The sequence below is a fragment of the Miniopterus natalensis genome, chromosome 1, assembly GCF_054644295.1.
Source record: "Miniopterus natalensis isolate mMinNat1 chromosome 1, mMinNat1.hap1, whole genome shotgun sequence".
NCBI classification, from domain to species: Eukaryota; Metazoa; Chordata; class Mammalia; order Chiroptera; family Miniopteridae; genus Miniopterus; species Miniopterus natalensis.
The window spans coordinates 188,946,892-189,523,607 of NC_142081.1; the positions used below are offsets into that span (position 1 = coordinate 188,946,892).

General features: G+C 42.3%; 1 protein-coding gene across 2 annotated transcripts; it reads left to right on the forward strand.

The window, feature by feature from the left end:
• The first annotated feature begins 197,903 nt into the window (after positions 1–197,903).
• On the forward strand, positions 197,904–478,721 carry PPARGC1A (PPARG coactivator 1 alpha). Of its 2 annotated transcripts, none has more exons than XM_087828004.1 (13): positions 197,904–198,017; positions 392,000–392,179; positions 441,278–441,472; positions 443,772–443,894; positions 444,763–444,967; positions 449,280–449,325; positions 449,435–449,508; positions 461,129–462,044; positions 462,637–462,741; positions 462,889–463,009; positions 472,408–472,529; positions 472,858–473,009; positions 478,184–478,721. In XM_087828004.1, exons 1-13 carry the CDS (start codon positions 197,949–197,951, stop codon positions 478,285–478,287), a joined length of 2,412 nt encoding a protein of 803 aa, XP_087684130.1. In that variant the 5' UTR covers positions 197,904–197,948; the 3' UTR covers positions 478,288–478,721. The 2 variants fall into 2 exon arrangements, with proteins under 2 accessions (XP_087684130.1, XP_016073738.1); XM_016218252.2 differs by lacking the exon at positions 197,904–198,017 and adding an exon at positions 386,934–387,030.
• Positions 478,722–576,716: the final 97,995 nt, after the last annotated feature.

Here is a 576,716-nt window from a genome sequence, read left to right on the forward strand (position 1 = left end):
CCTGGGAGTGCAGCAGAATCAGCCCTGGTAGAGACCCAGAGCTGCAGGGTTGTTGGCATGTGAAGTCTTGGCTTGGGCAGAGCTGGGCAGTGAAGACTTAGCTTATCGACACATCTCATATCCCAGGTATACTTCTGAATGTTCAGCAGCTAATGCAGTCTATTCCTCTCGGATGGGATTCTGTAAGATGTTTGGAACCTAATACCATGAAGCACCATGCATTTCCAGTTTTTGGATATCGGAGAAGGCCATTTTCTTCAAGCAGCTAAACCTGGAATAGCAGATACAGTAGTCCCCCCTTATCCGCGGTTTCGCTTTCCGTGGTTTCAGTTGCTTGCTGTCAAATGCAGTCTGGAAATATTAAATGGAAAATTACAGAAACAAACAATTCATAAGTTTTAAATTGCATGCTGTTCTGAGTAGTGTGATAAAATCTCCTGCCATCCCGCTCTGTCCTGCCTGGGACTTAAATAATTTCTTTGTCCAGAGTCTCCATGCTGCACTTAGAATAAGATATTTTTATAGAGATAGAGAATACATTCATATACCTTTTATTACAGTATATTGTTGTCATTGATCTATTTTATTGTTGTTAATCTCTTACTGTGCCTAATTTAAAATTAAACTTTATCATAGGTATGCATGTATAGAAAAATACATAGTTTCTACGGGGTTCAGTACTATCTGTGGTTTCAGGCATCCACTGAGGATCTTGGAACATATCCTATGAATAAGAGGGGATTACTCTATGTGGTTTACAGTCCCCCTTCTCCCCCACTCTGGTGCTCATGGCAAACATTGCAATTTAATCATGACACTCTCTACTACCAACCTTAGTGGCTTCAGCATCCTTTCAACATAGAATTAGCAATCAATCAACATAGAATTAGCAAGCAAGATGTAGCCTGTTTGTCATTTCTGGGCTTGGCCCTATGAAATAAATTTAAAAAAACCTGCCAAACGTAAAGATACAGGTGGGAAAGGGTCTTCTTGACATATGAGGGGCTGAGCCCTTGATTATTAGTTTGTTTCAATTTTTTTCCCTTTACATCCAAGGCCTCAGTTGTTTGTTTTATAAAATGGAGTCAATATTTCCTGCCAGGAAAAAGAATGCTGTAAGAGGTGGTAATTATTCTTCATGGATCTTTGGTGGTGGAATGCAGGGACCTTAGGGACAGAAAGCATGCCATGTTATCATCATCTAAGTTAGCAGAAAAGACTATTTCTGCCACCACTCTGCATTTCTGAGGCAAATTTTGAGTTTAGGTCAATAATGGGTCTTAATATATTCAATGGTAATCAATTTAATAAAGTTAAGCTTTGTATCCAGGTGATGGAGCCTTTTTTTACCCCCTTTGGAAACTAAAAACAAATAAAAAAAAAAGAGTACTATAACCGAAACATGACCACCCTCCAGATTTGATCATTGCTAATATTTTGTCAGATTTACCTCAACTTTTTGTTTTTACATTAAAGAAATAGATCTTTACAGATAAAGTGAAATATTGAATCCATTTCATGTCCCTCTCAATCTTTCCAGAGGTGTTCCATATTATAAATTTGTTGCATGGCTTACTATTGTATTTTTGACTTTTTACTCATGTATACGTGAGTAAATTCATATGTATATATGAATAAATTCACATATATATGCATATATGAATCTGTAAAAATGTACTATATTGTTTTTGGTGTTATTTAAATTTTTTTACACAAATTTTGTCATACTATTTGTATCCTTTTGTCTACTTGCTTTTTCCACTCAATAATATGCAACTTGATACATGTAGATCCAGTTAATTAGGGGTTGAAGACTTTCTTGTATATTTCATTGTATGAAAATATTTCATTTATCCATAACTCTGTTTATGAACATTTATGTTACCAGGTTTTCACCTCTAGCAGTAATCTTGCACTGAGCAATCCTGATTTCTCCTAGAGTTTCTTTAGTATATGTACGTACCTAGCAGTGAAGTTGGTGGTTTTTTTGGCATACACACAGTTTGAACTTTCCTAGATGTTACAAGCACTCTCTAAAGCTGCTGGTGCTAATTTACACTCCCACCAGCAGTATGAACCTTTTCTTTCCCATACATTCTCCAATGGGCTGGATTAAAACTACCTTCTCTTGTTTGACTTTTGATCAACCAGCCAGTTGGGTTATAATATACTGGTTGAATATCTTGCAGGATGGAGATCATTCTACTATAGAAACAGTAAATGTTCCAACCATGAGAGAATGTAACTTGTTTTCCAGTTCACCACCGTAGGAAGCCTTTTAAATGGCAAATACTGAGGCCCTAAGGAATCTGAGATTACAGGCGTCCTGTGCCCCGGCCTCCGGTGAGTGCCTCCTGCTCCGGCTGGAACATGGCAATGCCTTGTCTCACTTTTCATTGACTCATGGTTTCCTTTGATGTCTCAATCGGAGCTGGGCCTCTCTCACATAATAAGGTTTTCCTCCCTTTCCTCTACTGCCTTATTCTCCAGTGTGAAAACTGATGTAAATATATTATTTAGTTTCCCTGCAATCTCCTTATCCTGTTGAATATCTCCTTTGTGCACCGCTTGTCTAGCCGATTCCCTGATCCCTTTGCAGCAGTCTTATTTCTGATGTACTTAAAGAATTTAATATTATTTGTTGTGTTATCATTGGCTGTTTTCAAACACTATATTTAATCCTCTCTAATCTTCACGTTACATCTCACCTGCTAAAGTTTATTCTTCTGTAAGCCTCACACTGGAATGAATTTCAATATTTTGAAAGATTTTTTTTCCCCTTTGGTCTCAATAAAATTCTGAACCTTGCTGGTTTTATGCCTTTTTTTTTTTTTTCTTTCCACTGTTTTAATTTTTTTGTTCTGATGTGACTTCTGATTATAAATTAAAATTTAGAATTTCTCTTTTTCAGGGGACTTTTCATGACAGAAATTTCTGGAAGAATGTTATATACAGTTTTACTTTGGGATAAAAGAATTAAACTAACAAAAAAATTCTAGGAAAGTAAATTTCCTTATGTTTTAACAAATCACTGGGCTCATACTATTGTTTAGGTTCAAGTATCAAAGTTAGAGATAGAGGTATTGGTAGTGGGTCAATGAGGGACTTTTACTTACAAAATAAAATAAAATTGCAACTCACTGGTGGCTGGATTTGTAGAAATAAAGAGAAAAGCAAAACACCAAAGCTGACTTTCTGGTGAATAAGAAAATTAAAGAGCATCTTCCTCGTTGATTCTTTTGTCAGTGGAAACCCCCAAGTACTGCAGTGCTCTAGGGCATGGTCCTCGGACCCCTCCTCTTCTTCATCCACCCAGATGGTCTTATCTAACATTTCTAATTATATACATGTTAATGTTTTGATGTTGTTTCACATGTCACTGAGGCTCTATTCATTTTTCCCCGATCCTTTTTCTCTATTCTTTAGATTGTATATTACCTATCAATCTATATTCGAGCTCATTGAATCATCCTTCTATTGTCTCTATGTTGCTGTTAAGCCTATCCAATGACTTTTTTTTTTAAAATTCAAATATTCTATATTTAGTTCTAGAAATTCCATTTGGTTTGTTTTTCTGTATTATTTATTTTTCTTTGTGAAATATCCTATTTTCTAATTCATTACAAACATGTTTTCTTTGATCTCACTGAGCAAAGTTCTAATAATTACTCTAAAATTATAACGTGTTAAATCCATCACCTGGGTCATCTTATGGCCGCTCTCCATCAATTGTCTTTATTTTAATAGGGGCCGCACTTGCCTAGGTTTTTGTGTGTGGAGTAACTTTAGGTTGTATCTCAGACTTTGCATATTTTATGTCATGGAGATTCTGGATTCTGCTGTTGTCCTCAAAGAGTGTTGGTATTTTTTGCTTTAGTATGTAATTAAACTTGGTTGTTCTCAGACAGAAAACTATTTCTTGGGCACTAGCAGCTGAAATCTCAGTTTAATTATTTTATCTTTAGGTGAACAGCTTTCAATTGGCCCCATGCATTTATGGTCCAGGGTCACAGAGATTTGTTGTCCTCTAATTCTTCAAGTCAAAAAGACAGGTGTGTTTTTTCTTCCCACCTAAATAAACTAAAAATGATACACTCACCTATGATATAGTTTCCCAAGTATTCATTCCTCTCCAGAATCTGCCTGCTTTTATTAACTTTTCAGAGCCTCATGTGGTGGTTGTGGTATTCTGCCCAGAGTTCACAGTTGTTACCTATGGATGGTCAATCCGATAGGAGCATCTTCAGCCACAGTGAAGTGGGCCTCCCAGTTCCAGGTTCCTAACTGCCATCTCCATGCTCCTGAATGCCGCATTCTCCGCTGCGGCCTGGGCACGCTCTTAGCTCCGTGCGTGCATAGCCAGTGGCCCGCTCGTCATCTCCATTTGGATATCTAACAGACTCTTGAGCACAACATACCGAAAATGAATTATTTTGGTTTTTCAATGCAAAATATTCCTCCTCCACTCTCAATAAATGGACTGTCATTCTTGATGTTCAACTAAGAGTCACTCTTGACACACTTTTCCTCACTCCTCCTCCCCATTCAGTCCGTCAGCAAATCCTATTGGCTTTACATGCAACATACCCTTTGAATTCATTCAGTTCTCCCCGTCTCTAAGTCACCACCTTTACCACTATAGCTTTTTCCCTGGCTAATGCAATAGCCTCTCAATATCAGTCTTCGTCGCATCTACCCTACACCCCCTACAAATTAGTCGTAACACACCAGCCATAGTATTCTTCAACTATAAATCAGATTATGTGATTCTCTGGCTAAAAACTCTTCAGTGATTTACATTCTTTGCTCTTAGAATAAACTCTATTTTAAACCATGGTCCACATGGCCATCTGTAATCTAGTTCCATTTACCTTCCAGCTTCATCTTGGCCACTGCCTCCATCGGGCGCCAGCCACACTGTCTTCTTTCCTGCTTCTTGAATAGATCCCAATCTTTCTTCTGCGATTTTGCACTTGGAGCTTTTTCATCTGGAATCCTCTCCCCACCCCTTTCGCATGACTGGCTCCTTTTCTTTCCCCTGCTTATATTCGAGTATCACCCCCTAAAAGTGTTTTTTCCTAAGCAATCTGTAGAATTACTTCCTATCTCGCGACCTTCTTTCTCTCATGGTGTGTATCACGTCTGTGATTACTTTGCTTATTTATTAGTTTGTAATCTTTCTTTTTCTTCCACATTGGAGTATAAGCTCCTTGAAAGCAAAACCCTTTCCTATCTCAATTACTGTTCTTCCTCAGTGCTTGGCATAGCATCTGGTACGTAAAAGGTACTCAGGAATGTTTGTTGAATAAATGAATGAAATCAGGAGTACTGAGCCTTTTCTGTTTGTTAATATACTGAACTCCTCAACTCATCTGAGGTTTTTCCCTTTTCTGACACCTCATGCTCAAAGGTAGAAAGAGATCACTGATATGACTGATTTTTTTTCTATTTGTATCAATTTCCTTTGAGATTTTATTCTCATTCTGTTATCATGAGCTGAAAGGTCCTGGGTAAGTTTCCCATCTTCTTGGGACCCAGTTTTTTTTCCATCTGTGAAATGAGAGAGTAAAATGAGAATCAGTAGTTTACAATGTTTTTTGTAACATTGTAAAAGAATATGCAGCAGGAAACCTTCATCTCTTTTATTTCTAATGACGTCTTTTGTCTTATGCAGAACCTCAGATGGCTCTATTTAAAGTGAGCGGAGGCCTCTGCCCCCTCCTCTCACTCTTGCACTGGACCCCTGAGACCCCTCAGTAGAACCCAAGGTCTGCAGGATGCAGCCTGAAAACCAGAGTCTGTTCGGCTTAAGCAGCCTCTGACTCTATAACCCGATCAGTTTTCTGAGATGAACTCTAGGTAAATAAACCCCTTCCTGTCCATGGGGTAAAGAGCATAATTAGTCCTTATGTACTACATACATCCAAAAACATTTGCACTTGTTAAAAAATTCAAGCAGGAAAATATGACCCCAAACCCAGCAAACAAAATAAAAGTTAACCTGATTTAAAGGTTAACCTCACAGAAGACATGCTTTCAAAGCTACTTTTCTTCCTTTCCTCCTGAGGGGATAGCAGTGCCCCCTGTTAGTGGGAAAGGCAGGGACTGGGCACCAGAGCTCCAGAGCAGGGGTCTGCGTCCCTGCCCGCTGTTTAAAGGGTGGTGCGGGAGTGTCGCTGCTGTAGGACTGTCTTGGGGATTCATTAAAACAGACGAGTCAGGCAAGGGAAAGAGGGAGACTGGGCAGGAGGGTGGCTTCATGAGTCGGCTGGGACTCCGCTCCCTGTTAATTAGGCTCTTCCCACAGACTCTTCAATCTGATTCTTTTGAGCCGTGTCCAGTAGCAAAAGAGAATTGCTTTAGCTTCTTACTTGCCTCCCCTTATTTTGGGGGTGAGTGTAAGCTTCTTGAGGCCAAGTTGGGATATTAGAATTGCCTGAAGTTCATAAGTGTGCCGAGCACAATGCCAAGCAAGGATCGTGTGCCTTTGACACTGTTCAATTCAAACAAATGTTTAGAAAAGTGTATGTTCCTCTGGGTGGAGGAATATCTATTTATTGTAAAAATTTAATATGAGCAGAAAGAAAAAATGTATGCAAGTGGCAGCTGGGAGGAGCTGCCGCCAAGGTCTTGATAGCTTGGGGGAACCCACTGCACAGCTAGTGGGAACCCGACGCCCTTTTGTGGCCTCTAGGCCATGATGATGCCCCCTGGGTGTCTGTCTACTTTGGACTGCAGAGACCTGAAAATGAACCTCTGTTTCTTGACTCAGTTTTCTCCCCTCCCCCCCCCTTTTCCCCCAATCCTCACCCAAGGATATGTTTTTATTGATTTCAAATAAAGATGAAGGGGGAGAGAGAGAGAGAGAGAAACATTCATTAGTTGCCTCCAGTACACACCCTGACTGGGGATCGAACCCACAACTTAGGTATTTGCCCTGACTGGAAGTTGAACACTCAACCTTTTGGCGTTTGGAACCATGCTCCAACCCACTGAGCCACCCAGCCAGGGCTCTCGGCCCCTTTTAACAAGCAAGCAAACAAACAAACCACAGCCATGCATACAAGGCACTTGCATATGCAGCAAACTTTACTAAACTTTTAAGGTTTGGCAGATGAGAGAAGTTTAAGTTAGAAGAAAACAAATCACCTCAAACTGAATATTACCTGCCTGCTCCCGAGAGCCCTTGAACAACCTTGTCTGTTGCATCACTATTTTCTTTATGCTTCTCTACCCAGGCCTACTGTCCTCCTTCTTTATTCCCTGTGCCCAAATTTCTGCTTTTTCAATATAGAGCATATTTACCTAGATTTTTTCCTGTGTTCCCTACTACGGGTATAGTCTAAAATGGGTTTAAGTTGATAAAGATGAAGCCACACTAACCTCATTTCTTCTCCAGTGGACTAGCGGACCGGTCAGCCAGGACATGCTATATAGACAGCGTACATATGGATTTTATCAGCATGTTTGACCAAGACCGCAAAGGTTATTTTTCTTCCGGTTGGGAGATGATAGCTAAGGTGGAGAGCAGGAGGGTGACACAGAAGAATTTACTGCTGGTCAAGAAGTATGTCACAGATTTCATTATGTCAGACTTCACGTGGCCACCAGGCCATCACCCCACGCCTCAGCCCTCCCTGGCTAATGCCATCATTGACCGTCTAGGTGCTAACATTTAAAACCACAGGGACGTCTTCAGTGTCAGCTCCCCTCTAATTGTGTACATCAAATCCCTTCGATTCTAACTCTAAAATGTCTGGACTCTGCCCGTCAACCTCACTGGCACTATTCTGCTTTAGCCCCTTGTTCCTTTTTGATTAGAAGTCGTCTTGTCCTTAAGGTTGCCTCCCTCCTGTATTAGGCCTAAGAGCATTCCTTCCTTAGGACTGATTGGATCATATCACACCCTTCCCCAAAACATTTGCTAGCTTCCCGCCCCCCACAGTTTGGTTTAGATTTACTTTTCTATTGCTAGTGCTAAGTCTCTCTGACTCTTCTTTTTCCCCTTTTTTTCCATTATTAACCTGAAAATACTGACCACTGCTCAAAGTGGTGCTGCTGGAGGCTTCAACTTTGCTGTATTGTTACTCACTCACCCATTCATTTGCCCGGTGAGTTTTAGTGAACATTGAGTTAGGTATTGGGAAGAGAATGGGGATAAGACATAGTACTAGTTTGCAGAGACTCTGCAGCCAGATCTTAAATTTATTGTCTTTGACTGCTTTTGTGATGCAAGGACAGATTTGAGTAGTTGCAACAGAGACTGTGTGGCCGCAAAGTCTGAACTGCTTACTACCAAGTCCTTTTCAGAAGAAGCTTGCCAGCCTCTGGCTTAGACCATCACTCAGGATTTGATGATGAATATCTGGAAGTTCCCCATGTTGACTGAGGTCTTGGGGTAAATCTATGACACAGCCAAGAACCCAATGAGCATACTGACCTTGCTCCCTTTTTAGCTACCTGTTCCTCTGGGTTCTTAACTTACATGCACACTATTCCTTTCCTTTTCCATTTTTGGTGTCATTCAGATTTTTTCCATAGTTTGAGGACATAACTCCAATTTTACTAGGCTTATCTCTTTTAGGCCACCTTCAAATTTTGTACTAGTTTAGCCAGCTAAATATTCTTTAAATTCTATACACCTGTTGGATTTTGAATCTACCTAGGGCACAAGGACTCAGACATCTCAATAATAATAATAATGACCACCATCTTTTAAGCAGTGTTGAGCCTTGTGCTAGGCATGTAACATACATTATCTACAATTCTCACTAACTTTGCATTGAAGATATTATTTACATTTTGTAGATAGAGAACTGGAGACACAGAGTGGTTAATTAATGTGCCCCAAGTCACACAGATAGTAAGTGGTAAAGGCCAAATTACACCCCAGTTCTATTTCCCTCCCAAATTTATGCTCTTTCCACCATAACACCTCGCTTCCTAGTGCTAGCATAATGCACATGTATTGCACTTTAGAGTGCCCTAAAACAACCATTCTTGTGCATATTGTTATTTCATCTGACTGATTTTAAGCCTCACAACCCACTAGAATATGTAAGCTTTGAGAGGGCAAGGACATTGGTTTATTTTTAGCCATAATCTTAGCATCTGGCATACTGTTGGACATGTAGTGGGTGCTTAATAGTATTTTCTTAATTGAATGGGTCAGCTCACTATCCCTCTCTAGCCTTTCTTAAAAACCAATAACATATGGCTTTTGCTTAGGTCTTCCTTTATCATTCAAGCTCTGTAACATGTATACCTTCTTTACAACTAAAAGGATGAGTCTCCCTATTTGCCAAGGACAGTTCCAGCTTGCCTCTGTTGCCTGGCACACTTATTAATAAGGCCCCTGTCTACTTTCAGAAGTGTCCTGATTTGGTCAATGAATTAGGCGGTCATCCACGTATAACACTTAAAACATTGCCGAGTCCAGGAGGGTTGAATTTGGAAGTCTGGTGGGGAGATGATTGTAAGTACAGACTCCAGAGTCAGATCACCTGGGCTTGGATCAGCCACATATTTGCTGTGCAAGTTGGCCAAGTAACTTAACCTCTCTGTGCCTGCCTTTCCTTATGAATATAAGACTAAAATCTATCTCACAGGGTTAGTAGTGAAGATTAAATGACATAATTATGCAAAGTGCTTATAGCAGTGCCCGGGCCATAGTCAAGATTCTAAGTGATATAGCTATTAGGAGTACTCTGTTCTTTAACAAGTTATCATAAGTTTGGGGCCCATTATTGGAAATCTCTGTCCTTTAACACTCCCTAAAAGTAGGCAAAATGTATAAAGCTCCCCTCTAAAAGGCTGCCCCATTTGCAACACAAACAAATAACCAGAAAGCATTTATTAAATGAGAATACCCTCATACAGAATAAGCAATTTGCTTCAGGCTCTCCTAGTCATCCTGGATAAAGTCAGCTCATCCCCTGGTTGATGGAATCTTTCAGAACAGAAACGTGTCTTTCCAGATTCTCCTTATGTTTCAAAGGAGTTGGGGTGGGGGCTCACAAAAGGGTTTCCCCTTTCAAGGTCTGCCACTGGAATGGATTCTCATTCCCCATGTCCAGTTCTTATTGGGACTAACCCCACAGCAGTCAGGATCTCGCTTGTACCTTTCCAACCCCTTGCTGGCATTTGCTTTGAAAGTGAAAGCATCTGAGCAACACAGAACTCAGTTAAGCCGGACACGAAGAGCCTCTGGTTTAAAAGGCACCAGAAATGAACAAGAACCAATTTCAGCCTTTTTTCCCTTCTACTGTACAACACTGTTTATTAGACCAGATGATGTACTCAACTCCAAAACATTCGTATGGAAACAAAAAAATTGAAGAATTGTGATTAAAATTGATTTTTTCCCTTTGGGAAGTTGGAATCAAAAATGGTTACCTGCTCATTTATGAAACAGATTTATTCTGTTGACATGGAGGCTTGTTTGAAATGTAATTGAATTTCTGTTACCTAATGGAAAGTGACAGTTAACAGTATTTATTTTCCATTTGTGTCTCAGCAGATAACATAACACAATTTTGATTTGTAGTTAGCTTCGGAATCTGAGATTGTTCTATCTCTGTAATTGAAAAGATGGGAGTGTGATGGCCCCAATACAATCCTTTCTTTGTTTCTGTACAACCAGTAAAGGTAGCTTTAATACAGTAAACAGCCTCTCTCCCATGATGCTAATGGTCCTATTCAGATGTGCTGCGTGCAGCCTGTCTTTCTTATTAGGCTCTAACACATCTTTCTATGTTGATAATCTCTCCATTTAGAGTCACTTTTTTTTCTCTTTGCAACTAATTTCTGTAAATAACCTCTCATCTGTCTTCTCCCCCTCCCTTTGTGCAAAAATAACTTCTGTCTTGGAAATAAGGACTATTCTCCACAGGGATTTCAGCTGTTCCTGTCTAGCTGACATTTCTGGGTGCCTGTGTTCGAGATGGAAATTGTGGGGAAGGGGTGACTTTGAATGTGGTGGTAGTTTAACAGGGGTCCGGGTTGTCACATCAGGGAAAGGAATGCTCCCTTTGGCTGGGTGCTACCCTTTTTCTTTATCTGAGTTTAGACCGAGAGGTACGAGAATGGAGTGGCTTTCGAAGTAGACTGAAAATGGGAAAGAATGTTTCATTTGTTCATTAAGATGGTTTTCTTCTTCCTTTGGAGAAGTTGAAATCAGATCTGGAGCCTGTCTCCCCAGGCAGAGACTCGTTTGTCTCCTTGTAATTTTATTCCTTGGACCCCTGCTTTCCTTTTTAAAAAAAATATGTTTTTATTGATTTTAGAAAGAGAGGAAGGGAGATGGATAGAGAGATGGAAACATTGATGAAAGAGAAACATGGATTGGCTGCCTCCTGCATGCCCCCTACTGGAAACCAAGCCCCAAATCTGGGCATGTGCCCTGACAGGGAATTGAACCCGGGACTTTTTGGTTCATGAGTCGATGCTCAGCCACTGAGCCACTCCGGCTGGGCCCCCCTGCTTTCCCAGAAACCCCTTGGGATGGATAATTTCTGAATGCCACTTGAGAAACACTGAGTGTGTATGACAAATGGCAGAAATGGAGGTTTCATGGCCATTGGACTTGATTATGGAATGCCCTGCTTGGCCCTTGACTTTCTAAGTGACCGTGGGAAGTTCGCTCCATCCACCTGCTATAAATGAGGGCCTCAAAAGCGTTCAGCAGTGGTCGGATGAAAGGTCTTCAGCGAAGCTACAGTGTTTTAATTCAATAAAACCAGCTCTCTGCCTCAGGGTCACCTCCATCAAACACCCTGTCAAAGTGCCCAAGTTTAAGACAAGTAGCCAAGATGGCCTGGGGGGCAGGAGCAAAGAAGGGATCAGCCAGATGCTGACCATTCATAACAACAGCCTGCAAGGGGAGAACAGACATCGCAGCTCCTTCTGCTTTTAACGTTGCCCGTCAGTCTCCGTGGGCAGTGCTGCTCCCTAGAAATATAGTATTCCAGCAAGGACATCACTCAGGACAATTTTCTTTTTTGGGATATGATGTTTTGTAAACAGTTATGCAGCCATGAAGTCAAACCTTTTATACATCACATATCATAACCATCAATTACTATTCTATCATCAAACCAGTTTGTTGTTCATGCTGAAAAATGAATCAGGAAGAAAGATGGATTTTTGGAGGTGGCTTGAATCTAAGAGTGGTGAGGGGCTCATGAGAATGCAGAGAGTCTGCCTCGAGAGGGGGACAACCTTGGGGGGAAGGAAGAGAACAGGAAGTGGCTGCTCCCAATGCAGGAATGTTGTTGCTTCAAAGTGCATGTTTAATTTCAGGAGCAGAATGCCCCATAGGATGACTTTAGAAAGTGGCTATTTAGTCACTAAACATTTATTGGGCACCTATCACCTGCCCAGCACTGTGCCAGGTTAGAGGGCAAATGATAAAAAGACATCAGAAAGGATCTTTGCATTTGAGGGAGTCAGTGGTTCTAAGAACCAAAAAACCTCAACCACCTGCTTCAAAATACATGTACACACTTTAAAAAAAAAAGGGGCTTGGATGGGCGTAGCTCAGCGGTTGAGCGTTGACCTAGGATCCAGGCGATTGGGGTTCGATTCCCGGTCAGGGCACATGCCCGGATTGCGGGCTAGGCAGCCGATCAATGACTCTCTCATCATTGATGTTTCTATCTCTCTCTCTCCCTCTCCCTATCCTTTCCTCTCTCTGAAATCAATAAAGATATATTAAAAAAATTTATAAAAAAAATGTGGGTGGGGAGGGTACATTATAAACTTTTCATTAAATGCTGATCCGTAAAGAATCCTCTTTGATGGCCTTAGATGCTAACTGAATTCTCTCTCAACCTCTGTGGTTACTCACTAAATAGACCCCAGGCTATTTAATGACTTGATGACTCAGTTTCTCTGTCAATAAAATTATGTCAGTAATTTCACCTACCCCATAGGGCTATTTGCAGTTTGCTACAAATTTTAGGGATGAAAGACTCTAAATCACTACTGGTGTTATTATTTACTTAACAGCTAGACTTCAGTTCTCATCAACATGAACCTCATTAACCCTGGACTTGGATGGCTTTGCCAGATAAAACCCTTCCAAATCATGGGGTCTGAAAGATCCTGTGTTTCATTTTATGATAAATATTGAAAAAGAAATAAACTTTTATTAAGGTAAAAATCTGAATTGTATTTATTTATTCACCATTAATGGGATCATAAATGATGATTTTGACTTTTAATGTAATTTCCTTTATACATACTAAATTAGGTAGCAATTACACACAAAATTAAGGGCTGTTTTTTTCCTTTCTATAAATGAAGACCAGAAATAGGCCTTTTAAGACTGGAATCATTGCTCCAAAAATTTATTACCCAGGTCTTTTTTCTCTCTTTCTGTTCTTACATGTGTAGTGTATGGGCTTTCATTTGGAAGAAGAAAGACAGTTGCTGAGTCTTCAGCCATTGTTTCCATGTTTCAGATAGGAAGGGGAAAGGCAAGGGGCAAAAAGGGGGAGTTTCAGTCTTCTGTCATCTTTGAAGGAGTTTCTTGGACATCCTAGTCAGTGACTTCTGTCTGTATTTCATTGGCCAGAGCTTACCTCTCCACGCATAGCTGCAAAGGAAGCTGTGAAATGTAGGCTCAACTGGGCACATTGGTGCTCCAAATGAAATTGGGCTTTATTATTAAGGAGAATGGGAGAAGGAATTTTCGGTAGGCAGCCTGACTAATAGGTATTAGGTAGGCATTCTCTGTGGCATACAAGTACCAGTTTATAAGCTGATGGGTCAATTTAATAACAGGTTTATTGCAGATGTCAGGTTACTGCCAGATGCCAAAGGTAAACTAGTTTTTCTAACTGGAAATTTATATTATAGTTTGTACTGATGCGGTGTGTGTACATACATACCTATTTTTACACAACCATGTATTTTGATATATGCTCACGTAATGCTTTATCACATAAGTACGCACGTTTGCCAGTATGCCTATATCATGTGTGTTTTTAACTTATGCAAAAAATGCTATAGTTTGGAAAAATAACACTGCTTAAAGGAAAAGGAAACATAAAAGCAGTAGTAAAGCAGTTTTGCCTTATTTCTAGCTAATGAGGTCCTATATATCAAAATGTCGCAAATCGAACAATGGTATAAAAATACGAGGACACAAATAACTGATGCAAACTGCTCCTGTAAAGGAGCTGAGAGTAGATACTGAAGGCAGGAGTGCCATTGTCCTCACATTTATTTCACGCTGCTCCCACCTAATCAGACCTGACCTTTAGAAGGCCTCCATGCACGGGACCCTCATCAGATTGGAAATGATGAATTTAGTGAAAAATTAAATTGCAGAGAAGGAAATGTTTAATTTGCATGCCACAAATAAAAAGCCACATGATTTTTGATGCAGACTGTAATCTCAACACACATAATTCTTTTTTGTTTTGTTTTGTTAATCCTCACTGAGCATAGATTTTCCATTGATTTTTAGAGAGAGTAGAAGGGAGAGAGGGAGGGAGAGAGAGACACCGATTTGAGAGAGGCACATTGATTGGTTGTCTTGCACATGTGCCCCGACTGGCTCTGGGGCTCGAAACTGCAACCCAGGCACGTGCCCTTGACTTGGGATCGAACCCACGACCCTTCGGTGCTCGGGCTACCGCTCTAACCGCGGAGCAACTCTGGCGAGGGCTTCAACCCACATGGTCCTTATAGGTGAGGTTGACCGATACGCAATTAACACAAAGATTTTATATTTCTCACAAAGGTGCTTCCTCACCTGGACTTCCTGGCCTCGGCCTTGCCTCTCGTGATGCCATTCAGATTTTAATGTCGGATGGGTCTTTCCCAAAGGATCCCAAGAGCCTGGTTACGCAGCCTTGTGACAGTCCCTGAGACAGAAGTTACTTGTGAGTGAGGGCTGGGATGCCCTTATTTTGTCATGGTCTGTGGCATAGATTTGATTGGATACCTGTTCACGTTCACATGATCATTTAACTGAATCCTGTTTTGACTTATTTGGGGAAGGACCCAATTATAGCCCACGTTTCCCAGACTCCAAATGGTGAGCTAATTCCTCAGCTCCAGTAGGGCTGAGCAAGGTGGTTAACCATTTCAACCCCCTGGAGAGGCTTTATTTAGTAAATTACTGCCCAGGTTAGGCTGCGACCTTAAAAAGCCCATATACCTACCTCTGTGTACAAGCCTACACTCCAGATAGAACTGAACCCCTTACGCCGCAGCTGCTTAGGTAGAAATGCGCATGCAGGAGACGTAGACTTTTAACAGTGCAATGTCAATATATTTTTTATTGCAATGGAAACTATGGCTTTAGTGAATAATTTTTAAGAGCGAAAGTCCCATTCATCAAGTAGGTTCTGTGGTCGGCTGTGGCGATCCTCGCTGACAAATGAGGAGATCAGTGACTGAATTTAAAATGAGGTCCTTAGAGAAGTTGTGCAATAAAGAGCACAAACATTTTACCACATCTGTTCTTTGTGTTCCGTCTGTGTATTTGGCTGTGACTCTTGGCAGCGTGTGTGCATTGGGTTTGGTCTAGAATGTTTTAGCCCCTTCTTGGTAATGAGACCTATGGATTTAGTTGACTCAGTTCTGTGCTGCTTTTTATTGCTCATTCCACCAGTGGCCTATTAGCTGTATGTTACTGTAGCGAGAGGAGTTGTTTAGGTTCTTATCATTAAACATTTAGTAAGCACATTTATTAAACACATATGTAGTCTAAATGCTGTTTCACCGAAGGGAGGCATAGGTGCTTCTAGATGTTTACCTTTTGAGAGGAGTAAATTTGTACGACAGATCCCAGAACTTTATAGGAACTGTGCCTCTTGAACATCTGTTTCTAGGTTTTGTTTTTGGTGTGGAAGTAAGCATAGTAAAATCTACGTTTTATAGGAACACTATACATTTTCTACCACATTTTAAGCTCAGACAGTGCTTTTTCTATTCGTGTTCATTACCTTAACCAGAATCTGGTACTGCTTAGTGTGTGTTAGATGAAATGAACTAAACCATCAGTAAGTCAAGATAAGAGAGGTTATGCTGCACTGACAAACAGTCCTCAAATTGTGGTGGTCAATAACAATCGTGTGTATTAATGATAAGAATGATGGCGTAGTTACAACATAGTAAACACTAGTCTAAAGAGTTTACATGGATTAACTCTTAATAGTCACTTCTTCTACTTCCTTCAAAGCTCATGACAAGCTCAAGCTGTTAGTTATTTTCTGACTCCTGGGATGGAAAAACAAAACAATTGAGATTGGCTTTTTTTTGTCCTTATGGTAATAAATCCATTTTTTTTTTTTTTTTTTGCAGTGACCCTTTTCTTCTGGGTACAAAGATTTCTTCTAGATATGGATGAATGAAATCTGTTCTTTGGCTTTTATGGAATCTTTTTACATCCCCATGGTGGCCCATGAAGGCAAATTACATGTTGGTATTTTGAGGGGAGCTGAAGACTGTGAAAAGCTCATGGAGAGAAAAGAGATGTTTTTTAAAGTACATTTCTGAGAAGAATATATATCAAAGCATCGCAGCTTCATGGTTTAGAGTATAGGCTATGTATGGGCTTTGTGGGAGAGCCACCATAGTGATGTGGGTTAGATTCTCCTGACGCTACTACTGGGCGTCTCTGGGAGAGGTGTTTAGCGTCTGCCTTACTGCCCCATTTGTACTAGTAAGGTTGTAATGCCTACCTCGTGCCTGGGACAGAGCAGCTGTTTAGGAAATGGTGCTCATTATTAGTAATATTGATTTGATACCCAGAATCTGTTCTAGTTTCAAGTGAGAGCCACTTTGACACTTCCCTCCTGTCTTTGCATTTATTGTGCTTCAATGCCTTTGTTTGGTCTCCATAACAATACTCAGGCCCCTTGTTTTTTGTCTTCTGCCCCCACCATCAACCTGAATCAATTCCTGGTGTCTAACACAGCCTTCCACACACTATACATTTGCAATTGAAAAAATAATGTATTGATTTGAATGGTGAGATAGAAGGACATACACTTGAGAGTAGGACAGACCTTGATGTCCATCCTGGCCCCTCCATTTTACCATCTCTGTGACCTTGGACAGGTTTCTGCAACTTGCTGAATGAAAAATACTACCAGCTTCACAGAGATGTGAGTATTCCATGAGCTGGAGTTAGAAAGGCCTAGCACAGAGGCTGGGCACAAAAATCATTCTTGATAATACCATCATTCTCTGTTTGAAATGTGAATGGGCTACCACTTTAAAGCACGTGTCACAAGGACACAGCTAGGAATGCTGAAGTGGTAAAATTTACAAAGGTGATGGCTGCTGACCATGTTGCCATGAAAGCTAGGTCCTGAATTTGTGAATAATTTAAGCGACTTCTCTACCAGCCTCATTGATTTAGATGAAGAGAGTAGCCTTTGAGTGAGTTTGCCAATGTGACTTAATTTCTTGTTTTCTCAGGATCAACTTAAATTGTTGGGGGGTAAGGTTGACAGGTAAATTACAGTACAGTTCTTAATATAAATTCCAGATAAACAATAAATAACTTTTATTGTAAGTATGTCCCACATACTATTTGGGACATACATCCATGAAAAAAATATTTCATATTTATTTGGCATTCAAATTTAACTAGACACCACCCTGGCTGGGTGGCTCAGTTGGTGGGAACATCATCCCATACACCCAAAGGTTGTGGGCTGTTTGGTTTCTGGTCAGGGCACATACCTAGGTCGCAGGCTTAATCCCCAGTCAGGGTGGGAATGGGAGGCAACTGATGGATGTTTCTCTCACATGGATGTCTCTCTCTCTCTCTCTCTCTCTCTCCCCCCTTCTTCTCTCTCTAAAATCAATAAACATACCCCGTATACTTGAGTGAAGATTAAAAAGCAACAATAATAATAAAAATAAAAAAGCAAATTTAACTGGATATCTATTTTTATTTCCTAAATGTTACAACCCTTTGTGGGGCCATATAGTAAGTACTCCTATTAACCTTGCTAGTAAAGCCAAGAACAGGCCTTTAGGATGAAGTTGGGTTTGTCTCTCCACTGTCTGGCGCCCTGGATTCTAGCTCAAGGCTCTGTCTGATGCTTTTCCCACAAACGCCAATAGAACCCTGTTTTACCTTAATTTTGTGTTCATCTATTTTAATCCAGTTGATCAGATGAACAGCATTAACTTACCCTATTTATGTGTAATCTATTTATAAGCACTGAAAAAGAGAGGGTATATTTGGCAGGAAAAGCAGCTCCTATTTAGCAACTGGCAAACGTCAAGAGAGGTTTTGGCTTCGATGAACATCTCTAAAAGTTGTGATGGAGGGAAGGAGGTTATTGCCATTCTCTTCCTTTTTGGGTAAACTTAAAAAATGAAAACAAACACGCAGAAACATCTCCTGATAAGGAACGAAAAGAGGTTTTGCTTTGATCCTTACCGAATAGCCTTTGAGGCTGTTTCTCAGCCCCAGCTCTCCAGGCACTAGCTAAACAGCTTTGCACTAATTGGAGAGGCAGCTGGGCTGAAAGCCGCGATTGATGCCTCTGATTGACCCAGGCAGGGCCAGTCGCCCATGAAACCGCCTCCTCGGAAGCCTTCCCGGGGGCTTGCTGGTGCAGGGGTCGGGGAGGGCTTGTGCTGTGTTGCTGCACAGACTTTGTAGCTGGGGCCACCACCCTCAAAAAGCCTGATGGTTAGCATCCCAGAGTGACAGACAGGATTGGGGCCAGAGAACAGGGAGCGCCTGTTGCCTTGTCATTGTTTCTTGTGTGATTGTAGGCGGGGAAATGAACACCATAAAAGGAAATCCTTTGCTTGGTTTCTTATCTTTCAAAGGGAGAGATTAAAAAAATTTTTTTTTTAAAGTTTTATTTTTGTTTAAAATATTACAGATGTCCCTTTTTCTCCCAATGACCCGTTCCACCCCATTCCTTCCCCCTCCCCAGTCCCTCTCCCCACCATTGTCCATGTCCCCGGGTTGTGCATATAGGCATATAAATTCTTTGGTTACTCTCTCCCCCTCCACCCACCCGCCCTCCTCCATCCCTCTGACATTCATCAGTCTCATCTATGCTTCCATGTCATTGAATCTATTCTGCTCATCAGTTTATTAAGTTCTTTAGATTCCACGTATAAGCGAAATCATGTGATATTTGTCTTTCGCTGCCTGGCTTATTTCACTTAGCATAATATTCTCCAGGAGAGATTAAAATTTGACTGCACAGTCATTTGGTAGCCATGGATGAAGAGACCCATGCGAATGCTGACTCTTGTTAGAAATCTCCCAATGATTCTCAACCCACAAAAAGCTTGTTCGGGTGGGGATGGGGGCTGTTTAGGCCTCACAGGCTTTCTTGGTGGCAGCTCAGCTCATTCTCACATATTCTTTTATTCGTGACCTAACTATACTTCTGAATTGCTTCCTATTTATTTTAGAAAAGAGAGAATTTGTAGCAATATTTACTCCCAGAGAGAGACTTTAGAAATGAAAGCCCATAAAAATTAAGCCTTCCATGGAGAAGCTATCATATGCATTTTAGGGACACTAGCTGTGTATTCATGGATATTGAAGCAACATTCACATCATATTTCCTGAGCATCAACTATGTACTAGGCAAGGCACTGTAGCTATTAAAGTAGTAATAGTAATATCTAACAATTATATAGATTTTTCTACCTGCCAAGGCCTATTCTGAAAGTTTTATACATTTATACATTTATCTATCTCTTCATTCACTCCATAAAAATAGCCTCAGCTTTGGTGCAGATCGTCCCCAAGAAAATGCAGAAGGGAAGAAATAGAGAAAATATCATTTCTACACCAAAAGACCTGGATTTAAGTACCAAAGAGAAGGCAGGTGTACCCTTAGCCATGAGAAAACAATTTAGGGTGACTTGTGCTACCAGAATTCAGAGCAAGGGGAAGGCCCTTGGGAACGAGATTATTCTAGAAAGCACGGAGGAAGACTGTCACCCTTGAAGAAAGGCCGGGCTTTGAAGTGATAGGGAGGGTGGGAGGAGCACAGGTATGGGGGAGGGGGGTGCACCTTGGGAGGGAAGTGAGACAGGCATGACGGGGTGACATTTCGGACGTTTCTCGGGAAAGGGCATCTAGGAGATGGAGCATCAGGTCCTGACCACCTGCTTATTTGTAACTGACATTTTCCATAGAATCGTGGTCAGCAGTCCTGACCTCTTATCTCTTCCTAGCCCTTCCTTTCTCGAAAGCAACCAGAATTGACATAATCAGGCCACTCAAAGCAAATCCTAATATTTCCCTCTTTCAGTGCAGGACGGATTGGTTGAGCGACTATTTTGTAACTGGAGATTCATATGTGTTTTCCTGGGGTTCATGTGTATGCTGTGGGGGAACAGAGGCCATGTTTTTAGGACAGTCCCCGAGTAGCAGGCCAGCGTTCGAGAGGTACCTGTCCAGTCATCTCAGCCCTGCACTCGCCTCTGGGCCTCTTTGCCTTAACCCACTTCTTTCTGCCTTTGCAGAAACAAGGCCCCTCTCCCCAGTTCTCTGTGCTTGCTGCTGCTTGGCATCCACAGTGAGAACCCTTTTTGTTCTGCACCCACAGGAATCCTAGTTATTTCCTCCCAGCTGTTCTCGCCATTTTCTTCTCAAATTCACTTATGTCTTCATTTCTCACATCCTCCAAAGAATTCTCTCTCCAGCTCTTCCACTCTTCAGCGATTTCATACCAGATGTTTCTCTCTGACTTACTGCTTTCTTCCTGCTCCTTTCTCTTTTAATTAATTTATTCTTTATTTCCGCTGGTCTCCACCCTGGGCACCCTGGACTCTGAGTTCAGCTTAAATGTCCAGGCTGGTCAAGTGTGCGGGCCTTGGGATCAGCTGGCCTTGGGGTAAAAGCAACTACTTTGGTGGCTATGTATTCTGCTCGTTCTCTGAGTGTCAGGATTGTCATACTTGGGGATCAAATTCCCTCTCTCCTAGGGCTTTTGTGAGGTTAAACGCAATACAGGAGGGTGTGTGGGGGGCTCAGAGTCATGCCTGGCAGAAAGCAAGAGCCCAGATGAGTGGCAGCCACCGCTATTGTTTACCTTTTATTGCCATCCTAGTTCAAGTTCAAGGAATACTTTTTACATTTGTGTGGCACATGCATTGACGTAGAATAGCTAGCTACACATTACCTCTTGTCCCCTACAAAACCAAGGTGGGGGAAATGGTGGGGAGAAGTTCATTTACTGTGTCATTAAGAGATATTTGAGAGAGAGAGAGAGAGAGAGAGGCGGGGAGGGGAGATTTTAAATAGGCAGTATTGTCAGGCTCAGGGGTTTGGACTTGTTATAAAAAGTGAAAGAGGCAAACTTCTTAAAGAAGAGCATGATACTAGGGACCCATTTCCAGGGGATTCGTCTGACAATTGGGTGGAATACTTTAGGGAGACTGACAGCAGAAAACCACTCAGGAGGCCGCAGCGATGGTCTGAGAGGCAGAAAGTGGGATAAGGACCCAGATAACAGGGACAGTAGAGAGGAAGGATGGGTGGGATACGTGAGAGCAGGGGAGCAGTGGGCTGGGGAGGAGAGAGTGAACTGTGAACCCAGATTTTGTCTGTAGGATATGGTGAAAGTGGTTGTTTCAAATTAATAAAAATGACCACTTTGCGAAGAAGAATCAGTAAGAAAAGAGACACTAAATTCAATTTTCGGCAGACTCAGGCTCTAATGTCACATGAAATGGATCTTAAAATTGAAATCAAATAGAGTCAGAAATAGGGGCTGTATTTTGGAATTGCCAGCACAAAGTCATTAATTGAAATGTTTTTTCTTTTCGTTGGTTCAAAAATATAGTTTTTCAGTGTCTAATTTGTGCAGGCGCGATCCTACGAGCTGGGGATGCAGGAGCGAACAAAACAAAGTCCCTGCCCGCCTGGAGCATACGCTCCACGCTGGAGACCAGAATGGGCGCTCAAGGAGATGACGGCCAGAAACCACGCTGACTTTGGGGTGGCACCCTGCTCAGCACTTCACTTGGCTTATTTATGTTATTTATTTCTTAAAACAACTCACTGAGACGGATACTGTAAAAATCTTTGTTTTATAGATGAGGAAATGGAGGCTTGGGGGGGCCAATGTGAGAGGAAAGGCAGAAGGCTGAAGACCGAGCTTTGCAGGAGACTGACCCATGACGCTGGAGGCGGGGGGCAGAGTGAGGGAGAAAGTCCGAGCAGTGGGAGAGAGATCAGAAGCGGCTGGTGGCAGCGATCAGCGTCAAGGGCCCTGGGAAGTTCAGCAGAGGAAAGACCTCGGGATTTGGCTGGAAAGTCCTACTGATGAAGTCCCAGTGGTCATTGTCCCCAAGTAGTACAGTAGATGCTGGATATCAAGTTCCTCCCCAGATTGAGGACATGTCTAGTGAGAAAGTGAATCTATAGACCACTCATCCCAGGAGTTAGAGACAGAAGGAAGCAAATAAAGTAGCAGCTAGCAAACACCACCAAGTTATGTTCTACGTGGAAACAACTTTTTGGGAGGGGAAGTGTGGGGAGGGGAATTAGATGTTGACCAGGTAAATAAACGAAAGGGCCCAGGTGGCTGGAGGGGACGGGACAGAGAGCAGTGGTGGAGGGGCCAGCGTTGATGGAAGGGCTCCGCTCTTGAGTCCAGTGAAGGACAGGAAAGGAGACGTATGTATGATGTGGATTTGCTGAAATGGAGCGAAGTAGTAGGTAGGTGGGACTCTTGTTTCAGACAATGAACTTTTTCTTCAAACAGTAAGATTCCACGTTATTCAGGTGCAAGTGTTGGTCAGCAGACCAGATTGGAGACTGAAAAGAGGGAGGAATGTTGTTAGTAGTCTCTCTGGGGAATTCATCAAATGAGACTTACTGTTCAGTCGGTTGTGCTGTTGGTGTCTACCGCTGTTTATCTATTTATTTTGGACTTTTAAAATAGCTGTTCCTCTTGTCCTGTTGGCGCATGTCTCGTTCTTGTAGAAAAATGCTGGTGATATTAAAAGGAAATTTGTATTTGCACTTTCGTTAGTCTTTCGCATCCTCTCCCTGTCAACTTTATTAGTGTGAAATGCCATTAATCATTACAGTGTCATAAAACACATTTTACAATAATGTTATTTCCCCCTAAGGTTTATTTCTACCATTCGGAGAGATATTTGTGTTGGAAATAGCTTTCATTTTGAGCCTTTTATCTTGAACTCCATAGTTATTCCTGGGACTGTTGCCCCTTAGTTGATAATTGGTTTTGGATGCCAGTTACAGACTCTGTAATCTCCTGAGGGAGCTCTGTGAAGGGATGAGTTAGGCCAATAAAAAGACCCTTAATTTTTGAACAAAAATCACCATATGGCCTTTCCCTAGGACCAGGTGTTGAAAGCCTGGGGGGTGAGAAACCCAGCTGGGGTCATCACAAGGTAGAAGGGAGTTCTTTGCCCCCGGGAGGCTGCACAGAGTGATCAGAGCCTGAAGGATCTGAAGAGTAAAGAGTTGCTGGTAAACTGGGTGAGCTCCTGCGGTTCAGGTTTGGGGTATAACAGTAGATTAGCCAGAGAATTGGAATGGGGGAAGAAGGATCCAAGATTTGCTAGGTCCCCAAAGAAGATTTGACTTGGAGGGCACCCTGAAGAGGTGGGAGTGGTGGTGGTGAACAGGCACAGATATGAGAGAAGGTGCTACAGGATCAGCTGCTTGTCACTCTCCTTTGCTAGACAGGCATCTCTTGGGTGTTCCAAGTGGTAGATAACCCTTCCCCATTTCAGCTGTATTCCAGGCAGGTTGGGAGCAGTCTTTGTCTGAGCATGTGACATTTACTGAGTACTTAAAGAATCTAAGTGGTTCTTTTTTTTTTTTTTGAAGTAGTAGCATTTTTTATTGCTGTCTTTTATATTCTGACTTTTGTGTCTTCTCCATTCAGTGAAAATGCACCAGATGGGGTTAGTTGGCGTCTTTGCTTTAGAAACTGTGTGTGTGTGGGGAGGGTGTTGGGGGGTGATGCCCAGCATTGTATTGGTCTGAAATGGGAGATATTGGTTCTCTCCCAGGACTCAAGTGCTGAGTCATTTCCTTGGAAAGCATGGTGCTTTGCTTGACTTTTTACTTAGCACTCTTGGAAGACTGGAAAAGTAACAGTTGTATTAATAGGTGAAAAAAGTGGCTAGTCCCTTTGTTTCAGTTAGGGAGATCTTGGCTTCAAATAAGCAAAAGATCAACTTTAAATGGCTTAAACATAAAGAGGTTGATTATCTTATAAAGCAGGATGTGTTATGCAGGCTTAAAGATGCAGGCTGACAACTGGGTGGAATACTTTAGGGAGACTGACATTAGAAAACCACTCAGATGGCTGCTCTAGGCATCACACACTCAAATTCAGAATCAGAAAGGAAAAGCTCCCAGTGGTCCCTGCTTCTTGGCATTCATGCCTTTGAGTAACCCTCTCCCCTTGGTGTGGGCTAGATTTTGTCACTCAGTTGGGGGTGATTGTCCCCCAGGCAACATTTGACAATGTATAGTGACTTCTTCTTTTCTTACAGTTGGGGGGGTGGTGGTAGTGGTGATAATACTGGCTTCTAGTAGGTAGAGAGGCCAGATATCCTAGAGTGCACAGTCCTACAGCAGAGAATTATCCAACCTGAAATGTCAATGGTATCAAAGTTGAGAACCCCTACATTAAAAGAATAGAATATAGTACTGAGTAACAGGGTGTCACTTCTAATATTAGGTTATAAAAGAGACTGTGGCTTTCATGTTGGGTACTCTTCTTAGTCTCTCTCGTATTGCTTACTCTGAGGGAAGCCCACTGCCCTGTTGTGAAGCAGCCCTTAGGTGTGGCCTGTGTGAGTGACCTCAGAAGTAGATATTCTGAGGCCTACCAACTGCTACATGAATGACTTTGGAGGTGGGTCCTCCCCCAGTTGAGCCTTGAGATGACTGCAGCCCTGATCAGCACCTTGATTGTAGCCTTTTGGAAGACCCTAAGTCAGAATCACTTCCCTACATCACTCTCAGATTCCTGATCCACTGAAGTTGTAAAATAATGTTTGTTATTTTAAGCTGCTAAACTTTGGGGTAATTTGTTCACAACAATAGCTAGCTAACACATGAGAAGTCTAGAGGCAAGGTGGTTCTGGAATGGGATCAGAGATTCAGCGATGTCATCCAAGCCCAGGTTCTCTCTGTGCCTTCATTCAGTAATCTCTGTGCATTGGCTGGACCTTGGGCTTCCCTTTATGATCGATCATAAGATGACTGCTCTAGGCTCACACACTCATATTCAGAAGCAAGAAGGAAAGTTACTTCTGAGGCATCTCTTTTTATTAGGGATGAAACTCTCCATAGTAGATACCTACAGGACTTTCTCCTCAGATCCCTATGGTCATGGTTAAGACATATACCAATCTCCTAGATTAAGATGGATTAGGAAAGCAAATACTATGCTGGCAAGTGGTCTCTATTAGCAGAAAAAAAGAAGAGCAAGCCTGCAAAAGAGACAATTCCACACCTTTGTCTCTGAGTGTAGAAGCCTATAGCTTTGGGCAAATTCCCTGTGGTGGCAATAGCCATGTCCAGAGTCCAGGACTCTAGGTCTCTGGGCACTGGCTGCTTGGGCAATTGCAGGTCCCATTTATTCCTTCCCTTTTTGTAGCAGATATTTTCCCACTGAGATAGGCTCGCATGCTGGGAATCGGTAAGGAGGGAGAGAAGGCCTGGATTGGTTCAGGTATTTTGCTCTTGGCTGCTGGATGAACCTCAGGGGACTGCTGCTGTAATAGGGAGCATTGTTTCCATGGAAGTCAGAGCAGAGCTGTTGAAGAGGGATGGACTGTGGCTTAATAGTTCTGCTTTTCCTTAAGCCCCAGTGCAAACCCCGCTGCTTCAGACTGTGACCATAGCCTTCCAGGAGAGAAATTATGGAGAGAAACAAAATCACATATTTTATCCTCATGACTGCTTTGGCGGTGGTGGGGAGATGGAGAATACATACGAGGGGGAAAAGTTTGTAAACACAGCGATCTGCCAAGGGATGGCTGAGCGCTAGCTCTGGTTCAGTAATAGAGACCCATGGTGGTCTCTGAGTTGCAAGAACTGGTAGTTTAATACAGAGAGGCAGAGGGTTTGGGGTGAGATTATGGGGTTTGGAGAAAAATGTGTTCAAATTTCAACTCTGCTCCTTATTAACTGTGTGATCTTGGGCAAATCGTTTAACCTTGCTGAGGCTCAATACTGTAACGTGCAGTAAATGAAAGCACCCAACATAGAGCACCGTGTAAGTACCGTATCTCTGTCTTTCTCATGAAAGTCAAATCATGTCGCTTCTCTTTGGTGGCATCTTGAAGCTTGGTTTTTGTTTCCCTTCCCCCAGCCTGCTTTTCAGAAGCCCTGTCACCCTCTTACTCCTAATTTCTCCCTGAGGACACCCACATGCCATGTGGGAAAGGGATCTGACGAACACGGGGGACAGGAATTTACTGTCTTACCCATCAGAGGCGTATTTGCATTTTTGAAAGAAGAAGACCAAGCGGATACAAGCTAAGTGCAAAAGCATAAATCAGGAATAGCAAGACGTCGGGGGATAAACATTTTTTGGGGGGAAGTTGTGTCTTCCTGAGGCATCTTAGATAGTTCTATTTAGGCCATCACCTCCTCCTCTGCCCAAGACCGACTTGACAAATGCAGTTTCATTAGGACGAGAGGTTTCACACAACGCCGAGCGGTGCCCTCTTTGTCTCAGTGGATGACTTGTTACTTCTTTCTTTCCTTTCTAAGGAATGAAAACCCTGCCGTCACATCCTGCTTCAGGGCAGGGACAGACTGGGAGGGTTTATTCATTCTCCGGAAAGGCATGGGGGCCACAGAGCTGGGCTGTCCCAAGTCTGTAGCACTTGGGGGAACCTCTTCCCTGCTGGTCCCCTGGAGATACCTTCTTCTTATGGCTTTGGGCTGCCCTTGTGGGGTCTTTTCCCCTTCAAAACATCCATCTTCAGTTGATTTCAAAAGGCTAAAGAAGATTGTGGGTCTAGAAACCCACAGCTAAAAGCTAACCCCAGCAAGAAACTAATGGAGTGGGTAAGAACTTGGGCTTGGGAGTTAGACAACCTGGTTCAACTCCTCATGTTCCGCTCAATAGTCACAGCCTTCAGCCTATTGTTTAATCAATCTCCCAAAGCCTCGGTATCCTCATCTATAAAAATGGATTAATGTTAGTAATAATATACAGTGGTTATCTAAGCATATACTGCGTGCCCAGACCTATTTTAACACTTTATAGGCATTGATACATTTAGTCCTTACAGCAGCCTTAAGAGCTGAGTGGCAGCAGTTAAGGGACTTGCCCAAGGTCACATAGCTGGTCAGAGAAAGAACCAATTTTAACCTGAGCAGTATGGTCCCGAGCCCCTGCTCCTAACCACTCCACTGTCCTGCTTTCATAGGAAACCTTTGAGGTGTCACTGTGAGATTATACAGTGACCCTTTAGTTGTTGCTATTACTATTTTCTATTTAGTGGGTTACTTTCCAGACACAATCAGAAGGGTATTTTTAAATGTTGATGAGATTAAAGAGTTATCTATTACTGCCCAGCCTGGTGTGGCTCAGTGGTTGAGCATTGATCTAGGATCTGGGAGATTGAGGTTTGGTTCCCAGTCAGGGCACACGCCCAGGTTGCAGGCTTGATCCCCAGCAGGGGGCGTGCAGGAGGCAGCGATCAATGATGACTCTCTCATTATTGATGTTTCATCTCTCTCTTTCCCTCTCCCTTCCTCTCTCTGAAATCAATAAAGATATATTAAAAAAAAAAAAGTTATCTATTACTGACCCTTATAAGTTGGCAGAAAACAATTTGAATGAAGTCTTTTTCCATCTTTTGTTCCCTCTTTCAAGTTCAAATGCTACCAGCCAGAAAGAGAACTTTAATGTTTCATATATCTGAAGGTGGAGAGGGAGGTTTTATGACCCTCATTTTAAGCACAAGGAAGGGGAAGTAGCGATGGATCACATGGCTAGTGGCGCAGCGGGGACTTACTCTCCAGGTAACCACCAGCATGAGCCAGAGGGAGGTTGACTTGGATACCGTGGGAAAGTAACTAACAGGGAATGTCATGGCTGAGAAGAATCGTGTCTGGTGTTAGATCACGACCGTTGTGGATCCAATACCAACAACACCATGACTTTATCACTACATAATGAGCGTCACAAGAGGTGGCTTGTGGTGGAGTCGGTCATATGTCTTGGTCCTCAAATTGCTGCAAAGGAGAAGTGAAGGCCAATGAGTGAGTTGGTTTGCCAGGACCATGGGAAGTAGCAGCCGTATTATTGAAGCTGACCTGCTGCTTAAACCTGTAGCCATTTCATCAATCACCTACCTTTGGGTCTCCTGAAGGTCAGTGAAATGATTCCGTTAATCGCCTGCTCATTCTCAGGTTCTCGCTTCAAGAGTCATAAATTTTTAAAACTTTTTAAAAAATGAAAAGTTGGGTGACAGGTGAGTATGGAAGAAAAATAATCAGATGGAAGAACAGTCATTTAGGAGCAAGTGGTTGGAGCAAGTGCCGGGGAAAGGGAAAAGTCTTCCACGGCTCACTAAGACCTCCCTGACTCACTGCTTGGGTGAGAGAGGGCGAGGGCCTTGATTTACCCAGGGTGTGTCATCAACGCCTCTCTGTTCTGTATGCCTCGGGATCAAGTGTTTCCACTACTGAGTAAGCAATGCCCAGAGCCCGAGGCAGGGACATTCCTTACAGAATTAACCACACAGAGAATGTCCTCCTCGGTGACAAGCTCTGATGAACAGGCTCCTTTGAAATCAGAGAGCTGCCTGACCCACTTCTCACTTGTCATCTAAAATATCAGCCTTTCTTTTGTTATGCAGCTTATTGGGAAAAACAAAAAACACACACCACACACACAGACCCTTAAGGAGACATGTCTGCTTTATTGTAAACAAGTTCCTTTATGGGTAAAAATAGATGCAGTTATTGATAAGATGGAGGACGTGGCGCCCTGGATGGAAGCACTGAGCAGGGAGTTGCTTAGTCACATGGTCTAAAGTACCACATCTTTTCCAAGATCACGGACCTCCTTGTTGGAAAGGCCCAAGTTGAGTCCTCATTCTGTGCACCTAGCTGTGTGACCTTGGGTAAGTTAATTGACCACTCTGAGTCTTAGTTTCTTAATTTGTAGATAAGGATAATCATCTTCCCCTCCTGGATGCTGTTTGAATGCTTACATGAGAGCCTTCATTCATTCATTCAAAAAATGGCTATTGGTACAATAAACATCCTACAATAACATAGAGGTCAAACGCATAGATTCTAGAAGCACCATATCAATGCTTGAATTCTGGTTTCGCCAGTTAGTTACCCAAAGCCTCTGAGCTTCACTTTTTGCATCTATTAAAAAGCAGGGAAATAAGGGTATCTACCTCCTAGGGTTGTTGTGAGGGTTCGATGAGTTTCTGCCAGTGCCCTGTGAGTGTTAGCCATTACTACATGGCAGGGACAACTTCGGGCCAAAAGAAAACCAACTGGAGAAAACAGCAGAGGCAAGATCTGTGCCTTTCGTGGAATTCCAGGTCTAGTGGGAGAAGGTGAGACACATAAGGTGCTATAGTGCAGAGCCTGGCATTCAACAGGTGGTAGCCATGAGTTTCATCATTGTTGCTGAATTTACCTGGCTTTCAGAAGCCAGAACCTGAAAGGCAGAAGTGAGCTGTTAGTCACGTCTAGTCCAGATGTCATGCCTGTACCTCCTTCTGGGACCTCACCTTGCACATGGGATGGATGTGTCCTTTGAGACAGGCAGGGAAATAGAGGTGGCTGCCTGATGGCCCACTTATAAAGTCTGTTTTTACCCATGATGAGGAATGTTGGGCATCTCCATCTTTGGTCGGTTGATTCAGCTGTGCGTGACCTGTGCCCAAGAGAACACAGACGGCAACACGCCAGAGTATCTTGAGGGATTAACCCCACAATCCTTCAGCAAGGAGTTGCTGTTGAGAAACAGGTCCCCAAGGCCAAAGGACAGGAGCAATAAAGAGGCCCCACCTAACGATGTCTTCATACATGCAATGGACACACGCCCGAGAAGTTGAGGGTCAAGTGAAATGAAGCCTATTTTCTCATTAACTTTCATTGCACAATTGGAGATTAAGTCCAGTGAGAAAAGTTTACTCCCAAATCTCTAATTTCCATAGAAATGTGTGCTATAAGAAATAATAAGGCTGTGTATGGTCTTCCCAGCCAATCTTTTCTACTTAATAGTTGGGGGACAAATAATAAGAAAGGTTTTATTTCCCTCCCTCCCTCCCTCCCTCCCTCCCTCCCTCCCTCCCTCCCTCCCTCCCTCCCTCCCTCCCTCCCTCCCTCCCTCCCTCCCTCCCTCCCTCCTTCCTTCTCTGCTCTTTCCTCCCTCCCTTCTTTCCTGCCTTCCCTTCCTCTACTCCTCTTCCTCCTCCCCTTCTCCCTCCCGCCCCCCGAAGTAAAAGAGCATCCAAGACACCTGAGAACAGAGACATGCCTAAGCTGGCAGGACGCAGCTCTGAAGCAGGTCACAGCATATTTCTGAGAACAGAAACCGTGATTTCCTGCCCCTTCCGCTTCCTGGGAAGTTGGCTTCTTTATTTGGCGTTTGTTTAGCATTTATTTACAAGGTTTAGGCAGCAGCTGTGACTTCAGCAGGTACACAGAGAGAGGAGCTAGCAGGTTGCCAAGTTCCACCAGTACGAATCCAACGCGATGCCACGTTCCTCGTGGTCTTGGGATTATGGGGAATTACACTTGGGCCCGTTAAGTTGCTGTATGAGAAGGGACGCTTCCGCTGATCTCTGCGAGCCCACGGTCACCGTTCAAGATGAGACGTGTGTCTGGCTGGGATGCACCGGCACAGTCCTATTTGAAAGGGGCGTGACCGGGGTCACTGTAAGGGGGGATGGGGAAGAGCCAGCGGAGGGCTAGACATTGGCTTTCTGGCTGCATTGGGCTGGGCCTCTAATAATAGCTCCGGGAGGGCAAGGCCAATTTGCCCTCCTGCTGTTTTCTAGGATGCTTAAATTCTCTTTTCGCAGTGGCCCAGTTATGTACCTTAAGCATATGGGGACTCCAGCAACTATTTGCCTCAAACCGCACGTCCCGAGCACGTTTCTCACAACGTGCCGTTTTGCAGGGTGCAGAGAGGAGAGGGGGAGCTGAAGATGCCCGGTGGCAGCTGAGATTGGGGCGGGGGGAGGGTGCCAGCCACCCTTGCAGAGGACAGCAGAGGAAGTTTCGGTGCCTCCGGGCGCAGCCGGTGCCAGCGGAGCATCGCCACCATCTGTGGCGGGAGCGGGAGGGAGAGGGCCCCGTGTGGATCAAGGCGGAGAGTCTGCCGGTTCTGGCCGGTGAGTTCTTTGCTGGTTTGATTTTACTCTCTTTTGGTTTAGAGTTAGACACAGCCATCACAAGCGCTTAGCCGGCCTCTACAGGGTTCAAGACAGAAGACATTTTTTCTCTCCCCCTGTTACTTCTTTGCATGTCATCGGAACACCTCCCTGTTCCCTCTCCCCAGTCCCAGGCTTCTCTCGGTGTGACCCAGGGACAGGTAGGGCTGTGCGAGGACACTCACTCGGCGCACATTCTCTCTTTCTCAAGATTCCTGAGAAACCACCCAAACTTGCTTTGCTCTTTGCCCAGCGCTGAGTCGGTGTAAGCTCCTGGTTCAGCGGCAGCGTACGCTTCAGGGAAAAAGGGAAACAGGCCGCTGGCTCCCTCAAGCCGAAGACCGTTTCATTGTTCAAGACTTGGGGAGAGAGCCGGTCGTGGTTTCTGCCACGTGGTGGGATCGCAGAGGCACAGAGCTGCGGTGCCCAGAGGACCCGAGGGGAAGGCAGCCCGGGCTCCCGGCCGGAGGTGACGGCACTATCGCCCAGGAAAGTTCGCTCAGCCTTGTGTGTTTTTCCTTTTGCTCTAGAACAAAGAGTTGCCGTTTGTCATATTTTGCTGTGGGAAAATGTGTTGAACTCAGCCACTTAAACTCAGGGCGGGCCTTCTGGTCACTCGGAGTGACCTGGGGGAGGCTTTCTAGTCTAGAAACAGGGTCCCAGAGGTGTGGTTGGATGAGTCTGCACCCTTCTAGTGAGGGAGGGGAGCAAACCATCAACATGACTTTGCCTCTTGCCTCATAAAGCTCTCAGTGTAGGGGTTTGTTAGTTCGTTAAATCAAAATCGCAACAGGGTGTGGAAATCCAGAGACCGACCTTAGTTCAGGAGCAAAGAGAACCCAGGGGAGGGCTGGGCTCAGGCCTCTGAAGGCTTCCGACAGGACAAACACACTCTTCAAGATTCACGAAGGACATCGAGGACTGAGCCTACTGCAGCGTATGGAATTTTGCAAAAAATTTATGATTTCCCCAGCACCTTTTCTTCATGTGTGTCACCTTGAGTGTTGATACTACAGCCTTTTAAAAATTAGGGGACAAGCTTGGACAATTCCCGGTACCTAGGACAAAGTCCAACACATGGTTGGTGCTCAGTTGAATGAATGAAAACATCAGTTGAATGAATGAAAACATCTTATGGGCTGTTGCTTGGACTTGTATAGATGTTTTTTGGGGGCAGCTAATTATTTTTCTCTTTTTTTGTGTTAAAAAGAATTTTAAAGGAAGGGATATGCTGTCTGTAAGAGCTACCATCTTGAGGTCCTAGTGTACGCTTGGTACATTAGAGTATCAACACAGCAACCGTGCAAGGGAGTTGATTATACTTACTTTAAAGATGACAAACCCGAGGCTCGGAGAGAAGTCACTTGCTGGTGACCCAGCCCAGCTAGTGAGGAGCTCAGGGAGCATTCACTGTCTGGTCTGTCTGACCCACACCCACCTCTGTCCCCGCCCCCCTGCCAATCTCATGTTAATGTCCACAGCTCATTGGAAAGTCAGTCAGTCTTTTAAACAAGGGAATACATGAAATGAGGGAATTTTATTTCCCATCCGATTTCATCTCTCTTAGAGAGATTTATGTCCCTGGATCGTATTTCATGGGGCCCTTTTATGAGTAGCCAGATTTATAGGCAATAATCAATAGAGTGTGAGCTGGGCTCTGTTGCATATGTATGCCTTCAACAAAGACCGGGGAGAATGGATCCGGAAGAGCTGGGCTCCATGTCCCCGAGCATCCTAGCTGAGCTGGTGACAGTGGGGGAAGGGGGACAGAATCTTCGCGAAGAGAGATGCTTGGAAATGGTAGGTGGTGTGTGTGTGGGGTCCAGCTCTATATTTGGAGAAGGCAAACATCAGAGGAGGCCATCTATCAAGACAGAGCATGTGCTCACACCAAAGTCTCCATGTGTAGGTTTTTGAAATGGGCACCCATGAAGGCTCACCTGTGTGGAGCTCAGTACATCCCGGAACACATTAGGGACCTGAATGTGAATTCCTTTTGGTGTCAGACTGTACTCAGCAGAACGAGATGAAGCTGGGATGCTTGGCCCTGATACCCACGCATTTTGTGCAGAAGATGAATGTGCTCACTGAACCCATGTGTGTGTATATGTGCAAGACTGAGTCTATGCCTGTGTCTTCATGCCTTCCTTTTATGGGTCACTTTCTTGCTCTTTTAGGGGTGCCTCGTTTAATTTCTACAGGGCTTTAGCATCTAACAAGGCATGATCTGGTACAAGGGCTTAAGCTATTTCCTCTCCTAGGTAGATGTGAGTTAATTTCACTACCCTTGGAGACCAGAAAACTTTTACAAGGCAAAAGAATGAACTGCTAATTATGAGATTCCTGAGTATGGAGAGAGCAGTGTTATGATAATTTCTGGGCCAAAGGGCTCTTCTTAGATGACTTTCAAATATGATCACAGAGGCCACTGGTTCCTGAACATTGAGGAGCATCATAATAACTCAGGGAGCTTATTAAAAATATAAGAGGTTAGAACAGGGCTAATAGTCCAGATATGCAGGTTTGGAATAGACTCAAAGACTTCAATGCCTGAGACTCTGCAATGTAGATGGCTGCTTATTGTGCCTTTTCTGTGAGGACTGGAAGTCAGTGCTACAAATGTGGGCATGCATGTGTGTGTGTGTGTGTGTGTGTGTGTGTGTGTGCCCCTCATTGCACACATCAGGACCTAGAGCAAGCATGACTTTGGGCTGCTACCTTAACCACAGGCATGGCTTCTCTCTCAAGAAAAAGCGAGCAGGAAAGCATTTCCTGATTTACTGGAGGGATTCAGGCACTGTTGTCTTTTTTCTGAGTCTTGGAACTCTCCTGTAAATGTTCCTCCAGCCCCACTAAACTTCCATCAAGTCCTTTCTGCTTCCTGGATGGCCAGGAGCATCCATGGTAGGATGTAACTGTCACCTCACCATGTGTTTATATTTATGATTTCTTTAGCTTTTCTTATTCAAATGCCACAATATCTTCCTTCACTCTTTTCCATCTGTCCTTCCTTCCTATTTTCCTTTTGTCACCCTCCTTCCCTCCCTCCCTCCCTCCCTCCCTCCCTCCCTCCCTCCCTCCCTCCCTCTCCTTTCCTCCCTCCCTCTCCTTCCCTCCTTCCTTCTCTCCCTCCCTCCCTCTCCTTCCCTCCTTCCCTCCCTCCCTCCCTCCCTCCCTCCCTCCCTCCCTCCCTCCCTCCCTCCCTCCCTCTCCTTCCTTCCCTCCCTCCCTCTCCTTCCCTCCCTTTTTTCCCTCCCTCCTTTTCCTTCCTTCCTTCCTTCCTTCCTTCCTTCCTTCCTTCCTTCCTTCCTTCCTTCCTTCCTTCCTTCCTTCCTTCCTTCCTTCCTTCCTTCCTTCCTTCTTTCCCTCCCTCCCTCCCCCCTCCCTCCCCCTATCTTAAGATAAGGAGATTGGTATGAAACTTAGTATTCCGAGAAGCATCTCTATAGCTTTTTCCATTAGCCGGTATGTATTATATATATGCTCATCACTTGAGCATTTGTATCGGCAATGCGAGCTTATAAACGCTGCCATAAACTCAGTTCTTCCATCGGGATGAGAATGGAGTTGTTACAGACAGTTGATGAGGTGGCATCTGTTGGCCAACAGTTTTACGCTGCAGTAGCTCTGAGCAGATAACATTAATAGGAATCACATTTTAAAGTTGTAAATTTGATGTAAAATACTAAATTTGACAATAATTGCGTTATAAAGCAAAAATTCTATTTATTGAAGGGCTCCGTCTCTCCTTCGTGTGAGGGGCTCTGGGATTCTTGCTCATACCTGCCCCTAGCAATTATCATGCCTTCTCTAAAGTTCTGTTTTATTTTTCCATTTTCATAACAACTACATTATGATGTGACATATTTTTTTCCAGATATTTTGCTTGAATAAATAAATAGGATATTAAATTCAACTGGGGTATTAGATTATAAATTAGTTCTGTAATAGGCGTCATAATGTTATTTAGATTTTCAGTTTACACAGACCTTGTAGCAACTCCCCAGAGCTATGCTACAGAATTAGAAGTAGATAGAAGTTGATGTAAGAAAATTGGTTTTTGTAATATGCTGATGCCAGTGGAGTTGTGCTGTGTATAAAGGTATTTAAATGGAGCGCTCCTCCTTACTTCATGGTAGGGACAAAAGACGGACAGTGATTTCACCGACTGACTTGTTGGTGCTAATATTAGCCACATGCCAAACTAAAATATTTTTCCCCAAAATTAAAACAGTATTTATGTTTGAAGGGTAAAAATCCAGCAGTAGAACATATATCAACTGTTTCACGGATGAATGTTTTCCTTTTACCTGGGTTGGTATAATAATCACAAAATCTCACAACTGTTTCTTGGTGACCAAGTCAGTTATATTTCACTAAAATCTACCCGCCAAAGAAAATACCCACCCAGGAGCACTGTGTGAGTCTTAAAACTACTAGCTATTAAGATATAACTGATACCATTAGAATAACTTTGCTATTATTTAACAGGAAAGGAGCAGAGGGGAGACTAGTTAATATAGACATGCCATTTATACAACTTTGCTACAAAACTGCAGTGAACATTCTCCAAGCCTGTTTCCCACAGATCGCTGGGGGGAGGGACTGCACAAAGGCAATTTAGACGCATGCCCAGTAAGGTCCGGGTGACCTGGGGAGATGCCTACCTGTCAGTCACACTAGGGAGCGAGTCAGTGTCCAGGATAGGCGTGGACGCTGAAAGGGCGCGAAATCTGAGATACTTAACTCCAGAACAGAGGAAGTTCCCTCTCTTGCGCTCTGTGCTCTTGACCCTGTTGCTTTCTTGGGACTCCTGTTGCAGGGGGCATGGCTCGCAGCCGCATGGGACCCACACAATGGACTAATGGGCTGAGTCTAGTCTGGTGCTCTGCCAGACTCCGCTCCACTATGGACGGGAAACCTTGGACACTGGCCTTGCTTCTAGCTTTATTGCAGCCCCAGCTGCATGTTTTCCAGGACTAGTTTGAAGACATGGGGACTTTGGAAACCGAGGAATATAATTCTACACAAATAAAAATCATTCATCCTTCCGTGTGAGTCTTAGAAAAGCCCTTTTCTGAAGGTACTTCAAGAACCCCACTCCCACTAGTGACGGAGGAATCCCACCCACCTCATCCTCCTGCAACATAGCCTCATTCAAGCAATACCTATTGCACACCAGTGGAAAGCACGCGTATTTATTAGGCAGCGTGGCTTAGCCGGTGAGTGCTAACAGCAAGATGCAGAGAGAATCTGGGTAGCAAAGGAAATTTTCTTTATGGTGAGAGCTGTCGTAACTTCAAACATGGGGTGGCGAGCGGCAGTGTGGGGCACACAAAGCCGGCCCGCTGCCTGTATTTGGCTAGCTCATGAGCTGAGAAGGGCTTTTGCGTTTTTAAATGGCTGAGTAAAAATCAAAAGAAGAAGGTTTCGTGACACAGGACAGTTATAAGAAATTCAGTTTCAACGTGGATCAGCAAAGTCTTAACAACACAGTCACACTCGTTTGTTTACAAATGGTCTGCGGCTACTTTACACAATAAGGTTGAGTCACTCCGACAGACTCATGGCCAGCAAAGCCTAAAGTAGCCCCTCTCCGGCCCTTTATGGAAAAAGCCTGCGGACCCCGGCTTTAAACCCCAACCAGGACAGGCTCCTCTGCTCTGGCCTTCTTGGGGGGCCCCATAGTGGGGAGGGGTTGAGTGGGAAGGCCTGGTCAATCGTGAACAGTGGTGCTTTACTTAAAAGGGAGAAGATGACTTAACAAATGAAAAGAATTGTACTCCTGGGCCTTGGTTAAAAAATGCCAAATGTAAAACTAATCCAACTAACTGCTGTAGCATGAAAAATACCCCTCTGGGATACTCTCCCTTCCAAGTTTTATGGAACTTTTATGGGAACACCAGAAGGTTGGTGCCTATGGGACATACAAAGATGCCCCAGTAGGGCAAAGTCTACTTTAGAGTCTGGTCAGCCATGTGGAACTGGTGGGAGGCAGTCTTGGCATGGTCAGGCCAGGCCTGGGACAGTCATCACTGCCCCCCAGCAGCCCGGACACTTTGGAAAAATCTCACTCTCTCCCAGGCCTCAGTCTGTTCATCTGTAAGCTGATGGGTCACTCATCTCAATGACCTCTAACACGTGTTTGGTTCTGAGATGACACGATGTCTCTGATGATGGGAAACTCACTAGCATAAGAAGGTCCCAATCCTAGGAAAGGAACTTCTTGTGTTTGGCATCTTTTGTAGCTTCCTCTTGCCTCCAAAATGCTGCATTTCATTAAGGGTTCACAAGTCCTGACATGTTTGTAAAGAGAGACAGGGCAGGAATTCATATGCCTGGCCCCATAACAAACATGTTGTGAATAACCTATATTTGGAATACAATTTGTCATAGGATGCAGGCAGAGTTTTGAGTCCGAGCAGCTTCTGCAATGCAATGCTTTATTCTCAAGCAGATCCCGGGGCTCTTCACTTTGCACCTTGAAGGGACCCTTTATTGGAGGAGCTGCTCTCTATTTCCGAAGAATGGGAATATTTCCATTAAAAGATGCAAGAAATGCCATTGTAATTTCACGAGAATTACCCTTTCCAATGACTGTTAGATGAAGAACCAAGTAAAATCCCTTGAAAGTAGCTGGAAGATAAATTAGAGCCGAGCTGCAGTTAGGTAGAAGTAAATTTTATTCCTTCCCTTTAAAATGGTTTTTAATTGATTTGGCATACTTTTTAAGTTAATAATGAATACTGTCCCTGGGTCTGCATGATCACTCCCGTGAATTAGATCTGTTGCATTGGAAACAGCTTTCCCTTGCAGAGGACAGCAATTTTAATGAAGAATCTTTGCTTATTGCACCAATGGAAATGTGGTTCGTGGTGGTTTCAGACAGTCCTCTAATTAGCAGTCCAGTCTGTTCCCCTCAATATTTTACCTGAAACAGTTTGAAAATGTAGACAGGAAAGGTGCTTTATCATAATGCTGGGAGTTCCTTCCCACTTTGCAGGAGACCATGCAAATGCAGGGAGATCTTGGAGCTGGGAGAGTCCTGCAAAGGCTTTCTAAGACCCAGAGGTCTTTTTAATTTATTTTTAATGTTGAATAAATCCAGAGATATTTAAAAGAGGGTGAAAATAGGTAACTCTGAATACACAAATGGTTTTTATGGTAGAATAACAAATTTAACTTTGGGGGGGGTAGGTGAGGTGGGGCAAAGGGTGGAGCAAAGGGCATTAAGTCCCTAAATTTTAAGGGGCCAGTGATCATGTGTTAATTTGTAATTTGGGTGGAGGTGGGAGTCTCATGCCTCTCTACTCACTGTGGGATTGGAGTTTCTCAGTGTCTCTCCAGCGTTACCATTATCGGAGCACGCACTGTGTGCTGGACTATGTTTAGAGGCCATGGTCAAAGCCAGCACAGAGATAGAAGCCAAAAAGGAATGAGCCAATGCCAGGCATTCCTGAGGGGTCAACATGTAAAGAACAGGGTCTTTCCATTGATTCACATGCTGAGTGAGTGAGAAATGCAGAAATCATGGTAGGAGAGAAGGAAGGAGAAACTAAGTTTTGAAGACTAGAGTGTCCTGAGGGAGAGAAGCTAACATTCAGCACATTTCTACTCCTTTAAATAGGATATCTTGTTACTATGATTAAGACCATAGTCTTAAGCGTTCAGGAAAATGATTGATCAGGTTTATATTAATGTAAAATGATAATTACAACCATTAGTATGTATGGAAGACACTGTGTTCCAGGTGCCAGGGTAAGTGTTACTTGCAGAATGATCTAATTTAGCTGCTGTTAGCATCCTTTGAGGTAGGTAGGTACTACTAGGTTTTCCGTTTCAAAGGCTAGAAAACTGAGGCACAGAGAAATTACTGTTGGCCAAGCTCACATGGCCAGAAAGTGACAGAGCAGGGATTGAAACCCTGGAAGAATGGCTCCAAGCCTTGTGAAAATGCTGATTCTCCGTGGGAAACCGGGTTCTCTAGTTGCAGGTGGAGAAGGAATTGTACATTTCCTGAACTTGGATAATGGGAGTCAGAGCCAGGGCTGAAGAAGACCTGCTGGTTCCCATAACACACTTGGAGCTGTAGACCGCTGCATGAGCCCTCGCTACCTAACTGTAATTAAAATTATCATACAGTATAATGATCTCTAATACATTTCGGAACAAATCACCATCTTATATCTGACATGTTGTTAATGTTTACTACCATAATTACTAATTTGAAATATAAGGCAGCAATTTTTATTAGTGTTTGGTTATGTATAATTATGTCAAATATGAGACTGTAATTTAGATTGAACTGTATTAGCAGTGATCATACAAAATGATTACAGTGTATACTTGACACCCCGGATAGTTTATGTTTCTATAGATTTTTTCCCCTCCAAACCATAAAGAATTATTTAAAGATCACCCAAAGGTTATTTATGATGTTTTTCATTTAGAGGGTTTTAGAGCGTAAGGATATACATATCAAAAATGGAATATTCTGATTCACAGTTTAGCAGAGAGGAATGGAAGGTACCTATTAGTGAGTGTGTCTGATGTTAGACCCCCTCCTGGGTACTTTGCACATCTAATTTCTAATACTTACAAGGAGCATACTATTTTCCCCATTCCTGGCCAGATAACTGGGGCCTGAGAATTGAAGAGATTTTACCCATGTAGTGAATAGTGGAGCTGAAATCCAAGTTCATGATCTTTCTGGGAGTTTTTTTCCTGGGTTGCTTAAAAAAGCGCCCATTTTATGGTGGATTGTTGTCAGAATGTGCATTTCTATAAAATCGGTAGCATTATGTATTTAATGAGTATGTATATGGTGGTCCTTCCTTATACATTATCTCATTAAATAAGTTCTAGTAGATCCATTTTAGAGCTGGGAAAACTGAGGTAGAAGTTTAAGAGTTTTCTCCAAGTTTGCACAGTTAACAGAAGTGCCAGGACTCTGAATTAAACTCTAATGTTTGCTCAAGAAAGATTGTTACCAGCTTCATTTGCAGTTGCAGCCAAGATACTCTGAAGCTGCCCTTTATTACAGTGGACGCTCAATCCTTTTTATGGTTGTGATGATGATGATGATGGGTGATGAAGACAGCTAACGGTGATCAAGGACTACATGCTATGCTGTTTACATTTATTATAGTCATTTAATTCTTGTGATATGCTTCTTTTATGGGTAAGAAAACTAAGGTGGGGAGAGATTCTCACTACATAGCAGTAGAGCCAGAGTCTTTTCTGCTTCCAGAGTTCATTCTCTTATATGCTCATTTCCACAGAGGTAATAATCAAGTTATTTCTTGGGGTAAATGACCCCAATTACTTATCTTGCCCCAAGAAAACCCATTTTCTACTCCTGAGTGTGTTTTTGTTATGTTTTCCTGAACACTATTTTCTTAAAATATTTCTAAAAGTCAATGATTAAAATTTCTTTGACTGTTAATATTTCGATGAATAATGTTTGAACAAACAAAACAAATACAAAAATCAATATTCAGGAAGATTACTTCCTGATCCTAGTGCATAATCAAATTACTTAAAGGAAATACCTGTTTTAAATTTTAAAAGCAATAAAACTATATTAGAAAGAGTGGAAAATAGAGTAGTTATATATCTTAATTCAATCACTAATATGATTTGGTGACTTTCTACTCAGTTGCTCATTTACACATACTTTTTAAAAAAAGTATTTATCTTTATTGTTGAAAGTATTACAGATGTCCCCCATTTTCCCACCATTGCCCGCCTCCACCTGGCTCCTACCCTATCCCAGGCCTTCACTGCCCTATTGTCTGTGTCCATGGGTTATGCATAAATGAATGTAAGTTCTCTGGTTAATCTCTCTCACCACCCCCTTCCCTCGGAGATTTGTCAATCTATTCCATGCTTCCATGTCTCTGTACCTATTTTGTTCCTCAATTTATTTTGTTCATTAGATTCCACATATAAATGAGGTCATGTGATATTTGTCTTTCTCTGACTGGCTTATTTCACTTAGCATAATACTCTCCAGTTCCTTCCATGCTGTCTCAAAGGGTAGAGATCCTTCTTTTTTACAGCTGCATGGTATTCCATGGTGTAAATGTACCACAGCTTTTTTATCCATACACATACTGTTTTAAAAAGATGTTAAGCACCATGTAAGCAGGGACTATATCTGTTTTATTTACTGTGCCTACTACTTAATACAATACTTGATATATGGTAGGAATTCATGAACATGTACACATTAAAGAATCAATCAATAAAATATAAATATTAGTTTGTATTCTGCTTTTGTATTTTGTTGGTTAGTATTCCATAGATATTTTTAATCAAAATTCTTTTAAATCTTGTTTAAAATTAAATTTACAAAGTAACTGATTATTAGCAAAGAAATGTATATCCTAACCAAGAGTGAGATTTTTGTCTTTTCTGATGTTCTCAAACTGCATCTTCCTCTTTTGTAATGACTCGAAGCTGAACTAATATACCTGTATAAAACCAAAGACTGCTCTCTCTGAGGCCCTGTTTGGTAGCCAGTGAAACCCTTTACACAAATATTTCCCTCTTCTGTCACTCATCTATGAAGCCTGTGCCCAACAGGAGGAAATCTATTAGGAGTTTCTATTCCATCAGTGGTGAGGGGTTTGTTGGCTCATCCCCAGCGGCTTCACTGGCCAGTGACGTGCCCTGGCAGGACCAGCAGTAGGAGCCGCACAAGGCGAGGTTTGACCATGTGTCATAACTGAGGGAGCTGGATCCTGACTCAGCCCATAGCGGTGACCGTGGCTAATACCCGCTTCTATCTGAGCCACAGGGCACCGAATCAGATCACGTTGAAAACTGACTTGCCCTTTTAGCCAAAATGAAAGAAAAGAAAATCTTTTACTTATGATTATTTTTCTGGACTTTATAGTAGAGCTTCATCCTGCTTGATTAAAAAGTGGCCAAGTCAAGATCTAGAACCTTACCATTTTAATAATTCAAAATCATGTTTTGTTGTGGTTGTTTTGGTTTACCTGTTTCCAGTGCCTCCAGTGTCACAGAGGTGTATGAACAAGTCCTTTTACGGTTTATCATGAAAAAGAGACTTACAAATCCTTTACCCCAGTTCTAAAATTGATCCTCTAAGAAAAGTTAAATATCACCGTTGTTTGTAGATTGCTAGATCATCACAAAGATAATTCTTTTATAAATACAGATGGTGCCTTTATGGAAATTACATGACAGCAAGTAGATACCAACAGAAAAAAAAGATTGGGCAACATTCCTCAACACTCCACCCTGACACGCTGATCAGCTAATAAAATGGTGTTCAGTAGAATTATGCTGCTTTGTCTAATTTATGGCTTATTTGAACTCGTGATACCCTGTTTTCATTTCGGCTTTTAGGAAGCATTCCTTTAAAAACTTTAAATGTAAAATAATATGAATTTGATTGTCTTGAGCATAAAATGCTAATTATCGATTAGCAGTGAATCACATCTATAAAGCTCCCACCTCCTCACCCCTCTTCTCGCTGCGAGACATTCTTATGAATTGATGAAGCCAAATCAATTGCTACAGGGCTGAAAACACAGCCCTAGACTGACAGGTAAAGAATGAACCAATTAATATGTTATTGGCAAATTATTGATATGAAAATCAATACTCAGGGTTTTGGCATGCAAGGGGAAAAGGGAATGGGGAAAGCAACCAATATTTACCGAGCGCCTAGTGTGTGCAGATCAGGGGAACAGCTTTATATTTGGGCCTCTGCAGGCCCTGTTTTCTTTTACCTTCTCCGAGCTGTGTTGCACCAAAATAGCCACCCCCTTTCTTAACACTGGTTAGAAAGGAGCGGAGAGAAATTGTATCGTGGGATCAGGACATGGAGGGCATTTGAGTATTAGCGTTATGTTTCTCCGCTCGTACGACCCTTGTCTGTTGGTGGGTGGAGTGTTGAGGAATGTTGCCCAATCTTTTCCAAATGGCACGTGGGTAACCCTGTAATCAGTGTAATGTATTCCGTCACGGGAGGAATCAAGTCATTCAGCTCTGAAGTAAGCCCCGACTTTTAAAAAGTGGCTGATGAGCGCAGCTTCATTTATCCGAGGAGGCTTGCGTGCCTGGCCTCTTTGGGCCTTCTGGTGGAACTGGAGAGAAGGGCTTGAGGAGACTGAACTGAACCATTGTAAAAATATTTCAGGATACATTTTCCTAGCGGGCAAAGGGCGCAGTTTAAGGTTTTAAGATTCAACATGTCGGTGTTTTGAATCCAGTGTTGCCAGTGCTTGGTTGCTTGGAAGGGAGGCTCAGGAACACCGGGTCTCTGCTAGGTCTGTTCTTGCCCTAGGTCTTTGCAGGGTGGGGTCCTTCTCCTTACTCAAATCTTAGCTGAAATGCTCTTTCTTCAAGATGCCTGCCCTGGGCATATTTCGCCTTCCCTGGAGCCACAGTCTCCCTCAGTCCCTTTTTCCTTTTTCATTTTCTTCAGGCCTCTTACAACCAGCAGATGTTCTTATTCCTTGCTGGTGCTCCTTCTCCGGGAGAGGGTAAAGCTGTTTACCATGGTATCTGTAAGACCCCAACCAAACAGGTCCCCAGAGGCTCTCGTGAAAGACCGATTGAAAGAACTTGCTTGATCCTAAACTCAGAGGGGCCCCCACTACATCAGTTACATCACTAAAGGATTCACCAGAGCCCGCCATCCTCCTTCCTTTACCCCCACCAACCAACACCACGGACCGACTCCTCAGTGGCAGGCCTCAGGGTTAAGGCTCGCCTCGTGGGCCCTGTCCCAGGTGGGAGGCTGCTGCTCAGGTTCCCCGCCAGGCCACAGCCGGCAGCAGGCCTGCAAAATGCTCCGAGTCCCCTCTCGTTAAACTTCATGTCACGTAAGACCTCTAGTCCAAAACGAACTCCGGCATCTACGGTTATGTTCTGTGCTTGATTCGCAAGGCTGGAGACCTTGCACAAAGCCTTTGGTGTTGACTTGGGTCAACTTCATCTGTGGGCTCGAGCTCCTCTCCCCTCCCCCCCTCCCCTCCTTCCCTTCCCCACCTTAGGCTTCTCAACAACTCTCTTGCTTACCCCTCTCTTGTTTTCTTCCTCTCTTGGTTATCTCCCCTCCCCTCCCCTCCCCTCCCCTCCCCTCCCCTCCCCTCCCCTCCCCTCCCCTCCCCTCCCCTCCCCTCCCCTCCCCTCCCCTCCCCTCCCCTCCCCTCCCCTCCCCTCCCCTCCTCCCCTCCCCTCCCCTCCCCTCCCCCCCCTCCCCTCCCCTCCTCTCCCCATCTCAGGATTGAATTCTAGGCATGGGAGGAACAATCTTGGCCCTAGTTTCCTCCTCTCCTACCCCTTCCTCTTCAGATGTATCTAGTGTTCTAATATTAAGTAGGATCTTCATGAAAAGCCCCATACATAAAAATCTCCATGTAAAAGTAGGTAATCTGGGGACTAATCGTTGGTGTATCCGCACCCCCCTGAAGCCTTTCTTCTCTCTTTCCCAGCATTGAGCTTCTGTTTATGAAAGTAAGGCACGCGCACCGTGAAGCGTTCTGATAATAAAGAAAACCCAGAGTGACTTTAAGCAGCAGGTTTCCCAGTGGAGCCAGAAGAAGATTCGGCTTTAAAGAGCATAATTAACAGAACTTGTTTTAAGAGCCCATTTATTGCAGAAAATAGGGGAATTACCTGTCCAAGGGAATGAGAAGTGTTCCGATGCTGCAGACACTTCCCCCAAATGCACTGTGGTCCCAGAATAATGGCTTCTTTTATGGGAAAAGGAGGAGACGTTGCCATGGTCCAGTGGGTAGGAGACACTACTAGTAGGCTTTCTTGTTGGCAGAAAATATGCCCAAGTCAGCCTTTTCATTTCATTTTATTTTTTAAAATATATCTTTATTGATTTCAGAGAGAAGAAGGGAGAGGGAGGGAGAGAAAGAGATAGAAACATCAATGATGAGAGAGTCCTCATTGACTGGCTGCCTCCTACACGCCCCCGACTGGGGATCGAGCCCACAACGCAGGCATGTGCCCTGACCGGGAATCGAGCCACAATCTCCTGGATCCTAGGTTGATGCTCAACTGCTGAGCCACGCCCAGCCAGGCCCAAGTCAGCCTTTTCAAAGAGAGCCACCAGACCACATCAGGGCCAAATAGGGTATATGTTCCTTAGCTTTTGATTCATTTGTCCTTAGAGCAAACCCACGTTTCCCAAAGTCTGTTCCAGTGAACAACCGTCTGGTGTGATTTTCCATGCGAGAGGGTTCCCCAGTCAAATAAGGTGGGGATCTCATCCCATTGTTCTCATTTCTTCCAGTGATGCACATCAGCATAGTAAAGAATCAGAGGGGTTCAAGTACAGAGACCTGGGTGACTTCATTTCACTGGTGGTTTCTAAAATGCATTTCACTGTGGACTTTTTAAAAAGTAGTCTGTTAATATTCCCACAGACAAAACAAATCAGCAAAAGCAGTTGTATACAGTTGACCCTTGAACAACGTGGGTATGAACTTTGAAGGGCCGTTTATATGCAGATTTTTTTCAATAAATGCAGTTGGCCCTTTGTATCTGTGAGTTTCCCTTGCCAGATTCAAGCCAATGATGATTTGAAACAGTATTTTCTCATTCCCAACTGTGGTTTCCCATCTCGGATGGAAAATACTGTTTTTGATCCAGAATTGGTTGGATTTGCAAATGTGAAAGGGTGACTGACTATAGAGTCAAAAGTTATGTCTGGATTTTTGACTGGGGGGTGGTCAGTAACCTTAAGCCCCACATTGTTCAAGGGTCAAGTGTACTTACTCCAGGTGCATAGTCTTTTGTTTGGGGCTTTTGCATTTCTGGTGTCCTTTTTTTATTTTTTCCTGGATGAGAAGATGAGTGGGACAAGGGCTCAGCCACCAAATCCTCAATGACAGGCACTGTGCTGGGCACTTTCCTGGCATCACTGCCTTTGAACCTCACAGTGGTGGAAATTGCTTCCAGCCACTCAGTGAGGTAAGAGGTCAAAAACCATGATTACTGACCTCATGCTTCCAACATTCAGGCCCTTCAGCCCAGCAGACACAGACCCCTCTTCACCTGTCCCACTTTTGGGGCCCTTAGAGGCATTCATCAGTTTCCTTTAAAGGAAACCGCTGTCAGGAGTGCACCATCACTCACAGACCCCTCTTGGTGAGGACTGCATACCCTTCACATGTAAATCACTGGAAACCAAGCGTGTGATGTGTATATATCCATAGCCATGCCTGTTCACCCAGCCATCCATATATCTATATCTATACGCCTAGCTCCGCCTCGGCCTTAACCGCCACCTCCACACCTGTATCTCTCCTGGCCTCCCCAGAATCCATTCCAGGGCTGGGAACATAGTAGGAGCTTGGTGACACATGTATTCGCAGCAGAGGGGATATCTGCTCCATAAAGTATGAGTCCATGCCTTTATTATACTCTCTAGTGTCCTCTGCTTTGTTTTTCTTCACAGCATTTATCTTCTCTGGACATGTATTTACTTGTTTATTTGCTTACATTGTGTCTCCCATACTTGGACATGAACTTTTTTGAGGGAAAGTCCTTTAGGTCATTTATTCACTACTGTGAAGCTTGAGTAGGTGCTCAGTAAATATCTGGTGAAAGGATAAATGTTCAAAACAAGTTTTTATCATTACTTCTACTTTCCCTAGACTCCTCAGATTGTTTTCTTTATTTGTCTACTTCTCTCAGGAGTAGTTAAAACCAGCTTATGGTTGTAAATACAAGGGAGCCTACGTTCTTGGCTATTCCAGTGCAGCAAATATGCAAGGGCTCCGGGTCAGTGGGCGTGGGCTGTCTGCAAAGCAGGAGCAGCTGGGCTCGGGGCACAGGAAGGTGTGTAGTCACAGGGATGTAGTCCCTTCATTGTGTCTGCTATAGCCCATCCCTGTCACAGCACAAATCCCTTCAGCAGAAATTCCGAGTTTCCTATTAAAAAGTCCAGACTCCAGCTCTGCTTCCCATCGACTGAGACCACACCCTGCTGGGCTTCTTAACCTGGGCTGGAAAAGTATTTCAATATAATTAATCTCCTTTGCAATCCTTTAAAAACCATTCTTCTTAGAAGGGGATCCATAGATTTCATCAGACAGCCAAAGGGATCTGGGAAAGATAAGGACCCCTGAGCAGCCCTGACTAATACAGACTGAGCGGAATATTTTACTGGGTGCTTAGGTAAGGCAAAGCGTTGAAAAATGGGTTTCCTTTAATCTTTGAAGTTAAAAAAAAAAATCTGTGTGTTTGTTCAGTATTTTCCCATTCCCTTTCCCCCCTTCCACCTGTGGGTGGATACAGTCAGAATTTCTCACACACACACACACACATGCTCTTCACTCCTTTATGGCAGAAGTGCTCCTGATACCTTGGTGTTTAGGAAGGCCGTTGAGTTGCTGCTCCTAAGGGGAGGGGGGCCGGGGCCACCTCCACTTCTGCAAAGCCGTCGGGGATGAGCTCGGGACCGGTGCGGAGTGCAGATGCAGCAGAAAGCCATGCGGCCCAAATGCTTTCCTACCCCGTGGTAGAGCCTGAAGCCCGCCCGGCCCTGGTTGGATTGCCACAGCCCCCGAAGCACTGTAATCTCCACTGCTGCTCCCTGGGGTGGGGAGGCTCTGGGGAGGGAGGCGATGATTGAGACCCGTGCGCTGAGGGACCTTGGAGCCTGGAGCCTCCCGGCTTCGGCCTGCGCTGGGAGTAGGAAGCGGCCCGCCACAGGGGTAAAGGGACGGATGCTCACTACGGGCCTGTAACTTCCCCTCCGCTCGGGGTCTGGTGTATGAGATTTTTGTCAGAATAGGTTTTCAGCACCCACTGCCTGGTGGCGGCAGGGTGTGTATGGGGGCTGATCGCTTTCAGGAAATAACTGGAAGCTTTAAATAGGGACACACTTTCATAATGGGTGTGTGTTGGGGGTGGGAAGGTGAAGGAAACCCCCCCCCCACGCTGGATTCTTAAGATGGGACCGCTTAATAGCCAGGAACAGCGAATGAAGAGAAAGGAATGGAACAGAGTGTGACTGAAATAGAGTAACCAGAAAAATATCACCAAGACGAATGGGGTTTACCCAATCACATACTTGTATCTAGCAATAACGTAGATGAAAAAATGTAAAAGCCCCTCCTTGGAACAAATTTGTTTTCTTAAGGCACACAGAATAAAGAAAATCATACCAGACTGTGATTAATTACATCCAAAGGAACAAATGGGAGCAAACCAGCTGTTCTGCCTGCTTGGGCCTCACAGTCCATAGATAAGGGAAGGGGTCCTGTAATTAGAGGTGAATGTCTTGGTCAAGAGAGAGACCAGATGACCCAGAAGTGCTGGGGGGGGGGGGGAGCTGAGGACTGAGAGGCGGGGGTGGAGAGGTCCAGGCTCGGAAGGCGGGGCATTTACACTTCAGGCTGAGGGAGAGGGCGAGCCAGGCGGGTGTCCCTGGAGGGTGAAGGGACATTTGCCTGACGTTGGCATTTCAGATGGATGCAGTGGCGATGCAAGGGGAGGCAGCGAGAGTAACAATGGAAACATTCTGTTGCTCAGAGGCTTTCCCAGCAGGGTGGAAAACTGCGGGAGGGGTGTGCTGATTTCCGAAATTATATTTACAAAAACAGGTCAGGAAAACTGACAAGGAGGCAAGCACAGAGCTCACTGGAATGGGAATGTCCCTGTTTTCCTCTGCACGGGGGATGTATGAACCGTGTATACGCAAGAAAGTGGCAAAAGTTACCTGGGAAGCGTCAAGGTGGAAATTCATAGCTATTATTTTTGTGGCCTCTAGCTACAAGAGCTAACAGGTGAAGATAGTCTAGAGACCCAAAGTGGGGGAAAAATGACATTTTAACATTTCTGTCAGGTAGGCAATTTAAAAATAAACTTGAATTCAATATATACCATTAATGCTAGAGGTTGTGTTATAACGATGCAAAAATGCCTTCTTTTCAATAGCTGTTAAGAAAAAGTATGTCGTTGGGGGCTAGGAACCATATATAGAGGAGGCAAATGTGCCTGTCACAGCAGCCCTACAAAGCTACTGGAAACATACCCAAGGCTCCCTCCAGAGTTAACACCCTCACCTATGTCAGGGGCTCGCCATTACCCTAGTATCTGCTCTCGGATTCTGTCCAGTCCCATTAGCGATTCCCACGTTGATTGCTCTGTTATTTGTGAATGTTAATTGCTTCTAAGTCTCTTCGCATGTTCTGATGGCTTGGGGAAAAATTCTGACTGGCGAAGGTGTGAGTTTTATTAACGTGCAAGTAAACAAGAAATCTGTTTATAGATGCCAGTGAAGTGTCTGTGATGCAAGATGTCACAGACAGCGGGCGTGGCATCTTTCTTTGCACGTCTGTCCTATGTTGGTGGTGTGATAGTGTGTATGGGGGGTGGGGAGGGAGGTTTTCAGTGATACCTGTGGTGTTTGTCCGAAGTTTGTGTGCTTGTAGATGTGATTAGATGACCAAACCCTTTCCTCTGGGATTCCTACCTGTTTAGTATGAAAGGACCTGGCTACCTTTGGGGTAAGCTCATGCGTAGTGCTGTTAGATCAGGAGATGGAGATGAGGAGTATAATTTGGCCCATCACCTATATGTTGATCTTCATGGTTTCTGAACCAGAAAGAACCTTGGAAATGACCTTCTGAACTGTCCTTATTTTGCCACTGGAAACACACCCCAGAGGACGGAGAGGCCGGGGCCTCAGAGCAACTCACAGGAGACCTGGGCAGAGAGCGGGGTCACCTGACCCTTGGCCCAGTGCGCCAGCAATCAGGAGAAGGGAAAATAATAAAAACTGGTGTTTGTTATATTTTCAGGAACATTTCAGTGAGTGTTTGTGGGTGGAAACATTTATTATGATCTAGTATTTAATTTGTTTATCTGTAATTATAACAGGACCCCAGTGAGAATAAAAGGAGATGTGGGAAAGGGGCAGAGCACCCGGTTCAGCACTGTGATTCATTCGTTCGACCAGCATTTATGGAGTGCCTTGGCCCTGGGGTTTAGTACTGAGTAAAAAGTTCCTGCTCTTATGAGCTTATGTCCTAGTGGAGGGGTGGGGCATAGGAAAGTGAGTAAAGAGAGGGCCATGTAATGGTAGGTGTGGTGAGTCTGACCAACAAAGAGGAAGAGCAGTGGGGGACAGAGCACGGTGAGCTATTTTAGGTGAGTGCTCAGGAGAGACCTCACCGAAGAGGACTATGAGCAGAGATCATGGAAATACCTGCAGCAAGATTGTCCTGAGAAAAGGGAACGATTGGAAGACAAAGGTGTTGAGGTGGGAATGGGCTTGGGGATTTGAAGACGAGCCAACAGGTCAGTGTGGCTGCCACTGAGAAGATAGTGGGAGATCATGACCCTCATGACTCTCAAATCATGGGCTTTGGGAAGGATATGGTCAGGCGTTTTTAAGAAGACCCATCTTTTTGCATTTTTCTAATCCCAAATAGTATGGCTCATAAACGGAGCCCAAAGTCATCTTTTTTGAGAGTAATTTCTGAAGGTGCCATCCTTCTGGGATTGGTGTCTATGACTCAACAGGTGTGTCTAGAAACTGTCAGATCTTTCTGGAGAGTTTTAGATCAGAGTGGTTTTCACTGTACTCAGATCATTAAACCATAAGATGATACGTTTCTTGATTATAGGACCTGTGTCATGCACATTTTTGTGTTTTCCAAGAATCCACATGGAGTGCAAAACTTATATGTAGTAAGAACCCCGTAAATATTGACTATATGGTCAGTGCATGAATCAATAAATGGCCTGAGAGTGGTAGAAAGGATGGGTGTCCTAGAAAGAGCTGTTAAAAATACACCCTTCTAAAAATGTTGTTAGCAAGATTACTTCTGAAGCTTTCTGACTTCCTTGGAATAATTTTTAAAGACATGTCCATATGCTGACATGTGAACACAAGTTTATAACAAACTGAACAGTAGTAACATTATTTTCAGGCCAAATTTTAGTTGGATGGTTGTATTTTGTCAATCTAATTTTTCCTCCGTGTTTAACCTGGATATGGGAAATATTTTTAACCTTTTTTCTGGTATTAAAAGAATATTGGAGTCTGGGCTCATTCAAGCAAAGGCTTACATTTAGCACTGTCTTTACTCTGGGTGAACTGTGTTTAATGTGTTGAGACCATGGTAGAAGTTACGAGGGAAATATCAGTCCCCAAGGAAAAGGTGGGTGGTCAAGTTGCACTGTGCCGGGGAAGATGAGAGTTGTAATTCTTGTCCTCCTGTTGCTGAATTCTCTCACTATATTGGACCCATAATTTATTTGCCTATTGCATTTCAATATCCCCATCTGTGAAGTGGGGGTAACACAAACTTACCCTCTGCCTTTCAGGTTTTTTGCGAAAATCAGTGAACTAATATTGGTAGAATTGGAGCCCCATGGATGAAGGGTACTTTGTAAGTATAACACATTATTGTCATGTTCTGTTTTTTTACTCCAAAGTGCAAATATCAGATGTCTGTTCATGCCATATTAGGAAATCGGTAACACCAAGTTTCATACCAAATATCAATAATCTGACTTCCTTTGAGGAATATAATATTTCTAAACTCTCTAATGGTTTTTCAATATGTTGGATGTAGAAAAGCCTGACCTACTGCCCCCCCGATATTGAGTCAATGTTTACTAGATAATTTTGAAGAATACATGTCTGCATATTGTATAAAAATGTTGATATGAACCCTGGATTTGAATGCAGGTATTTTTATTTCTCTTCCCCCACCTCTCTGTCCCCCCTCCCCCTCTTTTTACACTTGCATTTAACTCTTGTGTTTTGAGCAGTAGATTTGTGTCTTAAAGAAATGGTTGGTTTCTGGGAGAGACTGAGTGTTTCACTAAAGTCAGCAATGTTTTGTTAATGATGAAACTAAATGAGACATTCCTTAGACAAGTTGCTCAGTATTGTGTTTCCAGACTTGGGTGAAGGAGGAGACCAACTGGAATGGTGAACTCATTGTGGATCACGCCTCCCTGACCATGTTACTGCCCAGGTGGCTTGGGAGTGGCCTCCTGTCCATGGGAGGGCCAAGGGCTTCAAGCCACACAAGCAGAGAGCAGGCAGACACTGCAATCCCAAAGTGACTGCTTCCACTGATTCTCCCTGTTGAATGGCACATCTTTTTATTTTGCTAAGTTAACCAGTACCCTGGCATCATGTGGACAACTATAGACCGGCTGGTGACATGCCCAGTACTTAGCATGTGGTACTTTTTTTTTTTTTTAAAGGTGGCTGTCACCCTTTAAAAACTCCTGACATAGAGAAATATATTAAGTGTCATGACTCCTTATTAGTGTCAAGCTCCTTTTTCTGAGTTACCCTGAGATTCATGGGCCTGTCAGATCTTATGTCTGGAAGGGTCTACATATCCCATCTAATGCAATTTCTTGGTCAATATAAGGATTCATCTGATGGGTGTCCAAGAACCTCTAGAAGCAGATCTACTGCCTCAAGGGGCAACCCTTTGTTGTTACAGCATTCTTTCTTGAGTTGAACCCAAATCCACACTCTATGTATCTTCTACCCTTGGGTACCAGTTTTGTTATCCAAACCTACAAAGAACAAGTTTTCCTCCTCTGAAGCGTCACCCTTTCAAGTGTTTGGTGGCGCTTATCAGGTCCCCCTTAGAATGGTGTCCTTGGTAGCTTCAGGTCCCTCGATAGCTGGAGCTTGTATGCCACGACTTCCAGACTCTACCCCTCTGGAAAGGTTCTCATTTGTCTGTATCTTTCTTAGCAAGCTGCACTGAGACTCTGCCTTCTCCAGGCCCCATTCTGCGTCTCAGAGTCAAGAGAGCTAATCAAAGGTATGGAAGACAGTGACCTCGAAGAAACCATCTGGAGTCACGTGCACCCATGGACTGGTTTGAGTACTGAGCCAGCACAGCCCACATCCCTCTGTGAGGTGCAGATGATTGACAGGGAGAAAGTTGTTTTGGTTAATAATACAATCTGCTTGCCTCCTGGAGACACAGCAGCAGCCTGCTAATTCGTTAGAAGTGAATTAAGGTTGTTTACCGATGTTTTAAAGTAACTGTCAGAGTGAAAACAGAAATAGTTCATACTAGACGAGACCACTCACCTACTTTGGAGTTGCTGTTTATTTTAAGCCACGTGCATAAATAATATATTCAGATACGAGAGGCGATTTGAAGCTTTAGCACACGAAGCCTCCTGTTTACTAACTGTCATTGGGCTGAAGAGAATTTACACAGCACTGAACCTTTTTGTCTGGGAATGCAAGGCATGAAATTAACTTTCATTTCCTAGTTAGCAGAAATCATGATGAAGGCAGTCTTGTTGATGTGTCTGTCTTCTGCCCATCTGGGTCCCTTTTGCTATGCAAGACAAGCCTTGGCAACAGAATGCTTCCTGGGCCTCGTGTCTCCATTGAAATAAGACCACTGCCCCCTGCAAATTCCCCCTCCCTCTCCCTGCAGCAGGGCTTGTTTGGGTCACTGAGTCAGTTTGACTAGACTTGGTTCCAGCAGTTCTAGTCCTGACCTCCAGGAACCCTCTCTGAAACTCTCTTTTTTCACCTGTTGAGTGCGGGTAATAGCATCTGCTTCCACTACTTCATTTGAAGGTGGTGAGACCCCAGTGAGGTCATCGCTGTGCAATGGCTTTGAAAGGTATCAGGTGTCGTATCTGGGCAGGACAAGGATGTTTTTTTCTAAGTGACTTACATATGCTAACTAATTTTGTCTACGTGACAACCCTATGGGATAAGCACTATTATTCTCCCAATTTTGTCACTGCAAAAATTGAAGCACAGGGAAGGGAGGGGACTTGCTCCAACATCTCACAGAGAATGAGGCAAATTGGGATTCAGATGCCAGGCAATTGGGGTCCAGAGTTTGTGTTCTTAACTGTTACTTATTTGGGAGAAGGGGCCAGGTGTTCCTTCATACGGTTGTGCCTCTTAGTTATGAAACATCATTCCTAATAGCCAGGGCCCATTTTAGCCTGAAAAATGCGGGCATGGCTTCTCCGTGAGTGATTATCAGCAAGGAGGAGTCCCATCGGCTAGGGATGTAGCCGACTGTATGGAGTAATTATGTTTTATGTGTAAAGAGCCAGGCGATTCTTAGATGAAAAGCCCTAAGTGAAAAGATCTATTACTTGTAATGGTTTCAGAAACAAGGAATTTGATTCACTTTTTGTCCCTGTAAACTTGAAAGCATGATAGCCTGTTTTGGAGGAAGGGGAGGGTATTTGAGAATGAATAGAAAATGTATGGAATGTTTAATTTTGCATGATTACATTTCATATTTGCCGCGGTAACTGGCAAACAGCAGTGGGCAATAATATCACAGCATATCTGTTTTAGATGTTTTGATGAAATACTCTGGGTTTTACAGTCTGATACATGAACCCTTTGGGATAAGTCCTTATTATGCAAATCAGCAAGAATGTATTTGTGCTCGCATCATTGAAAATATGTAATTTGTATAACTGCTTTTTTATTTATATTTACATTATATTTATTTGAATTTCAAAAGAGGAAAGAGCCTAAGGTGATTAATGAGAACAAATATGATGGGAATTTGCAGATCCTTCCTCCTGCAACACGCTCAGTCTGCAGTGAGGTCATACTTGAAAGTTGGAGTGGCAAGACCGGGGCCCGGTTTGCTTTTGATTTCTGAATGAGGCAGTTCAAAAATAGGATCATTTCCATAATCCCCGAGAAATGGATGGGCGCGTGAGAAGTAACCAGCCGCGGGGAAGAATAAATTCTGCCGTTCCAAACGGCCAAAACTCAGCAACTGCTGCTGTGCCCCAGCCCTTGTTAATACAATAAGATAATTGCGTAATTAAACATGATGGCATTTCAATAATCGGGAACTTAGTTTTCTCACCACAAAACGCAACTTGCCGGTGTTGGAAAGCGGCAGGGCCGTTTCCCGAGGCCAGGCTCATTCTTTCGCATCACGTCCTCTGCAGGCTCTGCGGCTCCGCTGGCCCTTCGGAGACTCTTCCTTTTCGGGTTATTTTTAGTTGGTTATATTTAGACAAGGTGAAGTGAGGCAGGAAGCCCCCCCAAGTCTGACTTGCCTGCCCAGGCCCTGAGAGGTGAGGATCATTTTGCTAAAAGTGTCCCTGGTGCCCTCTAGATATTTCCAGGTAATAACGGCGGAAGGCAAGCCGGGGAGGAGAGCTGTTTGGAGCCGGGTGGTGCCTCTTTGGGTCCTGATTCTGGGACAGCTTAGTGGAGTGGCTGAGAGGTCGGGCTCCGGTGCTGAGCTCCTGGGGGCAAACCCTGGCGTGGCCTCCTCCGTGCCGTGCCACCCTGGGAAAGAAACTCCCGCTCCTCCTTTGCTTGCGTGCAAGGAGAGCCTTAGTGTTGGTGCAAGGCCTCGCGGAGTTCACGTGTGGAAGGAGCTGGGAAGGTACCAGCCGGCTGTAAGCACCGGGCCATGCTAGCTAGTACTGTGAGGCAGCCCGGGGGGACATTTCATATTCATCTGAATGTGGCAAATCTTTGAGGAAGAACAAATAGGTAGATTTATGGTTTCATCCTCTCAAGAAATATTTAGTGACCCCTTTATCTACCACCATTCTGGGTGTCAAAAAACAAAGATGAATAATACGTCTTCCCCGCCCTGGGAATTGACTTGGGAAACTAGACATGCCAACAGATGATGATGATGATGATATAAATAATAGCATTGAAACAAAGTCTGCCAGACTAAGATATTTTAGCAGGAACTGGTCTGCCTACATAGTGCCCCCAGCATTTAACACATATATGAGTAAATGAATGACAGGCATTTGGTCTAAGATTATTTTGTCTGAGAGTCAAAGTGGTTTATCAGCAGAGAGTAGGTTCCTAGGTGAGTAGTCCCTTAGCACATGGCTGGGACTTGGTGTATGTCTGGAGAAGAGACGAGTCAGTCAGTACATGGGTGAAATAGACTTTAAACTTCTTCTCTGTTGAATTACTGCCATGAGTTTGAGAAAGGAGGTGAGTTTGCTAATGTTGAACGTTAGGTCCAGGAGTCGGGTGACACAGTGGGATGCTTAAGGTGCAAAGCTGACGGAGGCACTCACTCTCACCTCAGGGTCCTACGGAAGGAAGCCTCCTTAAACTTTGCACTTTCCTCCCCCTAGTCCAGGCCCTGTTGAAATGCTGGTCTCATATGTGTGACTCTGCTTTATCTGAACGTTTGTTTGAAGAATATTCTCCCCAAGTGTTATTTTGAAAACTTTCAGAGTTATAGAAAAGTTGAAAGAATAGTACAAGAAGTGCTCTGTACGCCTTTTACCGATGCCCCTCGACAGACATGACTTCGAACTTTGTGCTAACGCACCAGAGAAATCATGCACCCTCGGCACAACAGCCTTCTCTCCCTCGTGCGCATGACGTTAGATTTACATTCTAAAGTCTGCATCTCAAAGTTATAAATCTTAGAAGAGAAAGCCACAAAGAACATTAAGAGAACTGCGCTTAAATATTGTTTTCAAACTTAAAAGCTGCTGCTTGAAACTTATTGGTAGGCTACTAATATACTAAAATATTTAGAACATGGCCAGTATTAGATGCCTAAAATTTTAAAGATTCGAAAGTTTTTCTGGATGCGCTGACATTCTCTTTTACAAAGGAGATTTTTTTTTTTTTTTAATTGTCTTTATTGATTTCAGAGAGAAGAAGGGAGAGGAAGAAAGAGAGAGAGAAACATCAGTGATTGGCTGCCTCCTGCACGGCCCCGACTGATCGAGCCCGCAACCCGGGCATGTGCCCTGACCGGGAATCGAGCCTCCATCTCCTGGATCCTAGGTTGACTCTCAACTGCTGAGCCACACCGGCAGGGCAAGATTTTTTTTTTTGAAAAGACAAATTATTTTGACCATTATTTTTCTGAGAGCCTTTCAAAAGTAGATAGTAGACCAACTGCTATACAATGACATCCTTGTTTTACATGCTAAGACCATTCATTGCAAGGGGTAACTTTGCAAATATAGCACAGGGGCTAGTTATACATTCGGTGATGTGCTCTCAAATAGAAAGGAGTGCATGCTTGCCTTTGCCTGTGCGGACAAACTTTCATGAAAAACACACTTCTCTGATAATCTTGTAAGTTTATAAAAAATAAAGTACTGTCACTATAAAAGTGTGGCAGGATCTGCCAGAGGTGGTGTTATTTCAGTGGTTTTGAAAACACTCCCCGTGGAAGCCTAGGGAGTAAGGGGAGGGGTCTCAGAGGCAGCGCAGGTGGTGGTGAGGGCCAGCAGGAAGGCAGGGAGACCGGCCTTGGAAAACCTGGCTACTCTGTTCCATTAGAATGTCTCTGATGTTATGTGCTTGGTATTGTCATCTGCCTAAGAATCAGTTTCCAGGGATGTGTTCTAAAGCTGAAAAGAAAGAGCTTGGAAACCACCAAACCAGACCGGTGGCTGGAAGAAGAAATAGGAAAAATTCGTGCAGCAATAAGGGTTGGCCATGAGAAATGATAGCTGTCAACTTGCAGGGTAGGAGAGGTCAGGAAAACCAAGAAAAGCAGCCATGAGACTGAAACACAGTCCGACTGTGTCTAGGAGTCCTCAGCAGGGTCAAATGCCCACACATAGCCTAAGGTGGTGATTCTGCAATGGGGTGACTCCAGGCCTTAACCCAGAGATTCTGATTCAATAGATCCAGAGATGGGCCTCAGGAGTCTGATATTTTAACAGTCACCCCATACCACACAGACAAAAATTGCCCAAAAGCCACGTTTATGTCACAGAACATTACAACATTTGGTGTTGATAAAGATGACTGGAGTTGTAAAGAAAATGTTAAATTCAGTCCCATATAATGCAACCCTTTTTCAAATGTAGGGACATTTTAGAATGATTTCCTTGCCAAATGCTTAAAATAGAAAAAACTATCTGAGTAATAGAGGGGAACAGGCAAACAGATAAATAGTTATGTTATGAAGTAGAGTTTACTAAGTCCAGTGGGAGAGGAAAGAAAGCTTATGTCTAGGTGGATGCTGGGATGGGTTCTTGGAAGAACTTCATGGTGGGGCCTTGTGGCTTAATGGGACCTATCTAGGCTGAGTCGGGTGGACTTCAGTTTGAATCCTGGCTCTCCTACTTAGTAGTTTTAGGACCTTAGGAAAATTATGGATAAATTAGAGGGTTAAAATAAAAATTAAATGAGATTGTGTACTCAGAGCACTGAGCACAGAACCTACAAAATAATAGGTGCTTAATAAGTGGTTGTAATTACTATTATATCTATTTAACACAGACCATAAGTGGGTAGGCTTTCAAGTGGGCAGGAGTGAGAGTGTGTTTTCTATTGGTTTTGTTTTGGGGTTTTGGAAGGGGGGAAAGGAGGAGCACTAGAGTAACACCATAAGCAGATCTTGAGGTAAGAGATGGTGTGTCCTTTTGTGTTTTCAGTGTTCCGAATAGCGTTGTTCATGTTGAAGGTTCTAGATGATACAAATATTATACAACTGTTAACTAACTTAATCCTCATTGTGACTCTGTGACATAGGTATTTATTATTTAACAGATCATGAAGCCGAGACAGAGAGGTTAAATAACTTTCCCAAGATCACACAGCTCGTAGTGGCAGAGCCAGGGCTTGAACATAGTCAGCCTCTGTACTTCTATCCACTATGCTATGCTATTTTAATAATAATGATTTATGTTAATGTGTATCAGGAAAATGGTACAGTAAAAGCCATGGTTTTGTAGATATTGTTTCCTAGAACGATAGTAAAATTTAAAGAAGTAACTTGATTTAAATGAGTCATAGAAAATGAATGATAGTAAGGGTGACATCTAATAACACAAAAATCCTATAGGTGGTCCCCAGATGAGTCTGCCCTGGAAATTCTGGGGAAAGGAGAGATTAAAGCTACCCCAGGGGACTGTTGCCTCCAAATCATTGTTGTGTAAAATAACAATAAAACCTTCAAGTTCTGGGGAAGAAGCAAGTGGTTTACCCTAGGGTGGGAAACCAGGGGAAGGGAAGGCCTCATAACTCGCTGACTTCACTCCCATTTTCCACAGTTCCACCGGGAAGGGAAAAATACCCCCCCTTGGCCCTGAAAGGCTGTGGAGGAGCCTGACTGAGATCTGGGCCACCCTGCAGTTCTTCAGTTTCTCTTCTTCCTTCCTCCCCTCCCCTTCCTCTGGCTTCTTCTCTCCAATTCTGCCCTTTTGCCTCCTTCCTTCTATTGTGTTGAGGACAGATTTCCAAGAGGCCAGGCCCCAAGGATGCCGATGCCTAATTCAATTCAGTAGGAAAAACAGTCTGAAACTCGACATGGCATTTTAATTTACCTTCGGCTTTCCAGGATGGCGCCCGTGCCTGCGCTGTGTCTCTCCTTTGGATGTTTAGGTAATCCTAAACTAATCCAGGCGTAGGCTTTTATATTTGCAGCAGATTTACCTTCCTAACAACTGTTTGAGGCCAACATTAAAATGAGCCTGCATTCCCTGGGCAGATGAGCACAGGAGTTAGTGTACAAGTTGCAGGAAGCCAGAGTGGAGCCAGCTTGGAGGAGGGATGTTTGGATAATTCCACAGTCCTACAAACCTGCGGGTGAGATGCCTGCCCCTGGGGCTCCAGACCTGGGTCCCATATCTAGAGACAACAGTTCTCTTTGTCCAGTTCTGTGCATTTCCCTGTTTTACTCCAAAAGCTAGCATCATTATTTCTTCTTCTTCTTACCTCTCTATTACCACCATTTAGTGCCAGGCATATGGTACACGTTTTATACTTTAGCATATGGTATACATTCAATAACTTGGCATATGGTATGCATTCAATGCCAAAACTTTTGCCCATTGGTTAGGAAGTGATATCAATAATTCAGTATTTCTTGTTTCAGTTTGAGCAGTTACTATGTGATAGGCATTGTGCCAGGGCTTCCATGCTATTTAATTCTCACAACAGCCCTCTTCACCTGTCCACGATGGGGAAACTGAGGCTCAAGGAGGCTAAACGATTCAACCAAGACCACACACGTGGCTCTGTATGATTCAAATCCAGATATCCCAATTTTCAAGTTCAGTTTTCTATTTTCTTTACGCTACTCTCCTGGGCCTTGCAAACAGTGAGTGGCTTCCTCGCCCCCCATTAAACTGGAATTTCCTCACAACCCATTCCCCAGGATCTCAATCCACCCTCACGTAGAAGAAAAGTTCCTCGCTCTCTGACTGTCAGCAAATAATCTACCTTCATGGCAGGAAACCCCGAATGTCAACAAATGTCACCGCCCATGGTGCGTCTGGGAGCGGAATCTTCTCTCAGAGTTTCTAGCAGGGTCTGCTGTGGAAGGACCTCGGGACTAGGCCCCCAGCTCTGCCTTACAGGATAAAATAGTTGTCGCAGTGACTAGAAAATTGAATTGGTTAAGCCTTCTGGTTTTTGATTGTTTTTGGAGAGTGAGTGACTCTGACTTTTTTCCTTGTCACTGGCTGAAAGGGGGGGGGATTAAGAGTGAAACTTTGTGGTTGTTTTCTTCCCTGTATGTTCCTAGTGGCTATTTATATCTGGGAAGTTTCTGTTGGGCTTTAGTTCAGGGCATAGAGGCAGCAGGGTGGCTTCTGCACTCGTGGCAACATCTGACAGACTGCAGGCAAGGCGGGATGGATTTCTAATATCTAGATGGATGGATCTGAGGGCCAAGTGTTGGGATTGTACTGTATTATGAAATAGATTTATTGATCTGAATCTAAAAGTGGCCCGTTGACTGTCAATATCAGATCTGTATCAATGTGTTTGATAAATTGGGGTCCCCGACCCTTTGCTTTGTTTGCTTTATCAACCCCGCTTGGCAGGAACAAAGAAAGACTCCAGGTGGTGCCTTGCGAATGGCTTATTGCACCGTCATGTGTGCTGCTGACCTTCGGGCCTGGGTTTGCGATCCCGCATATGTTACAACCATCCGAAGTGCTCTGCTGTGCCTGACATCCTCCCGCGAGTTAGACATCGCCCCGCAATGTTGCGCTTCGATATCAACCTCGTGCATTAACCTTGAGATGCTGTGCCCAGGCTGTAGGTAGCATCTTTATTTTCCAGATGAAGGAATTAAGACACTGTGAGGTTAAATGAGCTGCCCAAGGCCACACGGTAAATCTCTCATGCAGCTGGGATCCAGGCAGAGGTGTCTTGGTTCCTGGGTGATGGTAGGATACTTTCCTTCTCTGTGGTTGCAAAGTAAAAGGATTTTAATTTGCAGAAAGCTTGCCAGTAATATATGTTCTCCCCAGATGTGGTTAGGCTGCCATCTTATGTCTGAGTCTTTTGGGGAAGAAATCCACGTTCCTGTATGGAAAGCAGAGGGTTCAAAATGTGATTTATTTGGTCTTTGCAGCCTCACACCAAAGTTGTGGACTTTCTGCATCCCATTGTTGCTGACCTTCATAGGATGGTTCTTATCACGCCACAGGACTCTTTTGGGGGGGGTGTCAGTTATATATCCAGTCAGATGTTAGATGATAGGAGGGGACAGAAAAATAGAAGACACAGCTCTCCCCACTGAGATGCTTACATTTTAGTTGGTGGGAACGGGTGAATGAAGGCCAGAGATCTTTGGTAAATAAACTAGGCCCCATGACTCCATTTACCTGACCATAAGCACACCATGTTAACAGAGATGATTGCGCTGTGCTGAGTAAACACATTGCCTGCCCTTACTCAGCCAGCCTTCACAATGGCCTGCAGTAAGGTTGACAAAGGTGTTGAGAGTTGGTCACCCCTGTGTGTGTTATGTGGGGCTCAGGGATAATTCTGAAGATAGAGCTGATCTCTTTGGCATAAATTATATTGTTTGTTACTTTTGAACCTCTTCTGGAACTCTGAATTAAATCACTTTACTCTGTTATCACAGTGATGATAAGCTGGAATAGAAAACCAAAGAGATACTTTTATGGCAAAATAGAGTAAAATCTTTAAGAAACAGAAAGCTTAGGAGGTAAATGGAGTTTTACCTAGGGAATGCCCTCTTCCCCCAATCTTTTTGGTTGAAGATTCATTTTATAGTGAAAAGAAAGGTATATCGTGGAAATAGGCTTTATAGCTCTGTTTTCACACCTTTTTCTCTTTGCTGAGCCTTGGGGTTCTCATTCTGAAGACCAGAATTTTTATGTAGGTTGAGGGGATGTAGAGCATTAACCAACTGATGATCTCTCTCAGCAAAATGGGAATAGAGGGATCATACCTCAGCATAATAAAGGCCATATATGACAAACCTACAGCCAACATCATACTCAATGGGCAAAAACTAAAAGTATTTCCCCTAAGAACAGGAGTAAGACAGAGGTGTTCGCTTTCACCACTCTTATTCAACATTATACTGGAAGTCCTTGCCACAGCAATCAGACAAGAAGAAACAATAAAACTCATTAAAATTGGAAAGGAGGAAGTAAAACTGTCATTATTTGCAGATGACATGATCTTGTACATAGAAAATCCTAAAGACTCCACCAAAAAACTGCTGGATTTAATAAATGAATTTGGCAATGTAGCAGGATACAAAATTAACACCCAGAAATCGATGGCATTTTTATACACCAATAATATACTCTCAGAAAGAGAAACTAAAAAAAAAAAATCAAATTTACCATTGCAACAAAAAAATAAAGATACTTAGGAATAAACTTAATCAAGCAGGTAAAAGACCTGTACTCAGAAAACTACAGGACGTTTCAAAAAGAGATAGTGGAAGATATAAACAAGTGGAAGAATATACCATGTCCATGGATTGGAAGAATTAACATCATTAAAATGTCCATACTACCCAAAGAAATCTATAAATTTAATGCAATCCCTATTAAAATACCAACAGCATATTTCACAGATCTAGAACAAACACTTTGAAAATTTATATGGAATTGACATCAGTTTATTTTAAATGCAGTGGATTACGGAGAACATCTTCCCATGTGCCCTGGAAGATTGTCCATTTGTATGTTTTTACTTTCGTTCCTCTATCCCCCAAGAGTCAAAGAAGAAAGCCATTTTCACCTGAATGCATTGTTAAAAGTACATATTCCCCCAGAGGGTGACATCTAATTTGTTTGAAAGGGCATTGAGAAGCCTCCATTTTGAATAAGCACCCCATCTTTTCTAACATGCACCCTAACAAGCTTATTAGAATCTTTATTTCTAGCAAGCAGGTATCCTGAGGCCCCCACTTTGAGAAACAGTGTTGGAGGCAGAGGAGTTGCCAAGTGGAATGGGAGAGGGGATATGTGTTAGAGGAAGAAATCCCCTGTTCCAGAAGATGGTTTCATGAATGATTTGGTGATGGCTGTTAGTCAATGGCCAACTAGTTATACAATCTTGTAGGAAATTTAGACCATACATCTTTCTCCAAATTTAAGTTTATAAACACTTGTTGAACACACTCTCTTGGGGTCTCAGGATCTGAATGAGAAACAGTATAATGCTGATCACCAGGGAATCTATTTGTTATGGGAGCAGTTTTCTATAGTAGAGAGAATTTATTTCATGCAAAGGATATATTATTTGATTGATGCTATCAGATTATAGGAAGTCTATGAAAAAAGAAACAATAACACCAGCAAATTATCACATTGGAGTTGTTCATCCAGCCATTTGTATACCATATGAATAGGCACTCTTTGAAATCTTTTGTTATCCTGTCGAACAGAGAAATTATTCGCAGAAAACATTTTCATTACTTTCAAAGCAACAACACTAATATAACTGGGCATGAGAAAGAGAGAGAGAGGGAGTGTGTGTGTGTGTGCACGCACACATGGCTTGTGCGTGCATATCAGCAAACAAGCCACGAACTAATAATAAAACAACAAATTAGCAACAATTTAATTAAGCGCAATTTATGTCCAAGTATCTGAATAGGGAGATGATTACATAATTATATGTAAAAATTGGAGGGGAAGAATAGACCTTTTTATTCTTATGTTCGACTCCACTTTCTGCCATTGTCCGGCAGCTGTTTCCTGAGCTGCCAAGCTGGGTCGCAACTTGGGCCAAACAATTTCCAAAGGAATGGCCTTGGCGAGCTGGCAGCTGTCAAGCTGTGTGGTCTCATCCCAGCAAATGAGTAAATCAGAGTTAGGAGTTGCAAATGTGCCTTAAATGAACTTCTGCATGGTAGGGAAGGAGCCTGGCATAATTTAAAGTCCGGCTCAGCGACAGCCTTCTCCTGTGGCAGGAGACAGGAATGATGGAAAGTGAAGGCACAGTGGCCACGGAGCTTCCGCAGGGCACGGACTCGGTGTACTGCGCTGGAAATGTCACATTCCAAGAGGCCCTGGAATGAGCAGGCTCCGTGTCACATCGCGCTGTGGGCTCTGTTCACATGATGCCGGCCTTTGCTTATCTGACCAGGTCTAAAATAAGACACTCGGATGCTTTATTTATGAGCTCCGGGCCACCCGGGCCCGTGATGTAAGTAACCTTGGGCTACACAGCATTGGATCACTTCAGTTCCCATTAACTACCTGTTTCTAAGTGGGGAAAAGCGTTTATCCGGCACATCGCGTTATTCGTGAGGACACGAAAGCAGCCTGTTGTGCTGTCACCGGCGGATTTCCACGTGACGCGATCCAGCTGCTGAACGCCGCTGTGTCAATTTCTAATGTTAGTTTTCTCCTCTGCTTTTCTTGTTCTCGTTCCTTCCTACTTTTTTTTTTCATTCTTAAAAAGAATTGGCCAATTCCAGACATTGTTAAGCATATAACTGTATGTCAAGAAGTTACTAGCTGTGTCTCACCCGAGGACAATTTTTCCATCGATGTTTAGAGAGAGTGGAAGGGAGGGAGGAAGGGAGGGGGAGAGAGATAGAGATAGAGAGAGAAACATCGATGTGAGAGGCACACATTGATTGGTTGCCTCCTGCATGCACCCTGACCGGGGCCTGGGAATGAACCTGTAACCCAGGTACGTGTCCTTGACCAAGAATCGAACCCAGGACCCTTTGGTGTGTACACCAACACTATCACTGATGCACACTGGCCAGAACACTCTTCCCCTTTTGAACACGGAGACAGTTGGTGACAGAGACCCCTTTTATGTAATAATGGGAGCCTTTCGTGTAGTTCATATTTCAGATCTGATTTTTTTTTTTTGTGGTGGGAGCTTTCTGTGAATTATAGGATGTTTGGAGCATCCCCAGCCTCTGTTCACTTGATGACAGCTGCACCTACCCACTTGTGACAACCAAAATGTCTCCAGACATTCCCAAATGTCCCCTTGGGAACAGAATTGCCCCTGGTTGGTCTAGTGTGACAGCTTGCTGAGTTTTTATTATTGAAAAATCTCACTGACTCTCTCTGACATGTGGTTATCAGATGTGGATTTAAAGGCAGAAAACCTGGGATTGAACCATGGCTCCAACACTAATTGGCACTAGCTGGCGTGACTTTGGGCAGGATATTTAGCTTATCGAAGTCTTAAATTCTTCACCTTTTAGATAAGGCTAATAATACTTATAAGATAATTGAAAATCAGTGAATGAATATGTATAAAGTATATGGCATATGATACGTGCTCAAAAATTGATGATCTGATTATAAGACCTAATATATAAAATCCTATGATTGCCAGCTTAGACGTTCAGTGAATAGAAGGCCGTCCTGTGAGCCCCTTTTATCGAGTGTTGCTCAATTCTTGTCTTGACCTTCTTGTCTCCCCCTTTAACTCCTAGCCCCCAGCCATTTTTGTATTCTAGAAACTGACTAATGATCACCAGAGCTATGCAATGGGAGAAAGGAAAGAGAAATGGGGGGGAGGGCTGGAAGAAAACAGCTTCCTGGAGGGATCAATCTGTGAGGAAGCCCCATGAAGAAGTGCGGGCGATTCATTTAGCTTCGTGAATGTTAAACTATAGAAAGATTGTAAACACAAAGAAACCCTCAACACGACATTAATCTGAACCCCACTCTGCACGTGACAAATGCCAAACCCACCTTGTGGTTCTGCTTTCAGGAGTGAGTGAAAACGCTTTCCTTATTCGGGAGCAAGGTGACAAAAGTTAAATCTGTTTTCTTAGGAAACAGCTGAGGAAACAGTCAGAATGCGTCCATGTGACACACCGTTTTCTGCCTGGGTCTTCCAAGGCTGAGCTCCTTTCGAGCTGCGTCTAAATCTAGAAATAAGGGCCAGGTTAAGCATGTGTGAGTAGACATCAACCGGGTGGGGAGTTAAGACTGTAGTCTTTGACATCTCTCCTTCAGCCATCACATGCCCATTTTACAGAGCCTCTCAAGTCTGCTGCTTGCCAGCCATTAAGAAAACCTTGGCAAAAATCCTACTCTCCCTATTTGCCCTGAGCTTCTCCTGTCTAGGAGTTGGAGGGTGGGTGGGTTACAGTTTCGCTCATGTTCTGTAGATCTCTCTTCCTTATGTCCATACTCTTTCTTTCTAATTGTTTTTAGTTGCACCATAGAACATGGGGGTTGGAAAGGACAGGAGAGGTGATCAAGTCCATTGGTTGAATTGCTTCTAGACCATTCCTGACATGTCCCATCTGTCCTCTTGAATGATTCCAGAGGTGGGAAGTTCACTGTTATGTGAAGGAAGATGCTCCAGTGCTGAACTATTCACTCTACTTACTAGAGGCATAGAAACCTGCCCCTCTCTCTTCACACTCAGTCTTAATTTGACAAGTGCATCCCGAGGACCCATGGTATGCCAGGACCCAAACATGAATAAAATATAGCTTCTGTTCTCAAGGAGTGAATTGTAGTTGTGGTGATATTTTGCATGGATGTAAATCATTCATTTATTCATTCAACAAACATTTATGAGCAGTTATGATGAATTAGGTACCTTGCTAGGGGCTGGGGATACAATGCAGCAAGAACACCATTTCTACTCTCAATGGAGCTTGCAGTCTGATAGAAGAGAAAGACATTAATCAAAACTTCACCTTTATAAATATATAATAAGGTTTCGCTAACTTAAGTGCAGTGAGGGAAAGGGGTGTGGTTCTGTGTGTAGAGAACCACGAAAGCTGACTCAGCTTGGGTTGATGGGGGAGCTAGGGAATGTTTCCCCACCACACTGTTTTCTCTGAACTATGAAGGGTAAGTGGGAATTAATAAGGTTCTGAGGTTGGAAGGCGAGGGGAGGGGTTATCATGTGATGAGGGGAATGGCAAGTGGTACAACGGGAGCAAACATGGGGAGCCAGGGGTGATGGAGGCCACAGAGGTGGATGAGGTCAGCAGGGCTTCAGAAACTATAGATTTTGGTCTCTTCTTAAGACCAAGGCTGTTGAAGGCAATTTAAGAGCTGCAGAGGGGGTCAAATGGACAGACTTGGTCATGGTTGGATACAGACCAGGTCAGGCTGGAGAATGCTGAGAGTGAAGCCGCTGACTCTGCTGGTGAGGCCATCGCAGGCTTTATGGAGATGATAACACCCGAATCCTTGTGAGATAAGAGTGGACATCTTCCAAGCTAGTGTTCCAGGTAGGGAAACAGCAACTACACAGACAGGCAGGCTTGAAGATTTGCAAGAATCTTCTAGAACACAGCAAGTTACCCTTCTTGGGCTGGAGCACGGGGCCAGTGCTGGTGGTGAGTCTGGAAGGGGGCGTGGCCAGCTGACCAAGAGCCCTGCCAGACTGCGCGGAGGTGCTGGCTTCATTCTGGAGATGAGGCTTTGGGGAGCCTTAAGAGGGAGATTCGGATCCCCAGCTGGAGATTTAGAACAGCCACTTGGCTGTTGTGTGGTGGTGGAGACTGGAAGCCAGCCGTCCGCTGCAGGGCGGCGCAGGGGTCTGGATGAGGCGTGGTGACATCGCTCCACAGGGCAGCAGCGGTGGGTGGGCTGGAGCTATTAAGGTGAGACAATCAGCAGGACCTAGCGTTGGGGCTGTAGCGTGCCACCGACACCCTGACTATTGCTTCCCTGACAGCTGGGGAATTACTGGCTAATGGTAATGTTATTTTGTACAAAATCGGGCTTGGAAGAAAGCTCTAAGGCAGAGCAAAAGGACAGAATGAAATATTTCAGCACGTCCAGAAGCAACGATGAGCATTTCCCATTTTACCTGCTCTTTCGGATTGCGCATGTGCCTCTTCGTTTTCTCTGTCAAAGGCAGAACACTATTTATAAAACGCTGCCCCCTCCCCCAAACATCTGGATGTTTGGAGTTGCGCAGATAGAACATCTGGATTTGGGCCTGAAGTTTCATCTCTCCTTCCAGATGTATGGTGTCCCCTTGACAAAGCCTGCGAGGCTCTGTGAAGAGTCATCTCATAACACTAGGTGCTAAACAGGGCTTGAGCCCACGGAGGGATTTTAAGGGGGTCTAAGAGTGATTAAACCCCACACAAAGGTGCTATAAAATAACCAAACTAATTATGGATCCAAGGCGCTGAGAATTTTTCTGGTTGACCAAAAGGGATATAAAAGAGTGCATTTAGGCTTCTTAGGAATATATTTTCAGGTGAATATTTGCTTTGAACCACTGGGGCTGGGAGGCCCAGGGAGATTAAAATATCAAGCACCTGGAGGGGGTTCTCCAGTTGGATTCAAGTCTATCATTTAACTTGGCTGGCTGACAAAGAGTCCGAAAACTGGAAGGCTGAGTTCATTCTCTCCTAAATAGCGCTTTTCATTACAAAAAGACTTTCTAGGCTTTTTGATTAACTCCTTGTGATCTTTTGTAAAAGAACGATCCGCAAAGGGTTTGGGCAATTATTTAAATACGGGAATTGCCCACAAACTTTAGAAAAGCACAGCTTCATTATACATGGGGCGGGAGAAACACGAGAGAGAAAATGCAAACGATACTGATACATCGTGAGTCAACAGTCTTGGTGTTCCTGGACCTGGGGGTGTGTGAGTTCATTTTCTACACCCTCCTGCAGCCCCTCGGCACCACAGTTTCTCTTGTATCTCCAGATATTCGTATCTTTGGATGGGTTGGGGGATGTGACTTTGATAGGTGATGCCATAGGCATCCCAGAGTTTTACGGGGCTGCCCCGTGGACCAGGGAGATGCCCTCTCTTTCACCTGCCTCCTCTGTGCCCCCCTGAGGAGTGTCTTTGCTGAAGAACCGCTCACCCTTTGCAGACAGGGAGCTGCCTCAGGGCCAAGGGTACCTCTGACCAGCTACATTCCTCTGCTAGAGCCGCCTGCGTTTGAACTACCGTCAAGGCAAAATTGCTTTATTTTCTAATTTTGATAATATTAGCAAATACATGTAATGGGAAATAAAATTAATCAGTCTGTGCTTGTGAAATTGCCTCCTGTTTACCTCAGCCTTGTAGCGATTTCCCCCCCTCCTACAGGGGTTATTTTAATTAACAGCATGAATTTTTGGTAGTTTAATTTATTTTATGATTGTGTAAAAATACTCCTTTGTAAGGGTTTATATATAACTAGCCAGCTAATTAGCAGTAATATTTTAACAACAGCTGTAGAAGCAGGGAGTCCCATGAAACATGGCTTCTCCCTCCAGACCGCCAAGATATTTATTGGTGTCTTTCCTTATCAGCTCTAGCTGAAGGCAACAAAGGAGGGGAGCTGAGCATCAGATAATTAAAAGAGAAGTAAGCTTTCAAGTCCTCCTCTCACCTGACGCGCAGAACTTCCTAAAGACTCCTGTGTCTCCCGGCCTCTGATTTAAGACCGTCTCCTTGGCTCCTAGTTCTCGCAAAGTCTATTATATATTCCTCGTGGGCCTCAGCATAAGACATACCTTTCTGGAAAATCATGGCGAGTCTTAACGACATGAACTTGAACTAATAACAGTCTCTGGTATTTGTACTTCACTTTCCATGGATGCAAAGCATTTTAGCATAGAGCAAAGTGAACCTTGAATTCGTTTAACTTACTGGGATTCAAGCATAAATCTGGGGAGAAAGGGGGGATGCAAGGGCTGGGGGGGAGGGTGGGAGGGGTTGATGTAGAGGCCCAGACATGGAGAGTCAGAGAGAGAAAAAGCAAGACAGGCGGAGACAACTTTTCCCTTCACATCTGACGCAGACCCACATCAGCTCCCTTCCACGCCTGCCTTGTCACCAAGCGCCCATTGTGCCGCTTTGGGCTTGGGTTTGAGGATGGAGCTCAGGAGCTGTGAGGCCACACACATGGAGAGGGCTGAGGAAACCGAGATAACGTTGGGGACCAGCAGACTCCAGTGCTCCCTCTGAACCCCCTCTCTGGGTGCACACTCATTGGCCACCCTGAGTGAGATTCCAGGGTTCAAAGAAAAGTGGCTTGTTTTTCTCACCATAGTTTTTATTCCCAAAGGCAAGCCAATTGCTAGCCCTGGGGCTCAGCATGACTTCTGCCTGCACCCCTCTCGCCCTCGCTTGTGTAGGTTTTCCATTCGAACTCCTGCAGACGTGTGTGACCCTCATAAGCGTGGCAGGGTGGGCCTCCTTAGCCTTACTTTAGATCCCTAACCTGATTCTAGAGATAGACACAGTAAGGGCTGCAAAAGTCAAGTGACTTGCCCAAGATCACACAGAAAGTTGTGGTAGAGAGGCCACTAGAACTGCATTCAGTCCTAGAGTGTCTGTGTTGCGTTGTCTTAGAGAAGGCTTGGGAAGCCGCACCTTATTTTCTTCCATGGACCCACAGCAATTCACCCTGGGTTTAGGTCATTCGACCCCCACTTTCTCATAGAGATTCATTTGCATTTTACCCCTCTCATGGACTGTGAGCGCCATGAGAATAGAGTCTCTTTGTACTTAGCTTGGTGCAGATGCTCAGTAAATAATGATTGTGTGAGTGAAAAAAATCATAGTAAGTCAGATCTGCACAGGAACAGGGAGGCTGCATACCCAGCACTTTAGCAGCACCTAGCACATAGTAGGCACTCAGTATATGTTTGATGTAAGACTGAATGATCTTATTTGGCTTTCAACATAATCCTTCAAGGTGGGTATTGTTATTGTCTTTATTTAGCCAATGAAATTAATGTTTCTGATGAAAGTGCCCAACTCCTTGTCATTCCAAAATCTGTGCTTTTATTTATTTATTGTAAAATAGCATCCCTAACAATGAATTTGTGTATGTGAATATGTGATAACTAACTATAAGGTCTGCTGGCGGTAATAGTGAGAGCATAGTATACTGTGTAGTCATTAGAGGTAAGGCTCTGTAATTAGGCAAACCTGGATTCAAATCTTGATTCTGTCTTATTATTATCTTGATTCACACATTATCTGTGTATCTTTGAGCAAATTACCTAACCTCTCTGTGCATCAGTTTCCTTATCTCTAAAATGGAAGAAATATCAGCATCTACCCCATGAGTTGTCTTGAGGATTATGGGAGATGATGCCACTGGCTGAGTGTTCAGCACAGAGTCACTGGTGACAGGTCCCAACTCTGTCCCTAACTGCAGTGCAAACTTCCTGGGTCATGCTATCCTCATATGGAAAGTGACAGGCTGGCTGACATGACCCATGAGGTCCCTTCCGACTCTATAGCATAATTTTGTGGTATATCACAGCTAAAGAGATTCCCCTCAGTATTTCTAACACGTTTTTATTTACTGATCAAACAAGAAAATAATAACATGAAGTGGAAAGAGAGGAGAAAAGAGGAATTGTAAGAGCATTGGTAAGGGATGCATGCAGGAATGGGTATCATATGACAAGTAACTAAATTGACCATTATGGGTATTGAACTCCACTTGGCGTGTAATAGTAGGTGAGCACTTGGCCATATGAAACTCATATCTATATATCACCTTTCCCCAAACACCATCTCAATTAATGAGCACTGAATGAGGAATGGAGATTTGCCTGGGCAGAGATAACGGTAGAAAATATGAGAAATATAAGTATAATACTGTAATTAAAGGAAAACCGATGTGACTTATGGCCTCCATCTCCATTCCTTTTCTTTCATTGCCTGCTAAGCAGCGGGAAGCAAGAACTATTATGGAAAGTAGGTAGAGGAAGCGACATTTCTTTAAAAATTAAAAAAAAAAATTCATACTTGGGATTTCTATTGATGGGGAAACAATAAAGTGTTAGATAATTCTGAGGTTCTCACTGCAAGAAAACAATAATTGCATTTTGTATTTTATTATAATAATAGGTTCCCAGCTAAATGCACAAATTTAATAAAAGCATAATACCAAGCTACAATGGGCTTCATGAATTGGAAATGGAGTGAATTTAAATGTTTTTGGCACCTGCCACCCAGTTCCCCAATAATAAGATCTATAATTTCCTGATAAGGGTGTGCACAACTCTTGTGAAGTTAGCTCTATTGAAGGGCCAAAGGCTGTTTTCAGTGTTTATGTCAATTTCTTATTGGCCTTGGCAGCCTGCTCCTTCATGGCTAACCTTTTTGCCATTTAAAAGCATTGAGAGTACTGAGATAGATTTTGTGACTTTTAAAGGGAGTTTTGAACATATAATTAGCTGTACAAGACCAGAAAATGGTGAGTCATCCTGGGCTTATTTGAGTGTTTCGAAAGTACTAGGTGTCACTTATACACACTTAAAGAACTCTCTGTGTTTGCAAATGGAGCAGGAAATGTTAATGCGTGTTGGAAGGGCTCAGGCACAGTGGCAGAAAGCTGCTGCTGCTTTGATCTGAGTGTCCGCCGTGAAAATTTAGTGCAATTTTCCTGAGTGCAGGTCACAGGTGTGGGTGTGGTGAGTGAGGTAAGAGAGATGGGGTTTCATTTCTTTGCTCTGGCTCTTGGTCCCTGACAAGGGCTATAGGCCTAAAGCAGGTGCTAGTTGGGCGCTCACACAGCATTTCCATATATAATCCAGGGTCCTCTGAAGTCCCCTTCCTTCCAAAAAAGGAGGTGTCATCATTGGTGGGGCAGACATCAAGTTGGATCCCATTTGATAACTATCCTAGAGCCAAGTCCCCAGGGAATACATAGAGAAGCCACCAGGAGTGTCCTCTGCCTTTAGATATATATCTTGTGTGCCCTTCCCAGACCCAGTGGCACCACGTGGTTGGCTACTGATTGTGTGACCAAAGAGTCTGGGAACTATGGTCTCATTATAAAGCTTCTAGATGCATGACAAAGGTCTCGACACTGTTGGCTCACCGCTAGAAACCAGTGGTAGGTATCCCCTGCTCCCCCCAGTTCTCTTTTCCTCCCTCATTTAGGATAGGCCGCTCACAGCAGGGGTTTTGTTTCTTTAGGCTCATGCTGAACCTTTGGATGTTGATGGTGACTTAATTGCTAGGGGTGAGGGTTTGAGATAGTTCGAGATACAGGAGCAGGATGGGAAAATACACACCTCTGAAAAGCTTGGTTTCCCCTGTCTGTCCCCCAACACTGCCCAACGCTTCCCGCTTTCGGTCCCAGCCTGGGGAACACAGCTGAGCTGAGCTGAGTCACCTGCCTCTGATCACTTCCTTAGCAGCTGCGGATGCATCTACCTTGACTTTGCCCCCAGTCTCATTTAATTAGATAGAAGCCTACCTCAAAGTCAATTCATTCTGTTTCTTAACATTGACCGCAGCTTCTCTTTTGGCTAACTCCTTGCCTTTCCCTGTGATTGAAGCAGTGGAGGTTGATAATTCATTTTGTTCCGTCATTATTGATTTGGTGGCTCTGGTCCAAAATTGGAAAATTTCTCTCCACGTTGTTCTTGCCCTTGGTTTCTACAAAGACATTGCATAAAATGAAGGGTGTAGGTCAGAAAGAGAAGCATCAGTGCTACTTTAGGGTGTGAGGGCCCACTTTCAATCGTGAAAGAGGCTTATTGTTAATTACAGAGGTTTCCAAGGGTATCACACACTCCTCATGCGGCGGCTGGGAAAAATCCTCCTTACAAACGCTTTCTAAACTGAGAATGGATTTGAAAGACCATTGTCTGCCCTCGCTCAGAAATTATTCCCTCATAAAGGACTTGGGTAAAGGTTTTCAAGATACCTTTATGTGAAAGATAAACTATATTAAGGGCCCAAGAGCTTCTGCTCACCACATTTATACTGAAGGTTTCCTTTCTTGATTCTTATAAATGTCGGTTTCACGGGAGAGTTTCTTAAAGTCACCTCCTGCCTTGTATGAAGGATTCTGAACTCAAAAGTAGATGCTTCCCTGACATCCTTTCTTTTTGTTCTGGTACCGTGGTGGGTGTCGAGTGTCCAGTGAGCTTTTTCTTGATGCATTATACTGAGATTATTGGTGGGCTTTTCTACTGCCTTAAAAAATCTTCCCCGAATGACCAAGAAGTTGTGTTTTGGGGCTCTTGTGGAGGCTTTCATTTCTCCATGATTCCTCTAGCATGTGACTTTTTTTATGTTGCAAATAGTTGTAACGAGTCCTATCCCTGGTGGGGGAAAAAGGGGAAAGCCCTATCTTTCTTTGTTTCATTTCCCCCAATTAGTATGGCAAACTGAGTCAGGGATCCCTTAGGGTCTATTTATTGGATTGTATAAAAGAGCAGGGGACGGGTTGGCTCAGTGCTTGCGCTTTGACCCATGAACCAAGAGGTCACCAGTTCAGTTCCTGGGCAGGGCACATGCCCGGGTTGTGGGCTTTATCTCCAGTTGAGGGCGTGCAAGAGGCAGCCAATCAATGATGTTTCTCTCTCATCATGTTTCTCTCTATCTGTCCCTCTCCCTACCTCTCTCTCTAAAAATCAATAAAAACGTATTTAAAAAATAAATAAAAGAGCAGTGGAAATGAACAGAATGCATTGTTTTCCTCAGGTTTCTTTGCTTCCATGTGAAGATGGTTCCTTTGAATTAGCTCCTGAGCACAGTGTGGTATGTAAGTAAGCCTCATATTCCCCTCCTCTGATTGTCCTAAAGGCACAGACAGAACCCATGACATTGTCTTGTATCTTTAGAAAACTGGTAGTAGATGCCTTCCAGAGACACAGATTCTAAATAAAGCTAAATTCTTCCCTCTCCTCCTTTCCATCTAATTCGATATCATGGATCTCTATAAATAAAACAAGCCTGTAATGCCAATTTCTCATTGGCTTAGAGATCAACTCAGCCTTGACCTCATGCCTGTAATGAACTGTTCCCTGTGATCGGATCATGAAATCATAACCAAAAAAAGCAGTTTCCTGAAGCCAGGTAGAAAACCCAAAGATGAAACCACCACCTAAGGCCTTTAAAAAGGTTTTCCTCTCATCAGTCACTGCTGTTATAAAACAGGTAATACAAAGATGTTTATAAGCCTCGTTGACTGTCAGCTACCAACATATCCAGCCAAAATTGGGGAAAACTCTTACTGTGTTAAGTATTCTGGCTCCATGCAGCAAAATCCAAATCTGCCCATTGTGCTTTCGTTTCAATAGGCCCTTTAGATTCTTAATTACAACGCGGGCTAATTATGCAGTCAAAGTTCTGAACCACACTCAACTGGCGCAGCACGTCTTTCCTGCTCGCCTTCTCCCTGCCATTATTGTATTGGTTTTCCCGACCCTGTCAGACTGAGATTTAAATTCCTTGTGTTCTGTGCATCAGAACATTCCTTGTGTTCTGTGCATCAGCCTTTCCTGCCTTTCTGAGGTATGTGCCCAATATAGTTCTTATTTCTGTTGTAGGTTGGGACTTGGTCTTTTATAAATTCTTAGGCTGGGGCCATTTAAATTCTGCTTTTGATTTTATCCTGCCTCTTCAAATTATTTGCCCTGTAAGTGTTTTAACTTTTTGGTCTTTAGCTCCAGCTTCTTAGGCTATTATTATTTTTTAACCTATGTGACCGTTGAGAGAAGAGGAGTGTTTGGAAGGTCTTTAAATGGGAGTATTTGCCAAACTGGTGTGTGTGTGTGTGTATGCTCGTGTGTGTGTCCTCAGTGCAGATCACCGAGGGAATCTCCTCTACCGGAGCCTCCTGAGTTTCACATGTAGGATAGTCTCCATCTATGAATTTCCTCCAGCAAGTTCTTTGGGTGTTTGGTTTCAGTTTTATTGGGACAACGTTTTAGCGTCCTCTGAAGCCAGTTGAGAGAAAGAAGAGAGGGAGGGGGAGAATGAATGGTTTTTGGTACTATGAAAGGCTTATGGTACATGGACAGGAAAGCATATCATACCATATTTGCTTGGTTATTGGATGACTTGCCAGGATATATTTGTGTCTTTGTTTTGAGTTGGAGAGGAAATTCTCCAATCTCACTTTATTTGCATCTGCCTCCACGTGAGACTTTCTGGGCTGTGCTTACAAATTCCAAAGACACACTGGAGCCACATTGTCTCTGGACTTTATTCAAGAAGGGGTGGAGGCAAGGCAATATAGAAAAGCAGAGAGCGTTGGGCTTCTCCAGCCGCAGGACCCTGATGCAGCCTTGGGGCATCTTTTGTTGGCCTTCCAGCCACCGCTGGACATTCTCAGTCAACGGCTGCCTTCCTGGAGCGCCCTCCAGCCATCTCCTCATCACAGGTATGTGCCTTCGGCCCTTTCCTTCGAAATTTGCTTTCTGCCAGCTAAATCCATGGACGTATCCATGCAGATAGTTTAGAAGCCACTAATTACCCAACATGCTACCCCTTCTAGATAAAGTATTTGCATTTTAACAGGATCCTTCTGGAGACAGTGCCCTAAATCAGAAAGATGGTGCTCGTGGTAGGAATTTCATTTGCATCCGTGTGTATCCCCAATCAGATCTGGCTAAAAGCCAGCTTCCCTGTATAAGCGTAAGAACTATTTTACCTGAAATCGAAGCAAGTCTTTGTCAATTAAAAAAATGTATTTATGTAATACATATATTTGTACATAAATGTGTGTGTGTGTGTATTTTTTTTCTGTGTGGATAGCTCATTGATCCCAGCAGCCATTGCATTTTTATATGCCGTTTATGATTGCCCCCATGATGCAGTGAAATATTCAAATTTGATCAGTGTTTCTTAAAAAGGTCAAGTACTTCTATATAACCTTACTCTGAAGACATTCCGAGGTGTTCCCTGCCCGTCCAAAGGGAGTTGGACAGGTGTATGTAGCTAATGGACTCACAAATTGGAGGCTGGCAAAGTGGCGAAAGCGGAGCTTAAGCAACCGTGGTTCTGCCTCAGTAGCTCTCCTGCCCCGCGATCTGTCAGAGCCGGGAGCCGGGTGATCCCACGGGGTCACGTCACCTGCGCTGATAATCAGGTGTGATTTGGTTCCGGGATTTTTCCAGCGACTGTCCCCTCCTCCCCCAGGAAGTAAAGACCGGAGCCTGACAATGATAACAGCTGGTCAGCTGCAGCCTAATTCAGTCATGTCACATGCTGAACTGTCTGGTAATTTCATTGTCAGACTGAAAGACAGATTGAGACATATTTCAAAAAAGTGTTTCGTGGTGACCTGAAAGGTGATGTAATTGAAGACAGCCACAGAAAAGCAGACAGTGTATCTACCATTATGTGTGAATTTGAAAAGTTTTTCTCTTAAATTGAGGGGAAAACAGGAAGAAAAGAGACCAAATGTAGGGCTATTTTCTTTGCTAGAATAGCGGTTACTTTTTTCCCTCTGGAAAATGAATAGGTTACTATCTAGGTCTTTGTGTTTCTCTTCCTCAACTTTGTGGTGTCTCATCAGTTTCACTCTGGCAGTATCATATTTGAAAATACAAGGGCTGGATTTTGAGTTGGCAAAAAATAAAAAGTACATGCCCCAAATACCCAAATGATGTTTAATGGCAACCTCATTTTTAGTTTTCCCTTATGGAAATATAATTTCTTCTTGAGTGGAAGTTTCTGGAAATAGATATTTCACTTCCCTTGCAAACTGCTACTTAGCAGCTAATTTGGGGAGGATTATAGTTCTCTCTCCAGAGGCCTTTTTATCTTGGGTGAAGTTCCCAAATGTGAACTCCGTTTCCTACGATTTCTGGTATTGAGTGCTTTGGGATGGGCTGGTCTGGGCGTCATGGTGCATCCTCTGTGCTGGGAAGCCTTGGGAGAGAGATCAGGCCAGACTGGAAAATGCTTTGTGTCTGAAATGTTTATGTCAGGGCTCTGAATGGTCCAGAGTTTTTAGTGGGATTTGTAAGTCAAGATCCCAAGAGATACCATGTGCAGGGCAGTAGTCACCCTGGTGTCACAAAACAAGTGACCAGTGGACCCAGGGTTTCAACCTCCAGCCTTTTGCTCCAGACCAGGGACTCCTCTGTCTCTCATCTTTGTAGTGTGGTCCAATAGCTGCAGAGAGGTTGTGGATGTGGAGTGTGAGAACATGAGACCAAGGCGATAGGAAGGGGCTGGGTGATAAAGGGACTTGGGGTTTAGACTATGGACTTTGGACATTCTTTGAAAACACTACAGAGCTCCCCTTGCTCCAATAACTGCTTTGGATCATTTGCTATTTGTTCTCTGTTCTTCTTCTATATCTGATGAAAGCTTTCAGATTATAAACTTGCAGTGACACCATAGCTTGTTAAACAATATAACCTTTTCTTCTTTCCATACATTTGATGATCTGTCTGTTTCCTTTCCTTTCCCTGGGCCTCTCCCCAAGGGGTCCAGTCCCTTGATAAACATTCCTCCCCTGAGTTTCTATATCATATTTTGGAATCCATATTGAGCCAACTTACTTGACAAGCACAGTTGACTGTTATCTCTGCCAAGCCCAACCACCTTGGTCTCAAGATAGCAAGATGCAAGTACTCTCTTTGCTCCCATTCACTTTTAGATCTTTTCTAGCTTCTACCATGAGTTCCCTTTCTCTTCTCATACTGCCCAGAGTCATTCTACTGTGGAGCCAGGTCTAATGTTCCCAAATTTCCTCCTTTCTCTTGGTGTGTACTCATAGTTCAAGTTAGAGACCAAATCTTGCAATACAAGCAGGTGCTCTATGGGGTGGGTCCAAAGGTACCAGGCAGGGGTTAAGAAAAAGTGTGTTCTGCTCACTGCTCCACTAGTAACCAGCTGATGACTGAAGGTATGTTAATTCATACCTCTTGTCCTCATGTCCCTCATCTTTGAAATGAAGTAGTCCATAGAAGAGGCAGCTGACTCCTATTAAACTTGGGCTCAGACCCTTGTCCTACCAATGCCTCTCCCCAGACAGAAAATCTAGAGGACCAAGAGAAGAATCCCCAAAGTAGGGGGCTTTTACTGTTTGGGGTTCATTTGACAGGCAGGGCAGGGATTTGAAGATGACCCTTCTCACCCCAAAGTATATGCTGGTTTAAATGTCAGGGCTTCTTCATACATATGTGGTCACGCAAGAATGTCAATGGGTGACAAAAATGCAACTTGGTGCTAAGAGCAGCACTTGAATCCATAGGATTGCAAGGACGGTAACACCCGTACATCTAGTTAAAGAGATGAAAATTGCACTCCACTTGAGAGTGAGTGAGAACCACAAAGGAGCAAAGTGGGATGAGGGCCTGGGCTGCCAGAGTGGGAATGCGTTTCTATCATGGCGCTGGCACTTTGGGATTCTGGTCTGCATTTCTAAAAATGCTTTCAGCTACCATGTTGTCTCTTCAGAGGAACAGGACTCCAGAGACCAGGAGGTGTCCAGTGAACAGAAGGCCTTCCTGCCATCATCAACATCAGATGCTGTACAGAAAGATTCCTTTTGAAGGCATATACAAATGGGTCTCACCCAGACTGCATGTTAGAATCACCTAGAAGAGCTTTAAAAAGTCCAGATATGCAGGTCTCTCACCTAACCCATGAAATCTGAGTTTCTGGGAGTGGAGCCCAGGTGATCAGTACATTTTAGAGCTTTTCAGGTTATTCTAATGTGCAGCCAAGGGTGAGAACCACTAGTTACAGACCTTGCTTTCCAAAGTGTGGGACTCCCTTGGGGAGCTTGGAAGAGACACAGTGACTGACTCAAAAGCCCAGGAGTTGGAGCCTGACCACAACTACTAGCAAATGAAGAGATGAACTTTGGTGAAAAGGATCTGCTATTGAGGACACAAATAATACGGCCTTGATTGGCCAGTGACAATTCTTATTAATTGAGATGAGTGTAGTTAGGAAGCATTAGATCAAAGACCAGAGCTGATCTTCATTTTTGGGAGCTTCGGAGGGGTCCTACCTTTTCCCCTGCTTGGATTTTGAACAAATTGAGAAATAAAGGAGTCAAAATGGAAGCCACATCTCGTCTTTATTTCCACTGGAGCTGATATTAGGCTTGGCCATGACGGGCAAATGGCCCATCACTCTAGCCCTGGATGAAGTCAATGTACCCACCTGGTCATGGCAGGATGCTCCCCCACCCCACCAGTGGCACCAGCTGGAAGAGCCAGGAATGCTGGCTTCCTGAGGGCAGCTCATGCCCAGGATGAGAAAGATGGAGCTGAGCTGAGCTCAGCAGCTCAGTCATTCTTCCCAGAATCAAGCAAAATGAGTCATTCAACTGCCCCACTGGAATGGGAGGGGAGAGGAAGCTGTTTCCTAGGGCAACACTTTCCCCATGGGAACCAGGAGTAGGGTAAAGCTGTGTCTGTCAAGCATTAGACAACCCTGTTAAATTACGTCTTGCCTCCCACCCCCATTTTGTGCTTCCATGGTTTAGGTGCTCACTGTCCTCTCTGGAATCCGTGGTCTGTTTCTGTACCTGGACCATGACTGATACAGTTGGTATTTCACATTTGTCATTTTATTTAATCCAGCAACCTGATTTCTTCCCGTTATTCTATTTCCATTTTATAGATGAGTCCACAGAGATGTGAAAAGGAGTTTGCTCAAGGTCCTCTCTCTAGAAGTGCTGGAACCAAGCATTCAAACCCAGTTCTGGCTGAGTGCCAAGGACATGGGTTCCCCACCGTTTCACGTTCCACCTCCCTGCACAGAGTGGAGAGCCGAGAGAGGGGTTTTTCCTTTTCGCTAAAGATCCCACAAGAAGTTCCACTCGGTTAAGGTGTGGAGGGTGACTGATCACATCTGTTCCCTGCACACGTCTCTAAACTCCTGCCCTTGTGCATTTCACAGGCTATAAACGTCACACAGTCATAGACCTTGGAGCTGGAACAGCCCGAGCCAGATCATCTGGCCCCGCAGCCCCCCTCCGGGCAGCCGACCGCTAATTATCTTTATTTTTCCAAAAGAGACTGCCAGGCACTGACAGGTTGTGTCACTCGCCCAAGATGACACAGCGAGGAAGTGATAGTGTGGGCCCAGGCCCCAGGACCTCTGGGAGTGATTTCAGCTCTCTCCAAACACAGAGCCAGAGAAACCAACCCCAAAGGACAGGCCATGAGATAGCTTTCGCAGGATCATTCGAAAGGAGATAGCTTTTTACTTTCAAGCAGCCTTCGCATCGGACGTTGAAGGCAAGGGCCGGGAGAGCTGCTGACTGGGAGCTCCCACCTCAGCCGCCGCCCTCTGGGCGCCTTCCTAATGCCCCTGACTCACGTGAGCGGCCCTTTCCCAACCTGCCTGCGTGATCGCGCCGCGGAGGGACCTTGGGACGGCTCCTCTCCTGCGGCAGACGGGCATTCGGACCCCAGGCTGGGCTGACAGCGTGGGCCGCAGAAGGCCGGGCGCCTCTGCCCCACCACAGATTTCCAATTCCCACCCAGCCTGCAGCCCGGCCCAACGGGCACGTTTTAGACAAACGTGGGAAATCGTCTTGTCACTGGTGTTTACAGTGGCAGACACGTGGCCTTAGTTTAGCACAGGGAGGAAAGTTGGGTGGGGAAGACACTCAGGCCCCCGCTGAGGGACCTGGGAGGGTGACAGACCCCGCCGCTCGGAGCCAGCCCTCCCCTCGGCCCTCGCCGTCTTACTGCTCCCTGGCTTATGAGTTCCCCCGCCTTTCTTTTATCACGCTCTTGGTGGTGTTGTTTAGCTTCCTCTCGCCTTTGTTTTTGTCCCATTCTGGTTTTAATTTTTCTGTTCTTTGACCATTTGTTTATATAATTGTTCCACCTAAACCTGTCTGTTGGACAACTCTGCTTGAATACCTAATAATTGTGCAAACTTTTATGTCCCGAAAACAGACTCTAGGTCTTCTCCATCCAAACCTACTTCTTCCACAGCCTTCCCCATCTCGGCACAGAAGCCCCATTTTCCTCTCGTCTAGGCCCCAAAACTTGGGGTCATCCTAGACTCTCCTTTTTCTATCATATACCCATATCTAATCCACTTGCAAATCTTGCATGATCCATATTAAAAATATCCCCAGATCTAATCACTTTTTAGTACTTTTTAATCATCACCTTGGTTCAATTCCCTAGCTGGATTATTAAACTAGACTTCAAGCTAGTCTCCCTGTTTCTTTCCTTTGCTCTCTGGACTGTTCTCAACAAAACAGCAGATCCTGTTAAAATTGGCCAGATCATGTCACCCTTGTGCTTCAGACTCTTCAGTGGCTCCCATTTTACTCAGAGTGAAAGCTTTAGTCTTAGATGGTTTCTAAGGCCCCAACCTCTCCATTTCCTCTCAGAGCCCATCACTCTGCTCCAGACGCCATGGCTTTCTTGCTGGTCTTTGAACATCCTTTACGCACTCCCACCTCAGGGCCTTTGAACGTGCTTTCTACCTGCCTCCGCCTTAACCTCCTGGCATCCTTCTCATTTGTGAATGCCTGTCCTATTCCTCCCGCCTTACCTTCATGCTCTCCCCTTTCCGCCGAGCCCAACTGTCTGGTCCAATGTGGCAACTGGTCCAGTCTACCTTAGGTACCCCATTCTACCTTAAGGGTTTGGTTTGGTTTGGTTGCAGGCTTCCTCCCCACCCACTCTCTTTAGAGGTGGGTGTCCTTAAGGATTATACCACTGCTCTCCTCCCATCTCTGCCCCACACAGCCTGCTGGGATGTAAGGAGGAGACAGAGATGAAACACTCTTGAGTTTCTGGTTCCACAGTGAGCAAGACATCTAGGTGACTTTCCACTCCCATCTTGTTTATGTTTCTACCCAGGATTTCATGGGAAGTGGATGTCAGAGAAAGCATTTTCTGTCTTAAAAAAAAATAACAAGGAGGAAATGTTAACACGCATGATATCATAGTAACATTAATGGAACTCAGTGAAAGGAAGAAAAAGCATTACTTGTAAATCAGACTGCATTTGTCTACATTTCCTTGCTACTCTGGCCCCTAATCATATGAAATTTACTGTGTTTGTAGTCTATATTTCATGTTTTTATACAGTCTCTAGAGTTACTATTTTTAATGACTACATACTACTGTGTTTTCTTGATCATAACATGCTACTGATCTTAAGATGTACCATTTTCTTTATAACAGCTTTTCAAAGAGAAAAAGAAATATTACCACTTTAAAGGTGTACTTCGAATGCATGATGCAGTCTAATTTCAGGAATGTTGAAAATTTACCAAAAAAGGCATCTTAAAATTGAGAAAAGTAACAGAATTCACAGTATGTACATTTATTTTACATTTATATTTACAAAATTTACTACAAATAACACTGCTGTGAAAGTCTGTGCCTATAGCCTGTGTCATTTGAATTGTTTCCTTGGTATAAATTCATGGGGGTACAAACAAACATTTTATGATTTCGAAGCATATTGCCATGATGTTTTTTAAAGGGCTAAAAAATTTTAGCCTGTTGCCCAAAATGTATACTTGAATATTTGTGATTAATTGTAACTCTGTCAGCATTAGGTTTTATCAGTTGTTTTTTTTTTTGTTTTGTTAATTTAAATACACAGATGGTTTATTTGCATTGTTATGATTACTTGGGAGGTGGTATAAGATACATTAGTAGCACATTTAATGCTTTGTCTAAACTTCTCATAATAAGTGGCATAAGATTGTCTTATTTAGATGACAGAGACTGGAATTGTTCTTCAAAGATCTTGCCTTTGGCTGGGGTGGAGAAGATTCAATGAATAGAGTTATTGGGGAAAAAAATCAATTTTTGTTTCTAAGAACAAATCTAATTAGGCTTTTGCCATTTCCCAAGGACCTTTAAAAGAAGATACTACAGTCTAACCTTGGAATTTTCAAGAATTTCTTTTGGGAGCTTTGGTACTGCTTGCTTTTGCTACAGAATGTGTGAGGAGGGCTTTAGTTTATTCACCTCAAATACATGCTAATAACAGCAACAAATATTTATATATGGCATTTACCATTTCCTGGACAAAGCTGCAATCACTTTGTGTACTCATTGAATTCTTACAATGACCCCATGAGATAAGGTATTTTATTATTATTCCCACTGATGGGTGAAGAAATTGAGACACAGAGAAGTTGAATGTATCTAGTAAGTTAAAACCCGGGGATACTGGACCAAGAAGTCTGGCTTCGAGCCTATTTTGTTAACCACCCACAGTTACTTTGTTTTTTATGAGTGTACCACACTATGGTATACGTAAGAGGCCGGAGAGGTTGATGGAGATGCTAGATCCTGGAGGACTTTCTACTGTCTGCTAAGGAGCTCACTTCCCATGTCTAGGACGAGAGAATGAGGTTTATTCTCTTGCTAAGTGAAAGCACATTTTCCAGCCTCCTCTGGCCTTTTGGCTCAAACTCAGAGCTAAACACCCTGATGGTGTCCTTTGCCTTTGGAGAGGACCCTGAATTATACCCTTGTCTTATACCCTTAACCTTCCCTCCTGTGATATCAATGGGTGTCTTGCATAAGACAGATGTTCAAAACACTGGGACTTGCTAAAATTAATGCAAACGTCCCCAATGCTGCGACATCTGGGACGTTTCTAGAACATTTTCTTTCTCTACTGGACAGAATAGTGAACTTTGAGTAAAGAAAGGTTCTTATTGTTATTGGGACAAACAAATCATTTAAACTGGCTAATTTAACTACAACTATCCCGTTGCTCTTTAAAACTTATCATTTTATGCTTTTCCTGGTACTTTTGTGTCACATGCAAATGTCTCCTCTTTGTTTGGTTGTCAAGAGTTAGTCATATGTTTTATTTATGTGAAATTGTATTCCTGTTTGGAAGCTAATATAGCCTCCTGAAAAAAGAGCACCGGCTTTGTAGTCAGAAAGACCTGGATAAAATCCTAGTTTTTACATCTCTCATTCTGTGACCTTAGGCAAGTTGTCCAATTTCCTCAGGTATGAAATGAGGGTAATATCATCCTACCTCATGGGTTTGCTATAAAGATTAAATAAAATTAATGAGCTAATTATTACTGTAAAATACACAGGCAGTACATGGCACATACTCTGTGTCCCATAAATGAGCTAATAATATATATGTAATAAAATTTTAACACAATGTAATAAATATTTAGGTAAAATCCAAACTCAGAACTCCTCTGGGAAAGCATTTCATTATTTTACTATTTCTCTTTCTCTAAGTCAGTAACTCCCAGCCTCCCTCACTGTTGAATTTTGTAATCTCCTCTCTAAAAATTTCCTCTAAGAAGAAGGGTAAATTAAGATTTACTTTGTGGAATTTTTAAAAATAATGTTAGAATTTTTTGTGAGCATAAGAGACATTCTCATTCTTTCCCCATCGGGAGGTAGGATTTGCTATTTCTTTTCGGAATTTTGGGGGTTGTACAAAGGAATTGTAAAACAAGTGGGTGTGTTTCCAAGGGATGAAATTTTCAAACTTCCTGTCGAAAATTAGTCCAAACAGAGAAATCACATCTCCGTAGGAGTGGGGCCCCTTCCTGGGGTCATCAGGAAGGGCCACTCAGACAGAGATGGATGGTGCAGGTGTGAGCTCGAGTGTGGCAATGGCCTTGGCCTTGGCTCATACCTGAATGGCCTCCAATGCCAGATCCCTAGCATCAGCTGTCTGAACGTTAACCCCACCTCCACATTTTCAACTAATCTCAAGAGCGTCCATGTCTGGGTGGGGAACGGGCATCTGGAGTCCAGCCAGTGGCTGCAGGTGCTTAGTGAAACACAGTAAGAGCTAAGAGAGTAATGGACATGACTCCATTGATTGTTAACTGAGCAGGACTCTTCCCCTGAGGCTTTAGCTTGATGATGATGCCCTTGGGGTGGAGGCAGTGATGCAGGTGGTGACAAAAACACGACTCCACCACCGAATAGTTTAGGGGAAGCAAGAGCCCAGTATAACAGAGCAGGTAACCTGGTTGCAGCTGTTTGCCAGGTTCTCCCTGGGACGCAGAATGGAGCAATCCAGCCTGCGGGCATTGGGCATTGTTCTGACAGCTGCTCTCAGTGGCGGAGAGAGATTTTGGACACCAGATAACAGGAGTTCAGAGCATGTTGGCTCAGGTATGACTACCCTGAGCGGTGTCTGGCACTTGCAGAAAAGCATAAAGGTCTCTCTGGCTCCATACCCAATTGTCCTGGGCCAGAAACAGACCCAGGACATCTGACCTGGTACCATTCACCCTGTGTGCGCATCTTTCTGCCATGACTACCTCTGAGTCAGCTGAAAATGGGAACTCTGAGCAGAGCAGTGCACCCCTTTCTTCGCCACCCAAGGAGCACTGCGGTTGTTCTCACTGGAAGGGGCCTGTGTGTTCACCATCTTGGACTTGGCCGTTGCATTTGTCAAGGACGGACCTTGTCTATTTGCAGTGTCAAGGGTGGGCAGCTGGGCAGGTCTTTGGGACGCCGATCTCAAAGGGCCATTAAAACAGCACTGGGGGTGAAAGGAAGACAATGTCAGGTTTATCAGAACCTCGCTCAAGGTCAAGATGAAAATGTGGTTGGAAGGAGCCCCATGGTTGTGCTGCTCGGGGTGGGGGCGGGGGCAGAGCATCTCAGGAGGCACAGGGAGTAACCACGCGTGGGTGTTTCCTAAACTGCCTCCCGAGGATGCAAGCGGGCAACTGGTTTGCAGAGTAGGCTGTGGAAGTGTAGGCCAGAGCTGGATTGCTAGGGACACTATAGAAAAAACGGAGTTCTGCCACCTCCCATGCCCTTCCTGTCTGAAGCTCCCGGCCATTCTTCTAAATAAATCTTTAACCGACATTTCAATACCTTTCTGTAAGTCTGCTTGCGGGACCCGCGTGACTTGGTCCAGCCCTGCATCCAGGCACAGGTGATAGCTCCCACTCCCTCCTTCCCTTCTGCTCATTCACCTGCCAGTTTCTCTGCACCCTTCAAAGTCTGAAGAAGCTTGTTTGTGTGGTTTTGTCCAGGGTTTTCCAAGCTTGTCATGGAATCTCTTTTTCCTGTGACTACCTTTACTGTTTAGTCTTTTGTGTCCCAGACTTGGTAAGAGTCTGGTCTATCTGTTTTGTCTGGTGCTTCTTAATGCTCAGAGCAGATAGTCTATGTCATTTATTTATTTTTTTGGACAAACATTTAATTAGCACTTGCTATATGTCAGCTGCTGCTGTATGCCCTACCAACATTTCAGCTTTAACAGGTTTCTAAGTAAATTCATCACCATTCTCCAATTCATACTCCAGAAAACTATTTATGTTGATTTTTTAAGCTTATATGAATGGCACCAGCATTCTCTCCCAGGCACTCAAGATTAAAGCTCTGGAGTCATCACTAATGCCTCCCTTTTTTGCATATCATTTACTTTAGCAATTAAAAAAATTTGTCTTTATATAAATGTTATACATTTGTTGTAGAAACATTGGAAAACACATTAGCTAAAAGATGGAAAAAATTACTTGCCATTTCAAATCAGTTGCTAAGTTCCTATTTCCATGTTCTTTTGTCTCAGCCTTCTTCTGTTATCCCCACGCCACCATCCAACACCCTGCATGAGCTTGTGCTCTCACACTTGACCAACTAGGTGCCTCCCACTGTCCACATTCTAGTGTCTGTGGGGCCCACATCTGTGAACGCGTATAACGGTCTACAGAAGACCAAATGGTCAAGAATGAACGTTGGGTCACTACATTTTCTCAACAAACTGTTCATATTACCTTTGAATCTCTGGTAGTTAAAGCAGGGTTATAGTTCTTTAATCAATTTCATCACTTTACGAGTTCTTATGAGCATGAGCGTGCTGTAAACAGTTGAAGTATTGCTTTTAATCTCTGGGAGAAAATACCAAAGAGACAAATAAACTCTTTATTCTCTTACATCCTTAAACATTTTTGTTGTTTTAGTATAGATGTTATATATGCTTCCATTCACACACATTACATCCATTCCAGACTATGAGATGGAGAGCTAATAGGAGGACCTACTATGTGTCAAGCACTTTGCACATATTATCTTTTATATGGTCTTTACAACACTGGTAGTTATATTATTTAGTCCTGTTTTAAGATGAGGGATGGGCACAAACAGCTTAAACAGTGTGCCCAAGGTCACCGTTTCAAAACTGGGTCTTGATGCTGTGAACTCTCTCTTCTCAGGGAAAATTTTGGATGATTGGAAATTTCAAGGGCTGCTCCCTAACTGAGTCTCTTCCTGGGTGAGATATCCTTTCTACCCTTTTTCTGGCTGCAAGATTTGTTTATAGATTCTGGAAACTGTCCCTTTAAATGCACTCAAGTGTTTGCATGTAAAAGAGGCTGAGTCCTCTGATTTTTTTAAAGGCTACGTTTCATGGACAAAAAAATTTGGCCTAAGGAAAAACTGAAGGGCAAAAATATTCTCAGTGGATCTTTTCAACTATTGGAGAACCTCATTATGTCCTGAAGAAAGGCTGATTTTGAGTAAATCAGCTCCATGATGTATCATCATATAAGAAGTCAGCTGCAGAATGGACGGGCCCTGACTGTGAGGCGGTTCCACGCAGTAGGGCTGTCTAGTCAGACTGGATAAAGAACACTGGCCTCAAATATGCCTGCTGGTAGTACCTGCCTCAGCACTTCACCCACAGATTTAAACAGGAGCAAGGTAAAGTTGACTGGGTTGCTCTGGCCACAGCACCTCGCCCATGCCTACGGCATTCACCTGCCTCCCTGTTCTAGTCTGGGATGTGGGCTACAAGAACAGATATGGCGGAGGCTTTGCCCTTTTCATAGAAAGCACATTCTCAGACATATCCTAAGTGTGTGACAGTCCAATCTGCCTAGTACAGTAAATGCTCAACAAATGTTCCTTAGGATAATTCAGTGTGGACACTTGCCCACTCTGGCTGTCTTTGTCACCCCCTGGTATCTACAGTGCGGGGAGGACCATGGGCATTCACAAGGTGTTATTTCATTTCTCTCCCAGCCCAACCTTCCTAAGGTGGTTGGAAAAGTGTCATTTATATCCCCTTTATCGTCCCTATTAAGTGTAGCATTACTTCAATGCTGCATGTAACCCCATTAAGATTTCACACCCCTGTTGATAAAAAAAGGTAGACTCGAATTCTATGAGATTGTCACTGGTCATTGGCAAAGGCAAGGTCACTACCAGGGTTGTCTGGTTCTTACCACTTTTTTCCCCCCTCTCAAGAAAGACTCTAGTAAATTCCTCTAAAAATCATTCAGTGAGGCCAACGAACCACTGCCTCCATCAGTGAAGCCCAGGTAGGACCTTCCTAAACGATCAGATAGCAGCATGCCCCTGGCCCGTTCTCTCTGCGTGTGGCTCTCTGTGGCTGTGCGCCCTGGGAGCTGACAGGATGCTGGTGAAACCACAGGAGGGGCTGTGAGGCCTATTTGTTTACTTATAGCCTGGGCACACCCTGGGGAGCCAGTGCCTCTGGGGAGAGAGTCGGGGGGGGGGGGTGAGTAGTCCTTGTCACTGGGCTCTGAGATCTGCTGCTAGCAGAAGGCACACTCCGAGCTCTCTGTAATGGTGACTGGGATTCTTTCTTCCCACAGCCTGTGGGTTGAAGCCACAGCCTTGAAGATCCACGAGTCAGAGCCATTCTGTTGGTTACAGAGAGCGAGGGGCAGCTTGCTTGTGTGTACAACAGCAGGTACCCTGACTCTCCTGAGTAATTTCTGCCAGTGACATGCTTTGCCTTTTCCCCCTTCGCGCTCGGAAAATGCTTTGCTTTTCCGCTTTCAGAGGCTCCCTTCTCCGGAGGGAGAGTTTTCGTTATGGCAGGAGCGTTAGGGGCTAGTGTCCTAGTGCTGTGTCTCTCCCCTCGGCACTCTGCTCCCTGTCCCACGGCAGGAATGGCCTCGGCACAAGCACACCTTAGGGACAGCTGGGAGGGTTTGCAGGGTGAGGCCAGGGAGGTGGCACGTGCCGGGCAAGGGAGCGATTGCAGAAGAATCTGGAAATCTTTGCCTTCACTATCATGCAGCTGTTGGTAGGGGTCCATTTTATGCCTCTCGTCTCTCACATGGTGACAGTACCCATCTCTGGGGTTTTTATGTTCCCTTCCTCCTCTCTGCTGCCCAAATCCTCTGAAGACTTTTCTAGAAAGCCCTATTCTGTAATTCCTTCTGCCCAACTTCTCCGCACGGGGCATGATCTCAAAGGCGTGGGTAAAGCCTCACCCCCCACCCAGCTTCTCTGAAATCCTGGGAAAACCATGGGAAAGAATGCTGTTGTTTTCGGGGAAGCATGTCATTTGTTTTACCGGTCTGTAGTTGATTAATTTGCAAATGATATTCCCAATAAAGTGCTTAGAAGTAGATAATTACAACTATATTAACAGTTCCCGGGGAAGCAGATGGTATTCCGAGGAGCTGCCATGTAGCATTAGCGCTGATGCTCCGCCGTAATGTACCACCTACCCCCGGAAACCGCAGACAACCGCCCCAGCCCTGCTGCTGGTCCAGATCGGGAGGAAATTGTGCTTTTGCCTTGCGTTCCAGTCTTACCGGGATTTTTATGTGTGCTTCCCGATCGCCACGGTGCTCGGTGAGCTGGTGCATTTTATGTCGCATCCCATAACTCTCCAACTCTGTAATTCTGAATTAGCCCCGCATTAAGCCTGCACGAAGCAAGTTTTTAAACTATTCGTCAGTGTTCCTCCTACCATGCCAGATATTTACAAGCATAGATTACCTCTGTACAAACATATAATTTCAATTTCCTAAATTACCTGAGCCAACACGCCATGTTAGATAATCAATTAAGAGTGTTTGGATGCAGAGGGATCTCTTCCTCTTTCTTTCGCTCTCTGTGCCTCACACATACATACACACGTGTGCACACACATACACATGCATGCATGCCTATGTGTGCATGTGAACACACTCTTGTCTAGTTAGCATCATATTTTATTAAGCTGCCTGGTACAAAGGGATTGTTTTTCAGCTTCAAGCTCTCAGGAGAAAGGCCATGTGTCACGTATTCCTGTCTGTACATCAAGACCTGTCCCTCTTAAGTAGGCTGTGTTAACACACAACAGGACATAAAGAACAAATATTCATTTGTTCTCTGCTCAGGTGAAGACTATTGGGCCATGAGAAAAGCCGGGGGATCACCAAGAGCAGGATGTAAATGTGACATGTGACACAGGTCCTCTCTGGTGACCACGGCTGGGTCTTTGCTCTAGGCCACCAGCCTTGTCATGTTTGGGGTCACCCTTCAGTCACTGTTATCTCTGCATCGGTGGTGACCTGGAGAGGCTGTGACAGGCCATTGCGGTAGACCCAGAATGGCCACTCTTTTCCTTGCCCAATTTCATAGTCATTTCTGCTGAGAGAGCAGGAGAGGACCATGGTTGTCTCTGCTTCCCTTGGGTGGGAATGGGCTTGGGGAATATGTGTGGGCTGATTAAAGCTGTCTCAGAGCATATGCTCACTGGCTTTCTAGACACAGGCCTTGTGGTTGTTGCTGGGGGGCTTACACATTAGGGGGCTTAGTTTGATACGCAACTAGGCTCTGGGGTTCCCAACAAGTTGCCCAATTAACAGCATAAGCCTTTTTACTGTTGATGTACGCTAGAAGCTCTTAGTTTTAGCTGCCATCTTTTTTTTTAGTTTACCATGCACCAAGCACTGTGAGAAGTCACTCAATACATCATTCCACTTAATTCTCACAATAAAAGAAAAGAAAAAAATAGACAATAGCTGCATTTCACTAAAGAAGAAATAGAGGCTCAGGGAGGTTAAGTAACTTATCCAAGGTCTCAGAGCTTGTGTGTGAGTTGAGACTGAAACTCTAATCTGCCTGCCGTCTAAGCCCAGGCTCTTACCCATGACATTACCTGGTATTCAGTTATCCTATACATTTAATTCAGTGAGCATCACCTAGAATGCTTTTATAGTTCTGTGCAGGTGCATATAGGCAAATGATGCACATCCTTGGTTTAAGGTAGGGTGTGCTCAGGATCAAGGACTCAGACCATGGGAAAAGAAATGGTTTGCATGAGAGGTGGAGTTAGATTGGAAATGGTCTTGACAGTCATGGGAAGGCATTTGGATAGGCCTCGGAGAAGCCATGGGTGTTCAAGAAAGTGAGTCACATGATCAAATGAGGACTATCGAAAGGGTTTAGAAAGAGGCTGCTTCAGGGAAACGTGGGGCAGTAGACAGGTAATCTAGCTTGGAGGCCTTTGGACCAATCCAGCTGGGTAATGCCAAGGCTCTGGCTGGCACAGGTGATGGAGCCATGGGAAGTAACATCAGGGAGGAAGAATATATCAGTGCAAGAATAGCAGCAACTGATATTTATTATCCTATGACCATGTACCTGTCATCATTTTAAGCATTTAAAAAAAGTGTATGAACTCATTTAATCCTTATAACATCCCTATAAAGTAAGCGGTATGATCTTCTCCATTGAACAGATCAGGAGATAGAATGACAGAGTGCCTAAGGTGACATTGGCTATAAGTGACTGAGTGGAATTCAGTCTCAACTTGTCTCACCCTAGGTCTTGATATTTGGCTACCATGATGTCAGACCTTGGACCCAGCTGGGCTCTCAGAGTCCAACTCACCTTTTCCTAAACATGCCAGCGATGCCTGCACATAGAGACATGCACACTTGCCCACCAAGGACAAAGTACATGCGGGACACACGGGAAGGGAACTGGCATTAGCAAGTATGACGATTCTGTTTGCCTTCCTTTTGATATCCTGGCAGCTCTTTCAAGGCTGTACTCAGGGGAGGGACATTCAGCTTTCTGTTTACCTTACTTGGATGGGAATTACCTTCTATATTGCTGTTTCTGGTGAAATTGAGATCAGATGACCTGGGTTCAGGACCGGCTCTGTCATTGACTAGAGCATGTTTTTGGGCGCATGACTTAAGGTATCTGAGTGTCAGGTTCCTCCTGGTTAAGATGAAGGTGACAATATTTATTCATCTTTCAGGGATGGATACTGAGCACCTACTAGCAGTCCCGCACATACTAGGGATACACTGGGGGGACCAAGACACGAACGAGTTATGCCCTGTGCTCTAGGCGTTGAGTTTAGTGGCTGGTATAAGTTAAGTAAATAACTAATTGCAATTCCAAGAATCAAGGAGATAACATTCATTACAGCTTTAAAAAAATCTAAAGTGCTTTAAAATGGTGTGTTATTATATTGTTATTAATTATACTGGGGGAGTGGGAGGAGAAAGTCAGAAAATGCCAGAGAAATCTAGGTTGGGGTTGAGCTCCCTGCGTCTCTAGGCTCCCACTGGGAGAGGTTCCAAGAGAGCAGGCCCCTCCAAGGAGGGCGCCAGGGCTCCCACCGGCTTTTGACCTTTGTGGAGAGTGCTTACACGAACACACTTCATTTTCAAAAGTTTAAAAATACGCACTTGGAATTGCAGATGATCAAGCATGAATCCCAGGCCATACGTGTGGGGGAGAATTGTGCTGATCTGGGAGCGTGCAAGGCCATGTGCCCTGCAACTTGACGTCAGCACAGGCCGGGAGGCGCACGGCGCCGGTGCCCCTCTGCGTGGTCAGTCTGTGGTGCAATGTGTTTTCACAGCCTGTGAATCAATTCCCTTTAGGAAAAGAAAACACACACACACACAAAACACACACCGTGCTGATTAACTCGATATACCACTGTTGAAATTCCTGATTTTGCAATATTTAAGCATTTTTTCATCTAAGACGGTGAAATGTGATAAGTAGAAAATAAAAAGCTACATGTATTTATTAGAATCCAGCCCTTTCCTTTTTTGAATGTTGACTTTTGAGTCTCCAAATTGGGCAAAGGAGTAATTATCAGGAATGCCCTGATAGAAGGTTGTATGACCACAGTTTAGGAAAACAATTTTATGTTTGTAAATCCTTTGTACTTTTGGTAGCACTTTAATATCAGTTATCTAATTTAATCCTTCATGCCAATTCTGTAAAGTGGATGGAACACTCATAATTAGGTCATAGATAAAGACACTCAGGTCAGAGAATGTGTGGCTTGTCCAAGGCTCTTACACCTGGGCAAAGAGGAGAGGCAAGAGGGTAAAAGAATGAATGTTTATCGAGCAGCTACTATGTGCTAGGCGTTAATACACAATTGAATTGAATTTGTCATATAGTTCTGAGGGGATGAGTATTCTTATTCCCATTTTATAGATGGTTGAGCTGAGGTCATACATTTAATAATTAGGGGCTGAGGTGGGTGTTGGATGCCAGATCTCCTTGATTTCAAACCTATAACTCTTTCTCTACATTTTCAACATTCTCTGATTGTATGCTCTTATCAGTAAACTGTTTTGAACATTTACCTCCAATATATGTGTATTTATATACAAAGTATTTGCATGTACTACTGTACTACTAGTTTATAAACCTTATAAAATACACACAGGAAATTAAAATGTAAAAATGCATAAGTATGAATAGAAGACATATTATTTTCTTTCTGTACTTCATTTTGAAGACTGCCATCTAGGTTTCACTCCTTTCTTGTCAGGTTAGGAGCACAATGTTTATTTCTCTGGCTCATTTTCTTAGAAAAATCCACTAGACATCATAGGGATCCTTTAGGGCAGGGTTTCTAGCAGTGGCTCTATTGGCATTTTGGACCAGATAATTCTTCGTTATGCAGGGCTGTGCATCATAGGATGCTTAAATGGCATCCCTAGCCTCTATCCACTAGATGCTACTAGCATCCCCTCCCCAGTGTGACAACCAAAAATGTCTCCAGACTTTGCCAAATGTCCCCTGTTGAGGGTGGGGGAGCCAAATCAGCCCCAGTTGACAACCACCACATTAGGGTAATCAATAGGAATGTTCTCCTTGCTAATGCCCAAAGAAGAAGGCATCAGGCAGAACCAGTATGGGAGACACTTTTTTCTTGCCCATTGAAACTCATCCAGAGGACCCTTGGGCTCTGTTCCAACCTGTATTTTGGAACCCCTGAGGCTGGCCAACCAGAATGGAAGGTCAGCTGTTCAGTGATGACATCAGCCTTTGGATGGCTCCTGTCCCCATGCAGATCATGTCTGATTTTAACGTCTTGTGTTTCTCTGCCGATGGACTTTGACAGCCCAGTGTGGAAGACCACAGTGGTCCAGCGTGGGGTGTGGTATGGCATGGTGGGTAAAAGCGTGGGCTCTGGAACAAGGTTGACCTGTGTTCAGATTGGTGTTCTGCCATTATTATCTGTGGCTTAAATAATTCCCTTGACCCCCCTAAGCTGCTCTTTCCTCTTTATGATAAGACGTAAGGGAGGAGGACACTTGTGTCATAGCATTCAGCCCAATGACTTACTGGCTCTTAATAAGCAATGGTAGGTGTTATTTTAATTATGATGATGATTGTATAAAACCCTCAGACTCTTGCCTGGCACATAGTAAGAACTCAATGAATGATCCATATTATCATAATGTATAATGTAAGTGTATATATTTCTGAGCTTAGTGAGTTTGATTACAGATTCCCCGACACAGGGATCAGACCTAGTTCAGTTGTGCGCATCACTTGATCCCCACGGCCTAGTTCAGTCTGGGCTGTCGTAGGTGGTCAATAACTGTTTGTTGTGAATCCTTGAACGCAAGTGTTTTTCATTGGAAGCCATAAAAAATTGTGATCACTGTCTCTTTTGGTCTGAGTTAATAACACACATAATGGCCTTGGTGAGGTAATGCTCCCAGAAGGTCTCTTGCCCACTCCACTCTGTGCGGCTTAATGCGAATGAATATGTTTGGCTCTACCTTGGAAGGAAGGAAGAGAAGACAGCTTAAACTTTTCTTGCTTTCTGATGAATTGAAGGAGAGAGAATTCTTTATAATTCTATCTAGTCCATAGAAATGCAAAAACTTATTCATCAAGATTGCCCAGTTGTTCCCTTGGACTTGGCCAAGACGCACACCACCATGGTATCTTCCCGAATTCCATTTCATAGTGCAAGTTTGCTTATCTGGTTTTAGGGCCGTGATTTATTCTTTCTTTCCTCTGGCTAGTTTTAGAAAAATTAGAACTCTTTTCTGGCTTTACAAAAAAAAAAAAAAAAGATAACGTATGAGGTTGAGGAAAAATTTTTTTTTATTGGGACTACATCAAAAATCATCAATAATTCAGACATAACAACACTTGATAAATTTAGGAGAAAATTGATTGCAGCAGCAGTAGCTGATTTAAACTTGTGCCTGGTTGCATCATTACTCAAACAAACACAGGAGCTACATCAGTTTTAATTTCTGTCTTGTTTAAAAATGAGCACGTTTCTTTTCAGCAAATGCTTGTTGATGATCTGCATTTTTACATTAAAAAAGGGAGAAATTTTTCCACCATTACCTGACTTGTTGATGTTGTATGTTCTTCAAATTTTCAGTACCTCAAACCTGTAATTTTTAGAATATGTTTTATAAAAGCGGAATTAGCAATGTGGGCTTGTGTTTTTGTGTTTGTATGGGTATTGGGAGTGTGTTGGAGAGGTGTGTATGTAAGTATGCATGTGGTTTTTGTCGTTAACCTAAGAGATATGCAATTGGAATGTTCCTTTTGTTGGAAAAGCATGTGTTCAAAAAGCATATTGCCTCTTACGTTCATTGAGTAACCTCTCTTTAGGTATTAATGGAGTGGATGAATAGAAGCTTCCATTTTGCCTTGTCTAGTGCCACTCAAAGACTGATTTTATGTGAAATTATATGTAATTGCCTAGCTACATCCAAATATTTAAAAAAAATTGAAAGCTCTATTATTCTCACTGTGTCTAGAAAAGGACATTGAGATTCAAAGGAAGTAAACAATTGAGAGACTGGGGATTTCAAGTTGCTTCCCCCACCCCAATTATGATAATATGGCCGAAAAAAATTTAAAAGTCAAAAGAAAACATTTAAAAGTTACATAAAATCCTGTCATCTAATAGCAATCGCTGTGAGCATTTTTCTGAAGTCTCAGCCCTCTTTCTCATAGACTCAAAGGAAAGCGCTGTGATCATGTTGCGTGCGCTTGCGTTTTCGTATCCTGCTTTTTCTTTCCTGTAACTATAGTCATGTTTTTGTGTTATTGCAGATTTATAGCAGTTTAATAACTTCACCGGCGAGTACACTGTAATTGGCTTAGCTGTTGCCCTATTATTAGCTATTAGGCTGTTTCCATTATCTTTGTTGCACAAAGTCGAGGACTTCTTAATTAGGTGAGAGTGCTCTGGCCCAGATAGTTATTCCCTTTCTCACACTTCTGTGATTTGCTTACACTTCCTCCTGTGGTATCTTAACTTTGCTCTTTCACTAAGCCAAATGGCCTGGTCTACTTGGCCCTCTGTCTTTTTAGTAAAAATTTCACATCTTTACCAGGGCCTGGGCTCAGGCATAAAGGACCCCAGCGGTTTACTGCAATTGACCCCCAAGTCTTGACCCTGGGACAGAGACATTGTTGCCCTGAGCCCAAAGGAGGGAGCTGCGTGCCTTTAACCAAGGGAACTTGGCTATACTGCGCCTTGCCTTTTAAAGTCTAGTTTTAATAATTCAAAAGTTTGCTTCCTCCCAAACCTACTTGAAACCTTAAATTGTCAGAAGTTTCTTGTTTAGCGATAGATTGCTTTAACTGAACACGGGTTATTTTATACAGAATACGTGTGATTTATTAACCATAGGAGTGGGCTTTCCAACATGAACCTGCTGTGGAATGATTCCCCAATACCCTGACTCTGAATTTACTGTTTTCTACATAGGTATTGTGTTTAGAGCAAAAGCTCTACCATATGCCGATCATGTGTGCAGGTTGGAAGCCTAGAATCACATGCGTTTTCAGATCTATTGTGTGGAGAGAGGTCAAGGGTGAACATGTTGAACATCTGCTTCGTTAAGTCACACCTTTTCCTAATTTCACATCACAATTTTCCTGACGGATGTTATTTGCTAAATGTCTGTGTGTTATATTAATTCTGTGTCTGCATACTTGGAGATACTGCTTTTGGTTGGTACCTTTAGTTTTTCAGCCAATAATCTCACTGGGTATGTCTGCCTCCTGGTCTTCTTGACTCTCTTGATTACACTGGTGATACCCACTGCTGGTCTGGTCTGAAAGGAAGTTTTCATTCACCTGGAAGGTACGTATTGAGCTCTTGCTATGTTCTAAGAGATTGTGTATAGGAGGAAAATAATTTAGTATGGGATATGAGGGGCCGGGGGATGTCTCAGAGATTCTCCGGATCAATATCACTAGATGTCCACACAGCTTACCCCGTCGAAAAATAAGAGCAAAACATGATGTCTGCTGCATGGAGTTTTCTGCTGTTAATACTCAGTTTGGAACTTGCGAGGCCCCTGTCTATGTCAGTGTCAGGCCCAGGCTCTCAATGGGCGGGATCAGGTAAACAAACTCATAAACAACTGAGAAGGTGCAGGATGGTGGTAAGTGCTCGAGAGGGGTGGTGAACAAAACGTTACAGCATCGCAAAAGAAGGGTGATGCATTTGCTACTCATACCCTGACATTCACAGCCCCCAGCCAGCTTTTCTTCTCTGCTTCCATCCTTCAGGATGCTGAGGGGTGTGTGGATACTGGAAGGGACCGTTTCCTGAAAAATTATTCTAGGAAGACAAGTCACTGAAGAAGACAGGCTTCTTTATCTTTACCAAGAGCTTGCCCCCCCCCCTCCCTCCCTCCCTCCCTCCCTCCCTCCCTCCCTCCCTCCCTCCTTTCCTTCCTTCCTTCCTTCCTTCCTTCCTTCCTTCCTTCCTTCCTTCCTTCCTTCCTTCCTTCCTTCCTTCCTTCCTTCCTTCCTTCCTTCCTTCCTTCCCTCTTTCATCTCATTTATCATTTAATTTATTCAACAAATATGTACTAAGCAGCTACTATTTACAGGATGGAGACAGAGTGATGATGAATACAAACAAGGTTCCTGCCCTCAAAGGGCTTATATTCCAATGATCAGCCTATTGACACTAATTAAAGACACTCCGTATGCAAATGATTTTGCTGCAGCCTTAGAGGAAGAGCTCCTTCTGGCCTTTGAAGTCCTTTAACTCTTTGCTGGCCTAAGTGAGTTTTATTCACGTCATGCTGTGTTCATGGTAGGGCCTCCCTAAGTACTTGATCAGTACTTGGCTACTTCTGCAAGTTTCCTAATGGATAGTATAGCTTTCCTTTAAAATTTAGTTTTCTACACCTTTGACTTAGCTCATTTTCAGGCAGAGTCTCTGCAGGAGTTGACTTTGTGATGGTTTCAGCTCTAAATCTATAATAAGCAAATCCCTTAAACATTTATTTTTAGAGGTTATGCTCTACTCTCGCAACTTAATTTCACAGTAACAAGGAGCGATACATTTTCCAGTGAAGGCTTTAAAGCGCCCATAGGCACAGAGTCGAGCTCCCTGCGTTCAGTAATCCGGAGCTGAAACCGCTCCAAGTCAGTCCTTGGGCACATCCCTTTTCTTTCAAGGAGCTCTGAGCGACTTGCCTGCTTTATCTGCCTGACCCTCCCAGTAGCCATCAGACGCTCACGCTGGGGGTTCACCGTTGCCTCGCCTCTGTGAGTCTGCGGGCAAAAGGATGGATTTTTATACTCAAATATGTTTTATGCATTTGTGTTTTAAAGTCAAACTGATAAATACTTCTTTATTCGTGTTCCGTTTTCCCTTTCTTTTTCTTTCCCTTGTCTATCTTTCTCTTTAGTTTTTTCCTTCCTTCATTTTCTTTGAATAGTTCATTATTGCTGTAATGAAAGAACAGTTCTCGAGTATTGTCCATTCTTGTAAAAAACAGCCAAGCGAGGGATTTCTGCGCTCCCACTGGCTGGCCATCCGTTACCTCCCACCATGAGGTCTTCCTGTGCCTGGACCACAGGTCGCATTTTAAAAGCCATGCCCTGCTAAATTGATAATGATTCATTTTCAGAGCGCTTTCTGCGGTTATGGATCCCGAATCTGTCTTATAAGTCCTTTCCGGGGCCACAAACCTTTTTGGAGGGAGAAACTCTTCCCGGTAAGGAGACAGGCTCCTCCTTGGCTCCTCCCTGCTGATTTGATAACTGGGCCTCTCAAAAGGTCATGTGCATGGTGGCTTCTTTACAGCTTGTTTATCTGGGAAAGGGCTATAGAAGGGAGATTGAATCCCTGCTGTCAATGACTCTTTTCTGAAACAGGGCCAGGGAGATAAGGAGAGTTCATGTTGCCAGGTAATGACCTTGCCTGGGCCCACTTGAGAGAGGAGCCCCGCAGCATCTCGTTTGGAGGGGTCTGGCAGAATGACGAATGGGGTGACTCCGCCTGGGAAGGGAAGGCTGTGTCCTCTCTGTCCCCAAATAGGACTAAGAAGAAGGGGGTTGACTCACCTGGACACTTTCCCAACTTTCTGGCACAATGCTTTGTTTTAGTCAAGTTGTTGGGGTCGTTTAATATCTATCAAAGTGTCTGCTCTACATGAGATGCAGTTGTCAGCTTCCACCCCAGCACACTCCCCCATCAGAGGACTAGACACAGTGGGAGTGCCAAGGCCACAAATGTATTCAATTCATGAGCATCTCTTAAGTTCCTCACATGTGCCTGGCTCTGCATTAGGTTCAGTGGAACCACAATAAAAACGTCCGTGGCACAGTCATTTCCTCCTGACTGTTGCTGGAATCACATTGGGGCCTGAGGCAGAGATATGTGAAGCAGCTAGAAAACAATGCCTGGCTGTGTGGAATTGAGCTTCACAAGCAAATTAGTTGCAACATTATTTAAAATGGCAATGAAATTAGAAACACCCTTTATGTCCATCAGTGTGGGAATGCTTAAAAATGATGCTGTAAGTGTGCCATAGAATATTCTGCACCTGTTAAAAAGAATGCCATAAACAGAACTACGGCAATGACTTTAAAGGATTGCGGAGACTATTAAGTGCAAAAAAAAAACGGATTTTACTTTCACTATAAGCCATTTATATTAAAAATATGTATCCATGTTCATGAATGTAGATGAATGCATTGAAGAGAGACTTTTATAATAATTACATGTGGGCTTTTTGCTTTTCTGTTTCATAAGGATAACATTCCTATTTTACTTACACAGCCTAAAAAGTTACTCAGGAAGTAAATGCTGGGTGATACAAGATCAGACGAGAGCAGGGACAGAGGGAGCACTCTCTCCTTGATCCTGGGTATTTGAGCAAAAGCCCAGGGGGACCTGGCTGGAGTTGCTTCTTCCCAGTCCTGGCGGGGGAGTCGCCACAATAATTGACGTGACTTTAAAAAGGGCTGACTCTGCTTGCGAACAGCACCCAGGTGAGGGATCCACCATTTGTCTTCATTTTCTCCTTCTAGCCAGTGTTTGTGTTGACGGGGGAGAGGGCCGGCAATGGAACTTTTGGCTCCTTGGTCTCCAGAAAGTCATAACCTGAGAGTGGCAGGTTCTTTTCTGCTGTTACATGTGTAGATCTTGACAACTGCCAAGATATGAAACAGCCAGTATCATATTTATGGTTCCAATTTTACTTTACACCGATACTAACAAAGTACTAATAAAAATAATGTGCATTTTGATAATGCAGTTTTATGGCATATAATTACTATATACTTAAGTGTTTGGGAGCTATTTGAATGCATAATCGTTTGTCTCTTGACAGATTATATACTCAATGAAGTTGGGAATTTTTGTCTTTTGAGTTCAAAAGTATCCACTCTAGTTATGGAGAATGGTAGCTTTTTATATAATGGACACTTAATAAGTGCTTGTTGATTGAATAAATGGTTGAAGTACTGAATGGAGTAAGTAGTCTATGATTTTTTGCTTTAACTTAGAAAACAGAGTCAACTTAATAAAAATGAGGCCATGGACTGAACACTGTATAAAATAAGACTGTCTTTCAAGTGAAATTCCTTAAAAAAATATGAGGTCTTTTTGAACAGTAAAAAACCCACAGGGACTAATATAACAAATGCCTAAGAAAGACCCATGTGTCCAACACCCACATTTAACAAATGCTCATAGTTTGTCACGTATTAGTTGTTGTTTTTTTTAGCTTAAGAAACAACACATTTCCAGATAAATTTCCACTTGTCCCCTTCCATTTCCATTAGCCATTCTCACCCCTTAGCGGTGACGGCGACCCCAAAGGAAGCCGTGCCTGTCTGGATACTTGCACTTTTTATGTAAGAGCCATTCCACAGTCTAGAGTTCCGTGCGTTTAAAGTTTACGTAACAGTATCACGATGCACGCGCTCTTCTGGGATTTGCTTTTTTTCTCAATATTATAACATTTCTCCATGTTGATAAGTAGATCTACTTCTTTCACTCTCACTCCCCTATAAATGAATTCCATGATTTATTCATTGCCTATTGACAGGTGCCTGTTCCCCTATTGATGGAGACATAGATTCCCCCCCAGTTTTTCATAATTATCGATAGTGCTCTGAATGACACCCTTGTGGCTGTCTCCTTTCGCTTGTGAGCGTGTTCCTCTTGGGCATACACCTAGCAGGGAAATGGCTCAACTGTGGGGGGATTATACTTTCGGCTTTACTAGGTATCAGTTAACGGTCATGAGCAGGGTAAGAGAATGCCTGCTCTGTACCTTTTCATTCACACTTGGTATCAGAGTTTTTCCCTTTTGATATTTAAGGGGATTTATTTCTGGCTACGTTATAGCGTTCAACCCCTGCCAGTGTGCTTCATGCTCTGGAATTGTGTCATGTCACACAACCCTCTGAGCATCACAAAAGCCAGTCCCTTTGCCAGGAATGCGTTTGTTGCTTTTGAGTGGCAAACTCTCATTCATCAAGTCTCACTTAAAATGGCCTTGTCTCTGTGGCCCTTTCTCTGATTCCGCCAGATCATTTGTTGTCCCCTCTCCTAGCTTTCAGAGATTTCTGTATAGATCTCACTGTTGCACTTATGACGTTATATTTTCATTACTTTCTGTGGCTGTTTTCATCTCTGGACTATGAAATTCTCCAGGGCAAAGATGCTAGGCACGGGGCTCAGTTCTTGAGCACCTCTTGATTTGATATACATTGCATGTGCCTGGCACTGTGTTAGGTTCCATGGAACCACAACAGTGAAAAATACATGACATCGTCTCTCCCTCCCAAGTGTTGCCGGAATCACATTGAGGCCCAAGGCAGACATTTATGAACAGTGCCTGGCTGTGCAGAATCGAGCTTCTGTCACTTCTGACACCCTTGCACTTAGCCCAGGTGTAGCTCGGTCAATGTTGGCTACACACATGAACAAAAAAAATTAGTAAAGTAACTTATCCAATAAAACCTTCCAAGCAGTTTTCTAGGTGTTGGGGTTGTAACAGAGAACCAACCTGTGAGCTCTCTGTTCTCAATGAGCCGACTGTGTGTGTTGTGCATATTTGTGGGGAGGGAAAAGGGATAGATGGTAAGTAAATCGGCAAGTCAGCATCCACTCTGCCAGGGGAAGAAATCCAAGCCCAGCGAGAGAGGCAGATGCTCCTGCTGCCCTGTGCCACGGCCCTCGGCCCCCTCTGGCTTCAGCTGCAGCAGAAGAAAAGGACTTTTGCTTGACACCTGCCCACCTCCAGCACTGTCTCCAAAGCCAAGGAGCTGCTGGCTAATCCTGGGGGGAGAAATAGCCTTTCCTCTGGCAGCATTGAGCTCCAATGGCCCAAGGTGGTCTCCAGCTCCATCGCTGTCCCTCACTGCCTTCCTGTCATGCCCGGTTTCCCTCCCCTGTGCCTTCACTCCAGCTGCCTAGAATCACCTTTCAAATAAGCTTTCAGCTTGCAAGTCCATGCAGCAGGCTGAACTCAGACTAAGGCAGAGGTTGCTAGAGGGGCTGCTAATTTATAAAGGGAAGGACTCTTTAAATGGGGGACCTGAATGAAAAGAGTAAGCTGTGGACTCCTGGAGGAAAGGTGTCTCAGACAGAAGAAGCCCAAAGGTGGCATGTGCGGGGCATGCTTGAGGGACAACTAAGAGCAACAGCTGGAGCCCAGGTGAGCAAGGGAGGGAGCAGGAGATGATCTCAGAACAGGATTAAGCACCCTGTAGGCCAAGGTGAGGGGTTTCTAGTTCTTTCCAAATGAATGAATTGGATGGTTTTGAACAGAGGAAAGGCAGGATGTACCTGAGGTTTAAATGAATGAATTAATACAGGCATGTGTACTTATGATTAAAACGGACCTAGCGAATAACTTGGTTGTTTAGAGATTCTAAGTCAGGCAGATCTAGGGCAGCTGTATTTCAGGAGACAGTGTTGAATCACAACCAGCTACTCTGGTCAGGGCTGATTTGATTCCACACTTAGATATGCCTGGAGTTAGCTGCTGTCAGAAGTTGCTTTGCTTTGATAAGTCTGTGGAGTAGAAACAGAAAGCAGGGGAGGTGACAGGAACTTGAGGCAGCTGGAATTTTGCTGGGCACTGAGGATTTCGAAGGTGATGTTTGAGGCTGCAGAAAGGTCACAGACGACTTCTTGCTTTGTGAAGGGTGGGTTGAAGTGAGAATGTTCGTTGCTTAGCAATGTTTTCTTGCAGGTGGGCTGAAAGTAAAGGCAAGCTTCCCTCACACAACCCAACTCCACAGCAAAGGGGCTGGTAGCTAATTCTTCGGGTTTGGAAGAAACTGGTAGCTGGCAGCTCGATTACTTTGGTGTTTCCTGCGGCAGAGCCAGGCAGGGCTAGCGGGGTCCAGGGCAGTTTCTCCTTTCCAAGGGGCGCCTTTCTGCTTCACTGCTGGGATTTTGGAGAGAGGCGTTTATAGTATTTATTTACTGGTCTGTTGAAAAATGAGCACCCTGATGGGTCACAAAATGCGATGACTCAGAAAAACGATTTCCCTTCCTCTTTCAGTCTTGGGAGCCAAAGGGCCCAGTGGTGTAGGAATGCAGAAAGGCTGGGTGGAATTACCCAGGCCAAGTGGTCAGGGTGTGAGCACCAAACTACAGGCCTCTGGAGGGAAGACGATGGACGTTCTAAGGAGAGATGCCCCTTCCCCTTGTGGGGACTCAGGGGCAAATAATCCCCAGTTGATCTGACTTTCCCTGGGCCTCTCCTTCATTTGCTCCGTGTGCATTACATTGATCATCACTGGCGTAGCTGGAAAATGGAGGTCAAATTTCACGTTGGCCTGCAACGTGATAAAAATGACCTGTAAAAGGTAGATGACAGGTTGTTATTTTATGCCCTGAAAAATAGCAAAGATCAGATAGTGCCCCGTGTCCTCTGTTTTCCCCTTGGATGGCTGAGATGAACTTTCCTCAGTGTTGTAAAGGCACGTCATGATTTGTTAGAAGGGTGGACCGAGTTTAAAACAAGAAGGATCTGGTTCTAACCAGCCGTCTCAATCAGTACAGGTTGACTAGGCACCTTTGGTTGGGCGAGTCTTTTCGGAACCACTGACAAGTCATAAAAATACCCAGAGCACAAGCGTGACATTCAAACACACTGTCTCTTCTGCTCATAGTTCATTGACTCCCAGAAGTCATCTATTTATAGCAATTAATGATTTCTAAGCAATTAGATCTCCCTGCTTCAACAACTATCATGTTGTAGGATAAATCCTTCCTCACAGAAATGCATGGGGCAGGCAGTTTCGGCTACGGTTACCGAGGCCAAAGTTAGGATGCATGAGGCAGGGAAAAAATATCTCTTTTCTAGCACTTGAGTTCACACATCAGGACTATCAGGAACTGGTCTAGTCAGGGGTTTTTTAAACTTAGGAAGTATTTACCCTCCATCCAGACTTGCCCTAGAGAGTGAGAGTGATGGCACCTGCCTGTCACCTGTCCAGGGGACAGTTGGGCTACCGCCTGTAGTCTTCTCCACTGGGCTCCTCCCTGAGTCAGTACTACTTTTGTTTTGCTTTACGAAGATCATTGCAAGGGCTTATCTTTGGTAATTGTTATTACTACCATCTGCATTATGGTATAATTACCTCTCCAAAGTGCTAGATCTCTTTAGCTGATGTTTAAAGATAAGTACTAGGCAAATACTCGCGAAGCCTTGGATAGGAGCAGGAGCTCTGCAGTAAAAGGTGGGCTGTGTTTACAGCACATGTTTCTCTCTCCAGTTTTCATTTTCCCTTTTTTCTCTGGGAGCGGTGGAGGGGTGACTGGTTTTCCTCCCTAGCTCTGCCTTTATTCTTACACAGACTTATGACTAAGTCAGTGCTGGAGAATTTATCCCGGTCGCAATCTGACATCTACACTACACGACTGGTGGGTGTTCACTGTGGCATTCGGGAAAGTCAGCTTCTGCTCAGCAGAAGGCATGGCTTAAATCCCCCCTTCCAGAGGATCCAGAGGGGGAGGCAGGTGACATGGATTAGAGGGACATTCATGGTCTCATTTGGATCAGGCAGCAAGGTCTGGTGTCATCTCACCCCGACTCCTGAACTTTGGAGTGAGCTGTTGGTTGGAACTTCTTTCTTTGCAGGCTCCGGTTTGGTGCTGAATGGGCCTGATCCCTCAGCCACACCTCAGCCACAGGGAGCCTGGTGCTTTTGCTCTAAGTCCCAGAGTAACTAAGCTACAAAACTGTGGCCAGAGAGGCATAAACATGAAGAGAATGGGGAAAATGGAGAAATTGGGGGAGACAAATATGGATTAATTGATAGTGCAGAGAAAAAGGCAAGGCGATATCATGATGGTTTGCGTAAGGAACAGTGTTGAATTTGTGGGTTTAAAGTTGCTATTTTAAATCTTGCTTGCTGTTTGACATTCTCATTTTTCTGGAAATTCATTTGACTAAGAAAATATGGCCCAAACGTTTACCTGCCTAAATTCTTAAACAAAGAAGGCAGATGAATTACTTTGAGCCATGTGGACTCAAGTAGTAGGTAACATACACCCACAAAAATTGGGGTCAGTACCAGCTTGTGAAATACCATCATTACCCAAACTCACTTTCACAGTGAAAACTTATGGCAGACATAATAATTATCATGATGAAGATACTTAAAAATTACAACCATCTGAGAGCGAGTTTCTGTGAAGATCCATACTAGGCTTTTTATTAGCATTATCTCACTGAATCTACACAACAGTCCTATGAGTAAAATTATTATCCTTTCCATTTTATAGATGAGGAATCTAAGCCTTAGAAGCTTTAAATAACATCACTACAATCATATTAGTTAGCAGAGCTGGGATTTGAAGCCAGGTTTATCTAACTCAGGTTTAAGAGGCTGTGCTGTTAATTGCTTACATATGACATATGTACTCTATTCATCTAGCAGATTAGATGAGGTATCTGCAGTTATATCCATAATTATATCTATATCTATGCATATATATATATATGATTGTGTAGTATGACCATCAGATACCTTGCCTATTCATGTATTATAAGCCAGGATTTATATTGGGCAAACCAGGAAGGATGCTAGTTTGTTTTTGTTTTTAAAATATATCTTTATTGATTTCAGAGAGAGGAAGGGAGAGGGAGAGAGAAAGAAACATCAATGATGAGACACAGTCATTGATCTGCTGCCTCTTGCATGCCCCCTACTGGGGATCGAGCTTGAAATCTGGGCACATGCCCTGACCAGGAAAGGAACCGAACCACGATCTCCTGGATCATAGGTTGATGCTCAACTGCTGAGCCACGCTGGCCCGGTGGATGCTGGTTTTTAAACCTCAGCCACATTCTCCACCCCAGTGGAGAAGGTATGCTGGAAAAGATTTGGTGGGCTGGTGTTTATTTGCAAGGCTGACTGCAGATAGCATCCCTTCTCTTGTTCTAACACCACTACCAATTAAGCAATCATTTGCGAAGCATTCCCTAGAGCCCCATTTTAGGAAATATCTGCACCCATCAGAGCTGACATTCCGACAGACAAACTATGTAGCTTCTTGGTGTGTGTGTGTGTGTGAATGTGTGTGTGTGTTAAGGTAGAAGAAAAATGTGCCTTACTCCATAAAACACATTGCTGGCCCACCGGTGTTGGAAATTCTGGTTAAATCTTTTTTTTTTTTTCCTTTCATGTTCAAGGACGAAACTTCTAGAAGGAGTGTGATATGATAGTAAACCTTGCCACTTATTGTACGCAGTGTTCTCAGATGTTTTCTAGATGAACAGACTTGGATGAGAGCAGGTAAAGAAAGCTTGAGGAGAGTGGAAATCTTGTGGGAGTTGAGGGGAGCAATGGGGTTGGAGTATAGAAAGGCGATGCTAAGAGACATGAAGGCAGACTCCACCTTCTGCATTCGTCATTGACCACCTCCGATTCTGGTTATTTAATTGAAGTAACCGAGGGAGGAGTTGAATCAGTGCTGGCTGTTTTACTTCCAGTTTTCCTACGTAGCGCTAAGAATTACATTCTTCATAGTAGAGTGCTGCCCAGGTCGTGGTCTTTCTTCTTCCCCCCTTTTGCTTACTGGTGTTCTCTTGATTGCTACTCTTGATTGCACCTCTGCTTTGTAGGAGGCACTGTGCCTCCCTGGAGCACGGACAGAGAAAAGGCACAGGGCCTGTCCTCATGGAACATCCAGCCTCAGTGGAAACCCTAAGAATCAAGATGTCTTGGGCTTTGTGAAGCTCAGGCGGGGATCGACTCGGCCTGGAGTTGTTGGGATAGATTTCATGAGAGATGATATTGAGCCGTGAATGGCATCCCCACGTGTGGAAAGGAGACGTGGTGCGGAAAATCCTCAGGAAAGCCTCATTCTGGAATCAGAGCTTTCAGGCCCTGATGAAGCCTCATGCAACTTGCAGTGAGTAACGATAAACCAGCTCAGTCACTGTAGGATGTTCACTGCCTGGATTCACTTCCCAGCAAGGCGGGGGTGAGCTGAGCTGCTGCTGGTCTGAGCCCTGTGTTCCCCCCCTGGCATTCCTCTGGCACCTCTGAAATTGCTGCAAAATAAATTTAAAAGCAAAGGTATTCCATCTGTGCTACTGTAGTGAACATCCCAGCCACTGAGAACTTGTATCACCTATACATTCACAGCCTGGCCTCAACTCAGGGAAAGGCAAGTGCATCCTGAACAGGTAGATTATTGCATTTTCAACCAAGAAAACCAGAAAGCCTCTTAAAGATGAAAAAACAAAACCAGTTTGATATTTTTGAGAAATATTATTTATTGAACACTTTTAAATCTGCATTACAGCCTAAATATGCCAAAGCTTGTGCATTTATAGACTCAGTAACTGATCTAGAGACCTCTTCTTGCCTTCTCTCTCCTAGCATTCTGGTGCTGAGAAAAAACCAGCATCTCTAATTTACATGTCCAAATTAGTTTCAACTTACTTATATTGAATGATAATAGATTTCTTTTTCTTATAATTAATGTTGTCTGAAAACATAAAACAGATTTAACTTATCATTGTAAAGATCTTAAGATTTTCATATTTTTGCCGAGGCATAAATACAGTGTAGCTATAATTATTTCATTATGTATGTATAAAAATAGGATACAGCAAAAAGTGCCTGCTTTCCCTCACTGATTACTCTTAATGTCTCCCAAATTTCCTGATTTACAATATTCTCTAAGGATGTAGATTTTTCTAATTGAAGTACAGTAATTTGCATATTTTTAGACCTTGTTGACACAGTTAATTGATATGTCATTACTTATATCATGCTGAATATAATTTACACTCTTTATTCATGGCAGACTCACAATGCCGTCCTTTTGGGGAAGGATTCACAAAGTGGTGTTCTTTGTCTTGCTTTTTTCTTTTGCTTAGCTAGCCTTTGCCCAAGGAAAAACAAAGGGCATCATGGCCAAATTGGCAGGGTAGTCTGTTCAGCGAAATATTAACCCCTAACGTAATAATCTAATATAGCCTAGCACTGGGGGTAAAAGGGACATTTTTCTGGTAGTTTGCTATTTCCAAAGGACTTTCACATATTATGATGCCAATTAATCCTGTAACCCTTGAGAGAGGAGCGGTTACATTTCTTTTCCCGGGGAGCAAGTGGAGACTAAGGAAGAATGAAGACTGATCCAAGGTCGTGTAGCTAGAAGACCACAGAGCTGGGCTTGGAGACACTGTCTCCAGGACTGTGGTTTTTTTCTTTTTTAAAAAATACATCTTTATTGATTTCAGAGAGAGGAAAGGAAGAGAGAGAGAGAGATAGAAACATCAATGATGAGAGAGTCATTGATCAAGCCTGCAACCCGGGCATGTGCCCTGACTGGGAATCGAACCCCGATCACCTGGATCCTAAGTCGACGCTCAACCGCTGAGCCATGGCCAGCTGGGCAAGGACTGTGGTTTTTCCACCGCACAACATATCCCACCAGAAAGGAAAGGAAATAGGACTAGAGGAGTATGAGAGAAAGCCCGGGAAAACAAGGAAGAAATACTAGGCGAGCCATGGGCCAAACATAGAAACTTAGAGATGGATTGATTCACGTCAGTGGCGCCTGTCCAGGCGTGTGTGCAAATTTAATGTTTCTCAGTGTAGTTGCACGTTTCCCTCTCGATCTGAGATTTCTGAATGGGAGTGTTGTTTATTTCCTACCGGTTGGGCCCAAGCTTTTTGCTCCTTTGTCTCCCATAGTGCTATGCTCAGAAGCAGCACTTAACAATAACTATCGAGGGAATGAATGGCGGCCTTCGGAAGCGGGAGTTATGGCTTCACTCTATCTGCGCCGACGTGGGCCACCCGCACCCACCCGCATCATACCCGCCTCCTCTGCAGGGTGGAACTGCTTTTGCTTTCTCCTTCCTAAGTCCCATTACACAGGCTGGAGGGTTCTCTTGTTAAAGAGATGGTTGGAGCTGGCTGAGCATTTACGTGGATCCCTAAAGATGTAGGATCTGCTTTGGGTGGATTTTGATGTGTGCAAACCACAGGAGCAGCTGAAAATCACAACAAATGGAGTTGAGAAGGCATGCAAAGGCGAGACATCACCGGCTAATGGAAAAAGCACCGGTCGGGAGCGAGACAAACCCGGGCACTGATCCAAACTCTAGCATTTGCGAGCAGTGTACCTCTTGCAGATCACCTCCCTGAGCCTCAGTTTACTTTTCTGCAGAACAGGACTCCAGTTGATGCGCCTCTCTGAAGGCAGCTCGGAGAGAAGGTGAAAGGCCCAGCCCGGGGCCTGCTGCCTGTGGATGTTATTTCCCTTCCTTTGCTCATGTTCAGGCGGGACACTGACCCTGTTTAGATGAATTATAACTTCTGATCTACAAAGGCACACAGCTCGTTCATTCATGGGCACGGGATCATGTGACTTTCTCACGCCTTGTTGATGTCACGGTTCGTGTTGAGAACTGTGGAGCGTGGCCTGTTGTCCACTGTGAGCACAAATAGAGGGGCTGCCACTTTCTTCCCCCAGCAGCTCTGGGGCCCATTCATCGTATGGGAGCTGGGCGGTCACGAAGCTGCCCTGTTGTCCAGACGGGGGCAGTATTTGGGCCGGTGTAGGACCCTCCTCCTCTCTTCACTGAGAAGCTCTTTTTCTGATGAAGGGCAGGCTGGCCTTCCTGTTGAGAGTGTGGCAGCTATGGACCACTTTCTGCCAGCGGTGGGAGATGTGCTGAGCTTGAGAAGAGAGTGAGGGCTGACCACTGTGGCAGTTCTTTATTTCTAGAAGAATAGAGTGGCAGGGCAGAAAGAGCCCAGGCTACGGAGACCGCAGCTGCATCCTGCCTCTGGCACTAACTAACTGCATGACGGGGGTAGGGTGGGCGTGGGGAGGGAGTCCCTCCATCTCTGTGAGGCTGTTTCCCCTTCGTGAAGTGGGACTAATGAAGCCTGGTGTCTAGGGCTTGGAGAGCATTAGAATCTGGGTGTTAGGAGTTCAGGAAATTACAGAGATTACTACTTTTATTGTTTTCAAGAGATTGCTTGCAGGCCAGTTGTGTCATGAGCAGAGCTGGGCCCACTATGTGCTGTGATTTTATGGAAGGCTGGCCTGCAGCAGGGGACCCTACTGCTGGCCCGGGGATCACAGTTCTCATATCTTCTGTAACTCTGGGCATTTTGATTGGGTTTCGGCATGATGCCACCTGGGAGGGAACCTCCTTACCTAGGAACTGTGTTAGCTAAGACTTGTTTGTTGGATCAACCCATTCCCATCCCTGAAATCGAGCAGGAAGGGGCAGGGCCTTGCAGAAAGAGGATGCAGCGCGGGTGTGCTTGGGGAGAGGCTGCTGGGAAGTGGTGAATGAACCGCGCCGTCAGGTGGAGCCCTTGGTGGGGAGCGTAAGGCAGTCAGTCTGCTGTGGATGGGGTGCAGTAGGCGGTGAGGGGGAGTTAGAGCTACTCGTGATTAAACCCATCAAAGCAAATACGTGCAAAGCGAGGGTCTCCTCTGTGCCAGGTGCGAGCAAGGAAACCTTAGACGCAGTCAGCCTCTTTTCTCAAATTGCTTACTGCCTGGTGTCCTCTTTGCGTTTCTGGGACATTTGGCAGGTGTAGGCCTCTGGCTCCGCCTGTCTGTCTGTCTCTGTTTGGGTGTCTCCCTTATCTCTCCCTTGCTCTCTCCCCTCTTCCTCCCTCCTCTCTCCCCATCCCCTCTCTGCCTCACCCAGGGCTCAGGGCTCCAGTCTGCACAGCCTGATAATTGACATGTTCGTCAGAGGTATCTCCGTGCCACACACTCACGGATATTCAGATTGAACTTGCTATATATGAGTAACCAAAGATACGTTTAAGAAGCCCCCTTCCTGCTCCCCCTTTCCCTCTAAATATCTGCAAATGGAATCTGGCCTCGGGGACGATTCCTCATCAATATAATGGTTTTGCTGCACAGGAGAGGAAAAAGGTAGAAATTCTGAAGCCCTGAAAGAAAGCCATATTCTCAACTAAAAAACAAACAAACATGCAATAAACCACGCATGCAAAGCGCCGAATCTTTAAACCGAAAAAGCTGGCCGCTGCTCTAGCTTGCTCGTAGGCAGGCGAGGGGACAAGTGTGCGGCCAGTGTGCGCCCCGGGGGCGGGCAGGGCCGCGTGTGGCTCGTGCACACTCAGAGCGCTGCACGTTAGTGCCTGAGCAATTCTGGGCCCCCGGGGGCGGGCTCGCCCTGGCTCTTAGGGACAGCTCCGCGGTTTGCTTTGTGAATACGAGTCTGATTTAGTCTTCAGCTTTAAGATAGAATCATCCACCTCTTGGTTTCTCAGGTATGCGACTTAAGAATTTTAACGATTTGGAATTACGCTGTAACAGACTGAGGGCTTTTTTGGAGGGTAGTGAAGGACATAATTACCCAAGTTTCAGGAAATAGCTGGCATTTCATGAGGGAAAATGTCAACATTTGGTACATCTGATGATTTCATTTCATATGTGTGAAAACAGAGGCAAACGTCTGTATTTGAGCAGAGTAATTGTATAGATCCGTGTCTGTACTTTTCTTCAATGTGCTGTTAAAATAATAATTAAGCGCTAACACCTGTTAGACGGCGAGCGAAACCCTCTTCTCGGGACACGGAGCTCTCGGGAAGCCCCCAGCGTCACCAGGACGGGGCTTGGGCTGGTACAGCCCCGGGGGCACTCCCTTCCCCCCTCTTCCCTCTTCTTTATTCTCTCCTTCTCTCCCAGCCTCTTCTCATGCCCTCTCCTCCATCACTTCTCTTCTAAGGAAAGTGATTTCTTTTTTTTTTTTCTTTTTAAAATATATCTTTATTGATTTCAGAGAGAGGAAGGGAGAGGGAGAGGGAGAAAGAGAAACATCAATGATGAGAGAGTCATCGATTGTCCCCCCCCCCGCACGCACCCCCACCGGGGATGGAGCCCGCAACCCGGGCATGTGCCCCGACCGGGGATCGAACCCCGGTCTCCTGGATCCTAGGTCGATGCTCAACTGCTGAGCCCCACCCTCTGGACAGAAAAGTGATTTCTTGATCCTAGAAAGTGTTTTACTCAGATACCTCTGAGCCCGACTGGGATTCAGCACCTCCTTCTGTGTTTCTCAAGCTAAGTGGAGTTTCAGAGGGGCTTTGAAGGACAAAAAAGGGTGCGTGAGGAGAGAAAAATCATCACAAGCACCAAGAATAGCATCCTCACTGTCATCTGCCCCAGGTACTAATCAGCCAGCAGGCACTTACTGAGCACCTACTATGTGCAAGGCACTAACCGAGGTCCTGCAGAGGCACCATTTCTTCCCTTGGTGCCGGGATGGGATTGGTTGTTGCAAAACAGTGGTGCTTTCCACCAGGCCAGGCATGGACTCAGCACCTGGTATGGATTAGTTGATTCATTCCTCAGATACTTCTTCAGTGCCAGTTGCAGAGTTCTTAAAAGACCCAAGGGAGGGGGAAAGGAAACCATAGTTCGGTGCTCACCACTGGACCATCTGTGGTCTCACCAGAAAATAGAATATTCTTTTACTTTAGTAAATTTACATGTTCTTGTTAAGAAGTCAGTTTTTAATTTCTAAGTTGGGGATAATAGAATTACCAAACTCTGGGTGAAATACTTAAAACAGTGCCAAATGCATTATTATGTTCGATCACTGTTAGCCACTGTTATTACTGTTACAGTCCGTGGCTTCCCGGAGTTTGTGTCACCAATGCCAGGTAGCTCGGCTGTGCTTTTACACACTGCACTTCATCCGGTGGGGGCAGGGGACAGTGCAACTAAGAAAGTGGGGCACGACAATACTTCTGCCAAGGAGAGCTGCGGGAGGGTCTTCTTGAGCTAGTTATGTGATACTTAAAAAACAACAACAAAACTAGTCCGTTTTGTCAATTGAGCCAGACAGCTGGGAAGTCAGGGAAACGAATCACCATGGCCTGGCGGTGGAGAGACCAGATTTGAGCTGGGCAGCTAGGTGCCCATCCCGGTTCCGCCACTCCCTGCACCCGTGACCTTATTACCCTCACTGGTCTTAGTTTCCTCATCTGTAGCGTGGGGCTGATGAGCATACCTATCTCATAGATTTGCAGTGAGAATTACTTAATTAATATGTGTAAAGTGCCTAGGACAGCGCCTGGCGCGCTGTCAGTCACATAAGGAGGGTTTGCTCTCCCTGCTCCGTCATTCAGAACGGGAGGCGTGGGAGAGGAGCTCCCTCTTCTCGATCCTGATCGCCTTTCCTTTGGATTTTGGCCCAGAAGTGGGATTGCGGGATCAAAAGGCAGTCCCATGTTTAACTTTGAGGAGGCTCTGTGCTGTGTCCCATAGCTGCTGCACCAATTTACCTTGTCACCAAAAGTGCCCAGGGTTCCCTTTTCTCCACGTCTTCACCAACCTTTGTTATCACTCGCCTTCCTGCCGCAGCCGTTCTAACAGGCGTCAGGCGATATCTGGCTGTGGGTTTGGTTTGCATTTTCCTAATGATGAGTGATTAGGAAAATGCACCTTTTCCTACACCTCTTGGCCATTTGTGTCTTCATTTAAGAAATGTATATTTAGGTCCTTTGCCCATTTGCAATCAGTTTTTTGTTTTTGGTGTTTTGCTATTAAGTTTTAGGTTCACTGTAGCATTATTCATAATAGCTAAGATATGTAAACAACTTAAATGTCTGTTGCTAGATGAACGGATAAAGAAAAAATATATATACACACACACAATGGAATATTATTTAGTCTTAAAAAGGAGGAAATCCTGTCATTTGCAACAACCTGATTGAACCTGGAGGACATTATGCTAAGTAAAATAAGCCAGACACAGACAAATACTGTATGATTTTACCTACATGTGGAATGTGAAATAGTCAAATTCATAGAAGCAGAGCAGAATGGTGGTTGCTAGGGGCTGAGGGGAGGGAGAAATGGGGAGATGCTGATCGAAGGGTACAAAATAGCAGGATGAATAAAGTCTGAGGATGTGACGTACAGCATGGCGACCATAGTAACACTCCTGTATTGTATACTTGAAATTTGCTAAGAGGATAGGTCTTAAGTGTTCTCACCCCCCAAAAGAAAATTGTAATTATAATAATCACCCCCCCCCATGTCTGTGATTTTGCTTTCTACAGTTTTAGTTACCCGTGTTCCACCACGGTCCAAAAGTTTGAATGAAAAATTCCAGAAATAAACAATTCATAAGCTTTAAATTGCACAGACACTAAAAAGAAAGTTGGACACATGTCAAGGAAAGTGCATTATTTTTTTTTAAAGAATGTAGCCAAGTAAGATTTTTGTTTTTGTTTTTGTTTTGGTAAGCAAGTAGTTTTCACACCAGGCCTTGTGCTCATGGAGTTTTATATCTTTTCTTCAACTTGCAAACTGGTCATTTCCCAGAAGGACTCCTGTAACATTTTATTAAAAAAAAAAAATCTCTTTCAGGCAAGGCACTAAGTCACATCCTGCATTTTCTCTCTCTATCACAGGCAGATCCTTCTCAAGATCAGATGTTCCTGATAGAGCAACAAGGTCATTGAAGGAAGAATGAGAGGGCAGAGTAAGGAAGGAAAACTGGTGCCCACAACAGGATTATTTTATATCACAGGAACTGCAAGTCAGTTCTGAATGTAAACACTTAGTTTTCACCACAGTCTAGTACCTAGGAAGGTGTCGAAAGCACGCCAGGGGTCCAGTGACCATTTACTGACTGATATTCACAGAGCTCTTTTTTTAAGACCTAGAAGAAACTTCCTAACTTTGGTTCTGTTCCTGCCCTCTGGTCTGTCTCAGAACACAGATGCTCCCTTTCCACGAGCTGGTCCTTCAGTACCTGGACGGCATAGTAGCCAACAGCTTAGGCTTTGGAGCCGGGCTGCTCGGTCCAGAGCCTGCATCTCACTGGTTTACAACTAGTGTGATCTCAGGCAAACTTCTTTGTCCCAGAGGGGTCATTTTTTTGGTCTTGATTTTATAAATGACACAGGAAAGAGGGCTTTAAATGCTTCTACTTACAGGCTTATGTTAGGGATCAAAAATATTCAAAAATAGTGTGGGGTCTTGGGAGTAGTCTAACAGTTTTGCACATCCATCTTCTAGTTCCCATGGATGTGAACGAACAGTTTTGCATCCTCAGAGCCATCTGCGGGCCTGGTGGTATTTACCAGGCCCTCCCTCAAGTTGCTTATTCAGGTCATGAGTGCCGAAAAAAGTCATAAGCTCCACTGGGACCAATGAGGCAGTGTCTGCTTGTTGAGCATAGGGCTAGAACACCTGTTCATGGTTGGTTCTTTAGATGGCAGGGTGTTACTCAAGTCAGTGGCCAGTAGAATCATCATCTCTATCAGAGTTCGCTTTGGCCTAGAAAAACCTATAAAATTTCCCTTCCCCTATAGCTGATATGCAGAGGTGAAGAGTTGTAGTTAACCAAATGTGGGTAATGTGATGTTTCTCAGAGTGTAGCAAGCAGGATGATCTGGGTGGTATGCATGCATTTTTATTTCCACAGTTATGTACAAAATATATAATTAGTTTATAAAACAAGTGACCTCATGGTTATTATTGTTTGGAATTAGGCAAAGTGGAAAATGGGAGTGAATTTGGATTTCACTTAAAGAAAAATATTCACTAAATAACAATCTAGGCAGCTTGCAGATTAGCAAAGATTATGAAAGTAATACATAAATGAATAGTTTGCAGAATATTGGGCTAATGCAGTGTTAATTAAAAACGTATGTAAAAGCCATTAAAAGTTTTTTGTGCTTATTATATTTTCAGAGCTCAGATTGGGTTGGTAAATTGGAGAAGTAAGGCAATAGTGATGGTAAGAGAGACATCACTCCTTGGTAGAATGGCAGGTAGGTTCTGGTGATGAAACATACACACAAGAATAATGAACCCCATTGTTTAAATCAAATACTTTCATGTTTTTGTCTTTTAGTATTACTTTAAGCCCCCCATCTCCAACATTTATTTTTATTTATTGATTTTAGAGAGAGAGAGAGATCAGTTTGTTGTTCCACTTATTTATGCATTCATTGACTGCTTCTCATACGTGTCCTGATTGGAGATCGAATCTACAACCTTGGCGTATTCGAGCAACGCTGTAACCAACTGAGCTACCTTACCAAGGCCCCAACTTTTATTTTTTAATTACAAAGTAATCTGGTTTTTGTGTAACAAAATAAAATTATATCAGTTGAGACTGTTTAAACTCTGTTTTCAGCAATGCCACTGTATCGGTCAGCTCTTGCTGTATAACAAACCACCCCAAGATTTAGATTCTGTGGTTTTGCAATTTGGGCTTTTCTTATCTGGGTACATGCACACACCTGCAGTAAGCTGATGGTTAGCTAGGCAGCTTTGTACCTACAGCTTGGGGGTGACAGGGCCATGTCTTTTATCATCCATCAGGCTACCTGTGTTTGTTCTCTTGGCAAAGGCAGGGTTCTAAGAGAGAGAACAGACCTTTTGAGCCTCAGAACCGGCACATTGCTGCTTCTGACACATTGGATTCATTCAAGCATGTCCCACGGCCAGTACAGATTCAAGGGGGAGGAGCTCTCTCTCAATGGGAAGAACTGTCAGGTTACACTGTGGTTACCAGGAAGGGAAATATTTTGGCTACCTTTTGCAGTCTATTATAACCACTTGGCAAACATGTCACCTTGGACAAGTCCCTTTATTTCTGTAGGTTGTGGTATCCCTGTGTGTAAAAAGGGAGATAATATATTAGCTTCTCCGCTCTCGGAGTTGCAACCAGGCCACACTAATCAGCCCAGCTATATCAAAACAGTTTGAAAGCTGCAAAGTCCCTAGAAAAGTACAATTTTGTGCTTGCTGTGCACAGAATCTTCTACAGCGCAGGACGTCCTAATAGAACCTGCCTCATAAAGACACACAAAATGTCAGTAAGATGATGATGGCAAACTGCTTAGTCCAATCCTGGCACAAACAAAGAGTCCACAAATGCCAGTAGCTATTTTTATTATTAATGAAAAATAAGGTATAGTTGGGGAATACTCAGTAGGTTGTGATTAAGATACAAACAAGCAGAAAGGTTGAGGGGGGGCGGGAAGAGATTAACCAAAGAACTTATATGCATATATGTATAACCCATGGACACAGACGATAGTGCCGGGAAGGCCTGGGAAGGGGTGGGAGCGGGGTGGAGGGGGTCAATGGGGGAAGAAAGGGGGCATTTGTAATACTTTCAACAATAAAGATAAATTTTTAAAAAGACACAAACAAACACACAAACAAGCCCATTGTCTTGAAATATGAGCTTACCCCCAAACCTCCAACTGTTTTACTATAGAATGTATTTGTTTCTTGCCAGTTGATGGCTTTTGAAATCATTTACTTTTATTGTTTAACAAAGGGGGCTTTGTCAAGCGCCTCATCATCTGTAGAAATGCTTGAGCATTTGCACCAAAACCCTGTGCTCAAGTGCTGGCCCTGGCAGCACCTCTTAGAGATAATTTTCGAGTTAAGTATTATGCGTCAGATAAATGATTGTGCATGTAAATGGTCATTTCAGACGGTGCATTAGCAGGTAGAAATGGACAAGGTTTTCTAAAGAATATTCAGCTCTTTCCCTCTACAGCTCACTGCTTCAAGTAAGATTGTAGAGCATGCTGTGATGTGCAAAGTCAGATTAAAAAGAATAATAATAAAGATCTGAAAACTTAGCTCTTCTGAGAAAGGACTTGGGACAGTTGCTGTTTCCTTTTTTCTGCTGCACAGCCTCACTTATATTTATGATGTTATTTGAGCAATGCTACTAAAAAACACCAGTAGCCCCCTGGCTTTTACTCATTACAGGCATTGTCTTAAAGTATAGGCTCGCAGATATTATAATAGCACGTCTCGCCCTCTATCCAAAGTGCTTCTGCGCTTGTTCTGTCTATCACTAGACTGTATGGCTCCGGAATGCATGGGCTAGATTTCCCTAAAATCTCAGTGAGTTGCATATAGTAGGTCCAAGTAAATGTAAATTAAAATGAAGAATGAATGAAGTTATGATGGTGGTTTATGGAGAACACTTGTGCCTCATTTAAGCAACACCTTGAAGACATCTTTCAACCCAAATCTTACATAGTCGATTAAAGGTACAAGAATCCGTCCCACTAAGGGCGTTTCCAGCTTGCTGTTCTCCCCATGCTGTTTGCAGGAGTATACTCCTAAAAGGTAACATGTGTATGACATACAGAGACACCAATTCCCTGCCAAGGTGACCTTCAAAACTGCAGATGATTCCCTGCAAGCGAATCTGCGTGGTGATGTAGAAGTGGAGGTTCCCTCCTTGCATTCTTCTGTCCTAAGAAGTCCCAGATGTAATTAAAGTGACCCGTTTCCTGTCGGTCCCCTTCTTTAGACGGTAACCTTCTGGAGGACACAGGAACTGTGTTTTGTCGCTTACATGCCTGTCCCCTCTTAGAATGCCTGGTGTCTATTAGGCACTAAGAGGCCCGAGAATTCGTCGATGACTTGAAGACACCGCCCAGGCTCCTCGGGAGCTTCCCACCTGGGCTTGAGGCAGCGGAGAGGCTAAGGGCGGAGTTTCAGATGCGTCTCCGGACATCATGAGGACCTTTAAGTGACTTCTGTGCAGAATGGGTGACACAGAGCAAACTGCGTCCCACCAGGGGTCTGACGCATGCCTCACCGCTGAGTGTCCCTCCTCAGCTGTGTCTCTGCCCCCAGCTCCGTCTTTTCCGTGTGGTTCCCTTTAGGCATTATTATTATTATTATTATTATTATTATTATTATTATTATTATTCTCCATCTGGGGCTATGCTTCTCCGAGGAAAGTGACAGTCAGGAGCGCAGAGGGTCCTTGGCTCAGAGGCGGCGGCTCCTTCCCACGCCTCGCTGCGGGCTTTGCCCACGCCGCCTGTTCAGGCGCAGTTTCCAGCCGCCAGCCAGGTTCCGTCTTCGGTTTACAGCTCTTTCCTGGGTCCCGCCCTGGAAACCGCCGTGACCCCCTTCTGCCTGCCAGCAGCATCCCATCCTCCACCACCCGCTCTCCGTTCAGGGATGACCTTGTGCGTGTCCCCAGTCCCCTCCTCCCATGGCGCTTCTTTGTTGTGTGGAAGGACAATGAGAGGCGGCGGAGACTCAAGAATAGGCCAAGGATGAAGCGGCTGAGGCCTGCCACGGAAAGGAGAAGCAAAATCACCAGCCGGAAGGTGGCCCTCCTCTGTGTCGGCGCGTCCTGGGTGCAGGGACAGAGCTGTGAGAATTGTGACTGTTTTGTAGGACGGTAGAGCTGGAAGAGGGGACCTTCTCAAGCCACGCACAGAAATCGCGGGGCCCCCGAGTGCCTGCAACCGAGGCCAGTGGGGGGAATGGGCCGTGCGTAGCTAAGGCTCTGAGGGGGGCTCCTCCTGGAGGAGACAAAGCCCAGCTCAGCGACCCCCGGACTTGAGATGGCTCCAGCGAAGGTTAAGTCCTATGATCCACTGTGTTTCCGGTCGGAGTCCCCTGAGGGGTTGCGTGCGAGGGTGGTCAGTAGAGCTGTCCCCGGGCTCCTGAGCTTCCGAGGGCCCCGGGGCCGGGTGCCATATCCTGCCTGTTCGAGTGGGCATGGCGGGAGCCACGAACTAAATGAGGCTTCGGAGCGTTTGGGGCCCTCTTCTGCTAAACAAAGCTGTGAGTGGGATTACGGTGAATTGTTTGGATATTATTTATGGCTGGCTTGGAGCCATTAGCTATATATAAAATAAAAGACAAGCAACAAAAGCATGTTTTTGAAAAGTCCCAGAAATCAGAGTAAGCTCAATGGCTGTTATCATGAAACGGGATCCCCTCTTTGTCAGGGAGAGCAGGGATGGGCCTTCATGCCTCCCAGGGCGATGGTCCATTTTCTCCAGTAAATAATACAGGGTTTCCCCATAATTACCTGCTAGATTGGAACAGCTCCTTGGGACCCATTTCGGTCCATTGGGTAAATGATACGTTTTCTAATGGCATTTTTACCCAACAGTGAAGCGTGTGAACTAATGATATATACAGCGAGGGCTCTGTAGGGAGCAGCATCGAGGCACTGGTTACTCTTATCAAGTTATCCTCTAGGCCCCGAGCAACCAGAGTCCAGGGAGACAGCATTTGTATTTAGTATCACCAGAGAAAATAAACACGTTGCTAGAGCATTCTCAGGGCATTTTCACAGGATGTCTAAAGAGGCTGTGCGTCGGGCAGGGTGCCATTTCCAGCCAGTGACATCCCATTTGCTGTGCAGCTGCTCTTGGCCGCTATGAAAGACATGTCTGGGAAAATCCCATGACTAGTCCCACATGGCTGCCCGGATCATCGGTCTGGGAGTGTTGATGGAGGAGTGATTTAAATTGCTGAGGCAACCATGAGGTCATGGAAAAAGGCCCCGAGTGGTAGCCGTGAGTCACGGGTTGGAACCCCAGCTCTGGCACCGGGCAAGTCACTTACCTCCCTGAGCTTTGGTGTCTGTCTTTAAAATGGAGGTAACCAGCACTGTGTCACATGGAAACTGGAAGGAATAGAGGCACACCCCAGGCGCATTCCTATAGAAGGTTCCTGGCTCACACCAGGCCCTCAGCAGGTGTCTGTTAAGAAGCCAGACCAATACTAACTGGTTTGGCACTAGGACAAGTATTCTCCAACTTGCCTACTCCCATGAATCCCCTGGGATGTTCAAGTACAGGGGCCTCTTACCTAGCCTATTCACTGAGACTTTCCAGAAGGAGGCCTGGGAACCTGCATTTAGTGAGCATTCCTGCAGACTGTCATGGTCAGACTAGGCTGGAAAACAGTGCTGGAGACCAAGAAACTGCAAAGGATTCGTTGGAAGGTTCCATTGTCATTTATGGGGCTGAGTCAGGCACATGGCTTGGTTCTCTGTCCCCTTCAATCAGCCCTTGGCTTCCACAATCATGCTCAGTTATATGTTGATCCAGGTGTGTATGCAGATGTGGCTCATGACTCTGTCACGACCTTCTCAGGCCGGGTGTGCTTGGCTACTACGTTTCTTTGACAGAAGGGATTTTTTTTTCTGTGTGTAATTCCAAATTGCAAGGCACACACAAGTATTCTAAGCTTAAAGTGAATATCAGTCCAAGCAGTACGATTCCCCAAAGAAATAGAAATCAAAGTGACAAGCCTACGTTGCCCTCTCAGACCTGACCCAGTCTGCTCCCTGCTGTTTCAATGCTGGTTGTCGGACGGCTTGCAGCTTTCTTTAAAATGCTCTCCCTGGAGTGGCAACGAACCTACTGAGAAGTCTGCTCAGCCAGGCAGCTTCACAAGATGCCAAAGAGGCGCCCCATGAGTCAGATCTATGGTCGAGCCAGCCTGGCATTTTACCTGGGGCTGTACCTCTCTAGGTCAGTCTGTGGGGCATCTGATAGTTGCTTTCCATGCTGACCATCTAGAAACAGGACACTTCAGTGGAATATGAATTGATAATCTTGATACCCGGGAAGCGCTGTGTGTACCACTTTTCCAAAGTTATTCTATTTAATCTTCGGAAAAACCTCTGAGTTATTATTCCCACTTTACAGATGAAGGAACTGATGCTTGGAAAGAGGTTACGCAGCTTGCTGAGCTACCATACTGAACTGCAGAAGTGAAACGGGGACCCAGTTCCAACCTCGAACTTGTTACTATCCTCCTGTGATATTCTCCCCCAAATGTACCCAGCGTTGCAGACTTTCCAGCTACTGTGTACAGACGTGGACCCATTGCTATTAATGCACCTGGGCTCCACTTCCTTGCCTTCAGTTTGTCTGGCCTTTGACAATCTGCCTCTTTCCAGATGTTTCTGAAAATTTCTTGGGGAGGAGGCTTATTTGTCCTGTCCAATACTGACCACTGCTATTTTGCTTTTATAATATCTTGCAGATCTACCAGCTCCATTTTGAATAACAGAATCTCAGAATTAGAAGGGCTTGACTGGCCACTCAGAGCAACCCTTGAGCAATGTCAGAATGATGACTCACTACCTCTGACCTATCCCCGAGCCCTCTGTCCGAATGCCTCCAGGGATGGGCGACTTGCTACCGTCACAGGCCATCTGAGACGAGCCTGGGCAGACAGTACAACCTGCTCACATTGTTGGTGTAAGAAACCTCTAAACCTGCAGAGAATTTTTATAAGAGTTTATTTGAGCCAAACTGGCGACACATGTCGGGCAGTAAGATCTCAAATGCTCCAGAGAATATCAGCGTTGCAATTTCTCTTAGGCATTTGAAATTAAGGAGGGCCCATAAGGAAGATTATGTGGAGGTGGGAGAAAGCAAGGTGGGAATCAGACCACCTCCTGCATGCTCTAGAAGGAGGGTCTGACAGGAGGCGTTTCAGAGGTGTGTTAACCTAGATGCACAGAAACAATGGACAGGGCTTGCTTAAGGCAGAGATAACCTTCTTAGTAACCACGATCTGCCTGGTTATGAATTTATGACCAGATCGCCCTGTGAGTTTACTTTCCCTGGAACCCCTTTTTGTCCACAGCATTTACATCCACATACAGTCTTCTGTTAGGCTGATGGGGAAGCGTGAAGGTGCTAAAATGCCATGTGCGATAGGTAGTGGGTGGCTGAATCCAGGACACAGGAGCCCTGCATTTTGGGAGTCACTTTCAAAGGGTCTTCACATCAGAGCTGAGGAGAAGGGTAAGATGGCAGAAGCTGAGGGGGCCTTTAAGTCACCAACGGGGCTGATGCGAAGGAAACGCTAGCGTTTTCCGAATGAGGGGAGAGAGTCTACACCAGCCAGGGAAAGGGCCGTGTTTGTGCCGTATTGATTCCCTAAACTATTGATTTCACCGGATGAACTGTCTGCCAGAGGGAGAGAGACTGACGGTGAGGCAGAACCCAGACTGCTGGGCCTTCGAGGGAGGGAGGAATTACATAAAAACACCCCCGGCGCTCCCTTCTTTCACACCCAACTCGGGAGCGCCTCCAGGCCTTGAACCCCTCTCTCGGAGCCCTGGAGGAGATGGGCCTGGGGCTTGCCTGTGCCTGGTCCTCCACCCTCCCAGGAAGTCTCAGCTGTCAGAAGGGGGCTGGGGCTCCCACTTGGATCTCACTGAGCTTCCAGTGACAGCATCAGAACTATTCTGGGCATTGCTGTGGCTGATGCATCTGTGTGCCCCTAACACCTAGCTAGTGATTGTACAAAGTAGATGCTCAACCAATATTTTGGAAAATGAACGCTTGACGAATTGCTCTCTTTTGGGGGGCTCAGGCATTAAAATACTCTTAAATTGGGAGTTTATCTTAACATCTCATTTTTTCCCATTGATAGGCTACCAGAAGGGTGGGGATTACTCTTAAACTTCTTTTTCAGTGCTCTGCTGTGATACATGCTGCATCCCAGAGGCCTTGGGGCTCAGGATCAGCCCTTTCTCCCTTTGATTAGAGTAGGGGTCGGGTTTGCCCCGGCAGAGGACCGATCTTGGAGGCTCCTCTTCCCAGGCCTCCTCCCTCTGTATTCACTGGAGATACAGCGATAAGATAGTGCCCGGCTGGTTTCTGAACACTTAAAAATTTTTTTAAATGTCTTTATTAAAGTGTATTTAACATTCAATCAGATAAATAAAATTCACCTGCCTTAAGCATACAAGTCAATGATTTTTTGTAAATAATAATTGTGCAACCATCACCGTTATCCAAACTTAGAAAGTCTGCATCGCCCCAGAAAGATTCCTCATGTCTATTGGCAGTCAATCTCTAATCCCACCCTCAGCCCCAGACGACCTCTAATATACTTTCTGTCTTTATAGATTTGCCTCTTCTGTATTTTTAATATAAGGGGATCATGCGCTATGTGAGTTTTGCTTCTTTCATGTAGCATAATGTCTTGTAGTTTCATCCATGTGGCGGCGTGGATCAGTAGATCATGTCTGTGTATTGCTGAATAGATGGGAGGGACACACCGCATTTTGCTTTACCATTTACTAGTTGATGGACATTTGTATTTATTTTTGCTTTTTAGTTCTTATGCTGCTATGAACATTTGTGTACAATGAGTCTTTTTGTGGTCATATGTCAAAAGCAGTGCCCTTGGCTCTGAGTAGAGGAGAGGAGGAGAGTGAGGAATTAGAAATGAATTTCACATATATTTCTGAATTTCCCATTCAGTACCTAAGTAAGAAACAAAAGAAACCTGTGTCACTATCATCACTTTTAACATGTAAGGTGATGCTATTTTCTACACCAAAATCAGTCTTAAAGAGACATGTTCATAAAAAGTTTATAATACCATAAAAGTGGAATGCTCTGTATATATAATGAATTAACCTTTTTATAGGGGTAGTGTATAAGGTTTTTATAAATATAGCCTGCTCATAAAATAGAAAGTTTTTCTTGCAAGCTAAGAATCCATTCATTTATAGATTTATATGAATTTAGTGACACATGTCAGCCACATTTCTGAATGCTGGGAGTGCAGCAATGAATAAAAAATCCCAACCGCACAGAGCCTAAACTCTAGAGAGGCAAGTAAGGCAATAAAAAAAGTTAGTAAAAAATTTAGTATTTAGATGATAATAAATGCTGTAGAGAACATTAAGCAATTAAGGACAGGGCATTGGGGATGGAGGTGGGGATGGGAAAATTTAAATAAATGGCCAGGGAAAGCTTCACTGAGAGGGTGGCACTTGGGTAAAGACATGAAGGCAATGAAGAAGTCATTTGAGTAAATGGCAGACGAGCATTCCAGGCAGGGGAACAAGCAAGTGCAAAGGCCCTGAGGCCAGAGCATACGCAGAGGGCACAAGCAACAGTGAGGAGGTCAGATGGCTGGAGTGGAGGGAGTAAGAGTGAAAGATGACATCAGAGAAATGGGATCAAGCAGGCGCATTGATGTCCTCGGAACATGCCTTGAAAGGTAGGGAGGCCCTTGTCCCAAGGAGAGGCTGGAGGAGCCCTTGGCAGGGATCCTATGATGATGGATCAGGTATAAAATGATCTCAGGATACACCAGCTTTTCCAGTCCCTTGCAAAACTGAGACAGCACCATGATTCTTTGAGATGGAAAATAGCTATTCTGTCCTGAACAGGTGGGATGTCAGAGTGGATACGGTTTGAGCCACAAGGCCTCCACCCTGGCGGTGAGCTGATGGGGTATTGCCCAGCCTCTGCTGTAGGTGGGGCATGTGAGCAGGCTTGGAGGGTGTAGCCCAACATCTCATTTCATCTCATTTCATCGCCTAGCATCTTACTTTGGCCCCCTCCTTGCCCTGGCATTGCAATTTAGCTCAATTTAAAAATCAAGACTTTTTCTCCCCCTCAGTATATTATACCCTCTTGGTATATAAGTAGGAGGGAAAATAATTTAGTCTGTGAGGCTCCAACAGGTACTTTATAGCACACTAATGTCCACTTAGCTGCCACGTGGATGGCCCTGTCAATACCTGATGCATTTAAAGTTGCAATTTTAGGATCTCTTTTGCCCTGGGTGCAGACACTCCAGCCGAAGCCACTGCCTCTTCTGCCCCCAACTGTGAATGACGCCCCCCCCCCAGCACCACCACTTAGAGGACTGTTGGGGCTGGAATCAGATCTGCCACGCTTCTTGATTTTTAAAAGCCTTCCTTGTTTCTTTAGCAGCTGTTGCCTCGGGGGCTTTTACTAGTTTGCTCATTGTTGAGGAAGGATGGTCCGCAGATTATGGAGGATCTTGTGATTTTTAAATATTTACTGTAAAACATTTAGGTGGCTCCAGCTTTGGGGCTGCCACGATGGTCAGTGCATAGAAGTCATAGTTGAACTTCCTCATTTACCCTGAATTCAGGCCTGTCCTTTGAAATGGTTAATATGTGACGTATATGGTTTGGGTGCAGAGGTAATCTTTTTTTAAAATAAACATTTAGTGGTAGATCAGTTTTAGATTTAAAAGTAAAATTGCAAAGAAAACTCAGAGTTCCTAAGTACCCTTCACTTAGTTTCCCCTATTATTAACAGCTTACACGAGTACAGTGTATTTGTCCCAGTTAGTGAACCGATACTGATGCTTCACCATTAACTAAAGTTCATACTTTATTGAGATTTCCTCCATTTTATACCTAGTGTCCTTTTTTGTTGTTGTTCTAGAATTCCATCCACTGTACCACCTTACCTTTGGTTATCACATCTCCTTAGGTTCCTCTTGGATGTGACAATTTCCCAGACTCCCTTGTTTGTGTGACCTTGACAGTTTGGGGGAGGACTGGTCAGGCGTTTTGTAAGTTGTCCCTCAGTCGGGATTTTCTGATGTCTTTCTCATGATTAGATCAGGTTCATGGGTTTTGGGGAGGAAGACGGCAGAAGTAAAGTGCCATTTTCATCACATCATATCAAGGGGACATGCTGTCAACATGACTTATCACTGTTGATGTCGACCTTGATCAGCTGGTTGACGTGGCATTTGTCAGGTTTCTCGACTGTAAAGTTATTCTTTTATTTTCCCCTTTCCATACTGGACTTTTGGGAAGGAAATCACAGCCCACATTTAAAAAGCTGGAGTTACACTACACCTATTTGAGGGCAGTCTATGTATTGAAATAATTTGGAAGTTTGCTGCATGAGCGAGTATGTCTTTCTCATTTACTTATTTATTCAGATAACTTACTTGTATCAGTATGTACTCATGGGTATTTATTTTATACTTCAAATTATAATCCAATCCTATGATATTTATCTTGTTCCAACTTTGGCAATTGGAAGCAATTTCAGTTGGTTCTTGGCTTTTTTTGACATGCTCCTGTTATTGTATATGTGTGTATGTGTGTGTATTGTGTGTGTGTGTGTGTGTGTGTGTGTGTATGTGTATGTGTGAGCACTTCCTTACTTTCTGTCACTGCAAGATGCTCCTGGGTCATTTTGTGTATTTCTTGTCTCAGTTCAAGAATCAGCCATTTCTGCAAGGAGCTCTGGCTTCTTTTATTGAGAATGGTATTAGAAGCCAAAAAAAATTAGGCAATAAAAGTGTTCAATGTTACTGGGATGTTATTGCTTCTAAGCCCGGAGGGGTTATCTTTAGCATAACATTGTTTGAGGAGACAAAGTTGGGATACGGTAGAAGGGGCTCTGAACTAGAAGCTTCTATTTGGGGCACCGGCCTGCGCTCATCCATGTAACTGTGCCGATGTGAGCAAGCCACTTGGCCTGTGAGCCTCCGTTTCCTCTGTGATGCATAAAATAGGGACTTTGGTGTCTTGCCCACCTCATTTATACGGTTGCAACAGCGACCCCGAGAGTTCATATCATTTCAAAATACTTTGTAAATTGAAAGTTTCTATACAAAGATTTGCTTTATCTTCATAATCCTAATGCTTTTGCAAATATAATGCCTTGTCATTGTTGTAATTTTAGTTTGACCAAACTTCATGCGTTTTCAGGTACAGGATCCTAAATACCAACATTCAGTTATTTTTAAAAAAATAAATAAAAGATAAGTTATTTTTAATCTTAGAATTTATTTGGTAATATGTCTATTAGAAATTTTTGTTGTGAAAATTAAAAAAAAATATTCTGCTTAAATTATTTTTCTTTCCTCAAATGCTTCCATGTTTTTCGAGGTTTAAAAAGGAGCCAAATAAAAAGGAGCCAGATACTGATCAATAGGCAACTGTAGTTACTGCTAGTAGTTGTGTCAGAGCAGCTTGGAGGGACTTTGAACCTTCCCCCTCCGCAGGCTCCCCCCCCCCCCCCCCGCTGCCCCCACCAAACGAATGTGCTAAGTCAAAACAGTGCACTTACAGTGCAAAATGTCACATTGAGACAGGTCCCCCAGCCCCCATTCCAACCCACTTGCCCACCCTCCTCCCTTTACAGAAATTCTGGGTCTTTCCTTTGCAGAACCAGGAGGTTTATTTACCTCCAATCTGTGCACCCGGCACAAAGCAAAGACTAGCCACGCGGTGCCCGTGTGCTGCAGGCTGCGAAGGCCGCGTGCGCATCGTATGCGGTGTGGCCGGGCTCTCAGCAAACCTGAAGCAGCCTCTCCAAGGCAGCTCATTGGGAAGGGCGCCACACCGTCACGTCAGCCCCTTTCTGTTTGACGTCCCTTGTGTAAGCCAACGAAATGTGTGTACATACCAACTAGATATATATGCCGTCTTGTTGATATACATGTGGCATCGAGGAGATACGATCAGAGTCTGAGGATGGGAGGCCCAGGACAAAGCTGTCAGTCTCTGGGTATTGCTCCCTGGCCTGGCGACCCTGTGGAATAACCCCAGCCACGGACTAGAAATTTATAAGTGATGTAGAAGACATGGCGAGCCGTCTCAGGATGATGGGACACATATTCTGCTGGTGCTGCTGTGTTTGTGCTGCTTACTGGGATTTTAAAACACTGTCTCATCCAGAAAAAGGATTCCTGCTCTTTCCCCCAAACCAGCGATACTGAGATTTTGCTTCTGCACCAGGGCCTGTGCGACTTGGCTATTGCCTGACTCAACTTCGTTTTCCTCCACAGGGAGCCCTGCTCGCTCATAATACCTGCGTAATCAGTTTATATGTCTTTCCCTTTAATTAAGAGTTAATGTCAGAGAAAGGAAAGAAACATGCAAGGAAAATGGTTGCCTATTTCACCATAGACACCATACAGAGATTCTCATTGAAAACGAGAATTATTTTGTTGAAATGGGATTTTCATTTTGCTCTATAAAAACTAGCCTAAGGTGAAATGACCAGGGAAAGCAGGGCAGAGGAAATCCAGACTGCTTGCAGATGTGTTTATTTAAATGAACAGTCGTGGTGTTTCAGGTCTGATGTGGGAAGGAGGCCTTCTCGTTGGTTTGGGAAGAGCTCCCTATGGGCTACTCGTCTTAAACACAGCCTAACAGAGTGCTGCTTAATGAGAGCAACACGGATGCCGAATTCCATTTGGTTTCTAACCAGCTAAAGCACGTATTTAACTTTGATCTGTAAGTAGGAATCGGGAGCGCGATTGGCTAATGTTTGACTTCCAGTCGGCCTAATGAGGTTTTATGAATATCAATATTGCTACAGCATCATAATGTATTTGCTAGCTTTTTGCGGCAGTGAGAAAAAACGTTGCTGTCTATTAGTCTAATAACTCGGTTTCATAACGCCACAGTAATTATTCCAATTTCTCTTTGGTGAGCGTGGGACAACTGCTTCTTAATTTTTGGAAAGGTCAGCATATTTTTTTAAATTGATGCTTAGTTTGACTACATCTAATGTCAGTCAACTGTTGTTAATAGACTCTATTATAAGACAAAAGTGCTGATATTTTCAACGTAGTTGGAGAGCCCCACCAGGGCTGTGTATTTGGGCCTGCTCTGCAAGGTAGCATTAGTCATTCAGCAGTGGTTCCGAATTTATGTCGTTAAATTCATTTCAGCCATTGAAACTTGACAACTAATTTTGGATAAGAATGATTGGAATTGATAAACTCTCTTATTTTTGGAAGTGGCTGTTTTTCAAAACAAATCTTTTATCTAGCATGGCACATAATTTAGTGGAAGCGTACACAGATTGGCAATGCTGTTGATCATGGGGGTGGGGAGCATTCAAATCATGAGAGCCTTTATTTTTCAGGACAAAATAAAGAATATTATGTGGGGGCCGAGATGCTCACCCAGAACAATACACATTTGACAATAGTTTGTAAATTATTACTTTTTAGAGAGGGAGATGGAAAAAATTACTCTTGGTGCCTGTTTTCCATAAATCTTTTATTTTTGTATTTAGTAGAAAACAAAACCCTTGGCCGTTTCTGGTATCGCATAAAACTCCACTGAGAAGGAAATAAGGAAAGACCATTTCATAAGTGCCTTGTCCAATGGAAAGGCTCTTTACATATGAATCCCACTTAATCTTTGCGGGAACTCTGCGAGGTAGCTAGTATTAACCTCATTTCACAGCTAAGGAAAGAGCTTTGGTGAGGTCGAATCACTTGCCCAAGACCAATTGCTACAATATGGCTGAGCTGGAATTCACACCCGGATGGGCCTGGCTCCAAAGTCCATTTCTTTTCATTAAAATGGAAGCTTCATGAGCAAATGGGTCATATCATTTTTGTTCACCTCTGCGTCTCCCGGGGCCCGATGTGGCGAATAGCACTTGGCGACATGATGGCTCCCGGTCAGTCCCTTCCCTGCCCTTCGAATTTACCATGTGAACCTCTGCACACTGTCTTTTCTTCCCCCTTAGCTACTGCTTCATATTATATCCCCCAATTAATCGGAAGCCCCTTGACTTATAAATTGCTGCCTGTCCAGCACCATTCTCCTTTCTAATAACCTCTCAGCATATTTTACTACATTCCCATGAATGACATAAGTCCTGTAAGCTCCATTGTTCAGGTGAGGAAACCGAGGATCAGGGGAGTTAGCTGCCTCCCCACAGGTTTCCATCACGCGTGGGATGGCCTGGTATCGGACAGCAGATGTGCTTACTCAAAAGCCTGGGCTCCTTTGGCGTGGAATCTGGGCTGAATCTTGAAGGTGGGGATTGAATTGTGTTGAGTTGGACATTCTAGTGGGGAGCAGGCTGGAATTAAGAATTAGAGCGTATGCTCAGAAGGGAGAGAGCATTTGGCCAGTCCTGAGAAGGGGGGCCCTTGAATAAAATCATTGGAACCTTGGTGTTTTAGATTTGTTTGCTAAGGGTGGGCCTGGACCGTTTAAAAGGGTCTGCTCTGCCTCCCTGCCGAGGCAATCCTGCATCATGTTCTTTCCTTGGGACCAGCCAGCAGAGTTGGGAGCCACATCTTTGGAAGGAACCTCTGACTCTTTGACAAACTCCTTTTCTGATCACTCATCCTACAGCCAGCATCTGCCTCCCTCCTGTTTTGAGGGCTCTGTACCCACACCTTTCCTGTTACTGCTTCTTCTAGGCATATAGGAAGATTTGGCGTAGTCCCCACTTTGTGTTTTCACCCTAAAGGCACAGCAAAGTCTACCAGTTAAACTGTCTTCGCCGCCTCCCATGGTTACATATCTTCCACGGTTGCACCTCCCAGTGAACAGCTGGCTTTGGAGCCAGAGGTTCTCAAAAATCCATTCCTGATGAAATGGTTTTGCATTTTCTCCTCTCATGCTGATAAGTTTCTGGTTTCTGTCTAAGGAGCCTCTTGAAGTTAAGAAATTAGACCACAAACACTGTCACCACTGGGCTCCCATGACAAAATGCTATAATGTGAAAGCCCAGTGCCATCAAGCTTGTCAAATGTTTATTGGAGATCACACAGCAGAGGAAACTCCTTGACTGTGCAGGTCCTGCCTTGTGAGGCTGAGGGAAGCAGGAGAGTCCTGATGTTTCAGATGTTCCCATCCGACAAAGGCTTCTTGTGTTGGCCATTGTGTCCGTGCTAAAAATGAGCCCCCGCTTTTCTCTGTCCCAACTCTTTCCCTTTGTCGTGAGAATCATAACTGTTGTTTTTGGCAAACAACCCACTGTCTGTTCAGGTCTCAGGAACGAAGAACACGGCTAGGGGTGAGCACTATTTTAGCTTCTTACCCCCCCATCCAAGGCCTCTACCTTTTTCAGGGCCCTGAAATACAATGGAAATACATCTCAGCTGTCCAGTGCCTTCCCTTTCCCCTCTAGTTCACAAAATTAGCACCTATTATGTGTTAGCTCTGCTCTAGATGTGGGGATGCTGTGACAAACAAGAGGGGAGACCCTTGCCCTTCATAAACTTTTTTATTTATTAATTCTCCCTAGTGGGGCCTCTACCAATTCAAGACAGTTTTCTGCTCTTAAAAAGCTACTCCTTTGTTATTTTTCTGAGCAACAGGTAGCATTGTGAACTCTTTCTGCCCTTTTATTCAATCAGCTGAACATTTTATTAACCCAAAGAGTTTGTTGTGTTCAGCAGAGCTAGAGAGCTGGGTGTGTACTTCTATTTAGATCATTTCTAAAAATATTAAAGAATATGGCATAAGGGGGCAGACACATGATAATCCTGATGAAGAAAGTTCTTGGCAGAGGAGACCCCAAGGTGGGATCAGCGTGAATAATTCCTGGGTGAATTTCAGCTGGACACCAGGGTCAGTCATAATATCTGATGTTAATCCTTCTATTTAATAGCTTTAATAATACCTATTATTTATAAATAACCAAATAATATGCTAGATGCTCTGCATCCATTTGCACTAATTGTTAAAACATAACCCAAGTGGGGGGCAGGGATGTTTATTTTGTTCAATGATGTATCCCACATGCACATAGGAGGTGCTCAATGAATATTTGTGACCTAAACAAACCCTCACTGCAGCTCTACGGAGGAAGTAGCTCCTCTACTAATTTACACATTGGAAGACCAAGGCCCAGAGACTGAAGAAGGGGAGTTAGGGTTTTAGCCTGAGACTGTCAGACTTGAAAACCAGTGCCTTTCCCTCTATGCTCTACCCGCCCATGCTCGTTCTAGTACATTCAACCTACCTGCTCCCAAAGTCTAATCCTGTTAGTGTCCCTCTGAGTCAAGACTGAGCAGGGAGTTAATTTGGCTCTTCTGCTCTCCCCTGTTCATCACCGAGTGGTCCTTTGGCAGCCCAATCATTAGATGGCCCCACTGATTTCCGAGCTAACTTGCTGCCTTTGATATGGGCTCAGATCTTTTCAAAAAGCCAGACCTCAGACTCTGACTGCCACAGCTTGCCCTCTAAGAGGTTTTACATAAATCATGGAATTGGAGCACGGTTTTTGCTCTTACATTGAGGCAAATGTAGAGGAGCAGAGGGGAAGGGAGCTTACGTGGACTGAATATGTGCTCTGACTCCCTTGTGATGGCATTAATTAAATTATTAATTTAACAATTAATAAGTATTATAGCACAATGGTGACAGTAATTGGTTTGGGGGTCAGATAGATCTGGATTAAATTCTGGGCCCTAGCCCTTAGAAAGCTGTATGACTTTAGAAAAGTTACTTTATCTCCCTTTTCCTTAGTTCTTAGTTATAAAATAATTCTAGTGTCATTTATCTTATAGGCTCATTATGAGGATTAATAAAGGAACACTTGTATATGCTTACCTAGAGTCAACATTCAACCAATGTAACTTATAATGAATTACTATACATTATTGAGTCTAAGATGACATATGTTAAGTACCATTATTTTGTATATCACTAAGAGAAGGTGTTCCCAATTTAACTACCATGCACTATCAATTGTAAGATACATCCTGATACCAGCCAGGTAAAATGTGGGAAAATGTGCATCTTGGAATGGTTGAAATATTGTGTATGTTATAGGTTACGTTACCCACTGATAATGACAATAAACTAACAAATTACTGAAGCATCTAAGGCAAATCGCTAGCTATTTGTGAAGTGCCTTAGGAATCAAGTTCTGACACCTTTCTTTACAGCTTCTGTCAATTGTTTGTGACCCTCAAAATAAAAAAGATTTTTCTTATATCATGTCAAGCTGCCCCACAACCATTGCAGCCAGGTTCTGTGTGTGTATTCCATTCTGCAGACAATAAACAAGTGGTCAGCATCCTCAGAACACTCATTCGGCTGCTCCTTAACTTACAACTTACAATGCTTTTCAGGCTAATTACACTATAATTACCTAAGCCTGCAAAACACCTCACTGGAACAACGTGGATGAGCTCAGGGAATTAAGAGATTCTAAAAGTTTGCTACTCATTCACTTAAAAATCTTTATGAAGAGTGTAAGATATATGGTCTTTTAAGAATATTGGGAATAGGACTGTGAACCCGACAAGGTGCCTGCTCTCATGGAATTTGGAGAAAGACAGGTAATAAATGAGTAACAAAGAAATAATATTTCGGATAGTAATGAAGTCTAGACAAAAATAAAGCAGGGTAATGAGCTAGAAAGTGACTGATGTTGAGGCTATTGTAGGTAGAACAGTAGGGACATTTCTCTGGGACGTTAGTATTGAGTAGAGACCTGAATGACTGTGGCGGGGGGAGGGAGACAGTCTGGTCAGAGGCAACAGCAGTTGCAAAGACCCCTAAGGTACAAATGGGCTTGGATTATTTATGAAAAGGAACGAAGTGGAGAGTGTAGTAAATGTAGAGGAGAATAGGAGAAGGAAAGTGGACAGGTAGGCAGGGGCTAGACACAGTGGGCATTGACAAGGCCAGGGTAGAGAGGGGAGTTTATTCTAAATGTAAGAGGAAGCCAGTGGAGGAGGGTGGGCCATTAAACTGGGGAGTGAAAATATCTAATTTGCTTTGCATTTTATTTTCTGATTTCTGTGGCTGCAGAGTAGAGAGACAATTGTGGGGTGGGGCACAGAGGCAATAATTGAAGTAAGGAGATCAGTTAGAAGGATGCCATGGAGATCTAGAACACATTTAAAACAGCAGGAATAACAATGGAGAGATGTGGTCCGATCAGGCAGATTTGGGAGGTGGAGCTCTTGAGCTATGGATTTGGGAGGGCAGAGAAAAGAGAAAATCCAAAGCTGACTCCTCGACTTTGGGACCGAGCCACAGAATGGATGGTCCTGCCACTTACTGAGTTAGAGAAGAGCCCGGAGGAGCTTATTCAAGGCGACATCTGTGGTCAGGTTACCGCTGGGACGCCTGTTAGTCATCCAGGTGAAGGGGGACAGAAGGCAGCTCTGTGAGTCAGGAGTTCAGGGGGAAAGTCGCTGTGAAAGGTATAAATCTGGGACATCGTTTAAATGTGAAATGAGAGTTTTTAGGTGAGAATGCAGACAGAGTTGAGGAGATGTTTAGAGAAAGAGGAACAGGAGCCCACAAACAGAAGGAGCCCCACAGGGGTTGATGCTGTAGGAAGGTGACGAGCTTTGCTGGTCAACTGAGAGGACAGGAATAAGCAGAGGATCAGACACTGAGGCCGGGTCGCACCTGCAAAGTTATGGACCCATTTGGGATGGGAGTCTGGCAGAGAGACTTTTCCTGTGAACAGTACTGATGATCAAAGAGCAGCTACCTTTCTTACAGACACTGAAACACAGAAAGGTTAAGTGACACGGTTCAGAGTCCTGGCCAAGGTGACAGAGTGATAGAGATGGAATTTAAACACGGCTCCGTCATCTGGGTTCTTAAGGTTCTTAAGGACCGTACCTACTGGCTCTCTGTGGGATTCTCTCTCTTTTTTAAAAAAACATATCTTTATCGATTTCAGAGAGAGGAAGGGAGAGAGAGAGAAACATCAATGATGAGAGAGTCATTGATCGGCCGCCTCCTGCACGCCCCCGGCTGGGGATGGAGCCCGCAACCCGGGCATGTGCCCTGCCCGGGAATCGAACCCTGATCTCCTGGATCCTAGGTCGACGCTCAACCGCTGAGCCACACCGGCCGGGCTCTGTGGGATTCTTGAAGAAGTTCCAATTAAATGGGGGTGGGGGGGAAGAATGTCCTGTATGAAAGGAGCAGCCAGATGGGAACTGGGGGCAGGCTTGGTGAGCAGGTATTTTGGGTCAGCTTCACCGTTTGGGAGACAGTGCCCTTTTGAAAGAGGCCAGGAGCAGTCATAATGAAAACAAATGTTGTTTGGGGTGAAGAGAGCCGGCAGAGTTCATTTCCCCCCTTTCCCTTTCAGGTAGTTCTGAGCCATAAAGGCCACCAACCGCCATTCATATCTGATTAAACAAAAGAGAAGAAATAAAAAGAGAGAAGAAGGCAGAGAAAAAGACGGCGAGAGCAAGTGGCAAGCTTAATCTTTGGTATTTAGAATGATGAAGAGAAGCAATATGTGAAATCCACTTAAAATATGATTTCATGTTCTAATATACATTTTGAATTTATGGGGAACTGACTTCTGCCATTTATTCAGAGAGCAAAAAAATGCATATGCTATGCAGCTGAACTTATCATACCATAATGGGACACCTAGCATTTTTCACGAATGATTGATCTTCCCCACCCCTGAACAGTCCTTTCCTAACTGTTACAAAAAATGGAATTCATTTCAAGCTTCTCTTGAGTTGAATTGAGCAGAAAACCAAAGAAGCCACTAATGCTTGCCAGCTTTAGTCAGGGGGAAAAAAAAAAAAAAAGAGGTAGGGGGTGGGGAGAGTGTGTCTCCTTCACTTTACAAAAAAAAAAAAGAAAATTTCAACTGGGAGAAACGCCCCGGGGGTGGATATGTTAATTGGAATATTCCCCACGAAGGTTAAACAGAACTTAAACACTGTTTGAAGCCTCTGTTATAGATCCCAAAATACATAGTGAACCAGGAGGTAAAGAAACTGGGCTTTATTTCCAGCTGTGTGGTTGATTTGAACAAGTCCTTTAACCTGTCTGTGGAGCTCAGTTTATCCATCTTCAAAATGAGAAAAGCACTGTTTGCCTGTACCCAACAGAACCCAAAGCGAGGGTTCATAATCAGAGTTCGGCATTCTATTTACATTTGGATTTTATGGTGAGTGGATCTTCTTTTAAATACAGATGTTCAGAATTCTGAGATCAGGAAGAAAGAGAAACAGCTGGATGTAGGGGTCTAAAATGTCCTTATTTTGCACCAATCCTCCGCCTATCTAATTCCTTCCTTGCAGCTCCTGTGGGATTGTAACCTGCATCTCTCCACTGTGGTGACCAACTCATGACATCTGTCTGGGACTAGCCTGGGTTAAGCGCTGAAAGTCCCATGTCCTGGGAATTCACTTGGTCTGGGTTAAACCTGGACAGTCGGCCACCCCGGTTTCCGTCGAGCCCTGGGTCACACTTGCCTTGTGTGTATGTGTGTTCACAACCTTACCACAAGCTACAGGCGGGCACAGAAAGTGAATTGTCCTGGTATATCCCCCTTGTAATTTTGGCAGTGAGTGTTGGATCCACAGAACGTCCCTCTTGCAAATAGTTAATTGATTGATTTGTTGCCCAAATGCCCCCTAAGGTCTTTAGCTTTTGCCTTCTGCAAAACATCTGGCCAGGCAATTTCAAACACATTGTCACTTCTAATACAAGAGTCCACTGAGGGCAGCGGTGGCTTTCCTATCTACAGCTAAATAAACTGGGATTCAAAGAAGAGAGAGGTTCACACAAGGCCATCCATCTCCTGAGTGGCTGACCTCAGACTAGAACCTGGAACTTCACTGAGCACGCTGGGTGCTTTGCTGACGTCATGCCAGGGCTTTCCATTTAGGCTGGGGGTACCCTTGTCCCCCTTGATGAGTGGGTATCTTTCCCCAGTGCCCTTGCCTGTTAACAGCTCTCTTTTGTTTCAATCGACATCATTCATTTTTCCTTTGGGACTTAAGCTCACCCTGCCTTTATGATGTGGGTTTTCATAGTTGTTTCTTGCTTTATGTTTCCTGTGTGATTGTGTGCTTCTTGAGGGCAGAGATTAGAGCTTCACTCATTTTTGAATTCCCAGGTCCCAGGTGCCTATTCACTCACTTGCTCACTCATTCATTCATTCAAGGTTCGATGACTCTGTTTAACAACATCTTGATTGTAAAGGGACAGGGACATGCCCTTCGCCTGGCTTCAAGTGAGTGGAAAAGTTTGATACTCGAAAGCAGAGAGGAAGTCTTTAACCAGGTTGGCTGGGCATGTATCTTGAGTTTTATTCAAGTGCCACACCACCATGACTTGCAAAAGCCTCTTTGCATAGCCTTTCCCCCCAGGCTATCTTGCAATTTCTTAAAGCACTAACAGGCAGACAATAAAGATATTCACATCCTATCAATATTAGAGAGTCATTTGCTTGATTAATTTACTTGAGAGGAGATTTTTGGGCATCTGCTGTGGGTGGGATGGCAGGTCCAGGTCCTGGGGAGATTTGTGGAGCCCAGCTCCTGTCCTCCAGAAGCTCCCAGTCTGACTGAAGGGCCGGGACAGACCCCCAATCACTGTGGTAGAATGAAGACAGACCCCCAATCACTGTGGTAGAATGAAGACAGACCCCCAATCACTGTGGTAGAATGAAGCTTTGAGTCCCCAGGCTAAGGGGAGAGCATGCAGGTGGTAACACTGGACAACTTCCTGGAGGAGATGGGATTCAAATTGGGCTTTGCAGTTTGAATAAAATTACAAATAACAGTGATTATCAATTTCAGGTGCCTTAGTGGGAAGGGTAGCTCCTGAGTTTGTGGGCACTTTTTTTTTGCCCCATGATCCTCTGTCTTTCCTTGTGAGAAAATCTGGATTTTCTGAGATAATTTGTTCTATACTCACTTCTCCCTTCCTTCCCCTTCACATATGTTCCCTACTGTCCCCTCTCCCAATTTGTCATTTAAGGAACTGCTTTTGTTTACAGGCCCAGAATTCCTCTCTGGGGCAAATGGACCTAGTTTGGTTTCAATTTGATCTTGTTTCTGGGCTTGTAGTGATAGAAACCCTACAGTCCAACCCATAAAATTCCGATCACACCACTTCATTCATTAACGGAGTCACCATCAACCCCGTTAACGTGTCACAGGAAATGATATCATTAGGTTTTCATGTAAATGAAGAACATGGGGAAATGTTTACAGCATTTTATGAAATTTTTATGGACTAAGCAGTGATTGGCATGTTAACAAATACCGGAAAAATAATTTGGGTTGCTTTCTAGTTATCCTGATATTTCCTATTGGAAACCTGTTGTCAACGGGCATATGTCTTCCATGCCCAGTGTACACAGGCCTGCTGATAATTACTATTTATACTTCATTTATAAAGAAATCCTGGAACACCAGTCTGCGCCATCTAGTTTCATTTTTACTCAGATCAAATCTGCTGCTGCTGAAAGGAGGATGGTGCTAATGCTTGATATTTTTTCCAAAGCATGCCAGTTTCTTCAAATGTTATCAAAGTTATTTTATTCCTGAGTTTTGAGAGCCTGGCAAAAATAATTGAACTGTCAGTGTTTGGTGCAAATTCTAATATCCATTGACTAGGTTGTTTTCGGTTTACCAGTGCTCCAGGTTCTCTTCTATGTGACCATATAAACAGAGTGATGGTACAGTTGGTGTTTTCAAACAGTCTGTGCTCCTCTCCGGTGCCTTCTCCACATCTGAGCTCATTTTGCTTCCTGTAGCCAAGTGTCTCGCTGAAATCAGAGTCAGTGCTATTATTACTGCTGCTAACAATAGCTCATGTCCACAGCAGGGAGGAACAATTAACAAATTCATGAATTGTGTTTGTTTACATGTCTGAGCTCAAGGCTAATTATTTAATTAATGTCTCCTGTCTTGAACAGAAGTGTTAGCACATGGAAGGGTTGCCGAGTGGCAAACAAGGTGACATCTGAGAAATTCCAACTTATTTGTATACGTAAATAGACATTTAGACATTGAAGATCTGGAGTTAGGGTAGGAGTGTTTTAATCTCAACAGTTAACTATGGGAATGCTTGATAAAGGCTTAATGAACTTAGCTAATGCCTTTTGCAGTCATTGGAAGGCAGTTCACAGCTATGACTAATCGTTACAGTAATAATAATAATATTAAGTGGCAAGTTATTCAAATGTTTCAACAAAGGCTCTGCCGCATTTCATGTTGTAGTATTGGACAAATGCATCTGTTGATGGTTCCCAACCTCACCTCAAAGCCCCAACTCCGTCCCTGTCTCTTCTGTGTGCTCCCTAAATTCATGTATATTTTCCATATAGTGGTATACTTTGCATTGTGTAAAAGCTGCCCTCTCTCTCCCTGGTGTTGATTTGCATATTGGTGCCCCGGAATTAGTCACAGTGACTCACACATTTCGGGTGTTCCATAACTGTTGACATGAATGGAGGCTGATTTCCAGAGCTTCATTGATTTTAATCCCAACTAAGGAAATAGTTTGCTTTTAGAGCTGCTTCTTTTTAAATATGTAAGTACAACTAGAAAATTGACACACCAGCCTTTTGTAGTTATAATAAAAATCATCTTTTTAAAATTATCTTTATGTTTTGGGTGGAAACAGTTTAAAAAGAAGAGAAAAGAACCTTGAAGCCTCCAACAATCCCTCAATGGAGAAGCAATGCCATTCTTTTTCGGTTTCCTCAACAAAAGACCAGCATCGGCACAAGGCCATGCGTTTCCCCTCCCTGTGCTTTAAGGTTTAAACAACTGGGCCAGCTGCTTCTGGAGACCACAGACTCTGAGTTGGGTTGAGTTAGATTGTTCCAACTACTCGGCAATTATTTATATGTTTCTGCCTATGGCTGAGCCACTTTGCCAGGTGCTCTTTCAGAGGCGTGGATGTGTATGAGACTGTGCCCTCTGGAACCATAAGGCCTGTGTTCACTCATTAGCTGCGCCATGTATGGGCTTCCTTACTGATCACTCTGTGCTTCTGCATCCCTGCCTGCAGAATAGAGACAATAACAGTATCTATTAGTAGGGTTATTGTGGTGAATGAATGAATGAATATATCTAATCAATATAAAGGGCTTGGGATGGTGCTTGGCACAGAAATATGTACATTCAATAGGTATTAGTTGGATGATATGGACTGAGTGTGTTTCTCTAAAGTTCACATATTGATGATCTAACTCTAATGTGAGGGTATTTGAAGGTAAGGCCTTTGGGAGGTGATTAGGCTTAGATGACATCATGAGGGTGGAGTCTCCAGGATGGGATTAGTGGCCTTATGAGGAGAGGAAGAGACCAGAGCCCTCTTTCTCTCTACTAAGTGAGGTCGCAGTAAGAAGGCTGACACCTGCAAACCAGGAAGAGGGCCCTCATCAAGACCCGAATCAGCCAGCACCTTGATCTTGGACTTCCCAGCCTCTAAAACTGTGACAAAGAGATTTCTTTTGTCTAAGCCACCCGGCCTATGGCATTTGGTTATAGCAGCCTGAATAAACTAAGATGCTAGACACATGGTTTCTGCCATTAGGCAACGTATAGTTTGCGATGGGGAGGAGAGATGAAGTAGAGAAATGCAGAGAGGGTAACTCACACTAGATAGCAGTAGAAATGCCTTGTTGGCAGCAACGAGAGGCAATAGGAATTCGGGGAGATGGTGCTTATAGCAGAACATGAGGAATGATAGACTTTAAAAAGTAGAGGGGATTCCAGAACTGAGGAATTACATGTGAAAAACTGTGCAAGTGACAGAGCACAAAGCATGTTTGGGACATTAAGGAGATCTGTGAGAATAGAGAGGAGAGGGTGTGTGAGGAGGCAGCAGACAATTAGGCAAATTGTGGATAGCAGCACCCAGCCGCGGTGTGATGCATGAGGAATGGGCTTTGCAATCAGACTGACCCGTGGTATGTATGACCTTGTGCATGTCCATGTACAGTTCCAAGTGTCAGAGTCCTCTTCTAGGAAAGGGGCTTAATTTACATAAGTCCTAATGCTCTAGGTGCTTAAAAGATGGCTGCAATGAGCATAGCTCCCGTGTGCAGTGCACATTGTGGGTTTTGCAATTCAGGAGTTACCCTCCGACCACAATCTTTCAGAGTTAACTGGCAGGAGAAAAGAAAGGTCGTCAAATTTCAAAGGAGTTGGGCTAATTGGGGTGGATTAAGCCCTCTAGTTTTAATGTGAAGGGTTGAGTCTATGTTGATAGGTTTTCTTCTGAACATCATTTAATCAAAAGCCTAAGCAAGAGGTCTCTCACTCATACTCCCAGGAGGAGAAGAGAGGCTTCAAAGCCACCAAAATACTGGCTAAAGGACGTTTGTAGAAGAATAATCCATAAATTTACATTTGTGTAGAATGCCCTTTTAAGTTCTACCCACTTGTCCTTTCCGCATTGCAAATCCCGCAGCGAGTGGGTCTCCACTGACCTTCTTACTAGGTAGTTCCCCAGCAGACCATCCTGGGAGCATTTTTAACCACGAAAGTCAGCCCCGTGTACATCTTCAGTTCGTGACTGAGGAGGAAATGGGATTCTCTCATATTGTTTGCACTGCTGATTTTTTAGCTTTTCATTGATTCAGGATCGCAATGCACAATTTGTTTTTCATCTTAAGTAAGGATATTCTGTATCTGTCATGCCGTCTATGAGTTATTGATTTATTATGATTTGTAAAACCTCTTTTGTTCCAAAAGTTGGGGGCACTCCACCTTCCTGAAGGGTTTTGGAAGGATAGTCATCCATCCTATTCCAAACAATGAAGCTCAATCCCCCCCCCCCCAGGTTTGCTGTAACTTAAGGAAAAATTAGATTTCGATTTAGATGAAAATAATCAAGGCTAGGAAGGCCCCCTCTTAATTTCTATTATTTCATAACTGGCTTATTGTGGGAGGATCTATAAATATATATAAGTGCTGAACAAAGCTTCCACTCTGCTCAGAGTTTGTTTCCATTCCTTGAGAGGGGTAGGCATGGTGACATTTCCATTCTATTTCCATTCTATTTGCAAGCGCATTTTAAGAACATGTGCATCTATCGCACCATTAGAGGACAGCTTGTCTGAGCGCCTACAAACTGCAGAGCTCATTCACATCAGGAAATGTGTGTAAATTGTAAAATATAGGAAACCCAAGCCTTTAATGGCAGCGAATTGATTCCCTAAATGAGCAAAGCAAATTAGTCATAAAAATGGTAACCCAATAGGCCTTTTTGCTTTAACCCCAGACTAATTCTGTAGACACAGATTCGGTCTTTTCCCTGCCAACTTATTTTTTATTAGCAGACTGTCATAAAACATGCTAGTAGCAAGATCTTTTTAAAACTTCTAAATCCAACAACTCATTAATACTGCTCACCTTGGCCTTATCTTTCAGAAATATTGGCTTTAGGAGCAAATAATGAATTATGGAAATACATACAGGTGGCATCTCTTCATTATTCTTGATTTGCCATGCAAGATGGATAGAGCTAATAATAACTGAACTCATATAGAAGGCTCTTGATCAGAAGAACTATTTTATCCTTGAATTCCATGCAGTTGTGAGATTCGCTTTGTGTTTTGCCAGTTTTATTTTTGCCATTCATTCGAGTGTGCTTTTTCCTCCCCATTTAAAGATAAGTGCAGTAATGATTTTAATGGGCACGGTGAAAAGGAAGACCAGCCGGTGATTAATATTTGGACACAGCATGCCTTGAATGCCGTCTTTGATGCTACTGAGCATGTTAGAGTTTTGAGTGATAAATCAAGCATGTGTTTACATTGCATTTGGAGAGGCATTTAGTCTTATGTCATTAATGGGTCATCTCAGGTACTGTTTGTGAATGTCCTTACTTATGAAGAGGAAGTGCTTTTTTTCATCTGCCTTGACAAACATGTATCATGTCATGTCTACATGACAGAAACATTTCTAAGTACATTTTTTTTCCTGTGTTGTACAGACACCTTTAGGTTTGATTTTGGTGAGCAAATCATCTCTTCCCCTGACTTGGCCTTTTCAATTTAGGATTCATTTCAAATAGGAACCAGTTCTGACCCTGAACCCACCCAGGAGATCTCAGAACTCTCAGCCCATTTGTCGCTCTGTTTAGTTCTTAATATTTTGTGCTACAACTTATATGTTGATGGACTAGTTTCTTTTCACCCTGCTAGGAGCTCCTCGAGGTCAGAGACCATGTCTCCCCCACCATCCTGGCTGGAACCTGGCAGCCTATAGTAGCTGCACAACACACAGGGGAGGGAATTTCAGTGCCTGCTACGTGGAATTAGAGATTATGACTGAGTCTGTAAGAAGACTGGTCATTCATTCTACTGTGGCTCAAAGAAGACTTTAGAAGGATAGTATGGTTAAAGCAGGGCCACAAAGGAAGGGTGGAAAACAGAATTTACATCTGAAAACACAGATGTCAAATATGAATGCTGATGCCCCTTAGATCCAAAGAAGGCAAGAGTATATTTGATTGTGAGTCAGGAAAAGCCACACAAGCCAGTTGAAGTAAAAGGTGTGTGTGGCAGAATTGGGGGCACACTCAGAGATACAGAAAATGAAAACTGGTCAGGCCTCAGGTGAGTCTGAGGTGGGTATCTGTGAGGGGTGGAGAGCATCTCTAGCTGTTTCTAAGGGGGTGGGGCCTGGCTTTTCAAGGTTCTTAACTACAGAAGCCTTAGAGCAGCTCCTTCTTGCTTCTCTCCAGCTCCACTGTGTTTTGATTGGTTTCTTTCTGCTCATTCATCGGCCAGTATGGTTCTACACCCTGACTGGTTAAGATCTCACAGTCGTACTGTTTCTGACCAATGGATGATAGTTTCTGTGGGTCTAAGATATTCTCTTTGGAAAATTTGAGTTGATTGACCCTGGTCAGGCAGTGGGTTGTCAGGCTGTGACCTTGTGGTCATTTCTTATCCAATTGGCCAAGATTAGGTGAGGAGGCAGGCAGACCCTTCTGGGTGTTTGAGTGACTCGGGTTCTCTAGAAGGGATTGTGGGCTGGGCAGGCAATAAAGTATGCGCAGTGCAAGAAAAGGCACAGGGACGGGTCCTCTCAAGTCTTCAAAAGCTTTGACATGACCCCTTGGTACAGAGGGCTGTACAAATGCTTGGTGCTGTCTACTCTGACGCAGGAGGCGGGGAAACAGTTCCTTTTATGAAGATCCTGATCTTCTGGTTGTCGTATGAGCCCAAGGACATATGTAGCATCTACCTCTACCCCAGGGCTCTGCCTGCTTTTGTCTTTACTTCAGTAGGACAGGAAATTAAAACCTAGGACTACCATCCCCACAGGCAGACTGCTCATTCAGTGTTCAACAAGTGTTTATTGAGTGGTTACTCTGTGGCCAGCATTGTTCTAAGCAAGGGGACTATGGTGATGGATGTGGCATACTTGTACCTGACCTCATGGAGCTTACATTCTACTGGACGGACATGGGCAATAAAAAGGAGAAATAATATAACATTAAACTACAAGTACTGTAGAAAATAACAGGGAAATGGCTTGGAGAGCCAATGGGGCTCCCTCTTCAGATAATGTGGTCTGATGATGGGGACACGGCCACAAGGTGCTCAGATCTGTTGCATGGGGTGATCCTGGTGCCCCATTCCAAATAGCCCCACTCCCAGCTGCTGTTAAGGTCCAATGTTGGCCATTGTGTTGATTTCATCTTTCAGGCCTCATTTAGGCTGCATATAGCTTGTCTACTGAGGATGGCCCATCTTTGGCGAAATGTTGATCAGATTAGGATGTTTAATCTGTACCTCCTTTTGGATCTAATGATGCTGGCTTCCCTAGTCAGTGGGTGAAGGTGCCTGTGGTCCCTGGTATAAGGACATTTGAGGTTAGGTGAGACTTCTCGCTGACATTGACAGGGGAAATGCTCACGCAGACTTTTGAGGTTCTTTGTTGAAACCCTGATTTTAATTTTATTGAGTCCTTTCCAATTATAACTTTGCAGAAATGTGCATTCTCAGGTACCCCACAGGAATACCTCTACATGAGGACAGACAACTTTGCTAGGCCCAGGCATACACATGGCTAATGCTAAGGAATGAACCAGTGTATGTTCTGTTTATACACTGGTTATGATTTAATACTGGTGTTTGCCACAGTTCTTTGATGCAACATCCATTACATCAGTGTTTTAATGAACTAATAACCAGAGAGGTCCTCGCTTGGTGAACGTTCCTTTGGTCCACATTCGGAAAATCTGACGTAGCGTGTCCCATCTTGGAGATACAGAGGACCCATTAACAGTGTAAGAGATTTTGAGGCAAAACAAATCAGTTGAACTCTCTTTAACTCACAGTCCCAAACTTGTTTGGCCATGAAGGTACTCTCTGGGGCATGATACCAAATAGTTGTTCTAGGCATGTGGGCATGAAGACACTCGTTGGACTTGTGTTTCCCAGCGTTGAAATGTAAGGCTTAGAGAAAGTTCCACGTACTTGTGGAAGTTCAAGCACATTCTCACTCACTTACAGGCACTAATGACTCCCATAATGTGGTGAGGTTTAGCATAAATAGACTCATCATTAACGCTGATGGCAGAAGTATAAATAAGGCCCACACTATTAAATTTGTTCATTATGTATCTGGAATAATCCTCCTGTCTTGAGCCATCTCTAGCTGGTTGCTTATAAACCTAAGTAGAATATGGTATTATTTTGTTTCTCTGTGCATTGATTTTTTAAACACCTCCTCTCCTAGAAATGGGATCACCAAAGCAGGGAAGGATGAATCTTGGCTTTTCCAAGGCGCCATCTGCCGTTCCGGTCAGAAGGTTCTCAGAACACCAGGATTTTACAGAAAAAAACAGCAGTAGATTCAGGGAGACAGGCTAAGGGCCTGAGGGTGTGACCTGGGCAAGACCATTAGACAAGTGAATCTGTGTGCCATTATCTGATACTAGAGGTGGGAAAAGCAGCAGTGTCTACAATGAAGGGCGACACAGGCACCTGCCGTCACAGCTCAGGGTGGCCTTGGAGCCAGACTGGCTGGTTGTGGCTGCTGGTGTTGGCTGAGGGACTTGGGCAAAGTACTTATGTCTTTGCTCCTTTATAAAGTGAAGATGATGACAGGGAAGTTGTGAGGATTAAATGTGCGAAGACTTACAAAGTGCTTAGGCCCGTGCCTGGTGTGCATGTCCCTGGTGTGTGCGCGTCTGCGTGTGCATGTATATGTGTATGCATATATATATTCAGTAAACACTGGCTTTCCATACAACACATGTATCTGGAAGTGTAGGAAAGTGTGGAGTCATGCAGGATATTAATTATTCTGGCTCTCAAGGATCCAGAGACTGAAAGTAAAAAGGAAATCCCCAACACTGTTTATTGCCCTCGCAGAGCTTGCTATCGAAAACGCGCGTGCCCCTGGCAGAGCTACAGAATCACACTCGGGTTGTTTTGCCCACGGCCGGCCGGCATCAGGGCAGGGCTAGCGTTTATCGGGATGGTCCGTGCATTTTGCAGGGATGCTGGCGCTGCCCTAACGCCTGGACCAGGGGACCGGAGGAGCGCGGAGAGAGGAGGAAAGCGGAGGGAGGGGGCCGGCTGGCGGCGGGAAGGAGGAAAGGGGGCGTCCCTCCCCAGCCCCTCCCATTCCGCGTGGCCTCATCGTCTGACCTCAGCACTGGGTCCCCTGCACGCAGCTCTTTATCTAAAGCAAGGAGCAGGCCTCCCTGGGTCCACACCTAGGCCACCAGCGACAGGGAGAAGGGTCCTGCTGGCTGCAAGAGCCAGTTTACAAATCTGAATGGAAACCCCAGGGCTCCGTGAGCTCCCGTCTTCTTCCAAAACTCAGCTGCATCATCACTTCCCCTGGGGAGTTGTACTTAAAACTGTCAAGCAGGCCTTCCCTGCTTCTGATTCACAGGGCTGTGCACACCTCCCTCCACCAGATTGTCCCTCAGGCCACCGAGGGACAAGAGCATCGTGCGCCCTGGTGAAGTTAACATCGTGGATCATAAACCCTGCCACGGGTGAGGGCAGTGAACATTTGCGACTTTAAGCTATCAGAAGTTAACACCAGTCTACCAGTTTGTTAAAATGGGACAGGCTACTCATTATATGAGGAAATTGTGCGGACACTTCCAGGGACACTCTGTGTACTGGAGCCGTTTGACTGTCTCATCAGACGGGCCGTGAGCCCCTTCAGGGGAAACTTGCTCCCATCGCTGTTCCCTTACCTCTCCGCACAGCGTCCGCGCAGAGCATGTGGTCCGTGGGGACTGCTCGCATGTGAGTGTAAGGATGAATAAGTGAAAGCATATATTCTCACTGTTCAGTCCAAAGCGTGCGAAAGAAAACCAGTTTAGCTGCGATTTTTGCTGGAAGCCTGCAACAAACTTGGAGTAAGACTGCCAGGTTCCTGAAATCCATCACTGGCTCTTCCCCAGCTTGCTGTCAAGCCAAGTGGGAGTTCTGAGATTTTGGTTTTGCCTCTGATTTGACTTAAGCCTTCCACAGAGCAAGGACCATGTCTGTGTTACTTATAACTATTCCTAGCACAGTTACTTGCATACAATAGACAGTCAATAAATACTTGTTGAATGACTGAGTGAACAAAATGCTTGGTAGAGTCATATAACCAAGTCAGACGACACACCACACACACACACACACATGCTCACACATATATATACAAATACATTATAATACACATGTATTTTATAAGTATATATACACTATTCATACTCACACCATCTCATGCTATTCTGATTGACATCTCCTCATCGACTATACCTTTATCTTACTTCCACAAACAGGCCTCTTTCCTGCCTCAGGGCCTTTGCATATGCTAGTCCCTCATTTAGAAGGCTCTTCTAGCTACTCTTAATGATCAGCAATTTTGATCCTTTTGGGCTCAACTTAAGTCACCTCCTCACTGAGACCTTTCCTCACCACTTTCTCCCAAACCTGTTACCCTCTATCTCAGCTATTGTTTCATTCTTCACAGCACATCACAACTTGCAGTAGTTTTGCCTAGTTCCTATTTGCCCCTCTCCCTGTTAGACTGTCTGCTCAGGAGAGAAAGGCATCAGTCTGTCTGTCTGCCGTTATGTCTCCAGCGGCTGCTCCATAGCAGATTCTCCATAAACATTTGTCGAATGAACCACTGAAGGAATCGAAAAGAAGGCAACAAAATTAACCTTTAACCTTCATAATTCTTCCCCTCCAAAATAACCACTGTTAGCATTTTTGGTGTAGTCTCATATTTTTAAAAGATACATATAATATATGTTTTAGTAAACATAGTTTCACCCTATGCTCACAATTTTTTTACTCAACGTTGCTATTACTGACCCTTTATTACAGTCGCAGTGGCCTCTTCCCTGTTCCTTGACCATCCCAGCCACGCTGAAGCCTCGGGGCCCTTGCACATCCTACTTCATCCGTCTGGAATGCTCCTGCTTTGAAGAGCCACATAGCCAATGCCCTCATCTCCCTTGGCTTGTGTTCAATTGTTTCTCATTCTCTAAGGGATCTTCCCCAACCATCTCCTCCTCACTTTTAAATTGCAATCCCAGCACCCTTCTTTCTCTCTTCCCTGCTTTGTTTTCCTCCATGTTCCTATCACTCTTCACTATAATACACATTTTCCTGACTTCTTTATTAGTGCTTCGTTTCCACCCCTCCTAAATTGCAAGCTCCAGGAGACCAGGGGATTTTGTCTTTCTTCTTTGCTGCCTAGAGTAGGGCCTGGAATGCTTTTCTGATGTTGGTCTCAATAAGTCTTTGCTGTATGAATTACCCCTCGACACCATCATTTTAGGTGGTTGGGCTATGTGGGCCACGATGATTTAATTTGTTGAGTGGATGTAGTACTATGTGTCGACTCTATTAGAACAGATTAACATTGTGAAAGGTGAGTTCTTCGAGCACCTCAGGAGAGGGTCACAAAGTATTTATATGGGTGATTGTTCTTAGCATGATGCCATGGTGTTTGAGACACTGTCTGGCAGCGGATTTGGTGCCCTGAATAGCAAAGTGGTCCCTTTCCCCAGTAGCTGTTCTTGGAACCTGTCGGCCTACGGTGTCTTATTTTCACTGAAGGAAACTGGATGTTTCTCTTTGCTTCAGATGGTCACATCTTTAGATCCTGAAGCAAGAGATGCAGCCCGTTTTCTCAGGAGTCCAAATGCAGTAACAGATTTTGCCTCCAAGCAAGTAAGATACGCCATGAAAACAAGCAACTTTCCTTTACCACCCCGGCTCTCATTTGAATTGTTGATGCCTCGGTGGTCATTTCGAGAGGACAGCTAGTAGTGAGACAGGGTCCGCACTGGAAGGGGAACACACGCTCCCTTTCCCCCAGGGTCTGCTGCTTTTGCTTGACAGAGTGATTTTTTTGGATTCCATATACTCCACCTCTAGCCCCTGCTGGTTCCTCTGAGAAATGCATGAATTGACTCAGCCAGTCAGTAAACCCCAGATCTGGGGTCGCACTCTATCAGCCCAGCCACTCTGCCTGTGACAGCTGTGTAGACGCTTCTAGCCCTGCATTCATTCCCTGCGGGGTGGGCGAGCTCAGGGCGGAGCGCGGGCTCAGGCCAGTTGGCCCTGGGCTGGTTCTCCGCGCCTCCTCACTGCGCCCCCCGCCTTTTGAACCACAGGAGCCATTTCATCAGTTACTTTGAAGCTCTGGAGAGAGGGATGTTTCCTGCCCCTCGTTTCCCCATTTCTCTCCTAGCTCACTGCTCTAGGGACCCCGGCTCAGCATCTTTCGGGGCCTCCAACGGCTGTATGAAGCACGTGCGTGTGATGAACCTTCCCTAGGGTTCTCCCGGCTCCTATTAGTCCCTTTGCTACCTGGAGAACTGGTCACTATGGTTCAGGGGAGGGACCAGGCTAAGCACTCCCTCCATCACTTTTGGGCGGGACACTCTCTATCTTCACTTTCCTTGGGATGGGTTCCGGTGGGATGGGGGTAACGTCTAACCAGTCTAAAAGGGCTGATATCTCTTGGTGGTTTTTGAAGGTAAGGACGTTCATAAAGAACTGGGGGTTTTAAAGAATCCTCACATCACGCTTCTCTCAGGCATGTGAGCACAAAGAAACGGATTCACCTTCCTTTGTCTCCCCTTTCATCAGCAGAATCCTATTTTTAAGCCATTGCCATATAATTCAGCTTCCCGTACACCCAGGGCCTGGCATTCCTTTTAGGAATTTCTAGAGCCATTAGTGGTACGTGACGGAGTTGAGGGCGGAGTGTATTATCTCAGCCCTCTTCTGGTAATATGAAGGTTGGAAGAGCGTACTATTTTCAGAAAGTTTCCAACGTGGTCATGTCCGATGATCAGGTCACGAAATCACAGATCCTTGGCATTGTCATGAACAAAAGAAATTCCTCATTTCTGTCTAAGGGCAGTGAGATCACAGGGCCCGTGATCAGATCAGCACCCCACAATAGATGCCCTCCTGACTGTGACTCAGGTGTATCTGTACCTGTCCCATCTTTAGCCCCGAGAGGCCTTTAGCTTAGAAGATGCCACGCCTGCTGGATCGATTTCCAGTCCTGTCCTCCACTGAGCCTTGACGTCACCCTTGGTGTCGTGCTGAGGGCGAATCGTTCTCACCCACGCCTCTGCTCTCGCATCTCACACAGCCTCATGACAGGCAGGCATCCCAGGCAGTTTTTTCCCCTGACTGAGGGACACTGTCCCCATGACCTCTGGAGTGGTGGGACAGAAGATAGGCCTGTCTCTGCTTGGTACCTGGAGATGCCCCAGCCCCTCCCCATTCTCCACTGGGAAGGAGCAAACCTGTCTCTGTTTGTTTGTTGAAGAGGCTTCCAGTTGGGTTTTCAGATGACGTCATTTCAGAGATGCCGCCTTTTAGGTTTAACTCTTTGGATGACTGAGAATGGACCCGAGTTTTACTGCCTTTCTCTTTGGTGCGCTCAGTTCCAGCATTTAAGCTCACAAATGAGCACTGCCTTGTGCATCTCTGAGTCTGCAGTTTGCCTAACGCTTGTGTCCCAGTGTTTGCTAATATGTGGGGAGGAAGGAAGTGGGCCCTCTGTGCAGTAGCCACAGGATCCTGCCCCACGCTGGCAAGAATCCTCAGGTGTCTTGGGGCCATGAGAATGGGAAACAAGTCCAGGTAGCAGCAAACAATGATCTTCATGCTGGGAGCCTGTCCCTTCTCACTAGCCAAGATTGTCAGGATTCTACTGTGTCCATTGATAGCAAAAGCCTGCTTCTCCACTTACTCTGTAAAAAGGAAAGTGATGTTTACCCAAGCAGTCTGTATTTCACACTTAGAGTCATTAATGTCAGTTAATTTTTTTTAATACCATTTAGCAAAATTTCACTAGTAAACATGAAATTTAAAGTATCTGACGGTGGAGAAAACTGACTTCATAACTTGCTTCTTTTGCAATCGCTTAACCCACTTTTTGCATTCCCCATCGATTCAAAGGAAGGAAAGCTTCATGGAGTTTACAAGGAGGCAGTGGTAATGGAAACAAGCTTCCTTGGACACATCACAACATACAGCTCCAAATATAGATGTTAGGAGAGGTGTGGGTAGAGGACACCGAGTGTCTCATAGGTTAAAGGAGCATCTCAAGATCAATACTCTCGTGTCATAGCGAGTTTCAGGCAGGGGAAATGTATTCATATGCACGTACTAGGATCTTTGCATTGACACGATTTCTCCCGATGATGTTTCTAGTTGAATGGAGTGTGCAGGTTAAAGGGAGAGCTGACCATTTTAATGGCCAAAGGCCCTTGCTGTTGTGAGAAGAGAGACAATTCTACTCTTTACCTAATTAACAAGAACAGGCAGGAACTGAATCCTGTTAGGCCTGGTAAGACTTATGATTTGCAAAAGAGAATGAATTTCATGTGACCAAGCTGGTTATTCCCAGGCACATAGTTTGGGATTTCACCAGGAACAACCAGAGGCCCCAAAACAAACAGCCCCGAAGGATTTGTGAACAGGAAGCGTTCTTTCCCTTGTTGACCTTAACTTATATGTTGAGTAAACAAGTCCCATTCTGTACACTCTGGTGTATCTAAGGCAGCCTCTAATTTCACTGCAGTTGGATGGCCTCCAATTGTCCCTTTGGTTCTGGCTCTTAAAAGTGCCAAGAATTGGAGGTTGAGAGAGACCTGACTTAACTAGAGACACTGAACGGGAACAGGCTGAGGGTGGATATGCATGTTTCTCAGGTCCTAGGTGAGCTACCTGACCTTCAGGGGGGGATTAAGAGGGGCACACATGACCCGGTGTCCCCATCTGACCACAGTTTAACTGCAAACCTGGCAGTATGTTTGTTGTTCTAACTTTTAGATGTCTTGAAGCTGGTTTAATCTGGTGAGCACACGGACATTGGGTGTGGGCATTTATAGACTCAGAATCTTGGGTTCTGTGCCAACCCCGGCCTTCTGGTGTCCTGGTTTTCTCTTTGGCATGAAGTTCAATGAATGTGACTGAGAAGGGTTTTCATAGTCACATTAGATGGCTTTTCGGGGGTGGTGGTAGTTAGGGACTGGGCTAGTTTTCATCACGGAATTGTCAGGTGGTTTTGTCTGTAGAAGAGGGAAAAGAGGGGTTAGACATGGCTTGATTGTTTGGAGAGCACTTCAGAGGAGGGGTTTTTGACAATGCCATTTACTTGTACACAGTGATCTGCTGACCCCTTGCTTGTGTCTTAGAAACATTGATATTATACTGAGATATGAATCTACCCTTGGCCAGAGGCCAAGAATATCACCTAGGCCTTTTGTTTGATGATTCCCTGCACCCACTGTGCTCCCATTTTCTTGTGGGAGGCTGTAGGGTCCAGTGGACCAGGTGTGCACTGGGAGTGGGGATTCTGAAATTTGGAAGGTAGCCTTCCTTCTTTTTCACTTAACTCTATCACCTTTAGGCAACTCATCTTAACTGACCTGTTTATATTAGTGCATCTGTGTAATGGGGTTGGTGAGAGTGGAAAGGAACTCACATCTCCTGAAGGCCTGTGCTATGCTGAGCACCTACCTACCTGCAGTATCTGATGGCATCGGAGACTCAGAAACATTAGTTTGCTGGGGCTGCCATAACAAAGTACCGCTGACTGGCCAACTTCAACAACAGAAATGTATTTTCTCACAGTTCTGGAGGCTAGAAGTCAGAGATCCAGGTGTTGGCAGGGTTGATTGCATCCTGAGGCCTCGCTCCTTGGCTTGAAGACGGCTGTCTTCTCCCCACGTCTCACATGGACGTTCTTCTGTGGGGTTCTGCGTCAGTGTCTCCTCTTCTTGTAAGGACACTAGTCATTTCTGCATTGAGCCCCTGTATGTCCTCATTTTACCTTCATTACCTCTTTAAAGCTTTAATCTCCAAATACAGTCACATTCTGAGCTCCTGGGGGTTAGGACTTCAACATATGAATTTTGGGGGCGTGGGGACACAGTTCAGCTCATAACATCACCCCTCTGAAGTGGGTCTAATATTACAATTTTTAGGTGAGAGGAGAGTCTGGAAAACTATGTACCGTTCCGCAGAGAGAAGCAGGGCCAAGAATGAGTCCCTCCCTGACTCCTCACTCCGTGCTGTTTTCCTTCCCTGTTTGTGCCGAAGCAGACCTCCTCCTGGGGGTAGTCCGTACAATGACTTCACAAATGCAGCGTTTCCACGGCACTGTTCTTGTGGTTCTTCACCTCAGATTTGGACTTTCCGAAGGAGGTTGGATAACTAAGGCTCCGTGTCTTATGCTCAAACCACGAGATTTTATCATGCGGTTCACGTTTAGTGATGCACCGTAACTCACCGCCTTCCCGTGCCCCATCAGAAACCCACTGCAGGAGCATGGACTCTAAGATTTAAAAGACCATCCTTTGTAAAAAAAGGCAAACAGACTTATTACCTCTGCATCACCTCTTCAAAGCCTGAGTTCACAGAATAAAAGCTCATTGACCGGGTGACTGTCTCCATAATCTTAAAACAGTTCAATTAAGTGCCTGTACAGTGGCTCCATATGTTGGCTGGACTCAAGGTGCCAATATTTCAACATTGCTTTCTCATTAAAGTGATCGGGGCACAGGACTGGAAGATTCCAGTGTGTGCCCCACCTGGGACCTCCCCAAGGGAAACGTGCCTGCCAAGCAAACCAGAAATAGTGTCCGAGAGGACACACACCCCTTCTGCAGGCTCCCTCCTGGATGAGTCCTTAATGAGCACTTTCTACCCTTGGCAGGACCAGGTGAGTTGGAGAAGTGTACCTACCTCCTGTGGTGTGTAAACACATTTGGTTACTCCCACCATAGTGATGCACGAGGCATCAACATATTGACCCCCACCCCAGAGTATATATTAAATTATGAAGGCTTAATCAAACCTGCACCATGTTGTGTGCAATTAAACCCTTGAAAGGCAAAATAAATTTGCTGGAGCGGGAGCAGCTCTTGTATCACTTCTAGTGGGAATGAGACATTTTCAGTTCTTTTACTAACAGACGAGTTTTCGCTCAGGCCCATTTTTCAGGAGGTGGGATGGGTCAGGAGGAGCATCTGCAGAACATTTTGTGGATGGGAGGGGAACAGAGTCAAGCCCTTCAAGTGCTGCCCTTCGGAAGTGAGTAGACACCCAGCAAAATCCTCCCACTGGAAGGAGCACTGGATTGTGTAATTTATCTTATTAGAGGAAAAATCCCAAAGAGTTGTGTCAGGAATAATAGATGGAGTAGGAACTGAGCTGTCTGCTAAAGCCCCCTGTGGTGATGGACGTGCCCCACGAGGAGGGCCTTCAGAAGGATAATTCTGCTCACTAAGCCATGCTCCTGCATTAATAAAGATGACCATTGGATGGACATTTCCAAAATCAGGTGAACGGTCTTGGAAAAAACTCTTTTTGGAGGAAAAAAGAGAATCCTGGAGGAAACATAGGTACCTCTGTCCTCTGATGGAAATGCTACAGTAGTGTCCAAATGGCACATGGTTAGCCATTTTAGTTTATTCTATTTTTTAATGATTCAGTTAGACTCTGTTGCAAAGAGCTAGGTAAGCTGTATATTCAGTTCACCAAGGAGTGAAAAAGGAAAAGTTTGGTGTGGATTGCTCTGGAGTGACACGCGATAGCCAAGGAGTCACGGAAATGGTGCTTCCCAGCTAGTCCCAGGAGCTGGAGGAGAATCGGAGCCATGTGGTTCTGCAGGAAGTTGAGACAGTCTTAATGAAGGCATGAGTGAGAACAGAATTACATCTTTCTTTGTCCACTTTGACAATAAATTTCCTATGCTGGTCAGCGTGCCAAGGTTCCAGAACGACTCATGAAGATGGAGAGTGGAGCACATTGCTAAAGGCATGATTTGTCTCCATGTCTCCTGTTCCAACCGGAAAAAAAATTAACGAATCAAGACGCCTAAGTTGCTCCCATAAATAATCCAAAATTGTATTTATTGCAACAAAAAATATTATGTAGAATGATATGAAATCCTTGAATTAAGAAATTCAGAAACTCTCACCCTGTAAAACGTAGCAATTAGAAAAAATAAGGGTAATGTGCTTAATTTATACAAGGTGCATTTGTGTTTTTCCCCCAAAGTTCGGAAATACATTTTATTGGGAGCTGCGTTGAAAACTCTCATGACATCTGGAATATGGAGATCTGATTGCTGATTCAATGGCATTGCGAACATGCAAACATATTTCCTTGGTGAAATGTCAAAAAGGCAGCAATCAAAATGAAGCGTTTAAGCATTAAAATGAAGAAATGATGACTGGGTTGATTTGTAAACATTTATCTCTAAGCTGACTTTATGAAAAAGAAGGCATACGTTTAGGAACATGATGGCAAATTTGCACATTTTGAGTCCTTGGTATCGCGAGGGCGCGGAAATCTCAAGGTGCATGGTGGGTTCAATCAAAACGCGTATTTCCCGAAATCCTGGTCACCCCGCTTGGCTTTTTGTGGGGGGTTTATTGCACTGGATGGAACAGCAGGAGGTTGCCAGGGGATTAGGGAAGGAGTGGGCTTCTTTGGCACCCAGCTTAGTTATTCTAAGACAGAGCATTTCTCTATCTCTGAAAGAATCACCTTATGATGTGTTTGGAGTCATTTCCTCGCCCTGTGATGTTGGTTGGTACAGTGTTAACTTTCACTTGTGTTACTGAGTAAGCTGGGTTAGGAGCCTCTGGTTTTGGCTCCATCGAACTGTGACTCGACCGTGCAACCTGGCAGCTCATTGTTCCCAGTGGCCGAGTTCGTTCACTCTGATTATATTCTGAAGGGGCGGTCTGATTTTGGGGTGCACCTCAAGTTCGCTCTCCTTCTGGTAGAAGAAACACCTAACTCCTGTTAACTGGGAATATTAACTAGACAGCCAAAATGTGTTGAGCCACGGCACAGAGAGGGCAAATAAACTCGATGCTGAAACAAGTTTTGCTTTGAGTTGTTTGTAAAATCTCTGCTTTCTAGAGAAGCACCCCAGAAAGAACTTTCTAACCAAAGTAGGGGGATTGTTAAGTCCATGAAATTCCCCATCTAGGGAGAGGCTCACACTTACCTCAGCCACTAAATGAATAATCTCTCCCAAAGGAGTATATTTCCCGAGTCCCAGGTTATGCCGGTCATAAGTGGGGAGCCCCCTGCCATGAAGCCCCGAGAAAGAGCTGGCAACCTGCCTGAGGAGCAAGGTCGCCTTCCCCGAAGGCAATGCCTTTGTCAGGCCTCCACTGTATTGTGCTTGCAAATAACATTTATTCCCGAAGCGTAAATATGCAAGAGTTCATTTTCATAAAAAAGTAAGCCCTAAAATAAGATAAAACCCATGACTAGACTTGCATTTGAAGATTTAGAGCATACTCATCGGCTGGTTTTCGGTATAAATATTCATCGGTTTGGAGCTCTCAGGTGCTGGAACTTTTAATCTGCATTCAGATGGAGGTACTTTAATCAGGGAGTTCATAAAAGTCTGCAACCCCCCCAGGAGTAAAAAAATAGAGTAACAGGTAGAAGAGAGGGTGCCAGGGCCTCAAAATAACCCCACACCTTAAGCTGTATGGCTGGGGGGAGGGGTGCAAATAAACACCAAATGCCATTTTGTACCACAGTATTGATATTCTGTTAAAAATATATCTCTTGCTGTTAGACCAAAAAGTCTCGAAAACCTGTCACTGGCCTGCAGTCTTCAGAGATGACTGATAGTGGGGAAAGGGCCCCATAGCACCTGTTTACCATGCACTCGCACACACCGTCAGGAGTGTTTCTAAATGTCAGCAGTAACGCGTGCAGGTGCATTAGCTATCCCAGAACTACGCCCCGCGACGGCACCAGGCACCGCTCCGAATCAGGTAGGTCACGTGAGGAAGGTACCAGAGGGGCCCTTTGAAAGGATGCTGTTTGTCTGGGGAAAAATTGGAACGGCAAATGTTAATCCGTGACTACTTGGGGAACCTCCTAGCAGATTTTGAGCGCAGCTTGAAGTCACAGGAAAGGTGATTAAGACCCTAGCGCTAAGGTCAGTGTTGGGACAGCAGAGGGCACAGGGAAACATTTGGCATCAGATGTGCTTCCCATTAGCAGGCTCTCAGATTTCCCTGGGTAACCCAAGCACATATCAAGAGGAGAGAGCCGGTGAGGTACAAACGCTGACTAAACAGCGGGCCGGTGACAGCGTGGTTAGTGGCTGCTGTATGACTTGAGAGTCCTGTGCTGTTTAACTACTTAGCTTAGACGGGGAACACGGCTCGTTGGTCCAGCAAAGTCATCGGGACTCCAAGCAGTCTTCACAGTGAGCTTTACAGCAGTTATCACTTCTAAAAACAAAAAGAGGTTTGGTCACTGATTTTTATAATGCATTTTTTTGGGTTTTTTTTCTGACATGGTAAAGCCCCAGGGAGGTAATATGGCATGTTGATGACCGGGGGGTGTGGAAGTTAGAAAGAACTGAGAACGAATCTTGGCTCCGCTACGTGCAAGAGTGAGGCTGTTCACGTTTACCGTTTAAAGTCCCTGCCTCAGTTTCTTCTTTTTGAAAATGGAGATGATAGCATTCACTCAGGGGCTGTTGGAGGGATGGTTTGGGTGAGATTCCTCAGCCCTCAGTAAATGCTCCAGCGGATTCAGAGGAAGGCCCGTGTGAATTAGTGGAAAACCTAAACTCTGCCACGTTTTAATGTAAATGTGGGTTCGCTCTTTCCAAGTGTGCGTGAGAGTTCTGCCACGCCGTCCAGAGGGTTTGGCCTTCGTGGTCCGTGGCACGATTCGGAGCTCACATATCGCAGCTGCTGGCCTCCGCCTGAATCACGAGAGGTGTGTTTGTGTACAGAGTGGTTCCTCCTCGAGTGCTTACGAGAGTCAGCTTCCTTTCTGATCTCGCTTTCAACATTAATTGCCTTATTAAACTCCTTTTAAAAAACTGAAACAAGGTCACCTTTAGAATACATCCTGGCTTATATTTTAAATTGCGGTGTTTTAACGAATGTGGTTTTTATTTTGTTTGACTAATCCTATAAATTGGGAAAACGTATAGGATCAAAGTAAGTGGGTTTTCCCCCCCATTTATCCAATATAATTAGTTGGGGAAATATTCACAAGAATGCTTAACCTTCCCTCCTTTGTGCCCAGCATACAATTTCTCTCTCTAACGGTGTGTCCTGTTGCAGTGTCATTACTGATGTATACTACATATCTTCCCAGCTAGCATGGTTCTACAGGGCAAGGACCATGCCTTATTCACCGACGCAATATAGACTCTCAGAGCAATGCCTGGCACTTCATGGACACTCACTTATCTTTTGTTGGCCGATTATAGTCATAAGTGTATGGTGGTAATGGAGTTAGTGAGGTCAATTCTTATTGCTTGTAGAGCAACCAATGGATTATTTTGGGTGCAAGATATAACCTTGCTGCTCAGATTAAAACCACTTTCTTTTTTATTGAACTTATTGGAGTGACATTGGTTAATAGAATCATATAGGTTTCAGGTATTCAATTCAATAATCCATCATCTGTATATTGTATTGTGTGTTTCCCACCCCAAGTCAAGCCTCCTTCTATCACCGTTTATTCCCCATACGCTCTCTCCTTCCTGCTCCCACCATCTTTTCCTCTGTAACCACCCTACTGTTGTGTTTTCTTGTTTAATCCCTTCCCCCAGCCCTGCAACCCTCTCCCCTCTGACAGCTGTCAGTCTGCTCTCCATTTATGAGTCTATTAAAGCCACTTTCAATACTTCCCCAGACTATAAGTTTTCCCTCTGCCGATTTTACAAGCATGCTTCCCCCAAGCCTTGTGTGCCTGGCACTGTGCTGGGTACTGGGTAGATCTGATCCCTGGGTGTTGCTGAGGGAGGTAGAGATGCAGTGATGTGGAAGAGGGGTTGTGAGGAACCAGGCTGTGGCCAGTTCTATCTGGAAAAGAAGCACTTCCTGCACGAAGTGAGAGGGAAAATCTCAATGGGTTTTGCTGGACAAAGAATGGTGAGGGGAGAGTATTGTAGGCTGAGGGACTGAAGTGCAGGCACATGGCTCAGCCCGCTGGGTCTGGGCGTGGGACGGGGCGGGCCTTGCGAGATGAGCCTGGAGGGATGAGTGGGGCTCTTCCTCTGTGCTGCAGAGGTTGGACCGTGAGTGGCTGCTGATGGGTAGTAGGTTATAGCACAAGTTGACTTTCATTTACAGAAGCATCAAATGTTAGAGCTGGAGGTAGATTTAGAATAAATTTGTTGTAATTTATTCTAAATAAATCTATTCTAAACCCACCTGTTGTACAGATGAGGAAATTCGGGCCCAGAGATGTGTTTTGAAAGTGATGATCATGAAATAGAAAGATCGGGGGGATTTCTTGGGGAACAATGTGTGGTCAAAATAGGATCTGGCCATCTTATTAATTGCATTTCATTGAATAAGTCACTTAATCTCTCTGAACCTCAGTTTCTGCATCTTTAAAATGGAGGTCATAATTTTACCTGCCGTAGAGGTGGGTAGGCAGGTATTGTCATTGGGCTCAGTGAGGCCAAGCATGTGGAGGCCTTTGAGAGCACGATGTGCTGGAGAAATGTGGATGTTGTTTGTCAAAAGCCCAGTCTTGGCCTTAGATTAGCTGAGTTTGAACTTTGGCTCCTCCACCTCCTAATAGCATAACCTCTCAGTTTCTCAGTCATACATGGAGGTAGTAATAGTTCCTACCTCACTGGTTGTTATAAGTATTATTATTTTAATTATTATCAGCACTAAATGTTAATACATGCAAAACATAGTCCCCTGCACATTGCAAGCTCTTAATAAAGGCTACCCATTATTAATTTATTATTTTAATTGTTATTAGTCTGGCATTCCTTCCAATATACCATGCTATGTTTCTTTGACCCTACGACAGCTTTAAAGCCATAGAAATCTTAGAATTAATCAGATGTACATTCTAGGCATTACAATGAGGAGCCATTTGCTAGGTGACAACATGCAGGCTTTGGCTGATTTGTCCTAATCCCGTGGAGCATCGGGCACCGTCTGTAGATCTCTACCAAGGAGCTCACGGAGGCCTTCAGCTCCAACTAAAGGGTTGCTTACCTGTGTAAGGTTACCCTTATCACCTGTGTGCTCGGTGGTACGTAGAATTGCAATCTAGAAGATTAAATCTTCTACCTGCCACCCCATTAGCATTACTTTAGATGCATTTTTGTTACACACATGCGCACGTGCGCGCACACACACACACTTCAAATGACTTGAATACCCAACAAATTCATTTTAACCTTAGTACAAAATATAGGAGTCTTTAAAATATGAAGTCACCTTTCAAATTGTTGCCATACTTATGTGATACCTTTCTGTCATTTGATGCCCTATTGACGTATTCTACCCTTCCTGGGGCACTATTTTGGTTGCCCACTGTCTTACGGGGAGAAGACGGTTTGTGACTTTCTGCAATCACTTTCTGGGAGAGGCTTCACTGGTTGTTAAAGGGGACGCTACTTCATTTCACCCCAAACTTCTCATCCCTTTCTCAGATCATGGGTGAAGAGTAGAATCCTGTTTGGGGCAATGGGAAATCATCTAGGCTCTTTGCTAGCCAGGCTAAAGTGGTTATAAGAGAGGATGGGGGACAAATTGTTTTTGTTTTTCTAATTGCTATAAATCTAACATAATGATATCAAATAAAAATTTGAAAATAAAGGTTGAAATCACCTATATATCAGTTTTGGTTTAGCCAATTTCCTTCCTATCATTCCCCCCCCCCCCCACACACACACAAATACAATGTGACAGTCTTGAAAGTTGATTTTAGCTCTGGCAGCTGAGATCAGCTTTGGTTCTTTCTTTTACTGACATGCAACTTTTCCAGATTGGATCCATGATTCACTCTGGCAATCAAATAATAATAATAAAAAAAATAATAATAATAAATAATAATAAATAATAATGTAATTCATTTAGTACTTAGTACTTATGAGGCACTATTCTAAGGGCTTCATACGCATATCATTTAATTTAACAGCAACTCATATGAGATACATTCTATTATTACCCATTATACAAAAAGAAAAACTGAGTCACAGTGAAGTTAAGTAATTGGCTCAGAGCTGGTGAGGGGTAAAGGCAGGATTTGGACTAGTTTTTCAAGCACCACACAAGGCTTCCAGGTGATGGTGGATCTCAGCATGCCTCATAGAAGGGACTATGCTGTGGGACAGCGGCCTGGACTCTCTTGATCACCTGTCCCTCTTTTCTACAGGTATGTGTGGAAGATGCTAAGGGAGCTCATTGCAATGAGATGCTGACACACAATGACTTGGGTGAGAGCAAGTTCAAGAGCAGTGTTTAGAATTTGTGTTTAGTCTAAACATTGATTATAGAACTATTATGGGCATGGAAAAAACTTAGAAACTAGTCTTTGTCTGACTCTATTTTGGGGGGACTCATTTGGTCCTTTAGGGCTTCTTGTTGGTCCTTTATGATTCTTGAGAATTATTGTACTGAAATTCTAATTGCCAAAGGATGATCCACCCCATCTCCATACTTTTCCCCGCCCAACAAAAAAGGTTGTAAACAAAGACTTTGATGTGACAGAAAATCTTCAGATTTGATTTATGATATAAAAAGGCTCCCAAGTCCCTCACCCCACCCCACCCGTTTTTATTAGGTGAATTTTCTAACACAAGGTGGTACATTTGAAACTTTTCAAATACTCTGCCCATGATAGCTAATGGGGGATGGTCCCACAGTTAGGACGTTTCTCAAGGCTAATCATTTTTCAAAGGGGAAAAAATAAAAACAAAAACCCAAGTAGATTAATAAAAAGGGCATGGTGTTCTTGATGAGGCAGGCAAAATCTCAAGGCACGGCTCATCCTCTCTTTTAATTATCCAGTTCACTTAGTCAGCTGTGATCCAGAACTTCGGGAGGTCATCTGCAGCACAAAAGGAAGCCATGGCAGCGACTGACCCATGGTTTGACTCAGGGATGGAAAATGACCACTCAGGCCAACTAATCCTTTTACAAGTGGAACCTGGAGAGCAGGGCTCCAGGTGTGATGTGTAGGGCTGAGAAGACCTCCTGATGCCCTGAGCTTTCCTGAACTTCATCATAAAAAAGTAATTATATATGAGAAATTGGCAGGTCAGCCAGCTTTTGTGACGGCTCATTCACTTGAGCAGAGAGAGCTCCAGAATTGGAAGTTATAGGTAATGTACCTGGAATGCAACTCTCGGGAAGTCACACTGAACATCAGCACCTTTGTCAGACCCCGGGGTGCCCCCACCTTTTCCCCACCTCTGCTGATTTTTTATATACTTGGGGTAACGTTGGGCTTCCTGCCATCACGGTGAGGCAGCCTCTGAGACATGATCTTAGGGCAGGAGGAAAAGGCCAGGAAAATTCACCCCGTTCCTGTCTCACTATCTCTGAGACTCACTTGCCCTAGGATGACTAAGGAAAGCACCCATCCCACTGCCAGGCTTCTACTCAGTGCTCTTGAAGCGATACATCCCAATTAAACCTCTCACCAACTTGTGGCCCCTTTAAAGTATGTTTCATCCAAGGACCTAGAGAAATGGTTTGTCCCGTGTGTAACTTCAGACTGCAGAGGGCACTACTAATTAGTTAACTTAGAATACCTTTTGTCAATTTGCCCATGTAAAAAATGATGGTGTCTGTGTGTGGTGACAAACCAGGCCCAGTCAATAATTTTTCTTTATTTTAAATATATTTTTCTTGATGTCAGAGAGAGGAAGGGAGAAGGAGAGAGAGAGAAACATCAGTAATGAGAGTCATTGATCGGCTGCCTCCTGCACGCCCCCTACTGGGGATCGAGCCCGCAACCCGGGCATGTGCCCTGACCCGGAATCAAACTGCAGTCTCCTGGATCCTAGGTCGATGCTCAACCACTGAGCCACGCCTGGCTGGACCCCAATCGATGATTTAAATGACTATGCCAGCACTCACTAAGGGGGGAGAGTTACTCATTGTCAAAAGGCTCACAGGTGGCATCTACACTGGGTTGTAGGGACAGCGAGATCTGGACTAGAGTCTGGTTCTGTTGCTTAGAATGGGCAGTCACTACCCTGGGCACATCACTTAACCTCTCTGCTCCCCTGGCTTTTCCTTATCTGTAAGATGACTACCTTGGCAAGGTCATTATGAAGAATAAAGAACAATGTTCATTTCATAGCCAAAGGTTTAAAAAGCTACACTTGTGAGCACATCTTTCTCTTCATTTGGTTTCAGTCTCATGGAAAGGTAGTCGCTGATTTATTCGAGGAGCCCTGTGCTGCCCCTCTGGGGAAGTAGGCTGGTCAGATCTATGAGCCACGACCCTTTACTTCATTTCAAGGACCAAGGGGCTAGTTGTCCTGCTGTAGAAATGAGTTCACATTTAGTAAATCTGGGATAAAAGCTTCCTCTCTCTCTCACTCTCTCTCAACTCTTCTTGCATGAATTTCTAAAGCTCTACAAAACTTTTCAGCAACTTTGTGGATTTGATGCCATTATTTATAAATTCTGGTCTCTCCTATAGAGGAAATTACAAATAAAGAGCATTAGGAAATAGGGAAGGAAAAAGAAGGAGCTTGGGAGTAGAGATTTTCATGGAATCCTGGTAGCTTCATGAAAGTAGACGGGTTGCTGGACTTGGAGAACTGTTTCTGTAAGAAGAGACGGTGCCCAACCAGGTATCCTTGAAAGTAATGCTGATGCTTTAGGGTGTGCGGGGCTCCTCTGGGAGACCCAGAGGCCAGGAGTCCACAGCTCCATCTTACAGAGTCAGACCCAGTGGGCAGTTGCCTGGAGACCACCCTGGCAAGGGGGCAGGGAGGAAGCACCTCTACACGCTCGCTGTCTGTGACAGAAAAATGAATTTATAGGCATTTTGTTGGCACTGTAGTGGAAGGGAGAACCTGGCGAGTTTCTCCAAAGCCCAGAATGTTAATGATTAGTGGGACTTAATTATGTGCTCCCCATCATGACTAATTTAAGATGTGTAAAACGCCATTGTTGGACTCTTTATAAAAGGGGATATTGCTATTCTGCATGCAGGTTGTGTTGGTCATAAAACATATTTTGAGATCTTTTCACAGTGCTGTCCTAACCTCAGGCTATCCAACCCAATATTTTTTTTATGAAGCCTTAAGTCCCCAACTGTGAATCTCAGGAGTTTCCCGGACTAACTCTCATCCCATGTTTTCTTTCATTCAAAGAAAGAGTATAAAGTATTTACTCTGAGAAATTGCAAGACCCAGGGAGGTTTGCTAAAATTCTTGTGCTCCCCGTGTTTACCATAAATCTGAGACAGCGATACGATCAGCAAGCTTATTTATGTCTGGGTATAAAACACGAATACAATTTAAGCGGAGCAGCCTCCTTTTCTAGCGTGGCCCATCGTAGGTTGAATGACTCTTATAACCACGGTGGACAGTCTGTCCCACCATCAGATACTGATTTGTAATTTAGTTTGCAGTAAATTGTTCTCTGTACTAACATTTGCATCTCCTTCCTAAAAAAAGTGCTTCTGCCTCCAGCTCCCTCCCCAATGTCATTTGAAGACTGTATCCGGCCAGTAAGTGAGGGCTCCCTCCCCCCTCTCCCCCTCTGGCTTCCTAAGGAACAAGTCACTTCTGGCAAAGACGCGCAGCTCAGGGGTTCGACACTGCTCTGAGGTGACACCCAGACTGCAGGTCATGGCTGTCAATGTAAGGTGTCTGTTGGCATCAATAGGATGACTCTTCAGGAAGTGATAACTTTAAAAATGTGCTATGAGTACCACGGAATTAGCCAGATGGGCTGATTTGTGCTACTCCTAAAATAACTGGCAAGTAGGTGTTTATCTCGTTTTACAACAGGACAAAATTGCTTTTGCAGTGATTCATTTGTGATCCCAGCTAAGCTGTACTATTAATTTGCTTTACTTCGGCCTGGTGTATTTGCCTCAGTATTTATTGTGTTTCCCATCAGTACTGTCAAATGGTGCTGCTGCTGCAGCACCTCGACATTTGCATTTAGATTATGGGGTTACGGGTTAGCATCATAAGATCGTGCATCCAGGTCCAGTGTGGTTACTGAAGGGGCATTCGTGGCCATTTCTGACATCTTTCCTTGGGTCCTGCGCATCCCTCCAGCAGGTTCCTCGCCTCCAATCTCTCCCCATTCCCATCATCCATTCTGGAAACACTGTTGCTTGAGTAATTTTTTTTTTAACATGCAAATTTGTCACAGCTCCTTTTTTGTGTTTTTTTAAGCAAGCCCAGATTCCTGAGGTTCAGGCTTACCAAAGGCATGGATCCAATTAAGTGTGACAGGGCCTAAGGTGACTAGGAGAGGATACCCCATCCCAAAAAAGCAATGCTGTTCCAGCTAAGGGAAAGTCAGCCCGGCTTCGTAAGGGAAGTCACACATCCAGGTTTATGCAGGATGTCTTGATTTTGAAAACTTTGCATAGACCAAACAAATTACAACTGTGTACAATTTTGACTTTGCATCCCTGACTTACAGTTGCTTGCTGCTCCCCACCGGACCTCAAGATAATGCCAAACTCTTTAGTATTAAATATGCAACTCAGTAATCAGGCCTCGTTTCCATGCTTACCTTTTCTTTTTTACATTGCACACCATCCCCACTAGTTCCTAAGCTATTCGCCCTGAACCAACTATAGTAAGACCTTCCACAAGGCCGTGAGTGGGTACCAAAAGTCAGCTGTGTAGAATGAGCGAGCAGGGCATTGGCTGTGAAGTGGGTGAGGCGATTGGCGCGAGCCTATGCAGCGAGGCGCCTGGGTTTCAGGGATCTTGCTGCCAGATCCAAACCCATCCCAGGCCCGTCAGTAGTTTGGCATCACATGGTGGCCGAGGTCTTCTCTGCTTAGTTCTCGATAGGAACCATTGTGGTGGCTGCGATGTTCGGGACAGCAGCAGTGATACCAGGAACCCTAGGTAGTTGTCATCTGCTCGGTGGGTCCACTCTTGGAACCACTGGGATGAGAGAATCCTTAGTATGTGGGAGCCAGTGTCAGCCTCCCTTTGTGTGCATGAATACAACGTGCACGTGCGTGTGAGCGCACACACAGGCACACCAATGGACACACACACACACACACACTCAGAGCAATGAACTTCAGCTGTTCCGTTTGAGAACGGGCTGGATCGAGAGCAAAAGCTGATTCTCAATTATGTCCAAATCCACATGATTACCCGACACTCCATCCTGGGGTCTTCCTCTACCTGTAGTTCCTCAAATGTCAGCACTAAGCTGTGTTTAGCGTCTGGGCTGTTTTAAGGACTGTTCTCGTTGGTGGCGTCATTCTGGTTAACTCCTCCTGATCTTTAGGATTCAATTTCTATTTCACCACCTCCTTGAAAGCATCTCCACGCCCCTATGAAGAGTCAGGCACTTCCTCTTCAGAATTCTTGGTACATCGGAACAACTTATCACATCTCTGTAATTGTTTCTTTCCACTCTGGGTCCCAGACTAGTCCTGAGCTGCTCAGGGACAGGGACCATGTTCTCAATACCTTTTCTTGTCCTATCACCTTGGGGTACATAGCAAGTGCTCATTAAAAGTTGAATGGCTGGAAGAATGGAAATAAAATGTAGCCACATGGCTGCAGAAAAGTTTGCCAAGTAAGAATAAAACAATTTGTTTGAAAAAAATAGAGATATTTATAATATTCATGAATATATCATATATAATATATAATAATATATAAAATATTAAGATATCTATATATAGCATACGTATTTTGGCTCCTATAGAGGAGCTGAGAAGCCATCTTGCCTTCCTCTCTGCCCCCTCCACCAGGGACATTATTCCATGTTTTAATTTTGCTCTAAACTTCCTGGCCCAGAACAAAGGTCTCCAGGAGCAAAGGCTTTCTCTCTGCTTCCTGGCTTGGCCTGAAGTCAGATGCGGCAGAAAGGAACCTCACAAATAGGTCTGCTCTTGCCAGGTCGCCAGCCAAATTGAGGAGACTCGATACGCTCGTTAAAGTTCTAAGCACACTGTCACACCGAACCCAGACTCTGCCTTCCTCTCCCCTCCTGCCCGGCCTGAGCATTAACGTTTTCCAGCTCATTTCCTCCCCCCTCAACTTTTCCACCCCCTTTGAGTCAGCGTCAGTGACTCGCTTGCTCTTCCCAGTCACTTGGAGGCTTGAGTCTTACTAAAACGAGGTTCTCAGGAACAAAGGGAACTCAAGTTCAGGGTTAAGATGCTAAAATCAGATTGTTCCCCTCTGGCAGTAAATTGGTATGCCACTCTCTCCACTGCTGCAGATAAAATTAACCATGCGTTGAAATCATTGCAATAGGCACTGTCATCAAAGCTTATTTGTAATGAAAATATGATGTTTGAAACCTAAACTCAGGAGTATAATGAATGTAGGACCATATGTTCCCCTCCCACGTAGGACTGCAGAAAGGAGATGCTATTTAAAATATAGAGCTGTGGATGGGGCTCAGGTTTTCTCTGCATTCCTGGCCTCTGGTCGCCTGTGGGTGGTCCAGAAAGGGTGGGGGACAGGGGCAGATCATAGGTGCCCAGGTCTAGGCCCAGGTCTAGCAGGGATGGCTCCTGGGTTGGAGGTCTTGCCGGTGGGGTCTGTGGCTTGCTCAGCTTCTCTGCCTCCGTGTGTTGTCTTTCTTAGTCCTTAGTGACCTCCCCCTGGTTGCTCCTTTGCCCCTAGCAGTTGTCTTAGGCAGCTATTGTACTAGGGAGGAGGGGGAGGGACCCATCAGAGGTAAACTCTAGTGAGTGTGACCCGAGACACATCAGGCTCAGAGGTTCCTGAGGGTGGAGTTGGATGCTGCTCTAAGTAGTCTGAAACCCAGGGATGGAGGAAGAAAGCCTCACTGCAATAGCCAGAAGCCATGCTCATTTTTTGCCGGCTTGGGCAGGCTCTCTGAGGGGCTGAACTCTGTTACATGACCATGAACCCAGGTGCTTGGGCTTCGCTAGAGGTCCCAGATATGTAACCCTGAATTCTCACATACCCTGGCCTGCCCTTGTTTTTCAGGTGAGGAAACTGAGGACCAGAGAGGTTAAGTAGCTTGATGGAATGATGACCAGCCACGTGAATTATTTCATGCTTGTTATTGCTGGAGAGAGTAAAGCAGAAGGGTCTAATTACCTGGTGTGAATCCTGACTTTGCCGCTTAATAGCTATAAGACCTTGGGCAAGTAACTTATTCTGAGTCTTGATTTTCTCATCTTTAAAATGGGAATCATGCTGATCTCAAAAGTTTTTATGGGGACTGAATGAGAGATTGCAATGAATGGCCAGGAATCAGTACATAGTAAGTGCTCAATAAATCTCAGTTAGGGATATTGTGCCGCTGACTCTGCCAGAGTTTGTGGCGTTGCCTCTGTCTGCTGTGTCTGAGCCACCCCTGCCCATATCCCTGCTGCCCAGCTTGGTGGGGTGGGAACAGATGCTGGTATTAAATGTCTACTTTAAGAGTTTTGTTGCTGTTGTTGCAAAGATTAAATGAGATAATATATGTAATATTCCTGGCACATAGCGGGTGTACTATACCTATGAGATTTTCTTTCCTTCTCCTACCCTCAGCTGCCTTCCCACAGTACTTATATTGTTCGCAGGCCTTGTGCAGTTTCATCTGTCCCAGATTCCTTCTAACCTACGAAGGGGACTTGTGAGGACCAGAAAAGAGTTTAAGACTCAAGGAGCATGTTACTGACGGAGGAATTTGAGGCCCCTTATACAAGTATAAGAGGATGACTTTGGATGTGTCTAAGATGCGTGAAGAGGGGGTGGGTTTTCTGCAGGGTCGAGGGGCCCAGGATGACTCCTGGAGTCATTCCCATTTCCTCAACTCATCACAGACATGTGGAAGTGGGTAAAAGCATTCACTTCTTCCTTTCCTCCTCTCCCCATTAAAACATACATCGTAGCATCTAAATTAAAATTATACGACCAGTTGCTACTTTTTTTGCTCAAGTGTGTATCCTACATTCCCATAGAGTTGGGCAGGCCTTCAGCATTTGGTTAAGCTTGTTGAAATATTAAGGTGCCAGTGAGAGGTGACTGGGGGGCTCCCTGCCTCCCACTCTGATCTCCTGACAGTGGGCTCAGTGGCCACAGAGATGCATTCTTCCTCCGTTCAGAAAAGTTGGCAGGCACATTCCTGCCTTCGAAACACAAGGCTTCCAGGTCTAGTAAACAGTTAATTCTGGGCATCCTTCTGACTGCGTTTTGTGAAAAGTGGCACTGAGAGCCACCAGGGGTCCTACTTTAGACCCGACCCTTAGCTCTTAGATGGAGAGGTTTTGTTACCCAGCAGTGGGGGCCGTGTATGGGGTGGGGGCTGGGGGTGGGGGGCCGGAAAAAGTCCCTGTCTCATCTTCTGAATTTTGATCAAATGTCTTTTAGAAAAGCTTCCTGACAAGAGAGCCTCCCTCACGCCATCAGGGAGAGCGGGCTTGGCGTCGCATTTTATGTTGAGACGGTGCAAAACAAAATCCCTCCCCGATGACTGCCTGATAAAGGAATAAATTGACTGTACAAGGTGATGCGTTTGATAGGTCATTCTGGCGGATGCACTAGAAACACCTGCTATTAAGAACAAAATGAGGACAAATTTGTTATGCACCTTTTGTTATTTTTAGATTGCATTGACTTTTTTTTTCTTTTTTCAGGTTGGAACCTATTATCCCGAACTTCCTAATAAGCAGGAGTGACTTAGAAAGCGTTTCATTGTGTTGACCTTTACTTAATTTTCTAAGCAAGTGAAAAATACTATTAGGGAGGACCAATCAACACTTGAAATATCCCGTGTCTGTATGTTATGCTTATAAATAGATGTGGGTGCAGCTTTTGGGTATATTTTTATCAGCTTGTGTAAGGGTAAAGGGCTTATTTAAAAATATATATGTCTCTATACTTATCTCTTTCTGAGAATGGGGTAAAATGGTTCATTTAGGACCATTGTGGTTCTCGAGATCACGTGGCTGCTGAAATGTTAAAACCCGGTAGTGTTCTAAAAATAATAATATTCCGCTGTGGCTTGCGTTTGGCGAGCGCTCTGCGCAGGGCAATTAGACAGAAATGATACTTTGTTGCCGACTTCCTCCTTAGCAGAGGGCAGCGGCCGGGAGCCGCGCGAACAGCGTTTGCAGGGCCGGAGGCACAGCGCAAGGAGACTCACCCGACGCGATGCGGGAAGCACCTTCTAACGTCTGGGGATTTTTCTTTTAATTTTCTTCAAACGTTCAAAATGTGTGGGAGGGTGGGTAGCGCAGCTGTTCTTTGCAGCTTCTCTCCTGGCAGGCGGACAAGAAAATCAGAGGGCTGCTGGCGTCCCTGACGTGGCCCATAAATAGCCGTGAAGCGCAGGGGTTTGAGCGCCGGTGCAGCTCCTTGACCGTGCGCCGCGGCTCCGACGCTCGCGGTTCATGTGGCCTGCAGGTGACAGGAAGATTTCTGCAGGCAGGGCTTTGTTGTAAATCCAGTCTGCAGCACCGCCTCCTACCATCAGAGGTGGTTTCCGAGTGATCACGGGCCCTTTGAGTTACGGAGGGGGCGACAAGAATGACAGCCGGCCTGACACCGCTGCGCTCCCGGCGCGCGTGGGGCTCCGGGGGACGCGCTCAGAGCGCGCGCTGGCTGCCCAGGTGTGGGAACTGGGAATGAGGCCCGACTCCTGCAACCCAGGGGGGGCTTCGTGTAAGAAATGCTGCGAATTTGCAGGTTATGCACCCAGAGCCGCAGTGGGCGCGAGGATAATTCATCCCACACACACTGATCTTCCTTATTATTACTATTTGTTATTAACAGCAGTCGTGTCTTGCTCCAGCAAGGGACTCCAGTTCCACAGTATCCTCGTATCTATCCTAGTACCAAGTGGCAGGTGTTTATAGAGGGGGCTGCGGTCTTTTCCGGGGAGCCACTGGGCTCCTTTGGAAGTGCATTGTGTGACAGGCACAGTTGAAAGTTAATTAAAAAGACACATTCTCTGCCCACTGGGCACTGAGAGGCAAGAAAGACAGGAAAGCTGCAAATGCTAACCATGTAACAGCTGTCCTCCAAAAGCCGTTTACAAAGAAGGGGAAAAGGGGTGAAGGTTTTTGGGTTTTTTTGGTCTGTTTCTCATCTTGCTGGACTTGCTCCTGGAGAAATAACTGATAAACAGCAGCACATCCCATGGCATTAGTATGTGCTGGGCCCTGTGCTCTCTGGCACCTCCTGTGGGTTTCCTCATTTAATGCTCTCAGCGGCGGACACGCTGGGCTTTCTATTAGCTCTGTTTTATCAGAGAGAAAACCAACTGCTGCACAGGACGAGCCCAGGGCCACGCAGCTGGGAGAGGCATTGGCAGCACTCGAATCCAGGCCATTGGTCTTTTGGAAAAGTATGAAGCTTTCTACTTATGGGGATATTATTATTTTATGGTTCCAAAATGCCTTCTGGGAGTCCCCCTGCTTGGTACAGATGTGATCCTCTGAGAGGAGTCTAAAGCAGTTTCTTTCCAATGTTTAGCTGCCAGTTTCATCGGGTCAGTTGCTATCATCATCGTCATTTATTTTTTAAGTTTGTGTGACGTCCAGAGGAGAGCTCAGTGGGGAGTGCAGTACAGCTCTGAGAGCCGGCTCCCTGAGGGCCGCTGGGAACTTTGCACCAAAGGGTGTGAGGGAATCTTTTAACCTAAGAAGAGCAGGGCTGTGGTGTGGGGAGAGGCTGGATTAGGGGTCCGAAGGGCTGTGTTTCAAATTAGGGAGTTTTCACAGAATCCTTTCTGGGCTTTGGTTTCATCCCTTATAAAATAAGGACCATCATACCCTTTTTGCCTGTTTCTCCATGTTCCTGGGACTTGCTTAGATTGCTCTCCCCTCTGAGCCTTTGCATATGCTGTTCCTTCTGCCAGGAATACCCTTCCCAGATCTTTGCAATGTCCCTCATCATGCTCACAAGACAGCTTCTGGAAAAGTCTTTCTTGACTACATTGCTAAAGTAGGAGCTCTCTACTCTTGAGCTTCCGTTGCATTATTTTCTGTCATATTTTTATTGTTTATTATATTTTTAGGATACTTACTGCTTTTAGAAGTAATCTTTTTATTTGCGTACTTGTTGACTATCCATGACTCCCCAAATGCGCTAGAGTGTCAGCCCTGAAAGCAGGGACCCTGATGATATTATCAACTATGTAACTCTGTGCCTAGAACTGTGCCTGGAGCACAGGGGGCACTCAATGAGTATCTGCTGAAAAAAGTGAATGAGCAAATGATTAAATGAGTTATCTCATGGGAGGGTTATTCAAAATAAAGGAAAATCATATATACAAACTATTCTAAACATCAAGCACAGATACAGCGCAAACAAGGGGCAGATCTGTTTAGGACATTGAGATGCAGCCATGTGCTTTACCAGAAAACTTGCTTAGGTGGCCGCATATGGACTTTTCCCTCATCTGCTTGTGCCATTTCCAATAACCAGAAGATAATAGCTACCTTAAAGTTAAAAAAAACCCTCTTCCCCACTCTCCTCCTCCTCATGCTGGAAGTGAGTAAGTAAATTTCTTGGATATGTTCTTGATTGGAATTGAATAAAAATCAATATAAAGTGAAACCCCAGGCCTTCCTTTAGATCTTCCTTTAGACAAAGTTTCACTTCTCTGATCTTATCACAAAGGACAGTCAAAGAGAGGGTGTGTTGGGCCAGTCTTCGGATAAAAGAGAACTCAAGAATAGCCATTAACGATCTCCTAATACTTGGTCAGCAGGAAAGTGCTACATCGTTGGTACATGAAAACCGTTGCATTTCTGGTAGCCACAGAGATACCTCATTTTACTGGGAGCTGTTTGAGAGCCTCTTAAGGACACTGTCACTTAGCATCTGTTTTATTTGGAATTATATGAATCCTGGTTGATAATGTTTGGAATCAGAAAACCCTCCAAATATGGGATACATTTCCAAGAAAGACTGAGACTGAGGTGTTTGTCTCCACATATCCCCGGGGGCAGAATGATGGATGAGAAGATACTCAGTTTTTTGCAAGCCACAGGGTTTCCCCTAAGCCCAGATGACTGTCTTTGCTACTTCCCCTTTACCAAAAAAAATGTTTACTTAAATATCGTTCCATCTCCACAAGCACTTTTATTATTTACCGATTTAAAAAAATGACATCATTACTTTTCTTCTGAATTTTTTAAAGCGACGATTGTGCAATTAAATTACTGAATTCATTTATATTTAATTGTGCTTTGGTTTTAATGTGCTATTGGATGGCGTTTCTTTCTGGGGCTGTTAGTTTGCCACGCAACATGGAGAATCTCAGGCTATATCAGGGAAATATATTACATGGGCGAGACAAAGTCTCATTAGTGTTATTTATAGCACGCTGAAACCTCATTAGGGGAAGGTATGCTGGATTCAAAAATGCATTACCGGGAACGCTTTATTTTTTTGTACCGGAGAAATTGCTTTTATTGTGTTTCTTTGTCACAAGTGGAGTGGCTACCGGACTTTTTGGTTTCTTAAAGCATGAAATAAATTAAGTTGGAAGAAAAGAGTAATTAATCCACTAGCAAGTATAGCCTCATCATATTAGCAGAATGGCCTCCACATGCGTTCTGAGGAATTTGTCTTTACCCACGCACCTTAGCTCGACCAACCATTAATTTATAACTTGTTTCACCTTGGGTAAGAAGCAATATTTTTCAGGGTGGTAGTTAGCATCTTAAACAGTAATAATGGGCTTTTAGTGCACTTCAAATCAGGGATGAGTGAGACCTGAGGTGCAGTCACAAATTTCCCAATTTAGGAAGTCCTGTTGGTTCCAATGTGAGCCATACATTCAATCCTGCGTAAATGTTGTCCGGGAGGACTGTGATTTGAGGCAAATGGGAAAAAAAGAACTAGTCCCTGAGCTGTCCAAATGAAACTCATTTGGAGTCTGTGGTAGCCTGTTGAGATGAAGCGGGAGCGGGGAAAATGTTGGACTATTGCAGCTGAAATTCTGCTATTTCCCAAGACTTTGCCCGGCTGCAGGGTGGGGTAGTGGAAGAAATTCAGACCCAGGCACTAACTTTTCTGCCCCGTTATCATCGTGACTGTGGTTGTTTGTTATCATCTGTCTTTGGGTGAAAGGCTATATCAAAAAGGAATAATTTCTACTGCAAGATTCTGAAAACTCAACGAATCTGATAGGAGTAGGCCTGTAATTTACTTAACAGAAGGTATAGGTGGTCTCAGCATTTTGTTCATTAGCTCAGCAGTGTCATTAAGAACTCAGGGCCTTCTCATCCTTCTTCTCTTTTGTTCTCAGTTTTCTCCCTCTATGCCATTGCCACATGGTCTCAAGGTAGCTGCCAGAGCTCCAAGTATCACACCCTCACGCTAAGTGTTGCAAGCAGAAGGGGAAGGGCAGGAGCAAAAGCCTCATAATTTTGTGTGTTTTGTTTTTTTTTCTCCCCACAGAAAGAAAACTCTTTCCTCAAACTCTGCAAGTTTCATTGACCAGAACTGGTTCACTTGACCTTCTCCTCCCCCAAACAAATTACTAATTAGCAATGAAATGACTAGCATTGGACTAGGGCGTGGAGAACGATCCCTGATCCCTAAGATTAAGGGCTCTATCTGCAAGGAAAAAGTGGGCTATTGGGTAATGAACATCCAATATTTGTTGTCTGCCTTGTTGGCCACAGAGCAGTTTATAAGATGGTTTTTGCACAGCAAATATTTTCACTAGTCACATCTGTAATCATGTTCTTTGGGCCAAGATAGAGAAGATTTTCTTATCTATCCTTCCTCTTTCCTTCCTTCCATCTATTTATTTACCGCCCACCCATCTACTGAACGTATGAAGAATAGGTACCCCTTAATAGGTACATATTAATGGCTTTTGTGGGCTAGAGAGATAAACCAGACATGGGTTCTGCTCTAAAAGGAACACTGGTATATTTTGGAAATTAGACACATGCCCAAGTAATTGCAATTCCAGATGGAAAGTATGAGTTGACGTGGGAGTTCAGAGGTGGGAGAATTAGGGGAGTTTTCTGGAATAGGAGGATATTTGAGCATTTTTTATCTGACACCCATATTAAACTCAATGGTCCTTTCTGCAGCCTTCTCATTGGAAAAAATTTCCTTGATTCTCTCAGGAGTTATTTTTGACAGCTTTTTGTGCCCCAGCTTCTGCGGTCGCCAGTGACACATCTCGGCGTGATGTGGTCTCTGGTTAAGAAAGGAGTGGTCATAGGGCCAGAGGCGGGTCTTGACATTCTTTTGCTCCGCTTGATAATGAGTACATTTGAATTTATGGATGGATTGGGTGGCTGGTTTTGATGAGATTGCTATTGGAATTATGTCACTGATGACTCCAAGTGATGCATCCGGGACAAGCTCACTACAGCAAAAACTACGAGAAAAATAGAAATCATCAACCACATTAGTGGTGATGAATGACCATGGCATTGGCGTGGGGTTTCCCCCCCCCCCTTGGAAGCAGACAGCCCTGTATGTAGCTACATTTCCAAGACATAATGACATAAATAGCTCCTAGGGGTACATCTACAGGTGGTCTACCTGCCAGTTTAGACTTGGACTCAGAAACCATTTAGATCGTAGGGGCAAATTGAAGCTTGTGGGCCCAATCCAGCCTGTAGTCAGATTTTGTTGGGGACGTAGTATTTTGTGAAATTTCAAAAAATAAAATTTCAGATTTTGGGATGCTTTTATAAGAATGGAATTATATAGAAATTCTGGGTCCACATTCCCACTGGGCAATAATTGCTTGGAACTAAGAAGCTCCATCTGCTTTGGACAGGGCACATCCTCTGGAGTTTGCCACAATACCTGCCACCCCCATCACCCTTTGCTGGCTCCACTTGGTTTGCTCATGCTCCCTGGGGGACAATGGAAACTTGGGAGTTTGGCATCTCCGCCTTAGAGGTTTTAGTTCAGATTTAGGCACACAGAACAGATACGCTGTATCCATTTAGAAATTATCCTGCTCTTCTTACCTTTAAAGGCCCACAGAGAAAGCTTACCAGTATCTTCTAAAGGTTCTATTGTGTGCTTTTTTGTTTTGTCTAAAGCCACGAATAACTTCATATTTGAATTGCTAATAGCCTTCTTTATGATTTGTTGACATTTCAATTAGTTTCTTTGCGTTTTTAATTTTTACTTTTCAATTACAGTTTACTCTCAATATTATTTTGTATTGGTTTCAGGTGAACAGCTATGTGGTTAGTCAATCATATACTTTACAAAGTATTGCCCCTGATAAATCCAGTACCCACCTTGCACCACACGTAGTTATCACAATATTATTGACTATGTTCCCTGTGCTGTACTTTACAACCCGAGACTATTCTGTAACCACCAATCTGTACTTCTCAGTCCCTTCACCTCTCTCACCCAGCGCCCCCAGCCCTCCCCTCTGCCAACCATCAGTCTGTTCTCTGTGTCTGAGAGTCTGTTTCAATTTTGTTTGTTCATTTATTTTGTTCTTTGGATTCCACATATAAGTGAAATCATATGGTATTTGTCTTTTTCTGACTGACTTATTTCCCTGAGCATAATAACCTCTAGGTCCATCCATGTTTTAAAATGAGTAAAACTGGGCAGGATTAATCACACACACACACACACACACACACACACACACACACACACACACACACACACACAGACTCTCTCTACTGGGAGTCATTGTGGAAGGCAATTAACTCTTTCAAGAACTGTCATGAAACCATCCCGAGTGAAAGAGTTAATATACTTCTAAGTACATTAACTTCTTTGGGACACTACAAATTACAATTTGTAATTTTACTTCTTTGGGACACTGCAAATTACAATCTTAGAAAATTGGTTTGAGTTATTGTGTTGTTACTCTGGCTGTTAAGTAGTAGTAATAATGGATTTATGTAGCACCTTGACACCAGAGCTAAAAACAATTACATTTAAATATCAATTTAATTTAATGTGAAACCATGTTTTCTCTAATCATGGTAGCTAATTGCCATCCTTCGGAAGCAGTTTCCACAACACTTTTATTAACGGTCTGGTAGCAAGTTAGCTGTCTGGAAGTTTCTTGCATGAAGTATCGTGCAGCCTGAATTTATGTGTCAAAAACATCTCCTTGAGTGTATTTACTAGCTGATGTGTATATAATGTATGACCTGCTGAAGATTAGAAATGTCAGCGGAGTGAACATGTCGTTGAATCAGATGTGTCTGGAGAATGTTCATGAGGATAAGATGAAGGCTTCACATAATAAAGTCAATACACAAACAACGAGAAGAGCGGGTCGGCCCACCCCCGGCCTGTGCCAACTAGGGATCCCTATTAACAATCAATAGGTGTTCTGCAAATACCCAGAGATGAAGGCGTACTATAGTAAGTCCTGTTTCCAATAATCTCCTGGAGCAATGCGAGATGTGTGATATCAGAGGAACACCAAAAAAAATAATAAAATAAAAGATTAAATACCTTAAACGCTTTCTCCCTTAAACCCCTAAAATAAGAAATGATCAAAAAGCCAAAGTCAGTGGGAAATAAACCAATAGTTAAGTTGTTTATACATAATGACCAGACAAGCTGATGGGCTTTGAAGTCAGAAGACCTACTTTCCAGACCTGATTCTTCTGGTCTTTTTGACTGTGGGACCTTAAGCAAGTTATTAGATGTTTCTGAGTCATTTTCAATTTCCCCCTTTTTAATAAAGATAGTTCTAACACATATCACATAGGTTTGTCGAGAAGTTTAAGGCGATTTACGTGTAGAGCGTGCATAGTGCTGGGCCCATTGGAGAGGCGTAACTGGCTTGTCAAGTGTCGAGTCCCATTTCTTCACAAGAAGGAAAGCTTTTCTGCTCCTTGCATGTTAGGAATTTTCCAGAAATGACCAATATTATTGGACCGAGCTCATGAAAATGATCTGGCCGTTCCTCCCTGTGTTTCTTGCTTTAGCTGAAAATGCCTAGGGCAGCACCTGGGCCTTTCCTATCGATCATTTTTCCAACGATTTGGTGATGCTTGTTGCAGAGCTGGTAGGTTTGGAGCTCAAACTTGAAGTCCCTAAATTAAGTGATTCGGACTGGTGTTTGTTTAGTACGTGCAATCCCGGCAACCCATCAGCCTCTGTCATTCCACATTCAGGTCAACCTGTTCCTAAAAGCTGTGGGACTGAGATATGGTAGCTCCCCCTTAGCCACGGTGAATATGTTCCAAGACCCCCAGTGAATGCTTGAAACCCTGGACAGTGCCAAACCCTATAGATACTCTATTTTTTCCTATGCATACATATTTATGATAGTTTAATTTATAAAGAATGCACAGTAAGAGATAAACAACAATAAGTAATGATAAAATAGATCAACTATAACACTATATTGTAATATAACTTATGCAAATATGACCTCCCTCCTTCCCTCCCTCCCTCTCTCTCTCTCTCCCTCTCTCTCTCTCTCTCTCTGTTTCCCTCTCTCTCTCCACTGATCTGATAACACAGAGAGCTACTAAGTGACTAACATGTCCCAGGTAGAATGGAGCAGATGGTGCGAGACTTCATTGTGCTCCTCGAACAGCGCGTAATTTAAAACTTACGAATAGTTTATTTCTGGAATTTTCCATTTAATATTCTTGGAGCATTGTTGACTGCAGGCAACGGAAACTGTGGCATGAGAAACCATGGAAAGTGAGACCACGAATGGGGTGGGGCTGCAGCATTGGAAGTGAAGCAGGGCATGTCAAGCTCTTGGGTTAAAATCCAGTTTTGGTTTTGCTCTACTTGGGGCACTCCGCACACAGGATGGCCCATTGGCCTTGAAACCTAGCGCTAAGTCCTGCAGCCCCGGTGAGCAGGGTGGACCAGCTGACCCACTGAGGGCTCCGGCATCCTGGCCACGTTGCTCAGGCTGGCCTGGCAGCCAGGAGAGCGCCGGGCAAGCACAGAGGTGCTGTGGAAGGGTGTGCAGTCGGTCGCCACCCGTAGAAAGGATGGGGTGCTCAGATGGCAGAGCGGAGACCCCTGCGGGGAGATGAGCGCTGGGGGCCCCTCCTCCGCTCACGCCTCACCCCTTCTCTGGGCCCCTGGGGCTTCTTCCTGCCCCTCCTCTGCGGGGTGCTGAGCTGTCTGCAGCTGCAAGGGAGGACCTCTGGCTCTGTGCTACCAGTGCTAAAGCAGCGAAGGTAGACCAGGGAATGGAGTTTTAATGGGGGGGAGGGTCCGTGTGCCTCCCTTCCCTCCTCCCCCCTCTCCCACATCCTTCAACCTGCTCCTCCCTCCCACCCGATTGCTCACATCTGCTGTGGAGGCTGAGGAAGGAAAAGAGATACGGGCTACGTTACTACTCAGCATCTATTTTCAATGCCAATTGCAGGGATCAATTATTGAACAGTGAGTTTTACATATGATGTGCCATAGGAATGCTAAGCAGACTTTCAATTGATGGGGACTCTTTAACGTTTCAGATACCACAAGGTGGGATGGGAATGGATAGATATAAAGGCTTATTCCATAAATATCGTGACAGAGCAATATCTTCATTTGTTCAACAAATGTGTATCGAGTGCCTGAGTGCCTCCTAGGAGCCAGGTATTTTGGTAGGTGCTAGAGATACAGAGAGAACAGCCACAGAAGTCACAGTCAACTCTCTACCCATGCCCAGAGAGCTTACGTGCTGATGGGGAGAGATAAACCATAGGAAAGGAGTAAGAGATGCGATACTACAATAGAGTATCAAATGATATGGGGAAAAATAAAGCAGAGACGAAGATAAGGAGTTGGCGAGAGGTGAAATTTTAAATGGGATGGGCTAGATAATTATATTTTAATAATTAATTCTTACCAAGGAGTTTAGATTCTCCAAATTAAAATCTATTTCAACCCAGGGTAAAGAATGCCTTTCCTGTTATGTAGATATCTTCTCTAGAAATGGTATTTATGGTGGCAGGTGTGTGTGTGTGTGTGTGTGTGTGTGTGTGATTTTTTTATAGCTCCCGAGTCAGGATTTCTGTTTTCACCAACACTTCTAGGCTCCACTAATTTACCAATCCATTCTTTCCAGTTTTTTCCAGTTCTTTCAGCCTTCCTTTCCCCATCTCATTCTTTCCACATAGCTGTTCTGTTTCCTAAGTTTAGTAGCATCTTCTGGCCAAAGTCATCCCACGTGTGCTCCTAGAAAATCAAACTGAGAGGCCCTTGAGAACTCGTGGACGAGCGCCAGGCTCCCCTGGGGGACAGTGAACATGCACATGGCTGTGACGTAGTGGCCAAGAGCCCAGGTTCTGGAGTCAGGGCTGAGATCTTGGGCAAGTTATTTGATCTTTCTGGACCTCAGTTTCCTCTCCTAGTGAATGGGGGCAATGATTCCTCCCTCAGAGCTCTGTGGTGTGAACTAAATGAGAGAACCCCCGGGACAATGTACAACATGTTGCCTGGCCTATAATATGCTGAAGAGGTGTTAGGTGCTCACCTCCTGATGCTGTCCTCATTCTACGTTTTGGAAGATAATTAGTATAGTATTTTTTATCTTAGAGCTAACATGGATCATGAGAATCGTCTGGATAATGGTTTTCAAATAGTTATTATTTTTTAAATCCATAGAAGAAACCCCATTTTTTCCAAATAAAATTCAGCATGGAACCCCAGTTCCTAAGGAAGGTCAGTGGGATTAAGCTTGTTGAAATGCGAGCAAGAAGCCTGGGTCCTGCCCACTCATCCTGTGTCCCTTGGGACCCCAACCTTCTCTTTCCTTCCCAGGACAGCCTGTAGGGCACTTCTGAGAAAGACGAGGGTGTCTCAGGTCTTTTAGATGAACCAAAGTCATTTGTCCGAGGGGCAATGACTCTAATCTCCCCTCAAATGCTCTGTATCCCTAAGTCTTCTTTATAAATAGTCAATATTGCCTTGTCCTAGAACAATTGGGCATTGGAACTGGCAGTCTGGATTTCTCTCTCACCTACTACTCATCCCATTGTCTTCTTGTGTTCTTTTGATGGTTTCTTTTCCAAGGTCACCAGAGGCTATATACTTGGCAAACCCAATGGCTTTTTCAACCCGCTTTGCCTCTATGCAAAATCTGCAACTGAGTGTCTCATTCTTTCTGAAACTGCAGCACTCTGGGGCTCCCATGAACCTGCTGTAAGGGCCTGGGGCATCTCAATAACGTTTCCTGCGTGATAGCTTTCATTATGTCCCTCCCTTTCTCAGAAACCCTCCATGGCTCCCTATTGCCTATAGAATCACGGACACACTCTGCAACCACACTGAAAGCCTTTTATGATTTATTTGATATAAAGGTGTTGTTGTTTTTTTAACCTTAAATTTTATGACTACCCTGAATTACCTGAACCTGCTCTCAACCTCCCAAAATGTATTTTCAGAGTTGAGAAAGTTTACTTAAATGAAAAAATAAGGGAGAATTTAGGGAAGTTACAAAAGAGAAAAGGTGTTTTATCTGGACCTGGTAAGGTTAAAATGGTAGAGATGGCAGCAAGAACATGATGACATCGAGTAAGTATTTACCTTTAGCAACCCTACTAGACTGGAGTTATTTGAGACCAGGGACTAATTCATTTCTGGAACACCCAAGGTACTGAATTCACCACTCTGCTCACCATAATCCTCAACAAATTAATACTCAAAAGAAAAAATGACCAACTAAATTTGAAGTCTAGAGAACTTAAAAAATTTACACAAGTTAATATAGCCTATTAATAAGCAGATTAAACCCTTTGAAAAATGAAAACTAATATAGAAATGTGTTTTTATTATCTAATTCCCTAATGTGTTTTTTGTTTTATAAATGATGCAATTATATTATTACTGTGTATTTGTGTTCATTAGTAATTCTGTCAGAGGAAAGCCAGTGTCCTGTTGGAATTATTTGTGTACCTGGGCTTTCTATCATGGCTTTTCTAAAGGAAGTATGTCAGTTATTTTTGTGGTAAATCACGCTGCATCACATAGCACTCTAAAATTTAGTGGCTGGAAGCAACCACTACTTATTACTTCTCATGAGTCTAAGGGCCATCTCTGCAGTTCTGCGCATCTAAGCCAGGATCAGACCATCTCAGCTGGACCCATTCTTTTGTCTGGGCTAGGTGCTGGCTTAGCTGGGAGCTGGCAGGTCAGAGGATATCCTTGACTCTGCTCTAACTGGTCTTAGGCTAGCCTAGGGTTATTTCCTTGGTGAAGGCAGACGGAAAAGAGAGATAGAGAGCCTCAGCATACAAGGCCACTAGACTCAGGTCACATACACTGTCACATCCACACATTCTACTGGCTGCAGCAACAGACAAGGCCACCAAGATTCCAGCGATGGGAGATAGACTCCATTTCTCAGCAGGTGAAACTGTAGTCACATGGTTAAGGGCGTGGATACAGGGAGGGGTGGAGAACTGGGGACACCCACCTTTACCGTCACTCCCCCAGAGAGGATCTACAGACTTTGTCAGTTTTTTTGTTTTTTGTTTTTTGTTTTGAGACTAAGGAGACCAGGGAAGATGTGTGTGACTCCAGCTCGCAAGACCATGAGCTTCCTTTGGCCTCATCAGTACTCCAGCTGCTGCTTGAAGGTGCTCAGGGTATTACCATCAGTCCGCCACTGAGGCTGATTTAGTTCTTTAAGGGCTAATTCCATATTCTCTCCTTTCCGTGCCCTCCTGGTTTCTTATCTCCTAACACGGGAAATGATAGATCTGTTGATTTGTTGCCTTTGTGTCTATAATAAGTACAGAAAATAAAAGACTTTGGGAGGCTCATCGGAGAGAAACAAAAAGAGACATCTTTGTTTTTCCTCTTTCTGTGCTTGTTCCTTAAAGGCAAAGATCTAGAAGAAAGTCGAGTCTCGGGGGAGATGTTTGGTTTGGGAAGGGTCTAACTGGGTGTGTGAAGGAGTCTGTGGGAGGGACGTGAATGGAAGTGCTGATCCGGAGTATTGGAAGGTATGAGAAAGGAGGGACTGATCAATAGCTATTTTTCCAGTGCGGAGCATAATCCGTGGCAGGTTGCTGAAATGAGTTAGTGCTTCATGGTTAATGGCTGCGAGCATATTCCTTTATTGCAGCACTCTCCAAAATGTTTGCCATCAACAATTCTAAAGCGCTGTGAGTAACTCGCAACGTGAGTAATGCACTGGTGCTTCATGAGCCTCGGCCTCTCCCAAAACCTTCCCCTTGCACATCGTGGCTCTGTCTTGACGTCTCTGGCTTGGCTGCCCCTCAAGTCAGCCGGCGTTCTTGCCATCTCGTTTGGACAGTGCTCTCTCGCCAGTTGCCCTTCTTTCCTTTGGGTTTTGCCTGGTTTCCCCACTCAATTCTCTGGTAAATTCTAAGGAAACACCATTCTCCTGCTAGTCAAAGTGTAGTCCAGGGACCCATAGCATAGGTGTCACCTGGGAGCTTAAGCATTTCAGGGACCACTCCAGACCTACAGAGCCAGAGTCTGCACTTGAACAAGGTCCCCAGGGGATTCTTGTGCACACAAAAATATGAGGGAACACTGTGCTCCTCCACAGACATTGAGTTTTACCCCTGCTGTTTCTGTTCCCTCACTGTTAACCTCAAGGTCAGAAACTGCTCCTCAGCTTTGCACTAACCTCTCTAGGCGGGATTCCAATGTGTGGTGGGCTACACTGGCATGGATCGAAGTACAGGCCCATGGAAAGGCATATACAGGGGTGGGCAAAAGTAGGCCTACAGTCATAATACAAACAAATAATACAATAATTAATTGATAATAACCCCAGCATAAACTGTGGTCCTGGCCGGTGTGGCTCAGTTGGTTGAGTGTCATCTCCATCATCGAAAAGGTCACTGGTTCGGTTCCAGGTCAGGGTACAAGCCCAGGTTGCGGGCTCAATCTCTGGTCGGGGTACCTGCATGAGGCATCTGATCAGTGTTTCTTTTCCTCTCTCCCCCCACCTCTAAAATTAATAAAAACATATTTGAAAAAGAAAAAAAAGAATAAACTGTGTTTTGCGTACTCATAACTGTAAACCTACTTTTGCCCACCCCTGCGTTTTTTTCAAGCTTGAGTATTTGTTTTGGTCACGGGAAACGGGTGGTGGCCGTGGGGTCTTGTTCAGCCGTAAAGCGGTATGAGTCCCAAAGAAGTCTGAAAATTAGCCATTTATGAAAGCAAAGGCCACACTATCTTACCTCCGCCACACCCCAATGTTAATGAAGAGTTCCTGCCAGAAGAGTGGGTGCTGCCCGTGAACAGAGGCATCTTGGAGATACGGTCCAATTCAAAGAGTCCCCACCCGAGTGGGTTACAGCCATTCACTGAGCATATTCCACACACTTGAGCCAAGTGCCATGTATTCATGATAAGACTTAACCAGCACATCAGCCCAGTGGAGTATGATCCCCATTTTACAGATGACAACACTGGAGCTCAGAGAAGGGAAGTAGATTGCCCAAAGCTGCACAGCTGCTGAGCTGCAGGGCTGGAAAGAGCTGCAGCCTTAAGCTTTATGTGATTTCTCCGACTGGAAATTCCTTTTCTTCGGTTCTAAAAGGCTTTTTCCTCCCGGTTTATCAGGCATATGTTGTGAGATGCGTTGTTCTGCTAAGCTGATTCCTGACCTCCTTCCACACCTGGGCTCAGGTATTTTGAATTCCCCATCCCCAGCCTTGTCTTTATTGTCTGTTTCAAATGCTGCCTCTGGCATGAGCTCCATTTTGATACTTTCCAACAAAACGTCACCTCTGTCTTTGAATTCTCTTACCTGCGGTTGTCTGGAAGCCTTACTTCCTTGTGGAGCTGTTTGGCACCTTCTCTAACAAGGAACTTCCATCCTTCCCTCCTCTCTGCACCCTTTGCCCTGCCTGGCACTGTGCCGCCACATCACACACAGCACATATTTGTTCAGCGAATTGAATCGGAGCTGATTTCTCTCTGCCGGGGACCTTGGGAGTGTCAGAACTCCGGCTGGACAAAAGGCTGTTAACAGAGGAGAATTTCTCTACACACACTGTTTCTCACTTTTCACCAAGGGCCGGCCCAGATTGCTCTTAACTCTAGTCCACAAAGAACCGAGGCTGCGGGGTTGATGGGTGGGAGACAGAGCGCGTTACAAAACCTCAATAGCCACCCTGCCTGGGCCTCTGAGCAAAGGGGAGCCCATCTGACTGCATTTGCTCCTTTAAAATCTCCACTAGAAAGAAAGCAGAAAATGTTTAAAACTTCCCCTTGGAAAGCTCTGCCGCCTTTGGTTTCTCAGGATGTCTTCCAGTGATTTGGGTCTATTTTTAACACCCGTGAGACATGGTGTTGTAAGGAGAGCTAAATATAGGGGCCACATCCCCGTTTCTTTTCTGCATGGGCCTTAATCTTCCTAAGAGGGAAAGAAGACGCTCACGCGTTTCACCGCCGAGCTGTGACGCGCGCCCTGATGGGCCCTGCTGAAAGGAAATTCATAAATACGGTGTCGGAATAAAGATAATGAATGGATCCTTTTTGGAGAAAACGTTAAGTGGGAGTTTATGTTAAACCTCCCCTGTCTGCTGAAGACTCGAGATAGTTCCTTTCGCTTCCTTCGGGGTCCTTTGGGGACAGCAGCCAGCCTGTGTTACTAGAGCAAGCTCCAGCTCGCTGCCATCAGAGCGCAGAGGGCAGGACGCAGCCGCGAGCAGCGCAGGGCACTGGCATCGGCATTGGCATCGGCACTGGCATCGGCATCGGAGCGCAGGGTGATCCCAGTTCATTATAAACGTCCGAGGCTGCTGCTTCTCCTTCCTCCCCCCCTTCTTTTTAAAGAAGGCATTAAGTGTATGTTAAAAACAAACAACTTTGTGCGTATCCGTTGGACCAGAAGGAGAGACTAGGGCTTCTTGCAGCAGCTGTAAGCCTGAGGGATCTGTGCCGAATGGCTCCGCTTTCTCCATTTAATGTGTTTTCCTTCATGCCTTCGTGTTTCCCACACACCTTCAGGACCCGTCATGTCCATTTGTCCTGGGTGGATCTCCGTGCAGTCAGCATCTGGGATGTGGCCTGGACAGGCCCTGGGTGGATCTCCGTGCAGTCAGCATCTGGGATGTGGCCTGGACAGGCCCTGGGTGGATCTCCGTGCAGTCAGCATCTGGGATGTGGCCTGGACAGGCCCTGGGTGTCTTCGATCTGGTGCCGGGACTGTCACTGCCTTTTCTGTAGTGGAGGCTGACGCAGAGAGGAAGGCAGCCGGGAGTGCGGCTAACAGAACGGGCTCTGCAGTCCCCCCTTGGGCCTGGCCTCACTCCTGTAGAGCTGTGAGAACTCCGGAAATTTATTCAGCGTTTCCATGCTTCGGTTTCCTCATCTGTAAAAGAACCATCGTGAGAATATCTCACAGAATTGCTTTAAAGATTGATGCGCGTACCACGTAGGAAACATTCAACATCCTTTAGCCTTTAAGTCTACCACTGTAACAGGGGGTGGGGCCAGTGAATATTCTAGAGCTGTGACATGATTCCAGCCCCTGGGTGGATATCTGTTTACTGTGTTTAACAACCACCTGCAGGATGGTCTTGGCTTTGCTTTGTTTCTAAATCTGTTCCCGGTCCTGATTCCCAGGGTTGTTTCAGGAGGGTGACAGCCTCAGCTTTAGATTAGAAGCTGCGTCTGCAACACTTGTGTTTGCGCCCAGGTGGGCTTCCTCTTTAAGGAGAGGTCTTCCGTTCTCTGCCTCCTCTGCCTTCCTCAATAAATCAGAGCCACCCCAACACACTGGGAACACTGGAGGGTTTCTTCCAATGAGGTAGAAATCCAAACGTCTTGACTAGATAGTGCGCTTTCTGCCCAAGTCCAAGAAATACGGTCCTACCCATTCCCTAACCCTTCCCAAAGAAGTTGCACTTTATACTCACTGCTCACTGTGCTCCTGTCCTTCTGCCTTCAAGGAAGGAGGGGTCCCGAGGAAGACAGCTTTGCTAAATGCCGTTCAAAAGACATGAACATCTCAGCCGATATCTGGTTGGTATGCCTCTGAAGGGAACCTTTGGGAAGAGAGCCTCAGGATGATTAAGTCAGAGGGACCCTTGTCCCCCAATTTGTCTTTTTATACAAATCATTGACTGGGATCTAGCAGCGGAGAGTTAATTCGTCTGTGAGGACCTCCGTGCCTTATAGGCATCCAGGGATATTTGGATTTGGAAATGAATCTAAAACACAAAAAGAATTCAGGGGTCATAGTACCATGAAGTATTGTTACCAGTGCTGTGGTTTTCACTGTTATAGAAACATTTCAGAAACTTTTATTTTAAAACACTACCACTTAAAACCTTAACCCTAGATTTTATACTAAGGGTTGGGGCAGGGGCCCCATCTGTGTCCCTCTTTTCCAAGGACACAGTAGCCTGGGCGGGACTCGTGGAGGTGAGCTGTGTCAGAGCAGAAGCTGGGATGGGAGGGACCCCTGGGCTCCTGCGAGCATGTTCCCTTCTCCACAGCCCAGGCATAACTCGTGGCCGAAACGGTTTGCTTGCCTGGCGGTCTCCCTCACAGGGTGCGAGGGCTTGTGCTATCCTCGCCTCTCCGTCCGCGGTACCCAGCACCATTCTTAACACATAGTAGGCATTTAAATTCAAGCTTTCAGGACCCATGAGCAATAAAATGCTGTAAAAGCACCACTTTGCATCTGTTTGTTTATAAAGGAAGACATTCGTCTTGATTTCTGTTATAGGACCTGATTTATCTCTGATGCCAGTTTATGACTCAGAAAAACATTTGAATTTGAATTTTGATAGTTGGTCTGTCTATACATTTATGGTTTATTGGGTAGCTCTAACAGGCACATTTAAAAATCTGCAATGAAGTGAGTTAAATAAATTGTAGAACTTGTCTCCCTACCCCTACTTCCTGCACCCTCAAACTGTTCCATTGTTGCTAGGTTAATAATACACGGTCTGCATCTGCAAATTGGAGTTTGTTGTAGAACCTTCAAAAAACATGGCTGTTCAGACAGAAGCTAGAAAGTATGAATTTAGCTCTGATCTTGCAGTTCCTGTCATAGTGCTTTCTTAGAAAAAAATAAATGAACAGCCATGTTTGTTGCAAATGGCCTTACCTCTAAATTATATTGTTTTCTTGTGGTTTTAAGCCAGATCCTTGATGCTACTTTAACTTGGTTTTCATGGTTTAATTTATTTTAGTTGGTAAAGATTATTCATCACTCATTTAATTCCAAGGTTATCTATTGATTCTTTTCTCCTCATTTGGTATTTTATGACATTTTGTGGCACCCGATATTGATTTATATTACAAAATCAGCCACCTAAATGTTCGTAGGAGGTGTTGGTCACTTGTCATCAGCTCTTTTGCTGAACTGGTAAGTGGGATAGTTATATCTGTCGAAGTTGTTGGGTGATTTAAGGGTGGGAGTCCCATCCTTCATACCTACTGGATCGTGCTTATAAAAATCTGTATATGATTTTGTGAGATCACTGAGGAGGTTTTTAGAGGTGGCGCCACACAGCTTCATGGTGGGGGCTCAGTTCTTCCCTGTAGCATTTACCAGTCATTCTGATCCTAAGCCAGGCTAAATCTACACTCTAACTTGAAATATAATAATAACAACAACAACGACAATAATAATAAAGGACTTGGGGTGCACATAGACCTCTAAGGTAAGTTTCCCTGGCCTATTGTTTCCTAAACTTAATGAATCAATGTCGTTCACATGCGAGTGAAATTCTGTAGATCTGGAGATAGGTGTGAGATTTCACATTTCTAACAAGCTCCTACCTAATGCTGGTCTGTTCAGTTTGAGTAACAAGTCCTTAGCCCATCTTTCGACCAAATTTCCATCTTAATTTGCTTCAATTTTGAACTCCTTGAACTGTGTCTGAGGTTCTCCTTGCATTAGGATGTTAGGATTGGATTTAATACAGAGAAAAGAGATGTGACTCCCCCCCCACCCCCAGCCCCACACGCCATTTATATTTCATAACAGTGATGGGAACCTGGTATGTGCTAAACCAATTGGGTAGTTTCTAATAGACTTCGGTCAAAGACTTTGGTGGTTGGTCAAGTCAATTTCACGAGTTTTTGAATTTCCCAAATGTCTTTGTGCCTGGGCGGCTTTGGCAATCCGTCACCTCCTCCCCTCCAAGCCTTTCTCCCCTTCGGAGGCTCTTCTTGTCCGGGTTGTGTTCTGTGCCTGGTTGTCAAGAGTTTTACTCTCCAAGCCGAACTGGAAAATCACTCGTGACAGTGTTTAGGAGATAAAGCTCTAGGCTACCCCTCCTAGGAGTATTTGCAATTTCATGGACAGTGACTGAAAAGTTTTTAAAAGCAAAAGATATGACTGGGGGAATTTTAGCCCCATGACAGTCTACTGGGGGATTATTTTTTTGGAGGGGTTGGGGGCGAAGAGGGAGAGAGGTTTTCAGCCAGCCATATAACCTATTTCTCACTCACCCTACTCCCGAGCTCTACCTCCCCCCTCTACTCATTAGTCCATTGGTTATTATTTCAGGGACCCATGACTCCAGATGGTCTTCAAGCTCTTTTAAGAAAAGATTCTTAATTCAGCTCCGCTGTGCTCGTACTCGCTACGGCACCGCTCTGCGTCTCTGGGCGCCCTCGATGTCCAGGACATCGCAAAGTCAGGAACAGTGTATAAACGTACTGGGAGGGGAAATATTATTTTTATATTGAATTGGGAGGGATGATGTATGGGATGTCTTCACCTGGTCCAACTTAGATTTGATTCTTTTCAAATCAGCGACAGATTCATATGTAGAGAAAAATCGAGGTTCTCATCTATATGTTGTTTTTTATTACCTTATTTTGCTTCGGGCTCGAACATATCAAAGTAATTCAGACACTGTGGATGAAATCATCTGATTTTCATCAATAAATGTCTACTAAATCCTTCCAATTATAGGCAGTTGGTATTATTACACAGTTATAGGAAGACACATACCATGCAGTAATTAATTGGAGCCTTCGTGGCTCAGATTTATACAATGTTTAGTTATAGGATGTTTCTCACATAAGTGATATAAGTAGACTTAGGTATTGAAATGGATTCCGTTTCTTGGTTTGAAAATTTGAGTCTATTGCTTTCTATCTCTGTTCATTATATGTAGGCTAAGAAGTCCTCCCTGGTTTACAATTTTCTTTTTTCATTATCAGAGAAACCTTTTTATTCCCTACAATTGCAAATGGTTGTTGACTGATTAATCACATAAGCTGATTAAGTTGGGGGATCATAAATCATATACATGCACAAAACATTTGACTTTTGCTTAAAATCTATAAATGCCCATTTATTCACCACTATTTTGCTATGGAGCCAAGGCCTTTTTCTAAGTAGGGATCCATGGAGTGAAATTCTGGAGTCTTTTCTTGTGTAAGCTATATCCCTAATGGAGCCTCTACAAATTTCAGTTTCAGTTGCTTTAAAGTGAATTGAGAATTAAAGGCAGTGAATGGAGTAGAGAGTCTGTGTCGATTTTTATGATCCCTGCCCCTCCAATAGCAATTTTTTAAAGCAACTTTTCTTTATTGGGTTTTTCCAAAGCATTTGACTAGTTTCATGAAAAGCAATAGCACCCTTTCCATTAAAACTCATATTTTATAGATATACTATTTAATTAAATTATGTAATTACATTAGCAAACACAACTGGATAAGTAGTATTGGAAACAAACACAAGTGAATCTTGGTTAAAATCAAGTATACAATTCAGCTATCTGGGAGCCAAAGTGTGTGGGTTTGGGGATAGGAGAGGAGGTTCCTCCAGCCACCGAATTCTATTGGCACATCCTGTGGGCATCACTGTTGTTGAGCTTAGCTCTTTTACAGAGGGAATGGTAAGCGTTAATTATTCTACTGAAACAGCGAACTGGAAAGAATATTCTTTTTTTTTTTTTCCCTTTCTGAAATATGACTATAACATCCTTTTCAAACTTACTCTTTGGACGGCTGTTTTTGTTTGTTTGTTTTGTTAGAGTTACTATACACACACCTCTGGTGTTGAGGATCCAATCCATTATTATAGTCATTTTGTGAAGCAAATTCCAAAGATAAACACCTTACCTCAGTTTCCAATAATAATAATAATAATAATAATAATAATAATAAAAAGCAAAAGCAGAAGTAAAAGCTTGGGAGAAAATGTCTTGGAAAATTTCGTTAAGGATGGATTGAAGTGAGAATGAATAATAAAAGGGGAGGTGGAAACTCATAAAAATTCTAGCCCAGGTATTAAGTGGAAGTGTATTCAGAATGCTGTCAGTGGGTAAATGACATCATGTTTCTCCCATACTCGGGGGCTCCCGGGCTTTATATGCATTTTCATCAGTGTCTTCCTGCCCCCTCCAACCCAGGCTTCCTTTCATTTCTAGACTGAACATCTGCATCTAACAGAACAGGTTAAAATGCCAAATTTTACCATCAGAGAACACTGTTTATGGTTTAATTTGCTTGGAAAAAAAATCTTTATTTTCTAGACTTTTGATTCTTAAAATGAAGTATAAACATGTTTTATTGTATAAAGTTAAAGGAATTTTCCTTAAAATCAAGGGAGGGCTGACTGGTGACGCATTTTGTATAGATTTTTTCCTTTTTTATTTTATGTGTAACTTTTCCATGAGGAAAATGTTACAGATTCTAAAACACTTTCTATTTCTTATTAGTCAGCATATTCTTAATAACCTGCTTATCTCGAGGCAGAAATAGTGATTTGCTGGCAATCCTTGGCATTCCTTGGCTTGTAGATGCATCACTCTAACCTCTGCCTTCATTTTCACGTGGCATTCTCCCTGTGTGTGTCTGTCTTTCTGTCCCTTTTCCCCCTTTTTATAAGGGACACTAGTCATAGTGGATTAAGGCCCACCCCAATGACTTTTCTTTAGCTTGATTACCTTTGTTGAAGACCTTATGTCTAAAATAAGATCACATTCTGAAGTACTAGGGGTTAGGACTCCAACCTATCTCTTTGGTAGGACACAATTCCGCCCACAGCACAAGGCATAGTTATTACCACTTGCATTTGAAAACCATTAAAAAAGAAAGGAAAAAAACAAAACACACCTTTCCCAGTTATGTCCCAGATCAGGGTTGTGTTTTGAATTACCAGTGTTGTGATCAAGCCAGGGTGTCATTCATAGTTTCCTTAAACCAGGTTTGCATAGTTGAGATTTCCTTTAATGAAAACATTGAACAAAGACAGAAACAGGACTAATTCCTTTTTGATTGCTTGATTTAAGAATAGTGAATAAACGCTATGGGAGTTAATAAGCTCCCGTGTTCGCGTGTGTCCTCATTATGTTTACATTTTGGAGACGTGCGCTTTATCAGTAGCGAAGCCATCCTGAGCTACACTGATTATCTGATGCCTCATTTTGCTTTCGTTAATTTCCTTGTGAAGTGATAAGCAGCCTTGAAGTCATGCTACCCTGAGTTTGCATGCGGAGACAGAGTGACGCTGCATTATTGAATACTGTTACCCTTTCTTCTTAAAGTTCATATTTCTACATCGTCTATGGAAATTGCCAAGCTTAATGCTACTCATTACGAGCAGGAAAAGCCCAGGCTGTGAGAGAAGGAGGAGATGGTGGAATATGCAGGGCATGGGTAGAGCAGGCTTGCTGGCAGTGGAATCTATTAAAAATAGTATTTCAGACTTACTGGATGCCTGTGATGAATGCTCTAGTCTAGTAGATTATTTCGTTACTCTTATAACAAGTCTATATAGTAAGGGCAGTGTATTGGTCAAGGCAGGCTAGGTTGTGCTGATAGAGCAAATAATCCTAGAAGTTTATTTTTTATTCCCATAATGTCTGTTGTTGGTCCAGATCACTCTCCAAGGCACTGTTCTGAGTCGGCTCGACATTTAGTTTGCTTTGATATTATCAACAACATATGCTTTGCAGTCTCTGAAGTTAGGGTAGGAGGAGGCTGAGGGTCAAGTGCAATGATCAAGGCCTCCCCTTGGAAAGTGATAGGTGCCATTTTTCTTATATTTCATTGCCCCAAACAGGTCATGTCTGTGCCTAATTTTAAGAGGTTTAGGGAACTGCAGTCTTGCTGGTTTCCTAGAATAGAGGGGAGTCAGATGTTGATGTACACTAATATATCTAATTGAGATGACAGAATGTCCCTTTTATAGATGTGGAAACCAGGGTTCAGAGAGGTTGGGTCACCTTCCCAAGGGCATAGTGCTGCTAATGATGGAGCAGCTGATCAACCCAAGGGCTGTTTAAGGTCAAAGACTATGTCCAAGCACTTTGTGTACTGCTTTCCGTAGGAACTGATTCAACTACCTTGCAGATGGTGTGATTCAAATGGTAAAACGAATTGCTCCCAGTTTTTTTTTTTTTTTAATTCCTGTGACAGGGATTTAGAGGAGGTGAGGAAAACCAGATTACTGGTGAGTCTTCCATTGAGTCCGGTCTCTAGGAAAACTTTCTGGACCCTTGCTCCTCTGGCCTTTGTGTCTTACACTTCAGGGCAACCTCTGGAGAGGCATTTGAATATTCTCAGTAAAAGAGAGGAGCCAAACAAGTAACAGAAGGATTTTGCATGTATGTGCTTTGCTAGAGGTGAAGTGGAAGGCACAGTCTTGCGATTATTAAAAAGATCATGATGTCAAGTTAGTGTTATATGGCAATTTATAGTCTACAAAAGATGAGAACAAACTTATGTGTCTCACTGATTGTGACGCCGTATCAGAGATGTGATTGTCAAAGCAGCCAACGGGACCTGAGACTGCATGTGACAGGCACTGACTAGTATGAAGTAGGGATCAACACAGGCCCTGAAGTTAGGTCTGGGCTAACTCCTGGCCCATCGCCTAGGCAAATGTCTTTGTCGCTCTTGGGCTCTTCATCGTGAATCAGGAGCATAATGACCTCATAGAATGTTAGCAAAGGATAAATGAGGTAAGGTTAATAAAGCACTGAGCCCAGCGCTGGGTACCCAGGGCCATGCTCAGCAAATGCTGGCTGTTCTTACTATTATTATGATGGTGATTATTGCTGTGAGGGGTTTTCAAGCAAGGCATGTGATCATTAGGCTCTGTGTGCAATGGTAGATCATTGCAGGAATATTACAGTTGCTTGTGGAATATTATAGTCACTATCACTAGAGAGAGTGGAATATATTTTGAGAACTTCAACCAGGATGGAGAAATTACCTTGCACCATCTTATATAGTTTGATGAAGGAACTAGCAAGATATAATGTGGAAAACAGGCACTTGCGGAGGCTCGAGACTGGGGGCAATGAGTGTCTGTGGATCTCTGAAGGGTCATCCCACAAGACAGGCGTTAGTCTGGTTCCTATGGAATTAAGAAGTAGTACAGCCATGGCAGTTACAGGGAAAATGATATCCGTTCATTTAGAGACAAAGCTGTCAACCACAGGGCAGCACTCCCTTGGGAGGTAGTGAGCTTACCGTCATTGGTGGCAATAAGCATTGTTTGAATGGGTACTGGCAAGGTCATAGGGATTCAAGTGTCAGTTGAGTGATTAGAGAAACCCTAAGTGATAAGACTGAGTTTTGTGATTCTAATTCTGTATGCTCAATAGAATTATCCAGAGACGTTTTAAAAAAGATACCAGTGTCTTGGGCCATGCCCTAGACCAATTAAATCAGAATTTCTGGGATTAGACCTCAGCAACAGTATTTTCACAAAGCTTCCTGGTTGGTTTTTCTCTAGTCTATTGTGCAGCAAGTTGGAGAACCACTGCTCTAACCAAAAGTAAGTAGCCCCAGCTGAATATCTTAAAAATATAGGTAATGGACACAGAACTGCAGGAGGGAGGATCACTCGGTGTGAGACAGTAATGAACAGGACAGAGCTTGGCTGGGTTTGGTTTGATTGAGCACCAACTTTTGAGGGGTCCATGGTCAGGTTGAAATGCCTGTTGCAGAATATCCTTTGGGGGAGGGAACACGAACTCTAGATGCTCAGGATTCAACTACAGGCATGTGTCTAATTTCACCCAAAGGAGCTTGCTGTTATTCATGTGCACTGGCTGCTGAGTGATTCATATGGTGCTGGGGGAGATGTGTTCAAATGAAATGTGTGGCTTCTATGTAAAGTAGCTTATTTCTTCCAGGGTACTCCAGCCCACTGACGCAACCTTGCAGAACAGTGCAGATTCTGGGGGGTGTGTGTGTGCATGTGCGTGTGTTGGGATTAGAAGACAGAGCACACAAAGACAAGCATATTTCTAGGGCATGGAGTATGCTTTCACTCTCCTCGACTGCCCTTTATGTCAGGAGCACGAGAATGACCCATTGTCCACTGGCCCTGGAGCTTGGTTGTTCCTAATCTCTGGATGCTCGGTGGCTGAGATGGCCTCCCACCTGGCCAGTGGGCCGCAGTCAGGGAGCCCCGTGAGTCCCAGATTTGTTCCTGTGTGGCTTCTTCCTGCCGATCCCTCATCCTCTGGCATGGCGTTTTCTCCACGACAGTCTGCCCCTGAGCTGCCCTCGCTGCCGCTTTGGTAAAGGCTTGCCACGAAAGAGAGTGACAGCCGCTGGCGAACCCAGGTGTGTGAGCAGCATCAGCAATGGATGAGGCCTCCCCGAGGCTGGACGACGACTGGAAGAAAGGACTTCAGCGAGAAGCGAGCTGGCAGGTAAGTGATGTCCTCGGCTCCAGACGGACCCAAATCTCTCCACTCTTTGAACCCAAGTCTGGGTAATTCCCACCAGTCTGTTTGCAGAAGTGCATTGTCTGCAGGCACATCCGTTTGGGAAAAGTCATCTTTAGTTTCCATTTCTTTTTAAACATGCAGATAAGACTCCAGATGAATTTACTTTAGATTACTGAGCAAGCTAATAGGGTTTTACAAATCTATAGGTGTTGCTAAATTTATGCTTTCTTAGTAAAGGCCCTTGAATGAACAAATTGCAGGTGGATATCAAAGGGAACACACAGATTTGGTTTGTGTGAGTGTAAGTTCATTGCAGCATAAACATTTAATACAACACCTGTCATCACACTTACTTTATGGTGTTGCAGCAACTTGGAATAAGGGCTTGGTTTAACCTATTTTAATGAGTTGACCATTCTTTGGATGCAGCTTGCGTGCCTTTCTTATTTATGCTGAACTCAATAGCTAGAAGCTCTGTGGCATGCAGAGAGTTCAAGCTAAAGGATTCATTTTGGTGTAGAGGCAGTTTTCATTAAAATATACAAAGCGGTAATGTTTATACGTTATAATACCTATTTCAAATTAGCAAAATTATATGCTCCTGTCTCGTAAGCTGCCAACTGAAATCCCTTCCTAAATCCTGTTGAATGGCTTTGATTACACCTCTTCACGTCACACATTACACACCTCTAATGCATATTTTTACGCATCCACTCCTTTGCCACTGAATTAGACAACAATATTGAAGAGCGATGCCAGAGCTCTTTTATTTTTTTCCTTTTAAATGCTGCTGCCTTATGGAAAAAGAACACCGTGCATGAAGCTTTTTCTAATGGGTGGTGGTGGTTAAAGTGAAACTGTGATTTTCCATTGTGTCTGCAGCAGAAAGTTTCGTATAGAAATGGTGATGTGGAATGAGCTGATTTCCAACCTTAATATTTAACAATAAGTCTCTCTTTTTATAAGAAGAGGGGAACTTTTCATAAGGTGTCTCCTTTGTGGTGGAAATCTCAGCGGAATGTAGTAGTGATGTTGACAGGTGTGTTCTGTTCTGAGTAGTGCGATGTTGAGGAAGGAGTTCAGGAAAACATCCTCTGGCCTGTGGTGCAACGAGACTCCTCCTGCTCCGAGTGGGAGCCGAAAGGGAGACAGGCAAATCTCTGCATGCCACTGTGAGGGTGTCATGTGAGGTCTCCAGGGGGTCTAAACAAGTATTCAGGTATTTTATGGTGTGTTGATGTGACTTTTGGATTTTTGTCTTTTGTTTACATGTTTTCCTCTAGCAAGTTGGCATCTTATGTGTCCTCTTCACTTCTCAGGAGGCTGAAAGAAGGCAGGATGTGAGGTGATGACTCAGAGAGCTCTGTGAACAAAATATTTAAACTCGAAACATTGATGCACCCTATCAATATGAGCATCCCATGAGTCTGTAGCTTGGTAATTTCCCCAAAGGCAGTTAATGAAAATGCTCTCTGTGCTGCTTGCTTCTGCTTCCCAAGATGTGATCCCGTACAGCTGGTCAACCCCTGGCATTCCCATTGTGGTAACTGAAGCCCTCCCCATAGCTCGTGGAGGCAGTGATTGTGAAAGGGGCATCCTGGTCTCTCATTTGGTCTCCCTGACTCTTGGTAACACATGGCATTGGGTGGAAAGGATGTCACAAGGTGTGGGCTCCAGCTTTGCCTGCCTCTGGCCCTCTAGCCCTCCATCAGGCCTGCCTGTTGTCTCCACTCTCCTGTCACCTGTATTGCCATGCTGGATCCCACATGCACAGGGTCACCCCATTTCAAGCTGATAATCAATCTGTTCCTAAGGGAAGACAATTTAAATCTGATGGGACTAGTTGAGGGACCTTTGTCATGAGAGTGACTTATTTTGGCCATCCATGGTAGTGATGGAGTTGGGGGAAGTTTTAAAAACCAATTGTGATTGATGCTCATGCTTTAATTTAGCTAAGTACTATATTTCTTATTGAAACTGATCCAATACCTTCCTACCTAGCTATAATTGACCAATTACAGTGCCAAGGTTTTTGTTTTTGTTTGTTTGTGTGTATGTGTGTGCTCCCATGCATGCCATCTCCCCAATCTTTCTAAGAAGCCTAGAAGGAAGATATGATCCCCCCCATTTTACAGATGAAGAAATTAAGACTCAAGGAGGTTATATAACCTGTCCAAAGCCATTCAGTATTCAAGTTCAGGCCTGTTTGACTCCAGTGCCTGTGCTCTTCTCCCCATTTTGGTTACTGCGCCATCTGAATTGAATTTTATCTCATTTTTTATCTATGGAATAACAGTCATGAGCAGCTGTGATGTGGGCAGGCAGGAAGCAAGAGGAAGAAAGGGAAAAGCATGCCGATCTTCTAATGGAATAATCAGTCTCTGAATCATGAAGACTTTAATAAAATGTTCTTTAATAGCTTATTTTTTAACCCTTACTCCTTACCAGGCACTAAGCTTTATTTCTAATTCACTTAAGTACTCTGACAGAGGGATATGATCTATTGTTATTGTACATATGGGGAAGCAGAGGCTGAGAGGTGTTAGGGAATGTACCCAAGGTCACATAGCTACTAAGGTGTTAAAAAGGGAAATGGACCTGCTTGAACCCAAAGCCTATACTCTTATACAAGGCTGCCTCTTAGAGTGTATTTTCCAATTACATTTCCATCATACATATTTTAACTGTCTCATCTCACAAATGATGTGATGAGATTTGGTCCTTGAGACATTCCTCTGATGGTATTTTTTAAAATAAATTAGGAGTTGGGCAAAAATGCCTTGCTCACCCACTTCTTCAGAATGCATTTTAATTGGATGCCATTTGCCTCAAATGAACCAGCTTACCCATGGAGTTAGAAATGAACTAGATACAACCCTAGAATCCACTGTAAATCTGAAAATACATTTAAGCATATAATTTGCACAGGAGAACCCATAATGGCTGTGTCAACGTTAATGCTCCCATCTTGCAAAGCCCACCTCAGCTCTGGGAGAAGCTCAGGAGTGGAGACGGCAGTGGCTTCTGCCACCAGGTAACCACCTGATGGCTGGCAAACCTACTTAAGGCAGTGCCTTTGCTTCTTTGCTTGTAAAGGAAGGTGCTTATATCCCAGTGAGGCCCTGGAGGGAAGGTGGGAGGAGACTTGATGATGCTTCATTGTTCTGGGCAATTGTCAATTGAAAGACATTATGGAGGGGCAGATGATTCATTTCTGGATGATGTCTGATGTTGGGTTGGTTCCCTTTAAAATGACTGATGTAATTGTAGTGTGGACTAGTCTATCGATATTGTCTGTCTGTGCCTGTCTCCCCCCACAAAATGATGACTCCCTCAAGGACAGAGATGCATTTTGTCTTTGTGTCTCTGCACTTAGCACCGAGCCTGGCACACACTCAGTCCTTGATATTTGCCCAGCTGAAGGGCATCGCAAATCTGATCTGGAAGGAAGCTGAGATGTGATCTGGCCCCGACGTTGCACTTGAAGAACCGAGGCTGAGAGAGGCTGAGTGGTGGCACCGAGTCCCACTGCTGGTTAGTAGGAGCAGGGATGATGTGCTCCCTCTTCAGCCCTCTTTCTTTGGGGTAGATTGCTTCTCTGTAAACTTCCTATGCCTCGACTTTGTCATCTGTAAAGTTGGAACTGGGGTACATTATCTATGCCTGATTATTTATCATTGTACCCCTATCTGGATAGGAGCTATAGCATAAGGTCAAGAATGAGATATAAAGCCAGACTTCTGCATTCTAACCTTGGTGTCATCAGTGTCTAACTATGTAACATTGGGAAAGTTTCTAATCTCTCTGTGCCTCAGTTTTCTCACTATGGCGATAATTATCCTAGCCCCTTATAAGGTTATTGTGAGGACTGCATGAGTTAGTTTGTGGAAAGCACTTAGAAGAGCAATTCAATAAGTACTGTTTAGTGACTATAGCATGCACTGTACATGCTAGCTACTACCCTATGTTATCTATTTAATGAGATCAGCCATATAACGTAGTTTTTTGTTTGTTTTTCTAATACCTACTGTGTGAAAGCACATCCACACTGAAGTGGATGAGAAAGTGATCAGACAAGTGATCCCTGAACTTGAAGTCATGGTGCGTAGAGTATGGTGAGTCATTATAGTTGTAAGATAGTCAAAAAATGCTCCGTGTATCATGGAAGCATTGAGGACTGGCTTCCAGTCTGTCTAAGGGGTCCCATGTAGAGGGTAATACCAGAGCTCATTAAGCAAAGAGAAGGAGTTAAGCCAGACAGATAACCCTTTAAGCCAAGAGAGAGAACATGTCAGAGGCAGGAAGGAGAGAGGTTCTAAAGTATGTGGTGAGCAGCCAGTTGTCCTTTGGGGCTAGCCTTTTGGGGTGATGCAGAAGTGCTGGAGATGAGTCCAAAGAGGTGGCAAGGGGAAAGGTCCTGTATGGTCAGACCAAATAGCTACAAATAGCAGTGGAGAGCTGTAGATAGGTTGTAAGCGGAGACATCAAACATGTTTTAAGAAACATAAGATCATTCTGGCTTTAGTGTGAGGATACATTGGAAGTACAATAAGACTAGAGACCAGAAACCCAGTTAAGAAGCTGGGTAACCCAGCTGGTTCTTAACCCAGTTAAGAACCACTTCAGGTGAGGGCTGGCTAGACCATGGAAACAATGTGGAGACGAAAGGGCAGACTCAGAAATATCTAGAAGATACAGCCTCAGGATTTGGTGAGTGATAGATGCAGTGTATAAGGGTATGGGAAGAATAAAATGACCCCCAGGTTTCTTTTTAGGGTGACTTGGTGAACATAGGTGCCACCATCTGAAAAGAGATAACCAGAGAAGAAGGCGATCTCTGGGCTCATGATAGGGTAGATAATAACTCACAAAATAGTGGATTAGAGGTGAGTTACAAGAAAAACAAATAACATAGATTATTTTTATACCAGGAGGGTAAACAAAACCCTGTGAGGACTTGGAAAGCCCAGAGGAAGTAATAACATCAGGAAGAGTTAACATTGACCAAGAGCTTACTCTGTGCCAAGAGCTGTTTTAAGCATTTGATTTATATTAACTCATAGAATCTTCACCATCACAACATTAAGGAGATGCAAGTAGTATCCTCACTTTGTAGATGAGGAAATTTCGGAAAGGTTAAGATCACTTAACTAGTACATGGGACCTAGGAAGCCTGGATCCAGAGCTTGTAAGTACCCTGGGATTATGTCCATCCATGTAGAGCAAGGGAGTAGGGACGATTTCACAGAGTAGGTGACCTTTGAGCCAGGTTTTTAAGGAGGAGTATAATTTTTGAGCAGTAAAACCCTGTTAGACTCCAGGCTCTACTACTTCACTGATGGTGGATATGTTCAACTTGGGACACAGAGAAAAGTCTCTTGTCCATCTCTTGGTTCAGCTGGTCTCCTAAGGTTATAGGACTGAGCTTGTCAAAGTAGTGTAGGCCATCTCCACAGCCCCCAACAGAGGGTACACATGGTGAAGGGGACCTCTACCAAGGCTGGCCCAGTGCTTAGCAGGTCTGTGCCCAGCAGGCCATGGAGTATGGGAAATGGTAGCCTGGAAACTAGAAGGCCTGACTGGGGAAAGTCTACCATTCCTAGATGTGTGACCTCAGGCAAGTCCTCACCCCTCTGAGCTGTTTCCTCCACTTTAGTGTGGATGTGCTATGCACATAGTAGGTATTCAAAGACGAGAAACAAAATACCCACCTCCCAGGTAAAAGTTCAGTGAAATAATATGTGTTTGAAAGCATGTTGTCCTATGGAAAGCATTTTTACAAGTGTAAGATTTTTTTTCTAGTAACTGAAAAGAAAGCGGAATTGTATGTTTGAAATAATACTGAATACAAAAATAGTTTTGTGTACTCTCTACCTTCCCTTCAAACTCCATTACCATTTTGTGTTTCAGTTTCCACATAGGAAGGAAAATAAACAGGTTTGGTGGTGTTTTCTCCTCTCAGGAAAAGATTCGTTTCTCCGTGTTAGAAGCACCTTAACATTGGGATCCATGGAACAGTGGTTCATATTTTGAGTTAACTTTCATGTTTAATCTGCTGCAAGACACTAATGTCATCTACCAAGTGAGGAAATCATGATGATGGGTCAAAATCAGCACCTGAGGATGTAGCCTGACCAGTTGTAACTTTATGTCGAGTGTGATGGGACAAACAAGAAATGGTTTGAAGGTAGAAGCTGTAAGAGTTTAGGTTCCTCAGAAAACAAATTCCATTTTTTCTTCTATTGTTATATTCTGGCACAATGGTATGTTTGAGAAGACCCCTTCGCTTGCTGGTTCTAATTATTCCTTGTTGCCTTTTAAATCATGCGGGACTCATTTATTTATTCATTTGCCCAAGAAGGTAAAGTGTTCGATGTGTGTCTTAGATTCAAATACCATAGATTTATGAGGCTAGAAGGGACATTGGGATGACAGGTCATTGTTTTCACCCTACATGCTCCTCAGTCTGAGCAGAAGCAAGTCCAAAAGGCTGAAGACAGATGACCTTATATAGCTTTCTCTATAATTCATTCGTTGGTCTAACAAACAATTCATAAGCTAAGGAAATTCTTCCTTGGGGTGGATTTAAACCACGCCCATTGCAGCACAAGACCAGTTCCACTCCTTTGTTCTTCCTGGAGGTGGGGAAAAACAGCTCAGTCACTGTCCTCAGGAATCAGCCTCCTGGCCTTGAGGATCATTATGAAGGCAGCCCTCAGTTTGGGCTTCTCAAGGCTAAGCAGCCTAAATCTGTAGGTGTAATTCTTCATTTCCATCTTGAGTTTCCACCTTCTCTAAGTCTGCTCCTTACCCTTAACTTCTATAGCCTAGAACTTTTTAAGAGGATCTAGCTAGAGCTCACCCGTGGTGATCTTCTCATTTATTGAGTGAGCTAATACACATGGATGGAGCTCCACATTTTAAATACTAGACCCCTGGGCAAAGCCCTGAGGGTACAATGATAAATAAAAACAGCATAAAGTAGCACTTAAGACACTGGTTCATACCCTGGATCACTGCTTACCAGCTGTATGGCCCTGCATTGTACTTGAACTCTAAGTCTCAGTTCCCTCGTGGGCAAAGTGAGATAAGCGTAGTATATGGCCTTATATAGCTGTCTCATAGGGTTGTTGTGAGGATAAATATATGTATTGCACTTGGAACAGTGGTTGAACCCTAGTTATAATCGTGGAAGTTTTAAATAAAATAAAAATTAAGATGCAGACGCTGCCTTCGAGTTGTGCCCTCTCTACTTGGAAGGATAAACATAAATAAACAATAAATTGTATGCTCAGTGCTCTAGTAGCAGTCTGGGCATGTAGGATGAAAGTTCAGAAGACCAAGAGGAATTATTCTTCAGGGCATCAGGAATGGCTCCACGGATCAAGGAAGGTGAGCCATTTCATATACTTAAGTTCACATATCATTGACTTATAAGCTGAGAGAGACCTTGGGATGACATCTCAGTCTTCATTTTTACCTACAGATCATTGGGTTGGCTCTTAGGAGAAGATTTAGGGCTTTTTAGGTGGTAAAGAGGTTGAGAAGGCATTTCAGTCAGAGAGAGCCTTACGAACCCAGACCGGCAAGCAAGTGTTGGGCACATGTTTGAAAAGCGGTTGGGTGGCTGGTTGTGCCCTGGGGTGTGATGGGCAGTGAGGCTGGGAGGAGGCGCTTCCATCTGGGTGGCATCAGATTGTGAATGGAGTTGGAAGCCTCGCGGAGGCGTTCGCCTTATCATTAACCAAATCCATGCTCATGGAGCTTTATTTTAAGAAGCTGAAGATCAGTTAAGAAGGCTGCCAAAGCACTTGATGTTTCTCTTCTAGTCGTTTTTTCACTGTCTTGGGTCAGAGCTATGTGTCAATCCCCGGAGGCCAGAAGCTGAATCTTACTCATTTCTCTGTTTCTCTCAGGGCCTAACATAGTACCAGGCACAGAGCAGGCTTAAGCCCTGTGTGTTGAATGTTGAAATCAAGTTGCCCTGCGCAGCCAGTGCCCTCGTCCGCCTATTCCGGGACAACCAATCGTGCTTATGCATGAATGAACCAATGCAAACAAATGAACCCAGGGATTTTGCAGTTTTCAAATTTGACTCAATTTCGAGCACCTCTTGGGAAGGGAACAGTTTTGTGTAAAACTCCAGAAATCCAATCTGAGAAACAAATTCTCCCTGTGGTGTCTTTGCCTCTTGCATTCAGCCTCCTGTTCTCCTGAGGCCACATTCATGGCTGGTTATTCTGACTGGGCCTGACGAGTCCTGCGTGAGCTTGACTTACACTTTCTTCTTGAGCATCAGCTCTCATAGCTTACAATTCACTCCGACAATGGCTGAAGCCCATTTGAGAGGCGGAGGGCAGACTTTCAAAGAAGGCTGAGGGGAAAAGGCAGCTCTTGAGTACCTAAAGAGACAAATATGTTTTACATCAAGTTCCCCTGAAAAAATGTCAACAGAAGTGAGAAATGCTCAAGTTGTAGCGGCTGGTTGAATCTAGCGATTCTCACTTGGGGCGCAAAAGCCACAATTTTCTATCTAATTCTCTACTCAATCATTCCATGGCCCCTGTCTCAAGCTCAATTTAAGCTCAGTCCCCAGTACACAGAGCCACTGTACAGCGTATAAAGAAATGACTGGCTCAGGGACTGAGGGGAAGACAGAGCCATGTGGTGACCCAAAGCTTGAGTTACCAAGTCATCCTGGGATCACATGACATCTCCCTCCCATGACTCTTACAAAGTCCATGAAAAATAGGTCATTTCTTCTTTAGCCTTTAAATTGTGATTATCTCCATCAACAGGATAGTGTGATCAGCATAGCCTGATGTGTCTGTTCAAACGCTCACCCATGTGTTAGGGAAACCATCAAATTTAGTGGAGACTGGGCAGGGGTGGGGGTGGGGGGGCCTGGATTGCAAGTTTGCTGCCTCTAGGATTCTGAATTGAAATGGAGATGGGCTGGCTCTCTACAGAACTCCTTTACTATTGGGCTGCTAGTCTTTTTCAGAGGAGATCAGGTGAGCAGTAAATACTCCTGCTCTTTAGGGAGAGTGTCTTAGAAACTGTTGGAACTTTCCTGACACATGTCAAGTGTATTTCAGTTTCCAGAAGCACTTTTCCATGTATACTCTTTGTTCATTCCCATCCTAGGAAGGAAATGGCAGCTGTGTTATTATTACCAATTGTCAAATGGAGACACTTGGGGCTGGCAGGTTAAGAGCCTTGTCCAGCAGGGCCAAGACTAGAACCTGGATCTGACGTGCAATCCTGTGCTTGTTCACTCAGATAGATCTGTCTCTCTGTTCACTGGTCAAGGGTAAAGTTTCCCAAAGTGTGTAAAAAATGGTGTCCTTACATGAACACTTAATTAACCTCCATCAATTGCCCCCTTCTTTAAAAAGTGTAACATTTAAAGCTGAAATCTTTTATTTAAAGCTGAAATCTTTTATTGGTTCTGAGGAAGAGGTCCTCCCTCCAGCCCCAGCTGTGGAAATGCCTGGTGAAGAGGCAGGATACTCACGTCCCTCCGTGCTGACCACAGTGCTGCAGGCCTGGGCTTTGTGCAGTGGTGGAAATCCACCTGGCTGTCACACAGTCAGTAACCTGGGATGTGCTGCAGAAACACACAATATGTGTGACACTCTAACAGACATTATTTTTAGCATTGCTGGAGTCCTTTCTCACCTGGGAAAAGGAGGCACACTGTCTCCTGCAGCAGCTCGTTGCAGAGATGTGACTTAAATAGCATGCATCGCCCCAACCCCGCCGTGTGGGGGACTCACGTTTCAGTGAATCAGGGATCTGAACTAATGAGGTCCAGATGTTTTCTCGACAAATTTTTGGAAACTGAAGTGGTCAAGAGGTCACATGCTACAGCTTAGTTATTTGTGTGGGAATAATACTAAACTCTTAGATGCACAGGTCTTTGAAATCTTTTCTTGTCTTTGGTACTTGATCTTGGTGTTCACACAGATCTTGGGGAACCACGAGGGTGCATCTTATGTTGTACTTTTCCTGCATCATTAATGTATTTCTTTATGTCTAATTTCATCTGCCTAGATTCATTCTACTCTTCCCTCTCCCATCTCTTTTCTCAACCAAAAAACCAAAAAAATCCTCATAGTCATCCTTAAAAACTCCTATCACTAAGTCAGGCTTACTTGAAATTCTGGAATATAATGGTAGTTATATCACCCACAAGGATGAGCTCCGGAGTCAAAGAAATGTGGGGTTGAATCCTGCTTTGCCATTGACTAGTTGGATGAACTTGGATATATGTTCACAGTTTCATTCATGCCAACCTACTACATGGGACAGAAGTAAGATATAGAAAAGAGGAGACAAAAATGATCATATTATCAGGTAAAATTATTGTCCACAAGAAAGCAAAAATATTCAGAAAAACTGAAAAATTATTAGAAAAAATGCTATTTGAATTGGCTGATTCAACATAAATATTCAAAATTTAATAACTTCCTAGTATAATAATGATAACCAGTTAGAAAATATGAAGATAGAAATCATTGAAAATAGTACTAAAGTATAAACTGTCTAGGAATAAACTCAGTAATAACACAGACTCTGTAGGCAGAAAACAGTAAAATTTTAATAGAAGACATGATAAAGGCTTGGATACATGGAAAAAGGTATCATCTTCTTAGAAAAAAGGGATGAACACTGTCAACACTTTGCTTCTTCTCAAATGAATGTACATATTTAATGTAGTTCTAATCGAAATCATGTTGCCGCTGCTGTTTTCTGGAAACTTGACCAAGGATTCTAAAGTTCATCTTGAATAATAAATAGAGCAGAAGAGCTAAAAACATATTTAAAAAGAAGAGCAGTAAAGCAGGCTTTTTGGTAGCAGATATTATAATGTTATGATAATTAAAACAGGATGTTGATGGGGCAAGAATCAATAGACAAATGAGGTTGAAACAGACCAGAAGCAGGCTCTAGGAAAAATAAGAGTTTAGGATGGGAATGTGGTCCAGGTTGGATGACATGTTGATGCAGGAACCGACAACTCTGCAATAAGTGTTGTTGAGTCACCTGGTTTACTGACCTGGAAAAAATACTACAAATTAAATTTCAGAGGGGGAGGGGTAAAACATAAAATTCAAAAAAATATAAATAAAAGGAGAAAATATAGATTACTATTTATCTGATCTTGGATTGGGAAGGCTTTCTAAGCATAGAGGAAAAGAGTGATAATTTTCATTATGTAAAAATTAAAAAATTCTCTATGTCAGAAATGTAATAAACAAACAAACAAACAACAAAAGCCAACTAATAGTAAAGTGGGAAATATTTTTGACAAGTCTGGTCTAAAAGGCTTGATATCTTAAAAATTTTTTTAAATCTTCACCCAGGGATGATTTATTTTTAATTATTGATTTTTAGAAAGAGAGAGTTGTGAGAGAGAAGCGTCAATTGGTTGCCTCCCATCCCCACCCCAACTGGGGATTGACCTGCCACCTAGGTATGTGCCCTGACCAGAAATCGAACCCGTAACCTTTTGGTGTATGGGACTATGCTCCAACTGAGCCACCCGGCAAGGGCAAGGCTTGATATCTTTAACAAATTAAGAGTTCATATAAATAAGGAGTAACCTAACATTACACAGGGGAAAAAATGAGTTTGATTTATGAGCAATTAACAGGAGATATATGTTATCAATAAATGTATGAAACAAGTTATAGTCATATATGTCAGAAGAGAAATCCAAATAAAACCAATTACAAGACACAACTGGCGAAGATTTTGAGAAGCCAAGATGTTGGTGATGATGGGTTGGATCCCACATGGCCACTGCGTCTGCATTTTGGGGTTTTAATGATTACCACCTTTCTGGAAATCAACTAGATAATATATAGCAATAGCTTAATTTTTTAAAAAAACTTGACTTAATATTATTCTAAAAATAGATCTTAATGCAGTTATCAGAGACAAAAATATAACTTCATGTAAAAAGATGTTGGTTTTAATGTTGTTTAAAGTTGTATGACTCATCTTAAATTTCCAGTTAAGGTGAATGGTTAGACATACTAAGATATAGGCATCAAAATGGTGTTTTTGGTATTTTATGTGGGGAAGAATGCTTTTGATACAATATTAAGTGAAAATAGTGGAAAATATATTTTGGATTAAATACGGTGCCTGAAACCCAACAAAAGACAGCAAAGATATAAAAAAGGTTTAAACCCCAAAGGACAGAGAGAATAAAAGAAGAGATGACATCGGTGAACAAATAAAATAACTACATTTGAAAGCTCAGAAGGGAATATCCAAATGGCCACTGGCTTGTGACAGAGTTACAACAAGAATGAAATGTAAGCTTGTAGCGGGAGGGTCAACAAAACGCGGGCCGTCTGCACGGCCCAAGTCTGGAAAAGCTTTGGAATTGGATGGACCGGGCGCCTTGGAAGGCGAGGACCAGAGGCAGGATGGAAGAAGGGTGACCGGGCTGGAGGAACGCAGGACCAGAGGCAGATCCCACTGGTCTGGGGCAGAAAAGACAGTCTATAGCCTAATGAAGTTGAGCCGGGTGAGATTTGGATTTGCGGGCAAGCAGGCACCGTGGAGAGACAGGTAATATGCAACAAGGAAAATAAGGAGGTCCCAGGTGGAAGTCTCCATACTGAACAGTGGGGCCCCAGTTCCCTCTTCTCTTCCGAAGCGCTGGCAGCTCACCTTATGCTCTGCAGAGAGGGGAGCGAAGGTTTCCTTCCTGGGGAAACGGGCCAGCTGAATAGAAGAGGCTTCGTAGGAAAAGGTCAGCTCTGGCCCATGTCACACCGCAGCCAAGCCCACCACTTGTAACTCCTTCCCCTGCCCCTGGAACTGCCCATCGGTCTTGGGTGTTGGACTCTGAAATGGAGCAGATGACCAGATTTTACTGGAAGGCCTCTTATATGAAAGAGAGAGACTTATATGAAAGAGAGAGAAACGACAACGAATTGGAGCAAACTAAGGCCATGCAGAGCAGAGGAAAGCATCCTACCTCTCACTGTTTCTTCCCACACTTCCAAGGTGGAGGACCCAATAGAAATTTCATTCCCTGTAAACTTGTACTGAATTTGTGATCGTCTAACCACTATGCTTGTACACCTGAAACTAATGCAGAATAATACTGCATGTAAACTGTAGTTGAAATTTTTTTTTTAATTTTAAAAAGTAACTGGTGATTTTATTATGGATTCCATGGGATTTTCTAAGGGGCAGGAATTGTGCTGTTAAGAAAACAATTTTGTAAGGGTAGGTGGGATTAATATATAAATTGTGATTTGAGTGGCCTGGACTTGTTGTCGGTCTGGGTCTGGGTTTGAGGACTGACTCTTCCACTGATTAGCTGTCATGGGCAATCTATTTCATCTCTTCAAGCTTTGGTTTTCTCACCTGTGAAAAGGAATAAAAATAATAGGTATCTCATGGGATCAAATCAGATAATGAATATAAAGGAATGAACACAGTGCCTGGCTCATACCAGAGCTGAGGGCATGTTCATGACAATGGGAGCAGTAGAAACATAGTGTGGGGTAGGGAGCGGGGGGCGTAGTGGGTCTCAGTAAACCCACTATGGACATTGCACCTTCTGGTCATATTTATAATGCTGAAATTACATCACATGGCTGTTGGGAACTATGACAGGAAAATGTGAGAGGAACCTGCAGATATGCAGGGGAGCTAGTCAAAGTGATGAGGCACCCATTTAGGTCTCACGTCTTCAACTGCTGTTATGGGTTAGAAGCTGGCCCTACCTCTGTTTGTGGTATTTAACAATGGAGCAAAACTAAGGTAGTAATATATTACAAACTTTATCATTTCTCCCACTTATCCACCAAGTACTTTATGGGACACCTCTGAATATGACAGTAGGTCTGAGAATTATTTGAAAATTTCATAGGTTCCAAAAAGTTGCTAAGCAAAAGTGGGATGCTTGACCTTGATCCCTGGCCTTTAGAGGTGACTCTGGTGGAGACCACCAGCAATCACACATTTTCACAAGGAAGAAGAATGGGCACCCCTAGGTTGCTTGGTCTATAATGTCAAGCCAGTATGGCGATTTTCTTGTTTTTAAGAAACACACCAGTCATGGTACAGAGTATTTTCAAAACATGATATATTATTTGGTGACAAGCCCTGTTCTCTGATATATGAGGTGGAGATGGGTTCATATAAACCTGAAGGTTTCCACAGAGGGGGAGTAGTTGCCTTCCCCTCTGGGGAAATGATGCATTTCTGTCTCACCTGAAAGTTTTCCTTGGCTTCTGGGATTTGAAGGGAAGAGAGTGATCATGAGGGCTCACTTCAGAGCAAAGAGCTGGAATCTGTGAGGGGCGCCAGGAGGTCTTCCTTCTGCTGTCCAGGAAAGCGCTCTCTGCCTCTTAGGGAAGGCAGGAGCATCCTGTTCACTGTACTTTGTTCATATCGAGGTTCAGAACACCCAACATCTCTGTGCAGATCAGGGGATGCAGGAAACACTTGGTCAGGCAGATGCTTAAGGGCCAAAGTGTTCAGTCATTTGTACCCCACTGCGCTGGGCAAATAGCTTCAGCCAGTGGGAGTTCCCAGCAGGATAATACTTTCTCCAGGCTTTCGGAGAATTCTGTGAAGGAACCAAAGGGCAAGGCTGACTTCACAGCACAGAGATGAGGCCAGGGAAAGGAGTGAAGAGGGTTATGTGGGAGAAATGTCTTCCGTGGAGCAAGGTGATATAAAGAAAGAAACCGTCAGGGAAACTGGGGAAGGTGGCGGAGGTGAAGGCCGCTCATGTGTGTGGTAGTTTATGTTTAATTCTCACACCAAACCTAGGATATAATTCTGTAATTATTCCCATTCATGGACAAGGAAACTGAAGGGTGGAGAACTTGGCGCTCTGTAGGGTGCCCACGCTCACAGGGGTGTTAGTAAATAGCATCTTCTCAGGTCTCCCTGGTTCCGAAGGCTGTCAAGGAAATTTAACCCCTTTCCAGGTATTTTCCAGTTACTGGAAATCCTCCTTGCTGGGGTCCTCCCTTCTTAGTGTTTGTTAGGCCAATCCACTTTTTCTTCTGGTGACGATTTGCTTTAATGGAACCCTCTACATGCCTGAGGAGGAGGGTTTGGGCATCCAGGCTAAGGGCTATTTCCAGGTCTCTCTTTGGGTGTGGGCTGGAATGTGACCCACCAGGAGCCATCCAAAGACATCACAGCCCTTCCCTGCCCTCTCTCCTGCTCTCCAACAGGCTCACATTCCACAGATTGAGACACACAGCTGGCTAACAAGGCCTTGCGATTGCCTGTAGAGAGGAAAGGCCAGTTTAATGCTAGTCAGTAGCATGAAATTGGCCAAATCCTGGCTCTGCCTCTACAAGCTGTGAGAACTTGACAACTTACTTAGCCTCCTTGAGCTAAGCTCTGTGTTTCCTCATCTGTAGAGTGATGATCATAATGGTAGCTGCCTCAAGGGCTGCCATGCGGATTAAATAAGAAAATATCATCATCATCATCATCATCATCAGTCACTATCATCCCCAAAGAGCCTGCACATACTCTGTGCTCAGGGCATGTTGACTCTTTTCAGCTGGGACTGGCTTCAGTTATCGGGAGTTTGGATTTACAGGAGTAAGGGTTAGTTAAGAAAGAGAAGGGAAAGCCGAAATGAGACAATGCTTGTGAATATAAGATCCCGATGTCTCTACTCTTGACTTCTCTATGAACAGTTCAATCATCTCGTTCCACCCATACACACACACACACACACACACACACACACACACACACACACATTTTTATTATGGATAAAGTCCACCATTCACCAGAATACTCTGGAAACCATTTCTCAGAAAAATGGAAGTTTTCTGGGTCACTTTTACATACTGAATGAGAGAAGACATCAGGTAGCATTTTAGAAGACACCTGGGCTCCTTGCTATCCTTGAAACTTTGGAGCTATTGTTCATATTTCTCTTAAGTGCAACTCTAGCTGGACTTAAACTAAAGGCAAATTTGACATGGCAAGTCTGAGTGCTTTCAGGAACTTCCATCTACTGACTGTTCCTTCAGCAAGTCTCACTTGGCCAGCAATTCCCTGTGTAGCTGCATTGTGCCAGTGTTTCTACCAGGTTTGTCTCCCTGGAGCCAATGGGCTCTTTGAGGAGTCATTGGATTTCTCTTGCATCTCTGAGCAAGGCTGAGTCATTCTCAGCCTGTTAAGATACCAGGAGCCTTTCAGACAATCATGGTTTATGTTGAGGCTGCTTGAGGTTGCCTGGGGAAGTTTGTAGTGCATTTCAAGAAGGTTATTTTAGAATTCTTTGATCACTGGGTGCACGGGGCCTGTAGATTGCCACTGATGGAAGGGTGGGGCACTGGGCCAAGTGGCTAAGCCATTAAGAATCAAGTTTCTGCCTGGATGGAGTGGCTCAGTTGGTTGAGCATAATCCTGTACACCAAAAAGTTGCCCATCCGATCATGCATTTCTCTCTCTCTCTCTCCCTCTCCCCACCCCCCTTTCCCTTCCTCTCTCTAAGCATGTCCCTGGGTAAAGATTAAAAAAATAATAATAATAAAGTTTCTCCTTTTTTATGTGTGTGTTTGAATTTCCAATTTTCAGATTTATAAGAGCAAGTAATTATAACACCAATTAAATTAGTGAAAAAATCTACAAAACTAAAGAAATGCTATTCTTGTTGAATAATATACATACATAAAATTAGAGCAATTCACAAATGCAGAATCCTAATGTTATATTAGATAGTTGCAAATGTGAAGCCTGCATTCCCATTTCCATTGCAGATCTGCTTTCTTTCAGTTTGAAGGACTGTTTCCCTTAACAAAAAACTCTAATGTTTTATTTTAGCCTAAAGGGATAACTTTCATGCCAGATTTGTTGTAAATGATTTTTTGAAGTTTTGAAGAAATAAAATATTTTTATTTTACTCTCATTATTTTTTTTATTTTGTTCTGGGAGAACTCAAACGTAAATGAACTTTAAAAGTTGAAACTTGTCACCTGTCTAGTTTCCAGGGAGGCGAGATTGCTCATGAACTAAGAATTGTTTGGAGAGAAATGAATGGAGAGCAGGTGTAGAGTGCCTGGCCTCAGAAGGGAGATTAGGATCGTTTTGCCCCAGTTGGTCTTCTCAGTGACCCTTGTAAACTGTGTAAAATCAATATGCATGTCTAAAATTCAATAGGATATCCAGCCCCATCAAGCAAGATATGAACTGAAATAATCTAAAGTCTCTTCTAGCTTTAATTTAAACATTTAAAAAAATCAAAGTATGTGCTTATAATATTTTATTTTAAAAAATCAAATATTTCAAAACTACTATAATGAGAAACAGTTGGCCCACCTCGAGCCCCATTCCTTAGTGGCAGATGCCATTGCCCACTCCTGCTTTTTAGGCTACAGCAAAGCAAAACAAAAACTTACATATTCTCATTTAAACTGCCATTTAAAATTTCAAATTCTTAAGTGAAGCTTAATAACTGATTAGAATTGATGGGTGAACTCTGTCCCTAGAATTAGGAGTGTGAGAATGGGAAAATGCTTCATAATGTAGACTACCTTGTTTTTATCATTAATGAAGAAAACAGTCTAGCCCTGGCCGGCATGGCTCAGTGGTTAGAGCATCAGCCCATGCACCGAAGGGTTGCAGGTTCAATTCCCAGTCAATGGCACCTACCTGGGTTGCAGGTTCGATTCTGACCCGTCTGGGTGCGTGCTGGAGGTAACCAATCGATGTCTCTGACATTGATGTTTCCCTCCCTCCCTCCCTCCCTCCCTCCCTCCCTCCCTCCCTCCCTCCCTCCCTCCCTCCCTCCCTCCCTCCCTCCCTCCCTCCTTCCCTTCCACTCTCTCTAAAAATCAATGGGAAAATATCCTCAGGTGAGGATTAACAACAACAAAAGAAAAACAAAAAAGAGAGAGAGAGAAGAAAAAGACAGAGAACACAAGCTAGAGAGGGGCTCTGACTTGCCCAAGTCAAACAGTTAGTTTCGACACTACAAAGTAGAATTTGAGTCTGATGCCCTTTCCCTTCTACCTGCTGCTTCACAAGATTTATTTTGACACAATTCAGGCACATTCTGAACAGTGCTCTGGTAAACTAGTCCTTTTCTTTAGACAGTTAAACTGTTTTAAAATGCCAATTAATATGAATGCAATAAGAACAATACATTTGTCATTTAGATGCACTTATAAAATTGACTCAGTTTGGCAGAAAAAAAGCCCATAGGCAGTTTGGAACAGGAGAAATAAAGCATTATTGATACAAGGAACTGTGTGATGTTAGAAAGTATAATCGGTAGGAGCTTTCCAATGTTCATGTGAAGTTCTGGTCATATCTTTCCATACTTGGTTCCTTCAGTTTGCCATTAGATGAGGAAAGAGAGTATTGATAGTTCAGGGATTATGGAAAAGATAATAGTGAGACTGAGGAAATGGAGAGTGTAAAGATTGGGGAAATAGAAATCAGAATTTGTGGTGCATGTGTGTGTGTGTCTGTGTAATATATATATATATATATATGTGTGTGTGTGTATGTGTGTGTGTATATATGGAGGCAATGATGGTAAATTAGAGGTAAGAGTAAAGGGAGTGCTCTGGAGTTCTAGAAACTAACAGAGACTGACACATCTGAAATCTAGTCTTAAGGTCAGAAAGAGTTTGATCATGTCGTAGCCGGGCCAGTTAGGTCAGTTTCACAAACTGAAAGAAATCATAATTGGCCTAGACGAGGGGTTGGCAACATTTTTCTGTACAGGACAAGAGAGTAAATATTTTGGGCTTTGCTGGCCCTCAGGTCCCTGAGTCAGTTACTCAGCTCTGCGTTGTAGCATGAAGGAGACCACAGACAGCAAGGAAGCGAATGAGCATGGCTGTGGTCCAATAAAACTTTATTATTGTCCCAGAAATTTGCATTTCATATGTCACAAAATATTATTCTTTTAATATTGTTTTCAACCATTTAAAAATATAGAAAGCATTCATAATGGATGGGTCATACAAGTACAGGCGGTTTGGTGGGATTTGGCGCAAGGATCCTAGTTTGCTGATCGCTGGGCTGGACTCTCAAAGGGATAGGGTCTGTCATTTAAGAAATGAACCTGTTGTCCCACAAACAAGTAGATTGGAACCGCAACTTTTTCTTCTCCCTAATTTTGTGGTTTCCGGAATCTAAGTGCCCTCTGTTTTGCTTTGTTGTTTGAAGACCAAAGGTCTGGGCAGAAGACAGAGGAAGGTCTGTGTGTGATCTTTTCACTTTAATACCCAGTTTCCTGATCCACAAAGCACTCGGTGCATAAAGCAAAGAGCGTTCTCTCCTGCCTCGCACAGACTATTTGCTGGATATGTTGCCATCATGACAAAGGTGCAGACACTGAAAAAGATTTTGTTTTGCTGAAGTGCACCCTGCACCCTGATAGCGTTCTGTGTAGGGTGCCCACTGGTGGGAAAACCTTTCCATGTGTCCTTTGGGTTCTGAGTTCTTCCCATATGTCAGAGGGGCTGTATTTGCTAACAAACCCCAGAAGGGCACTCAGTGGAGAATGCCCAGCTACATCTCTCACTGATTGCTGACACCCCTCCTTTGTACTTAGTATAATTCATAGTTTGAATCCCTATAATTCTGATTGGTTCCTGGCCCTTTTTATGACAGTAATAGCATATACTGATGATGTGCTTTAAGGTGACAAGTTCCTTCCTTATAAAAACTCTGGTACTGATGGCAAACTGATACTCAGGGAAGTCACACAGGTAGGAAGTGGTGGAACTTTAGCTCAAAGCCAAACCAGATGCATCGTCCCTCCTGCTCAGCCACACTGCCTTGCCTCCAGTTTAGAGTTTATAGGGCTTGGGATCTAAAGCCACTTGTAAACTTTGATTTGATGAGGTCAATTATTCTTAAAATTTACTGACAGTAGAGGGTGTTTATGCATTTTATTAATGTGTTTGCTTCCTCTTAAGCGCAAGTTATTGACTTGAGTGTAGGAAGGCATCTCATGCTTTAGAGAGTGAAAAATTTACACTCACATCTAAATTTGTTGAGTAATGAGCCCCTTTCCCTTTGTTGATCTGGGAGTCTTTGCCTTCGGACATTAAAAGAAAATAGACACTTAAGGAAATGAGAGAATTTAAATAAAATACTAGCTAATAATTTGAAAGTTAAGTTCCTTGGAATCTACAGGATGGATGGAGATATGTACAAAAAATTCCCAATTTGATTTTTTCCCCCAACATGTATTTATTTCACAAGTGGATTCTATAGTATTTACGTATTCTCTATTCTGCCAACTTGATTTGAAAACCTATGTATGCCCTTAGCAATACCCTGGCTTCTGGGGAAGATACTGGAGAAAGTGAGATCTGATTACTGGCCCAAGAAACATGCAGTGTTGTTGGAAACAAGAAAGCTTGAGATAATTCAATAACAACACAGAACAGCATGACTAGTGCCATCATTAATGGCAGATGTGCTAGTCTGGAGAAGAGTTCAAAGAAGAAACATGTCAGTGTAGACCCCATGTCTGGAAAATACTTCATGAAAAGCACAGATTTGACCTGGGTTTTGGAATTGGGTAATATTGTGATAGAGAAAGCCAATATTTCTTGAGTGTGTAGTGTGCTGGGTCCTGAAGTGACTCATTTATTCCTTACCCAACATCAGTATTACTATATCCACTTTGAAGTTGAGGAAACCAAGGCACTCAAGAGAGGTAGGATTTCTAAAGGGTTAAGATTTTCTGTGGTTGGCTCTAGGCACTATGGTTTTACTAGTCATGTGGTCACATGCAAGACACTGAGCCTTTCTTTGTCTTAGTTTCCTTCTTTGCAAAATAGAGATTATAATAGTATTTATTTTGGTAGCATTATTGTGAAGTTTGAATGCATTAACGGATTATAAGTGCCTGGCATATATTAAGTGCCCAACAGATGCCAGATATGGTTACTACTATAATTACCAAGCACCTTGCCTACCCTGGAATGCAGGCCTGGCCCTAACTTCATGCTCATTTCACTATAGCCCTGTTGTGGAAGGTGGTCCTGGTGGATCCAGCCTGGTTGTGGAAGGTGGTCCTCATGGGTCCAGTACCACCAGAAGGCTGGAGTGCAGGATGAGGTACCACGGTGGTACCATGAGGGGCCATGAGGAGAGTGTTGTGATGCGGTAGAGGATCTGGAGTGACGAATGATATGAGAGAAAGTTGGGTGCAGAGGAAGTACTAGTGTTACTGTTCAGGTCAGGACACACTGTTCAAGTAGGCAGTTTGGTCAAGCTATGACTAGGTAAACATTACTATGTACCTATTCCACTGACTTCGATTCAGGCCTGGTCTGTGGGAGTCCTGCTCTGATATTGCATGTATCCCACAATATACACACATGTGCACACCCAATGGAACTCAGCATAAAGTCCAAATCCTAAATGTGATGGGGCTAAGCTGTGCTCTTGTCCCTGTCCCCTACTGTGCCCCATACAGAATTAATTTGTAATGTCCCAAAGTCCATTGGAATATGAACCCTGTGAGGGCAGGGTTGGTTCTGTCCCTACCACTGAAGATATTGCCCAGCACACAGTAGGTGCTCAGTGAATGACAGATGAAAAAGTGAAGGCATAAGTAAACAAGGGTTCTCTCACCTCTGGGCTTTTGCATATACTGTTCCCTCTGACTGGAACAGTCTTCCCATCTTCTGTAAACTTGCTGGTTTCGTCAGTCACCTCTCCCAGAAGGAGTGTCCTGCTTCTTCCTTCCCCATTCTTAAAATCTGAGTTAGATGTATAAAAAAACCCTAGTTATTCCTTCTTTGACATGTATCACATTGCACCCAATTCCCCCTTTATTGGTCTGTCCACCCCATTATCCTGTGGCCTCCTGGAGGGCGAGACAGAAGTTTTCTCACTTAGTGTCACATGGGCCGTGCCCAGCAGAGTGTCAGGCTCCCAGGAGGACTTCAGACCTGCCTGTGCGCACAGGAGAGTGCGCACGCTGTGCACGCACATCCCTTCAGGAGCTGTTCCGTTCTGGCCCCTCCAAGGTAACAGGTGAGCCAGGACGGTGGCAGACGTCTCTCTCCTCCTTTCCTGGCAGCGGGTGAAGCGTGGCTCAGGCTGCACAGTTCCCCTGGCAGCTGGAATTCAGAGAAATGAGCCGCTGACAGCAGAAGGGAAGAGTGTGAGACAGGGAGCCCGTCATCGGCCTCAGGACTTTTAATGAGTGTTCTCCAGAGCAGAGTTGCTAACAAACCACCCTGGACTCCCTTGATCAGTTTAATTGGAGGACAGACGGTCTTAAGCATTTAAAAAAGCTGACAGAAGGATCGAATCCCCTCCAGCTAAACCAGCCCCTCGGAAGCTCGCGTCCCTGCGCACGGCAAGGCCTGCATTTTGACCTTTAGTGAGTTCTAGATCGCGATGTTCCCAGTTCTGTTTATGAGCGTGATCTTAATTTCATCCTTGTGAGCACATATGAATGATACCAAACTTTCCATTAATTTGGATGTCTTGCGACTGGAAATCTATTTGAGCAAGGGATGTCTTTGGGAGAATCTTGATGCCTGTCTATGCCACAAATTTTGTTTCTCTGTTTTTATAAAGTATATTTAACACTAACTCTGTCATTGTACTCCCTGACTATTTAGGAATCACTATAGAATTTCTTATTAATTGAGATGCTTTTTTTTTTTTTTTAATATTAAATGGGTTTTGTTTTCTTAGCAAATTAAAATACTTGGAAAATTGAATTTTTGTATTACTAATATGTATCACAGAAGCTGATAAATGTGAGATTAATGGCCAAAAAGAGACATTTCAGATGGATAATTTAGATTTTTATCATTTATTAATCATGGAAAGTAAACCTGCTGTATAAGTAATTTTAGTTTTATCAAGAAGATAAATTGTTCTGACTAATGAACGTATAGATATTCTATGCCAAAGGCATTTGGAGTAATCTGTTAATCATTTAACTGTGTCAGGGCATATGCTATGTCTTCATAAAGCAATTAAAACACATAACTTTCTCCACTGAAATGTGCCTTGGCCTTCACTGCCTAAAGCAAATTAAAATGGCATTTGTCTTCCACTAGGTTTCGGTGGCACAATATCTAAAGGCAAAAATCATGGGAGGCTGTAGATGTCACAGCAGAGAAAGACTAGTTCAATCTCTCACTCTTGGGCTGATATTGCAAATCATTCCCAGAGTGGAGCTGCACTAATGAGGAAGGACTTTCCGACTCCCAAGTACCTATCACAGCCGATGACTTCTTGGCGGCAAATCCCAGGGGACCTTTTCCCCCAGCAGTGCCTGGGGATTTACATCTGTAGCTCCCATTAGCACTAATGGGTGCTCCCCGAATACAAACTGTCCTCTCACTGATGGAGGAACAGACCCCTGAATAATATCCTTGCTCCATTTATCTGGGGTTTGGAGACAGAGGGCTGGGCTAACAGGGCTTTGATCGCCTAGCAGTGCCATTATGCTAATAGAGATTTGTGTCAGCTCTTTTTTTAGAGGGTCGTAATTCTACTTTTAAAACTCTCTTTTGGCTGAAAACAAAATTTTAAATATCAATATTCTTTTTTTTTTTTTTTTTTATTCTCTGTCTCTCTTTTTTTCCCCCCAAAGAAGCAATCACCACCACCACACAAAAAATAAATGGCAGCTTCCCTCACTGAGCAATTGTGGCAGGTGATTTTCACTCACCTTGTTTCCAGACATACTTGCTTGGCCCCAGCTCAGGGCTCAGCTCCAGTTCTCCCTGTGCACTGTCAGTAATGAGTCTCAGAAACTCAGCCTAGAGTTTCCCTGGCCACCTGTGGAGACCAAAGGCAAAGAGGTGAAGCAGTGGCTCGCTCGAGGGTTTGTGGAAGCTGGAGGCCGAGGCACACTTGTGTTGCAAATCAGATTCTGGTTCCTGGGCTGGTGGGAGTCCAGCAGGCAGGTCTCCCGAGCTTGTGAGTGGGGATGATTCCTAGCTGGGCCTCCACTGTCTTGCAGAGGGGGCCATGCACCGTGGCTTTGCGGCGAGTGTGTGATGACACGGGTGTGGAAGATTCATGCTGGCTTTTGCCCTTTCCTCTTACTGGCTTCATAACCTCCTCAGTTTCCTCACCGTGACCTGGGGAAGGCAAGTTGCTCAGATGTTATAGTGCCTTGCTAAGGAGTCAGGGAGTTAATTCATGAGAAAGCTTTAGTGCAAGGCCTCACCTAGAGTAAACACTCAAACTTGCCCATGGAGTAAGCCCCTTCTTCTGCCATCGGGAGGAGGGGTCCTGGGGTGGAGGGAAGACAACAGTGTTATTCTAAATGACACCTTCCCTGATGGAAACAAGACAAGTGGGGAATAAATGTTCTCCCTAAACAGGTTGCAAGGTGTCCCTGCGTCCATTCTTTAAAGGGCTTGATGCACAAGTTTCTTAATTATCTGCTAAGACAAACCCCTCCAAAATCTTTATGTTACTGGACGACGATCTTTATTTTTCCTTATTTTTTTGAGCCCCAGCATCCATTGACCTGGGTTGAACGTGAGGCCTGTGGGGGCAGATGTGAAGGAAAAGGCCGGATGCACAGTCATTTTGTTAGCAAGATTTACATATTGGCACTTTCAAAGAGCTATAAAGAGCAGTGTTTTATGTAGATGAGATCTGGAAGAAGAAAGGAAGGCTCAGAGGGCATTTTGAAGGAAGGGAGTTGTTACACAAGTACAGGGGACAGTGGGGGTCACATGGGAGGTGACAGCTGCCTTGTGTGTATGTATATGGGCATCTTGAGCGGGCTTTTCATCACATATTCTGCAGAGACTCGCTCCTTGGCATCTTCTGGCAACCTCGGTGGCTGCCCTCTGCTCCCTGACAGCTCTCACCAGATCTGATTGTCCTGGCTGGCCAACCTCGGGACAGCTCTGACTCCCCGGCTCATGTCAGGGGAATTGAGGGGGGAGTGAGTCCCATGCCCTCCTCTCCTTGCCTCTTTCCCTCTCATCCCAGGCAATAGAACTACTGCAATTAGCAATGGACTTATTGCTCTTGCATCCCACACTGCAGCAGGCCTCAATGGTCCCAGTCCCTCCACCAAGTCCCCAAAGACTTTCCGGACATGTCAAAGGCGGGCAGTCACTGTCTTGTTATAGAGCCAGGGCGTCAAGTTGTAACAACCCCTTCCCCTTTCTTCTTGTCACCATCGAATTATCTTCTCAATTCTTTCTCCTTATTGGATTCCTCTTCTAAGTTTCTGTCCTAAAATAAAATCAGCTTCTTTTCTGGTCACAGAGGTCTGTGCACAGTAGCCTTTGCTCCTTCGGGGTGCCTGGGGGCCTGGGAAGCCTCGTCTGGGAGGGGTGGGAGGAGGGAAGGCGCTGCTTGGGCAACTCAGAGATGGGCATCTGGCCAGCTCCGGAAGGCTGGCCCAGTCCAGAGCCTTGAACACAGGTTCCCCGCTGGGTAGCACGTTGATGCCAGCAGACTGCCAGGCGGGCCCCCCGATGTTTACAGTACACAGATCCATATCAGCGTTATGAAGTTCCATATTAATATGATGCTAAATAAGGATTCTGACCCTGGCAAGGGGGGGATGGGGAAGCATTGAAGGAGGTCACCAGTACGAATGAAGGCCCTGGGATGGAAGCAGCGGATTTGCAGGTGACCGTGGAGGTGCATTGGCAGGAGGCGAAGCTCGAGCAGCATCTGCCTGCGTTATTCCTGGTTCCAGCCCAGTGCCCCCACTCTCCTCTTTCTCATTGAATTTGGTGCTTTATGGAAGCTGCAACGTCATAAAAATAACACTCGGCTGCATCCTTCACCCCGGGATCTCAAAGCCCTCTACGGACATTAATATTTATCGCCAGCAACCTGGGATGTCGGCTGAGAAATATTATCCCAATTTTACAGATGAGGAACTTGAGATTGGGTGGTTAAGTGACTTGGCAGAAGTCACTCCCTACCTACTGAGTGGTGGGACCATGCCCTGGGCCAGATCCCAGAGAAGTGTTCCGAGCCCTTGGCAGAAGGGGAGGGTGCCCTTTGTTTAAATGGAAGAAAACAGAGTGTGCCCAGGACGGGCTGGAGGAAGGCAGGACACGCAGCCTCGCCTCCTCTCTCTGACTTTGATTCCCCTCTGGTCAGGTTGAGGGAGTCGGCCCCCGTGGCCTCTAGTGTTTCGCTTCTCTGCCAACCTTGCCGATTAAACCTGCCAGCTCAGAGTCGTGGCTGGAGCGCAGTGGACAGTTTCAGTTACAGAACTTTCAGGAAGCGTGAAGGGGCCTGCTTGGGAGAAGGGCATTCTATAATGGTTGAAAAGAAGGGGACCTGTCACAGAAAGGCGCACACACACACACACACACACACACACACATATACACAAAGATGAAGGCCAAGAAGAAGTTCTTCCAAATCAAAGAGGTCTTGAGGGTTTAAAGAGGTTGGACCACCAGTTAGGAGGTCCGGAATTCTAGAACTATGAGCATATTTCCCTCTTTACCTTGAAATGGTTCAGAAGGATTAAAGGGTAGTTCTACCTTTTTCTATGTAAGTGTGAGAATGTCCATATCTGGAAAAATATACAGATTTTTAAAAATGGTTTAAAGACATTTAGCGATGAGGCGTCTATTTTGAAGGCAGCTATCTGACTCTTTGGGCTGATACCAGGAGTCGATGCGGCGGTTCTAGGTTCCAGCACTCAGCGTCTGGCTGAAGAAGGAAGCTGAAAGAGTGGGTGTGCGGCTGCTTTACCAAACATTTGCTACCGCTCGTAAAGCTCTGAGGGGCCGCATGGCATCGGGGGCACAGCTCCATGCGCGGAGTTTCTGCCCTGCCAGTGGGGGCCCCCAGCCGGCTGGGGAGGCAGACGTGCGGATGACTAATCAGACTGGCACACTACACTCCGGGGGCACAGAGGGTGAGGTGCTTTGTGCCAGGGCAGTTCTACTCACAGGTTATGTTCCTCCCCAACTGGCCTTGACGAGGCTGGCACAGCCTACCTATTAGCAATCGGATGGTGACGACCTGGTTCATTTTATGGGTAAACAAAAGCTGTTCTGAAACACTTGGCTGAGTTGAATGTTGATCATGCCCTATGGAATTTTAGGCAGTGTCAGGAGTTGAGAGTCTGTTGTGAGGATGACAATAGTGTCCTTGTCACCTGTAACATATTCTGAATCCCATTGGGGAAGAACATCAGTGTTGCCCTCTCAGGGCCAAGTCATTCTATTTTCTTGGTTCTCAGGTTTTTATTGGTAATCTTAGAACAACATCTTAGGATCCAGTTTGCAAAGGGCTTTGTTGCTCAGATATAAATAGTTAGTAGGATGTGCTGTGTGTCCTGTCATGCTGTATTTGGTAGGATGCAGGGTTCTTTGTGCCAGAGCCTTGACCAGACCTGCTATAACCATGATCACTTCATCCCATGAAGATTGTATAGATGACCAGGTGAAGTAAGCTACACTAAAATAATAGTGGAGACTGTGCTCCCTGTCCCAAACTCTGTGAAACCCAAGGTCTGGTCATCTGGCTGGGCCAAGAGAAAGTGGTTGAGGACTCCACGACCCTCAGTGGGGACACCTAACAAACCTCCTTTCTCTTGGTTTCTATTTCAGCTTTAAGCCTCTCCAGATGTCATTTGTGGGCATCAATTTAGAGCAAAAGTCCCGAGAGAAAGGCCTCAGAGAACAGGGTGCTTAAGAGCCTGGAACGAAAGGACCACCCAAGCTGACTCAGCAGCTTGAAGTCTTCCCTCATCACACCCTCCAGTAGCACCATGGCTCAGAATATGCACTTCCTCCTACTCCCGGCTCCTCTCTAGAGGAGAAGCAAGTGCACTGGTTGTGTTGAGGGTAAGTCCTAGCACTGGAGGGATAGAGGATCTTTATCTTCCTCCAGTGGTTGGTGTGAGCCCCAAGGAAGTAGAAATGACATGGTTGTAGCCATGGATTTTATACAGTTTCTAAGACACTTGCCCGGCATTCCCTTTGGCCAAACTTGCCTAGGTTGGTGTGCACAGCGAAGCCTCTCCCAACATGCCTGAGGGCTGGAATCAAGTCATCGCCAAGCCTGGACTCCAGCCAGGGTGGCTGTTCTTCAGCACGGCGAACTCAACCGCCTTCGCCCAGTTAAGGCTGAAAGAGTGAAAACTGGGTCAGTGCGCAGAGAAAGTTTGTCACCCCTGTGCTATCACGTGGGTAAGAGTGTGGATTCTGGAAGGAGGTGGCGCTGGCTTGAATCCTTGTGGGATGGTGAGCACGCCTGGTAACTCTTTGGTCTTCTTTTTCTTTACTTTCTAGAACAAAGAAAAGTATGCCTTGAGGATAATTAGGAGGTTTCCGAGGATTAAAGTAGTAATGAATGTAGACCCTGTAGTCCTGTACCTGGTATGTGGTGGGTGCCTCAGTGTCCTCATCTGTAAAATGGGAGAAAATATGATAGAGACTTAACAGGGGTCTTGTTAGAATTAAAGGGTTTAATTCATATGAGACACTGGTGTGTAGTGCCTGGCATATATAATGAACACTCCATAAATGCTGTTTTTACTAATTCGTACTCACCACTATTATTTTTATACATTTATATAAAGATTTCCAAGGAAGACCTCATGAAACGCTGCCCTTTCGCACCTGGCAAAAAAGGAAGATTTGATTTGCAAAGTCCAAGTGGCCAGGACGTTATTGTCCACCAACAACCTGAAAGCATTTTCATAAAATGTCTTTTAAAAAAAATAACATCTTTCCCAAACCTTAGAGAAGCTTAAATATTAAAAGGCGCTTTTGTTTTGCTAGTGATTTTCTGTTTTGTTTTGCTGTTCCACAGAAGTACTTTTAAAAGTAACACAACCCCACATTAGACAAATGTTTATCGGATTATATAGGCACATCGAGCGGGAGAACGTAATAAGGCAGAGTTACTAGAAATTCTAAATGTGAGAAACAGGCATATTAAAATGAATGAAAAAATACAGGTATGACTGCAGTAAGCTGCTTGTAATATCCTTTAAGGGCGTATGTTTCCTGAGATGGGCTGTGTGGCGATTTGCTTGCAAAATGAAAGAAAGCCTGTTTCCAAGGTTTGCTTGTGTGGCCCTACGCTTAACCAGCACACACTTGCAAGTTTTGTGTCCCCGAGGCAGAGCCTAAGGTGTGCTGTGTGGGGTACACTTGCGGCTGCTGAGAGAGACCCCAGGTTCACGCCCTCTAGAGCAGGGTCCTGAGAGATGGGGACCCAAGTGACCTTGGGATTGCTGCAGCTTTGAAGGAAACCATCATTTTAGGCCATGCTGCCCTAGATTTTGGTGTCTGCTGGGAACCACATTGAGGAAAGGGGTCCTTATTATAAGGGTTGAAGAAAGCTGAGGTCCCCAGAGGGGACGATGGGAGCTGAACCCAGGCTGGGAGTGCAGTCGGGAAGCTGGCGACGTTTCGCTGTTGCTCTGCACTGGAGGTTGTGACGAAGGTGCTCTTAGACTTTACAGGGAAGTGACCCCTGCCAAGAGTGTGTGACAGCCACAGCTGTGCCCAGGATGGGGGCCTGGGGAGTGATAAGCACAGGTTCAGAGTCAAATGCAGCTGGCGCTTTGGAGGGGGAAGAACCACTGTGGCTGTTCCTTTTCTCTCTCCCACACCAAAGAACATCTCGTGAGAGACTCGGGTGCTTGTCAGAAAGATGAATTGCTAAGCGTGAAGTTTGAAATGCTGGCTGTTTAGAGGAACGTTTGAAAGCAAGTGCTCCATCTCGTCACGGGGACGATGCCTTCGGAGGTCCACCTGGGTGAGCCTTAACCCTCCAGCACTGCAATTCCCACCTAAATAAATGATGCTTTCGGTGGATTTGCATCGATATGTTGGATAAATTCTGAGGAAGGTCCTGTAATCCGCGAGTCGGGTGAGGCCAGCTGCTGCTCCCCTTGAAAAGGTCAGGAGAGCATCGCATTGAAAAGCACTTTTTTTTTTTGGCTCCTGGTAACTCATTTTGCATTTTGTTCAGGCTTCTCCCCCTACTCCCCCTTGGCTAGCTGGGGTACTGGCATGTTCTCTGGTTAAAGTGGTGGAGCTTGATTGAAATAAACATTAACAAAGAGCTCAGGAAGGGATCTTCGATGGGTTGTATTGGCAAAACAATAAAAAAAAAAGCCCTACCCCACTCGCCACTGCCCCCATCACCCCTCCCCCAACACACAGCTGTTTTCCCTTCTTCTCTCTGGTCAACTGTGTTCTAGAAATTCACGGTCCTTAGCACACTCTCTCGGCTGCACTTTTATCTGCATCCTCACAACCGTACTTTTCGCTAGTAGCCCTGAACTCATCCTTTCTTTTTCCAAATGTACTGTTTATCTCAAAACAGGAGGAGGGGCTGTAAAATCAATGTCTTCCAGGGGGGCTGGCGGGGAGAGGGGCCCCTCGTTGGGGCCTGTGCGAGGGTGCATGCAGGCAGCAGGAGTCAATTAGCTTGCAGGCTTCAGGAGAGCCTGTCACCAGTGTCCTCCGCCAGGGATCATGCAGAGTGCCAATTACAATCGATTTCTCAATAAAATTGTGTTCAACCTTCCCCTACATGAGCCGGGACAGAAATGCCAGAGAACTGTAGAGAACTGTCTCACGTTAAAAATTTTATTCTTTTCAGTCCATTTTGTTCTTGGAGGTTTATTATTGTTATTAGCCTTGGACCATGAGACGCGCTCCCCTCACTGACCCCAGACTTCACGGAACAGGCCGAGGCAGCTGAGAAGCGTGGTGGGGATGGGCCGGCCCCAGGCCAGCCCTCTCAGGCCGGGCTCCTCACTGGCCACGGGAAGATGCCACTAGCCCCTGAGACCCCAACGTGCAGGGCTTTGTTCTCTGTGTTTTGAATCTCAGGCTCTGAGTCCCATGGCTCTTTACAGCAGACTGTGTCCCTTCTCTCCAATCAGTCTCCTCTCTCTAAAGCTCCCTCTCATGCATGTGCACGCTCAAGCACAGACACACACACCACCCTGCTCACACTCAGAGCCCATTGCTTTGGGAACCACCAAACAACCAACCTAATTAAAGCACATTTTTCCCACTGCTGAGGCAATTCCCCAAATGCTGTGCCTTGGTGCCATCACGCTGGGCCTGCTCAGTCTGCTACCTGTATTCAGCTCCCACAGAGGCTCATCTTCTGCAAAAGAAGTCAATGCACTTAGTGTTGCTTTGCATTCTGAGATTTGCAGCATGCACCTTTCTCTCAGGAAGCCAGGCTCCTCCAAGGAGGAGAGCTGTACACGCCCGACGTTAATATCCCATGACCACCTCTGCCACCTCTCCCCCATCTTTACCAACAGTTCAACATTCATTGACAGATTTAAATGGGCCAGTACCGTGCTAAGTATTTTTTCTTTTTTCATTTCAGGCATTTTGAGTTATGTCATTGCTCCTCCAAGCTGGCTGTTCCCATGGCTTTAAAAAAAAATAATCTTAACCATTTTTAAGTGTATTTTAAGTGTACTAAATACATTCACATTGCTCTGCAACAATCACCACCATCCATCTCCAGAACTCTTTTCCTCTTGCAAAACTGAAACTCTGTAGCCATTAAAAATTCCCATTCTCCCCTTCCTCCAGCCCCTGGCAACCACCATTCTACTTTCTGTCTTTATGAATTTGACTCCCCTAGGTATTTTATATAAGTGGAATCATACAGTAGCCATCTTTTTGTGATTGGCTTATCTCACATAGTATAATATCGTCAAGGTTCATTTATGTTGTAGCATGTGTCAGATTTTCTTCCTTTATCGGGCCAAGTAATATTCCATGCATATGCATACCACAGTGCTTATTCTTTCATCCATTGATGGACACTTGGGTTGCTTCCACCGTTTTGGCAGTTGTGTATAAGCTGCTATGAACATGGATATAAAATATCCCTTTGAGGTCTTGCTTTCATTCTTTGGGAGAAGTATAAACTTCATATGATGGTTTAATTTTTTGAGGTACCACCCTACTGTTTTCCACCGCAGTGGCACCATTTTACATGCCCACCAACAAAGCACAAGGGTTCCAATTTCTCCCCATTCTGGCCCAAACTTGTTATTTTGCTTTTTTATAGTAGCCATTTTAATGGGTGCAAGAACTAAGTACTTGGAATGCCTCCCCTCCAACCACCCAGTGCATTAGGCAGTATTATTTTTCTCATTTTAAGGACCAGGGAATTGAGGCTTGGGGATGGTTACACTCAAATCCAGCTTGCTCTAGAGCCATTCTAGGAAAAATTTGGTCCCTGTTCTGTAAGGTCCCCTGTGCTGGCTCTATTGGCAGCACATAAGCAAAGAATTGGGGGCTTTCTTTTTTCATTTTATGGCTAAAATTGCCATGCACCTTGTCAGGGAAACAGAGCTCTGCGCATTGCATATGAGTACAAAGGAGACATTACTTCTTTATTATTCTAAGAAAAGGAAGGGAAAATAAGCTAAACAACAGTGGGGCAGTTTATTCTTCATGCCGAATAACTTTCCTAATTGGGCAAGTGAGAGCCCGCCTGGTGACTCCTCCTAGGGTTGGAAGGAGAATGGCTTTTCTGTCAGCCTACGCAGAACATGCCTTTCCCACGAAGAATTGGTAGACCCGAGAGTGTGATTGTAGATCCAAGGTGAAAGGCGGAGACACATAAATGTATGCCTTTCATTGCCACCAGTGAAACTTTTGTTCAAAAATCCTATAGCTGGGACCTAAATCTGCTACTTCCTAGCTAAGTAACCTTAGGGAAATGTACTCATTTCTTTGATCCGCAGTTTTCTCATCTATAAAATGGGAATAAAAATATCTTGTTCATTACATCTGTCCTGGTCTTCCCAAAGAAAGGGTGAGAACAAACTAATCTCTTATGTACATTAGAAAGCCAAGTTCAGGACCCACCACAGCTGCCTTCGGTTCAGCGTGACAAGGGGTATCCCTGATTGAAACTGCTGAGCTGGGATGTGCTCTAGTGCCAGACACCGGTGGGGAGGCAGGGGGCATAGCAAAGATGCCGCCTGTGGAGTTGGGTGAAAACGTGGAGACTGGACAGAGGGAAGTCCAGTGGACTGGTCCAGTCTTGGATTTAACCTTAACTTCGTGCTCTTGACTTGGGGCATACCATGAAAGCTCTCCCAGCTCAAGTTCCCTAATCTGCAAAATGGGTCACTTACTTTTCCTACTAAGTCAATCTAGTTTTCTTAACCTTTCTGAAAGTTTAATGTAATTCTCTGTCTTTTGATCATGTTTGTTGCTCTTTCTGAATTCAGTACTCCAGTGAAATAAGTTCTTATATATAAAGTGCTCAGCACTTTTCTTGGCACTTAGTAGTTGTTCAATAATTTCCCCCCCTTTTTTCTCTCTCCTCCTTCGCTCTTTCTTTCCTTCCTTCCCACTTACAGTATGGAGATGAACAAGTTTCTCAACTAAGGCCTCTGGCACCACTTTCCTGATACACATTCAATTTATTTTTCGTGATCACTACCCAGACCTAATTTGTAGCTACTTCTTGGATGAAAGTGGCTAGTCATATACCCGGAACTCATGAGAAGGGTCCCTTGGGACAATATTTGCCCAAAGGACATGGGGGCCTCCTTAAGAAGAACTGAGGTCTCAACATAATCAGAGGCTGCATTCTGGAACCCCACAGACATGGCTGGAATCCAAGTTCACCTTCCTTGTAGTCATCTCCATGAGGCGTGTTTAGAGAAACATGACAAATCTCAGATCCTCGAGTCTTTCTCGGCTTAAATTCCAGCCCTGCCACTCAATAGGTGCGGGATCTGGGGCAATGCTTAACTTGCTTGCTGTGCCTCAACTCCCGCATCTGTTAAAAGGGATAGTAATAGGCATTAATGTATAAGGTTGAGAGGGTTAAACGTGATAACACATATGACTCCTTTAGAGCAATGTCTGGTACAATTTATTAATATGTGGCTTTTGCTATTAGTACTGCTACTACCACATTAACATAATTACTTCTACAGATACTACTATTGGAGTCATCTGCCTGCTTAAAGCGCTACTTTTTCATGACTGTTCCTTGGATTTAGATACATCTCATGAAACATACCTTAAAGCACAATCCCTAGGTATGACTTCAATTTCTAAAGGGATTACATTTCTTTATTTAAATAAGATTTCTTATACTATTAATAAAGTATGTTAATAGTAACTCATTTGCCAGTTGAGTGAGATTATGTTTTTACCATGAGAGTTAAATATGTATGTAAAATGTAAATTATTTGAAATTTTTACTCAATTGAAAAGATCTCTTCAAGCACCCACCACACAACGGTGCAACTTTCCCCAGAGTACAAATAAGATTAGTGACAGGGAGAAGATTGTAGTATTTAAAAACACTAAATAGACATATACAAAACATAAAGTTGAAAATTCAAGCTCAGTAAATACCTCCAAAAACTCTCCTTTTTCAGTATTAGGCTATTATCTCAGATGGGGGACTTCCTCTAACTAATGTGGTTTAAGTGCCCAGAAAGGTGTTGTGTTTTTTAAGAGGGTGTTGAGAGGGAATGCATTTCATTCCTTCCAGAGGCCACCTATTCTTAGTAGCAAGCGATACTGTGCATATGAAGATGAGCATTTCCTCCCCGCTTCGGACATCTCTTCTCGGAATCACATTCAGATCCTACCCTCAGACACTGGTTCTCTCCAACCCTCTCCCTTAGATAATTCACCGCTGCTCGGAGTAGCTGGTGGCCCGCATCTCCGTAACCAGGCAGCCGCAGTGCCAGGCCCGGAACTCCTATACATGTTTTCTAATTGACTCAGCACATTGTCTTCTTCCCTTCATGCCTTCGTGGCTCTCTGATGACTGAGGCACTGTCACATCCAGAGGTTTGCTGGTTGGGGCTGGTGGGCAAGGGGCTGGAGCGGGGGGACGAAGGTGCTTTTCCGCCTCGGTGCCAGGCCCAGCACGATAACCTGTAAACGAGGGGCTGTGGTTCACTGAGCAGTTTCCTGCGCCCCAGGCGGATGCTGAGAAGCTAAGCACATTATCTCGTTTAATCCTCACGACTAACCTGAGGCTTTATGTCCATATTACAAATGAGGAAACCGAGGCACAGAGAAGTGAAGCATCTCGCACAGGTCACTCAGCTGATGGCAGAAGTGGCTGCGATTCCAACCCAGATGTGTCTGACTTTGCAACCTCAGTCTTATCCACCAAACATAGTGTTTGGATGGGTGGCTCCATCTAAAATCCCACCATTAATGGTCTCGGAGATTTAGGTTGATAAACCCTGTCTTACTTTTCACTCTCCTTGCTGTCCCTCGTCTTTACTCCGGCTACTCCTAGGTCAGGTTGGTGGTGGCCCTCAAAGCTGGTGCCTCGTCTTTCATGTATATGACCTTCCACCTGTGTTACTCCAGTTCCTCTACTATTTCGCCCTTTTTATGTGTGCTTTCTGTCCAGTGCATGATGCAAGGCTAACCCTTAGGTTATTTGGGGAACCCTTTGGGTCCCCTATTTGACCTATATTCTGAAGAAGAGTTAGAAAACCTTATATTAACTGGATAGAGGTATTGGTTGGGTCTTACTCCTTACCAGAGAATTTAGAGAGTGAGTAATTCTGCTGGACTTAAAAACATAAAATCTGACTGCATGGCTGAATAATTTCTTTGAAATTACTTTTATAAATTGAATTTTTATTTACTACATTATCTAAAATAACTCAGAGAGTTTTAAAGAGAGTATGGAGAAGGAGAGGAGCAATTAGTATGTTTGGCTATGACAGACACAAATTTATAAACATTAAAGCACACAGAAAATGTAGACTATTTCCAGGGGAAATCCTGTGCAATCTGATTCTACTTGGAAGGCTCTTCCATTCCTTTCCACTCAGCTTTTTTAAAAGGCTTTATTCATTCATCTATTCACTCATCCTTTCATTGATTGTAGGAACATCTGAATGCTTCCTGTGTACCAACTATTTTGTCAAGCTTGAACTCACACCTTTTTCTGATTTACATAATTTTCAATAATGGCAACAAGAGGCATCAGCTTCTCAACCTCAGAATCCTTGTTTACACCCTTCAATAAAGTCCAATATCCAAATCACGCCCATTTCTTTTCTGTGATGCCTATGCTTTTCATTTAATTCATTATTATTATTTTGATAACAACCCCTCAAAGTATTATTATTTTCTTTTATTGAGTCTCAAGGCCTCCAAATTTCAATTCGTGTGCACATCACTGCTGAGATCGGTTGCCCCAAGTTGACACACTCATCAAGTTTCTGCCGTGCTCAGAGCCTTCAGTGCCATTTCCCTTCTCTGCAGGCTTCGGTGCTCACTCTATAACCTGCTGCCCAGGGGAGTGCAAGGCTGCTCCCTTGGCCTGCATGTCCATTTCTTGCTTCCATTGCTCCCCGACTCAAACTTGTTGTTTAAGCCACACTGCCGTCTTCCCAGCCCTTCTTCTTACTAACAGTTACCCAGGCATTGATTGTGTGCCTACTACCTGCCGGAGACACTCATGCTCATTCCACATTTTTAGATATCAAGAGTGCAGACACTGTAGATATGATTCTGGCTCTTCCACTGGTGAGCTGTATAATTTGGGCAAGGGCCTTAATTTCCTCCAACCTCCATATTCTCATCAGTAAAATGGGGATGACAATGGCACGTAACTCATAGGGCTGTGGTGACTATCAAAAGAGAGAATGGACATAGAGCCCTTAGCATAGAGACATCCCACATAGAGTAAATACACAACAAATAGCTGTCACTATTATTGATATCACTTATTATAGAGCATGGTCTTTTAAAAAGTGTCTTCCATTTTCCCCAAATATAAGGTATTTCCGTTGAAATGCCTTTTCAGAAGGTAAGAACAATAGCTTCCATTATCTTCCCCATTCTTGGTACCCTACTTGGCATTCAATAGAATATTTGAATGAAAGATAGGGTTCTATGAATAGACCAGGTTCTAAATAAAATGCTTATTAGATTTGGTAGCAAGGTTGATAAAATTGCCTTTGAAGTAAGCTAGTTGTCCATGAGTATTTAAGGACCAGACTTGTGTTGGACAATTTGCATTTTGCACACATGGATTCCTCCACAGTACCAAAACCAACCACCACCACCATGTTTCTTCTAAGCAATAGGGTTAGAAATCTAAAGACAAGGGCCAGAAAGCTCACTGCATGTGAGGAGGGAAGTCAGACTCCTAGCAAACTGTGATACAAGGGAATTAATTAGTAATTACTGGGCCTACTCTTGTAACTAAATTACAGAAAGGAGATACTTTGAGGAGCTAAAGTTGAGGAAATTTTTGGTGGGAAAGTCAGAAAGCTATGTAACTGGCTACATAAAAGAATACTTTGGCCACTAAACTGTACCAGATAAATTAGCAAAATCCTATTATCTATTCCAACGGTTCTTAAAGAGCTAAGAGGGGGTATTTGTGAACAAAAAATCTTCATCAGAGAAATTATATAATAAACATTAGAAATCATGGACATGTGCAGTTCTCCACACAGTCAGGCCTTGATTAAGCATACTGAAGAAGGGCAATTCAGATAAGCCAAATGTGTGCGTAATTCTCAAACTATTGGTTTGGATTGAAGTGCTTCCATGCTTGACCCCTTCACAGCAGGGGAATGAATCTTCTGAGTACATTTGCTGAAGTCATACTGAAATCTCTAGGTGGACATTAATTAAAGTTGGGAGCCAGTGTCTCAAAAAAGTATACACAGTTTGAAGTCAATCCTTCTGGATTTGGGAAGGTGGAACCAACTATGGCCTTGGATAATGGAAAAGTAAATAATCTACATATAATCTTTACTTATTATTTTACCTTTTTCAGAATAAATCTCATCTTTAGTCAGTTGCTGGTCCTCTTCTTCATGGACTATCCTGAATATCTATATCTGTCCATCTATCTATCTATCTAGATATAGATATATAGATATGTAAATATATCTATATCTCCAAGAACTCAGAGGAGGAAGACATACCAATACTAGGCTTTTTTTGGAGAGGTGGAAGAGTTAAGGAAAGAGAATGTGAAGAGTAACGTGTTGTCCATGTAATGAGCTTATGGATGATTGAGAGTTCCCTACATGAAGAAATGCTTAATGTTCATTACCATCACCATGTTACACATAAAGGAATTGATGATCAGAGATGTCATGTGTCGACTAAAGATAGAAAGATAGGTTTCTCCTTAATCTCCAGTGGTTAGAATTAGTTTATCAAACTAGTTGACGATTTGGAAGAGGTTTGTGTTTAAGCTTGGAGTGCGAGCACTGGAGGACTGGGAGGCGGTAAGGTCTGTGGACAGCTTGGGCAGAACCCTGAAAAGACATGAGAACAACAATACAAAATTTCCTCTCTTTCATAAGTTCTCTAGGCTCAGGCTGTGTATAGACAATGTTCTCACGGGCACCATGTGGCATGAAATGTATTTTATCCATATCGGAAGGACTGGCTTGAGCCCTCTCTGAGCCCTGATTTTCCCAGGGTGCTGCAAGGGTCCGTTTACAGTTGCATTGCTTATTACAGTCATTACTTTTTGTAATTTTTGAGTTTTAAAAAATTGGGCCATAATCTATATTTATTCATGTATATCATAGCAGGTCAAAGAACTATTTGTAACCAGTGAAGATAACGGGGGGGAAAATGAGAAAAACAAATCTAGGTAGAGAAGGAAAGTGTTGGCCACAGAGCTGAGCAGAAGAAGAGAGAGGCCAGTAACTACGTCAACTGCTATCTAATGGGAAGGCTGGTCCTCGGATGCCTGAGACTGGGTAGTGTGTGTGTGTCTGTGTATAAGTGTGTTTGTCAGAGCACCATTTTGCTTTTAAAAAAAGATGAAAAGGGAATATTGCAAGCAAGGGTGACGAGAATGATAAATGGATTAGAGGGCATGACTTACTGTAGTAGGAGAGATTGAAGTAATATAGAATAGATAGCCTAGAGAAAAAAGTGGCAAAGGGAAAGGGAAATTGCTAATACTTCTAAGCACCTGAGAGGTTGTAACATGAGTGACATTTATTTTGGAACTTGAGCACATCAAAAGACATGCTTAGTATGTCTGGAGATATATATTTGCCCATTTACCCACTAAGTTCAATGGCAGTGAACCAGAAAAGGCAGGAAGTGAAGTGTAAAATCTGAAGAGTTGGAAAGAAAACATTTTAAGTGTTTATGTTACCTTCAAGGGATGATATTATTAACTTTCTGTTCTGTAAGATTAAGAGTGACATTAAGCATGAGAGATTGTACAGCTTCTCTGTGTGCGTTCATGAATAGAGTCTCTGGACGGTGTCTGAGCCTTTAAAGCGGCCTGGCATAGGCTTGCTGATTGCCAGACCCTGGGTACTTTTCCTGGTGGCTGCGAAGGACTCATTACAAAGCATTTAATGATCTATCAACTGGTAGTTAAGTTAAGGGTTCTTTATCATCTGCGTGGGTTTAAATCCTGGCTTAGTTACATACTAGCTGTGCAGTCCAACAAAGAGCTTAATCTAAGCCTTAAGGCTCATTATGTATAAAATGACAATGAAGAACAGTATTATCTCCAAGCGGTCTTGTGAGGATGAAAATATGCATCTACTAGCACACTGCAAGGCACATTGTAAACACTTGAAATTATTAGTTGTCATTCATCCACTTGTTCAAGAAACATATTCTGGGGTCCACTTTAGAACAGACTAATCAAGGTGCTGGCGATGCAAGAGTGAAGTGATTAAAGGTCCTCTTCAAGGGGCTGAATTTCTAGTGGGAAAGAGAAAACAAACAAATATATACACAATACTTCAAGGAGTGATAAGTACCATGAAGAAAAACAAGTCAGGCAAAGAGATGGGGCAGTGAAAGGCATCACTCTAATGGACCCAAAGTCCTGAGGAAAATAGTGAGTTTGGGAAATCATAGGAGCTCACTGAGAGGCAGCTGTCTCATAAAATTAACCATCACAGAATAATTCCTCTCCTAGAGTCTTAAGAGATGCTATGGCCCTGCTGACACCTTGAGTTTGGACTTCTAGCTTCCATAACCTGGACATTATAAATTCCTACTGTTCTAAGCCATCCAGCTGGGGGCACTGTGTTATGGCAGCCCTAGGAAATTAGTGTGGTACCAAACAGAGAGAGAGGTATTTCGACAGAGACGGATGGTTTATCTTTGCTCAGCATCTAAACTAAGCATCTAATATAAGAATATTTTATATTACCAAATTACACAACTATTTTTCTACATATTCTCCTTCTCATGTCACATAATTTCTACTGTACGGAAGAAGAAACTAAAGCTTAACAAATTAAGGAACTCACCCCAGTTCACGTAACTAGTGAGTGGTATTGGGGTCCTTGGGCTTCAGTGCTCGTTCCTGGGACTAGGGTGATCCCTTCTGTGCAAGAAACAGGAAGTGGGTTCTTGCTGAGTCATCGGGTGCCACCCAGGGAAATTAGAAAGCAGTGACCCTGAAGGCTGCGGGTGGCTCCCCCAAGAACTTCTGTGCTCAGTAGGGCTTAAAATACTTGCTGCGCAGAAAGGCCTACCTTCCTCCCTCCATGGGCACCTCCTGGGAAGTGCAAAAGACAAGTTCAAATAAGGAGTTGTTCTTGGTTGTCACGTGAGCCGTATGCAAGGAGTTTTGCAAACTTCTGTCCACTTAAAATGTTTCTTTGGGTGTCGCCCAAGTGGCCTTCTAACTGCTGGAGAGTGAGGCGTGCTCTCTAGTGACCAGCCTTGCCAATTAACTGGGTGCCCTGTGCTCTGGTGGAACTCTATGTCACCACATGTCATTTTGAGATGCACCCAGTGCTCTCCTGGCTCAGAGGTTCTGCAAGCTGAATGTGTACAATGTCTAAAATGTCCCAGGCCAGCTGAAGATGCCGCAGCTCAGATTTTCCACTCCAGGCACTTGGTTAAAGAAGCAATCTTTCCACAGAACAAAGAACTACTAATGTGGTAGATAGTGACGGGCTGTGTCTTCCATACTAAGACAAATACAAAGTGGCCGCTCTGATTCCTCCGGAGTTTTCTGTGCGGTGGCCATGATTTCGACTAACAAGGATGCACTCCTTAACACCTCCCGCCGTTCTTGCAGGCATCAGAGGGGTTCTTTTAGGAGACTCAACACAGTACAACTCAGATTGGAATCTGACCCGCAAGGTCTTTTTGAAGAGGAGGGCTTTGTGAGACACTGCCGACCAAGACGACAAAGTGGCATCTCACTTGCTGCCTGCGTGAGTGAGGGCTTGGGGCAGCCGGGAAGCAGGGCCGGGCCTGGTTCACAGGCAGGTTCCATTCCGTTCCTTTGGTAAAAGCGGCGGGGTCCCTGTGATATTCACCTGCCATCTTGCTCAGGAGAGCTTCGCCCGGGCCTCATGGCTGAAGTGTCTTAGAATTCAGTTAGTGACAGTGCAGTGACCCAATTTAACACCCTTTGTTAAGGGAAAGCCAGTGTACACATGTGGCATTTCCAGGCCAAATTGATCTACATAGGCGATATAGTCAGAACCTGAAGCTGTTGGCTCTTTCTTTGCCCCAGAATTGAGGACGTGAAGCTCCTTTTATATGTCTTCTCTTGGTTCCTTCCTAAGTTATTTATACGGTGGTAGGAGCAGTGGGAGATACAAAATAAATCAAATCACATTCAGTTTTCAACTTTCTTACTGCATAATAACTGGTTTAAGATAAAAGCAGTAACCACCACATAAACCATATGTAAGTGTCTTGCATATCTAATAGCCCTTAGAATTATCATTATCAACTCTGTTTTACAACCAGGTAAACTGGGTTTAGTGGTTTACAAATAGGTAAACTACTACCAGATAAATCCCTGGGGCTGGGCTGGAGAGAGGTGGGTAGGAAGGTATAGAAAATATGGCATAACATGTTATGAATGAGGTAACATTTGAATTGTGTTAGAAAAGGACTTCTGTCTTGGTGGAGAGATGAGCAAGGGCATGGTTATAAAAGTACAGGGTACTTCCAAGGAATGGTGATGTAATTTATTTGGAACCCAGAGTAACACAGAGCAGAAGAACAGAAGTCAGAGGACATCCAGTGCCAGGCTATAGCATTCAAAGAATTTCTTTCTCCAGCAGGACAGGAAGAGCCCTTGAAGGGCTTTGAGCAGGGTGGGTTGTGGGGTGGGGTACCATCAGAGCTCTGCTCTTAGGAAGATTAATTTGGAGCCGAGTTTCATGGACTCAGGGGTAGGGTCTTTAGGTGAGCTGGAGACAAGGAGAGCGCTCTCCTTCGGACTTCTGAATTCAGTTGCATGTTCATTATTTTAAGATTAAACGGAAGCCATCTCCTGATTCAATAGGAGAGGATCAGTGTGGGAAATGGGTGAAGGGGGTCCTCACAGTTTGCTGACTCCGGAGAGCTGCCTACAAGATTGGTAGCTTAATGGCAGATTAGGGACAAAAGTAACATTTTAGGATAGACCACTCTATCAGTACTGCTGATGATTGATGTTAAAGATAGTCACCAAAATAGTTGGAGGTCTTTGTTAATAAAATAATGTAGGATAATGGAGGTACTCCACTACTAATAACTATACAAACTGTGGAGTTTATACGTCCATGTGTTCTTTAAACTGATCAACACCAAAGGTATCTTTTATTCTAATCTTATGTTGGGGGCTAAAAAAAATAATTGATATGGCCATAGAACACATGTGAGTTTATATACACTATATCATGGTATTTAAATGAGTTTATTAAAAAAAAGTGATTTTTAAGTACAGGGTCATTAAAATGACTGACGTTAGAAGGAAAACTTCCACTAAGGGTTTTTTTCACATGGTCCTCGGTTGACATTTATATGGTCTGGTGTCTATCACATTGGCTCTTTTGTTTCCCTCTGAACCACACAGAATAACTTAAGCTGCCAGTAGTTTAAGGAGTATAAGTAGCATGTGTTTTCTGAAGGTAAGAATTATGCAGTGCACTTTAAATTTTAATAGCCACTTATAGAGACCTTAAGAGATTCAAGCGCACCAGGGTGTTGGACTTCAGCTTTCTTTTTTTATTTCTTTAGAAAAATGCTCATCCTGGACCATGGGGAAGGCAAACAGGCAGAGAGGGTGACTATTTGAAGTGGAATTTACTTTTCATCATAATCTGTGCCTGTTTTCTTTTGGGGTAACTTGGTGTATACATTTTTAATATTATGAAGCCACCAGTGTTAATAAAAAACAGCTGAATACATATCAGCCTCCTTGGGGATCAGGCTTTGGAGTGCTGAGTGGGTCTGGTGATGCTAAAACTTTAAGAAATCTCTTTTAGAGATTTTAAAAGACATTTACTTATCAGTAGTCCAGATAGCATTTGAAATGATGACTTAAAAACTCTACAAGTCGGTAAAACTTTGTTTAATGGAAAAACATTCAAAGGGTAGATATATGTGATGAATACTTACATGATATGAAAAGCAAGGAGTGGTATCTTTCATATTTATTCTCTAGTTAGAGGACTTATTTTTTAGGTGTGGGGTACTTTCTTATGACTTTACACTCCACAGTCTAATATCCAAAGTACAACATGGTATCCATAAAATTCACTACTGAAAATAAAATTTGTTTTCTTAAAATCATCTTGCCATAGTAGAGGTTCATACTTTGGAATTCACAAATGTGTTTTAAGGTGTCTGTCAGCTCTTTGCGATTGTATCAGACAATTCACATGCATGTGACTGTGCATTTTAGCAGAGAGCGGTCTCTACAATTGTTTTTTTCTGTTTAGGTTTGCAAAGATGTTTGTAACCCCCAGCAGGTAGAGTACCACTGGGTTAATGGAAGGTAGACATATCAGTCAGGATCCTGCCATGTAACAGATGGCACTCTCAGATGGGATAAGAGTTTAATGAAGAAACTAATGAAATCAACAAGTGATGAATCGCCAGGGTGAGCAGCAGTGGAAGGCCAGACCATCCCTAGACCTGAAGATGCAGGGGAGGGAGCATGTTCTGGAAGCCAGGGAGCTGTAGCCATAGCTGGTGGGTACAGTGTAGCCTTTGATGGAGGACTGCAGTCCTCCATCAAATTAGATCCATCAAATCATTTTCCTCAGGGCCTTGGACCTGTTGTTAGGGGCTCCCAATATCTCAATCTAATCAGAATGGAAGACAAGGAAGTCCATGGGCATAATCTTTAAAGGTTAGCCTTTGGGGGTACAGTTGGTAGAGAAGGAGGGAACATGGATCGGGAAGAGCAAACAGAGAATGTTTGGCACAGTGAAACTTAGCCAGCACACTTCATTATAATCCAATGTCTGTTTTCCTGCTGCCAACGTGAAACAAAGCCAAATTCTGCTATAATAGCCTCCTCAGTTTAGAAGTATTCACAGCCTAGACCAGTGAAGCTTTATTTCCAGTTAGGTTTTTTCAATCTTCTACTTCTTAAGGATGGTTTCTAATTGAGCCATATGGACACTAGAGGGTCAGTAGCTTAAAATTAATTTTATGTTAAGATAAGTATCATGGTCCTAGCCAGTTTGGCTCTGTGGTTAGAGCGTCAGCCCACGGATTGAAGGGTCTCAGGTTCGATTCTCGCCAAGGACACACACCTGGGTTGTAGGCTCGATCCTTGGTCCTGGTTAGGGTGCATGTAGGAGGCAGCCAACTGATGAGTCTCTCTCACATTGATGTTTCTCTCTCTCTCTCTCTCTCTTTCCTTCCCTCCCTCCCTCCCTCCCTCCCTCCCTCCCTCCCTCCCTCCCTCCCTCCCCCTTCTACTCTCTGAAAAGCAATGGAGATTATATTCTCGGATGAGTATAAAAAAAAGTATCACGGATTTTGGGACAATTTTCCGGCAGGTGGATACCATGTGAGCATATATTGCTAGAATGTTAGAGAAGCAAAGAGGACAATAGTCATTTATTCAGTCCTGGTAAAACAAAACTGATTGTACTATATATTCAACAGAATTTGTACTTTGTTTTTATTTCAGTGAGAGACTCAGATCTGTAAGCTCCAATATGGCATTAACTCGTTGTATGGAGCTCATTATTGTAATTAGACTGCTTTTTAAGATTATTAGTGGACTCACTAATGTACTTTTAAAAAGCTTTATTTGGAAGGAAGTCAATATCCAAAGCCAATAGAACCGATGAGCTTGTGCCACATGCTCTGTTGCTGAAAATCATGTTATCAATTTTCATGTGACTGTTAATCAATTAGAGTGACAGAGAGATGATTTGAAGTCAATTTTCTGTTTATTGTTGTTAAATTAGCAGTTGATCACATGTGCTTATTTTGGGTTTCAAAGAACCTGTGGCTACCTTTGTCAAGAGACAGAATGGAGGTCAATGATGGGAATAATCCTCTGTGATTTAAAAATATTTGCATATTAAGACGCAGGGCCTACAGCTGTTGGTTACAGAGCTAACACGGCAGATCTGTGCATGTGTTTGAGTTGAGACAGCTATAGTAGGAAGAGTATGATGAAATGTTGTATATGATGCAATCACACCTAGTCAGCGTATAACCCAAGAAGCGAATTAAGCATTGGATGCCTAGTGGTTGGTTGGCGTGCTGTCCTTTAAAGGAACAGGGATCCAGATTTTCAAATGGAGAAGTGTGCCGCAATATGTGCTGTCTTCCGGATCGAGTGGGAAGATGTGCTGGCTATTGTGGGATAGTAAGCGATGCTGTGTTGTGGCCAAATTGTTGATTAGATATTGAGAATATCAATAGGATTTAAATAAAAGACTATGGAATGATACAGTGACTAACACTAGACATAATGATGTGGTGGTGGCAGCCATTTTTTCTTTTTTTTTGGTTAATTCTCACCTGAGGCTATTTTTTCCAGTGATTTTTAGAGAGTGGAAGGGAGGGAGGGAAAGGGAGAGAGAGGAACATCGATGTGAGAGAGACGCATTAATTGGTTGCCTCCTGCACACGCCTGGACTGGGGCCGAGGATGAGCCCAGGTTCGTGCCCTTGACTGATCGGGAATCGAACCCAAGACCCTCCCGTGTGCAGGCCGACACTCTAACTACTGAGACACACTGGCCAGGGCTGGCAGCTAATTTTTTATTGAGTACACTGGTGTGTGCCTAACACCCTGTGAAGTGTTTTAGAAAACATACCTTGCCAGCACTCCAGGAGTTTCTCTCTATTCATTTCTCGTTGCTTTAGGAGTTGTCATCTCTGTTTAACAGAGGAAAAACAAAAGTGTCTTTATTTAACTAGATGACAGTGTCTATCTAGTTGCTCTAGAAGTTACCATCTTTAAGAGGAAAGAAAAAAGGCATAGAAAGATTAAGTGGCTTGTACATCCTTAGGATTGAATTTTGTCCAATTCCAGAGATTGTGAATTTGACCATGATGCTAAATTTTCTGAATTGGAGTCAGAAAGCCTCTTTTTGAGACCTTCCTTTGCATTTTGCAAGCTGATTAATCTTTGAGCTTCTATTCCCTCATACATAAAACAAGGGGTTAAGCAAGATAATCTCTAAGGGTCTTTGTAACTCTAAGTATTCAGATTCTAGAATTATCCAGAAGGGAGCAATTGTAGAATATTATTCAAATGTAGAATATTATTCCAATATTCCAATTATAAATCAAATACTAGGGGATCTGGAATGCAGACATTATATTTCTCATAAGAACCTCAACTCCTGTAATTGCGTATTTTCAATTACTCAGCGGTGTAATTGAATCACTAAAGTATGGCTCCTTAATTTATGTTGGATAGCAGGTGGACAAGTTTACTATCAGAAGTGTTGCACATTCCGACTTTTCTTCCTTTAAGATATGTTTCCAATTGGAAAGCAGAATAAATTACTGAGGATTCGTTGATGATTCACAGTTATAGAGGGAACGTTAAAGCTTTGGGATGACAGAATATATTTTGTCCATATATTTGGACAAGTGAAGCTGAGTTTAAATTACTTATGATAATATTTAATGGTGGGCCAGTAAACCCACTGTTGTCTATTTCGTGAGTGTAATTAAATTGTGTAAGACAAGGCCTCGCCGTGGCTCTCGGCTATTAAATCTCAGTGGTGACGTGAGCTAAGGCTGTCAGTGTTCTGTGGGGAATTACCGAGCCGGAGGAGTTAAGGGGAAGAATTTGCCAGCCTCTGCCGTATATCACTAGCTCTATTTGGATCCTGGAATGCCCATGTCAGTGTAGTGCCTGGGGTGCACTTACAAGGTTTAAATAGAAATTAAACTGGAGATGGGTCCATTGCCAAATATAGCCGTTTGCTTTCATAAACACAACTAGAGGGAGAAATAAAAAAAGAACCAAAAGGAACAATCCAAACCAGCAGCCCATATAGAAAAATTCTTCTTCTACTCTGAGGATCCCAGAGGGAGCATCCCCCTTGGGGAGAGCAGTTAGGATGGTGACAGGCTCTAGACTTGGAATGCTCTTGCTCTGGACTCACCGGAGAGAGGATTAGAATTGCAGACTGGATCCCAATAACCTTGCAAGGTCAGGATCAGGAGAGGCAATTACTCTGGTACCTGGTCCTTGAATTATAAATATCACTTATAGAACTTTTAGTCCAATCTTGAGGTAATTGCCTTGGCTCAGGAGGTACCTGGGATACAGAGCATGGGTGCTACCGATTCTCCTATAAAGGAAGGTTTGGGCCACCTCCATTGTACCCAGGTCAACCTTCTCATTAGTTAGGCACTGCTTGAGTTACAGTAATCTCATTTAGAAGTTACGAAGACATTCAGATTAGGTTTTTAGAAAGGACTGGGGATAATCCTGAGAGTTATGTGTATATGATATTTGTATGTGTACATATGTATATTTTTGTACTTGTGTATTTGTATATGTGTATACAATATTTCCAACACTCCAGAGGGTTCCCTTGTGCCCTTTACAAGTGAATTTCCTACTTGAGCCATAGGTACTCTGTGTTGTTTTGCTCTACAAGGTCATCATGTTCTTTGGGCCATCTATTCATGTTTGGGCAGGTTGTTGACTGCACAAGGGGACTTGGTTTGAGAGGGCAAGAGGAGGCCTGAAATCCAGTTCATTCTCAGCTTGCTAAACTGTGTGTCCTGGTGTGGGACAGCTTGTGCTGGAAGAAAGGGATAACTTTGATTTCTAAAAAGCTGCCATTTAGGCTAGCAGCAGCCTGGATCATTCTAGACATTTAGGTCAACCCAAAATTGTTGAGAATCTACTTTGTACCGGGCACCATGCTAAGTTCTGGTGGCTATGGAATGAGCAAGCTGTGGCTTCTGCTTTTTAATAGTTTGTGATCTAGTGGGGATGACAGACAGGTAAATGGATAAAGGCGCTCTTGTGCTATAGATGCAGTGATAAAAGCACATACAAACAGCATGTCATAGCTGCAAAGAGGAGGGGGGCTCAGGCGGTTTGGCAAGGTTGAAGAAGGCACACATAGGAGTGCAATACACACTCACATGTGCAGGGACATACACTGATTTTTGTTTTGAGGTTGTTGGAAAACCTATCAGTAATCAAGAGACTGATGCAAACATACAGCTAAGGACTCCTTACTTTCTCTGCTGGTAATAGAGATAATAGTTAAAAGTAAAATCATAATTGATGGCCATATTGGCAGGTGTTTATAAGCATGTCTGTAAATGAATTGGAGTTCATACTCCCATGTGATTTCAAAAGATCATTTAGCATTTCCTAGGTGATGTCTACATAAACATCTGACATGATTACAACGAAGGTGAACCTGGGAGCATAGCTAAACTCACTTGTAATTAACGCCTCTAAAGTAGAGTTTTAGTCCTGACCATTCTCTGTAAATCAAAGATTAAATCAATCTAAAAACAGTAATAGTAGCTAACTTTTTATAAGCATCCTACAACAATCTTATGAAGCAATTTCTATTATCAGCTCTATAATAAAGATAAGCTGAGACACCGGGATAAGGTCCATGGCCAAGGCTGGTAACTGGCAGAAGCAAGAATCAAAGGCAGGTTTCTCTGACCTCCCTGCCTGTGTGCTTAACTGCTACACCATGGTGATGAGGCCAGAAGAGTGGCTGGAACTGGTTAACAGGGCTCCTCAAATAACTTGTCCTCTCATTAGGATGGGGACTGTATTGGAGAACTTTTATACCATCCTAACGTATTCAGGCTCTCCAGAAATGCTGTAGACTTTTTGAAATGGATATATAACTAGAAGATGAGAGTAAATGATAATAGCACTTTCAGAGTACTTACTATGTACCTGACATGGTTCTAAGTACTTTATATTACAATGTACTTCTGATCCATGTATAAAAATACAATATAGTGCGTGAAGTGCTTTAATCCTCAGTGTGTACAGCTCAGTGGATCTTTTATATGTGTCTACAATATTCCAGCACTCAAGGAGGTTCCCCTGTGCCCTTTTAAAGTCAATACCCTGCCCAAGAGGCTACCACTCCCAGGGTTTACTTCTATCATTATCAGTTAGTTATGTCTGTCTTTGTACCTCATGCAAATGGAATTATACATTAGTATTTTGTTATCTTGTTTTGCTTTTAAAAATGTCAGTGAGATTTACCCACGTTGTTACACATATTAATAATTCTTTATTCTTATTATTGGGCAGTATTCAATGTTACTGATTTACCACAATGTATTTAGTCCTTCTATGGATGGACAGTTGGAGTGGTTTCCAGTTTGGGGGTAATGTGACTAAAAATGATAGAAGCATTTCATACATGAGTTTGGTGAAAATATACACTAAGTCCTCCAAGATCTAAACCTGGGAGTGGAGTTTCAGGGCCAGAGTAGGCATGTGTTTAACGTTAGCAGATGCTGTCGTTTTCCGACGTGACTGAGCTGATTTACGCTCTCACCGGCAACGTAGGAGAATCCTAGCACCCTACGTTTGTGCTACAACCTGGTATTGTCAGTCTTTTTAATTTTCGCCATTCTTGTGGATACACAGTGGAATGTTGTTTTTCCCTTCTAACTGCTTTGAATTTAACCCTCACGATAACCTCTGGAGATAGGCACTGTTATTAACCCCATTTCACAGATGAGGAAACCGAAGCACAGACAGGTCAAGTAACTTGCTCAGGGTCACACAGCTAGTCAGCAGCAAAGCCAGGGTCCGAGCACAGGCCGTCTCATTCCAGAGTCCATACACTAAAACACTTTGCTGCACAGTGTGGACGTTTATGAGAAGCAAACAGGCAGCCATTCTCTGGGATTCTGCCATTTAAGTCTACAGTTCTTTCAGCTATGAATAGTACCTTCAGGCATTTTTACCATAGTTCCTTGCCAATAGTACGAATACTTACTTAGCAAATTTATTTAAAATATGTCATTGCAGCCTCTTCCTAAACTATTGCATCTATGTAAATGCAATTGCTTTCATCTTACTAAATATTAAAAATAAATATGTAAGTCTTGCATACCATTGTGATACTCCAGGAAACCCCCACAAGCTATGTGATAATAAGCCTGCTAAAATCACCCATTTCCCAGAAGCTTTTAAAAATTGTATTGCTGTATATAAAAAGATGAAAAATATTTGTATTAAATTCAATGAACTGGGCCTGGCCAGGCTTGGCTCAGCGGTTGAGCGTCGACCTGGGATCCAGGCGATCCGGGTTCAATTCCCAGTCAGGGCACATGCCTGGGTTGAGGGCTCGATCAATGGCTCTCATCGTTGATGTTTCTATCTCTCTCTCTCCCTCTCCATTCCTCTCTCTGAAATCAATAAAGATCTATTAAGAAAAATAATAATAAATAAATAAATAAATAAATAAATAAATAAATAAATAAATTCAGTGAACTGGCCCCATAGAGACACAAACATGGCTTCAATAGTTTCAACAAGTGTCTTCCACACATTTACCACATCCCAGATGTTATGTATGGCTCTCCCAGAGGCAAGGGGGCGGCCTGGCCAGGTCTTAGCGCTGGTCAGTGTCGTGGAGGTCGCAGCCTGCTGTTGGAGGAGGGGGAGGACCCGGTGTGGCTGAGTCCCAGCACTGGAGGGCAGAGCATGCACGTCCTCTAGAGCTGCTCCGAGGTGGCCACGTCGTCATTGTCTTTGAAACAGCTCTGCAGCATCATCTGGGTACTTTTCTACACGCTGTTGAGACGGCAGTTGATGATTTTATGTGCCACTTTTTGATCAGAGTGAGGAAAAGCTATTCCATCATTATTCTCAATCCATTTCTTTCGAAAATATATATTTTCTGCTCCTTTAAAAGTTAATCTATTTCACTTTTTATCATTAAACATATAAAAAGACTTAAAATAGTATAGTATCATGAGCCACTATATACTACATACTAACTATATGCCTGTTACCAACTTCAGCAATGAACAGTCTTGTTTCTTGGTTCTTCAGTACTACCCGCTAGCTACTGCTTCCTCCCATATTACTTGGAAGCAAATCCAAGCAGTTATTTCTCCTGTAAATACATCATTATGTTTAAAGAAAAGACATCACCATACCATTAACATCACAAAATTTAACAATAATTTTATTATCAAATATGGTCAGTGTTAAAACTTCTAATCATTTTATTTTCTTTTTTGAATTTTAAAGATCTAATTGGCTTTATGAACTGATTCATGAATCGGGCAGCCTCCCATGTCTCAAGCAGAAAGGTGCTCTGAGGATTGGACAGAGTGAAAGGCTTTATAGGCACCAGGGAGAAGGGAGCGGATTGCCTCATCTTTCCTTGGGGGATAGAAAGGGGGTTACATGGCAGAAGATTCCAGACTGACCGTTTAAAATTTCACTCCTGGGGGAGGTTGTAACTGCAATTAGCTTAGGTATTAAGTCTTGGTTTCAAGATGTGGAGTTTAGCACAAGTGACTCCACTTGGGGCCTGTTGTCTCTTTTTTAACAATAGTGAACACTTTTGATCTATATATTAAGTTGTTTTTCAAATCTGGGAAAGCCATTTATTTTGACAGTTTATTTGAAAAAGGCTCTAAATTAGGTCCACATGCTGCTATTGGTGCATATGTCGTTTAAGCTTCATTTACTCTATAGATCACCTTCACCTCCACTTCTTTTGTTTTACCTTCTAATTTATTTCTTGAAGACCAATCACTTCCAACTTCTGAGTTTACACTAACAAAATGGAATATAGATACTGAAGTTTCTTTTATTTTCATCTTAAGAATCTTGAAAGAAAAGGGCCTTAGGACTAACTTCTGAGTTACTCCTTGGGAGAAATAGTGAGGCTTCCTTATTTGTTTAAAATTATTTTTTTCTGCATGCCCAGCAGATATCTCCATAATTATTTATTTATGGTGCTCTGATACTGCTAACCTGTCTAAGACTCCGCTCACCCCACGAGGCTAGGAAGATGAAGGCAAAATGGATCACTCAGCATCCTGAGGCTAGAGCCAGAACTTTGCCATTTTGATATGAACAGTATTTTGAAGGAAAATTGACTTGAAGGCAGCTTAAATGTAGCAGCAGATGAATGAGTCAGCCTTGTGTCTCATCAGCGGGCTCCACACAGCCCCGTCTCTCGCAGCCATCTGAAGCCCCTTTCCGAGCTCCGCCAGGTCAGTGTCCCAGGGTAGCTGCGTGCGCAGGAGGACCTGCCTCTGTGTGTCCGTGCATGTGCCTTTTTGCCTCTATCATCTACTTGAAGGCATTTTGGAATAGTGTTTTGTTTTGTTTTTTTCTTTTTTAAAACAGCATGTGAAGCTAAATTGAATTCAGTGCTAGTAAAAAGGGTGGCTTATGTTAGAGACAAGGATGTGTTCTTTCAACTCTACATGGAATGGCAAAAACCTAAACGGAGATGTTATTTCCTAAGGGGGCCTGATAAAGATTATTTTCTCCTGTGATACTTCTCTGTACCACTCTTGACTCACTCTTGCACTGTTTTCTAATTGATGTGTGTGTGTACACCTGTTTATTTCTTCTCTCTCCTTTATTATGAAAATAGTAAGCAGTATGTAAGTATTAGCTATTATGTGCTAGGCAATGTTTAAAGCACTTTGTTTCTATTGAGTCCTATGTTCCTCACAATAACTCTTTCAGGTAGGTATTCTAATTACCTCCATTATACAGATGAGGAAAGTAAGGCAGGGAGAAGTTACTGGTCCTGGATCACACAGACAGTAGGGATGGACCAGGGATGCACACCCAGGAAGTCTGGCTCCTGAGCCTGTGTTTTAAAGCACTGTTCTCTTCAGTCTCTTTGGCGTTTTATATATATTTACTTTGGACCATAAACTCCTTCTGTTACTATTACTGGTCCAGTTCTACTTACCAGCTGGATGACTTTGAACAAATCCCTTAAAAATCTCTGCTCCTAGGTTTTTAACATTAAAATGAAGGTTTTAGTGAGATCAAAAAAGGCAATATTAGAAAACGAAGTATGTCTGTCCTGGGGCATGTGTTCCACCAATTCTGTTTGGTTTCATGAGCACCAGTTGAGCATGTGTTCTGTCCCAGGCACAGAGGATGCAAGAATAGCCAGGACAGACGTGGCCCATGCCCTCTCAGGGCTTTGCATTCAGTGAGAGAGCTGGGCAGAATCAGCAAACAATGACCAATCTTGACAAGTGCTAGAAAAGAAGTAACTACTGTGAGTTTCCCTAGATATGCCGAGCCTTGAGCTTGGCCCATAGGAGAAGCTCAGCAAATACTTGTTACGTTACATGGACTACATCAGCTGCTGAAGATGCTCACCAGATGTGGCTTAAAAATGCAAATATCAGATGAGAGTATGGTCAGAAAGGGCAGAGGGTGGAGCAGGCTGACTCAGATGGAAGGACAGTCAATGCAAGTCAGGAAAAGTGGTAAGACAGTGGCATAGCGGGGCCACCTATGGCCACATGACAGGGGAAAGGCAAGAGGCATCATAAGTTGGGAGCCCCAAAGTGAGTCCTATCTCTCCTTTTGCCCTACTCTGGGGCCATGGGCAGGGTTTTTTGTTTTTTGGGGTTTTTTTTAGCCTTTGATGCTTTTTTTGTCTTTAGCCTCTGCCCCATGGAGCTGGGAACATGTACCTTGCAGGATTTCTGTGACTGTTATGTCAAAAGGTTATGAGAAAATACAAAAAAGGTTCTTTGAAAAGTGTCTGATGTGTTGCAATGCTTTTTGTTATTATTGCTATTCACTATTATTATTGCGACTTCATTATTCTAAGAAACCATCTATATTGCTACAAAATCAATGTTAGTTTTTTTCCTTTTTTAGATGATTCAAAATGTCATATAGAAGCAGAGAGTGGTGGAAAGATTCCTGTCTGAGTGGTAAGAGGCCTGGAAGACATTCTGCCACCATTGGCTGGGTAGACTTCAAACAGCCACTTCCCCTCTCTGGGCTTCAGTTTCCACACAGGAAAAATCTGAGTAGGGCTGGACCAGCTCCAAGGTCATTTTTAATACTGGGAATCTGTGATGATCTCCTGAGATTGCATACTTGTCCACTGGAGACCCCAAAGGGGTGGATTACCAAAGGACCTATCATCATTAGTGCTGCTCCACTAAGAGTGCTTTTGACTGCCCCCACCCAGGGACATTTGTCTATGTCTGGAGATATTTTGATTACCACACTGGCGGGTTGCTACTGGCATCTGGTGGGTACAGGTCAGAGATATTGCTAAGCAACTAACAATGTACAGGACAGAACTGTAAAACTAAGTGTTAATAGTACTGAGGTTGAAAAATCCTTGCTCAGTACTTACCTGGTGTTTTCTAACATCGGGAGCTGAGCCACAGTTGCACGTGCATGGATGCCCCTGTTCACAGTTATTTTACTGGGCATCTTGGTCACTTGAAGGGGTCATATACACATTTCATTACTCAGGAGTCTTTTCTTCCCCTCCTCTTCTGTCTCTTCATGACAGGCAGTTGGGAACAAAGATGAGGTGTCACATGACAGAAGAAATGGAACCAGGGACACCTTAGGGGAGTGTGAAGCACCTTCTGTATAAAAGGGCCACAAAGGGAATGGAATGGGTCACCGCCTGTCTTGCTAAGGGACTGGTGTGCAATGAGTGATTGGATTCTCGTGGGAATTTCTGTGTCATTAATTCATTCACTCTCTGTGCGTGGAATACCTCTTGCATGTCAGGCTCTGTGCTGTTCCTGGGGATAGACCAAAAGGCAAAAACAAGCAAGTCTCTGCTCCTTAATTTGAGCCTTCCTGTGCCTTCCACCTTTTCATCTCCCAGGCAGGTCCTACTAATCCTTCCAGACCCCGCTCAGAGAAGCTTCTTTTTCTGACTCTCTCCGGGTGAGCGAGGCGCCCCCCTGCCTCTTCCCACTGAGCCCGGGCGTCCTTCCTGAGTCATCTGATTATCTGCGTGCTTCGCTGCAGGGATCAGGTCTTGTTCTCTGCGTCCTGAGCATCTTCCTGCACACCCCGCACTGAGCAGGGGCTCGAAAACCGCTTGTTGAATGAATGAGTGAGACTGCAAATGAATTAATGAATGGATGAGGCAAGGTTTCAAAGGCCAGTCTTCATGCAGTTTTAAGGCTGCTTCTCCCTCTCGCCTTTTATTCCAGTCTACTCTGTGTACCTCACATTGGAAAGAGAGAGGAGAGAGGTAAGGAAGACTGCTTTGCAGCTGAGGCCTCACTGGGGTGCACAGAAGTGACTGTCACTTGGAGAGTGGGAGGCTAGTGGGATCTGAGGGCAATTCTAACACAAGCAGGAGCTGTGGGTAAGCTGATGTTGTGGGTCAGGAGCAGGAAGGTGATCACGAGGAGTAATGGGACAGGTGACTGCTCTATTATGGAGAATATTAATGATCTCCATAAAGATGGTATATGGCTCAAAAGGTATTATTTTTAGTAGATGTCTTTGAGTTGTATGAATTAAGAAGGAGCAGCTTGGGCAGTGGAACTCATTAACTTCTCAAATCTAACTTATTTACACTGGATATAAACCTTTCTCAGACTGGTGGCATCAACCATTATAAAAGGTGTTCCCAATGTAAACTGCACTTGCTGGTAGGGACTTTATTTTCTTAGGCCATGGGGGTGGGGAATGAGTTTTCTGACGCATTGGGTACCCTTTCCTAGGTGACTTCATCTTTTGTTACCTGCCGCCCTCATTGAAACCAAAAGTTCTGACCCGCTGTGAAGACATTTATGACCAACCAAAGACATTTACAACCTACCACATATTGACTGTGTTTGTAAAATGCTGTTGTGTAGCAGCAGTGAATTCGGTTCTTTTGGAATCACTTAGGTTGGTCAATGGCCTGTTGTCCTGGTCAGTAGATCATCAGGTCAATTTACAGTTCAGCCCTTCCTTTCGCTTCACCAGCGAAGGCTCTCTTGCTTGGCGGGTGGCTGATTGTTGAATGGGAGCCTCTGATGTTGGTTTCCTCCTGTAAACCCCTCCCGGACCAACATGCCTCCTTTTTACCAAGAGCCCTGGGCAGCTTGCTTCCCCAGCCATTGTTTAATACCTGTTGGACATTTCTCTCAGGTCTTCAGTTGAATGGCCTTGCTCACTGAGACTCTTTTTTCTGGCAATGATATGGAAGTGCTGTCTCTCATGTTATTATTTTCCTGTGGTCTAGTAGACATTTTGGAGTCTTGGCTGTAAGTAAATAATAAGAGTGAAGAGGTTCTATTGAAATAATTCTCAGACTTTATTTCCCTCTCCCCCCCCAATAACTGCAACACCTGCTCTACCATGAAGAATGGAGAAGGGGAATTCAGTCTTTGGGGGTTTTCACTATGGTAACCCCTTTGGCCCTTCTTCCAAGGCAGACATCATGGTTTCATTTATTCAGAGGGAGAAATCAAGGCTCCTGGACAGTAGGCAACACACTTAGAATAACAGAAACAGTAAGTGGAGAACCAAGATTTCCAATCCAGATTTTGTTTGCTCCAAACTCCTGGTAAATCCCACCGAGTACCATCTGTAAGAAGAAGCAGAGGACCAGGGAAAGATTAAGGCAAAGGACCTTATAACTAAAAATACAACATTGGCCATGGAATGCAGGAAAAGTCCAAGGATTGAATTGTTTTTCACCGTTTCTGCTGATGGGCATCTTAGGATCCCATTGATCTGGTCTAGCAAAACCCTCAGACTTTTTCCCCACAGATCATCATCCAGGGCTTGGAAAGAGTCAAGTTCTGGTCAGTAAAGTTACCAGCATCCTATGCCTTGGAATTTATCTTCTTGATGCTGCTGGAATTTTTAGCTCTCTTTGTAGGAAGTGGAAGGACAGTATAGCAAAGAATTATATTAATAGCTAACATTTACTAAGAATCTTTTACATAACAAACTTGTAATTTCTGAATCTACTTGTGGGGAAGGGCCCCCTGCTTTCTTTTTTCTTTCTTAAAAAATTCCAACCTGTGATGGACTGGAAAAATTAATAGAAAAAGAAATTTAAAATGGCATAGAGAATTCAAGCCTTATTGTCTTATTATAATTAGAGTTAATGGACATAAAAGTGACTCCCTCAGATGGTCAGTGTCAGTATTTATCTGATCATGGACTGGTGACATACAGGATGCAGACTGGAGTGGTCCTGGGATCACACTCTGAGTAGCCCTTCTCTAAGCAACTTACCTGCAATTATTTAGGGATCAGTATTCCCATGTTACAACAGAAAGGACAGAGGCCCAGGATTAGTTTCCCAAGCTCCAGAACCAGGGAGACGAGGAGCTGACACTGGAAGGCAGCAGCTGGTTCCAGGACCTTCCTGTTAACGTCTCCACATCCTGCCCCGACTAATAGGACAGAGTTTGGGTTCAGAATGGGATGCTCTCCAGTTAAGTGCTGACTCAATCATTGAGCACTTGTGTGACATTAGGATTAAATGACAATTCAAAGGGTCATAGGCAGCCCTTGGCATGTCAGAAGATGCTCAACAAATGGAAGCCATTCATTTTGTCAAGGACAATATTCCAAATGGCACTTTGATAAGGATTTAGGGTGGATTCTTTGATTTGATGCAGTTAATATTCCACAAGCCAGTGTGTCTTGACTGTCATGTTTGTCAGGAAACAGTTTGTCAGTGGTTTATTCCATGAAAGAAGTTAAGTTTAACTTTGTCATTTTAATATCTCTGCCAATTTATTTATAAAAACCGTGGCAGAGATGGCCAGCTGCAAAGCTTATTAGGAGAATAGATTTTTATTTACTTGAGGATCTACAAAAACAACTGTGGGGTTCGATGCCTGGTTTAAATTCCAGTTTTTGCAGTTATTAGTTGTGTGTCCTTGACTAAGTTTGCTTTTCCAAACCTCAGTCTCCTCATCTGTAAAATGGGGGTAATAATAATATGACCTATTTCATAGTGTTGCTGTGAAGATTCAGGGAGTCAGTACATGCAATGCACTTGACACAGTGCTTTGTAAATAATGAAGACTTAGGAAATGTTAATCCTTGTTATTGGTGATGATTTGTGGGGAAAAGGTGAGATTTCAAGATACCAGTTGGCCTTTAACTGAAAAGTTTGCAAAAATTAGTGAAATATTAATAGTTAACTAGCACTGGCCAGGTGGCTCAGTTGGTTGGAATGTCATCCCATGCATTGAAGGTTCATGGGTTCAATTCCCAGTCAAGGCACATACCCAGGTTGCCGATTTGATCACCAGGCAGGGTGCGTACAGGAGGCAACCAATCAATGTTTCTCTCTCACACTGATGTTTCTCTCTCCCTCTCTCTCCCTTCCTCTCTCTCTAAAAATCAATAAAAGCATGTCCTCAGACTCTCAGGTGAGGATTAGATATATATGCATGTATTAATAGTTAATTATTAGAACTTTTTTTCTTTGGAACCTATGCATGCTAGACCTAGTGCTAGTCATTTCCATACACATTGTTCATGTAGTTCCAGCAGCTTCTTACTGACTGATAATTAAATCGAACAGTGGTCCAGTAATTTGCTCAGGGTTCCATAGTGGGTGCATAAAGCCCCCCATGTGAGGTTGAGCCCAGGATTCACCTGGCTGCACGCTACACGGTTTTTCAGTTAATTCTACCCAGAAGCAAAACGGGTAATAAATAATGAGTTAGCATTTACTTAATTCTATGTTTTGGGCCCTGTTCCAAGTTCTTCACCTAATCGTCTCATTTTATGCTCACACAATCCTAAGAGATAAGTATTTCCATTTTCCCTGTTTTCATCGGTGAAGACAGAGTCACTGGCCATAGGGGCCCAGGTAGTGAGAATGGGACCAGGCAGCCTGGTTCCATGGGCCACGCTATGCTAGGAATGAGGGGGAAAGGCACACACATCGGCCCAAGGGCAGGCGCCTGGTCCTGTGTCCTGGGTTAAAAGTTTTCCCTTCTTGCCTGGCTGGGCGTAGCTCAGTGGTTGACAGCTGACCTGGGATCCACGCGATCAGGGTTCGATTCCCGGTCAGGGCACATGCCCGGGTTGCGGGCTCGATCCCCAGGCGAGAGGCGTGCAGGAGGCGGCCGATCAGTGACTCTTTCATCATTGTTGTTTCTATTTCTCTCTCCCTCTCCCTTCCTCTCTCTGAAATCAATAAAGATATATTTAAAAAAAAAAGTTTTCCCTTCTCTGTAAAAAGAGAGGCTGCATCGAGGCCTTTTAAAAAGTCCTTTCCGCCACTAAAAGTCTAGGACTCTGTAAGCAGAACAAAAAATACAGCTTTCCTTGTATGTCCCTCCACGTTACTGACCTGTCAGAAAATGGCCCTCGCATGGATGACTCCGTTTACACTTCGGCCCTCTTTATACAAGTCTGGGGAAAGAAGCCAGGATGGAGGCCCGGCAGAGCAATTTCCAGCGCCTTACGAGCTGCTCACTCGGATTAGCCCTGGAGTGCCAGCGGCCTCCCGAGCACACCCGGTGGCATCGCGGACCCAGGGACATCTCAGGCTGCCTCCTCTCCCCAGCTTTCCCAGCAGCCAGCTCAGGAGGAGCCGCAGGGGACATGCCGTACCTCAGAGTGGGCTATGGGCGACTGCTTGATGGAAGCGTGTGGCCAAAGATTTGCCAGTTTTCCCCATGGAGTCTTTGAATGTGCTGTTGGTAGTGGCTCATTGGTTGGTCTACAGAATTAAAAAAATATTTTGTGAAACTCTAAGCTTTCCACACTTATACTGAGGATTTATTTTAAAAAAAGGAAGTTTTGTCTTTCAGTTAAACTCAGTGGGAGAAAGGGACCTAAATGATGATCATGCACACTCTTTATTCTATAGACAAGGAAGCTGAAGATCAGAGATGGGACTTGGCCAAGTTCAAGAAGCTCTGGATCACGGATAATCTATACAAAGGGCTCCATCCAACTCTGAATCTTTATAGTGAATTTTGCCTGTGCAAACATTTCTTGGAAGAGGGCTTTTATGGCAGGGATCAGAAACTCATGGGCCCACAGACCATGCAAATGAGTGACACAGGCAAGTAAAGCGCAATTGGGACTGGTGGAGAGTGTGGCCAACTGGACATGATATAACCCACTGTAAGGAAAAGTTGCTACTCAGCTTCAGCCAGTTGTTACCACAGGGTCATGCTGGCCTAGTAATTGTCAGACCTTAGAACTTTTCAAGAGAAGCAAATTTTCTAGACTTTATGTAAAATATTTCAATTTTATTTTATGAACTCATTCAAATTTTTAAGGTAGTGCAGGCCAAGCACAGCATGATGTTGGGTTAGATGTAAACCATGGGTCACACATTTGCAAACACAGATTTATAACTCTCACCTGATTCTTGAAACAGACCATGACCCAGAAATCATGGGGACACGTTCACTTCTCTAATGATGGTTACAGCCCACGACACAGGTTTCTTCCTGCTGCTTTTCCCCTTGAATTACGTGATGACTTTTTTAAAATCGCCTTAACCTGGAGTTATATTTAAGTCAGTGGAGAGCGAGTGACTCCTCCTCTACGGAACATTTTATATATTTATGACAGTGTCTCTTATCCATCTCCCTCCATGGGTGGCACCTGAGGCCATGCCGACTTCTGTACCACCTGTACTGATATCCAGACCTTCTTTCCCAGTGACAATACCCATTTGTGAGGGGTGGACAGAGGTGACCAGCAGCTCTAAGTAAGGATTAGAGACATGTCAAACTCAGTTAAATAATCGATTAGTAGGGGTGGCCTGGGGAGAGGGAACGGATCTGTGATTCTTGGGGAGGGAGGAGAGAGTGCTCCTTCAAGAAAGATGGGAGAAATGAAAGCGAATTGAGAGAAACTGGAGATTTTATCACTGCAGATAAATCTCTGCTACACTCTCCAAATCCAGGGCCTTAGCTGCGACATAAAGATGATGGTGTGTAGTCAAGTGTATTGAAACTCCCACAGATGTTTATTTGAAGTTCAGTGTTAATAAAATACACAGGTGCATCTCTCTATTTCTCTTTCCCTCACGTTCTTTCTCTCTCTTTCTCTCTCCATTTATCCTGTTTAGCACCTGAAGAGTTCCCCTTTTCAGAAAAGACAGTGGATAACTCATTGCTCCGGGTGTGCCTTATTTAAGAGTGTCCCGGAGTAATCCGTCTTAAGGGGCTGGAGATCATTTTCAACTTTAGGAAAAGAAATCCTGAGATTAGGAACAGGCACATTTTATACTGCAACTTCTTAACAGTGTGGGTCTTCAGCTCACCTGTCGGAAGGACTTTATTTATGGGTCTTAAAAGTACTAAGTAACTTGTCATTACCTCTATAACATGGGAGATAATTAAGCCCTACACGCTTTAGGGAATGAAGCCAGGGTCAGCCCTGTTTTGCATACAGCATGCGCTGATGAGGTGAAGGCAGGCTGTTTAGACTGTCGCTGGGTATTATCTCAGCTCTTAGATAAATGGTGCAGGGCTGTGGAGCCCAGCAGACGCCGGGCAGATCCTCCCCACCCCTGCATTCCGCGACAGCGCCATCCGGCGGGCGCTCCCTTATTCGGGGCCAACATGCTAGGCCTAGGCAATGGGAGAGCTTGACCACTGGCCGCTCTGCCTAAATTGCCGTTAAACACCATCATGCTTGGTGCTTTTTATTTCCAGGGAACCTTTGAAGTTGATCTCTGAGAAGGACCCCGGGCAGGATGAAGTGGATCTAAATAGCTGCCTATCAGAATTGGGGACTGTCACACCGGGTTGTGGGCAGCAATGTGACAAGGCAGTTGGGAAAAGGCAAAATCAGAAACGGGGAAGGAGGAGGGTGCGGGTGGACAGTGGGGGTGAAGCAGGAGCTGCGGCTTGTGGACCGAGCCAGGGAAGCGCTGGCTGCTGACGCCGCGGGAAGGGCGCGGTCAGGGAACCAGGCACGCCGGGATTCCGAGTCTGGTTCCGTCGCTCACGCACCGCGTGGCCTAACTTCTCAGCCTCAGTTTCCTTGTCTGTAAAGCGGGCTCGTGCAAGGTGCCTGGGACAGGGCTTAGCACATAAAGCATGCTTTGGACATGCTGGTCTTGGCAGGATCAGAAGGCTGACCCCGAACTTAGTAAGGTGTCCATTAACGAGACTGCTCCAAAATGCAGAAAGGACATTTGTCACTTCTTATTGTAGTCTGCTTGCCAGGTGAGCTGGCCTGTGGCCCCCCAGGTGCTGGTTATACCCAGAAGGAAGACAGAAATAAATAAATTATATCCTGGTTTGTAACATGGGCATCGCAGGGTAGTATTTTACCCATAAGCTGCCAGCGAAGCTGGCTGCCCTTTGGAATGTACGGCTAAGAGAAGCTGCGGTTCCACCCGCTTTGAAGGTTTGTGACAAAGCAGCCTCACCTCTCCTGTCGAGGATGCCGCCTGCTCTGATCAGCCCTCATGCTTTCTGTTGACTTTTCCTGTGTGACTTAGCATATCTACCTTGCATTACGATGTGTGGAGGTTTTTAATCTCCTCCAGTGCAAATCCCTGTGTGATCCAGCTCCCATGCAGCCAGAGCAGCCAGTACAATCCCTGGCTATGACCGGAGCTCAACAAATGTTTGTTGAATGAACGAACAGTTTGCTAACAGGTGGGAGGGTGACTTTATTGAACTGTCTTGGCCAATGATTATATCATCTCTACTTTAAGGGTCCAGAGGAAATAAGACGCAAGTCAACAGCCCCACAGTTTTGTTTCCTGGAATATCAAACCCCATATCCTTGAGACATCCTGGCTGGAAAAGTCCGGAGTCCAGAGACAGGAGTTCCCTGTGCATTAGACGGGGAGCCCCATGAGTGGCTCCAAAGGACACTGGTCTCTGTCTCTTCCATATGTTGGTGAGGGTCGTAGTTGGCCCTACCTGTTCTTTTCTAAACCTGTTTCTTCTTCGTTAACCTAGACTTTAGAAGCTACCAAAAAGGGACACTTGGCCGAAGCCCCAGCAGGATGGGGCAATCAGGTGGGCTGTGACCCACCCCACCGCCCAGGGCCCCAGGAGCTCTGGCTCCTCTCCAGTCTGGCGCAGCCGGTGGTGCTAACTTTGATCTAGACCCCAGTTCCTACTCAGGGACGTTTCCTGTGCTCCTGCCTCACCCCCACCCCCTCCAGGCCAGTCGCTCACCTTCACCTCAGTAACAACAAACGCCAGATTCGTTACACAGTGACTGTCACGCACCAAGTACTTTCCTAGGGGCTAGGGAATGTCATTGAGCAAACAGGTAGAAAATCTCAGCCCGGAGGCACTTACATCCTAATGAGCAGAGGAAGGGGTCCAGCAAGATAAAAACAATAAGTAAACAGTAGCTGTGTTGGGAAAAGAGCAGGTGACAGGGAGAAACAGATGGAGGGACAGACAGAGAGACAGATTGAGATAGAGAGGATGGGGGAGACTCATGTACACAGTGAGGGACAGACAACCAGAGACGAGACAGAAGGAGGAACGAGAGCTGTGAGGGACAGCGAGGAGATGGACATAAAGAGTGAGACACGGAGAGAGACAGAAAGACCGAGAGCAAGGCGGAGACTGGCCACAACCCAGAGCAGTGGCTCCACCTCCTCGGACCTCACCAGTCCACTGACTCCTACATTTCCTCTCTCCCTGCATTCTGCCCTCTCTGCCGGGCATCTTCTCACATCTGCAGTTGCCATCTTTGTACCACTCACAGCTCATCATTTCACCATCACTATCCTGCCTGAACCTCTCTAGTCCTCCCCTGCTGCTCTCGGGCTCTGTTCACGCCTAGGATGGCTATTGCCCACCTCGCCCATCTCAACTCCAGCCATCACCCTGCCCTGATCACAATGCATATGTGGCCTTTCTTAGAAACAGAGCTCTTGCATCCACCCTGAAAAGGCTTCTCTGAGCACCCCGCTCTCATCTGAGATGGAGGCCCACTTTCCCAGATACCCCCCTATTTGTCTCAATTCTCAGTGACCTGAGACAGGCAGTGGTGATGCTGATACCAGAGAACATATAGGATGCTTACTGAGCGCCAGCTCTGTGCTGAGGACTGGTGGATGAGCTGATTTAACCCTACTAACAACTCTTTAAAGTAGGTACTGTTATGACCTTCACTTTAGAGATGAAGAAGCTGGGGTGCAGAGAAGTTTAGAAACTTGCCTGAGGTCACCCAGCTTGTAAAGAGCAGAGCAGCCTACTTTCTAACCTAAACAAATATGTACACAGGGCTCAAATTCCTAACACTAGATTTATCACCATTTTTGTGATGTTTCCATGCCTGCCCTTCTCCCCACCCCCTTCCAGATAATATAGGCTCCCAGGCAGTGAGCTGCTTGAGGACAAGACAGGCACACTGGTGGGCAGCTTACACCTGGCAGAGCCAGTTCTAAATACATCAGAGGAAGGAAGGCCTACTTCCCAACTAGAACGTTGGTACAGGAGAGGGGTCAACAAGTGACCTGTGTGCTTCTTAGCCTTGGCTTTGGGAGACCTGAGTGACACTGCCCAGGGTAAGCCTGTTTTAGGAATCAGAGGATGCTAGAAGAGGGGGTTCCTGGGTGAGGAGACCTTTGTGGATGTCCGTGCCCCCTGGAGGTAGCTGTCCAGCCAGGAGACTCTGCAATATCTCATGTGCCTGAAAGGGAAAGAGGGACAGCTGAGGGGAACCCCTCTTACCTCCTCCGGGCCGACAAGCCAGTACTTTCAGGTGCCATTTCAAAGGTTCGGATGGGCTTTGCTGCCTAGAGGACCACGCAGGTCTTTGACAAGAAGCCTGGGAAGTGGACGGGAATCGTTCTTGTTGTCACAGCCTTGGAACCAGTAGATGCACCACTGAAGGCAGGAATGGTGACCAGGCCACACTGGCTGGAGAGGGGCCCCTGAGGCCACAGTTGAGCTCTTGTCAGTCAGCATCTTTGGTGGTGTTTTCTCAGGGATTCTTGAAAGAATGGAGAGTTTGTTTTCTGATAGAACAGAGAGAGAACACAGAATAACATGACATTCCAAGCACTGATGTGCTCCATGGGGAGAAAAGACGCGTGCTCCTTGGGGCTTTGAAGAGAGAAGGGGTGTAAGGCACTGAGCTCCGAGGTGTGGGAGAGGAGAGAGGGGAGCCGAGGCACCTCCTCTGCCCTTTCCCTTTCCTGTCTCCACTCTCAGCACCCATCGCCCCCAGGACAGGGGGCTGTGAAGTCACAGGGTTTTGCTCACACATCCTGATCCCTCTGGTAGGGTGATGGGAGCCCATCTCCTACAAGCAACAGAGTTACTTTCTCTAGTAGCCCGTTGCCTTAAACTGGTGACGTGTCCTGTGAGGTAGAGAACACCGAGTGCAGGAGGAAAACAGAAAATAAACAAGAGCTGCTAAGACGGTCCTTATTGATATTATACTTATAAAACCTAAAAGCCCCTGCTGACTGTGGAGAATTAATGATAGGTACAGTCGATATTAATTGTCCCTCCACAGGGCAGGGGGGAGAATGCCTCCAAAGTGGGAGATCAATATCATCCCCCTGCCAGGGCCATATTGAGCCTTTCTTCCAAAAATATATTTTTTAAGCCATTGACAGGGTTATTTGGGAAAGTGTTTACTTAGTCCTGCTAATGGAAATGATCTTGGAACAATAGGTTTTCGAAACATCAGCTCTTGGGTGATGACTGGCTTCCCACAGTCAGAGCTGCAGTTTCTCTTTGAAAGGGGAGCAGGCAGAACTCAGAGGTGGGAGTTTGGATACCTGATCTCCCCTGTAGAGTTGTATTTTTTTTTTCTTTTTTTGCGTTTCTCATGAATTATTAACTGCAAATCCAGCAATGCAAGGGAGGAAAAAGCAGGTGACGTCTCTTGGAGTTTGCTGATTTGCCAGTGGTTGGGCGCAGGCAGTTCGCCACGTGTTTCTAGTTTCTATAAACGTCCGTAGAAACGGAGCATGATCCTTCCTGCATCTCAAGCGAATGATTTTTCAATTAGCCTGGAGTTCCTGTGCGGTATTCCCTCTGCAGCCCTGCGTGGTGATGTAGAGCAAAGGTTTAAGAGGTTTTAGACAATTTATGTGGTTTGGAGAGGCTGTTTGTCAAGACACAGTATCTACAACAACTTTTATGTTCAATTTGAGTCCCAGGTCTTTTGCTTATTTTTATAGCCCCGTTTGCTGAGATGTTACAGCAGACTTAAGAGCAGCGTTTCAGTGCTGGTGGTGCTGGTGGTGCTGGTGGTGCTGGTGGTGCTGGTGGTGAGGGGTTTCTGCAGGGGGCTGGTGAGCCGGGAAAACCATTTTCCAAATACATAGAGGCCATGAACATCAGCTTAACTGGAGGGCTATTTGGTGAGTCTCAACAAAATACTTTGCACCATAAATATTGTTTGAGCTGAAAACTTCACCTCACCTCGAGGGTGGTGGACCGGTGTGGGGGGGTCAAAGAACGGGTTCCCGATTCAACCAGATGCGGGAGATCTGGGAATAGCACTTCCTACAGCGAGCTGCAGGCAGACCTCGGAGATATTGTGAGTTGGGTTCCGGGTCACCACAGTAAAGCGAGTTATAATCTTTTTGTGATGGAGGTTCTTGCCTTCAGTTTGGAGAAAATGTGACATTCACGAAGCACAATAAAGCAAAAGCATTAAAACAAGGTATGCTTGTACTTATCCTCACATCTCGGTTTTCTAACCTGTAAAACTGGGACTGGACCACTGTTAACCTGAGAGCATGCATGAAAAGTGTTTAGTCAGAGCCTGGCACAAAGTAAGTCATCAGAAATGTTATTATTTCTATTATTATTGCTGCTGCTGTTAGGAATCAAGCCTAAGACAATGGATAGGGCCCTGGACAAAGAGTTAGTTGGAAAGATGTTGCTTATAACAGTGGGAGATGGGATTGCATATATATATGTAATATATATATATATTTTATATATATATTATGACAAGTAAATGTAGTGGCTATTGTATTATTTGGCTGTTAAGAGCCATGTGGTTGATATTTATTGATAGAACAGCATTCACAAAATTTAAGTGAAATATTGGGCTGCAAAGTAGTATCATTCAATTGTTTCTTCAAACGGTACAGGCATAAATATGTGCTCACACACCAAAAACATACAAGTAGGTGTATTCCTGGGTGGTGGCATACAGACTATGTTCTAATGAGTTTTATGTATTTATTTTCTGCTTATCTGAAAATTTTTTTACAACATCCAAATGCTGTTCTGATTAAAATCTATTTTTGACTGGAAAAAGGAAAACCTTAAGATGAGGTTCCCAGCTGTGGGTACCTTTTTCCCCACCTTACTCAGATTCCATTTTATTCATTTTTGAAATTTAATTTAATTTAATTTAATTTTTCTACCCCCTTTTATGCCCCTTCCACCTCCAGTCGCCCCCCTCCACCCCCCAATCACCACACTGCTGACCGTGTCTACTTGCTTTTTTATTTTTTCTTGATCCCCTCCCTCGCTCCCACACACAGCTGTGTGCCTGCTCGAGGTCTATGAGTCCGTCTCTGTTTTGCCTGGTACTCCAGTGTGTTCATTGAATTCCACATCTCAGTGAGATCATCTGGCACTTCTCTCTTTGACTGGCTTCTTTCGCTTAACATAATGCTCTCCAGGCCGCACGGGTGTCCTTTTTAACTGCAGAAAGCGTCACCATGTCAGCATGGTTTCATCAGAGACTCCGGGAGCTGGATGTGCTGGAGGTTGTGTCACCCCATCAGAAAACATAACAAAGCAATGGAAGCCCAGGAGCATTTGAAAATGAGATCATGAGGAATGAGAGCTATACAGTCGCTTGGCCCCATATATTTTTTTAATAGATGACCTACTGACATTTGAAAAATGGAGACCCGTGCCACTGACTTGAGCTTGAGTGGCACTTATGGGCAGTAGGAGGCATTATTTGTCCCCGCCTCCACTTCCTTCACTCTCACCCCTCATCCCAACCCTCACCCCGCCACCCTCTGAAATAAATTGGATAAGCTATGAAACTTTGTAAAATGGCGATGTCCGGAAAAGACTAGTTGTCGTTTTCAAAATGTGACTTAATCTGGATAGACATTTGAAAAAGTAACTTGTGACATTTTAAACACTTTTACCAATGCTTGTTAAAGAGGGGAAAAAGAAAGAAAAAGAAAGTTGTACCTATGCAGAGAGAAAAAAAATGAGAAGAACTGAGAATAGTTTCATATCAAGTCTTTATTGAAACAGTTGGGTCTAAATCTCAATGGATTTTGTAGAAATTGAAATAATGTTTGCCAGGAGCACATGATTGCTATAAATATCTATTTATATTCATACCTCAGGAACGGGCTGGGTCCCTTAATTTTCTTCATAAGTGAAAAATTATTTTCACCAATGCAGGTTTATCATTTTTATGATGCTACAACTTGACCCCAAGAGCTCTGGAATTTCAGGACCTCCAGCTAAATGTATGTTTTAGAGGTAGGTGCATATGTCCACTTAGAAGATAACATCCAAATGCTTGAGAACCCTTCTTTCTTTCCCCATAGTGTTTAAGCATAGGTATGAATATTTCCTCCTTTTAACTGCAAGTTTTTTTTGCAAGGGAAAAATTATATTCCCCTCAAAACCATCATACTCTCAATATGTCCATAGCCCCTTGTTCTAATCTAAGTATTTAATTCTAGGAATAATGAGCTTTCTGCTGGGTCCCATACATCTTTGACACAACTCAAAGGTTGAGCATCATGACATCTGCCGAATGTGATAAAAATCATGACATTATTATCAATAGAAATTTCTAAAATCTATTTTATTTGCAAGACTGTTCTAAGTGAAAATTTAGAGGAATTATATTTACTTCCCTGAAATTCCCATTTCTGCTTTCATTATTTTCTTTCTTATTTCTGTGTTCTCTGTCTCTCTCTTTGTGTCCCTCTGTCTCCCCCCTCCCTCCCTCTTCCCCCTCTCATGCTTGCTGTCGCTCTGTGTGATTATGTTTCCTCTTTCTTTTGTATTTCATGCACAAAACCCTCCCACTTTCCTTTAATCCCCTCTCCTGCCATGGGCATCTTAGCTTTCCTTATAAGATTTACACTCATCATTCATTTCCTTTTAGTCATCAAGAATTATATTATTATGATATTACTCTAATTTCATGCATTATATGATAAGATGAAAATGCCTTAGTGTTCTATGGCCACAACTGACTACCTGGTATTTTCTTTGACCCAAATGCTGTTAAGTATTTCTTTTTTTTAATTGGCTGCTACAGCTTTACAATTTTATATGAAATTTTAGATTATCTTTACAAAAATATCAGAAGACTTAACCACCCTGGGTACCTTGGCACATGGCAATAGTCAGCTGAAGTGGAGAGGTAGCCCCCAGATCTCCAATATATCACTGTCCTCCCCGCAACCCTTCAGGGTCTTCATCCACCAGTGATTCCCTGGTTGCTATTAGGCATTTGACTTTGCCACCTCTGTGCTCCTTTCTGCTCCTGCAGTTTCCTCTCCTGGAACCCCCTTCTCCCCTACCCCAAACAAATGGGAACAGTGAGAATTCCACCTCTGATGGCTGAACCAAATCAGAGGAGGCTCCTTTGATTATTCCCCAGGTGACGCCTCAGCTAGTATATAAGGTTGGACCCAACAGAGGTTGCTGCTAAGAGAACTGCTATGAAGCAGCTTTTAATGTCATTCAAGGTCACTGATACCTGAGTCTTTTTCAGATGTATTATTCATTTTCCTGAACTTAAATATATTTTATCACCATTTGAACAGCAACAAAAATAGAAAGAACTTAAACATTCTATTAGTGCTTGTCTAGTTTCCATTAATGCCCATATATTCATGGTTCTTCTGGGATGTGGGACAGGTCTTTCAAGGGGTCGTATCTGAGTTTTCCTTTTTCTGCACGAATGTTTGATGACTTTTCCCTGGTGTAGCCTCCTCTGGCTGCTCTGATCTCTCTAACTATGCCAAGGGTACACCAGCGCCTGGCCTATGCTTAGCATTCAATAGATATTTGTCAAATAAATGAACACTTTTACACACATGTATGAAAATGAGGCAGAGAGGGGAGAAACAACTTGGCTTAGGTCATAGGCGAAGCCACTGAGAAAACTGGGGTTAGATTTGGCTGTTCAAACACTTGTTTAAGTATTTCTTCCCAATTCCCATCACACTGCAACTATAGCCCAGCTTTTCAGTACATGTTCAATTTTCACTTGCCACGAGCCCTTGAAATGGTCAGATGCATTGGTGATTCTGCTTCTAATTCATGCTTCCAACAAAATTGCACTCAAATAGTGCTTTCCAATGTTCAGATCTCTTCTAGACTGTCTCCTTGCTTAAAGGGTTGGTGGAATTCCGGCATTTTCGGTTCATAATTTCCTGTTCATTTTGCAAACCTCTCAGCTTGTGGAACCATTCTGTTGTCAGGGGTTTTGTCAGCTACAAGTATACATAGTCCGTCTTTATGCGTGTTTATCACCTGAAAACATGTGCTGTTGGGCTTGTCCACGGACCTCACTCCCTCCTCTTAGCAACTGGTGGTGGCATTGAAACCAGCAAGTTTACTCTGAGTTCACATATGATGACTTCTGAAGTTTTTCCACCTTACGAATGAGCATCAGTTTGGGTTTGCTTTGTTTTCCTGCTTTGGGCAAGGCTTTCTCTGTGCAGCTTCATAGAAGTTTCATGCCTTGCCTATTACACCGGACTTAATTCCTCTGTCAGAAATGACAGGCTCTTTGGAAGCATTTCCTTCCTGAGTCTCCCAAGTGTAGGAACACATTCACACACCACACTCACACACACAGACACACATATGCCTCTGTGAACTGAGGATAGCTTCGGGCTGCTGCTGATCTGTGTAGTCAGAAGGAAAGCTGTACCTAGAGACGGCAGCCTGATCCAGAATGAGCTTTCTCTTGCTTCTCCTTCCCTTGGGGCTGTGCTGTTGCTGCAGAAATGGGGGTGAAGATGACAAAGAGGAGCCACTGAAATGGAGAGTAAGTAATGAGTGTTTTATCCCCCAAACCACTAAAATCCTAGTTTAAAAACATAATATGCACCAAGCTGGAAAGAATATTCATGGGTACCCCAGAGATCACATGTTTTGAAAGGTTCACTTTATGAAAGGAAACTGATTCTACCTCCATCTCCACCCCATCCCCACCCCCACCCTCTCTCTCTCTATCTCTATCTCATCTGTATCTCTATCTCTATCTCTATTATCTCTCTCTCTCTCTATTTCTGTCTCTATCTTTATCTCCATCTCCATCTTTATCATCTCCGTCTCTATCATCTCCATCTCTACCTCCATCTCCATCTCCATCATCTGTTTTCATTTCCATCTCCACCCCCACCCCCACCCCCACCCCCACCCCCACCCCCACCTCCACCTCCACCTCCACCTCCACCTCCATCTCCATCATCTCTGTCTCCATTTCCATTTCCATCTCTATCATCTCCATCATCTCCATCTCTATCATCTCCATCTCCATCTCTATCTCCATTTCCATCTCCATCTCTAAACTTGCCTTTATTTCTATCTCTATCACTTTATCTATATCATATATAACTATATCTAAGTCTATGTCTGTATATATACATATATGTATTATTAGTGATTTCATATGGTTCAGCCCAGTAACTCTGACCTCAGAATGGGTTCTTGCCTCCTTACTCCAGCCCTTTTTCCCTATTTCCTTCTCTGCTGGAGAAGTGACTAGGAGCTGGGAATGTCAGGTGAGAACTGCAACATTATGGTAGGTGATATTTCACAATGGCTCCAAGATTTCCTCTTCCTGATGTCTGTGCCCTGTATAATCCATCCCCTTGAGTGTGGTTAAGACTCATGCATATGAGGTGATGTTATATCTGTGATTAGGTTATATTATAAGGCAAGAGTGAAAGGATCTTACAGATGTAATTTAGGCCACAAATAAGATGATTTTAAATTAATCAAAAGAGAAATCATCCTGGATGAGCCAGGCTTGACTTAATCAGGCAAGAGCTTTACAAGAGGGCCTGTGTTCTTCCTGAAGAGATGGACATTTCCCTCATGGTTGTGACAAAGAAAGTAGCCATAATGTGAACTGCCTATGGAGAAGCATGGCCTCTAGGAGCTGAGAGCCTCAGTCCTACAATCTCAAGGAACTAAATATTGCCAGGAACCTGACTGAGTTTGGAAAAATACCTTGAGCTTCAGATGAGGACACAACCTGGCCAACACCTGATTGCAGCCTTATAAGACCCTGAACAGAGGCCTCAGCTAAGAAATGCCCAGCTTCTGGCCCAGAGAAACCAAGAGATAATAAGTGTATGCTATTTTAAGCCACTAAAGTTTGGATAAATAATTAAGCGACAATAGGAAGTGAACACAAACAGCAAAAGATCTGGATGTTCAGTAATAGATCTGATTACACCTGGGCCTGTGACCAATTGTCTCTTCAGCATTTTGCTTCATTCACCTCCAACCTGAAGTGAAACTAAGGAAGGATCTAGGTGTCAGTCCAAGTTCTAAAAGAGCTTCATGCCCATTCTAGCTTCTGCAGATGCTCTTGCACGTGTATCTGTGAACCAAGCTTTATTCTTATTTGCTTTATCCTGTGACTGCAACAGAAATGAAAGAGAGAACTTCTCTTTTCAGGAAAAAATATATTTAGCTTGCTCTTGGTTTGTAAATGTGAGACACTTGATGCTAGCAATGGTGCCTGAGCCATTCCCTGCAGACCCACCATCCTACAGCATTGCAGGAAGAAAAAGGCATGTGGCTGCCATCGTAGCCTTCTTTTATTTCCCTCCTCTCTTTCCAAATGTTCTTTCCTGTTCAGGCTTCTGAGCTTTTTCTTTTCTCTTTCCCTTTGTGTGGTGGCATTTGCCTTGAATGTTGATGAGGAAAACTTGGTCCCTCCCCAAGAACTTATTTGGGGGTAATTAATTCTTGGCTCCATAGCGGTGCCTCACAACTGTGACTTTCTTAGGTATGAATTGACTGAGTACATGTCCAGGCGTGGGACATGTGCAATTATTGCATTTCCTGTTGCCAAAAATTAATCGTTTCTTGAACTTGCAGTAGCTGGATGGGAATGGTGACTGTGTGTAAGGGAGAGAAAGGGTGGCGTTCACAGGAGGGGAGTGAAGGAATCCTTGAGAACCTGATTCTAGTCTCTTAAGTTATTGTCTCTGCAATTTTATGCTCTGGAAGAAGACCTTTCCTGGACGCTGAACTATGCCTCAGGGGGGTTACCATCTATTAAGGCAGCAAGCGTGCAAAAATGACCATTCATAAACTTTCCATAGACGGTGCAACCACAAGTAAAAAGAGATGAAGGAGAGAGGATGGGGAGACAAACTGTGTGTTTGTACTAAAGTAGGATAGGGAATTTGGCCAAAACGAAAAGAATTTGTGGTGATGATGAATTCATTGATTTTTCAGCACACATTGAACTTGGATTTGAAACTGGGCATCATTTTAGGGAAATGTTTATACAATCCAATGCATGACAAAATAAAAATGAATGAACTAATCCTCTGCTAATTTAGAATTTGGACTGTAAATTCCACCAGGGCAGGAGTCATCTCCGTCTCATTCTCTGTTGCCTCCACAATGCTGAGTGGAGAGCCTTGTGGAGCAGTGGGAGCTCGAACACAATTGAGACCTAAGTGGATGAATCTCACCACTGGGCCACCATTCAAAGAGTTTTCTAATAAGATTAATTGTGTGATTGCAATTGTAAAAACAAAAGAAAATGGGAAGAATGAACTGTTTACATGGAAATGATTACTTAATCACAAAACATTGTCCCCCATTCATTCAAGCAGGTCTCCAAAGGAAGGATGCTCATGAATTCACTGATAGCCCAGTGGGATGAACTATATATTTCGAATGTGCAATTAAAAAAAAAATAGTATCTTATTCATTAGTCTCCTTTTCTGTCTCACTTTCTGAATGAGTAAAGATTTTATGAGGTTTTGGCAGGTTCTTCTTTTTTTGTTTTGTTTTGTTTTGTTTTAAATATGTCTTTATTGATTTCAGAGAAAGGAAGGGAAAGGGAGAGAGAGAGAGAAACATCAATGATGAGACAAAGTCATTGATTGGCCACCTCCTGCACACACCTGACTGGGGATCGAGCCCTTAACCTGGGCATGTGCCCTGACTGGGAATTGAACTGTGATCTCCTGGATCCTAGGTTGATGCTCAACTGCTGAGCCACACCCAGCAAGGCCCTCTTTTTGATATTTTACCAGGTTGAGGGACAATAATGGGCTTTGGAGGCTAAGTAGTCAGCCAGGCCTGAGCTCAGACAAGCTCTCCCGGTCTGGAGAGTGTAATGAGGCAGAGCTTCCAAGCAGAAGAGCAGGTCAGTACCAGGTAGGTGGTCAGGAATCCGGGGCAGGGAGAAAGCCTGATCTAGATGGCCTGGTAGATGGTCATAGACTGCTTCAAAGGTAGAAGTCCAAGCTGGATGCTGTCTGTGGAGGGGCAGCTAAGAGTAGACAGCAAATATCACATGTCCAATTGGATTGGTGGCCCAGGAGCATAAGAAGTTCAGGTCAGCCATTAAACCTGAGCTATACTTCTTGACAGCAGACTTTCCCCCTATCACGATCCTCACCTAGAAATTGCCAACTCGATGGTTGACCAGTGAGGTAGGCTGGTCCACAACACACTTTTTCTCCTCAAAGGCTAACTCTCTATATGCAGGCAATTTTAGCTTTAACCACTCTGGGTACACTTCACAAAAATATTTCCTGCTTCTAAGACTTACTGGGCGATAGAAGCTCCATTTTGCATAGAACCACTCGATCACGGTTACCTCAGTGAGTATTGTAAGTGCTCCTATGAGAGGGCGAGGAGCTAAGAAAGGTAGATAGAAACCCAGATTTCTATTTTAGGGAACATGAGGTTATGTGCACAAAAGACCTTTCACTGGGTTACACATTAAGGTACCTCATTAACTTACAACCAGAATTCGAATGTAAATTATAACCCTCTTATTACTCATAACTCAGCTCAGATGGGAAGTTGGCAGTTCTCCCACCCCTTCACAAACCAGTAACCTCCAGGATAAATTATATGTATTGCACCTTGTACCAATTGTCCCTAAAGAAGCGACACTCACAAATGGTGTAGATTGCCACAGATTTCACAAAAAACTTCTGCCACTGGCTTATGGTGGTTCATCTTCTTTTCCTCATGTCCCTCTGGGCTCTGAGCTGACTGAATTCAGGTCTTGAGTGTGAAAGAGGGAGAGTTGTTACATTTGGTTTTTAGGTTGTGGGTCAGAGAGGGTCAACCAGGAGGAAAATCCAGGACCCTGTGGACACAAGGGAGTAGTCTCTGGGCAGCCTTCCGATGGTCCCAGGTGACCCTTCCCAGAGCCCACAGGCTAGAAATCCAGGGGACTTCAGCTCATTTCATCTGGGCCTCCAACTACCTTGCTTATTCTGAAGCAAGGCATGAAATACTCTCTACGCTCCTTGAATCAAAGTCCCCAGTAAGTGTTTGCATGTGCAGGTACTTGTGTGCATGAGTCCATGAGTGCATAACTGGTGCTTTAAAATGAAGAGCAAATGTCCTGATGGCTGATGGTAAAGTCCCCACGATACATCAGGCCAAGAACTTCAGAGAGACGTAAGAGAAAGTTTTGACCTTTCTAAAAAGATGACCCTACTTCAAAGCCTCTTACTCAGTTGACTTAGTTCACAGTCACAGGAGCAGGAAGGGTGGCCACCTGGAGTTTTACGTGTAGTACACGGGATGACGGAGGCTGCTTCCTTTCATTTGCTCTTGACACTGCAAAGTCCTGCTGCTGCTACTGGTTCCTCAGACATCCTGGCAGAGCCCCCAGAGAAACCCACTACCCCTCATTGTCACAGCGGAACAGGCGGTTCCGAGCCGTTCTCCAGATTCCCGCATGACGCCAAGTGAAAACATTCACGGGGACTCTGTTATCCTAAAACCAAGATCTTCGTTTTGATATTTGGAATGGGTCATTGTGACAGTTTCCAGCATTTCTGTCCCTTTTAGGCAAATATTACAGGGATGCAGGCTGCTCGGAGGACCAAATGTGGACAGTTATAAATTCCTTCAATTCTTTTTTTTTCCCAATTACAGTTTATGTTCAGTATTATTTTGTATTAGTTTCAGGTGCAGAGCATAGAACAATAGCATTGTTTTCTTCTAAATCTTCACCCAAGGATATGTTTTTTGTTGAATTTAGAGAAAGAGGACAAGAAAGAGAGAGAAAGAAAAACATGGATGTGAGAGAGAAACATCGATTGGTTGCGTCCCGTACACGCCCCGACTGGGGATCGAACCTGCAACCTAGGTATGTGCCCTGGTGGGGCAATGGACCTGCAACCTTTTGGAGCACAGGATGACACTCCAACCAATTGAGCCACCTGGCCAGAGCGCCTTCATTTTTCGATATTTTTGATACATACTTATGCGGTGATCAGGAAAAGTGTTATATAAACTCAGTGATGTGTAGAAAGCAATCATAAGTAAATATACATTAAGTGAATGAATGCATAATTATTGTGCAAAGTTACCTTTTGACATGCTACAAATTTCTTCATGTGTTTCTTACAGATCTTCTCCACTAGATTGTAAGTTCTGTGAGGGCAAGAATCTTGCTTTAGCCAATGCGTTTTTCCCCAAACAGGAATACGGTAGGCATTTAATAAATGTTTGTTAAATGGATGGGGCACCTGTGGGACTGAGTGGGTGAAGAAATGGTAGCAGCAATGTTAAATTCCACTTTCGAGGATATTTCTGAGTTGCTTCCCCCTCTAAATACTCCAGCCTGCACACAGCTGCCTTCCAAGTTAATATTTATTGAATGGTCTACTGTGTTCCAGGCACTGGGATAGAAGTTTGTTGACACATGAATGAGTCTTTCATTTACAATCCTGTGAGGTATGCGTTACGACTGTACCCAGTTTGTAAATGAGGAAACAGAAGTTTACAAAGGTTAGAGACTTGCCCAAGAACATGGGTCGAATAAGGTGAGTGGCCAAGTTTTGACACCAGGTCTGATTAACCCCTTGGACCACTACAGCCTTCCTATGTCTTTCTTTAACTTGTTTACTCACCCAGCCAGTCAACTACCCTACTCTTACGGAGGGCTTTCTATGGGTCATGCATCATGTTGGGTGCCTGGCAGCGTGGTCCCTGCCTTGCCCAGGCCTTAGGAGGAGAGGAGTCAGGATTGGGGGAGGAGGCATATGTGGGTCTGCACCGGGTCTGCACGCAATGGTAGGATAAACCGACAAGTTTCAGCCAGTTTGCTTCAGGAATGTTCCCCAGGGAGGGCGGGGGTGACGAACAGTGAAATGCCTGTAGCCAGGTCAGGGTGACAGTCTGTTTGCCGGAGGGTGCGGCTGCTTCCCAAGCTGACTGGTGGTGTGTCCTGAAGTGGAGATCTTGCCAGTCTCCCTCCAGTAAAGTTAAACCCAGAACCGTCCCTTTAAGATATTGATCGGGCCTGTGTTCTACCCCCTTCACTTCGTCTTCAAGTGGAAGTTTACAGAGAGCTGTTTGTAGCTGCCAGAGCAAGAAGGGAGCTGGCTGATACATGGTCAGCCCCGAAATGTGCAGCCTCTCGCCGCCTGTCATCCTAACGGGCCGATGGACTCTTCAGAGCTGCTTATTGGTGTTCATTTAGGGCTGTGCTATTTTCATGTCGCGTACAGTGCTCCGTGGTCCCCGTGCCATCTCCAGGGGCCCCTCCGTCCAGCTGGAGCGGAAAGCAGGCACTGTTCTCAGGATGAGGGCTGGACAAGAGCTTTGACCACCTTCCTTTCTTGCTTCTTATTAAGACTCGGTTTTAAAATGTTTATATGCACCTACGAATGCAAGGCTGCAGAGGAGAGGCTCCCTGTTCTGCAATCAAGCTCTCAGTTAATTATGTCACTGGTTGTTTTTTTGTTGTTGTTTTTAAAATAGGCTGCAGGACACATTGCAGCAAGTATTTCACACGGGACTTTGTGCCACCGTAATAATTAATGCCAGAAAGTTATGTGAAGGTCTTCCTGTATTGAGTAAACTAGTCCTTGCTGAGAATGAAAGATGAATGGTGGGAGAGCTGAGAAGAAAGCTGCTGTAAAAATGACCTAAGATTTAAGATATATAAGCTGTGGGGAAAGAACCCACATATTTTTTATCTTTGACCAGAAAGGTTACTTACTATTTTTCTAACGCAGGAACAGAATAATAACATCTTCAGTCAGCAAATAATTGCACAACTGTGTGATCAGCTGCTTATAGATGTTGCAAGGGGAAAAAAAATTAACAGGGAACTGTGCTTTGCCCAGCTTTTGTTTGCTGCCCTTCGAGTGATTAGATTCTGTCAATCAAAGACTGTTTTTGTAGTCCTGGCTGGGGTGGCTCAGTTGGTTGGAGCATCGTCCTATCCACCAAAAGGTGGCGGGTTTGTTCTGGTCAGGGCACGTGCCTAGGTTGTGGGTTCGATCGCCGGTCAGGACGCATGTGGGAGACAACTGACTGGTGTTTAAAAAGCCACTAGGAGTTAGATCTTCAGTACTTCTGAAGGGCAACTAAACTTGAATGCAGCCAGAGATAGCAGTTGCTCTATGGCTCACGTTTTTACAGGGGTGAATTATAGGTAGTATTGGCATTGAGCTTTGTAAACTGGGCTTACCTAGGGATTTTAATAAACCACGGATTGAAGTTTTATGTTTTCCCTTCCTAAGAACATATACCATTTTTACACTGAGACTTCACTCATTGTTCGTATGGCTTCATCAGATCGCAATTCATAGGGTAGAGGTACAAGGACTGGAGCTAGATATATCCAACCAGTGGAATAAGTTCTCTTTGTAAGTCAATATCTGCCAAGAATTTTTTAAAAAGCTCCTAAAGACCCTTTGTGTTCCCTTTAAATAAAGAGCTTTTTTTTCCCCAAGCTTCGAATAAACTTCCATCTCCTCCGAGTTGATGTGAGACCTTCAGTGTATCTAATGAGAACCAAGCCAGAGGGACGGTAGGTTGACTAGGCATTGGAAAGTTCAGGGGAGGGTCCAGGCTGGTGTTCACATACTTCCCCGCTCAGGGAGACCTGGCAGAGCACATGGGCCCTGCTCTCTGCCTCTCTGTGCATCGTGCAGACCCCTTTCTGCCTTGTTTTGCTCAGGTTCTCTTCTGTCTGCAGCAGGAAACTTTATTGAATATTCTGACCTCATTCTCTGGGTATTGCTCCCAGGATGTCACTGCAAGGTCTGTGTACAGAATAGGTGACAGAAAGGGCTGCACTGCAGAGCTGAGGTCTGTGTGGCTGAGCTGGGGAAGAGAACAGCCTGAGTCTGTATTTCTCTGTCAGTTCTCATCTGGACCACTCGAATAGCCTCCTAACCTGCACCCTTTAATGGACCCCACATGGCATCTAAAATGCGGTTTTTGATCTGAGCATCTTGCCTCTCTCACCCCTCTACCTTCAGTGTCTTCAAATTCTCTTAAAGATAAAGACAGAACCCCGCCGTGGTCTGACTCCTGACTCATTTCACGCCACATCCCTTGTTTCCTGGGCTCTAGCAGCATGGCCTTCTCAAAGCTTTACTTCTGTCTATCAAAGGACCCTTTGATATGAAATTCCCTGTGCAAAAAAGGCACTGTCTTCACCTTGACCTACACACTTCTCAAGCATGCTATTTTAGCTCCTCCACTTCTCAGGGAAGCCTTCCCCCTACATCACTACCCTGTTCCTTAGGCCTTCATAGCAGTGGGCACGTCTTCTTCCAAGTTCTTCACCTTGCTTGTAGCTTTCCATTGGGGTGTGTGTGTGCACACACACGCTATTTGGTCAATATCTGTCTCTCCCTAGTAGATGGTAAGCTTTATGAGGTCAGGGACCACTTCTGTTGGGCTTGTCCTTTTGTCTCCAGTGGTTAGCATTGTGCCTGTTACAGAGGAAGCATTTGATAAGTCTTAGTTAAAATAAGAGAAAGGACAAGAGGAGGGAGAGTGCTAGTGATAGAGCATGAGCACAGATACAAAGGGAGAGGGAGGAGGGAGAGAGAGAAAGAAGAGGGACAGTTCACTCTTGTGTAGCCTGTGGAGGCCAGTGATGAAATGGCTCTCCATTTCTGCCTTGAATATGGCATTTCATTTAGTCTAAGATATCATACTTGTATGATACACAATTACTTTATATATCACTAAGAAATAAAAAACACTGCCAGTTAAACTAGGACATACTATTGGTGGTAAAATGCCTCTCAGTTTTAGACATCAAAATTTCAGGTGGCAAAATGTGAAAAGATGTGAACCTTAGAATTGATGCCCATTAGAATTAGATTACAGAAGTTCAAACCCATGTTTAGGGATAAACCTGTAAGATGCGAAGCCATCACTCTCACTCCCCAGTTGGAGAAGGAAGAATAACTGGTTAGAGTCAAGAATCTTGGTTCTGATCCTAAGTCTATCAAGAGCTGAGTGACCTTGGCCGATGATGTCACTCAGTGGGATTGCCTGTCCCCAAGATGTGTTCAATCCCCACCCTTAGTATGAGCCCCTCCCCCCACGTGCTAACAAAATCATAAGATTTCTGGTATTTGTGTAGGTTTCCCCTCTCTTCCCTACACTCCTCCGTTGATTTCTATCCATCTTTCTTTTTAACCAATCAACACATTTTCAGTGCCAGTTGCTTATGGGGTAATGATGGCTTCTGCCCTACTCTTCTGTTGCATTCCCCTCTTTCCTGGTATTTGTTCTTTTCTTAGGTCCAACCCTATTTCCTTTCCACCAGCTTGGGTCTAGTGCCTCAACTCCAGAAACTTCCAGTTATGTCTAGAAATGATAATTTGAATAGTATGACACTTAACACTGCTCCCAGGCCCTGTGATCTTAGGTAGTGTCATAGAAGTAGGAAAAGACTGGATCTGATAGGATCTTTAGAGATCGTCTTAGCTAATTAGCTCATTTAGCAAATGAGAAGACTCTCAAGGGAATAATGGGAGGCATGATTTACCAAAGGATATGCAGCTGGTAGTGGGAGACTTAGGACACGACTCTCCAGGCTGCCATCCCAAGCTCGCTCCAGTGCACCATGCTGACTTCATTCTTCACAATACCCAGGACAATACATCCCTGTACCCTATTTTAAGTTTCTATTTATTTTGCCTTTGGAATTTGGCAAACCTGTTTTGAAAAAGAATCATATCTTTTTTTTTCAAAAGCTCTTCTTTTATTTCACATTAAAAACTATGAATATGAATTCTCTTAGAAGTTGAGTGCTTATAATTTTCTTTAAGTTACCAGCTTCAAGACTCTTTGTTGCTGCTTTTTGAATTTAAATTCTCTTTCTTAGGAATAACCTAGAGACCCAGGCCATTTATTTAGTGTCCTATCTTAAGGATTCTTCTTCCTTGAAGATCTAGTCTCTGTTGTAAGCAGATCGTCTTAGTCTGTTCAGGCTGCTGTAGCAAAAATAGTGTAGACAGGGTGGCTTAAACAACAAACATTTATTTCTCACCATTCTGGAGGCTGGGTAGTCCAAGATCAAGGTGCCTGCAGGTTCAATGTCTATCGAGGGCCCACTGTCAGGTTCATAGATGGCTCTTTTCTCCCTGTATCTTCACATGGGGGAGGGGGCAAGGGAGCTCTCGGGATCTCTTTTGTAAGTGCACTAATCCCATTCATAAGGGCTCCGCTCTCATGACCTAATCACCTTCCAGAGGCTCCACCCTCAAGTACCATCACTGGGATTAGGTTTTAATATATGAATTTCAGGGGGACACAAACATTCAGCCTGTAGCACAGGTGGAGTCTTTCTAATCATGAATGCTATTGGAAAGCCCTCAAGAAAGATAAAGGTGGGCTAACTCACAGGATGAACATTTTTTGTGTACTTACTATGTGCCTTACTAACATGATCTCATTTTAATCCTTCCAATAATCAGCTGTCAGTATGACTTTTACTTTATAGATAAAGAAACTGAGGCAAAAAGAGGCTTAAAAGAATGGCTTGGCAAGTCACCCAAGTAGCAAGGAGTTGAACCAAGGTCCAAACACATATCTATTTCTTTATGAAGCCTGTTAGTCTGCCTTTTCACATACAAGAACTTAAACTTTGATAATGTGTGGCTAGTGTGGTTTTTTAGTTGTTGATTTAATTATTTATCTTTTGCTGAAGGCACATAACAAAATCAGTGATTTCCCTAAAGAGGTTTATAAATTGTCCCTTTCATTTTCTGTCTTATCTGAACATCCCTGGGAATTCATCATCGACAGGCAGTGCTTTAGAGGTGAAATCTTCCTGGGGTTAATAGTGCATTGTCGCTACCAGAACTGAATTGGCAGAATGAAATCCATCGGTGTGAATTAAGTGCAGGACAGGACTTTACTACTCTTTCACTGCAGGAAACCACCAGTTGTTTTAACCACCCCAACTGCTCTGGACCTTTGATTACCACAGTCCTGGAGTGTTGCCTCTTCTCAATGCAGAAGCTGCATCTCTTTCCCTTGGGTCACCCATGCCACTTCTAGAAGCAAGAGCATCTTTGGGCTCTTCTTTGTACAAAAGTATTGCTTCCTCTCTGTTCAACTTGGAAAACTTAAGCGACAGAATTCTGAATGGTCACAGCTTTGAGCACCAGAGCCTCGCCTGTGTTAGAGTCTGTGTTTTCTTAATCTGCACTAAGCAACACAGATGGCTTGAGTCCCAGTGACAACTCAACCCAATGATGCCCAACATCGGTTTCATCTTGCCTCTGTGTCAGAGATCTGCCAGGCAGTGGTTCAGAACACGGACAGACCATATGCTTTTGCCTCGTGCCAAAGTTTAAGACAGTCTCTGAAAAATATCACTGCACTATTACTTTTGAAGGTTGGGATGCTGTTTATATAATGACAGCCATTTAGATGTTGCCTTGACATTTTTTTCAAAAGGACTTTCATGTGCGTTATCTTGATCCTATAATCCATTCTTCACACTGCAGCCAAAGTCATCTTTAAAAAAAATATCAATCTGATGCTATCACATCTTTGCTTAAAATCCTCCATTCACTTCCTGTCGCCATCAAAACAAATGCCAGATTCCTTTCCACAGTTTGAAAGATCCTACAGGAGCTGACTCCTGCCTACCTTTCTGCTCGGTCTCCTGCTTGCTCAATTGCAGCCACTTGAGTCTTTTACCTATTCCTGGAATCCATCGCTACTTCAGGGTCTTTGCACTTGCTGGTCTCTATGTCTGCAGTGCTTTGTGTGAAGATGTCTGGGTGACTGGCTCCTTGGCACCTGAAACAGGTGTCAGTTGAACGAATCCTCATGGCCTGGGTGGTACTCAGGGATGTGTTTACTAACGTCAAAGCTTCAACTGCACATTTTTCTATTCTAATTCTATTCTTTGTTTTAGGCCTTATGTATTGATGAAAATATTTTCAATTTAGCTCCCAGAGGCAGAAGGAGCCTATCTTTGATTTTTCTGTGTGTGTGATTTTCCCCTTCAGTGATCTTCACTTGGATGGTAAGAGGATATAAGGTTTGGGGCTGGGTGAAAATGCAAAGGGATTAAGAAGCGCAAATTACAGAACAGCCATGAGGATGTGAAGTCCAGCATTGGAAATACAGTCAATAATATTCTGGTAACTATGTGTGGTGTCAGGTGGGCACTAGATTTATCAGGATGGCCACTTAGTAAGTTATATTGTGTCTAAACACTGGAGTGTACACCTGAAGCTAATATAATAGTGTATGTCAACTGTAATTGAAAAATAAAAAATGATTTAAAAAATAATAAAAAATAAAATTACAAAAAAAGGGAAGATACAAGGTTTGGCAGCACAGTGGAAGAATTGGGAGATTCATGTTCACGACTGACCTACTTGCTAGCCAGCTGTGTGGGTGAAGGAACAACCCGCCCCTCTGGGTCTCAGCTTCCTTGTCTGGAAAATGAGAGGCTTCTCACTCCATCTCATTCTGTTATTCATGGCCAGAGTCTTCAAATATGACCACGATTCCTCATGTGATCCCCAAAATGTATTTCTCTGGTAATCAAAAGAGGATCAGATTAAATAACTCCAAGGAGGCTGAAATGAACAAGGCTTTCCATTCTAATTATTTCTGTTTTGCCAAAGATTCAAGACCCCGTGAGGTGGGCCCAGACCCATGTAATGTGATTCCATTCCCCCCCTCCCCCATGATTGTGTTCAGCCTGTGCGACTGGGACAAGTCATAACAACGGAAAGTGAGTTGTTGGTGGGTTTGTGTGTCATGCCAGGTGGCCGGATCCAAACTGTGAGATAGTCACATATAAGGAAGGACACTACGAGGTGCATTTTCTAGCCCTCTGTTTTGAGGTTTCTACGGAGAACTTGCCAATTCAATACTACATCTAGCTCTTTTTGTTTGTGTTTTTGTGGAACACAAAGCTAGGAAAATATTGTCAATATTGTCGTGATGGTTAAGGGAAAAAAAGCAGAATGCATTTTTGAAAACCGTAATTAATGCTGGCATCGTGCCAGGATCTTTTGCTTGATTTTTGCGAAACTCTTTCTGCTGCCTTAACAGCAATTGCGAGATCGGTTTCTTCTCTCTGGAAATGACGAGTCAGGTCTCACTGAATTTCTAAAGCATAGAAGAAAGTTTCAGATTTCCAGACACTCCCAGAAACAGTTTTCCTCAAGTCCTCCGTTCTGCATGTGGTTAGCATCAATTTGTGTGAAACAGGACAACTGAGCCCCCTTGAATGACCACCGATGGTCCTGGCATTTGGCTGATCGTAGGCCCCCTCTTCCCTTTCTTGGTGTGTGCTGTGATGGATATATGATTTGGCTGATTATATCTCTTAGTCCTTAAACGAATAGATTCGTTCTCTCTCTGCAGATGCTTACGGAGGGTCTGTTTTGGCCCCACACTCTAATTAAAGGCCGGTGGCCCGCTGTAGAGTTTACAGTTCTTTAGTGGCTTTTCCTGTGTTGTCACTTGGAGTTAGCTCTCTCTGCAGACAGGCGGGTTTACAGCACTTAATGCTCCTGAAGGAGATTACCGTAATTACCAGCGATCAATGTCGAATGCCTCGCCGTCCAACTCCACCTCTGCCCCTTCGCAGGACAGGATGCCGGGGAAGGAAAAAAGGCAGCGCAGAGCTTTCCGCGAGGCTGGTTTCGTTTACAGGAGAGCCGGCCTGCCTGGCTTTTGAATTATACCTCCGCTCCGCAGTGCGCCTTTCTGCCTCTTCTCGGGCCTGTCAGTTGCTAGATTGTTACTACATTTTTACACAATGCATCAGGTTCCTTTTGAAGATGTACCGTGTTCTCACTTGAAAATATTACCAGGAGAAAAAAAATCATTTGATTTTTTCCTCCCTGTTTTTCACAAGGACAATCTATACCGTTCAGTACGGGAACCGTGATGCGTGTGAGCGCTAGCAAAGGCCCAAGGTGCTGGGAGAGTTCACCACGGGAAATCAGGGTACATCTCGGGGAGGTGAACCACCCCTCCCTCATTCCCACTAATTCATAGCGTATTATAACAAAGGAAATCATTAAAATGTGAAGGTATTTTTTTTCCATCATATTTATCAAACATGGTGAAGTAGTCCCCGAGCTCTATTAGTTCCTGTGTATTTTTAACACGAGGTATGGATTCCCCTTTTCTATTGTTCAAATGTGAAAATGTTTTAAAAAGAAAAACATGCTTTTATTGCCATTTTTTAAAGTATCGAAGGGGATAAAAAGGAAGGTGTAATAAGAGCAGTATATTTTTATGTCAAAAGTAACCTTTCTATAGTACGCTTTAGATAAAACTGATATTGGGAAAGAAAGGGGAAGATAAGTAGTTCCCGTATTCATCTTAGTCCAAAATCTATTCTACTCACTGCTGGTTGTCGGCGTTGCGTGATGATACGACACAGTACCCGACGCTCAGATTATCAGAAAAGAAGGAGAGTCCCAATTTAATAGCGACTCACCAAAATTTCCCCTTATCTCTACATCACAGAAAAATAAGTAGTTGTTAAATTTCAAATCCCGTAGTCTTTCTGATTTATCATCAAATTGTGGATGCACTTAGCTGCCTAGCATCAGGGAATCCAATAAGTCCTGTCACATAGGAAGAAAAGAAAAAATCCCATTGGATAATGGGTTACACTCTCCCCCACGGTGATTTATTTCTGTCACAGACTTAATTTTATCATGAGGCAGATGCTCTGTCTGTATAGGTGTATTCATTTTTGCATTTATCTGCTTCATTAAAAAAAAAAGCACCTGCTGCATTTGGGGGGATGTATTTGGCTTTATTGTATGCCCCGATGACCCAATTATGTGCTATTTAATCACATCTCGAGCTTCTACTTTTTTGATGATTTGCAAATGCCTCAGCTATTTTATTAGAGAGTCTGATGCGAAGGGGTGCCCCCGCAGATGAAATTGCAGGGGGTAACCCTTACAGCGACAGCCGGTGGGAACATCTGAGCTCTCCACCACCCAGTCTCTAAGATTCATGTCAGAGGGGATCAGCAGGGCTTACCGGGGTTATCAGGCGATACCTGGGATGAAGCGGTGGCAGCCTCTGTTCGGAATTAATTTTGTTGGCCTGCGAGTGGAAGACACTGTCGCCTTTCACAAAACCTGCCAGGTAGACCTAATATATATCTATCTATTTATGAATAGATATATATATTTATGAATCTATATAGATGAAGGGGAAAATGAAGAATAAAGGGAGGAAAATAGGTAGCAAGGAAGGAAGGAAGCAAAGAAGAGAGGAACTTAAAAAAAAAAAGTCCCCTATTTCTGTTTGGTCTGAGTCACCAAACCTCAGCACAAAACATTTAAATGACGTGCTTGTGTCTCATCAACCCGACCCTCCCTCCAATCTGCCACTTAATATAGATTCTGCTCCTCTGAATAATCATCCCTGTTCCTGGGGCAGCTGAGGTGCACAGGTTGGAATCCGTCGCCAACTGTCACCATTCCGGTGGAGCAGCCGCATCTGCCTGCCACCTTGCTCCTTTCGGCAGCGTCTCCATCGCAGAGTGGCTTTTGCCCCCTTTTCCAGCTGTGCAGAGAGGTCCCGGGGAGAGATCGTGAGAGAGCTGAACTGCTCAATAAGCTCAGGCTATCTGCAGGGCCCATTTTGGCATCCAGTCCAAAGGATGGTCCTGTTGTCAGCTGCCAATGACAAGCGACAAAGCAGGCTGTGACTTCTAGGAAGTTTCCAAAGTCCCTTCTTTATTTTCTTTCAGCTTCTCTTCTTTCCATTCCTGCTTCTTCATCTGATTTCCTTTAAAGAAAATCAGCCCAGACAAGCACTTTTTTTGGGGGGGGGGCATCAGAGAGGGCACAGAGGTTAAGGTGGGTTGTGATGCTGCGTTTCCCAGATTTGCATTTTAGTGGGATCGCTGCAAGAAAGCTAATAGACAGGAAAGGAGACCAAGTTAATGACAATTCTCTAAACAGCTGTTGTACGATTCAGCTTCACTACTTCAGTTAATTAATCAGCACCTTGCTGGCAACTCTGGGGGAGAGACTCGTTAGATCCTGGTAGCAGACAGACAATGCTTTCGTATCAAATGTGTTCGCCAGCATCTAACACAGCGACAGCTCCCGCAGGAGAGGGCAGGGGACACAGTGGCTTAGAAAGGCGCTCAGGAAGCGGCCCTGGGTACCCTCGTAGACACACACTCGCTGGAAGTGCTGCATATGTTGTTTTCTTTGTTGTCTGTAGCCAGCCCCAAAGAAAACATGGGCAGGAGAGTCTCCAGGGGTCCCTGTTACCATAGATGCCTCTTTTTTGTTCTAATAAATAAAGATGTGTTCGTAGGTTGATCGCAATGTTCACGATACATAATAAATCAAGCATCTTCATTTCTGATTTTAGTCACGGCCTCCCTTTTGGAATTTTAACCATTGAAATAGTCCTCAAACTTCACAACAGCAAAGGGAGATCAAAACAGTCAAATACAGGCCGCTCACCAAGCTTCCACAGCATTTAGCAGGAGAGCTATCGACTCTTACGCTTCTCCCTGGCTTTCGCATTCTGAAGGGAGGCAGCCTCTTTTTCTCCCCAGGAAGTCAATAAAGGCATGCATATTTTATGAATGATAATGCACAGAAATCTTAAACAGACAACGTTATGTCTGTATCTGGCCAGCGTACTCTGCGTTTTCTTACTCTTCCAAATCGGTTGTCAGTAAAGTTGGCCCTGGGTTGAGCGTAACAGTTGTTTTACTCGAAGAAGTTTCCTGTTATCACAGAGCCTTGTCATTGATCCGCGAAGAAGATACCATTTTGCACAGTTTTTACCTCCCTTCTTTGTTGCCTTGTGTCTGCCTGGCTGTTATACAGAGAGAACGTGGAGACATGGTGGGTAAAGAAAAAAGATCGGCCGTCAAATGACACATCCTTTCCGGTTAAATTTGAAATTATTGATTAGTGAGAGAGTATTGATCACAATAAACACTATACATAATTATCACTTGAATGTACGCATTTTATATGTGTGTATGGGTTTTACCTGTTTCCTCATTTCCCAGCGGGAGGAATAAAATTGTGGAGTAGAAATGGTCTTATGTGTTTAAGTATTAGCATGCTTTGGAAGTTCCCTTTGAATTCCCTTCGCCGATACTCTCACAAGTAAAATAGAGCCTTGAGTTTCCTGCGCACCTGCCAGCGGTCAGATGGAGAACTCCATACCAGGGACTTGAGGTTGTATTAACCAATTCATTCGGAAGATTTATCCACTTGGCCCGTGTGTACTGATCTAGACAATTATAGCTTCAGTTCTTTAATGAATCCTACATTATGGCAGAAGAATATCATTGAGTGTACAATACTCCAGGGAACCATAAAGAGAAATGTCCCTTTTAAATTAGCTTTATGGCACTGAAGCTTTATGTATTTACTTGCAAGTTCAATATTAACTCCAAGTATGATTCCCGAGCTGTCTCTATTGTTGACGACAGCATTGCTTGTAGAAAGGACTTTCTTGGTAATTATTAATGGTGAGTCTGTTTAAAAAAGAACAATTCCCACTTGCTACAGCTGCTTTTGCTACAGAGAGAGCAGGACACTTTCTTAATCCCAGGTAATCTGAGGTACAAAATCTAGATAAAAAGAGACTTTTGCCTAATCCAGTTTTTCAGCATGTGGTTTACTTTGAATTTATTGATAGACTTTTTGACTTTGTGCTCTTTTTCCAAATTATAGCTTCCTGATTCATGACCCACATAAAATAGAAGGAGATAAAATTTACTAGGGAAGGAGATAATGGCAGAGTGGTACGTTGGCAATCTCTCAGCTTTGGTGGGTCTTGGGCTATTTGAAAACTATAATTGGCCTCTTTACAAACTCATTTGTGAACTCAAAGTTTAATGAAAGATGGCACATGCATCGCCATGATCTTTCTGACACCTGTAGCAGACATCACTAATCAAGCACTGAGCCATAGATAGCCTGAGAATCTTTGTGAGCGCCCAGCTCCAGAAAGCCAACTGCTACTGATTGATTAAAGCCAACATGTGAGATGAAATTTATTTACTTCTCTTGCTCTAGACCAGGGGTTGGCAAACTATACTTGTGGGCCGAATATGGCTGGCTACCCATTTTGGAAAATAAAGTTTTACTGCGATATAGCCATGCTCAGCTGTTTATGTATTGTCTATGGCTGCTTTCTTGCTACAATGGCAGAGTTCAGTAGCTGTGATAGAGATCATAAGGATCGCAAAGCCTAAACGTATTTACTCCTTGGCTTTTTATAGAAAAATTGTATTGGTCCAGATTTGTATAGGTTTCCTGTGTTTAGGCTTTCCTGGTTTTGTAGACACAGAACATGTCAAGAAGCTTTCTCAGGGAAAGTGGGGTGGGAGAGAGGGAAGACAGAATGGAGCAGAGGGGGGAACCCTACCACCCAACCAAGCTTTGTGAGCTGATCTTTTAGGTTCAGATCAGATCTAAGTGGCATTGAGAATGAGACAGTGAACTTTCTTCTTGGGGAATCCTACTTTGTGGTTCTACCTGGGAAATTCTTTTTGGTTGCGATAAGTAATACCGATGAAGAGAAGGACTTTTCTCATCTGTGGAAGTGGTGCTGTAGTGGGAAGATCTTAGGTTTTCCCAGCATCATACCTGAGTAGGGATCATGAGTACCACTCACTTCTTGTGTGACTTTGGGCTTTGCATAGTGAATGGGGATGATACTATCTCTTCAGGTTGTTAAGTCATATAACACATGGTAGGAGGTATGAGTCCAATCATTGTTAGTCTCCATCACCTCCGTTTCATCAAAGGTAGAAAATGCTATCCCAGCTGTGAAAGTCCTTTTAAAGTGCTTTCTCCTTGGACTCTCTAAGGGTTTCTGGACTTACATTCTTTCTTGCCTTTGAGGATCTTCTGGATTTGGCCCAAAGTCAGTTTCCTTTGGAAGGTTGACTAGACTTGACCTCACCTTTTAAAGCATTGTGTATTGCTAAAAGGTATTGCTCATTGTTTCATCCAGCCAATCAATTAACATATAAAACTTAATGTGACTCATTTCCTCCCCACAGTCTACCAGAGGAATAAGTAAGTACATGACAATTAGGATGTGGAAGGAAGGGGTGAGCCCATGGTGATGCTCCTGGAGGGTCTGACTTCTTCCCTGGGAAGTCACTTTCCCAGAGAAGGGAGGGACTCTGTAGCCAGATCTCAAGAGATCTGTGGAATGCATAGAATGCAAAGGAGAGGTGGGGTGAGTATTCTAGGCTTGTGTATAATAAGGGGGTGAAAAAAGTGAAAATCAAAGTGATAAGAGGTATACACAGTTAGGTACCACTGGATTGTGGTAGGATACAGACATGGAAAAAAGTCACAAAAATATTTATGTGTGAAGCTAATAGAATCTATCTGCCATGCCACTGAGGACCACTGAGGGGTGTGAAACAGGACAGTGATGTAACCAAATGATGAACAAGTCCTTAAAAGAATATTTAAAGAGGAACTTAAGCTGAAATACATCCCTTGCAAGGAGAATGAGACCTTGGGAAGATGGAAAAGTCCAAGAGGGTGTGTGTTTCTTTTGTTCAGGGAATTAGTCTACAGACTTTCCCACCTTGTTTTCTACTGTGCAGCCCAGGATGTGGGTAGGAGCAAGGGCCCACCAGTCCTTGTTTGGGTTTTCTACTACTTTGCAGACTTTACTCAGACTTGAGAATTGTTGATCTAATCAATACCATTGGTGTTTTGTTTTTTTTAACTGGAATTTGTTCAAATTGTATAGAAAAAAAAGAGATTGATTAGAAAACAATGATTTAGACTCACACTAAATTATATTAAACTGCTAACTTAGGTAGGGCCTGATCAATTTCAAACATACTATTGTAAATGTGAGTCTTTTTAACCAGTGATCCTTCATGGAGGGAATTGTCAAACATTTTAAGTCTGGGATGGTATCATTCCTGCTCAGTTGATTGTTGCTTCTACTGGTCATCTTTAATGTATGTCTCAGTGACCAAATCTATTCCTTGATAGAGTGTGGTCATTGTCATATCTAATAGGACTTGTCTACCGCCACCCTTCTTGCAAAGCCTGGCCAACTTCCTTTCTTGCCCTATATACTTCTTTTTTTTATTATTTTTTGTGCATTTTTAATGCATACTCTGCTCTAGCCTCCTTCCTTCTGGATTGTGGATGAATTCCTGGTCTTGAAGTAGTGGGGGAATTTTGGAATCTAATGAACTTGAGGTCGAAACCTGAAAGTGTTAGTATCTTTGTGACCTTGGAAAAAGTTAGTTTAAGTTCTCTCATTTTCCTTCCTTCTTCTGTAAAAATGAAATTGCTGGTACCTACCTTGCAGATCATTGTCGGGTTTAGATTGGACATGAGGAATGTGTCTAGGGTTGTGCCAGCTGCAATCCACATCCTTAGAAAAAAAATGGCACAAGACTTTATTAGAAGAAGCGTTTTTCTCTGTCTGCTTCTCTTCCCAATCTGGGTGGATGCTTATTTCCATCAGGTAAGCCTATTGCATTAGTGGGAAGACCGACTTCTCTAAAGGTTACTTCTTTCCTCTACCCCCTGGAAGACTTGCACCCCAGGAAGCAAAACAGTCCTTTTCTATAGTCCTTTCTGGCTGGTACCCTTTAAAGTCTCTGCTGAGTCTTGCAGGCAAAATCAAAAGAACTCTGGGCTCCTGGAGCTTCGGAACATTTCAAATCTGCTCAGGGGCTTTTGACTGCTGGCTGCCTACATACAGGATTGATATAGACAGACAGGGTGGGGTGGACTTAAACCAAGACAGAGGGTGAATGGCCAGAGTATAGTGGAAAGAGTGTTCGCCTAGATATGCGGTGGCTCAGGGTTCAAATCCTCAGCTCATTACTAGTTCACAGCCTGGGCATCTGAGCAGACTGGGATACTGTACCTCTGATTCACATTAATTACCTGGGAATTTCTGCTCTCAGGAGAAATTGTAAAACCCAAATGATAATCATTTTAATTCCAAAGTTCCTTTAAAAAGAAAAAAATTTCAATGGATTGTTTTAAGCTCCTGGATGCCACTTAGAAAATTACTCTTAAGGTATTGAATGGCATCTGAGTCCTTTAAGCAATTATTATCCCTTTTGCTATACTGTTTAAGAAAAAAAATATTTCCTTCCTTCTATCCTCTAAATGCTTGCTGACTTTTCAAGAGCCCAGAGGCCACATGGGTAATGAGCAGCCAAGAGAGACTTTCAACTTTGTCATCAAGAGATTAGACTTGGGTGCTTTGTTCAAACCTTGTCTCAAGCCCTGACCAGCTGTGTGTCCTCAGGCAAGTCATTTACCCTTTTTAAGCCTCAGTTTCAACATCTCTAAAATGGGGCTGATGACATTAGGACCTGGCTCATAGAGGTAACTATGAACACAATATATAAGCAGCTAAACAGGTATAGCCTGGTTAATTCCACACATGCTGCTGCAAATGTGAATTTATTTATTGGCCACCACATCTTGTACATGGAGGGAATTGGCAAACATTTTCTGACTGGGGGTCATTAGATGTCAGTGTTTCTTTCCTGCTCTGTTGGTCCAGGGAATCTTCTCCCATTTGCTATCTTCTGTGTATGTTTCAGGGGTTAAAACTACTCATTTCACAGTGAGTTGCTGCTGAGGTGATTCAGTGTTGAAGGAAAAACAAAATCTGTGTAAGGCAGTTGATGAGTTAGCTGGCACTTAAATGTACTCAACTGTTAAATATCTTCATTATTCTTACTAACTACTATAGATTATAGCTTTTCCTTAATTGTTTTTAATTGCTATGTACATAGAGTTTGCCCTGTTCTGTTTTTTTTTATGTTTGTTTGTTTGTTTGTTTTAGTGGCCCTTGTTTTCTAAGGAAAGACTGACTAGGGCCAGTTCCCTTCAGATTCTAGGATTAGGGGATGAAGCTAATATGTCATGTAAAGGGGATACGATTAAACTTAAGCACTAATTTAGATACCAAGAGAATCTGACTAAAATCACCTAAGGCTCTTGGAGTTTTCCAGGAAGAAAGTGCTGTGTGAATTAAATATTATTTAATTGAAATAGAGGGTGCGCCTTCGTTGCTCTTTAAATGTTGAAAGATCGGCTGGAAGGAGCCCCTCGACTTTGCTCGGATGTGGGCACGTAGAGGCAGGAAGAGCAGAGGCACAGAGAAGAGTTTAAAATGGAAGCAGAAACGCCACAAAGAGAATTGAAGAGATTTTGATACAAGTGGGTATAAAATTAATGGGCTATATCGAGCCTTTCAATCACTCTTTTAAAATGGGAACATGCAGCTTGTCAGCAGGTATGATTAACGGTCGCGAAGCCAGGCATCCTCCATTTAGCGGTGGCTGGGAAGATGGGCCGTGGTGTCAAACCGACTTGAGTTCAAACCCCCACTCTGCTGTTTGCCGGCTGCAAACTTTATAGGCAAGTTATGTAACCTCCCGGGCTCCCAATCTCCTGATTTTCTAAAAAAAATGGAGACATATAATGCTTATTTTATAGGTTTGATAAGTGGATTAAATGAAATAATGCATGCAGTGCCTAGAATAATGCCGGCACACAGTAAGAATGGGGCGTAATAATAATAATTGTGGTATCTGATGGTAATCAAATGTCAGTAGTAATTCTCCCAGGTGCATTCCTGCCCTCCAGCTCAATGGCATGCGTGGAACTAAGAGAGTTCTGGTTTCCATGGGACAGACACAGGGAATGTGACTGAAACTTCCCTTCTAAGGACTTATAAAGACGGGAAAAAAATCACCAAGCCGTAGTTGATGCAAGAATCATTTATTATATTACTCAGTGCATGTTATAAAAACAATAACGTGGTAAATTCTTTCCCAAATGCAGTAGCTGTAAACCACTTGCTTCTGTCGAACCGAGGTCTTGCCTAGGATGAGCTAGAACTTGCCAGATTCCAGGAAACTCAGCACCGATGGTTTGGTGCGTCAGTGTTGCAGCATTCCTGGCTAAGATTTCTTGCCGTTTTTCTTACTTTTTTTTCATTTCTCTTTCTTTGTGCCTTGGCTTTTGACCTCTGTTACATGTTCATTTCCAAGGGTAGCTGCAGAACTGCCTGGGGGGCAGAGGAGAGAGCTTGGGGATGGGTTCTGAAGCCGGTGTTCACATCTCTGCTCTGCCTTCTGTGAGTGGAAAGTTTTGAGCAACTGATTTAAGCTGCTCCAGTGGAGCTCTTGAAAATAACTTTGCAGGGTTGTCGGGGCATAAGCCCAATGATGTAGGTTCAGCTCCCAGAGCAGGATTTGACCTGTGGGAAGCTCTTCTATGTCACTGCCTCCGCTGCCCCATTTTTTTTCTTCCACATTCTTTGAAGTTTTTTCTGGGCAGGCTCCCTAGATGGGATCATTGTGGAGGAGACCTCGACCTGAGGCCAAAGAAGCAGAATGCATTTGCCTGAGCGTTTTCTCAGGGTCTGGTGCTTCTCTTGCCTGGTTAATTTTGGTTACTTCTAGATTAATCAACTGTTTGATTCATTCAACACATATTTATTGAGTGACATTGTGCTCGGCACTGGGGATGACCAGGGTGGAGAAGACACAGTTCCCAATTTCACAGCACTTTCATTGTAGTCTGATATCCCCATTTGTCAAAACAACCAGACCTCTGCCTGCCCATCTCTCTTATGTGGTCTCTGGGGGAATAGCTGTCATTTCCAGAGAGTGGAGTGGCCCTGTTGTTCGTGACCAACTTTTGGGGATTGGGCTTGGGAAGGGCTGTCCCTCTTGGTCAACAATATGATTCCGGAGAGCTCTTTGTTTCTCATTTTAAATGGGTATGTGAAAACTAAGTTTAAACAAGTCTCCTACTTATAAGGATGCTTTGATTACAGCTGCCAAGCTCTCCCCAGGTGAGATGTTTAGATACTTTTACTTTATTTTAGCACTTTGGGAGCATCTTCAGCAGCAGATGTAAATTTCTGAATCAGATGGTGCTGCTTCTTTCCCTTTCCTGCTTGATTTTCCCTTTGTCAGGTGGCTGTGCTTTATTCCCTCCAACTAAAGGAATCTGTTGCAGTTTGTGGCTAAGTTTCCAGTGCTCTTGCCTTTCCGTGGGTCGCCCGAGAGTTAGCGACGCCCAGAACAACCCCGCATGCCGGTGAGGCGGGTCCCACCTCTGAGCTGACCCCCGCGCGGTAACTCAGCGCTCCGGTGCCCGGGATGCCGGGCGTGCTTCTCGGCAAGAAGGGGCTCTTCAGAGACCAGCGGAGCTCTGCTGCGGGAAACAGGAGGTGGATGCTCTTCCTTATGCTTCTTGAAAGCTGGTGGCAGTTTTCTTTATGGATAATGCAGTGTCTTAGTAATTACTGTAGGAAAATGATCTATTCCAGTGTGTATTAGTTCTGCTTACGACAATCCAGGATGCACTGCTACTGAATGCAATGCTCGCACAGCATCATTTGCTGCTGTTGATGTTGTTCTGTGCACCCAAGGTACCTGGCAAGCTGTCCCCAAGGAGGCTCAATACTTTTTGGTTATTACCACCATATATGTATCTATATCTGTATCTATAGCTATAGCTATATCATCTATATTATATCATCTGTATCTATATATCTATATCTATATCTATATCTATCTATATCTATATCTATACCTATCTATATCTAATCTATATCATCATCTATCATCTATATCTATCATCATCTATATCTATATCTATTATATCTATATATCTATATCATCTATATCTATATATCTATATCTATATCTATATCTATATCTAAATCTATATCTATATCTAAATCTAAATCTAAATCTAAATCTATATCTATCTATATCTATATCTATCTATATCTATCTATATCTATCTATATCTATCTATATCTATATCTATATCTATATCTATATCTATATCTATATCTCTATCTCTATCTCTATCTCTATCTCTATCTCTATCTCTATCTCTATCTCTATCTCTATCTCTATCTCTATCTCTATCTCTATCTCTATCTCTATCTCTATCTATATCTATATCTATATCTATATCTATATCTATATCTATATCTATATCTATCTATATCTATCTATATATAATTTATTTTTGTTAAACAATCTGTCCCTACCACTAATGCTCACTTCATAATGGGACAGATTATTTAACAAAGCTAATTTAAAAAAGAGTCTTCAAGTTTTTGTCTTTTGAGGTGGGGTAAAACATTGTCTGATTTTAATGTGTATAATTATTTTTATTTAAATCTCAACAAGGAATAGTCTGAATACAAAAATATGTCATATATTAGGGAATTCGTGGGCCTCAGAATCAGGAAATCAGAACATGAGTCCTATTCTTTGCAGAAAACTTTAGCATTTATTTGCTCGTTCATTCATCACACATTCGTTATTTCACTACATTGAGCAACTGCAATGCTAAGAGTAAAGCGACAACCACCTCCGAAAGAAGCTGACAATGTCCTATTCTCGCGGGGTTTCTAGGTAAGTTCTGTAACTTACCTACATGTCGGTTTCTACAATTCTGTAAGACATATAGAAGAGTGTCTTCCACCCTTCCCGTACCTCTTCCCCTCACCCCCGTTTCTTGGCAGGGTTGTTGTACCTGTCAAATGAGATAATATATAAGAACACTTTAGAGCACAAGTTAAAAATGTAAAGCCCAAATGCCTCATGTCATACTCGCCTATTCCCTCACCTACTCGCGCTTAGTTATGAAGACAAAGCATACATTGAAAACATCTGTCAAGAAAGTAATGCAGTGTGGGACTGCCACGGAAACTATTAATTATTGACACGACCTCTTGTTAACCGAGGATTGAAATGTGCATTATTAAAAGAAAACTCCACCCCAAATTCTAAAGCCATTAATCTGGAAGTTTGGAAGGTATTAGATCTTGTGATGATGGGGACATTAGGAGCACTTTGATAAATATATACTCCCTGGCAACCTTTCCAACCTTGCTTTTCTGCATAACTGTGTCTGCATCAGGACGTGTTCAACTGTAAGATTTGTTCCCTAGAGGTCAAGGAATTAGTATACACACACACACATGAACTTATGGTGAAAATTATTTTATGGTTAAAAATAACTTGTTTTATATATAATATCTATGATGCATAAATATATAAGGAATATGTATGCATATAGATATTCATTAGACTTCCTCTATATAATTTTCTCTGTAAAGAGCTGTAGACACATAAACACTATTGGGATAATTTCTACTAATGCAAAACATAACTGTATTCTAAATTCTTAAGAGAACAAGAAAAGTTATTAATCTTTAGTGTATTAATTTCTAACAGATTTGTCTGTTAAAGGCTTGTCTGTTTGAGAATAGTTTTTGCATGTAGATATTTCTAACAATATCAAACACCAGAGTTATTCATTTCACAAGTATTTATAGATAACCTACAATATGCTAGTGTTAACCAGGGAGCTACAGATACAATGGTAAACAAACTAAGGTCTTACTCTCATGGGGCGTGTAGTTGAATGAGGAACTCAGAGGTGATGAGACTCTCTGGGCACACCGAGGAGGGGCTCCTCTCACGGGCATGGGGTGGGATGGGGTTAGGAAGAGGCTTACAGGAAGCAGTGACACAGTGACACCTAAAGGACTAGAGTTGGGGGTGTGTGAGCTGGGTGAACAGCATGTGCTAAGGCTCAGAGGCAAGGCCAGCATGATGGGCTTAGGGCACCCAAAGCAGTTCAGAAAGGCTGTGGTGTATTGAGGAGGGGAGAGTGGCGAGGAATCAGGGTTAACAGCAGGCAAAGACTAGAATCTGTGATGGAAGAAATCCCAGGACAATGAAACCACTTTCTGCCGTCTTCTAGATTTGGAGCATGTCTCCTGTATGTTACCTGTGGCTTAAGTGCAGACATGCCCGAAAGGGAGGGAGGCAGACAAACTTAATGTTCTTCATAGTGCTTTCGGCAAGTGATTTTGTGATTCTGCACCTTTGGTGTGATATTTCTGCCACAGGGGCTACCATAGGAAGATGTGACTTTGTACGAACAGATATCCACAACATGTGCCACAGAAATGTTACAGGACTTCTGAGTTGAAAGTAGCCTTAGATTCCTCGGGGTTTACTTTTACAACAAGTTCTGTGTTCTTCTTGGTAATAGAATTACCATGAAATACTCTTTAATTGCTAAGTTACATGGAAGAATTTGCAGATAAGAAAAAGCAATAATATTCTGGATGTTTGATATACATTTCGCGGCTTCCTTTTTGAGTCCCTCTCTGAGCACACCATTTATTTCACATGGACGGTCAATAACGCTCATTGTTTGCTAATATACTCTGGAGAGATGCGAGCGTGTGATAGAGGGAAGGGACATGCCTGAGTTTAAATTTTGTTTTTGCTGGATACTAGGCTGTGGGGCACAAGGCAAATTTGACTTTTCTCAGCCTCAATTTCATCCCCTATAAAATGCAGATGATACGACCGAGTGCTATTGTGAGATTGAAACAATGAAATGAGATGATGATTATCAAATGCCTCACGTGGTCAGGCTGTGGCAGGCTCTCCCTGTAAGAGTTGCCCCTACCTCCCGAAGAGAAACTCACTTGCTCTGAGTTGGTTGAGAAGCTGTGCAGAGCTGTGTTCACCTGGTGAGTACCGTCTGTTACCTTTGCAAGCAGAGCCTTATTAACTATTGCTGTTAACTGAATGTTACCTGGAGTCATATACCAATCATTTTAATTTGAGGACCTGAGTCAAAATGTCATTACAGTTAAGTTTAATTGATGAAGAATTCTGTGAACCACAAAGTAAGGTACAATCTTTCTGTTTCCCCCCAGCTGATCTCTAGTAAGTGTAGGTAAATATTTTAGACTTTCTTACTCTGCCGTAAGGCATTTCATTTAATATTGAGGTGCATCCCAGTGAACACCTTACTTGCCAAATGTTTACTAGAAGCGCTTTCATTTTCAGGTCAACACAAAGGAGGCCCTCTAAAAGCATGTACCTTTAATAACTCTTCAGAGATTGAAAATCTGAGTCAGGCTGTTTGGGACCTGGAAGGGGCCTTGGGCAGTGCCAAATCAAGTCATCTCATTTTACAGGCAAGGAAACTGAGGTCTAGAGAGATGACAGGTCGTTGCCCAAGGTCACATGGCCAGGCACTTTGGTGTTTACTGGGGGTTTGGTCTCAGGACTGAGGCTGGAAGGACAGGTACTAAGATTTCTTCACCAACATTTTAAGTTAGTTTACCATTTTCTACCATCATTTTCCCATTAAAATGTTGGTTGAAATGTGATATATAACATGATTTTGGCATGATTGGTTTGCATGAGAAACAGTCCCAATAAGAGCCATTCTATTTTTGTTGTTCATTAACTTGATGATAATGTAGAAATATCTAAATATCCTTGTAGTCTCTCAGTAATCCCTTGACACTGGGGATTTGTGTGTGATTTTATATTTAGTTTAAAAGAATTCTTTTTCAAATTTGAATACACTTTCTACTGAGATTAGCAATTGATCCAAATCACCGTACTTACCGGACGTGCATTTACTTCTGTTTCCTACCTGTTGGTTTGGCCCAAATACTTTTTCCTAAATATACTAAACATCAATGTCTATAGTTCAGGAATGGTCAGGAGAAAAACTGTGGGAGCATTTCTAGTTTTCCTGGCCTTTCTTACTTTGCGCATAACCATGACCCCTGAACCCTGGACAGCGGGGGTCAGCAGGAACCAGCACAAGTCGCCTCTTCCATTGACTGTCCATCAAACGGACCCTCTGTCAGGGAAGCCCCCACTCCCGCTGGTCAGGGACCCAGATGCCAGGCTGGGAGTGGGCTCTGCAGGCTCACAACCGCTATGCTCACCTAGCCGTCTATGTGGCGAGCAGAGAGCGTGTCCTCACCTAATTTGAAACACTTGCCCATTCGTTTGGCATTCTTTGGCGCCCAAGAGCACCTGGCTACCCACCAGCCACAGAATAAACGCCCACGGACTTGAAGGCTGTTAGTCACTCACCTGTCACCCTGCATCCTCCAGACTTTCACCGCAGCCCTGTAATCTTTGTTTTAATTCCCAGGGCCTTCATTATTTCCGTTTCTGTCTTCCGGCCACTCTGAACTGTTTGTCAGCGTTAGATGGCACTGCATATAGTGTCCTTCTGACAGCGCCGATTCGTTTCTTCCCGAGGGTGTCAGGAGCCTCCCCCCGCCTGGGCTTGCTCACCGCATCCTGCCTGGCAGCCCCAGCGGCAGTGTGGCCTGGGAGCGGGGGCCAGGGTCTGAGCTCTTCTGCTGTCAACCAGCCGCGCAGCTTTAGGAAAACCGTTCTAACCCTCTGAGTTTCAGTCCCCTCATCTGGACAGTGGGGATGAAAACCCCTGACCTCATCTACCAGAAGAGGTGTTGAGAGACTCTGAGACCATTACAGACAGAAAAGGCTTTTGGAAAATGAAGATGCCCCTGAAAATGATGTGGGATTATTTATCTGGCTGTATCTTACCAGCTACCTTCTTGATAAGGCATTTCTTATTTTCTAAATTTGTCTTTTCTAAGGCTTTATTAAAAAGCATCAGTTTCATTTATACAATAGTTTTGTATATTCCTTTAACCAATATTTAGTAAGACCCACAATGTGTCAGAGCACACATGAGGAGGACACCCTGGTAAGTAAATCAGACACGATCTCTACTCTCACGAGAGGCTAGAATAGACTTTTGAATAGATATTAGAATTGGTGATGGGGTGCAGTTGGCAAGGAGAGAGGGAGAAAGACATTAATTGCATAATTACAAATGAGCATGCAGTTTAAACTGTGGCAAGTACCATGAAGGAGAAGTAAAAAGAGCTGTAAGAGCAAAGAAGAACTGTACCCTCATGGTGTGAAGGGTTCTCTGAGGACATGACCTTGGCGATGAGATCTGCGGTACAATGGGCGGAGCAGAGGCTGGGGAGGGAAATTCAGGTGTATGCCTAGAGGATGTGGGAAAATATAAAAATATAGCTTTGTAATAACTTTTTCTTTAACCTTTACATTATTATTTTTGGCATTTTTAGAGAAGAACATATATACACAATTTGTACATGTATGCATAAATATATATGTGCATACATATGTACACGTATATATATGTGAATTACTGAAAATTCATGTATTTGAGTGAGTGCAAAAACATTTTTACTAATAGAAATGTACAATAAAAAATAGTAAAGAGCCCTGGCTGCTGTGGCTCAGTTGGTTGGAGCATCATCGTGTACAGCAGGGGGGTGTGGGTTCAATTCTGGGTCAGGGCACATGCCCAGGTTGTGGGTTTGATCCCCAGTGGGGAAGAGTGCAGGAAGCAACTGATTGATGTTTCTCTCACATCAGTGTTTCCCTCTCTCTCTCTCCAACTCCCTCCCTTTCTCTGTCTAAAATCAATAAAAAGAAAAAAGAAAGAAAAGAATAATACTGTTTTAGCCAGCCAGAACAAAATGCACAAACATTCATTTTGTGCATAAAGGAAGGAAGAATTTGGACAATTTTAAGAAATGTCATGAAGAGCAGTACAGTTAGGGAACAGAAAATGGGAGGGACTGGTATTGTGTGATGAGCCAGGAGGGAGCTGGGATAGGCCAGTTAGGGATCTTCTTTACTGTAAGAACATTGGGAAAACATGAAAGACCCTCCCTCCCTTCCTCCCAGCCTTCCCGCCCCCTTCCTTCTTTCCATTTAATAAATATTTCTATAATATTTATAATAAGCACATCAAAGTGAGCAGCTTAATTTTGTTTCCTGATGTCTTGCTCGCAGTGAGTAGAGTTCTTGTAACACCAATGGTCACCATATGTCAAGGACAGTAAAATAGGAGAGAGATTATAGAGGGTTTACCATGTGCTGGGTGCATTGCTAGGTGCTTTACATAATTTATTTCTTTTAGTTTGTACAATAGTGCTAGGAAGTAAGGATCATGACTTATTTGCAACCGAGGAAACAACATATGCAACTCAGAAAAAAAAAAAAAAAAAGATTTGTTCCATCTTATGCAGCAGGGCTTGGCAAATTGTTTTCTTAAAAGAACCAGAGAGCAAATATTTTTGGTTTTGCAGGTTGTGAGGTCTCTGTCTCGACTGTCCATTCCGCTGTTGTCATGTGAAAGCAGCTGCAGACAATTTGTGAATACATGGGCGTGGCTGTGCTCCAATAAAACTTTATTTACAAAAACAGATGGCGGGCCAGATTTGCCTCAGGCTAAAGTTTGCCAACCCCTGTTAAAAATAATAACAAGTAAATATTAATAATTGTCATTTGTCAATTGCCAATTCTGTGAGTTAGCTGCTTTATAAGTATTATCCCTGTGAATCTTTAGCACTCTTCTGAATGGTGAGTGTTCTTACCTTTACTTTACAGGTGAGAAAACCGAGACTTCCCCAGGATAAGTAATGTGTTTGAGGTTAAGCAGCTAGTCAATGACAGTGCCTGAATTTTATCCCAGGTCTTTATTATTTTTAGACTTTTTGTCAAACACTGCTGGTTGTTCCTCAGTATCTGTCATCTCTTCCTTCCTTCAGTACAGCATCTCTGAGTCTAAGCTGAGCCCCTGCCTGCCCAGTTATAATGCATTTGTTGTAGTGGAGTGTGGCCATGGGACAGTTCATTCAATGAGTCAATGCTTTGCAAATGAGCGTGATGTTTGCAACCTCCAGGCCCTGTCCATAAAAAGAAGGAGCCTGCCAACCACATTGTCATGTTGCTCTTCCCACTGGCTGGAAAGCTGTCATGATGGCAGGAGCTGGACCAGCTCCCTAAGTCATGAGGTGGGAGCAGTGTGTTGAGGATGGTTGAGTACCAGCTTTCAGAAGGAGTATCTGAAGGGGACCTAGCATTTCAGCCTAAGACTGCATGCTATGTGAACTGCTTTGCTAAACGTAAGAACTTACCTTGTTTAATCCACTGTTATTTTGAGGAATCTTTGTTATAGCAGTAAGTCTGTCTCCTGACTAATATAAAAGCCCTTAGTGGGAGAGGGCACAACCTGAGGAAGTTCTCAGGAATGTCTTTTGCTTATGGGTGGAAGTGGGTACATTTTCAGTATTTGAGAAGAAGAAAGATGAAAAGGTGGCATTTTCTTGATGTGTAGAAGTCTAAACATCTTGCTCTTTGGTTAATTCTGAGCCCCTGTCTTGGACTTACATTTTCTTTCTTGCTCAGGGCCCATTTGTCCTACACCGCTTTGACTTTCCTGTTCTTTAATCCAGTCACCCTCTTTCCAGCCCTGAGCTTTCTCTTCTCACTAAGCCCAGCATCTCCTTAGCTTTTCCATTCCTTGTGACCTCAAAGAAAAGGGCCACTGCCGATCACTTGGTGATGAAACAAACCAAAGCAAAACAAAACAATACAAACCAAGCAAAACCAAACCAAAGGGAATAATAATAATAGTTTCTAAAAAACATACACATGTGGAGAAGTTAAAAGCTTACCCATGGAGTTCCTGCATTCAGGTCCATGGTTTCTGGTTGCTGATGCCACCTTTGAAGGGCCTGGAGCTCTCCTCTCTCTCTGTCTTGCGAAACTCCCTTCCTCCCCCGACCTCTTCTCTTTGGTAGATGATGCTGGTGTCCTTTTCCAGCCCACACCCCATTTCGCTCAAGCTGCCCAGTGGGCTCCATGGCTCCAAGAGACTTAGAGGGGAAATGTCTATAGCAGTGGTATCCTTGGAATACTCCTCTTTCTTGGAAATATGATATCTCCTGGTTGGTGTGCTGTGAACTTTTCTTATAGGTTCTAAAGAAGAGAACACGCAATGCATGCAAAGTTGTTTATGTTTCTCTAGGTACGAGGCCAGCAGTTTGAGAAAATGGACATCTGAGGAACACAGGGCCCTGACTTCCTCCCTCAGGGTGTGTTTACTGAGGATAATGCATAGAGTGTGTTTGAAGTAGGAAGCCCAGTAAGTTATTCATCTTCTCCAAAAGTCCACTGCCTCGTCTATAGAGGGGACCACCAGGGATACCCAACTGAGTGTTGGGAAGGTTGGAAGAGGTGATACGCGTGGAAATGTTTTGCAAATCACAATGTGGTTTAAGTGCATTAATCAAGTTGAACATTTGAAGTGCAGATAATAAGTTAAAAGGAGTTTAGAGACAAGGGAGAAAATGATATATCAGAAAGCTTGAAGGTCTTATGGAAGAGGTAGGGCCATAAGAGCTCGTCTAGTGGACACTTGTCAAGCTCATGGTCATCTAACACCATATATATTTCTGCCTCCCTGAAGGCAGAAGATAGGAACTTGTTTCTTTAGTTCTCTGGTTCTAAGGAACAGGAATGTGATCTGAGTTCTGCCCTCATATGGAATTTCAGTTTGGAAATAAATTACAGGAAGGAGTAGCTCCACTCAGGACCTGCTATCAGAGGGAGCAGGGGGAGAAAATCTAGGGGAAGCCTCCCATGCTAGCCTCTGTCCTGAATAGTGGGGAATCTGTGGCCTGTCTTAAATGCTTTGGGTCCCAATGAGGGGCCTGGGATGTTATTTGAACATTGCTCTTGTTCGCTTAGCCTGATGTTCTTGGAGTCTCTGGGAGGTACTTTGTATCCTTCAATAATTTTTTTTTTCAACTTAAACTGGCATAAAGCAGTTCTGTTGTTTTCAACTAGGAATCACTGCTGATAAAGATGGGGAGATTTGTTAAGTGGAATGACCCAGAGAATATGTAAGTGCTCAGAAAAAAGTATTCAGCAAGGAAAATGAATTCGCTCAAGCAGTGAGTTCCTTGTAGTGGGAAGTGGGAGTTAAGTTTGGACGGACAGGGTGGGGCCAGTTGACAACAGCCTTGGATGCCTTGCAGAAGAATGGGGATTTTAAACCACAGAGAAGGGGAGCTTCTGAAGATATATGAGCAGATAAATGACATCACCGAATATGAGTTGGGAGGAAAGTAACGATCAAACTGCTCATCTCCCCTTTCCTGCCGGCTGGCTGTCTGAATTCAAGCCACGGGGAGTGATGCTGGCTAAATTCTACAAAACAGAGAAGAAAGGCATTGCATATTGAAGCAGAGGGAAACCTGCAGAACCAGGATTCGGCAGAGTAGCCTTGCTGAGCATCCCTGAGGCCCTAGACTCTAGGAATTATAAAGCAGTCTTTCCAGCGGGCTGCTGGGGATGCCTGTGTTTCCCCCGTGGCTGGGAGAGAGCCAGGTACCCTGATTAACAGTCTCGATAAGAGGGCTCAGAGAGAGGGGGGGTTCTCCAGGGAGATCAGGCACTAGGAGCAAATGGGAGGGGCACTGTCCACCACACGTGTCCACAGCGATGGCCCTCAAGAATTTTGGCACAGGGAAGGAAGCGGTACAAAGCACATCTGAGTCTATCTGAATAGAGGTGAAACAAAATCACCGGCATGGTTACGCTTTCTCCCTGTATAGCAGGGACCCGTGGCAACATCCCTGAATAGGTTTACAGCAGCTCTTGTCCCCCCCGCAGGATTGTGAATTGGGATCATTAAGTTTTAAGTTGTTCTGCTGCTTCCGTGTAAGTGATCATGTAAATATCAGGATGCTCGATGCGGGAAGCAAGTAACGGCATGAATCTCAAGATCCTGGATTATTGCTTATTAACTTCCCTTTAGAAAAAAACCTTAAGAATAGCACCCGCCTCCCCCGGATCGTAAGCCGAGCCTACTTTATGAGCAAAGGAAGGCAAAGCTCATAATTGTAACCATGTAGATGCAGAACCATTAATGTTTCTCATGCCCTGTGGTGGGAAGAAATATATTAAAAATTGATTTTTGGTTTCTGCTTTTGTCTGTGTAACATTTATAGTAAAGGATCCAGGAGAAAGTGTCCTTTAGAATGGATACTTCAAAGCATTTTGGGCTTGTTGGTGTTAAAGTAAATTTTTATTAATGGTTTCATAGTGCATGATAAAAGGTCAGCATCTGAATATGACCATTTTATCTTCTTAAAAAAAGACGATGCTGGCATTCTTCAATAATTATATACATGCCAGAATTTTTGCTACATTATTGGGTTAAACCATTTTTAGACTTTAGCTTATTTTTTGAATGTAACATGGGCTAAGTGCAATAGAATGCACAGCTTTAGTTTCTTTTCTCCATTTTCTGTCTCTTTTGACTCTTTTCCAGTCTTTCTCTTAGTGTAATAAGGTGTAACTTGTTTCCATGCTGTACGTATGGTAAGCGCTGAGCCACTTCTTTGTCTCTGGGATTCTATTATCAGTTTACTCTTTTATAATTGAAGAGGCTTTTGTTCATCTGCGAAAACACATTTCATTTTATTATGTTCCTGTTTCAGCTTCTTGGACATGATGTGGTGAACATACAATTCCGTGGTGTGTGTTTTTTTTCTTTTTCCCTCCCCAGTACTTTAAATAAAATATACTTCTAAAAAGCCTGCCCCATTTGTTCTGAATGTTTTGGAATGTATCTGAGCTGTAATTCTCCAGAAATGAAATGTCATGGTATACTTTCTGATGGCTTTTCATTAATCTGTTATAGTTTTGCTGCTGATTTGAGTTTATCAAATAGGGTTATAATTTGATAGAAATAAGGCTGTCAGAGGCTTGGATTTGTCATATGTTTTGTAATTCCATAGATGATGTGGGCAAGATGGATCCACACTGGAAAACAGCCTTTGATTCAGAAGAGCTGCAGAGGCTCGATGTGTTAATTGCCAAGCCACCTAAAGTGTACAAAGAATGACATTTTATGCTACCTCGTTTATCATATTTTTAGAAAGACTCTGTGATGGATTAATAAAACATAACAAATCCTCTATGCAAACCAAATGTTTATAATAAATGGAGCATAATCTAACTGTTCTGCTATAAAATGGATTCAAGCAGTCTCTCGCCAGTCAATTCATACAGAATGGAAGAGGCTGGTTAGGTGACCTCAACGGGCAAGCGTTTCACTGTTACATACATAGTTTCCTTTCCAGTGGTCCTCCCCTGTCAGGTTGGAGTGAGCTCAAAGTAGCACTGGAGTCCAGAGCTGGTAGGTAAGTAAAATTGGCTGCAAATTGGCTGCTTTAAGGCTGCTAACTACGACCCTGGGGTGCTAACTACAGCCGCTCATATCTGAATGGCGTCTTCTATAAACACCAGTTGAAAATAATGTCATTTTGACGTGATTCTCTGCCTTATTGTACAACATAGTACTACTGTAGTTTTTTAAAACTTAGTTTGGCACCCACTGTATATAAAAAGAGAAGGAAAACACATAAATATTGCCAAACAGGAGACAGGGTTCCGGCCCCAAGGTCACTATGAGAATTAAATAATACATGCAAAGAGCTTAGCACAGTTTTCTTGGTCCATAGTGAGCACTCAACAAATGTCATGAGGTGGTATTATTATTGTTACTGTTATGTTATTTTGGGCCCCCTGGCAGAGATGCCTGTTGTTGAATATAGCGTTCTCACAGATATTTTGTGGGAAACACACTCACACACATACATACATTAGTAAGTGAAGAAGTTTTTTCCATCCTATAATTATTGGATTCTTGGTAAATAGTGGGCCTGCTGCCACTAATTCTTATGTCTCAGTCTGTCCAATGCTTGGGCCTGCCATCTGCAACTTTGCAGTTTGTCTTTTCTCCTTTCATCTTGCTAGGCCAGTAGAAGCCCCTCTCTCTGATCTCCAGGGGCTTTCAAAAAAAGCTGGGGGAAGCTTGTTTTACCCCAGGAGACACTTCTTTCCTCCCCCACCCCCACCCCCACCACACGCTGCCCTTTCTGGGACTTGGTGATGAGGCTCCTCAAAGGTTACCAGCCCATCCTGGCACCAACAAATTTGGTTTGTGTCCTGTGCCCTCTACCAGTGGTGCTCTGTGCTTCCCCCTGAGCTTCTGGTTTTATTTCAGAAGTAGATCCCGTATATTCAATTAGGAACACTTAAAAAACTTCTTTCTACTGGTTTATAGTCCCATCTGGAGGAAGGGAGGTACTCTGCAGAATAAATTGAGTGTGAAATTTGGCTGCGCAATAAGAATTCACTTCCGTTAAGGCAAAGCGAGGAGATGCATTAAAATTCAAATCATGCATAGAACAAATGCTTTATCTTTAAGAAACATATAAATAGACATCAAACACCCCAGAAACATAGAGGGTTTCCTCTCTCTGTCTCTGTCTCCCTTTTTTTAGAAACAAATTTGCGTGCAATTTCATAGCAAAAACTTTGCAAGGAAAGATTATGTATGTCCAATGCTGATAAGACTGCCCACATATAAATTTTATGATGCATTTCCTTTAGAATTCCATCTTTCTACCAGCACAATCAGAGAAAGGAAAAAAAGTTTGAAAGCCTTTGGAGGGCCAAGTGCAGGCACCTGAAGAAATCAGGAAAGAATTGAGAACCTGATATTGCAGCTAATTTGTAACATTTTTGCTAAGGCTGCTCTCCTGAAAAGAAGGCACTTGCTCTAAATTTTCTTTCCTCCTTCATCCAAAGGACTGTCCTTCCTGCTAACACTTGCCAGGGATGAAAATGCAGGGTAGGGTGTGAAGGGGTTAGGCAATTAGGGGCGCTTGCAAGGCAGCACCCTGAGCCCAGGAAGACCACAGTGGAAGGGCTTATCCGATCCTGCAGGGAGTTAGAAACCTGCACTTGACTAATAATGCAGTTAATCTTTGCTTAACCAGCAGCTGAAGGAATCTCAAACCAGTATCACCTATATACACAGGAAGTCACAGGTAGAAGCCTGAGAGAGCCCCTTTGCAGACCCTTAGGGTCAAACACGTGAAGATAGGCATGGAAAATTAGTCTTTTGAAACTCTCCCAATAGCATAAGGATAATACTTTACAATTCTCTAATGTAACATTCCTCAAATAGTGACACAGAAAAAATGGTTTCTGTGCCCAGGTAAATTTGGGTCATATTAATTAAAGAAAGACAAAAGGTAATATCTTTGCAGGACTTCTCAGAGCCTTTAATGGATTCATGAGCGTTGTGAATATCTAAGAGAGAAACAGTGTGGAGTAGTATTTCGATTTTTCACTAAGTATCTCACACATCTTAGATGCTTTGAAATACACTTGAAGATACACTGGTTTAGTGCCTCACAAAGCACTTTCATACAGATTATGTCTGAACAGTGAATACATGTATTTTCCATCAAGAATGTGTTAAGTAAAATCTCAGTTACCTGCAGGGTTGCAATCCCTCATCTGTAATCCACAGAGTCGCACAAAAATTCTTACTTTGACTGTCACCATCCACGATCCTCCGAAACTTTCTGCCTTTCACATCTGTGCTTTCTATTTTTAGGAACTGCTGTTTATTTGCAGGAAATATTGAATTCATCTTCTAGACTAGGTTTATTCTCTTGGCAAGAGATTTCAGATTTTCATTTTTATCATTATCTCTTTAAACCTGATTGTGTTTAACTTCTTACAGTTTCATTATTCCTAAGCAGCACCTCTCACGCTTTACATTTCAAATTTTACTTTATTTCTTTAAATGTCTGTGCCTTTACTCCTGTCATTTGGGGAGTCTGAATTTCCTTTTCATCCTGCTTCGCCAACATCAAAGCAACTCGGCAGCCATAGCGTGCTGTTTCTAGGCATGTATGATAGTCCAGATGACAGAGTTTGTATTTGTATTTGGTGAAAAAGTGCATATTTGGTAAAAATATGAATGCAAGAAAGCTCAACCAATATGGTCAGATTCCTGAAAAATAAGTCCATGGTGCCACCTTCATGTCATTTGGGGAGAGGGACTTGGCTGCAGGCAGTTTCCCTGCAGACGTGGATTAACCTTGAGTAAGAGAGAAATTAGGTAATCCTGCCTCCACCATATTGATGACATGAGTTACTACTATAATATATTCTTAAGTTTATAGGGAACCTTACCGCCAAGCATCTCTATGTATTCTTGCATCTCATATATCTAGGGGCGGTGTTTGGAGTGTATAACCGTGGGTACAGCAACGCAGACAATGGCTAATCAGAATGGACACAGGCCCACTCCGGAGCAGATTGTGGGGCCCCCCGCTGTGCTGTGCCAGGCGCCCCCTCTTAGGTGCTGGATCCTGGTGGATCCAAGTAGCCAGCATGGAAGTGTTTCAGTCTTTTGACAACCAAGGCAGCTGTACTGCGCTGAACTGATATCAGACCAGCGTGTGTCACGAGACGAATACTGGGAAATAGACGTGGCTGCCATTTTTCTCACTGTAGAAAAATCTCTAAGGAAAAAATCTGGGGTATCAAGACGTTTTGACCTGTAGCCAAAATCGTAGTCATTGACACTACTCAGAATTGATGCCAACCTGAGATTCTTCCCAATGAGGTAGGAAGAGAGGATGTAAAGAGGTGAGCCGAGGTCCCTCCGCTGCGGGTAACACACTTTGTAAGGATTGGCAAACACAAGAATAAATCGATCAAGGCAAAGAACATAGCATACAACTCCATGAGTTGTTTGCACCATTCTCTGAGGGCCAAATGCGAGCCTGTTAATCGTGATAAACCTTCATGCAGCGCTTCCCCGTGGTCACCTACCCCCTTCTCCTAACCACACCGTACGGAGCCTGCACCAGGCACAGGCAGTCAAGCATGTAAATCATAATTTGAAAAATGGGAGGGTCTAGACTGAGGACATGTGGCTAACAGCTTGTTTTTTGCTAAGTTGCAAAATAGCAGGGCTGCACTCAGAGCTGCAAGGTTCATCTGACTTCAGAGATTACCATGAACTCATCCGGCCACAGGTTCAGCAGAAAAGCCCAGACGGGCTGCAACCTGAATGCCTCAGGCCTTCTCAGCAGTGGGAAAAGGGTTGTGTGTCACTCGGTTTCCTGTCTTAGCCAATGGCTGCTACCATGGTGAGTGGGAATTTGTGGTCCTCAGGCTTTCCCCAGCCTGCTGCGGATGGGTGGGATGCAGGAGTCCTTAAGCCAGAGGCCAAGGAGATGTGTGGGCCAGGAAGCCTGTCTACATGTCAGTAAGTCCGTGTTGCTGGTGCATGAGAAGGGGGGTAGTCACATGCTAACCCATGGCAGTGAATGTTCACAGAAACGAGCGTGTGTCTGTACCTGTGTCACTGTCTTGTGGCACTGGTTTGATGTGGAACATGGAGGAGTATTGTTTCCTCATTTCGGGAGCAGGGAAAATCCTCACCTACCCCAGGAGAGAGAGTAAGGGACGTCGTGGGGTATTTCTAACAAGCTAGTGAAAATCTCAGTAGCTCTTATGTTCATAAGAGTTTTATTATTAAGAATAAGTTGTTATGACCTAGTTGCAGAAATAAGGTATGTAGGAGAACGAGATGACTGTGTAATAGGATAGTGTGAGTGGAGGGTGCATGGGGAACGAGGGCGTGTTGAGGGACTGCGGGGGAAGGGGAGGGCTCCTGAGAGATCTGGGCTGCCTCGGTCGGCTGAGGGAGGGGCGGTCGCTGAGTTACTAGATCAGCCAGTAGGAGACAAGAGCCTAGTGACAGATTCAGTGACAATGATGATCATGATGATGATGAAGCCCTGGTATTTATGAAGCCCTTGATAGGTGCTTTGATTCACGCTCTACTCAATGCATTGTCTGATTCTCACAAAAATGCTATCCCGATTCCCATTTTACAGATGTGGAGAATGGGGCTTAGAAAGGCTGAATCATTTGCTCAAGGACATATGGCTAGAAAGAGGTGGTTAAGGGATTTGGGTGCTCTTCTCTCTCTTACTTAGTTTCTGGGTGAGCCTTTCAACCCCGGGAGAGAGGGCGGGGCTGGCACCTGCTGCCCTTGGCGACAGTGCCAAGGGGGCCTTCTTATGTCTGGTTCTTCTTTTCTGTTGTTCCCACGGCCGGAAACCTCCTCTCCCTTTATCCATTTGGCCGTCTCCTGCTCTTTTAATTTTCTCTTTCTAGGGAGGCTTTTTTGATACTTTCCTCCCCATCTCTGGGGAGAGTATGTACTCTTTCCTTGTCACACTGTTGTGTGGCACAGTGTCTGTGTCCATAGCCATCAGCTGGGCTGTGAGCTCTGGGAGAGCAGAGTGGGATCTGCCTCACTCATTGGTATCACCAGTGCAAGGAAGGAATGGGGAGGGAGGGGAAGGAAGACAGAAGGGAGGAAGGTGAGAGGCAGGGAGGCTTCACATGACAAAAGAAACACCAGATAAATGGCCTTGGAGTTTCAGATTGGAGAGTAATTTTTAGAAGCCTCTTTAGTGCAGAATTCTTGTATTCCTCCCCCTTCCCATACACACATATGGGACATAGAGTACTTTTCCCCTTGAACCTGAGGCTCTTGGGAGCCAATAAGGAGCTCAGTTCCAGGGTAAGACAACTCATCCCATCAGAACTTGAGCCACGGTCGTCTGCAGGCATCTCCTCTACCTACCCAGCTGACCTGTGGGCCCCATTGCTCAGAGCCATTGCAGCCAATTTGGTTTGATAATCTGCAAATTAAAAATTCAATAAGTCGTTCCCAGAATCATTTTCAAAAGCTGGAACATAGAAATTAACATGTTAATAATAGGTGCACGGTGGGGTGGGTGTTCTGCTGTGGATTCTCATTGCTTTAATTTGGTATTACAAAAAGGCCACGGGATGCATTCCTTTAATTTTGCAGCACAGAGTGCTTTTAGGGGTGTTTTGTAAGTATCGATGCAGGTAATGATATCGCACACGGATTTTGTGGCAACTTAGGTAGGAAATAAATAGGGTGCGGTAGGATTCATCAGAGTTTCCTTTAATAACAAGGCCTTACATCTGGGCGGCACTTTTCATAGTTAGCACATTTCCAAATGGATCTCGCATATGCTTCCAACAAGCCTGCAGGGCAGCCAGGGCCTGGCGTTTCTTCCTGTGCACACTCGGAGAGCATATGTCCGGAGTGCATGACCTCACATCGGTGGCTAGCGGGCGGTGAAGGCGTGATGGGAAGCTGGCGCTCTCCAGTCCTAGGTGGAGAGCTTTGCTGAGCCCTGCAGCACGAACAGATCCCCACGCAGGTTGCCCTAATGACTCAGGCATTATAACATCAAGCCAGAATGCCTGGCCTGAACCAGGCCGAGAGCAGCAAAGCTTTCCCAGACCTAGGTCCAAATCTCTGCTCCATCACATGTCATTTGAGAGACTTCAGATTTGCCACAAACTTTCTAAAACTTCAGGTGCCTCATTTCAGTGATGGAGGTGATAATAACCCCACTGGGGCAGGGTTAGGAGGGAAGCAGAGAGGATGTGTGGGAGAGTACTCAGTGGATACTTAGTGTGAATCCTGGCATTTGAAATTGAAGATGTGTGGAAGGAGGTATCTGAAATGAAAGATACACAAAGCAGACTTTAGTCTGCTGCCCATATGGTGGCCATTAGCCCCAGTGACTAGTGACATTAAATTGATTACAAGATGAAAAATGTAACTCCTCTGCCTCACTACCCACGTGTCCAGTGTCCAGTAGCCACGTGAGGCTGGTGGCTCCCATATTGGGTAGTGTATCTGCAGAGGACATTTGCATCATAGTAGAGAGTTCTCCTGGGCATTGCCTTCAGAGAAATGACCTAGGAAACACAGGGGAGATGCCGTGGGCAGCCTGACTCGCTGCTGCCGGGAGAGGAGGCAAGCAGGGAGACCGGACCAGTGGGCTCCGCTTCCTATTGTTGAGCAAGTTGTTTACATTGTGCCTGTGCAAATCGTGCGCGAGCGATCCGGGGAGGTGCACTGAATGGCCCACTCCAGAGCATCCTGCTGATAATTGCGTGGAGCGCTGCAAACAGTGGTAATTTCCTCTCAGGTGCCCGTTCTCCACGCCTGTTTGGCATGGTTTATTGCCGGGTGGATTTACACTCTGCATTTGCCATAAAAACTGTTTCCAAAAGAAACAAGAAGCGTGGCAAGATAAAAAGCGATGTAAAAAGGGTATTTTGTGATTTATTTATGTCAAATTTATGGAAGATGACAGGAGGCATTACTGTTCCAAAATTAGTTGTCACAGCCAGGCTATAAATCCTGCAGGACAGAAGGCTGAGTTAGGAACCGGGACCCCTGGGTCTGTAAGGAGCCCAGGGGAAGACTGGACAAGGCCAGGAATTTCTAAAACCCTCCACAGAGGGGCTCAGCCAGCCATCCAGCTAAGAAGCTGACACGTACTAGCTAATGATTATTGGATGCTTGCTATGTGTTAAGCACGTTCCCTTAATAATCTCATTTAATTCCCACTAGCTCTATTTTACTCATTTCATAGCTATGGAAACTCAGTCCTGTATTCTGCACCAGGAGGGGCAGTGATTAAGGGCTGAAGCCAGAATAAGGCAGACGCTGATTGGAATATATCTGTTGTGCATTCACTAGAGATTAAAACTCATTCATGGTCCACAAACATTGATTTAGCACCCCCTAGGTGCCAGATATAGCACCAAGCACTAGTGGTGTAGAAAGGCTAAGCTATGGCCCCTGCCATCAATGGATTTTTCTTCTAGCAAATGATTGAAATGATATTAGACAAAACCCACAAACAATTGTGATATTAGATCCCCCCAAACAATGCAGAATAGGTATGTGTGGAGTTTACTAGGACGGCAAGGGAACATGGCTTTGCTTCCAGGTAGAGTGCATGGAAGAGCTTCACGAGATGAGTAATAGGTGGGTCCTGGGCAGTCAGAGATGGAGACAGGATGGGTCAACCGACCTCCATTTACCTCATGATGTGAGTTCTCCTATTTTCCCAGGAAATGAGCTGGCAGGGCACTCATCACTCTACGCTGTCTATTAAAACCCTTGTATTTGGTTGGGGAGTGGTATCTTCAAGAAGTAAGTGGAGGGAAATTAAATATTTTCTCCAATTAAAAACTATAGTTTTAAACCAGAGAAAGACTCTGGACACCCTCTTGTCTTTCTTGGCCTCCACCAAGCACTCTCCTTGAACCGTTCCTTTCTGCTTCCCTTTAAGGCCCTGTCTGTTCAACCCTAACACATTGGCATTCCCCCCATTTTCCCTCAAATTATCTTCTTTAGTCTTCTTCCTGTTTGATCCTAGATGCTGTGTGTGTGGTCTCACCCACCTGTGTGACTCCAGTTCCCAAAGTATTTTCTGATGGCTCCCAAGTCTATGACACCTGCCCAAACTTCTTTCTTGTGCTCCAGATCTATATACTGTATAGGGTGTCCCCCAAATGTACATACAACTTCAAACAATTGTAAAGGTGATGTTCATTAAAATATGTTTCATTTTCAAAGTTGAGCTACCAGCTGTTAAAGTGTATATATACTTTTGGGGGGACACCCTGTGTATAACTGTTAAAGATCTGTACTGGAATAGTCTACAGATACCTTGGACTTGCTCAACATGTTCCAAACAGACTTCTATTTCTGTTTTCCCAACCACCGTTAGAGAACCCACACACTATCACTTGAGTCAAAATGCCCGGAACCGTTTTTGGTCATCCTTTCTCTTGTAATCCCTACATCTTCCCAGCCACCCAGTTCTTAATGTATCTTAAGTCTGCCTCCATTCCTCATCTATGGCCTTAGTAGTTAATAGTCATTGCTAATATTAGATGAGTGGTAGAGAGCACAGATTCTGGAGATGGAGTGTATGGATTTGAATCCTGGCTCCAGCACTCAAGTTTATAATTCTCTCTGTACCTTAGTTTCCTCACTTTTAAAAATTGAGGCAAAACATAATACCTACCTCTTGAATTGTTACGAGACTTAAATGCATACTAGAACAGTGGCTGGCATATGTAAACGCTATTTAAGTTTTTGCCATTACAATTGAACATTTTTGTACCAAATATTGTGCTGAGTGATTTACATTTGTCATATAGAATCTACACTATGGGGATTGTTGTTAGTCCCATTCTGCAGATGAGAAAACTGAGTCTGCCAGAAGAGAAATAAATCACTCACACATCTGGTGAGTAACAAAGCCAGCACTCTAACGCATAACTGACGCCAAAATTTGTGCCCTTGACCACTTTGCTTTCTGCATTTTCTCTATAAAGACTTTCTAACAGGCTTCTGGTTTCTAGATATCCCTCTAATATCTCCTCCACATGGCTGTTGACCGTGTTATAAAGAACGCTTGTTTTAAGAAGATTAAGACATCAAAAACTTTAATATTTCCTCCTTGGCTGGCCTCACTTTAGCCCCACTCCAACACTCTGATTTTCTATGTCTTTGGCCAACTTACCAAGAGTACCAGGAGTGAACACAGGAATGCCAGGGTTCATAAGTGCGATGATGTGGTTAGCAGGGACTTAATATTATGGCTACATATTTATGGACAGTTAAGCTGCCTGGAGGGGGCTGGGAAACGTATTGACATACCTCTAGGACTCGAGTCAAGATTCTGGCTCCATGCCGATCCCCCTTTCTTCACGAGTTTCCCACCTCCACTGAGGGAAGATTCCTCTTATCTCAAATGAACTGTGAGGCTTAACTAATGATTATAAAGGGCTTACAGGTGCTGGAAGACAAAGGCATCACTAAAATACGCATGTAATATAAATCATATGTGGATAAAAAGAGACAAGTAAATTAGATCAGCCAAAGGTCACTCATTTGCTCAGCTGGGCACTCTGAAAGTTCAGCCAGGATTGGTGCTTGCCAGGAGTGAATGGATTTGAAAGTAAAGATTTTCAATGGTATTTTGCTCACAAAAGTTTCCTGCAGCGGCAAAAGGATGATATTGCTCATGGTAATAGCAGCGAGAGAGGCTAGTGAGGGGGAATAATTTGAAAAATGAATGTCTCTTGCTATTTTCCTTTGAAGAACCTCGTAAAGGATCTTCAGGGTTTAACGCCAGGCCCCGGTTCCTTGAGCCTGTGTTTTAGAAAAGGATTGCTTGCGGCTTCTCACTGGGTCTCCACCAAGTTTGCATCACAAAATGGGACTTTGTGGTTAGATGGCCCCCATCTGAAAGGCACCGGGGAGAGGCCAACTGTAATTCAAAAATCTCAATTTTCAAATATACCGTGCAGCTTACTCCTGGTGAGAAACACTTTCCCTCCCTCGTGGGCATGCTAAGTGTTGTGCTGAGAAAAAAGGTGGAGAGTGTTCTTTTGAGTGAAAGGAAATTTGCAGCTAGGCGCTCAAGTCCCTGAAGCTTAAGAGGCCTCCCGTCTTTTAGTGTTTCTTGCTGTGCAGCTTTCCCGTGGGCTCAGGTAGGAGTAGGAGACAATTGACATGGGAGACATAAAAGGCCCAGACTAATGGCAGTCGTGTTTATCACCTCCCCCACTTGAGCTCTGGTCAATGTTATAATCCATACATACAGGTGCCCAGCAAGCCCTGTGCTCCCAGTGGACCAAGCTCTTGCAGTAAACTCTGGGCAAACAGGAGTCTTGTACTGACATTTGGAATTGCTCAGAGTCAGACAAATATCTTTCTGGCTAGGAAGAGCCGACCCCAAGTTCCAACACCCTGTTTGGATTTGGGGGTTGGGACAATCAGTTGCTTCAGACCTGGTGCTCTTACGAGAGAATTGTTTGAGGGAATCCTGCATCCTCTCTGCGCCTCAGGTTTCTTCTCTTTGAGATGAAGGTGTTGGCCTGTCAGAATGGCTGTCATCAAACAGGCAAGGAACACCAAGTGTTGAGGAGGGTGTGGAGGAAAGGGAACCCTTGTGCACTGTTGGTGGGATTGTAAATGGGTGCAGCCATTATAGAAAACAGTAGGGAGGTTCCACAAAAAAATTAAAATAGAACTACCTTACAATACAGCCCTTTCAGCTCTGGGCATTTATCCCAGGGAAATATAAATGCTAATTCAAAAAGACATATGTACACCTATTTTACTGCAGCATTATTTACAATAGCCATGATATGGACGCAACCTAGGTGTCCATCCATAGACGAATGGGTAAAGAAGAGGTGGTAATTAGATGTACAATGTAATATTACTCAGCCACAGGCCATAGAAAGAATGAAATCTTGCCATTTTTGACAACATGGATAGACCTAGAGGCTGTTATGCTAAGTGAAATAAGTCAGAGGAAGATAAATAGTGTATCGTTTCACTTAAATGTGGAATCTAGAAAACTGAACAAATGGACAAATGAAACAAGAAGACTCGTAAATACAGAGTAGAAACTGGTCCTTACTAGAGGCTTGGCAATGGAGGGGGTGCAAAAAGCTGAAGGGGATTAAGAGGTACAAACTTAGTTATAACATAATAAGTCACGGGGACGCAAGTACAGCATAGGGAATGCAGTCAATAATATTGCTGTAATTTTGTATGAAGATAGATGGCTACTAGACTTCTTGTGGTGATCACTTCGTAAGATATATAAATGTCAAATGACTGTGTTGTACACCAAACTAATATAATATTTTATGTCAACTATACTTTAATTAAAAAGATCTTTACAGCCCTGTCCAGTGTGGTTCAGTTGGTTGGGTGTTGGCCTGTGCCCTGAAAAGTTGCCAGTTTGATTCCTGGTCAGGGCAGGTGCCCGGGTTATGGGCTCGATACCTGGTAGGGGGCATGCAGAAGGCAGCTGATCGATGTTCCATCTCTCTCCCTCTCCCTTCCTCTCTCTCTAAAAGTCAATAAAAGTATTTTAAAAAGAGCTTTACATTCCAGAATGAAAAAAATAAATAAAATAAAGGTGTTGGACCAGGTGACTCATGACCCTAACATGCTATGTTTAGGTGACTAGTCCAGGTTCAGCCTCTTCCAGCGATGCTTTGCTTTCACCCACAATATACAACAGAATTGGACAATTGTCGTCAAATGGGCATTCAGACTTTTCTGGCCCACTGTATTTTATCTAGAAGAAAAATGACCCCCTTGTTTCTTCTCCTTTCTTATTGGTGTCTTTAAAAAATGAGAAGGGGTTGTGAAGATGGACCCATTTGGCCTCCTCAGCAGATTTGCTGTTTGATTTTATTTCCCCCCGAGCCCTTTTCTTACTGGCCGGAAGGGTTTGACTTAGTTGGAAATGGCACCTAACAGTGCAAATGCTCATTATCTTTATTGGTCATGATCTTCGCACCCATTTCTTTGTCCAAAGCCCTCAAAACAGCCTATTAGTTAAAAGTATTCACTTGGACAGCTTTCGGGCTGGTGTCACTGCGTGGGGACAAGGAAAACTTGGGGAGAGTCCTGTGCGATGAGCATCTCATCACTGTGTGACAAGCACAGGAGCCTTAGGCTAGGCAGAGAAGGTGGCCACGAATGTCTGTCCCAGCTGCCACAGTGAAAAAGACCAGTTCTTGCACCATGTGGTTATAATGCAATAACAGGTCACATGGGAGGGTGGGCGATAGTGTGTCCTGGTTGTGATGTGTTGCTCTGGGAACTGGATTCATCTGAAATCACCCACAACTGTTCTGAGCTTTCATAGGAAGGTAATATGGGGGTCAACAGGGGAGATGCCCAGTTTCCCCATTAGGTTCTTTTTTTCCTTTTTAAATTAAATTCATTGGGGTGACATTAGTTAATATAATCATATAGGTTTCAGGTGTGGGTTTCTATGTTATAAGATCTGTATATTACACTGTGTGCCCACCATCCACAGTCAAATCTTCTGTCACCATATATTAGGACCCCCTTCATAGGTTCTGAAAATACAGTTGAACACTCTGAAAACTTCCCGTTGCCCTATGATTTCTATAGAAGTGTGAAGATGAATCAGGTCATATTCTTCAACTGCATCCCCGATGCCCTCCACAGGTGGGACTGCTGTGCCCCGGGCCTCCAGTTAGGCAACTTGGACCTTCTTTCAAGTTTGTGAAATTTTGATCAGAGGGAAATTAAATCAAAATCGCTGTTCTGTCATCAGAGCTGCTGCTATGGTGGCAGATCTTTCATGGAGAGGTAGTATTGTTACGAGATGAAAATAGTAAAATGGTGTAACTATGCCTCCCCTGACATTATTATTAGCTGCCTGGACCTGTGATTATTTTTTGGAGCACTGTCTAGAAAAATGACAGACACATCTTTTCAGCCATCTTGCTGCTTTTCCCACTCACAGGTATACTTAGCTAAATTAAAACAGAAACACAATTAACACAACTACTCCTGGACTGTTTCCTTGCTAGCCAACTAAACGAGAGCACTCCCTGATCAGAGGGGTTAACCTAACGACTGTCGTTTTGCCCTGTGCATACAAGCCCACTAGTCTTCCAGGTTCCCGGATAACTTGGGAAAGACTTACTTTAGTGACACTCAATTTTGTTATGAATTTGGGCAGATTAAGGGGAGCTTGGAGCCTCAGGCACTGTAAGATGGGATGACTCTCACCCCAGGTGGAGCTAACAGAGCTAATTGAGCATGCTCATTAAATCTTGCACACCTGCAGGACGCGTCACACAGTTCCCGGTGATGAGGCTCTCTACCAGAAATAATGATGACTTGACTTCTCTTGCCTTTTAGTCGTTTTCATAGGACAAGGGCATCATGCTCAACAGGGTGCCATACGGGATTTACTTGACCGAGGCCTGCCCCTCCGAACTCAAGTAGACTTGTAGGGTTTACCCACTCCTGCCTTTCAAATTAGGAGCAGGAGTTTGCCAGCTCACCCTTATTGGCCAAACTAGCTGTAATTTACTTACTTTTTATGCTCTGAAGAAGAGTTTCTTGATAATACCTAAGTACTATTGACATTTTAGGTCATATGCTATTCTTTTTTTGGGAAGGGGCTGTCTTGTGCATTGTAGGACTGACTCCTCTGTGCCAGATGCCAGTAGCATCCCTGCCACCCCCCTCCCACACCCACCATGGAGTCAGAACTAAAAATGTCCCCCACATTGCCATAGGTCCCCCGGGGAACAGAATCGCTACTGCTCTAGAGACATTTTTGACACAATAAGATGAGAATTTAGGCCTTCATATCTAAAATAGAGGCTGAATCTATCGGGCCACTTATGGGGAGATTTCAAATCAGATTTTAAAGGTTAGCCTAGATTGCTACCTGATTCAGCTCAGCAGGAAAAATCATACCATGTTGCTTGCGAAGTGACTATAATTTATTAGCTCATTAGTCAGGCCTTGAAATAGCCATTTTGAGCCCTTGCCCAGGCTGCCCAAGCTTATAGGCTGAGTTGCCGCTTTACGGACTCCAGGTCTCCCCTCTGCTGCTGGGCACTGCTTGTAGGGGCTCGCGGGGCTCACCGTGGCCTGGTGCCCTTGCTGATAAACAGCCTGTACTTGTGCCTCTAACGACTTGACCTCTGATGTAGAGGTTCTGGTCTACGAATGAGAAGAACAAAGATGTGCTGGCCACAGAGTCCAAGACCTCACAGCTTCTTGAGGGTTTAAAAGGGCAGCAGAGTCACTGTGCTCACTGTTGACATCTTTCCAAATGACCAAGATGAAGATGGGGAGGGGGATTTTCCCCAAAGCCACACTGTGCTGGTCGGACCCACTGGGGACACAGGGAGGATCCTCAGTTTTGAGTCTCTTACTCTGTTCGCCACATCTCCTCCCCTTCTCTGGAGCGCAAAGCCATACCGCCAACGGAGGAGCTTTTTCCATGCAGGGGTATGTCAGGCACATTCCCACACTGATAGTTACTGAAAGATGCAAGGAGGGCACATTTCATTTTACCTTGGACTTGACGCCTGCAGATATTTTGGAGACCGGGCAGCCAATTCCAGTATTCTGATGGATTTTTATCTGACCAGGTGTTCACTTTGTTCCCTGCTTAGTTCTCTGTCAGCAAAGAGCCTCTGCTCATGTTGACTCTGTTGAGGAGGGCCATATGGTGGGCAATGCCACCCTCCATCAATGTGGTCACATTTGCATTCATCCTCCGATGAGACAGGAAAGGGGACACTCCTCTCCTACGCTGACATCCCTGTGCTTGGAGCAGAACTGCGTATAGAGATGGAGGCTTCACTTTTTTTTTTTTTTTTTGGTAAACAAATCAAGGGTACTTGCTAAAGTCATTTATGTTTATACTGAAGTTCTAGGATATGTTCCAAATTCTGCTCCTTATGTCAATACGCATAAACCCTCTGGGGATAAATCATACTAATAAATATACTCTTTAAGAAGTTAAGGCAATTAGGATTCTGTTTGGGTGCATTTCCACCTACATTTATTTCTAGCCCTCCTTGGTAACGAGGGTATATTAATCTATTTTTATTCTGTGTCTGAGTCTATGCTATAGACAGTTCTGTTTCATAAATACCTTTAAGTACTTTCTAGAAGCAATTTCACTATAGACATTACAGGAATACAAACTTTGTCTTCTGTTAGCTCTTTTTCATTAGCTATACTTTATTTCTATTAGCTATTTTCCATTAACTATGTTTTCTATAACAATATAGAGATATGTTTTCTTATAGGAGGTGCTATGAGTCACACTCACAAACATAGGTATGTACTGATATCCATATAAAGCCATTTATTTGAAAACTGCCCTGCACTTGAGCACAATTGATACCATTAAGGTTAAACGAATTGTCAGAGTAGATTACAGTTGATACATATAAATTTACTTAAAATGAAGTAGACTATTTGAAAGGTAAAGGGAAATTCTGAGTTTTCAACTTGAAAACTATGTTTAGGCCCCTGGGTTCGTATCTACTTTTGCTATGAATTTGTGGTTAGTCTGAAGTCAAGTTATCTGTTTTTAATCTCAACATGCCAATTTAGAACTTTATCTTATTGGGATTTTTTGGCAATTTCCTAAGGATTTCAGGTTATAATTGTTCTATGAGTATGCTCATATTTCCATTATAACTGTTATTCTACATACAAGAGCAACAAACAGTACATAAACTGAAAAGTAAGCAAAACAATGATTATTGTTAAAATAGCCCAGTACTCAGAACTTAATTCAAACTTGAACTGAATGAAGTCATTTTTGCTTTTCAGATACTATTAAACAAGTATTACTTTCCATGCCTCCCAAAGGTAACTGTTTCTGAAACTATAGAAAGTTGTTGTGTCATATCTTTCTACTTTTCTGATTTGCAGTGTCCTTAAATAAATAAGCACCCAAGAATGGGGTGCTAGCAACTAATTATATCAATTGCAAAACCGCTATAAATTTTAGGCCCCGATGGACAATAGAATCAACCTGAACTCAGATATCCCTCGATCATTTTGTCGACGTTCCAGATTCTCACCATATTGGTAACTCACATTCTTTAAAGACCAGAAGGAACTGATTCTAACTTGCACACACAGGAGTTGACTAGCAGAATTATAGGTACCACCTATAAATGGTTCTCTATTTGTTATGCGTCTGTGGATATCTATATAAAAGGGTGCTCCTTAGTTGGCTTTGTTTTCCTTTATGGCATTTATCACTGCTTCACACTGTCCTCTCTCCCCGATCAGATTGCGAAGGGCACCGGGCAGGGCTTTTGCTTTTTTTGCTATGATATGCGCAGGACCTAGCATTGTGCCTGGCATGCTGTACACACGTAGCAAATATGGGAGTGGATGAATGAATGAATAAATGCATGATAGATCTTGATGAGCACAATTTAGAACTCATCTGAATCAATCCCTTCTTTACACAGATTCGGAAATGAGGCTAAGGATGGTTTATTAAATTGATTTTCATTCCATTCATTTATTACTCAATCCTCTTGTTCATCCATCAAATATTTATTGAATACCTACTACCTCCAAGCATATTATTAGCTGATGGCAGGACCAGAAAAAAATAAAACGGAGACCCTGTCTTAAGGGAGGCCAGCATTAGCAAGGGAAACAGACCCAGAAAACCAGTAACTTTGTGGGCATCTTTATACTTTGGGGAGGGAGAGAGATGGTGATGTGTGAGTGGAATGTCTAGACAGGAGGAAAAAACACGTAATGCTGAGAGTGAAGGAAGATATTGGAGAATGAGCACCCGCCAAGGTTTGGGGGAAGGAAATGACATGGCCCTGTTAGGGACTCGGGTAATTCAGCACGAGGAGTGCACTAGGTAACTCGGGAGGGAGATCACCTGTGTTAGGCTCTGGGCTCTGGATTCAGAGTGTCTGAGTTCAGATCGTTACCCTCTTGTTTTTGTTTTTTTGTTCTTTTTTTTAATATATCTTTATTGATTTCAGGGAGAGGAAAGGAGAGGGAGAGAGAGAGATAGAAACATCAGTGATGAGAGTCATTGATCAAACCCGCAACCCGGACATGTGCCCTGACCGGGAATCGAACCTCGATCGCCTGGATCCTAGGTTGACACTCAACCGCTGAGCCACGCCCAGCCGGGCTACCCTCTTGTTTTTAAGCTCTAACTTTGGGCAACTTAAGCCCTCAATGTCTTCATTTCCTTATCTGTAAAATGGAAATAACAGACCTTACCTCATGTGATAATCTGGAGCAAAATTTAAAGGAAATACAATTGTGCTTTATATATAATAGGAGCTTAACAAAAGTTTGGGGCTATTTTTAGAATTATTACAACTGGGAAGTGGTGCAAGACAAAATCGGCAAGGTTGGTTGGGTGAGACTGTAAAGAAGTTGGCACTGGAATTGTATTCCGCATGCATTGGGCACCCTGAAATGACTGTGAGCCAGCGAGGGAAATGTTTGGATTTTATTTTAGAGAGAAAGAAGTCTCAGATATCCAAATAGGGGAAAGCTTTCCAAGAGGAGGGACTGAGGCTTGAGACCTGCTTGGAAGATGTCACTGGACAATGGCGTTGGGAACAGGGAGAAGGCAGAGCCTCTGGAGAGAATTCAGAGGTGGAACAGTATGAATGGGGGAGGGACCCTAAGGTTCCCAGCCTGGACAACTGTGTGTTTTTAAGGCAAGGGTATTAACCAAAACCCTGGAGAGAGGAAAATTAGCAATTTCAGAGATTGCTCAGGACAGCATTACAGTGTAGAGCTTTGCTCCTCAGAGCGAGGTCCATGGGCTGCCAGCATCAACATCACCTGGGAGTTTGTTAGAAATTCAGAATGTCCAGACCCCCACCCCAAGCCACCTGAATCAAAATGTGCTTTTAGACAGATCCCCAGGCAATGTGCATATATGTTAAAGTTAGAGAAACACCAGTCTGCAGCTTGTTCTGCAAACTATGGCCCCCCAACCACAGCCATCATTTTTGTTTTCAGTCTGTGTGTTAAGAATGGTTTTCACATTAAAAAAAATATTTTATTTTTTCCATCACCATTTATCCCCTCTGTGCCCTCTTCCACCTCTCCCCACCCCCCTCCCCACCCACAATCACCACACTGTTGTCCATGACCATGAGTTCTCTTTTTCGCTCAATCCCTCCAACCCCCCCAACATCCCCTGTCCCCAGCTGTCTGCCTGATCTCTGAGTCTATTTTGCTTGCTTGTTTAGTTTGTTCATTAAATCCCACATATGAGTGAAATCATATGGTACTTGTTGGTTGAAACAAAAATTAAAGGAAGAATAATATTTTGTGTCACATAAAAATTATATAAGTTCAAACACCAGTGTCCTGAAGTACCATTGTGCTGGAGCACAGCCACACTCATTCCCAGGCAGTGTTAATGGGCACTTGTGTTCCCAGTGACAGAGGTGAGCAGTGGCCACAGAGAATGGAACACCCACTGAGCTAAAATATTCACCATTCGGCTCTTTACAGAGAGTTTTCTGGCCTCTGACCTAAGAAGGGACTTGGAAGTAATGAGGTCCTGGGGGCTAGTCCTAGCACTGTTTCTACCATCACGTGGTTAGCGACTTAAGTCTCTGTGCCTCGCTGTTTCCCACTTGTACAGTGAAGATATAATGCGTACCCCATGGGATCAAAAGAATAAATAGCAATGATGTATGCGTTGTGCTTATCCCGAAGACCAGCGCTGGGGACGTGCTCAGTGCCTACTGGCTGTTAGGATGCAGAAATGAGAACAGGTGACCATGGCGCGGCCCAAGTCTTTGCTCCAATCCTGCCTGTTTCTCTGGGGTGCAGGCGTGTCCCACGTTGCTGCTCCCTTTCTGACTGTTCACTCCAGGTTACCCTGATTTTCTGATTTCCGCCCTTATCATCTAACTGATTTTAGAGGAATGCCGAGTAATAAAGAAAATAGCTCTTTCATCAGTGCTTAGGCCTGTCATGAGTAACGATATTAGTAACTAATGACCTGCAATGCGGTTAGACATTCGGGAGTCATTTGTTTTGATGTTTTTTATGCCATCGTAATGATTTTGTTTGTTACTCATTGTAACTCTACTTTCAGGGCATAAGTCAATGTCGTTTTATATTCCGGGCAGACGCTGTGTGTATTTTCAGCGGTTTTCTAGGGTGAAGAATTAACAGTTATTAACAGTAACACAAGCATGGGGTGTTTTGAACAGATTTTAAAAGCATCAATAAAGAAATCACTGACATGGATTTTTTTTTTTTTTCACATTTTGAGAGAAAGCTGCAAATAACCATGCTGGTATTTAATACTTGGACCTTGATTCGAAATCAAATTGAATGTACATACACATTTTGGTTATCTCTCAATTGAAGTATAACATTTCCTCCAAAGAAATACACTGTTAAAAAAAAAAAGGAATGTTCCTACCTTTTTACCTCTGCCTTTTCTTATTAGCTACACTCTGATATCTCTCCTAGCAAATACTGATATCCAGGGATGCTTAGTGCAAAGAGCAAGACCACAGTGCACCCGAGAATTTATGTGCTGCTACTTCCTGCTTGTGAATATAATACTTGGGCTGTGGGGTTAAGTATCAGATAATTTCCTCGGATCTTTAGTTATTGTGAATTTTCTCTCTTAGTACAGACTTTACGAGTTAGGAAATACAGAAATTGACTCAGATTTCTAACCAGTTATAATTATTACAGTAAAAAAGAACACAATAGTGCCTCTTAATACAAAACACTCTATTTTTTCACAACTTTGTAAGGACAAATACATATGTTTTCTATTTATATTCTTATATTCCATCTTATTTAGCACTGTTAATCAATGAACATTATATTTCAGATTGGCATCTACTAGAATGATGCTAAAATTATGTTATTTTATTTTTGGGGGGATTTGAATCTGGGTGTGATCACTTTTTTTTTTCATTTTCATTTTTTTCATCTTTATTGTTGAAAGTATTACAGATGCCCCCCTTTTCCCCCCATTGATCCCCTCTACCCCGCATCCACCCCACCCCCAAGCCTTCCCCATATCAATGTCCGTGTCCATAAGTTATGCATATAAGCATATAAATTCTTTGATTAATCTCTTCCCACCCACTCCCCCATCCCCACCTTCCCTCTGAGATCCCCAGTCTGTTCCATGCTCCTATGTCTCTGGATGTATTTTGTTCATTGGTTTATTTTGTTTATTACATTCCACATATAAGTGAGCCCATGGGGTACTTGTCTTTCTCTGACTGGCTTATTTCACTTAGCATAATACTCACCAGGTCTATCCATGCTATCCCAAAGGGTAAGAGGCCCTTCTTTTTTACAGCTGTATAGTATTCCATGGTGATCCTATGTATTGTTGAGAATATTTTAAACTTTCATTTAAACTTCTTCAAATTATATGTGAGCTCTTTCTAGGAGATCTTAGGTTATAAAACAGTGCGAAAGAAATCTCTAGGTGGAAGACTAAAAATGGACCCAGTTGCCAAAACCACATACACACACGAAAGAAACTTCTAGAATTCTTTTAAATATGAAAGTATATTCCATTTGAATTACAAATAGTATAAAACTGTCCAAAAAGTCTTTAAAATAACCATTGCTTTAAGTATATATGAATTTGATTACTAATATATGCCAGGGGCCAGCCTCTTAGCAAATGTGCAATTTATATGAAAACTCTGGGGAATCCCACAACTAGCATCACTAAACAGCTAAAGAGGAAGAGGTAAATGTGCTAATTGTCTGTTCCACATTTAATTCAGGATGGTGAACTTGCTATGGAGATCTCATCATTCCATGCCTTTCCTTCCCATCCTAGAAACACTAGCATAGTAAAAATCTGACAATGTGAATTTCAGCTTGGTTGAGAAAGATAGACAGCGTCCACAAGTTCAAGCTCTTAGTTGTGAAGTTGCTATGAACAGTTAAAAAATACACAAAAATGTCCTGACTATAGGGAGTTAGGTGGATAAGTGATGATATGGTAGGAAAAAAAAAAGCCAGATTTCAAAGGAAATTTAACTGAATATGTATTTCTTACTGGACAGTGTGGTCTTATGAAAAACCTCAGCAACAATGAATGTGCTGTTCTAATTTGAGGCCCTTTTATCATAGAGGTGCCTGGAATACCATTGTATATTTCCACGTGTGACAATGTAGCCTTGTGTTTTCTTCTTGGCAAAATGCTCTTAGAGTGTCCAACTTTGGAAGGTGAAGTTGCTGGATGACTTGAATCCATTATAAAATGGTCACTATTTCTTTGTTACTGAGTCTCCCTTCCATCTGTGGACATAAGCAATGACGTGGTCCTGAAAATGGAAACTACAGGTCACAATACACTGTGAGCTTTGAATGTGCAGGAAGATGAAATCCTGGCTACATCACTGGGGGCATTACTCTGTAGTTTAATGACTACATAATCTTTAGTGCATAGTCTGGATATTACAGTAAAGGCAAGGGGCTGATCATTCAAATGCCTGCGTCTAATACCTGCAGAATTGTGTACTCTGCATGGACAGAGTCAAGCTAACATGGTCCCATAACAAAGTTCTCTCTGTTCCTGTAATATCATAATACTTTGTTTGGGGTGTCCCCTAAGAGGTTTATTCAAAAGGAGCAGCAGGGAGTTATTAGAGATGCTAGAGAGCTGCATTGCAGTTACAGCTGCTACAGACCGGAGTTGACCAAACATGCCTCTGGAAAAGTACCATCACCTTTCTTTTATGCATCTAATGAGTGCATACCCGATCCATTTAGCTTGTGACCTGCTTAGAAAAGCCCATGTGAGAGGAAAGTATTTTCTTCTAGTCCTGCCCAGCTTCGTTTTCTTACCTACTGCTCTTGGGAAGAGAGCTGAGGTTCAGAAGTCAGAGTAAGTTATAGCAAACTCTGCTGTCTCCCAGTAGGTAGGCAGTGGGGAAGGGAGCAAGGTTGTCGATCAAATCTTCACGTAACAGGTTAGAATCAGATTATCAGCAAGGATTTCTGCAAGACACAAATCTACACAGATTGTTTTATTGAAGGGACTTTAATGAAGGGGCTACTTCTAGAGGGGTGACCATGTAAAGAGAACAAATAGGCAGGCTAGGGCACCAGGACACTAGCAAACACGGGACGTCTTCGGAGAACAGTGAGTTATCATGAAACTAATCAAGCTTAGGCTCCAGGGTTCCTCACAGCATACAGACAGGCTCCTTCCAAGCCCCAAGAGGGGCCAGAAATATATTCTCATGGTCATATATTTTTAAACAAAATGTTCAAATTTAATTATGCAAGTTGTGGAGTCCATAACACTTGGATGGCCTAGGGCCAAAGGACAAGAAGACTACATAGTGTTACCCAAGCCTGGGAAGGACTGGAGTTGTGGGGGTTGGGGGGGCAGCCGCCCAGTCGGCGGGGAAGCTGTAGAGACACAGAAACTTCCAGGGGAGAAGCCCAGCAGCAGGAGGGAGTGGGAAGGGCCTGCCTTGACCCCTCTCTCACCCTGCCTTCTGGTTTCTGATGATGCTTCCATTGGCTGAACCCAACAGGAAGCTAGAACGCAGGAGCCGGGGCACCCTACAGTGTGGCGTTGAGCAGAAAGCTGGAGAACAGATTGGACAGGGGAGACGGGAGGCCGAAGGAAGCCAGCAGAATAGTGAAAAGTGGAATCAACGTCGTGCCCCGTTTTCTAGTTTCGACGGTTTAAATGCACCGTTTTGTGTTTTGCACTCTCCTTTGGTGACCCCTGTAAGTCAGGGTTTTTCCCTAATAGTACGTTCTGGAGAGAACAAAATGCCACATGGTGTTTTCGGTTGTGCTGCAGACTTTGGTTCGCACGGCAGCCTCATTCAGAACAAGAAACGGAGCACAGTGTGACCAGGGCCCAGCGGTCCCGTGCGGTCAGTCGCGATGGGGAGTGGAAGGAAATGACCAGGGGTTATAAACAGAATTCTTCAATCTGCAGACGCTTTCCAGACGAGAACCCACATTTGGGCCCGAGCTTTCGTTACTAACTGTTCAAATATTTACACACAGCGCTGATGAATGAGCGTGAGTGTTAGACTCCGGGAGCCTTGCCTCGGAGGTGAAGGTAACGGCTTTCCTGGTGCGGCAGAGGGGAAGCCTTCATTTCTCCTGAATGGGTTCTAGGCTGAGACACTGCAGATTACGCAAATAAGTAAACTGAGGAGGTTAGAGCGGGGTTGGTAAACTGCAGCTTTTTTTCCTAAACTCAGGTAGTTTCCTGGTGAGTTTCAGTCAAAGGCAGTTGGCTTCTAGCTTCCCTGAGACTATCGCCCCATCGCTGTACGAATCCCGCTGTTCCTTTGTTGGGGGATAGATGTTTTCTTCAGAACCTATTGAAAGTCTGGGATTTACAGAGCGGAATGCATCTTGTTTGTGTGTTTTATTTTATTTATTTATTTTTTATTTATTTTTTAAATATATCTTTATTGATTTCAGAGAGAGGAAAGGAGAGGGAGAGAGAGAGAGAGAAACATCAATGGTGAGTCATTGATCGAGCCCACAACCTGGGCATGTGCCCTGACCGGGAATCGAACCCCAATCCCCTGGATCCTAGGTCGATGCTCAACCGCTGAGCCACGCCCGGCCGCGCTTGTTTGTGTGTTTTAATCTTTATTTAAGAAACGCTGTGATATGTCTTGATGGCAAAGAATCCTTTGATGATGCCTGGCACCGTTTCTCCTCTCCTTAGGTTGTCAGCTCATCACGCTCCCTCGCCTCGTGTTCCAGACCTTGCTCTTCTATGCTTGTTTTCTAGTGAAAATGAGCAGCAGGTAGCTCCTTGGAAGGGCTCCATGTCGGGTTCCTTTGTGCTGTTCCCTCTGCCTGGCACCCCCTTCCTGCTTCTGGTCACTCACCTGCCTGACCTTGAACCAGACTGGCACCCCTTACAGGAAGTCATCCTGCTTTTGTGTGGCCTTTTCGTCATTACCCCACATCCCATATCCCACCAATTCGGAGTGATTGCCTCTACCTTCTGGACCGTAGGGCTTTCTGAGTCGGGAAAGGGCCTTACTCTTATTAGCATTCAGAGTGTGCAGGATCCGGCATGCGCAGGTCATCAGTAAGTATTTGTTGAACTAAACAATTGTACAATTGTAAAAAAATGGATTGATCCAAAGCAGGAAACACTGTGCAATCCTCAAGGTAGCTCTAGTGTCCTAGTTAAAACCTAGTCCGATGTGTAAAATTTAATTATCTCTCTCTGATTAATTGGCTCCTGAGATGACTTCTGGATTTTGCCTGTGCTTGGGGTAAAATTAGACCAGTGTCTGCCTTATCACACTAAGCTACCTAAAAGAGTCAGTTATACTTTTTGTTAAGACTAAATTGCTGATTAAGTAATAGCTTTTATATGAAACAGTAGAGAAGGGAACTAACTCTGATTATCACTCTCATGCCAAGTCCATAGTAAGGTGACAATGACAATGTCCATTATCACACTGGATCCTCACTCCCACTCTCTCATGCAAGTAAAATAAGAATCTTATTGTCATTTTTTAGCCAGAGATCAATTTTTCCAAGGTCACCTTTCTGGAGGAAGCAGGATTTGAATCCTAGCCTTCCTGAGTCATGTCCAACGCTTTTTATCCATTGTTCCAAGATGTCTTGCAGCTCTGAGAGTGGCTCCATCATGACCAGGTATTCTTTTTACTTCCATGTGACTGATGCTTGCCACCTTATATAGCTTTGTGCCACCTTGTGCATTGGGCAAATGATGGACAGTTTCATCAGTTCAATGAGAGTTGGCTTTGGAGGTAATATTGGAGAAGGGTCTATAGAAGAGGTAGAGAAAGAAACGCTAGAGATTGATGATATATTCAATATATAACTTTTCTTAGGGCAAGAAAATAGACTCTTTTGAAGATAAGTTTCTCAGGGAAGATTCATATCAGTATTCTTAGAGATGCATGGCGTAGATACCTTTCTAAGAAGTGGATTGGAAATTCACTTTGGGTCTGTACCTATGATGAGCCAATTTGCCAATGAAGTGTTTTGGGGTTGGACTATTTCCTATCTGCTTTTCTAAGTACCCGAGTGTTTTATACCTTGCTCGGCATCATCCATTTCAGGGGAGAGCACTTTTAAAATGGGTTTCTATCTAAAGCCAGTCACATTTTTAGTGCCTGGTGAAATTCATTTGAATAATGGACTTTATTTTCCATGTGCCTTCAGCAGAACTGTGAGCACGGAAAGAAAACAAGGCAGATTTGTAGGGTGGCTGCAAAGTGAAAAATATGCATTCCCATGAGTGATGGCTTGTGGTTGTTTTTACTCCCCCACCTCTTGTGGGCACTTCCCAAGGTTTCATTAATGGGGGAGGGTGGCGCTTGTCCTTGAGTCCATCTCAGGACACTGACACTTCACAATAAAATTCTAAGAAAAAAAACCAAACAAACCATCCGGAGATTTGCAAAGTCTAAAGAGGCCCAGGAAAATGGATTCCATTTGCTGAAAATGGTCGGGAGTTATTTACTGGATTAAGTGTGAAGTATGTTGATAACAGATGGAATCAGTGGTCACATGATGTATTTAAATAGTCTAAGGATAACCTCAATGTCCTGGTCAATGTTCCTTCTCTCGATTAATGCCAGTGCTAATTAACTGGCACAAGTGTTCCTAGCCATATGGGGGATGGTGCTGAACACCGGCTGGCAGCCTATATCCAGCCACTACCTGTATGCAATTCAGTGCTTTGCTTGGTGCTTTGGGACTTCCATGTGGAACAGCCCAGCACAGAGAGAGCCGACTGCTGCAAGTGTCACCATGTTTCCTTTGTTTCTTTTGTGCACCTCATTCCAAACATGGTTGAAAAATTAGAAATTATGCTGACTTTGTGTGGGGTAAGTGAAACTGTACTTGGTTCCCAGCTATAGGAGAGCACCTTGAGTTTCGCAGTGGCCTGCTGATTAATCTTTATTCTGATTTCCTAACAATGGGCACCTTACTCAAAAATCATCTTCATTGAACCAGTGCTGCGCCATCCAGCTATCTATTTGTCTTCTGACCTGGAATATGAAGGGGATAACTAGTTTAGGCCAATCGAAAGCAATGTGGTCTGGGAGATAGGTTATAAGTTTATATCCAGCTATGACTCTACAGGAAGAGAGTGTGCTGAGGAAAGAGGGCTGGATCTGGAGTCTGTTAATTTGGGGATGACTGCCATTCATGTTGGTCACCAGTCCTTTGGCCCTTGGTGCTCCCCAGGGCTGGCAGGGGAATCAGAAGCTTTTGCTTCAACAGAGTCTACCAGTCTTCTCCATGCCAACTCAAATAAGTATAAAAAAAGTAAAATAAAAATAAAATAAGAGAGATTTTCAAAAAATGAACAAATGAAAGCAAAATTTGAATTCTTTGTCGTTTTTATTTTCATAATTTTAAAACTTATCTTAAATAAAGTCACTTTTAATTTAAGAATTGATCAATAAAAAATAAGATAATCATATAATTTACCATCAAAATGGAACATTTAAAGTGAAAAGAGAAGTTCATAATAATCACTCGGGGTCACAGGCATGAAGAGGGGTTACCCTGAGTGTGATGGTGTCTATAAACAAGAGCAATGCATTCATTCTGCAAAGGCAATCCAAAGACAAGCCCCCTGGGGTCCCTGCTTCAACTGGATTGCAGCCCCACAGGATTGCCCACACAGAAACTCTGCAACCTTCACTGTCTTGGGAAAAGACTCATTGAGCCCCTGTGGACCTCAGTTAACCATGTGGTAGGCCTGGGGGGTGGATGGTGTAGAGGGGGTTAATGGGGGAAAAAGGAACATCTGTAATACTTTCAACAATAAAGATAAATTTAAAAATTAATAAATAAAACGTATATGTCATACTAGCTCCTCAGAACTGTAGAAGGGATTAAATGAGATGTGTGTATGTGTGTCAAGCATCTAAAACAGGGTCTGTCACATAGGAGTTGCTCCTTAGTAACTGTCTCCTGGTCCTCCTGCTTCCTTCCTCCCCCACTCCCTTCCCATGTGGACAATTGTACTATATCCAAAGTATTAATATACATTGTTGAAGGAAGGGGCCATAGTTGTAGATTCCCTACTTCATTAGCAACAGTGCTTTATTAATCACTTATCCTGATGTGTGGTGCCTGGGGCAGAGTCGTGCTCAGCAAACATTGGTCCGATAGATGGATGAACTAAAGAGTCAAAGAATAGCAGCTGCTCCACAGCAGAAGGTCTCCAGACATAGCAGAGTGTGCCTGCATTCTTGGCCGATAAGAATTCAGGTAGCTTGAGAACACTTGGCGGCCTTTCCCACATGGAAAATTTGGTTGAGTGACAATAAAGGAAGGTTCTTCATGAAGGTTTGTCATAATCAAAGAAGAACTGGGCCCTCCTGTCCCCACATGGCTCCCCAGTTCCTGCTGAGTTTCTGAGATGGAGAGGAGGCAAATGTGGAGCCCAGCACACCTGGGAGGGAGAAACATAGAATTTCCCTTGTGCACTTATGTAGCTCTGGTCTACCAGGCTGCTCTACCAGGCTATTCTACGAAGCCTGGTGTGCAGGAGACAGACCCAGAACCTGAGAGTGTCAGTTCTTCTGTTGGACCTGAGAGGAGCTACATCTCCGCAGGTAACATCCGTGAAATCTGATGGGCCAACTCTTGATTTAGTGGCTTTTGTTCCCTGTCAGCACCAAGAGACAAGCAAGCTTTGGGCAGTGGGGCATGAGCAGGTATTCTCGGGTGGATATGGGTGTGATCTGAGCAGTGGAGCAGAGTGAAGGCTCCAGGGCTTCCCTGCCAGGGTTCCTCTCCTAGCTCCATTAATTAATAGTAGTGCAATATTGGATCTTGGGCAGACTGATCAAATTCTTTATGCTTCCATTTTTCCATCTGTTAAACAGTGATAATAATTACATCTGCCTCACAGGATTATTTTGAAAGTAAGATGAGCTCATTGTATGTAAAACATTTAGTCCAGTACTGATCACACAGTAGGCACACAATAATGATGAACGGCCAGTTTCATATTAGCACCAGCAGGATCATCGGTTTCCTTATTACCAGGTTCTGAACCCGACTGTTCGTTATACCAGGTTCTCTCAAGGTGATTGTTCCCAGTCAGCTGGCACCGGGGAACCTCCGGGGGGGAAGTAGATATTGTAAGACAGGGAATTGTCACATCAAGTATATTACATGCTTCAGTAGCCAGGGACTGATTAGTACAAATTGAATTTCGCACTAACCTGCCAGAGGCAGAGTGCACAATTGGGCTCCACGGGTTCAGTTTGATTTTTGTAAGGAGATATTTACATGAGAGGTGCCATGTGAATATTAAAAAACGAGCTTTGCAGCAGTTTGTAACAGAGCAAAATACATAATACATACGTACATACATATATTTAAAAAAAAACTTAAGCCTGCCCACCAGAAAGAAATATATTCAACTAAAAACCACCTCAGACCTGAAGCTTGAAGTCCGAAATCCGCCCTGGGGAGAAACCAAAAAGATCAAAAGAAGAACCGATCGCCTGGCCTTTTGGAGCAGGTATTCCTGCCCTTCCCTGGTTGCCTGTCTGGGCTGCGCCGCACCTTCGCCGCTCCTCCTGCTCATATTATTCTACTGCCAGGCTCCTGGCACCCAGAGTGGGAAAGAATTTTCTGTACTCTGAGCTCGAGCTGGGCACTGGGAAATCCTCCTGCCCTGGATCTGTGGCCGCCGGGGCCATTCTGCAAGCTGGAGCCGCTGCCCCCCGCCCGGTCCTCTGGCCCGAGTCCCAGCCAGGCCGGCCCTTGGCGCGGCCCGGCTGCCGCGGGGGAAAGTGCGCTTCTCCTTTGTGCCTCCATCCGCAGCTCCGCGCCGATGAAAATAGAACCTGCTTTCATCTCCCGGGCCTGACGGAGAGATAGCTCCCAGACTGCAAGTCAGCATTTGCCCGCACGATTGTTTGGCAAAATCTATTTTTAAAAGTCCATAAATTCTGCCGGTAGACAAAATGGGCACTCTTTCTGGGGGGACTGGGAGGCGATGTGCGTGCCCCATGGTGCACTGTCAAGCCTGGAGTGAGAGCTGTTCACACCTCTCCTTCCACTCCCTGCCCGGGAGCGTGGCATCCCCAGCATATCCATGCCAGGTGAGCATGGGTGGGGGCCCTCCTGCCCGAGGAGGGAGGGCCTGGCCTGTCGCTGTCACCGCCTCCAGCTGTTGTGGGGTGTGCGAGCTCTGCATCGCCAGCCCTTTGTGACTCACATCTGCAGGTCACATGAGGCTGACCGTCAGGCCATGTGCGTCACCGGCGTTGGAAATTCAAGCTCAGATATCACGTTAGGCTTCTTTCGCCCCTGGTTCTCCTTTCTATGCAGTGGAGCAGATTAGGAAGGCTCGGTGAAAGTTTTATTAGTCAGGAGTCTTAAAAAAAACACAACCTGGGGACTTGGGGATGATGAAAGGACCCAGAGTGATGTAAAGATATAAAAGGCAGGCTTGTGCCTACCTCAGGAGTATGTCCTAAGCTTCCCTAACTCTGTGCTTTTGCTGACACGGTCCCTCCGGCTAGGACCACCCTCCCTGCCCGCTGCATCCCCAACTGTGGTCTGGTAGCCTCAGCTCTCCCGTTCTCTCAAGTTCTGTCGAAATGATCCCTCTTCCGGTCCCTGGCCTGCTCCTCAGAGGTCCTTTTGAGGCATCTCTGATGTTACCTTTCTGAGTGTTTCTTCAACTTTTCTGCAGTGACTCTGCCCCTTGTGTTTGCAGCTAAATTGTGAAGTACTTGGAGGACAGGTAATATCCTATGTGTCTTTGCTGTGTATCACCAGTGTGTGTGTACGAATGCTTATTTTCTTTTTTATTAATATTTTAATAAGTATAATTTACTTTAACTATCTAAAACTATGAATAGAGATAAACAAAAATAAATTTAAAGTAATTGAAAGCTCATATCTTAAAATGGTAACCGTTGCCCACTTTAAGTGTATAACTTCCAATATGTATATTTTTAATCACTGCATCTGGATGATGGAGAGACAGAGAGGTGGGGAGGAGAGAATGATGTGTTTTAGGTACATTAACCCCTGAATCCTTAGCAAGCCTATGGGGCATGTGCAATGATTATCTTTGTTTTAAAGGTGAAGAAACTGAGGCTCAGAGCTGTGGACTGACTTGCCCCAGGTTATGTAGCTAATACACGATAGAGCATGATATATGTAGTGTTCTGTAATTTATTTTTTTCACTCGACCACATGGTAATCTATTCATTTGTTGAACACGTATGTATGGAGTCCCCTGGTATGTATGGTGCATAGTGTTAGGAAAATTTTGCACAGAATAGAATTTGCCTCCGGTCTCATGAAGTGGGGAGAAGACAGTTGAAAAACCAAATACATGCGATCTGTGGTCTGTAATAGGAGAAGCTCAGAGTATGGGGGGGGGCATTCAGCAGCATCTAACCTAATCTGAGAGTGGTGAAATATTTATTTATCATTGTTGCTCATGACTGCATTATTTCACATAAACCTTTTATTTTAGGATAGTATTAGATTTATGGAAAAATTGTAAACATAACTCAGAGATTCCCATATACCTTATACCCAGTTTCACCTAATTTAATGTCTGATGATACGATGGCCCACTGTCACAGCCAATGAGCCGATATTGATATGTTGCTATTAACTAAACTCTGTACTTTAATCAGATTTCATTGGTTTTCCCCCTAATATCCTTTTTCTGTCTCAAGATCCCATCCAGGCCACCACATCACATTTACTCGTCATGTCTCCTTAGGCTTCTCTAGGCTGTGACAGTTTCTCAGACTTCCCCTGTTTTTGATGATCTTGACAGTTTTGAAGAGTAGCAGTCAGGAGTTTTATAAAATGCGCCTCAGTTGGGATTTGTCCGATGCTTTTCTCATGATTAGACTGGGGCTGTGGAGTTTGGGGAGGAAGCCCGCAGAGGTGAGGTGCCATCCTCGGCACATCCTGTCCAGAGTGCATGTTGTCGATGTGGATTATGACGAGGTTAAGCTTGATTGCCTGGCTAAGGTCTGCATGCCAGGTTTCCCTCTACCCCACACTTCATGGGGTACCCTTTAGAAACAGGTCATTACGCATAGCTCACACCTAAGGGGTGGGGAGTGAGGTTCTACTCCCTTGAGCGGGAGCATGATTGCATTTTCACACTGTGGATGTTCCACAGCCAATTTCCCCAACCCCCTATTGACAGACATTGAGGTTTGCCCATTCGCATCAACTGCTAAAGCAATGCCACGTGAATATCCTTTATAAATATCCTTAACCCCTCAAATTGTTTCTTTCAGAATAAACTCCTCTATATAAATTTGGGTCAAAGGGTAGGCAGCTTCGAATCTGTATTGGTAAATTACTTTCTAAAGAGGTAATACCTATTTACACGGGTGAGTGCTAGCTTCCTGTATTATTCCTTTCAATCACTGATAATTTGATAAGCAGAGAATTTAAGCATGTAGTGGGTATGCAATGAATAGAAGGATATAGAGCCAAAGTTCTATTTTGAGTGAGGAATCATAATCAGTTTCTTTTTTTAGAGTGGAACAGACTCAGGTTGACTAAAAAGCTCTAGACCATGTTCTAGACGGAGAAATAGTTCCTACTCCCAAGGATATTTCAGTCTAGGGATGGAGACAACGTAACTAAGCTTGAATTAGTCCTTCACCTCCAGTAATACCTACAGTTCAAATTGTACTTACAGTGATTCCATTAAAAGTTCACAAAATACCTCTTTAGACTGTCTACATGATTTTTCATGCTGAAAAAACGGTGAAGATTGCTTGAAGTATTTCTGTAGTGCTAACATTTATTTAACATGAAATTTAGAGACCTACATAGATGGAGAGGTTATTGGTGCATGAAGGAACCTACACTCCAAACAGAAATTGTTTATGTAAATATTGGACTCTGCACAGGTCTTCAGTGAGGAAGCCTGCCACTGTGAGTTCACAGATGCCAAGAGGGCGGTGATTAGGGAAGAACTATGAATTCCAGCATGTGCCTAAGTTTGATTCCCAAATGGACCAATTTACTAATATATTAAGTATATGAGCGCTAAATGGGATATGGTAAAAACAGCCTCACAGATTCAATAAGTGTGGAAGTGAATTTTAAGTAAATTACATGCCGAAGTCAATGTGGGTATTTCAAAAGACTGAGGCTTTTGTCCTAAAACCTATTCTTATTTAGGATGATCTTAATGTACTATATCTAGATTGGCTACCAGAGAAAAAGAGAAAAAATTCTGAGGGTATTAACAGTGAAATCCACTGGCTCTGTTGAATCTGAACATGGCAAATTGATGAGAAATTGGGAATCATTTAGATACAATCGAAATCTCTATATTGATACTAATTCGTTCCACAGAGGGACATTTTTAGCTGTTCTTTGGTGAATTCAATTACTTATTTCTCTTATCACTCATTGGTTCCTTGTTTATGCCAAGGAGAACTGAGCTGTTGCTGGTAATGTTTTAGAATACACTTGAATCGAGAGGGAAAGAGATGAACATTGAAAATCATTTCATTCAAGTAAAAAATCCATGAGATCATTCCCCCCCCCCCCCATCTTTCTTTTGACTTTTGGACTTTCAGTTTTCTGTAATGAAAAAAATGATATCTGCTCATACAGTATGTGGTGTTCTTGGGTTGTTGATTTAAAGAGTTAAAGTCTTTGCCCAGCTTACAGAAGGTAGGACAGAGAGCTCTGGCCGTTCTCTGAAACAGCGGCAGTTTGTTAGTCACCAATTCCAATTAAAATCGCTCTTAGTAATGCAGGTTAGCAGGAAAGATATTTTAGTTACCCTCTGTAATGTAACTGCAGTGGTGGTCAGTGCTGCGGGTTCATGCAATGAGTTTCTTTAGTAATGGTGCCTAGCATGTACCCAGGGAAATAATACCTGAAAGGATCGATGGATGTGAAGCCACTTAGTGGTGACACTGTGCCCTAGGACTGTGCATGGCCCCATAAAGCTAGAACGGTCTTGCATCAGAAATCCTGCTCCAGAAAGCAACGCCAGGTGCCCTCTGACATAGAAATCTGTCACCAGAGCCATTCTCCTTTCTAAAATGAGTATGTGTGAAGTGAAGTGGAATATATATCCTATCTGTGGACTTTCTAAGTCCCTGCAGGGACAAGGTTAAAGGTGGCTCATTATTTCCATTTTAGAAGGTAATCCCAAAATTCTTTGTTTATATCAGGGGCCCACCTGACCCATTCTGATGGGTATCGCACCCCAATCTGTAAATTGTATTTTTACTTCCTCTTACAAAGTGGTGAGGGTGAGTTAATTCATTTTGGGCATAAGGCATTGAAAACAATCCATTTTCTGTGATTTAGAGTTCTGTTTTTGCCACCGTCTCTGTTTAACAAACAATAATTTTATGAGACATTCAAGCTGAAGCTACATTTTAGCCTCTAGTTTGGGGATACTACATCTTGGGCTTTAAAGAGCCTCTACTTCATACTGAGCTAAGTTGTGTTCTAGAGTCTGGAGAGGAAAAATCCTACTCTGGGGCTTTGTAAGTGCGAGCAATCAAGAAGGACCCAAGTGCGAGCAATCAAGAAGGACCCAAGCGAATCAGAATTGGATCATACAGGCTGACTGTCTGTGGGGCCTGAGTCTAGTTTGTTAGAAAGCCCATAAAACAGGACAATCCATGAACTGACTACAAAACAAAAACAAAAGCAACACCAACAGGCACACACTTATGAAATGAAAATATCGCATGGATTAGTTGAGTTGATTTCCTCTCTGTAATGGCATCTGGTTCCATGTTGCTCTTGCCACTGACCATACGATTACTATTCCTACAGAGTAAGTGAAGATGAGATGTTCCTTTTTTATTGGCTTTTACATGAGAATGGGAGCTATAGCTTATTCCCAAATGGAAATCGAGAATGTGCTTTATCCTGTCCTCCCTCCTTTGACAAGTGCCTGTTGAGGTCACCTAAGAAATTTCAACTCATTTTTTTAAGACTTAAAATGAAACGTCACCTCCTTCTGGGAGTTCCCCTGAAGCTAATGGAGGTGTTGTTGGCACTTTTTCTGCCATGCCCATGTAGAACCTGCCATAGTTCTCTGCTGTGAGGTAGAATTTGTTACACCGCTACCATAGTTTATAGTATGCCACTTGGGTTCCTCGAAGCAGAAGTGGCATTCTCTCATCTCTGCGGATAAACAGAGGAGTGCATGGCAAAAGTAGGGGCCTAATATGTGTGTGGTAAAACTAACTACTGAGTGAAGAGGGACCCCCCACAATCTTTATAGGTTCTGGTAAATCAGTGCTTACATTTTAGAAATTTGGACCCATAAAAAGAGGTTTGAGAACTTGGAATTCTAGGAAAGCTTTAGGGATGTAAAATGATATATTTTCAACTGCATAGAATTATATGCAGATTCAGACCACTTCCAAGTGAGGGAAGATGAGAGGAGATAATTTAAATTAATGAGAGTGCTTTTTCCCCCTTGTTGTTAAGAGGTTGCTATTTTTAAAAAAAGATTAGGCTTTGAAGGTTCTTGTTCTGTCCTTTCCCTTTCTAGTCATGTGTCTTTGAACCTCTGGGCTCTCATAGGTAAAAGTAGGGTAATAGCAAAATCTTCTAGAGCTGTTGTGAGAGTTAAATTATAATGTTGTATGTAAAGCTCCCAGCTTTAGTGTTTGTACACAGTTGGCTAATGATAGCCATAGTGTTGAACTGAGGATCTCTCTACTCCAGGCTTTGCGGCATTAATGAGCTACCCCTAATCTTTCCCTATCTCTAGTTTTAGAATGGGGTAGATATTTGTTTCCCAGAAAACACTGACATGTAGGGCAAAGACAATACCATCTCTGAGAGTTTGTACCACCATAGAATCCTGTGACCATGAAAATAGTTGAAATGTGCTTAGAATCCATTAGGAGAGTGTATGGAAATAAAAGAGAAATGTTGTTACTTTTTAAACATTCTTTGACCTGGAGGGCAATAAGGTGAGGCACATATTTCTGAGGATGCTCATTGCATTTATACATTATTTTTGCCCATCTGTCAATGAATTAGTCTTTAATTTAGGCTGAGCCATTTCAAAACAAACATATTTTGAAACAGCACAGAAGAAATGTCATTACAGATTTTAATATGTTTACTATTCTTTATTTTGGGGGATTTTGATATGCAAAATTGCTATTGATATTCAGAGGATGTTGCCACCATTGATTTGAGTGCTAAAAATAAGATGTAGCCACATTCTCCCCCACCCCACCCCCCGATTTGAGTAATTGTATGGTACAAAGCTAAATGACAAGGAAAATAGAATTCTAAAAAGCAACACTGGGTAAGCTGCCCTGACCAGGCAATCATCACCATGGACCCCTTCCAGCCTAAAATAGCCTTGACGAACTTCTGAGCGAGAGCAGCTGTGGAGGCTTCTCTCTGACTCCAAGGGTTCACCCATGGGGGCAGCCACAGGACGCCTTCTAGCTGCCAAAGGCTGACCTTTGCTGGGCAGCAGACACACTGTCTCCTCACAGCTCTTACTTCTCCTATATGGAAATGATGTCCTAGGGGCCGGAAGGAAGGCTCGCTTCCCAGACATTGTCTCTCACCACTTCTCTGGCCCTTGTTTCTAACCCTCTTGCTCAAAACTCTTTATTTGTTGTTTGTCTTTTGTTTTTTCCCTATGTGATCCCTACCTAATGAAGAGGGTCGTGAGAGTACCCTTCCCTGACCTGTCCTTCTCTCCTTCTTTATCTTTTATGCACACATTCATTGTTTCATTGTTCATGGTGTTTTACACATGACATGTTCAAGGGGGCCTTTCTTGTCATCTTTAGAGTTAGTCACTTTCTCCTCTCTGCTCCCTTAACATTGTACATTTCAATCAGACTTTTAGAGAGTGTTTTTCTGACTCTATGGCAAGCTTCTAGAAGGCATGTCTTATTTGTCATTGTGTTCTCCAGTGAGTGCCGCACATAACATATGACATGTACTAAGTGTGCAATGATTTAATGAAAGAATGAATAAATGAATGACCTAGACAGTTGTGGGATAAGATAAAGACGTGAACCTTTTCTTTAAATGGAGAAGTATTAATTGGTGCCTCTACCTTCTAAGGAGGGACTTATGGTTCCATGGGCTTTCTCTAACATGCTTACACAGGATACCCAAAGATGCTGAAGTTAAGCCCAAGGTAAGAACCAGGTGCTACATTTAGCAGAAATCTTTTTTTTTTTTTTTTTAATTTTGCTATTTTTTTTCTGTCTCTGTGCAGTTCTTCTACTTCTTCAGTTCACTTATTTTTATAACCTCTCTGGAGCCTTGAATCTGGATCTCATAGGGCCCATTTTGGCCACTCTGGGCCTCCCGTGGGCCACAACAGCATTAGATAGTTTCTTTTGGATCTACCTCCAAACCCAATTGTGCTTATGCATATTTTTCTGACTTAGCAAAGTTCTGTTGAGATGAATGGAATATTTGTCAAAGCACTTCCCCTTGGGACACAGTGAGAAGGGACTGACCCTAAATAACGAGTTGTATAATCAAATGGACTGTGATGATAAGGCAGAAAATATTACTCCACGGCAGGTCTGCTCTTCCTCCCGGGGAAAGAGACAGAGAGATCATTTCTGTCTATTAACTTTTTCTGAATTGCAGGGTATAGAGTGAAACAATAATACCCAACAAGTGCATTTATGCTCAGTAATTAGACAGTTGGCAGTACCTTCTCACCTTTTTGGAAGAAGTTGACCCATTGAAGACAGGCAGAAATTTAGCTTATTTTAATAGGAAAAAGAGGAGAACCAGTAGAGTTTATTTCTGGGTTAACTTTTTATTTTTCCAGTGAAAAGAATAGGGAAGTTTTGGGCTGAGAATTGGAACTCTTGGGTATGACCCACAATTCTACTTCTGGTTTAGTGCCAAGTTTTACTTTGGGCCAAAACAGTGGAACTTTCTGACCCAAATTCCTGGTTCAGAATGGGATCAACAGCATTTTTGAATGCATCACCATATATTGCATGAGCTCCCTATGTCAGTGAGAACAAAGACATGAAATAAATGAAACATGAATTTCATTTGTAAGACTATCATAGAGGCAGAAAAAGCAGGATAAATCAGTAGAAACTACATAGGGACCATGGGGAGATTGTAACCTTATGGTATCTCCTGTTCTCTCTTTTCCATGTAAAAAAGATATAGTTGAAACACTTGCACCATTCTGTGGATTAATTGGTGGTTTGTTGCTGTGGCAACTGTCCTTCATGCTACAATTTCTGGTCTCTGGTCTTCTTAGTGATTTTGAACAGAAAGTACCTTTTCATTCTTGGGCATCATCAAGAAGTCTGTGCTTCAGATGTCTAGTACATGCAGGTGCTGGTGCTCTACTCTGTTCTGGGAGCCTATTTCTTTCTTGTTTTTGCATGATTACTTTTCTTTACTGAGGCTGCTTCCCATGTCCTACTGATCACTCTCCTCCAGATCTTTGAGTCAGTAGAGTAGAACCCAGAGCCAGACTGCCTGGTTTATATTCTGACTCCTTAACATATGTGTAAAATAGGACTAATTATAGTACCTGCATTATAAGGGTTTTTTGGGATGAGACGTGCTTAAGCATACCTAACACATAGTAGATACGCAATGTGTGCTAACTTTTGTTATTTGTTCTTGAATTCATTGTGGTGAATCAGTTGTATCTAAAAGATTTGTGATGATAATAGCTTATCATTTAAATTAGATAAAATCAATTAATTTTTTTCTTGATATGGGTATGAATTATAATGTCAATACTTAATATTCACTAAATTTAAAAGATATACTAAAAAAGTTTTGCATATTAAGAGGACAAGAAAACATAATCCATTTGCCTTTTTGTCTTGAAAAAATAAGATTAGCCTGGTCGGGTGTGGCTCAGTGGTTGAGCATTGACTTAGGATCCAGGAGATCGCAGTTTTGATTCCCGGTCAGGGCACATGCCCGGGTTGCGGGCTCGATCACCAGTTGGGGGCATGCAGGAGGCAGCTGCTCAATGACTCTCCCATCACTGATGTTTCTCTCTCTCTCTCCCTCTCCCTCTCCATTCCTCTCTCTGAAATCAATAAAAAGATATAAAAAATTAGAATTAAAGGTGGGCTTATATATAGGGTCAAAATTTTGATTCTCACCTACTTTATAATTCTTTTTTATAGGTTTATATCTAACTGTTATACTAGGACATCAGTTTTGGTAATGAAATAGTTAATAACATGAACTTTGGACTTATAGCCTTGAGTTTGAATCCTGCTCCTGCAACTTACTAGTTGTGTTACATAGGCAAAAATCTTTAAACCCTCGGTACCCATTGGTTTCCTTATCTGTGGTACAAAGATACTAATGCCTACAGCATGGTCTGTCATTATGATAAAGTGAGATCCTGCATGTAAATCATTTTGTTGCCTGGCATAAGGAAAGTATTCTATAGAAGTCACCATATTGCACACTTCTGGGGACACTTTTTACTGAATTCTATGTACATGGCACCCCTTTGAGCTGTGACCCTGAGACAAAAATTGGTATCCATTAGCATTATTATTATAATGATATAAGTGGGAAAAGTACCTGTGAGCCAGAAATACATGGTCATCTGCTGTTTCTCTGTCTATTGCGTAAGCAGGAAAAAATGGCCAAAATTGATATATTAGATATTACCAGATACTGTCTCTCTTTAATTTTACCACTTAATATCTGAGAGATTTCCTGAATGTGTGTTGTATTTATCAATGATCAAGTCTCTGACTGTTATAAAACTTCATGGGGAAAAGAGTGGGCATCATCATTTCTTGCTAGATATTCTGGTGCCAGGGCTTGGTCCTGCCCACCCCACCTGCCAGGCACGCGGCTATTGTAGACAGCTCTCTCAGGAGGTGGTACCAGGACACAAGTAGTATTTTGCAAGAAGGATCCTTGGCTTTGCCTGTGGAGCAGAGAATGTGATCCCTAGCTGGGAGCCAAACCACAAGCATGTGAGCAGTGCCTCGAGCTTGGTTTCTGCCCAAGTACATGTAGGGGATTGAAAAAGACAGGGAACCTTTGTGAAAATGATGCAGCCTCACATGCAGAGACAATCCCACAATGTCTGCTGGGATATTCCACCTCTGTCCCAAAGGGGGGAAATCGTTTCTTGTTTACCTAGAATCGTCTGCTTTGGAAAGGGAGCCTGCTCGTCCACTTCCCGGCTCTGGGGTCTTAGGCGAGCCGCTTAACCTGAATGAGCCTGTTTCTTCGCCTATAAATTGGGACTAATAATAATTTCTCTGCCTGTATCATAGTGTCTGGCCCAGAGTTGTTGCTCAATCAATATATGTTGTAAATATAACCAATATGATCAGCTTCACCAGCATGAGCCACACAGTTATTGTTATTAATCAACTGAGTGTCTCAGATGCAGTCATTGCAGGAAGTTGAAATTGCCCTCCTGATGTCTCTCCATCATCTCACAGATCACAATCTTAATTATTTCTGATAACTTGGGCTTTAGTGAGTCCAGAGGGTTTATCTAGTTTTTTAAACACCAGGCTAGTGGGACAAGTGGAATCCAACATCGTTCTAGTAGCATCATTACCTGCGTTGCTACCACAGGGTGCTGCTGTTGGACGGTGACTGCATAGCACTGTGGAGGCTGGGCTACTGCTCTGCAGGGACCTTGCAGCTGTGGATCACAACACAGATCCAGTGATACCTCCTGGTTTGGGCTCCAGCTTGCCACTTTCTTTCATCACAACCCATGCTAAGTTAGTGCTCCCCATAGCATTATACCAAGACAGGGTAGCATGCTCTGGGTGGGTTTCCAGTCTCAGCCAAATCCATCCTTCCCCATGTCACCCAGTTAGTCTCCCTACCCTAGTTATGGGTCCTCTTAGGGACCTTACCCGAGAGTTCCCAAATAATAGAGAGATTCCAATAACAGTCAACATCAAATAAGACCTAATTTTTCTTCCCAGGCGTCTCCATATGCCCTAGGACAATTTGTTTACCTCTCCCAAGGGGCAGTTCTGCACAGCAAGGAATACTGGGAGACATCCTTGTTAGACCACACAGGATAAAGGACACTTTTCTTGGAAGGAAGTGGTGCCTGTATGTCTCATCTTTACGTAGCTAAAGAAAGACTTGCTTTGCCCACCCCTGGAGGATGAGTGGCTGGCAGCTGTCACATGAATGATTAAATAATATATGTGAAAACTGCCTCCTAAACCAAAGCACTCTGCATAAAAGCAAGTCATCATGATTATTATTAAATGAGCAGGAATGATCTATACTCACGGCACAAGCAACACCGGCACTCATGAACTTCAGGTGACAGCCAGAAAGCCGTCCGAAATAAAGTGCTTTCCAGCTCCTCAAATTATGCTGGGCCAGTAGGCTATTTTCCTTAACATTGAATTGTGTTTCTGTTTTTTTCCCTCCCATTTTCTATTTTCTTCTGTCATCCATTTTCATGTTAGTTTCTCTTGTACAAGCTTCATAAGCCTCCAACCAGTGTGGGGTGATCAGGTGAACGTTAGTGCAACCAACAACCCAAGCTGGGAGGCTGCAGACACAGACTCCTTGAAAAGTTGGGGAATAACAGTATTAATAACAGTGTGCCAGGCACAGCTATACTATCTCTTTTCATCTTTGCCACAACACCGAGGACTTTCTTTTTACATCTGAGTGAAAAGAGACGGAGGAGGTGAGGTTTAGGGGCAGGCCCTGTCTACACAGCCCTTGAATGGCAGAACACAGAGGCAGACTTCCTCACCTGTGATTGTGTCCTATTCCAGCGCCCCGCCTGGCTTCAGGACAGGGAATGGCTCCCGCCTCTTAAAAATTTCACAGCGTGTTCAGACATTTTGGCACCAGAATAATTGGGAAGAAAGTCGAGGCAGTGGCCCCAATTCCTTCCTGTGGAGCTTCCCCTTCGCTCCTGGGCCTTCTCATTTTTATCCCACTAGAGCCACTGCTTGCAGGGAAAGTGTGCCCGCCTGGCCATGCAAGCGTCCTTTCTTCTCCGTGAAGCACCTGTCTAACCTGACAGCCTGAGCAGCACGACTCGGAGTCCCAGACCCCATGCATTGGTGGCCTCACCCTCTGAGGAGCAAGTCGCCCTGTGCTTTAGTCAGGGAAACTTAGCACTTTCAGTAACCGGAATAATCACACGTGGGTGCGTTCACAGGAGAGGTCTGGCTTTCTTCTTTCCCACTGGAATTCTTTCCACTTAGGTTTCCCCATGAAATTCTGGCTTCCTTCATTTATCTTCAGTAAGATGTCTTTCTACTAAGGACAATTTTTATTTCCCGTTTTCAGATTTTTATTTTGTCAAAGTACTGTTTGTATTTATTTTTTTTAAAAGCTATAGTCTTTTCACGTTTCTCCCAATGTAAACAGGAATTTTTGTCCATTGCTATTTACTGCCTTTTGTTTATTTGCTAATGTTTTCTACTTGTATTGAATTTTTTCTGTGCTTTTTCTTACCCACCTATCTTCCTTAAAAAAGCTTAGCAGGGGCACTACCCCAGGTTAGGCCCCCTTATGCCATTTATTAGATGTGTTATCCTAGAGAAGTCATTACGGATCTCTGAGCTCCAATCTGTAAAATGGGAAGATTAACATACTGCCTCATAGGAGGCAGAGAAAGGTGGATTGGGTCATTTCCAATTAAAAAAGGTGTGATTCGTTTCACTCTGAACATTCTCCGATGTTCTCTTTCTCATATTCTTATGTCCTATAGAAACCTTTCAATCTTTATTGATTTTTATCTTTCATTATTAGTTATTTATTCCCTACCCCTTTGCATAATTATTACTTTTGCTTGTACCTCTTGCTCTTTCCATCTGCTGAACAAATAAGTGGATTTGCCTTCTACCTACCACCACTACTGCTCCTATCTACCATATACCTACTGGCTGCTTGCTCTAAGTGTTTACCATCACCTCCGCAATCCCTTTCAACAACCCGCAGTTGGGTATTATTAGCCCCATTTCATAGCTAAGGAGACTTGAGGCTCAGCAAGGTGAAATCACCTGCCTGCGGTCACATGCTGCTAAGTGGTAGAGTCGGAATTTGGGCCCGGGGATCTCTGACTCGGAAGGTCACCCCCGTTGTGTGGCTTCTCGGGAGCAGCTGCTCACCCTGCACCTCCTCCGCATAAGCTACGTAGCATATATCACCTCTTTTTTTCTTCCCGGCAACCTTGTAAGTTAAGGGTTATTATTCCATTTTCCTGCTGAGGATAATAAAGCTTGGAGAGTGAGAGCCGTTAGGTAAGTTCCCAGAGGCACCCGGCCAGTAAATGTTCTCAAAGCCCAAGTCAGATGACCTCCTTCCCCCTTCCCTTCTGCTCCCTGCTTTGTGAATGAATCGGTGAGTGAATGGGTCACCTTCCTTTCTCCCTCTTTCCCACTGTTCTTTGCTTCCTTTAGCCTCCTTCTTGGGAAAAAAAAAAAAAAAAGACTTTATTGTTCAAATTAAAAACCTAAAACACGCTGGAGTCAAAAACCGGGGAGGGGTGGGCAACAGAAAGGCACAGGCAAAGCAGAGCCAGTCCCTAGTAACCTTGCACCCAGAGGTAATCTCTCTTCTTTTTTTCCTTCCTTGCCTGCCCTTGCCTTGTGTCCTCTTAGGCAAGAGCCACATTCCACCTCTACCCTCTTCCAGCACAAACTCCCTTTGGGGGTCCGAGGTTCCCTGCTGTGGCACTTGGCTAACGTGCAACACACACATTTGCAAAACTAATCAACTGTGGAAGGGACAGGGAGTCCCGACCACAGCTCAGAAGGGCAGGGCCACAGCAGCAGAGCCCCTTTGCCTGGCCCCAGAGGTGGGGGTGAGCCTGCAACTCCCTGTGACTGAGCTCCAGCTGCCCCTCACGGGACTGTGGAGCGAGAAGGCCCTAGCAACGGAAAATGCCACCAGACACTGCAGGTGGCGGCATGTGCAGGGCAGCCTCTGGGACTCTTTCGTTCTAAGCCAAAGTTCAGCTGAAGGGCAGTAGCCAAGCCAGAAAGTCATGTGGCTCTCATGTTGGTTAGTGTGTCACTTTGAGCAGCTCTTATCTGATATTATTATGACTAACCCAGTGCTGACAGCATGGGACAGATTATAAGGGCCATGTGACGATTATTTAAGGAATCACCGCGGGCACTGTGTGGCTTATATTAACCCATTCTTTCCAGGATCCCTTTCCTACATGACTTTATACCCTTGAGAGTCTGGATGGGGGGGGGAGGGAAAAAAAGAAGGCTGTTGGACGTTGATGGGTCCCCTTGGTCCCCATTTGGACGGCCTCTTAGCAACAGTTTATTTTTGTCCCCGAAGCTTGAGTGGTATATACTCCTTTGGCTTAAAAAAAAAAAAAAATCGATGACGATGGTTGTTCATATTTCAAAACCCTTCTTTTCTTACACCTTGTACTGATAAAATTCTATGCCTTTGTTGTTGTTGTTGCTAAGGTTAATCTTTAAGATATTAGAGAAGTGCATTGAAGTCCTAGGTAGAGAAATAGTCCTTCAGTGTGTCGCGAAATGTCAGCAGTGAGAAGGCACTGCTCCCCACGAGATGATTGGCATCTTGGATGGTGCAAAGCAAACATTGGAAATGCTATTATTTATTATTTATATGCTGTCCTCAGTGAACACAGAATGGCATAATGGTGGTCAGTTGTAGGGGCTGCCATGCTCAAAATCAAATTCACAGCCACTTGTGTGGTGGAGAGGGATTTTGTCCTGCTCAAATCCTTGTTCAAACTTTATTAAGGGACTTAAAAGTAAGTAAAACAGCCCCACCAGCATGGCTCAGCAGTTGAGTATCCACCGACCTATGATCCAGATCATGGTTCGATTCCTGGTAAGGGCACATGCCTGGGTTGGGGGCTTGGTCCCCAGCAAGGGGAATGCAGTAGGAAGCTGATCAATTACTTTCATCACTGATATATCTCTATCTCTCTCCCCTTCCCTTTTTGCCTCTCTAAAATCAATTTTTAAAAGTATATTTATTTAATTTATTTATTTAAAAATTTTTTTTTATTGTTCAAAATATTACAGATGTCCCCTTTTCTCCCCTTTGACCCCTTCCACCTCTGCCACCTTCCTTCCCAGTCCCTAACCACACCATTGTCCGTGTCCTTGGGTTATGCATATATGAATATAAATTCTTTGGTTAATCTCTCCCCACCCACCTGCCTGCCCCCCTACTTCCCTCTGAGATTCGTCAGTCTGATCCCTGCTTCCATGTCATTGAATCTATTCTGTTCATCAGTTTATTAAGTTCTTTAGATTCCACATATAAGTGAGATCATGTGATGTTTGTCTTTTTCTGCCTGGCTTATTTTGCTTAACATAATATTCTCCAGGTCCACCCATACTGTCCCAAAGGGTACAAGATCCTTCTTCTTTACAGCTGCATAGTATTCCATGGTGTAAATGTCCCACAGCTTTTGTATCCACTCATCTACTGATGGGCAGGTGGGCTGTTTCCAAATCTTAACTATTGTAAATTGTGCTGCTATGAACATAGGGGTGCATATATTCTTTCTGATTAGTGTTTCAGGATTCTTAGGATATATTCCTAGGCAATAAAGTCACAGACATCTCATGTAGAGGAATTTTTACTGCTACACCTCCTTAGGGCAAGAGAAACAAAAGAAAAAGTGAACAAGTGAGACTACATCAAACTAAAAAGCTTCTGCACAGCAAAATAAATCAGCCTCAAAATACAAAGGAAACCCATGGTCTGGGAAAACATATTTGCCAAGGATGTATCTGATAAAGGGCTAATTTCCAAAGTGTACAAAGAACTCATACAACTCAACAAGAGGAAGATAAACAATCCAATTAAAAAATGGGCAAAGGACCTGAATAGACACTTCTCCAAAGAGGACATACAGATGGCCAAGAGACATGAAAAAATGCTCAATGTCGCTAATCATCAGAGAGATGCAAATTAAAACCACAATGGGGTATCACTTCACATCTGTAAGAATGGCCACCATTAACAAATAAAAAAATGACGTGCTGATGAGGATGTGGGGAAAGGGAAACCCTAATACACTGCTGGTGGGAATGCAGACTGGTGCAGCCACTATGGAAAACAGTATGGAGGTTCCTCAAAAATTAAAAATGGAACTGCCTTTTCACCCAGTGATCCCACTTCTAGGAAAATATATATATATATTTTTTAAAAAAAGTAAATAAAATGGAGTGTTTGGACCAAAATTCAGATGACATCATCTAAAAGATGCCTGAAATATTAATCTATCCAGTGGGGTACCCTGCAGTGACAAACAATGGGGTCTGCAAACAGCCATGTTTAGAGATTTACTTGGTGAGTTCAGGCCCTGTTAACATTCAGCTGTAAAATGTAATAAAAATGGTACATTCCTTATACGGTTGTTAAAAAGATATAATGAGAAGAGTCTTAGAAAGGCTAAGCCTAGGGCACAATCAGAGCTCTCTGGAAGGGGACAGGTGTTATTCTAGTTATTATTCTTGTTATTGTTTGTATGGTCAACAGCAAAAGGCAGAAATCTTTGAACACAGACCTGAAATGTTGACATTTCCAGGATGCTTTCAATGCTGGGGTCGTTATAACCTTTTTCCGCTGAGGGTGAAGCCATTTGGATCTACACTTTGCCATGAGTGCCACACTTCTTCCTCTTAGTAAACTGTCTGCTATTGCCTTTGTTACCAACATTCAACAGTGTTCATGCTATCTCATTGCAGAGGAACCAGGACCACTCTGAGCAACATGATGTAGTAAGTGGGAGAACCCCTGGAAGCAGCATTAGCCTCACCCCTATTGCCCAAGCAATTCAGCTCTGGCCCCAAACTTGCATATGCCACTCAACTGGACAAAAGGCCTATGGCTAACTGGGCCTATATCCTTAGATTTAAGGAATATCTATTAGGATCGGAGCACAACTTGGGGGTTTCATTTCTCCATCTCAAACAACTTATCAAAGTTCTCCTTCTAACACATTTAGCACCCCCTGCCTCCCTTTGTCTATAGAAATGCTTTAGCACACTTTATCAGTTGGAGCCCTGTGTTCCTTCCCAGTTGACCCAACATTTAATCAAGTTTGGTGAGCCAGTCATTGATTTATTTAACAATACTATTGAGTGCCTATTTTTGTGCCAGGTACTCTTCCAGGGTCTGGAGATAGAGGAGAAAAAGCACCTCTGTTTTTCCACCAGAAATTGTAGATTTTCCCTCTAAGGAAATTGTATTCAATAGCAGCTGCATACAAGGACAGTGACCCTGGCAAGAGTAAAACACCAAACCCTGAGAATAGGCCAGCTACTTCTTACTGAGACCTCTATTCTGATAGTCAACTGGCATTATATTACAGCTTCAGTGGTCAAAATATTGAAATGCTACTGGGTCAATAGCTGTTGCTGATGCCCTCTGAGTGCCCTTGACCCCATGTCACCATGGCTCCTGCTCTAGACCCCCTTGGCTGCCTCATAATCCAGGAACTAAGAGATTGTTATAGCAGTGGCCTCTAGGGCAAATTCTGATTGGTTGGTGTGCACTTCCATATTGGTTGTTATGCTTATTCTGTGCCGTGGTGTAGAAGTTAATCACTGTGAGTTGAATTTTCACTGAGTGCCATTGAAGAGCCTGCGTTGCATCATGATTCCACTCCTTGTGATTTGTATGTCTTTGGATGAGTTGTTCTCAAGGCTTCAGGGAAAATGCATTTCCCCTTTCTGTAGATAGGGAGAATAGTAATATCTAGACCCCACTATCGAGGACAATCGCAAGGATAAATTAATTCAGGCATCAAAAGACCCTAGAATAGTGTTTCAACATGGTGAGTGCTCAGCAAGGCTTATTATTTATTATTGTTACTAGAAAGTTTGGTAAAGCTCATGCTCATATTTGATTAATTTCAAGAAAAGTTGAGACAGTTCCAGTTATTACCCTTTCCCCTAACTGTAAAACCAAATAAAATCAATAAAGAAACTATACAACTTTTCTTGAAGGATCTGAAGTAGTAAATGTATATGAAGTTCTTATTCTACTGGCAAGTAATATAATAAAATATCTATACATGGGATATATGTGTATATGTGTTTCTGTGAGAGAGATCGTAATTAATCATGGTTGTTAGGTGTATGGTGGATATAGAGATGAATAACAGAGAGCCCCTGTGGTCAATGAGCTCATTACCTATTGGGGGAAACAGGTATATAAACCAACAATGACAATGTGCTAGGTACAGCAGTAGACAAGGATACCTGGCTCTGAGCAGAAGGACCTAACAGCCTCAAGGGGTCAGCAAGACCTCCTGGAAGTGCTGACATCTTAGCTGATTCTTAGAAAATGAAGAGGTGTAAGATAAGGAAAGAAGGCCCAGAAGAGAATCCAGGTAGAGCTTGAGCAAAGAGGCAGGGGTGATGGGAAGTCAGGCAGAGCTGTGGGCGGGGCCGGCTCAGGGAGGGCCTCGCTGCCATGTGAAAGAGCTCCCTCTAGGTCCCTGTGGAGGCACTGCCGTGATGTCCGCTGGTGGAGTGTGGCCAGAGCTGTGTTCTAGAAAGATCCCTGGGGTAAGGTTGATGAGGCCCTGAACTAAAGGAGTACGTTTAGAGCAGAATGGGAAAGAAGGAACAGATCTAAGAGTAATGGAGAATTAAGTGATGACTCCATGATTTGGCTTGAGTGGATCTTGCTGCTACTTTCCAACTGATAAAAAGAACTCAGAATCAGCTGGGGCTGGTGGAGGATGTCACGGTCCGTTTTGTATACTTTGAGTTTTCCCTGGATCTGCAGGACATTTGGTGGTTGGCAGCCAGCTGACTCAGAGGCTGAGAGGGCGCAGTCTGGGCTGGAGACCTAGATTTGGGAATCATTATTGTAGTGATGATAGTTAAAACCTTAAGAGGCAGTGATATCCACCCAGGGAGAGTGAGGACAAGCAGAGTGGGCTGGGAAAAGAATTACAGGGGATGCCTACGTTGAAGGCATGGAACTTGGAGAGGCAGGAAACCCACAGAATACCACATTGCTAGAATCATACTCAGGAAGGTCGGGTAGACATGCGATTATGCACAGTTAACACCATTCTCTCACCATGCTTCTTTGCTAACATTCTAGGTTTGACGTTTTATAAGAATTTCCTTGACTGGAGATTTTTTTTTTTTAGTATGTTTCTAAAGTATCATGTTTCATGACAGGTAACTATTAAGCAATAAACCATTTATTTTTTTTCTTTTGGACTGTAGACTAAAACCAAAGTGTACAAATGATCCTCCTACATATCCTCTCTGGTCTCACCCCTTCCGGTGAAAACTACACTCACAAAACCTTTTTATTTGAGTCCTGGCCTGAGTTTAGGTCAACTCTTCTCTTTCACTGAACCCATTCCATTTTCTCTCATCTCCTCAAAATATGTTCCCTTCACTGCTCTTCACATCCTTTTATGAAATGTTTGTCCTAAATCTCTTTTATTTTGAGTGGCACTTATAAACTAGACTTTAGCACGGAGCAGATGTATTCATTTAATAGTTTGCTTTGATGGCTCCTTGAAGAGGCTTTATAATCTTTATATTTTACCATTGGGTTTGGAATTTTATGCTCTTTTAACAGGTGTATTACCTTCATCAGATGTTTTCATTTTAAGCTGTTGACTTATAAACACATGGCCTGCGGGGATTGGTGTGCAGAAAATTTATTCACCTACAGATTTACTCTCCTATTCATTTTTGTATTTAGTGCAGGGATATGCAGACAACCTTAGACTGATTGATAATGACAGTTCATCGGTAAAAATGACTCTTCCGATGACCAAAAATAATTGTTTCCTCTAGCTGACAATGGATCGGTGAAAGATCACTCGTATTGAGAGGACTTTTAGAGAAGTTAATTAAAAGCAAAGTGCATTCAGGCCCACATTTACTCCTCTAGTTTGTGTTTTAGGAGAAAATCATGTTTATACATCTCTTCTGAGGACACTTGAAGGTTTTAAACTATTTAATTGTTCAAATAGTTTATACTTTTCGAAACATAATGTGTTTTTGCTTGAAACTGATGTGTTCTGATCTTATGACCATGAACCCATCATGGAGGCCAAGAAGGCCCTGACAGTCCCCTTCGGTGGCCAACCTGTTTTACAGTATTAAACAGTGAAGTTGGTGGCAAAACCCATCTCCTGTGGTTATCTGCCTCATAAAAGCGCCATCTGGGATTCTGCAGAGCTTGGTATCATTGCTACCTGTGCCCGGGAGAGGCCGGAACGGAGCCAGCAGAGAAGCAGAATTGCCCTTGCTCCCCGGATTGAGCGAGCTGGGCCCCTCCTCAGGAAAGAATGAGGGGTAGGCCAGCTCTGGAGGGAGAGGCCACAGTTTCCCCTGCGCTCTGGGCTGTGGTCCCCTCAAGCAGAACTCTGGCTTCAACAAGAGCAGAGTGAAGCAATGAGGAAGGTGTTGGGAGTGGGAATGGAGTTAAGAAAAAGGAGGTAGACGTGTTATTTCGAAAGTGAACTTTTTAAGAAACATTTTATCTCAGGGGACAGGTAGGGAGTGGATGCGATGCCCCTCTCTCTTCCCATCTCAGGAGGTAAGGTTAAAATTTTCCTTCAGTATAATTGGAGCAGTTTTGGAATCTACCTCTAAATATGTGCATTTCAGGTCATACTCCTGTCCTTCCTTTCTATTCTGGCAGCTCTTTGATGCACTTCTTTCCTTCCAGCCACTTTTTAATTTTTAGTTTTTGCCTCAAAAGTATTTGTTGACATGCATTTCCCCAGTGGAACTGTGAATTCCTTAAGGGGAGCATTCACATCTTATTTACTTCTGTGTTTCCATCCCTGGCACGCAGTCATTCCACAGTAATCTTTCTCATATAGGCACGCATTTGTGGAATGAATGAATAAATGAAGAAATAAGTGAACAGTCGTGCAAGTGAAGTCATTGTGACAGGAACAGACACTGACATAGGACTGCTTTCAAGTGCGGGTGTCAAGCATTCAGCCACGTTTCTCCGTCGTCCCCGCTCACCTGTCTACCCCGAATGCTCTCAGCTTAATTCCATGCCTCAGTCTGCCCGTCTGTCCCAAGTCTTCAGAAATATCTTTCTGACACTTGAAACCAAGGTGAGACTCAGTTGTTAAGGGCAAAGAGCCTCAGTATCTCTTTGCAATACTGCCCCCCACCCAAGTATACCGGAGGCTCCTTCTGAAAGTATCCTTTCAGAAAAAATAACCCGGGATTGCACGGCACCCCGGGAGTTAACAGCAGCCAGCAAAATGGAAACCCAAAGCTCCTGGGGAGAAGTCAAGAATTAGAATATGCAATAGTTAGTTGATAAAATGTCTGCTTCGGCTTCGGCCAGCTTCCTTGAACCTTGCCCCAGTACAGTGGCCCCCGGTGGAGGTGGCTAAGAGGTGTCAGTGATAAATCACCCTGCCATGAAACAGCACAAACTCCAGAAAATTACACGGGGAAGCCAGAGTGGTCACAATCGCAGTGCAGCCCGGTGAGCCAGCAGGCCTCCGCGGGGCCGACTGTTTGTTCTTCTTTAGCCGCGGGAAGCCTTCTGTTCATTCACAGACGGAAAGGGAGCTGGGTGTTTTCCATTGAAGCCTTCCATTGTATCTGTCGGGAGTGAGCCAAACAAGCACGAGGGGGCCGAAATGCTAGCCGAAGCCCTCGCCTCAGAGCCGGACAGCTAGTGCCAGACTCTGGACTGTTGGAGTTGACTCCTGCTTTTACTCTTGGTTTGTTTTTAACGTTAAAAAAATCAAAGGAAAGTGAACTAACTAAACTAATAAAGCTAATCCTCTTAAAACATGAGAGAGTTAAAAAAAGAAATGAAGCTTGGCTATTGTGTGAACACGTCTACCCCCTGCTGCTACTGGGGCAAGGAAGGAGGAGAAACCCCTAGATGGCTATAGAAATTCAGACCACACGTGGGTGTGTACCTGCATATCTTGGCAAGAAAGTGAAGTTGTCTTCGAGATGGTCCTTGCTCGATGCGATGGGACGTGGAGGGCTCCCTGCCTTCTGCTGGACACCGGCGCTGAGCAATATCCTTTGCCCCAGCTGGAATCAATTTCTCCTCGAGTGCCAAACACCTAGGCCATCACAGGCCAGCTTCCAGCCCGCCTAACGTTTCTTCCCTGCACTGAAGTGTCTTTGGTGTTTGTGCATCGATTTCCCCATCAGGCTGCAAATTCCATAAGGCCAAAATGCACCCCTGACTATCCGGGTCTCCTTTCTTGCTCTGCCCACCTTCTGACGTGATAGGAACATTTCATCAACATTGTGCATATCCAGTGAAAATCTGTGGAATGAATGATATCTGACTCCCTGTCGATGGGTAACGAGGAAGGCTCAGACATATAGAAAGTGTTCTCTAATATTTTTGACACCGCATTATAATTTGGGGGCCAGCAGAGGTATGTTATTTAGGCAAATCCCTTGTTTTCCTTAAAACCAGAGAATTATTATTTTTCTTTCCAGACTGTGCTTTCCATTGAAAGCTGAGTTCCAATAACTTTTCCTCCCAACCACCCATGAAATATTCATGGGTAAAATTACACTTGCCTTCACTGAGGCTCCACGTGCCTTTTACAATAAATTCCAGAGAGCCATGCACACAGCACACATGTCCTTACTAACCTCTCCCCTGCCACCCCTGTGCTTGAGGGGCTCAGAGCATTTTCAGACAGTTCTATTGTTGCCAGTGAGGCATCAAACAAAGTGGGGTTCCGTGTGCCCGGGGGCTTTCACAAGGAGCTCAGGCCCCCCAGAGTCTGGGTGGAGTGTAGCAGTGCATTTGTTATAGTGCGGGCGGCCAGATCAAACCCCACGGCTGGCCCTGCCTGGCTCAGGCGGAGACTGGAGACGCCCCCGGGGGAGACACAGTGTTGAATTACAAGGTGTCTTGCCCCCACGTGCTTCTATTTGTGAAGATTTCTCAGGAGTGGAGGAGTCCCTTCCCATTCAAGTCCATCCCTGACGCTCTCCACCCACCGACGCGCACACGTGATTATCTGAGGACAAAGCTTGGTTGTTTACCATCTTCCCAGAGCACAAAGTCTTGAAGAGTTTAATTGTGAGTGTAATCTGAAGAATCGAAGTCAGGGGAATGTGATGAGTGGGAGGAAGGAATTGCTCCTTTGCCCAGTGCTCCAAGTGGTGTGTTCCACTCCTTTCCCTGCGAGACAGGGTGGGTGGGTGGCGTGGGGGGCTCAATTATCCATTTTATAGTAGGACCCCTAGCCCCCCGGCTGTGCCTTCCTGCCCTTTGCTTGGTGGGTAAGCCCGGGCTAGTCCTGCGGCGGGTGTGTGCTCCGCAGAGATGGGGTTCTGGCTCGGACGGGCTCCTGGATGTCGCTGCAGCTGGCTTTAAGAATGGGAAAAACCCGAGCCTGGCCTGGCTCTGGTCATTTCAGGCACGGCAGGCGGGAAGGAGGATTCCAGAAGCTAGGCCGAGTGATGACATTCTGGGTGACAGGAGACCACATAAAAGAATTCCAGGAAAACTTGCCCCACTTTTCCCTTTTCCAGGGTTGGGGGATGGTTGGGGTTGGGGAAATGGGAGGAGGAAATTTAGGGTGAGGAGAGGAAAAGACAAGAATGCAGTTGACCCTTAACTGTGCAGGTCAACTTACATGTAGAATTTTTTTTTTTTTAATAAATACCTGTGCTGTTTATAATGGTTAGGAATCTTCAGATGTGGAAGACTGACTATAAGCATCGGTCTCTACCATTTTATATAGGGAATTTGAACTTGCACGGATTTGGGTATCTGCAGGGAGTCCTAGAACCCACTGCCCATGGATACTGAGGGACAACTACATTTTGAGGAAGTAAAAAGTTATATGAAGATTTTCAGCTGCATGGGGGGTGGGTTCAGCACTCTTAACCCTGGTGTTATTCAAGGATCAACTGGATTTTCAGGGTTCTTCATAAACAAGTTTAGGGTTTCGGGGAAAATAAAGCTGTGTTTTTCTGAGCACTACTCAAAGTGAGAGGGCTTGGGGATTGGTACCCGAATCAAATTGCCCTGGGGTCAGGGGCCCTGCTTGGCCACTCATGGGTTCCATGCCCCCCAGTGCAATGCCAGCTGCTGGCCAGGCAGTGCTTTCTGCACTTTAGTTTTAGTGTTAAAAGATGGTAAATTGAAGACTTGACCACGGTATAAACAAACTACCACTATGAGGACTAATACAGATGTTAAACTTGGTTCCATTTTTGTCTCTTTAAAATTTAGATAGATCAAGTTGTAGCAGACAGGGGCTTCTCCCTAGGAAAGAGACCTGGTAGATCACTGAGCCGGTTCATCACCTGCCACAGCAGAACACAGTCCCATCCGTAGCAGCTTCTTCGTACTTGATCTTAACCTGTACCATATTTATGATGCTCCACTTTATGTTTTATCTTTTAAAATCAATAGATAGTTTTTGACAGGTTGTGATGGGATTTCTTTATGCATACCACTCTTCTGGCTGAGTTAAAAATTGTGGTGTCTAAAATAATTTCATTTACATTTCATCCTATGTAGACCTCAAGGGTCAAACAGCGCAAGTCAAGTTTTGGATCTTCTCTCTTTTCTTAACCTCTCACCCGCCGCTGGTGATGTTTACGTTCCTGTCTCCACTGTCTTGTAGAATATGGTGGCTTCTGTTATTCATTCTTTGCAAAGCCTCTTATTAGCAAGAATCCCACAGGGCTGACTCCGTTGTTGCAGTTTGGCCCAAGTTTCAGGTGCCGTTTCTCTGCCCTCCGTTTACCCTCCCTGTGTCTGCTAAGCTACTTTATCATCACATGAACAGGGGAACATTCTGTTAATAACAATACTGTATCTAGGGCTCCTGACCAGTTAGTGTAAGGGCCACCCCTCAGGCCCTACTTTCTGTTAGCGAGAGAGTGGGCTTTTTTGAAGGGCTGAAGCAAGAGGAGAGAATCAGCATTCATTTATTGAGAACTTGGAGAGTGACCCAAAGCTGAGCTGCCTCTCAAGAAGATCCACAATTCACGTCTTTATCAAAGAAAAAACCCACACTTTGGTTTTATTAGGTGAAAAGAGGTATTTCAAGCTGCAAAAGTCATCTTTGAAACACAGTGTCCTCTAAGATATCTACAACCATTGAATGCTAGGTTGATTTGGGAAATTAGAGATTTTCTATGGCCACATCTCTATTTTAGAGATAGGGAAACTGAGGCTCCAAACAGTTCTGTGAATTTGTGCAAAGGCATGCATGTGGCAAATGGGGAACTTGTGTATGAAGCTAGGTTCTCAGTGCTCTGAGACAGATCCTTTCTCCATGCAATCATGTGAAAAGTATTGCTGAGTATATCTGATATAGCTAAGCAGTGTGCTTCAGAGGCTAAAAAAAAAAAAAAAGAAGATAAAAGGTTGCTGCCCTCAAGAAGCTTTATGATTTTATTTTAAAAACTGAGATATATCCAAAATAAAGAAACTGGAGAAGGGTGAACCTTGACATTTGTTCAAGTGCTAGATGGTGAAGTGTGGCTAGGGAAGGTGCTCAATTTTAACCATGTTGGGTCATGGTTTGTGAAATAGATGGGCCTTCAACTAGTGCACAGAGAAGCAGTAAAACTGAGTTAGTCAGAGAGGCCAGCAGAAGACAAAGGAGCAGGGTCAGCATGACATATAAGACATATGAATGACAACTACTTGACACATGGAACACTCAGCCAACTCCTTATTCATGGCAGACATCACTCATCGATTGCTGAATTTTCTTCAGCGCTCAGACAGGAATGGTTGAATTTTTTTTAATAACGACTCCCTGGTAGCCATTATAAAATAGTTGAAACATGTAGGAGACAATGAAATCTACTTGCTAACCTCCATGTTGGGCTAAAAAGATCTTCCTGGTTAGAGTGATTTTAATATTAGGAGATAAAAATATATAAGCCCTATTTTTGATAGTCATGAATAATACTTGTGATGATGGTCCATTGTTAAGAGACCTGAAATGTTTATGTATAACCTATTTGAACTGAAATTATTAATTTTTTGTCACGTTGGACCTCCCAAAGTTTAGTGCTTACTGCAGTGTGGGGTACACACTGACCATGCAGTAAATATTTGTGGAAAGAATGAAGCTTATAGAGAAGTTAATTGTAGCCTTGAAGAGGTGAAAGGCCAGAGTTTTATAAGCTGAACCCATCCAGCTCATGCTGGGACCTAAGCCAGGAAGAAGTACATGAGTAATATATCTCAATGTACAAGCCACCTTCTCCTGCAAAATTGGTATCAGCAGGGCCCTCTGTCTCCTGCCATGCACATTTGCTCTAAGTCACAACATTAATTAATAAAGAATTTATTGTAAAGAAAGAGTAGCAATTCTAAATGACTTGTTTTTATGTAATCGGATGCCCTATCCAACTCCATTCTACCAGAAATAATATGGCAGGTTTTATTTTCAGAGACTACATTGGCAATTGTATTTTAATTTCAGTTATCAATCAATGAGACTGTAAAACAGTGAGATCAAGGTCTTCAGTTATTATTTCAACTGCTCCCCATAGGTGAACAATATTTATTAACTATCTACTACTCTGACGAGGCATTTCTATTAGGCAAAGGTGAGGCTCCAGAGAAGGACAGGGTGTGTTTTCAAATCTCCAGGAACTCAGAATACAGGTATTGCAATGATGTAAATTAATACAGCTGCAAAATGTGCCACTTCCAACATGTGTCCCTTACATGGTAGCTACTGAGTAAATCCTTATAGGTATTTCATTCTTTATATCCTCAACAAAGGGTTAGCAAATACACTTCATCTCTCTTGCCTAGTCCAGTCATTTCATAATGGTTATTTGGAGTTCAATGTCAATAAAGATTCTGAAGCCATGGGTCTGTTCTGAAAAGGGCAGCAATCCGTGAGGGATCCCAGCCTGTGAGCAAAGCAGTGTGAGAGAGGTGGCACATGGCCCTGAAAGTGCAGTCTTGGTACTGCGATGGGCTCTTGGGAATAATCCCCATCACCTCCCCTAGGCCTGATTTTGGAGTCTGCATGTTTTTCCCTCTTCAGACACGGGATCCCTAAATGCCATGCGTTTTGAATGATGGTGTGACTACAATTTGATCGAAGCATCATTTCTAAAGGGTTAGAGAAATAGTGAAAGAAGACCTTTCAGGAGTTTAATGGTGATGTCTAGATATTTATTTAAAAAATAATGGTGATGATAGCTAACATTTGTATATTATTTTGTAGTTTACAAAGCACTTCCACAAATTGGAAACAACCTAACTGCAAATAGAGTATTGGCTAAATAAATCAAGGCACTTTCATACAATGGAAAACTGGGCAGCTATTATAGAGAAGGTTGTAGATCTTTATTTGCTGATAGGAGATAACACTCATGATACGTTTTTAAAAAGAAGGTTTTAGAGCAGTGTATTATATGTATATAACTCTGTTAAAATTATATTTTCATAAACACATGTCATCGATAAGGCATAGGAAGAAACCTGGAAATTTATATGAGCAAATGCTAATAGTGGTTGTCACTGTTTACTGAATATAAAGAATTTTTTACTCTCTCTATCTTTCTCAAAAACTTATGAAGAACTTACACTGCTTTCCTGATAATAAAAAAATAAGTAATCTATTAAGCATGTAAGCACATTAACATGTATTAAGATCACTGCATCCTTATGACTACACTGAAGGTAGTTATTATCCATCCTTTATAAATGAAGGTCACAGGTTCAAATTAACTGCCAGTACTTAGTGTTCCTATGTGCAAGGCAACGTTCTGACTGATTTACATATATAAATTCATTTAATTTTCACAGTAATCCTGTGAGGATATTATCACTATCCACATTTTACAGAAAAAAACTAAGGCACAGAGAGGCTAAGCAAATTGTCAAAGGTCACACAGCTTATGAGTTTCCAGAGCCAGGATTTAAAACCAGGTTGCTTGACTCCAGGGTCTGTGTGTTTCACAATTATTCCCTTTGTCTGATAGGAGGCACAGGGCAGGAGGAGGTGACCTTGGTAGTTGAATTTAGATCTTCTGGCTCGAAATTCTGTTCCCTTGCCACTACACATTTGCATGGACCTTTTATGTGATGCTTTTCATGTCCATTATCTCCCTGTGCCAACATAGCCTCATAGCCTGATGCAGTTTATTTATGGGACTACATGATCAATTTCTCTTGGAATTCAATATTGAGGTTAAAATCACTCTAGACTACGTGAATATATATGTTCTATGTGTGCCGGGCGCTACTCTAGGAACGTGAGATGAAATAGTGAACGAAACACAAAGACTCCTGTTCTCATGAACCTTATTTATATTCCAGTATAAGGAAACAGAAAATAAGCAAAAGATGTAGAATTTAGAGAATGGATTAATGCTTCGAAGGAAAAAATAGAAGGAACAGGGGTAGTACTGACTGGGTACTGGGAGTGGGATGGGTTACAACTGAACTAGAGAGATCAGGGAAGTCCTGTTTCTTTGTGTTGGATAATGAATATTTATTTAACTTAGCACATTTTGATTTTTGTCCAAACAGCTAGCAAACATAGAGCTAAATTCAGAACTCAGTTGCAAAAAAGCAGTGTATTCCAAGGATATAGTAACATTTATTTCCTTGCTCCTTTTAACTTGATTTTATCTGGTTTTTATTTTTATTGTCTTGTTTCATGTGTCTAACTTTGTACGTAATCCAGGATCCCATTTTTGGAACTGGATAAGATACACATTTTTAAACATAAAAAAAAAAAGAATGGCGTTAATGAAAAGTACAAAAGAAACCAACCAGCCCATTTTTCTTTAGCCCAAAGGAATCTCTCCTTTTTTTTACCCATATTGACTGTTGAGTAATCTCATCTCTGATTTGATTGGGGACTCTCCCCAGTGCGCACCGATCCCCAGCCCCTCGCCTGATTCTCATTTCCAACAAGGTCTAGATTTGTGCTTTCTGGATAGAATTGCCCTTTTTCTTTTAAGATACAAAATCTTTACTCTTTCGTTGCTGTAACTTTTTGAGTGACTGCCACTTCCTAGGACCACACTGATGCCTAGCAGGAGTCGTGTGTGTTGATGGATGCTGTAGTTTTCTGGAGTAATTAAAACTACAGTTATTTATAAGGCTTCATTTAGAGATTGTTGCAATATATAGTTGCTGTTAATGGATGACAAAATCATGCTGCTCATCAATAACTCAAGATATTTATATGAGCATCTTCTGAGGCTGTGCTCATGCTTCAAGCAGTGAGATCTTGAGAAACAATGCTTTTTGCTGGCAGGAGTGGCTTGAAAGCACTGGTGTTGACTGACATCCCAGGTACTGACCTGCTGTTAACATGGTGGATAGCCCTTAGTCACAAAAAAGGGTTTTGTTTTTTAAATGTAATTTGTAAGATCTATCTCTCACACTTGTTAACAATATTTTTCTTTGTTTATTTTCCATGTGTAAGGATAGGGAAGAACACTCTCAACACATTTCTGTTGTTTATATTCAAAATCATATTCTCATGTTTTCTGGAAGCTGTGGAGATGTCTTACTTATGCTTACAACAAGTTCTTTGCAAGACTCTAGGTGTCACAGAGCCTGAAGTTGTAGTTATTTGTGGGTATGTCTGCCTCTTCCTCAAGATTTAAGGACAGAGATTGTGCTAATCAAATTGGTGCCTCACAGCGTAGTGTGCCTTTTAGATGGTAGGTGACAATGACTCTTTGAAGAGTAGGTGAATTGATGCCTATATGATTATCTTATAGGAATGGGAATGGAAAATACATACCAGATTCCTGGTGGCATGGAGAGAATCAGTAAATAAATGTAGAGGCTTTGAACAATGCCTGAAATGTAGCAAGCATTCAATAAAATTTAGCTATCATTAATACTGTTTATTATACTGAATATCCCCAGGACATCGCATAGTGCTTGGCACACAGCTCCCCTTAACAAAGATTCATTTAAGAAATTAATGCTTGAGTGAATTAATGAGTCCCTTCCAGAAGAGGTTAGTTGTCCACTCTCTGAGCTGCCTTCCCTAGCACCTCCTGCATTGCTCTCCTCCAGCATTATCACTAATAGAATTATCCTAGTTTATTCCTCTGCTCACTTACCAGCCTATGGTGCTCCAAAGGGAAGGCTTCTGTCTTTATCTTCGCAGTCCTAGGGCTAGCACAGCCTGTGGCATGCAGCAGCGCTCAATGCCTGTTTTATGAATGGGTGGATACAGAGATGGGTGGACGGATACGTGCCTCATCCATGATGCTGTTAGCTCAGAAGTAAAATAATTTGGGTTGATACGAAGTAGTAGGAAAAAAATTTCTGCTTCCTTTACATAGCTATGGGATCCTAGCATTCATGTGTTTTCAACACATTTTCTGTATTAAGTTGTTCAGTTGCCATTTTAGATTATGTTCTTATTTTATTTGTATTTCCTCTCTTCTGAGAGTCCCAAATTTGCTTTTGAAATCATTAAAAATTTCATTCCTGGGCTTTTGGACAGCCCATCTACTACTGAAAAGGGGCCTACATTCTATACGTTTATTATTACATGGGGAGGAAGGGAGAAAGGGAAGGGAAGGGGAGGGAGAGAGGGAGAGACAGAGAGAGAGAAGAGAGAGAGAATGAATGAATGTAAGAATTAAAGTTCTTATAATGCTTGGAGCACTGGTAGCACATAGCAGGCATTCAATACATTGAAAATGTTTTATTTGTTAACGTTCTCCAGGGAAACAGAGGAACAAAATATCTAGATCAATACTTAACTATTCTGTATCTCTGTCTCTATCTCCATCTCTCTCTCTCTCTGTCTCTCTCTCTCTCTATCTCATCTCTATCACTCTCTCTAATCTATCATGCCAGCAAGCTAGAAACTCAGGCAAGACTTCCAGGTTATAGTCTTGAGGCAGAATTCTTTCTTCTTAGGGTAACCTCAGTGTTTGGTTTTATGGCCTTCAACTGATTGGATGAAGCCCACCTACATTATGGAGAGCCATAGGCTTTACTTAAAATCAACTGATTGTACATCTTAGTTACAGCTACAAAAGACCTTCACAGGGACACTTATATTAATGATAGAACAAACCACTGGCCACCATAACCCAGTCAAGTGTACACATAAACAATCAGACACATTGTATTTAATGATCCTTAGAGAATCCTCATAAAACCCTAAGAAGCAGGCACACGGAGCCCTGTTTTACAGATAAGTGAAATAAGCATAGAGAGCCTTCGCACCTTTACTTAGGCCACATGGCCAAGAGCCAAGGTCATGCCAAGGGTGTGAGGCCCTGATCTGTGCCATTACACCCCTCAGCCTGGCCAAGCAAAGCAAATGCAACTGAGACTCTGCTTTTGAAAATGCCATCCACTTTTCCCCGGTTGGGTGGCTCAGTTGGCTGGAGCACCGTCCCTATACCAAAAGGCTGTGGGTTCGATTCCTGGTCAGGACACATACCTAGGTTGCAGGTTTGATCCCTGGTCAGGGCGTGTATGAGAGGCAACCTATTGATGTTTCTCTTTTCTGTCTCCCTTCCTTTCTCTGTAAAAATCAACAGAAACATATCCTCGGGTGAGAATTTAAAAAAAGAAAATGACATCTCTTCTTCTGTAATTCTTTCTCTCCCCCCTGCCCCAAACTTCAAACCTTTTCTGAGACATTTTCCTACTTAAAATACTAGTTTCTCATACTGGGTGTATTTTCAAACTAATACTAATGACTTCTATGTACTTCCTTTCTGGTTTGTGATCATTCAGTTTGCAGTTGGTTACATTTGGGGACACACAGCTCCTGAACTGCCTTTTAAAAGCCACCAATATGCATTTTAGTATATATTTGTTCCTGAAATTCACATTCACAAATCATCATTTCTCTTGCTAATGCTGGACACTGTTGATATTTTGTCCCATTGGAAAGTTATTAACTACTTACAGTGTCGCATGTGTTTCTTGGTTAAGTGCGCGGTCACCTATCAGTTTATCAATAGTCAACAGCAGACACTGTCATGCTGGTGGCCCATTAGGAGGATCATCAGGTAGCTATCAGGACCTGCTGTGTGATCGTATCAGGACTCTAATTGTATATCACGTCTGTCATCTCAAGATTTCAGATCATCTTCACATATCACGTGAACTCATGCTGGAGCTGAGCCCATGTCTCTGTCCCACAAGATTGAGAATTGCTTGAGAAGATGGATTGCGTTTCATTTATGTTTGTGACTGAGATCAGTGGGAAATGTCATTGTGATTAACCCAAAGATGACAAAGTCAGGTATCTCTACTGAGTGTGCCCCACGTTGTGCTGGGCACACACGGAACGGTTTCAAAGCGGGGGAAATGGGGGAGAGGTTCTGTGTTGACGATGCCTGGTCCCCCCTCACTCTCTTCCAGGCGGCCTGGGTGTGCCTGTTCTCCGTGCCTCACTCAGTGTCCTGCTGGTTCCTCTGTGGCTCCAGATTCAGAGATCCCATTCTCCTGTTAGCCAGTGGATCCCCTGAGACCAGGAGCCAGGCCGCTCTCAACTGGGTAGCTTCAGTGCCTCCACAACTTTAATTCATAAAGACTTAAAATTGTGGCAGGTGGTAGAGGCAGGCAGTTTAGTGGAAGGGAACCAGGCTGGCCAGGTTCAAGTCTCAACATTACCATGTATTAGATGGGTAGCTCGGTTAAGTAACTTTCTGTGTATATTTCTCCATCTGGAAAAGGTGGGTGATACCCATAGTTCCCATATTATTAAGATAATATGTATAAAGCACTTAGAATAGTAGTGGGTACATGGCAGGCATTATACATTTGATTTTACATTTAAAAAGTCACTTATCCAGTTTAAACCAATCTTGATTTTGTATCTCGTGGCTTACAGTGACTTATTGGACTCATGTGGGTTAAAGACGGGTTTTCAATAAGATCACATGAGCAGCTGCATTCCACTGCCTGGCTGAGAGCCAAGCCTGGGTTCTCACTTCCTTTTATATTTCTTTGTATTTCCCTGAGCAGCTAACACTGGACCTTGCATGATTCACCAGTTGTCACCAGGACTTTTTTTAGTATTGAGGAGAACTAACATTTAGCAAGCTAGGGATCTGATCCTTTCTTTTCCATGAGGACAGTGGTGTCATCTCTATTTTATAGGGACCCTGGGAGATAAGCATCTTCACCCATTTCAAAGAGTTAGGAAGTGTGAGAGCCTGGCTCTGCCCCCACTTCGGTCTTATTTCAAAGGGGAGGCTGTCTCTCCTTCATTTTCCTCCCTCCTCCTGCCTCTTATCTTTCTTGGATCCCAGCAGGCACCCCCTAAACTAGAGAAATCCACATGCTCTTTTTCAGCCAAGTATGCCTCTTACAAGCCTTTATTCTGGATTCCAGAACTTTTATTGAAGGACCTGTGAATGGATGGATAGGTCCTAGCAGAACACATCTGTTTTCCTTTATTTGTATGTTGGCACCCACACTGGATTACCCAATACTACACTAAACTAGAGAGTAGGGTGCCCAGCAATGCAAGGCACCCAAGCAGGGGCACCAAAATTTTCCTTTGAAAGACTATTCTATTTGATCCCTTAATGTAATCATTTATGGCAATGATTAGAACTCTATTGGGCTTCTAGACACATACGTAATTTAGAAATAAGTCTAATTTTTATTGTGAATTACATACGGGACAGTGGACACTAAATGTCTATATATGGCCTGGCTGTCATACTCTTTCTAGGCTTTACAAGGTTAAGTAGATCTATTTTCAAGCCCGGACCTGATCCCTACCTCTCCCTGAGCACTTGCTGTTGTGTTCATGTGGGACATGTAGATTGTGAGCCTGACTTTCCCCTCGCTTTTAGATGGTGAGCACATTCAGGGCAGAGAGGTATAAAATCTTCCACAAGGTAAGCACCGGGCACGTTGCTGGGCCATCTTTTGGAGGCTAGTAGATTCTTAGTGATTTACTGACTCGGACCAGCTGGCTCTTTCCCCTTTTATGTTCTACATATTTGCAGGTAGGTACACGTGTTCCCATATATGTGGCTAGGTGGAGGGAGACTTGTGGTGTGTGTCTTTTTCTGTGCCATGGCATCATGGAGCTAAGGTTGCTCTCTGACTCCAGTAGAGTCTCTTAGCAAGGATTTTTAGTTTTCGTTTTAATTTTTAGAATAGACTTTATCTACCTCCCCAAGGTAGGAAGACTGTGAATGGTAATTATTCACAGAGAGCTCATGTAGGGAAGGAAGTCCGTTCCACACACTTTGACAAGTCTAAGGTTACTGCCTGAGGCTATAAATAATGAATGGAGACGTGAATTAAGAGATGGATTCTTTGTGGATAATTTTCTAAGCAGTATGCTGTTTTCTTTGCTGTTTCCTGTTCTCCTTTCAAATGCTGGTAGCTACTGATCATCTACTCATCTACTGATGGACACTTGAGTTGTTCCAAACCTTGGCTGTCGTAAATAACACTGCAATGAACATAGAGGTGCATGTATTCTTTTGAATTAGTGTTTCAGGTTTCTTGGGGTAAAGTCTCAGAAGCAGAATCACTGGGTCATAGTTCCATTTATTTGTTTGAGGTAACCCCATACTGCTTTCTACAGTGGCTGCCCCAGTCTGCATTCCCACCAGCACAGTGCCCAAGAGTTCCCTTTCTCCACACCCTCGCCAACACTTGTTTGTTGATTTGTTGATGGAGCCATTCTGACAGGTGCGAGGTGATATGTCACTATGGTTCTAATTTGCATCTCCTGATGATTAGTGACTTCGAGCGTTTTTTCATGTGTCTCTTTGCCATCTGTATGTCCTTTTTGGAGATGTGTCTATTCAGGTCCTTTGCCCATTTTTTAAATTGGATTGTTTTGTTTGTTTGTTTGTTTGAAGTTCAGTTTTATAAGTTCCTTATAAATTTTGGATATTAAGCCCTTATCAAAAATATCAGTGAATATGTTCTCTCATTCAGTAGGTTGTCTTTTCATTTTATTGATGGTTTTTTTGCTGAGCAAAAACTTTTTAGTTTGATGTAGTTCCATTTGTTTATTTTTTCTTTTGTTTCCCTTGCCCAAGGAGATATATCAGAAAAAATATTGCTATGAGAAATGTCCGAGATTTTACTGCCTATGTTTTCTTCTAGGATTTTTATGGCTTCAAGTCTAACATTTAAGTCTTTAATCCATTTTGAGTTTATTCTTATGTATGGTGTAAGACAGTGGTCTGGTTTCTTTTTTTTTTTTTTTTACATGTATCCAATTTTCCCAGCACCACTTATGTTTTACTTATTTTAAACTCTGGGCATTTCTAGGGTAGTTTTAGGCTGCTAATACTGAAAGAAAGCTTTGGTGCATAAAAGTAATCTAACTTTCAGGTTTTCCTTTGTTTTTTTCTCTGAGTGGGAAATTGCTGCACTTCACCTATTTTTGAGTTTTCAGAGTTTTGATTTTTTTTATATTTAGTCTTCAATCATTTTGCCTTTAAAAACCTGAAGAGGTACTTAAAGTTGGAAAATGTACACATTTTTTGTTACTAATTCTTTTAAAGAAAGTGATGTTTGGTGGCAATTTGCACTGTATTTTCCCTCATACATTTGCCCACACTTGCGATGACTAAGCATTGGCAGTAAATCCAAATGTCAATTTTTTTTCATTTTAAAGTTTTCAAGACTTTTTCACACAAATCTTTGATCTTTAATATGATTTCACTTCTACGTGGGCCTAATGAACAAGTAACAGCATGGTGATTATCGGAGGGAAAGGGAGATGGGGAGGTAGAAGAGAGTAAAGGTGGAATAAATAGTGATAGAAGGAGACGATTTGGATGGTGAACACAATACAATATACAGGGGATGTAATATAGAACTGTACACTTGAAACCTACGTAATTTTATGAACCAATAAATTCAATATAAATTAATTAATTAATTAATTAAAATCAATAAAAATAAAATGCCTGTCCTACACATTCCACTGAAGCTCATTTTATGCTCCAAACAGAGAGGCTGTCCTTCCCGCTCAACATGTGGGCAAAGCACCCGCAGGGGGGGACACATGAGCCCTGGTTCCCACACATGTTCGTAGATTCATGAATGTCAGCCTCCACTCCATGGGATAAGAGGCACAGAAATCTTATGCATGTATTTTATTTAAAAATACTCTAAGAAAAGAAGGAGAGGAAAGGTTGAGAGGACAGAGAAATAGTTGGAGCTGAGATACTTGACCAATGAAGGAAACAGGCATTCATGTAACGCCCACTGTCTACCAGGCACTCTGCAGGTCCCTTCCCTATGTCCCTGCAGCTCAGCCTGTTGAGTCCCCATGATAAGCCTGTGGAGGTAGGTATTATCCCCATTTTCTAGATGGAACAATGAAGATTCAGAGAAATTAAGTGGTGGTATTGAGATACTGTGGTATTGAGGTGGAGTGTACTGAAGTGACTTCACATTCATGTTCACATCCCTGGAACTCTTTGCTGGGTGCGTGGCCTTCACAGCCAGCGTATCCCACATTCATTTGAGTTCTGATTCTGCTTTGAAGTGTTTGTTCCTAGCAGCATTATTTGCATACCTAGAAAGGGATCATGAAAGTGGGCCTGGCCTAATGCTCTTTGAGGAAGTGAGTTGTTGTTGTTTTAAATCACTACCTTCAGATTAGACCTCAAAATATTACATAATAGCACGTATGCAACTTTCATTCCTACTGAGTTATAATTCGTGTGGTTTGGATTTTTTTAAGGTGTGATAGTGATGGTGGCCATGGGGATATCAGAATTATCAATGCTGACTTCCCCAAATGGCCGTAGAACATTCCAGTTTGTCTTCGTTCTTCTTGGTTCCCAGAGGTTTGGGGGTATCAGAGGGGGCACCTATTCTGGCTTTGTATTCTTTATTTTGGAACCTGCTCCACTGAAAGGCAGCTGTCCAGTTTGCCAGACCACCCAGGTACTTAGGGCCTTAGTTATAACTGTTTCAAAACAAGAGCCAGAATGCTCTCCAAGACTACATTTTTTTTTTTGAAATATGTTCAATGGACTTTGTTTTGTTTATATTTTCTAAATCAGGGATTAGAAAACCATATAATTTAGCTTCCTTTTCTGAAGACAGGTACTATAATGAGTTTGAATGGCTCTAACTCATGTGACTTTCTCCTATCTGACCACACTTGCAAGCAGAGGCTATGATATATACAGGAAGTTGATTCAATTATCACGGTTAACAGTCAAGGATAAAAATCTATTTGCTGAGTTTTATCCTAGAGTGAGGTGAACACATTGAATGGACTTTATGATATAGATTTGCATGGAAACACATTGGTGGTGTGGAAGACATTCTTGTAATATGGTTTGCTATGTGATTTACCTTTGTGGTTGAAAGTATTACAGATACCCCCCCCCCATGGACCCCCTGCCGTGTATCATTGAGATGTGTTTACTATGGTCTTTATTTGCAATTGCCATCTTCAAGTTTCACTTAGGGAGAAAGGTGACAATATAGTAAGTGCTCCTTCTCCTTCGTTGGTGCTCTCAGTGATCTGAATCGGACACCCCAAGTTAACTTCAGAGGATGATCCACAGAGGAAGATGCATTCTTCTCAGTGGGATGCCAGACCACACGTAGAGACACTTGTATGGCTTTTTTGGACCACAGTGGGGTGCCACGTGTTGGCCGTGTTCCTGTTGAGTTCTGCCTTTTCTCAACTTCCCTGGCGATTTTCGCTAGACGTGTGTACTGTTTTTATTTTTCTTCCAAACGTGAACCTGTGTTTGCCTTCTGACTTGCAGAGAGACCCCTAAATACCTAAGCTATGTAACTGTTGGAAACAAACAGAAATGTGATTTTTTTTCCTGCACAGCCTGCTCACGAAGGGAAAAATGTCTGGAGTCAGACAGCCCTGACTTCAAGTCCCAGGTCTCGCACGTACCAGATTTTTGTCTTTAGAAAAGTTATTCAACCTCTCTAAGCTTCAGCAAGCTTATCCTCAGAATCGACATAATACTAGTGCTTGCTCTCACTGTCTGTGTAAGAATTAAGTGAGATAATCCACGTCACTACTCAGCACAGTGCTTGTCGCACAGCACATGTCCACCCAAGGTTGGCTATCGTTTCTTCATGGCTGTTACTTTCACTCCAGCTCAAAGAACTATGAACTATGAACTTCAAAGACGAAGGGAAGACACTGCTTTTGAAAGTTGAGGGAGCATAGGGGGGAATAGGAATACCCTGCTTTATTTCCCATTCTTCAGCCTTGTTTATTACAGTGGTGGTTACCATGGAAACTGTCAGGATTAAGATGGCATTATTGAGTTAAGCATTCAATGAACATCTCAGGAAAGAAAAGCTCTAACATGTATGCATGCCATAGGCGCCTCCCACGTGAAAGGGTTATTTGAGGGGTGGCGGGTGGAGAGGGGATGGTATTTACTAACTTCCTTCACTCACGGACTTTCCCCAAATTCTCGAAGCGAATTGTGACCAAGAGCTGGCACTGTGCTCGCCACCCCGCGCTTGCCCCTTCCAGGACCATTCCATAAAGTTGTCAGCAGCTACAGCCGGAATTTCAAAATGGGAAGCCGCTCTTTATGGAGCAGGGAGTGCGGCTTTCCAAAATAGACTCTGAAGTCAAAAAGAACTCCGAGTGTTTTCTGAGAAGGGCTGACCTCCTTTCATGCCACTTACTGTGAATTTAAGCTGCAAGGGAGGACTAGTTTGGGCATGTGGTACAGCGCGGAGGGCCGCCGCTGCCAGGGAACAAGATTTGTGTTTCTAAGGAGATACAACAGAAAGGAGAGGGCTTTAGGAGCCAGTGGCTGTCAGAGTGTAAAAGTATCCATGTTCAGAAAGGGAAATGCAAGTTGAATTAAGTAATTTTATACACACGTTACTGGGCGCCTGCCTGCTAGTGATTCTTAAATGCAAAAGCAAATAGTTGTGGCCACAAAGGGCTTAGTCCAGCTCAGCTGATTTCAGTTCTCAGACTCAAACTGGATCGGATTGGTATTGACCCGCTCTGTGCATGTGATTTTAAGATGGTCTGACTCCCGTCTGTCATTTTGTTGGGATGTATTAGGAACAGGGGACAAAGGGTGACATATTCCAGCAGAGGTTTCAGCAGCCACTTGACAACCTATTCTGAGGAAAGGAGAGGAGGAAAACCCCAGTTCTACCAACTGGGGCGGCTAACAGAGTTTCTACCTGTATCTTTAATGCAGTTTCAGCCAGTTTGCAAATGTTTCGTCAGTGATTAGCTTGGAAGGATGCCCTGAAAGGGCTCGCCGGATAAAGTATCATCACAGGACAGCAATCACAGGGAGAGCGCACCAAGGAAAAATTACAGTACAGCTATATTTACTTACTGCCTCTGCGATAGGGTTTTATTTTCCACAGTTGGAAAGGGAACCACCTGTCTCAACTGCTGATGTCAGAAAGCTCCCTCGAGACACAGGGCTGTTGGAGGGCACATGATACTGTATGTATTTGCTCTTACGTCCATACCTGGCTGAGATCGGGTTTCAGATTTGAGCCCTATTGTGCAGTTCATTGAGCAGTGACTTCCAGGTGCCCTCCCACGTCACAGTGCCCTTGTGAATTAAAAAGTGGCGTGTGTAAGCCCCCAGCGTGAGTATTCCCTCAACTTGCATACAAGTGTTTGCACTGCATGAAAGTGAATGGCCCGGGCCCTGGGGGTTCTCATCTATGGAGCCGGTTTTGAAAGTGAGTACTGAGGCATTACCTCTGCACCTAGAAGCCGGGATGCTGCTGCTGCTCTGGCTTTTGTTTTATTTCTTATGATCAGGATTTGAAAAAATACATGTCAGATTTGAAAGCTTTATAAAAAGAGTATGTGCCTGTCTTTTTTCCCCCTGTAGCATGTCAGTGTGGAGAAATTGTTATAGAGTGAATGAAATGCCTAATGCCAAGTTGGGAAAAACGGATATTATGACCCTGCATTTCAAGGGACATATCACATTATTGTTATTATTATTATTTTATTATTATTATTATTTTAAGATTTTCAAGGAGTTGTATAATCCACTGCTCCAGTTATTTGTGCCTAGCTGAGAATTAGGTCTTTGAAACAATTCTTTGAGGAAAGGTGAGGCGACTGCATTGCACACCTCCAGGGGGCACTGTTTATGTCATAGTCAAAGGACTCATGCTTGAACTATCTTGCTGACTATATGTTCAGCCCCAGGAAATATGATGCTATCAACATTACGCAAATATTAAATAAAAATAGATGGGTGAAAAAGGTGAAGGGGATTAAGAAGGACCAACTGCCAGTTATAAAATAAGTCACAGAGAAGTAGTTCACAGCACAGGAAATATAGTCGCTATCTCAATAACTATGCACAGTGACAGATGGGTACTAAACATACTGTGGTGATCACTTAGTATGGTATATAAATGTCTAACCTGTGTACCGGAAACTAGTATACTATTGTATGTCAACTATAATTTAAAAATAAATATAAAAAACCCACTAAAAACCAAATGAAACAAATAATAGAATTGTTATCAACAGTTGCAGAAAGCTTGCTCTTAGTGAAGTTGTTCTTTATTTTAATAGCGTCTTGCATCTGAATTTGAATTTCTTTACCAACTTGCAAATTATATGGTTATTAGACAAAATAGGTGGAAAACAGGGTTTCTGGGAGTGTAAATTACATTCTTGGGCCACATCAAATCAATGTCCTATTAGGGATCAGAACCAAGCTTCTTAATTCCCAGCCATCCCATGATGCACACCTGCAATTAAATTAGTAATTGTAGTGGTGTTTGGTGTCTTTTTTTCAAATCCTAAAAGTAGAGTAAATAGGATGGGCTAAGACCCCCTGGTTCATCTAATCTTTTCCCCCAGTGTAGGATTTTCCTCTGAACCATTAAAAGTATTATAATGTATGATTGATATTAATTAGTTTTCTATAAAGTACTGCATCCTTAACATGAACTGAACTAGAAATAAATATATTACCATGAATTAAGATTTTATTAGTTGCGAGAAAGAATTGGATAAAGGCACCTATGTGAAATCCTAAGTACAGGCATCAAATTGAATTAATGCCAGCACCGCCTTGAGATTAATTCGAGCGCTGAACAAGAAATAGTATACCATAACATAACTGTGTTTACTGAATCATTTTTGGCATCAAAAACTAAAGCTACATTATAGATGCAACAACAGGCTTTTCTCCTTTGGAAGAGAGAGGCGGGTGCATTTTGTAATTAAAGTGAATGTTACCCTCTGAAAAATGCCTCCAGTCTCCAGGAAGAAAACAGCCTCCCTGAGAACATTGCATCCCCGTATATATCTCAGACTCGGCATGCTCGCCGCTGCTCTGGCCTTCTCCTGCATTCCATCAGGGTTTTATGATGGGATCAGCTCTATTTTCTACCCTCTTAATCTGGAGTACTGGGTAGACCTCACTTTATAAATTTGCATCTCATTACTATGTATATGTTTGGGGAAGTGTGGAAGGTGTTGAAAAGATGTATGGGGTTGCCTCGGGGATGTTCTAGAAGGGATTCCTGATTATGTAGGGAGGATGGGTTATACAGCTTTTAATACAGGGCTGTGCAAGCTGAACATGGCAGAGCTTCCAGGGATTGCTTTTCACGGACTGGGAGGAAAGGGGTGCCCCCTAGAGTTGTGCGTTGCTCAGGCTCTGCTCTGATACCCATTTATTCTGAAATTCCCTGATTTATAATTTAATTTTTATTTCCATGTATGATATCACTTACTTGAAGGGAAGTGCAAAGCTTTAAACTAGAACTGTCAAGTTGGCTGATTATGCATATCACCTAAGTAATTTAAATTTTCTGGTAGCCACATTTAGAAGAGGTAAATTTAATTTGAATAATATATTTATTTTTCCCAATGTGTCCAAAATATTATATCAACATGTAATAAATATAAATTATTAATTCGATAATTGAATTTGATTTTTCATGCTAAGGCTTTGAAGTCCCACTTATATTTCACATTCATAGCACATCTCAATTTTGACTGGACACATTTCAAGTGCTCAGTTGTCACAGATGGGTAAGGGCCGCCCGACTGGACAGCACAGTTTTCAACTTGTATGCGGACTTGTCAGCATTTCATTACACAGAAAAATCACTTGCAAAAAGGTTCTTAAATATCTAAGAGAAAATATAACACATCTTTTATGTCGTTTTTGTCAGTTTATAAAGTGATTGTATGATTAATCACGTTTGCGAGAAGAGTGTGATTACTGGGGCAGTTTACCTGACAGGCCACGCTGGCGGCCACATTGGCTTCATATTGAACTGTTTTGCTCCTGTGGCTTTATTTTCCATTCTTCCCTATAGACGTTATCATTTTGAAACACGATTTGACATTTTGTGGTTCTCCTTGCATTTGCAAACTCAAGGTATCTTGTCAGTTTTCATGCACCATATAGACCTCCTGTTTCTTACCGGAGAAACTCTTGAAAGACCTTTGGCTCCAATAACTTTTGTGGCCAGCATAGTGGAACCGAGCACTGTTTTCTGCACTCGCTGCTCTGGTCCCTTTGGAGGGGGGGCCAGGTCAGGACTGGTACATGGCTGGATTTACTTTTCTTCAGGTTATGTGAGAAACCAATAGACATGTGGCATCTGGCAGCTTAGGTGATGATTCTGTGTGTGCACTCATAGCTTAATGTAAGACTTCAAAGGAAAGTCTGCTATGCTTTTTTTTTTGGTTTTAGATAAAGAAGCCAGGCAACTTATGCATTTACTCTAACATTCCTTGGTGATAAATTGAGTTTTAAGTTGTGTGTGTGTGTGTGTGTGTGTGTGTGTGTGTGTGTGTGAATACAGGTATCATTATTGAGTACTTACTTAATATATGCCAACACTGGGCTCAGATATATCTCATTTAACCCTAATATCAACCATGTAAGGTAGGTATTTATATTGCCATTTTCACAGATGAAGAATTTGAGGTTCAGATAGTTGAGGTAACTTGCTTTGGATCACACAGAGAGGCCTAAGTGGCAGATGTTCACTCACAGACCCCAAAGGCCCTGTCTCAGAGAAGGGGATCACGTTTTCAAACCAGGTCACTGACACCCTTCGATAATGAATATTCAACAAAGGGCCAAGTACTAAAGTTGGAGAGTTGGAAGTTTTCTTCATTTCTTTCATTTAAGAACTACATTCAGAGAACACCTAATCCTATCCCGTCTTTCACAGAAGAGAAAATAGATCTAGAAAGCTGAAGTGGCTTGGTCCAAGGTCAAACAAACAAGCCTGGCCCTCGTGTCCTTTGACTCCTTCTCACTGCTGTCCGTCTATGTGGTTTAATGACTTCTTTAAGAAGATAACCTGGACACTGGACATTAAGAATTTTTTTTTTAACTGAAAATTAGAAAACTTCAACATTTTATAATATGGGGAAGACTCCTTTCTCATCTCTATGCATTTTAGAGTTTTGATTTAAATATAATACGAGTACTGAAAAATATATATATATTAATATATAAATCCTTATATATTATAAGGGTTTAGCTCTATGAATTTTCACTTACTGATCATACCCATGTAAAAAGCACTGACAGTAAGAAATAAACCAAAACTATCTGGAACCCCTTTCTCCAGACCATGTCCCCAGCTGTCAGCCACCACCGAAGCCGACCTCTATCCTGATTTCCAGGTGCATAAATTAGGTATATCTGCTTCTGTACTTATTTAGGTAAAGAACAGAATAATAGAATAATACAGTGTGAATTTCTGCTGGTGTGTCTGGCTTCTTTCACTTCACATTATTGGTGAGATTATTTCACATGTTGACATACACTAGAAGTCCATTCATTTTCATTGATATATTTGACTATGCTTTTAAAGTATAAAGCCTCTGCAACCAAAATACTCTAAGTGGAATTAATAGGTTTATTGAATATTAATTATTATTTACATTGATTCCTCCACCCAGAACATTATTAGCTAGAGTTTCATTTGATTCAGTCTAAAACAAAATAACAAATCTCAAATATGGTATCTTAGTGGCTGCAGTGCAAGAAACATCTAACAGACCACTCTCAGCCTGTGTTTTTGTGCAATATTCAGCAGAGGGTAATGTAATAGAGAAGACAAACAGGGCACCGTCTGAAAATACCCACAAGAGAGCGCTGAGTTGGATTCCCACTTAGCTTTGTATGGCTGTGCGAAAGGTTAGGTGTGGCCTATTTTTAGGTGCCCTACGTGGAAATGGATTTACTAAGATAGATGGTAGAAACTTACACCTCAGGAGCTGACAGAGATTTTTGCTTTAAAAAGAGGGAGGAAAAGAATTCGTTGTGATCATCTGCTTGGGCCAATGTACAACTTGGGGTCATTGAAGAATAACAGAACTTGAGCTGCCTTTTGGAGATTGTTCTACCAGCACAGACATCAAGTTTTCTTATGTTAGATTTCCTGTTGCTTCTTCCCTTGGTTGCAGGAAAAAGTGAAGTTAACTGTGCTAGTGACTACTGCTTGAACATCCAGCATTGTAGGAGTTACCGCTGGCGGTTTATCAAGGCTTTGTCCTTACGGGGGTTTATCATTTCCCTGGTCTTATTTTGCTTCCCCCATTGTTCCCTCTCCAAATTGTCTGTTAGGAAATTTAGGTCCCTGTGGCTCTTCATTCAGCCCTAAAGGAAAGTCTGCAAAGATGGCTCTGAGGCACAGCTCTACCTCCTGCTAAATAGAGATTATGTACAAAGAAAACAGCTGAATAGGAAAACTCTAACTCCCAGTGATACATCAACTGTCTATCCTGTGATACGGCCTTGGCTTAATACAGTTGCTGATGATGCCATGAGAACATGTTTTAGGCATACGACCTCTCTCCTCCCTCCACACCCTACGGTAATAACTCAGATGGTTCCCCTCAAATTAAAAATGAAGCAATGTCTCCTTTTACCAAATATAAAGAACTTTATATTTAAGGGAGTAGAGGGAATGTTGTGGTAGTAGGAGACAAAGGAGTTACTCTAAGCTCTTATTTCCCTAGATGCGGCAGACCTCATTGCTATTTACAGAACCCTGAATTTAGGACCCATCCTCCTTTCTAAACCTTCTCCCTGTGGGTAATGTTCCTTTCCTGTTGTAGAACCAAGTCACATGTGAGTATGTTAAGTTGCATCCATGTGCAGGCATAGGAAATAGTCACTTCCACATCAGTGTGTGCTTTTCACCCGTGTTGTGCAAGCAGAGGTTGGCCTCACTCATGACTTGCGCTGCTTAATAAAATGAATGAACAAGAGGAAAGCTTGCTGCTTCTCTGGGGCAGCTACCTGGGATTTGTAAGAAACCTAGGTCTGTAAAAGTTGGTTTTCTCACGCCAGTTTGTGTAGTGGAAAGTCTGACATAAAATTTGTGATATATTCTATTATGTTTTGTGAGCTCTCTTGCGATCTTTTCCTGGAATGGTTAGCAAGTTGAATATACATAGTTCATGGACACTGACGAGGCTGTGTCCTTTCAGCAGAGGTGAGCACCGGTGACCTTTCCTGGAAGTCCTCCCCGATTTCCAGGGCCTTTTGTACGATGAAACCTTTGGATTCATCCTGGACAAAGAGGTCTTCCCACGTTGCCTGTCTCTGTCAAGGGAGACACTTCTCTGCCTTTGAGAGTTGACAGGGATCTTAGGTATCATTGAATCTGGCCATCTCCACGGACAGATGAGGAAACTGAGGCTCAGAATCATTAAGTGAACTGCCCGAAGTTGATTTGTGGGCTAGTGGCACACCTGAATGAGGACCCATGTTCTTTCTACCATCGTTTTCCTTCCACTTGGGGCTAAATCAAGACTCAGAAAGTCCCTCTACTTATCAGATAAACTTGAGCTTATGTAATCACTTCCAATCTCACGGGCTCGGCCTTGGTTCCAGCCGCATTACCCCTCTTCCCATGAAAAGTCTTAATGGTCAAAGTAAGGATCACCCAGGCGTAGGAAGCTGATTGCAAGAAAGGCCCGTGAACTGCGGGGGCACTGACTCCAGGAGCGTGATAGTGAACCTTTCCTTCCTGCGCATCTAGCCAGCCTTCCGTGGGCGAGGGGGTCGCCTTTCCCGTGATATTTGGAGGGCCCAGAACGAGCTTTCTGCCTAAGCGCAGGGCTGCACTGTGACAGCAGTTATATAGGTTGCTCCACATTTAGGAACAGACTGTAATCCAGAAGTTCACTCGCGAGTCCCTGGCGTGCAACTCGGGCCGCGTTTTCCTTCCCCGGGCACTTGCCGGCGCCTCCAGTGGGAGCCCCGTCTCCGGCCGCGCTGCTCTTCCTTTCCCCTGTCGGCAAAATCCCTTCTTGAGACATTTTCTTAATCATTTAACCATGACATTCTTAAAGCGTTTGTTTTTTTTCCCATTGGCATGTACTTGTGAACTTTATTAGATGCTAGAAGGGAAGGGAAAAAATACAACTAGCAAATAGATGCTTTTTTGTATAAATAACTGAAATGCTCCTAACCCTACTCAGCATAACTACATTTTTGAGTGGGAAGTCTGTCTAACTGAATTGATAATATTTCAAGTTGAGAAATACAGTTTAGATGGGAGTGGCACCTGGGAGCCATCTCTGAGGCAAACTCCTAGTGGTTGATACCTTCCCTCTCCCCGTAATTCAGGGCTCAGAGGGGCTCTAAAGTGCCAGGTGGGGGCTTCCCTAGGGCTGCTCAGGAGCCTGAGTGGCGCAGCCGACAGGCTTGCCCTGGTAGAGAGAAAGGGCTTCCTATTAAATACATGATGTGTGTAAGTTAATCCAAGAAAATTTAAAACTTACAGAAAGGCACATACACACACACACAGAAAGGTAGAAAGCACTTATAATGCCATCAGCCACTATTAAACCTTGTTACACAGTCTCCTTGTCCTCTTTCCTCTCCTGTTCTGCTGAGTGTATAGATTGACATGTAAATTCGTTGTGATTATAGTTTTTTTAAGTACATTTTAAACTTTAATATATTTTTGAAGGTTTTCTCACCATGCTATTATATATTTTACAACAGTTTTAATGATATCATTGGACATACGCAATGAATATGTGTTATGAATAAATATACTGCTTTTTAATGTATTTAACTAGGTCATTACTGTTGGACATTTGCACTGCTCTCAAGTTCTCAGTAATGGAAATAATGTAACATTGACAATCCTCACACCAAAAACCTGTGCACACCTCCCTTTGTTGTTTCTTTAAGGTGAATTTTTAGAAATAGAATTTCTGGGTTCACCGGATGCCCATTTTAAACATGTTTGATACATATCACTTGCTTGTCCTCTAGAAAAATGGGTATTCATTTTTAATTGTACCAGTAGCATTTAACATCTATTTTGATTGAGCTGTGACTGTGGTCAGTCTTAGAAGTGGCCTTCTGGGTAAAGGAATCTTCTTTAAAAACCCTGTGTCTATTTGGGCTAGCAAACAACGTAAGACTTTACATGTCATCCAAAATTTAGCTTAGACCGCAAGCCAATTGCTTCTCAAGATGGGAAATTATTTTCTTTCTACATCACATTTTAGGCTATATATTAGCTCTGCTAGAGTGAAATTCAAATATCAAAGCACTGGAAAAATCTACAACACAAAGAAAAGCAAAATATCCAAAACTCTTCCAAGCCTTGTCTGGTGGGATTTAAAAAAATAAGAGAAAGAAAAAAGAATAAAAAAGCTTCACCTATTTAAGTCTTCCATTTTGAGGCTAGTTGAAAAATACAGTTTTTCCCCCTAAAATCAAGACAACTTAAACTCATTAGGACCCAAGCTCGAGAAATAAGTACCAGGGGGAATTGCTTGACTTAACAAATATTATTTTAAATTTAATAATCCTTGTACTTCAGTTTTTTTCTGGCCCTCACTAACTTCAGTTGGGAGATAAAATATCTTTGTTAGTAAGTGAACTGCTATGTTTCTGAGGTTTAGCAGCACTTTAAATTTTTAAATAGTACCAAACTCAATAAAATATGATGTGCTTTATTTTCAATTTTAGTAAAGAAACATTGCTAAATAATCCTGTTAAACATTTCTTGTCTTAATAATCAATAACACTGCATTATAGCTGATAAAACCTGAAATAATTAAGGTAAATGAAAATGTATGTATATGCACAAATACAGCAGAGTTAAACATCAGACAAAATCTGATTTTAACTACCTTGGTTTTGTTTTTTTTTTTAATCTCTTATCTGTGGGCCTAATAGACATGCTTCTTGCTTTCTGTTTAAATTAGTCCAATTGACTGCAACTCGGATTAATTTTCATATTATTTTTTGTTTAAATGTGAAAAATGCCAAAGGCAGATTTTGAGATTCACATTAAAATACAGCTGGTCCGCTGAAGGTTTTATTGGAGATGAGAGGTGGTTACTGAGGTTGTCTATCACCCCCAGTTTATGAAAAAATAAAATAAAATAAATGGATGCTAGGAGGCATTACGGCTGCCCACTGACTCTGTTTCCCTAAAGGTGCTCTTGTGTAAAGTAAGATTTGATTTTAAAGTGTTCATAGGCTGGAGGTTTTTGTTAATATCCTACCTTGTTACCAACATTGGTGCCCTGCATAGCCTCAGCTTCAAACGTGTCCCAGAGGCTCAGAGCCTGTGCTCAGGAACTGAGGTGGGGTGTTGGGATCAGTTAACCCCTCTAGCAGTTAAAAGCCAGCAGTTGAATGCCTGTTAGTGACGATTAACATTGGAAATCTTAGCAATTCTGGGAAGACCCCTTTCCTTTCTGTAAGAATGCTGTAGGCAATCAATATTCGAAGGAATGTTGGTCTCAGTTATATAAAGTTGCCTCAGGGGTCTTGGCTATGCTTTTGATTGGGGGGGTGAATATTATTTTTATGTATGAAACTTTAGTTCTTCCTAGAAGGGCTTTCAGGAATTGGTATGCTCTTTTAACTGCTATCAACACTCTTGCTCTCAATTTTCTCTGCCGTAAAATGGGTACACAAATAATCTTGACTGGGTGGTTCTGGGGACTAAACTGATGGAGATGTGGTATATTAGACACTGATTTTAATGTCCAGTGCGTGCAAGCTCTGCTGTATCTGTTTCTTCTCTGTTTTTCTTCCTTGAAAAGTTTTAGCTTAAACTTATTATTTTATTGTTTATTGTAAGCTTATTAAAAATGGGCAAAGATAGTCATACTGATAGCTCTTTACTTCTGTGTTGTCACCTATGTGCAATAATGACATCAAAACCAGTTGGTTTTTGCTATTGTTCAACTTGGGTATTTGAATGCTAGGTATTTGAGTTTGATTGTGTTGAAGTGTTAGAAGTGGGCAGTTGTCTGAAATATAGAGGGTGGGCAAGTCTGGTCTGTCATTTCGGGCAGGAGTAGGGAAGGAAATCCAAATCTTATATACTTGGTCAGATTTTTGTTGTTGTTATAAAATTAAATTATTCTCTTGAAGGTTTATTTTCTGTTTTGTCACTAACTGTAAGGATAGATTTTCCTGCCTCTACCAATGTAGGAGCCTTGGGAAATGTTAACTGAACCATCGAGGGGAGGAATTCCATCGGGGGGATTCTAGGCTCTGTGTAGATAGGGAACATTGTGAGCACTCAACAGATGCTAATAAACACCTCTTTCTATGGTTGAGACAAAATGGGGTTGATTTGGGTGTGAATTGTAGGGGTTAGTGAAGGAAATTGTTCCTGAAAAAAAGATGTGTTTTAAGAAGAAGAGGGATCTGGACAGTGAGTGAAGGAACATTGTTTTTCCATATCAAATTATTCTCTGTTTTTAAGGGCTGTCATTCCCCCTAAAATTGTGAGCTCCCTTGTGTTCATGTCATATGCCTCCTTGGCAGTCCTTGCAATACTTTTTGCTGTGGACACAATAAGGTTTCAATAGATCCTTGTTGATTGAAACTAAACGTTTGAAAATCTTGGAGGCAGAGCTGACGAAGGGGTGAAAGGAGGGTTACGGGGAGGGAGGTAGAGAACAGTCAAGGCAGACACACAATTAAATATAGAAACTGCCTGGAAGCCAGAAAAGACCAAGGTTGGGGAGCAACTAACAACTCTGTTCTCCTGAGAAAAGAAGAAAAAAAAAACCGGACAGAAGAGAAATTTTCATCTGAAGAGCTAATTAAGCAAATTATAAGACCTCTAAAAGATCCCTGTCCCTAGAGTTTAATTTTTAGACTTAAAAAAATAGTGGAAAGTACTCTAATTTGTCCCAAGAATCTACTTATATTTTGGTTGGTGCAGTAATAGCCATTTGAGGGGAAAATGCAGTATGCTGTAGTTTGTAAATCACTCCAGTGTTTTGACTCCTGCTAACCCTCTTTGTGATGGTGAAGGAAAAAGGACCTCTGGTTTCATGTCCAGATTTGATTAAGGAAAAGTGGAATTAGGTGGCAAAAAAACAAACCAGAAAACCCCAACAACACAATGTGAGCAGGTTAAGATATCAAAAACAATAATACAAAATGTTCCAGTGTAAAGAACTTCTCTAAAAGGTGTGAATGGGATTTTAAAAAAACATGTAATGGATGCCTGGCGTTCGATGATCACAATGGAGAGTGTCAGAGAATATCACGACACAGGGATCACCTGATAATAATTAATAAACATCAACTCCTCTTGGTCAAGTGACCAGTATTATTTCACAGTTGACTGTGTTGAAGGTAGAGCAAATGACCTTTTCCCTGAATTTTAATAATTTGCTGTAGTTTTACATTAAATCAGAATATAATTTCGAAGAAAATTAGTGTTTCTTTGTGGGGAGTGCAGAGTAATGCTACTAATTGCATGCATAAAAGCCTTCCCGAGGTTGTATTTTCCTGGTCTTCCTTGATTTAGAAAATTAAAACTATAATAATTTCCCACTATTCGTAAGAAGGAAAATGTGCCAGTAAAATGTATTCAGCTAACAGAAAATGTCAAAGCTTTTTATGTCCAATAATGACTAACTGTCAATTTCATCACATTATTCAGGAATTTACTAGCAACTTGTTGCAGTTCTCAGAGTACACAAATCTCTTATAATATATGTGGTCTAAAAGAAGAAGCAGCCTGATATTTTGGGGGGTTTTTTTGGGGAGGGAGCTTCTTTCTTTCATTTTAATATTTGGAGCAACTTTCTATTTAAAATAGGTGTTAGAGCAAATTACCACTTTTTTCCTTCACAAGGAGATGCACAATAGAGTACACTAAATTAACCTCGAACGAGTAGGAGTTTAAGTTGATAGTGCTTTAAAAATTATTTTTAGATACCTGGGGATTTTTTTTTCAGATAAGTTATTATCAGCAAAATAATTGAGCTGATTTTAAAAGTACTCTGGGCTTAAGATGTTATAAAAACATATATATTCACAAATATATAGATGCGTGTGTACATTTGCCTGGAACTTGGAAGGGTTAAGTCAGGCACTGGCGTGTTAGGAAAAGTGCCTTCGCCGGTGTCTGGTACCTTGAGTTTGTTATGTATTCAATATGTAGTATCATCATAAAACAGTCGCACCTGCGTGAGCCCTCATTGTCTCAGGGTAGAAGCTGAAAAAAAATTACAGAGCTCCAGAAATGAGTATCTCTGCTAATAGCACGTCGGCATTTTTCCCTCACTCCACGGACAGTCTTGATCCCGAACGCAAACTGTACAGCCCAGGGCACCGGGGCTGGAATCCAGTGTTTATTCCAAAAGGCCCCCTAAGGCAGGCAGAGAGGAAACGCTGCCCGTCTGAAAAAAAAGAGCCCGGAAACTAAGCTGATCTGGGCGCAGCAGCCCCGGCTGTATTTACTAACACTTGTTTTCTGGGCGCCTGGGAGAGAAATGGCAATGCTCAGAAGGGCCCCGAAAGGGTGGGATTTTGCTGCTTGTTCTCCTTATATGGAGCAAATCAAACTGCAGTGACACCTCAGGGGCTGGTGTGCCCTGCTGCCATGGGGACAGCCAGTTTCTGGGTGGAGGAGTTTGTTTATATTTTAACAAATGCAGACTGTTTTGTTGATTAAACAAGCCAAAAAAAAAAAAAAAAAAAGAATGCATGCCCCATTCTCTGCTTTCAAACACTTCTCCCAATTAGAAAATGTCTCATAAAAAATGCATCATGTGATAAGCTCTTGCTTTCGTCCCAAGCCGAGCCGGAGTCCACTTGGAGGTCTTAGAATTCTAGTCCTCGGGGAGCACACATTGGAGCTAAGAATGTAGTTACTCTGTCTCGAAACAGGGAGCGTTGCCACTTGCTTGTTTTGGAAGGAAAATAAATTAAAAAAAGATTGCAGGGGATTTTCGTTATTATATGGCCAGGGCTCCATTTAGAGTCTGTGGCATTCAAAGCCCGGCTTTCATCGCAGCAGGATGCTCAAAGCCTCCCAAAGTCCAAGTGTTTCCTTTCTTTCTTTCTTCTTTCCGTTTTTTTTTCTTTTTTTTTTTTTTTTAAGCCTTACTTCACTGAGGCAGAGGGCTGCCTTTGAGTGACGTCACGAGTTTGAGCAGCAAGCTGCACAGGAGAAGGGAGGCTGGGTGAGTGACAGCCCAGCCTACTTTTTAATAGCTTTGTCATGTGACTGGGGACTGTAGTAAGACAGGTGCCTTCAGTTCACTCTCAGTAAGGGGCTGGTTGCCTGCATGAGTGTGTGCTCTGTGTCACTGTGAATTGGAGTTGAAAAAGCTTGACTGGCGTCATTCAGGAGCTGGATGGCGTGGGACATGTGCAACCAGGACTCTGTATGGAGTGACATCGAGGTGAGCTGGGGCTGGGCTCGGCACTGCAGCCAGGACTGAAGGTTTCCTCGGGATGCAATTATTCCTGTAAGGGGGGAAGGGCTGGGGCGAGGAGAGGTGGGAGAAAAGTAGCCCGGGCGGGAGCTTTGAGAAAGGAATCTTAATCTTATCTTAACTCCAATAAGTTTGCTATTTTAAGGTGGCTCTGGGATGCCATGAGCAAATCAAAGCTTAGCTGCTGTCATCCGTATCTGTTGCAGTTGGAAACTCTTTCCATGTGCCTTTGGCTCTGTTTCTACTCATATGCAATATTTATGCTCTAAGATATTGATATGAATCAGGAGCTGAAGTCTTTCCAGTGGTATTTAGTGGCCTGGTTGGAAAAATGCCATTTCTATTTATAAAAAGATGAAGATAAAAATATTAAAATGGATGTTCTCAAATAGAGCCAGTTTTGACTCCAGTGTGGATTTTTTTTTTTTTCCTCATGTCTCTGTGTTCATCAGACAGAGAACTCAAAAATCCCAAATAATCCTGCTGGGCTATTTTAGATCGCTTTTCTTACAGAACACAAAACAACGACGCTGATTCCTTTAAAACTCCTCCGTGCAGTTGAAAGATTTGGCCAGCAAATAGAAAAAAAAAAAAAAAGTAAGGTGCAAGGTTTTCCATTCACGCTGGTGGCAGGGAAGCCAACGGTTAAATCTCGCTGTACCTCGGAGAGCTGCCTGAAGCCGGAGAGAGAATAGAGTTTATGCAGGACTGTGTGTGTGGAGCTGCTCGCCGCTTGTGTAAAAATAGACGGCAATACATCAATTCCACAGTCTCTGCTGGCTACAATTCATACCGGGGAAAAGCAAGCGTTTCCATCGTCATCTCTGGAGTCTGGAGTGACTGGCGGGGGTGCGAGGACCTGGCGTGTTTGCATTCCGCACGATGCAGTGTCCTCGGAAAGTTTGGGCAACTTGGGAAACAAGTGAAACTTTCTGTGGACTCTGGTGACATGGAACCGAATTGAAGTGCGCGGAGGCTCGGAGCTGCGAACAATGAATCTGGCAAAGGACTGCGAGTGCTTCCTCTGGGTAGCTGGGGGCACGTAGGGTAAGGGGGAGGGTCGAGAGCCACACGTGATTTGATTAAATAAGATGTTCCTGTGGCGCAGCGATACTCATCTAAAGTGAAAATAATTTGGCCCAGGCCAGCTGCGAGGGCATTTTTCCTATCTAGCCAGGCATGCCCTGGATTCTTAACTCTTTGCTGGGTTTGCAGATGTGGTCTCCTTGCCGTGGCAGGTCCTGTTTGTGGATTTTAATGGTTCTTATCTTGTTGTGATTTCTTGGGAAAGTGGGATAGATATGGATCATTCCTACGTCCTGTGGCTGTTATGAGTCAGGGTTGTAAGTGGCTCCAAAGTCCTAATTGTCTTCGAGCGGCTGGCATGTCCTGTGGGTGGTTGCGTGGCTGGCGGTGTGGGTCTCAGCTGCTGTACTTTCATTTTTTCATCAAGTATTATTCCTGATGCTGCTGGGAGTTGGTGGAGAAACTAGATCAGATGGAAATACGGTGGCTTGACTTTAATCATTGGGATTGCTGGAGTCATTTTAAATCAGCGTCAGGACGATTCAGGACAGTGGCCCTTTCGGTTTTGTCCCGAGGAGGTGAGGTCTCAGGCTGCTCGCCCAGCCGGGGATTGAGCTGTCGGGCGGCCGAGGCCGGCCCGTTGCTTGTCTGTCGCACGGGAAGCCGCGAGCTGCCGGAAGCCCTGCCTGGCCGCGGCAGCTCTGGGAATCGCCTCCGCCAGCCTAAAATATTACGAGCAGCAGGTCGCGTGGGCGGCTTTCATTTTTTGACTCATTAATGTTTGCTGTCATCCTAAAACATACGGTGCCCTTTTGCCCATAATGACAGGACAGCGCGTTGGTTAATAAAGGCCCGTGTCACTACAGCCCCTCGGAGTCCCCGGTGCTTCACGGTTTAGGACGGAGGTGACGTGCAGTAAGGTTCCTAAGACTGATAGAGACGGTTCACGTGACGGACACTCCGCGAGGACTGTCATCCTGAGCTGCCCCTCGCCCTGCCCCCTGCCCCCGTCTTGACTAATTTTTTTCTAAGAAGTGTGATTCTTTTTTTCATTAATATAATTAATGTGGCCAAGTCCACTCTTTCTTCTCTCTCTCTTTAAAATTTACCATCAATGGCACAAAAACCTCTGAAAGGTTAATGGAGAATTATACTTAATTGTAATGATTCATTATCATCAGTGCAGTTAAGCTAATTTATTGTCTGCTCCTTAACTAAGAGAAAAGTCTGTTGGGGTGAAAGAACGTACAATAATTAGCCTTTTGTGTTTAGTAACTGCTTTATCCCCTTAAATCTTATTATAAAATCCAGGCTACGCTAGTGAAATGGCTGTCATAGCTGCAGAGAGCCAGGAGAATGTGGGTCTGTCACTGTAATAAAACACACCTGTTACAGATGTATAGGGAAGCAGTAAATATCAGCGTGGCAGATGAGGACAGTTACAGGGCCCAGCCGGGTAGGCTTGGCATCATCCAAAGACCAAATATAAATGAAGAACAGGAACACTTGCTCCCACTAATGTGTTTTAGATTATCAGGAGAATGCCACATTCAGAAGCACTGATTTTACGAGCATGTCAACAGTGGCAAAAGCACTGACTCAGTTTTCAGCCATGGCATCAACGTGAAAATGAGAGAGAGAGGGAAGGGAAGGGAAGAAGTAGGTGAATGACAGCAAATACATACACAGAAAAATCGATCCGATCTTCTTAGTGGTTTTCAAAAGTTCCGCACAAATGCATATGTAGGAAAGGTTAAAGGGCTTTGAACTGGCCGTGCCTGGGGAGGGCAGTTAAAGGGAGAGGCCGCAGAAGTGGGCCCGCCGTTGGTGGGTTGCTGGGACACCTCCGCGCACCAAAGCAGGTCTCTGAGTCACGCTCTGCACTGCAGGAACGTGAGCCAGATGCAGAGGTCTGGCGTTTCCTAACTTTGATTTCTGTTGTTGCTGCTTTGTTGTTGATGTGTGTGTGTGGTTTTTTAAGGGCTGTTCCTCGACGCACTCCTAGTAATCCTCGCGCCACTGCAAAAGTTATCCCCTCGTCTCCGAACGGGTCGTGGTGCGGGAGAGTTAAGGCGGTGTGTTTGTGCTTAGAGGTTAAAAGCAGTGCGGGCAGAACCGAGACTGGGAATGTTACACCCAAAACGGGCCGCGAACGTCGCGCCAGAATGAAATCTCTTCAGCCCAGCCCCCCCTTACTTATAAACCTACTCGAGTACACTGATCTGTAGCTTTGGCCTGACTTGGCTAGTGCAAAAGGAAAGCCGAATGAAATGATAAGGAAAGAGTTTGATGGGGAGGAGGGCCCTTTCTCTGCATTGGCGCTGTGCCTGCCATTGAGGATCTCACTGGGCCTGGTGGTCTTAGGCAAGAACTGCAGCGATTTGCAGGCACCTCCCAGCCTCCCCTGCCCACTGCTGACTCCATTACCCGGGAGCTGCCTCCCAGCGTGGAGCTCGGATCACACTGCTGCATGTGACCCATGTGATGTCGCCTGCCAGGGATGACAGGGGTGCTGGAGAGCGGTATCTGCAGAAAACTTATTTTGTTTAAAATCTAAATGTCAAGCAGGATCTTCAGCTTGATGCCCAACTGCTGCCTGGATGTGAACAACTCCCCAGCATCTCTCTTGACCCCGAAGGCAGGACCACGAGGGTGCCACTGCAGAGTGGGCGCCTGGTGGTTTAGACACCTTGGCGTTGTGGGTGGGTAAAATCCCATGTCTCAGGTATCACGAGATCCCTGCAGTAGGAAGTTTCTGTGGGGTTCTTCACAGTATGCAGTGGGGAATCAGCAGTCAGATAGCCAGTTTGAGATTAGAAGATGACCTCTTTGGTAAGGGGTCCCCTTTCCTCAAAAAGCCACAGTGAGGAGCAGTTAAAAGGCCACCTACTTCATGCAAGAAGGTGAAAGACTATGTCTAAGATAGCCTTGGTGACAAGCAGCGCAGCCACAATACAGCATATTGTAAACCTATCAATATATCAAAATCAGCTTTAAAACACTGAAGAAAATTTATTTTGAATTCACTTATAGTTTAGGAATACATAAATAATTTAAAAATATAGTTGTGATATGCTATAGTGATTTTTCTTTCCAGATGTCAGGTGATCCCAATCTCATACACACACACACACACACACACACACACACACACACACACACACAATATCTAACTTGTGTGTTAGATATAGTGAAAGATGTAAAGGTTATTTAGAAAAAAATATTATTTTTGTTCTTTACCACAAAGAGCTAGAGTTTGACCTGGTTGAGATCAAGTTCATAAGTTCATGAAAAGTCAAGTGAGACTAAAAGATTTAAATCACAATTCAAGAGAACCGTGGACAAGTTAGAGGACTTTGCATCATTAGTTGCTAAATGAATTATATGGATGAAAATGGTGAAAAGGAGCGTAAATGGAGAAGGTTTTCCTAGTAGACTTCTTAGGTTCTAGTTTTCATTTAGCAGTTGTTTATTTAGTGTTTGTTATGGATGATGTCAGTTCCAAGGTAAAATCAAATTTGTCTCCCTCCCTCAAAGGGATTATACTCTAAGGGTAGAGTGAAATTTTGCATGTGGTTAAACAGAAAACAATTTGAAACTCGGTAAGTGCTGACTATCAAAGAGGCAAGAAACAAATCTAGCAGACTTCCAACTAGACAAGTCAGAGAAGGCTTCAAGGAAACATGGATTTGGAGGTAGAATTTTGGGTGGAATGGATCAGGCAAAGTATCCTTTGGAAGCAAAGTGCTTTAAAGAATTTAAGATGTTGTTTCTAGTGACTGAAAAACCCTGGAAACCAGCTTTGGTGGTGTCGTTGCATTAACCAGGCTTAATTCCTGTCACATGCTATTGCAGTTTAATAAATTCCTGAAGTTAATGAAAGCTTTTTTTTTCCTCCTGCCTCCCGCAGTGTGCTGCTCTGGTTGGTGAAGACCAGCCTCTTTGCCCAGATCTTCCTGAACTTGACCTTTCTGAACTAGACGTGAACGACTTGGATACAGACAGTTTTCTGGGTGGACTCAAGTGGTGCAGTGACCAATCAGAAATAATATCCAACCAGTACAACAATGAACCTTCAAACATATTTGAGGTAAGGACACCCCTTGGTGAAAATTAATTTCCCATTGAACTTGGCCTGGGCCAGACAAACATGACTATTGGCCTGAAAGCATAATGGCTTCTTACTTTGCTGTCCTCAAAAGACTTTTTATCACAGTTCAGCACTTCCTATTTTGTGAAAAACAGTGTTTGGAAAACACACGGATTTTTTTTTTTTTTTTAGAATTAAGGGGCTAAGGACCCACAACAGAGTGCATTAAACTATGTTGAAATACTAAGGGATTGTGAAAGAACTAGTGACAAAGAAGAACAAAAGTCTAAACCTGTTTATCCCTATTTCCCACGGAAAATGGGGCCTAATAAAAATTAACGTTAGATATCTACCTTTATTTGTTTCACAAAGAAGGTGAGCAATTTGTTATTATATTTTTGATCCATCCCTCTGTTTTCTATATAGTTTGGAAACTCCAAACCCAACTGCTCTAACATTTACTTATAAATTAGTCAAAATTTATTTACCTTTCAGTTGTGGAAGTTATCTCCCAGGCTCTATACGCTTATTATAAGCCTACCCTATAAAAAAAAATATTGATCTACCTTATTAGAGTGTTACTTTGAGGGAAAAGAGCACTTTCTCACGTGATCGGTACTCATTTACTCCAGAATAAATGGTTTCGTATAGGGACAAACACTGAGTACTCTGGCAAGTGAACTGAAAAAAAGTTACCAAATCCACTAATTTCCAGCCTCACCACCGCCAGCACCACCATCACCAGCTAACATGTTCTGCCTACTATGTGCCAGGCTCCACACAAAGCACTTAGAACGTACTTTTGATCCACCAGCAGAGGCATTTCTTGTACTTCCGTGTCACTTGGTTGAGAAGTGGAGTCACTGGGAAAGCCCATTTGACAATGTTTGCCGAGTGTTTCCAGCCACCGGCACGTAGAAGCGCTGGTTGGATCAGGAGCGAGTGGCGGATGTAGTCATGTTCATAACAACAGGAGTACACACAGTGGCCGGCACTGGGAACACGCGTGCTCCCTGTGTGTCATCTCACTCATCCCCCACCGCAGCCGGTACATCCCCACTTTACATCTGCAGACACCGAGGCTCAGGGAGGGGAAGGGATTTCTTCAGATCACACAGTTGACAAATAAAGACCTGGGATTTGAACCCCCAATTTATCTGACTTCGAAGTCGATATCATTTATAAAAATAGAGTAACAGTGAATTTGGGTGACAGCCATCCTTTACAAAGACATATCAAGCTGCTTCTTTGCTCAATATATTTAAAAATAGAACAGAATCTTTCCTCTCAGTGTTGGTTGACATGAGCAGGGAGAGCTGGGCAGCTGAGGTGGCTGTAGGTTCTGCCGACGGCCCCGGTTTTGTGACACGCCTGGGGCCTGTCGTGGGTCCGAGGAGAGGCCTTACGGTGCCGGTGCTGGTGCCGGAGGCGGGGCTGGGAGGGGGAATGCGGTGCAGGAAATGCTGCAGGTTTGCGGTTAGTCACACTTTCCCAGGCTTCTCAGCCGGGTCTTAGAAAGTTCACGCGAGGACGTGGCTGGTTAGAACTGGTATATTGAACATTCCTCATTCCGTACACTTGTCAAGTTACAGGCCCATTTGAAGTCATGCTGCATTAAATAAACAGGACTTTTGGAAATGTCCATCTCTATAGACCTCTTATCTGAAAATCGGCTATTCCATTTTGGGCGAATGCCACGCATTTTGTAGACGATGGTTGGGGAATAAATAACAGGCAATGGGTCGGGGGGAGATGGTGTGGTAGTCGGTACCTCCCTGGTGGGCTGCTTTCAAAAAAGACAACTTTCTCCCTGACCTTGTGGCCCCATATTTCATGTTGTAGCCCCTGCGCCAGGCAATCCCCATTTACACCTGGGGAGACTTGGTTCAGTGACTAGGTTGTTATCTATAGATGCTTAATCTACACAAAGACATTCCTTTCTGTTTCCCTATATAACTTTGTACCACTGATAGAATTGTTTTCAATGCTCTAAGACACAGGTTCATTTATTCTAATCTATCACTAGGTCATTTTAAGCCAGTGGTTCTCAACTGAAGGCAGTTTTGCTCCCGAGGGGACATTTAGCAATGTCTGGAGATGTGTTTCATTGTTGGCACTGGGGGCAGGGGTGCTACTGGCATTTGCTGGGTAGAGACCAGGGATGCTGCTAACTAGTCTACAATGCACAGAACAGCCCCCACAACAAAATCTATTTGGCTGCAAATGACAACGTTGCTAAAGTTGAGAAACCCTGCATAAAAAAACAAAGAAACAGTCATTGAAAGTCCCCTCCATGTAACACCGAAGATGAATTGGTCAGATTTCTGAGAGAACACATAGTTAAGGGATAGGGTACGAAGAATCAGAAACCATACAAAATAATCAGAATGCCCGGGACCTTGGGATTGATATGTCAGGAATTCTTCTAGTGACAGACAGCAAAAGTGACTGTTTAGACAAATCCCCTAGAACTTTTCTCTGATGTCACAGGACCCATTCTTCTTGGCCTGTGCGAAGGGTTATGTGACAACACTGCAGCAAACAGCAGCACTCCCCATGCATTTGTGTACAGCCTGGATGCCTCTACTCTTTGCCCTCTAGTGCTAAACTCAGGCATCTCTATCTGTAACGGAGGAAAAACAGTGCATGGCGAGCTTAGGTGGAATTCTAAAATTGTGTCTTCCCCTGCGACGAAGGTCCATACGCGGCAAAGTAACCCTTGCGTGGCCGCGGCTTTGTGTTACCTCTACCAGAGCTGCATGTTCCATGAAGTTCGTTCCCAGAGCCTGTGCCTTTAAACCTCCCACCGTGGACTTCAACCTGTGCTCCCTTCCTTCCAGCTCCCAAAACCCTGCCTCATCACATTTGTGAAGGCCTTGTACTTGAGCAAGCCAAAAACAGTCACGGTCTCTGCCACCTCTGGTCTGCCAATAACAAGCATTACCTACTTCAGATTCCGAGAATAAAATGAGGCAGGGAGAGTTAGACCCTTTTCCCTGATTCACAGATGACACCCCTGGAAATGGGACACAGGGCTTCTAATGTCGGACCAAAGCAGAAAGGAAGGGGTGTTTAGAGCTACAGAGAGGGTCACAGGATGTTAAAACTCGGAGTAAATAGGGATTTCTTCCTTTGGCCTATTCTATGCTTTTTTAAAAATTTAATTGACTTTCATTGTTGAAGGTATTACAGATGTCCCTCCCCCCCAGTGACCCCTTCCACCCCAGCCCTGCCCCTCACCCCCAGGCCTTCACCACTCTATTGTCTGTGTCCATGGGCTATGCATTTATGCTTATATTCTTTGGTTAATGTCTTCCTGTCCCCCCTTACCTCTGAGCTTCATCAATCTGTTCCATGCTTCCACGGGTCTGTTTTGCTCTTCAGTTTATTTTGTTTATTAGATTCCACACATGAGTGAGATCATGTGATACTTGTCTTTTGTGACTGGCTTATTTCACTTAGCATAATACATACTCTCTAGGCCCCTCCATGCTGTCTCAAAGGGTTTTTGAGTCTGAGTTGAATTTTTAAGTAACTTTGGGAGTTAAACAAGGATGGAATCGAATGTCACAATTTGGGAAAGAGTGAATTCCTGAGAGGGACCAAGGTGTGACAACACGCAATTGTACACGTTGGTTGGGTAACTGAACACACAAACAGCGCTCCCTGCTTGCACAACCTGTGTTTGGATGCGCAAATGCAGGTAACCAGGTATGATTCAGAAGCCACTTAGAAAAACAGGACACAAGGCCTACCAGCGTGGCCTCCAGTGAATCTGATCCATGTGTCAGGAAAACAGGATACTGTCCCTGGACTGGCTGGGAGCAAGATTTATGTTTCAGAATATTGCAACATAACTTCCTTCCCTGTGCAGCCTTTGTGCTTTGTTTGAAGAGGAGAATAAAGGGCTATTTTTACAGCATGGCCCTGTGTAGAGGTGGGTGGCATGGGGTTAGTTTAGATAGTCCACTGCCCCTTCTGGGTCTCTGTGGGCCGCCTTGCCCCTGCTTTATTTTAACGCCTGCTTTAATGGGCGTCTTTCATGCACTCGTCTGCTACTTAGGAACACAGCTACTTGGGGTTCTTTGGAACGAGGTGAGTGAGAAGGTAGTTGTCTCTAGGTCATTACTCGTAGTATGTTCTGAAGCCCGCCTTTGCTAATGGGCAGGGAAGGCTCCCAGCTGTAGCCAGCGCTCACGTTGGGCGGCTGCTTGAACTCTCCACAAGGTCTGATGCTCGGAGCATTTACAAGTCAAGAAGTGGGGAGCAGTGTCCTGTCAGTTGTCTATAAGGTGTCCTCTATATGCTGCCAAAGGGATGCTGGCTAAAAGCTTTCCAGATATTGATCATTCTGGTGGAAATAGAGATTTTACATTTCTTCTTTAAACTTTCAGTTATATTCTATTTCTTTCTAAAATGGGCATACATTCTGTATTTATCAAGAAGTTAAAAGCAATCTTGGTTATTCCATGGACTGTGAGCATTTTGGGAGCTTGGAACCTGCTTGTCTTGTTCACTGACGTTTTCCTAGAATTGTCTTAGAAAACAGTAGAAAGTTAAGTGCTCAATAAATATTTTGAGCATGATGAATGAGTTGACCATCACATATTTATTAATGGTATGGCCTACATTAGAGAATGTGAAGCTTACTTATAAAGAACAAAAGGTCTATTTCCTAAATAAAAGAAGTTTGAGGGACCAAATGGAGAAATGCAAAACAATTAGCAAACAGTGCAAGACTGGGTGTGTGCACATATACATATATACATATACATGTGTGTGTTCATGTCTATTAGCCAATGGGAGAACAATGCACATGTCTACTTGTATACATAGGATTATTTATATATTATATATATTAACCACTGGCAAACATTGCAAGACTGTGTGTATGTGAGCGTGTGTGTATGTATCCTAGGTAAGGAGGGAACTGGTAAAAATAATGTCACCGAGGCCGGTAAGAGAATTAGAGTGAAGTGTTTTCGTAGAGGGAGTAAGGAGGCGAGGAGCTTGGTTTACTCAAACTAAAATGAACATTAGTGGGAAACACAGGAGTGGTAGTACATTTGGATTTAGGGTAGGTACAAAACATAAGCTGGCCCTGAGGACCCAGTTACAAATGTTAAGAGTTTACATGGTAGGTAGGAATTAGGGTGCCATTAGAGATTTTTTTAAAGCAGCAGAGTACTATAATGGAGATGCTATTTAAGAGTGATCATTCCGATAGCTGCAAGAACTATGGACAAGGGGAAAGTAGGGGAAATTCGATAGCAGGCCCAGCCACATTCCCAACCCTGTGCGATGCAGGTGCAGGGAAGGGACACGCAGCAGCAGAAGGGATGGTGTCTAGGGAACAAAGACTTGAAATACCTTGAAGGAAAATTCCATCGGCCCTGATGAATATGAGTTGGGTTAGGGAGGGAGGTGAAAAGAATGCTAACTGGAAAATGTTCCAGAGAGAATCAGAACTTCACGGCTACCTTCCTGGTTAACTTTCTGCCCACCTTTACGAGCCGAAGCATTTTCTTAGACTTGTGAGTCCATTTACAAAGGGGCTCTCCATCTCCCTGCCGCCTCTGGGCAGAACATTTTTAACCCAATCCTCCAATTTGCATGGTGTCTGCTTTTTCTCACTTGTCTCCTTGGAGGAAATTCTGCAGCCTTCCATGGTAATGAATTCCTGCTTCTGACTGTGCCCGTGGTCGGACAGACTTTTCTATGAATGGCAAGCCTCTTGGAATTTTAACAAAACAAACAGAAAATAAAATGTGTGTAAAAAAACCCGTCTCACCTGAATTTAATCATCAGGAGCATAAATTCTCCTCGGTTATGTGGAGAGAATGAAATAATTTATAATAATCGCTTCTGCAAGATTTCTGGAATTTCCAATTTGCAATCAATAAGTGCTTGTCATTTAAATTAAATTTATGGCCCGCAACCAGATTTTTGCCACACTTGGTAATGGCACTTATGGAGAACATAGACTTCAAGTTAGAAAATAATAGCCATTTAAGTGGGGAGATAATTGGCTGTAACATAGGAACGTTGAAGAATGTTGAAACTCATGGAGACTTATGGAGTATTTTAAAAATTTATGTTGTACTTATCTTTGCATTTGTAGTCTACCACAAAATTCCAAATTCTGGATATAAATCAGTGAGATGCTCATCCTGGAGGGTCACAAATCAGGAAGCAACAATCTGACCCAGCCTGTGCTGCTTCAGTTGCAAATTCTATTGTCAGCTTATCTTGCAGGGACTCTAAATAGTTTCGTGTGTGTGTGTGTGTGTGTGTGTGTGTGTGTGTGTGTTCATCACACCTCCGTTAAAGAGTGTTTTACACTTCTTATCTCGATAACATCTGCCTTATCTTGGGAACATCTGGTTTATCGCCCTATTTCTCCCCTGCCAGTATGCTGACCACTGGAAAAATACGGCTTGGGGAGTCCTGACCCACAGCGTTATGTCTGTTGGCGTCAACTCCGACGAATAAATAGCAAGTCGCAGGACACTGGTTACATGACCATCTTTCACCATCACTAACTTTCCTGGCAGTCACTTTTGTGAATATAGGTTGTGGGTACAAGAGATGAGGTTGGCTGCTGGTTTTTATGGAATTCGATCCATTTGCAATTTGGAAAATGGGAATCTATATGTTTGACTAGGCACGATGATTATAGGACATACGATTTTGTGTTTTTCTGGGCAAAGACCAACTATTTTGTGGCAGATACCTCTGGGCACTCCAAGAAATAGGTGAGCCATTTTATGAGCCTCTCTTAGGCTTTTCCCACCTCCTGGGCTCTCCATGAGGTCATCTTAATAAAAATGACTCCAGCTGGATATCTTTGCAAGCCAGAAAAATGAAGACTCACATTCACAAGGAGGAAAACTTGGAGAGGAGTCAGGGAAAGAGTGGCTCATCGCCTCTTGATTGGCTTCAAAAATATTAGTGTACATTAAAGTAATTAAGAATCAGGATGCTGCCTGGGACAGACTGTCTGTTTGTATAGCAACTGTGTGTGCTTGTGTGGTAACCTTATATATATTCTGTGTCTGTTTGTCTCCGTCCCCTATCTCTATGCAATGTCGTGGAAACACAGCCCAGCAGATGGCTCACCTCTGAATGAAATCAACACACAAAGCAGACAAAAAAATGAACATTAGAGACCGCCTTGCTAAGCCAAATCGTCCCCTCTCTGCTCCCTACCCCAGGCTGAACATTCTTAACGAGGTTAATTTGTCCCTATAATTATGTGCCTCTTCTTTCAGCAGCGAAAACTTTCATTGTGGGTTTTATAAAATGAATTGCCTGTGGTGTAAAACCGTTCTGTAAGGACCATTTTCTCCCTTCCTCTTTAACCTCTCAGGTTACTTCCAAGACAGCGCGTGCTGAGGTCTGTCGTTTGAAAGCAAAGTTGGATACTGTGTTTTACTGCCAAAGATGCTGAATTACAAGCAGCTAGAATGAGAGCGAGGGAAAGGGGAGAGAGATCCACAATGACATACGCATTCAGATTCTTGGCAGGGGTGAAGTTTTACGAAGACAAATGACTTCTTATCCGTGACGTCATTTGTCCCAAAACAATGATGGGAGATACTTTCGGGCCTTTTCTGTTCCAAAATAATGTAATAACTTGCATAGTTTCAGATTCTAAACGCTGGTACTTTGTGGACCTGCCCATCTCCATTACTACTGCAAGTTATCCATTCAAGGTTTGCGGCAGGGCGGATTAATGAATTACAGATCTTGCGTAAAGTGACTTGGCCTGGCTTTTAAACAACCACCTTCCTTTTCTTTTTTTGGACGGTCTTGTGATTGGTGTTAATGAGCTCTAGAGACCAAGCCCCCTATAGAGCTGTTGTTTTTCCCCCAGAAGTAACTTCCTTAAGCATTCCCTCCTACTTTCTCTATCTCTCCCAAACTTCTGCTGGGTGGCAGTCGGTTCAAGGAGGTCCAAGCAGGCTGGTAGGGCAGGGAGGGAGGAGGGGACTCAGTAACCAAATCCTTGGTGGCCGATGCCCTGCCCTGTGCCAGATCAGCACGATTTATCAGAGCCCTGTCTTTGGCACAACAGGGTTGGGAGCGAGTTTCTTGGTGTTCCTCACTCCATAGGCGTAGCTGGGGCTCTGAACTTTGAAGGAAAGCCTCAGAGCTATTTGCAAAGTGCCGGTGCTTAGTGAATACTAAATTACATTTAGGAAATAGTCTACTGCGAGCAGTTATACTTCATTTTTATTCTTGACACAGACACCTAAATCAGAGAACAGTAACATTTCAGAGATTAGGGAAGCAGTTTGGGTATGTTCCAACACTATAATAGGATCAGAATTTTAAGGCCTTTTGTATTATTACCAATAGTCACTTAGTTTCTACTGCAGTGTACTTTGTAGGGAATTACAGCTTTTACTAAAAAGATTAAAATGCTATTATGCAAATGATTGCAGTATGTTATTATGTTTACAAATTAACATCCATGGCTCAACACACAAATTAACTAACTATTTTATCTATGTTATTAAGGATTTAATAAATAACTGTTAATAAAAATGGGTAGCTTGGAACACTTAATAAGAAACAATTGTGATTTAACGCAGAGCCCGAGCACTGTGTTTAATGTTCTAGGTGATATAGTAGCGAAATAAAGTTGAGCAAAGCGCAGAGAGGAGCCAGGGCCGTGTGAACCGCAGCGCAGCCTGTCTGAGACGCTGACGACCATGAACTCAATAGCTTCAGGCTGTCCCGTACAGTGGGCAGCGTATCCGTAAATCTAAGCAAGGCGCACGCACCGTCTTCTATTAATAATAGTTCACTGAAATGATAATTGCCCTCCGTGACACGTGTGATGTGCTCCACACACGCGGAGAATACTGACATTATTCTGAAATGGAGCTCAGAGCAAATTTTGCTGGGGCGAGTGGGACTCAGCCGTGGAACACCGCCGTGTGATAAAAGAGGGGAAGGCGAGGTTCAGACTAAGATGGCTTTGCAAACAGGCTGCAGGTTGCTATTCCTGGCTGTGCGTAAGAGATCATAAAAGCAAGGAGATAAGAACCGCCAAGGTCCCCGAGAAATGAATGTGTGTGATTATGTTATCTTGTGGGTTGGATTTACTAGACAGACCGACAACACCTTGACTTCAGGCCAACAGGAAAGGTAGAAAGAAAGGCAGATTTTGGAGAACAAACTTTGTTAGAAGGGGGATGTTCCTAAACACTATCATTAAAATGTCTCAAGAGAGATCCAGGATTCTGGATCTCAAAACAAGAGCTAAGGGTGTCACCTAATATTAAGCAGACAAACAAACAAAAAGGGACAGAAGATTTACCAGAAAATCCTGGAACAACTTCATTTGTATTTCAGATGTTTAGATTTATTTTTCTGAACAGTCAAATATGTTGAAGACTCCTATGGAAACAATAGCATTTTTAAGTCTCCCTAAAAACAAACAATTAAATTAAATAATAAATAAGTCCTTACCTTTTTATGTTTACTTGCAGAGGGCGACTAATCTGAGCTCCTTAGCAGGACTATCTGGGTGTACTTAAGAAACAGGGGGGCAGGGAAGCCTCCACAAACTTGGTCAAGGTTGGGACCCTGGCACACAATACAAGCCATTCATTTTGTTCCCAATAGCGCCTCCATCCTTGGGAAACTACTTATGCAAATTTTTTATATCTAGCTTGAGCAAGGTGCCTGGTTCCTTCATTTCCTTCCACATTTGGATAAATGGTGCTGTTCTCCACTCCCCCAATTTGTCCTTGTGGAAGCGAACACTTGCAAATTGGTCGAAGCTTGTGCTGAAAGAAAGAAAGGGCGGGGGGGGGGGGGCGGGGAGAGGAAAAAAACTCGCTAAGAACAGTTGCTGGGGCAGCTTATGATTTGATGGTTTGTGGCCTTGTCCTGTTCCCAGGCACCTGATCAAGAAAGTGGTACAAATCCCGTCAAGCAGGAATCCCAGAGCTTCTGCCAGCATTCGCCTGACATGACCAAGGTTTAAAGTACCTGCTGTAACTTTACGTGGCACCGTGGAAATGTGTGCCTGTGTGTGTGCACACCCGTTCACATTCCTTTTTCTAAAGAAAAAAAAAGTGCCACTTTGCCGTGGAAGGGTGGTAAAATAATTAGTCCAGGAGACACATGTCTTGGCCCATGTTTAAACAGGGCTTTAAGGACACAGTGTTCCCAACAGTCACATATCTAAATACAAACCGGTGTCAGCTGCCATGCAGACCAAAATGTAATGGCTTTCACATAGGTCATCGTCAATCCATTTTGGTCGCAGTCACACTGCACATCTGTTTCTGCGAGCTGCAGCTTCTTAAGGTGGCATTTGGACCTCCTGAGAACACAAACAACCCGGCTATAAATTGCCACTGCTGGAGTTATTTTGAATAAGTGTATACTGTTTCATATTTATAATGGTGAAGCTTCGTAATATTCACAGTGAATATATAACACCGATCAGTTCAACAAGCATGAAATTGTATGTTGTCAACTTGTCACATAAATAGAGCCATACTCTGGCTTGCGATAATGTTGAACTAACATTTTTTCCCCCCAGAATTGTCGAGAGGGTCACAAAAACGTGGGGAGGTAGCGCTTGCTTTGGGTAGATAAACCGTCGGGCTATTGTAACGCCGATGTTACTGCTGATGAGCTCCTTTCCGCCCCCTCTCCCCAAAGCGGCCGCTTTTCTTGGGTGAATGCTAATTGGCTAATCTGGTGTGTTTCTGCTCTCAGCCAATGGTATCATTTTCAGCCAGTGCTGGAGGCCTTTTTTTGGGGTTGTGCATGTGTGAGTAGCTTTTTTTTGTTCTCCTTCAAAACAATTTTCCAGTGTTTTTTTTTAATTCTTGTAGTGCAAATCAGTGCTAATTGACATGAAATTCTCTAACTATACTCTGGAAAGCCTTCTCATCGCATTGGCAGTTCTTAACTCCTTACCAGAACACTATTAAGTGCGAGCTGAACTTTTCGGTCAAACCCTCCCACGATGAGAGTTGAGAGAGGTGCAGAAAAGAAATTATTGGACCAAAGGTGCTACTGACAGGAAGGAGGGAGGAAGAGAAATGAAAGGAGCTCCCCAGTAGCTAGGGAGCAGCTGCAGGGCGTGTTTTCCACAGTGGCTGACGTTTCTGCACCAGAGGCATGAGCAGCAGTGGATGCCAAGTGCTTTTTCACTTTTGAGAAATTCTTAGATGTGTTCAGATCCTCCTAGTCCTCCCTCAAAGGGCCTGGAGACAGAAGGTGTTGCCCTCTGCATCTACAATCACATCGATGGACCCGGTTAAGCGGCTAACTGGGAAACATCAGGATGGTGCTAGAGAATGCAGATATCACGGGGATGGCTACTGACGCTGGCCTTGTCATCCCATGTCACCTCTGGTGAGGGTGGTCACGTTTTTTCCCACGAGAAACGACTTGCAGGCCAAAGCCCCTGACCTGGTTTTTTGCAGATTTTCCCATGTCTTCATGCTTCTAGGTTTTAAAAGCTTCTCTGTTTGCTCACTGATTTTATTTGCCCATTCGTCAAAAAAATAAATTATTGTCAACGATCAGAGGGCTCATAGCCGTGCCAGTGTCTGGGGACACAGTGGTTGGAAGGTGACACGATCAGCAGCTCCATGAAGCCCACAGTTCCTGATGAAGACAGGCCTTTGAAATCCAGTGAGACAGGCACTCTGACCAAGGGAGTGAGCGGGGCCTTCCCCACCTGCCTCATCCTGGTCATTGGTAGCAGATAAATTCTGCCCTCTCTGGATTGCCATACTTGTCACCCTCCGCAGCGCATCCACCTGGAAGTGGAATTTGCTGGAGAGCGTGTCTCAGAGCTCCTGGGACCTACTATTCCAAACCAAGAGCACAGGCGTGGGGGCCCGCAAATGCCAGGCTGTGGGACCTAGCATGGGACTTTGAGAGATTGGGATTTGCCGTGTCCTATACGTCGTGTGCTGATGCAAACAGCAGTTTGCTCCTTGCTCTTGACGAGGGAAGACGAGAGGAAGGCAACCTCAGGGCAGGGAGCACACTGTCAGCAGAAAGGCCCGTAACCAGCCTGCAAGGCTGACGTGAGAATGGGGAGCCCCCGGCAACATTTGTGGGGATCCCTTTGGGAAAAACTGCTTTGTGCCATTTCAGGCCTGTTGACCTTTCTCTCTGAGATTGATATTTCAGCCTGGCTGGGAGGGCAGACACACGTTTTTCCTATATGTAACATCCTGAACATGTGGCTTTTTTAGGTCTCGGGCCTTCTTCTCATTGCCTCTCGGGACAGGCCTGTCCCCTTCAAAGAGGCATGTTACCTCTCCCTTTCCTCTTCTTACAGCTCTGCTGAGCCTCATTCAAATACATCACTTTGGCTTTCCTGCAATGTTCCAGGTTAAATCCCTTCTCCCCAGTCCTTTCTGAGAAGTTTATTTTGGCTTTTGAATGGTGCTTACATAGGGAAATATGTTCTTCTATTATAGGAATGCCCTTGGTTTTTCCATGGGCTCCTGGCCTAAGGACATCAGCTTCCCTGGGTGCCATGTCATTTGTTCAGATGAGAAGTTGGAGCCTCTGTATCCCAGACACAGTTGTCCTGGGTGTCCAGGGAGCCCTGCCAACTCAGATTCAGTCCAGAAATGTTCTCATGTCAGGATCCTCTTGTGTCTTGCCAGCCAATCCTTTGCAGCGACACCCTGCTCTCCTCTGAGCTGCATTCAGCAGCCTGGTTTTTTCTTCCAGGCACTGCTGCCTGATGGGCAGGCTCACCTCTGTTCGTACCAGAGCATCTGAACGCAGCGATGCTGCATGGGCTATGGGACTTCTTTCCCCCGCCGGTCCCTGATTCCAGGGCTGTGTGTGCAGCAGCTTTGAGAGTTACATTAGGTCACGATGCCACTTTCTAGCTCCTTTAATCCTATCACCCGCCAATCCCAGCAATGTAGCTGAGGTGGCTGCTCCTGTCCTAAAGGAATTTGTGTCAATTTCTCTTGGGACAAATCTACTCTGCACTGCTTGGCAATATTTGTTCCAACTTAAAAATCCGACAAAGACATTCTGTCCACACAGAACCAAAGACTTTTCTGTGTTTAGATGCATTTGGAGATAACTGACAGTTGCCTGGTCTTGGCAGATAACTGAGTCGGGCGATCCAGGTAGCATGGTCCATGCCCAGTTTAATTTGTCTGTGAATGGCAAATGCGTTTTTGCTCTGAGTCAGCAAAAGGCACGATACCCTCTGACAGTACTGTGCGACCTCCCTCCTGCGTCTGTGACACAGAAAACAAAACACGGATCCTACCTTTTCTCTCTAGTTGCCAGTTTATTTTTATTTCCGGCTACACGTTTTAGAGCTGAAAGAAAAGATATATGTTCCATAGATAGGGTGCATTTTACTTAATCACAGTGGTTATTTTTATAATTCATATTAGCAGACCTCATTTCTCTGGCCATTATTAACTTAGTATTATTAATTGTCTGAAATATAGCTGAGAAACACACCATTTGTAAAAATGTCTCCTTGTAGCCAAACCAGATGCTGAAAAATCACACCCTCAAAGCTACTGCATTTTATTCCCAGATAAGCTTCCCCAGCCCTCACTTACACTTGCTTCCTTTTGTCTTACTTACAATTTAAACCAATCTAGTTATCTGTTTCCCGAGCACATGAGAGATAAGAAGAAATAATTTAGAAAGTTAAGGAGCTGGTACAGGCAAGGAGATCATAGCGGGAAGTGGGCCCTGACCCAAAGAGATAAGACTAAGAACTACCAAAAGGAGACAAACACCCCGAGTACGACTGTCTGGGGCCATTTTGTTTGAGAGCAGATAGCCCTGTATTTCTCAGAAAGCTACAGAAATAAATTCTTACAGTTCTTTAGATGGGGGAAATATGTAAATGGTTTTGAAATCTTTTCATTAATAGCTTTAATAAAAAGTGTTGGTGCTTAAGCGAGTCAGGTTCTTGATTCATCAGCACCAGCACCTTTGGGGATTAGGCCTGATGATGGGAGGTCAATGAGGCATGTGTACAACACACATCCATAGATTTAGACTCACAAATGTTCCTGGAGCCTTGGTATCATCCTGTAAGCCTTTCCCAGGTAGCAGCACTAACTAAGAAAATGCTCCATGAAATAAGGGACTTCGTTGTATGATCTGTCAGATTACTTCCTCCCTTAAAATATACAGCTCTTAAAATTTCCTCTGATGAAGAGACCGCTGATTATTTTTTTCTTGTCAATAGTAAATACAGGCCATTCATGGGTCAAGATGAATACAATTTAGCAGAGTTATCCTTAAAAGTAACCTCCCCACATTACTTTAGAATAAAATTACTTTCCACCTTTGTTGCTTTCCGAACTAGTCCCCAAATTAACCACCACCCTACGGTGCATAATTCATGCGTATGTATTCATTTGGAGCCCACTAAATTGTGCTATGAGTAATGTTGGTACTGTGAGTAATTCCTCCTTTTTCCCCATTCTGCTTGGCGATCCTTGTAAATAAGGCACCAACCTCAGCAACTGCAGAATAGTCACTAAAGTGTGCTGCTTCGTTCAGGTAATGGACAGGATTGAGTTCCTTAAATCTAATTTCTGTCTAGAAACTCAAGAAATGCTATCACGGCGTCTTCTTTACCCAAACTCTCTCACCCAGCTCGGCCACCTTTCGCCTGAGGGGAGAGGGTGGACAGCTCAGGTTTCCCTATCTGGACCCTGAGCTTTGGTAGGTGATGACCCCTCGTTAATATTCAGACTTCGGCAATTTCAAAGAATGCAGTCCACCCTGCTACTGTGAGCAGCCCGGCTCCCCTGGTACTTTCTCACGCTTATCTTTGTACAGAGGCATTTGTGTCTCTCTTCATGTCCCTTTCAGGAGTAATTCTTCCCTTGTTCAATTTTTCCCTTTCTCTTTATGGCTGTCATAATAGCCCTGATACAGCCAGTCAGCAATGACCCTGTCCATCACTCACCTGCAAGCTATTCTTGAACCAGTGGATGGTCCCTGGCTGATCAGATTAATTGTGCCAGCGGTGGGCCTTTCCACCCGACCTTTCATCAGTAGCACGAAAGCCAATTGCAGGCTGTGTGCAGGCTGGCTGCCTCGCCGTCTCACGGCCCTCCGTGGGGCCAAGCAGTGGAAAGGACGGCATCAATGCAAATTAAGTGCAGAGGCAAGGATGGAGGGGGGGTGCAGTTGGGGTCTAGCAGAAATTAGCTCTGTCTTCCTTTGAGTGCCAGTGGAAATGCGCCTTGAGAGTCCAAAGGACATTTTCCATAGACACCATTTCCATAAGCTGTATTGTAACAATGAGCTATTCCAAAGGCTGATTGTCTTGGTCTGTGTTCAGTTGGAGCCCTTACCAGGCAAAGGATGAACTATTAAGTCCCTAAATTTAGGATCCTATTTGTGGCCCTCTTGGGTACGAAGTGAGTGCTTACTGTCCCACAAGTAAAAAAGCATCTTTTTGTTTGGTGAAAGCCTTTGCATTGTGGTCATAGCCATCCAGGAGATGGTGTCCTGGCTGTGTCCCTCAAGTTATATGATGAACTGTATGAGGGAAAGGATATTCCTCAGCTGGTGCCTCATCACCTCCTCATTGCCCAGTGCAAATCCATGCACATTAGAAAGCTATTTTGATGTCTGTTAATGGATGGATTTACAGCAGTTCTACCAAACTGAGAGAGAGAGGAGAGAGAGAGAGAGAGAGAGAGAGGGAGATATGACCTTTCAGCCATTCAGACCAATCATGCTAAAAATAAGACATATCAAAGATCTGAGAGCATGTTCTCTAAGAGATGGTTTGTAAACAGAGCCAACGGTGACAGCAGTGTGTTGTGTGCCTGCCAGAGTGGCTGTGAGCTTATCTTCTAAGTCACTGAGGAGACTTGCTGCTCAGATGAAGATATATGGGTGGTTTTAATGGCAGTCCCGAGACACGTGGCTGTGCTAAGCCAACACGCGTTGGCATATAAAAGCACCACTGTATTTCCATAATGGCCATTGAGCATTCGCTCCTCTCCCCTGCAGAAGGGGAAACATTTCTCACACTCAATGAAGAGCTAAAGAGTAGATCATTCACAGGGTTTCAGAGCACCCGAGTAACTGTGCCTCTGTACAGGGAACCAGCTGTCCCCTGGGGACTCGTGAAATGCATGGCCACAGGTACCCGGTACACTGTCCCAAGCACTGTCCCTGTTTGCATCCAGACTTCACATTTTTGCAAATATTTTGTTGTTGTCATTTAAGTTTCCTTGTCAAAAATTTTAATGAAAAGAATTTACCTCTTGTGGAAAGTGATCGCATAGCTGGACAAGCTGACTGTGCCCATCATTTGGTAGCTACCTGATACCTTAGAAACATCAAGCACCGGAAGAAATAGTGGGATGGTGAAGGATGGCTAATTTCCCAAGGCCTTTGGGCTTTTCAGAGGTTGGACATGTTTGTAGTCTTGCTTTCATTTACAGGCTGTGATCATAGAAACCAGGTACAAAAAGAGAGAGGATCTCATTTACCTGCATTTCTTACTGGTTTCTGTAGAGCAGTGGAATGCATGACCATCTTTGCTATTTTAGCAAAGGCCTTGATGAGTTTGTCTTTGTTAGTAGGGAACACTGTACCCAGCCCAGGGCTAGAAGCTGACTCATGTGTATATTCCGAATGCAATTGCACAGGACGCTCTAATACAGGAGCTGCTCTTATTAAATCTTAAATTGACCCATTTATCAACTATTTAAAGAGCACCAACTATGTGCCAGGGACCAACTCAGGTACTCATGACACAAGGATGTATTATATACGTAATTCTTAAGACAGAAAGAGGGTTGGTTATCTGTTGAAAAAGATAGACTTCAACAATTAATTATAAGCTAATGGGATGAATTCAGTGGTAAAGTTAGAAGTGAAGTGCCATGAAGACACAAGCAGTAAAAATGTCCCCGGAAGGGTGAGAAGAGAAGACAGTCGATCACTGTTGGTAGATTATTTACTCATCAAACTCCATCACGTAGGAAATTAAACATATGCTTATTTATTTATAAAATGTAGCAAACTGCATTTCTCAGCTCTTAGGAGGAAGACAGAAGGATCAAGGGAAAGGGTGCACATAGTAGGCTCTTCATAGCATTTTCTAATGACTCTGCCTTCTAACGAGGCCTGTCTACATCATGCCCCGCAATCTCACACCTCATTAGATTTTAACAAAAACGGCAAAGGGAAATAATAAGAATTCCTCAGTCAAGCACCCGGGGCCGTATCTCTGGGAGCAAATGTGACAGATTGAGTCAGAAATGAATTAAATAGTCAGCTACAGCCAGCCAAACTTTTTTTTTATTTTTAAAAAAGCCCCCAAATGACCAAAAATGGAAACATATTCCAGTTATCTGCATTCACAGTACAGAACAAATTTGGTCGTATTTAAGATAATTCTCCAGTGCCTGCTATTTTTAGCTCGGGGTAAGCCCCTCTAAGAGCCTTCGGCGTTGCATCCTTTAACCCGGCCTAACGAACTAAGCCAGTAAGCTGTCTGATGTCCCCCGTCCGTCCAGGAGGAAGAGAGATAGCTAAAACAAACCATCAGCGGGGAAAACATTCGGCCCATCTTGTATTAAGAGCTTTTTTTATATAGATTTTTAAAGCATCCCAATATTAAGTGTTGCCTGTCAGAGACCAAAATGTCAAGCTTTGCTGTTTTGAAATTGTAGGCTCATGGTTATAAAAAGAGGATTTTATAGGCCCAGTCTAATGGAAATAAACATTACTCCATTACCTTCAGTAAAACCAAATCTTTACAGTTCAAGCTATCATTATTAATGTCTATGAGAAGAAAGAAGCGTTTCCAGGGGGGTTATTTATTTTTTTAGGCAAAGAGAGACCGGCGAGCTGTACCATAGCAAATGAAAGTTTTCTTAAAGCTTTCTCCTCGGTGACTTTGCAGTGTGTAATTTAAAAGCAGAAAGCAAAGAAAATGCAGTTTTAAAACACTCGGCTGGCTATTCCTGGCATCTCTCTTTCTTACGTATTAACAACTCTTTGTGAGACTATTGCTCTGTCAATTCTTGTCTGTCTGTCTCTATATAGTATATACAAACAACTTTATCAGCCCTTTATTGTTCATGGCCTTGTGTGTGTGTGTGTTTGGAGGTGTGTGTGCTGTATCAGTTTAAATCCTACAACCACAGGTGTGGATTACAACACAGCGTATTCTCATCTACTCTGTTCATCAGCAAAGTATAGTTGACCAGTTTCCTGAAATCCAAGGGACTGAATTTGTCAGTTCAGTACGGGATGGATTTTAGCCACAGATGCTACCTGTCAAGCCATCCATAGCCGGATATTTGCTGAGCTCCTATTATATGCAAGGTATTATGCCAGATGTAGTGGGGAACACACAGGTGTTTAAAGCAGGGCCTCAGTCAAGGAGCCTTGCCACCAAATTGGCCAAATAAGATCCCCATGCCCGTAGGGTGGCACTCGGGGAAGTTCAGGGCATTTGTAGAGATCCTACTGTGTCCCTTGCACCATGCCTAGGTCTTCTCTCTTACAGAATGAATCTGCCTCAGTTACCAGCCTTCTCCTAAACATTTTGTTAGGCCCCTGCTAAGTGCTGATCACTACCCTTGGTTATGCATGGTTTCTGTGCTCCCACAGAGTAGGGATTTAGGAGTTAGTATTTAACCAGAACTCAGACTTCCTGGTTTCCACTGCTTCTTCTCAATGTTAGGAAGATGGAATTTGTATTTTCCACCAGGAAAGCCTCAGAACCACTGACCAGTTGCACAGCCATCTCCGAGGATATACCTGCTTTATTGAGATGCTCTACTGACTGTTAAAGGATCGAATGGTGCCTATTTATGCAGAGAACTGGTGGGTTATGGGAATCGTCACCCTGCAATTGCTGCCTGCTGCCTGCTGCCAATGAGGTGTTTGTCGCTCTGCAAGCTGGCTCCTGATCTCTTGTCCCCTTTAAGACCGGCTGTTAATCTTTAGCACAGGCTGACTCTGCAACACGGTGCACACCGGGTTGCCTAACTTCTTGTTTGTGTGCTCTCAGGGAGCAGAAAACAGTTTGCTGTTTTTCCCCCAAATCACACACCTTGGGGTCACTGCCTCTGTCTCTCTGTCCTTTGTTCTCCATGTTCCGTCTGCTGAGAAGAATGTCCCTCATTTTCTTAGGTTCATGTCACCTTCTTCCCCCATCATTTCTTTTTAGTCTTCACTAACTTGTACGTAGGTGATCACGGCCTCCTTTTCTGCCCCCTGTCAGTGTTCCAGCTACTCCTGCTGGTGTCATATCCTGCATGTGCCCTACTGGGTTATGGGACCAACCACTGTTTTTTAGTTCTGTTTGGCTAAAACTTTGCTATAAACGATCACACATAAGAAGAAGTATTGGACGTGGGGGATTATCTTCCTTTGGGGTTGCATAATTTTAAGAGAAGACAAGACTCACCCATGGGACACAATGGGTGAAAGGTGGATGGTCACTCAACAAAGCCCTCTTTCAGGCACCATGTAGAACGTAAGAGGCAGTGACCTAGCTCCTGCCTTTAGTTTTCATTAAAAACTCATTGTCCCATAAGGAAACATGTGACTACTGGCTTGATATTAGCAAACAACTCTGAGTTTCAGATGTGAGAAGAGACCCACAAGACCTGTGAAGAAGGGGGGAAGCCAGGCTGTGGAGGCAGCCTCTGAGACAGATCTCAGATGGAGAGACATTTCCATTGGAAGAGAGGAAAGGGAAGTATTTTTGACATCAGCTTTCATCTCATTATTTACTTAGCACATGCTTATTCATCACCTACTGTGTGCCAGGATTTATGCTAGGTGTTGGCATAGTAAACTAGACAGACACAATGGTAGGAACAAATTTATAGCACTGAGGAAAGCCCAAGGGATGAGTGGGAAATAATCATTAATCTAACTCAGCAGAAGGGGAGCTAGATACAAGTGAGTAGAATATTACAATTGTTCTACAGTTGGCCCTCGACCAATGCAGGCCCCTACAGTGGATAATTCATGTATATTGTCTGACTCCCTCAAAACTTAACTACTAATAGCTTACTGTTGACCAGAAGCCTTACTGACCATATAAACAGTTGGTTAACACATATTTTGTATGTGGTATGTATTATATACTTATAATAAAGTAGGCTAGATAAATGACAATGTTATTAAGAAAATCATAGGGCAGAGAAAATACATTTACAGCATTTATTGGGGGAAAAAATTGTGTGTAAATGGGCCCGCACAGTTCAAACACATGTAAATTAACATGAGAAGAGATTTAGTCTAGCAATAGGGAGACTGAGGCCCAGGCAGGCTCGGCCATAAATCATGACGAGCAGCAAGAAGAGGGTTCATAGGGTTTGCTATTGTGGCCAGAGGGATGCCTACCCTGGTCCGAGACTGCAGGCAAGAGCCCGCTCTTGTGGTTTTTGCGCTTCAGGTAATAGGGCTTGAATTGGGGGGGCGATGCTGACAACGAAGGGAAGAGACGGATGTGGGAGATTTTGCGCAGAAAGAATCAATAGAGATCGTGATCCCATAAAGTGATAGGTTCGATGCTGCGGTGAGAGAAAAGGGAATAAAAACAGCTGTGGCCTCAAGCCCAGGTGAACGAAGAATTTGGGGTCAGTTAAGGAAAATAAGAGAATGGGGGGTCTGGTCCAGGGAAGGGTCCAGGAGAAAGGGTAAAGAAGGTAACGTGTGTAGACTGCAAAGCGCATGGGGTGGCTGCTGTCGGCGGCCTGCGAACAAATTGTAAAAGCAAGTGCGCGCAGGAGCACTTATGGAAGTTGTCAGGCGGAGTGCGTCCTACAGGAAATATGTATTCTGCAGACAGTGGAGGAGGGCTGTCAGGGTTCCCATTTGTCTGACGTATGAAAGCTTTTTCGCTTTAGCTTTGAGGTCGATAATTTGCCAGATTTCTTCTTGCCAATAATAATAGTAAATTTGGGTATTTTTATGTGCCAGACGCTGGGGCTAAGCATTTTCAAACAGTGTTTTAGTGTAAAAAAATATTTTTATCAAGTTTAATTTATTAAACTAAACTCAGTGCAATATATAGAATTGTACACTCGAAACCTATATAATTTGATTAATCATTGTCACCCCAATAAATTAAATTTTTTTAAAAAACAATCTCATCTGAGCCCTTCTGGTGTGGCTCAGCAGTTGAACATCAACCCATGATCCAGGAGATAGAGGTTCAATTTCCGGTCAGTTTCGGTCTCGATCCCCAGCAGGGGATGTGCAGGAGACAGCCGATCAATGACTCTCTCTCATCATCGATGTTTCTGTCTCTCTCTTCCTCTCCCTTCCTCTCTCTGAAATCAATAAAAATGTATTTTTTAAAAATGATCTCATCTGATTGTCATAATCATTCTGATGGGTTGGAGGTGTTACTTCACTTTACAGTTCAGAAAGTCAAACTCAGATAAGTAACTTGCCCAGGGCCAAGTTACAGAAAGTAACCAGAGGCACTGAGATTGCCTAACTCCCCAACTTAAACATGTAACCACGCCCAGATACAGCCTCTTATTACTTCATACCTCTATTGCCAGGCTCTGAGCTTCGCATCACCTCCCACTCCCAGCCTTGTTCAGATTTTCCGAATGCCTAGAATTATTTCTGTCCTCTTGTTTTCAATCCTCCTGAATTTTGAAATCACAGGAACATCTCACAATCAGGAAGTGTTCCCTGATTAATTCCACCTCTACCTAAACAGCCAGCAGACCTTGTTGGGGTAAGTTTCATGTTACTTAGTGAGGAGATCAGCATGAGTCGGTCCTGCTGAGGACCGCTCTGTAGATGTTTACATTTGCAGAGGACAGCACTTGGAAGCATAGATTAAAATTCTAAGGCCAGGAACTGCGTGTGATCGTCTTCACCCCAAGTGTATATATTCTTGATACTTGTTGACTGATTGACCGGGGTTTTTGTTGGCTTTTGATTGAGAAGGCAGACAATTACAAAGTATTGCTAATACATCTTAAACTTCGCTTTGAAGTCCTTTACTGAACCCCTGGGCGTGTCTTCATAAGCTAGAGATTTGGTAGACTATGCCTATAAGATAAGTCTCCCAAAAGACAAGTTTAGTGTCAAATATATAACTCTTGTAAAATGCAATTGAAAATAGACATACTCCCCGCCCCCATAACCATTTCTCACAAACTGCACATTCTCTTTCCCTTAGTAGGCACCAAATCATTTTGTGTTTGTGGCTGTACACCCTTTTTCTTAATACTTTGACTTTCTGTTACTTCTGCGTTAAGGAATGAAACCCTGCCTTATTCAACTTTTTCTTATATACAGTGCCTTGCACATAATAGTAGCCCAATAAACACGTATCATAAGACTGTGTGTTGTTCACTCAGCTAATTTATAAGTAGGGATGGTGATTTATTTTTATTTCTTTTGGTTCCTGTGTTCTCCTAGGAGTTCTTCAGTTCCTAGTTTAAAATTCTGTGCACAAAAGGTACTCAGTACTGCCCAATGAATAAATGAATTAATGGCATTTAACTTGTGATCTTCTAAGCCGTCCTGGAAATATTTTTAGGGGACTGGGAAAATTACCTGAGTAACAAGATCTGTTGAGAAGCTGCCAGGCTGGGTCTGGTGACTGTATCAAAATCTTTGGTTAGGCCAATGATTCCATTTCAGCTTGTTCATTCTTTGTTTAGAATAATACAGGTTTTTGTGCATTGATGTTTAAGATAAAGTGGTGCCCATTTTGCATTTCTGGTTACGTTTACAAAACAGTGTTTTATTGCTGTCTAAACATCAAGAGTACTCCCAACCACTCCTCCTGCGGCTCACTGAGAAAGGGCTGCTATGTGCACTTGCCCTTCATTTGAAATATGTTGTATTTAAAGGTCATAGTGTTCCGGTTTGGGTAGCAAATTATTGATCAGGGTATTATGGTAACAGCTTTACTGCTGATTGGATAAAGATAAATACCCAAGAATGCAACTGGTACTACCTGGCATTATTGTTTTTCCTGGGTGTCCGATCATCCCATGAAGGCTACAAATGGTCAGTAGGTGAATATTATCGGGAAGAGTGCAAGCCAGTGGTGCCTAGTGCCCTCAAGCACCACTATTTGGATTCTGGCCCTTATCTCCTCCGGCATCTATCTTTTTGCTCTTTGTTTAGAATTCCTTGACTTTTTGTAATTATTCTGTTGCTCCCCACTGCTTTTTTCTTCTTTTTGCATTAATCTTCATATTTTCATCCATTTTTTTAAGGATTATGAGGACACAGTATCATCAGGGAATTCTTAATTGTCTCATATAAAGCCCTTTATCAATCCCCATTCTTCTAGAGGTTTCTGTGCTACTTCAATATTCTCCATCGACTGAGATGTAGTGAAACTCTTTGCTCCCTTGGTATTTTATTTTAAATATTTTACTTTTTGGTAATGTGTCTCTTTGCAGTCTTCTAATGTTCTTCCTGCTTCTTTGAGCATATCTTTTCTCTTTCCTTTGCTAGAAGATGCTAAAGGCACGCCTCCCTGACACTTTCAGCATGTAGGCCAACTAGAGGTATTGGACAAGGCAAAGATCACATCTCACATGGCTCACCAGTGGCTTTGTGTTGATTGTGTTGATATCACCTCTGAGTTGAGCTTTGTCTTGGTCTGACTTTGAGACTGCCATTTTAGCAATATCACTGTTCCCTAATTAACAGAGGCAACCCAAGGAAGAATGGTTTTGATGAAATGATGCTCAAGAAGTCTCCTAGTATAAGTTTATTCCCTGGGAGGTCTGTGGAGTGGGTGATGTACTATATAGTGGACTGGTATTAAAAGTTATTGTAATAATACCTTAGTTTATATTTATAACTCTATATGTATATTATATAAGTCTAAATTTATATGTTGCCTTAATTTATGTTTATAATTTATCTTTTGAAATATAAATTTATACTTTATATTTATATAATTTATATGAATATAATTCTATATTTAGGTATCTTAATTTATATTTATATTTCAACACATACGGTCAGTCCATACAACATTTGCTGATTTTTTCTGCCTTCCTAAAAGGACTAGAGGGCAAATGTTTTGTGGAACACAATCTCAGAATTGAGAGACTGGCCAGTCCATAAGGTAGTGATAGCAAAAGTGAGATCTGACTCTATCTCCACTCCCAATTTTAACATGTTATCTCTACATGGCATTGCCCATATGTACAAAGGGACTATTGATAACCTACAAAAAATAAATGAAGGCCATATCTGTACTTCACAGTGAAGAAAGCAAGAATCAGAGGCGCTTGTCCAAGCTCCTGGGCATAAGCAACTCTCTTCTTTGCATCCCAGGAATCTGCAGGCATAGCCAGACAGTTCAGAGACTGGGCCCTGGAGCTAGACAGGTCTGGGTTTTCAATTCTAGTTCCACTGCTTCCTTGGAATGGGACCATGGATAAGTTTACTTAACCTCTCTGAGTCTCAGTTTCTTTTTTTATATAACAGTGCCTGCCTGAGAGCATTCATTCATTCATTCATTTACTCAACAAACATTACCAATCATGTATTACACCTGAAAAATCTGCTAGACACTGGAGTGAACCAGGGAATGAAAAATCCTCCCCCCCCTTCCCCCCCTGGAGCTCATGTTCCAGTGGGGTGTTGTTAGGATGAAATGAAATATGCACTGAAAGTGCTTCACTCTGTGGCTGGAATATAGGATGCATGTGATAAATGTTTTTGACAAAATGAATAAAAATTCTATATTAGCTGGAGGTGATGATATTTACCTTTCACCTATAAGTGTATATATAAAGATAGTCAGTGTAATAGTAGCAAAGCCTTTACTTTTGCAAGAATGAGTATATTCCATGGAAAACATTCAGCATTTAGTTATAGTCTTTAGGATTTATAATTTAAGTTCTTTGGTTGCAAACAACAGAATACAAAAAAATTAGAATCAGCCCTAACTTTTCCAAACAGAAGAGCAGGAGGATATGAGTGCCCCCGGCTTAGAAGCCTAACAACAAAACAGCAAGAGAATTCTTATCACAGGTCAAATTTTAATAGGTTTCCCCTGGGTCCTGTGCCAGCCCCTGTGCGATGAGCAGAGAGTGGGCCTCTTGCTTTCTGGCTCCCACTGTGTATCGAGTGGGGAAGGGATGATTTTGTAAAAGGAAACTGTGGTGCTGTTACAAACATCCTGGGTAGTCAAGAAACAACACATGAAATCTCTAGGGTCCTAAAGGTGGCTGGAGGATCTGTGAGCATAGAGAGCTTGACATTAAGGAAAGGGATGGGGTTCTTGCTCTCAGATAAACAGTAGGAATTCTACCACCCAGTGGCTGTCCTCTGCAATTCCATGAATTGAAAATAGTGCTGATATTTTAATTATTGGTGTCTTTTAAATATAAATATATATTCATATATACACACTAAATACATTTTATAAAACCTTGCCTCTGATATTATTTGCCAAAGGTGAGCTCTCCATTTGTGGTCTGTGCATCTCATTGGCATTCAGCAGTGTGCACTCATCCCCTTTATAGTGATCCAACAATTCCAGACACAAGGATGGAGCCCCGGTGATGAGCATCTTCTGTGGCCCCAGTGGTGTGCTGGCTCTGGGGATACAGAAGGATGTGTGAAGTTACATTCTGCAATAGAATATATTTGCTATCCCCGAGGAATCCTTCATGTGTCTCTGCCAAGAAACATTAGCCTTTCATCTTTAAAAAATTTCCAAATAATATATGTAGAAATAATGTAAGGGATGTGCATAGTTCAATGCTTGTACATAATTGGTAGTCAATAAATGGCAGTTTGTAGGAACACTCAGTACCTCAAACTTCCTGGACAGCTCTGTAAAACCAACAGTGTCCTTGGTAACAAAACTGCAAGAGAATTCTGGGCAAGATTCAAATTCCGGGGAGGGAGTGTCCAGCAGCCGGCCCCTGGGCTCTGTGCCAGCCCCTCCGTGATGAGGGAAAGTGGGACTGGTGTTTACTGGCTTCCTAATGTGCATCCAACGTGTACCTTTAATCCAAGGTAAATTCCACAGGGGAGGGGCCGTGCTTTTTTTATCCACTACTGCACCCAGCACTTTGCATGGTTCCCAGCACATGGTATGCACCTAAGAAATATTTGTTGAAGAAATGACCAAATTGGGAAGCTCTAGACAGAGGCCAAAGGAAAATGACTAAGCTACTTGCTTGAGCGGCTATCATTAATGCATAATTTTCAAAAGCAATCCTAGAGCAGGCGAGATGTTTAATCTCTGTCAGGAAATGTAACCTTTGGAAGGAAGACAAGCAACCACAGTGTGACTCCTCAGAGTGCCCGCAGCTCTGAGCGCGCTGGCTTCACTCTGATGTGGCTGGTGAGAGCCAACACTCACAGGCATTTTGTATGTTAAAGCGAACCACATTTTAGTCAGTGATGTTTGCGATGACTGGTGAGCCCAGGGAAAGTGGAAACCAAGAAGCAGTGGCCAACGCTGCAGAAAAGATTGACACAGGGCATCCTCGCTCGGCACACTGGCTGCGAAAGTTCAGCACTTGGTGTTTTCAACAACTGCTGTCTGATTTTCTTTACAGTTGTAGTGGCACATTCTGGAAAGTCAGTAAGCTCTAATATATAACGTGTGAGCAATTTGGAGTGGAGTTAGGGGATATCAGTGTTTTTGGTCTTATAACTATGGGCAACAAATGTCCAAGTACCATACTTTATTTTGGTTCAGGGTGAGATAATTTAGTGGGAGTTAAAGTTCGATGGTTCCCATAATGTAACACACGCATAATTATTCACTTATTCAGTGACTGTTTATTGAACATCTACTATAGGCCACTGGGCTTTTCTATGTGTTTTATTGTTTTTGTTTCGATGCAGCACACCTCTGTATATTTCCTTGCTTGCCCAATTCTTTATTGTCATCCAGCCTCCCCCTTGTATGTCACTTCTCCTAGGCTACCTCCCTCTGGTACCTAAGACATCTAGGTGCCCCTACTTCGAGCTACACTGTTCCCCATAATTTCTCAATTTGACTGTTTCTAGTCTACTCTGCCTCTCCCACTGGATGGGAAGCTATGTGAGGGCCTGAGCTGATTTTCACTAATACAGTTCCATTACCTGACTCAGTGTCTGAAATAGAGTAAGTTCTGATTATGTACAGGTTGAATGAATAAGGGATGAAATAAACCTGGGATTGTTTCTGGAGCACATTATGCAAAGGCGCAGTGCTGGTTCTTAGGGCCCTCAAGCATCAGAGAGCACTTTCTTGTCTTAAAGGAGCTTCCAGTTAACTCAGCCATTCTTGTGTATTTGACAAGTGCTTTTGCAATGCCTGCTGTTTCTGGTCACCCTCTCTTTGGAAGTAAAGACGGGTATTTTAAAAGATAACTCATATTAGGCGTTGTTTGTCTTGAGTGCTAAATGTTAGGTACAACTGAGACAATGAGAAGTAAAGAGTGGCAGAGCTGGGACGATCACAGGAAGAGGCTGGTAAAATATTTAAACACTGTATTTTGAAGTAATGCCTTTTTTTATCTGCCTTCCCCTTTTTTCTTCACATTCATTAATTCATCCATCTGAGATTTATTCTGAATCTGCTCTATTAGATACTCAGAATATAAAAATAAGGGGCATCATCCTCCTTAGGAAATATACATAGTTAAATGTTTTTTAAAGGTGATCCCTGCCATTGAGACAGACAGTGTAGTACAGTGTTTATTATCAGTATTAAAACACGCCTTTATTATTGATTAAAGGGTATAAATGATAGAAAAAATATGTCATTTCTTGTTGTTGTTGGTAAATCCTAATATGTGAAACTTTTAAATGGAGCTGATAGGTTTCTATTATATATTTAATATTAAAAAACATACGTTTTTCCAATTGTGGCTCTCTATTTTAATTTTAGATCATTCCTAAGTTGTTTACATGCCTCTGTAATTACTGGGTTTATAATTGCAAAATATGTAAATAAAATAAAGCTCTACCTCTTCATTGAGTAAAAGGTAAATAGATTGTTTTTAAAGAATCAATAAAAATAATACTCATCTTTGTGGGACAAGGGTACCTTTGTTTATGGATTTTTTTTATTTCTTCTTTCAAGCTATGTTTCTTTGCTGAGCCTGTGGAATTATTTGACTGTATCTCCATTAGGCCAGACAAGTTAGAAGGCCATCAGAAATTTGTACATGTTTATGGTAGTTGAATGGGCTCATAATCAAGTTTTGTGTGAAGCCTAGATGTGCTTAAGATGTGCCTTCACTTCTAGGTGGGAGGGAAAACCTAGAAGTCCTAACACGTCTAAAGGTTAGGAGAGGTCTGCTTTGTAATAGTTGTCAGGGATTTTCATGACCAAAATAATGTAACTGTGTGAAAATTTTATGACTTGATGAAAAATCTCTTGCCTGGATTTCTGGCAACATTATTTAAGACTAAAAGTGATATTTTTCTTTCCAGAACTAACCCTCAGTAACTGAACAACTTAGCTGACACTTGTCATACATACATGGCTTTATGGAGTTATAATGTCATTGTTCCTGTCCCACTTCCTTGACTAGATTGCAGACTCACTGAGGATAAATAAAATGTCACTTAATAGTAGGTGATTCTATTGAAGGCCTGTGTGTGCCAGGCAGTGAGTGTTCTGAGCACTTTATATGTTCAATTAACTTCATCTTTACAACAACCTGGAGGCAGATATTTTATAATTATTTTCACTACAGATGGGATATTGAGTCCCAGAAAAGTTCAGTCCTTGGCCAGGTCCCCAGCCTCGTCCATGGCAGAGCGCTGATTCACGCCCACACAGTCTGACTCCAGAGCCTGTACCCATAGCTACGTTGTCGTATGACCTCTTTATATATCTCCTGCTTACTGCATGGTGCTTCATACATGGAAGGGGCTCCAGCAATATTAAATGATCAATTTATCAAATAATTTTTCAAATATTTTTATGATTTTATCGTTTATTTTTATTTATTTTATTTTAGTTTTCCATTACAGTTTATAGTCAATATTATTTTGTATTGTTTTTACTTGTACAGCATTGTACTTTACAAAGTGGTATCTATATGTCCTTCTATATAAAATATGTAAGGCAGTTATTATTATATTCTTGGTGAGAGTTTAAATAAGGAGCAGAATTATTTCAGGTACAGTATAAGAATTTTCTGCAGAAATCCCTCCCCATTATCATCACTGAAAATTCATGGTGGCTAAATGCTCATCAGATTCAGATATGGGAATGTGTGGCTCCCAGATTTGAGATTTGTCTAGTACACTTTCCATCCTCAAAATGTATTTAATATTTTTTCTGAGGCAACATAGAAGCAATAACTTAGAAAATCTTTCTTTTCACCTATTTAATAAATAATAATTCTTTGGCCCATTGTAATAGAGCTTATAAAGCATCATGACCCTAAAGTAAATATTGCTTTCATGCAGAATTTTCTGTGTCACCCTTCTTTCTTCTATGCCTTTCACCCCCCTCCCTCAGTCTAAGAGATGTCCTACGGGTGCCTTCCACTAAAAATGATCCCTTCTTTCTGCTCTTAACCTTTAATCAAGCCATGAAGTTTTAAATAATTAAAAGTTTTGACTATGCCTTCACTTTCTATGTCCAAAACCTTCTCCTATTGTAAAAAACCAATATCCTAAGTGCTAAATGCTTAAATGAAAAGAAATATATTCTTTATAAATCCCTTGTACAAAACAAACAAACAAACAAACAAACAAAAAACAGTGAAAGTTGAACTATCATAGCTTCAGAAGAAAATCAGCAAATCAGGTTGCTTGTAAGGACTTCATGTGAGTCATCCTGTTAACCTGCAAGCACCACAGCTCATTGCCAAGTCCCCAGTGAGAGTGACAGTCCGGTTGAAAGCCGAGGCAATCGGTGTACAAGTGCACGCACGTCCACACGCGTGCGGATGGGAGTCACGCCTCTGGTGCGGGCCTGTTTCACTGCAGAGGCGAAGGCTCACTGAGATGTGCTTAGGAAAAGGCAAAGCTGGTCTGTAGAGCAGCATGAAATGCGGGGCGCGGTGCTAAGGCGTGTTAAGAGTTAAGATGGGGAGCTTCAGTAATATTGAACAGGACCAGAAAATTCAAACAGGATCTTAAGCTACACTTAGGATTTTTATGAGAAAAAAATAGCAAAAGCATTTTATACTGGAGACACCATAATGAGGGGGTAGAAAAAAATGGGGGGTGGGGAGAAAGGACAAGGAATCTCAGAGGAGAGAGTGGCTCCAGAGCTGCTGGGCAACACGGTGAGGATGGCCCGAGAGTCAGCGCCAAGCGAGGCCACAGTGGGTGGGGGAGACAGGAACGCGAGGGGACAGCGCCTGCGTAGAGGCATCATCTGCTCCTCAGATCTTCTGATCTTCTGATTTGTTCTGGAAAAAACAGAAATTCCGGGTGAAATCTTCAATTTAGTAAATATTACTGACTAATCTAATAATGTTTAATACCTTTTATAGGCAAAGAGCACATTATCTAAACAAAGCATGTGTTTGGACTAGTTCTGGCCTGAAGACCTCGATTTTCAACCTGGGCTAGAATGAGTGAAGTGGTATAAAATCTAAGTCGTCTTTCAAAGTGTATGACTTGCCTTTCTAGTGGAGATTAGATGAAATTAAACAGAGTTTTTCTGCCTTGCGTGATGGGGGAAAGTACTAAGGAAAACGAGCTGAGTCTGAGGAAGAAATGAAGAAAAGGGAGCCTTGCTACTCTGCTCTGTGGACTGTGGCCCATGGACCGTTAACGTAGCATCACCCTGGAGGTGGTTAGAGACTGAGAATCTCAGACCACACCCCAGACTCCCTGAGTCAGAATCTACATGTTACCAACATCCTCAGGTGATTTGTATGCCCATTATTGTTTGAGAATCACCAGATTTAGTACACTTAACATTAATGTTTTTGGGTTTTTTTGTTTTTTAAATATATCTTTTTTATTGATTTCAGAGAGAGGAAAGGAGAGGGAGAGAGAGAGAGAGAAACATCAATGATGAGAGAGTCATTGATCGAGCCCGCAACCCGGGCATGTGCCCTGACCGGGAATCGAACCCCGATCGCCTGGATCCTGGGTCAATGCTCAACCGCTGAGCCACACCCGGCTGGGCAACATTAATGTTTTTGAAGAGCCCCTGTAAGACAAATCACACAGCAAAAGTTTGAGCAGATAGAAAAATTTCTGAGAACTTTACTGTTACTAGTGGAACATGGAGCCGTACAAGCGCACTCTTCCAAGCTTGAACAGTGCAGTTATCATAATAATGTAGACCCATCCTTAATGCTTTCACAGTCTTAACTTCTTTATAAGAAGCTGGTGAGCCAAATACAAGGCTCAACTCGGGTAAAGCATTTATTTACTGATCAGTAAATTACCGTATATAGTCAGTAAGGGTTCAGTCCTGGACAACTGATAAGATTGTTTGTTCTCATGTGTTTTTTTTAATATTGTGGTCAGTCTCAAGTATAAATTGAATAGAGTGACCTTTTGATACTCTGAAATTGACTGCATTTCTTAAGATCCTGCGGTTCCCATTTCTATACATTTTTTGTATTGGGTCCCACCACTGCCCTGGCCCCAGGGTGACAATGTCCTATCATTGGTTCTGACAGGGCAGTTGATCTCATGGTAGCATGTTGCTACCAGCATGTGTGTGAGCACACGTGTGTTTGCATGTGCGGGCGTGTTCCCAGTCTGAACTTCATCTCCAGTGCAGGCGCAGTATGCAATTTACCCAAAGCAAATCTAATCGCCAAGTGGATGGCAAAATGTGAATAGTTTTTGGTCCCGCATTGTAAATTGTGTTCTAGGGTGCCAGCTGGATCTTGAATTTGTGAGATGGATATGCCAACTAATGGTTCCTCAGTTTATTGGAAACTTAATTGATGGAATGTAATGGAAACTCCTGAACTGCAGCAACTCTGGAAAAGTTAGGGGCACTGATTAGAAGGGGACCTGGGTTCAAATTTCCAGTCTGCCACGTTTGTTATGTGCCCTTAGGGAGTTTCTTCACCTCCTTAAGCCTCGGCCCCTTTATCTGTAAAATGATAATATAATGGCATTTCAGAGCATTGTTAAGATAAAAGGAAGGAGCACATGCAAAGTGCTAAGAGGCAGCATAGCAAGTAGCAGAGCTCAGAGATCATCACTTCTATTTGACAACCTTGATTTTTTCCCCAATTTGCTTTATCTTGAAAGTTCTATTTTAGAGCAACCTTATTTTGTTCAAGGTTAAAGATTCAATCATTAAAAAGCATGTTGCCATTGTGTTATCTACAAGAAAGAGGCTGCATCTTCCCGTCATGTTTGTACTTCGCGGAAATTGACAGTTTCTGCCAAAACAGGAGTTTACTCTCTAGTTGCGCGGTAGATTGTGGTTTGATTTTCTTTGGCCTTTATGGCAATAATACTGTCACCGAAGCTCAGAGAAAACTCCGTTTCTCTTCTGCTGCTTTATTGCGGCTGTGGCCCCCGAGGAAGACCCTGGCGATGTTTGGTAACAAGGAAGCAGTTGAAGAGCTGTGCGTGCTGCCGAAAGCTTTACTTCACGTTCGGGGGTAGTAATTCTCTTCTGACACCCACAGCTCCGATGGAGAATATAATAGGAAAAGAGAATTTCATTTCCAACCAGAAGTGATGATAAAATGAGGGATTATTCGATTCTTCTTCTAATTCCCTTTCCTCTGATTTTCATTTTTATTTTTCCCCATGTTTTAGCTTTAAGTCTCTTTTTCCCTTCATTTAACATTTAAGTAATTATATTATGTTATACACCAGTGGCTGCTGGCAACTAGGCTGTAAACATCACGAGGACAGCATTGTGTCTGTTAGAAACACTGCTGTGTGACTGAGACACCTGCCGTCCAGAAAAGATTTTCTAGACCTACAAATGAGTAAGGAAAGGGGTGGATGGGTAAAGTCAAATAAAACGTCGCCGCGAACGTCAGGCTGTTTAAATACATGCGAAGGACTTCTTTCCATTTAAAAAATGTATTATCAAAGATTTAAGTAAAATGTTTGCTGTATTTACTAAAGCCTCTATTTTATCTAGTCTTATTTGTTAGTAAAATGAATTAATTCCTCACCTTATCATCTTCAAAATTTTCCTTCTCATATATACTTCCTGTTTATATTTCCTAGGACCTGGTGGTAATTGATATTTTTGTCCTTGTTAAGCTAATCCAAATGGACGGTAGTATCTGTAAGCTGTTACTTTTCCTAGACCCAATTTAGTATATAAGTGGATAGGCTATTTAATCAGGGGTAAAGATTGTGAAATGGCTCATCTTAGGTAATAGATTAAGTCTTAATTACATAGGGTTTCTTAGGATTTCTTCTGTAGTTTTGCTCTTTTGTTGACAAGATAACATCATTAGAGAGACAGTAGGAAACACCTACATGGTGTTTTATGGCACCCCTGATGCCCCATATCTAATTTAATCCTTACCACAATGTTGTGACACAAGCACCTGTTTGGGTTTCACAGTTGACAACCCTGAGGTCATAGGGTCCAATGCCTTTTCCAAGGACACAGAGTTAGAACTTGAAGCCCATTCTTCTAAGGCCAGATCCCCTAAGATTGTTACTCTGCTTCCTTGGAAATGTTCACAGTGGGCATGATATCAACAAGAACAGAAGGAAAATAAGAGCCCTTGGGTTAACGTTTCAGGAATGTTGAGCCAACCAATGCTCTTCCAGGGACAAACTGGGCCCTGTAATGACACAGAACTATTTTTTTATCAATTGCTAAAGCCTGATGTTTTCATACTGCGCCTGGAGGTGGAAGGGTCTCCTCCAGGGACACACTTAGCTGACAGCATCAGATGTTTCGGCCCTGAACATATCACAGCTGGCCGACATCATCACAACAAACAGACCGGGAGGGTTTGTCTACAACCAGTGATGTCACAGGGCAGCAAGGACCCTGGGGAGAAGGCACGAACGGTTTCTTGTCTCCTTTCATGGCCTTGATGTAGAGTCTCAGGCAAATTCTGTAATTGTTCTTATAAAGGTTGTTAGAGTCTGCTTGAAATGTGAGGTGTTGTGAGGGAGAAATAAATTGAAGTAAAGCATTCAGCTGTATAAGTACAGTACAAATTTAGTAAATATTGTTTGAACGATTTTTATCTGGGATGCATCTATCTTTAGCAGTACATTTTTACATAATGCTTCCTATTCTTCTTCAAAGCAAGATATTTTGCTATTTTTATTTCCAGTAACCTTAAGGCATAGACATGGCAGATTTCACTGCTGCCCTTTTACAGATGAGAAAATTAAGACCCAAGGAAGGCAGATTCTATGCCAGGGTCCCAAAGTTGAGTGGACTTGGACTCGCCTCGATCAATCATTTAACCACACTTAAGTTTTTCTCTGGCCTTTGTATCATACTCTACACATGCTTTTTATTTTTATATTTTTTTATTTTATTAATACAAACATGCTCATTACAGGCCGATTAGAAAAAAGACAAAGTAAAGTCATCTGGTTTCACTTCCTTGTAATAATTTGGTGTTTAGTCTTTCAGACATTTCCCAAGAAATGTGCATAGGTCATGGGATGAACAAGTGCAATTTTTCAACTTTCTTGATTGCTTTAAAAATATTCAATGGGTATGTTTCATTTTAATGATATACACCTAATATCATTATTTTCACGTATGTAACATGTCATTGTGTAGGTTCACTGGGTGACTTTTTAAGTTTAAACTCAAGCTTTCATAGCCTGCTCAGCCTATCGTCAGAGGCCTCTCTAATGTAATCTGTGATGGTGTTTGTTTTTTAAAAGGGGTCCAATCTGATGCAGCAGTCCTAGTAATAGGCTCTTATCTGATGCCTGTCCTGGCCATATACACCACAGAGATCTATTTGATGGACTTATGGGTACCAAAGAAGCATCTAGCACTGGAGAAAGCTACTGACAAGAAATAACCAAGGGGTGCAAAGGTCAAAGCTCCTAGCCCATAGTTTGAGTGGGTAATTGAGGTAAGAACTGGGACCCAGGAAAGATAACCTTCCTAGTACAGGGACCAGACTTGACAGGCAGTGGATGAAAGTGAAGCATCCACCTTCTGTGGAAAAGGTTCGAGCATCTTGATGTGGGACTGTGGTCTCCACTGATGGGAAAGTTTTCTCTGCATCAGCCCATGAGATAGTTTATAGCAAATATTTCATTTTCCCTCAAAAGTTCTACCGTTCAATCTTTTATAGGACCAATTCTTAATCCTAGTTCCCATTAGATTCCCACCATGGTAGCTTTTAAAAATACCAACTGCTACCTTCAAAAACACTCATTTAATTGCTCTGAAGTGAGGGGAAGCAAACCTATACATATATTTTAAATGCTCACATGACTCTGATATACAGCCAAAGTTGAGATTCACAGCTCTACAGGTATCTTTCAATTTGTGTAAAAGACAGTCAGCAGGAAGCTTTTCTTTAAGTCAAGATTTCGTACTGACTTGTATTTTCAACAGTTTTAGAGATTTAAGTGTTTCTAAGTTATCCCAGTATGAAGCCTTCTCTAAGAAAAATAACCATGGCCTGGTTTCGTAAATAAATATGACTTTTTAAAAGATTTGGCTTGCCCAGCCGGGCTTGGCTCATCGGTTGAGTATCGGCCCAGGATCCAGAAGATCGAGGTTCGATTCCCTATCAGGGCACATGTCTGGGTTGCGGGCTCGATCCCCAGCAGGGGGCATGCAAGAGGTAGCCAATCACTGACTCTCTCTTATCATTGATGTTTCTCTTTCCCTTCCTCTCTCTGAAATCAATAAAGATATATTTAAAATTAAAAAAAAAATAAAGTGATTTGGTTTTCCTTAAATAAAAGTAGAGTTTTTATTGCTTTATACATTTATTTATTACTCAGAGTAGTTTATTTTATTTACAGGAATTGATTTTTGTTAATCATCTATGTTCACTTGCTAGAATAAACTCATTGAGGGCAGGTATTTTTAATTATTTTCTTCATTGCTATATCCTCAGTGTCAGGAATGCCTGCGATACCCTGACCAGGAAGCTCAGTTGGTTAGAGCATTGTCCCCATATGCCAAGGCTGTGGGTTCAATCCCCGCATATACAAGAAGCAACCAATAGATGTGTAAATAACTGGAACAGCAAATTGATTGATCTCTCTCCCAATCTCTCTCTCCTTTTTTCTCTCTTAAATCAATAAACAAAATAATTTAAAAGAAGAATGCCTGGTACATAGTACAAATATGTACTCAATACATATTTGTTAACATGTTTTTGACACTCAGTTTGACATACAAATCATGATTCATACTCTCAAGAAGCCTATGTCCAGCATTTCTGTAGAGGTCTGCACTGGCAACTTCCCATTTACAGTATTTTAAACAATGTTCAGGCCGCAAGAAGAAAAATAGCAAGTGTATGAAAAAGCTTCTTTGCCATTATATACTTCTCTTCTGGGAAGCAACATGGCATAGTAGAGAAACTAAGGCGCCCACAGGATCCAAACAAATACATATTTTGATCAGTTACTTATTTACTTGGAGAAAGTTTAAGTCTTTGGTAGTCAGCCTTCTCATCTCCAAGATCATGCAGTTGGGAGAGCTGAGTCTTTTTAAGCTCTTACTTTTGGTTTTTCTGTTACTACATCCGATCATTATGAGCCTATCATTAAATGACTTGTTTCCTCCCTTCTCCTTACCTTTTCTAAGTCTTGAATTCAGTTTGCTTTGTCCTACTTTTGTCATTTCCCATGTTGTTATGGGCACATCTGCTTTTTAAATCCAGTTATCAAGGTCCCTTTTAAAAATGTCCCTGTTGGTGTTAGTAGTCACTTTGGCTAACCAAGTGTCAAATGGTACCCTACTGCGTGTGCTCACCACATATGTGTATAAACCACTGATAATTATGGGTGATTCTGCAGTATAAAGTATTTAAAGTTTCCTCACAAGGTGTCCACTCAGTCTGGCATTAAAAGAAGCTCAGTCTCTAAATCCTAGGAGATTGCAGACTTACTCCGATGCTTTGGAAACCTATACCCATGTGAAATACTTAGATACGAAGTCACTGAGAAGATGAATGTCTTGTATTGTACTTATTCGGCAAGTATTTATTGACAGCCCACTACTCTGTGCAGAACACTTTAGTGGAAAATGAAATTTGCTCAAGGAGTCTAAGGCCCAATTCCAGGCTCTAAAGGCTCCCATTCTATTGGGGGAAGGGCCAGTATCGGCAGAGAGGATTATCAGGAAGCCGCTTTGATTTCCTTCACCCTAGACGGCCCCACGGAGAGGCCAACCTGGCCTCTGAATAGCTGGTAACCACCTTGAGACAATTTTCTCTCCTTTTAATGCTATTGCCTGAATATTGCAGTAATCAGATCATTTGACATCACCCGTATCTTGGCATCTCCAACTTTAATATACCACACAGATCCCACCCGGCGCCAGGGATCTGCACTGCACGGCATGCACACATATCTCATGGTGCTAAGTCTTTGTGAACAAATAGCACTGGCTTTTGGGATGGTGCCTTCTAAGCACTTTGTTGGGGCCAGAAAATGTGCTGTCTTTCAGAGAATGTACTGGTTGAAATGGGAAATTCCTATAAAATGCTTCTTACAGAGTCAGTCTAAAAATTATTGCTTATGCCCCGGGTTAATATCTACTAATTTGCAACCATAAAACTTTATGGGTCCTTTACATTAGGCCTCCCTTCTGAAGTCCTGGTGCTGCTGTGCTCACTGATCAAGGCCCATGTGTAATGTTTGTTAAATATTTCCAAAGTCTGTCTCTCTTTCCTTGGATATATATGTATACACACACACAAACATATAGACGCACACTCTCTATTCTCTCTCTCTCATATGTGTATATATACATATCCTAAATATATCCTATATCCTCTGTTTATCTATCATCTATCTATCTCTATCTGTTATCTATCTATCATCTATCTATCTATCTATCTATCTATCTATCTATCTATCTATCTATCATCTATCTATCTATCTATTTATATCTATTTATCTATCATCATCTATCTACCTATCTATCTAAACTCTATATTCTCTCTCTCTTTACATATATATATTCTCTTTATGTGTATATATGTATATGTACTTATGAACTCTATGTTTTCTCTATATGTATATATGTATATATGCATTATGTCAATTTCTCTCTTTATATATATTTATATATGTATATAGATATACACCTATATATATTGAAAGGGGGTCATTTGTTAATTTTCAGCTATTCTCTCTCCTCCAAACTAAAATTAGGTCCTTAGAAAACAGATTATAGTGCATAGTAGGCACTCAAAAAATATGTGTAAATAATAAATATATCTGTATGTGTAAATATGCAATAAATGTGGTACAGGTCTGCACATGTGTGCAGGAGCAGAGGGCATGTCAAGTGTAGATGTCATAGTTCATCTTGGTGTGCATTTCGGGTGCTTGCTCCATGCAATAAGCATACAAGCAGCTAGAGATTATGTGAAACCCTGCCCTTTAATTCTAACATATCCACCCCAGCGAGTAAGAGGTAGGCAATGACCTTTATACAAATCGTAAGGATTCCTGGGCATTCGTGTATGTAATAATCTTAATACTATACTTAAAATGTCTGTATTGCATAGGCTTCCCTCACAGAGGAAAGAATGTTTGTCCTTTCCCTCTCATTTGTTCATATCTTATCCACACCTCAAAGTCTAATTTGAATGTCCCCTCTATTATGGGATTTCCCCCACCCAACAAATCCATATTTTGTTTCACTTATTTTGAACTCAGTCTAGCTCATGAGGATAATAATGTAATCATGATAATGTTAGTAACAGCAAACACAGTCCTCACTATAACCCAGGCTCTGATGTGTACTACTTGTATGGATTAGCTCAGTTGATTTTCAAAATACCCCTATACTGTAAGTCCTATTGTTGTACCATACTTCTCAGACATGAAATTGGAGGGACAGAGAGGTTAGGTAAATTGCTGGAGGTCACACACCTTGTAGGTGATGAACTCAGTATCCAAACTCAGGCATTCTAATTTTAGAGTCTATATTTTGCCTCACTGCCTCTTTCATAACAACATAAAAATCTTATAAGGCTTTTATGCCCTTTCAGGGTTGTAAAAATGCTTAAGAAGTCTAGAAATGTTTAAGAATTCTGCAAAAGTAAATAGAAGAAAATCATCAAGAATCATTTAGCATGGTCTATCTAATCAAATAGACTTTAACCAAACTGAACTTTATGATAATTGCGATGGTCAGAAAATATTGCAGGAAGAGGACAATGATTGGCAGTAGAAAGAATGAAATATCATCTGACTAATCAAAAAGAAATTTACAAAGTTAACAAACAATAAGCTGTAATCAACAAGGAAGCATCGACCATGAAACATCTAAGCACATTAATGTAAAATATAGGGCATAAGAATTCCCACAGAATAAATAAAAAGTATGTTATTAATAACTACTAAGAGCTGTTAGAATGGCATGTGTTAGAGGGGATAAATCTAGCACACATGGAATTGTAAATTTCAACTTGATTTATACACTATCCAATAGCCACAAAACAGCAACTTACCCAAACTTACATGATTGTCAGAATCACTTGGCTGCTTATCAAAACTTCAGGATCCTGGACTCTTCCTCTGGCAATCAATTCTCCACTGGAAGCAGTTTTGCCTTTGGCAATTATTTGGCAATATATGGAGACATTTTGTGTTGTCATAATTGGGGAGGTGCTACCGGAATTTAATGGGTAGAGGCCAGGGATGCTGTGTGACATCTTAAAATGCACAGGACAGACCCCCACAGCAAGGAATTATCTAGCGCCAAATGTCAATATGGCCAGTGTCAAGAAACTCTATCCGGGGATTTTCATTTTATGCTCTGCAGTGGGGCCCCAAAATCTGTACTTCTGTCCAGGGACCAAGGTTATTCTTATGAAGGCTTTAAGAGCTTGAAGATACCGGTATGCGCTGGATTTGCTGAAAAACATCCCATTAAAGAGGGAACACTTAAAGTAGGCTTTGAAGTGGGGTATAATGTAAACAAATGAAGGGGGAAGGGAGGAATATTCTAATAGCAAACACTACTGGTAGGAGTCAAGGTGGGCTAGCAGTAACCCTGGGTCAGGAATAAGCAGTGAGAAGCGATCTGAACGAAACCTCTCGTTTGCATGTAAGGCCAATTCTGCCTCATGGGGAGGAGTTGTATTTCCCCACCTTAGTTTTTCCCTGTTGACCCTTAACTGATAAGAATATAGATTAGACCAGCCTGAGCTTATGCCCATTTTTGCCCTAATAACTTCTCTCATAAAATTCCAACATATAAAGGGAGTGGGAACAAGATGTAATCAGATAGATCTAGTTTGATATCCAACTCTGCCTGCCTCTCATTAGCCCCGTAAGTTTGGAGCTAATAATAGGATTAATGGGTGGTTTAAATGAAATAGTACCTAGAAAGAAATTAACTCAGCAGCGCGTAGGAAGTACTCAGTAAAGGTCAGCGGTGGTTGGCTATGTTTTAAATTAAAATAGCATTTATCTGTTGGAATAGTTGTGACACTATGTAAATGAACAGAAAAAAAGTGAAGTTGGGGTTTAAGATGATAATCGGTATCTTATATCAATCTTAGCAGCTGATTACTTTGTACTTTGTTTCAATCAAAGAGAGCAGAGTAAATTCTTCATCATATAAATATCTGTAAGTGGCTCCAGGTTTTAACCTGCTTACCCTTACTTCTCAAGATAATTTTTATTCCTGAGGCCAACACAAAATGATTCCTCTTGACAGGTTAATGCAGTGGTGGTCTCTAATGTGTTTATAAGATAACAATTTGAGTGTGCACATTGCTTTCTAAAAACAAACTCTTTATGTTGGAATATGAGGTCAATTACATAAGTAGAGCAAATACATTCTACAATATTTATAATCCATCCTTACAGTAGCTAGATGGATGTCCAGGGTTCTGTGGAACACAGTTTGAAAAAACCTTTGGCTAAGACTGTTATATATTCCCAGCTTATAGACGAGTGTGTTATGCAGTATTGAAGGAAGAAGCTCACTCTAGTCCAGATAAATTACATCAATTGTTTTCTCTTGATTGGAGAACCTGATGCATGGACCGAGATAGTAAGTTAGTCTGGCATGATTTTCTCCTCATAAATCGTCTTGGCTCTTTTGAGATATTTGCAAATTAATTGCTTGATGATGCATTCTAGTGTCCTCCCAAACACCACAGTTGGTGTGAGTAATTCTTTGCTTTTACAAGATATATCCCAGCCCCTTCCTTTATGAAAGATGGACATTTCATTGACTCTTACAGATTCAGTGCTTTGGGACTAATTTCAGAATTAGCTCCTCTTAGTTGTCACTGTTCGTTACTTACTTCTTTCCCACTAAGAATATATTGGCTGCTTGCCTGACCTATCAGCTGGTGTATGAGAAATGAATGCAAGCTAATTTTAAGTCATAGCGTAAGATAAATATTATTAATAAGATGCATCTGCCGGAGGTGGAAAGAGGTAGGATGTACAGAGCAAACAGCAATGACAACAAGAGGTAAATGAAGAGTCACATTAGATTCTTAGGACTGGTTAGACTTTTTAGTTACTATCCTTCTTTATTTTTATTAAGCATCTACTATATTCCAAGTGTCTTAATAGTGATCAGACAGGCATTACAGACCTTCTATTTTAGATATATTGCAAACAAATCTATACTGAGTAACAGAAATAAGTGTCAAAGGGAAAAATAAACCAAGAAGGTAGATAGAATATGCCTGGAATAGTTGGGAAGGTCTCACTGAGAACATGACATTTGAGTAAATGAGGGGATAAAGGGGGAAGCCATGTGGCCATCTGGCAGAAGAGCCTTCTAGCAAGGGGAAACAGCAGGTGCAAAGACCTTGGGGCAGGAGAATGCCTGGCATTTTTGTGAGGAGAATGCCTGACATTTTTGTGGACTTATGAAGAGGTCAGAGTGATTGGAAAGGATTCAGACAGATAAATGGGGGTGTTGACAGGGTGAGATGATGTGGGTCTTAGTATAGGATAACCAACCATACATCTCAGTTACCCCGTGATAGTCTGGATTAACCCCTGAGTGGCTGATTTCCTATAGTACACCCCCTCACTCTCAAAAGTGTTCTGTCTTAGATGACACATTACGCGGTGATCCTAGTCTAGTGGGTCACTTTTAGGATTTTGGCTTTTACTCTTAGAGATATGGGAAGCCATGGAAGGTTTGGTCAAAAGAAGGCCAAGATATGGCTTAAGTTCTATCAGGATCACTTAGTCTTCTGTGTTGAGAATGGACTGTTGGGATGGGGTGGCAAATGGCAAGGGTGAAATCAGGGACACCAGTTAGGAACCCATAGGATTATCATCCTGATCTGCACAGTGCAGCCAGAGTTGAGTTGTTTCATTTGAGGCCATGCAGCTAGGGAGTGGTGCAAATGGAACTAGGGCCAATTCTCCTGATTTCCAGTCTGGTGTTTTTTACACAGTGCCTGGTTTCTCCCTTAGTTTAAACTTGCGGAAGTGTTTTGAAAAATATACATGAACCAGCCCCTCCCCCCGGAAATAGTTCATTTTGAGTGTATTAACCCTGATTTTCTTAGGTCTTTCTCTTGAACCTCTGGTTTTACACATTTAGCTTATGTAACCTCTTCAGAGTAATGAACTTCACATGTTCAGGACATGCTTGTTAACTCATGAGTGTGTAAAATAAGCTAATAAGTTAGAATGGAACCTAAGTACAGATGTGAATGTATATTTCTACTGATTTAAACAGGAGCATAAATATTAACAGGAATTATATAGACTTCCATAGATATAAATATATTTATGGAGAGGACTCTTCAGTTTTGCTTATATTTATTTCTACTTGATTCTTATTTTTGTGGTAGTTATCCTCAGTGTATCATCATTGGTTCCTCAGAGCAGATGACTGGAAGGAAGAATCCATGTGCTTATTATATACTTATATAGTCAACTACAATTGAATATGTGGGACTACACTTAAGAGATTGAAATATATTTGCATAGATTCTAAATATGTGCACTTGATATGCAAACTTATATGTGTTGGGGGGGCATGGGATGTTATGTATAGACACATTTACATATATGATATTTTAAGGAGCCTATATGTCCACAGGGAGTTACTCAGATAGTGAAATTAAATTCTGTATTCTCTCGACTAGCCACTAAATCAGTAAAACCTTAAATTCCAGCAACTTTGGTATCCCCCAGGGCAAATACTTGTCACATAAAGTGCTTATCTTATCTCTCCTGGGAATAAAATAGGGGAAGAAGCTAACTCTTGGGGCATTTGTAAGAAATAAATAGATACAAAGTTGTTTTTGTAAGACAGGTGTGATGTAATATGAGATGGTCTTTATTGTCTCCATTAGGTTTCTGTTGCACATACATGCTTGACATTTCTTAAGTCATTTTTATCCTACCTTCAAGTAAGTGCTCATCCCCTTTTCAAAATCCTTATTCCATATGCTAAATAAAAAGCTCGTGGTCTATTTTAGGGACTCTTCCTGTTGAATGGGGTACGAGCTAGCAATGTTTAAGAACCGTCATGTGGGGATTGTGCCCATTTTCTGTTTGGGGCGTAGCCAGTGGGCAGACACACTGCTACCTTTCCTGGGTGTAAGGGAAGCAAGAGAAACCGCAGTGGACTGCAGAGCATTCAAGGAGACAAAGAGAGTTGTTCGAGAGTGGGTATTCAAAATGTTTAACAACCTTTCCAGGAAAGGCTCTGCCCACTGAGTGGACCTGTGCAATAAACAGTCAGCGACATGGTATCCGTCCCATTTAAAATGGTTTTCAAAGAAACCTAAAAACCTCAAATTCTATTTCAGTGGTCTAGTCTAAATTGTTATTTTTACATTTTATTTCAGGAAAGAAATTTTTCTTTATTGCAAATTCAGCTTCTTGCAAATTTTGAATCACACTTTGTACATCAAAACCAAAATTTATACATGCAAAAGTTTTTTGGCTTTTTGTGCCTGTACAGAACGTTACGTAGGGACAAGCAAGAAAGGGACTCCTCCGATCAAGTGCAGTCCTTATTTGAACCCCCAAACCTATCATAAAAGTTGCTTTCTTGCTTATTTATTTCAACTCCTGGTAGGGTCTAGTAGAACAAATAATCCAAAATAGTGGATAATCCAAAAATGTCATTTATATTTGGCTTCAGAATACATTACCAGATGTTACTGTAGCAGATTTCCCTTCCTAATTAGGCCTCACTTAAAGTGGGAGTTAATTTTGTCTTCATTAGCTGCTTCCAAATCAGCCGGATGGGGCAGGGAGGAAGCCCGAGGCATGCTGGGTATTTGGGAGGAAGCTGCCCAGTGCTAAGAGTCGATGCAGATCATGCTCAAAAAATGAAATTCAAATATGAGTTATCAAGGTAACAGGCATGTACAGTTTACTGAGCACCTTCTTAAAGAATTCTCAGGCTTTTATTCACTCTTTATCTCCCTATTAATTATGAGTGTAGAAAAATTCTGTAACAGGAATTAGGCAGATAATAACCTGAAACTTAAAATTAGAGGCTCGGAGAGGTTGAGCAACCTCTCCCACAGATTGATCTCTGAGTAAACAGTCCCTAAGATGCTGAAACTGATTAATGAGTGATAGGAAGACCCCACTGTTTCCGTCTTATTGATGATTTGAATGATGAGGGGGCAAGAATTCTCCCGGCCTAATTCGAATTAAGAGAGCTAAGATAATGAAGCTGTGATTAAATGGCTATTAAACTATTTTTATCAAACAGAGATCAAGCAAGTGTGAGAATCTAGGGACACAGAGTGTAATTGCAATTCTATAAGAGGTGGAAAAAAATGACTATCATGAGCAGGGCATGGCCCTTCCCTAATAGCCTGTGTTTAGAAATCTTGGGGATGCCACATGCTGGTTTCACTCTCGGTTTCCCCTCAGGTGTTGGTTAGCACTTCAAAGTCCCTGATCTCCTCCTTAATTTAGTGGATTGATCCCCTCTCTGTGTGCAGTTGGGTGAGTGGAATGTGCTCTCTGCCCCAGGATGGGTAACCGGTTGGAAGATCCTTTTGCCAACTGCTCACAAAGGAAGAGGCCCCGGTATTATATACTGGATTCAAACTTTCAATTTTGAGGTGACTCTAGTCACCTGAAGGGGCAGAATTAACCTCCTTTGACTGTGCCTTTTGAATTATATCACCCTTTGTACAGGTCACATAGGGACCCAGCAGTCCCAAAGAGCAGTGGCGAAGGCTCTGATTGTGTTGACTGTTCTGAACTCTCATTTATTAAGGATCTGACACTGCTTTGAAATTGTTGCACTTTCTAAATCTGGGTTGTTCACATGCATGTCTGCGTATCATCTAGCACTGGAGATTCTTTATACCTTGAGAGAGATTGTGTTAATGTGTTTTCCTTACTCTGGAGAGCCCTTGGAGAATGGAGTGTTACTTTCACATGGATCTTTATTTAGGTGGAAGAATAGCAGTGGACTAGCATTATGTAAGGAGAGCCCAAGGTTGAACCCCACTGTGGGAAATGCTGCTTCATAGTCACAGAGTTCAATGTGGAGATAGAGGCCCATTGGCCTGGTTTGCATCTTGCTCCACCCGCCGGCTCTCAGGTGTAAGGTAGAGCTTGGATTGTGTCGCTGTACACCACTACCCATTGTTGATCTGCTCTCTCTTTCTCACCTTGCTGCTTTTCTTTTCTTTATAAAAACTTATTTGAAGCTCATAAGTATATTTTTGTTAGAACAGTCACTTTCAGTATCTAGAAAGCAGTATCAGAGCCGAGTCTTTGAAAGGTTGTCTTGCAATGTCCTTCTAGGGACTAATGTGCTTCCGTGACCTGTCACCTGTGAACAGACATGTGTTACTAGGCCAGTGGGCTTCATCTGTAGCAACTTTGATATATTTGCTCTGTCAATTGGGACGAAAGCAATAATGGAAAGTGACATTAATTGTTGAACAGATTTCTTTTTGTCACATCCATTGCCTTCAAGGGGATGTTTTCTTGTTGAAACTCTTGGTACACTAATTGAAATTGCCACGGTTAGGGGGAATGTACACTTAGTGGTACATGTAGGAATATCTGTTGAACTTCAACACAAAAATATCATTGATAAATATCAGACTTTTCTCCCCAGTCTTTTAGGGTTAAAGGAAACAGAGAATTTGAAATAATAACATCATTTTCTTTCTTGATTTAAGAACTACCTTCCTAAAATAATTGGTCTTGGAGCACCTCTCTAAGTCATCCACATATAGGAATGATAATTAAAAGGTTTCAATTACTTCTAATGGACACTTACTGTAAGTAATGATTAAAGCCCTACTAGTCCATGATAGTTAAATACCAGCCTACTCTACCTACATACCTACATACCCCAACACACACACACACACACACACACACACACACACAATTCCAGTCTTGAATCCCATGACACTCACCCCCTCACTGTGGCTCCAGTAGAGAGGAGAATTAAAATAGTTGGTGGTTTATTCAGACCTTGTAAATTAATTATAACATTATCAACCTCCAATAGTTCTGCCATTGTATCTGGTGTACATTCACCCAAGCTTGTTAATGAAATTGGAAAAAAACTAGTTAATTTAAGTGCTCTTTGTCATTTTGACTTGATTGGAATTATTGTAGTTTGTTTACACCAGGGATCAAACTAAGGCGCTATTGTATTATGTGATTGAAAGCAAACAGAGGCTTGTAATAATGCAGGAAAGCCAAACACAAAATTTAAATTGAGGTAAACAAAATTACTCATTTATTAGTAAATATTCTTAGCTATTTTTTCTTGAGCTATTTTTAAACTTGAAATAAACTCATAAAATTGGGATACCTGGAAAAAATCCAATTTACTGAAAGTGTATGTGTGTTTGTGAGTATGCATGAGACATTTTCAAGAATGTCTTTATTAGATAATAAGGAGATGTTTATATTAATGTCAATTTCATGATTTGGGGAGATTTAAAATAAGATATTTTATTTTATTATAATTTTTATTCAGAACTGTTTAATACCCTGTTTTTTTGTTGTTGTTGTTTTTGTAGGTGGGGAAATCTAAATTTGATATAAAAAGTAGAAGATTGGAATCTTTAGATACCAAATTATGATCCTGGGTAGCAAACAAGGGAATATACTTAAGGATCTTTATTATTAAATTTACATTGCCCAGAAGAACTGAAGGGGAAAGAGTGGTGCTCTGTAAGGTTTTATTATTGAGTTGAGCAATTTGGATTTCAAGGAATTGGTCCTTGAAATGAAGTGGGGCCATTTTGAAGTTAGCATTCATCCCTTCTGATTAGGATTTCCCTTGGCCATTAGAGTCTTAAAACTCATACAGTTGTCACTCCACTCACAATGTCCCGTCCAGTCCAATCCAATGGCATTAAGGGGAGGCATTATGCAAATGTGAAAAATGCCCAGTAATGTCCGCTATGAGTAGCAAATAGCTCTTCGTGGCCTCTTGAATCCAAAAGAGAAAGAAGTCTGGGTGGAGGCTCATCAGTAATGAGAGAAAACAATTTTTATGTGAAAATAGAATGTATACATGATAAAAGCCTGCCTAATTTCTCTAGTGATACAATTTGATTTTCTGATTAGCTGTCTTATTCTGTGATTCTTGTAATTTTGTCAGGTCAATTAACTGGAGTTCACTGCTAGAGAGAAAGGAAGTGTGGGCCCTGCTGGCTTTATTAGATGTCAGCAGCTTAGGTGCATTTTATAATAGAGCCTGTATGAGATAATTTAGCTGCTGTTAATGTCATAGCGTGCAGGATTTTAGAAAAAGACCTATGAAACAGGTCAAATTGGACAAACTATGTGACGTGCTAAAGGAAGGAAAAAAAATGATATACACAAGATATATCTTAAGCAATAAATGCAGATCAGTGAATTATTCAGCAAGTAATCAATGGCTACCGGTTGCCCAGGTGCATTGATACGGCACACTGCCCTATAAACAAAGGGCATAGACTCGAGTTTGGGAGGACTTGAAGGTACTGAAATAAATATTACTTTTTATAATATACTGTTTACAGGTTCTTCCCTTCCACTGGAGTGGTATTGGAGGGGCGGGGTTTTGTCTCCTTTCTCTTCTACCTTCAACACCTAACATGGTCTTGACATAGCTCGGGTGTTCAAAACCATCTATGGAGCGAATAAATGAAGATTAGCTTTTCAAGGATGTGTTGGTGGGAAAATGAGTGAGAGTGCACTTGGATGAGCCCCCACTGGAAGTAAGCTTGCACTAGAATTGTACCCTTTGCCAAAAGAAATGAATTCATTTAAGAGTTATTACAAAGTAAGACTGTACTTAGCAACTAGACGGATGAAAAAAGAAGACTCCAGGTAGTTCCAAAGTTTAGGTCTGAAGTATTGTTACCCAAACATGAGAAGTCAAGAGCATTAGTAGTTTTGTCATGAGAGGTCCTAAGTTTGAGTTTTGGAGATGAGGGAGCTGTTACCAGGTAGAAATATCCAGTAGGCATTTACAGATTTTTAATTGAAGTTGGGGAAGATGCTAGGGAAAAAAATAAATGACTGTGGAATGTTCAGGGATGAGGTTATAATTGAAATTAGAAAAGTGTACAGTTTCTCTTGGTATAGTTTTAGTTTCTGGCTATGTTCAAATGGTGTTCTACGCATTTCGGCAGGTATGCTGTATAGGAGATTGAAACACTATATATGAAGGTGAAGGAGATGATGCCTAAAATTGACTCAAGTCCTGAGACCTAAATCATCTCTTTTAGCTAAGGAAACAAGACATAAACATGTGGAAAATGACTGTGAACAAGACAGAATTATATACAGCCATATTAAGCACTGACCTCATAAATTGCTATTTAGCAATTATGGACAGCTCAACAATCAGAGATTGGTGCAGCAGAGAGAAGTATTAATTAATTGTGTGTTTCAGACTAAAAGCAAATTTGGAGTTTAAGGAAGACACGGTCTTACTGCTCTGGCATAGACATTCGAAATTTCATGTTTTTTATTCATTTGGCGAAACATGTCCAATGCATGTGGATTAATAGTGTTGCCCATCTCCTAATGTCAACTCACTCATGTCTTCTTCCGTTTTTGCAGAAGATAGATGAAGAGAGCGAGGCGAACTTGCTAGCAGTCCTCACAGAGACGCTGGACAGTCTCCCCGTGGATGAAGACGGATTGCCCTCCTTTGACGCGCTGACAGATGGAGATGTGACCACTGAGAATGAGGCTAGTCCCTCCTCCATGCCTGACGGCACCCCTCCGCCTCAGGAGGCAGAAGAGCCGTCTCTAGTAAGAACCCTTCCTACTGTTTAACAGGAATCGGAGTTGCCTCTGGCTACCCGCTGCATGGGTATGATGTCGTAACAATAAGGTCTGGATTTTTAATTTAGACTGATGCCAAAACAATCCCCAGGCACGCTTGGAGTTGCAAATTCTGTGATTCTGTGTTTAAAAATATTGATAATATAGTCTTCATGTGATCTTATTGCATTTTTTAAAGCATCTTTTGTGTCTACTTTTTGTGTTTATTTCTTAGTATTATTTATGTTCATAATAGAAATTTAGAAAATATGGACAACCAAAAAGAACAGACTAAAAATTCACCTGTAATTTCTAACAACCTCTAATATGCAAAATGATTGAAATCTCCTCTTTCGTTAAGATTTAACATCAACATGTTTGTGAATTTTAAATGTGTACATTATTTTTAATGGTTGTATAGTATTTTATTATTCAGAAATGTCATAATTTATTGAGCAATCCCTATGGTTGGATATTTAGTCTTTTTCCCCTGGTTTTCACTATCATAAATTGTATAATAATTGACATATTTGTAGTTTTATTCTTATGCATACAATTCTAGAAATAGAAGGTATATCAAGGGTATGTAATATTTTAAGGCTTTGGATCCATAATCCTTATGAAGATTGAAAAATAATAGCACATTTGCTACCTAAGTTACTGAAATTTATGGTAGGCAATGAAGAGTGAATTTCCTTTTCAGTGCAGTGCTTGACCAGAATTTTATTAGTTCTAAGACACAGTTTTACCTTCTCATCTGTGGTAGCCATTTGTCATTTGCCATAAATCTGAGGTAAGAGCACACCATGTAAATTATGGAATGCCATCCTCTCAACTTTAATAATGTGCTTTGATGTGTCATTTAGAGGTTGTTTCTTGCCCATTTCTAAATTTTTAAATGTTAAAAGCACTCCATGTAAACATGTGGAGACCCTACATGTAATCCTTTGCTGTGTCTGATTTCTGGTCTAGAAGAAAATCTCTCATAAGTGATTGTTATTTATTCCCCAATTTCTCCATTTGTCAGTATTGTTGCCTTTGCTGCCTAGGACTCTGATTTCTTTACATTAATACTGGATGAATTTCATCCACCTAATTGGCTCACCTGGGAGGTGTTGTTGACTTGGAGTCATACTATGTGCCCAAGCAGGGAGGTCCTGGGAGGACCTTAAGTCAAATAAAGACACAGAGATCAAGAGACAGTAAATGCTTAGCCTGAGCCAGAACCCACATCTCCCTACTCTATCTATTTACAGATCTTCATCAAATTTGGCCACTCTTTTACTCCAAATATTCTTTGAGTGTTACACTTGATTGTGAAATTGATTCAAAACATCACAGAATCTTTCATATATTTCATTTGGGTGATTGATGGGAATATGTCCATATATCCCCTCCCAAGCCCCAAGTCCTCATTTATCAAGGCAGCTTTTCTCACCTAGTAGTGATTTGAAAATCTTTTTAGGAAGATCTGTTTTGCCTTATTTTATGTACAAGGAACATTGAGGTAGACAATACTAAGTATCAAGTAGGAAAAGGAAATAGTTCCAGAGTTGGTAGAGTAATGCCAAACTTTTTCTTAATTTTTTAAAAATATATCTTTATTGATTTCAGAGAGAAGAGGGGAGAGGAGAGAGAGAGATAGAAGCATCAATGATGAGAGAGTTGTCATTGATCGGCTGCCTCCTGCACGCCCCTGATTAAGGATGGAGCCCGCAGACCGGGCATGTGCCCTGACTGGGAATCCAACCGCGATCTCCTGGATGCTAAGCTGATGCTCAACTGCTGAGCCAGGCCCGGCCGAGCTTCTTAATTTTTTCTTACAATTTATCTTTATTGTTTAAAGGATTACAGAGGAAGGGAGAGGGAGTGATGAGAGAGTCATTGGTCAGCTGCCTCCTGCATGCCTCCTGCTGGGAATCAAGCCTGCAACCCAGGCATGTACCCTGACTAGGAATTAAACTGAACCTTGATCTGGATCCTAGGTCAATGCTCAACTGCTGGGCCATGCTGGCTGGGCCAGATGTTCCCATTTTTGTCTCCCATTGACCCCCTCCACCCTCCTCCCACCCCCTCCCCAGGCCTTCACCACACTCTTGCCTGTCCATGGGTTATGCATGTATGCATAGAAGTTCTTCATGCTAAGGTATGATATAATTAAAGGGTGATAGGATTACTTTCTACAATCAAAATGACTTAATTTCAAGTTTGAAATTTGAATAACGTATCCTCATGCTTAGAAGACTCATCACTTTCTTGCTTTTCCCCTTCCCTGATATGTTTCCAGCTTAAGAAGCTCTTACTGGCACCAGCCAACACTCAGCTAAGTTATAATGAATGCAGCGGTCTCAGTACCCAGAACCATGCAAACCATGGTCACAGGATGAGAACAAGCCCTGCAGTCGTTAAGGTACAAAAGTAAATGTTTAATACAGGAGGGAAAGGAGCGAAGGGGTTCTTGCTTGAAGCCGTAAAACAAATCGCGGGCTTGTTTATTGGTGTTCGTTCGGCGGGGCTCCCGCAGCTGTCCCGCGATGGTGAAACCCACTCGGAAGCGGGTTTCCGAAAGCAGCGCTCTGGCTGCTTTACGCTGGGAAGGTCCATTCACGCTTTGTCTTCGGACAATTGGGATGGAAGCTCCGCCGTCTGTCACTCCTTGCCCACTTACTAGTACACGCAGCAGCCTGGGCCACAATTTAATTTGCCCATAGGCTGATATTAACTATAAGTGACTTTAAGATGCAGCATTGCTGTTCTGCCAGCTGTCTAACCTGAGAAAGATTGCTCTGGAATCACCGCAAAAGATCCGTCTCTGCCATTAATTGGGTGGAATGCCGGCAATGACATAATTCGGTTAGCGGGCTGTATTAAACAATGTTTGTCTTGCCATTCACTCTGAGTGAAAACGGAGCGTTAAGGGGTACTTAAGAGAATTGTGAATACTGGGCTCTAGCAATCAGTGGCAAATTAAGGTTTAAACCAGCTTATTTTATTTTTTTTATTCACAGTAAAGGCGCTGTAGGGTCTTGTTAGTTACATGTTGCTGAGTAAGAACATTGAAATGTAGGAGAAATGAAATAAAAAGCTGCATAAATGTCATTTAGGAATTTTAAATGTAATTTTCTTTCCTTGTTCTGCAAACAATTATTCACAGCTCATAGATCCAGTACACTTAGACTGAACACTTCATTGAAAATCTCATCTCTTCCGAAAACCTATATCCATTCTGCTAAGGTTCAGCTCACTAATTTCAGCTTTCTTTATGCCTTGTTTTTAAGACCGAGAATTCATGGAGCAATAAAGCGAAGAGCATTTGTCAACAGCAAAAGCCACAAAGACGTCCCTGCTCAGAGCTTCTCAAGTATCTGACCACGAACGATGACCCTCCTCACAGCAAACCTACAGAGACCAGGAACAGCAGCAGAGACAAATGCACCTCCAAAAAGAAGTCCCACACGCAACCGCAGTCGCAACATTTACAAGGTAGGCTGGGGACCAAAACACACTCTGTGGGTGAGGGCACTGAAGGCAGAGCCAGCAAACGCCCGGCTGACGATGCCCAAACTGTGGGCTTCCATTCCCAGTGTGTCTCTCTGGAAAGAGTTCGGCAGTTTGTTACGGATGGGAAAAATCCTTCCCTGCATACAGGTTGAACATATCCTATTTAGCTGATATGCAGCTGCTTCACAGTCACCCCCTGGCCCCTGAAATGTTAGACGGGTGGGGGGCGAAGGAAGGGGGAGACTTGCAACCTCAGATGAGGTTGATGGGAGCTCTGCAGTGCTGGGATCCTTGCAGTCCTGAGAAGCTGGGCTAGGAGACTCATTACAGAGCTTTTCTTTCTTCCCCTCTCAGTAATGGGAAGAACAAGGCATCGTTGATTTGCTGGGTGTGTGCCTCAGGAAATTGTAAATAACGGTTATGTGTAGCCTCTTGTGATTATTAAGTGCACTCCCCCCCCCCGCCCTTTTTTAAAAGTACGTTAGGCTCACAGATTTTATTTTGTAAATAAGGATCTGGAAATTCCTAGAATTTTTAAAATTTGCTTTCTATCTTTAAAAAACGGTGCCTCGATTAAAGGAAACAGCTTGATTTTTCATTATCCACATAGGTTAACAGAAGGGTGATGCTTCTGAGGCAGGATGGTTTTGGGGAAACCTCCCTTGGCAGAGATACAATTTTCTTTCTTTCTTTTTTTTTTTTTTTTTGGCTCCTTCCTAAATATTCTAGTCTTACAGGCCCCAAAAGAACTTGTTGAAAGTTACTGTTGCTTTAAAATATAAGTTTCCACCTGAACTTGATCTCTACCCCTGTAGGGGAGGTGGGCACATTCTAATACAGCATTTCTTTTTTTCCCCCAACTTCCCCTCCAGCTGCAGAGCGTAGCCCCTCCTCCCTGTTTTGACCATGATTACTTTGCACAGGTATGCTATTGCGGCTGCTTTTCAAGAGTATTTTCTTTCCCCATGTTTTGACATTCCCTCTCTTACCCCTATCTCACCATAGTCCAGAATTTTCAGGAACCTTCCTTTAATATTTTAAATTGGCTCCCAGTTAGGTTTTTCCTGGTAGCCATCTCAAACTCACTACCCATCTCTTTCTGTCAATTCAGGGAAATATATTTCTCCACATGAGCCAAATTCTCTTAGCTTGCTTAGCCCCGATCCCCTGATGGGCCCCTCACCCACTCGCTGGAGCTTTTCCCAGAGCAGAGCCGTGCTGGGGACTCCTGGCTGTTGAAGGCCCCAGGTGAAGGGAAGCCAGCTGGGCTCGCTCTAGCGCGTGAACTGAAGAATCCACCGGGGTTCTCTCCACCTCCTGCTGGCCGGGCGTTCGTTTTCTGGAGCTGAGTTTGAAGTCCCGAGCTCGAGGAAGCCTTGTAGTCAGGGAGCCCAGCCCAAAAGCACATTTTAAAGGGCTTTTTTTTGAAACTTTAATTGGTCCTTTTGGATTTAGAGGTTCTTTTTTTTTTTTTTTTTTTAATTTCTAAGTTTGCTTACCACTAAATAGTACTATAAACTGTTACAAACCGTGGCAGTGAGGAATTCAACTGGCCTGTAGAGGAAAGAGTCTTTAGAAGAGACATGCTGTATGTGGGTGGGTTTTTTTAAAGGTATATGTCTGTGATGAGGCTTAAAGAGCTTATTCCAAAACAAAGCCTTTTGTGTGTGTGTGTGTGTGTGTATATATATATATATATATATATATATACACACACATGTATATATATATATGTGTGTGTTTAATAATATAAGAATATATATATATATATACACATGTATATAAATATATACACACACACACATATATATATTCTTGTATTATTAAACACCTAAAAAGAAATAAACATGAAACATGGCTGGCTATTAATAACCAACAGGAAATAAATGCTCAGCTTCAGGAATTATTTAAATTATTATTCAAAATGTGAGAGTAAAAAATGTATGAACTATTAGAGACAATAACTGAGGGGATCTACTGAGGTTACCTTTCTTAATGTATTGTAATTTTTTTTCTCACTGAACTTCCTGTTTGCTCTTTGTAACACTGTGAGGTCAGGTTCTTTTAAGCTCCTTAGGATAACGATCTGGCCTTTGGCACACGTTGGGGTCCCACTTATTCACTTATTCATTCATTTGCTAATGTATTCATTCATCAAAAATATCATGATCTGCATGAAAAAGATGAATTTCTGCCCTCAAGGATCATGGAACCTCTGGAACAGTGTGGGTTAAACTCTGAGTGAACCAAATCAATGTTCCTTGAGGGAGCTTTTGTGAGCATGGGCATATGCAGGGGTTAGACTCTGTATGGTTTGGGCTGTACCCTTCCTAGGGGCCTCATTTCCTCTTTGCAGTTGGTCCCATTAAATATGGCCACTGCCTGCTCCTCCCCTTCTATTGCCCTTGGCCTTACCTGTACCCAACTATCAGAATTTGGGGGAGGGGGGGCCTTCCACTGAGCATTTCAGAAAGTCAGCTCTACACCTTGAAAACTGGAATTCTTGTGACTGATTTTCAATGTACATTTATTGTGCGAGATAGCACATGGTTCATATCTGGTGACATTTTCTGTAGAACCTATATACATTATCCTAATTGTTAGTTGAGTACTGTGAAAGCTGGTAAAGTTTGGCCCGCCTGGCTGTGTGGCTCAGTGGTTGAATATCGACCCATGAACCGGGAGGTCACGGTTCAATTCCTGGTCAGGGCACATGCCCGGAGTTTTGGGCTTGATTCCCAGTAGGGGGCATGCAGGAGGCAGCTGATCAATGACTCTCTGTTTCTATCCCTCTCTCCGTCTCCCTTCTTCTCTCTGAAATCAATAAAAAAATATATTTTAAAAAAAGTTGGTAAAGTTCCTCCATAAATGTATTCTTTTTGAGAGGCTCATTATATCAGACATACTAAAAAAAATTAATGTCAAACCAGTTCATTTATCTGTGTATATGAAAAAGCCAATCAATCAATGTACCTAATTTGTAGAAGACAGCATGAGCTTTGCATTACTGAATGCACATTGGATAGATGAGAAACCATTCTATTGTTTAAAAACTAAATCTAAATCTACAAATTAAATATGTAAATACTATTTATCCAAGTAAAGTACCTAATTTTAGCCTAATTTGGATATAAATAATATTTTCACATTTCAAAGGACCTTAATTACTGAGGTTGATTAATTTACTTTAATATCTACTGGTTGTAGCTCCTTCTGATAATAGGAGAAAGGAGACATATTCTGGGCTAACTCTGCCAGTAACTAGTTTTATGGCTCTGGCAATATCATTAAGCATCTCAAAAGATTTTTCTCAAGCTTTTTACCCATAAACTAAGGAAGATTATTTTAAAGACCTTTTTGATTTCAATTCTATGATTTTCATTACATAAATGACTATCTTTTGACCTTTTGAAAGTAGTGATTTTAGTGAGAAAAAAAAATTGACATACGTATAAATGTATCTTTGTAGATAAGCATACATACATAATATGTAGATATAGAGCCCAAGGGCATTTCTCATCATGTTTTCCCCTCCTTCAGTTCAAAATACAAGACTGCTGAAGAGAAGCAATTGAAATTTAGGAGTAAGAAGATTCTTACTTCACCCTTTATTGTTCAGAAATGCCTTCTGTGAAAGGTAAAATTTAGGGAGCATAAAAGGAAATAAAAGAGCTCTCTTTATGAAGGTATAGGTCTCTCAACTGATAAACATAGTATCTTACTTTTAGTTGTTTATCAGATTTGAGGATCTGAACCCCTTTTCAACCATGTGGGTCAATGTTCACAATTTGCCATAATCTCTCAACTAATTTTTAGTGAATGGAATGGTTATTGGGTTAGCATTGGCCTCATACAAACAACCTATTCTCAGGCTAGATATAAAATTATATGTTTTAGGAGAAAAAGCAACTGAATATTCATAACGTTCTGTCCTCTTGTAGTTACTCTGTTCTTTTCTTATCTAAACAAACCATGTACTGTAATACAAATTAAAATAGAAAACATTATTTCTCTCTGATGGTATGATGCAAATTTGATATTTTTAACAGGGATACTACATTTTTTTTGGAAAATTCTACTTTTGTATGTTTTTTGAATGATGGTTTCTTGATGCAAATATTGTTTGGAATTTTTTTAGCATAATGGGCTGTTGTCTGATTTTTATCCAATATTCAGGGATTTCCTTACTTCTGTTTTCCAGTTTCCAGTTTCCAACCCAACTATTGTAGAAAGAAAACAAATCTTAAAAAAAACACTCAATATTTCATAATTAGTTTCCTTTTTTTTCCTTTAGCCAAACCAACAACTTTATCTCTTCCTCTGACCCCAGAGTCACCAAAGTAAGTATTAAGAAATGTAACCATTTTCAGAAAGGGAAGGGGGTTCTAATACATTTGGCTACAGCAACTCCATTTCAGTTTGTTTTTATAAATGTGCCATATCTTCCAGTGACCCCAAGGGTTCCCCATTTGAGAACAAGACTATTGAACGAACCTTAAGTGTGGAACTCTCTGGAACTGCAGGTGAGCCTTACATATCACTTGGAAATGTGTGTGTGTGTGTGTGTGTGTGTGTGTGTGTGTAATATATATTAAATAATAGAGTGCTTTATTTATGTGACTAATGACATTAATAGAGAAAAACAACATTGGATAAGAAGTTATCTATAAATATTTCTAGTTGTTTATTTTCTTTAGGAGAAGACATTTATCATAGGTCAGACTTGAGCCACAGTGGGGCAAAAGGTTTACAGTTGTTCATATGGAAAATAATACAATAATTAATAAATAATATTAGAATAAACTCTATTTTGCGCACTCACAACTGTATACCTACTTTTATACCCCTCACCCCACCCCCACCCTGTATATATTACTGCTTTGAATCCTCAAATAACCCTATTTCAGATTAAGACACCAGAACTTGAGTAGGAGGAGAAATGAACATTTACTGATCTCCCCCTCCATAAATGTGCCAGGCACGTAAGTGGTTTTGGCTAATTTCACAAGACCTCATGAGGATGGTGGTAGTTCTCTCATTTTGAAGATGAGGAAATAAGGTTCAGAGATGTTGAGTACCTTGCCCAAGACCCCAGAGCTAGGAAGCAAGGAGCAAAGGTTGAAGCCAGAACCACTACTTCTCGAGGCTTCGCTTGGAACGTTGCCTCACCCTCCGGCGTGCCTAGCAGTGCAATGCTCTCCTCTATGTGTTACCATTTTAATATCTTTTCAGCAAAGGAGACAAATGGATATATGCCCATTCAGCAATACAAAACGTTCTTATATCTATTTAAAGAAGAGCTATTTCCTTCACCGTTTGGACTTCTGCACTCATGTAGCCAGTCTTGACTTCACATGCTGAAGAGGAAGGAGCCCTAAAAGCTCGGACTGCCCCTGAGACGCTTACTAAGCCAAGAGTTGCAAAGCAGACTTCTGAGGTGGTTGAAAATGGTGTCTTTGCCCAAGTGCTTTAAGTTTAGGGACTCGAACCCCACCAGAGAGTGAATCTTAGGATGTCTGGACAAGAAGTTCCTTGGCTCTGGCCATTGCTGAGAAGGGTCAAGGAAGAGTAAGTTAAACAGGATGCTTTCGGCCGGAACCGCGGCGCCTGGCGCCCCGCGCTCATTGTCGCCGAGTTTCATTTCACACTTTGAGTTTGCTAAGCTACGCCCGTGTGAAGGCCTATCGCACGATTGCATGATTTGGTAAAGCAGCAGAGCAGTTAATTTCATGGTATTTACATCTATTTTATGTGTGTGTTTATGTAGACTCATATACATACATATATACAAGTATATCTTTATGTGCATACATACGTGTACACACATGTATTTGCTTATAAGCATACATATTACATAATTTCTCAATAAATTATAATTTTTATATATGATTAGAAGTTACCCTTGTATGTATATATTATGTGCAGTAGAGGCCTTCATATGTGACCAATGAGAATGAGTATTTGGTAGTTTCATCCAAAATGTTGATTAAAGTATACAGTGTTTTGTCATTTTACTTTTGCTTAAAACATAAATATACATCAAAATATTGAATTTTTAGTAGAAGACAGAGACCTTTACTTCGAAGTTAAGTGTGCCAACTAGGAATTCATTCATCTTTCTGGCACAAACCTCAACAATAATGCGTTGTAGATGGTCCCACTTTTTGAAAGAAAAAAATTGCAGATATTTGTGTGGTAGTCTGAATGTGGAATCATTCTAGATTTTTATGGTTTTCATGTAAATTATAATCACGATTCCTGATGTTTCCTCAGTGTTTTCCATTAGCACCCATCTATAACTAATTTGACAGTCCTTCTTTTACTCTTTACTGGTCTTTTTATAAAAACAACCTTTTTTTTTTTTTTTTAACTGATATTTTATTAATTTACATAATATTTTATTTTCTCACAAAATTTTAGTCACCAGTACAATGGACATTAACTGGTTTGTAAAAATGCCCTACTGTGGCTTTTAGTAACAGGTTAGTGGAAAGGAATCTATTAACTAGGAATGTTCAGAATGTTGTATTATTTTTTTATAGAGAGGGTTGAGAAAGCTTCCATGGTATACACCCAAACCAAGCTTCGTGTTAGAGAAATAGTTTTATTATTCTCTCATCATAAATAATAAAGTTTAATATTAAAATGTCAATAATATAAACTGGTAGAAAAAGTATTCATAGTTCTAAGATGCAAAGATATGTATACCATTGTTTTCTATGGATATTTTAATCTATCTGTGATCATTTTGTATATATGTATAATTTTGCATCCCGATTTTTCCTTTAACATTTTAATAGGAAATTTTTGTATCATCAATGCCTTTTTTTAATCAGGCTTTTAGTATGCTGAATAAACTTAGTTTGAGTACGTACATCTAAATTTACTTATTAATATCCCTACTTTCATACATTTAGGTTGCTACTATTTTGAAATAGCACTGCAGTGGAAATCTTCGTTCATAAGTTTTTTTAATTTTATTTTCTCAAAATAAATTTCTAGTAGTTATTCATACTGAATATAAGGACATAAATATCTTCAGGGCTTCATCATATATATTGCCATATTGCTTTCTGAAAGGGGTGTTTCCATTTATAGTCCTATTAGCACTCTATGGATACACTTGCTTTATTTCATCCTTGGGTGTCTTTGTTTTTAAAATGTTTTGTTAACTTAGGTGTATGAACATATCATTTAAATTGCATTTCTTCTATTAGTGAGATTATGTTGCTATAAAGAAGCAATTACTTTGATTTTTTTTGCCAGAAGTCTTAATATTCTTCTTATTGATAGATAGGTAAACAAATTTTAAATAATTTAGTTATAATTTTGATAGGTAGCCCACATTATTAAAGGACAGGTAGAGATTTATAGAAAATACTTTAAAAATACTTATAATCTTTAAAAATATACATGGTAGATTTATTTTTTGTCAGTGAACCAGAATTCATCTTACTAGTTTAAATCCCATTTTCTTGGTGCTTTGGAAGATTATTGGGTACAATGGGAATCAGTTTAACAACATATTTTTCATGCCTGCTCTATGCTTGCAATATGATAGGTCTTGGTTGATGGATGCACAGCAAGTGTCAGACATAGAGACTAATCCTTGGAGCATAGTACTTGGCCCATAGTAGGTAATAATGAATGTTTTTGTGTTTAAGATGTGGGTTTATAGGCTTCTGGGCAAAAAGAACACGTTTTATAAAAGCATGAAGGGTAATATAATTTATTATTTATACTGTTTAGTTACCTCTTAAGAAAGGTGAGCACAGGGGGTTGGAAGTGTGAGGATGTCAATTAGAGAAGCTGAGGTAGAGGCAAATTGCCCTGCATAAGAGAAGGAATTTTGAGCTATATGAAAACAAAGGATGTGGAGGAACTTGGAGGGTACTGAAGAGAGCTGGAAGAAGTTTGGAGCACGCCTGGAGGGTGGTGTATGGAGGAGGAGACTGATGGAGGAGAGTTTTGTTTTGTTTTTTTGGAAGAGACATTGTGGGTTTGGAATGTGTGATGTTTATGATCTCTATCTCCTGTAAAAATGTGAGTAAAATTTGTTGCATAGTAGCATTTGGAGGTTGTAACCAACACTAGTTATGCCTCAGAGAATCACCAAAGGGAAGAACGAAGTTATCAAAGGGAACCCTGTAACCTGGCTTCAAGTTATATTCAGTGATCACAGAAGATTGAAAAGAAATATAAAGGCAGTTCAGGACCGAAAGAAGCATTAAGACAATACCATTATATGTTGAGTGAGTGAGGTGATCCATGGAAAGAAGTTCGGAGGAAATTGGGCTCTCCATGGGGTAAACTGACTCGCAGAGCCTTAAGGGAGAAAAAATATGTGCATCAGATTTTGAAGTACAGGTGGAAAGGGGAGAATATAGTGTTGGAGCAGAAACAAGAAGGCAGGAAATCAAGAGGTGTTTAGGTAAGAAGGGATTTGACATGGGCAGTGAAATCAGTTAGGAAATATGCAAGATAAGGTGAATACTTTCTCTCCTTCATCTTTTTATTTCTAGAACATTTTCAATATCTGTACTCTTTTCTAGGTCTCAGATTCCTCAATTTTAAAGCCCTATTTATAATTCCCAAATGAAATTACTGTCTGACTCAAAGGACTAAATTATAGGTTGAAACATAAAATCTCCAGTATTCAACCATTTTTATCATACAAAAATGGCAATTTCATGTGGTTTAACCTGAGCCAATACACTTTATAAGCAGCAGTGCTCCAAATAAAAGTAATTTATTTTGATTTTTAAAAAACAGACATCATAGCTTAGTGAAGTTGCGAGGAGCCTTGGCCCTGATACCAAACTAATCTAAGTCCCTATTCTGGATATATCCCTATCTAGCTGCATGGCTTTTGGTCAAGTTAAGAAACTTCTGTAATTCATTTGATACCTTATGCATCAAATGAAGGTAATAACCATACCTGCATTTTATTGAGTAACCGTGAGGATTAAATGAGTTATAAAACCTGAAAAAGGCTTGGGCCAGTACCAGCATATGTGTGTTCCATAAATATTAGCTATTTAACTACTATGATAACTTTACCTACTAATGTCATTGCACCTACTGCTCCTCTTTTCCTCTTTTGATTTTCTTTACCTGTTGCCTTTCATTGAGTTCATGTTACTTCCTCTTTGGCACTTTCATATATGAAGTTATATATTCTTTTTGTGGCAAAATCCCCCTAATTTCTCACAAAATTGAACGTATACGGTTTTTGGTGTATGGGTGTGAGATTTACCAAATCCAGGTAGAAAAATCTCCTCTTTGATATTCTCTCAGCAACAGCTATCATTACTACAAATTCTGGAGGTTAGGCATTCCCTAACAGCACCTCACAGATATTATCTTTTTGACTCCCTGCTCATTTAATTGTTGAGGAAAAAGTTTTATGTTGATTCTGGCTCCGTGGTGAACCCTGGGTTCAAAGCAGGTCTGTCTGAGTAGACATTCTGTTTCTTTCCTGAAGCCTGAATTTTAAAGATAGTAGTCGACATCTGTTATGTTAAATAGGTTTCATTTCACTTGCCAAGTGTCATTGATTGGTATTGGCTGCCAGGAGCATTGTGTTGAGAAGGATTCTAAGGCCAAGTCTGTGCTCAGTAGGAATGTCATGATCAATTAGTGATGTCTGCCATAGGTGCAGCAGGGGGGTGGACAGGGCGGAAACAGCATTCATGCTGATTTGTTGATCCTTGGTCTACAAACTTAATCTGTTTGGTTGTGGCAGAAGAACTGTATCAAGCTGTTGCACAAGCTTTTCTTGTGTCTTGTTTTTCTTTATGCTCCCAAATTTCACTGAAATTTTCCAAACATTTCAGTGGAAATATAAAGAGTCAACAAAATTCTAAGACCTTCTGAATAATCCTTCTGTCCCATCTGCAGAGTCTTTGGGAAACAGGAGGGATGAGATGGGAAGTTTGCTTTATTAGGTATTGCCAGCTGGTCTGACTTTGTGATTGTCCCAAACTAGCTCATTTTGGCTGATAAAAAAAACCCTTCTCTTTTACAGGTGTAAAAACTAATGTGATTTCAAAATAGCTGTTAGTAAAGCAAGATGAGAGAAAAGAGAATGCTCCTTTGGCAGAAGGCATTTGAGTCTATTGCATATGGAGATTTTCAGAGCACTAGACTTTTTGTTTCTCAGATGGGAATGGCAAAGCAATGTCAGCTGAACAGATGATAGCTTTAACCACAGAGAGGAAGAAATTTGCTTAGGGACCAGAGTGACTGACCCCAAAATTTCATGGACATGTATATGCATATGCATATGGATATGTATATGTAAATTGTTTTATTGTTATTACTATACAAGTGATAAAAAGCAATATAACTAATTTATAACTAATTAGGGAAATGAGAAGAGCAAAATAATCAGCAATCCCATCACCCTAACACACTAGATCTTAGCAATTTTTTCTTCCATTGATATATTTTTCCCTCATGGTTTTGATGATAGTGGACTAGTGATTAGGTGTCATTTATTTTTCACTTAATGTTTTCCCTCAGTTTAAATGGGCAATCATTCAAAGTGCACGTCAATGCACTTGCATTAAAAAAAACAGACACTCATTAACCAATCAATTTGTAACATTTTAGTCGTCTTTTATGTGGAGTTTTATATTTTCTTTTTGGGGCTTCCCATTTAAAAGTTCATTGTGCTGGATGGGATATTGACAAGCGGCATAAATGTGCTGCGCCTTTTTCATATATACTTCTTTTGTGTGTGACTTATCTTTGGGGGAAATAGACCAAAGCAAAATACGAGCTGTGGTCAGTAGTTTTCAAAGGCAAACCATGGCTTCGGAGAACTGGAAAATGATTTTGACAGGTCATATGATCCATTCCTGTGCCTGAAGAATCCCAGGAACAGAGACCCAACAAATTCTCTTTACAGCCGTTGCAGTGTTTGCCAACTCTAACTGTCAGGAATTTTTTCCATATTTCAAACCCATCCTTCATTTTCTCTTTTTAATCTCATTCATCTTGACCCACATGAGGAAAGAGAATTCCGTTGTTCCTCTGTTGTCTTTCTGGAAATGGTACTATTCAGTTTCTTCTAAGCCAAGAATAGCAAAGCCATTTCCTACCCCAGGTGAGGGCTGGAGGCTGCGGTGGCACAGCTGGGAACCAGGCCCTGCTCCCCCGCCCCCTCCCCTCCCCCGCCCCAGCCCCAGCTCCCTGGGAGAGTGTATGCGGCCAATGATAAGATCTTCATCTTCAAGAGCTGGGGAACTAGTCACACGTCACAGGAATGTTCTGAAGCTTTCTGCAAGGCCAGTTTGTTCCCCTGCAAACGGGGGCGATATAGGAAATACTTAAAAAGTAATAGAGGCGGAGGCACTCTGGGCCAGAGCAGGGTGCGGGAGGCCCCTCTGTGTCAACTGTTAACACACTGGCTGCTGCTCACGGAACTCCCAGGAGTCCTGGGGAAGTTGGGGCGGGCAGAGGGCACTGGAGGAGCTTAGAGCTACGAAATATTCTAGCAGCTGGTGTAGCAGTAACAGCTCATACTCAGTGTCAGCCCTTCCTATGTCCTCGTGGCACCTCCTCCAAGTTCTTGAGGCCAAAAATACAGGGTGTCCCAAAAAACTGTATACACACTTTGAATAATTATTAATTCCAATGGGTTAAACCTGAAAAGAAAGAAACATCAATTGAGCGATCAGCTTTAAAGTGTGTGTACATTTTTGGAGGACACCCTATATGTGACTAGGACAAGTCACGTGCTTCTCTTGGCCCAGTCCTCCTTTTCTGGTGAGTTTTTAAACATACTAGATACTAATCTTCTAGTTATTTCTCCTTAAGCAATGTCTGAATGGGCGTGCGACGTAAGAAAAATCTCACTGTCAGATACCCTCCAAAGCAAGTCACAGATTGAGCAGTGGCTTCTGCAGAACGTTATAAACTATTGCAATAAAGATCCCGCCGAAGTCATTGGGTGGATAGTGGAGCACAGGAAACAGAGCAGAGGACTCGCCATTTACCAGAGTCATTCAATTAAACAAAGAAACCCAAAAGAGAGCTCCTCCAAGAAAATCGTTTTATGGCACATAATGAAAAACAAAACAAAACAAAACTTGTCTGCCACTTTTTTTTTTTTTTGAATCAAAGGGCTGCTTAAAAAGATGACTGTAGAGCGCGTTCCACTTCTCCCAGATTTGCTGTGCCGAAGTGCAGAAGTGTGAGTGATGTAGAGGCACTTGTTTATTATAGAGCGCATTTCAATGCAGTAATCATAAATATTGCTAAGGTTGTGCTCTGTTGAAATATGACCTACATACTCTTGATTGTTTGTGTTACGTGATTTGTCTGACACCCATTACATTCCGGGTAATGGCAGCCATTTGTTGCTCTGCACAGCAGGCTCTTTTGACAAAAGAAAATAGGCAGCAATAAAAAAGCTATAGTCTGAATTACATTCTGCACAGAGCTGCACTGCTGAGAGTTTGTGCAAGTGTGTTAACAATGCTCTGAACTGCCTCTTGTCAGCCTTCAGCCTGTAATGGCCATCTGTCCTCCCATAAATCTGTCAAAACCTGCTAAGTTCAAGAGAGAGCACGGAATATACCTTGTACTGTCAACACCAAAATGTACACATTCCCCAGAAAATCAACACACAGGAAATAATCTGGAGGTTATGGGAGGCGTTAGCTCTGTTGGTTGAGGCTTGTGGGATGAAACCGAGGCTCTGGCGATTAGTGGGAAGATGGGCAAAAGTAGTGGTGTTAACGAATTGGTATCGACTGCCCGCCTACCGCAGGGGAAAGAAATCTGGGCAGGAGAGATGGGGTTAGAGAAAGCCAATTAGTTCGGGTGCGGCAAGGGGTCCCCTGTCCCATCAGCAGCTTGTAAGAGTTTGACACTATGTGGAAAGAAAAAACAAAGTACTTCTCACACGGTTGTTTTGCTTTGGGTCTCAACTAGCTCTGGAAATACATTTTCAATTAGGCGCCGGTGGTTGGAGGTGTTGTGTGTCTTAAGATTTCTGAGCCTTGCTTGAAGGTGCTCTCTGATTAAAGATGCTTCAGTAAACAGTAAAAAGTTTAGGGAATTATCTGAATGACTTTCCTGTACCCACCTACTCACTAATCCTAAAGTAACTTCCATCCACTAAGCAAGAATTCTTTGTTTTAACAAGTAGTGCCCACAGAAATTTACAGCCTTGATAGTTTCACTCCCAGGGTATATCTGGTTATCTCAGAGAGTTTCTGTACATTTTAAGCATATATGTAAGAAAATACACTTACTTCAAATGTTAAAGAATTGTCTCTTTATTAGAAAGAGCTGTGAAGTCCCTGGGGGGAGTCCCTGAAAGGCCAGCGGCTGGTGGAGGTGGCATCTGACACGCAGTAGGAGTTCAGGGACTGTCCGTTTGGTCACCACAGGCTGCCCCATATGTGCAGGAGGTGAAAGGCTCTGTTTTTAACTCAAAGACACTACAATCAGGGTGTTGCCACTCCCAGGAGCAACTTGAGAATCGGTTATTTAAGCGATAATGAGCTTAGGTACTAGGACAAACGTTTCAGATGTTCAAGACTAAAAAGAATTTCTATATTTAAAATCCCTAGATAGCTGAGTTATTTTTAGAACTAGTCTCTCTTTAATAGTGGCCTAATTTGGTGTTTCTGAAGTTTAGGGTTTCTTTTCATAAGTCTAGAATGTCTGTGAAAACACATAGACCTGAGTAGAAGGCAGTGCGCCATGTGGGCTCTGCAGGACAGTGGCTCTCCATGCGTGGGCTGTGAACCTTCCCATTATAATCATTTAACTGGCTTCCCAATTGATCCTTGGGCCACTGAAACGTGAGATCCACTAGCAAAGGAGGGTCTAGGAAAATGACAACAAATATGAGTACACATTTTTACCAAAAAAAAAAAAGCCCAAGTGACATCCCGCTAAGAGTTTATAATCTAAGAGATAAGATATAATTCACATTCAAAAAAAGACAAGCAAGACTATATGGCTATATCTGATAAGTGCCAAGTGATTGATCCTGGCAGTCACTTATTGGAGAAGTAAAAATTACTTAATCTGGGGTGACATGAAAAGGTTTATGGAGTTAGAATTTTAGGATGTTGACTGTCATTTCCCCCAATTCAAGGGCTATGTCATTTGGAATATTTGACTGTTATTTACTCAGCAAAGAGAGATTACTCAGTATTATTTCTTTGAGCATTTTAGCTTCCTATGAGAAATATGTGAGAACTTGTCATTTCTGTGCTGGGTATTAGCATCTTTAAATTTGCTGTTGTGGTAATTGAAGGTAGCGTGTGGTAGAAATCAGTATGATTGGGCAGTGCACACGGCAAAGAAACAAAAAAGAGAGAGAGAAGATTGACCACATAGGGATGTCTAAATTGAGTAAAAGACATTTATCCTTGAAAGAGGGAAGAAAAGAGAGTGTGCCTCAGTGACATGGATGACTCATTTGATAATGTCGCCTCCTTGTTATATGTAAGCAAAGAGTGGTTGGCATACAGTAGGCTGTTAATAAAGGGAGGATTTTATGAGACTCAGATGTTTCTCTTCTTTTTGTTTGCATTTTCCCACTTTTCTGAACTTTTCTGGGAAGGATTTCCAAAGTCAAAACACATTGCATTTTTTCCCCTTTTCTCCCCTCATTAAGGGAGGATTAGCTATGCGTAATAAAAGTTGCCAAAGAGTAGTGTAAAATATTTCAGTTTAGGGAAAATATCAATTTCTTCCATCTCTTTGTTGTAAAATAAGAGAGGCAGCATCTTCCTGTTCATACCAAAATTTCATGTGGCTTTCTGTGACCTACTTGGTTCTCTCTCTATAAATAAATATATATATGTATTTTTTTTTCCCCCCCAGCAAGCTGAGATTTCTCTGCCTTTCCTTGAAACGTGCAGTTGCCTTGAGTCTAACCCCAGGCTTGTTAGCAGACGTGAAGTTCTTTTTTGCTGAATAGCATTCACCCATCCTCCTAAATAGAAAGTGTATTGTAAACTAAAATGTTCCCTTGTAAGCATAAAGTCATTTGAACTCCAGCCTTCCCTCCTTCAAAGTTCCCTGCACTCAGAAGCCATGTCACAATTACTCTTGCTCCGTCTGAGGGGATGGGTGAGTAGCAGCACCTACTCAGGGCGACGCTTCGTGGAGGCAACTGCTCTTCGCACACTCTCCTCGGGGACCGCTGATGGGATTTTCTGCCCTTCCGTAGAAAACCACAAAAGGCAACAAACGACTGATGGGTTTTCCCTCTTTTTTTTAATTTGAATTCTTTTTTAATTACTTAGTTGCTGAAGCTTGGGTTCCTTTCAGTCCTTCAGCCTCATAACCTGCCCTAATGTTGAGCTCTAATAAAACAGTCCCCTGTCACTGCAATAATTCATGTATCTGTTCACTTCGGTTTCTGCTGTGGAACCATATTTTAGACAGAATGTATTAGTTATGCCTACAAGAATGCATTATACCTACATTAGCCACGGTTTACTAAGTTAATGAACTGTGGAGACAAAGAATTGTTGCCATCGAGTTGTAGAGTCGTCTAGTTCCCTGCATTTGTTTGTCAGATTTTACTGAACTCTCTTCGACGTTGCCTGTGTTATCCCCAAAGTTGCCATCATCCCACCTATTTTTTTTTTTTTTAAGTTTCCTAATTCTTTGGCTTCAAGGGTAGATTTCCTGGATTGGACAAAAATCCCTGAGCCACTTGTACCCTCCACAGCGTACAGACTAGTTCTTTGCAGACTAAAGCTACCAAAGCTGCTCTGTGATTCCCCCTGAGCCCCACAGCATTCATTTCCCATAACACAGACCACACGATGCCCTTGAAAATCTGGCCTTTGATGATGCCTGGTGCTGTGGAGGCAGGAGGGATGCATTAGTGTTTTCTGGAAAGCAGGTCTGTTAGCACTGGTGTTTGAAACAAAACATCCCGACTCACACGCTGCCTGGCATGGTTGACCTGTCTTTTCCTGATGACAGGGGCTTAGGGAGGAGAGAGTCACTTTTTTCAGGTATTGTCATGAATTTCCTTCTCTTTCATTCAGTTTGTACCATTGTCTGAAATCTTGGAAAAGTTAAAAAAATGTATCCTGGCATTTATTATCTCTGTCTTCTCTCTTTTTCTCCCCACCTCTCTTTTTCTTTTTGCCTTAGGCCTAACTCCACCCACAACTCCTCCTCATAAAGCCAACCAAGACAACCCTTTCAGGGCTTCTCCAAAACTGAAGTCCTCTTGCAAGACTGTGGTACCTCCGCCACCCAAGAAGCCCCGGTACAGCGAGTGTCCTGGTACCCAAGGCAACAACTCCACCAAGAAAGGGCCCGAGCAGTCTGAGTTGTACGCACAACTCAGCAAGACCTCAGTGCTCCCCAGTGGACACGAGGATAGGAAGGCCAAGCGGCCCAGTCTACGGCTGTTTGGCGACCATGACTATTGTCAGTCACTCAATTCCAAAACGGAAATACTCATCAATATATCACAGGAGCTCCAAGACTCTAGACAACTAGAATATAAAGATGCTTCTGCCAGTTGGCAGGGGCAGATTTGTTGCTCCACAGATTCAGACAAGTGCTGCCTGAGAGAGACCCTGCAGGTGAGCAAGCAGGTCTCTCCCTGCAGCACCAGGAAACAGCTCCAAGACCAGGAGATCCGCGCCGAGCTGAACAAGCACTTCGGTCATCCCAGTCAAGCTGTTTTCGACGACGAAGCAGACAAGACCAGTGAACTGAGGGACAGTGATTTCAGTAACGAACAGTTCTCCAAACTACCTATGTTTATCAATTCAGGACTAGCCATGGATGGCCTGTTCGATGAAAGTGAAGATGAAAGTGAAAAGCTGAACTACCCTTGGGACGGCACGCAGTCCTATTCGTTGTTCGACGTGTCCCCTTCCTGCTCTTCTTTTAACTCTCCATGTAGAGATTCCGTGTCACCACCCAAATCCTTATTTTCTCAAAGACCCCAAAGGATGCGCTCTCGTTCAAGGTCCTTTTCTCGACACAGGTCATGTTCCCGATCACCATATTCCAGGTCAAGATCAAGGTCCCCAGGCAGTAGATCCTCTTCAAGGTAAAGCTGGTCTAAATCCACCCAGAGCATAAGGCATTTCCAGAAAGTAAAAAACCCAACAAAACAAAAACAAAACAGCCCCCCCCCCCAAAAAAAAAAAAGCAAAAACATTCAAACCCACAGGCAGGGCTGCCCCTCACCAATGTAGTCCGGGCGCCACGGAACTAATGAGATTGTTGTTACACATACATCGCTCCTCATCTTCTCTTAAATCTGTCAGCCTTGAGCACAGTGCCTTGAGCCAGTCAGATCAGAGAGAGCAATTTGTAAGAAACTTGCTCATCTAACTTTTTCCATTACCTGGAGAGCTGCCCTGTGCCAGGATAGTTGAGATCCATGCAAGATAAAGCTGACAGTGTACCAGGCTGGCGCTCGGCGTTAACATCAATAAGAGGCGCTGGAGAGAACACATCACTCCCAGCCTCTAAGCTGACTAGATGATCAGAAACTGTCACTGGGAAATCTCACTAGTCTTCGGGAAGAAAAAGCCAGTTTATGTAATACGGGGTTCCTGGGGATGTTCCTTCGCTCCGATCAGCGGGGGCTAAGTGGCAGTTGCAAATGCCCTTTGTGTTTTTCATCTCTCTCCCAGGTCTTGCTACTACTACGAGTCAAGCCACTGCAGACACCGCGCACACCGAAAGTCTCCCCTGGGCCCCAGATCACGGTCAAGGTCGCCCTACAGCCGCCGGCCCAGGTAACGGGCGAGTCATTCTCCCGGGGCTCCTCTCCTCCCGGCCTTCAGATGGCAAGATTTGTCTAAACCCCCCCCCCACCAGTTTCTGATTCATTCTGCTCCGGCCGCTGGACGAGCTTGACTTACCGATGACGTTGTGTTTCTCAGGTACGACAGCTACGAGGAATATCAGCACGAGAGGCTGAAGAGGGAGGACTACCGCCGAGAGCACGAGAAGCGGGAGTGCGAGCGGGCCAAGCAGAGGGAGAGGCAGAGGCAGAAGGCGATTGTAAGCAGCTCCGAGCTCACGTTCATTTCACGTTCATTTCTGTTTCCTGTGCTCTTCTTCTGTTTTTATCCTGGTAGATTAGAAAATAGACTAAAGCTAAGGCTAGGATATGCAGTATTCAGCCTTTTCACATTACAACATCAGTGAGTCCCCGGCCTCTCTTCACGCAGATGGTTGGAAAACCGAATGTTAAATCGGTATACTTCTCGCCCATCTTGAAGCCCATCGCTGTGTTAAAAGGGAGGGAGGGGAGTTACGCAGTCACACTGGCTCCCCGGGTCAGAGGGTGACTTCTGCTGACCGCTCCCAGCTGCTTTTTTCCCTGAGTGGAAGATGAAACCTCGCCGTTCCGTCTCTTTGGCAAATGTCAGGATTGGATTGTCCATGAAGAGACTGGGTCTCTTAGATTTCAGGGAGGCAGCGGAGGAAGATTTGCGAAGAAAGTCATCATCCCTTACTTGTGCTGGGTCAACCCCTAACTGGGCAGTTGACGCATCACATTTCTTATGAACCATTTGTCAATAGCCCATTATGTATTTTGGCGCCACGTGCCGCAGGGTATTCCATTCACTCGACATATAGACAGCACTGACCCTTTGCTGGAAAGATCCAGGTTACGTTAAACAAATTTTTTCCTCTGTGGGTCAGTGCTTTTTCAGCAGCTACTTACTAATGGGTAGACTTTACCCTGACTCCCACCCATTGCTTATCAACCTAGACCTTGGAAGGCAAACATGAGACGCTCCAGTTGTCGCATCTTGTGCTCGTCCTTGGCAGACATCCCTAATCGATTATGGCACTCTTTCCCACCAAGCCCCTTAGGGTCTCAGGGTGCTCAAGGGAGCCATGGCTAATCGATGAGAAGCGGTACTGCTTTTGTCCGCTGCAGCTGCCGCCTGTCTGTGCTAGCTGCTGAGAATCATCTCCGTGAAGATCAGCTTCTGACCTGTCTTGCATTCAGGAAACCAAGACTTAGGGGAAGGAAATTAAAACATTAGATGTATATGGTTCCTTTAAGAAAACCCACTGCCATCAACAAATCTGGAAAAACCTACAGAAAGGAGCTGACTAATGAAGTCAAAATCAGGCACTGGCCAACAGCTATCAGCTGGAGGAAAAAGGTTAACTGAGAGATTTATTCATCGCAGGCACTCAAGGAGAAGGAAGGGAGATGTAACTGAGTACTCAGGCTAAAGTTCTAGGGTATTGGCTGTCGCTTAACTTTGAATCTACCTAAGACTGAATCATGGGCCTTTTGCAAATTACAACACTTTTCCTCATTTTTTCTCAACTTTCAAATGAGCTGCGATATTAAGATCTGCCAGAGTGTCATTAGTTAACACTTAAGAAGACTAATGAAAATTAAAAATTCAATATTTCTAATTTTGCTGTTTTTAATTAATAGCCTATTCAATAATTATAATAACTCACATTTATATAGTGCCATGTAGTTTACAAAGCCTTTTAATATGGCACATTACAGTTAATCTTTACAAAAGAGAATCATGTTGCATAGGCATGTAAGAAAAATAGTAATTTAGTGTTTGCAAATTCATATTTTATAAAATCCTTCATGTTTCTTCCCAGAAGTATGCCATTACAGAGAGAGATTAATTATTTCATAATATATTTTCTCATTTGGGCAAAATACAACATAGCTATAACCAAAGCTGTATAAATAAATGTAGATAAATGGCATTGCTTATTTTATGCCTTCCAAAGATAATTTTGTGCCAGATACTTAACTAGAGTCAAGAAAGGGTGAGAGGTGCTTTTTTCTAGTTTGGCTCTTTCCAAATAGATCAAATAACGTGATTGGTCTACAGTCCACAGTTGATGCCTGAGCCAAAAGCATCTTGAGGTCATCAACCTCAGCTTGGAAGTAGATACCACCCTGCCTTCTCCTTGTGTCACAAATGTTGACCATTCCTTAGTTCACTCTTTGAACACAATCTTTTTCAATTCTCTTTGAAAGATGGCTTATATAGTCAAATGTCAATTTGGATTATATTAAATAATTATAAAATAACTAGACGTTTGTGGGAATTTTGACTTGGAGTTTTTTTGGTTTTGAAAAGCAGATTGAAAAATTGAAATTATGACCTAGAGAAATGTTGACTGTAGTTAATAAGAGCTTAATATGAAGATTTGGAACTTACTATTAAACCAATGCCCACTGCTACAGTTATATGCTACTTCTGCTTAACATAAGTGAAAGCTCATGACTCCTTATGTGACAAACATTTGCTAGGTGCTGAGGATATAAAATTAGGCAAGACCTGGTCCCCTATAGCCAGGGAGCTTCAAGTCTACTGGGAGATAAAGATAAAAAAACAGGCAATAGGATGTTAAGTGCTATTGTAGAAGATATATCTAGGGTACTGGGGTGGTACATCAGTGGGCACTGAGACCTGGGAGTGAGGGAGGTCACCCCTGACGAGGGTGAGATTGCTCTGAAACCAAAAGGGATGGAAGGCAAAGGGTTTCTAAGCCTGTGCTGTCCAACATGGTAGCCATTAGCCAAGTGACTAATTCAGCTAGTCCTAAATTTAGATGCACTACAAGTGTTATTGGATTTGGAAGACCATACAAAAATAGAAAAAGAATTAAGATACTTCATTAATATTTTTTATACCAATGACAAGTTGAAATGGTATATCAGATATATTGAACTAAATAAAATATGTCATTAAAATGAAATTTTCTGGCTCTTTTTTACTTTTAAAATGTGCCTCTTAGAAAATTAAAAAATTACATGAACTGTATTATATTTTTCTTGGACATTGCTATTCTAGGCAGATGCTGTAGCTCATATTAAGTCTCTGGGAAAAAGCAAGGTAGATTGGGAATCTGCTAGTCAGTTAACGAGAACACTGGGGTGTGAGAGCTGCCAGGAAGAAGTCTGGAGGGCTCCATGGAAGCCAGATCTTTGAAGGGTCCTGAAAGTCATGATAAAGATTTTGAAGTCTCTATCTTGGAGGCATAGTGAAACTATTTAATGAGTTCACCCCCAGGAAGATTTTCTGATTGATTTCCTTCCTCAAAATGATCTGCTTTCTTATGCCAAAATGCATTTTGCAAAGTTTATTTTTATGTACTTGGGCACAGAGGTTCATGCAATGATTTTTGATACATTTGACTCAGCTTGAAAAGTCATTCATGAAATAGCTAAAGGAACTTGGATGGTCCACCAAGTTGGTTGGGTAGGTGATTTCCATTCAGGTTTTTGAAATACCCTTAAAGTAATGAGTAAGTAGCAAATTATATTTGGAATACTTTGGATGCAGTGCTGGATTTTGCATTAATTCAGATCAATCGTATAATTAGGGGATCAAAAAAGCAGAATCTCCATAAGGAAATAAAAAAAATAATAATGTTAAAGTCATATAATACTGGATTTTTTAGGAAATTAAAGCAGTCTCTGTTGCCTTTTTATGTGGTCCATATTGCTTTTGCTTTGAGCTCTGTAGGGAGATGGTTTGGGAGGTCTATAAAGTTTTCATGCTGATGCTTCTAAAAGGCTCTATCCAGACAGACTCGAGGACATCAAATCAGAGAGTCAAGAGAAGTGTAGTTATTAGTAATTCCTAACCAGGAGTCATACATTGTGGTTGAACATTGCTATTGTTTTAGTTGCTACTTTCCTTCAATTTCCATCTAATCTCTTTCTCAAAAACCAATTCACTCTCTCCCTTTCTCAGTCTCATAGGCCTGAAATAATTCAGGTTATATTAGAGCTGAGCAAGCCAGAGTTTAGTACTTCCTGTCTAAACTGTCACTGCTCTAATTTCTCGTGGACTTCCAAGTCTAGCTCCACTTGCAATTTTTACAGTTTCCTGCCAGAAAACATGATAATGGGATGTTAATTAAAAGGGCAAATCTAGACATTATGATACGGCTCAGTGCTTAAAACCAAAACCAGATGTGCTTGGGCAATGCTGGTGGCATTTCATTTCTCTTCTCCTCTATTGGTTCGTATGCAGCCCAGGAGCCAGGAACAGTGCATCATTGCTGATAATGATCAGCTTCTTCCAAATGAAAAAAATTGTGTAATTTCTCATAGTTATTCTTTTTTGGAGAAAATTAAGTAGTTTCTATTCAAGCTTTTTTCAAGAGATATTTCATGTGGGTGAATATATCTTGAGTTCTGAGCTCACTATTTAGAAATTAGAAATTTTATCACAAGTAGTTATATATACTCTCTGTCTATGGTTTTCATGTTTTTTGACTTTTCACTGGGTTTACTTGCATCTTAGCTCTTACATGCATATGGTCTATTAAGGAGACTAACCTGGCTTTAGTCACATTAATCCCACCTTAGACCCTAAAGAAGAACATTCCTAAGCATTCCTGGAATGGGGGTAACTTTGGAAAACTGAATGCTATAGTTTTGTTTTCTCCCTAACAGTGCACCCTAGTAGTAGAAACTCATTGATTGACTACTGAATTAAATGAGTGTAATCAATAGTAAAGGCAAGAGAAAAAAATCCTTTTGTTTTTGGATTTTTTTGGAGTTTTGGCATTTCTTTCTGTCCATCCATATCTTTTTATGGCTACCCACTCCACTCAGCTTTTCCTTTTGATAGAGAATCTAACTAACTATGCCACTCACTCTAGAAATGGCACCGAATTTATCCACTCATCTCATCTATAGTATTTGTAGTATCCTTGGAATTTCTGAGGAAGTCAGGTTGTAGCTAATCTGACAATGAACACAAATCTCTCATTGCCAAAGTTGACATGCAGTTTCCTTAGCATAGGGAGCGACTTTTTAAATTATTCTAATCTGGGAATGTAGATTCAAAGTTCTGAAAACCCAAATTCCATCAGGCTGCTCCTGTTGTTACCTAGCACTGCAGAGCACTTTAGTGAGATAACCCATGAAGAGCATCAACCACTACTTGATATATTTTAGACCATAAATGTTAACCTCCTTGTTAAGTTTATTTTTTAAATATATTTTTAATCCTCACTTGAGGATATGTTTCTATCGATTATAGAGAGAGAGGAAGGGAGAGAGAGAGAAAGAGAACCATCTATGTGAGAGAGAAACATTGATCTATTGCCTCCGATACACACCCGACCAAGGACTGAATCTGTAACCTAGGTATGTGCTCTGACCGCGCATCGAACCCACCACCTTTTAGCATATGGGACAATGCTCCAACCAGCTGAGCCACCCGGCCAAGGCTCATTTTATTTTTCATTCTTAATCAAACCCCTTTTACCAGGAGTAGCTTGTTATTTGATGAGAAACATTCAATATTTTCTCCAGCTAACTGGGAGGCTCTATACACTTTCTGATAAAGATTTTGATAATGCAAAGTCAGTTAATTTAGTCAGGTTTCCCTTTTCTTTATTCATCCCCCTCGTTTTGATATAATGAGGATTTACCATAACTGTTAATGCAACATAAATTTCCATTTTATTATCCGCCCCATCAGCAAACTAGCTTTTGTGAAAATTGAAGCTAAAAGATATTTGATAAATGTCCCATCCTCCTCAATAGTGAAAACTGGTCTGAAAATCATTTTTCAAAAGCTTTTGCCAAAGGTTTAGAGTTCCTCCAAGCCTTTAAGAAGTTGGAAATGTTATTAAGCATTTTGATTTCTTTTCCTTTCATCTCCTGTTTAGAAATTAATGTCTTGAAAAATTGGCTGCAAATGTTAAGGTTTTTTAAAGATATGGAATCTATTCATCTGTCTAATAAAACTGCAACATGTTAAAAATAATCGGTTCCCTGCTAGACATTTTGGCCAATCTTGGAAAGATTTTTGTCTTTGCTTTTTAGACCTTCAGCTGCCTTTTAGCTTCATTTTTAGCACCAGGAAAACTGAGCACTGTAATCATTTTATTTTAACATGTATTCAATCTCTGGCCTTTGGAAGGTAGCAAGACGGGGCCCCCGTCCTGTGTTTTATAGAAGGCGACGCTAGACCAGTAGGTAATTTACATGACTGTGGACGGCCCTTCGGATTTCTGTTCCTTCCATCCAGGTTGTGTCTTCTTTTTACTGCAGAATGTATCTGTATCTGCTATAAAAGGTCCTCTGGTTTATCTTCTTTGTGGGATCATTGTTGCACACAGCTTTGTATAAAGAAGCAATTCAGAGACTGTCCCAGTATGTCTGCATATGGCCGTGCATATGGTCGATTTTAACTTTAACTTCGAATTTACTTGAACACGTAGGCTGTGTGTATTCCCATAATGGTAGTTGAACAATTTCCTTGTGATGGTTCAATTTCTTTCTCTCTCTCCTGCATTCCCCCCGCCTTTTCCTCTATACAGTAGTAACCTTCCTAAAAAGGCTCATTAAAAAAAAAAAAAATCCATAACACCCATGCAAGCAGGCGCCAGGAAGTTTAGATAGCAGCCCCATCACAGTCGGCTGTTTGGCTGGAGCTGGCTGTGTAAATAGAATGGAATGTGATGTTATGAATCTGTCGCTCAAGTGTACAGCCCTGTGCCAGGCTGAGCCTCACCACCCATTTATATTTATTGCCTCCTGAATGTGCTGGGTGCTCCGGCACATTCAGTGCAGCCTTCAGTTGAGACATACAATCTACATGGAAGTGAATCAGGCAGGCTGCTCTGCTTGCTGTACATCATCTGGTCAGTTACCTAGGCTCAAGAGCTGATGTCAAGGGAATTGTGTTTTATCAACTGTTTTAGCTACTACAAACTTGTAGCTACTCCACATTTCTTACACTTAAACCTGTAATAACAAATCATGAAAACCTTTGTTAATTCACTGAGGTGAGCTACCTGGGCAAGGTTTTTCCTATAATAAAGCACCAAACCTGGCTTTCTGTCTCCGTTGTCTTAGCCTCAGGGAGTACAGACCCCACTCAGGCATCTTCATGTAATGAAGGGTATGGACTAAGTGTTAAAAATAATTAATTCATTGCTGATTGATTTTTCAACAAATATTCATTGAGACTCTATGTTTCAGGTACCCTTAAAACATAGTTGTCAATAGGACAGATATGGTCTCAGCTTTCATGAAGCTTTCATTGTAGGGAGAGATAGACATTAATCAATGAATAAACTATTAATTAATTATAATTGGGCATAGAACTACAAAGGATAAATGGAGTGTCCTGTTAGAGCAACTAAAGGAATCCTGACCTCATTTCAACTCAGAAAGGAAATGATTGTTGAGCTCAGTGTACTTCTAGACAGTATGTGTATGTTGGTAGAGGGGAGGGAGAGACAGTGTAAGAAGGATGTTCCAAGTAGCAGGGAACAGCTTGCTCAAAGGCCCTGGGAAAAGAAGGAGCACAGTACATACTGAGGACTGATAGAAGCTCGGTGTGGCTGGAATATAGTGTAAAGGAAAGACTGTGATGAGATAAAGCCATGATGATGACAGGTCCTGTGATGGGCCTGGTCCTGTTAATGATTTAGGGCTTTCCTTAAAAGTTAGGAGAAGCCCTTGGAATGTGCTAGACAGTAATTGGCATGATCGGATTCCTGTTCCCTTAACAAAGACTACTCAGCCTGAGTGAAAGAAGAGATTAGAAGTGGGCAGACATAGAATTAGGGTCCCAGTTAAGAGGCTGTTCTACTAGTCCAGAAAGAGATTCTGGAAGCTTGCTTTAAGGGAGATATAATGAAGGAGATGGGCTAGAGAGAGATTTAGGAGGTAAAAATCAACAGGATTTAGTGAGTGACTGGATATAAGGGAAGAACCGAGAAGGCACTCAGGTTGTTGTTCTGAATAACTGGCTAGATGGTGTTAACTTCACTGACCCAAGAACATTGGAGAAAGGCCCACTGGGCAGAGGGCAGAACTGGGGAGTTTGGTTTGGGTGATGTTGGTCTGGTTGGAGGTGCCGAGGAGACATCTAACCTGAGATCTCAAGAATTTGAAGCTCAGAGGAACTTCCCTGATGAAAATAGAAATATGAGTATTGCATAAGATAAAAAAAGATGAAAGATGAATGATTAGATCACCTAGGATATGTATCATAGAGTCTGTGAACTGTTCAGTTATATTTCACAAACACTTATTGAGTGCTCAGTCTTTGCCAGGCCCTTTGCTAAATACTGGGCACATAAAAAGGAAAGACATTCAGTAAATAACATGGGACATCTCTTTGCCTTGGGCCTAAATTACTTTTCACATCACCCAAGACAGGATATCTCAGTATATCCACAGAAAACTCTTAGGCAAGCTAAATCCGTACCTGAGTTCTGTGCTTCCTCATCTTTGCTTCCATCTAACTTAAATCGCAGCCACCTCGGTTCGTTCCATTCTTGTTTGTCCTTGATAGACATGTAGCCTGGTTGGTAAGCACGTTCTTTATATTAACTCCTTACATTCTTTCCTCTCTCTGTTTTAAGGGACATCGCCGCCTTTGGCCTGTCTTTTTAGAACAAGATTTGTAGGATTGCTCCTTACATTAGGAAATGCATTCCTGTGTGTGTGTTTTGTTAAGAAATATATCCACGCGCTATGAACGATTCCTCCCCTGTTTGGAAGGTTATAAATTGCTGATGACTTTCAGATTATGATGATATCGACTCTACTGGAGAAAATTAGGCCACACCTTTCTAGTCTGTTTCTAAAATAAGATTCATTGGCAAAGTGAAATTGATAAGCCTCTTTTATAGCCTTTATTCTTTGGAGACCCATGGCTTAAAATAGTCTACGTTTTAAGACTGTGTTTTTCAAATGATTGTCTTTGGGCCACCTGCGTCAGCATCACTTGGATGTGCTTATTAAGAATGAGGATCACTGAACCCTGTCTTTCCAATATTTTTTAGTACAGGTGGGATAAATCCCAATAGTTTGCATTTTTAATAAGCATGTCACATAACATTTATTTTGAGGTATGTCAAAATTTGTACCCCAAACCCTCATGCTGTACACCTTAAACTCATGCATTGATTTATGTCAATTATTTCCCAATAAAACTGGAAACAAATTGTACACCTCCATATTAGAATTTTGAGTTAATGAGAAATTAAACAGTTTTGCAAGCCAGGTCAAGTTCTTACCAATTTTGAGGATTCATAATTGAGTCACAGGAGTTAAAATATTTAACAGGTGTTCTTCAGTTATTCAGTGATAAAATGATCATATCACACGTATTTCTTTTCTAACATATAAAAGTTCATGTGGCTGAAGAACAGAAATGGAGAGGAAAAGCAGAAGGGAGTGGGATGCCAAAGAGAGCGGGGATGTCAGGGAAGAGAGTGATATTGATGCAATGGAAATGGAAACTTGGTTGAAGTGTAGCCTTTCCCTCCATTTTCGTTTCTGTTTTGCTTTAACTGGCATGCTCTGTGGGCTACTCTTATGCATGCCCATGCCTTTGTGAATGTTTCTAGAGGTTCAACTCCTTTCCTGTCTCCAGAACTAGCAAGTCTCTCTTTACTCCCCCCTCCCCCAGGAAGAACGCCGTGTGATTTATGTTGGCAAAATCAGACCTGACACAACACGGACAGAACTGAGGGACCGGTTTGAAGTTTTTGGTGAAATTGAGGAGTGCACAGTAAATCTGCGGGATGATGGGTGAGAATCTTCAAGATTATTTCTTGTTTAGAAGCTGACATATGTAAAAAATTATGGCCCTAAGATTCCTAGGATGGGGATGCCTTGGCAGGTGACATGTTGAGTTCAGAACCTTATTTATTTTCTTTCACCCCTATTTATTAATCTTTCTAGTTGAGATTTCCTGTCCCAGGAATAAGTATTTAGCCACTTGACAGGACAATCACACTGATAAATGGGTGCGGTGGCTCAGACGTTGGCCCCGGCGGAGTCTCCCCCAGTAGAAAGGGTTACGGCGGGATATGCTAATGCTCCCTCCCCAGCTTCGAACTTCTCTTTGTCGTTGCAGAGACAGCTATGGTTTCATTACCTACCGCTATACCTGTGACGCTTTCGCTGCTCTTGAAAATGGATACACTTTGCGCAGGTCGAATGAAACCGACTTCGAGCTGTACTTTTGTGGACGCAAGCAATTTTTCAAGTCTAACTATGCAGACCTAGGTATGGATTTTATTGTTCATGGGATGAGGGATCCATAACGTAGAGCTCAACATGGAAGTAAATGTAAACCGAAGGCACATTGGCTTGGCCTATTATTTTACTAGAGGGAATATTTGAATACAAATTTTATCTTGTTATTTATTTTTTAACACATGCGACAGTTTCAGAAGCAAGAGGCGTAGTAGGTTTTGGCAACAGAGGGCAGAAGTAAATTCGTTGTACTTTCTGTCCAGATGCTGAAATTCTGCACTGGGGTGTGTGTGTGTGTGTGTGTGTGTGTGTGTGTGTGGTATGTCGTGTTTTGTGTGTGTGTGTGTTGTGTGCATGTGTGGGGTAGAGTGTGTGTCTGCATGTGTCTATGTTGTGTGTGCATCTTTGTCCAGGTGTGGGATCTGCCATCGCTTTTTGTGCCCAGCCCCGAATCCTTTTGTCCAAACCTGTAGCGTTGCCATCGTTGTTTTATGGAGCAGAACGTGTAAGAGTCTTGTTCTTCTTTTCCTTATTGAATCACAAAGCCTTAGAAATGTTATCATCTCCCAGAAAGTACACCTTGAGAGCAGAAAATAAAATTTCATATGCTAAATCACACTATACTTTCTTTAAAAGAGAAAAGAGAAAATGTTATTCTCGAGTACTTCTGCATGCTAGGCACCGTGCCAGGGGCTTTGCGAACATTTTCTCCTTTAATCACCAGAACAGTCATAGGAGACAGATATTCTCATTGCCATCCCCATTTTACAGATAAAAAAACTGAAGGATATGTAAGTATTGCTTTCTTCCTGTTATAAAAATTGTACAGACTCAAGGGATAAAATTTAGAAAATATAAAAAAAAATTAAGGACAATAGGACAATCGCCTATCAGCCCATTACCTAGAGGTAACCACCGTTACCTAGTGTGTGATTTACATGCCAGTATTTTGTCTCAGCATGCCTAATTTCTTAGAGTTGAGGTCATGTTTTATATATAAATGTATACTTTTAAAGTCTACTTATCTCAATGAATATTATATAAGTTCATTTTCCACTCTATTCACAGGATTAAAAATAATTTATCAACACATTTTAATGGCTACCCAACCTTCTGCTCAGTGCATAATGCCATGGTATTTAATCCTCTCGTTAGAGAGAAACGTTTCTTCAGTTTTCAAATTTTTCATATTATAAATAATGCCACAATGGACATCTTAATTTCCCTCCCAATTTTAGTTTTGCTCCTTCGCATCGGATTTCCTGCCTAATGTGTGCACTGTAGGACTTCCCATTCTCTGATAAAGGAAGGGAAGTCGCATGTATCTCGTGCAAATGACATAATTATTTTAAATCAATTATGCTACTAATCATAAAATTAACATATGCATCTATTCCTGAGCCTTATTATATTTCCATCTGCACTTCCTTTGGCTTGGTGTAAAGGAAGAAATGAATACCAAATACGGGGATTTTTTTTTCTCCCTTCCACCAAAGCGATGTCTCCCTAGAGTAATGGATACAGGTCGCGCGCATTGTTCAGGGGGAATGTGCTATAATTCACTTCAAACGCTAAATAGATAGCGGGAAGCCGGGGAGAGGCTGCTGACTGCTAGGGAGCTAAGGCCTAGGGATGAAAATATAAACGGTGGCAAGTCATTTGTTCAAATGTTGGCTGATAAAAACAGTCAAGACAGATTGAAGTCTTGAGTTGATTTGACTTATTGTATTCGGTGATGAAGGCCAGGGTGTTTCTAGTCTCTCAAAACATCTAGAGCTTAAAATAAGCTACCTAGAGGGGCCTTTAGATCACGATTCATCACCGCGAGGGGGAGAATGGAATGGTATTTCCAAATTGAACCAGAGCCTCCCTGAAATATTTCTAAGAAGAATGCTTCCCCTCTCGTTATCTCCCCGCCTCGCCAGCAGCAATGAAACTTCGCCGTCGCTAAGCCAGCTCGGCCTTTTCTGCAGAGGGTGTTTGATGGGCATTGTAGTAGCGCAGGCTTTTCCGTTCCCTCGAGCCCGACAACGCAGGAGGTGCAGCGGATCTGAGAGCGGCCAAGACGCAGGCGAAGCCCGCAGGCGTTCGGAACCCCGCGGCCGTGGGTTTGAAACCTCACCTGCCTTCTGACCCCCGGCAGACAATGAAAGTCGCTCCGCTTCTGGGTCTTCATCGGGAAAATACTTTCTAACGCTGCCGTGAAGATTAAGTCAACGTCTGTGAAGCTGTTAGCAGTGTCCGGCATAAAATAGTTGCTCAATAAAGAGTAGCTATGATTATAATGAAAAGCGACGGAATGAGAAGGTGGAAGTTTCAAGTTATTTTAAAACAAGAATGAGGAGCAGCGTCCAGCTTTGGGACTGAGCAGCGCTCCTGTGTGCTTTGTCTTTGTCGCCCGAAGGGTTCTAGTTAAATACTTCGGGGCACAGCCGCCGGATATGCGAACAGAAGTGTGTCCTGCACCGTCGGGGGCATTGTGAGCTGCTGTGTGTGTCAAGTGTAAAGTGAAAACGATGTAATACAGACACTTTTACCGAGAGTAAAGTGACTGATCACTTTAGATAGGTTTAACCACTTTTTTTCAATTTTGTTTTCTTTTGCTCCCCCAAATTAAGTTAGCTCACCCATCCTATTTCAGTACCACTGAGACCACTGAATGACCGCCGAAATATTATTAGTGCAAAACGTAATGATTCCAGGTAGGATTTATGAGCCAGTTTTTAAATGAGATTCAGAATTTAAAGAGACTATCAAGGTTACTATGGTGAAGCCAGGATTTAATTCTGGTTCCTATAGATCTGTAATCTGTGTGTCTTTCTATTTACTCTCTTATAAAAATAATGGATCTTTCTGAAAGACTTCAATGACAAATGGTAAAGAGGAAGGATACCCGTTAAATTAGGACTCTCTGACCAGAACAGAATGAATGGGCCAGTACAAGTAATATAATAATTTCAATCACAAATTAGTTGTGGTGTAGAACTTAAATGTAAAAGAAAGAGAAAGAAAGAGAAAGAAAGAGAAAGAAAGAGAAAGAAAGAGAAAGAAAGAGAAAGAAAGAAGAAGGAAGGAAGGAAGGAAGGAAGGAAGGAAGGAAGGAAGGAAGGAAGGAAGGAAGGAAGGAAGGAAGGAAGGAAGGGAAAATATGCGTCATAAATTTTTATTGACTTGAAGAAATGTAATATGTTATCAGCATCTTAAATATATACATAACTCTTCATAAACCCTTTCCATTTATTGGTAAATCATTCCCAGATGCCCACACAAACATTTTTGCCCGTAGTTTTAATAAAATGGTGGTGGTCAAGATGAATATATTCATTGAACAAATATTAATTTTAGTACCTACTGTGTGCCAACAGTTTTCTAGGAACCAGGAATACAGTTGTAATGTGATTTTTTCCTATTTATACAATGTCATTATTTATAACAATTTATTTAAAAAAAACAATGAGGGTGGCTTTGGGGTTATTTCTATCAAACTTTGTATTGTGTTTTACTTGTGTTGCGGCACCCTTCCTTTAGTGTAGAGAAAGGGGGGGAAGAGGTGTCATCGCCTCAGGAAGTACATATAACCACATTCTATCTTCATGAAACAGAAAAAGATTTTGGGGCACCTGCTGTGTGACATAGTGTGCTCCTGTAAGTGGGTATATATGTAAATACCAGCCTGCATATTTCACAATGAGGAAACTCTTGAGAACCACTGTTTTACAATAATTTTAGTATCTGCTAAGAAAAATATGGAAACACTGAAATTCTGGGTTTCATGCAGAATAATCCAAAGTTAAGACATTTTAATTATTCTCAAAATTTCCTCTGAGAAAAGACGCGTATGTGTGCTCCTGATGGGCATATTCTGCACTCAGGGGGGCTCCTGTCATAAGCAGACTGAATTAACCGTCTAAGATGTTAGTCCGGAAAGATTGTCCGTGTCTGTTCTTGCCTGCATGTCTGGGGCCGACTCTAATTGTTGTTTTGTTGTTCTTACCTGGAGAAACTTGCTTAACAGAAATTCAGTAAAAGCATAGAATGGTGAGAATGAAAGAGAAAAAGCAATGCAGGGATTCCTTTGATTTAAAAGCTGGACCGCTTAAAGTGGATGGTGGCGAGGGGTAAAAAATCAGCCTGTGCCCCAGAGCTGGGGGGTTACAGCCTTCACAGCAGAACATCTCGTGAGGCTCCACATTACCCAGTCTTACACTCTCCTGTCACTCTCAGCATTTCATTTTCAGAACTTAGTCTGGGTAAAACATGGAAATGTTCATATTTTAGTAGGATTGTTAAAGTTTTCCAAAAAGAATTGTTTCTGTTCAAAATGAGTGCTTTCAAAAGAACGATCGTATTTGCAAGAGGCTTTCTATTATATTTCCAAGATAGTCTTTCTCACTTGCAAGACGGGCAAAAATATCTGACTTTTTTTTTTAGAGATGTCAATGGAGAGAATCAGAAATAGCTAACAGATTTTCACTTTACATCCAACATTGCTGAAACACATCGATTTTGTTAAGGGCTCTTTGAAGTGGGGTGTGGGACTTGGAGCAAAAGCTGACGCGGGCTAGTTTAAGGATCCAAGAGAGACCATTCTTTATTTACACCCGCATATTTTCTGTCTTCCATTAACTAGTAAAGAGACTGAATTACCCTTTCTGAACATGAAGCATTTCCCTAAAGCTTCTAATTTGGGGGAGTTTGTGCACTGTTGCTGGGGTACCCGAAGGTATGGAGTAGATGACTGGATCATGAGTCTCTCCTGCCTGGAAGGAAAACAGCGGGGTGGGGAGTGGGTGAAGTCCTGGCTTTCTCTCCCACGTAACTGGACTTTATACTTTATACATAATGAAATCAGTCCCATTGAACAGGGAAATTAGGCCCAGCTTCTCCTCTTGTCTCTCCATCTAAGTTGTTGAGGAACCTTGGGTGAGTTTAACATGCCTCTGGGTGGGAGAGGAAGGGGGGCCTTATATTTAAAGTATATCGATTGGGTAAGTTGCCACTGAATAGATATTAAAGTCTGTTCTGATTACCCTCCGGGAGTGTTGACGTCTAAACTGAGTCAATAGATGAGTGTTTTGCATGCTCACCACTCCTTACCATATATTTTGGATAAGTTGCTCTTAAATCGGGTCACCTTGAATGGGATGACTGAGTTAATGCCCATCAGGAAAGGGTGCCTCTAACCTGGCTTGGGTTTCTTTCAGATTCAAACTCAGATGACTTTGATCCCGCTTCCACCAAGAGCAAGTATGACTCTCTGGATTTTGATAGTTTACTGAAAGAAGCTCAGAGAAGCTTGCGCAGGTAACATGTTCCCTGGCTGAGGATGACAGAGGGACGGTGAATACCTCACGGGACAGTGCGTCCTTCCCTAACAGACTATTGCAAGTCATACTTAGGAATTTCTCCTACTTTACACTCTGTACAAAAACAAAACAAAACAACAACAATACAACAAGAACAGCAACAGCAATGGTTTACATGAACACAGCTGCTGAAGAGACAGAATGGCTATCCAGTAAGCACATGTTCATTCATGGGTGTCAGCTTTGCTTTCCCGGGAGTCTCTCGGGGACGGCGTGTGCCTGTGTGCGTGCGCGTGTGCGTGTGCGTGTGTGCATGCGTGCCTGGTGTGGGGGAAGTATGTATGCACAGGTGGGGACTGGGGCTCCTGACCAGAGTGTGCCAGGGCAAACCACTTCACATGGCAGCAGCTCCAAGAAGACACACGTAAAACCTAGAACTTCAAAATGTTCATATGCTATTCAAAAGGAAAAAAATAAATAGATAAATTCAAAAGGAAAGAAAACTAACCAACCAACCACAATCCACCCTAAAATGACAGCCGCCGATGCCTGGGCGCCGGCCTCCGCACTCATTTTTTAAGAAAGTACGAAAGCAACTTGAAGCGAGCGTTCTCTCAGACGTGACAATCCCGAGGAAACCACAGGCTCCCTGGAACTAATATCCTTTCTCTCTCTCTCTCTTTTTCTTTCCTTTCCTTTTCTTTTCTTTTCATTTTTCCTTTGGCCATGGAATCTGGGTGGGAGAGGACACTGCGGGCACCGGAATGCTAAACTTTCCTAACATTTTGAAGTTTCTGTCGTTCGTCCTTTATCCTGACACCCATGGAAATGTCCAAAATGTTGACCTTCCACTGCACACCTCCCCAGCCTCGGCCTTGGGCGCGGCTGGGCCCACGGTTCTTTCTGAGGAGCGGGCACCGTGTCACATTACGAACGAGAGTCGGGCAGAACTCTCCGCGACGTGTTCAGATAGTGTAATTGCTACATTCTCCGATGTAGTTAAGTATTTACAGATGTTAAATGGAGTATTTTTATTTTGTGTACATACTATACAACAATGTTCTTTTTTGTTACAGCTATGCACTGTAAATGCAGCCTTCTTTTCAAAACTGCTCAATTTTTCTTAATCAAGAATATTCAAATGTAATTATGAGGTGAAACAATTATTGTACACTAACCTATTTAGAAGCTGAACTTACCGCTTATATATATTTGATTGTACAAAACAAACAAAAAAAAGACAGTGTGTGTGTCCGTTGAGCGCAGCAACGAAACGCTGCTTTCCGCACATCCATCCCTTCTTAGGTGAGCTTTGCTCGAAGCATCTTGTCAAGAAATATCCTAGCCCCCCGAAGGTATTAACCACTTCTGCGATATTTTTCCACATTTTCTTGTTGCTTGATTTTCTTTGAAGTTTTATACACTGGATTTGTTAGGGGAATGAAATTTTCTCATCTAAAATTTTTCTAGACAATATCATGATTTTATGTAAAGTCTCAATGGGTAACCATTCAGAAATGTTTTTATTTTCTCTATCAACAGTAGTTTTGAAACTAGAGGTCAAAAATCTTTTTAAAATGCCGTTTCGTTTTAATTTTTGTGATTTTAATTTGATACAAAATGCTGAGGTAATAATTACAGTATGATTTTTACAACAATTAATGTGTGTCTGAAGACTTATCTCCGAAGCCAGTATCTCTTTCCCTTGGCAGAGTAGGATGATGGTATTTATCTGTATTTTTTACAGTTATGCATCCTGTACAAATACTGATATCTCATTCCTTTGTTTACTAAAGAGACATATTTATCAGTTGCAGATAGCCTATTTATTATAAATTATGAGATGATGGAAATACTCAAAGCCAGTGGAAATTTTCTACCTAGGATGCATGGCAGTCGTCAGGGTGGAGTTTCAGTGTTTCATTCGGGAAACTCAGCTTTTGCAGAAGCAGTGTTTCTGCTTGCACTAGCATGGCCTCTGATGTGACCATGATGTTGTTCTCGATGACATTGCTTCTGCTAAATTCAATAAAAAACAAAAAACAACAACAAAAAAAAACTTCCAAAAAAACCTCCATGTTAAGCACCAGGATTTCATCTGAGTGTGGAGCCCCGGAATGGAAGTCAGTAACGTTTGGAGTGTGTTCTCAACGTTTCTAAATTGAGATTCGATCACAGTTTGGCTGACACGACTTTTCTGGAAGACATGATAACGCCTACTTCTTAATCGTTCTTTTTCTTTCTCTCGCCCAAACCCGATCTTATAAAATGGATTTCACCCCCAGGCCAATGCAGCTAATTTTGACGGCTGCGTTCATTTATCTATCACCAGCATATTGTGTTCTGAGTGAATCCACTGTCTGTCCTGTCCGATGCTTGCTTGATTTTTTGGCTTCTTATTTCTAAGTAGATAGAGAGCAATAAAAATACTATGAAATAAACTTGTTCACAGGTTCTGCGTTACAACAGTAACACACCTTTAATCCGCCTAATCCTTGTTGTTGTGTAGGTTAAATGCAGGTATTTTAACTCTGTGTGGACGCCAAACTGAAGTTTACAGTCTTTCTTTCTGAATTCTGAGTATCTTCTGTTGTAGAATAATAATAATAATAATAAAAAAGACTATTAAGAGCAATAAATTATTTTTAAGAAATCAATATTTAGTAAATCATATTATGTGTTCAAGGACCAGATGCGTTCTCTATTTTGCCTTTAAATTTTTGTGATCCAATTTTAAATACACTCTCCTCTTTTGCCCTGGATTGTTGACATGAGTGGAAAATACTTGGTTTCTTTTCTTACTTATCAAAAGACAGCACTACAGATTTCATGTGGAGAATTAATTTATTCCCCCTCTGGCCTGACAAATATTGTTGCCATAAAGATCCTTTCTCTTCTTTTTTTTTTTTCCCATGGACTTCAAATTGCATCTAAAATTAGTGCAAAGAGAGAATCACTAAACCATCCGAATAGAGCTTTTGTATCTTATGCAGGCACTGTGGGTAGCCCATCAAAATGTAAACTGTATTCCTTTTATTTTTATTTTTAATTTTTTTTTTGGAGAGAATCTTTCAAATGAACACATGCACCCCATCCTCACTGGAGGCAAATTTCAGCATAGATCTCTGGGTTTGAGATGACCGCGGGCCATTGCCTTCACGCTGTGGTAAGTACCACATCTACAATTTTGGTAACCGAACTGGTGCTTTAGAAATGTGGGTGTGTGTGTGTTATTATTATTATTATTATTTTTTTTTTTTTTTTTAAAAGAGATGTAGCAGAATAATTCTTCCAGTGCAACAAAGTCAATTTTTGCTAAACAACTCCAAGAGAGCAACCGCTGGGCTGTCAACATTCAAAGCAGCAGAGAGGGAACTTTGCACTATTGGGGTATGCCGGTTGGGTCAGTTGAAAACAGGAAACCTTTTCATGCCTTTAGATGTGAGCTTACAGTAGGTAATGATTACGTGTCCTTTGCTGACGGCTGTAACGAGAACTTCAATCACTGTAGTCTAAGATCTGATCTCTAGATGACCTAGAATAGCCATGTAATATAATGTGATGATTCTAAATTTGTACCTATGTGACAGACATTTTCAATAATGTGAACTGCTGATTTGATGGAGCTACTTTGAGATTTGTAGGTGGAAGTGTAACACTGTTGGTCGAACTATGCTGAAGAGGGAAAGTGAGCGATTAGCTGAGCCCGTGCCGGGCTTTTTTTCCTCCCCACCTGCCAATTCTACATGTATTGTTGTGGTTTTAGTCATTGTATGAAAATCCCTGTGATTTTTTTTAAATGTGCAGTACACATCAGCCTCACTGAGCTAATAAAGGGAAACGGATGTTTCAAATCTACCTCTGCTTTTCTTATTTATCCGACCCAGACTCCTGGCATGTTTCTGAGATTGGTACCGAGGGCTCGCCCATTAGTTTTCCCTTCCCTTCGGGGTCCCCCCACCCCGCCTTTCCATACCCACGGGTGGATTTCAGCTTTAAAGTAACGCATACCTCCTGTGTCTCACCGCGTCCTTGCAAACGGCGAAGGCAGAAGGGACTCCTATAATGAGAAGTGACGAGGGACTTTACCCCATGGACGGGCTCTGTGTTCCTACTTACCCCTAGAAAGTGTGTGTTTTTAAGTACAAGCCATCGCCTCTAGTGAGTAACCTGCTGAACACTCAGCTTAGGGAGCGGTTCTGCTGTGGAAGGAAGGGATATTTTTGAGGACTTGTAATGGGAGGCAGCCCCCCATCATATGTAAGTCATCAGGTTAAATATGGGACAAGCTGGTAGCTGCTGACATGGATGTCCACTGTGCCACGCAGGTGACTGGTGCTCCTAATGACAGAGATGTCAAAGGGTGCACCATTAGCTCTCCAGCGTCTCCAGATTTTGGATGGTCTTCCCCACTCCCTGCAACTTGTACTGCAAGGCCTAACAGTGGCACAGTGTTGGGAAAGGGTGACTAAATATATCCCAGTCCCCGCCCCTCAGCCCATCTCCTAGAGAAGAAACATACTTTTAGTTATTGGAAATGCCGTAGAACTATCCACCGAGACACTGAAATCTGCTAAGTAACACAAGAAGCACTCCCGAGGTTCTTTTTCTACTTTGTACCAGTTTAAGATTTGCCATGTATTTTATCAAAGCAGAAAATAAAAGCTCGCCATTATCTTACCCAAATAATGCACTCACCCAAAACTGTGGTACTAAGCACTAGGAGATTCAGTGGATAAGCCTCAGATATGGGCTTGTCTCCACTGACCCTTAAATTGTATAGGTTACTTGTAATCTTTGGCTGGAACCAGCAAGGACTTCAGAATAATGCAAGTCTTTTTTCAAAAAGAATTTTTATAAAGGATTAATGTTTTAGCCTTAAAAATCTTTTGAGGGTAAAGAGGGATTTTTAAGAAGCAGCAATAGTAGCTGCTGTTCCAGTAAAGGGACGTCCTGATTAGAGATAAAGGATTCATGATGTTCCTCAAGCATTAATTCACTTCCATCCTTGATGATACTAATGGCAAAATAATTACTGAAACCCAAATTAGGCTGGCAAAAATAAATGAACGCTGGATATGAACAGTTTATTTAAAAAGACTTTGTTTCAATTCAGAAGTCCTCCAGACTCCGTCTTTCTAAAGTGTACAACTATTGGTTCAAAATTCTTTTCCAGTGTAGCCACTTTTCTCTTCATTGGAGCGTTATTTAGCTAATCACTGGATATAATTTACAGCCCTAACAACATTATTATACTCATTTGACACTAGTGTTAGTAGCTACACATAACTCAGTATTAATTGTAGAATATTTTAACCGAAGCATACTTTTTGCCATATTTAACTCTATATTAATCTTAGGTTTTGCAATTCTCGTTGCTATTTCTTGTTTTCAAACGCATTATACACCATTATAAATCAATCTTCGTACTTTATTAAACAGCAGAGAGTAATAAAGAAGGTCACAACTCATAGAGGAGTTCCTTGGAGGTTTGTAACATTGTGATTTAAATCTCAGAAAGATTTAATCAAAAGCTGAATTAATCCCTGGGGGAAAGATGCTGTATAGATTCTATTGATGGGCATGATGCAGCCTATTTCTTTTCGTTGGTCTCTGTTAACATGTTGAAAAAAAGGAACATAGTTTTCCTGCTAGAGAGACAGTGGGATTTCCTTGGTGGGGGGAAGGATAACGTACAATGACCTTAGAGTCCTGTTTCTACCCTTTCATTCAAAATGGCCCATTTTATTCTTCCTTTGGCATTATCTTTTCTTATAGTTCTCAGTCAACTCCAATGTCCTCCGCCTTCTTGCTCACCTAAATATATTCCATGTGATTCCAGTAATTCTGCAAGGTCCCCAAAGCCCCACTCCACTCAAGCATGTGGAATGTGTGGGTCACATGAGCTGGCTTCCAGGGCTTCTGTTGTACTCAGGTGACTGCCCCTGGGCACATTCTCAGGGGCCCTGCAAACTTGCAGGAAGGAATGGCCATAAAGTACAGGTATTTCTAGGACAAGGTTCTACTGAAAAGCCTACAGTTTCCAAGACAAGGATGCAGGACGGGAGGCCAGCACCTTCCCATATGCCTCTTTTTTATTCTGAATCCGCAGGAATGCCACCATATTCCTTTTAGCTCAGAAACCATCACTGAACATTGGCTGACTTTTAGAAGGGGCAAAGTGGAATTAATTAACTGAAAAGAGAGAACTTTTAGAGGAGAAAACCAAATGATACTATAATATTTTCATGATTAAATTAAATGAGCATAATTATGCATGCACATATGCACACCAAGGCATTATTATAATCAAGGACCTTAAAATATTGTATTGTTTCAAATTTATGCATATAGCACTTACAGGAGGCAAGTAGCTAGTGTGATATTTGAATTTGCATATTGACCATTTTCATATATTAACTTCTAGTAGGAAGAAGCTGAATTATTAGGAAAAAACCCTGGGGTGATTTAGAAAAAATATTGTGCTTCTGCTCGTTTGGGAACATCAGGGACACTTAGCGACATTATCTTTTTTTCCACATAGTTTTTTGTGATGGATTTTCAACAAGATGACATCCAAGTGAAAACCGAAATTAAATGGGAAGGAAAGAATGTTAAGTGGTAAAATCCTAAATAGCTTATTAGACTACTTAATTGGAGGGAATTTATTTTTGCTGCTGTTAGGAAGTCTATAGTCAAGCTTCTCTTTACCAGTATTAACTGATGAAATAGAAGTGGCTTAGGTAATACAATTCCCACACAATACCCTCCAGCAAGTCATTTAAGGGAATTCACAGGTACTTCCCTTTGTTTGACTTCGGTGTTGTTGAAAATCAAGTCCTGTCTTCATTCATATCATTGTTTCCTCACTTTGTCTCCAACCAGGTCTCTGTTTCTCCTACGGAGCTTCCCAGTGCGCCTAAAGGGCTTAGGAAATGAGGCCGGGCTTGTTCTATTTAACCACTTAGCAGGTTTTCCGCCTGATTGCTATACACTGTAGTCGAATGACTAATGTTTCATAGTTTTTAGAGGTAGTGGCCTCTGTAAAGCATTTCATGTAGCTTGGCAGGAATATGTGAAGCTATCACAGAATAATTACTAATTGCTCTGCTTCTTAAAGAACAGTGTTAGCAAACAGGCCACACAGCCTGTGATATGGCCACGTTGCCTTCATGTCAGGGAACTTCATGATCAAGGGCCATGCCTGGCCTAACCAAGAACCTTCATTTTCCTCAATTACCCGGCTACACGAAATAAACATTCTGGTACCTATTCAACCAGCTGCCTTTCCTGGGGTCGAAAATCTGAATTGCATTTCAGATGGTCCAACAGGGGAACAATAGGAGGAAAAGCAAAAATGGAGTTCACCACCCAATGTTTGGAGTGGGAAATACCTTTATGTTGGGCTGACATTTTCCCATGTTTAATGATAGGTATGGTGCCACACAAAAGAAGTGCCAATGTGTGCGCCTGATGAATGAAACAATTCATAAGGAGTTCATAAGAGTTTCTTTGTCACATGGCGCCAGGGTCTCACTGAGGCACGTTCTGCCATGGCAAAGACTGACTCTAGAAAGGTCAGCTGAAGGAAAGGGAAGCCGCAAATAGAAGGTTAACCAAACACATTTGAACTTCAGGTACAAAACAAGGTTTGGGCAAAGATTTCCCATGGTTTCTTATTTGCCTTTTATGCCCACTCACTCTAGGGGATTATGTAAACAAAAGAAGTGATTGTACAGCTAGAGCAGTAGAGATGGGAAGCAAAGAAGGAACCTTTCAAAGCAGCTGGTTCCGTGGGGGGGTCGGGGGGGGGGAGGATTCTGTGTCAGCTAGACCGAAATTGGTTCTCACCAACCTGCTGTTTGCTCAGAGGAGCTGATTAAAACCCATAAACTGGCTCCAGGAGTGTCTAGTGCTCAATTTCTGTGGTCATCCTAAAACCTGACTGCAGAAAGGTTGGCAAATACGTCTGAGAAACTGAGCACTAGTCACTCACAGCCCCAGTTCATGGGTGGTCTTTTGGGGTAATGTCCTTGTTGGATCTGGCACCAATAGTAGAAAAAAGAGGGTGCCTTTTCTAGCAGTGAAATATTTGGGCTGCATTCCCAATCCACTGGGCAAGATTAACGAGGTTGGTTAAAATTATGAAGTGGGAAAGAGGGGTAGTTGGTCATGGACTTTGGTCTTTGGAATTCTATGAACCTGAAAAAAATAGCCTGGGGCTTGTGGGCCCCACATTGAGAGAAAAATGCCTGAGAAATGACTGGTTTAACAACGGCTGCAAAACAGGCATTGTCACGGACTCTTTTAAATAAGTTTTTAAACTGGAATTAGAAAACATTTTAAGCAAACATATAAGTGCATAAAATAATGGAATAGAACCCCATATTTACACTTACTACATTTATGAGATTTTAACATTTACCCGGTATGCCTAAGATCTCTCCTAAAACATGTCACACACCCATTTCTTTCTCTCCTTCCCTCCTCAGTCGTGACCTTTCTTTTGTCGTTGGCCTGTGTTATTTCCACCCATTTCTTTTTCTTTGGACTACATATCCATCCAGACATCCAAAAGTGAGATGCAGTGTTATTTTGTGTCTTTTACAAATTTGCATAATGTTTTCTTACTGTATGCATCCCTTTTGCAGTTTGCCAGTGGTGCCTTTTAATGCAGATGTAATTAGAACAATTCAGCGTCGGTGTAGCCAGGGGGAAACCCTTGTTTCCAGGTGTCTGGAGTCGCCTCAGCAGCTGCTTCAACTTTCCCAGTGAATCGTTCTTCACGGCGACCCTGGCATTCATGTTCGTTCCGTTTATCACTTTGGCTCACGGTTAAGTGCATTTAGCCAATATCTTTAAAAGTTTTCGACCCTTGCTCCACCCTCATCTTGCTTATTGAGTGGTTATAAAGATACTCCAAGGGAACAGAAGGTCATAAAATCACAGCTGAAAATGGAAAGCCATACCTAGGTCGTTCTTTCTTTTTTTTTATTTTTTATAAGAGTGAATTCTTTGATTTTTTTCTTCTTTGTTAAATCAGCGATTTTTGCCAGACTCCTAACCTTCTCGTTCCCACATACCTGTGAATGGCCATGTCCTCTCCAGAGAGGACATTGGGGAGCCCCGGCACTGAGGAAATTATTTCTTGTAATAGTAACCGATTAAACTAGTTACCAGCTGGGGAGCATGTTTCCGCACTTAAGTTAATTGAACTGTTGCAAACTAAATATGATTCTAAATTGTCTCGGTATTCCAAAGCACTTCATGCGTGCAGATAATAATGAAAAAAAATTACCAAATCGGTCTGAAATGTGCAAATCAGGCGCACAGCGCCGACATTTAGATCTGCGGCCTGATAACTCCGCAGTAGGTACCCTGAAAAACTTTGCGGTTTTTCTCTTCTTCCGCTGAACTCTCCTTTGAAGCCCCTGAACCACTATTTCAGGTGATATTCAGAAAGTGGAAGTCAGGCTGCCATCAGAAGGGGAACTGTCTGCATCAGGGCTTTTCTACCAGTTTGCCCAGGAAATAATCTCTTTGCGATTCCTTTCACGGGCCAAGTAAGAAAGGAATTGCTGAGAGAAGGTTGAGCTTAATAGAGGAAGCACAGTCTTTTACTCTGGGAAAGTCTGGCTGGAATTTGGCTTGTGAATCTGTTTGGAGGGCATGTTTCTGCGTGAGGTGTGGGCTTTCTGTACTTAGGACCACTGTGCACAATCAATGAAAGTTTAAATTCAAGAAGGAGGGGTTCCTGAAGCGAATCCAGATGGCTGGAAGATGCTTCCCCCCGCCTGATATGTCCCTTTTTCTCTCTACCTCCTGCATCACCCAACGACTATATAGATGACATTCCACTTCCGGAACTTTCCATTGCTATGAATTTTCTAACCCTCTACGTAGATCAGGCCAAGGATTGGGATTAAATCGGTTGAGAGGCTCAGATGGTCTGTGAACCTCTTGGCAGCTTAATGAATTATCTTGAGCAACAAGTTACACAAGACGGTAGAAATTCTTACATCCCTCTGAGGTCACCCCTCCCCCTCCCAAGGGAAGCCTGGGAATAAAATAAAGTGAAATATCATATATGTTGTCTTCATGAACTCTCTTTGAGAAGCTAAATAAAACTCAAAAGAATTATAGAACTAATGTCAGGATGAGTCTTAAGGACACAAACAGGGATGGATGCTCAGGGTCACAGAGGGGAGGTCAATTCCTGGCTTCAGGTCACACAGTGGTAGTGACTGAGTTAGAACATAGGCCATCGTTGTTTCAGTTCCAACACAAGTTGCCAGACACCATACACTATCAGAACACAAGCCAGCTACACATCGACAATGACAATCTCATGTGGAACAAACTGAGTCCATAAGGACGGCATAGATATTGACTGACCAGCCAGGTGCGGCCAAAAAGGGAGGCAGAATCAATCTTATTACAGCTGAGGAGCTGCATCCATAGTATGAGTTGAGAGGCCCATGCAGAGCCCTTTCTCCGAAATATCCCTTCCATGGCTGACAACCAATTCTGGAATTCAACATTGGGCAATTCACATATTTTTTAATTAAACTGAAAATACCCCTGAGAAAGATAATAAACTATAGCCATTACCAGCTCTATGCCACTGTTGCTCAGGTAATTTCAAGATGAAAGCTAGTTGTATTAGGGCAAAAGTGAGAGAAATCTTGATGCCCACGTCCTCACTTGCTGGAGGAAGGCGGGAAGGACAATGACATGGGGCAATCAGAAGAAGGACATAGAGTGAATGTGTCATCAACTTCACTATTATGCTGAGTAGGCTCTTACAAGGTGTTATATTCTCAATACTTAAGAACTTTCTTTCTCATTTATTCATTCTTTAAACATTTATTGAACATCAACTTTGAACACTGTGCTAGACCTGGAAGGGATAAATCATGTAGTTCCTACCTTTCAAGAAACTCCTAATCAAATTTGGAGGCATATATCCAGGGTGGGGCAAATGTAGCTTTATAGTTGTGAATATGTGAAACAGAGTTTATTCTTGTATTATTATTTATTAATCATTGTATTATTTTCCATATGAACAACTGTAAATCTACTTTTGCCCCACCCCATAGTATTAGATAAACTTTAGAAAATTATCTGCTGTGTCCCAGACACTGTTTAATTACAAAGTGGCAAAAATGAATTAATGAGAGATCCTGTCCTCAAGCAACTTGCTATCTAGTGGATGCATACAATGTAATGAATGTATAACTAAGAAATATTCCAAGGTCTACAGGTACAAATCCACTACTCAGAAGGGAGCATGGACAGTGAAGGCTCCATGGATCTTTATTGCCTGAACTGATCCTTGGTAAGTAGAACTGGGCAGTGGGGGGAGCAGAAGTGGTCAAGCTCTCTTCTGGAATTAAGAGCATTCAAGATTTTCCTTATCTGTCTGCCATCTTTCACTGACTTAGTTCAAGTGTTGTGTTCTCTATAAAATCTTTCCTGACCTATCTCTTCCCACTTTCTGCCCCAGATTTGTAGAACTGATACCTTTATTTTTGTGCCTTCTGCACATTCATCCATCATAGAAATGATAATATATTCTGATTTCTTAATTTACCTTTGTTTTGCCCTTTGAATCTGTGAAGATGTTGGCTGACTGACTTGATGGAAGGATGGATGAAAACTGACAGAATTTTTATATTTAGCCAAACTAATCCACAAATGCCCTGGCTCTGAATTGTTTCTGGAATATCAGTCCTCTCAAAATCACATGTAAGTGGCAAGTTATGATTCATGAGTTGGGAAAGTGATTCCTTAAGCCTTCTCTGAGAAATTGGGTGTAAAGAATACTCATTTGGTGTCATTTTCCCTCTCATGGCTTATTAAAAGAGCCACCCCCCTGACACAACAGTTTTGCTATGACAAAAATATGATTTCTTCATTTGTGAGTAGTTATATGAATTCACTCCACCTAGTCCATGAAAAACATGAGCTGTCTCTCCTGAAAGCTTGACAGTTTCTCTCCCAACAGGCCAAGTTAGGGGAAGCTCTCCGCTTCTTCTTGCTTCTAAAGGTTGTTTGCCTTTTTCCCCTAGCTGTATGGCTCTGATTTGGAATTCCTTGGATTACACATCACCCAGAACAAGGGTAAAGATTGTTCTTTAGCCAACTGGGAACTTGGATCAAGCAGGGGGACTGCTAATGACTGGGGCCCAAAGCAACTTACCCAGAGCTGGCCATTATTTTAACAATCTGGTTATAGCTTTAGGGGAACTTCTCTAGAGGAAGAGAATTTGTGCTGATTCTAAGGACTTAGGGAAGCTTGATTCTTAGAGCAAAAGCCTTACGTGAGCTCCACTGGATGAAACTGGGGGAGATTTGCTCATGTCTTCCAAATACCCATCCAAAAAGTCTCATTTCTGCTATTTCTATGGCCAAATGAATTGTCACATCATGTGCATCCTTTACCCAGCAATCTATTTATCAAGAAAGAGAGGCCTGTTGTCTCCCAATTTCTGCTTTCCAGGTGACTGATATTAATTAGTTTGCTGCCAGAACGATTTATCTTTAGCTGAAACCAAAGCAGATGAAAATGCTGCCGTGCGGTGAGATTTCTTTCCTTGAAACGACAAATGGGATGAAGATGCTTATCTGGGAGAACAGGTTTCAGGTGGAGCTTCCATCAGCAGGACTTTGAAATGTATTGTTAGACTTTGGCTGATCTGGGTAAGGAATACAAATAGCATGTCATATTTTGACTACATTAACTCATTTCCAACACAAGAGGCTGAGTCCCCTGCACAATGATAGACTTGCTTTGAAAGTAGAAAGCGCTGACTTCGTTAATAACTCTGGAGCCAGTTCTCAATTATTGGCATTTCTTGAAGGATATCGCTATTTTTTCCAGAATTATGGCTTAACTTTAGACTTCATCTCAGTTACCCAATACAGAGAACAAAGCTTTTAAATCAACCTAACCCCCTCTTTATTATTGATCGCTCCCCTAAAACTGTCCCCTCTGAGTAGTATGCACATGGAGTCAGCACAGAAGCTCCAAGATGACAAACTCAAATAATTAGGACAACCTGACAATGAAATAACTGTCTAACCTACCTGTGTGACCCTAAACAATTCATTTCTTTACATCTCAGAGCCTCATTGTCTTCAATATAAAATGGAGAAATAAAGTCCATTTTGTGGAATGGATATGACATTTCCTGGGCTTATCTATGTAAAAGAACTTGGTAAATAACTAAGAACTTGTCTTCTTAGTGACTCAGATGGGCAATTGAAATGTTTTTGAAAAAATCAAAAAATGTGCCCTGGCCGGTTTGGCTCTGTGGTTAGAGCATCAGCCTGTGGACTGAAGAGTCTCCAGTTTGATTTCAATCAAGGGCATGTATCTCAGGGTGCATGCGGGAGGCAACCAATTGATGTGTCTCTCTCACATCAATGTCCCTCTCTCTCTCTCTCTCTGAAAAGCAATGGAAAAAAATATCCTCTGGTGAGGATTAAAAAATAAATAAAAAAATGAAAGATGGTGAAATATGAGGTCAAAGGATATATTTTTTAAATTAAGATTCTGTTTTCAGTTCCCATGCAGTACTGTAGACAGTAAAGTTAAAGGAAACAAAAACAAACAAGACCCCACGGAAACTCTGGCCTAGGTTGGAACTTGATGCTCTGAGTTCCAGTTTTGGTTTTAATATCGACCAGCTGTAAGTACTTTGCCAAAGGGCTTTACCTCTGCAGGCACCACTTGTCACATCTCTAAAGTGAAGGGGGAAGACACCTTCCAATTCTAACTGCTATGGAAATAGAAAAATAGGCCAGGTGCATTAACCTCTTATCTTTCCCTTTCACTCTAGCCGCATCTACTTAGTCTCCTTCATGAGTTCCTTTTTCTTTACTTCTCTCTTTCATGGAGATATTCTCCTGGCTTTTTGCTTTAATCATCTCTTCTTTATGAATGTCCTTGAGATGTATCATTAACTACAATAACATCGATTTCCCAAAACTATGGAAGAAGACTTCTAAATCAGTTTCTCCAACCCAAATCACTCCTTCAAGCTTCAGACCCATAGACCTAGTTGCTGGACCTTTTCATTTGAGTTTCCCCTGGAAATTTAAATGCAATATGTCAAAAAGTGAATGCATCATCTTACTCCCTAAAAACATAGTTACTCCCTAAAAACCATCTATTCCTAAAATCCCTTTTCAGATATTGTCATCAACTCAGTCTACCTTGGCCAAAATCTTAGGAATTATTCTAAATCTTCCTTCCTTTTTATCACCTACCTGTTTTCACCAAATCTAAGATTACCAAGTCCTGTTTATTCTACTTCTTTCAAAGATCTCAAATTGATCCATTCTGACCCTCATTATTCCAGTTATAATTAATTCTACTATGTCTTCCATTTAACAGTGGAAACATTGCTTCTAAAACTCTCATTTTATCCTACCCGCCCTCATTTAGAGCCCATGGATGGTTTCACATGGCTCTCTGGAACTAAACTCAAATTTGATAGGATTGAATGAGTTCATCTAAGAATGGTCCCTACCATCTCCCCAAAATATTATTTTTCACCATATTCTCAGCCCTGTTGCTACCCTGTACTGTAGCTCTATCCTTACTCCATCCTTGGAATCTACCTACTCTATCATATTTCTGAAACTCTGTAAAAGCTATTCCCTCTGCTTGGAATGCCCCCTCTCTCTCTCCTCTATCAGATAGACCCTGGTGTTTTTCCTTGAGCCCGTGCTTTGGAGTAAGACACACCTAAGTAAAATCTCAAACCTAGTACTTCTAAGCTCTGTAAGGGTAGGCAGGTTATTTATATTCTCTAAATTTCAGTTACTAATATTTGACCTTTACTACCAGACTGTAAGCTCATGCCACCATCCCTCAGCCACACTTCTCTGGGTTCTGAACTGGAATGTAAGCTCTGTGATATCAGAGGGAGGGTTTATTTTGTTCACGTTCATTTTGCATTTGTCACTGTGCCTGACACACAGCAGGCCCACCATAAAATTTGCCATTTCCATCAAGATTTAACTCAAGCCACTGGTTCTTCTAAGAATTTTTATTAAACTTATCTAATTTTCCTTCAGCACCGGTTAAATATTTCCCTTAAGGCTCTGCTTCTACACTGTTGGAATGATTTCTCTTTCTTCTCTAGACTCGTGAGTTCCTGGAGGACACAGACTGTGTCATTTACGTCTTTGAGTCCCCAGCACCTTCCCCAGATCCATACAGTAGATTCAAGGAAGGCTTTTTGAATGAATGAGTGAGTGAATTGATGCTCTCTTTCACTCATGTCTCTTTCTCTGTTTTCCTCTTGCCATGTTCCATTTGCATTCTGTCTATAAAAATCAGATAGGGAATGTGGAAACCAAGGGATATCAGGCAGGTGTGACCATTCCTTCACCCCAGGGGAGACATCGTAGATAGACCCTGGTGTTCTGTTCTGATAAAATAATCCTAGGGCACCTGGATGGAAACAATTCTTCCATCATTGGAGCTTTAGATAAGCTTTCCCCTGAGCAAGGTGATGAGAATGGGTCATGTGCAGACCTCCCCGAAGGAAGTCTGGGAAGTCCACCCCCTGACTCTGCCCACAGGGGTTTAAGTAAGAGCCTGGGAGGGCTGTGGGTTTCTAAATGCTCAGGTGAGAATGGCTAGAAATGGCCTGAAAAGAAGAGGAAGGCTTCTCTACTCTGTCCTCTGGGCCATGGCCTCCAAACCACCTTGCAGGGAAGGCGAAAAAGCAGAGCTGACCCCGATATGCATCGAAATGAAAAGGTTCCTGTGCAAAGCGGGGAAGAATTCTTTCAGCACCTACAGGACCCGTGCCAGGGAGTTAACATTTGGAAACCTCAGCTCAGTGCCAGGTCTTTGTTTGAAAAGCAGCAGATCTTGGAGCAAATGCCAGTGAGGTACAGAGGGGAAGAAGTGAGGACAAGGACTCCAGGAATTAGCTATTCAAGAATGTTCAAGAAACCTGATAGCTCTTTTCCTTGTCAAAAGGGAGAAAAGAGAGAGTAAAGGACATTCAAAGGAGCATCGGTGGAAGCAGGCTGCTCAGGGTTTTCAGGGAATTGGGAGGGCAGATGCTACAAGGTTATTGGAGTCAGTGTCAAAAGCGAGAAGGAAGTGGCAGGGACATGAGCTAAGAAATGACTAAGCACTCGAGGCCTGGAGTCGCTAATAGACGGATCCAAGTGCCAAGGGAAGCAGTTGTCTCAACTCATTTGAATACTTCTGAGGAGGTGATGGAAAAATCACAGGAGAAATGGGCCCTCTTCTCTCCTGGAAGGTTCCAAGATGAGAAGACAGCATTGCCTTGCTCTGTTTAAGCTGTGATTGTGATTGACCTACCTCCCCTTGAGCCACTTCCTCTGGAGTTTGGATGGAAGTTTAGAGCCACCGCACACCAAGGCTCAGTGCACACAGGGGCCCTTACTCTTAGGGAACGTCACCGGCAGCGTGGGACTCCCTCTCCCCGTGAAGAGGCTCAGCTTCCAGCTAAAGGGCACCGTTTGGCACTCAAGCAATGGGGCTTTTGGCTTGCAGAGAACATTCTCCTTCCTCCCATTTCTGTTTCTCCTTGGCCAGCAGAGTTTCTGTATTTTGGGGAGCGGGAAGCATCAAGGTCTGGGGGATGTGGTAGAGCGAGGGAAGGCATTAGAGAAGGCAGCGTTTATATCAGGGGTTTTAGTCTCTCCCAAGGGGCGTTTGCATGTAGAGTGTCTCTGGGTAAATGTGCGGCGCAGAGTAGATGCTTGATAAATACTCCAGGCCTTGCTTCTCTCTCCTGCCTCAGTTTCCTCTCTCCCCATCTCCTCTTCGCTTTTGTGCTATTAGGAAGGATACATATTTCTTAGAAAGGAATTAATTACAGTGCTAAAATCTACCATTTATGAAATGCCCCTTCTATTCCAGACCCTGTATTAGGCATTTTTGTGATCTCAGTTATGCCTCATCAACCCACAGAGTGGGAGAGGCAGCTATACCCACTTTACAGATGAGGGAACTGAGCAAAAGCAAAGTGAGTCACTGACCCTATAGCTCAGAAGGGATGGAGCTGGAAAAACTCAGGTTTTCCAGACTTCAAGCCCATAATTTTTTAATGTGCTGCATGTCTCACATGGGCCATTCAACTGTGGGTTTCCTGGGGCAAGCCCATGTTATTCAGCGGCACTGGGGTCGGGGCTACTTAACTTGGTGAGTTCGGTCTGAGTGGCCCCCCCTTTGGCATGCTCCTTTTCCCTCCCTCTCCGCAAACAGCATCTAATCAGGCCACTGTTTGGTCAAGCACCTTTGATTACCTTCCGAACTTACCTTCCCCTTCATCTTGTCCCTTAGGGGCCCAAGGCCTCAATCAGCTAATTAAAAATGAACTTATCTGGGCTAGTAGCTCTTAGTCCCAAATCTGTGCCCCTTTTTAGGTATCAAAAGCAGAGTCAAAGATGGTAAAAGGTTGCTGGGAGAAAGAGAGTTTTGAAGTAGAGCAAACATCCCTGCCTCTCAAATCTCACTGAGTAGCAGTCACCCATTCAACCTCCTCGCTCACAAACACCCCACTGAAAGAGTCCACCACGTTTTGAGATACGAGGCTCTAAATTTCTGAATAATAAGCTCCAGTTAGGAATACCTTTCCCCGATTTCTAAAAATATTTATTGAGCACCTACTATGTGCTGAGCTCTGTCCTGGGTAAGAGATTCCATGGGAACTAACTCAATCCCCTGGGGAGCTTCTATGCTACTGAACATCTCCTCTCTCAGGGATATTTTTGCAGCATGTTAAATACTTAGGAAGACACCCTTGAAGAAGATCAAGTCTCAGATGGCTCAGGAGAAAAAAGGGGGATTAGTTTTAAACTGCTCATTTAGATTTACTAGCTTCAGTCAATGACAATTTTAAGATATTAAACCCATTCTGGAGTAACTTGTCAAAAATAAAGAAAGGAAAGAAAAGAAAAGGTGCCACTCCTGATATTCCCCAAGGTTTTTCTAATAAGATCAGGGTCCGTGATGAGAAATAATCTGGAATATGAGTAAGCTGTCAGAAAGCAGTTGAGTTCCAAGGGGTCGCGGCAGCTTCTGGGAAACGCAGCATGAGCGACTTTGTCCCGAGACGAAGGTGAGGGAGGCGGTGGTGAGACCAGCCCGAGAGACAGCTGCTGGTTTCTCATCAGGTGGAACAGCGTGGGACCCTCCTGGTACTTAGCCTAACCAAAGCATCGCTTAGCCTTATCCTCGGAGTTCAGGCAAAGAGGCAGCCCCAGAGACCCCCCTCTGCTGAAAAGCCTTGACAGATTCTCCGCATGGTCCAACAGGACCCAGGTCCTGGCCCCATCAGTTACTTACCAGCTGTGTGACTTTCGGCAAGCGTGAAACTGTGCTAAGCCTCAGCTTCTGTGTCTGTAAAATGGGAATCATGTTAACAGTGGCTCATAATAACAGCAAACATCGGTAAGATGATCGGGCCTCTGTTCAGGCACAGCAGGGCTGGAGATTCATCTCCTCCCTTGATGCTCACAGCCCCCACAACTTCAGTGTGACAACACCCGCCAATAGCTATTATTATTCAGAATCATGGTCACAGTTCAGAAACCACTAGAGGTGACATTTAAAAAAAAATCATTGTTATCTTTTTATTTTAATTGCAAATGACTGTGCAACTTCTGTGATAAGCATCTCTGCCAGGAGGCGTTTTTCAGCCTTTAAATAAATGGCAGCCTTTGGAAGGGCTTCTACACCCAAGGAGACAGTGCCACCTCCGACTCCCACCCGTCCTCGTTGGACAGTGGGGTAGTGAGTCATTTAAATGACTGAAAACATAGACTGGCTGGTAAACACATGTGTAGAGTGCTTGTGTGGAATGGTGATTTCTCGCTGAATGCAGAACGGTAGAGATCAAGATACAAAATGAGAGAGAGAGGGACCCCATACGCCTCATGCAGCACCCTTGAAAGTGAAGCAGGAAATCAGTGCCCCCAACTGTAACCCTGATGCTGTGACCTGCTATATGACTTGGTCTCCAAATTCCAACCTTGCAGAACCCAGGGACGCGTGAGTGTCGTTTTCTGTAGACTCTGGTGAGGTCTCCTTATCACAGGCCTGTACTCTCCAGAGACCACGTTCTTCCTGAAGACGGAAGGGGAATTCCCTTCAGTTCTGCTGTCTCCTCTCTCTGTCCCTGAGGTCTTCCAGTCCTTGCCTGTCCCACTCTTGCTATGGGATCTCTGAGAAAAGAAAAATCAGTTCTCTAGTTAAGGTCAGCCGTTAAAATTTGCTCCTAGGCCCCCTAACCACGAGCTGATGAACCCAGCCCCATTTCTCCCGGTTACAATTCAATAAAGCTCCTGATGGCTTTTATCATGACTTCCCTTCGCACAGGCCCCTCAGCAGCCACCTTTCATAATCACTTTCAAACCTCCTCGGAGGGAGAAAATTTTGTCTTTTAGTTGTCCAGATCATCTGGGGAGGTGAACTGGAATGGGAGGAAGAGAGGGGGGGCTCAAAGAAGAAAATCAAGCCCTGGTTTTAGCCACACGTAGGTATTCCATTTAGTGTTTGCAGCAAATTATGAGAGTAAGAAAGGGTAGCCTCAGACAGCAATGACTGGAAGAGGCTTGAGAGAGCTACTTCCTGGGCTTCGCCTGGGCTTCGAATCATCAAGCAGCACCTTCTGAATCATTCATTCATTCCCAGATGACCATGGATGAGATACATTTTATGAGTCTCTACTCCATGAAAGGTAATGTGGCTACTGAGAAGAAGCAGTGCCAGCTCATTGCTCACAGTCTAAGAGGTGAGACAGACCAGCAAGCTAGTGAGGTCTTCATAGCAAAGGCAGTGAGTCAAAGACTCCTCAACTGCTTTCAAATGGCAAGAGAAGCCCCTGTGCTACCCATAGGGGTGGGGGCCTCAGAGGAAACCCTTCTAGGCATGGTTTCAAAGTTCTGAGTCTTGAAAGTCACAGATGAGTTAATTAGGGAAAGAAGCAGAGGAAGATAGTGTTCTTGGTTATCAAGCAGACCTACACTGGAATTCCATGTCTACCAAGTGTTAGCAGTGTTACCTGACACACATTACCTACCCTCTCAGGATGCAGGTTTCTGAGCTTGGAAATAAATGTAGCTCTCTTTACAGGGGTTTGTGAAAATTAGCAAAATATGTGGAAGCATAAGACTCAGATTTAACACTGAGTAAACAATACAGGAAGACTGTTTTTGTTATTTCTATGCATGATAATTATTTTTTTTATGTTATGAACTTATCAAGGATCAACTCAGTGATAATTAGGAGTGTAGCATGATCCACTGAGGAAGTGAAAAAAAAAATCAATTTCACTGATATTGGCAATAGGTAGAGGAGAGAGGTAGGAGCCTTGGGTAAGTGACACATGGGGGTATAGGCCAGGCTTTGTAGCCTTCATTAAGGAGCAGAGATCATCTTGAATTGGATGGGAGTCATTGAAAGTTACCTACTTTTTAGGAAGCAACGGGACATCCTGATGATAGTAATGATGTGTCCCTCTCTGTTGTCAGCGTTCTGATCCCAGCTCCCAAAGCCTTGGATCATTTGCCGCTTAGCCATGGAAAAGAAAAACTCAGCCACTAGTTTGCCTCTGAAGAAGTCTCAGCAGTTTTTCTGAGAGTAAAATATTCTCTGTGAAATTTTTGAAGATTTCTCCCTGTCACTCTGAAATGCCCTGAATTTCAAGCAGCTATAATGTTGCTGACTCACTTCCAGTTTCATAAGGATCTGGGTTAAGTTGTCATATGTTATAAATCTCCAGTTTAAGGAATCTCTCTACTGCTGTAAGGATAGACCTGAAAGTGTGTCAAAGGAATTCAAGGTGGGCTAAACAAGAGTTGAGTTTAAAAAGTATCCTATAACTTTGCTCTTTTTTTTTTTTCTTTCTTCTTAGTAAAAGGAAACCTATAATGTTTTTATAGAGAGTCGTTATTTAATTTTTTTTGAAAGGAGATGTCACGGAGAGGACTTCCAGAAGGCGCGTCTATGTAAGACTGATTGTATTTAACATAAATTCCCCAGGGCTTCTTTTAATTCTTGATGAAATCTCTCTACATCATTCATGGTAAAAGTATGTCAGATCTCTGTCAGGAGGCAAATTTCTCTTTTTAGGATTTTGGCTTGACTTTGTCTATCACTGACAGAGACATCTAGGAACTTTAAGAAATTGGGCACCCATGTCTACATGTTAAACAGGAAATGCAAAGATTTGGCAAGGCACAGAAGAGAAACAGGCTGGGCAAAGGCATATATGGCTTATGTCACAGTCCCATCGCCCTCCCCCAGAATCAGCCTCCAGAATAAAACCTGTGGGATTTGAATATGCCTTTACAAGCCAACTTATATCAGGGCTCCTCTCTCCTAGTGAGGAAAAACTTGCCTATGACTTTGCATAAGCTGCTCGCTCCTGCTAGAATAGATGGATGATGGATGGGTGGATGGATGGGTGGATGGATGGATGGATGGATGGATGGATGGATGGATGGATGGATGGATGGCTTAGGAAAGCAGCCCTTGCCTGTAAATACCACTTCTTAACCCATTGTTATATTTAACATTTTTACCTTTAAAAAAGATGTTTTCACCCTAACTGGTTTGGCTCAGTGGTTGGAGCATCGGCCCATAGACTGAAGGGTCCTGGGTTTCATTACCGCCAAGGGCACATACCTCGGTAGCAGGCTCAATCCCTGGCCCTGGCCAGGGTGCATGCAGGAGGCAATGAATCCACGTGTCTCTCTCACATTGATGTTTCTCTCTCTCCCTTCCACTCTCTCTGAAAAGCAATAGAAAAATATCCTTTGGTGAGGATTTAAAAGAAATTTATATGTTTTCTCTGAATGCTTTGGCCTTGATTATTGCTATTAATTTCTTTGAGATTTTTCTATTGCTATACCTTGTTTTACTCCCTTTTCTTTGTGGGTTTAGCCTTCCTTGGCCTCAGGCCAAGGTCAAGAAAAGCAACATGCAATAGCTACTTCAACTTACACCTCCCAAGGAGGAAACTGAACCTGTACCTTTCACCAAGCCCTCGTTCCCTAGGGGAAGGGATGCTGACTCATGAAACAGGCGAGGCTATATGTATATGCAAATATGCAATTTACCTCTTACACTGATTTTGTTAGACAACAGGGCGGTGGTATCTGAGAAGTTGTCAAGTACTCAGGCTTAGTTTTACATAATTACACAGCGTGGAATGACATTATCTGTTTCCTCATTGCTGTACCCTTACAAGCCTAAGCTCCACTAGGGCAAAGGTTCTGAGGTTTTTGTTAAATGGCATCCACTCACCCCCTAGAACAGTTCTGAGCACTAGCAGAGACTCGCTCAATGTTTGAGCAAATGAACAAATGGACAGGAAGTCAAAATGTCCTTCTTCCTTTCTTACCTGTTTTTGCTTCATGGGTGTTTCTGCTCTCCCTTGGGGGACAGTGTCACCTACAATGAGAGGATGTACAGTTCTTTCTGAAGGTCATGTCATTTTATCCTGTTTGTGCCCATTCTTTCTCACCGACTTTCGCTTATCTCACGTCAACTTTTCTATATTTTCACACAGTTCTACTGTCGGTGTTGTTTTTAGCAGATGCCTGTTTTCCTTAGATTATTTTTATGTACATATACTTATGTCTAAAATTTCACTAAACTTAATTTTATGTTTTAGTTTGTTCCCCACAAACTATCTTTTGTTTTCTTTGTACTTTTTCATTTGCTCTCCTCATGTGTAATTCTTTCCTTTCAAGTCACCAAGTAGAAATTGCCTGAGTTTCTCGACAACCCTATTTTGTTATCTTTTACTTTTCTTTCAATACAGCCCAAATCAAATAAGTGCATTGCATGCACTTGGCAGGAAAGTGTTAAGCATTAACTCCCAACAGCCCTCCACCTTTTTATCTGTCCTTTAAGTGAAGTTGCCAGATAGAGTTAAAGAAGGAAATGGAAGGCCACTCAAGCAAGGATCTGATTTCCTGTAGAGGAGAGAGGCAGTCTTCTGAAAGTCATATTTGAAACAAATTCCTTCTATTGATAGCTGTAATTTGTTTTGTGCAAAACGGCAGATTAGTAATCTTTTGTAAGGGAGTAGTGAAGGCATCTTTTTATATACAACAATAAGAATAGTTTTGACTAATTTTCAAATGTTCAGATACAAAGATAAAGGGGACAGAGATAAAAGCAATAAATTATCAACATAAAGGGCATGGGTTATTTACTAGCTATAGTGATGAGTACAGTGTCATAATAATATACAATGACATTTGAATAAATGCAATGTGTCTTCTTGAGTAAGTAGATACGGAGATGACAAGGTCAATTAAGATTTAAGGGAAAATAGGATTAATTAAAGAACTTACATGCATATATGCATAACCCATGGACACAGACAGTAGTGTGGGGAAGGCCTGGGGTAGGGGGTAGATGGGGGGTAGAGGGGTGCAATGGGGGGGGAAATGGGGTCATCTGTAATACTTTCAATAATAAAGTGCCAAAGAGAATAGAAAAAAAAAAAAAATTAAGGAAACAGGATAAGAAAAAAAGTTGAAATACTCAGTTGGTACCTTGTACTCCCCTTCCCAGAAAAGATATTATCAGTTCTTGGTGAGCATGGATTTGTGTTTGGATCACAAACCATACCTATAATTTGCACATATGCAATTGTTTAGGAATACAAATGGCTTTCACATTATGTGCCAGCTCCAACTACTTGGTAGGGTTTGCCTGAAACTTTTCATCATGAAGGATTCTCAGGTATTAAGTGGTATCTGGGAGAAAATGTGCTGTAATCATTAGTAATGCCCATCATTGGCATGATGCTTGGAAGTGCGAGCTTCAGTTCTAGGCATTTTTCATTGTTGGTTCAAGTCTATTCAATTATCTTTAGTTTCCTTCTGATCATTTTTTGGGGGGTTCTAAATTTGTTAATATAAAGTTCGATGCTGGAAAGATTCACATATCATAATATCCATCTGGCCCTTGTATTGTTTGCCCAGTTGGGATTATTACAAAATTGTACACTGACAGATTTCATAGCAGAAAACAGATGCCCCACATGGACTGTGTGGCAACTGAGAGGTTGACCTAAGAAGGAATAAAAATGTAAAGCGCAAGCTTCACCATTGTTTTCATGAGAATAATGATGTTGAGACTTCAATGACATTACAAAGGACTCTGCTAGTAAGGAGCTCTCAGCTGCAAACAATGCCACTCAACAGTGGCATAAACTAATAGTGCCTGTTTTTCACTTATCATTGCTGACATGTGTTCAATAGCATAACAGTGTCATTGCTCGTAACTCTTTAACTCTCTTGTGTGTTTTCTTTCATTACTATCGAGGGGTTTCACATCACCAAGTCTCAGGTCTACCTTAAAGTTAGGAAAAATGTGTTAAGGTAGAGTATAGGTGATATCTTCTCATTTTATTGGTAAAGTAAAAGTGTTCACACATTACCTCTGACCTTCATATCTTTTTGTTTAGAAATGTGTCATATGGCTCACCCTGGTTCCCAGGGAAGCAAGAAAGCCTCTATTTAGGTTTTTTGGCTTCTATGGTGGAATTGGCAAGAAAAAAGGTTGGAAGTGTTGAATTAATCAATCAGCAACCCCTGACAAGATCTACCCTTTAAACTAGTGGGCATCCACACACATCCTCCTTCTTGTCTATGCATTTAACAGAGTCTATGATCCCTCTTCCATGGGAAATAGCCACAAATATCATTCATTTTAGAATCCAGCTTGAAGTACATCATCTCTGAGTGGTGTCCATGCCTCACTACCCAATCCAGATATGGATTTTCTGGTCCAGTGATTATTTGCTAAAAGATGAGTTATCTGTTCTCTTCATCTAGGGTACAATAGTGGTGAAGGTACAGGGTGCCTACAATAAAGTCTCCATCTTGGAAAAAGAAAGAATGGAAAGTACATGCAAATTATTGGTCCGTAACATACACCAAGGAGCAGGGACTTGGCCTGGCAGTGGAGTTAACATTTTGTTAAACTTGTTACCTTTGTCTAGGAGGCCCCTTTGTATCAAGGTTAATCTGAAGTAGACTTTGAAGAAATTGCTCTTCCTGAAAAATGTACAGTCTTCTCAGTTCACTTCTTATTTGTGAAGTTTTAAGGGCCTTTAAGGTTAAACAGTCACAAGTTTGAAGTTTCTTGAGCAGTATCATTACTTGTAAAAAATAGGAACCTTGGGGGTTATTTTGCCTCTAGTGGGGCAGCTAAAGCCAAATATAAGTGTAGACATAGTCTTTGGGAGAAAGCCTGTGTCCCACTCCCCAAATTTAGGGATTAGTCTAATGGGCAATGCGTTGTGGAGATATACAAAGAATGGGCTTGTATTGGAATACAGAATCCTAGATTAAATCTCTGCAGAGGTATAGATGTAGTAGTTGTTAAAATTTTGGATGCTTTCATACTGCTGAATAAGTACCTTCCTCCCCACGTCCACATTCCCGTCTACATCCCACCCCCTCAGATCTACTAAAGAATTACTGCCTCACATAGTCCAGGACCTTCCACGATACTCCCCCAATCCTGTTGCCAACATTCATTTTGATTCCTCATTGCCTCTACCTTACCATGAATTAAATATTATGTAATTACCTCTGACTTATATACCCAGTTAGGACAGCACAGAATTATGATCATTGGTGTGGCCAATCCTGGGTCCAAGCCCAACATTTTCCAATGGGATTTTCACATTAGGAGAACACTCATCAAAGACTCAAGAACAACAACATCAAATTGAAAGAGCAACTTGTAAGGAAGTAATAAAAATAAGGAGAAGGTCAAAAATAGGTCAGTTTGAGGCAAAGTATGAATTGGTTGAAAGTAGGTTCAGGAGATAATTATGCTGATACAGACCAACCACTGTGCTGTTCTTTTACTGTGTGTTTTGGCACAGTGCACTGCCCAGGGGCATGTCCTTAAATCCACTGATCCATCCTGGATACAAGCCAAGCAAGGAAGGGTCAGGAGCAGAAGCCTAATTAATCAGGTACCACCAGTGTAGGTAGACAAGAGACCAACAGTCAGAAGGTCACCTAAGACAATGGGGAGCAAGAAGATGCCATAGATCTCAGAACTCAGGCAGGGTCCAGAGTTTAAGAGGTGAGGAATTTGGCAGAAGCAACTCCAGTAATAAGGGTTGAGCTTGGATCCTACAGCAGAAAGTGCTCCAGTGTGTTTTATTACTACCTGCTGAATGTGGATGAATCGGGACCACAGGTACTGGGCATTTTCAGGAAGTCTCAAAGGCATATAGAGACGCCAACCAGAACTTATCTAGATTTTGCTGCCAAATTATCATTTTACTTTTTTTATGTTTCATCTACTCATTTGATTGTCACATTTCTTGAGAATATAGCATTATTGCTACTAATAATGGCTGACATTTTTGGAAGAGTATGTATAACATGTCAGGCACAATTCTAAGTGATTTACGCAAAATAAATATCAAATCTTCACAGCAATAAGATGAGGCTGGTATTTTTATCTTTTCTACTTTATAGAGGGGATGCTACCCTCCATCCAGTTTCTTTACCAAACTCTCTACCAGGCTCATCTTTATCCATCCATCCATCTTTTTTTTTCTTTTTTTTTTTAAATTTATTTAACAGGTGGATATGCAAGTTGTTGTGCAGGTGCTGGGAATAAAATGGTGACCAGGATCACAAAGCTTACCTCTTTGAATGTTTATAGTTAAATGAGAATCAGTCAGCTAAGTCATCCTTTGTAATAAAGTATGATGCGTAGACCAACAGTAAGCAAGATACAATGTAAACTCATAGAAGGGGCTCTTGATATTGTTTATCAGAGGATAGAAAAGCTTTGATGACTGATATTTTAAAGTGAAAAACAAATGGTTACTATGAATTCAATAAATAGAAATAACATTACGCTCAAGAACTAGAAAAGTACACATTTCCTAACTTGAACATAAAGTTGAAAGGACAAGAGGATGAGAGATTAGACACGGAAGGAAGGCAGGGTGCCAGGCTGCAGAGGGCATTCTGAAGGGCTTGGACTTTATCTTAATGACACTGGGAAGCTTTTGATGAGTGATAAGTAGGGGAGTGACATGATTCATTCATTTTACTTTCTAGAAGTATAACTCCGGCTGTAGTGTGGTGGATGGATTGGGTGAGGCAAGGCTGTCGGCAGAGTCATTTGGGATGGATTCAGTCATGGTCTCCAGGTGAGAGATAGTAGTGGCCTAAACTATGGCTGTGGACACTGAGACAGAGAAAAGTGAATGGGAAGGTAAGCTGGGCAGCTCTTGCCCAGGCCTTTCACCTGGAATATGTAATATAATGTATATTTAGTAGTCATCTGGAGTAAATGTGACTTAAGATTTCGTGCCATGTTTTGAACCTCTAATTGAGTGACTAGGAGCTAATGGGAAACCCATACCAGAAAAATGTAGACTTTCATACTTGATAATACAGGAGAGGAGGACCTCTCATCTTCATGCAAAAGGTCCAATATTTATGGCACAGAATGAGCTGTCCTAGAGCAGTAGAGTGCGTAGTGTACACTTGAATTCTTTTCCTGCCTTTACGAAGCCAAGTGGAGGGTCCACTGTGAGATGCTGAAATACGGGGCTCAGTGGGGAAATTTGGAGTATTTCTTTCTGCAAGTAGTGAGTAGTTGTTAATTTTGAAGGAAGAGGCTAGTAGTAAACATTGTCTTGCCACATTGAGATTCTACTCTCCCTTTCAAGTTACTGTTTCTTTAAACAAAGGATTTAGAGATTCTAAGAAAACAAATTGACAGCAGCGACTTGGAAAGAACCTGAACTCAGCCTGGATGCCCATGATGTGACATAAACTGGTGAAGCCTCATTTTTTATCCATTTTATAATTAGGAAGTACATAAATAGAAGCCCCTTTTCAGTTTTATGTTGCTTCTCTATTGTATTTAACTTCAGTCCTGTTTGGTGCCAGTCGTCTCAGCAGCTATTCAGCAGCCCATCGAGAGCAGTTGTTTTTTGCCTGGAACATCCTTTTATTGTGGGTTTTTTTTTTTTTTTTTTTTTTTTCGTGCTATATTCTGTAACCTACTATTATTTCTATGGTGTGGCTGTTCAAGGCCTAATCATCAACATGTCATCATTTCTGAGCTTTAGCCCCTTATACTGTGTCTTATAAAGTTTTATATCCCACATTTAAATGGGCATTCAGATGAAGCCAGATAGAAAAGTTCTCTCCTGCCTTCACTTCATAACTTCCTTGTCATTTCCCAGGGAGAGAAGGAGAAAGGGTCGTTAGCTTTCATACAACTTTCAAAATGACTGTACCCAAAATTTTAAGATTAAAATATTGAAGGAGAAGTATAATAGTTGTAAATGAATGATCATCAAAAGGCAACGGAAGAATGAGAATGTGATTCTTTTGGGCTACTTTTTTTTTTAAAGCAATAATCTAAAAAGTACTAATAGCCACAATATATAAAGAACTCTCAAAGTTCAATAATAAGGAAACAGACAATCCAATTTTAAAAAATAGACAAAACATTTGAACTGACAGTTGACTAGAGAAGATCTATAGATGATAAAAAAATACACATGAAAAGATGTACAACAGCATTGGCCATAAAGAAATACAAATTAGAACCACAAAGAAATACCACTACATAGTTGTTAGAACAACTCAATATTTTATAAATGGCAATAACAAATGTCAATGGTGATGTGCAGAAACTGAAACTAATATATTGCTGGTGCAACTTAAAAAGGGTACAGCCCTTTATAAACAGTTCTGTTGTTTCCTATGAAGTTAAACATAGACCTACCATTCAACCCATCACCCATTCCTTTACCAAATGGAAATGAGGAAACATTTACATACAAAAACCAATATGAAAATGTTATAGTGGCTTCATATGTGATTTTCAAGAGCTTGAAACAATTCAAATATCCACCAGCTAGTGAATGGTTAAACAAATTGTGGTGTGCCGTAGAAGAAAATATGACTCAGCAATAAAAAAGGAATGAAGCCCTAAAAACATGAAACAGACCAGATAACTCCCCAAAGCCTTATGCTAATTGAAAGAAGCCAGACTCAAAAGGCTACAGCATTGTATGCTTCTCCTTACATAACCTTCTGAAAAAGCAAAGCTGAAAAGGACAGGGGCTGCCAGGGGCTGCAAAGGGTATTTTCTACAAAGGGACACAAGGAAACATTTAGGGTGATAGAAATAGTCTACCTCTTGATTTTTGTGTGGTTACATGAGTATATAAGTTTATTAAAATGCATAGAACAGTTCATCTAAAAATAATACATTTTCTTATATGCAAATTATACCTCAATACATGTAGGAAAAAATAGAACTTAGAGAGCTACAAAAAAGGTGATCTCAGAGAAGCACGTGGATCAGCTGTGTAAAGGGGTTTGGACTATTGTCCCCAGCGTTGCCTTTCTCATAGAGCTTATTGTCCTTGACCCAGTCAGTTCCGAATTACAGATGCAAAGGACAGAATCCTCCAAGATTTTTTGTTTGTTTGTTTGGTACTAAGAAGAGCTCTGAATGGAGCATCTCCATGTGTTAACATGGGAAAAAGGATCTTCCTGGCAAAATGAAAATCAAAGGAAAGCATTTGGACCACTCCCTAACCAGAGTCTTTTTAGCAACTTATTTTCTACTAGACCTTTGAGTTGTATTAATAATGGACTCCAGTGTCTTACAGCATTATACTCAAAGGCAAACTTGTGCCCCAGGGAGAAGTAATCAAGTTAGTTCTTACCATTTCTACTGCGCCTTAGAGAACAATAGTGGAGATTAATTTATTAGGTATTTGTACACCAATTAAAGCATGCCTTTCTTAGAATGCATGCAAAGTAGGGGTGTTTTCTTAAAATGAATGTTAGAAGAGCTTTTTTCCCCCCTTGAGGCCCAAGCATAGATGGAGCACAGTACTGCATGAGGCTTTGCCCAATATGGTCATAGCATAAAAGAAGTAGACACGGAAGGGAAATAAATATAAGTGATGAGCAAGAGGAAGTGAAATTGAGAATGGAAAAGTGCTAAGAATAAAATGTTAAATCCTCATTATCGAATCTCTCCAATACCAAGCACATATAGTAAATGTTTTACCTATCATCTATCTGTCTATCTATCTATCTATCTATCTATCTATCTATCTATCTATCTATCTATCTATCATCATCTATCTATCTATCATCATCTATCTATCTATATCTATCATCTATCTATCTATCATCTATCTATCTATCTATCTATCTATCTATCTATCTATCTATCTATCTATCTATCATCTATCTATCTATCATCTATCTATCATCTATCATCTATCTATATCTATCTATCTATCATCTATCTATCTATCATCTATCATCTATCTATCTAATCTATCTATCATTATCTATCTATCTATCTATCTATCTATCTATCTATCTATCATCTATCATCTATCTAATCTATCATCTATCTATCATCTCTCTATCTATCTCTCTATCTCTCTATCTCTCTATCTCTCTATCTATCTATCTATCTATCTATCTATCTATCTATCTATCATCTATCTATCATCTATCTATCATCTATCTATCTATCTATCTATCTATCTATCTATCTATCTATCTATCTATCTATCATCTATCATCATCATCATCATCATCTATCTATCTCTATATCTACCATCTATCATCTATCTATCATCTATTATCTATTATCTATCTATCATCTATCTATCTATCATCTATCATCATCATCATCATCTATCTATCTCTATATCTACCATCTATCATCTGTCTATCATCTATCATCATCATCATCATCTATCTATCTCTATATCTACCATCTATCATCTGTCTATCATCTATCATCTATCTATCATCTATTATCTATCTATCTATCTATCTATCTATCTATCTATCTATCTATCTATCATCTATCTATCTATCTATCATCTATCTATCTATCTATCTATCTATCTATCTATCTATCATCTATCTCTATCTATCTCTATCTATCTATCTATCTATCTATCTATCTATCTATCTATATCTATCTATCTATCATCTATCTATCTGTCTATCATCATCTGTCATCTCTCTATCATCTCTCTATCATCTATCCATCTATATCTATCTATCTGTCTATCATCATCTGTCATCTCTCTATCATCTCTCTATCATCTATCCATCTATATCTATCTATCATCTCTCTATCTCTCTATCTCTCTATCTCTTTATCATCTATCATCTATCTATCTATCTATCATCTATCTATCATCTATCTATATCTATCTATCATCTATCTATCTGTCTATCATCATCATCTATTTATCATCTATCTATCTATCTATCTATCTATCTATCTATCTATCTATCTATCTATCTATCTATCATCATCTATCATCTATCTATCATCATCTATCATCTATCATCTATCTATCATCTGTCATCTATCTATATCTATCTATCTATCATCTATCTATCTATCTATCTATCTATCTATCTATCTATCTATCTATCATCTATCTATCTATCATCTATCTATCTATCATCTATCATCTATCTATCATCTATCTATCACCATGATCATCATCATCATCTATTATCTTCAGGTTTGAATTAAAATGAATTGAGTAGAATTGAATTGAATGGTCTCAACTCAGAAGGAGAGAGAAAGTTCAGAGCCCCAGTCCCTGGAAAAGTAGGCTTTAGTTATGAGTGACCTAAACCCAGGAGACACACAAAGGTGCTACTGTATCATTGTAGGGGTGGTGTTGATTTCTTCATTCCTCTATGAGAAAATTAAAACATTATGCACTGACCATCCTATGAAGTAGTAGAAAAAGAAAAAGTAAATCACCAAAGCATTTAGCTGCTTCAGTCCTGCTTTAGTAGCTGCTCAGGGGCCCTAACTTGGCCATCAGTACTCCTATCTCCTACTATGTATTTCAGGTTCCTCATACCTTCTGGTAGCACCTTGGCTAGATGGGTGATGCTCTGAAACTTCACTCTCTTAGTTTTGCATCCTTGGGTATCTTATCTTTTGGGGAGAATGTAGGGCAGAGGTTGATTCAATTTTCCATTTATTCATACTTTTGGCTCAGGAGGTACTAAGAGGTGACCCAGGGGACATCCTATGTTCTTCCTTGTACTCTTTGAGAACAACAACCCAATGACTCAGGATCAATCATTTCTGCAGGTACAGTGACCTTTCTCTGCCTGTTGGTGCAGCTGCATATGGAACATGAAGTAGCTGATGGGAAGAATCAGCTTCTATTTCAAGAGAATCAGAATTAGTTCCTTGTCTCAGGGGTTTCTCCTTTGGCATTAGAATCTCACAATCCAGTAAGCTTTTGTAGGTCAAACCAGTGACTACCATGGTTATGAGCCCATTGTTGAATTGCCTCATCTGGTTGGAGGCTGAGTTCTGAAGGGCACTGCACTAGTGTGCTAGGGCTACTGTAACAAAGCACCATAAACTGAGTAGATTAAACAACAGGAATATATTGTGTCATAGTTCTGGGGGCCAGAGCTTTAAGATCAAGATGGGAGCAGGGCCATGCTCCCTCTGAACACTCTAGGGTAGGATCTGTTTTAGGCCTCTTTTCTAGCTCCTGGTCATTCATTGTCTTGTGGTAGCATAACTCCAGTCTTCACATGGCATTTTTCCTGTGTGTGTCTGTCTCTGTGTCCAAATTTTCCTTTTTAATAAAAAGGACATGGACTGTAGTGCATTGAAGGATCTCCCTACTCCAGGGTGACTTCATTTAACTTATCTAATTAGATATGCAACAACCCTATATCCAAATAAGGTATATTTTAAGTCATTGAGGGTTGAAACTTCAACATATGAATTCTGGGGGAACACAGTTCAATGCATAATAGGAACCACAAGAAATATGCCTATTTCTCCTCACAGACAAGAGAGTGTGCCACTGGAAGTTGTGTCCACTGGGAAAACCACTGTCTTTCAGGAAAATGGAAGGTATGCATCACAGTTCCCACTCCATGAGGTTAGGGCCTTCTAAATAGTCACTTTTACTATCTTTATAAGGCCTTGAATTGAAGAATTCTGCCAGGTTCACATTATATGCACATACCACATAGGAGCTGGCCACCAGGCCAGGCAAGTAGCTCCCTATTGAATATTGCTTTCCAAATTCCTCTTTCCATGAGTGTTCCATGCTGCACATATTTCCAGTGCAAGTTGAAATTTTGCTGAAAGAGTTTGGCATACATGGAGATAGAGTCCAAGAAAAGTTTGCTTTCGATCGAATTCTGTCTTTCTGGATTAGCACTGGTATATTTGTTTCATTGGGGATAATTATAGATCTAGGTCTTTAAAACCTTTATTTTTATACTATTGGTTCTATAATCAAGTTTGACTTTAAATATTTTTTTCTAAGATCAACATATAGCCATATGTACACACACACACACCACACTGTAAACAGTCATTTGCATGGTATATAACTTGAGTGGCAAAGTCCTTTTGTTTTTTTGGCCTCAAAGTCAATCTCCCTTTAACCCACTTTGAGTTCCAAAGCTGTCATTATGTTCCAGGCGAAAATCCTTCCTTTTACACTATCCTATTTGAATGTTCTTTGTTCTAATAATCTTCTTTCTTTGAAATAAGATGTTCTGGTGCAGTGAAAAAATGACAGGCTTGGAGCTAGGGCAACACAGACAATACCTTAAGTCTTACCTCTAATTGTCCATGTAGACATGACAAACTATACCTATTTGGTCTTCTAATACCTCATGTGAAAGATATAAATATTAGATACAATTGGGGTTTATGAAATTTGACTGATCATGGGGAATGCTTATTAAATGACAGTTTTTCAGACCCCACTCCAGACTAATCACATTGAACTCTCTGGAATAGAGACCACTGAACTTTAAAAAAATATATATATATCTGATTTCAGGGAGAGGAAAGGAGAGGGAAAGAGGTAGAAACAAAAGACTACTGACTTTTTAATGTTCTCTCTAATTTAATGTTCCACCCTAGTTTTTATGACTGACACTAGGAAAATACCATTTCAGTTTATTTCTAAAGTCCACTTCTGCTCCAATGATCTGTTGAAACCAAATAAAAGCCACTATAGCAATGAACTCATTGGCTCATATACCTCAGTTTTCCATCAGTTAGAATAGGGTCTTAAAGAGCAAGGCCTAGGATGGGTAGCTTCTGGTGGCCAGAGAGTTTGGCACATCAGGAGGCCCAGATGTCAGGTACAAATGAGGAAACTTGGATAACTTGAGGATCGAATAAGGGACTTGGGGATAAATTTGGGGATAAGAAAACTAAACTGTGAATATCTTGATATATGATATATATATGTGTATATATATCAAGAAAAAACAGACTAAGTGTGCAAATCATGAATATATTTATAGAGACGGCTAAATTTGTAGAGTAGATCTATATTTATTGAAATGGAAAGATGTACAAGATGGATTTCTAAGTGAAAAATAAATGCGTCATATAGGTTTTAGTTTTGTTTGTTTTTTAAAGTCTTTGAATTTGAAGACTATACATTTGAAGTATGGTGAATTTCTCTGAGCAGTGAGAGTCCAGTCAATTTCTATGCCCTCTTACTTCCTTTATATATAAACCGATTTTTTTTACAATGAGAATTCAATATTTTGCAATCACCAATAGCAATAAAGTTCTTTCTATTCTGACCAAAAAGAGAGCAGGTTGCCTAGGGAAGGTGAGGATGGTGGTTGCTGCTGGACACATGAAGCACCCAAGAGAGCAGGTGTGAGGAGCAATTGGGTGGAAAGTGAGGAATCAGCCCAGGGCTGTAGAGGAAAGGGAGATGAAAGGAGAGGCAAGATTGCCTAAGCCAGGTGAAGGCTGCATTCTCTTAGGTCTTTATCATTGCTCTTGCACATTGGCCCAGGTTGCATGCCTGCACTTTGCTCCTTCCTGCGGCTAGTGAGGAACCCATGGGTCCGTGCAGCAGGGATAATTGCTGTGCTCAAGCAATATTGGACTGTTTCAGATTTAACTCCTCTGCTGCCGGTTGCCAACCTGCATGCTTACCTGGGGCCACTTGCTCCAAAGACCAATGTATTTATTCCTGATATGCAACCCAGGAAGGCAGGGTGGACTAGCAGCATGGAGGGAAAGCAAGGGAATGGAGGCTATTTATAGCAGAAGGCAACAAGGGCTCCCTTTCTTTCCTTTACCACCAGTTGTACTTCTCTGAACCTCTGCCCATGTTGTGCAGAAATCAAAAGGGCAAGAGAACAAGTTCTTCAGAGCTAGCTGGAAAGTTCCAGGGCTCTGTTTTTAGAGCAAATCTGCCAGCTTCAGAGGAGGTTGCAACCACCCTTGGTTTCTAAATCAGCTTGATGATGGTGCAAGTAGATGCAAATGAGGGTCAAATCAATTTCCATAATGAACAGCACAAGCAGAGAGGACTCCTCGCCACCTGACTCAAAATTACTAGAAAATCAAATGAGGGGGGGAGGGGGAAGCCGAGAAAAAAAAAAAAAGCAAACATCTTATTGGCTTGAAGACTGTCACCCTTTGGATGTTGGCAATGAAAACTGTGTGGTCCAAGAATGATCCTGGACTTGATTTTGGAAGCTTGTCCAGGATTGATGGGTCAAGTATAGCTCTTTGCAAGATCTGAGTTCTAATCAAGCCTTTTGCTTTTTTTGCGGTGGTTCATCCTTCCTCATTCCTGAGCTCTACCATATCCTGTTTGTGTTTTTCCTTCATAACAGCTTGCGAGAGATAAAATTCACCTACCTAAAATTTCACCCCTTGAACAATTCAATGGTTTTAGTATATTTGCGATTCAGAGAGTTGTACAACAATCACCGCTATGTAATTTTGGAACATTTTTATCACTCGAAAGAGAAACCCCATACCCACTAGCAGTCACTCGGCATTCCCCCACCTTTGGCTCTTGACAACCACTAATCTAGTCTGTCTATGGATTTGCCTATTTTGGAGATTTTATATAAATAGAATCATATACTATGTGGTCCTTCGTGAAGAGCTTCTTTTGCTTGGCATAGTGATTCAAGGTTGATCTATAGTGTAGTATGTATCAGTACTTCACTCCTTTTTATGGTGGGTTGGCTTTTTAAGCAGAACCAACATAAGGGTTATAAACCTCTGTGTCTCAGAGGACTGTACTGAGCTCCACTTATTTCATGGAAAACCACATGAATTTGGAGATAATAGTAACATGACCTAACCTTATTACTTTTCCATTAAGTCTTTGCCCACTGTGTTTAGCTCTCGATCTCCCTGCATTTCAGAAATTAGCTTCATGTCATTCAACTAATACTGGGCTGAGTTGACTTACATTTGTAATTAGCAGGTATTTTTGTAAGCCACAACGCAGACACATTCACCTCCAAAAACTGTTTGGTGCTCCTGGCACAGCCTATGTCCCTGCAGATGGTTGCCTTGCATCTATGAAAGGGATGGAAATGGCTAGAACTATAACGCATATGGGCCATTGACTGAACCATCTGAGAAATGTTTCACCGGTGTGAATATGGACTGCAATAATTTATACAGATCCAATAAGTACATGGCAGGACGTAATCAAATGGGTTTTATTTTCTGGAAGACCCTGAATGTTTTTGGATAACCCAACATTTCTTTGTAAAAAGCTACAGGTCCATGCAAGTCATTATCTTTAAGACTGATTTATCAAAGCTTCCCTTGTGAATGCCCATAGTCTGAAGAAATGTGGTGTCCACCAGTCACCATGGACAGCAGACCTTCTGCTTTGACTACTCAGCCAGTAGAGCCTCACGTGTAACTGGCAAATGCACAGGCAGATGGCAGGACAAGAAGTGAGGCTCTGGGTGATAACCCTGAGGCAGGGCTTACATCTGTCCAGGGTCGCAGGAGTCAAGTTTAACCTTAAGTTGTGTGTGTGGCTAGGGATTCAGGACATCTTTGACATGGGTGGAAAGGACATGTGAGAAATCTATTTCCCAGCTAGTGCTGACAAAGGAGAAGCCTCCTGGGAGAAAACTTATCATGCCAAGGCCAACCTGGGATCCTGATGTAACACACGAGTCTCGCAGTTGCTGTGGTCTTTCAGAGGGTACCCCAAAGCTGTGAAATGGAGTAAAAGATCTGGAGGAAGAATGCCATTGCTCTGTATCAGCATAAGACCTTGAAGAGGGTGCCGAAATCATATGATGTTTTCTAAGATAAAAGATGAGACAGCAAAGAAATTTTGCTCTCATGTCAGGCCACGTTGGGCTCAGGTTCAGCGTGCATAGAAGTTGGGAGGGAGCATTTGAGGACTGTTCGCTAGAGTGAGTTTCTTTCCTACGGGAGAGGAAGCAAACACATCGGCTGTGCCTAGTAACCGGACTCTGCTCCATGAAAGGGAGTAGGAGTGATTCTGATAGGAGAACCCCTGCAGTCATTCAGATTTTACCCCAAACTATGACCTTAACCCTTACTTCCCACATACTAACATCGTATAAAATATTGGGCCAAAAGACAAAACCGTTTTTGTGCCTATGTCTCAAGTATAACACAGCAGATGGTGGCAAAGCACTCTTTCCACTTTGGCACAGATTCAGTGTTGCTTTGGCACATCAAGAGCTGTTATAAACAGAAATACCCAGGACTCGGGGGCAGGGGAATCTGGTGGCAGTGCCTAGAGGTGGCTGTGTCCTAGAGCAGCTGTGTCCCAGAGGCGGCTATGTCCGCAGTGAAAGTGCTCAGAGGATACAGGGTGGAAGGGAGTTGGAAGGTGAGATGACCACATCATTGTCACCAGTGGGATTAATAAAAAAGAGTCACACAGCTTCCTGAATGGATCCACCATTCCTATACCAAGAGTCCTTATGTCTCCTTCCTGTACATCCTGTGTGGGGAAGGGTGAGATGTCGTGCTCACAGGCATATTGGGGGCACCCTCTGGGAAGCTCAGAATAAGTGGCTGAGATTATCAGGGGCCTGGAATTCTGTAAGAGCAGGTTTGGGTGAAAGCCAGAGAAATAATAATAATGATTGAAACCATAAAATTAACAGCTATTGAGTATACCGTGTGCTAGGCTCTGCGCCAAGTCCTTCATATTTAGTTTCTCTTTCAGTCCTCACAATAACTTTTTGAGTTAAATACGCTTATTATGTACATAATACATTGAAGAAACTGAAGCATCATAACTTAGATTTTCTTGTAAGAGATACTGGCGGAATTCAAATTCATGTCTTTTCCTTACTCCTCTTAACCTCCCTATTATATCATCTCTCAGGTTATTGCTGTACTAAGACTAACTTTTAGCCATTCATATGTTGTATCTGTGTGTGTATTTAGCAACAATAACATATTTCTTGAGGAGCCCATTTAAAAACTTGTTTTATAGTTTTAAAGATACAACTATACCTATGTACCCTAGTATGCTGTGTTCATATGGATAATTAGCTACAAATGTGAACTTTATAAAAGAGTAGAGTACAATGTGAATAAAGACTGGTGTAATAAAATAAGCAATTGTATTAGTGTTTGAAGTAGTTGCACTGAAGAAAAGCAGGGAGGAAGGAGTGTTTACTGAACATCCTGCAATTTGACAAGTGTTATAACACTGGCTTCTCACATCGATCTGGTAAGGGGTGTATCTTGCATTCAGTCTCTCGGTTTTGGAAAAGGCACACCAAGGTACTAAGTAACTCACCTAAAATCTAAGGTCAAAAATGAGACTCAAAATTGTACATGACTTTTAGTCTATCCATCGCACCACTGAGGCCAGTTTCTAGCAGAATAGTAGAAAACAAAAGGACTCATTATTTTCTTAGCTCTCAAACATGGTTAAACATGGAAAATCTATTTATTCAATTATTTCAGCAAACACCTATAGAGTACCTATTATGTTCCAGGCACTCTGCTAGATTCTAGGTGTTGAGTCTTAGCATTGACCTTGGGGTGGAGAAGATTCTACTGTCCAATGGAAGGCACAAAATATATGCAGATCATTAGTTAACATGCCAGAAATACAAGGTTCTATGGGAGGAAAGGGAGGAAGATACATTTGTGACAAATATTACAGGGGAAGTGACATTCAAGTAGGATCTTGAGTGGGAGTTTGTCAGGCAGAGGAAAAGATGAAGGAAAGAGCAAAGACCATCCATCAGTTATAGAAGAAATCAGTTTGGGGAGAGAAGGATCATTCTTTTGTGTGGCTAGAAGTCTGGTTTTGAGATAGGCAGTGGAAAGACAGAACTCTGATGGCTTACTCATGGGGCCTGGTTTTGAAGAATTTTGTATGCCCAGGAAATGAATCTGGACTTTTTTCTTATGCCTAACAAGGAACAACTAAAGCTTTCACAGAAAATGTGATCAAATTTTTGTGTTAGAAAGATAACTATGTAAGATTTGAGATGATATGTTGAAGTATAGAGAAAGGAACACTAGGGAGAATTTGTAAAAGGCTAATTATCTTGAAGGCATTCTTGGCTTTTCCTATAACACTCCACATGGCTGGTCTCCAATTCCTAAAATATTAATTTTAAATCTGTATTCAGTCTATACATGGGTTAAAAGTTCTCTGTTTCATCGCCGTTTTAATGGTCCTTCAGCTCGTCCTCCCTCATCTAGGATATTGCCTACCTAGCCCCCAGTTCCCTCTTCCAATCCCCTGGTCTCCTACAACTCTAGTCGCTGCGAATCTCAGGCCTAGAAGATCCCCTGACATAAATGAAATCTCAATTCTTCAGGTTTTTCCATACTTTCCTATCTTTTCCTAAGCAGAGGTAGGTTGCTCTTTGCACAAAGTTGAACTTTATAAGGATGTTGAATGCTTCCTTATTGGTTTGACCAAAATAGATACAGTTGGCAGAGATCCTGATGTCTCCAGTCTTCAGGATACTCTGGCAGGATGAGATGGCTAGAGCTTGGAGCTGGTCACCTGGGACCACAGACATCCTAGTCCACTTACCCTCATGACTCATATAAGTAGTGCCATTTTCTGTATATATCATGATGTGAAACCATAATTGAGAAGAATTAGAAAGGCAGAATTGCTCTTGAGGGCATAAGATTATAGAAAAAAGCAGCGCAGAGTTAGAGAAGTATACTTCATTTAACATTTCCCACAGTAGAGTGGAAACATTTCCAGAGATCTGAATTTTGTTCTTGGCTTTCTTTATAGCTTGTTTTATGACCTTGGCCAATACAATTAACCTTTCCATTCCTCAGGTTGACCTAAGTAAACTTAGAATAATATATCCCTGCCTGCTTGGCTCCCAGGCATGTGAGGTCGAAAGGGTTAATGGGAGAAAGTTTAGAAAGTATCCAAAACACTGTTTATCAAAAAGTCTACAGTCTGTTGTGATAGGCAATCTCTAAGTGAGTGTGCTAGATAGTAGAGGGTTGGTAAGAAAGATTATCGGGCACAGTTATCTCTTTTCCTTGGAAGCCCTCAACTTACAGGTTAACGAGCACCTCTGTGCTGGGCGATAGTCAAGGTTAGAGGAAACACGTGCCTTACTACTGTATTGTAACAAATCAGTTAATTACAGGGCAACCTGTTCTTAACAGCCCCTGCAGGCACTTACTGACCTTGTACCAAGGCTGTGAAAAGACACTTTCCTGACAAGGAAATAACTGAACTTGTGAGGGCTCCATGTGTTCAGGTATTTACAAGGGGAGCTAAATGCAGCAGTTACAATTTCCTTTGAAAGTCACCACACCTCCTCTCTCTCTGTGTCATTTCTCAACTTTGTCCAGAAAAAAATGTAGCAAACAGCAAGTGGAAGTTTGCTTGGGTATTTTTAATGACTAGACGAGGGGTGGTCAGTGATGGCACAAGTGCGTACCATATTATCATTGGTTTCTAAATGAGTGTGAATCCCAGTATAATCTGCAGACAGGCTGGAAAAATAAGGAGAGGGCTTGTTCTCAATGTCACACTGAAATCACTTTGGCAACACATTTTAAAGAGTGGAGTAAAGAAATATCAATTAGCACAAGCTGATTGGTACACATGGTTTAGAGGCTTACTTTTCAGTATCTGTTAAGATTAAACTTTCCTGTACTCTGTGACTCAGCAATTTCACTTTATAGCCCTATAGAAACAATCACAAATGTGTAGAGAAACATGAATATAGACAAGCATTCTAACACACTTTGTAATTTAAAAAAAGGGGAGAGGGATGCCTTAAATATGAGGAATGGCTAAATATGCAATGGGATATTCATATTGTGGAATAGAATGGGACAATTTAGAAGAACATGGGGGGCATATGTCCAATCCACCAGCAAATCATGTTATTTTTTTTTCTAAAATACACTGTGAATCTGAGCAATTCTTACCAATTTCACCATGCGCATTCTTGTCTAAGGCACTACCCACCATGGTTCTGTGAACTAGCAATAGCTTTCTTACTGACCTCTCAGCTTCTTCCTACAGTTTATTTTTCACTCAGCTGCCAGAGTGCTCCATTCAAAATGCAAATGTGGCCATATCACTCCTATGGATTCTCACCACGCTTAGAACAGCACCTAAGTTTGTCTTGAACAGCACCTGGTAGGCCGTATGCCATCTGAGCCCCAACTACCTCTCCAAATTAATTTCTTACCATTATCTTTTCCCAGACCTGCACCATGTCCCTTAGTGGGTGCCCATCAAAACATTGCTGAATCAGTGAAGGATGGGGCCTGCATGTAATTAAATGGAAAGATCAACAAGACACACAGGATGTACTGTGGATAAATATATTGGCTATCAATAGAAATGCTAGGTTCAAACCCTAACTTTATCACAGTTTTCAGCTGTGTGGTCTGGTGCAGGTAGTACATTCTGTGTATCTTAAATTTCTTTTAAAAATGAGATTGATAATGTTATCAATGTCATAGAACTGTTGTGAGGATTAAATGATCTGTTCTTGTAAAGCTCTCAAGACCATGTTCTACTGGTAGTAAATCTCAATTAATATCATGTCATAACTATTTGGAGCCCCTATGACTTTTTGATATTTGCCTCTTTGTATTTTCACCACATAATGTGTCATGGGTGCTATTATATATAGTGTGATCAGGAGGGACTTATGGATGAGATAATTTTAGTAGCGATTTGAAGGCAGTAAGGCTGAAGACCCTGTAGCTTTCTTGGGGAAAGAATATTTAGGCAGAGGGAATAGTTGGAAGAAATGACCTGAGGAGGAGACATCCCTGAATATCTCTATAAAATAGTATCCATAACACACGATGCGGTGAAAAAATAAAGAGAAAGAAAAAGAAAAAATAGAGATTCCAAATAGTGATGATACAATAGAAATTAAGACTTGCTATGAGTAAGATGAAGCTATAAATGATATATATAATTATATATGTATATGATACAATGTATACAATACAATAGTCCTATGAAGTGGGAGCATTCCTGAATGTTCCAGGTGGACCAAGAAGGTCAGAGACAAAGGAATGGAAAGAAAAAAATTAAGAGCGAGAGGAGAGTCAAGGACGTGACTAGGTGGGGTGAACCGTAGAGAGTACAGATCTTTTGGGGTCATAGTAACAACTTTGGATTATACTGTGAGGGAGCTGGAAAGATCCTGGAGGGCTTGCATTAGAAGACTAACATGTTAGAAGGATCACTGGGTAGAAGTGGGGTTGTGTCACTTAGAAGGATAGCGTAGTGATCTGGATAAGAGACGCTGGTGGCTGGCACATGAGTAGAGGGCTTCTGTGATGGTAGAACTCACAGGCTTTGCTGAAGAATTGGAGGTGGTGACTGAGAGAAAGAGAGAAATTAAGATTATATCAAGGCTCTGGTTGAGCAATGACAGACTTGGGCTGCCCTTTATTGCATTTACTAAGTGATTGCAGGGGGAGGTCAAGTAAAAAATTTGGTTTTCACATCCAATTAGAAATGTAAAATAGGCAGATGGATATAAAATACACAAGTTCTAGAGAGAAGGTTGGGGCTATTGAAAACTAAACATTTAAATCTCTAGGACTCAACCTAGTGTAAGACCTATAATGACTTCTTTGTCACTGATCTGTGTATGTTGGAGTGTGTATTGGGGTCTTTCTTGCTTTATTTTTTTCTAAGTTTCAGCTCCAACATTTATCTGTTTGATCTAATTCTTCTCACCCATTCAAGATCTGAAGGAAAGAAGTGATAAGACTTTTTAATTTTATTTTCCCCTTTAGGGAAAAACAAACAAACAAACAAACAAAAAAACAGTATAGGAGTTGGGTGACCACAGAGAGAGATTTTCTAAACTGAGGATTAACAGTGATTATAATTAATTATTTGATATGAGGAGGGGACAAGGAATGGTTTATATTGTTTTGTAATGTGAGACCTCAGTGACATGTGCTTAAAACATTCTTGAATAGAGGATACAGAGGCCAAAATATATTAGATAAAATAACCCAAAGAGTATTAGTTCTGATATTTCAAAGGTACATTATAACAGTAATATTACATGAGAAGTCCTGCTAAAAAACTCTAGACTTAGAGTTCTATGTCTAGAACTCTATCATAGCTTCCACCATTCTCAATAGCTCTTTTTGTTAACTGCCATGGTTTCTGAATACCATATAGCGTGTTGGGTGCTTCACTTACATTACCGTATTTGGTCCTCACACTTTGCTGTGATGTTATTGCAATCTCTGTTATTCAAAGGGATAAATTGCAAACATGAGATTGCTTTAATGTGGGCAGCCCTGGGCCATAATTCTCCAGTTATTTCACAGAATATTAAGTACTATGAAAAGAAAATTGTGGCTCCAGAAGATTGGGAAATGTTAGGTTAAATAAATATAAGCATGTTTTTTAGCAAGACTCCTTTCTCATGTTATGAATATGTTAGTATTATAAGTCTCTAAAAGGGGCTATAGTCTATAGCATGTCTCAGTGACTTGAACATAGCACCAATTTTTATCTCACACTTTAATGCTAAGAAGAACACATTTTGGAACTTGTCTCTTTTGGAAAACTTAACCTCAAGAAATGATGTATGTCTAGAACTCTATCTTTTTGTGGTATTTTTCTCAAAATCTCTTTCTTGGGCACTCAATGTCGTATTGCTATAGGCATTTGATGCTACCTTATATTTCTGATTTCTCACTACATTCTGGGCTTAAATGTACATTTTTGATTGATGCAGTTGTTGGTCATGCAAACATGCTTTCACTTTGACCATGATTTCAATTTGATGGATGTCCAGAGTGCTTATCATATGAGTAGTGCCAAATCACACAGGGTTTTCCTTTGTCCAATTGCAGCTACAAACTATCACCCTAATGTCATGGTAATCCCTTAGGCACCGCATGCTTTGTGCCAGCCTTGGTCTCTGTTGTCCTGCCTCTGCTCTCCTCAGATGCTCACAGTTTGGTCCACAGCTGTCTCCATTCAAGGGTTTAGCTACACCCCAGCTGACTTTGCACCAACTCAGATAGAGAGTGCTTAGTACTCTAAAATCTTCCTATATCTACAGGGGCTTAGTATGAACACATTGCCCTGAAAATGAGGGCTTGGTGCTCCTTGATGAGAGTGAGGGTCTACCTGGCTATGAAGTCACAGGCCTTTGTTCCTACTGGGTCCAGTCTTAATGTTATCAGATAACATTTCTGCCCTCCTGGTCCCATTATTGAGTTCCCACATCATTGTCCATTCAAAAGCCTAAGCTCTGCTTACAGGACCTCATTGGCTCTTATCAATGTCCCCAAAGATTAAATATTTAACTGTTAACTTTAATCTCTGGCCTGTGGATCAGCTATCCATAGACAGATACCTCAATGTTTTGCTCAGACTTGTAGGCATTTATCTGTTAATCAAGAGCTTCTTTAGTTCTGCCTTGCCTGCTATTGTTACAGTGACACATTGATGCCCACAGCAGAAGCTTCCATTTTATGAATGTTTTGTACAGGTTCATGCTACAGTTTTTATAAATATTATTTTATTTAACAACCTTATGAGATAAGTATAATATCCTATTTTCAGACAAAATATAATTTACAAAGGCCCTGGCTGGGTAGCTCAGTTAGTTGGAGCATCATCCCAATATGCCAAGGTTGTGGGTTCAGTCCCTGGTCAGGGCACATTCAAGCAATGAATGCATAAGTAAGTGGAACAACAAATTGATGTTTCTCTCTCTGTCTCTGTCTCTCTGTCCCTCTCCCTTTCTCTCTCCTTTTCTCTCTCTCAAATCAATAAATTTTTTTAAAAAAAGAAAACATAATTGCCAAAGATGATATCCCTGCCACTAAGTAGGGACAAAATTCAAACCCAAATTTTCATCTTTATTCCTGTGCCCCCAAGACAAGGCTATCTTCTCATATATATTTAGTACATTCAATCACTATGGTTTACCTGATTTTGCTTAGATTGTCTTATTCTAAATTTAAATAACACTTACTATAGAAAACAAAAGTTACTTTGTATCAGGCTTAATTAATTAATTCATGTATTCATTTGCTAATTAATCAAACATTTACTGAAGTCTAGCTCAAAGTCAGACACTGTTGAATGAGGGCAATGAAAAAAAAAATTTTAAAGATATAATCTCTGATTTCAAAGGGCTCCTGGTTTGAAGTAGACAGAATCCAACAGGTCTGTAGAGAATATATGGCTGCTGTTACAGGCAGTTGTACCTTTAACACTTTATAGTCTTTTAATGCAGTAGCATGATCAGGAGAACATTACAAACACCATTGCTTAGAGTCTTTAAACCCACTATATAGAAAATAATTAGTGTACCTGCTTATTATAAGTATGTTCTAGTAAATGTACAACTGGGTAGGTTAGTGAAATATTAGTTCTGGGAGGTATATAAGTGATGGTGTTCCCTTTAGTGAGTCATTTAGAATTCTCTAGATGAGTAAAGAACTGATGAAAACCCAGAGAGGAAGGAATCAGCTTGCTCAAGGGAATTGCAGGCAGGATGCCTCCTTACAAATTACTTATGCACCAAGTTAGACCCTCTACCAGGAAACAAGGGCTGAGTGGGAAGGCCTTAGGTGTCTACAAGGTTTAAACCAGCAAATGTTGTCATTTAATGCATTGACATTTTTCCTTGGAAGGGTATAATAAATAAGTAGTTCTACATTTGGGTGCTGGAGAGGCAAGACGGTGTCCTCCGGCAATGTGGCTGACAGCCAGTCTGGGAAAGAAGGACCATAGTGACAGCTGTGCCAAACACTTTCAAGAATGTAATTATGTTAAGAATAGGGAATTTGGGGGCTGTGAATGCTCTTTACTGCATTTCTAAGGGTGTATAGAATAAAAAAAATACTCTTGATAAGATTATCTCTGTAATGAACTCTATCACCTGCATTGGATCTGGTTATTTTTCCATAAACTATCTTTTCAAAATGTCAGCCTATTTCAGTTATTCTCAGGAGAGGGAGGAGAGGAATTTGTATCCAGGATTTGGACCAGAGAGAAAGAGAAGAGCTTCCCTACTGGGACAGTAATGTGAGAGACAGAAAATTCACGAGAGAAATACAAACTCATGGTGTGGGAGGGAAGCAGGAGAACAGAAAATAGCGTCAATGATTTCAGAGCTCCATCTACTCAAAACTCAAGGATGATTCTCCAGAAGGCAAAGAATGGAAAAACCGACCGTGATTTGACTGCACTACATCAGTCAATCCTACCAGTGAGTCTTGCATTCAAAGGTCCTAGAAAAAGAGACATTGGTAGCATGGACAAGTTAACAGTGATCATTTGTTTGCCATCTGCCTCATCAAGCGAGATTATACTGGCCTTTCAGAACTTTCAGAATTCTGTTCTCTCCGCCCCTCCTACCCCACCCCCTTCATTCTGACAGCCTTGCTACTGACATCCTAAGAAAGCATGTTTAGCTTCCTAATGTGACTTGATAGGATTGTTAGAACTTGGTGGGAGAACACCAGTCAGTTACAGCCAGGAGATAAATTGGTATCTACATTAGCTTATCAAGCTTCCTTGTATCATTCTTACTATTTTCTAAAACAGAAAGGTAAACGTGCTTGATTATTTATTCACTCAAAACTCTTTATTGAGAACAGACTACAGACAAGCAAAAGGAGCAAGAATATCTGTTTAATATAGGAGTCTTATTTTTGATATGTATGTATCCAGGAAACTCTAGAAGCACAGAGGAGAGAAAACTTACCCAGTACTGGTGGTAGGCCATGGCTTCTTAGAAAAGATGAAATTAAAACAGAGGCTTAAAGAATGAATCAATACATGTATTAGCCCAGACCTAGGGCTAGCGCTGAACTAGAAAGATTTGGAGGAAACAAAGATGATTCCCTACTCTAATGTGTCTTCCCTCTCTTTAAAGATATGAGCTCTAGAAATTAGTATAACCATGAGGCAGTAAATGATTATTAGCTGTAATATGTGATAGAGATAAATTTATAGGTCAGAAAGGGAAAAAGAACTCCACGATTATCAGTCTGGTCAATTTATAAATGACTTAATTTGAACACCCACTCTGATACCTTGCCATCTGCTTTAAAAGGATGTACGTCCATTATGTAAAAAACACCTGATCATGGGGTGGTGCCTGTATTAATGGTTCCTTTTTCTTTTAGGAAAGCCTCCTGTGCTCCATTCTTAAATTGAGCAACAAAGTCAGATAACATTAGATGCACATGCTCTTTGCCACTTGGCAATTCTAATCTATCAACAGCTGTCTGGGTAGGGCACTTCTGTGCATAGGGCCTCTGGAAGAAGTCAGAGTTAAGGAAACTCCCAGCCCCTTTAGAGACAAAAACTCACATGGCCTATACCTACTGGTACAATCTTTATGGCTGAGCAGGAGACCTTGAAGTCTAATTTCAGACTTTTTCTTGGCATGTGGAATCTGTTACTCCTGAAACTTCAAAATGTACATATTTTCCCCAAATGAGATGTAATTCAGTTGAGTTAATTATCATACAATTATAACAATGGAAAAGAAAACCCTAATCAAACGTGAATAGCTTGTCTAACTATTAACCAGGCCATGGTGAACCATTACTTAGCTCTGAGTTGCATGATCCATTATGGACTTTTGGCCTCCTGTGAACAAATGCTGAAATGAGCCCAAAGTCATTTACAACTGAGAGGCCTGGCTGCCTGTGATCCCGTGATTGTCTTTAAATTGTTTAGTCATTATATTTCACTGGCATTAAGTTATAGCGATCTTCCTCCTTCCTCCTTCCTCCTATCTTCTCCATGTGATGGGAAGGAGTGGGTAGGACGTGGCAAGAAGGCATAGCTTCCCAGGACTCTGACCTACAAAAGTGTTGACTTATTTTTAAAAATTTCTACTTATGTTCCTTAGAGCTACTAAAATATTAGAAGTAAAATGACTCTAAGTTTCCTTTCTAAGAAAATCCAGAGTCCAAATCATCAAATTCATGGTATCTGTTAAGATTAACCCAACTTGATCTATCTCTAGGCCAAATCAAGCTATTGCCAATATCCCAGCAGTCAAATCCAACAAGACTCAGATGTGGCATTATACAATTTTGATTTCTCAGTCTTAAATTCAAGAGGTCAGTTCATACTGATACAGGAGTATGAAAGTTGGGTTTGTTTTGGTTGAAATGACTAGGTTGTTGGGACTGAGAAGGGAAAAACAGGAAGGATAAAGCCAGTGGGATGGCCAGATGCCACCTTCAGGGACTGGTAATGAGACCGTGGGTTCAGTAGTTCAGTTCATCCACAGGCACACTAGAAACTAGGCACAGTACCTCCTGACAGCCAGCTATTTGTTCATCCTGAACTCTGTGACAGTGGGCTTGCCTTGGGATCAGTCACAGGGGCGTCCCCACCATCGGGAAAGGCAGGGACTGGCATTTCCTATGGGAGTGCATGGTGTCAGGTTGACTGTCAACATAAAAGCTGATTGACTGTAGAGCAGCTTCATCTGCCTTGAGCTTTGGCAGTGGGGTGTTTAGAAATGGAGGCAAGGATCTGCCTTTAGTTCTGCAAACACAGGCTTAACTACAGCAAATGAGATCCTCAAATGACAAAGATATCCACATAACATTTTGGTTTTCTGTGGTTTCCTGGTAACTAGGGTCTGAACAAAGTGGACGGGGGAGGGAGACATGGCGAAAGACAGGGTGGAGGTGAATCCCTGCTGATGGTGGTGTTGAAGCCGCCATAGCAACCACCAGTGGGAACCACCCCAAGGGCCCTATGTGTAAACAAACAGGCTATTCCCATGAAAATATCACTATCCTAAGACCAAGATCAGCAATCTCCCTTTTCTCCACTCAAGCCTTCTGCTAACAAGAAGAGAAAAGCAAACACCTGGGGAATAAGAACCCAGTTAGGGTGAATATTCTGGGAAGCCTTGAATGTCAAGGCTTGTCTTCCAGATTTACCTTGCTTCCTGCAAGAGCTTTGAAAAACTGAAAATTAACTTAGGAAGAAATCCCAAGTAGAGATTTGCATGTGGAGAGGATGCCGGTGAGAAAAAAGCCCATAAAAAAAAGGCCCAGGGCAAGACTAGGAAGAAGTCACACTAATAAGAAGGTACGGAATAGGAAATGTGTTAACAATTGGTGGAGATGTGTGATACCCACGGCATAGAAGACAGAGAAGGAGAGGGAAAGGAAGGAGAAGAAAAGCGAAGAAACCCAGAAGAAGCTGAGAAAGTTCTGGCTAAAGGGAGCAGACTCGACCTGAGGAGAAGCAGTAAGAGTGCTCAGGGACTCCAGCGTCTCGGTCAAGGGCGTTCCGCAGAAGCTCTTTGGCTTTGGAGCGCAGGTTGATCTCGCTTGTCTTTATAGGAGCTGGAATCTATTGAAGGTGATGAATCCATTTCCTTCACGTATCTTATAAAGCATTTCCCAGGGAAGATGGGGGATAGAGGTTTCTTCATAGCAAAATAGGTTAGCTTTGTAGAGACCCACATAGCTACCTTCTGCTTGGGAAATAAAGTGATGAGATGGTGGGCTGTTAATGGCCAAAAGGGTCGTGTGAGTATTTCATCTTTAACATGAAACAGGACAGGGTTGGGTGCAGGGCTGGCAGGAGCTACTTCTCAGTGTTCTGGAGGCTCAGCACTGCCTGGCTTCCACAGCTATGACCCTGAGGTGTCTTGCTCTGAATAACAAATGACTAAATTCCATTTATCTAGATTATGTGCCCAGAAGATGTGGGACAGCAGAAACTACAGGAGCTTCGGGTGACTTCTAAGCATTTTTGTGGCCATTTGTGATATTTTTTTCCCCAACAGTGCCATTGATCAGAATTGAGGACAGTATTCTGGATGAACTGGTTCTTATAAAAGGGAGTGAGCTCCTAGGCTAGTAGCTAAACAAGGATTTTTGTAGGATAGGAGAACCAGATTCTGAAAGAGGCAATAAAATTGTTGGGATAACCCACACCTCCAAAGTGATTTTGGATGTCTGCTGCCCACTAGATTTCCCCGGTGTTAATTGTCACACAATTTCGTAAAGGTTCTGTCCTCTGATATTTTGAATAAATAATAACAGAAAATTCTGTATAATGTGAGCAGGTAAGAGCCTTTCCCCTCATTGTTGGTTTGCTGTGTGGCTCTCAGCAGTACCATGGGGGAGTCTATTTCTGGTTTTGAGAATGACCTCCCCCCCCCCATAACTCTGGATGAGGCATGATGAGTGGATTCAACCTTTTCCTCACCTGAATATGCAGTGTTCACTCACTCTTATTCTGGTCCCCTCTAATAATAAATTAATATCGCCACTGAGTAAGCCAAATGATTCATTGAGATCATGTTATTGTATAAAGCTTTGTATCAAAAGAGTAATAACAACAGATACCCTGCATTGAGTACACACTGTGCCAGGCAATGAGCTTTGCGTTTATGTGCCACCTTGTTTAACCTTCAAGGACACTGTACAAGGTAATTATTTTTGTATCCATTTTAGAGATGAGGAAACCTGGGAGAGAAGCACATTTCTCTGAGTTTACACAGCTAGGAAGTGGCAGAGCAGAAATTCAAATGCAAAGAGAACTTGCCTCTAGAACCCTCAGGCATAACCCTTAAGGTATATAGCTTCCCTAGGGCAGCTGAAGAGAAGTCTGTGATAGCAGTCACTACAAAATTTTAAAAGCTTTTAAATGAATTTAAAATTGAATTGAAAATCATCCCTCTCCAGCCCTTGTCCTCAAGGTAATATGGCTCTGACACTTTATGTGTCTGCCTTTTGGTCTCAGAGCCAACCTAAGGTGTGGATTATAAACCTGGACAGGTCTATGTTTCCATCCGAATTCCTCTACCTCTAGGCCTGTGTTCTTGGAGGGGTTATTTAACTTTTCTGGACCTCAATTCACTCATTTTAAAATTGAGATAATACCTTTTTTACAGAGTTGTAGAAAAGATTATGTGATATAAACAATGACTGCCTAGCAGGTAGGCATAGATTAGATCTATGAAATACCTTCACCTCTGTAACATTCATATGGCACAAGCCTTCTTTATTTTATTTTGAGAGTATTACAGATGTCCCGCATTTCCCCTCTTTACCCCCCCTCCACTCATCTACCAGTCTGAAACTTTCTTTCCTGGAGGATTATATCAAATGCTTCACTTTTTGGTCCTTAAATCTAATGATTTTCATTTAAGAACAAAGAATCACATTATATTTATGTAATATTTCTACCTTGCCATAAGTGATGGTGGAGTCCACTAATTTTCTCTTTTCTATATCTTGATTCATGGCTAGGAACTGTCAACATCTCAATAAATAACCACTATCTTCTGCAAGTGACAGTAGCTTTTTTGGAAGTTAACACTCTGTATTGATCGCTGATGCCTCCTTTCCATCAATAGCTTCTTTAGTGATCAAGGGCAGTAGTGCCAATTGTGGGTCATTACAGATGAGTTTGAATTTCATTGAAGTCTGGAGAGCAGGGCTAATGGGATATATTGTCATCCTGCAGATATCACAAGAGCTGCTGTGGTTTACTTAATTTGAAGGGACATTTCATAATTCTGGCTAAATTGGAATCACAAGTCAGATGAAATTTAGGAGCAAATTACAGTGATCTTGCCCTCTAGAGGCGCTCAGGGAACAAGCCGTTGCTGCAGTTTGTAACGGCTGCTTGACAAAGTTTCTTTAGCTCAAGAAGGAGACTTATTATTTCAGGAGTTGAGAGTTTCTGGAGTCTTATGACAGTAATGATCAATTCTTCACAAACTCAAAAAGGCTTATGATGTAAAAGGCTGAGAAATATTAGTGTTTAATGAAGCAGCATGAAATTAAAGTATTTTTAGAAATATTTTAGGAGGTCATAATGAGCAGACAGGAAAATGGCTGCGCCCAGTGTTAGGGTTGCAATACTGAGTTTAGAGGAGAAAAAATATTAAAATAAGGTATTGGGTAATTATTCTGTGACGGGAACTGTGTAAACACGTTATACATTCTGCTACGTAATTCTTACAACAACCTTGCAGATACAATCTAAATATTAAATCTGTGGTTCAGAAAGATTAAACAGTTTGCCTTAGTGCATAAAGCTAGTGCACTGCATGACTTGGACTTCACCTGGGGATTTGTCATAAACGTGTGCTCTCTTTCTACCCTGTAAATTTTGTAGCTGGCTTCGTGGCTTGTAACCCTTCAGTATTACTCAAGTGCCTGTTACCCTCATGCTGGTGAGACTGGGCCTCTCATTCGTTTGTCTAAGGTGCACATTAGGCTACCTTTAGTATTCTGTCAAGGATCAGTTTTACTGGAGAAACAACTAAGAGTAGAATCTGAAATCAGTAGAACATGAGTGGAAGAGATATATGAGGGATGCACGTGAGTTGGGGACAGCTCATAGGCCTATTTCTGGATCACATGAGAATTCTGCTCTGCACCTTTGTCCAGGTATCTTCCTGTATAAACAGGGAGCTATCTATGCTGAGTATGAGCTAAGGCCAGGTCTTAATGATCATAAGGCAATAGCCGTTTATTGAGCAGGTATTCTTTCTTAGGCTCTGTACTAGGTATTTTAGCCCTGATGCACTTAATGTTAACAATATTTGTTTTTAATATAATATGAGGAAAGTGTTGAAAAGCAGCACTTAGAGAAATCAAGCAAGTTTTGCAGAATCACAGATCTAGAAAATGACAGATCTGAGATCTAAGTCTGCCCAATTCCAAGGGTTCTACTTTAACCAACTCATTCGTTAATTACCAACATGTCCGTACTTGGTGCTAGGCCCTGTGCTAGGTACAGGGAATCACAGACAAATAAAGAACAAGTCCTACCCTCAGGATTTTATGTGTTTCATGTTGCAGTCAATCCTCTGCTGGCAGAAAGAACGCTCCCCAGCTCCTTGAACAGAACTGAGTCTTGTTTTCTCTTCCTCAGTTTTGCCCCGCACAATATTAGGTGAGCAGTAGGCACTCAACATACCACGTAATTGGCTTATTTGTCTGAGGACCTTGCTCATCCTGCCATGTCCAACTTAGAGAGGTGAATCAGGGCCATTCTACCTTGAATCATGATCCCTCAATGCTCTGGAGAATTCCAACTTTGTCATTCCCTTGCATTAGCATAATAAACAGAATTCTCTTCTATTAACAGAAATGGAAATGAGAGTGCTTAAGGATATGATGCCAACTGGGCAGGAAAAGGAGCTGGAAACATTAGCAGGAAACAGTGTGTCATAATCTCACAGGTCTTTCCCCCCTGGATTTCAGTACTTTTCTCCTACTGCCAGTTTTTTTTTTTTTTTCTTTTTTTCCTGTGCTTTTGCCCAGATCAGTAGAGGAAAGCAGAAGAAAAAAACTGAGAATGGAAGTTGTAGGTGATGTCATTTCATTCCACTCTCTTCCTTCCCTGAGACAGGGGATGGAGTGGGAATTAAGGTGCTACCAATTTTCTAGCCTGGACAACCAAAGATCTCAACCTCCTCTTTTTATTTTATTTTATTGAATTTATGGGGGTGACATTGGTTAATAAAATTATATAGGTTTCAGGTGTATAATTCTATAAAACATCATCTGTATATTGTCCCGAGTGTTCACCACCCCAAGTCAAGTCTCCTCGCCACCATTTATTCCCCCTTTACCATCTTTCCTCCCTCACCCCCTTTCCCTCTGGCAATCACCATACTCTTGTCTGTGACTATGAGTTTTCTGGGTGTTTTTCTTTTTTTTCTTAATTGCTTTACTTTTTTCACCCAACCCCCCAACCCCCTAACCCCCTCCCCTCTGATGACTGTCAGTCTGTTCTCTGTATTTATGAGTCGGTTTCTATTTTGTTTGTCAACCTCACCTTAAAGCGATTCGTCCCAAGAACATTTCCAGTTCTTGAGAGATGCCACACACTTGGAATAAAGTGTTTCATAGAGAAAGGTGAAATTTCTCCAAATCTTGCTTTTCTTTTAGAGCTTGAAAAAGCACAGCGTGTTCTCTCTCTCTCTCTTTCCCTTTCTCTCCCTCTCCCTCTCTCATATTGCATGGATATCAAAATGACTTCAAAGAGCAGGGAGTGAAGTTGAGAGAAAGATAAGCTGTATTCACTGACAATCAGCAGCCCACTAGATGATAGTTTTTATTAAACTGAACAATTACTTTGATGTATGGATTCAAATAATAATGCTTTTCTATTCATTTGTTACCCTTTCAGTAAGTGGTAATGTACTGACTCTAGGCCAAGGAAACAAGGTGGATTAGTAGACACTGTTCCAGCCCTAAAGGACTTGACAACCTAGTGAGAGAAATAGCCCTAAATAAAAGAATGGACAAATACACATGCCATATTATTTTACACTGAATTACAAAAGGAAGTGGCTAAGGTTCTGATCTCAAAGTAGTAAAAAATATTTATGTCTCCACAACAGTCTTTATGTTGTTTGAGCTCCCCTTCCCTCTCCTTGATCATTTAAATATTCCCCACTTTCTTCTGCATTCCTCACAGAACTCCTAGCACAGTATCGTATACTTTGCAGGTATGGTAAGTACATACTACCACAAATGCCAAATGTTGGTTGAGCATCTTCTATGTGTCAGTCACTGTAAAGGTCCTCCGTCTGTGTGGCGCATCACAGTGTGCTAAGAGCTTAAGAGGTTAAAAGCTAACATTTATTGGGTACTTTTAAAGGGTCAGTCATTTTCATGTAATATTTATTCACTTACTCTTTCCAACATCCTTGTGTTAGTCAGGGTTCTCCAGAGAAACAGAAACAATAGCATAGAGATAGATAGAGATAGAGATGATAGAGATGATAGAGATGGTAGAGATAGAGATGATAGAGATGATAGAGATAGAGATACAGAGATAGAGACAGAGATGATAGAGATAGAGACAGATGATCAAGATATAGAGATAGAGAGAGGTGATAGAGATAGAGACAGATGATAGAGATAGAGATATAGAGATAGGGATGACAGAGATAGAGATAGGTGATGATAGAGATAGAGATAGAGATAGAGATAGGGATAGAGACAGACATAGAGAGATAGAGATGATAGAGATGATAGAGACAGAGACAGAGATAGAGATAGAGACAGATGATAGAGACAGAGATTAAGGATAGGGAGAGGGATAGAGACAAATACATGGAAGATAATCTTTATTATAGGAATTGGTTCACAAGATTATGGAGGCTGAGAAGTACCACAATCTGCTATCTGCAAGCTGAGGGTGGTGCTGCTTGCTTAAGTCCTCTTATGAGTCCTAAGGCCTGAGAACCAGGAACACCAATGTCCAAGGGCAGGAGAAAAATGTCTTTGTGCTTTTTTCCGTAGAGAGGAAATTTGCCTTCTCCTTACTCAGCATACAAATCTAAATGCTAATCTCTTCTGGAGACACCTTCACAGACATGCCCAGAAATAATGTTTTACCAGCTATCTGAGCACATATGAGCCCAGTGAAGATGACACATAAAATCAACCATCACAATTCTTAGGAGGAATTACTATGACAGGCTAAGTAACTTTTCAAGTTTATACAACTGCAAGTATCTGGACTCAGCTATGACCCCAGCTGCTCTTGCTCCATGGTGTGTACTGGACACTACTGTGCTCGTGGTTCACAACAACACAGTCTAAAAACACAGTAGAACGTATCAGGATGCATTGCATATGTAAAAAAAAGTATTATTGGGGCAAGTTTTTCAGTTATAAATACACATCTGTAGATACATAGTAAGTACGTGTACAGGTACAATATAAGATTCATTTTTTTATGTGCATCAGGCTCCAAAAAGCTTCAGAAACAGAGCTGCTAAACCATAAAGTCCCTAGCACGTTAGTGCACAGGAATCCACTCTTCACCCCAGAAGTGTCTGCCTTTGAAATGGGCTTTCAGGAGAAGGCAGTGCTCCTTCTGGAAACTGCAGTGCAGATCACAGAGCCAACACGTCCGTGGGCTCCACCCGCAAGCCCGGGGGCCTGGCTGCAGCCACCCAGATGCCTCCCAGGGAAGAGGGGCTCCCGAGAACCACGTTTTGTTCGGTTTGTGGTTTTCTTTTTAAATAACTTCTGTTATTATATCTATTAACTTCCTCCTACTTTCGGTTTATTCGGTTTTTATGTTCTAAAAGTGTCTAAAGCTAAATGTTTTGTTCCTTTACTTTTGATATATTTCAATTTGCAATAAAATCACTAAAAATAAAATTTAAAAAAATCTTTCAAAATGGATGCATTGGAGCTGGGAGGTGGGGAAAACAGGGAGGGCTGGTAAAAGGGTGTCAGCCTTGAGCCATAAAAGGACTAAGTTCTGAAGCTCTCATGTCTGACATAGTGACTATGGCTGACAACACTGTACTGTATAACTGAAATTTACTTGCGGGGCAGAACATAAATGTTCTCACACACACAGAAAAGGGTGAATATTGGAAGTGATGGATGTGTTAGTTAATTCAATGGGAGGAACCCTTTCACAATGCGTATGTTTACCAAATCACCTTGTACACTTAAATACTGTACAATTTTATTCATCAATTATACATTAATAAAGCTGGGAACAAAACTAGATGCATTGTGTCATTGATGAGCTTTTGGAGTCTAAAACAGCCTAGTTTACCTCCCCATGCTGTAGCCAACGATGTTGCACATTCTTGACAAGTCCTGTGTCTCCCAATGAAAATGTAATAACCAGATTTTCTTTGCAGGGTGATTGTGAAGATTACATAAGATACCAAATTTCAATTGCTTGACATACTACTGACATTTAACAAATATCCCGAGTGCCCCCTCTTTCCCCAACACCCCCTTATAATTCATACTCTATCGGCCTTAGACACTGTTCAAAGAAATTCCTAAAGATGCCACGACTTGGCTGTGTGACTCCAAGCTATTTGGCACACTTATTATTTCCAACCATTTGCTTAGGCTATGATGAAGCAGGTCATCAATTAGGGAATATGTACTGGAGCAACCACTCAAGGTGCCCAGGAGCCAGGATCTGCAAATATACCCACCCAGGTGTTACTCAAAGAAGGATTCATGGCGACTCATCGAGTTTAAGGCTCTTTAAAAATTGGGGGATTATAGAAACCCCCTCTTAGGTTACACCCCCCTGAGAACTCGGAACTTGTATTTTTGCCAGTTCTGCAAGGACTCTTGCACTGAAATGAACACACACACACACAGACACACACAGATGCTTCTTGCAGCTGGTTTCACCTATTAGCTCTTCAATCTATCCTAGAAGAGAGCACTGCCTCGTAATAGCAATGTGTTCAATCTGGGTAGGTGAGCAAGATGCCAGTCTGACAGCATTAAGTTGCAGAGGAAATACCAGATACCAGCGCTCTTTCTTTGCTTCAATGACTTTTCCTTCCTCCTTGGCCCTGCTCCAAGTTCCCCCCACTCTTGCCCTCACCCCTGTCCCTACCATCTCCACCTCTAAAGTTGAAGACAGGGATGGAGATGCGTTTCCAACTGCTTAACTTCAATCAATCCCAGCTCTCTTTAGATATTGAAAGACTGTTTTTATGTTGTTTCTTAGCAACATTGGCTTTTCTTTGACTCACTGTTCCAATAATTGGGAAATGGAATCTTCGCTGAGAAGGTGGAAATGAATAGAATCTAATAGTTCCAATTCAACTAGAGCTGTAGAAAACGTATGGGGGTTACAACCCTTGTCAGAGCGAGACGCTTGCTTTTATGAAGAGCATATATTTGAAAAATTGCAACTAAATACAGTTGTCCTAACCCCTGCACCCATAAACAACGATTGTAAATGGTAACCTTTAAAAGAAAAAAAAAAGAAAGATTCTTAGATGTGGGGTTGACTGGGTTGCATTGCATCTGCACGTTTTTCCGCCGTGTGTGTATAAAAGTATATATATATATATATATATATATATATATATATATATATATGTAATTTTTATACATTCTATTTTTTAACCTTTCTTCCTAGTTTGCTAAAAAAATTTACCATTATTAACCTTCAATCTTAACTCATTTCTTTTTCTTCACATCTGCTTCCTGATGCCCCGGTTAAGAAAACAAACATTCACCTTCAGCCATAGGCATCTACAGAAGCCAATACCAATGAAAACATGACCAAAAGTCAATTGAAGGAGAAACAGAACAGATTGGAATTCCTTGTGGCCCCCTCCTGGTTTCTTTCAGGCCCCGGGCAAGTGAGCATGTGTTAATTTGCATGGTTGACTAAATGGCATGCTTAGCCCCCAAATTTGCATCTCTGCTTGGGTTCCAAAGTGGGTCCCTGAGCCAGTTTCCCTGAGCTCCTCTGTTATTTCCTACTCACAAGTTCAACCCCTTTGGGAATGCAACTCACCAGGGTACAACTTAATGCAGAGAAGCAATAATTGGCTGGGTCCATTCTCCCTTTAATGTGGGGTACAGCCAGCTGGTACTGATGTGCTGGCATAAGGAAGGAGAGAGGAAGGGATGGGGAAGAGAAGAGCTCATTTCCAAGGCAATCATTCAGGAGGCATGGAGTGACTTGCCCCACTGCTCCCCTTCTAAGGGGAGAAATGTACTGTATTTAAAGGCCTCCCTAGCTTTTCATCTTCTGTCCAGCCCCCAACCTTGAATGGGGAGGTGGAGTTAAAAGCAAGCTGAACAGCTTTATGTAGACTGTACATTTCTGGGTTGCCTCAATTTTCTTACCTGTGAAATGGGAATTAGAACAGAAATGCCTGTTCTAATACATGGGGTTGTAAGAAAGGTTATAGTGGTATTTTGAGATTATTTAAGGTCCAGGAATGGAAAGTAATTTTTTTTTTGGCATATTATGCTGAGAATGCTGAGGCACAAAGTCTTTGGAAAGAATCCCAGGATTGGTATATAACAACTGCCATGTGGAAGCATGTGTACCTCCCTTAGTGCCTCTGATCTAGTTCACCCCCTGCCATTTAACTAATAAGAAAATTAAAACCCAGAGAGTTGAAACAACTTGTTAAGTCAAACTGTCAAAATGAAGTGTTCTGTAAAGGTAAAGCCTCTATACATTTATGCAAGTAATGAGGATTTTATTAAGGTGCTGTTTCAGTCTTTGCTTAGGAGAAAATTGAGCTGAGTAAATAATATACTTTGGTGAGTGTGTAAGTTTGGTTGCAAGTGTCAGAAAGCTAACCCTAGCAAACTGTTCCCTAGAGCAGTCATTTATCAACTTATGCAATCATGGCAGATTTGAACAACAAAACAAGGGCAAAGGATGGATTTACCTGAGCCTTAGGGATAATTGGAATCAGGGGTGTGGCTACTATAGACCCTCCCTCCAAGTTTCACAGCTCTATCTGCATTTTACCTTCATTGTTATTTATTTTTTTCACCCTATGATCTGTTTCTGGGGAGGCGTATTAAAAAAAAAGGTAAACAGACAAATTCACTTTTTTTTTACTTTGGCCACAAGAGGGAGACTGTATCACCCTGTCTGTGCTCTGAAATTTAAAATATCTCAGAAAGGGCTGGGATTGGTCCAGACTGGGGAAGAGGGTGAGGTTCCGGAAAAACACGGCAGCTCCCATCAGGAGTATACGGATGGAGTAGAGTGGGACTTGGTCCCAGAAGAAAAGTAATGTGAGGCAGTCACTTAAAATACATATCTAATCACATAAATACAACCACAAGTCCCTTGAAGCCACTGAGTTCTCTTTTTTATTGTGAATTAAGAGAGATGGAAATGATGTTGCCACCGTCAATCTCAGCTTCCAGACTGTGCTGAGATATTATTTTCCATATGATTCATCTCAATTTAAGCAAACTACATCCTCTGGTGCTCAACTGAAGAACAGAGGAAAAGTTGGAGCCAGAGGAGCCTGATTCGGACCTACTATCACTGAATATAGTGTGTGATTGTCTCGCATGCTGCCTCCTTTTTTTCCCTTAAGTCATTTGACTTGATATGATCATCACATGGTGCTCCGATTTGAATCTCCAAGTACAAGAGGACTCCCCAACCTAGCCCACTCCAGCAGACTTTACAGAGCTGGGCTGTGGGTTCCAAGGAGAAAATTTCATCTTCTGTTTTATTTCTGGGGTGTCACATATAGCATTGTAGTTTGTCCTGGCTTGACAAGCTAATAAGTCACTTGTATCTTTCATTACTCCTAGTAATTAAACAAACCAACTAACCAAATGCTAACTGGGAAGGTTGTAAGCCACCCAGGACTCCTGGGTGGCAAAAAAGGCAACTGAGGGGACACAATAAAAAAGGCTCAAAGCTTCTCTGAAGGTGGTTTCCATGTTCAAGCGAGGTATTACCAAGATTCGAAATGCAAGGTATCATAATTGCAAGGAAAGTATTTTGACTGCCTCTAAAGTACAGCACTTTATAAATCAGTAAATCATTTTTATGTTCCTGGAGAAAGGAGGCTTTCCAAGTAAAATAAAATATCTCAGAACTTAATTGTATTTTTCTAATAATAAATAACCCTTTTTTTGGCTTACAGATATTGCTTAATGCTAATGAAGGCAATGTTTTCATATTCATAACGGGATTTAGGTTTAGCTATAACATAGATTTAACCAGGCCAAGGACTGTAGAAAGGGGATAATATTTATTATGTATTTTTGTAAGGGACCTTGTTTCATTCTCTATCCGAAGTAGAGCTATGTACCCATAACATTGAAAAAAAATGAAACATTACCATTGTGTAAAACAAAAAGTTCTTTTTTATAAGGAGATTAAAGAACCAATACATTATACACATATTGCTCATTGAGAAATTAACACTTAGATGGCACTTTGCATGTACTAGACAGGATATTTATAGATACTCAAAATATTCTTGTGCCAATCCTCTGAGCTAGACTTTATCTATATGTTAGAAATATGAAACTGAGACTCTACAACATTATTTGGCATGGTCAAGGTCACACAGATATGAATCGGAGTGGCCCCAGTCTGTCTGATCCTTGTAACCCGTACATTCCACACCATATCACTCTGCCCCTATTTTGTCCATGCTGACTCAGGAATGAATTAAATCTGTCCAGCCCTACTAGATGCTCTAGGCCATTCACATCATGTCTTCAAGTTTCCAAGAGCAATGACTCTAGTTGGTATTTTTTTTAAAATCCCCCTTCAGCTTCACATATTTATGAATGTGTCAATGGACACTTTAAGAATGTATCTATCAATATCAAATGCGGTTTTTAGCAGAAACCTTGAAAAAAATTGCAGAATTATCCTCTGAAATATTGCCTCTATTATTTTTTAAAATTGCAAGAAAATGTTCTGCCATTTCAGACCATTTATCTCTGTTAACAAGACACTTTTTTAGTTGGATAGATAATATACACCCATCTGGTCTGCAGTTTCTTCATTTACTCTGGTAATAATAACTGAAGGCATTTCTCCAATGCTTTGGCATTGTCTGGGCCAGCCTCTTGCCTTTCCTGCTATTGATGTGGGAAGCAGAAAACGAGAAGGAATTGGGACCTGATCATAATACAGACACACCATTTATAATGTCATCTCCGTGTTGAGGAGGGACAGTGCCTAAGTGTTAATGAAAGTGGAAATTTGTTTTAAACATCCCTCGCCATTCAGGAAAGAGATAGGAAAATGCCACAAAATATTCTTGTGCTTTTAGTAGAAACCACCCCATTCTTTTATCTTCTATTTTCCAAAGTTCTCTGATACACGGTCTACCCATTTGCAAATATGTGTGTAATTCCGATTTTTTGCCTGAGTTATGCAGGCAGATAAAGAGAATTACAAAGAACGAGACCAACTTTTCACTCGGCTTTAGTTCTGTTTACCACAAAAATGAGAAGTGAAGCGTTGAGACAATTTTCTGAAAAATTCAAGGTAAAGAAAAAAAAAATGCTTTAATCTTGAGTTTCAGTAAAGACTGTTCTTCAGTGTCTGTAGTCACTTCATTTCTGCGTTTTCTCTTCTGTGTTGACAGAGTGGGCGTGTTGGCGTAGAGCTTGCCTAGGAATTCTAGAGGGATTTTTTCTTATGAAGTGTAGTGCGTGAGTTTTGATCCTGACACTATAAGCTACACCTTCACCCGTTCTCGTTTCCATCTCTCCTTGTACTTTCCTTCCATCCCACAGCTTTCCTTTCTCTTCATTGTCCCTAAAGCTGCCTGACCCCCCGTTAATTGGTTTTATTGAATTTAGTCGATGAAAATGCTGTTGGATTCAGATGAGTTTATGTTTGGTTAAGGTTTGAGTGAATGGTTTTATCTTTAACCAGTTGTTTTGTTTTGTGGAACTCAGCTAAGTAGCAAGCTTATTGGAGGCCTTTCTCAGCAGGTGGACAGACCTGCCTTCTTCCTCTCACCTGTGGTCTCAGCTCCCCAGCTCATCCAGGCCAGGGAGGGGCTAGGGAGGTGAAGATCAAACAATGGGTTGTTTTGAAAACAATTCATAGCTATTTACTGGCTGATGTTTTAAAAAAAAAATCAAACAGGTGAACAAAATTCAGCAAGCAAGGTCTTTGTCTCAGCAGTGTATCTGTGTAGGTCAGGCTACTTGGTGCTGGGCCACAGAAGTAGCTGTTCAAGGTTTTTTTTTACTTATCTGAGCAGTAGTTTAAAAGAATAGCCATATGAAAATGTTATTCTTGTTTCTCCCTCCAAAATGCTGTTAATTTAATTATTTTTAGATAATGAGCTAAGGTGCATTTTTTTTTTTTTTTAAATCAGAGCTTTATTATAGTCCAGTAGAGAGGCAAAAGCGACATACATTTAAGGTGTGCAATTTTATGTGTTTTGACATATATTTTTGTGTTTGTTTTTTTTTTAAATCCTCACCTGAGGACATTTTTCCCCCATTGCTTTTAAGAGAGAATGGGAGAGAAAGAGAGAAATATGAATGGGAGAGAGCACAACAATAGGTTGCCTCCCAAGCCTGGGCCTGACCTGTGTGGGAGATCGAGCCTGCAACCGAGGTACGTGCCCTTGGCCTGAGTTGAACCCAGGACCCTTCAGTCCTCCGGGCCAATGCTCTAACCACTGAGAAAAACTGACTAGGGTTTGACATATGTTTTTAGTGTCAGTCTAGAAATTAAAAAAAAAAAGTTCTGTTCATTCTTAGTTAAAATCGGCTCTGCTTATTATAATGAGATAAGGCTGTATTTATTTGTATAAACTAAACTTTACAGTAGAACCCTGAATTGGAAGTGAGCTGATTAGAAATGCTGTTATAAGATGCTTTTACTTTTCAGGTGAGGAAACTGAGGATCAAATAAGTAAAGTTTCTTTTTCAAGGTCAAAGACTACTTGTGGTACAGCTCTAGCAGGTTTCCTGAATTTCAGTTCTACGGCTATTATAGAAACATCCTATCTGTCACTTTCATTCCTGATGGTAAGAAAAAAATGTATATTTATAGTTTTATATTCACTATAGATATGTAAAATGTCAAGAAAATTTTTTCCCCTCAATTTTATGTCAAAGCCTGGTTGGAACGCAAATTTTCTTCCAAATTTATGAGGAAGTAAATAAGAGAAGACCTCAAATCTCCCTTTAATTTGTGTGTGTGTGTGTAAGAATACATTCCAATAAACGAGGTCATAAGATGCCCATACAGGTATTGACAGGAGCATAAAGAAAGATTTATCAGGTAGGACTTTATTTGTTTGTTTGGATTTTTTTTTTTTTTTTTTTTTTGCTATTCAATAAACTCATGCTGACTGAGTTAAAAATACAAAATCTGCCATGAAGCTAACCAACAAATGACCACACCCTAAGGGCCCAGTGTCCCTACTTCACTTTTTCATTCTTGTTTTGAGATGTTACTGATTCTTCGCCAGGTTTTCCTGTCTAACCTTCCTCTTGGGAAAGGGACCCTAGACTTGGGAGGTCACCTGAAGTTTCAAAAATCAACATTGGGGCCTGGCTACATTTAAACTATGAAGTAAGCTTTAAAAAGAAGCACAAAAGGTGGAAGTAAAGGTAGGCATCTTAACTATCCCCTTTCTGGCTAAAAATGTGCTTTAATATCTAATTGTCAGAAATATGAACCAGTGAAAAAGCATCATGCATATCTTCAAACAGAAATGTTTCACCTCTGACATCAGACCAGCAGGCATGAAACCAGAGAATCAATATGTTGTGTGTTGTAAACCAACTCATTTCTATATTGTGTTTTACAGCACACAAAATAAATTTGTTCTGTCTTTAATATTTAGCTTAAAACTTTATGGTAATTTCTTATAGCTAACATCGACATGGTGTCAAAGCCCTACATATTCAAAGAAGCACCGTGATATATTAATAAGAAATAATGATTCGAAGTAGTGAGAGAATGTATTTGAGGTAAGAGAAAATATTCAGTGATACACCCAAAATATCTATTATAATACCACTGGCATATAGCATTATCTCAAACTTCTCTGTTCCTGGTGTATCATTTTGTGAGTCCCCTGAATGTAGGAACCTTGTTTGTCTTCTTACTGTTATTTCCGTAGCACCTAGTACTTTACCTGAATTGGGCCCTCAATGCCTTTAGTTCAATGAGTGGTCAGATTAAGTACTTTCCAGGCCACTTTCAACCAATGTTGACCCAACCCCTGAGGACAATGACATATGAACTCAATCTCGATAGTGTTCTGTCTTCCCACTTGTTTACTACACAAGTATTGATTGAACATCTTCAATGGTCATGGAATGTTCTAGATACTGGGGTACAACAATATCTAAGACAGATGAAATCCTTGCAGTCTTAGAGCTGCTAGTCTATTGATAGGACATGATAAACAAATTTACAAATAATTCCAAACAGCACTGTATAAAAATTAAAATAGTGAGCTAGAGAAATGGATGGGGGAGTGTGAATCAGGAGGGTGGTCAAGGAGATTGTACCTCCATAAGTCAAATTTGGGTCAATACCTGAGTCATGAGAAGGCAGCCATGGGAAGTTCTATGGGGACTGCACCTAGGCATAGAGAGCAGTAAGTGGAAAGACTTGAGGTAGGAACAAGATGAAAGTATTTAAGTAATTAAGAGACAAAGAAAAGGTTTGTGTTGCTGAAGTGAAGTGAGTGAGGTGAGATTCACGAGAGGTGAGGCTAGAAAGGTGGACAAAAGGCCAGACCATGGCAGGCCTTGGTAGTTGCCTGCCTGATTGCTTTTATTAGCTTTAACTGAGGTTTCTTTCATTAAATATCAGAGCTCCTAATATTTAAAAAAAATATATCTACTTCATAAAGATAGAATTTTAAGTAAAAAAACAAATAAAAAAGCCATTATTTTTCATGCTTCTTGAGGAATTACGATATGATGAGATGGATTAGAGAAACTTACTATAATACTGCTCCATATAACCCAGTGGGTACTTAAGACTTCCCACAATGAGAAAGTATTTGCTTTATAACAAGGGTTGGCAAAATTTTTAAAGGGTAAGATGGTACATATTTTAGAGGCAAAATCTAGAAGATTATGTAAGCTTTTGCATAATGTGTGCGTATGTGTTGTAATTACAGATAACACGAAGTTCACAATTTTAACCATGTTTGAGCGTATGATTCCTTACATAAATATTTATAATGTAACCATTTAAGAAGGTAAAAACCATTCTCAGCTAGTGGGCCATGTAATGATAGCCAGTGGGTCAGAGTTAGCCATGGGCCACCGTCTGCCAAGACCTGGTTAACAGAAACACAAGAAATTCACTTTTCAACAAAATAATTGATGTTGACACAAAAAATAATATGACATACTCCAAAGTCAAATAACTTTTTGTTTAAGCTGTTATATGGACAAAATTAGATGACCATTTTTTATTGAATACAGATCCTATTGGTTTTGCATTTGCAAATTTAAGAAGTATTGTTTGATGAAGTTCAGGGCATAGATGTTGACACATAGAGTTGACACCTGTGATGGTTAAATTTTATGTGTCACCTTGCCTAGGTTCTGGTGTCCAGTTGTTTGGTCAAACCCTCATCCAAATGTTGCTGTGGAGGTATTTGGCAGATATGATCAACACCTACAATCATAGGGAACAGCAAATAATATAAGCAGGCCTCATCTGATCAGAGGCCTTGAACACAAACAAGTTTTCCAGGCAAGAAGGAATTCTGCTTCAAGATGGCACCATGAAAAATCCTGCCTGAGTTTCTAGCCTGCCAGCTTGCCCTACAGATAATGAAATTTGCCAGACTTGATAATTCCATAATCATGTGAGAGTGTGAGCCAATTCCTTAAATCATTTATCTATCTATCTATCTATCTATCTATCTATCTATCTATCTATCTATCTATCATCTATCTATCATCTTCTATCATCTATCATCTATCACCTATCTATCATCTATCATCTTCATCTATCATCTATCTATATCTATCTATCAATATATCTATATCTATCTATATCTATCTATCTATCTATCTATCTATCTATCTATCTATCTATCTATCATCTATCTATCATCTTCTATCATCTATCATCTATCACCTATCTATCATCTATCATCTTCATCTATCATCTATCTATATCTATCTATCAATATATCTATATCTATCTATATCTATCTATCTATCTATCTATCTATCTATCTATCTATCTATCTCTATCATCTATATCTATCGTCATCTATCTATCATCTATCTACCTATCTATCATCTATCTATATATATCATCTATCTATCATCTATCTACCTATCATCTATCATCTCTATCATCTTCTATTTGTTCTGTTTGTCTGTTTTTTCTGGAGCACCCTGGCTCATATAATGCCCTTAGTTTTTTTGTTTTTTTTACTCTGAGATTAAGGTTGCTGTGACTTTTTGGAATAAGACCCTACTGTTTGGTTTTTAGTTTCCAAGCTTTAAGCTTCATTATCAAAGACAACAGAGACTCAGGCTATATGTTGTAAAAGTCTCTGGTACTGAATTTAGATAGAAGGCGAGAATTTGGAGGGAGATTTTTGTTTCAAATCTTCCCTATCACTTGCCTTTGAAAAAGCCCTCCAGTCTATAAATAGAATGTACAATTGTTCAGCAAATGGATTCACTCTATATGCAAGTCTCGATTTGCATGTTTCCTCCCTTGGCCTTGTAAATAATCCAAACAATTCCTCCAAGTATAGTTTATGGGAGTTCCTACTCTCAATTAGTAATAGAATGCCATAAAGTGCTGTATCTGTTACGGAGAGGACTCTTCTGTCCTCATTAACTCATCGCTTCAGAGAACTCAGTGCCTAGGGGAACCCTCCTGTTGTATCAGGGTTTCAGGCTGTGTGATTTTTTTCTCCCTACGAATTGAACGCTTGAGCTACTGGGGAAATAGCATCACCTGTGACAGATAACTTCTTTATTGGGAAGATGAGTAACAGTGACTGCAGCCCTGATATCATACTTAAGAACCTAAGGGGGAGGAAAGGTGATAGTGGGTATCGCCCAACACCTGTCCGTAAAGCTGAGGATTCATCACACCCGGACAATTTTGTGGGAATAATACATTCATTGTGTCATGGCTCCCGAATCTTCCTAAGTTTAATAGCTGCTGCAGACCCATGGTGCAGCAGAAGCCTCTGAATTAAGATGATTCAGTAGGTCCCAATTCATCCTGAATAAGTGGCTGTCTAGATAAATGAAGTTCATCAAATTGCAATGAATACCATCTAACAACCTTGCTGGGACTGCATGCCCCTGGGACACGGACCGTGTCTAACTGTGTGCTCTGCAGCACCTCCCGTGCGGACTCTTTGCAGACTGTTCAATAATAACAATATGACCGTGTGTTTGCCCTGAGTCATTTTATTTTTTAACAGCAATGTTAATGCTTTAACTACATCAATTAAGTCACTTAAATTCAACCGGTTAATGAAATGCCCTTACGGAATGCAGCCCTGGAATCATTTTGTGAAAACAGCCCACACAACCAAACCAAAAAAAATCAGTGTAAATTACATCTCATTCAATTTACTTAAAACAAAACACAATTCAGATTTAGCCTTTATTTTAATTAATGAGCTGTGTTCATGAGGTTGCCTCTGTGATTTAGGGTGCTCTTTACCTAGTAACTTTTTTTCCTAAGACATACCTGGGGACACCAGGCCAATGACACAGTGAGGTGAGAGGAGCTGCATGTTTGGAAAGTGACCCTGGGTGCTTACTCTAGAATGCATGGATGCTGAGCTAAAGGGGCCAGCTCCTTTTCCCGGTGTTCTCCCCAGGGTGAGGGATTGTGCTCAAGTTTATCTTTCATGGGATAGGACCTCCTTTCTTCTGGTAGGGAAACTGCAGGTTTTCATGGTGCTAAAGACTCCAGAGGTGGGCAATCCTTGTAAATAGCTGGTACCCACATCTAGGCTATCTGGTGTCAAGAAACTTGTGCATTCTCCATTGATAAAACTGCTCCCTCACACTTGCCCAGCGAGGGGTACAGCTGGTCCCTCCCCTAGAATGCACAGCCATATCCTGGCCCTGGCCTAACTCTCTGTGGGCTGATGGAAGGATCAGGCAGACCCCTGTCTTTCCTTGTCTAGCCAACCCTTGGTTGTTTCCCTATCTTTCTTATCAACACTGTGTTTTCTGTCTTGACATATCCAACAGGAAAACAGAGCTTGGAAAATGGAATGTATCCCTTCAGACCCAGGTCACAATGTTAAGATATATGTACATTTTGCAAATGCTTTTGTGGGGTGAAGGAAAAACAATAGAGTTGGAATTTGAATATGAGATGTGAAAACCCTTCAACTATTTGGAAAATCCTTTCATCTTCCTCCTTCCCAGTTTTCAAATCCATGTAGTTAGCATCGAGTAGGAAATTGAGAGGGTGGGTGTTTACTGCTAACTGAATTCTTCTGGAGGGTTTGGATCATAAGCAAGGAAGCTGCTGCATTAAGTATACACTGTAAAACTGAGAAGGGCTGGTCTCTTGGGTAGGATGAAGCAAGGGTAGTAACTGCATTGCAGATACTGCAACTGAGGAATGGAAAGGTGAAATGACTTGACCAAAGTCATATCCCCAGTAAGTGACAGCTGGAACTAGACCGGAGAATTTCCAGCTTCATTTCAATGTACCTAGGGATTTGTTGGTACAAAGAATAGGCACTCTTTCAGTCCATTTGTTTCTTGAGAAGAAGCATACTGTTTATAAACATTTTATACCTGTCTGAGCCTCGGATTTCTTTTTATTTATTAACTCTTTCTCATTAGATATTTTTAAAGACCCTGCCTAGCCTTTAAAGTAGCTGCAGTAGTACAAGAAATTTAGAACTTTGTATATGGTTCTATAAAGGGCATTTGCTTATGCTAATTACTGTCTGAAAGAGGTTGTCTCCATTGCAAGTGGTGGTTTTTATCTTCATTTCATGGTCCTAAGGTAGCCATCTCCTGTGCTCTTTAAATACAGGAGAAAAAAAAAAAGACAGAGACACCATCATAGACATTTGTACCTAAGAGACACTCATATGTAGATCAGGATTTTGATGACCAAATTTCTCTTCTGTTTGGGACCAGCCTGGGGCCAATATTGCTGATCCACATGAATGGTTCTTCCTTGTTTGTTTTTTCCTAGCATTTATCTCTCTTAGCATCTTCTGTGTATGGTCATGCTGTCAAGTCACAGAGCAGGAAACTCTCTGAGCAAGGACTTTTTGTGAGTGGCAAGAACAGGAAAGACTTAGTACTGGCTTGTTTCTATCTGGCTGAAATGTTAAAGAGCAGCTTGTATCTCATTTGTCCAGTATGCCATATTCTTGAGGACCTAAGATCGTCTGCATTACCTGACAGGTAAGAAAAGGAAAGATACAGTTCTTACCGTATAAGTGCTATTCTCAGGAAATCAAAACCTGTTTCTTCTTTAGGCATAGCTAATATTATGATTTTAAGCTCTTTCTTGTGTTAGACAAATCAGTTATGGATTTCTTACTTTCTCCTATGCCTATATCCAAGACAGGACATTAAATTGATGGTGGTTATCAGAATTGATGTTCAAACATTGTCGATTCTGTCTTGCTTCTCCCACTCCAGGTAGCAACTATGCAAGCAAGGTCAGTTGCCTTCAGCTAATCATCTGGTCCTTGGTTACACAAAGTCAATAGAATGTGAGGAGACAGGAGCTGAATGAACTAATATAAATCTTTAGTCAATGGTTGAGTAGGCATCAAAGAGTTATACCCAAGACCAGGTAGGAAAAGGCAACATTTTGACCATGCAATGACCTCTAAGTAACAAGCAGGAAACAGTTATGATGGAAAGAGTACATGAGTAGTGGGAAAAGCTTTTCAGAGATTATCTGTCACAGAAGTGCTTCTTAAACCAAAGGGGACAAAACCCTCAGTTACTAGTAGAGCAAGGAAACATTCGAGATACTCAAGGAACCACTACAAGCTATTCACAAGATAATCTCACTTCCTGTACTTCTTGGTTTACTTAGCTTTGAGAACTAAGATTTCAGGGCAGAAACAGAAAAGGAAACGGAAAGAAATGAAGATCTGCCTTCAAGATATTGCTGTCCCAGAGGTTGAGGATCTTTGCACTATGTACATTAGCACTGAAACCAGGAAATAGATTGCCTTGTGGAGACCAGCATGGAACAAAGAAACACAGAAGCAAATCATATAGACTAAGACTAATGGATTAAAATAAGGTTGTGGTTAAAAAAAAAAAAAAAGACAGAGACACCATCATAGACATTTGTACTTAAGAGACACTTATATGCCCATGGAGATCTCAGAGACTGAGATGCACTGATAATTTACCCTGACTGTATTTATTCAGTGCAAACTTTATAGACTTAGCAGGGAAGGTTATACAGCAAAATATTTAGGGGACGGGTTTATGAGTCAAATTGTCTGGGTTTGCATCCTGGTTGTGTGGGTAACTAGTTATATCAGTCAGCTATTGCCACAATAATGCTGGGTAACAAATCATTCTCAAACTCAGAAGCATACAAAACTAAAATATTTTACTCAGGTATCTGTGAGATAGCTGGGGTTTAGCTGATGCAGACTGGCTCTGGTTTTGACTCTGGATTATGAATTATGGAAAGCTTACAAAAGGAAATCAGTGTTACCTTATTAGTAATGGATGATCTCAATGTGAAATTTCCTCCCATTTGTTTTATAGCTTTGTGTTTTTCTCCTTTGTACTCATGCTAATTGTGGGTACTTTTTACTTTTTTCCATTTTTTAAAATTAAGTGGTTTATCTTACTGGGTTCAAACAACTAATTTGGTATCAAGGCTCTGAGATTCAATTTTAAACTTTTAGCTTTACTTAGTGTGTATCAAGGCCTACATATGTACGTTAGTAGGACTTAGTACTGGAACATATTTTCACCCTGTGGAACCTATCAGGCCTTGCTAAAGGGAGGTGCCTCAACTGATAGGTATCTAAATGATATTGTCCATATAACTCTTATCCTATCCGGCCACATAACAATTATTTTATGGGTCCAGTTCCTTGCAGCTATAGGTCAACTTGAATTAGACAGACAGGCCATTTTGTGAGAAAGTAGAAAATGCATGACTTCAAATTAAATCTTGGTTCTTTAGTTTATTAGCTGTGTATCCTTGGAAAAGTTAATTTTTTTGAGCTTTAGTTTTTGTTGCCCAGGAATATACTATATCTTCCTTTGGAAGGTTCTTGTAAGCATTAGAGAAAATGCATATTAACATTAGGCCACTTTTTTTCTTACTCATTCTGCTCTCACCAGGCTTTATTTATTTATTTATTTGTTTGTTTGTTTGTTTGTTTATATTGTTTGAACAAGACATCATCCTTCCTATCTCAGGATCTCTCTTATGCTCTTTTCCACTTATTCTTGCCATCCTTTGCCACTAACAGCATCCATTCATTCATGTATGTAAAAGTTGTTTATTGAGTGCCTTCTCTGCGCCAAACATTGTTCAAGGTGCTAGGGAAGCATCAATGTGTAAGATAAACAATAATACTTTCCTTCTTAAAGCTTACATGCTAGTTAGGAAATATTGTCTTAAGTTAGCATGTTAGATGGTTATAAAGGCTAAAGAAAAACCAAACCAGTAAAGGGGATAGGGAGAATTACAGTTGGAGCTACAATTTAAATGAGATGGTCTGGTACAGATTACTAGATCTCTGTGTTCACTGGTATCTGAGAAAACTTTTAAGCCCTTTGCTGTTAGATGGAACCACATCACTGGTTTAGACCAGTGGGTTAGTAGTGAAAGTGATGTGGTCACTTCCATTTAGGGGATTTAAGAGAGGGTGTGTATTCTCTATGGCCATTCTTTCTCTGCCAATGAGTGAATGGAGGCTGCATGCTCCAGACAATGCTGGTAAAAGATGCAGTCTTCGTCAACCTGCCTCTCTCAGTGATTGTGTTGGGCACAGACCAACTGACCAACCCACTGTGTACACACAGGATGAGCAAGAAAAATTGCTGTGTTAAGTCAGTAATATGGTGTTAAATTGTTACTGCCACATTATCTAGCTCGTTCTGGCCAATACAGTGGATTAGACAAGAATTAACCAAAAGATGACTTTTGAGTCGCTATCTAAATGAGGGCATGAAGCAAGCAAATTTTCCCTCTTCAGATGTCAGCTTAAAAATGACTCTTCCTCACTATTTGCTTAAGGCCATAAAGTCTTAAAACTCCACAAATACAAGGCTACTCTTTTTAAATGTAATATTCAGCATTGTAGGAATTCAATACATCTCTTTAAATGTATAAATGATTAAATAGATCATACAAAAAATATTAGGACATAAAAAATGATAACCATTTCTATTTGACATTTATTCTTTTATTTCCCTTTTTATTTCTTTATCTTGGTTTTCAAATAAAAACAAAAGTAGATATTTATTTAATTAGGCTCTTTTGATGGACAGTGACAGTAATTATGAGATTCATTGGGACATAAAGGAAGCAGAGTTATATTGGGACTTAGGGGCTGTTATATTAAGTCAGTTTTATGGCTATTGAGGCATAATTGATGATAGCTAATGATTTTCTCATATTTATTTACTGAAAAATAACTATGTGCCCATAATGTACAAAGTATTCACATGGATTAACTTATTTACTCATCACAATAGCTCTAATGATAGGTCCCATTATTTCCCCATTTTATAGATGAAGAAACTGGAGTAGTAGAGAGGTTGAGTTACTTGCCGAGTGAGTGATAGAGCTTGGATGTGAGCCCAGGTACCCTGGTGCCACAGCTGTATCACTAACAATTTTGCTTACACTCTTCTCCTCGACCATTCTGTCCTAGCTGATCTACCAGAAAGAGCAAGGTCTTCAGCACAAAGGTCTGAAACTTACGCTTTGCCGTCATGAAACTCAGCTGCACTTAATACATTTCTTTCTTTTGGGGCCTGTCTGCTTCTCTCACCGTAAACTCATTTATTCTTTCCATCTATAAATCTTTCTGACATTTGCCACTTTGCTTATACTCTCTTTTCTCATAACCTCTATGACCCTTCATGCCTTGGCCCTGTATCGTGGCTTCTCTTTATAAATCCATTCAGTTTCAGTCCTTATTACTGACTCCCTGATTTTTTTGAAACTCAAGCAAGAGCCCATTAGATTCTTGAAAGCAGTTAATATTTCAGTGCGAGGACAGGTCATACTTTCTTGGCTCCCTCATAGATCACCTTTGTTGGGCCTGGTTACCAATGGCGGAATCACCTGTGGCCAAGGGGCTAAGCTTTATGGTTAAAACAATGATGTCTAAGGATTCTCAGAGTTAAGTGCTTGAATGTGTTGTTTACTTGGGAAACGTTATGGGCATGGCGGAAATCCCAATTAACATATGTAACATGATTGTCTGTGATGAACCAGGAATCACATTAGACACTTAGACATATTGAATAATAATATTACTATGTTTCAAGGTGGGCAATGTCATCTTTTTCATTCTATAGTGGCAGACACTGAGTCTCTAAACTTACCCAGTGGCCCATGGCTAGAAAATAGCAGATCAGGTATTGACTTCCTTGGCATTGTTACTACACTGAACTAGAAGTTTCCTTTGCACATGTTTATTTTATTTAAAAATCACTGCTTCCTTTCTACCTGAAATAAATAGAATGCTTCAAAGTCACCACTACTGTCAATATTAGAGACATATCAAATACTGTCACTTAGCCGGAAAGCTGCTTTGTAGTAAATGTATAGTAATATACAACATGGCAAGCTCTCATCCTCAGTGGCATCATTAAAGCCAGGGGCACGTGGCTGGTGCAAAACACCAAAGCCATTTGCTGAAATCCCAGGGCCAGAGGCTGAAAATTTCACCACTAAACCCAGTCTTCTCTCAGCCCTGGAGAGCAGAGGCCACCCTCCATGAGTAAGTTATTTTCATTCAAGGCGGAATGTGTGCCCACATTCAGCTTTCTGTTCTGGAGATAGCTGGGCACGTTATCTTCTCAGTGTGGATTGGATGAGGGAAGTGAGAAGCAAACAGCAAATTCTTGGCAGCCAAAGGCAGGCAGGCAACAGAAAAGAAGGGAGCAAAGCTGTCAGGGGCTGTTGAAGAGTAATTTGACTTTTGTGATGTTTTTGCTATTTTTCCTCAGTCGTCAGTGTGCTGTCTGCAGGCTTGATGTTTTCTTAATAAACTAAGGGTGGGAGGGAATTGTAAGAATGCAGAGACTGGAAGAAGTCACCTGATTTTCTACCTTTATCCAGAATGTCATGACCACATGCATGTTTAGCAGTTAATATACTCCCAGGAACAGGAGTGTCAAAGTTACAGAAACAAGCATTTAAATAGCATAAATATTTTTAAAAAATAATTCATAATTCTATATAACTCTAAGACCCCCAACTTAGAAGAGACTTAAAATAAGGTTTGCTATGGATACTTCTCTATGTTTGTTTTCTCTAGTGTTGGCTTAATTCAAATGCGGATTTTTTTCTATTGACAATATGGCAGCCAGTGTCCAAGGCTGCAGGTTTCCTGGTCCTGGAGGAGACAATACTGATCTCAGTAGTTCCCCCAGGAGAGCGAAGGAGATTCTCTTCCCTAAGCCCAGCCCAGATATTCTCCTGCCTCGTTGCTCCACTTGAGTCACATGCCTCATCCCAATCCAATTAATATGGCCAAATGAGTGGGCTTTGCTAATTAGCTTAAGTTCATTAAGAATTATTCTTGGAGCTAAGAATGAAGTCATCTCACTCACACTGCAGGCTAAAGGTGTGGGAGAGGGTAGTTTTCCATAATCCTTGTACCGCCAGAGGAGGAAATATATTCAGGATAGCAACAATAGAACCCATGAGGCCCTTGTCAAATCTCATCTGGACTATTCCAAGTCTCCTCATTGAGCTTCCTGCCTCTGGTCTTGTCCCCTCTAGTCCATCATTAATGCTGCTCCTGATCACAGCCCAATGAAACTTTAGCTGCTCACATGGCATTAAAACACTTTTTGGGCTATTTCTTATCTACTTTCTACTTTCTTTCTGTCACCTCTTCACAATGTACTGGGTGAAGCTCCCTAAACTCCACTTGGGTAGCTACTGTTTGTCATTCATCAAGGTTCAGCTCAACCATTGCTTTCGGGATGCCTTCATGACCTAACTTGGGCTAATTTTACCTGCTCTATGCTTTCAGAGCAACCTGAAATTAACCTCTATCATAGAAACATCCTACTGTATTTAATTGCTTATCTTTTCTTTCCTGCTCAAGAATATGAGCTCCCCAAAGGAAAGGTCCACAGCTTTGTATCCTTAGATCCTGTGACTCCACATAATGTAAGCGTCAGTCACTCAATGTAAGTTTACTGAGTGCTAATAATTTGTTTGTAAATTCTGCTAGGTGGAATGGGCATAGTGTAAGCTGAAAACAAATTCAAGCCCTGGTCTATACTATCTTATGGCCTTCTCACTAAAAGAGTAAATAAAGAATAAATAATAAATGTCAGGAGTGTGAACCATCTTCCAGCATCTGGAGGGGGGGGGGACATATATTGAAAAGAGCATGACACTGGTCTCTCTCCCTCTCTATTTTCTCTCTGAACTGCATTTTCATCACCTATAAAATGAGTTCTCCAATGCTTAATATTTTTAAAAAGTTAATTATATTTTCAATACATTCTACTCAATATTGCTTTCTTTGTTTTTCTGAAAACTGGAGAGGAGGATGTTGTTTTCACTCCCAGATATTTGTGTCAATACCTGGAGAAGCAGCAAGCTGGCCAGCTCCCTATGAACATCTAGTTGCCCTTCCTTCAAGCAGGTAAGTGCTGAACAGTGGATAGCCCTTCCCTAGAGTACTGGTTGGTTTTCTTGGGTGAAACTCAAAATGCATATTTAATTCCAACTACTGATGCCAAGGCTGAAAAAAAAGAATATTATATTAAGTGGAAATTTAGTGAATTTAGCACCAATCTAAATCTCGCCTTGCTCTTCTGCCAATGGTTTTATTTCAACTCACTGCCAAATAGACTTGTAACTAGTTTTTAACTAATATTTAATTTTGGAAAGATCAAGGGACATAATTTTTGCTAGTATCAATGATACATCAACCTAATTAATTAAAATCAGCTTACAATTAAGAAAACAAATGAACAAAGGACACATTTGTGATGCAGTGACCTCAACTTATTGTTATGTTTTTCCTTTTTTCTCACTTGTTAATTCTCAGAATTCAATAATCTTCACTGGGTATCCCATCATTAGTATGAATTAGCAAGACTCACTAAAACTCTCTGTATTTCACCAGAGACAGAGTTTCGATAAATGGAGTAAAGGTTTTAACAGAGATCAGTGTGGTGAAGCCAAATTATAGGAAAGACCATGTCCCTTTGGTAAGTAGGCTTTCCTTAGGTTGCCCTATCCTGTATTCCCTGCTATCTTATAAAATGAAAAGATAAAATAAATGAAATCTCTGGGAAAAAAATCACTAAATCTGAACTTAGGTTTTAATAAACTTAACGTTAATAAAGAGTTTGCATGATTAGGGTAAGGACTTCTAATCAATCCAGACAGATAAGATCACAGTCATAATTGCATTGGCTGTTATTTCCTTTTCATTTACTTATACCAAATGCAAAATAAAGTCTTGAGATGTCTACAAATGGAAATGAAAATCATGGTTTTCAGTGATAATTTGATAGGAAGTAATTGGCCACCTGAAGAGAAAAACCCTCATCATGTAAATAATTACAAATAATTGGCTACTATAAGATTGGACTACATTTGATTCACTTGGTACAGTAAATACTCTTAACTAAATGTGCTAACATGGAAGTTGGAGGGGTGTTAGCAGCCATTTACATTGGAGACAATAAAAAATTATTTTGAAATATATTTTAATTAGCTGTCCATTCTTAAAGATGGAGGTTTTACACAAAAATTGGATTTATAGTTTTTCTTTTAAAAAAATATCAGATGACACCAGGCTCTTGTTGCCATAATGGCAACAATCCTGTGGAACTAGAGCACATATTGGAGCCATCCCCAGGTCCAACTGATCCTCCTCATACAGCTGGAAGCCAACCTGGCCCTTGAAGATGTTTGAGTTTGTGACTGCAACTCCAATAACATCCGGTATTTACATAAGACATTTGAGTTTTATAGAAAGCTTAAATTGCTTACCTTGATCCTTATGACTTTATAGAATAAATACAATTTATACAAAAATAAACAGACTTTGTTTAACTTTCTCACCCAAGGAATAAGTCAGGAGCTAAAGAAGCCAAGACATGAGTCCAAGATATGTCACTCATAATCTCTTACATTTCTGCTAAGCCTTGTTCCTTCTTGTCTGGGGTCAACCATGAAATTCTTCACTGTACATGCACCGAGGTGATGTCAACATCCTTTATTTGAACCTTAAAGTACTAGTTTTGGCATCTTGGATGAAACTATTTGTCTTATGTGAGAAATAATAAATGGCCAAGCAACAAGATATGGTGCCATGTTCTAACCCATAGGCAAATTTCTAGAAAGTTTTGGGGTCATTTGTTTAATTTAAAAAATAATCAATTTCAAATTTCTACTCCTCGACACAGCCTATTAGCTTTTTCATCTGATAGGATGTGTTTCTTTTACTCAGTAGGTATTTCTCCAACTTGGGACATTTGACTTTGAGCTGTTTTCAGGGAGATAAGGGCCTTGAATGAGTTTAGTAGGTGAGAGTATAAGTGGAGCCCCCTTTAACTAAGAGTCTGTGAAACATGACATAAATAGTAATTTGGAATCCTTAGAAAGTGCTGAGAATATTTTCAGCAAACATTACTGGATAGAAGGAAACATTGTGTTGAACCATATACTTGTAGGAGGGTCTCCTGGTGATACCTCTTTTTTAGGAATTACATGGGCATTAGCTATACTGCTACTTACTAGATTTCTTTCCTGATTCAACTTCAAGATTCAGAAAGAACATCTCTCAGCAACAATTTCTTCACCCTTTTTTTCTTTTTATGACCAGGCTGAATGAGCACTTCCAGAGCAAAATGGATATGAATGAGAAGTTTTAAGAGAATTTAGGTAAATGGCCAATAAGCATATGAAAAAATATTCAACCTTACTAGACAGAAAGAAATACAAATTTAAAACATGTAGTTTAAACAAAATAACAATGATATATTATTAATTGCCTACTAAATAGGCAAATAACTTTAAAATTATCATACCTATTGTGTCCAAAATTTATGAGGAACTGGTAATCTCATACATTACCAGTATGAATTGGTTTAACTTGTCAAAAGTCTTGAAAATGTGGAAATAATTTATACTGGTAATATAGTTCCATGATTTAGAATTTATCATTTGTAAATAATTAAGGGTGAACACAAATATTTATAAAAATGGTAATCATCACATTGTATTATATTAATAAAACATAATAATTATAATAAATTGGAAGCAAATTAAATTCCTAAGTATAGTGTATCAGATTAGTTCTCAAATATTCCGAATTATCATTCAGTCAGTGATATTATGAGAGGATATTTAATGATGGAAAAATATGTCCCCAGTGTAAGTTAAAAAAAGCTACTGAAGTTTTGTATCTCGTGGTCCTATTTCTTTGTGCACACAAACGTGTGGATGTTAGAAATGTATGGAAGCATGACTCTGAGATGCCAACCATGCTCATCTGGGTGGTGCAAATATAGGTGACTTTCCATGCCTATTTATATTTCCATAATTTGTTTAAAAAATATATAGAACTTTTAAAATTAATATAAAGAGAATTGAACCTTTTAAAAACTAGCTGGACATTATTGTTTTGGGCAAATTCAATAAATCTCATTTAAGTGACACAACCCTGGGTTATGTTGACTCAAAAGTATCAGGATTATTTAAATCTAAGTTTCTATCACATCTTGCTTGGATCACTGCAGTAGATTCCTAAATGGTCATGTCATTCCACAGCTTAAAACTCTTCAACAGCTTTCCAGTGCATTCAGAATGAAATCCAAATTGCTACACAATCCTGTTAGAGCTGATTTCTTGTCTGACTCGTTCATCTCGTCTCACACCACTCTCCTTCCCTCCAATCACATTGTTTCTCCAACAGACTAAAATCTTTCTGCCTTAGGGACATTACACCTGCTGTTCCCCCTGCCTGGAATGTTCTCCCCTTTCTCTCCCTGCTGCAGGCTCTTCACATGACTGGCTCTTTCTCACTTTCTGGATCTCAGCTCAACTGTCATTTCATGAAGAAATAGCCATCTCCTGACAAAACGCCTCTGCAGCATCAACCTCTTTTACAGCCTGTAGAGATCTTCTCACATCAATTTTTCTTGCTCAGTTACTGTTTCACAGTTATTAAATACTAATTACCTCTATAATATTGGTTTCTTTCCCCCAAAGTACAAGCAGAGGCCTGCTTGATTTGTCCACTATTACATCCCCAAGCAAAGGAAAGGGGCTTTGTATGCTGAAGGTGCTTAATAGAGACGAGAAGAGTTTTCCTCCAGGCATAGAAGGTTTTCAGTGATGATGTACATGCAGAGCCTCAGAAAGAACAGAAACTGAAGCATGGCTTCAGGTTCAAGGTAAGGACCTTCAGAGCTGAAGCTGGGGAATTCTGCCCTTTGCTTGGGGGGCGGTGTGGTCAGTCATTCCTCTTCTCAGCTCATCTCTCTTCTGTCATCTACTCTTTATGCAGCTGGGGTTCCTGACCCTCTGCTTGTTCGACATATTTTCCTTTCTTCAGAACTTCTGCTTGACTCATTTCTCATAATTGTGATTTGCATATAATATCTCCCAGTTAGAACTTCTATAAAGCAAAATGACCATAACATCATTCTGGCAAGTATTTCCTATAATTTTAAACTACCTATACTAACATTAGTATCAATTCCAATATTTTAATAAAAAGTGAAATATGAATGCTATCAACTTCTATCCCAGTCCAAACCAACATAAATATAATGCAAGCCACATATCTAGTTATTAATTTTCTTGGTCACATTAAAAAAGTAAAAATAAACAAGTGAAATTAATATCAGTATTATGTGTGTGTGTGTGTGTGTGTGTGTGTGTGTGTATCTTTATTAATTTCAGAGAGAGGTAGGGAGTGGGAGAGAGAGACAGAAACATCAATGAGAGAGTCATTGACCGGCTGCCTCCTGCATGACCCCTATTGGGGATCAAGCCCACAACCTGGGCTTGTGCCCTGACCCGGAATCAAACCATGATCTCTTGGATCCTAGGTCAATGCTCAACTGTTGTGCAACATTGGCTGTGCTCAGTACTATATTTTATTTAAACAAATATTCCAAAATATTTTTTAGCAGTTGCTCAATATAAAGACATTGAGGTTTTAAAAATTGTTTTTATTGCACTAAGTTTTTGAAAGCCAGTATGTACTGTACACTATGGCAGATCTCAATTCGGACTAGTTACATGTTAAAGATTTGATAGCCACTGATGGTGGGAGGTTCCTGCACTGAGCATTAATAGTTCTACACTTTTTGTCAGATTCTGTTCCACCTGAGAGAAGACTAAGGTTATTCTGGCCTTTGGAAAGAGCATCACCAGGGAATTGGTTGGGCAACCAATGGCCCCTGTTAAGCTATGTACTGGTGTTCATAGTGTTGGAGGGACGGCAGTGATGAGATCCTAGAAGTGGATTTTGTCTTATGAGGATAAAAGGGCAGAAGAAAAAAGGAACTGAGCATTAAGGGAAAGGAGGTGGTTAGGCTCTGGGGAAATAGCTAGAAGTTGGGCCTGGGAGAGCCTCCCCACCTTTTCTCTGTCTTCTCCTATCCCAATCTTCTAACCTCATCCTCCTATTTCCTTTAAGGCACCTGCTACCACTCTTAGCCAACCCTACCAGGGCCTTCAGAAGCAATTATGGACCAAATTAGTCCTGGTGTGTATGAAAATTATTCATAAACATATGAAAAGATTCTCATCTTGGGAAGAATTGAAAACATTAACAGAATACCTGGGAAGGATTTTAAATAAGGAAGGACTATGGCTACAATACTTTCAGACTACCACTTGGTTCCATTAACCTGTCTGCACTTCTAAAGTTTTACATGGTTCAGATTTCAGATGTTTTTTCAATGGTGAAACGGTGATATCATAGGAGAAAAGACCAGTGTTTTGGTATGTAAAAGTGTCATGGTACACCAGATGTAAGTTAATAAAACTGATATTACAATTATAATCTCAACCATCTGGTGGTCTCTTTCTGGTCTCAATCCTTATTCCCATTGTTTAAGAACAAATTATTTCTGCATTTTTTTTATTCAACTTCCTTACTGAGACAATTTTATTGTTCCATTTTTAATTTTTTTTTTATTTTTTTGCATTTGGCCAAATCATCAATTGCTGGCTTATTTCTAGATGGGCAGTTCATAAGCCAGGTCATCTAGTAGTTCAACCAGCCCTGGCCAAGAAAGGCAATGTCACCCCCATAGTGCTGTGGACAGGTGGGTATAATGAATGATATTTTTTAGGATACTTGTACACTGGGCAAGGTGGGTGGCCAGCTGGCAGACTGTTTGACTTCCTTCAAGGAAAGAGAGAGTAGTAGATGTCAGCATGAACTGTGGAATCAGAGTTTCTGGGTCCAAATATTGACTCCACCAAGAACCAGCTGAATATACTCAGAAAACTTACTTAACCTCTCTGCATAGTTCCCATCTGTATCATGCAGATACTAAGAGTGCCTACCCCTTGGTTGTTTTGAGGATTAACTGAGATAATCTATACACATTATTGGAATGGAGCCTGGCATAAAGTTAGTGCTATATCATATTATTTTTTCTTTTCTCATTTATACAGAGCTAATCACACCCTTGGCACACTATGCTTTGTCTTGTTAATCTTCACAACAGCTATGAACAATGGGTACTGTGATCCCCATACCACCTATGAGGCAATCAGGGCTAAAAGAAGGTTAATTAAGCAACCTGCTTAAAACTACACAATTAGTGAATGGCAGGGATGGGACCCAACAAAAGGCTGACTGTTTTGAAAGGCGAATTTCTCTGCTTTACTACAGTCCAAAATGACAATAGATAGTAAAAGAGCTGAGTGCTGAGAGCCAACAACTTTGGTGAAGTTCATTTCAATGATATATGGTTGATTATTCCAGAAAATGCTCGGGATCTTATTCCTCAACTCTAGCCCTGTGTTCTATTCATTTATATGCTTAGGCTGCCAAAATGCAAGACCTACTGCTGAGCCTGCCTGCTCTGTACCTCCGGGTCCCACTGGGGTCAAGTCATCACCGATGTGTTGAAAAGGTGTGTTCGGGTTTGCTTTGCAGAGAATGAACTGAAGCCTCTTCGGGCCGAGATCAGGCACACTGTTCAAATAACAGGGCTGTAGAACCCAATCAAAAGGACCAGGTTCCTGCCCCAGGGACTCTAGTGATGAAACTGCCGGCAGCGTTCCAGCCATTCGCTGTCTGAATTGTAGCCTTGAAATGGTTTGCATGACTGTGCAACTTGACCAGAAGCCTCTTGGATTTGCAAAACACTCTCTGCCATGCTTAGGCTTTTTAAAAAGAGGTCCAGGCTTTGGACTGTTTTCCCCCAGAGATAGACTTTGCCTTTGGAGCTTTGGGGAAAAACACACACCTGTGTATAAGGCTTGAATGTATCACATTTAAGGGTAGAGCCTTTAGAAGCATTGGTGCTGTTAAACTCTGAAAATCAGGACTTGGAAGGGAATGGCTCCTCTGCTGATTGCACTGTAACTGGTGCAGCTATAATAGGCTCCAGACACCACTAGAATAGCAGATATCTGTGTGTGACTACAGAGGAATATATGAGAAAGAAAAAGACAGATGGTGTACTTAGGTGCACTTAAGTCTGATTGCATGAGTTGATAATGAATGTTTAAATATGGCACTCCCATAAAATCAGCTACCTGTAGACAATACTGGAATAACTACAGACTTGCTAGGGGGAAAAAATGAAGTTGTAGATTCTAATTTTTGTTGTCATTATTATGATTGTCTATTTACTTGTATGGGAATTTTCATAACTTTCTCAGAGCCTAATCATAAAACAAAAAGCACAATCAGTAGCATAGAAAACAGATTCTTAGAAAGGAGGGGAAACTGAAAGATTATTTCAGAACTGGGGAAGCTTGAGGTCAGATAGGTAAGACAGCCAAGGTGAGGCAACTCTTAGTGACATATTCAGGATTAAAAGCCAGGTCAAGTATCCCCTGGCCTAGCCCTCATTCCACCATAACACACCATGTTTTCTCTACAAGACTATATTAAAGTATTATATAAAAAAAGCAAGAATCATAAACCAAACGCAACTGACATTCTTCAAAGGGCAATAGTCTTCTACCCCCATAAACAACTTAAGTTTATATATTTTATTGGCCCCAAACCAGATTAAGTGGATTTTTGAAAATCTTAATAAAAGGTGGACTTTATATTGGCAAATATGCACTTGATTTTCCTAAGGGGCTTCCATTTTCACATATTTTCTGCATCTGCTGTCCAAACAGATCTCCAGTGAGACGATTACAATTCCAAAAAGTAAAAGCTCTTGCTTAGATCTGATATAAAAGATGACTAGGGCACCGGTGGATCCTGGAGAAGGGCGTACACTTGACATGTGCATAGGGACGGTGGGAGAGCCGAGGGAAGCAACGCGCATCTGAGGTGCATGCTCCCTGCAGAAAGTAGGCATCAATCAGAAGCTGTAAATAAATTGGACCTGGCACTGTAAGTGCCCTAAATGTTTGAAGTTAAACCTTAAGTTGCATTCTCATTCTTAAAGGCAGCGGCGAGCCTCCCATCAAAGAGACTGGTGGCATCATCAACATGAGTAACGCTGCCAGGTTCTGAGAGGGCTTCACGGCCTGGGTAGGAAAGACAGTCCCAGGCGCAGGGAGCACAAAAAGCCCACGTCACTTATCATGAGCGGGCTCTGGGTGCTGAAAGATGCGCACGCGTTAGAAGTGGGCAGTGCTGACATCTGTCGCACGCTCTCCATGGTGGTAGGAGCGCTCTCCAAGCGCCTTCTCAAAAGAGGGTCCGCGTCAGGCTGCTGGAGATCTTGCTAGAACACAGAAGGTTCTGAAAAGGACTCTTCAAGAAGCAAGGAAAGGGACCGCTTCACATGCAACTTAAAATCACTTTAGAATTCTTAGTTTATAGGTTATATAATGGTGTAAGATGACTATAAGATGACAGAGTTCCCACACGAACAGATCCGTTCAGTGAACAGACATGATACAGCTGTTGTCTCTCTAGCTTCCAAAGAGTTTCTTTGGAGTTGATGGCAAGATTACCATTCATCCCAATTTGCAAGAATAAAGTACCATAAAACTTAAGCACATCATAGAAGACTGCAACGGAGGAGGAAATATCAGCAGCAAAATACCTTAGACCAATTCTGGCAAGTGAGAAATTAAAGAAACAAAAAATGATAAAATAAAATTGTCCAATCATACTTATAAATACATAAACAAAAATTCTAGGTTAAAATTAAACAAATAAGATCAAGAACTTATTAAAATAATATTTCATGATTTATTATTATGTTATCAGAGAATTATTTTAGGAAAAAGAAATATCTATCATATTGAAATTATAACCAGTCTATTCTGGTGAGCTGTGTACGTACAAGGCATAGCAAAAGCAGGTTTACAGCTGTGAGTTTGTGAAACACAGAGTTTATTCTTATATTACTATTTATTAATTATTCTATTATTTTCCATATGAACAACTGTAAAACAACTTTTGCCTCATGCTGAATTATTATTTTCTATGCTTGCTGTGATGTAAATAAGTTTGAGACACTCTAACCCAAAATGCTTATTATATAATCACATGTATAGTGTAAGTTCATTCATGTTAAAGAAAAAGTGTGTTTGGCATGTGAGTGTGTATGTGCATGTGTATTTAAAATTATATAAGATAATATCTGGAAGGACAAACAGCAGTATAACAGTAGTTACTTTGAGGAGGATCAGTCTATTTCTGCTAAATGTATCACCTGCATGTAGCACAGTTATTGTCACATAGAAGGTTCTACATTTGTTAAATGAATGAATGAAATAAATTGAGTTGGGGTAAAACACAACTTTCACTTTTTGCTATAGGTATCTAGATTGTTTAAATATTTTTAAGTGAACTTACATTTAGTTGTATTAAAATGATATTAAAACTATATATGTACATACACATACACACAGAAACACTTAACTACTATTTCCTCAGGATCATTCATTAATAAATATTCTTTGAAAAAGTATTATGTTCAGGCTCTGCTCTCAATGCTGGAAATCAACCAGGGAACAAAACCAATAAACTATGTATCAGATCCATCCACCCATTCATTTATTCATTCATTATTTTATTCATTTAAATGGTGATTACTTAATCATATATTAATCCATCACACTGATCATTTAATCTATTTCAGATACTCTGTTAGAAGGAACATATTGAATCTTATAAAATAAAATGATCTTAATTATATTTTCCCATATTTACAGGAGGGAAAGTCACAGAAATCAGCTAAGGGAGAATATTCACACTCATTGTTCTTTATTTATAATTGTGTAGAGTTCACCATCAGGCTAGGTGAATTCTATTAGGGTTTTCTATAAAAAACAACGTAGGTCAATTCTAAAAAAGAAAGATGATAAATTGCTGATTATTTATATAAATTACAAAAATGCAAGACTTTCTAACAAAGGGAGATGGATCACGGAACATTGAATTGCTATCAGATTGACCTGATTGCCAATGCCATATTGTATGTGGGAGTAGCTCTGAAGTACAGGATTTAACACCTGACAAGGATGCAGGAGACTATGCTAGCACGCTGTTAGGAGGTCTCCTAGAAGCTCAGAGAAAGTTATGATGCACATTAAGTGAAGTAGAAATACTATAACTCTCGCAGCACACCGTACAAGAAGAGCTCCAAGAGCTCCAAGAATGGGCACGTTGAAGCGGATGACGCCTGAAAAGCGTGCTGGGTGATTATGTTTCAAGGGAGAACCCAGAGAATATTTTGTTTACCAAATTAATAAAGAGCTCACTGGTGGGAAGGGTATCAGCATCTCTGAGAAACTCAGCGATAGTTTTCTGCCTAGGCTGCTATAGGCAATACTGTTATGCAATTGGCTTATAGCACTGGGAATGGCAGGGTGTCAGATAAAAGAGGCCAGGTGGTGGTTGGTTAATTCTCAGAGCCCAGGGGGCTGTAATTATCATAACAAACAGCAGGGTTGGAGTGGCACCAGGATGGCCTGACCTATAAAAAGCCATAAAGATTGTGCATAGAACAATAGCCAAAGGCATTCTGCATGATCTTTACTAACAAAAGAAATGAAGATTGGATGATCAGGAGACTGAGTAGCCACCCCATAAAAGTCGATCTCTTGTCCAGCTTTTAGATAGAAACCGTTTTTATATCTGGAATCTATTGACTGGAAAAGAGGCCAAATCTTCAAGAGAAAAAAACAACAACCTAGAACACCACAGCAAGTATAGATTAATGTTTCCCCAATAATTCCCAAAGTGGTCTTCAAACATTTACATAAGGGGAAGGGGAATATCCAAGTCTTTCTTTTTTTTTTTATTTTTTTATTTTAAATATATCTTTATTGATTTCAGAGAGAGCAAAGGAGAGGGAGAGAGAGAGACAGAAACATCAATGATGAGAGAGTCATTGATAGAGCCCACAACCTGGGCATGTGCCCTGACAGGGAATCGAACCCCGATCGCCTGGATCCTAGGTCGACGCTCAACCACTGAGCCACGCCTGGCCAGGCTCCAAGTCTTTCAAGAACAGAGGATCTAAGTTCACACTGAACCTTGGGGAAGGCTCCCCTAGGGAAGCTGAAGCATATGGCAGCCAAGTAATAAATGGTATTCTGGCCCAGGTCTGTCTTATTGTGTGTCCAGTGACTCCAAGGGGCCACCCAGTAGTCATTTCTCAGTCCATGAATGTATAATTGGAGTAGACATACTCAGTAGTTATGTTCCATATTGGTTCCTTTGCTTGTGGAATTAGAGCACTTGTAGTGAGCAAGGCCAAGTGAAGCCTCTGAAACTGAACCTCTCTTGCCAAGATAGCTACTGAAAAAAAAAAAAATCAAGAATGTGGCAGAAATTAGTGCCACCTAAAGGCCTAAAGAATATAGGGTAGTGCATCCTATCACATTTCTATTTAATTCACTGGCACTAATGCCTATATCTTATAAAAGTCAAATGAATTCTGAAAAGTAATAGTAGGTTAGTGCCAACTCAATTGAGTAGTATTGCAATTGCAGATATAATACCAGATGTGGTATATTTGCAAAAACAGATAAAAATAGCCTCAAGTACATGGTATTCAGCCATTGATCTGGTGAAGGATTTTTATTTTTTTTCTATCCCTATCAAAAAGATGGAACAAAAGCAGTTTACATTCACATAAAAGAAATAAGAGTATGCATTTATAATCTTGCCACAGGCTATGTGAAAACTCTCCTATGTTCTGTCAAAATATAGAATGAAGAAAGCTGAACCTTTTAGACACACCTTAGAACATCACACGTGTCCATTACATAATGACATCATGCTGATTGGTATAAATGAGCAAAAAGTGGCAAGTATATTAGAGGCCTTAGTAAGACACATGCCCTCAAGAAAATAGGAGAGAATATAATGAAGATTCAGGGGACTGATACATCCATGGAAATTGTAGGATCCCAGTGGTGAGAGGCATGCTGTGACATACCTTCCAGACTAAAAGGGAGATGATTATATTTCCTACCTGGAATAGCAGAAGCCTAATACCTCACAGGTATCTTCCAGCTCTGGAGACAGCCAATATATACCACACTTGGGAATATTGCTCCAATCATATCCTTAATGACCAAAAAGGCAGGCATATCTGAGTGAAACTCATAGAAGAAAAGGTCTCTGTAGCGGGTTCAGGTTCCCAGTAAGCGGTCCTGCCACTTGGATCATATGACTTGGCTAATTCTATGCCAAAAATGGGTGTGTTGGTAAAGGACATGTGTGAAGTTTATGGCAAGCTTTACTGATAAGGATTTGGCTCGTTTTACCCAGTAAACCACCCAGACAAGCCAAAGGTGCAGCCAAAATAAAGGAAAAAGAATTAGAACTGGCAGTAGACGGGGAAAACTAAGGATGTACTTCAGAGTTAGTCAATAGCTTTTTAAAAAAATTGTTTTGAATAAATTAGAATCTCCCTGAATTTTAGTTTCCTTATCTGGAAAAGAATATTAATTTTGAAAGACAGGGTTAGTGCAAAGAACACAACTTAGGGTCATAGAACTCAGAGAGAGACCTGTATGTGTGAGGATCCCAGTTAACGTCTATATTACGTTGTATGCCCCGTACATATCTCAAACTATCACATTATTTCATTTCAGCCCCCACAAGTGACTGGGCAAATAAAAATTCCAAAATTTCAGGAAGTTAAGTAACTAGACAATTAATAGAGTTGATACCACTTGAATGGCTGATTTTTTTGTTGTTCATACAGTTGTTCATCTTCTTTTCCAGCTGAGGATCCATTCCTGATGGCTGGAGAAAAATTGTAGCCATCAGCTCCCCAGGTATATATTTGGCTTTGTATATTTCAAGCTCTGCTAGTGCTTTCAAAATCACAGAAAAAATGATTGCTTTATATTCATCTTTTTATTGGGCAGAACACACAGGCTCTGCTTCTTGATTCATTTGGTTTTTGGTAATTATGTTATAAGGGGTTGCTTTCAACAAAAATAACAGCAGCAACAATAAAAAATAAAACTAAATGTGTTCAGTGTGTTTTGTGTATAAGGAACTGTTTTAAAGAATTTTACTGTATAATTCATTTATTCCTAAAAATAGCTATCAGAAGTAGGTAAAAAATACTGTACTTATCTTATATTTGGGAAAATTGAAAACAGAGACCTTAAAAAACCTTATTCAAACTGACACAACTAGAGAGTGGTAGAAATGGGTTTTGGACTCATACTATCCAGCTGCTTTGACCACTCTCACGACCACATGCCATACTGTGGAAATGACTGCCAAACACTATAAAACTTAAGTCTGTGGAGCTCTGAATAAACTCTCAGCTCTCTTCCAGCGGTTGTATAAAGGCTACAACTGCTGAAAGACAAAGGTTTGGAATGTTGTACTGTATATGGTGATTACAAAAGAGCTTTCTACTTGACGATAAAGCTAGAATTTATTTTCTATGCTTTTCAAATGATATTGCTAGCTTAGAGTGGTGGGATTAGTAATTATGTAGAAAAAAGATCGAGAAATTTGTACATTAACCTGTCTTCTTGCCTTCAATGCCTGTGGAACCATAAGCAAGTCATTTAACCTTATGTGACCAAGTGTAAATAGCTATCGGTATTACTACCTCTTAAAACTGTTTTAATGATTGAATGGACTAATGCTTATAAAGCACTTAGTACAGCATCCCCATCTCTTACAAAAAATAAACAAACCAAAAACCACAAGTGATTTCTAGGGTCTTTGCATAACTGACTATACATCTGTTGGGTGATGGAAAAGCACCCTTAAATGACAAAGACATCCCTTGAGACTCCTGTCCTCAATAACATTGTAAACATCCCTGGGGAAGTTGTAATATTCAGAAATATACATAAGGATTTAAACATGGCGAAGGATTTCACTGTCTACATTTCCTAGTCCTATGGAGTTTTCCAGAGTAGCTCTTTTTCTTTTAATTCTGTGGTGAATGAAACATCAGACTTTTTCTCCCCATTTATTTCTTCTTCTGATATCTGTAACATGATTTTTCTTCAGAGAAACACCAACCAGCCCCTCTTAGCACATACCATTTGGGGGGAGGAGGCGCTAATCTTGTCCTTAGCTCCCATAAATAAAATTTGAGTGGGGCATTAGAGGACACCCATATCTGACCAATCAGACAATTACATTTTCTTGGGCACGGTGACTGGCCCAGGGATGGACATATGAACCAAGCCAGACCCATCTAAGTCAACAAGACTCATTTTGGACTTCTTTTAAAACTGTAGAAGGGAAAACACACTTTCTACTGAGGTTGCTGAGAGAATAAATTATAAATTGACCTTGGAGCTGCTGGCAGCTATTTTGCCATTATGAGTGAAGTCTCTTCCCGACAGTGGAACCAACACAGAAAAAAGCATAGTTAAGAGATGGATAAAGATTGAGTCCTCGGGATATCATTGATTGCCTGTGGATCCATCTATGTCTGATCCAGAATATAACCAGCATTTTCAGTTGCCAGGGCCAAGAAATTATCACTTTTCCCTAAACTAGTAAAATTAGTACTATATCATGTGCCACTAAACAATACAAAGATGGTTATTCTCTTGACTTCAAGTGTTGGATCTGCCAAATGCATTTGAAATGCTCAGCACCACTGGGCACAAATATTCCAAGCCATTCAGGTGGCTCAACTATGCTCTCCTGTCTCAGCCAAGCACTTATTCTCAAGATCTAACCAGCGAACTGCTTTGCCCAAGCTCTGCTCTTGCTGCTCTGTCTTTGCCTTAAGACTCTGAATCTAGGATTTGAGCTCTTTATTACAGGATGGCAAGATGTTTTGCATAAACACACACGGCTTCTTCCAACTCATTCCCAAATGAGTCTTCTCCATCAGAGCATAGAGATGCCCATGGCATATGGCTCCAACCACACTATTACATTCCCTCCCTACAGAGAACCTCTGGGTCAGCTCCGGGAGACAGTAATTACTCCTTGCATAGAAGTAGCTGTTTATCACTCAGGGGCTTTTGTAATTGATGTTTCTTACACCACCGTTTCTTTCCTTTTAGTGATGCCTCAGAGAACTGCAAAATAACTTCCTTAGATAGCATTTGCTTTTTTGTTTATTTAATTTTTTAAGCAAAGATCATCTTATGATGAATTTGGTCCATTATTACAAATACCCTGGATTCACATCAGACTCATTGCTTTGATGATGATAGATAACCCCTTGCAAAAAGTCATCGGGTATTTTGGAAAAAGGAACCATATTTAATTATTTACAATTATGACATTATCTCCTGAAACTGCAAAGTAGGTCTTTAATATGAATATTAAAAATTTTATTTTGCAGGCAATGCACTTACTGTCTTGGAATTTGAAGACTTGCCTTTTCTTTTTATTAGGCAGAGTACCAGGTTGCCTCCAAATATTAACACAAGGAAATGTCATTTGTTCTCGCCTCTTTAGAATACTGCACTCAATATTTTACAGATTTGAGGCTCATAATAATCGTGCAAGCTGAAATTATTAGGACAGCTTCTTAGTTGGGCTAATATGAGTATAGAAGAGGAAGTTTTAAGCATGTGCCCATCTGATAGAGGACCTTATTTGAAGAACATTATAGCTAAATTGGAGAGAGCATAGGGCAACAGAAATGATAAATGGAATGGAAGGGATTACTGAACATATGAGAAGAGATTAAGAAAAATGGGGTTGTTTAGCCTTGAAAGAAGATGAGTCTGAGGTGAATTGATTGAGGAATTTGAACTAGCTAAGGGCCACAATGCAATTAAGTTTGATCCATTTGAAGGTGTACCTTTAAGCAGAAATGTGTGAAAGGCAAATTAAAGGGCTCTTATTTTACAGAAAGTGTGGTGATAAGCAAAGAAAGGATTTGTAAGTACTAAGCTAAAATAAAATTGTATTATCATACTTCAGAAAATATTTGTACTGATTAATTGAAGACACATAAGCAAAGGAGAAAGACAATGCGAGAAAATAACCGAGGTCTTGGCCCATATTTTAGAGGCAAAACACTTCTGTTTATGATTTTCTACTTATATTATATTAGAATCAAATTATTTAAGTTGAATTCTAACTTATTCACATGCTATTTAATTGATTCTGAACCTTGGCTTTCTTTTTTATTAAAGAGGTGGCAGAGTTAATATTTGCACAATTTTTTGATGTTAAATATCTAAATAAAAGGTGAAAACCTGTTTAAAGTACAAATATGTAATATATATGAATGTGTTATATTTACCAAAAGCTTCTTCCCAGTGTAAATGTGGCTGAGCAGAGTTTTGTGAACAAATACATGTTGCAGAAAACACTTTGTAAAAAAAATTCAAATAATTTGCCTGTCCTCTCTATCTTACTCCAAAACAACCACCTTAGGTAGCAATGAAAAACACATAAAATAAACTAAAATATTCAAAGTAGGTGCAGTATAAAAAAAAGTCAGAAACATAAAATGTAGTAAGAGACAAGGATGAATCATATATCATGTGGACATATATGGATAGACCACAAACTTTCCTCTAAGTCTTATCTCAACCAAGTAGAGAATAACAAACCAAACCTTGCGAGTTACACAGCAGAGCATATTCAGAATGAAAACAAATACACAAATATGGCAAAGAACAACTATTCTTGGCCAAAAGAGTGTTTTCTGAGTGCTGTCCTGCAAAGAATAAAACTATCACAATAAGCAAGTTTTCAACATGTTTAAAAATACACACCATATTACTTTTTGTAGGACTCTTTACTTTAGTGCTCAACAGTATAAAAAATTGTTAAAAAATCCAAACATAATCTAGTAAATGCAGTTCCAGTGATTATTGTATAAACTGGTGAAAATATCCAGTTCTATTTTAAACTAAAAAATAATAAATTTTAGAAATTCATTAATTTAGTCATTCTATCAGTTCCCATTGAGTATCTACCATTTGAGAGTATTAAGTTAAATTTCTAGTACATATGGAAATAAAACATACCCATTAATAAAGTCTGCTTCTGGATTTAATGGAATAGTTGGTATTAGGCTGACCCTCTCACCAGAACTATAAAATAGAATGGACCCCTTCCCCCCAGTTATTTAAAGATACAGAGAAAAGCCCTGGAAATCAGGATTATGAGACAAGATCTCAGGAACATATTCCTAAGAGGCTGAAAAGCTAAATAAAAAAAATTGAGCAGTGTTTAGTGTATGGGAGACAAAAATGAAATTCAGGGCAATGAAAGAAGAGAGGCCTAGGTAAACAGCCCAAGTTCTCTGAGAGCCTGGAAGAGCTGTGCTTTGGGCATAGAAGCAAATGATAAAAGAGTGACTTTGACCAGTTAAGGTAATGGGATCATATTTTAGCTACTGGCCAGAAGAAAAATAAATTCTCTGAAAGATAGCATTCACAGAATTTTTAATATTGCTCATGTGCAATATCTAACATTCAATTAAAGAAATTCCATGAAACAATCAAATGACCAAAAGCAGGAGAAGAAACACAGAAAACAGAAAAAAACCCTGGGTGTAACAGTTACTAGAGTTATCCAACAAACACTTTAAGATAACTAAAATTACTGTGTTAAGATTCGAAAGATAATATTGATGTTAATCTTAAATATATGAGAAAAATGTAAATGGAAATCCTAGTACTGAAAAAATAGCAGATATTAAGAGATCAGTAGTTTTTAATAGAAGATTAAACACAATAAGAGACATGATCAAAAAATGGGAAGATAGAGTAGTGGGAAATACCCAGTTTGTGGCACAGAGAGAAAATGCAAAATACAAAAAAAAGAACACTGTAGACATCTAGAATGTAAAAAAGATATCTATTATGCTTGTAGTTGAATTCCAGAGTGGCGGAAAGAAAGAGAGAAAATAGGGCAAAAATATTTTGAATAGATACTGACATTTTTCAAAATCAATAGGAGATATATAGCCATAGCTTTAAAGAGTTTAGGGAAAACAAACCAGGATAAATATATATATATAAAGGATATATCTAGTTACATCATAGTAAAATTTGAAAAAAATAAAAACAAGAACAGAAAAATCTAAAAGCCAGAGAACAAAAGACACATTATTTTTGAAAGAAGAGCTATAGAGATAAAAAATATAGTTGACTTTTAAACAGAAATGATAAAGCCAGAAAATAATATAATGATCTTTAAACTGCTGAAAAAAATAATTGCGAATATAGAATACAATTGCCACTGAAAACATGCCTCAAAAATGAAAGTGAAGTAAAGTTATTTAAAATTGTGTTAGTATTATATTGCTGCCAGTATAAATTACCACAAATCTGGTGGCATAAACAATATAAATTTATAATCATCTTGCAGCTCTATAGATCAAAAGTCAAACACAAGTCTCACTGTAGTACAATCAAAGTGTTGGCTGGGCTAAAATTCTTTCTGGAGTCTTTATGGGAGAATTAATTTCTTTGACTTCTCAAGCTCTTGGAACCCACCTACATTTCTTGGTCTGTGGCTCCATCTTTCAAATCCCCAACAATGGGCTAAGTCTTTCTCACACTGCCATCCCCTTGGTTCCTGGATGTTGGGAGAGATTCTTTAGTCCTAAAGATGCAAGTGATTAGATTGGACACTCTGGATAATCTGGGATAATCTCATCTCAAACTGCAAAACCTTAGTCACATTTGCAAAGTCCCTTTTGTCATGAAAGGTATGCTATTGTAACATATTCACAGGTTCTGAGCATTAAGGTTAGAACATATTTGGGGCCATTATCTGCCTACCACACAAACAAACACAGACTTTGAAAATTGGTTTCTAGCAGACCTCACTAAAATAAATACTACAGGAAGTACTTCAGGAAGAGGGGAAATAATTCTAATAACCATGGTAATGCAGGAAGAAACAAAAATCATCAGAGAGGTAAATGTGTGGAAAGCATAACTGTTTAAAATGATAATAATATCTTGAAGAGTTAAGATATAGAGTTCAGTGAGTTGCTGAAGCAAGCTAGCCCTGGCTTGCAAGAATTCACTGCTAAATTTTCAATAATTCTGAAAGTTGGTTGTTAGACACATTATTAACCACTACTAAATTATAGAACATTGCAATAAAATAAATTAGAGTAAAAACAAGTGCAATAAATACTCAAAATTCATTACTTCCTAATTATTTTGATACATTTTATTTTGTCTGTGCCCCTGAGATTATGTCTATTCTATATGCAAGATGGAAATTCTACATAATGCTATACTGATGCACATTTTTCCCAACACTCATTCAGTGATGTCATGTTGTAATTTAGGTTTGGTTATCATGGTAGTATTTATACTATAAAAATTGGCAAGCACTACAACTCAAGGCTTGATTTATTGTTTTACTTGATTGTCTAAAAAGCAACAAAAATGTTAATTATGCAGATTAACTGTTATCCAATTTAGCAAAGAAGTTGCTCATGCCAATGTGTCAAGCTCTGACATTTATCTTTGTTATCTTTATTTCATTTTTGTCATGCATGTTAATATAACTGAGATATGAGCCCATTCATGTCATAACTCTAGTTATTCATCAAATTGAGCCACAGTTGTATGAAAGATACAAGAATTTGAAAAAATTCAGTGTAAGCATCTGTGAGAATCAATGGACTATATGGAATTTATAACAGAATTATATATTTTATTTTTATTTGTAAACTTAGTACTACACAGTCTCTATCAGGAAAAATTATAACAAGCTCATATACATATATATATATATGCATATACTTTCCTCAATCACAATGAAGTAAGCCCAACACATTTTAGCAGCATGAAAAGTGGAGCTAAAGTGTTTTTCCCTGTGTTGTTTGAGAGACAGCAAAAGTTACCAATTTAAGGTCAAGAATGCAAGTTGTAATTTCTAGGGTGGGCACTTAAAGAATAGTAAATAACAACTTACTATAATGGAAGAAGGTAACCTCAATAGATACTCTTATCCGGAAAGAAGAATGTTTGTCATCTACTTACATCTAATGTAATTAAGGATTGGTTTGGACTTGAAAAGATAGCCCTCATTATTTTTATTTCATCTATTTTTATTTTCTCTGTGTATGATTAGACTCTTAACAAAGTTGTTACCATTTCTACATACAGATTAGCAGCCTAACTTCTTACTACATGTTCTATGGCACACCATTAAATATTTTTTGAAAACATTTTTATGGCAACATAGAAATCTCATTATATGTACCATTATTTATCTTCTTCCTTCTTGGATGCTATTTGCTTTTTTATGAATTGTTATGAGTAACGCTGTGCAGAACATCCTTTACTACACACATTTCTTTGGCAAACTTCTGGTTAGTCCTATAAGGTAGATTCCTAGGTGCAGAATAAAAAGCTATGATTTGCTGTAAGCATGTCATACAGACTGTTAATGGACTTTCAGAAAGTATGAGCTAATTTCACTCCCTCTAGTAATAAAAGAACCTTTCTCTTCTACTATGGTTTCTTCAACATTGAATGTTATTACTTAAAAATATAGATGCCAGTTTTTAAAGTTGAAAATACCTATTTCCTTGCTACTTGAATTTGCATTTCTTTGATTACCAGTAAAGCTAAATAGCTTTGCAAGTTTCATCGGCCAGTTATATATCTTCTGTGAATTGTTGGTTCGTGTCTTTTGCCTTCATCTTCCAAATGCCTTCTTCCTTTCTAAAAACGTTCTTATGGTTTCAATGAGCAATTGGTCCATGGAATTACATATAAAGGTATTAATCAATTCATTAAATATTTACTGATAATTCTGAGCTTTTAGATTTGTGAGAGATACAAAAATATATATAACATATATAACACCCCACAGAGCTCAGAAGGTAAGTGGCTAGCTGTCAATTCATTTAATAACTTAACCCAGTTCGTAGCAGAGTATATCACTGAGAAACAAATATGTATTGTAGAAAGTAAGCATTCATGCCAGGAAATACTAGTAATTGGCAAGTCTTTTTAATGGAGTTGGGGCATGCATTGAGCCCTGAAGAAATAAGTGTAAATAGTTTAGGGAAGAAAGCTAAAAACAAGTTAAATGAAGACAAAATATGTGTGTGTAGGTGAGTCAAAAGAGTGGGTGGGGTCTGTGTGCTAGTGCTTTTAGCAGATGAGTTGATGTCAAAATTAATTGAGGTAATTGGTGGCATTAGACACTTGCCTTGATCTAGCATCTAGAAACCTGTCCCTTTCCAATCAAAATTTATTTCAAACTACCCCATTGAGGTGAAAAGCAATAATGGTAACAAGGTGGATAATGGTGACCCCAACAAGAAGAGGGTAATGTGCCCACCAGAGAGGGTGCCATCTGCAAATCATTTCAGTGTCAGCCCTTAATAAGGCAGGCCGAGGGATCCTCTTCCTGGAATGGACATCGCACAATAAGACACTCTAGACATGAATAATTCCACTAAGTGATTGGATGTACCTCTTCTCCATATATAGAGAAAAGACAAATGAGTCCTTAATTTAGGATTTTTATAGACTTCTCTTGGGATTATAATTTTTTAGGTACTTGATCAATTTAAACATTTTTCTTCCCAACACTTCTTGTCCCCTTTAAAAACAGATAACAAAGTATTTATAAGCATTCAAATCATAAAAAGATTTTCAAAAGCAAATCATCTTCCTCCTAGTTGGTACTGGACCTGCCCTCCTGCTGTCAATAACAAGAAAACCTGTCAAAATGTATGAAGCACTGGGAAACTGGCAGTGTAGGACAGCACGGAAAACAAATGAAGTGAGCTCCACCATGGCCCACGTTTCCTATGCAGAAGTGCTTTGGGGACTGTAAGGCAGGGAAGGGGCTCCTAGCACCCAGCTAGCAGAGCACTAGTCTCACTGAGTGGAGAAGCAGACATCAGTGAGCTTGTTAAAAACTAAGTCAAAAAATATCTCTTCTCCTCTCCAGACACCATACATAACATACTTCCCCCAACTCATCATCTTCTGCTATACCCCTTATCTCATATTACTACTAGATGCTAGATCAAGTCAAGTGCCAACTGTTGATCCTTCAACAATGCAGGGATTAGGGT

Bases quoted from the DNA above. Each gene is read 5' to 3' on its own strand.
- PPARGC1A (XM_087828004.1), top strand. From the start codon at position 197,949: ATGGATGAGGCCTCCCCGAGGCTGGACGACGACTGGAAGAAAGGACTT. The intron at 441,473-443,771 runs GTAAGAACCCTT...ATATGTTTCCAG, and splicing joins AGGCAGAAGAGCCGTCTCTA to CTTAAGAAGCTCTTACTGGC. The intron at 472,530-472,857 runs GTGAGAATCTTC...TTGTCGTTGCAG, and splicing joins GTAAATCTGCGGGATGATGG to AGACAGCTATGGTTTCATTA.